Genomic DNA, 576,716 nt, shown 5'->3' with positions numbered 1-576,716 from the left:
GAGGAGTCAGCTCCCACAGTGGGGCCGATGTGGAAACAAATCTCCAGTGCACCGCAGAGTAGCTATGAAGTTACTGCAACGTCCTCAACCTTCCTGAGGCTTAATATCGTGTAGATTATTCTTCTCGGCTCCTTATTCTGTGAAAGTGGGGTTGATAATTCCCATCGCATGGGGGCATTTTAAGAGTTAAGTTAGCTGTTGAAGGAGAAATCACCTAGCACAGTGCCTGACATCAATCACTCCCAGCTCCCTTCCTGCCTCCTTCCATGCAGGGAAAGGTAAGACACCAGGGCCTTTGTCAGAACAGAGGTGCCACTACGAGTGAGGCTCCCTCTCCCCGACCCCACTGACTTCACCGAGCTCTCCGTTCAGGTAGAAGTCAGAGGGGCTGAACGCGAGGAGGGAGTGGGAGCAGACAAGGGAGCCATTACCCCCACATGACTGCCTACTAAGAATTCTGGCTAAAGAAAAGGCTTTTCTGCAGTTTGTTTTTGCAAATCCTGCTCCAATGAACCCAAGAGGTAAGGCTTTCGGTCAACAGGAGAGCCCTGATCTCATTGTCCCCAAATTCAATTTAGCTAACCTCTGGCGTTTTCTATGTTTTGTCTTTTCTCTCACGCATTTCCTTGATTCATCAGTATCTACTCTAGTTGGCACTGTTTCCACTGATCAACTCAACTAACCCTCCCTGTCTCTCTCTCTCTCTCCCTCTCTCTCTCATGTTATGCCTTAGTACATGTTGGAAGATGAAGATCACTGCCCCCAGGTCTCCTGAATTGAGCTTATGAGAACCAATTATAATCCTTAAATCTGCTCATTCTTATACAGGCTTATTTCTAACTTAGTTCTGGTATCCCACTTTGAGCCATTCAGAGCAAAAAACAAAACAAACAAGCAAACAAACAAAAACCCCTTTGCAGTGCAATACCACTGCACAACTGTGCCCCAACAAGGATGATATTCTGGGATAAATCGGCAAAAGCCTTGGTTGTTTCCGTAGTAATCCTAAAGCTCAACAGAAGAAATTTCTTGAAGTGGACGGATAAAATTCTTAGAATCATCCCGCCCAAGCCCTCTAGAATTCCTTTATGATGCGTTTATCTATTTCGGTCTTTCACATAGGAAGATTCCAGAGTATCGCCCCAATGAATGCGCAGTGCTGTCGGCAAGGAGCACGCCGCTGCAAAAGGGATTAGACTTGAAAACGCCTTCTGAAGGGGTTTGGGAGAGAAAGTCCCACTGATGCTACCTGAAGTTCGGGGGAAACGTCTTCAGCCAGTTTTCAGTGTGATGCAGATACGATAGCTTTTCTCCCTCTGTTGGAAAGGTCGGGGAAAGTGAAATGACCCAGCGGGCCAGGTCAGCATCGACCTAGCTAAAAACTTGGCCGGTGGACGTGAACTGAAGGGCCAGGAGGGCTTACGTGCAAGGTGTGGTCTGGCAGGCAGGGCTGAGGCTGGAGGCCAAAGTCCCCGGCGGTTGGTGCTGTGGATTGGTAGTGGGTGGGGATTTTAATGGGACGGTTCGGAATGGGGTGTGTCCGCTGTAAGGGATTGGGACCAGAGTTGGGAGCTTGGCTGGTGCTGGAGAAGCACGTGAGCCAGAAGCTGGGGCCACAGCTGCAGACGGTTCTCTTAAGCCTTACTTCTCAAGAGGAGTCTTCCTTTCATAGTCTCTCTTCCTCTCATCCAAATCTCCCAGAACTTAGTGTCAAAGTAACACAAAGAAACTGTATGTGGAGGAGACTTCTGACTGACCACCGCATTCCATTTTTATAACTATCCTTAAAAATAAAAGAATTGGGGCGCCTGGGTGGCTCAGTCGGTGAAGCGTCCGACTTCAGCTCAGGTCATGATCTCGCGGTCCGTGAGTTCGAGCCCCGCGTCGGGCTCTGTGCTGACGGCTCGGAGCCTGGAGCCTGCTTCGGATTCTGTGTCTCCCTCTTTCTCTGCCCCTCCCCCGTTCATGCTCTGTCTCTCTCTGTCTCAAAAATAAATACGCGTTAAAAAAATAAATAAATAAAAGGCATACACTTTTTAAATTGTGGGAGAACTGACATACAATAAGTTGCATATGTATGTGTATATTGCACGTACAATAAGTTGCATAAGCGTACAAGTTATTACTTTGGACATATCTCTCCCCCGTGAGAGCATCATCACAGTCAGGATACAGACACCAAAAAGTTTCTCTGTACCACTTTGTAATTTCCCCATCTCTGCCCCTTTCGCTTCCCCAGATGACCATTGATCTTCTTTTTATTACAATAAGTTAGTTTGCATTTTCTAGAATTTTATATACACGGAATCATGCAGCATGTATGCTGCTTTTTTTTTTTTTTTTGGTTTGCCTTTCTTCACTCAGTATAATTATTTTGAGACTCATCCATGCCACCTGTGTGTCTTTCAAGAGTCCATTCCTTTTTATTGCTGAGTTGTATTTCATCCGATGAATGTTATAAAATTTGTTTATCTGTCCAACTTTTGATGGGCATTTGGCGGTTCCCAGGTTTTGGATATTACAAATAAAGCTGCAATGAACATTTGTGTGTAAGTCTGAGTAGAGACATATGCTTTTGTTGTTGTTTGTTGTTATTATTATTAGGTACATACCTGGGGACAGAAAGACTGGGGCCCGAGGTAGGTATACATTTAATGTTGGAAGAACCTCACACACTGTACCATTTTGGATTCCTATGCTAGCAATGTATGAGGGTTCTAGTTTCTCTGTGTCTTCACCAGCAATTCATAAAGTCTATCTTTGTGACTTCAGCCCATCTAACAGATGTGCTGTATCCTGTATGTTCCTAATGACTCTTGATGTTCAACGTGTTTTTGTGGGCTCGTTTGCCATCTGTTTATATTATTTAGTGGCTGTTTAAGTCTTGCATTCATTGTTTTTGAGCTGTGAGTTTTCTAATTATTGAGTGTTGAGAGTTTATTTTTTATTATTTTTTTTAATGTTTATTTCTTTTTGAGAGAGAAAGAGACAGAGCATGAGCAGGGGAAGGGCAGAGAGAGAGGGAGACGCAGAATCTGAAACAGGCTCCAGACTCTCTGAGCTGTCAGCACGGAGCCCGATGCGGGGCTCGAACTCACGGACCGCGAGATCATGACCTGAGCCGAAGTCGGACGCTCAAGGGACTGAGCCACTCAGGCGCCCCTGAGAGTTCTTTACTTATTCTTATGCAAGACCTTTATCTGATATATTCTTTGAAAATATCATTGACTCATCTTTAATCCTCTTAACAATGAATGTGCAATCGTTCTATAGCCTCTCTTCTTGCTGGATACGGCCATGTGACTTGAGTTCTTGCTCATGGAACATGAGTAGAAGTGAAGCGTGCTACTTCTGCGTGTGCTTCTCCAGGCTGTCTTTTATGTTCTCAAGCCACTGATCCAGCTTTGATCATGCTGGTGAGGACAGTGCCCTGGGGATTTCAGAAAGACCTGTGCAGCAGGCTCACTCCCCTTTGAAGCGTTGCATGGTAGAGAAAGAAACTTCTCTCTACGTTTAAGTCATTGAATTTGGGGGTTTCTTTGTTACCCCTTAGCAGCTTAACCTTACCCTAACTAATATCCCAAGAAAGGTACACCTTCTCCCTTCCTTCCTATTTCGAGCACATTCCAACAGCAGTTCAGTTTGGCTGTCCGGAGGATGAATTCATTTTTCTAGACAAGAGAATAAAAATTCCTTGAGCAATAAGTAAGGCACCATGTGATGCATCTTGCCTAAAAAGAGGAATGAGATTCAAATCTTGCTCTTGAGAAACAGACGGCCCGATGAAAATCTTTTAGGTTCATGCCTACCCAGTCTGAAATTGTAGAGTTGGCTTTTCTGCAGTTTAGGGTCAGAATTTTGCTGAGCTTAGAAGAATCTACAGAAACGCAGAAATTTGGCTTCAACTTGGTGTTTTTCTACTGATACTCTGCAAAAAAATCACATTAAAATGAGACTTTGGCCCCTCTGCCTGCCAAATGAGAACAAGGTCTCCACGTCTAGGTGCCTGCTGCCCCATGTTCATTGTAAGTCTCCCTGGGTTCAGTGACATTGGACAATTACCATTTATTTGAATTTTTAAGGGACTCCTTCAAAAACATTTTTTTTTAATGTTTATTTATTTTTGAGAGAGAGAGTGAGCGAGAGAGCGCGTGAGTGAGCGAACAGGGGAGGGGACAGAGAGAGAAGGAGACAGAGGATCTGAAGCAGGCTCCTCCCTGAGAGTTGAGAGCCCGATGCAGGGCTTGAACTCACGAACCCTGAGATCACAACCTGAACCTGAGCCATAGTCAGATGCTCAACAGACTGAGCCACCCAGGTCCCCCGCCACTCCCCGCCCCCACTCTGCCATGGACTTTTGATGTAATTCAACTAACTTGCTTCTCTCAAGAATCTAACTGAAGTTTATAGACGAGGAAACAGATTCAGGAAGGAAAACTAACTTGTCTATGGCCCCAGAGCCAGTTAGGGATGGGAAGAAATTATGTAACTAGTCCTGCTACCGAATTCTTACGCCCTTTCCTGCAAAGCTCTGCTGCCTTCCCTGGGAGCGGCTTTGGACTTAGATTACTCAGATAGCTGCTGTGGGTTTTTTTCTTTTCGTGGAAGAAATAACCTCACAGACTCTGGTTCTGCTCCCACAGCCTCCTCAGCCCCAGGCTTGAGACCAGCCTCTATTACTCAGAAGAATTTGTGCAACTCCGTGCTTCTCTATCTTCAAGCATCAGCATGTTCGACTCTTGGTTTCAATCCAGAACCTGCCCTGTTTTTATAGAACAAAACTCCAGCTTCGTTCTGAAAATGAAATGACAGACGGTCCCTGGAAAACAACCCAGATCCCAGGTCCGCACTTCAGTACAGTCCAAAGGCAAAGTTTCTGGTGGGATACCTCCGTTACCAGCCTGTCACCTTGGTAAAGGCTTTCAGACACATCAAACCAAAGGAAAGAGGCTCTTTCTTTTTCTTGTTGTTCCAGATCAGATAACGTTGCCTGATTAGTTCCTCCACCATGAATTCATACCGCAGGTACCCACATGCCAGCCCTTTGCTGAAAGGCCATCAGCTATATTGCTTCCTGCATAATCATTCATATTTTGCCTCATGCTTTCCCTTCTCCACCTCTATTTCCGGCTCCTCCCCCTGAAATAGCAAAATGCTTGCAAAGAAAATGTGTCAACAGGTGAAATTTATAGGAGTTTCCTGGCCCACACAGAAACACGAACCACAGGCGTCCCCAAAGGGGAGATTTTCTTACCCAGACACTTACTCTCTTGAATATGCCCTGATTCATTCATATATGAGTTCTCTAGAGAAACCGGTTATCTTTTTTAGGGAATCACAGTATGGAGCTTCTGTTTGGAAAGAGTGGCTTTGATGAAGGCCAGTTGGGATTATTTAGTTGCAGTTACAGAAAAGCCCAACCCAAACTAGCTTAGAAAGGGAAATTAGTGATTCAGAAGCTGAAAGCGCTGACTTCAGGTTTAACTCTATTCGGGACTCAAGCAGATCGGTAGCACCTGCTTAGTTTTTTAATCTCCATTTCTTTGTTCTGGCTTCCTTTAGGTTGACTTCAGCTTTCAGTTTTATGGGTACCAGAAAGGTACCTACCTGCTAGCCTGATTCATTCTCCTATGTTTTAGGTCAGAGGTTATGAGTGAGAGTCTCTTTCCCAAAAGATTCAGGGAAAATGTCACTGCATCTCATTTGGCTCTGACTAGGTCACGCACGATCCATGAAAGTCAGTGGACAGGAAATGAGACATGCTGATGGTTTAGGCCTGGGTCACAAGCTCCGCGCCTGAGGCTGGGTGTGGAGTCAGCTTTAATGGGACCGCATAAGAATCAGGTAGGGACCTGGAGGTCTCTGGCAATGACCACTGCGGTCAGTTTTGCCTTCTAAGAAATGACGCCTACGAGTCACGTGATGTTTTGTTTCCACTGAACAAGCCAGCTGCCTACCTTGAAAATAGCCCGCATCTTCTCATGTAAAATAGGAATCCACCTCCAAAGCCAGGCTGACTTAGGGAAAAGGTTACTTTCTGATCTAACTTCCAGCAGTGAGGCTAGTTTGCCAAAGTTTTGGTGTAAGTGGGTTGGTATAGAAAACTTATTCAAAAGTATCTCAAAGTCTATAGCAGGAGCACTTAACATTCTTTTTTTTTTTTTTTTTAAGTTTATTTTAAGAGACAGAGCAGACGAGGGGCAGAGAGAGAGAGAGAGAAGGAGAGAGAGAATCCCAGGCAGGCTCTGTGCTGCCAACGTGGAGCCTGATGCGGTGCTGGAACTCACAAACCGTGAGATCGTGACCCGAGCCGAAACCAGGAGTCGGACCCTTAACCAACTGAGCCACCCAGACTCCCTGGACCACTTTACGTTCTTTAAAGCATGAAGATCCTCTACTGGTTTGAAGCCTATTACAATAAGCCTTTCTTACTGGTCTCCTTGGGTTTTTGTTTTTGTTGCCTAAGATGACTATGATATACTTAGACCTCTGTAGCCTGATCAGGCTGCCCCAGGAGGGAGCGGACGAGGTTATGCGCCTTTCCAAATAAATGTTTGGGATTAGGATTTTAATCATTCTTATCAACTTTTGACCTCAAATGTTCAACCTCTTAACCCCTGAACAACTGTCACTGCTTATTGTACTGCCTTTATTCAAACACTTCATTGTTGCTTGTGTGTCACACCGTCTCTGAGCCCTTCACACGCATTACTGCACATCTTCCTCGTAACCACTCTATGACATAGAGGCTATTATTATTCCCATTGTATGGAAGATGAAATTGACTTAGAAGAGATTAAATATCTTGCACAAGGTCACACAGTTCAAGCCGGAGATCTCAAAATCATGCTACCTAAATAAGCAAAGGTTTTTGCCCCTGTGCCCCATGGTGCAGCACAGGAAGACAGACCTATAAATAAACCACTGCATTAGATGTAATATTTGCCGTGATAATGATCTACACGGGGATAAGTGAGGATGTGAGAGAGAGAGAGAGAGAGAGAGAGCAGTCATTTCCCTATAGGGGTGGGGAGGGTTTGAAATGGGTATTGGGACAAGTTCTCTAGAGGAGGCTAAGCTCAGGTGCATGAGAAGGTGTTTTCTGGAAGGTTAGGGCTGAGAATAGCATCCCAGAGATTGGGAATGTGTGCAAGTAAAGTGCTGAGGCATCTGCTAGAAATGCATGATGGGAGAATCCATGACTAGAACATAAGGTTCCAGAAGAATGGACATAAGCGGAGCAGGACCCAGTCCATGAGCCTGATTTTAGTGAGAGGGATTTTTTTAAATATTAATTTTTTAATATTTATTTATTTTTATTTAATGTTTATTATTTTCAGAGAGAGAGAGAGAGAGAGAGAGAGACATAGCGTGAATGGGGGAGGGGCAGAGAGAGAGGGAGACACAGAATCTGAAACAGGCTCCAGGCTCTGAGCTGTCAGCACAGAGCCCGACGCGGGGCTCGAACTCACAGACCGCGAGATCATGACCTGAGCCGAAGTCAGATGCTCAACCGACTGAGCCACCCAGGTGCCCCATATAGTGAGAGGGATTTAGTCAGATCAAAATGAAGGGCTTTAAGAAAAAGGGGGCAATTATTCATAATCAGTATCTTTTTCTGTTTTTAAAATTTCCAAGCTTTAATTATTTTTGGATTTTTTAAATTATGTAAAATACACACAACATAAAATTTGCCACTTAAAAAATTTTAATTGGGTATTCAGTGGCAGCAGGTACGTTCACAAAGTTGTACAACCATCTCCACTATCCATTTCCAGAACCTTTCATTAGCCCAGACAGAAATTCTGTACCCATTAAACATTTATTCCCCAGTTCCCCTGTAACTTGTGTCAATCAAAGGAAGCTGCCTTGAAAAACAAGGAGAAACAAGTATACAGATCCTCAACGTACGTTAGTGCGAAGAACACTGTGATTTGTGCTCTTTTAAAAGGAAAAGTGTCAATGACACTACATTTTAGGGATGAGACAGTCCAGGCAGTGGCATGTGAGTGTAGTTGTTCCTGCCAAATCCTCAAGATAATGGGGATGTGCCATTTTTTTTAAATTTTTTTGGGGGATGTTCCATTATTACTACGATGTCCCTCTGTAGTTTTCCTGGAAAAGGAAGGCCACTCACATTGTTGATAAATATCCCATGGCAATCAGCCGGGTCACCAAACACACATTGATTGAGCGCTTGCTGTGTGCACGGTCATGTGTCAGGTGCTGTGAACAGAGAAGAGTAGGCAACCATCCACACGACCTTCAAAGGAATCATAATGTAGTTAGGGAGAAGAACATGGGCAAGCCAGTCTGCGACCTAAGGCAGGCTAGAGTCCGTTCTTCCTCAACCCCTGACCTGTGTCGATCCTACCTTCTCACTGCCCAGCGTGTGGCTCTTTACGGCGCTAATCACGTGACACTTTTACATCAGTTTGAACGTCTCCTTGTATTAACCATCAGACTGTTCACTCCATAAGGGCAGGTACCTTTTTTGGCTCATTACTGTCTCTCCAGCGTCTAGCATAGTTCTTGGCACATAGGACGTGTTCAGCAAGTACATATTGAACCAATGGTTTCTGTCATTATTTATGTGTGTATGTGTGTGTGTATTTCTAGCGACTATTCATTCTATGCATGTGTCCGTATGTATAGATGTACAAGTCCTATGTTTTGAAAACACAAACAAAAAATCCTCGGCTACAGAGTCCTAACCACTTTGGAATCCACAGCTTCTTCGAGGTCTTACTACTATTTCACTACGGCTAAGACTCCCGCGGTTGCACAGCTCTGTGAGTCAGGCCCGTCCCTCCCGGCTTTGTGGGACCTCACGCCTCCAGCAGTGGACACAGAGTGGGGGTGCCTGGCACCCAGCGAGTGGTTGCAGTCAGGCTTCTAAGGCGTCCGGACAGACTCACACGCTCACTCCTTAGCGCTAATCAGAAGACTATTTATAGACCTCAGCCCTCCTCTGAACACCCGAGTTTAACTCCTGCCCCCTCACTCTCAGCAGACAGCCTCACCCCATGACTCACCGAGAAGACTGAGGTCATCCCGGTGCTTTCTGTCGCTTCCTGCTTTCTACCTCCAATTTCCCTCTCCCCAGTGGAGCCTGGCCTCTCCCAGAGCCCGCATCCTCCGCCCCTGTGTGGTTTCCTCACCCCCCTGGATTACCTGCAACAGCCTTCCTAACCCGTCTCGCATTTCCATTTTTCCTCTTCCACACTGCAGGCAGAAGGATTCTTTTAAAACGAGGGTCACGGGCAATGCCCGCTGCAAGGGCTCCCACTTTTCACTATTCCCGGAAATCATCTCAGGATGTAGATAAGAGCGATAGTTAATCCTAAATTTTCCAACCCTTCCCTCCTGCCTCCCTCTGAAAGTAAGTCATTTGCAGACGTGCGTATTTATTAGTACTGACACATTTCTCGGGGTGCATCTTGTAACACGGGGCACATCCGGTGCGGGACATCTTGACGCGGTCCCGGGGAGTGGTCTTCCCTGTGCTCCTCACCACCTGGTCAGGGGCCTCCTTTCCTCTCTCCCGCCAGCTCCCTGGCTCTGCTCCCGGCACCCCTTGGAAATTAGGTTCTTGTCACTCCCTCGTGGCTACTGTCATTCGTTCCCCCCTCCTCGTCCTCTGCTTCTGACAGCGTCCGTCCTGCTTGCCTTGCCTCCAGACTTCTCACCACACCCTTCTTTTCCCTCCCGGCTTTCTCGGTGGTTCCTTTCTCCTCCTGGAGGGTCTTTTGTTCTGCCTGCCCTTGAACGCTGTGTCCTCTGGTTCCAGGCAGAGTGCCTGCTGCTTCCTCTCCCAGCTGTCTAAGCTTTCTGTGGGTGGTTTTATCCCCTCACGTGCTTTTCGTGCATTCTTCATACTGTGAGAGCATGGCACACACATCACATTGTGTACACACGACTCTTGTAATTTCCCTGTCATCCTCCAGGCCTTCTAGGGCTTTAGCAGGTCATTGTGGAGCCTTGCTTCCTGGGCTGGAGGCGTTGTTCCAGAAAGAATTATATCGTGAGTTGCCTAAAGTTCTTTTTGTTTTATGGTCAACACTATTCCTGGGGGCAAGAGGCACTTTGATGACATCTTAAGACGAAGCAGCACATTGTCCCAAGTCGTCAGCATTTCTGGTGCTTTCCCTACCTTCCACTGCATTATTGCTGACCTCAGCGTGTGCTCCGGACTTGGAGCCTGAAGGAACCCTTCTGAGCCCCAAAAAGTGGCCTGTTGCTGGGCCCCTTCTGCATTGATCTGTGCCTGGCAGCTTCCCCACCCCCTCTTTCCCACCCGGCTTCATCAGGTCTCCCTTACGCCTCCCTCTCCCCGTCCCACAGAACTGTGCTGCTGACCTGGGATGAGCTCTGTGCAGCGGAATAGGCAGGGAAAAGAGAAAGGTTTCCCCTCAAGGAACATCCATTACGGACGCTGCCAAGTTTGCCCGTTTTTGTTTTTTTTTCTCCTAGAGAAAAACGTGTGATAGCATGTTGTGCTACACGTGTGAATATTTTTCCAAAGAAGCGTCTGCATTAGTGTCCTGCTGCTGCTGTAACAAAGGGTCACAAACTTGGCGACTTAAAACCACACACATTTTTTATCTTCTTATGGGTATGGAAGCCAGAAGCCTGGAGACAGTTTTATTGGGCTGACATCAAGGTTAGCCAGTCCGCAGAGCTGGTTCCTTCTGGAGGCTCTAAGGGCGAATCTGCTTCCCTGACGTCTCCAGCATCTGGAGGCTGTCTGTATTCCTTGGCTTGTGGACTTTTCCTCTCCTCGCTCTCAGCCCTCCTGCTTCCATTGACACATCCCTTACTCCCTCCTCTCCTTCTTTACTCAAATCTTCCTCCCCGCTCTCATAACGGCCCTTGTGATCACATTTAAGGTCCACTAGATACTACAGGCTAATCTCTCTATTTCAAGATCCTTAATTTAATCACATCTACAGCATTCTTTTGCATATAAGGTAATATTCACAGATTTCAGGGATTAGAACATGGGTCCTCTGGGGGTGACAGTATTTAGCATACTATAATATTCACACTGAATTTCACCTGCCCTTGGACTACTCACGTATCTTTGTGTCACCTTCTTGTGTTTTATTTTGGCCAAAGAACGTTACTTAATAAGGCATTTCCACAGATATGTATATGTACGTGAATATATACGAAGTTATTTGTTATTTATATGTTTTACTAGGTATTTGATAACCTTTGAGGTATACTGACATATCTCAAAGAAAGAAAACCCATTTAGAGGGTATGATTTCTACGTTGTCAGTGTTTGTGTTTAACTTCACAGAAAAAACCATCATGCTGATATGATCTCCTCTTTCAGCCTGTTGAGAGAGAGCTCATAGGAACACAGGTAAATGGGTCATGGGAGATGTGTCATTTGTGGACAGCTATTGGGCTGGCTGGCTCAGATGCCACCTTCTCTCTAGTCTACTCAACTCCAGCACCCAGAGTGACTGGTGCTCCTCGCTGCTGGTTCCACTGACTGTACCACCCAATTCACCTCCAACTTCCCTGGCTTGTCCTTTGGTGTCCTCGGCTCTGCCCACTGCCTTCAACACCCAGCTGGAGAAGCTTCCATTGACGTTTGTCCACCTGCCTCCTTCATAACTTTCTTCTTCGGTTATCTTGTCTACTCCTGCAACTTCAATCCTCGTCCTTGGGGGTAAATTCCAGACCCATGTTTCTCATGTAAAATACTAAGAGTAGAGTAGTTTCTCAAGTACCTCTACTATCTTGGTTTAAGATGTCTTAAAGATACGTTTTCATTTGTAGAGGTTATGTATTTTAATGATCCACCTGGGTTGAATATTTGGTTTGGTAACACTCTTTTTATAAATATACGTAAAAAACAAACCTTACTTAATGTAATCAGGTTATCGAATTCACTTAAAAAAAAAAAAAAAAAAAAGATAGGCCCAGAAAGATGCATTCAAAGTTGTGACAAATTAAATTTGCAAAAACTTGATTCCGAGTATTGAAGTTTAGAATGGAGATTTAAATACATCTAATGGGCCCATTCATTGCTTACCATATATAGCACCAAGGGGTTTTAATTACGGTGCTCATGCAATAAATAGAATCACACTTCCCAGCTCACATTATAACGTAAAATAAAATGACACTAAGCACCATGAGTATAGATTTGCTAGTAAACAAACTCTCCTCTAAATAGAACTGCTTAGCTATTGTCTTTAAGTCAACTATCTCAAATTTCTAGGAAAGTCAAGCTCAGTGAGAAGGAATAATAAATAACAACTGAAACGATAAGGCTTTCCTTCATTGAAGTTTATACATTTTTGGGGAATTTGGCTATCATTTATTGATAATATTCATAAGGTAGAATTCCTTTCATCTGATTTTTACATTTATCCTATTTATGATAAAAAATATATCATTGGGCTTTATCTCTGAGGTAAAGGTTTCTGAATACAAGCCTTGTAAGTTTCAGTTCCTTTGTTAGTTACTGGGTTGCCAAGTTCGGGCAGAATGGGATATATGTCCTCTGCCTCAGGGAAAAAACATTTTACAGTCTCCTTGAATATTAGACAAAATGTCTAATACATGGCTGTTTTCTAATTGCTTGCACTTATCATAATTTCTGTGCTTGTGGAAATTACCATAGTGTGTGGTGTGTAGGTATATAAACCATAGGCTTTCAGATTTCCTTTCACTGGCTTTTTCTAATAGCTTCTAAAACCATGACAGTATTTTAAACACATTTATCATAAGCTATGTTTATGAAGAAACTAACAAACAGAAGCGGGTAATGATCCCTCGTGGAATATATTTATTCACTCATTCCTTCCCTAGTCGCAGATCTACTCATCACTCACTTACTGAGGGCTCGCAAGGTGCTTGCTGCACAGGGCTGTAGAGTGCCTTAAGAAGATAGGCATTACTTGGCACAGAGTTTCCTTTTCATGAGCCAATAGTCTAATGTGAGACTTGTCGTTAAAAAGCTGTAATTAGGGGCGTCTGGGTGGCTCAGTCGGGTAAGTGTCCGACTTCAGCTCAGGGCATGATCTCGCGGTCTGTGAGTTCGAGCCCTGCGCCAGGCTCTGTGCTGACAGCTCGGAGCCTGGAGCCTGCTTCGGATTCTGTGTCTCCCTCTCTCTCTGCCCCTCCTCCACTTGTGCTGTGTCTCTCAGAAATAAATCAATACGTAAAAAAAAAAAAAATTTAAATAGTGGTGTAGGGTAGGGATGGGCATAGATGGATAATAATGATCACCTTGCAGGGTTGTTTGTAAAAATAAACATGCGTGTAAAGTGCCTGATACTTAGTAAGCACTTAACAATTGTTAAATGAATAAATACTGTGGGAGTTCAGAGAAAGAAAAATTTACTCCCAGTTTGGCTGAACAGAGAAAGCTTCTAAAGGGCTATCTGATCTTACAGAATCTGGGGGATGGGCACTTAGGAAATAGAGATTGTTCTCTCCCTTTTAAAATGCTTTTCTACTTGTTTAAAAAAAATTTTAAGTTTATTTATGTATTTTGAGAGAGAGAGAGAGCTAGCAGGGGAGGGGCAGAGAGAGAGAGGGAGAGACAGAATCCTAAGCAAGCTCCATACAGTCAGCACAGAATCTGATGTAGGGCTCGAACTCACGAACTGTGAGATCACGACCTGAGCCGAAACCAAGACTTGGATGCTTGACCGACTGAGCCACACCAGCACGCGCTTTTCTATTTCTTTTTCCTTCCTTTTGTTCCACTGCGCACACATGGTTTCTATGATCATGCTGTAATCTTGACTTACACTTCTTCCAAAGGCAGCACATAATCAATGGCCGAACTTGTGGACAAGGACTCTTAAGCAGACTTAAGGAATGGGAGACACCCAGACTGCTCCAGGAGACTGGGATGGATTGATGGATTGGTGCCCGACAATGGCAGGTGGCTGTCTTTGTGTAGCAGTCAGTGGCAAATGAAAGACGTGTGTAAGGATCACTCTCCCCAGAGGCCATTCCTTTCTCTACATCTGAAAGGGCAATAAGTTGATCCTAAACAGGACCAAAAATTCAAAAGACTTCTGACAGATCAATCAAGCACCCTTAAGTTTATCTGGATAAAAATTCATAATCACCCTCCCATGTTGACAAAGCTGTGACACCTGCAGAGGTTTAAAGGGGAAGATCAGAGCTGAGCTGAAGGGGCGGTTATATCCCATAAATGCAAGAAAAAGATCTGAATTAAAATGCATTACGCTTTACATGGGTCACATCTTCCTAACTTTAACTTGGATGGGAACCAACTATGAGGCAGGCAAAGGTTATCTCCCAAGCAATACATACCTAATTTGTGATTGCCCATAAAAGATTGGTTGCATATTGGTTTCCCTCAAATAAGCTTGCACTGCTCTTCATATATCCCCCTTCTTAGAAAACACCCAGACTGTCTTGGGCCCACAGTGCCACCTGATTACCAGGGGGACATGGCAGACGTGTCTCCTGCCCCTCTCTCTTTTTACAGCTCAATCAATTCAAGCTCAGATAAATCTGTTCTCACATGTCCCATTTAACTTCCTTCCTTGTTCCCCTATGTCTTCCAATTCTTGCCCAGTTAGATCAGGAAAAAAAAAAAAGAAGAATTACTATCAGTATTTCTACTAAGAGTTTGATGCTATGGAATTAAACAAGGAATGCAGATTTTGGCACTTCCTGAGTTTAAATCTAAAGAAGAAAATCGTTTATCTCTATGTCTGTTTCTCTACATACTTAGTCATCACGAAATGAAATGAGGTGGGGGGGGATCCTGATCGGACTCAGAGAAAGTTATAAAGAAAAGCCATTTTTACAAATGTCTTTCTTTTTTCGTTCTCTTTCTCTCTCACCTCTCCACCCCCCCCCCTTTTGTCAACCATTTTTTATAGCATCTGGTCTGTTTATACGCTTTGGCCTTATTTACATGACTGTTCTACTTTTCAGTTATACACTAGTATGGAAAATGTGTGTGCATGCTGGGTGGGGACCCCTTTGTCTCTCATTTGCCTTTTCCTTTTCCCTGTGAAATCAGATATCCACAAGAAAGGGCTAAGATCACAGCACGTGGTAACAAATGCACAGAGCGGCCGGTAATCTCTCTTGCCTTCTGTGCTTCCTTTTCCTGACTATCGAACATATCAGCAAGTGTTTTTCTGCAATGCTGGCAGGATCAAAAGTCAGGCAAAGATGATTCAGGTTCCATTTCTATTATGAAATAATTGTCTTATCTGCATGAGAATACACACATATATTCCTGCTAAATTATCTACATCCTAAGCATCCATTCATGCCCCAGAGAAGATGATGAATGTACCAGATGCTTACATGTTGTGGTGAGATCAGAGATGGGTGGGGCAGGGCAGTCTGCCAACTGTCTGGGTGGCTATGTCAGGAGAATGAGTCATTCCAGCAGCTCCTGCTGTATCACCCCTGATATTGGTTTTAATATGTCCCACTGGAAGAAGGCCAGAGGCCTTATACCAAAGTTTGGGCCCATTTTTCATCTCTTGGCAGTGGTGTAGTTCTATATTACTCTTCCCCCACCCCCCACCCCTCAGAAAGCCTCAGCCAGGCCATTATGACCCCGTTGCGGACGGACTGCGTTTCCCCAAAGCATGGTATGATGCTTTGTTCTGAGGCTTCCATTCCTGGTTGATACTTTATAGTTGGTCCTTGAAATGCTTACCAAAACGCGTTATCAGGCCTGGGCCAGGTCTTAGCCTAGAAACCAGATAATCTGCTTCCCCCCCCCCCCCCCCCCCGGAATCAATAGCACTCCACCATTCCTGGGCCCCTTAGAGTCAACAAGGCTTCTAAAACTAAACACTCCAAAAGCTTCAGCCTGCAGACCCGGGCTGGACATTGGTCTCCAAGGGGAGGAGACGCTGTGCCCTGGGTGAGGCACGGTGCCTGTGCTCACCCTGCCCCAGCCGCCGGCGGGAGCACCCGGCTGGCCCGAGCGGGCCTGAGACCACGGAGGCCGCGCGGCTCAGGCGGTGGGCTCGTTGCGGCGCCGCCACGCAGTGGGCAGGAAGGGGGCGTGCGCGCCTTGGGTTAGCTTTTGTGCTCTTGAGCTAGACTGAGCTGCCTTGACTTGGGATCAGACCGCCCCTGCTGTCCTATTGTCTTAAGGAGTCGTGTTGGGGGCGGAGGAAGCTGAGGGGGGCGCTGATCTGAGGATTTCAATAGAACCCCTGTCTAGGCTTCCCCGAGATTGGATCCAAGACTGCATCCGTGGCCAGCCCGCTGGCGGATACGGCTGCCTGTGTGAGGGGCGCGGGGCGGCTGATGAAAGAGGCTGCGCGGTGCATGCTGTGGGAAGAAGAGAGGTTTATTTATTTTGCATTTGGCAACGTGATTATGTTAACTTGTCTGTGGGACCCAGACACACACAGCGGAATAGCCCGCTTGTGCGATGTGATGAGGCCCAAGTGATGGCTTTTGGTCGTTGCATTGGGCCCGATTTGGACGAAGACACCTGGCAGTTTAGAGTGTTTGTTTGCTTATCTGCCGATTTGAGCCATCAGGCCGGGGCGTGTGTGTGTGTGTGTGTGTGCGTGTGTGTGTGTGCGCGCGAGTGTGTGTGCGCGCGCGAGTGTGTGTGTGTGTGCATGTGTTGCGGAGGAGGCAGGGTAGGGAGATGTGCGCGTCTTGGTCAGGGAGTATGGAAATTTCTGGCTTCAGCTTGCATCTATTTTTATGGCCATTTTGATTTGTGTTACCTTTTGGTTTTCTATGCGCCTGGAAGGCACACTGACCGTAAGATTCAGAGCGAAACCTCAGAAGATTTAAGGTAATTCACTTTGAAACTGGTTGAATGTTTACTCTAACAGCAAGTCTAACAAGTTCAAGGAACACTTTCTGAATTCACGAATTTTCCTTCTGTCTTTTTTGGTGTTAGCCGACAAAATCCACCGTTACAGAGACCTCAGGCATTTTTATGTATGTTGGGCCACTCCTCCTCTCTCAATTTGCCAACAACCCTATTGGGCTAATGTTTCCCAAACGATTTTCCAAAGAATTGGGTATCATTGGGTCAAAGGGCTTACATAAATGCATTTTTTTCCTCATTAAATTCCAATTTTTCAAAACCACTACCCTGTTATATGATAAACGTTAAATGTTACAATGGATAGCTGTAATACCAAACTAGCCCAGTTAAGGGATATTTACCTTTAGAATTTTCTGAAAACAACATTTGTGAAGATTGAGAAAAACAAAATAGGTAGGAATATTTTACCTAAGATCAAAAACATGCCACGGACCAAAGCATTATTTCTCTCAAAGAAGCTATTTGGAAAAACTCAAAACATCTGGTTTCTATTATAAAATATAAGAGTAGAGAGAGTAGTGGTTTTTGAGGCATCAGCTTTTATACTTCTGGAATTTTATAATCGCTCTGTCCCTGTGTCTTTCAAAACAAAACAATACAATACTTCTGTTTTTTCTATTTCTGGTTTATTCAGTTGTCAGGGAGGGGCAGTAGGGGGAGTATGGGGGGACATGTCACAAATGATATTAAAGGAGGCCCGTGTGATTTTTTCTTTCTTTACTTTTCGTATCTCAATTCCCTGGCCATTCAGTTTAGTTCCTGAGGTGCTGACAGCTGGTAGTACGCTAGACTGCAATCCGCTTTTCAAAAGTTATTGATATTTCCTAACTGAGGTTTAATGGTGTGCTTGGCCTAGGTGAAAATGTGCCAAGGGCTTGGGTCTCCTGTGCCTTATCCGGGTTTGCTACAGTTCCAGGAGCACACTGCCAGGAGCAAGAAACCGCGTTGCCTGGCCCTCGCAAGGCAAATGAATCTTGAGTATGTATTTCTTTCAAAATGCTTCTACACAGACCGACAGAGGGACCAAACAGTGATTCTTTCTTTTGGACTGTTTATTTGTTCAGTTTATAAAAGCTGGCCAGTCTAAAAGATTTAAACTACCTAATTCTGCAAAATTAATATCTGCCTACATTATAGAAACTAGCCCTAATGTATTTTAGCAAAAAGCCATTAGGAAAAGAAAAAGAAAAAAGAAAAAGGTCAGTAGATCTGGAATGAGAGAGTGGTGATGATCGCACAACACGGTGAATGTACTAAATGTCCCTAGTGGTAAATTTATGTTGTGTGTATTCTACCACAATAATAATAATAGTAGTAAAAAGTCGGTAGAAAGAGTTTGTCTTATTCTAGTGGCTTAGAATGTTGATGTTGATGATCATTGCAGCTGTGTGGTTTCCAATGCGGCAGAGGGAGGCACGAGCAGAAACAGAGGAGTAATATTCCCAACCCAACGTTGTTTGTGCTGGAAACTAAATTATATTTATGGCAAGTGGCAGATAATTTGAATACGCTTCGCAGGATAGCAGCTTCATAACTATAAGGATTTAACAGTTGTGGTGGTCATTATTTGTAACAAGACCAAAGGAAACCAGCTAAAGGTCCATAATGGGGTAATTTGTCATTCGGGGGAGACAAAAACAAACAGGACACATTGCCACTCTAACTGGCTACCAATATCTCTCTGGGTTGTGTATTCCCAGCATTCATGAAGTTATCAAAAACTTTTTTTTGGGGGGGGGTGTAAAATGGTCATCAGGTAAGAGAAAAAGATAAATAAAGACAGAAAATATATTTAACATGTGGAGAGTTGGGTAAACACATAGCTATTGGCAGAAACATAATAAAGGATGAATTAAGGGCGCATAAGAACATTTTTGATTTCTAGTGTTTGCGATTCATCAAGGTCCCTAGTCTTTTTCTCCTTTGTGAGTTTCAAGGATATACTGTAATCTATTTTCTTCAGTACCTCAAAACTGTAATGAATGTGCTGAAAGCCATGGATTGCCATCTTGAAACAACATGATTCTAAATAAATGAAAGATATATTTGTTAAGCAACTACCCTTTGCAAAACATGTTGCTAGATGTTGCAAAAATGTGGAGGTTAGTATAGCACAGACTGCCCTCAAGACACTTGAGATATCATAGACAGAAAAGACAGGTGCCGAAAGGACAATAATACCTTATTAAGAATGCTGAAATTGGATATAGCCTGGAGGCTCACAAAAGAGAGAGAAAGAGAGTAAGCAAGAGTTAGTTTTTGGTTACGAGAATGAGGAAAGAATTTATAAAGGAGAAGTGTTTGAAGACTGGCTAAGAATTCGGCAACCTGAGAAAGCATTTTAGGTGGCACAACTGAAGTGAGAAGGCAAAGGCGCAGAATAGGAAATGCCCAGGTGTTGGGAAAATGTCTACAATTTTAGCTTGGCTAGGAGTCAGTTGCTTGCAGGAGATCAATGAGAATTGAGCTTAGAAATGCAGATTGGTCCTAAATGTCAGGATGAGGCAGGTTGTATTGAATCCAGAAAGCATTGGGAAGACACTGACAATTTCTGAGGAGGCAGCGGAACGATCCAAGTTGTGCTTCACTGTTAGCGAAAACTGAACTGGGAAGATTTGGGAAGAGACCTGCAGGGAAGAAGCTGGTAGAATGCCGGGTGAGGAAGAGAGAGCAGAAGGAATAGGAAATTGGGCCAGCAGGAAAAAAATAGAGAAAAGGCAGAATCTAAATTTGATTTGGCAGCTAACCGGGTGCAAGTGGATTAAGGAGAGCTCTGAGACGACAGCAACTTAAGTGTGCCCAGGCCTCTCCCAAATCCGTGCCCCCCTCTCAAAGCCGGCAGGATGCAGGACCAGAGGGTATGAAGACAGCAATACCTCTGGCTGATTTTGTTGGAGGAAGTTGATGCAGGACTTATTCTCTGTGTGCTTGACAAGAGTCTGGAGTTAGTGGAAAGAGCCTAAGTGAGGCAAATAAAACAAATTGCACCTTGGTCTGCAGAGAGGGGAGTTAGTGTAAGTAGAAGAAGAGAGGACTCCTGGTTTTCAGTCTGCCATGTAAAAAGCTTAGAAGTCATTACTACCATCCTCACAGTAAGAAAAAAGCTAAACAAATGAAAAATCAACAAGTCTTATTAGATCTGTCAGAGAATTGAGGTCAGAGGGCAAACCACTGCCTTCAGGTTGGAGGGACAGATAGGTAGATACAAAGAATCACAGTTTACTAGAGGAAAGTCCATAAGCAGTAACCTCCGTGAAAACCAGTGCTGGGTTTCTTTTCCTCAGGATATCATACTGAACTTTCAACAAAAAATTACAAGGCATACTAAAGGACAAAAAGCATAGTTTGAAAAGACAGAGCAAGCATCAGAACGGGATTCAGTCAGATATGGTAGATACGTTGGCATTATGAGACTGGGAATTTCAAACAACTATGATTAATGGGCCAAGGGCGCTAACTTAAAAAAGAGACAACAGGGGAGCCTGGGTAACTCAGTTGGTTAAGCACCCAACTTTTGATTTCAGCTCAGATCACGATCTCATGCTTCATGTGATCAAGCCCCACATCGGGCTGTACACTGACAGCATGGAGTCTACTTGGGATTGATTCTCTGTCTCCCTCTCTCTCTGCTCCTCCCCCACTCTTTCTTTCTCTCTCAAAATAAATAAATAAACTTAAAAGGAGGGGACAAAATGCAAGAACAAATGGAAAATATAATCAGAAAGATGGAGACTCTACGAACCTAAAGGAAGGCCAGCAACCAAAACAAAACAAAACAAAAAAAACACCCCAAAACCAAAAGACAAAACAAAAAACAAAACTATAACAGAAATGAAGAACACCTTTCATGGGCTCATTGATAGATTGGATGCAGCTGAACAAAGAATCAGTGTGCTTGAAGAAATGTCGATAGAAACTTCCAAAACAATGTAAAGACGAACGAGAATGAAAAAGTCAAAAGAGAATATGGAAGAACTATGGGACAATTACAAAACGTGTGATATATACATAATAGAACTGCCAGAAGGAGAAGAAAGAGGGAGGAGCAGAAAAAAAAATTGAAACGATAGTGACTGAAAATTTCCTAAAATTAATGATAGACACCAAACCACAGAGGCAGAAAGCTCAAAGAAGCCCAAGCAGGATCAATACCAAAACACAACACCTGGGCATATCACATTCAAACTGCAGAGAATCAAAGCCAAAGAGACGATCTTTAAAGGAGCTTGAGGTTGTGGGGCGCTATAAGTCTACCTTATTTATAGAGTAGCGAAGATGAGACTTATAGCAGACTCCTCTTCAGAAACCATGCAAGTGAGAGAGTGAAATATGTATAATGTTGAGAGAAAAAGCCTAGAATTGTGTATCCAATGAGATATCCTTCAAAAGTGATGGAGTAATAAAGACTTCCTCAGATAATCAAAAATTGAGAGAATTTGTCACCAGAAGCCCTGCCTTGTAAGAAATGCTCAAAGAAATTCTTCAGAAAGGAGGAAAATGACATAGGACAGAAACTCAAATCTACATTTAAAAAAAGGAGGAATGTTAGAGAAAGAATAAATGAAGGTAAAATAAATAGCAGAGAGGAAAGGGACACTGGATTGGATAATTATACGTGGCACATTCTCCGTACTGTCCAAGGTAAACTGGTCGTCTGTTGCAGGTGGGTTCCTTTTGCTACCTTTTTTTTTTTTTTTTTTGAGGATGGGTGAGTATGAGGAGGCCCGAGAGCAGGTAAATATCTTCTTGGTGTCTTGCCAGGGACCAAGTAACCACTGGACCACATGAAAAGGTTTGACAGCACTTTCCATCAGTCAAGGAGTCCCAACAGTTGAACTCAAGCCCCAGTGCACAAGAGAGGATACTAACACACTTGACAGGGTTCCGGGGCCAAAATGAGGGAGAACAAATAAATAGACCTGGCCCCTCATAAAACTGAACTGCTATGGAAGACAGACACCAACCTGAATGAAAGTAGGAGCCTAGAGGAGATTCAAGAACAGCACCAAGAAGATTTTTGAGATGAAAAACTCATGATGTTATAGAAAGCTAAGCCATTGGTAGATAACCCGAAGGAGAAAATGGTCATTGTTGAAAAGCAGAGTGGAAGAAATGTCTTAAGACACAGAAGAAAATTACTAAGAGATGGAAACAGTAGGGACAAGACAAAAGACCTGAAGTACACAGAGCTCTAAGACCTGACATGTGGGCTAAAGGAATTCCAGAAGATGAAAAAATTGAGATGGAGGGGTGACAATAATTGAATGCATGAAAGAAGGAACATACAAATCTGCAGTTTGAGAGAACTGAATAAATTTCTCGGAGGGGGAGAGCAGAATAAAAGTGTATATTTGGTATGTTCTGGTAAAATTTCAACCTCTATGGATAAAGAGAAAATCTCACAAATTTCCAGCTAGTAAGAACACTATGAGAGGAAATACAATCATTACTAGACTCAGACTTTTTGCCTGTCCCCCTTTGTGTTAGAAAATGAGGCAGTAATATGCTTAGGCTACTGAGAAGCTAGTACAAGATGGGGACTCCATACCTACATAAGATAACATTTATCTGACTAAATGAAGGGAAGATATTGGTGGACTAGCAAGGATTTAAGACCGTATCACCCAATAGGATAGCTAATTCATCCTGGTCTGTCCAGTACTTTGTCCATCTTAGCACTAAAGCTCTCTCTCTCCTGGGAAACTTCTCAGTCTTAGGCGAACTGGGACAACTGGTCACCTATAATATACTCCATACGAAGAAAACCAACCTCACGTGGGAAAAAAAAGAGACTTTGGGGTGGCATAGTGGTTCTCACCCAGGAACGTATTTGCCCCCTCCCCCCTCCCTGGAACTTGGCAATATCTGGAGATATTTTTGGTTGTCACACGGGAAGATCTCACAACCGAGTTCTGCGACTGGCATCCAGGGGCAGAGGCCAGAGATGTTGCCAAACATCCCACGGTGCCGAGGACAGATTCCCCTCCCTGCCAAACCAAAAATTGTCTTGCTCAAAGTGTCAGTGGTGCCAGGGTTGAGAAGCTAGATTTAGGGGAAGATAATGAAATACGGGGAGACTGGTGAGTTACAATATTAACGTATATAAATTTTAAATGCAGGTGGAGTCTCAAAGATTGTCTTGAAAGGTGTAATGTAAGAGCTAATGAAAGTTTCTTGAAATACAAGAGACGAGTTGCAAGGAAATCCTAATAATGCTCTAAAGGTACAAAACTGTCCCTACAAAAGCTCGCCGTTGGGGAAGAGACAGGCAGCTGGTGAAACAGGCAAGACATTGAAGTATTTAAAAAGGCTTCAATTTATTGGGACGGGAATGGAAACGGTATAGGATATCTTAAGGAAGAAAATCAGAAGGGTCTTATTTTCATGTAACAGTGAAAAAATAGGGATGTCCGTAAGTGCTGGGAAAGGGAGTGAATGGGGTGGAAAAGTGTGTCAGAACTCCCATATGAACCGAGGGTCAAAGGGATCAGGCAGCAACCTGATCAGATCTGCGAAAACAAGAGACAGGATGCACATGGTTTGGGGGAGAGCAATCGCTTGCTGCCATAGTTTTGCCAACTGTAATTCTAATGTCACTGTTTTATTCTCGTAAAATTAGAAAAATCCATAACCTTTAAATAAATATGTGTGGTTTAGATCAAGATGTGTAATGAAGTGGAACAAAAACAAGTATTGCTTCTCCTCTCTCAAAAATTGTGTAAGCCGGTCTATGGGGTTGTGCCTATTGGTTAATATTTGTCTCCTTCCTTAGACCTTAATCTTCATGAGGGTAGGAATGTGTCTGTTCTTGCTTATCATCATATCCCTAGTACTCTGTGAATATTTATTTTATTTTATTTTATTTTATTTTATTTTATTTTATTAAAATTTATTTATTTTGAAAGAGAGAGTGTGCATGTGTGAGTGGGAGTGGGAGGGACAGAGAGAGAGAGGGAGGGAGAGAATCCCAAGCAGGCTCCACACTGTCAGCACAGAGCCCAGTGCAGGGCTCTATCTCTTGAACCGCGAGATCATGACCTGAGCCGAAATCAATAATTGGGTTCTTAACCGACTGAGCCACCTACTAACCCCTCTATGAATATATATCAAGCAAACAAATAACACCCCCTCAGTCTGTATAACAGGACTGGGTATAAGGAGAAGAAAGCCTGTGGCAACATAGTATTTGTGAAAAGTCTAGGAGGTTGTATATTTTCCTAAGATTTATGAAAACGAAACAAAGCGGAACGTAAGAATAAAGCGTGTGACATTTCAATCTCGTGAAGGCTGACTTGAAAACTTGAAAAAGATTCAATTTGCATAACATAAAACTTGTGAAAGAAACTTCCTCCCTAGACCAGGGTTGCCAGATTTAACATATAAAAATACAGGACACCCAGTGAAATCTGAATTTCAGATAAACAATGAATAATTGCTTGCACAAGTATGTCTCAAATCTTGCAAGGGACATGCTTATACTAAAAGAATATTCATTGTTTATCTGAAATTCAGATTTCACTGGGTGTCCTGTGTCTTACCTGGTGACTTCTCCCTAGACCATAATCAAAAGCAATATTTCTTGACCAGCTAATGATTATTCAGAAAAAATGATTATTCAGAAAAACTTTTTCAAGTTAGCATTTAAAAAATACTATTCAAATACAACAACTATTAATTTTTTAGCATCAAACATCTGAAATTTTTTATTCCTGTGCCCTTTTAATTATATTTCATTCCTCCCCCACTGCCCAGTTCCATATTTTTTAAGGGACCTGGATCCTGCCTTCCAAAGTTTTTTTCTTGGAATATAACCTCCAAGGTTGTCAATCATAACAGTAAAAGCAGATTATATTTGTGTGGTGCTTTTACTTCTGTATCCATCTAACGCTCACCACAGTGAAGCAGGTAATATTACACCCATTTCATCAATGGGGCCAAAGCTATGGTGTGCTCATTGTAGTTGCTGTGCTAGTATTTCACTACTGAGGAAAAGCAGCACAAGGTAGCGGCTAACAAGGACCACTGGCTATGACCCCAAGGAAGCCAGGTCTGAGGGTGCAAAACAAATGAAGGTAGGTTTTATAATCTAATACAAGTCTGCTCTCTTCCACGCAAAAAGTGAAATACTTGATAATGCCTGTCAAAAGATGTTAAGTTAGAATATTTGCCTAGGACACTAATATATAAAGATACTAAATAACAAAGTGAATTGAGAAACAGACCCCCAAGATACAACTTTTGAAAGGGTGGGGACCTTCTATGTGTTTATTGTCTAACCTCTCCCTTTCAGCTCCAGAAATTGAGAGGGAAACAGAGCGGAGTCAAAGAAATGCTCTGGGGCAGCTCAAAGGGGGGTGGGGCTAACCTGAACTCGCTTTGTTGGAGTAAGGGGATATGAATATGTTTTGCATAAGAGATAGGTACTGCATCTCTGGTAGGAAAGCCAACCTAGAGCCATGTTGGGTGCTGGGGTAGCAAGGGCATGCCAGCAGAGAATCTGTGTGCAGTGAACCATCAGGAGACCAGGCGGAGAGTGGGGGCATTAGCCGGAAGAAGAAAGTGCATGGCCTACCACATGAGCGTCACAGTTGGGTTCTTGCAGGAATCCCCAAGAGGATACATCAAGGAGTCCATTCTCGAATTTGCCGTGTCCGAAAAGCTTGAAGCGAGTTTATGATCGTCCTGGTTAAGTTAGAACATTGTGCTTCTCTTTCCCCGACTCCCTCCTTATGCTCCAACTCAGAGGAGAATTTGGTAGGAACTCTGGGGGTGGCAGTGGAGGCGATCATACAGAGGAGAGGCTGACCTCGAGTAGAACGCTTATAATAATGCCCCACTGGAAGAAATGAGAGAAACAGATCTCAGCACTGTGTGAAGAATGAAGGCATTCTAATTTCTGATTTGAGTCACGCAAGGTGACTGTAAGAATTTCTACTACGTAAGAATGACAAGCAAAAGGGCAGTCATTCCCTGGGAATGGGCAGCCATTCCAACCAACTGGGTGGCTCAGTCGGTTAAGCATCCAACTCTTGATTTCCACTCAGGTCATGATCTCGCAGTTCGTGGGGTCAAGCCCCACATGGGCTCTGCACTGACAGCAGATTCTCCCTCTTTCCCTGTCCCTCACCCGCTTGTACTTTCTCATTTTGTCTCTCTCAAAGTAAATAAATAACAAAAAACTTAAAAAAAAAAAAGAAGAATGATAAGCAAAGTCATGGGGCCTATTGGAGTCTTTTTTCCAGTGGTGGAGGGCTCCCCCATAATTTTTAAAGGACAGTGGGAGAATTCTAAAATTATATCCTGGTTATACTTAAAAATTTGCAACATATAAAAATTACTCATCTTAACAAAATGAACTCAGCATTTGACTAAAGAAATATAGCCTGAAACCTTTGAAGTTCCCCGAGAAACCTCCCTCATCCCATTCTTTGCCTCCAGCTGATCAATATCTTGATACTTGGTTTGTTTTCATTATCTTCCTCTTCTTTGCAGAATTATTACATATGCTAGGGTTCTATAATGTGTTGCTTGATTTGAACTGTATTAAATGGTATCAGACCGGAGGTATACATTTTTCTATGACTTGCTTATTTCACTAGATATTAAGCTACTAAGATTCATCCATGTTGGGGTGCCTGGGTGGCTCAGTCGGTTGAGCCTCCGACTTTGGCTCAAGTCATGATCTCACGGTCCGTGAGTTCGAGCCCTGCATCGGGCTCTGTGCTGACAGCTCAGAGCCTGGAGCCTGCTTCGGATTCTGTGTCTCCCTCTCTCTCTGTCCCTACCCTGCTCGTGCTCTGTCTCTCTCTGTCTCAAACATAAATAAACATTAAAAAAATTTTAAAAAAAAGATTCATCCATGTTGAAGCATGTAACTATAATTTCCCTATGTTCACTGCTGTATAGTATTCCATTGTATGAGTATACAGCAACGTATTTATTGATTTTCCTGACAATAGATGGAATTATTGCCTTAAAAAAGGGCTTTTGTGCAAGGGTTGGTTAACTTAGTGTATCTACCTCAGAGTGGGATTGCTGGCATGTGCAGGATCACTTTTTAATTTTTACCAATTCTCCAAAGTAGTGGAATTAAATTATAATCTCCCCCTCTCTTCCACCTGAAACCCCTGTGCGAGCCACCCCGGCCCGTCCAGAATTCCCACTGCTTCTCATCCCAGGCCAAACTTGCTATGGTCAGCCTTTTAAATATTTGCCAATGTGGTGAGTTTCACATGATATCTCATTGTGGCTCCAACTTGCATTTTCATGATCACTAATGGGCCTATCTATCACTGTTAGAAATTCATCCAGTTCTGTAATGTAATTAAATTAGAATTGTGGAAATCAGATGGAAAGGCAGAATTAGATGGGTCACTCTATTTGTCTCTAATTTGTACTCCATCTAACAAATGGTTTACTGAAATGTATGATACAATCCTATGGAGAAAGTCCATCAGATTCTGAGGTTAGCCAAAAATGGCATGGGGGGGGGGGGTTCCAAGACATACGTGGATCACACACTGTGGCCGTCCTACCCTTAGTGCCAGATCATACCTGTGGGATGCTTTGCTGCCACACGTGTGCTTGAGTCTCTCGCTGGTTCCCTTTCTCCCTGTTGCTGGGTCAGTGGCTGGAAAATCAATGGATGGTTTGATCATCACCTTCTACAGCGTCCGTATTGCCAGCAATGGGGACTTGAGCTCAGGAAATAATGTCCTTGATGTCACTTCTTTTGGAAGCCGTTATTAAGAAGCTCCCAGCAAGTAGGTTCGTGGCTTCGTTTACCAGCCTGACACTAGTTTTTGGCTTCCTGCAAGCAAGTTCTCCCTAATACTTCCTGCTGCAATTTGAACACCCCACTCCTGTTTTGATTATTCTCTGTTAGTCATTAGCATATTCTGGGCAGCACGGTTTTATTTTTGAGCATGCATTCTGATTTTTTCTGCTAAGGAAGTATATCATAGTCGAAAGGTCTTTTAGATTATGTGTTCTAGTGTATAACTTGAGATCGAAGGATTGATTGATTTGAGAGAGAGAGAGAGAGAGCGCACGAGCTGGGGAGAGGAGCACAGGGAGAGAGAGAGACAGAATCTTTAAGTGGGCTCCATGCTCCCCATGGAGCCCGATGTGGGGCTCGACTCCATGATCCTAGGATTATGACCTGAGCAAAAATCAAGAGTCAGGCGCTCGGGGCACCTGGGTGACTCAGTCGGTTAAGCCACCGAGTCTGACTTTGGCTCGGGTCATGATCTCACAGTTCGTGAGTGCTGCGTCGGGCGCTGTGCTGACAGCTCAGAGCCTGGAGCCTGTTTCAGATTCTGTGTCTCCCCCCCCACTCTCTCTGCCCCTCTCCCACTCATACTCTGTCTCTCTCTCTCTCTCTCAGAAATAAACATTCAAAACAAAGAGACACCCAACTGACTGAGCCACACAGGTGCCCCTATGTCTTGAGATTTAAAGACCTGACATGCCTGAACCCCACACTGAAGAGCCTTGAATGGTTGTGTTCTGTGTACATTGTGCTTTACAACATCAATAGCCTACTCCAGCCTCTAGAAGTCATGCCTACTTCCCTTCGCTGGTTGCCCTGTCAATGCCGTCTGTGGCAGGCTGCATGATAGCTTGTAGGGTTTTGAGAATGGTATACGAGCAGAAACAGTGCCAGCTTGGACTGAAAGAGACACAGAGAGGCCGGGTGGAAGGAAGAAGGTGGGGGACTGCCCAGATTCCACAGGTAGGAGGCAGGCTGACAGAACTCTGCTGCGAACATGTGCTGTCCTCCAAGAAAAGGGATGATTTCAGGGGTGGAGCTGTGGACCAGGAACCACAGAGGATTGCTCCCACGTCCTCAAATGTAACGGGCTTTGCCTTGTTGCATTTGAACACTGGTGGGACCAAAGACTTCTTTTACCCTTTTGTTGTCATCGCTTTTAAAGGGCAATGTCTGTAACTGTTAGCCTAAGCACGGCTCGTCTTGGTTTGGGATGTATAACTTGCTTTCTAATTTCACAAGTCGACAGAAAGAGAGGAATTGTGCTGCTGGATGGGTTACATGCAGAGACTCACCTATACCTGATTTGGATGATTTAGATGAGATTCAGGGGTTGGAGCCAGTGAGACTTGGATGAGAGTTTGGACTTGAAATGCGTTAAGACCTCGGGGGACCTTGGGATGGTGGTGATGGCAGTTTGCATGTGGGATACGTGTGAATCTTTGAGGGCCAGAGGGTGGACTGTGGAAAGCTGAAAAATGACCCCCCAAACATGACCATATCTTAAACCCCAGCACCTGTGACTATTATCTTATACGGCAAAAGGGACTTTGCAAATGTGATTAAGTTAAGGATCTTGACATGGCAAATGGCCTGAAATTTCCAGGTGGGCTCAAGGCAATCACAAGGGACCTTAGAAGAGGGAAGTAGGAGGAATCAGAGGCAGAGGATGAGGCCCTGGGAAGCATACTGAAGTGATATGACCATGAACCAAAGGATATCAGCAGTGTCTAGAAGGTGAAATAGAGAAGGAACAGGTTCTTCCCTGGAGTCTCCAGAAATAACTAGTTCTGTTGGCTCCTTGACGTTAGCCCTAGAAGACTCATTTTGCTTTTCTCCAGAGCTGTAAGATAATAACTGTGTTGATTTAAGCCACTAAGCTTGTGGAATTTGTTACTGCAGTACCAGGGAATCAAGCCACCATCTGTTGGGCCAGGGTCCTGAAAGGCTCTTGTACGTTCGACAACAGAGCAGTTGTGTGAACAGGAATGAGGGAGGGGATTTCTCCCCCTTAGGTGGACTATTTCATTGTAATTGGGGATTTTTCTTTTTCTCAAACAAAATAATGTCCTTTAAATGAGCTACGAAGAAGAAACTGAGTTACAACACTTCAGCTTTTCCTGAATATCTAAACTAACTTCATTTAAAACACTCCCTCTCTAGAAGGCCTAGGTCCTCCTAGGAGAGGAATGCAATAATGCATAATATTGCATTTGCCAAAATGGCCGGAAGATTGCCTTATTAATATTCCTATGAAATCCGAATAGGGAAAAATGCCATGGTGAAAACTTGCGAGGTGAGTTTTTGATGGCATGGTTATTTAGAGCAGGTTTGGGCAGATCTGGCAAGACATTGAAGTAAAATGTGCAAGCTTTTGGTTTTAGGAAGAAAATCCTTCAGAGTGAGGTCTTTGTTGTTGTGGGTATGTTCTTTTGACTGAGTAGAGATGGCAAGCATACAATATTTAACTCAAGGGTGAAGAGTCTTCAACTGGAAAAAGCATTAGAAAATTATGTTTAGAAATTGCGGTATCTGTGTTGTAGAGGTAAGTAACTTACTGGCTAGCATTTTTGTCTCTTACCATTTTTTTTTAAATTAAATACCCGTTTGCATTTATGGTACACGTGTTGGTCACAGTCCAGTTGGGCAACTAGATACGTGGGTTATGCAGGGTGCCTGGGTGGCTCAGTCGGCTGAGCATCCAACTCAGGTCATGATCTCACAGTCCATGAGTCCGAGCCCCGCGTCGGGTTCTGTGCTGGCAGCTCGGAGCCTGGAGCCTGCTTCGGATTCTGGGTCTCCCTCTGCCTCTGTCCCTCCCCCTGCTCATGCTCTGTCTCTCTCTGTCTCAAAAATAAACAAAAACAATAAAAAAAAAAGATATGTGGGTTATGCATGTGACGAACGGTCTGAGAGTCAATCAAGGACGGTGGGCACACCTAGCAATCAGGTACAGCAAGATGTCGCTTCCTCCTCTAGTTCTAGAAGGTCAAGAGGAAGAGGTGGTGTATCCTTTCCCATCCCACAAATTTATTATCTTATAGGTCTGGAAGTCAGAGGTCCAAAATGGGTGTCCCCGGGCTGAAATCAAGGTGTTAGCAGGGCCGTGTTCCTTTCTGGAGACTCTAGGGGAGAATCTGTTTTCTTGCCTTGCCAGCTTTCAGAGGCCGCCCACATTCCTTGGCTACTGGCTCCTTTCCTCCATCTTCAAGGTCAGCAATGGCTGGTCGAGGTTTCTCATGTTACCTCGCTCTGACACTGACTGATGCTCCTGCCACCTCTCCCACATTGAAATACTTTTGTCCTTAATTCACGATAACCCAGGATAATCTCCCTATTCTGAGGTCAGCTGATGCACAACCTTCATTCCACCTACAACCTTAATTCCCCCTTGCCACGCATGAGAACATTCCCACCATTTTTGTGAATTGGGGCATGGACATCTTTCGGAGGCCATGAGTTTGCCTGCCCCAACAGTACTGCTGAGGCTTGTAGGCAGGGTGATTCAGTGGGAGCTGAGCCACGGCAGGAATTATGACCACAGAAGGAGAGGCACGAAGAAGACTCATCCCCCGCAGTATAAGATGGGGAGAAAGAAATGCCTTGGCTCTCCCTGCACAGTGGGAAGGCTTTACTAGGTACACTCCCAGTCCCAAACATTTGACTTCTCTCCTTGCTTTTCTTTTCTTCATGTGGAATCTCGAAAACCTTTTATCAGGTGCAGAGAACGGATTTTTCTTCTATTTATACCTCATTATATATATGGCAACCATAGACAACTTGATGAAGTGTGCTGATGTAATGGAAAAAAAGACTAACCCTGTTGGAATTGGCATATGGAGCCACATACAAATACTTTCCTTATATCAGGTGATGGTTTGAGTTGTTTGTGTGGGAAGAATCATGTGACTGGAGCCACTGTGCATTAGCGCTTTTCAAAAGAGGGGGTAGCGTGATGATTTGTGCTCCGGCCTCTGTAACTACAGCATTCTTCCAGAACCCAGGCCAAATGAGATGAGTTCGTGGGTTCAGCAACTGTGCCTTCTGCAAGTTGTTCCCAAATATTGGAAAAAGTAGCTCATTATAATGTGCTCAGGAAAAAAAAAGATCATTTTTATGTCACCCTGCAGAAATTTACAGCAAATGGGATTCAAAGGATTACTGCATGAAGGAAATGCCAACGTTAAATCTATAGACAGTCTCTTTAGCACCGCGTGTCATAAATTAACAACAAGCAGCAGTGAGAAGGTGTGGTGAAGGAGAAAATAGTGAGGCACTCAGCTGATCTTCTGGTACTTTCTCCCTGGAACACACATGCTCGTTGTTCTTTCGTGGGCCCCTTCCCCACCCGGCAAGAAATCACTGCATTTATCTACCTCGCTTGGCTTTTTTAGGCTACCTTGCAGTGCCGTTTGAAAAGCTCACTGCAATGCCACCATCAGGTGTCACATCTCCTGAGGTGGCTGGGTTAATGGCCCTGCTGTTTTCCCTGGAGAAACAGGGACAGACAGGCCAGGCTTTGTCTCTGCCAGGAGAGGTCTGAATGTAAAACTTGGTCCCAGACAAAGTGCCCGGGAGCAGTGGGGTTCTCGGTCGTCTGGCCATTGTTCTTCTCTGCTCGACCACCAGCTCTGGAGGGAGACAGCAGCCTCGGGCCCACTGTGTGAGGCCAGGCGCTTGTCTCGGGGAAGGAAAATGCATCTCTCTTTCCTCGCCTTCATCCTGAATTTGGTTTGGTTCTAGAAGTCAGACTTGTGAATGGCCTTTTGCCAGAATTGCTAGTGGCTCCAGCCAGCCTCTGCTCTGAGATATCTGGGTATCTGGAGTGGGAGGGTGTGGAATCATGTTTTCCCTCTTTTTCCCTTTGCCGGTCCCTCCCACCACTGAATTTCTGAGTCAGAGCTGCAGGGCATTTTCATGGATGCTGGGCGGGCACACGTCTATTGTCCTCTGTTTGTTACTTGGTTGATGATGATGGCAGAGACCACAGCTAATATTCCCTAAACTCTATACACTGCTAAGTGCTTTACAACATTGTATCGGTTTATCCTCAGGAAAACTCAGAGGATGTGACAATTACCTTCTCTTTTAAACATGAGTAAACTGAGGCTCAAAAGGTCGGGTAACTGTTGAGGGTGGTATTGTGCCCCTCACAGGTTGAAGTCCTAACCCTGGTCCCTCAGAATGTGACTGAATTTGGACATAGGGTCTTTAAAGAGATGATTACATTGAACTGAGGTCATTAGGGTGGACCCCAATCCCATATGACCGAAGTCTTCATAAGAAGAAGAAATGAGGACACAAACACACATAGGGAGGCCCAGGTGAAGACATGGGGACAATGTGGCCATCTGCATGGCAAGAAGGGAGCCCCAGGAGAAATCACCCCCGCTGACACCTTGACCTTGGACTTTTAGCCTCCAGAACTAGAAAACAGAAAGAAGAGTATCAGGTTCTGCTGTTAAAACCACACAGCCTGTGGCTAGGCAGCCCTTCAAAGTAATACAGTAACATTCCCAATGCTGCACACTGAGGAACCTGACTATAGAACCAATGTTTTCAGTGAAAACCTTACATTTTTCTATAATGTATCTCAAGTACTAGATAAGCATTAGTTAGTATTCTGAAAGGATGCGTTTTAAAATACTGGATGTCTTTATCTCCCTTCCTTTTTAAAACATTTATCAAATTTTGAAAGAAGTCACTCCTAAACCTGGCCTTATGCTACCCTGGTATCCAGTTATGTCTAGGTGAGCCGTGAAATTTTAAAAACAAAACTCAATTTTTCTTTAATTAAAGGGGGAAAAAAACCCAACTATGCAAAACAGCTTTTGGTTTTTAGGGGTGGTAGGCAGCTTTCAGGAAATCAAACAAACGATACGGTTTGGAAATTCCCCAAAGAGTGGGGCTTTCTGACCCCAGAGCAGGAGGAGCAAGAGCGACCTCTCCCAGATGTGGAACCTTTCTTATTTTCCCAAAGGATTGAGACTCTGGGCATGGGGGTGGGGGGAGGGGTGGTGGGGGGGGTAGGGTGCGGAGGGCTAGGGCTGGAAAGTCTGCTCAGGGCGGGCCTCTGGGATGTACCTCCGAGGTGTCCTTTTTTCCAACTGGGATCCTGAGGGCGAGGGGGTTGGGGCAGCCCTGATGTGGCCACCCTCACCAAGGGAGCTAGGAGATCTGCGCACTGATCCGGATCCACTGGTTGGAAATGTTGGCCCTAAAGGATCTTAGCACAACTGTGTATTTTCAGTTTTCCAAAAGGCTGAACGTTGTAGCAAGTGGAGCCTCCCTAGCCCTCTGTTCTTTGACCACTGTGGGCTTCCCGTGAATAAATTAACAGACACTCACAGCATGGGGAGCTGACCGTTTGGTGAGTTTCAAGGCACATCTGCTTTTTTTTTTAATACCTTTTTTTAATACGTTGCTGAATTTCCTGGTTTAAGCTGTAGACCCAGCCTTTCTGAATTCTCCCTGGATTAGCATTAGCTAACTTCTTCGTTGGTTTCTTTCTAAAAATCTACCCGAGAATGATGAAACAGCCGTAGACAACAGCCTGTGTTGCATTCATGTAGATTTCGACAAAAAATAGAGGGTTCAATAGGTGGTCAATGTAAAAAATGCGATGGTAAGTCTGAGCTATGACCTTGTACGTAATCAATAGGCCGTTCTTTGGTCGGGCAGAACCGACTTCTACGTTGTTGTTTTTTTGTTTGTTTTTGTTTTTTTCCCAGCAAAGTCAGTTACCTAATGATATTAAAATTTTAATCGATTATGCTGGATGTTCTGAAAATTGAAGCAGCTGAACTCAAACCCAATAGGGTTGCCCTCCGGCCGCCATTCAAAATGGATGCGACAGCCATAAACAAATGCTGCCACCTACAGGACGGAGTGGGGATGTGCGCGGCCAAAGGGCCCTTCGCGGCCTTTTGGAGTCTTTTCTGTTTCAAACTCACCGATTTCTACGACTTTTTCTTCTACCCACTTCCCCACAGGATTCAAAAGACCAGAATCTGTATTTATTTGAGTCTTGATTTTGTTTTAGAATACAAAGCGATTCCCCGTATTCTGTAGGAAATAATTCCTCATGATGAATCTTAAAATTCTCCAAGACTCATTTATATAATGAATAGGATATAAATATGGAAAAAGGAGAGAATTCTCTTGAGAGAATAATTTGCTAGACACAGGATCTGAACCTGTCCTGCAGACACTTGACACTTTTCTTTGCTCTTTTCCCTCGCTCTCAGACCAGCGTGTTTCTCACTGTGAAATGTCACTTAATAAGACTCAAATCACGGTCACTAGTCTCTGCTGGAGCTTAGGAGGTGGCCAGCGGCCTGCTAACTCCATCTTGGGTCAGTGCGATTAGAAAGTGTGTCCTTCAGGTGGATTAAAATGTGCTCACATGCTGGGTGTTGGGCCCGGCTCTGTGTTTTGGAATGACACAGAGAAAGCAAATTCCCTCTGTCATAGGACAGGGCTTCACAATTCCCAGGGAATTGTACGAAGAAGTCGTCACAATTCCCAGGGCTTTCCCCTTTAGCTGAAGCGCCTGTCTTCAGAGACTTGGTTCCTACGCCCCCAGCCACCCAGCCACCTGCTGCTCTGGGCCTGAGTGTTCATCCCCCGGCCTGTCCACCAGCACCGTATTGTTCTCAGTGTCGGTAGCAGACCTATGTGGGGGTGGTGGACAACATCACCTCCATTCTGCAGCCCTTGCTCTCTGTCCTCTGCAGCTCAACTCGATAAGCAAAGACAGCACTTTACACAGTTGAAGTGCTTCGAGGCCACTACTAAAAAGTTTATGCGGCCGTTTGGGAGAAGGGTGAGCGTGATTACGTTTGATGAGCTCTCGCGCGCGGTGCTGTGCCTTTTCACCCGGCAGACTAGCAGGGGCCTTGCAGGTGGCTAAGTCACTCCTGCCTGAGGGTTTCCAGAGCACATCGCTTGTGCGTCTCGATGGGGCAGGTGTGAGTGCAGGCCGTTCTGGGGAGGAAGGAGAGAGAGTTCTGTATTTCGCAGCTCATGCTCCGCAGGAGGTTGTGAAGGAGGCTACGGCGGCGGCGGTGCTTGGGACCTGACTCTGTCCTTTTGGCATCCAGACCCTCTTATTTGGGAAGACCTCATTTCCGCTGCTGAACTCAAGGTCATTCGTTCTCTTTTTCCCACGGAGACCTGCACTGAGTGGGAGGCGGAGTCTGCCATCATTTCTGTTGGGGTGGACTTAATTCGCAGGCCGGGTCCTCTGCTGTGCCATTCGGGGTGGCATGTGTGTTCGAACTCTCCCGTAAAATTTGGAAAGAGTTTTGTCTTCTGTTAAAGGAACTTCAAGAATCCATGGTCACGTGACAAAATGGTTAGGAGGCAATCGTTCTTCTTGATGTCCCTAAAATTTCTTCAGAAAAGGTCTAGCTTAAAAAAGCTCACAGCGTCGAATGAGAGAATCACAGCGTACATGGGCCCGGGTCAGGGCAATGACCACCACCTCAGGGCGATGATGGAACCATACATTTACCCGCCACGATTACGATGGCTCTGCTCATGAAACAAGTCAGTGTACTGTAATCATGAGATCAGATTAAAATGCCCTTTTAGGAAAAATGATGTGTAGTTGAATACTGGTTCTCTGCTATGTCTGGGTCTGCTTATTGTGGCATTGGGGGTTAACCCAGACCAATGTTTCTGCTAGAGCTTTTAATTATGCGTAATATCCATCACCCCTTTGTTCTTCTGTATCTTTCATCCAAAGCTCAAAGTGCTCTTCAAACATTATTAACTCATTAATCCTTGCAACACTCCTGGGAAGCAGAATGGAAGCAAGGCGATTAGCCCATTTTCCAGACAGGGACATAGAGGCACAGAGGATTTCAGCAGCAGAGGATTTCAGGTTTGCATGAGTCAGAGCTGGGTAGAGAAGAGAGCCCACTCATGTTCCACCCCCAGTCTGGCTCTCTGAACCCTCCCTCCTCCCAGGACTAAAAGCCAGTAACAGTTGGATCTTGGGAATTGTCTCTACCTGTTTTTGAACATCCGTGTGGAGCAAGGAACTGAACATCTTGCCAGAAACAAAGGGAAAAATGTCTTCTTTTTTTTTCTTGAATGGTGGAAGAGAAAGGAGATGTGTGTATTCATCACCAAAATAAAATTGGGCAATCACTTAAAGAGAATACTTAAGTCCTCAAAATCTAATATAGACCCTTACACTTTTCTTACACAGAATCAGGAAATTCCATTTAGCCAAGCAGAAATGAAACTTGAACTTCACAAGGGTTAGGATTCAGTTTGAAACCGAGAAGTACTAACATCTGTCTTTTAAGTTTGACAAACAACCTTTTCTCCTTGGTTTCACTTGAATGCAGGCTGGTTTCACATGGACTTCATTGTCATTTTAGTGGAGCTGGAGGAGGGGCCACCGTGTGATCTGGGTGGGTGTCAAAGGGGATAGTTAATGTCCACGGAGCCCCTGAGAGCCTGGGACCTGGGGTCAAAGGGCTCCAGAGACCGGCTTGAAAGGCAGAATAGCAAATTCAGTGGGAAGTCGTGAGCCTTCTTGGGCTTTTGTCTTTATTTATTATTCATTTATTTATTCAACAAACATTTATGGACTATCTATTACATGCCAGTCATTGACTGGGTGCAAGCAATTCTAAGATGAATAAGACATAACATCTTTCAGGAGTTTGCAATCAAGGAGCAAAGATAAACAAGCAAACAACTGATTATTATATAAAGCAATGAGTAATTGTAGAGGTATTTACAAAGTCTAATCAGGGCAAATTAGTTTGAATGGTTCGGAGAAATCTTCCAAGAGGCTCTTCTTGAAGACCACAGAGGATGGGTCTGAAGGATAAGAAGGAGTTTGCTGTTATCCATTTGCTGAAGTTTATTATCAGGACTGACAGCATCAGGGGCGGCTGGGTGGCTGGGTCAGTTAAAGCATCCCACTTCGGCTCAGATCATGATCCTGCAGTTCGTGGGTTCAAGCCCCGCGTCGGGCTCTGTGCTGAAAGCTCAGAGCCTGGAGCCTGCTTCAGATTCTGCGTGTCCCTCTCTCTCTCTGCCCCCCCCCCCCCACTCTGTCTCTTTCTCTCTCTCAAAAATTAAATAAACGTTAAAAAATTAAAAAAAAAAAACACAAGCATTTACAGCATCATTTACAGCAGCAGCAAGCGGATACTGAATTCTCAACAATAGCAAGCTGCTATTCTGGGCTACTGGGGTTGCAAAGATACCCTGGAAGTGATTTCTCAAACTGTTTGAGAAAACAGGATCTGCTTTAAAGGACAGAGAGCAATATAATGTGATGTCTAGTTAGCGCCACTTGAGAACTCAGTGAGCGGCACAGTAGAAATCCAGAGAAAGTTGTTAAAAAGCTAGAATTAGGGATACTTAGGGGGGAGATGGGTTGGGTCTAAAAGGAGAAACTGTGGTATTTAGGTGAGAGGTGCAAGAAACATTCTAGGCGGACGAAATAGGATGAAAAAGTCTGAGAGAGCGAGAGAGAGGGAGAGCAAGAGAGAACAAGAGAGAGAGAGTGATCAAGAAAGAGAGAGAGTGACAGAGCAATGGATGGGGTATATTGGGTGGACCAAACACAGGCCATCTGGCAAGGAGGCAGGGCTCACGTAGAAGAGAAACGTGATACAAACATGGAAAGGCAAGGCAACGCTGTCTGTGCTCAACAAATCCGATGCCTGCAGCGTTCCTTCCTCTCATGACGGCCACCATGCCCAAGTGTCACTTGACTCTTTTGCACCAAGCTGCACTCCAGGCTAGCAAGGTTGGGCTTGATTTTGGAGAACTTTGGAGACTTTGGAGTAGGGCAAGTCTAATGATTAGGATTTAGGATTGGTTGCCGGTGACTGAATATTTCAAACGGAAGTGGCTTAAAGTAGACCAAGTTTCTATGGAAGAGCCTGGAAGCAAATTGTCCAGGGGGAACCTAGGCTGCCGCTTTCTTGTCACTCTGCCTTGCAAAGCTCCCATTGTCAAGGCCATTTTGTGGTTGAAGTAGGTGCTGGAGGTGCAGCCTTTTGCCCACATCCCTGCATGTAGGGTAGAAAGAAAAGTACACCCTTTCCTTTCAAGGAGAGATTTTGGGAATTGTTGACACTACTCCTGCTTCTCTCCCATTTTCCAGAACTTAGTTACATGGCCACACCTAGCTACAGGGCAGGGTGGGAAGTGTACTTTTTATTAGCCACGTTCACAGCTTCCTAAGGAAGAAAACGAAAGGAGTATTAAGAGTGTCCAGAGGTCTCTTTCACCGTGAGTAAAAGGACATTTTTAAAGGGATGAGAAACATACTGATTTTTGCAAACACAATTATTTTGATGAATAATATCAATTACTCACAGGCCTCCAGTTTTGCTCAGAGCAGTGAGAAAGGTAACCAAGTACAGCCTAAAGCATGGGAGACCTCCTTTGCCACTTCCTTTTTCACTCTCCAAATGTGTTAATCCCATTGAATCCCGCCGTGTGCATGGATGAAGGATGAATCTATTTTATACTTGACCCAAGGGTCTTTTCTGAAATGTTTTAGGACAACTGAATTTACCAGGAAGGATAGACTTCTGAATATTCTCTTTAGGCAAGACAACTGGCTTTAGGACTATGACAATGGCTACCAATAGCAGTGATCATGACTCACATTGCGTTGTGAGGCTCTGACCCTTTGACCTATTAATCACTATTTATTCATCACCATTTTTATAGCATAGACAAAAATAATATAAATCAAGCATGTGACTGGTCTAAAGTAGTGAAGAAATTCCAGCAGTAAAAATTATACCAGAACTTCAAATAGTGCCCTAAAAAGTTCTGATACTCTGGAGAATTCGCTTTGTCTTCTCCACAAAAGCTTTAAAAAGGCACAACTTGCAAGTCACGACTTTTTTGTTTGTTTGTTTGTTTGTTTTTTACGTTTCTTTTTTTTCTTGTCAAGGACAGCTTGAGATATAATTCATATAAGGTACGATTCACCCACGTAAGTGTGCGATCAGTGATTTTTAGTGTATTCATAGTTGTGCATCTATTTCCACAATCTTTTTTTTTTTTATTTCCACAGTCTAATTTAGAACATTTTCACCACCTCGTAAGGAAATTTCATATTCCTTAACCGGTGTTCCTCACTCGCTCATTTGCTCCCCACCTTCTCCAGCCCTAGCGAAGCACTAATTTACTGTTTCTGTGGCTTTGTGTGCTGTAGACATTTAATATAGGCATATGGTTCTTTTGACTGGACTCTGGATTCTTTTCCTTAGCATAATGTTTTCAGGGATCATCCATGTTACAGCATGTATCTGTACCTCATTTCTTTTTATTGGGGAACATTATTTTATGATACGGATATGCCACACTTCATGGATTCATCAGTTGGTGGACATGTGAGTTGCTCCTATTTTTTGGCTGTTATGAATGATGCTTCCATGAACATTTGCATACAAATATTTGTGTGCACATATATTTTCTTTTCTCTTTGGTATATACCTAAGGAACGGCATTGCCGAGTCACACAGTAACATGACCATATGTTTAAAAACATTTGAAGAATGGCCAGATCGTTTTCTAAAGTGACTGCACCATTTTATAGTCCCACCAATAGAGCATGAGGGTTCCAATTCCTACCCATTCTCACCAACACTTATTGATCCTAGGCATGCTAATGCATGCCAAATGGCATTTCATTGTGGTTTCCATTTGCATCTCCTTGATGACTAATAACATTGATCGTCGTTTTATGTGCTTATTTGTATATTTTCTTTGGGAAAATGTCTTTTTGGATCCTTTGCTCCCTTTTAAAAATTGGGTTGCCTTTTTATTATTGAGTTGTAGTAACTCTTTATATATATTTTCAATACAAATCTCTCATCAGATATATTATTTGCAAAAATTGGATCCCATTCTGTGGGATCCAATTTTTTTTACCACATTCTTGTCGATTTCTCCAACGAAGTCAGCTGGGATTTTGACAGTTTTGACAGGGACTTGACAGTGTTGAATCTGTAGATGAATTTGGGGAGTATTGCCATCTTTTTAAAAATTAAAATACATTTTTTATTTTCTTTATTACAATTTTTAATTAAGTAATCTCTGTGCCCAATGTGGGGCTCAAACTCATGATCCCTAGATCAAGAGTCACCTGCTTCACTTACTGAGCCAGACAGGCATCCTGGGAATATTGCCATTTTAACAATATTCTTAAGCCTTCTAGTCCATGAACATGAGATGCCTTTCCGTGCATGTAGTTCTTCTTTAACTTTTGTCTACGATATTTTATAGTTTTCGGAGTACATGTTTTACACTTATGTGGTTAAATTTACTTCTAAGATTTTATTTTTGTCGATGCTAATATAAATGGACTTATTTTCTTAATTTCTTTTATATTTTTCTCATTTCCGATGCATCAAAATACGATGTATTTTTGTATCTTTTTCTTGTATCCTGCAACCTTGCTGAACTTGCTTATTAGTTCTACTAGTTTTTTAGTGGAGTCCTTAGGATTTTCTATATACCAGATCATGTCATCTGCAAATAGACTTCCTCCTTTCCAATCTGGATGCCTTCTATTTAGTTTTCTTGCCTAACTGAATTGGCTAGAAATTATAAATTCTTGAGAGAATATTATGGATCATCATGACAAGTTCCATGCCCTTCCCAAGCTCTTGATTTCTAAATGCCACCACTGGGCTGATCTGTCACCCAGGATTTACTGCCAGGTCCAAAGGGGAAAATATCTTAGGAACACAGAAAAAGGGGAAAGTGAAGGGGGGGGGGGAAGAGAAAGCAAGAAGCTGGAGAGAGAGAAGTGGGAGGTAGTTGGAGGCAGAGGAGGAGGAGAAAAACGACAGAAAAAACAGTTGTCTCTAGAGCTGGGAGTCACTTCTCCGAGCTCTGTGGAGGCAGACGTGACAGCAGTGAAGCTGTTGGTTTTTGTACACTGCCTGGCTGCCCATCACCAGGAAAGGCAGGCAATAATACTATAGGTAAGAGAAGGCTTTCATCTCTTTTATGTGAGATAGAAGAGCGTCAAATCCTTATGCAAGATGGGCAGCTTCGAGCAAATAGCATCAAGCAGACAAATGACATAATGATGTAGGTTTCCATGTAGGGAGCAGGGGTGATGTCTTTGTCAGTGACTTTGGGCCAAGACTGGAAGGTGAAGCATCGTTTGTGTTGTTGCTCTTCCTTGGCCACTGGCGACAATCCGGTTATAGGTGAAAGGTAGCAATGAAAAAGTAATCAAGGGGAGTACATTTCAATCCAAATGGCCCTACTCCAAACACTGCTTTTTGCAGAGGACCAAAGGTAGCCATGATGATTATTGATTTGCAATTAATCTCAGTCTCCGGGTGAGGGTGCTTGTTTTAAAGTGGATAATCCAAGCGGAGTGAGATCCAGAAAAAAGATTGGTATCTGAAAGAAGTACGACTTTTCAGAGGCTTTGGGGCTATCGGTAAATGTTTTGGGGTACGTGACTTTTTAAAGAGAATTAATCCGAAAATGCGCATGTTGGAATGCTGGCAGCACAAGGCTGTGAACTGTGTCACTTCTGGAATAACAAAAGGCAAACGGGACCCTTAAGGAAATGGGCTGGCTTAGAATTATGAATCACTGATCCCATTTCTTATAGTGATTAATGATGAATCACTGTTTTAACTTTGGATGAAATAATAGGCTGCATCCGAGGAGCTCCATTAATCATCATAAGAATTAGGCTTGTGCCAATTCATTACCGCAGGGTCGACATGTGCTGAACAGTTGAGTCGAATTTCAGGAAGGGGTGAACTTTAGGCAAGGGCTGGCTTAAAAGAATGCAAACATTAGGGGTCTATTCTCTCCTGGATGGGTGGGGATTTATGAGTGGAGAATAGATCCTATTATATCATCCTTCATGTGGACCCCCCCTTTAGAAGCTAAACAAAACACTAACTACAAAGTCTTTTTGGCTTTTTGGTATTCAAGGGCATGGTACAATAGTTAAGCAACATACATCATAAAATCTGAAACTTTTATCTGTTTCTCACTTTGCATGTTTCATGTATTCAGAAAGTGATTAATAATCTACTGGATGCTTGAATTTCAGCAGGCATGGCAGTAGGCAAATTTAGCCCACTGCTCTTTGAAGAGCAAACTGAGACTTGCAAAATTTCTGCTTTTCTAAAAACTCTTTTATTACAGAAAATGAACACTTGAGCTACAGGCAAGCATAGGGAAGAAACCTGGTCCATACAAACAAATCAGGCTGGATTCATCATTTGGCCAACTCAAAACTCTGGAAGCTGAAAGGGCAGTGAAATCCTTGTTTCAACAGTTTTAAGTTGTGGGGCTTCAAAGACGTATAGAAAGCATGTATGTCTCCTTTGTGGTGACCAGCAGTGATGGGAAATCCAAGAGAAGTTTCTGAAGTCCTTATTTCCAACAGATGTGATTTTGATAGAGTAAGAGAGCAACTCACCCAAATTACAAAAGAGATATATTGTTACATCTTAATGTTGTTAGCTGTAGTAATCTTTGAGAATCACGAAGCACGTTCAAATCACCATTTGGAAACTTGGCTTATTCTGTACAATACAAATATTTGTGCGTGTGTGTGTGTGAAATCAAAATCATATGTGGTTTTTCAAAATCAAAGATGAGATCAGAATTTTAAAATTTATTTTAAAAGAAGAATTATAATAAAGATATTTCAAAGTATAGATTTTCTTTTTAAATTTGTTTTAAAAACATTTGTTTAATTTTGAGAGAGAGAGAGAGAGAGAGACAAGAGCATGAGCAGGGGAGGGGCAGAAGGAGAGGAAGACACAGAATCTGAAGCAGGCTCCAGGCTCTGACCTATCAGCACTGAGCCTGATATGGGGCTCAAACTCACAAACTGCGAGAACGTGACCTGAGCTGAAGTTGGACACTTAACTGGCTGAACCACCTAGGTGCCCCTAAAATATAGATTTTCTTAAAGTAGCTTTTATCAATCTTTATAGGAAGGAAAAAATAAAAGGAGTCTGAAAAATAAACTTGAATCACTTGGATATCCATATAGAGCTATTGTCCATAGTTTACACACACACACACACACACACACACACACACACACACAATTTTGCATAAAGCTTCTATCATTGAAATTCAGTAGCTTCTCAACAGATTTCTCTGACCCCAGATTCTTCCTCATTCAATGTATTTTTCATACCTTCTAGATAGAACTCCTTACGACAGAGAACATAGCTGATGCCTACCTTATTTAAAACTCCAATGAGGGAGCTATGAATGATGCTCAGCTCCTGGGCACCTGAGAACATGGCCGAGGAGGATGAAGGAAGGTGGCGGTGCATGGCCGGGACCCTTGAAGCCCGTATGCACACCAAGAACCATCTATGTTCTGAATAAGGGCTCACAAATGCTTGGACAGATTGTAATTCACAAACAAATGCATAAATTTCAAATCATGTATTATTGTATCTTTTTATATGTATTTTCTTAATCATAAGATATTGAGAATACAACTGTTTTCACATAGGAGATGACTGATCATTTTTCTTTTTTAACTTTACAAAAAGAATTTCATTCTCCAAAAATGTAGCAATCAGCAGCTGTAGGATAAAGTTCAAACTCGTAGTCCTGGACCGCATGAGCCATCACAACCAACTTGACCCATAGGACCTCTTGAGCCCAATCCTTCTGGTTTTAGCTCTTTCTGCTTTCCACCCCCAGCTCTCTATTTGCTTCCATGGTTCTCCTTCTGGAAGCCTATTGGAATTTTCCCAGCAGAGTTGTTTTTTTGTTTTCGTTTTGTTTTGTTTTGTTTTTGTCTTTTCTCTACTGCTCTATCTTAGCACTTCCATATTCTCGCATACTAGAGTATTTTTTATATCACCCAACCCTTATTTGCCCGACTGTCTACCCCACTAGACTGAAGGAGGTATTCTGTGTTTTCCTCCTTGAATCCTCTTTACCAGCTCTCCAGGAGAGTGGGGATCCTTTGTAGGCTCTTGGTAAAGTTGGTTTAAATGAACTACACGTTAAATAGGAAGCCAGTACCCGAATTCAGAAGTAGTAGGGGAAGGTCATAAATGAAACTCTCCAAAAAACCAACACCCCCCCCCACAGCCCCCCACAAAACAGCACATAATCACACATCAACTATAGGTGGGTGGCTAGCTGTCAATCTTAAGAGCCAAATGAAAACTTCCCAATGGGTTGAAGAGACAGCACACAGGAGAGAAAGCTTGATAGACAAAGAACTTAGAGTCAAGGCTAAAGCAGGCTTGGAAGCCTAAACAGAAACACAGTCCTGGGAACAGACTTCAGACACAAGCTGGGCGTAGGAGAGGCAGACAATGGGGGTGGGAGGGTTAGAGATTAGGAAAATGAGTACTGAGTCCAGGCCTGCACCACGCACCGCAGAAGTTTCTGGCACCTCCAGGCAGGCTGTGTGCATGGTGTGGGGCGTCGGAGCCCTGGGCAAGTTGACAAGCAGCCCAGGTGCAGGCGGCCTGGACCGGCTGTGCAGAGGCACTTGGCCATGTGAAGATGCCTGGTTTTGTTCCCCGGCACACAGCAGAGACACAGCTATTGAAATTTTACTGGGTTAACTCCCAGGTGCTGTGCAGTTTATAGATAAGAATCAGCTTGACTAGGCTTTAAGGGGCTTACCATGACCTTGAGAAGAAAAGACTAGGTTTCTTACCTCTGGATGCCTAGAGGCAAGCGGAAGGCCTGGTACTCTGTGTTGGTTGGAATGAATGAATGAATGAATGGATGAATGAATGAGTGAATGAGGGAACAGTAATCATAACTACATGGTTCCATGCGATAGCATGCCTGCAGAAGGGCTTAGGTAACGACAGTCTGGAAATTTTGAGAAAGCCGACTCAGAAGTTATGTCAGGAAGCCAGCCAAATGCTACCCTCGCTCATTCCCCCATATGACTGTCCTAATGGAGTCTGGACGCTTTGATGAGTTACATCCCTGTTACCCCTGAGAAAGCAGAATGGATAAAAACCAGGAGGACAACTTGAAAGAAACCATAAAAGCGACAGAGTTAGAAATGATCTGAAGACCAGACAGAATTCAGGTGAGAACCTCTTCATGGCCCAACCTGATTTCACATCATCCATCAGGAGTAACCTGGGGCTGGTGGATGGCTCTCTGTGAAGAGACGCATGCTTGCTTCTTTATCTGGGCACACAGCACTGTCAAGCCCAGAAACATTGCTGAGTGGTCGCAAATGTCATTTGGGCAGCCTTGGAAACATCTCTCCCATTCTTTGCGGTTTTCAGAGTTCAAGTTATGGCCTTTTTGCTCTGGATTGGGTAAAATTCTGAATCAACCTGTCTGCGTGTCCTCTGGTTACCGTATGCTAAAATTTAACTCATTCAAAAACGTTAATTGAGTGCTCACAACACATCAGGCACTGCTCAGGCGCTGGGGGTTCATCAGGGAACAAGACAGCAGTTTCTTTCTTCTGATTTCATTGCTCCTTTCCAGTTACAGTCCTTTCGTTTGGGTATGTCCTTGTCTTCTGTTAGTACAAAGCTTACCCCTGAGTCTGGAGCTTTCCATTTAGGAAGTCTCTTTTCACTTTAGTGGGAAGTAGACGTGCTGAGTCAGGGGCCTCAGGGCATTGCTAGTCCAAGCCTAATATTTTAGTTTGCTCATCTCTCTTGGTTCTAAGCCATGTTACCTTCAGTAGGAAAAGAGCCCTTGCTGCAAGTGTAGAGAGAGCATTTTTCTCTGCAAGATGCGTGGTTGGAAGGAAAGGGGGAGCAGGGATTTTTCCTAGTTCTTTAAGGATTCACATAGGTAATTTCCTACTTGAGGTTTCTCCTCCTGGCTAAGCCCTGGTTGAGGACCCGGTGCGATGCAGGGAGTGACGTTAAGGGGTCCCATTCAGAGGGGTTGGTGAAGGCTGTGTATGCTCTGGCTCTGGGGTCACAATGAGCCCACATTCTGCTTCCTTCAGTTACTTCTGTGGGATCTTCCACTTTCCTCATTGGTGATATATGGAAGATAGTACTGTTACAGAGTTGTTTCAAAGTCTACACGAAGTAATTTCTGTGCAAGACTCTGGCACCCGTGAGCTATTAAAATGGATGGTTTTAGGGACCCATCTAGGGTTGCCAAATGAAGCAATGAAAAATGCGGGATGCCCAGTTAAGGCGGGATTTCAGATGAACAGCAAATACATTTAACAAGAAATCTGGGAATGCCTGGGTGGCTCAGTTGGTTAAGCATCTGACTTCAGCTCGGGTCATGATCTTGAATTCGAGGTTACCTCTTGAATTCGATTTGAATTTCAGATGAAAAAAGAACAATGTTTTAATATCAGTATGGCCCTTGTAATATTTACACTAAAATATTTGGGTTTATATTAATATATAATATGTTTATTTTATTTATACAGTTTAATACAGTTTGTTATATTTGTGTATTTTAACTAGCAACTCTAGCCTGACCTCATGTTTTCTCTGTGCCTGTGTAACCACTCTCAGCAGCCATGAGTGCCCCCAACTGCCCCTGCCTCTTGGGGCTTTGGTTGAAAAGCGTGTGTATGGGGGGACCCGGGAGGAGTGCATCTCACATGGGAAATTAAGGTTTCTTTCCTCCTCCCTCCAATGGCGGCAGCCTGTGACTCTGACTGACTGGCAGGAGGCACAAAAGATTGGCCCCCTTGTCTCAGGGAAGGACCCCTTCTGTGTGGGGGTTTGGCTGGAGAGCTGCCCTGAGGGGCCAGAAAGAGGCCAGGTTCCAGCCAGGACCATACCTCCCGCATCCTACACCTTTCTCTCCCTGTTTCTAAGACCGATTTTGCAATCGCTTCACAAGAATCCCTGCCTCAAGCCGTTTTAGGTTGGAAATCAATCTAAGACAACTATCAACGAATGTGGAGCTTTTCCCCTTCCTGTAATTAAAAAGTTGTGAAGATCCACAAAAACAGGTAGGATTTTTTTCTGGAAAAAAAAAACCGCAGTGATGCTTAAGAGAGGGTACTCGGATATTAATAAACAGCTTTTGCTGTGCAAAACCTAGAAAATTCACAAATATAAAATCATAAGAATATACTTACAGTAACGAGCACTGAATCATGTATAGAATTGTTGAATCATCATACTGTCTATCTGAAACTAATATAACACTGTATATTCTTTGTACTTCAATTAAAAAATATATATATATTGGGGTGCCTGGGTGGCTCAGTCGGTTAAGCGTCCGACTTCGGCTCAGGTCACGATCTCGCGGTCTGTGAGTTCGAGCCCCGCGTCGGGCTCTGGGCTGATGGCTCAGAGCCTGGAGCCTGTTTCGGATTCTGTGTTTCCCTCTCTCTCTGCCCCTCCTCCGTTCATGCTCTGTCTCTCTCTGTCCCAAAAATAAATAAACGTTAAAAAAAAATTAAAAAAATATATATATATTTAAAAAATCATGTTTTGTTAGATTACTAAAATCCCTGTATAATGACTGTTCACCACAAAAGTAAAATGCCCTTCTTGATCCAAAAGGCACTCATTTCCCCGAGAGAAGGGTGATGACTCAGTATTTTCTTTGTTATCTTTCCAGAATTTACTCTCGACGTAGACCGATCTGTTGGATGTCATATTATCCCCTGGGTTTGGTACAGAAAAAGTGAGAGCGGAAAAGAAATGGCAGACAGTGTCCATTTTGTGGTTTCATCTTTGGTATTTAATGCAACTGAAATTTATTTTAGTTAAGCGAGTTGTTCTATTTCTGCTGAGTTTCCACATTGATTTCAATGATACCGTCAATATCAGTTTATATGTGGGTCTGTACTGGTCTTCTGATCCGGGAGTCTTTCTACCTAGCTCTTTGCTAACAGCACACTGTTTTAATTATTGGGGCTTTAAAACATGTTTTAGTATATAGGTGAGCGAGTCTTCACCTTCCCCCCCCCCCCCCCACTATTTGTGGTGATACAGTCATTCTATCAAACGAATTTAGAAATCACTTTATAGGTTCCAAAATATTTCCCCGATACTCCTGAAATCGTTGCTGCACTATATGCTAACTAATTGGGATGTAAATTTTGAAAAACAAAAAATAAAATAAAAAAGATATGTCCTTGAAATTTCTACTGAAGTATTACATTTATAGATTGTAAATTTATAGATTGTAAGAGACTTGACACTTATTTTTTCTGTGTGATATTTTCAATTGGTGGAGTCCTCTTTCAGAGAACTTAGTGAAGTTTCTTCACATCAGTAGTGCAGATTTCTTGTTAAAAATTTTTTAATGTTTATTTATTTTTTAGAGAGAGAGAGAGAGAGAGACAGACAGACCTACAAAGTGTGAGCGGGAGAGAGGCAGAGAGAGAGGGACACACAGAATCCAAAGCAGGCTCCAGGCTCTGAGCTGTCAGCACAGAGCCCGACGCGGGGGCTCAAACTCACGAACCGCGTGAGATCATGACCTGAGCCAAGGTCGGATGCTTAACCGACTGAGCCACCCAGGTGCCCCTAAAACCTTCTTGATCATGGTGTATAATCTCATTAATATACACTTGATTAATGTTGCTAACAATGCAGAACTTCATGAGTTGCTTTTGTAAATGAGAATTGGTCTATCATTTTCTCTCTTTTTCAGTATTACCTTTGTAAGATTTTACATCACAGCTGTGCTACGTTGATCAAAATTGCAAAACTTCCCACATTTTTAAAAACTTTGGAAGAATTCAAGCAGGCAGTGAGATAACATTTCCTTGGAGATTTGAAGGAATTAGCCGATCAAAGCCTTACAAGAATTACATACGACATACGCATTTTTGTGAGAGATTAGAAATAAGATGCTGGCTGCCTTACTTTTTCAGAATATTTAGAATGGAGATAAGTAAGAGAGGGTCTAACAGGTTTGAAAGGTGGCAGAAAATTAGAACTTCACTGTACCCGGACTAGAAAGGCAATAGGACAGCAAAGCTTTGGAGTTTGACCTGCATCCGGGTCCTGGTGCCACCAGCGGGTGACATTGGGCTCACCTTTGTGAGTTTCCTTTTTTTTTTTCTTCATATTTAAAAATATTTGTTTTTGAGGAAGAGAGAGAGACAGAGTGTGAGCAGGGGAGGGGCAGAGAGAGAGGGAGACACGGAATCTGAAGCGGGCCCCAGGCTCCATGTTGTCAGCACAGAGCCTGACGTGGGGCTCGATCCCGTGAACTGGGAGATCATGACCTGAGCTGAAGTCGGACACTCAACCTACTGAGCCAGCCAGGTGCTCCTGGTAATTGCTTTTATAAGAGTTTACTTGTGGGCCTGGAACCATCACCATTCACAGGGGCAGCCCTGAGCTCCCTCACGTGAGAAACAGAGTGAGGCAGATGCTCCCGGACGACTGCGCTGACAGTCTGGTCCTTGAACACGTGGGAGCATCTCTGGGAACCCCAAAACGCATTACAGGTGGTTGTAGATAATGTGGGGAGAGGGGCAGAGGTCTTTGTGAGCAGGGACAAGAACAGGAAATTTGCGCCAATGTTGTAAAAGTGCCCTTGTTTATGTCCACTGGCTGCTGAGCCCTGGGGAACATCCAGATTAAAGAAACATCATTTTGTGTGGTGTAGACGAGTCGAACTACAGCAAGAGCAAAAGTGAGGAAGATAATTTGTGAGGTAGGTGGTGGTGGGCAAAGCCATGTGGCGGAAGCCTACCTCAGACTTGAACTTGCTAATTCAGTCTGCAGGAAGACCGCTCCTTGCTGCCTTCTCCGGGAGGTCACCCAGCCGCCCATACTTGACTCCATCTAGGCAGAAGAGGCCAAGAACTAAAAATCAAATTGGCTTTATAAAGGTTTTCAAGGAAACAAATTCTAGAATCAGCAACCACGCAGCACATTCTCACATGGAAGGGACGTCCTTTCGTGGGTAGGACAACTTCCTGGGTGACCCCAGCTGCACCCCTAACCACAGATCCCAGCGCACAGAATGACAACCCCCAGTCAATGAGGGAAGGCTGTGGTATGTCCAACGAATTTGGTTCCAGAAGACAAAAACTATATGGCAGATATATTTTTTTAACGTTTATTTATTTTTGAGACAGAGAGAGACAGAGCATGAACGGGGGAGGATCAGAGAGAGGGAGACACAGAATCTGAAACAGGCTCCAGGCTCTGAGGTGTCAGCACAGAGCCCGACGTGGGGCTCAACTCACGGACCACAAGATCATGACCTGAGCCGAAGTCGGACGCTTAACCGACTAAGCCACCCAGGCGCCCCATGGCATATTTTTGAGAATAGATGATTCCGAAGACCTTTTCTAATCTCAGAGTTTATTTATTCTGTAATTTGTATAACAGTTTAATGTACTAAAGCTTTTAACTCTTATCCATACAGAAAGCTAAGCCATTCCAAACCGCTCATTTCAAAAGCTGTCAACCAGAGCATTCAAAGCCTCTGGTGTCTAAAATAGCCATTCAACAACTGTATTTATTCTTTTCACCAGGGATCAGCCAATTTTTCCGGTAAAGGGCCAGGTAGTAAATACTTTAAGCTTTGTGAGCTGGTAGCAACTACTCAACCCTGTACTTTTGTTTTGAAAGTAGTCACAGACAATTTATAAATGAATGAGCATGGCTATGTTCCAGTAAACCTTCACTCATGGATATTGAAATTTGTATTTCATGTAATTTTCACATGTCACCAAATATTCTTCTTCTTTGTTTCTTTTCAATTATTTAAAAATGTAAAACCCTTCTCAGCTCGCGGGTCACAGAGCAATGACTGGCCAACCAGTTTGTCGATCCTTGCTTTGTCCACTCAAAGTCTCACTTGCTTTATGAGAGAGTTTATAGTGCTTCGGTAGGACCAATCTGACCCATAGAAATGCAACGAAATGGCAGAAATTTCCACGTGAATTCAGTAAAGCATCATTCCAGCAAGTTGCCCAACAAGCCCTCTGAATTTTGAATGGACAGAGCCTTTTATACAAATGCTCCGACATAGTGACTTTAACAGAAATGATGTAAAGAAATATCAGATTCCTAAGTAAAGCCACTCTTGCACATAATGCTCTGAAAGAAAAAAAATTCAACGATCAAGTAGTTTTTTTGTACTGCTAAACTTAATGTCATGGCCAAACCAATGTCTTCTCCTTTGAGGCCAAATGTCAAAATTATCACCAAATACACCATTCTGAGGTTAAAAAGAAATGGCTGAATACGAAACATGTATTTACCAAGAGTTCTAGAATGGCCAAAATAATTTTTGGTATATGAGATATCTACAAACATTAAAAGAAAGTAAATGAAATCTTCCCTAGCTCAGCCCTCTCACACCTCCGGATTCACCTTTTGTTTCTGTATGTTTGAAGTAACATTCTCTAGTCACTGAATACTACATGCAAACTCCATATTAAAAACCAACCTACAAAAATAAAAACAAAAAGCTTCCAGTGTTTTCATGTCCACGTGAGATGGTGCCGGAAGATTTGAAAAATCTCTTCATTGTCTTAAAACCACAGTGCAGCTTTCTGGATTGTCATTTTCAACCGTGCAAGGTGCGTGCATGCTGGGTGTGGTAAGTTACTAAAATGTACCGAGTTTTGCGGCAGACATATTTGGAAGCAGCCCTTTGTAGAGGAGCCATCAATGCCCAGTGTTTAAGGGCACAGGCTTTGGCAGGACAGAGCTCCGGGCTCAAAATGTAGTTCTGGTACTTACTTCTGTATGACTTTGGAAGAATTACTATAAAAACCATTAATAAAATGGGGTGGGTAATAGCTAATTTTCTTTCACCACTGTTGTGAATCTAAATGAGATACTGTGTGCAAAGCATTTAGTACAATGGCATTGAGTAAGGGTTAGAAAAATGGCAGCTTTTATCATTTCAACTATTAGATTTACTCTGTGTGTGTGTATGTGTGTGTGTGTGTTCCAGGAAGAATCACTAAAACATGTATGTCTTTTCACACTCCCAGATGAATATAGCCATGTTCCAGGAAATAAAACTATCATATAGACTTTGTAATTATGTCTCAGTTCATCAGGATTTTGTAGAAGAATCAACACTTGAGTGAACAGATACTGTGGCCTGTGAAATCAAAGAGAAATGCCGAACACTTCAAGAATGTTCTTTGCTGCCTGTCAAAGCAAATGTACACAGACACAGCAGGGCAGATCACGATGGAAATGTGCTTGCCTACACACAGACATATGCAGCTGTGTGTGCATTCTATGGCTCACGCTTGCTTAGGGTAGCACAAAACAGAAATTCTTGAAAGAGCCATGGACAAATAAAAAGATGCATAGTGCCAACTATTCATATTGGAAGTGTTGCCTGCCAGAAGAAAAGAATATCAGTCAAATTAAGATGCTAAAATACAATAGTAAGACTCAACATGGTGGAAAGTAAAGACTCGGAACTAATTGGGGCATTAAAATTCCCATAAGTAGGGATACCTGCGTGGTTCAGTCAGTTAGGTGTCCAACTCTTGACCCGCTCAGGTCATGCTCTCACAGTTTGTGAGATTGAGCCTTGCATCAGGCTCTGTGCTGATGGCTCAGAGCCTGCTTGGGATTCTCTCTCTCCCTCTCTCTCTCATTATCTTTGCCGCACCCCCCCCCCCCCCGCTTGCTCTCGCTCTCTGAAAAATAAACATTAAAACAAAAAAAATTTTTAATTTCCATAACAAAACAAAACAAAACAAAACAGTGAACTTGCTGAAAATGTCCTCAGATTTAACTATAAAACCCTCTGAAGGGTGTAAAGCCACTTTCTGCGGCAGTAAACTGGATCTGTTTCGGTCTATTGCTGGTCGATGTGACTTAGAAATTATGACCCAGGTAGAATGAGCTGATTTGGTTACTCTAACACTGCCTCGGTTTATAAGTCCAGAGCGAAGGAAGGGGAAAGACTATATAGTAAAGGTACTGGTAGGGTTTTGTCGAGAGCCCTTGTTACTGCAGACCTCTTGGATGACAGCACCACCACTGGCTGGAGTAGGGACTAAGTAAGCACCACACTCAGGAGCCTTGCAGTTGTGGCCAAATTCTGATTCTTCCCCCTTCAGGTAAGGGGCTTGCCTTTAGGCCAGGAAAAGGGCTTGCAAAGAATTATCTCAAGTAGGTTTTTTTTCTGGTAACCTAGTGGTAAGTCTTTGCGAATTCGGTGTTTGGCTATCTTTCTTACTGTATCCCACGTATCCATTTTCTACAACACGAGGCCATTGGCTTATATTAAGAAAAAAACAAAACCCAGCAAACCAAGTCATGAAAGACCACATGAAAGGGTGACAAGTTGGTCTTTTGAATTTTCAGAAGGTTTCGAAAGTGATGAAGCAAGCATTAGCCCCAGGGGACCCACAACATACTTCCTGAGAGGAGAGAGGCTTTGGACCAGCTTCAGCTGTTTCCCGGATGTCTGGCTCCTTTGCTGAAAAAGGATGCCTAACTCTGTGATTAAGCACAGAAAATATAATTTTCAGGGCACCCGGGTGGCTTGGTCAGTGGAGCCACTGACTATGGCTCAGGTCATGATCTCAGGATTTGTGAGTTTGAGGCCACATCTGGCTCACTGTTCTAGCACAGAACCCTCTTCAGATCTTCTGTCCCCCTCTCTTTCTGCTCCTCCCCTGCTCGCGCCCTTCAAAAATAAGCCAAAACACTTTATGGGGCGTCTGGGTGGCTCAGTCGGTGAGGCGCCCAACTTCGGCTCAGGTCGTGATCTGACAGTTTGTGAGTTCGAGCCCTGTGTCGGGCTCTGTGCTGACGGCTCAGAGCCTGGAGCCTGCTTCCGATTCTGTGTCTCCCTCTCTCTCTGCCCCTCCCCTGCTCGTGCTCTGTTTCTCTGTCTCTCAAAAATAAATAAACATTAAAAAAATTTTAAATAAATAAATACACTTTAAAAACAGTCTCTAAAGAAAAAGAAAATGTAACTTTCTATGTTCACTGTTAATGTTCATGGGTTCTTCAGTTTTTAAGTTTTGGCCTGCTTTTCATAAACTCATGAAAACAAAAAGAGAGATCTGGTGCTTTAAAAAGTTCCATAGTTTGGACCTTCTTTTCTAGAAAACATGAAAACATTTTAAAGTAAGTCCAATCAGTAACTTTATAACCACTGTCAAGTTGCCTTCTTCCCTGATTTAGAGTAAAAATCACTCTGACTTTTTACGACTGAAAAAGTTACAACAAAGGCATTTTTTACTCTGTTAAGCTAAAAAGCATATGCAGGAGTTTTCAAATTGTGCCCCAAATTTCCATTTTGTAGCTGAAGATGGTTTGCAGAAACATTTTAAAATCTTAAAATGTTTTTCCATGCTTTCAAGATAACAAAATATTTGTTCTTTTTTTCATTATTCTTGTAACAAGAAACTTTGCTCCAACAAATTGAGAAAGAGTATGGCATGCTGACTTGGGTCGTTCTTTCGTAGTTTAATAATTTCAGATCAATCCATGTTCGTGGGCTCAACCCCACGAAGAAATGGCCTCACGGGATGGCCGTAGCTCTCTGGGCAGGCCAGCCCTGGCCTCCACTTGGACTTCACATGGTGTGCTTACACTAGGGTTGTGCATTCGCTTTCGAGCAGCCTGATCATCAACCCCGACAAGAAGAGTTGGGGCAAGGGTAACAGGGGAAGAGGTGATCACTTCTCCTGTCCCTTAGCACCAAACACATAAAAAGAAAAAAAGTATCGATGCTTGCCTAAAAGATGGATTTAAAAATGTTTTGGTTTTGAACAGCAAAGGCAGAGAGACAAAAAGACTCTTACCCTCGAAACACAAACGTATCTACTTAAAAAAAGAGAGAGAGATGGACGAGACTAGATCTTAAAAAGTCACTGCAACTTCAGTAAAATATCCTTGTGTTTGGGAGTGACAGAGATCGCCGTCCTTTGTGGTTAGATTGCTTCAAACATTTCAAAAGAACAATACTCCAAAATTCAAAATCACTGAGTGAGTTTTAAAACAATGGTTTGAATTAAAGCAATGAATACATAACCAAACAACAGGATCAAGGAAGTCTTAAAAAACATGCAAAGAACTGAATATGAGATTCCACAATTAGCTGCTTATTGTTCCCTGGAATGAGATGAATCATTTCCAAAGTAATCACTTGTTTCACTGAGTGGGACTGCGTTTCTTTGTTTTAAAACTGGTGTGTGCGTGTCCAGACAAGGCCGTCATTTCTTATAAACAAGGCATGCTATTGTCACATGTTTGATCAAAATTCTTTCTTTTTTTTTTTTTAATTCTCCTTTATCTGGTTCCCTTTCTAGTCAAGCTTGTCTATTTCCCTCAAAACATTAAACTGTCACATATTAACTCTTGTCCCTCCAGACCCTTAAATGTAATCACTGGATTCTGGCACTCACCAGCTTGGGATCTTGCTGAAGCTGCTGAGGATGCTGAGCCTCAAATTCCTCATCTGTTAGAGGGCCAGGCATTCATTCATTCATTTCTTTAAAAATTACAGAATGTTGGGGCACCTGAATTGCTCAGTGGGTTGAGCGTCCAACTCTTGATTTTGGCTCGGGTCACAATCCCAGGGTTGTGGGGTCGAGCCCGTGTCGGGCCCCACGGTGAACGTGGAGCCTGCTTAAGATTCTCTCTCCATCGCTCTCTCTCTAAAAAAAAAAAGGCTTAAAAAATTAAAAAAAAAAAAAAAAACCCAAATTATAGAATGTCTACATTGGGCACACAAAGATAAATAAGGTATGTCTTATATTGTTCTTAACTTCTACTGCAGTGGAGAAAGGCACGTGTAAATGCGGCAAGTGCCTTAAAGTCTTGTAAGGACCTCGTACGTGGTTTTACATGGGGACGAGAGGAGCAGGGAACATCAGAGAATGTCGAGAAAGGACAGTGAATGATGTGTGTGAAAGTCCTTGGCTGATAATAATAGCAAACGATCACGTAGCTCTTACCATTGTTCGGCATTGGGCTGGGCACTTGAACATTTGATCTCATCTCAACCTATCTCTTTGGTCCTTACTACTATTATTCCTAAATTGTTGAGGAAATTGGGGCTGACAGAGACGAAGCAACTTGCCCAGGGTCACACACTCCAAATGACAACGTCAAGATTCTACCCCAGGCGACAGAACCCCAGAGCGCATTGTCGTCCCCTTTCTTTGCTTGGGTGTTGCAAAGGCTGGGTCCCTGTCTGCCTGCTGGTGGCAGCTGCACCCACAGTGGTGACAGGGTCTGGTGCTGGGGTGAGGGCTACTGGGGGGAGGGAGGGGGATGGGGAATGCAGTGAGTCTTCCAGACTGAGGAGTCAGGTTTGACCCATAAGGGGTTACTCAAAACTAAAACTAAAAACATTACGTAAATTCGGTTCCTCATTTTGGTTTGTCTCTTCCCGATGATATTTCTTTTCTTACTGGGTTCAAACTGACTGCAAAAGACATTGGTGATTTTCACCACCCTCCCCCCACCACCCTTTAAGACCCAAGATTAAAAGAACCGTGTGTCACATGATAGAGGCAGATGACTCTTATTCTTGGGAGAGTTGAAATCAACAGGCGACAAACTTTCAGCTTTTGTTTAAATTCAGTCCAAAGGGATTTTCTAATCTAAAGAACTCCCATTGTTTTATTTCAGGGTCAGAATAATTTCCTACTGAGCACACAGGGAGGTTTTCTGTGAGGGGAATTTAAGAAACAGATATGCAAATATGCTGGGGAGATTAATAGGAAGACACAGCTAGAAGACCCACAAAATGAAATACTATGACAGATAATATATTTTAGTTTGATTTTCAACAACATTATATAAATGCTCTTAATTAATATTAAAACAACAATTAATGAGAAATAGCCCCATTGGTTTGATAAATGGAGTAGTCTTTTTCAAGGACATTTTTTTTTTTTCTGATTCCAGATGTAATATAGTTTACTGTGGAAGATTTGGAGGTGAAAGATAAGCATACAAAGAAATGGAAATCACCTTGATATGGAAGCTCTAGAAGCTATCCTCAGGGGCCCGCTGTGAACTTTGTGGAGGTCTGTCCTGCCGGGCTTGCTGGCCCTATGGCGCGTTTGCCTTTTTCTGTCGTTTTGTGCACACGTGCATTACCTTGGACGTAATAGGTGGTCAATGTCTTTGCTATTTTTGCAACTTGAATTATTACTTACATTATTGTTTCACAAAGGCGGAGTCGTAAAATGCCTCAGTTTTGTATACGGTGGAACTGATGGTATTAAAGAAATGTTAAAATCATCTGGGGCACCTGGCTGGCTCAGTCGGTAGAGTATGCCACTCTTGATCTCAGGGTTGTGAGTTCAAGCCCCATGTTGGGTGTGGAACCTACTTTTAAAAAAAAAAAGAAATATTTAAATAATCCAATAAGTTGTATTAATCAGGGTTCTTTGTATTGCAAGAACCAGAAACTCCCACTCATTTAATTTGAAGTCTAGGGAAAGGCTTACTTATTTGCATGGCCAAATCCAGGGATCAAACAATATTGTCATCTTTTCTCTTTTCCTCTCATTTTTCAGCTCAGCCTTGTTTCTGTGTCTTTTCTTTGCATACTGGATTTATTCTCTTCCTCCTGCTTCGTACAGCCTTTCTTGAAATTGCTGAAAAGTCTTGGGTTGACATTCCCACCATTCATGATCCAAAGAGGAGAAAGGCTCTCTTTCCTTCTGAGTCCAACTAGTAGCATGAGAACTCTGACGGGACCCACTGGGGTCATCTGTGTATCCTGAACCAATCACTGGGTCCCTGGGTTTGGTTTGGTGGCTGGCCTGGGATCTCTTTCCCTCCTGTATGCTGCCAGTGGGGCTGTGGGTGGGCTTAAAATGAGCATGGCGTCCTCACCACTGTACAGAAGTGCAGGAATGGGGGAAGGAGCTTCTGAAAAGAGACAAACAAACAAAAAGAGGAAAGTTGCTAAATGCCCTGGGCAAACAAAACTTCAGCAACCAGTCACCTCTCTCCATTTAAAAAAAAAAATACTGTTTCAGGGGCACCTGGGCGGCTCAGTCGGTTGAGAGTCTGACTCTTGATTTCAGCTCGGGTCATGATCTCATGGTTTCATGAGACAGAGCCAGCTCTAAGCTGAGAGCACAGAGCCTTCTTGGGATTCTCTTTCTCCCTGTCGCTTTGCTCCTCCCCTGCTCTCTCTCTCTCTCAAAATAAATAGGTAAACATTAAAAAAAATAAAAAATAAAAATAATTACTGATTCAGCTTAGAATTAAGGGTCAGATGTACATGTATAAGACATCTGTAAAGTGGGGAAAATAAAGAAAATATATAAAAATGATTTTTACATTTTTAATTAATCATTAACTGGAATATGCCTGATTATCTTTGATGGAATATTGTACATATAGTTGATAGCACACTGGCTCTTTTAGCTGAATTGATTAATTCCTGATATATACTACCCTTGAGGATTGATATAGTTTTCTTTCATTGTACATTCCAACTGGAAAATCACTATCAAATAGCTCACGAAGTCCAAACGAGAATCCTCTCCTCTCATTCTTTCTTGATACATACTGTCTGTTCTATAACAACGTGAAATAAATACAGTTAGCATTTTTCATAACAAAAACCAACAATAACTATTAAAGGACCATTTCAATTAATAATATGGGAGATACTTGTACTTTAGGCTTCTGCCAACAGGACTTAAAACAATGTTTATTGGATGCACTTTATTTATTTATTTATTTATAATTTTATTTTTGAGAGAGAGAGAGAGAGAGTGAGGACAGGGGAGGGGCAGAGAGAGAGAGAGAGAGGGAGACAAGGGAATAGAAACAGGCTCTGTGCTGACAGCGGTGAGCCCGATTTGGGGCTGGAACTCATGAACCGCGAGACCATGACCTGAGCAGCAGTTGGACACTTAAGCGACTGAGCCACCCAGGTGCCCCGGCTTCATCACTATTTAAAAAAAAATTTTTTTTAATTGAAGTATAGTTGACACACAATGTTATATTAGTTTCAGGCATACAACATTAGAGATCACAACTTCCACACTATGCTCTACATCTGTCACCGTACAATGTTATTATAGTAGCACTGACTGTACTCCCCATGCCGTGTCCTCCATCCCATGACTTAATCATTCCATAACCAGAAGCTTCCCACACCCCTTCACCCATTTGGTCCTGTATGTATGGGTCTCTTTCTGTTCTTTGTTTGCTCTTTTTGTTTTGTTTCGTTCTGTATTCCGCATACGAGTGGAAATCGCATGGTGTCTTGTCTTTCCCTGACTTGTTTCACTTAGCATAATACCCTCTAGGTCTATCCATGTTGTTGCAAATGGCAAGATTTCATTCTCCTTTTTTATGGCTGAGTAATATTCCACTGCATATTCACACCACATCTTCTTATCCATCCATCATGGAAACTTAGGTAGCTCCGTATCTTGACTATTGTAAATAATGTCGCAATAAACACAGCGATGCATAGATCTGTTCAAATTAGGGTTGTCATTTCCTTTCAGTAAATAGTCAGTAGTGGAATTACTGGATCCTGTGGTATTTCTATTTTTAGTTTTTTGAAGAACTTCCATACCATACTGTTTTCTACAGTGGCTATACCAATTTACCTTTTGACCAACAGTGCACGAGGGCTTCCTTTTCTCCACATCCTCACCAATACTTGTTATTTCTCGTGGCCGGTCATTTTTTTTTTTTAAACAAGATTTTTAGTGTCAGCATAACCAAATATCTAATTTTGGGGGGTCTTACTGTATATGATCACCTAGATCTCAAACTACTTTCTGGTAGTAATACGAGATTTATGCACAGATACATCCAGGGAAAGAACTATGGTGATCTAATTTGTTCTAGGAAGTCATTTAAGCACTAAGGAGTGAGACCTAAATTCCTCTGTAGGCATATGAGTTAGTTTCTATTCTTTATCATCTTTCAGATGTTTTGAATAAATTACTTCATAATCTCTTATAGTCAGAACTGGCCAGAGTTGGGTCTTTTGCTTTATTTTTATCGTCTGTGTTTTTTCTGAAATCTTTTCATCCATACGTAGGGTCCTTTCCTCCATATTATTCTTTTTTTTCTAACAATGGTTCTATGTCCTTCATTGCTCCAGGGTCCTGCACTGAGAAGCCCTGATCTGACCAGTTATGATAGGAACTCTAGAATCCAGAGTGGAAAACGGCCCAGGATTTGTGCTGGAGTGGCCACCAAGCTGGGCTTCCATGTGCTCTTTTGTCTGTACTCTGGTCGCTCGAAAGCTGTGCCAGGGACTCTTTTCCAGCTTGACTTTCAATGGTTTCACTGCTAACGTGAATATGCTTTTGATTTTTGTGCAGTATTGTACCTTCCTTCTCCCTCTCCAGCCCAAACTCCTGAAACTAGGGGCTTCCTGAATGGACACCTCTCCTAACAAGCGACTCGGGTGGTCCATTTTCCTACCATCACAAGAGTGGACCTGGTCTCAGCATGTTGTAGGAATAGGTAATAAACTCATAGTCCCGTCGTTTCTTTCCTGTCTCTTTAGAGAGAGTAATTTCACTGCTCTCTCCATAGTTTTCCTATGTTGTTATTGGGATTCTCGATGTTTGAGTGAGTAACTTCCTTTTTTTTTTTTTTATGTTTATTTATTTTTGAGGGACGGAGCATGAGTGGGGGAGGGGTAGAGAGAGAGGGAGACACAGAATCCGAAGCAAGCTCCAGGCTCCGAGCTGTCAGCACAGAGCCCGACGCGGGGCTTGAACTCATGAGCCGTGAGCTCATGACCCCAGCCGAAGTCAGACACCCAACCAACTGAGCCCCCCAGATGCCCCAAGTAGTTTCCTTTTTATTTCATTAGATACTGCCCAGCCTTTTCCAGGATGATGTTCAGCAAGCCCTACTTCTTTATCAAGAAGATCCCGTTTCTCCGGCACATCAAGTTTCTGTTACAATGCCATCCTTCAGCTGATGCATTTGTTGCAAGGCAAGCCACAGAGAGACGGAGTAGTTCGTAGCTATATGGCACTGTATAGCTCGTAACCCTTGGCTGCTTTAGCCTATACAGTGTAACAGGGATTTACCATGTGATCTGTCTTGGAAAATAGGAAGCAGAATCGAAACTCTCCCTGTGGATGACTGAAGTTTGGCCATTTAAGTTGTGTGACAATTACAGAACGTGGATTTGGTCTCCTGCTCTACAGTTACTGAGTGGAGGGAAAAATGTTTTTGGTGTTCTTTGTCCTTCCCTTGCAGGGATCCTGACATTTACAAGTTGGTCAAAGCTGTGGTTACTGCTTCCCCCTTTAACTCTGTCTCTTCTTAACATGTAAGCAAGTTGGAGTCTCTATCAGTAAATGATCTTAGGTAGAAAGCATGGATAAAGATGTCCAATATTACTTAAGGGTACAAGAAACATTAACACTCAGAGAAATAGATGTTCAAATATAAGAAGAGAATGGGGTTTATTTTTGTTCCAACAGGTAGAAAATAGCTTTTTGGATCACTCCTGATGATAGCAGTGGGGATTCATATCAAAAATCTTCCCTTTCCTCCTGTATCAGTTATCTATAGCTGTGTAACAAACCATTCCCAAACTTGATGATGTCTAACAACTACAATCACGTTATAATCCATCACTAGTTCCAAAGGTTGGGAGTTCAGGAAGCCTCAGCTAGGCTGATTGTCTCTGGGCCTACCAAATGGTTGTCATCAGACCGTAGCTGATCCGGGACAGTGGAAGGCTGGAGAGTGGGGCCTGTACTGATATCCCTATCTCCCTACGTCCGGTCTCAGAGCCTCTGCTGTGGTCTCCAGGCTGGCTTGGCCTTCTTCACAGAATAGTGGTCTCTAGGTGGTAGAACTTGGTACACAGAGACTTTAGGTTTCAGTGTGCACACTGCAGAGAACCCAGGTAAAAACCTCTTGGCGCCCATGACACAGACTTAGAAGTCCTGTAGAGCCATTTCTGTCAAACTCTGTGGGTCAGCCATGCACTAAGGCTGGTCCAGGTTCAAGGAGAGTGGATACAGACTGACGCCTCTCGATGATAGGAATGTCAAACAACTTGCAGGCATATTTTTAAAGTATCACACTTCTCCAAGACAATGTTAATCTATCCTTTGGATTTGACTTTAAGTGCAGGCTTTTTTAAAAAATTGTCCTGATGGGCCATTGGCTTAAAGAATTAAAAGGGACATATATATTGTAAAGTTCCACAGTAGATCAGTATATTCTGTGACATAGCGTGAATAATATGGAGGCTTTGTGCATATCAGATCGGCCCAATTCATGCCAAGCATTCTACAGACAGTTAATAAAGAGTAACAGAATGAATGAATGAATATATAATGAATTAGTTCACATATCTGTCATCAATCAAAAGAGCTCTTAAGCCAAATAGATTTGAAGCCAACAGAATGAATTATAACTTGGCATCTTGAGTGAGGAAATATGTTTCTAAAATATAATTAGTTTAGCATTTGTTTTGCTTTGTTTCATTCTATTTGTACATACGATTTCGTTAAAAGGCAGTCACATATATTCAAATAACTGCCTGATTGGGTGACAGAAGGCAGAGGTAGAGAACATTTTCTGAAGAGTATTAGGAGGCTCCAGGTCAAGAGTCTGAAAATGTAGAGGCCACAGTGTCCCCAGTGCCCTTCAGCCGCTAAGGGAAGGAACATTGGAATTCTCTCCAAAGACTGGAAGGTAGTTTCTGTGGGGCTCCTCAGCGGTTCACGCAGGTCCTTCTCCTTTCTCTGGAAAATCAGTGCCAGGGAAGAAGCTTACGATGTTTCTAAAATTTCAGATACGGTACATCAAATCATAACAATTTCACTCCTCATACAGTTAGAAAGTCCCATTTTAGACCTGACTGTCCCGGGTCCTTTTCTACTTCCAGATTAGCTCTGGATGCGCCCACCTGCACACTCAGGATAGGTCTATATAAGGCTTGTGTGCCCAGAGCTTGGGCCAGAGCCCCCCCAATGGCTACTTAGCACCTTATGCCCCCTCTGATGGCCCCACGTTGTCCTCTGGCTTCGGTGGGGGGTGCTGTTCCCGTCCGTGGCCCAGGATTGGCTATCACCATCACAACAGCGTGTGTACAATTCGACAGCAGGGATCTGGGACCCGAGCGTGTTTGCCTTTTAGGAAGTTCGTTCTGGTAGCAGTCGGGGAGAGTGATTCAGGATGGGGAGGAGACGGCTGACAGCAGCAGCAGCCATGAGGCGGCTGCGACGGTCCAGGAGGTGGGTGACGCAGGCGTGGATTAAGGCAGCGGTTACACAGGTGAAAACTGGCGAACACCAAGAGAGGTTTGCAGAAGTGTGGGGTAAATGCATCCGCTGCTTGGGGTTGAGGGGCGGTATTGGCCCGGGAACACACTGTGGTTGAACCTGCCTGACAGGGTAGAGCACAGTGTGACTTTCACAAGGAATAGGAAGGAAGGAACTTTGGCTGGGAGGTGATGGGAATAAGGGGCTGAGGGAAAGGGGCACTTGGTTATGGCTTAGGGGAGTGTGAGCACCGAGCCTTTGTTACTGGGAAAGAGGAAATTTGGGTTAGCAAAGGGCATTTACTTGATGCGAGAACTTCCTTATCTCTGGGCCTGCACAGATTGTTTCTTAACCATCACTGTTCGCAGAACAAGACTTAAGCGAGTTTTACCTTTTAGAATCCACACACATTTTTTTTTCCTTTTTAAATAAAGATCCTCATCAAAGGAATGAATGGGTAAGAGAACAAGGAGAGAGCGCGGGTTCTGGGAACGGATTTCTGCTGGTGGACCACACTTATTCTCAGCCTGGAAAAATGTGAGTGAATATGGATGGCCTGGTGGTTTTGAAACCTGCATAAACGTCATTGGTAGGCAATTTCCTGAAGGTCTTGTCTCTTAACAAGGGGCTCTTCCCCCTAAAACTCCAGGGGGCATTTGAGCGTGAGAAGGGGTAATCTGATTGCGGCAGTGACTGGGTGGGGGTGCGTCTGGCACGTCTCCAGCCGAGGTCATGAGTGCTGAACGATCTGCTGTATCTTGACGCTCATGCAAAAAAGAATCGTACTGCCCGCAAAATAGCACCTGCACTGAGTGACAGGGAGGCTCGAGCTGTCAAAGTGCATTCATCTTTATGATGTTGTCATTCACTGACTTTCAGTTACACAGAGATTTATTTTGTTCTTTTTTTTTTGGGGGGGGGGGAAGTAAAACAAGATGTGAGGAAACGGCCCTAACCTCCCTCTGTCTTCTTGCCTGGGGTCCTTTGGAAAGAGACGTCTCTGGGAGGGGTTGCTGGTGGTGATGGAAAGTGACACTGGAGGTGGGAGTAGGGGGAGCCTGCAGCCCGAGACTCAGGACTGTTCTCCTCAGGCCAGGCCTGGAAAGGTGTGCTGGAAAGCTCCAGAAGTTGGAGAATCACAGTCCTGAAACAACTTGGGCCCAGGAGGGGTGCCGAGGCCGGCTACAGTGGGCGGGGTTTTTGGCTTTTGCAGACACCTGCCCCCAAGCAGCAGGTGCCCCAGTTTTCACAAAAAGGAAATGAGAACCCCTGTCTATGTCCTTCCTTCCATCAGAGACATCAGCGTCTTGTAGCACTTGTCCTTCTGTGTTGCAAAGCTCAGGCCTATTTGTCATTCTTTATCAGAGGAACAACTCATGCCCTGGGCTTACTTAGTAATGGGGCATCCGCGCCTGACTCGGGGCCGTCCTGGGACTAGAAGCTGCTCAGCCAGCCCGAAGCCTCGGATGCCCCGAGGACAGACTGTGTGGCTGGGTTAGCTGCCGAGTGACAGAGGGCTGCGGTGTCCCCTACTGGAACATGATGCCTGACTCCCACAAGTAAAATGATGTGGGAGCGGGTGGCTGAGAACGCACACACAGTGCCATCAGCGTGAGGTGACGCAGGCCATTTGGTTTCACCTAACAGGGTGATGTACCATCCTGCGGCTGTTGTTAGCCAGGCCTGAGATGAAGCTTTCGTGGGGAGGGCCTCATGTAGGACTGGCCTTCCTTCTTGCAAAGCCCCGAGTGACATCTGTCTTTCAATGAGAAGCATTAAGGAATTAGAGAACTGCCCAGGTCGGAGTCCAGCAAGAACTCGTGTACTTCTGTTGCACGGCGGGTGAGTTCCACTCGCCCAGAGGTTAGAGTGTTTATTAATGTCTGGAGCATGAGCCAAGGCCCAGATGCTGTGCTTGGTTCCGGGGACGCTGAGAGATATTGCTCTCAGGGAGCTCTCAGCCCATAGGGAAGGTAGACAAGAAAGCAAATAATTTCAGCGGAGTCAAATACATGGCCATTGTGAGACAGATGCCAAAAGATATGGAGGGGGCACAAAGGAAGGACTCATCAGCAGGTACAGGAGGGCACAGGAGCTAGGGCCAGGGAAGTCTCAGAAGACACGAGTGGCCGAGTTGGGGCTTGAAGAATGAGTATAAATCAGCCGAGTGGCCAGAAGGGCATAGACGTCCAGGCAGAAGGCAAGGCAAATACAAAGGCATGACCGTATAGAATAACGGAGGTTTCGTGAAGTTGCAAGTAGTTCTTTATGATTAGACATAGAAGGTAAGGTGGGAGCAGCAGGACCCAAGTAGTCAGGCAGGGGCCTGGTCATGGGGACCTTTCATGACACACAGGATGTCATCCTGTGAATGAAACAATACCCTCAAGGGCTTCAGGTGGAGGAGTAACGTAGTGATAGCTGTGTATCCGAAATATGTTGGGTGGATTGGGAAGGGGCAAGATGGGAATTTGTGAAGTCAGTTTTAAGACGCCATTGCAATGGGGAGTCTTAGCGATGATAGTTGGGATTAGGCACTGATCATGGGGATGGGTCAAGAGCGTGTCTAGAATACAAGAGGTGGACATAACAGGGTCTCGTGGTCAGCTGTGGAATGCTAGGGAGAGGAGAAAATGATGGCTCTAGAGTTCTAAACTGGGTGACCAGGTGCATCGTGGTGCTGTTTTGGTTGAGGTGGTTGGGTTTGGGGGGCTAGGAAGGAAAGAAAGAAAGGTAGAGATAATGAGTTCAGTTGACCATAGTGTTAGACATGGTGCATTTGAGGTGTTTATGAGATGTTTAGCTGGAGATGTTCAGGAGGTGGCTGGGTGCTGGGTGGAGTTACCTGTCGTTAGCATAGTGAATGATGCAAATCCAACTACACAGTCAGCAAATAGATGCATTGTCCATGTTCCTGTCCCCTTCCTCACCCCTGTGATTTGTCCTGGGATCAAGAGTGGAGCATGTTATTTAGGCCTAATGTGAATTGCGTTTTCCTGCCCATAAACTAGTAATTGGTTTGGGGTGAGCCCTTGATTCAATTTGTGTCAATGAGAAGCCATCGAAAACATCGAGATTTATGCTGGGAATCCTGGGAACGATTCTAATGGAAGAATTTGCCAGCGCTATAGCTTCGGTGGGCATCTTTAAACTCACACGAAGAGGATTTTTGATAAAGGGGAAAATGTGAAGGAGCAAGGGAGAGAGGAGAGACAGCGAGAGAAAGGAGAGATGTAGAAAGAAAATGTGGTTCGAGTCACATTATTTGAGCCCTGGTCAAGCCAGGTCTGGGCTTCTCACTCTTGGAACCAATACATTTCTTTTTATTTTTCTTTAGTCAATCAGAGCCAGGCTTTCTGTCACTTACACCAAGTGGGTCCTAACCCATCTAGAGGCCTCTGGAACGTTCTGCAAGTGTAGAATTGGTGAGCCGAAGCTAAAGGATGGTGTGCTAAAAATCCGTTCTGCAGAAGAAAACTCTAGTAGAGGTGGAGATGCTCAGGATACTCAGACAGAGGTCCAGAGCAGGCTCTTACTCCCCTGGGCTCTTTCAGCTGATGCTCTGGCACAGTGGTTCTCAAAGTATGAACCACTGACCAACAGCATCAGCGTTACTTGGCAATTGGTTGGAAATCAAAATTCTTGGATTCTTAGAAATTGAGGATCATGGAGCCCAAGAGTCTGCACCTTTTTTTTCTTAATGTTTATTTATTTTTGAAAGAGTGCAAGTGGAGGCAGAGGCTAAGTTGGGGGGGGGGTGACAGAGGATCCAAAGCAGGCTGTGAGCTGTCAGCACAGAGCCCCATGTGGGGCTCAAACTCAGGAACTGAGAGATGATGACCCAAGTGGAAGTCAGTGCTCAGTCGACTGAGCTACCCAGGTGTCCCCAGGAATCTGTATCTTACTAACCTTTCAAGGGACCCAGGCGTCCCCAGGAATCTGTATCTTACTAACCTTTCAAGGGACCAAAGCCTGAGGACCTCTGCTCCTAGACTATTTCTGAGTATTGCCAAGTACGGGATTGCCGGATGGTCATATAGGGTGCATGTGGAATTTGGAGGATGTTGGTGTCAAGGGAGACTTGAAACTTGACTTCCCTGCTGAAATGGCACACTCAAAATCTTAGGTCCAACCACTGGGCTCACGGGCTTGCTGCAACACCACGGTTTTGTGATATAAGTTGAGACACGGGGCTGGGTTTTTCTGGATCAAAGTGCAGTGATCTGTGAGTTCACATTTCTTTTCTAGAGATTGTAATAATCGATTAGATACCCTTGTTCACTGCTATTTGATCCTACTGATGCCTAATGAAGTGCAACACATTGGGGCAGAGTGTGATCAATGAGGCAGCATCGCACGTCTCCAAGTAAAATGGAGCGGGTGAAGGTGGATGTCTTCTACCTACGGTGGGAAATGAAACCCTTCAATGACTGATCCCCATTCTACTTAGGGCTTGTCCAGGTTGGGAGCTATGAAGGGATCTGAATGATAGGGGACCCTTAGTATTCCTTCGGGTACATTTGGGAGATGCAGAAATCCAGTACTTTCCATTAAGACAGAGAGGGGGATGATCTTCAAGAAGGGCTGGGTTGGTTTATTCGGAAGTGAGAAGTCTGTACCTCCCTGCTCTAGGTGCTTTTGTCTTTCTTTAAGAAACACAAACGTTAACATAATGGGAAAATACGGGCTTGGAAGTGATGTAGCCTGAGTTCGAATCTTAGGTCTATCACTTAGTTGCTATGTGACATCAGGTATGGAACCCAAACTGTCTAAGCCTCAATTCCTATTGAGAAAATGGAGATAGTAATCTTCCGTGGTTGTCATGAGGTGTAGCAGGAGTCTAAGAAGGACTTGGCATGTACAATGTACTCAGGCGATTTTCCCCTCCTCTGATGCCCTCTATTAAGCTCCCACAGTGTCATCTGTTCCCATAAACCCACTGTCTTAATATAGCTCTTCTGCATCTCAAGTCCCCTACTCCTGCCAGATCTGTCCCCTGCCAAATTCCCAAGTCTCCAGAATTACTCTCTCCTCTAAAAATAACGCCCCTTTTCAAAGGTAGGCAGGTTTGACTAGTCATCACCATATAAAGGGGGTGATGTTCCAGGTGAACTTGACTGACCAAAGCCCCCCCCCCGGCTGGTAATGAATGCCTTGTTTTTCCCAGGCTCCGCAGGAGCAGATTCAGTCCCAAGACTCTCCAGTTGGCGGGTACAAGGAGATGGTTAGGGCAGGCAGGTGCTTCTGGGACCCTCTCTTCCTTGTGCATTCTTTTCTGGCTCATTCATTCACTCATGCAATGAACATGCGGGGAGTCCCGGTCATGCTAACCAGGAACTGTGTGAACTCTAGGGGATAGAAAGGTGAATCAGACAGTCCCGGAATTCAAGAAGCTCAGATATGGAGAGCAGACACCCAAGCAGACAGTTGGCCTTCAGGAAGGCTTGAGCCTTAACAGATTGATAAACAGGTGAAGACGAGGCAGGAGAGGGTCTATTAGGTCAAGGGACTGGCATTAGCAATGCCAGAGATTAGTCACAGGGTAAGCATGGGAGAACCCCCGGAAGTTGCACTGCTGGCTGGTGAAAGTTGAGAAAATGTTTGAAAAGGAAGTTGAGAGTTAAGCAGAGGCCCACTAATTTTGTCCAAGGGATGGGGAGCCCCTTGGCATGTTCACTAAGTGCTCAGGGGGTGGCCGATCAGATTTAACTAGATTTCTAGCTAAAACTTCTCGAACGCTTACCCCGGTGCCAGGCACCTCGCGAGGCACCGTATGTTAGCAGAATTATTTGATATGGGTTTCTTTGGCTTTGAGTGGAGGATGGGCACAGGCAGGGTGGGGAGGTGACCAGGCAGAGGCAGTGGGCCGCTGTGTGGAGACGGCGGCATGAAGGCAGCCTGAGAAGGCAGGAGGGCCACAGGCTAGGAGGGAGGGCCCGAGTCTGGGCAGGGAGTGGTCCACGGGGGTCCCAACTGGGGGTCAAAGTGGAGTTTAACCCTGGACCCTGAATCTGAAGATCCATATGTATATGGCCCAAGGTTGACCTCTCTCCTACCGGGTGATGTCTCGCTTTTTCCGTGCAGGAAACCTCTCCCCGGTCACACACATCTCCATTCCATCCGCAAATCCCTTTCGGGGAGAAAAGCCCTTGGCGACAATGGCTTCTCTTCATTCCGGGCACCGACAGCCTGACAACCGGCAGAAGCGGCCGCGCCGCGGCACGAGCAGCTGAGCACCCATCCGGTGAGGTCCGGGCGCCCTTAAAGGCGGTGAATTTCGGTTGTGCGGCTTTTGCACAAAACCAAAAGCCCCAGAGCGGTCATCTCTCCCGCAGAGGTGCTGGCCGCGACAGACGAGCGCGGTGGAAGCGCGGGTCTCAGGTCGCGGGCGCTGCCGGGGCGCCGTGGTCCAGCAGGGGGCAGCATTGAGACATTAACGAGGGGAGCGACCGGCGCCGCGCAGCGCAGCCGCAGGGCCCACGCTCGTCCTGGGCGCTAACCTTTCAAGCAATTCCCGGGGGAGCCTTTCCTGCCCGGTGAAGGCTGCCCGAAAACGAGCAGGCGTTAAGAATGAAATATGAAGCAATTCCCTTCCGCAGAATGAAAATGAACTGTCATTTAGTAAATTATCAGTTGATGACACATTCTTCCAGCTTAAAGGTGGTTTTTGTTGAAGTGCAGGAGGCAGTTGAAGGCTTTTTGCCCCGGCGCCCACCCCAGAACACCAAGCACCGCGTGTGTGCGAGAAAGGTTGAAGGCTGGAAGCAGGGACTGGGCACCCGGGGCGCAGGAGAGAAGGGATGCGGTTGCGTTAAGGATGCTAAGGACGCAGGCACGTTTCCAGCCAGGCTGTGATCAGGTAGAAGGCGACATAGCCTCACAGCATGATGAAGGGAGCTGGGAAGGCAGAAGGTGACGGGAAGCAGGCAGGATGCTCTTCCCATCGGAGACCTGTGTCTCCTTCCGTATTGATTCTGCATCAGCGGAAAATGTTTAGCGTTTTCTTTGTCCTTCTTCACCTCCTTTGACCTGCCGTCCCTCTGCCTGCTTCCCAGCGGAGCTGAGGGAGAGACCTGGGCGTACCCTCAAGGTTGAACAAGGCCCCGAATGCCTTCCTATCTGGCCGGAAGGGTGGGACCGTTTCTTTCTCCCATTCTCTGTGTGTTCACACAGTGGATGCTGAGTCAGTGTTCCAGAATCTGAACTGACCGCCAGCAGAGTTCTTGCAGAAAGCATGTTGAGATTGTGTCCGCTAGGGTCCCCAAGCTGTCAATATTAAATCGGTTTAAAGGGGCATATTTATGGGATCCAAGAAGGGAAACAAGCCCAGTTGGGCAAACTGAGTAAAACCCTGTGAGGCCCTCTTCCCTTAGCCCAATGGAATACTAATGATATCCTTGGGCAACGGTTCCTTGCTGCTACAAAAAACTGGACTCTTCGCTGTTCCCGGTGTGCTTTATTTCTTTGCAGATAGTACTGATTATTTCTTCTGGATAATTACCCTCAAATCCCCAATTTTCCCCATACTCGTGGTCTTGTTATAAGTGAAAGCCCCCTTGTCTGATAATCATGAGGGCTATAAAGAGCCTACTGCGAAGTGATTTGGACTTGAAGCGAAGAATTTCCTCTGTCCTTTTAGAAGTGGTGAATTTGGCGGGTTGAATCAAATTCCTCCCTGATACAGGCAAAGGAGATGTTTGTAAGCAGCCTAAGAACCCAAAGCATATTTAGGAATATGCACCTTGATTTTTCTGTTTGAATTAAAATATTTTGAAAAGTATTCGTGTGGTGTCAGAATGTGAGTCATGAGAGTGCGGGGACATCCAGTGACTCAGGCACCTCAATCCTTGTCACCGAGGGAACTGGACTTTGTGATCAGAAGAAACTGGGTTTAAAAGTCAGCTCTGCCTTTACTTATTTCGTTCTTTTTTTTTTTAAGTGCATTTATTTATTTTGAGAGAGAGGAGGGGGGACAGACAGGCAGAGAGGGAGAGAGAGAACCCAAGCAGGCTCTGCGTGGTCACTGCAGAGCCCGATGCGGGGCTCGAACTCGTACTGTAAGATGGTGACCTGAGCCAGAATAGGACGCTTAACCTACTGAGCCACCCAGGTGCCCCTACTTATTTCATTCTTTCACCTATTTGAGTTCATCTCAGCTCCCCTTTTCTCAAAGGTAAAATGAGGTAATAATAACAGGTGTCTCATCATGTATACAAATGCATATAAAGTCCAATAATGTACGTGAAATACATGCAACATAGTGGGTCCTTCATATGATCAGCACCCTCTTTTCTTCTCCTTCTCCTTCTTTCCTTCAGTCAAATACCCTCATCAAAAGGAGCATAGGTCAACATAGAGACAAGGAGAGCCTTACCTTCTAACCTCAGTTGTATATAAATCACTTAAGTGAAATCACACATACACACATATATATATTTCTGTAACTATCTATATGTTGAATATTGGTCAACTAGCCAGTGTTTTTACACACACACACACACACACACACACACACATTTATCACACATAAACCTATAGGCCACCAACTCTCTCTCTCTCTCCTCTCTCTCTCAGATAATACAGTTGACCCTTGAGCAACATGGGGGTTAGGGGTGTTTCCCCCTGCTCTCCCCGCCCCCCAGCTCCCTGTAGAGTCAAAAATCTGCATATAACTTTCAACTCTCCAAAAACTGCTACTGACCAGAGCCTTACTCATAACATAAAATCAATTAACACATATTTTGTATGTGTATTATATGCCATATTCCTACAATAAACTAGAAGAAAAGAGCATTATTAAGAAAATACATAAAGAGGAGAAATACTAAGGAAGAAGTGTAGTTATTGAAAAAAATCTGCGTAGAAGTGGACCCACATAGTTCAAATCCATGTCCTTCAAGGGTCACCTGTATATAGAAATAGGTATTAGATGAAGAGAGCACTACCTACTCCCACAAAACTCTTTTGTGAACCCCAAGTTACAAAGAATACTTCCTTTGTTCGCTTATTTTAGTTAGTTACCTTTGTGCAGAATATCAGGAATGGATACACCCCAGTGGATAATTTTGGATACGTTTGATATGTTCGATGCTTGCTTCCCACCACAGGATGGGAGGTGTGGTTGTCTAGTCCTGCTGGGCCCGGAGAGAGCCCAGTCCTCCATGTGGTGGTTGTAGAAAGCCTGTCTCTGCTCACAGCCGAGCTTCTGAAAGACTCCTGATTGTAGGCGGCCATCTTCCCTTTACTCTCTCCTCAGAGTTGGGTCTGGCTGTTTTCCTCAAGACTCTCTCTTGTGGTGTGCTTTCTCAAGTGTCCAGTCTCACCTCTGGATCCTAACCCCTTGTGAAGTCCTCTTGGTAACTTGCATGACAGCTGGGACCCAGCCTGCCACAGGCAAGTGGCCCTCACTTGAGTCTCACTGGCTGATTGGGAATCATCACCAGGAAATCAGGGGACGGAACAGTCTTGCCTGTCTCTTACCATCTTAAAGTCTTTGGAGACAGGTATATGAAGCCATTCCTACTCAGAAGTATGTTTCCTTTCCTCTTTCTGGTCTGTCCTTTGTGTAGGGTCTGGCCTTCAGGGGAGCTGTTGAAGCAGAGGGAAGCAGGGCTCTCACACCTGACCTCTCAATTTTAACTTTTGAGAATAAAACCTCCATTAGCATTGGAAAGGGGGAAACTCATACCTTCTTTAATGCCCAGAGAGATTGTTCCTTTCTGCCCGATCTCATCTAGCAATACTTCCATAGAAGGGAGTCCACACTTTTCACAGACATTTTTGAATGGACATACTTTCATTAAAATGAGGACAATGGGATTGTCTCCCTGAGTAAATTAAGCTGGAGAGTTTACTGAAATAGTTTACCAAAGGGCCCAAATTAATAGCATTTTTTTGTTTGAATTACCTGAACTCGATGCATGAAATTTTTTTTCTCTTCAGCTATTCCAGTAACATCAATTCTCAGCTTCACTTTGTGTGTGGTCATGATCTTTAGATTTGAACTCGTTTGAAATCCTCAAACAGAAAGAAACGAGGGAAAAACCCATCACACTCACCAGGAAAGACCAGAAGCCATAATCTCAATTTTGAATAAGAGATATTAAAAAAAAAATCCATCCACTGATGTGAAAATGTTAGGGTTGGCATGCAGTTGGCTTTCTGAAATAGTGACTCTTGATATCTGGTAAACACAAAGATCTTCTGTATCATTTACATCCCCAAACTATGTTTACACCTGTAGTTTCGGGTGTGTTTGGACCAGATGAAGAGCAGCCCTCAGCTCACTGACTGGGGTCCTGGCCAGTCCTGAGTGAGCCAGGCTATGTTCCCTATTTTTCCACTCTCTTGACACTTCTGCTGTCTCCAGGCTTCTCAATCACTGACCTGTCCCTTCTGACAAGGCACCCGAGTGCCCACAGCTGGGAACAACTGTGGTCAGTGGATATGGGCAGGTGACGTTACCTTTTCCTTACGTGGCCCCCAATGTAGTTAGCTAGGATGCCTTTCCATAATAAATGTGCTAAGTAGGTGTTATAAATTCCTACTTACACATGGGGAAACCGAGGCACAGAAAGGTTCACTAACCAGCTTAAATTCCTGTCCTGGGTAGTGGAAGGGCTTCTGATTTAAGCGTGAGGTGCTTCTCCCTTGACAGTTTTCCCAGACCTATCGCTCATATTACACAATTCCAAAATGCTTGCTTCTTTTGCTTCTCGTGATGAGTTTCAGCAATATACTGCTTGGTTCTTTATGCGTGAAGGCCACCATCACCATCGACAGCTGTTCTCAAATCCTCGTTTTCTTGCAATATGCCGTTATATTGGAAAAAATATGCATGATACTTTAGGTTTCTATTAGCTAGATTTTGTTTGTGAAATTTATATATATATATTAAAGGGGGAATAGTAAGGGCGCCTGGGTGGCTCAGTCGGTTGAGCATCCAACTTTGGCTCTGGTTATGATCTCAAGGTTCATGAGTTCAAGCCCCGTGTCCAGCTCTGTGCTGACAGCTCAGAGCCTGGAGCCTGCCTCGGATTCTGTGTCTCCCTCTCTCTCTGCCCCTCCCCTGCACTCTCTCTCTCTCTCTCTCTCTCTCTCTCTGTCTCTCTCTCTCTCTGTGTGTGTCTCTCAAAAATAAATAAACATGAAAAAAAGAGGGATTAGTATCATTCTATGTATAGTAAGTAAAGAAGTAAATCTCCCTGTGGAAATCTATGAACCTGATATTCCAAAATTAACCCCTATTTAATGAGGATTAAATTCCATTCCAGCTGCTATAGAAGAGGGGGAAGGAGAACCCAATTAATGGTGGGAGGGAGGTAACAACCTTGGAGAAACAGCTCTGAAGAACGCAGGAGAATCTCCCTAGACATGCAAGATGTGTCTGAACTCTGTCCACCACACCATTGAAGGAATTCTGTGAACGCCCTCCTGTTAGAGAGGGAGCGCACTCCCAACAGTGTCTCTGATCTGTGAATGGCCGGAGGAAGTCACATGGCATGGTGGAGTAAGTCAGAAAGACTGTCCTCGAAAGATCACAACTCCAGCAGATAAAAGATCAACGCCGGTGCAGAATCGAAGAAGCAGGAAAGCAGCTTCTTTGAATCCCAGGTGCTCTCAGGACCGCTGCTGGCCACGCTTCACCCGCAATTTTGTGTAACTTTATTTCTGGTTTATGTCTGTCTGCATACATACACGTGTAAGTAAATGTTTGCATTGTGAATTGCACACTCTGTGTATTTCCTGGCGTGGTTTGGACTCAGTTCTTATCATCAGCATGATTGTGGAGACTTTATAAAGTCTTAAATTAAAAGCACCCTTCAAGTATTATTTTGGGGACATATCTAATTAGGTATAGCCTCAGCCTAATATTTGAGTTACTTTCCTGGTGACCAGATTGATCATCAGGACAGCAGAAACCCTTGAAAAAGGGTGACTGAAATAGGACCTCCTTCTTTTGAGAATGTCCCCTTTACAAGATGGGGAGTTCCCCGGTGAACATTGAAAGAAAGAAACAGAAGGGGTATTGTATGTCCGTTTTGGACCTTCCAGCCTGAGAGGGGAAGTGAATCATGTGTTCCCAAGGGAAACCTCTAAACTGGCTGAGGGGAAGACCTAATCATGAATGAGAATATCCAGAATCATCAATGAGAATATCTTGAAATATCCAGACCTCAGCCTGAAGCCTCGTTCAGGGAAAATAGAGCAGCCAACAGATTTCTTCATTTGTTTTGGTGTATTTCTAGGAAGTCAGAAGAAACAACAAAAGTATTGCTAATGTGGAAATAGTTCAGATCAACGAAGGCAATACTTAATAATTATAAAAACGTCGGGTGTAATAGAGAATGTCATCTGAGCATGAGAATGTCATGAACATTTCTGAGCATAGAAGTTAGATTAGGCACATATAAATTTAGAGATTCAATTTTCAAAATACCCTAGAGATCGGTGTAATATTTATTTCTTATATGGACTCCCCTTCTATCACTTTCTGCTTTAACGTCTGGACATTTCTCTATAATCTCAAGTAAAAATGAACAAAAAACCCATAACGCATGAAAAGCAAAAAATGGATAAGTGCTCAATTCCTGTTTTCTACCTAATTTTTTTTTCGGGGAAGAGAATATTATTGAAAATGGAAGCAGGGTGCCTGGGTGGCTCAATCAGTTAAGCGTCCGACTTCAGCTCAGGTCATAATCTCACAGTCCGTGAGTTCGAGCCTCGCGTCGGGCTCCGTGCTGACAGCTCAGAGCCTGGAGCTTGCTTTGGATTCTGTGTCTCCCTCTCTCTCTATGCGCCTCCCCTGCCCTCACTCTATCTCTCTCTCTCTGTCTCAAAAATAAAAGAAAAAAAAAAAGAAAGAAAATGGAAGGGACACAACATTAGATTAATGATTGTAAAAGTGAGCCTATTATTGTATATAAGTTCTTAGGTCTTTGACCCAAATGTTTTATATTCTAGGACAAACTTCATATAAAAACTTTATGTATATATACACATACATATTAAGCATATGTACATATTATACATGTGTATGTATGTGTGTGTATGTATACATATACATATATAATATATTCAATTGCAGTAGCCTGGTCAGAAACCATGGGGCCAAATAGTAAAGTTGAAATGTTAGAAAAAGAGAAATCAGAAGTGATCACCTAACCTGGTGAGCCTATATTAGGCAAGATTTAGATTTAGAACACATCTTTAGATCATAGTTTCAAAAAGGGAGTTTTTGAGTGCTCAAAGTCAGGAGCAGTGAATGACAGGATTCGACACTGATTTACTAAGAATATCCTGTTGGGGCGCCTGGGTGGCTCAGTCGGTTAAGCGGCTGACTTGGGCTCAGGTCATGATCTCGCGGTCCGTGAGTTCGAGCCCCGCGTTGGGCTCTGTGCTGACGGCTCAGAGCCTGGAGCCTGCTTTGGATTCTGTGTCTCCCTCTCTCTCTGACCCTCCCCCATTCATGCTCTGTCTTTCTCTGTCTCAAAAATAAATAAACATTAAAAAAAAAAAAGAATATCCTATCACACTAGCCTCCTTTCTTTGTGTGTTCATATGAATGAATGCATATGGTGGCTTTGGATTGCATCAGGTGTTTTGCATGTGTCTATTTTCTGCGGACCGACTCATAATGTTGTCAAAGGAATGATGACTTCTTGAAAGCTCATACCCCTTCCCTGTCCCAGCCTGGGAAATGCTTTAGCAAGACGTGGATCTGGGTGTCGGTGCCATGCTTCTCAAATCTGTGGGTGGTATGTGGAAGGACAGTTAAAATCTTAAATGACAATAGCTGTAGCACAACAGAGAAAAAAAGAAAATATTAAGCGGATGGCAAGATGGCTTCGATAGAAACAAGGCGAGACCCAGGTCCTTCTGTTGCCTACCCCTGCCCCACCCATAATTACAAAATTATAAGATACAAATGATGAAGTTTAGCAATAGCATGTGTGACAGACCTGCTATTTGTAGTTGGTTAAGAGTTTAAGAAAGGGAAAGCTAATGACATACAGACTTTTAAAAGCTATTGCAACTTTGGCCCCCACCGTTCAGAACCACATGCACCCCAGTGTTTATAGCAGCGCTATCAACAGTAGCCAAATTATGGAAAGAGCGCAAATGTCCATCAACTGATAAAAGGATAAAGAAGCTGTGGTGTATGTATATAACGGAATACTACTCCAGTAAGAATGAAATCCTGCCATTTGCAACCACGGGGGTAGAACTGGAGGGTATTATGCTAAGTGAAGTAAGTCAGTCAGAGAAAGATAGATACTATATGTTTTCACTCATATGTGGAATCTGAGAAACTTAACGGAAGACCATGGGGGAAGAGAAGGAAAAATAAGTTACAAACAGCGAGGTAGAGAGGCAAATCTAAGAGACTCTTGAATACAGAGAACAAACTGAGGGTTGAGAGTGGGGAGGGCAAGAGGGAAATGGGTGATGGGCATTGAGGAGGGCACTTGCTGGGACGGACACTGGGTGTTGTCTGTAATTGTATCTAAGTGATGACTCATGGGAATCTACTCCTGTATGATAGCTACCTTGATACCTTGACAATAAATTATTAACAAAAAAATAGAACCACAGGAGACCAGTTAATAGATCTGTGGTGTCCGGAACAAGGGAGCTAGCTCATGGACCCATCTTTTGGTCAGACCAAATCAAGAGTGCTTTACCCAGTTTTGAACACTATATTTTAAGAGAACACTGATAAATAGGTATGTATGTTTGAAATAACTGAAGAATATAGAGACACTTGTGTAAGTGTGCCTGCGCATACAAGTGTGTGTGTGTCACGATATCTGGTTTCAAGTAAGGGAAGAAGCTGTTGAAGGAGGCCTGGAGATCTGCCGTGGGATTCTAGGAACATTCAACTTGCTGCTCAAATGTCACCTTTTCAGATGCTCAGGGGAGCCTTTTACATCCCCTTAATGGAAAGCAGCCTGTCCTTGTTGGTACCCACTACCTCATTATCTTGTTTCATTTCTTCTATAACGCTTAATGTGAGTTGAATATTTGTTCATCTGTTTTCTCCTTTATTTTTCTGTCTTTATCCACTGAAATACAGCCTCCACGAGACAAGGGCCTTTCTTTCTTGTCCAATGCTGTATCGCAGGTGCTCAAGCCAATACATAGCGCAGAGTAGGTACTTGAATAACAGTGGGAAGGAGGGAAAAGAGGAAGTAATGCAGAAAGGAAGAAAACATGAATGAATTCCGAAGGGCAAAAGGAGTTGTAGTGAATAGCGTTACGAGGAAACGAGTTTTAATTTGATGGAAATTGGGATGTTCCAACAACTGTAGTTGTCTGGTGTTGGAAGCAGCTCTTTCTGGAGACGGGTCCTTGTGACGTGATATGTTCAAAGAGAATATTGTGGCCCAGGACTAGAATGGGGAGTGGAATCAATGACCTCTACAATTTAGTCCGACCTTGAGATGGAGTGAAAAATATATTTTATGTTTAAAATCTCTCCTCCTCTGTAGGAATTCAGCATTCTATGACACTGACTAAGCCTTATCAGCTTAAACCATGTGGATTTTGTCCTCTGGCTATTAAAGGAGCATCTTGACTGTGGGTGAGGGGAGGAGGTGAGAATGTGAGACTTTCAGAACCTGTGACTGTCATGCTGCTAAAAATTCCACTTCTGAGCAACCTTGGGAAAGTCACTTTTAACTTTTGTTTCCGTTTTCTCATTTAAAGAAGGCGAATAATAACACCTTTCTTACAGACATGTCGGGAGACCTTGAAAACCATTCCTAGGATCCCAGATAAAAGGCACCTAATGAAGACGAAGCAGCTGTCTGTCTTGTCCTCTTGTTCTGCCCAAAGTTGCTTCCTTGGTAAATGTCCCCACCACAGCACTGACCTTGTGAGACTCCTGTGAATGGATGAACTTCACATTCGGCAAGAATGGAAGGGGGCCATGGACGCCCTTGAAAAACCTGGCTCAGCTCCCTGTGTTTCAGCTTCACTCTTCCTGAAGCCCAAGGTGCTTCATTTCTGATCCAGCAAGAGGAAGCACTAAGCTTGCTGAAGGAAATTAGCACAAAGTGTCGTGGCACTTACTACTACATGTGGTTGACCAGGCGTTGCAGTGGCCGTTGGTGGCTTTGCTGTTCTTTCCCACATCTCTCTAAGCTTGGTCTCCTGAGGCCAGATGCTAGGGGAGACCTGCCTTTGTCCCATTTTATGCCCACAGTTTCTGTGCATATATGGAAAACGGTTTGATTTTGATTTCTTCCACTCCTGACCCAAACACACACACCTCTCATCCAGGGAGGGTGGGCACTGGGAGCCTGCTTCGTCTCCCGTCACGAACCTCTGGTTCAGCAGGACTTCCGCTAACACTTCAGTGTTGCTGTGACCCAAGGGTCCCTGGCTGGAGTGGGCATGTGCTGTGGTTGCCTAGGCGACCTCTGCTCTTTGAAATCTCCTAACCATCCTTTCTTCCCTTGTGGTTCAGCCAGAAGTTCCAACCACGGTGTTGTGCCTCTCTCCCTCACTCCTCAGAGCTACAAAGACATGACTCGGCTGGCCAGTTGGGGTTCGTCCCTGGAGTTGATATGGAGGCACTGAGCGTGATAGGTCCTCTTTTTATGGAGGCCAATACGCTGGGAGGAGGAGAATCTGCAGCCGCTGAAAGCCATCTTTCCTGGCCAAGCTTAAAAAGGCACCTGCAGCAGCAGAGAAGGCTGCTAACCCATAAGGGAAAGCAGCATTGAGAAAGGGAGCCGGTGATGAGACAGGAGCTCCAGATAAGCCAGAATGTAACTTCTTGGTTGTGGGAGCCTAGACGTTTCCAGACTATGAGCAAATCAGATTTCTGTCCCTTGCCATTCAAAAAAAAAAAATCCTCACCAACGGCTCCCTGCCAGCAAGTAGAGGAACACAAACTCTTGTGCATATGTGGAGCTAAGAGGAAGTCGACGCAGAGGTGAAGAGAAGAGCCGGCCTGAAGTATTACGTAGCAGCCCAGGGGAATTCGAAAGCTAGGTTCTAAGGGCAGGGGGCTGTTCAGGGGATATCGCAATAAGTCAGAAAATGGAAAGGGGCCAGAATGGTGAAACTAATATTTATTGAACATTTGCCGGTGCTGGACCTTGGGCTATATTCTTTACTACATTACCTTGTTGATCTTTACAACAATTCTATGAAGTGGACGTTTTCCCCATTTTGCTGATGAGAAAACTGAGGTGCAGTGGAGTCAAGAGACTCCCGATCCTGCAACTAGAAAGAGGCAGAGCTTTTACTGGAGTGGACTTCAGGCTTACTATGAAGTTGTTACTGTTGCTGGTACTCTGCAATCTTAGACAGATTGGGGCCTTTAAGAGGACTGTGCCTTCCTGTGAAAAGATGGCACATGGGGGAAAGTGGGAGCAGGGAGAGAGGGGGAGCCCCAGGGTGCTGGCGGGCCTTCCGTTTGAGCACAGGAAAGGCAGTTATGGTCCAGTGACAGGTACTGGAGCTGGACGTGCCCGTTGATGGCTCCCCACTGTGAGCTCAGGGACCACGTAAATGGTTTACAAATATTTCTTGAAAAGAGCAGCTTCCAAATCTTGGGTTTTTCCTGTCCGAAAGGTGATCCACCTGAATGCAAGGCCCTTTCTTTGCTGACTTTCAGAGCTGAGGTTTCTAGGGTCCTAGTTTATCACAGGTTGAAGGGCATGAGTTCAAGGGCCAGGGCCTTAAGAGGGGGGGGCAGCCATTTGAGAAGTCCTCCCCAAACTCTGCTGCTCCCTTCTGCCTGGTGGGTGGGCCAGGGAAGAAGGATATCCTGTTGAACCCTCCTCCACCCCCCATTCCCACTGGCTTCCCTTTTCTGTTTCTTCTTCTACTGACCGCATGGGGCTAAGATTATCTACAGATACCTGAAAACAGTGAGCATTAAAACTAAGAATAGTTAGGGGCGCCTGAGTGGCTCAGTTGATTGAACGTCTGACTCTTGATTTTCTGCTCAGGTCATGATCCCAGGGTCTGGGATAGAGAGCTCCCTGACCGGCTGGTGCTGAGCGTGGAGTCTGCTTAGGATTCTCTGTCTGGGGGCACCTGGGTGCCTCAGTCGCTTGAGCGTCTGACTTCTACTGAGGTCATGATCTTGCAGTCTGTGGGCTCGAGTCCCAGGTTGGGCTCTGTGCTGACAGCTCGGCGCCTCGAGCTTGCTTCGGATTTTGTGTGTCCCTCTCTCTGCCCCTCCCCTGCTTGCGCTCTGTCTCTCTCAAAAGTAAATTAAAAAAAAAAAAAGATTCTCTCTATCTCTCCCTCAGCCCCTACTCCCTGCTCGCTCACTCTCGTGCTCTCTCTCTTTACAAAACAAAACAAAACAAAACCCGGGCGCCTGGGTGGCTCACTTGGTTAAGCGTCTGACTTCCGCTCAGGTCATGATCTCGCTGTTTGTGAGTTCCAGGCCCGGGTCGGGCTCTGTGCTGACAGTTCAGAGCCTAAAAGCCTGCTTCAGATTCTATGTCTCTCCATCTCTCGGCCTCTCCCCTGCTCACGCTCTGTGTCTCTCTGTCTCTCAATAATGAATCAACGTTAAAAAAAAAATTAAAACAAAACAAAACAAGCCAAAAAGACCAAGAACAATTAGTACTCACCCCTACTTTTTCTACACACGGTCCAAGTGAATTTTCAAATAGGCAATAACAAATTCGGTAGTTGAACTTCCCCCAAAGAACACTTGAAGTGGACAGATTTGCATGTTAGAAATGTCATTTCAAATGCTCAAATATGGACTTCTGATGCCTAATCAAGAAGCTGCAATTAAAATTTGAAATCTCACTGGTTTCAGGAAAGAAGCACGAGGCTGTGCCAAGTGGCAGCCTTCCGAGGCCTTCTGAAAATGTTGACAAGTCGCATGAAAGAAATGGTCCTCCCGGTGGTGGCTGCAAAGCAGGGATTTCTCCAGGGTCAGAGGGCATGAGGAGAATCAGAAGTGCTGCTGTGGTTTGTTTCTGGCAGCTGGCAAGGTAGGCATGAAAATAAAATCCTCCAATAATAGTAAGACTAAAAGCAAAGGGAGAGCCTGTTTGAGCCACCGCGGGGGAACCTGGAGGTGGGACCAAGCTGCAGCCCTGCCCAGGGCTCAGGCCCCCGGGGCCGGCTTGGAAAAGGAGAGGGGGGCACCCATCGGACCCCTACCTTGCGTTTGCTGTGCATCTGTCCCTGCAGCACCACACTTGTCCTGGGTTTCAGTCATTTCAAGGATATCTCAGAAATTTCTGCCACCTGCAGGGTCCGGAAACCGGTGCCCTGGTGGCATCTGAATAAAAATCGTGGCGGTGCGGGGGCCCCTGGGTGGTTCAGTCGGTTACGCCTCCCACTTCGGCTCAGGTCATGATCTCGCGGTCCGTGAGTTCGAGCCCCGTGTGGGGCTCTGTGCTGCCAGCTCAGAGCCTGGAGCCTGTTTCGGATTCTGTGTCTCCCTCTCTCTCAGACCCTCCCCTGTTCATGCTCTGTCTCTCTCGGTCTCAAAAATAAATAAACGTTAAAAAAAAAATTAAAAAATAAATAAATAAAATAAAAATCGTGCCAGTGCGGATGTGGAAAAATAACTAGTGCTTTCTAGGTGCTATGGAAACCTTTTTTTTTTTTTTTTAACATTTACTTATTTTTTGAGAGACAGAGAGAGAGAGAGAGAGAGAGAGAGCGAGCGAGCATGAGTGGGGGAGGGGAAGAGAAAGCAAGGGAGACAGATACAGAAGCAGGCTCCAGGCTCCGGGCTCCGGGCTGTCAGCCCAGAGCCCGATGTGGGGCTCGAACTCACCAACCGTGAGATCGTGACCTGAGCCGAAGTCAGATGCTTAACTGATTGAGCCACCCAGGCACCCCATTTACAAGCTATTTTTAACTAGATCTCTAGGTTTTTAAGAGTGAATGTCCAGGGAGCTGGGAAAAAAAAATCTATAAATCAGATATGAATTTTTTTCTTCTTCTTCACAAAGGAAAGAAAGCCAAAAAGAAAGCCCAAAGCAGCAATTTACAAGAGGCTCAGCATTGGACCTGCTTTGTCGCTACTTTTCTATACTCTGGTCTTTCTTCCCCCTTCGGCATTCTCCACTATTCACTATATTAACGTGAAACCTGAGACTTTTTTTTTTCCTCCTGGTGGAGCATGTCATTTTATTTTTTGGGTAGGCAGAAATTGATTTTTGTCTGTTCCGAGTGAAGCTAAAATGAAAGTGGTTTCCATTCAATAGCACAATTCAGTGGAAGTAATGTCTTTTCTCTGTCAAACATTCCTGTTCGAAATCAGAAACAACCATGTCATTACTGTGGCCTTAAAAATTGTAGCTGTTTGTGAGGGCACTATATGCTTTTCTGGTAGGGGCTCATTTTGCTTTAACACAGGGGCACCTGGGTGGCTCAGTCAGTTGAGTGTCTGACTCTTGATTTTGGCTCGGGTCATGAGCCCAGGGATTCTCTCTCTCCCTCTCCCTATGCCCCTCCCCTGTGCTCTGTCTCTCTCTCTCTCTCTCTCAAAAAACAAAAACAAAACAAAAAACAAACAAAATATATGTACCATGTAGTTTGATCTGGCAACAAAACGAAACGAAGAAACCCAAAATGACGCAAAGGACATTTGCCATGGCATCCAGACGGCATCGTGGACAGGAACAGACACGGAAGCTTAACAGCCTCTTGTCCAGAATCAGGATTAATTAGCTCTGTGGTCATGAGCAAGTGACTGACCCCACCACTGAGCCTCTCTTTCTTTACCTAGAAGATAATAGTAATAAAACCTCTCTCATATGGTAGTTGTGATCATTCAAGGAGATACTGCCTGTAGAATTTGTAAATGTTTGTTTGTTTATTTATTTATTTTTGAGGGAGAGAGAGAGAGAACTAGCAGGGGTGGGGCAAAGAGAGAGGAAGAGAGGAATCGCAACACTGTCAGCATCAAGACCGATGTGGGGCTCGAACTCACGGACTGTGAGATCATGACCTGAGCAGAAACCAAGAGTCAGATGTTTAACTGACTGAGCCACCCAGGGGCCCCTACCTGTAGATTTCTTAGCACAGTGCGTGGCACAGAGTAAATGCTCGGCAAATTTTGGCTGTTGTCATTCATCGTGTCCTTGGAAGTTCAACTATGGAGGGAAGAAAAAGGACGGGAGAAACAGAGAAAGCGTGTGTGGTGCAGGTCTTCCGATGCTCCTCGTGCCACATCCATCCAAGTGCTCGGCAGGGCGATGGAGTTAAATGATATGCAAAGAGCTGCATGGGACACAGATGGTGTGCGCAGGGGCCTAGAAGGTCAAAGAGCGTCACCGGCCCCGGGAGCTGTAGGCTGAGCAGGATGACACAGGTGTTGTCAGAAACAGGAACCAACCTCACACGAAGTATGTGAGGGCTAACTGTCCACCGTGGGTTGTGTGTTGGGTGTTGTATGTTCAGAAAGGCCACCCGGGTCTCTCTCCTAGAGAACCCTCATAGAACCTCGACATAGAACCTCATAGAACCTCTTGGCCATTTACAAGTCTCTTTGAGGACTGTTTGTCCACTGCAAGATTTTCTGCACTGTTTGAACAAACAACAACAACAACAACACACACACACACACACGCACGCACACACCCCTACTTCCTCACAGAACCTTCCTCTTTACTGAGCCCACCGAAGAGGCAGCCACTACCACCTAGTACTACGATATCTCTTTAGAAAGATATTAAAATATTCATGACCCTTGTTCACCTGGCAAGGCAGGCTTTACTGGGGACTATAAAGTTTGGTAGTTTTAGGAGGTTTTGCAGCAGAGGAGAGAGATCAGTCTCAACTCTCTGCAAGGGAAAGTGGAATTTATAGCCAAGGAGTAGAGTGTGTATGGAGGGGGGGAGGCAGGGGGGTGTCGGGGGGTGGAAAGTTACCAATAGAAACATTGGAGGTAAGGGGGGGATTCTGGCTAAACTGACTTGCAGAATTCTTGCCGCAGGCAGGCTGGGGTGACCAGACATCACTTGGGCGGTCATGGGGTAGTGAGGAATTTAGTCAGATAAAACGGTGGTTTTATTGAAGCACGGGGATGGAACCAGTGAGAAGAAAGAGCTACACTGGGGTTGTGAGGAGTGACTGATTATATACTTTCAGGTTGGAAGGGGGTCTAGGGACCATGGAAGTCTCTAAGGAATTGTCATGGCGAAGTGAGGAATTTACTCAGATATCAAAGGGGGATCTGGCTAAACAGGCGTGTTGCCAAAGTTGAGCTTTTGAAGATATGCTCGAGGTCGGGACCTAGCTTAAAAAGAGCTTAGAGGAATCTGACCAGTTTGGTCAAGGAGAGAATCCTTGTGGAGGTTAACACGGGGAACCCATGCTTTCTCACTGAAATCCTCTCCTGCTTTGGCTTGAAGTTCTGACTGGCCAACCAATGGTGATTATTCAACTGCTCCATAGACCTTAATTTAATTCATGCCACTAGGAATATTCTATTTTCGAATAAGATTTTCAGCAAAGTTCTCAAAAGTCAGTACAATTTAAAGGGAATATCTGTCTGTTTTGTTTGTTTTTGAGGATTTTTTTTCCTAAACATTTCTAAGCATTCAGCGATGTGGAGAACAAAGGCAAAAAAAAAAAAAAAAAAAAAAAAATCCTTGCACCTTACAGCCCATTGACAAGTCCTTGAGACAGGCAGAGTGACCTTTCTCTAGGAATTCAGTTGCCTTCATGTTAAAACTTACTTTGCTAGAGGCAACAGGCAACCTTAGCTTGACATTAGCTGGACTTCCAGGATCCTGAAGCCTTCTTTAACCTATAAAAATCCCACTGGAAACTTCTTTATCTCTACACCCCCATGATAGATGTTAGCAATCATCCTCCAAGCATATGACCCACTGACATACATCTGAAGGGTCTCATGGCTAAGGTTTTACTAGACAATAGTAAATGACCCCTCAAGGTCCTGGAAACCTTACTTCCAAATTCCTTAGAGACTCACACCATCCTTAACCCCCCCCCGCCACAACCTGAAAGTATATAATCAGTCATTCCTCACGACCCCAGTGTAGCTCTTTCTGCCCATTAGTTCCATCCCCGAGTTTTAATAAAACCACTGTTTTTGCACTGAAGACATCTCAAAATTTTTTTCTTGACCAGTTGTTCCCAGACCCCAACATTTCGTATATTTGCAAGGCCTTTGACAATGATAATTGGAAGAAAGACTTTTTTTTAATGTTTATTTTTGAGAGAGACAGAGACAGAATGCGAGCGGGTTAGGGGCAGAGACAGAGGCAGAAGCAGGCTCCAGGCTCTGAGCTGCCAGCACAGAGCCCAACGCAGAGCTCGAACTCACGAGCCACGAGATCATGACCTGAGCCGAAGTCGGACTCTCAACCGACTGAGCCACCCAGGCACCCCAAAAGAGAGACTTTTTCATAAAACTTCAAAGAGACATATCTGCCATGGATTTTTAAAAAATACTATTCTTAAAATGTCAGCTTTCCTATGATGAAAATCACTTTAGGATTTATGAAGGGGAAATAGGAAAGTGAAAATTGGTCAGGCTACTTACTCCTTAATTCTAATTTAGGGCAACAATAAAACTCTAAGTCTATCTGCTCAGTGCCCTAGCACTGATGAGGTTTCCAAGCAATTTTCTAGAAATGAGAGTAAACGATTATGTTTTGGATCAAAAGGCCCCATGTGGCAGGGCTCCACGAGGCACCTTGGACAATTTTTTCAGTGGGGAAGGAAAACAATAAACTAGAACTCCATACACCTCAAATGCCAACAGCTCTTCTGACTTATTTTCTTTCAGATTTTCTCCTTGCATCATTAGAGCTGGAAAAACTAGTGTGAGAATGAGGCCTTAGGTAGAATGTTCTCTAGTTTGCATCCAATCACCTCCCCAGGTTGAACACTCCTCCCAACAACCCCCTCACCCCCCACTGGGGGGGGGGGGAGTGGTCTTTCCCTGCTGGTATCCTCTGCTTGAGGGCAGGGCAGCTCCTGCTACCAAAAAAGGCTTTGCGTAGGTGAGAGAATAGGTTTCTCTGTGTCCTTGGTTCCTTCATACTCCCCACCCTGACCTCGGTAGGGAGGAGCTCTTTTTTTGCAGAAACACATCTAAGTAATGCTAAATTCATACATATGCACTCAAATGATTTCTTAAAAGGGCACCAAAGCAATTTAAAGGGGAAGGGAAAGTCTATTCAATTAATTGTACGGGGACTACTGGATATCTGATATCCATATAGAAAAATGAAGAAGCTTGATGTATCTCACACCATCCACAAAAAAATCAACCAAAGATGGTCACAGACCTAACTGAAAAAGCTAAAATGATAAGCCTCCTTGAATAAAACATAGACATATCTGCACAACCTTGAGGTGGGTACATATTTCTTAGAGAAGACATAAAAACCACAAACCATAAAAGAATAAACATTATTAAATTAGGCTATCAAAATTAAAAACTCCAGTGCATTAAAAAGCACCATCAAGAAAATTGATAGGCAATTCACATACTGGGAAAAATAATTCACAACACATATATATGACAAATGACTTGAATCTAGTTATAAAGAACTCCTGCAACTCAATAATAAAAAAGACAGCCAAATAAAAAATGGACCAAAGACTTAAACACTTCACAAAAGATGATAATGAAATGGCAGTAAGTTCATGATGAAGCACACAATATCCTTCGGAAAATGCAAATTAAAAACACAATGAGATATGCTGCACACCCACTGGCATGGCTAACACGAGACATAACGTGGGGAAATTGGAACTCTCAGACCTTGCCAGTGGGAGCATAGAATGGTACGACCTGTTTGACAACGTCTTAAAAGTTAAACATACATCTACCCTATGCTCTAAGTATTCATCCAAGAGAAATGAAAACAATATGTGCCAGAATATTTATAGCAGGTACTTATATAATAGTCCCAAACTGCAAGCATCCTGCATGTCCATCAATGGAATGGGTTGGGAAACCGTGGCACATCTATACCGTGAAATGTGCCTCCGCAGTACAAAAGGAACTAACTTGATAGATGCAACAACGCAGATGCGTCTGGAAAACATTACGACGGGTGGAAGAGGTAGTCCTCTCGACCTCCCCAAACCTACATGTGCGATTCTAGTTATATAAAATTCTTAGCGAGGCAAACTATGCTGTGGTGAGGGAAATCAGATCGGTGGTTATATCTGGGGAGCGGGAGTTGAGTGAGGAGGGGCAGGGAGACTCTCTGGGCAACAGTAATGCTCTGCTTTGATGCACGTTTGTTAAGACTGAATGGACAGTATACTTAGGATCTGGACATTTCATTGTGTGTAAATTAAACCCCGTTTAAAAAAAGAAAGTTATTGGAGGAAGATAGTCAAAAGGTACAGACTTCCAGATACAAGATAAATAAGTACGAGGGATATAACGTACAACGTGATGACCATAGACATCCCTGAGACATACTCTAGAAGGTTCAGTTCTAGACTACTACATAGAGTAAATATGAAAATTAAGTGAGTCCAATGAATTTTTCGGTTTCCCAGTGCATACAAAAGTTATGTTTAAACCCAGAAGATTCAAACAAATTCCGTATCGTAAAAAATTATGCTATACTGCAGTCTATCACACATGCAATAGTATCGTGTCTAAAAAATGCGTATACCTTAATTTAAAAATATTTTGTTGCTAAATACTGCTAAGCACCATCTGAGTTTTCAGCCAATCATAATCTTGTTGCTGGTGGGGGGTCTTGCCTTGGTGCTCATCGCCACTGATGGATCAGGGTGGTAAAGGTGGAGTGGCTGTGGCAATTTCTTAAGATAACAATGAAGCTTGCCACACAGTTGAGTCTTCATAAAAGAACAATTTCTCTGTAGCAGTAATGCTGTTTGATAGCATTTTATGGAGAGTAGAACTTCTTTCAAAACTGGAGTCAATCCTCTCAAACCCAGCCACTGCTTTATCAACTAAGTTCATGTAATATTCTTTTTTTTGAATTTTTTAAATGTTTACTTATTTTTGAGAGAGACAGACCGAGCAGGAGTGGGGGAGGGACAGAGACAGAGGGAGACACAGAATCCGAAGCAGGCTCCAGGCTCCGAACTGTCAGCACAGAGCCCGACGCGGGGCTCGATCCCATGACCCTGGGATCATGACTTGAGCTGAAATCAAGAGTCGGATGCTCAACCAGCTGTGCAACCCAAGCGTCCTGAATTACGAATAATCTTTTTTTTTTAAATTTTTTTAACATTTACTTATTTTTGAGACAGAGAGAGACAGAGAGTGAAAGGGGAGGGTCAGAGAGAGAGGGAGACACAGAATCTGGAACAGGCTCCAGGCTCTGAGCTGTCGCACATAGCCCGACGCGGGGCTCGAACTCACGGACCGCGAGATCATGACCTGAGCCAAAGTCGGACGCCTAAATGACTGAGCCAACCAGGCGCCCCTGAATTACAAATATTCTCAATTGCATTTAGAAAAAGTCTGAAATATTATGAGAATTACGAAAATGTGATGCAGAGACACAAAGTGAGTAAATGTTGTTGAAAAAATGGTGGTGACAGCCCCCCCCCCCGCCCCCACTGCCTCGATGCAGCGTGGCCACAAACCTTTAATTTGTAAAGTGCAACAAAGTGCAGGTACAATAAAATGAGACGTGCCTATAGGAAAGCTGTTAAACAGTCCATCTTAAGAGTTCACGTCACAAGGGGAAAAAAAGTGTTTTCTTTCTTTCTCTCTCTCTCTTTCTTTTTTACTTTCTTTCTTTGCGTTTTCTTTTTATTGCATCTATATGAGATGCTGAATGCTAACTAATCATTGTGGTAATCATATCACAATATACGCAAGTCAAACCATTATCCTGTAGACCTTAAACTTAAACAGTTATGTATGTAATTATATTTCAATGGAATTGGTGGTGGGGGGAATGAAGTAAAAATAAAAGCCACAACCAGAATAATGCCACGTTGATCATTGGTAACAAAGAGAGTTCTGTTTGCCTTGCAAGTGTCCCCTGTAAGAGACAGAGCATAATGAGGGGCTAGATGGCCTGGGTGCTAGGACAGGGCACCTCCCACAGGCCTAATAAAGGGAAGCAGGAAAACGAGCCTGGGACAGAGGGTGGGTGAGGGTAGGAAAGAATGGGGATCAGGAGAAAGATCTTATTTGCCTTTCTGTAATGGATTCTGAAAGACTGAAAGATGATGGTGGGAATCATAAAGAAATACTTTTCAGTGGCTTCTGAACATGGTTGGCCTCTAGCAAAATGGCTTTCTTTGTGCCGTCAGGCTGTGCTTACGAGTGACATTGCTGGGGGCCGCCTGGGTGGCTCAGTTGGTTAAGTGTCTGACTCTTGATTTTGGCTCTGATCATGATCTCATGGTTCATGAGATTCAGCCCCAAGCTGGGATTCTCTCTCTCTCTCTCTCTCTCTCTCTCTGTGTGTCCTTCCCTCACTCATGCACACACACTCTCTTTCAAAATAAATAAATAAACTTAAATCAAAAAAATAGACAAGTGACATTGCTGGGCAGAGCCCCAGGCCTAGGAGATGATCAGTAAATACTTGGCTGAAGGCGTGTTCTTCTGGAGGTGGCTTCTTGGCTACCATAATCTACCTTACCTGCTTTAAACTCTCCTTCCTGCCTCGTCCTGGGACAGGTGAGAAAAAGGCCAGGTTGCAAAGGCATGCCTAAGGAGATCACACTGGAAAAGGATGTGAATGTAGGCTATGTCTGTCATGATCAGCTCAGGCTGCTATAACAAAATACCGTAGACTGAGTGGCTGAAACAACAGTTGCTTGTTTCTCACAGTTCTGGAAGCTAGAAGGCCATGACCCAGGTATAGGCTGATTTGGATCAGTGATTCTGGCTTGTTTATATCCACCTTCTTGCTGTGTCCTCACGTGGCCTTTTATTCTGTGGGCCTTTAGAGAGAGAGCGAGAAAGAGAGAGTGAGCTCGGTTGTCTCTTCCTCTTCTTCTTAGGACACTAATCCTTGGCTTATTAGCCAAGCCTTACCTTTGTGACCTCATTTAACTTTAATTTCTTTCAAAGGCTCTATTTCCAAATACAGTCGCACTGGGCTTAGGATTTCAAGATATGAATTTGGGGGGAGCACCAACATTAGTCTATACAATGCCAAAGGGATGATCTTTGCAAAGGCTACTGGGTATAGGGGAGATTCGCTCTTTTCCTGCTGGTAAATGGCTTTTAGACAATGGCCTCTTGTCTCCATTATCCAAACTGGATTTGAATCATAGAAGAGCCCATTTATTTCCTCAGCCTCCTGAACTCTCTAGTATTCTTACTGGGGTGGCCCCTTTCCAGGCACCCAAATCACTTCTCATGAATTAAATTAGCTTTCTGAGAAGGCAAAATGGTGTAAGTCAAGGCATGGATCTAAATCAATTGGAGGAAGTCAAGGGCTTCATGCTTTTAATTGATTGCCTGGAGGGGAGAGAATGACTGGTGTCACACCCCTCGAGGGATCTGTCACACGTGCAACAGAAGAAAAAGTGAGCTGTGTCCTGAACAGAGCCCAGAGGGGCAGGAGCAAGGAGACATCAAACCATTGTCTACACTGGGGAAAGGAATTCTGAGGCTTAGGATCAGCTTGATTTTTCTCAGCACTCTCCAACAATTTGTGGGAAGGCTTCAGAATTACTTACAGTCCTCTTCCACCTAGACTTAGGGTTCTTGCTGACACCATAAGTGACTGATATTTCCTGAGCTGGACTTTTTATCTCACTGCCCACTGCAAGTGGAACAGAGGCTGGCAGTTTTCCATTTCTTCCCTGGCCTGACCTGTTCTGTGGGAGGAGCTGAATGAAGGTCTCCTACAGAAGCAGAGCTCAGATGAGTCCATCAGGTGAGACTGGGAGGACCCTGTTGGAACTTTTAGAAGTCAACTGGATTTTAGCCTTGAATTCTTAAAAGTTGCATATTGATTGCAGGAGTTAATTGCAGTGTTTCTGAAATCAATGGCAATATTAAGTCAATGAGCCATTTTTAAAAATGACTAAAAGCGGTATCTGCTGACATTGTAAGGAATGTTTGTTTTTTTAGGCACTGTTCTGCCCATTACAGTTTCGTACTATGAAAAGGAATCTGCATTTAGTAAATAAAACAAACACTCCCCGTACACAAATAAAAATAATTCTATCAGACCCTTCCTGGTGCAGCCAACCCAGGCAGCCCAGGAGAGCCTACCCTCATGCTTCCAGAAGCAGAAGCAAAATGGAAAAGGGGAGGAAGATGTACTTACCTCTCTACCCTGATAGTTTCTGGCTGTCCCACCGACTCTTCCCCCAAAACTGTCCTTCTAAATTATCTCCTAAACCAACTTTCCTTTCTCTCAGATGAGTTCATAAGCAGTTGTAGATGGCAAAAATAAATAACCTTTTTATTGGCATTTGCTTTTCAGAAGGGTTTGTTGATCCCAAATGAATGCTCAAAGGATAAAATTCACAAGACGCTGTCCTCTCTGACCAAACTTCAGTCAAGCCCTCTGATCCCCTGGCCCAGTCCTTGCTGAGCTGGAATAGTCCAGTCTTGGCAAGAATCCTGCTAAGTCACTGTGGATAGAATCCCCCATCCTTGATAGCTGATATCCTTTGATATCTCATCAAGTTTCTCATCCACCACCCTGATCCCCCTGACCTGCCTTCAGCAAGAATTCTGTTAAATTGGCTTAACAAGGAAACTCCTATCCTTGATGTTTCCTCATATCCTGCCCTCTTCCATCCCCCTACCTTAGTTATAAATCCCTACTCGTCCTTGTATTCAGAGTTGAGTCTGATCTCTTTCCCCATTGTACTCGTCTTGACATCTTGTTGCAATAGTCTTGAATAAAGTCTTCCTTACTCTTGTTACAAGTGTCAGAATATTTTTTTCTGAGAGCTCCATGAGGGTAAGAACTTCTTCATTTTTTCTGCTTATGTATCCCTGGTATTGGAGGTGTCAGGGACCCAGACTTCTTCAGTGAAGATTTGTTGATGAACATGTGCTGACACAGATAATCCCATTTGCTCAGTTCTGGTCTCCCTTTTATAGAAGAAGAAAAGGAGACTTAACAGTTTTAGGAGATTTATTTCTTACCTACCAGCTGGTAAGAAACATTCTTTGGAGGGACTGTCCATCGCTCTGTCCTACATTACAGATATCTTGTAACATAAATGATTACAAAATTGCTCGATGGAGACAAACAATAGACGATAGAGGACAATCTGTTTATCGAGCTGCGTTTATTGAGGATTTGCTTATGCAGGCCTCTAAGTCTATGTTAGCCTTAATTCTCACTGCAACCCAGTGATGTAGAGCTATTGTTATTATCATTATTTTACCAGCTTTATTGAGGTGTCATTTAACATATGATAAACTGCACACACGTAAGTGTACGATCGTGAATTCTGACACGTGTGTGTGCCTGTGCAACTATCCTCACAACCACTATAACGAATGTGTCATCGGCACCTCAAAAGAGCTATCACTATTCATGCCGTCTTGCAGATGAGACAGTTGACTTCATTTGTGTGATGTTACACGGTGACCGTGTGGAGAGCCAGGACTGGAAGGCACGTCTGCAAGATTCTAGAACCATGTCTCTTCCCACGACTGCAGTGTGTCTCTTTCTTGTCCCCTCTCCTTAGCCCTCTCTGTCCCTCTTTCTGTCTCTGTCCCTGTCCCTGTCTCTGTCCCTGACCACCCACTATGTGTGTCAAAGGCTCCACATTGAGATGTTCGACACTGCCTTTCTAAAGCAATAGCAATCGTTAAGTGGCAACGACAATTACAACCAACACGTATGACAAATCACCTGAAGCTCTTTAAATATAGTGTCATGTTTAAAGCAACGTAGCCCTTGAGAGCTGGCTTTGCCATCCGGCTGATCCAGCTTTGAACGCTGCCCGCCACAGTTACGGAGCAACCCTGAAGATCTTAGCAAACCTGCTGACCCTTGTCATCCTCGTGGGCAAAAGGAGAGTAGTAACACCCATCCCAGAAGCGGTGTGAGAACCACAGGGTAGCAGTACCCAGCTCAATCCTGGATAACAGCAGGTACTCTGAAAGTAACTAGGATTGCTAAAAACATCGTAGAATTTGGTAAAATGGTGTGTGTCTCTCTCAAAATTTTAAGCAATAATTTTTCTCTATTAAGAGTACAGTTGTCTACACAGGTAAATGGGCACACATACAAGGGCACATCTCAATTTGCCGTTCCACAAACATTTTGCAGAACGCCTTTTCAACACCTTTGTTGTTCAACACCTTTGTTGAAAAGGGATAGAGAAAGTTGGAAATAGTCAACGCCTTGCTTAATTTCTCTCTTTATAAGTTTATTTTTAGTGAAATCCTCTTGAGCCAAAGATATAACTTTAGGTGTTAGTAGCTTAAAAAATAAAAAGGAGTCCCCATCTAACTGCCCAAGTGCCAGACAGATTTCACAGCTTCCCTGTAAACCCCCATTTCACTGGTTTTAAATGCCATGACTCTATTTCAGCACAATCATCATTGAGCAAATCAGCAAGAAGGTTGAAAAACATTTTCGAGGTCTCGTGGTCAATACAAAAATCAAGTTAATGAATTATTTTTGAAATAAATAGTGAATTTGAATGTTGAAGAGATCAGCAGGTCGAGACTGGAGAGAAATTAATCAGTATAAAAAGTGTGGTGGAGGAGGGCCAGCTTAAATGGATTTTTTCTATTAGCAAATGGGAAATAGTCACAACCAAGGTTACTCATCTCTTTTTTCCTGTAACCAAAATCTCATCTTGGAAATCTCGGTCTTCTAGGCATGCTCCAGGCAGTGGTCCGAATGTAAATAGCCTACTTTGGAAACCCGGTGGTTTGTCTTGTGTTCAAAAAAGAGGGGGGATGGCTTACAAAGCTGCTGTTTGTTCACCCCAGCCCCTCAAGTAGCTTTGCCGACCTGATACAGGGAACATAAGACTGAGATAAGTCAGAGGGATTTTGTCATTTTCTCCCACTTCTCTTCCTCCTCCTCCTCCTTTTATTTTATTTTATTTTATAAAAAAATTTTTTTTAACATTTATTTATTTTTGAGACACAGAGACAGAGCATGAACGGGGGAGGGTCAGAGAGAGGGAGACACAGAATCTGAAACAGGCTCCAGGCTCTGAGCCGTCAGCACAGAGCCCGACACGGGGCTCGAACCCACGGACTGCGAGATCATGACCTGAGCCGAAGTCGGCCACCCAACCGACTGAGCCACCCAGGCGCCCCTCCTCCTTTTAATTGAAGTATAAATGACATAGAATATCCTTTGTGTTTCAGGTGTCACAGTGATTCAATATTTTTACACATTGCAAAAGGATCTCCATGATCAGTCGAGTTACCATCTGTCATCACACAAAGTCATTATAATGTTCTTGACTATATTTCCTGGGATCTGCATTACACACCCACGACCTATTTATTCTATAACTCTTAATCCTCCTTGCCTATTTTGCTCCCCTCCCAATCGCTCCCTGCTCTGATAACCAATAGTTTGTTACATGTTTCTATCAATCTCTTTAGATGTTTTGTTTTGTTGCCTCTTTGTTTTGTGTTTTGGGTCCCACATATAAGTGAAATCCTACAATATTTCTTTCTCTGTGTGACCTATTTCACTTAGCATGATACCTTCTAAGTCCATCCATGTTTTCATGAATGGCAATATTTCATTCTTTTTATGGCTAGGTAATAGTCTGTTGTGTGTGTGTGTGTGTGTGTGTGTGTGTGTAATCTTTATCTATTTATCTATTGATCGACCCTTAGATTGCTTCCAAATCTTGATGACTGTAAATACTACTGCAATAATCATAGGGGTGTATATATCTCTTTGAATTTGTGTCTTTGTTTTCTTTGGATAAATACCCAGAAGTGGAATTATTAGATTGTATAGTAGTTTTGTTTTTAGCTTGTTGAGGAGACTCCACACTGTTTTTCGTAGTGGCTGCACCAATTTACATTCCCAGCAACAATGGATGCACAGGGGTTTCTTTTTCTCCACATCTTCGCCAACACTTTGCCAAGATAAGCGTTCTCAACTTTTTTGATAGTAACCCATCTGACAGGTGTGTGGCATTATCTCATTATGGTTTTGATTTGCATTTCCCTAATGATGAGTGGTGTTGGGTATCTTTTCATGTGCCAACTGGATGTCTACTTTGGAAAAATATCTGTTCAAGTCCTTTGTCCACTTTTTAGTTTTTTAGTTTTTGTTTTTCATTTTTTTTTTGACATTAAGTTATGTGAGTTCTTTATGTATTTTGGATATTAACCTCTTATCAGATGTATGATTTGCTAATATCTTCTCTCATTCAGTAGGATGCCTTTTCGTTTTGTTTATGGTTTCCTTCACTGTACAGAATTTTTTAGTTTGATGTAATCCCATTTATGTATTTTACCATTTGCTTTCCTTGTTTGAGGAGATTAGTCCAAAAATACATTGCAAAGACTGACATCAAAGAGGTTACTACTTACGTTTTCTTCTAGGAGTCATGGTTTCAGGTCTTACATTGAAGTCTTTAATATATTTTGAATTTATTTTTTTCTATATGGAGTAAAAGAGTGGGCCCAGTTTCATTCTTTTGCAGGTAGCAGCATAGCTTTCCCAACATCATTTATTGTAGAGACTGTCCTTTCCCCCATTGCATATTCTTGCTTATTTTGTCATAAATTAATTGACCATATGTATGTGGGTTTATTTCTGAGCTCTCTAGTCTATTGCATTGATCTATGTGTCTGTTTTTGTGCCAGTACCATACTGTTTTGATTACCATAGCTTTGTAGTATTTTTTGAAATCAGGGAGGATGACACCTCCACTGTGCCCTTCTTTCTTAGGTTGTTTTGGCTACTTGGAGTGTTTTTGTGATTCCATACCAATTTTAGGGTACTTAGTTCTGGTTCTGTGAAAAATGCCATTGGTATTTTGATGGAGATTACATTGAATCTGTAGATTGCTTTGGGTAGTACGGATATTTTAACAATATTAATTCTACCAATCCATGAGCATGGTTTATTTTCCTATTTATTTGTGTCACCTTCAATTTCTTTCATCAATGTTTTATAGTTTTCAGAGTATAAGTCTATCACCTCCTTGGTTACATTTATTCCTAGGTATTTATTCTGTGTGATGTAATTATAAATTAGATTGTTCTCTTAATTTCTCTTTTGATAGCTTATTATTAATGGATAGAAAAGCAACCAATTTCTGTATGTTAATTTTGTACTCTGTGACTATACTGAATTCATTTATTAGTTTTAATAGTTTTTGATTGAGTCCTTAGGGACTTAGGGTTTTCCATGTATAGTATCATGTCAACTGAAAATAGTGACAGTTTTACTTCTTCCTTTTCGGTTTGAATGCCATTTATTTCTTTTCCTGGCCTAATTGTTCTATCTAATTTCCAATTTGTGTTGGATAAATGTGGCAAGAGTGGGAATTCTTGTCTTGTTCTTCATCTCAGAGGAAAATTTTCAGCTTTTCACCATTGAGTATGATGCTAGTGGTGAGGTTTTTGTATACATGGGGTTTTCACTATGTTGAGTTACGTTCCTTCTATACCCACTTTGTTGAGAGTTTTTTTTTATTATTATAAGTGTTGTCCTTTTTAAAAAAACTAAATATGCCAGGTGAGCAGGCATTATGCAAGACTCTGAATTTACAAAGGAATAAAGCCACAAGAGCTGTAACTCTTACCCTTCAAGGAGTGTAACTTTAATTCTAGCGAGGACAGTTGAATGTATCCACCTTAAAGAAATAAATAATAGTGTATGGCTAAAAAATAAGGTACGGATACAACATACTTTTGTAAGGGAGAAATTACTTCAAACTAGACCCAGGTTGTTGTAGGGTAGAAGTCAAGCAAAGCTTTAGGTCAGAGGTAGATGTGGAGCTGGTCTTAGGGTTGGATTGTATTAGGAGGAATGTGGAGAATGGAAAAGACAATACTCTGAGCATAAGGTCAGCTTCACATTCAAAGTCTTCCTGGTCATGTTTCCTTTGCCCAGCCTACCTACACCAAAAATCCTACCAATCCACAGCTGTCTTGGAATAAAATTATTAGATTTCCTCCATCACTCTGACACATCAGTCTATTGTAAAATTTCATCAACCACTGGATCTTTTGTCTACCTTAGCTATATCTTGCAGGTTACAGAAAGGACGTACGATGAGGCAAGTGCCGAGAAGGACTCTGTGGTTTTTGGCTCATGCAGGGGAGGAAATGGTATTATTATTCAGGGAAGTAGGAAATGTTGGAAAGAGTCTTTATTTGGGGGAAAGATCCTGAGTTCGGTGTTGAATAAGTTGAGTTTATAGTGATTTTGAGACAATTGGTGGAATTAACTATCTTCGGGTGTTTTATTAGAGAAGACTGCTATTATCTTTTCCTCACTTTTCTCTATCTACAAAGAGCAGCAAATTTTGCATAATGTAGAAAAGTAGAAAAAGTCATAAAATAATAATAAAATATGAAAAATTAAAGAATGTTAAAAATTAACACTACCCATTGTGGGATTTTATTATATTTTGATCCAATTAGTTTATAAAAATGTAAACAGCAAAGCACACATCTTGAGACTTCATTACATAGGGTATCTCCAACTCCTGCAACAAAAGTCCGGAAAATGTATAATGGCTCAACAGCAACAAAAATTTATTCCTTGCTCATATAAAGCACAAAACACTGCTCTTAATTAGGGAGCAGCATCCTCCAAGGGAGATTCAGGGAACTGATGCCTGCCATCTTGCACGTCTGTTCATATTCTACCGCATAGAGCTCCCAGTGGAAGCTGGGAAATATATTCTAGCTGTGTGCCTAGTAAGGGAAAAAAGTTTTGTGATAAGCTGGGAAAATTCTGCCTCAGATTCCAAGGGTGTGCATTTTAGACGGGCATCTGATGGGCAGATTTTTGTTTGTTTGTTTGGTTTGTTCCTCAGTTATTATCTGGTAAACATTTCTGTTTATCTGTCTATCTATCTGTCTATCATCTATCTATCTAAGGAGATAAAGAAGATAGAGTACTGGAGGTATATCTGAGCATTCCTTTGGAATATCAATCTAGTAACTCTGTACTAAAGAAAATGAGGTTAGATCGAAATGATCGGTTCGAACCGAACCAATCACTTGTCAGTCTTTTTAGTGAATATTAGTAACTACATTAAAAATTATTTTAGAAATTTGTGGAGGTCACCGTGAAATTCTTCTTTGTCTTGCTTTTTAGAATCTATAATTTGAATGTCAGAACCATATTTATGATAATTTTTGAAACCTGTAATACACATTAAATTTTGCCCATACACAAAATAATGTGACTCATAGACACAGGTGCCACTGGTTTTCAAATGTTTGTAGATATTGTTAAGATAAATAAAATGCATATTTATTTAAAAGAAGTGCTGAGTTTATAGTAGCTTTTGGCACCGTGTTTTTTGTTAATAATTTGATACTAGAAGTATAGCTACTACTGAGTGAGGTTATAAAATTTCTAATTTTAAAAAGATACGATTTCCAGAAAATACAGAGTAACAGCATCTAGATTTACACTCCCACCAGCAGCAACCAGAAACCGAACAAAATGTATGAAATAATGGTTTGCAAGATACTGGCTGTTATGGCTACTGGTGTTCCCCCAGATTCATAAGTTGAAGCCCTAACCTCCAATGTGACCGTATTTGGAGATGGGCCTTTTAGGAGGTAGTTAAGATTAAATAAGGTCATGAGGGTAGAGTTATGCTCCAATAGGATTGATGGCCCTGGAGAGGTGGAGGAGAAAGAGAACTCTGTCTCCACATGCATGCACTAAGGAAAGCCACGTGAAAACGCAATGAGAAGGTGGCCATCTGCAAGCCGGGAAGAGAGCTCTCACTAGAATCCACCTATGCTGGCTCTCTGATCTCAGACTCTTAGCCTCCAGAAATTTGAGAAACTAATTTTCTGTTGTTTAAGCCACCCAGTCTATGGTATTTTGTCGTGGAAACCTGGGCAGACTCAGAGACCAGACATCAGACAACCAAAGGACGATAATCCCTGAGACACGGGAAACAAACAAGGTGAGCCTTCTAGCTGTCCCAGGTTGCCCCAGGTCATCCCAGGTTGCTACCCTGAGAGTTTCTAGGCAGGGTGGGGAGGCAAGCCCAGGCCCAGCCAAGGTGACAAAGGTGGTTCAAGTTTTCTGGTCAGAGGATTGAAGGAGAGACATTTGTATAGAGAGGGAACTTTAAATATGGACAGAAGTCCCCTCAAGCATTCAGCTTACCTGCTGATCAGCACAGGCATGCGAGGAAATCACTTGAGTTTGGGGAAGAACCGCCTGAAAAGATTAAAGATGGTAACATCTGACACTTATGTACCATCCCAAATAGTGCCTATTTCTGCCAGCCACACGGGAAAACCTCAAGATTCATGGGGCTCTGAATCGAGTACACAGCGAGTTCTTGCCTCTGTAGAGGGAACAATAAGCCTTGAGCCACTCCAGTCTTGTCTGACAAATATAAAAAACGAGACCTGGAATAATCGAATGGCTTTCAGGTAACTTAATTTCATTCCAGAAAAAAAGCTCAAGAGCATTCAGCAGAAAACAAAAATATCTGGCACTCAACCTGATCAAATTCATAATGTCTAGCATCCCATAAAAAATTCTCAGGCATAGACAAAAACAGGAAAGTATAACCTGTAATGCGGTTAAATAAACTGAAACTGATCCAAAATGATACAGATGTTAGAATTAGCATAAAAAGCCATTAAAAGCAGTTATAACTGTATTGTACACATTAAAAAAAATTAATCAGGCTCCGCTGGCACATTAAAAAAAATTAATCTAATTAAACTAGAAAAGACCTAAATTCAGCTTCTAAGGATAAAACTATAATGTATAAAATGAAAAACACATTGTGTGATCAGCTAGGTGAACTCTAGCTGAGTGATTTCTTGCATAAACTGGTCTTATTGGGATTCAAAACTTTTTCCTGACCATTGTAAATTACTGTGTAATTCATGGATTTTAGGGGTTGCTTGAGAATAGTTGAAACCCTGAATATTAATTCCCCAATGGTTAAGTGTCCATTTATATTTACAAATGCAAAATTGTGCCAGACCTCAAAACTTAAAAATTTAACTGGGAAGACCGAACACTCAAAAAGGTAGGAAAAGAATAATTGTAAGGAAAATGTAATGAGATGAACTCAAATTTCCATTCCCCAACCTCCCACAAATTTCCCCCACCATTTGCAGTCAAAAGATCTCCTCTTCCCTGTCTACAAGAGGTGTTTCTTCTTTTTTTTCTTCTTCTTCTTTTTTTAAAGTTTATTTATTTATTGAGCAGAAAGGGAGAGAGAGAGAGAAGCCCAAGAAGGCTCCGCATTATCAGCTCAGAGCCTGACGTGGGGCTCGAACTCATCAGATCACTACCTGAGCCGAAATCAAGAGTTGGACGCTCAACCATCTGAGCCACCCAGGTGCTCCCAAGAGGTGTTTCTTAACCCAAGGTTAGAGCAGTAGGAATCAGGGCATTTAGTTTTACATTTTTATTCCTGTGGAATTTTCTAAGTTACTACTGGCTTCCCTCTGACCAGTGATGGTTCTGCTTAGTAAACCGTATGTAGGTGTTGTGTGTTGAATTATGTCCCCCTAAGAAGATATGTTGGTTTTAACCCCGGGTACTTGTGAATGTGACCTTCTTTGGAAACAAGGCCTTTGCAGACATAATCAAGGTAAGATGGGGTTACCCTAGATTAGGATGGGCCTTAAGTCTAGTGACTGGTGTCTTTATAAGGAGAAAGGTATTTGAAGACACAGAGGAGAAATGGGAAAGCCGGCCGTGTGAGGATAGAGGCAGAGATTGGAATTACATTGCCGCAAGCCAAGGTACGCCACAGGTGGCTAGCATCCACCAGAAGCTGGAAGATGCAAAGAAAGATTCTTCCTTAGAGACTTCGGAGGGAGCGAGTCTCCGCTGGCACCTAGATTTCAGACTTGTTGCCTCTAGAACTGCAGGAGAGTACCTTTCTCTTGCTTAAGGCATCCAGTTTGTGGCACTTGGTTATAGCAGCCCTAGGACATTGACAGGGACACTGCAGGGAACTTTCAGCCCTGTGACTGCCTAATCAAGACCCACTCTCCAGCCAGAAGAGAGCAAGTAGTCATTACTCTCCCTTTCCAGAGTACTTCCTGACTTGCCAACTTTCTGCAGACCAAACACCCTCTAGAGACAAACGTAGTTCCTTCAACGAAGCTAAAGGTGTTTGCACTAAGAGCGCTAATTTTTAATTTTTTTTAAAGTTTGTTTATTTTAAGAGAGAGCAAGCATGAGCAGGGGAGGGGCAGAGAGACAGGGAGAGAGAGACAGAATCAGAAGTAGGCTCCACACTGTCAGCGTGGAGCCTGACGTAGGGCTCGATGTCACAAACCGTGAGATCGTGACCTGAGCTGAAATCAAGAGTCCACCGCTTAACTGACTGAGCCACTCAGGCGCCCAGAGCACTGATTTTTCATGTCTCCAGTATCCGTGCCCTTTGCAAACGCCCTTTCATACTGGGTTTAGACGGTGATTTTTTTTTTTTTTTTTTTTAATGGGAAAGTAGTAAGTGTGACACAAGCAGAGATTTGGGAAGTGCTTGAGTGTTTGAGTTCACCCTCTTACTGCTCTTGGACCTCCGTGCTGTGTGAATGCACCTGGGAGGGCTGCTGGTGAATGAAAGACCACAGGGAGAGGGCCCCCCACATCCAGTCCCCCCGGCTGTGGCCTGCACGACCCAGGCAGCTCTGGGGGGCCCACACGCTGACCCTGGCCTCATACACGAGCCCAGCCCAAATCAGGCAGACAAGAGGCTGCCCAGCTGAGGCCAGCCCACAGTTACCACTGTGAATTTTATTGATAAATAGATGTTGAAAGTACAGCTACTACCAAGAGAGATTGTGAAATTTTTGTTTCAAGAGAGGATGTTTATATTTAAAAAAAGATCATCTAACTATAAATCTATCCGTTGAATTCTTATCAGTGTCTCCTAATAACTGTCATATGACATGATTCACTTGTTCTGAGTTTCCTATCACATTTATTGTCGCAGCCAATTTTTTGTTTGTCAGAATTACATCCAGCGTAGTTAATTTTCGTTAGTGACTCTCCCACTTCCTACAAGATGAGCTAAATAAATGATTGTTGTTAAAAGTAGCTAAATCATAGGGTGGTTTGTTAGGTAACAAATGCTAACTGATGGAGAAGGGTTGGCAGATCTCACAAAGAAGCCACTGTTACAGCCCTAAGGGAAGAAGCCTGATGCAGAATTAGGCCGTCAGAAGGCGGGCGTTATGTGTCTGTTTCCCCCCTTCTGGCATTTATGTCTCCTATCTCCCATTCTATTAGGGGAGAGATTTGAATATCAGAGAGCATCTAATTAGATCTGATATCCCTTCCTACCCCTGACTACCATGGCGAAGCAGGAGTCATTTTCAGCTACAATGGTTCTTGTTATATAAATATAAATGCCATATATGTGTATATCTACAAGCACACACAGGCAGAGAGAGGGTTTCTCTCTGTATCTATCTATATCTATATCTATATCATCTATATCTATGTCTAATCTATATGCACCTCTATTAGATGACCTTTAGCACCCAAACACCAGGTATAATAAAAGACATGCTAATGGGAAAATGTGTTTTTCTCAGATGAGAATAATATGCGTTGTTTTAGAAAAAGTAAGGTTTGCTTTAGGGAGGTTTTCTAGCTTCAGAGGAATTGGCCACAGCTTCCACGTGGGGAGAGTTAACTGGCAGGAGAGCGCTGACTTCCTCCTCCCCCCAGTCAGACCAGTGCCCCTTTGGTCTCAGCAAGGGAAAACCTGTTCTAACTCCCAGCCTGAACTTGAGAAACTGGAGTTTGCAACACACAAAAAGGGTCTTGGGAAGGAGTGGCCCCTCTTACTGAAGAGGAGGGGGAGAGTCCGGGCACCTGGCAGGTGCTGGAGGGACCAGAGGGAGGGGGGACAGAGGGAGGAGGGTGGAGGTTGGGGAGAACATAGGAGGCTTCATGGGGACATCCTCTGTCCGATGGCTTCCTTCTGTGAGAGGACTCTCTTCCCTTATGGCGAGGCAGAGGCATGCCTGTGTGAGATAAAGACCCAGTCTCTGGGCCTCACACACCACATTACTCCTGGTCAGGCGTGGAAGGCCCAGCAGATCTTCTGAAAAAAAAAAAGGCATAGGCGCAGCCGTTCTGCAATGGCATGGGCTGCAGTAGGGTTGAGGGAAGCCTCTAGCAGAGAAGTGATCGTCCGAGCCTCAGCAGACCCTGTGGGGGTGCTGGGCAGTGTCTCCCCTGGGGCTCAGCTGCCCGGAGAGAAAACACGTACAACACTTTCTTCTTTTCTAGATGGGTATTTTCCAAATAAAATCAGAATCATACTCTGTAGAGGTTTCTAATCTGTTAATTTTTATTCAATGTTATATAACGATTATATTTAAATGCCAGTTGAGAGTATGAGCCTTAATGGAAAAATGGTATCACATCTTATGAACGTAGGCTAATATGTTTACATTCTCCCCTGTTTTATTTGATCAATTAATTAATTTATTTTGATGTTTATTTTTGAGCGAGAGACAGAGTGCAAGCGGGGGAGGGACAGAGAGAGAGGGAGACACAGAATCCGGAGCGGGCTCCAGGCTCCGAGCCGTCAGCACAGAGTCTGATGTAGGGCTGGAACTCACGAACTGTGAGATCATGACAGGAGCCGAAGTCAGACACTCAACCGACTGAGCCACCCCGGCACCCGTCCCTATTTTTTTTTTTAAGTTTATGTATTTTGAGAGAGAAAGAGAGAGAGCAGGGGAGGGGCAGAGAGGGGGAGAAAGAGAGAGTCGCAGGCAGCTCTGCACTTTCAGTGTGGAGCCCTATGCGGGGCTCGAACTCACGAACCATAAGATCGTGACCTGACCCAACACCGAGAGCCGGTTGCTTAAACGATTGAGCCACCCAGTACCCCCATTATCCTCTATTTTTAAACATTCGCTAATGGGCAATTTCATGACATTTTCACATTTACTGAAATTCCTATAAATAAATCTTTTGTATATTTCGGCTAATTTTCTTGTCATAAATTACGAGAAATTCTACACGTAGAATAAAGCGTATGCACGTGTTTTGGGCTCTCTGCACTTACTGTCCAGTTATTGTCCGTGTAGGTTGTATTGAAGGTAATTTTAGGCGAACACTATGAACGTGGGTTCTGGAGTCAGGAGTCTCGGATTTGTCTAACAGTCTCAGTTATTGCCTGGCAGAGTAATCTTAGATTATTTATAATAGCTTTCCAGGGCTCAATTTCTTTATTTGTAAAACGGGAAAAATAACACAAACGCCTAGTTCCTAGAATGACTGTGATGATTTAGCAAGCTAATAGGGAAGCTCTTTGCAAGGTTTAAAGGCCATCCAAATGTTAGTGGTTAGCATTACTGCCATGGTTCCAAATCTTGCTTCCTCCCTGGTTGCCACTTGAAATACGACTGCCATAACTTGGTCCTGTGAGCGGCCACTGAGATAAGGACAGTGTGAGTGAGGCTGCCCAGCAGGGCTAATGGGAGTGGGGGAGGAGGCTTCCTGCTAGAAATCTCTGTAGCAGGAATTTATGTCTCTCTGACAGCTCACACCAACACTTCATGGCCTGTGGGGAAAAGGGTCACAGAGAAGTGCACAGCCAGGCTAACTCATTACCATAAATGTGCTTGGAATTTGAGCGAAGAATCAAGGAAGGGCAGATGGGATAAAGGCTCTGTCTGCAGCTGGCATTTACCTTCTGTGAGATTAAAACGTTCAGCTGAAGGAATTGATGTCGCATCTCTGTAGGCCCGCACCGACACGTAATGAAATGAAAATGTAACGCAAATGCAGACTCCCCTCAAGAGAAGGTGCCATTTTTGTTCCTTCTCTGCATAGTTGCAGACTGTGAACATTGAGGAGGAAAGACAAGTGAGGGCAAGTGTCTGAAGATCAATTGGCGGGATGTGCAGAGTTGAAGAGATGAGAAAAGAAAGAAACTGGCAGACAAATTGCCTTCTTGGAATAGGGGTCTGTCGTGCTCGCTTTCTTCCCATGTAGCACCTTTGGGGTTTTGCTAGGTGGGAAGTACACCAGAGCGCTGGAGATTGGGAACTATAACTGGTTGAGGAAAGATCGAGAGAGAGGTGAGAAGAGGGAGGAAGGCAGGCAGGAAGGAAGGCAAGAAGGAGGGAGGGGAGGGAGGGAAGGAGGGAAGGAGGGAGGGAGGGAAGACGGTAATTGAAGGTAATTACAACAGATACCTTAAAAGAAGCTTGAGATTCTGACAACTGGACTTTTAAAAATGTACAACCCTAACCATGGTCCAACTAGCTCTGTCATTTCAGAAGGAATTTAACCGAGGTGTGAGGAAGGATTTGGGGGCGAAAAGGGCAGTGGAACTGAGAAAACTTGTACGGTCTTCTCTGAGATGTTTAAAGATAGAGTGCTCTAGAATGTTAAATGTGGATGTGTCTGAGGATGGGGAAAGGAAGTTCAAGGCCATTTGAGGTTTGTTCATTTCCTGCCATCCTGGGGTACACAGCTGGGCTTATTTTCATACATAACTGGCAACATGAAATAGAAGCCTGAAGTGTAACACTGAGAATAATTGTACAGTGAGGAGTGTTTCCAAACGTTTTCCAAAGCAGGAACACGTTTCCCATAGAAAACTGATCGACAAACAGTTTCATTCACTCATTCATTTCATAAGCATTTTGTCTCTGAGGTGACATTTGAACTGGGTCATAAAAAGTAGAAATTAACTCTACCGGCAGACAAAAGAGAGAAGAATGACTGTGTCCACGTGAACATGCCACATGACCCCATTTTCGCTCCAGCTCAGAGTAACAACAGATCTGTTCTCTGGAAACTCATTTCCTTATTGCTTTGTTTATCATGCCGTCCCCCACCTCCCGCCACCTTCCTTCCACCCACCATTTGATCTTACCCAACAAATGCTCCACTGCTCCCCTGAAAAGCCTTCAAACGGAATCATTTTGTATACTAATGAAAGGAGAAAGGCCACTCACTCCTCTGTGACAGGCATTGTGACCTATATGGCATCTGACTCTCCCCCTTCATTTCCCACAACAGAATTATCTAGCAACTAAAGCTCAGACTGGTTTGATCATTTTACTGCAGAGCCAGGATTTGGAGCCTGGCTGTCACTGCTTCCTTTACACTTTTCTGGATACATTCTGTTTCTAGTAATGGCAGGCTAGAGGGCTTGGACCAACCATTTGACTGAAAACAGTTAAAATGAGTGAACAGAATGTATTAAATATAATATTTCTTCATAAATTTATTGAAGAACTGAGAAAATTCTAGACCACCGCTGTAAGAGAACATCAACTCAAAGAGGCTATTACTTCAAAGAGGCTACACCTTAAATCACAAAGACTGCTGGATAATGAAAGAGTAATTCCTTTGTCACTAGATTCAAGCAGTATGAGTTCCCAAAAGTTAAGAAGACTTAGGGAAATAAGGGGCGCCTGGGTGCCTCAGTCGGTTAAGCCTCCGACTTCAGTTCAGGTCATGATCACACAGTGCGTGAGTTTGAGCCCCGCGTCGGGCCCTGTGCTGACAGCTCAGAGCCTGGAGCCTTACTTCGGATTCTGTGTCTCCCTCTCTCTCTACCCCTCCTCCCTCATGCTCTGTCTCTCTCACTCTCAAACATGAATAAATGTTAAAAAAAAATTAAAAAAAAAAGAATAAATGAACGTTGAAAAAAAATTTTAAAAAGAAAAAGAATTAGGGAAATAAGTTATTTAGTTCAAAGTGTATTGCTAGAACTGAATGCTACTTGAACTTTAAAAAGTGAACAACGAGTGAGCTCAGTGAATGTGACTCTAAGTCTGTGGCTGGGAAAAGTGTTAGGCAGAAATGATGCAGAGGTTGTGAGACTTGTAAACTTGAACGGCCACAGTAGTAAAGAGTGAAAGTACAACATCAATGATTTCCAGCCAATCACTTTGCTTACCACACGTATGTGATCAGGACTATTGTATCTAATCATTTCTACAGAGACCGTCTTAGAGGGTTGTTTGGTGACCTCAGAAAAATTACATAACATAACTGCTTTGGGTTTCAGTTTCTTTCTCCACTGGACGAGCGGACTGGAAAAGATCACTTCAAGTCTTCAAAATATGATTTTTAAACTTTTAGAAAGGAAACATTCCATAATAATTAAGAGCATAGACTTTAAAGTCATGAACTCATTCACTCATTCAGCAAATATTTGTTGAACAGCTGCTACATATCGGTATGTGTTGGACCCTAGGGATATGGACAAGGTCTCTGTCATCATAGAGTTTATTTTTTATTAAAGGGACGGGTACCCCACAGATACCAAATTGTTCAAAGAAACAGGGGTGCCTGGGTGGCTCCGTCCGTTAAGTATCCGACTTCGGCTCAGGTCATGGTCTCATGGTTCATGGGAGGGAGCCCCTCATCGGGCTCTGTGCTGACAGCTCAGAGCCTGGAGCCTGCTTCCGATTCTGTGTCTCCCTCTCTCTCACCCCTCCTCTGTTCGTGCTCTGTCTTTGTCTCTCAAAAGTAAACAAATGTTAAAAAAAAAAAAGGAAAAAAAAAAAGAAAAGAAACAAGGATTGTGATCCATGCTACGCAGGTAACAGGGTGTGATGATGTAGATTAAAAGAGATGCTTGAAAGCTTTTTAGTACTGTGACTAACGCAACTAAACTGCCAATAACGGCTGGTTAAAATTATTAATGATAAACAAAAAACACATCACAGTTTTATATAAGCCTATAGAGCTGTTGTTCTCTAGTCAGGACTCACTTTGTTGCAAAAGGTAGAAACTCACCTGAAATTGGCCTCAGCATGAAAAGGGATGTATTAGCTCATGCAGTTTAGAAGCCCAGAGGTGGCTTAGGCATGGGTGACTTGGGGGCTTGAAGGCTATCTTCAGGTTTACTTGTTTTTACCTGTTTTCCCGACTCCACCACTAGAGACAAGACCCGTAAGAGCAGGTGCTTTCTCCAGCTCAGACGTGTGTGTTGGAGGCCGTGCGGAGGGGAGTTGCGAACAAATTTGTTGACTGCTGTACTTAGCTCACTGCGCCTGAATCAGACACTGCTACTTGCTACTCACTATACCGTTTCCTCTCTGTCCTTTCAGTAATAACATCCACATTCATTTTAGCGGGACACACGGCCACCTAGTGAGAGAACGTGCTTCTCAGCCTCCCTTGAAACCAAGTGCGGCCAGTTCCTCAGCAAGGCCATGTGAGTGGAAGTAACACGGGAAACTTCTACGTCGCTTTTAACCGTTGCTTAGTGCTGCCTGCTCTGTCCCTTTCCCACCTGCTGAAATGCAGACACAGCGCTGGTGATGCCCACAGCATCCGTGCAGATGGTACCCTAGCAGCCTGTCTGACAAGGAGTTCCAGGAAGGAATTAAGCCCAGTGTTCTCAGTCATCCGTTGGGTATAATGCATTAAGGTCACCCCCCTACGAATCTAGAATGGTCCCAGTTGCACATCATGCTGGGGAGAATTGAGAAAGGTTGTGTGGGTAGAGCAAGATGGAAGAAACCTGGGCCCCCAGCTCGCCAGGTGGAGCAGGGAGCTTGTGTGGCTGGGATCTCCGGCCAGCCCTGGGCTTTGTCACCTAACGATGGCGTGCTTGGGCTTCACTGTTACGGGGGCTTAGCTGATAAACGTTCGACCCTGTAACTAGGGGCTGAGATGAACGCTTGATGAGCGGCGCTGGGCGGGGAAGGCTGGTGCTTACAGATAAAATTTGAGTGGTATGTCTGGCAAGCAAAGTGATACCTGCTGCAATTGCCCACCTAGCAGTAGAGCAGAAAAAGCTCACTGTGCCATTTCAAAGGTCTATCATTGGAGCAAAAGTCATCATTTTTTCTCCTTGATCGTTACTTTTCCAGGTCAGAAGTCATAAAGCACATTACACTCTTCTTTCATTCAATACGAGTTTTTCTTTAAATATAAACATTTCTTGCTGGTAGGAGAAGATGACAATGTGATTGTATACGTCCCAGATTATCTCACGCAAACATACTAACTCGCATTTATTTATTTCCTCTTAGGACGGCAGTGCATGTATAAACATGAAGTTATAGTTAGTAAATCATATTACCTAATATATTATGTTGTTTCAATTTCCTTTATCTATAGTTTGAGCTAAAGATACCAGTGTGGTTTTCCAGCATCGGATGGTTTCCTGTCCCTCGACCCCCATGTAAACTGTTGTCTTGAATAGCGTTTCTTACAGGGAGTAGGATGCTTGCCTCAGTCATCTGCTTGCTAGCTTCATTCACGTCATGCTGGCATTCGCTCTCCCCTGCAGACCCGGGCTGGTGGACCCTGGTGGTGCGGTGGGCAGCCTGAAACTCCAGCTAGCTCTTCTGCAAAACCAGCCTGCATAAAAATCACGGCCAAGACGCTACCAGAAATGGAGCTGCCTTTAATTTTTTTTTTCTGCATTTATTTATTTTTGAGAGAGCGTGAGCAGGAGAGGGGCAGAGAGAGAGGGAGGCACAGAATCCGAAGCAGGCTCCAGGCTCCGAGCTGTCAGCACAGACCCCATCACGGGGCTCGAACTCACAGTGAGATCATGACCTGAGCAGAAGTCGGAGGCTCAACCGACTGAGCCGCCCGGGAGCCCCAGGAGCTGCCTTTGGTTCCAAGTGCACGGTTGAGGGTGGCCACCTCACGCAAGTGGCCGTGGGGCCTCACACCCGGGAAGCAAACATGACGTGGGATGCACATGGCGAAGCAAGTCTTTTCTTTAAGTGGCTAATTTGAGGCGGAGACTGGAATATAATCCTGAACATAGTACAGTACCCAGCGTTGGTGCCCAAGCTTCTAGGTGGAATTATTTTTATTCTTGTCCTCCTTTTGGTTGCATAAATAATGGGCTCATTGTAGAAAAATAAGGAAATTCAGGGAAAGAAGACAATAACATGAAATAAATAATTGAAAATCCTGTACCCAAAGATGACCACTGTGTAAGATTTTGACTTTATGCCCTTTAAGAGCTCTGCTTGTGTACACATATGAATGTGTAAACATAGTGTTCTGTTTTGTAACCTGCTTTCTACACTCTCTTTCAAACAATGTGATACTAATACATTTTAATAAATCCAAGAGGTCCATATTTTCAGAGTTGTCTACAGACACGGAAGTCACGAACTCCTAGCACAGTTTCCATTCTGTCCTGTGTTTCTTGATGGGTATCAAGAGGAAACATAGTTATGCCCTCGAAAGCCCCTTTCGCTCTTATTTTATTTTGTTTCATTTGCACCCAGAGCTGCTGAAGACATTTCCTGTGTCAAACCCCCCACCCCCCATGTCTCCTTCATTCCCAGAACTACTTTGTCCAATTCCCTTTTCTATTATTTTTTTTTTTTTTTATGTCAAGCGATTTGTTTTCTCAAGTAAGTTCTCCCTCCATATTGTGCCTCTTTGGTCTGGTCCCCTGAGTAATTCACCATTAGTAATTCACCATTCTCCAGAGTCTGCATGAGCAAAGCTAAGGGCCCCTGCCGGCAGGGTCCAGAGTGTTCTGCTGAGATCTGGAGGAGGAAGCAACCAACTAGACAAGGATGGCCTTCTCCTTAGTAAGTGGGGATCGGTAAGAAAGGGGGAAAAAAGGTAAACATTCAGAAATTAATACAGTTATCACTGCCACACTAATTCACTGTAACAACTTTCCATGACAAAAAGTAACTTATGTTGTCACTTTTAATGACTACTGGCATCATACCATATATAAGTGTTATCTATCTGTCTCTATTTTCTATTTTTGAATGTTTAATTTGTTTAAAAATTTTTCATTATTGTAAAAACTCTGCAGTGAACATCCTTATACGTACCTCTTTGAGTGTTTTCCAAGTTATTTACTTAGAACAAGTTCAGTGAAATGAGATTGTGGAGTCCAAACGTATGCAATTAATGAAAATTTTGCCTCATTGCCTTTGGGGGGGTTTACTGATTTGTCTTTCATTAATGGTGTATCAGATATTAATGACCCCCACAATTATGCCAGCACAGTACTTACTGTCATTCTTTTTTAAGTTTGCAGATTCAATAGGTAAAAATAGTATCTTCTTTTTATTTCATTTATTTAAGCCCTAGTGAGTATGAATGTTTTTTTAATCATTACTGACCCCTCTATGTCTGAGTTTTGGAATTATATACTTATTTCCTGTTGGGACTACATTGTAATTTAACATTTGGTAACATAGAATAAGGCTTTGGAGCTGGGAAATGTTTTTGAGATATTATCGGCCATAACCAATCATAGTGAAATTTCCTAAATTGCAACTTTTTCTTTGACTTCGCTTTCAATTATCCATCTCTGGACCTCACAAAGGAAACAAAACGAGGGGCACCTGCGTGGCTCAGTTGGTGAAGCGTCTGACTCTTGGTTTCAGCTCAGGTTATGATCTCACAGTTCGTGAGTTCCGGCCCCACATCAGACTCTGTGCTGTCAGCACTCTGTGCTTGGGATTTACTCTCTCTCTCTCTCTCTCTCTGCCCCTCCCCTGTTCTCTCTCTCTCTCAAAATAAATACACCAAAAAAAATTTACAAAGGAAACAAAACAAAACAAAAACTACAGTTAGAATGAAATAAATCCACCCAACAATTTTGATAAACCAAACCCTCTCCATAGGCTTTGTAATGGGACCCTATTTCTCTGGTCATCTAAAGATCAAGGGCCTATTGTCATTGAGGAAAGAGGTCACTGTGGTGGGCTGGCTAACCTGAGAGGCGGGAAACTCAGGAGCTCCAGTCACATTAGTACAGCAGCCAGGTCCTATGCACTGGCAGGTAAGGAAAGCTGGTGTGAGGAAGGGTAAATGCATTTTCCAAACCCCCCGAGGAAGGGTGATATCAGCACTCAGGTTCAGACCTGACTACTAATCCAGTGTCCTCTTCGTAAAAAAAACAAACAAAGGAAAAGGAAATCTAAAGAGCAAAGACAGGGTGGCTATGGTTGATAGAAATGGCAGAACACATTCAAATATTTCTTCCTAGCGTGAATAAGAGGATGATTCCACGATACTGAGGAAAGTTATGCTTGTGGCCAATGCGGTGATAACCCAAAGAGATCACGTTTTTTAATATCCGGTGCTCTGGTTACTACATTGAGTGCCCTGCGTTCTTTTCCTTGGCAATCTAAACCCCAGACATCCTAGAGGGCTGGTGTCACCTCACCCCCCTCTTCTCCTGAGAAGACTTCCAGGCAGGCCAATCTCATGCGAGACAGCTTCAGCATGTAGAGCCTTCTATGCAACTTAGTGGTGGTGGTAAGTGATGGTAAGATAACCATCTTACATCTTCTCTTGCTTTCTTAACATCCTTATATACTACTATTCTCACTCATGTCTTGTGATTGATTGTTAACTCCCCTACATCAAAAGTTTTATCCCCAGCACAAAGCTAGGCACCCAGTAGAATTGATTGTAAGTGCAAATCCATTGTGCTAACGACTGCTTACCCCACCTCCAGAGAAAGATTCAACGAATATCGGCTGACCAACTGTAATGTGCTAGGTGCTCCCAAATAAGAGATCTTATTTAATTCCTAAAACCACGTTGTCCTATAGGAGATATTGGCCCAGTTTTCAAACAAGAAAAGTGAGGCGACAAAGAGTTAGGCAATTTTTGAAGATGTCACTGCTAGTGGGGCAGGGATTTGAATTCCGTTGCCCAGCTTCAGGGCCGGTGCTCTTTTCACAGTGTCACGCTCCTGGGTTTGCTCAACACAACCCAATCGTAAGTGGGAGAGCTTGGCGCAGAGAACTATCAACACCTACCAGCTTTTTGAGGGACACGGAGAAAAGATAATCCTGATTATTTTCACAGTTCTTGCTAACCAAGTGACATGGTGCCTATTTTCCTGGGCAAGGAATGATCCTGAAAAACAAATTAAACAAGTGTAGAGAGGCAGCCTTGCCACAGAAGCCAAAAGCGATGAGTTTTCTTTTTTTTTTTCCAACGTTTATTTATTTTTGGGACAGAGAGAGACAGAGCATGAACGGGGGAGGGGCAGAGAGAGAGGGAGACACAGAATCGGAAACAGGCTCCAGGCTCTGAGCCATCAGCCCAGAGCCTGACGCGGGGCTCGAACCCACGGACCGCAAGATCGTGACCTGGCTGAAGTCGGACGCTTAACCGACTCTGCCACCCAGGTGCCCCGAAAAGCGATGAGTTTTCAAGAAGAAACCTGCTGTACTTGTAGCTGTCTTCTGCTGGCAAAATATTCAAATAGTATTTTCAGGGGTTATAAATGCAAATTGTTTATGTCATAAAAAACGTAGTACTTAATGCATCAAGGGCTTTTTAGCATGTCTACAGAACTTGACTGTGTCTGTGGGAAAATGTTAAATGTGGGAAGAATATAATGAGGCTCTCTGAACATTCTGCAGGTGACGTTAAGTACATTATTGTTTCGTTAAAAAAGAAAAGAATCGATTGCATATAACAAAATAAATGGGAAGGGCCATATATTGCTTTGTACAGCTACTTTTCTATTAAAGCAACTTCCACTGGAGGTGGGATTCAGCTTCATTAAGCTTTCATAAGGTCAAGTTGTCCTCCTAATAGATCACTTATAGTACTTAGCGTATTTCTTTTGCTTTCTTTAAGAGCTCTCTGCCACGAAAAAAATCCCAAACCAAACCAGACAAAAGCAAAACTGGGAATAGTTTATGGATGTCCGATTTGTAAATTGTGATTTGAGAATGTATTTGTTTTAGAATCTGTTCTTTAAGTTCGAGGCAAGAGCTGAACTTTCCAGAAAGAATGCCTGCCGACAAAAAATTTTTGGAGGTAGATGGCATTGTTCAGTTGGCTGAAAGAACTGGAAAATTTGCCAAGTTTCATGAACTCAGACGTCACCAGGGAATTACGCCTAACGAGAAGAATGCTTTTTAAAAACTTTAACACTTTAAATTGTGGTGAAAACACATGTAAAATTTACCGTTTTAACTATTTTTCCATGTAAAGTTCTGTGGTATGAAGTGCATTCACATTCTTGTACATCCATCAGCAGCAACCAAATTCAGAACTTTTCAAATCATCTCCAACTGAAATTTCTCTTATGCATTTCACAATGATTTCCCATTCGCTCCTACCCGCTGCCCAGGGTAACCAGTAACCTCTATTCTACTTTCTGTCTCTATGAATTTGACTCCGTTAGGCACCTCATATAAATGGAATCGTGAAATATTTCAGTTTTTGCCACTGGCTTATTCCAGTCGGCAGGTCCAAGTTTCATCCATGTTGTATCAGAATTTCCTTCCCTATTGAGGCTGAATAATACTGCCCTGTATGTACGTGTCACATTTGTTCATCTATTCATTTATCAGTGGACATTTGGGTTGTTCCCACCCTTTGGGCATTGTTAATTGTGTTGCTATGAACACGGGCGTAGGAATATCTGTTCAAATTCCTGTTTTCAATTCTTTGGGATATACACCCTGAAGTAGGATTGCTGTGGTAATTCGATGTTTAATTTTTTGAAGGGCCATCATATGCTGGTTTTTACATTGAGATTAGCAGGGCACAGGGGTTTCAATGTCCCCATGTCCTCACCAACATTGGTTATTTTTGGGTTTTTGTTTGTTTTAATAATAGGCATCCAAAAAGAGTACGAGGGAAGAAATTTTTTTAATGTTTATTTACTTATGGGAGAGTGTAAGTGGGGAAGGGGCAGAGACCGGGGGTGGGGGGTGGGCAGAAGATCTGATGTGGGCTTGCACTGACAGCATAGAGCCTGATGCAGGGCTTGAACTCCCCAACTGAACCATATGACCTGAGCTGAAGTCGAACGCTCAACCAACTGAGCCACCCAGGTGCCCCGGGAAGAATCTTAATACTAAATGCCTCTTACTTTTTTTGTTTGCTAAAGTTCTTTAAACTCATCCGTCTCTACTTATTTGAGTTCTGCTTATTTCATCTGTCTGTAAGCTCAAAAACCTATCGACTATGTCTATGTGATTTTCAAGCACATGATAGGTACTCAATAAGATAAATATCTGTTGAGTGTGTAAATAGTTGAATTCAGTGATAAATTCCTGGCCCAGCATTATTTCTAATTTATTTCCGTTCAATTCAGCAAACTTCATCAAACCTCTACCATATAGCAGATCCTAGATTAGCAACAGTGTCTTTATTTGTTTTTAATTTTTAAGTTAATTTATTGTTTTTTTAGAAAGAGAGTGCAAGCAGGGGAGAGAGGCAGGTGGAGAGAGAAAGAATGTTAACCAGGCTCTACGCTTAGCAAGGAGCCCGATGCAGGGCTCCGTCCCATGCCCCTGAGATCATGACCTGAGCGAAAATCAAGACTCAGGTGCTCAACCGACTGAGCCACCCAGGTGCCCCAGATTAACAGTGTCCTGAGTGAGCATACTGTTAAATATCCTTCCTCACAGATTGTCATTCTTAGATTGGCTATCTTTGTTTAAGCACTAACCTGTACTATCAAAACTTAAGGCGCTTTGGAAGAGTATATTTCCCGAAAACCATTGACCCAGTGAATACCTATTGAGGATTGAATACATGCAAAGAAATTTGCAGGAGGTTTTGAGCAGGTTGTGGTGTGTATGGTAATGGACAGAATGGTTGAAGACACAGGACTGTCAGTTCTTTCTGCCCAGAGTGTTCAGAAACCTCGATTCTCTGCTAATGAATATTTTACTCAGCTCTCAGGGCTTAAGTAAATGTCACTTCCACGGAGAACCCTTCCCATTTCCCTAAACTAGATTAGGCTTTCTTGTTATATTCATTCTCGGGACCCTGAACGGCTTGATAGCACTTATCCTAATATTCATTAGTTATTGAATGATTTTCTTCCTGCTAGTTTCTCAGGTTGACGAGGGCAAGGCTATGTGTGCCTTATGCACCTGTTTCTGTAGTCCTCGTGCAACTCCTGGCCCCTGTCAGTCGGGAGGCATTTGATGGATGACAGAAAGAGTGCATGTGGCATCCTTGCCCTGAGTGAGCCTGTAGCCTAATAGGAGAGGTTACCAGATGACTTAGCATTGTCAATATCCGTATAAACAAATTGCCGTGGAAGCAAAGAGAAGGAAAAAGTAATTCTAACTGCAGAGGGAAGGAATTTGAAGACGTCATGGCAAAAGTTTCTCAGCTGCGCTGTGCATGAGTTACTGTGAGGGGCAGATATGTGCTGGGTGGGGAATGGGGAGATCTTGAAAGAATAGTGAGGCACCCCAGACTATGTTCAGGAAGTCTCAGGTAGACCAAGGTGGCCACAATACAGGCATGGGGATCTAGGGATTCAGAAGACACTGGCAGACATTCCTTCATGGGCATTTATTTATCAAGTGCTCGCCTTGTACCAAGAAACCTTTGGTGCCTGGGCTTCTGCCAATGTTCATGATATAATTTTAGGTTGGGGAAAAAAAAAATCAGGATTTTTTTCTGAAACCAACCGACCTTGACCTTGCGGAACTGTGACCTACAGGAGAGGAGCTGTAAGCTTGTAAGTGGCTTCGTCTCAGCCTAGCACCTGCCACAGACCCAGGCACCGAGAAAGGCTGCAAAGCAGTCAGTGAGCACAGGGATGGTTTCTAATCTAATTTTTTAAAATTAACTTTTACTGAAAGGAAATGAAAAAAAAATTTTTTTAAGTTTGTTTATTTATTTTGAGAGAGACAGAGACAGCGTGAGCAGGGGAGGGGCGGAGAGAGAAGGGGAGAGAGAATCCCGAAGAGGCCCTGCACGGCCAGCACAGAGCCTGATGCGGGGCTGGCACTCACAAAATCGCGAGATCATGACCTGAGCCTAAACCGACAGCCAGGCGCTTAACTGACAGGCGCCCCTAAAAGGAAATTTTTAAAAGACACACACACACACACACACGCACACACACATTTACCCGTGACTCATGCATCTTAATTCACGGACTCTTTCCATCTTGCTATGTCCTTCTTTGGTCTCTGCTGTGTACACACGCAGGTTTTACATTCTTGTGACCAGTGTAGGCACAGCTTCATAGTCTACAGATAGAGCTCAGCACGATCTCAATTTTATAGAAAAGGCTTACGGTTTCCTGTGCCTGAAAAATATTCCATCGAACCGAGGCGCCATAGTCCCCTTGGTCCAGTCTCACTGGACGCTTTTGTTAACAGCACGTCAGCTGGTGAAGGCACGCCCAGACTCTTCCCTTGGATGGCCGTGGGGGCCACAGCCTGAGAAAGGGGGGAGGCAGAGACCAAGGCTCCTGCATGTCAGGAGTTTGTTTGCTTGTCCATCCCTCATATCTTATTTGTTGAACAACCTCCAGGAGTTATAAGACCCTTTCTGTCTCCAGCTCCACCCTAAGAGCGGCTGACATCTCAGGTGGAGATGAGCTCTGCTTTCCTGAGAAATAGAGACATACGGAGCTGACATTCTCAAGCTGGACGCGCTTCACCCTCTCTAGGGAGAGATCACTACAGTGCAGATTCCAGAGCCCCATAGACTCTGGTACAGGGTCAGGTATCTTTTTTTTTAATGTTTTTTTTTTTTTATTTGGCGGGGAGAGGGACAGAGAGAGGGAGACACAGAATCTGAAGCAGCTTCAGGCTCTGAGCTGTCAGCACAGAGCCCATCATGGGGCTCGCACTCACGAACCACGCACGAGGTCATGGCCTGAGCCGAAACCTAGACTTGGACGCCGAGGCATCCGCCAGGCGCCCCCAGGTATCTATGTTTTTAAAAGCCCTTCAGTGATTCTTACACATACTCATGTCTGTAAGCCACTGACAAAGACAGAGACACTTGGGCTTCAACTCGGCTCGGTTATTGATCAAATGTGTGACCTCAGGAAATTGACCTATCAGCTCTAAGCCTCGGTTTCCCTTCTGCATATTGGGTTTTGGTGAGACGGAAGCGATTGTGATGTCCTTGGCTCATAACTTACCACTATTTTCAGCGGCACAGGACGTCTGAGGTAACAGATTTGTTATATGTTTCTCTGTCATGATTCTTAGCTCTCACTCTGTTCGCAGGGAGGGCAGATGGAGATTGGGAAAACACTCGGCCCCATGGCCTCCCAGGCAGCCTGTCAACCTGGTCTTGAAGTACCAGCTTTCCACCACTGGAGGTCCTTGGGAAGAGTTTTCGACAGATTGCTCAAGGAGACCAGCTGAGTGTGTGAGGGGACACGCTGTGGTTACTGCAGGTAAACGAAAGTGAGGGAGCCTGGTGGGCTCAGCCACCACAGCTTGTGGCGCTTCCGGAAACTCAGGCCCATCCTCATAACCTTTCACCTACTGGTCTTGGTCTTTCAACAGAACTAAAAATGAGAAGCCAGAAAAGAGAAATGCCTTCACATATTTTATTGCATACAGATAGATCAGGTAATTTTTCTCTGTGGTCCATCACCAGTATATTTGCGGAGGGGGAAGTATTTATTGGTTCCACAAAATGATAGATTTTTCCAGACACACACGCTGATTTAGTTCCAACTGTGTGGCAGAATTCCTTAAAGACCCTATCTTTCATATACTTTGGAGCAAGGTACGCAGCTCATTAATTCTGAAGAAAGTGTCCTGACAAAATATGAGATAAGTCAGAATAATATTACATTCTTACTCTTTCTTGGCAAGAGCTGCAAGAGTTTTAGAAATTAGCTTCAAGAACTTGCAAAGCTGAGGTGGATTTTGCATTTTAGCGACTAAGGTATTTGGTACTGCTTGCACATGAAAACCAACAAAATGTAAAAGTTATCAGAACATATCTGCCAGAGAGGAAAAATAATTTAGTGAATTGAGTGCACACCATTTTTCTAATAGGATTGGAGAAATTTCCTCATAAATCCTTAGATTTCTAAGAGATGCCTACGGGCAGGTGTGCGGTCCCATTAAAAATACGGTGGAAGATTATCTAGCTGGTAAGGCAGCACAAGAACTTATGTCAATCTTCCTACATTTGAGAATTATTTTATTTATTTATTTTTTTAACGTTTATTTATTTTTGAGACAGAGAGAGACAGAGCATGAACAGGGGAGGGGCAGAGAGAGGGAGACACAGAATCCGAAACAGGCTCCAGGCTCCGAGCGGTCAGCCCAGAGCCCGACGCGGGGCTCGCACTCACGGACCGTGAGATCATGACCTGAGCCGAAGTCGGACGCTTAACTGACCGAGCCACCCAGGCGCCCCTAGAGAATTATTTTAATAAGCTCCCTTACCAAAATAACAACACTCGTGCTGTGCAGGCACTGACCATATTTGTAACCTGGTGGCTCTACGGGGGATGCACAATGGGTAGAATGAATGACAGATGTGTAGGCCAGACTCTAAGGGCCAGTGAGTAGCCAAGGCTGGCCTTGGAGTCCAGCACTCAGGCTAAGCTGCTTTTCTTGGTTTGGAGGTTGCTATCTTGATTGCCCAAATTGGCCGCATCAAGTTTAGAACGTTTTGTCTCATCTTCATAGAAAATGCTCATTGTCACGTTTCTATGGCGCTTCAAAAGATGCAAAAGAAGAGAAACTTAACTATGCTAGGGCATTGAGTACGGTATGGATTTGGATGGGCAAGACCATAAGCTTGGGGACCTGCTTAAAGACCTAATAATGACTCCTGTAGTTGTCCAGGTAAAAGATTATTGCCTGATTAAGGCAGAGGCAGGAGGGATGGAAGAAGGGGATGAATTCAACTTCATGTTGTCTGAATGTGAGTTGTAGGAAGGAATCAGAAGTCAAAGTTGACCGCCATATTTTTTTGCATGAGTGATGTTAACTAAGCTTTGGAAAAGCAGAGGAAGGGCAAGTGTTGAGAGAAAGATTATTGATTTACTTTTGGACATAATTTGTTTATCAATACCTGTGATGTCTCAGATAGAAGGCATTTGGATAGATAAATATGAAAGTCAGTATGGTAGACAAAATTGTCAAAGGAAGGGCCTCATGACCCTTGTATAACCCTCTTCCTTTGAGTGTGTACATATGGGGTGACCTGTGACTTGCTTCTAACCAATAGAACTTGGCCAAAGTGATGGGATATCACTCCCATGACTAGGTGGTGAAGGGATTTTACAGATGTAATTAAAGTCTAATTAGTCGACTTTGAGTTCATCAAAAGGGAGATTATCCTTAAAAGGCCTGACCTAATCAGGTGAGTTCTTTAAAGAAGGTTCTTTTATGGAGCACCTGGGTTGTTCAGTCGGTTAAATATCCGACTTCAGCTCAGGTCATGATCTCACAGTTGGTGGATTTGAGCCCCTCGTTGGGCTCTGTGCTGACAGCTCAGAGCCTGGAGCCTGCTTCGCATTCTGTGTCTCCCTCTCTCTCTGCCCCTCCCCTGTTTGTGCTCTGTCTCTCTCTCTCTCTCTCTCAAAAATAAATAAACATTAAAAAAATTTTTTTAATGAAGGTCCTTTTCTGTTTCTTAATGTTTTTTATTTTTTAATTTATTTTTGAGAGAAAGAGAGATACAGAGCACGACCAGTGAGGGGCAGAGAGGGAGACACAGAATCTGAAGCAGACTCCAGGCTCGGAGCTGTCAGCACAGAGTCTGATGCGGGGCTTGAACCACAAACTGTGAGATCATGATCTGAGCTGAAGTCAGACGCTTAATGGACTGAGCCACCCAGGTGCCCCAGGAAAGTTCTGTTCTTTTCTGAAAGGAGAGACTCAAAGTGAGATATTTGCTTGCTGACACTGAAGAAGTGAGCTATTGTGTCCTGAGAGGGCCTGTGAAGGTGATATGGCTGAGAATTGTAAGGACTTCTAGGAGCTGAAAGTGACCTCTAACTGACAGCAAGAATCAGTGACCTCATGCCACAGTCACAAGGAACTAAATCCTAACAACAATGACGTGAAGCTTGGAAGGTGATGCTGAATTCCCAAAAGGAATGGAGTGGGGCCACATCTAGACTGTAGTTTTGTGAGACCCTGAACAAAGAAAGCTCAGCCCTGCCTGGACTGCAAAGCCATGGATGCTGTGAAATAACAAATGTTTGTTACTAAATTTTTCATAATCTTTTCACAGCAACAGAACACAACTGTAGTTAGCATTGGGACTGGATGTATAGACGAGGGAGTCCATGCCATAGGAAAATAGATGCCATGGGTCAGGGAAAGCCTGTAGTGTGAGAGAACCAGCGGGCCAAGGAGAGAGCCTGGTGGAACACCTCCATTTTAGGAAAGAGAAGAGGAATCTGGAAGATGCCATCTGAATAGAATGAGGAGGACAAGGGGGAGGTAAAGTCAGGAAAGTCTATGGGATAGAGGGCTTGGAGAAATGCCTGACAGTCAACCATGTTAACTGCAGCAGGGAGATCCAGGAGGGTGGAGACCAAAACATGGCCAGTGTGGAGATCATGGGGGACCTTCTGAGCTGCTTCAGTCAGGGACATTGGTGAAAATATGGAGGGACGTCAGACGTGGTGGGCTGAGGAAGGAAGGTGGGATGGTTTTTTCAAAAGATTCAGTGGAAAGGATAGGCAGCCTCTCAAAAGAATCAAATAAAAACTCACCTTTCTCTATTTCTTCCTCCTCTTCTGGGCCCAGTTGAATCACAGGGGTCCTTACAAGAGGGAATCAGGAGGGCGAGTGTCAGCGACAGACTTGAAGGTATAGTGCTGCTGGCTGGGAAGGAGGAAGGGCCACAAGCCAAGGAGAAGCGGGTGGCCTCTGGAAGCCTCTGGAAGCCTCTGGAGGGAGTATGGCCCTGCTGACACCTTGATTGGGGCCACGTCAAACCCTTTTCACACTTCTGACCCCCAGAACTGTAAGGTGATGCGTTTGTATTATTTTAAGGAACTAAACATGTGGTAATTTGATACAGCAGCGATAGGAACTGGGTACAGAAGCTAATGGTGGAGACAGCCTCACAGACCCACCCTTCACGACGCTTTCATTGGATGTGCACAGGGCCCTATGGGGAGCCCACCCACAGGCGCTGACCACAATCGGGGGCCAAGCTTGGCAAACTTCAGGAAGTGAAGGAGGCTGACTCTAGGGTACTCGGTGAGGCCTGGGGAGGGATGCGCCGAGGGCTGCGTAGGCACCCGCCATGCCTGCCAGGCTAACTTGTTTGGATTGTATCCTGATGACAAGGAGGAATCACGCAAGAGTCTTACTAGGGGAGTAAACCTGACCATATAGGTGTTTTAGAGAAATCTTAGCAGTGATGTGTGTGAACGAGTTGGAAGGCTGGAAGCAGGAAGTCGGTCACATGGGGGATCATAAGCACTTGAGGCACTGGTGGCTTAAACAGAGGGCAGGTCATGGAAATGTAGAAAGGACAGAGCTGAATATGATTCAGGTGGCAGACGAGCGTGCAAAATAGAGCAAGGTCCCGAGGAAGACTGAAGATGGAAAGCACGGTCGACAGGCAGCAGGAGAGAGTCTTCAGAGATGGGGCAACTTAGGGCAGGAGAGGAAGACTTACCCCCGGGGGCAGAGGGGTGCCGGGCTTGCACGTGACTGGCCGGTTTCTGGGTATCGTGGGCCATCCTCTGGCCGTGCAGGGGGGCAGGGTTGAGGGAGGTAAAGCTCTGAAACATTTGCTTGGAAAAATTACTAAGGACCTTCCCAAGCCCAAGAATTAGATTACCGGCTTCCTCCAGCTCATCCTAAGCCTACACTTTGGTCTCCCCACTCCCTCCTCCTTCCCAGGGGGGCATTAATATTTGGGAGCGGGCTGAACATTCCCCCATCTCAAGTGCCTTGGGACCAACGAAAGGAGGCTCTTCTCTTGCCACTGATTGCCCCGCTCTAGCTGCTTGGGTTGGTGGCGACAGCTGGGGGATAGTCAAGGCTCAGTTTTTGTTCCCTTCGCTCCGAAAGTTGTCGGCTTGCTTGGCTCTCCCCTGCCAGCTCTGCTATTGTTTTCTAAGCATTTCCTTGAGGGAGAATCTGATCTTTATTGCTGGTAATCCCTGAGAAAGATTGGTTTGCCTTTCGAGCACTCCCAGCAGCACACAGGGCTCTAAAACCCCCTGCACCTAGCTTTTTGTGTGTGGGAAGAAGAAAAGAGATGACAGTCACCAGGACCCTTCACACTAACAGCGTAAACTTCTATTAGAGTCTTTGCAGTCAGGAGCGGTTCTTTCTCCAGGATCACCTATCAGCACGCACACGGGGGTAGGGTGGGTGGGAATAATTACCCCTCCCAACAGGGTGGTAAAAGCCAATTTTAATGGTGTAAATAATTTGGATGTAGGTACTGCTCTTGGTGACAAAATTATTGGTGTACAAAATTATTTGTATTAGTCCATAACAAAGTACCACGGACTGGGTGGCACAAACAACAGAAATTTATTTTCTCAAAGTTCTGGAGAATGGAGGTCCAAGATCAAGGTCTCAGCAATTTTGGCTTTCTCTTCTTTTCTCTTAAAGTTCTTTTAACTTGAATTAAATTAGTTTAAATGAAATATTATTATTATTATTTAGTTTTGGTTTTTGGTTTTTGTTTTCTGGGGCATCTCTCCCTGCTTGTAGATGTCCATCCTCTCCTGGTGATCTTGCATAGCCTTCCCTCTCTGCATGTGCCTCCCTGGTATCTCTTTGTGCGTCTAGACTTCCTTTTCTCGTAAGGACACCGCTCAGCTTGGATTGGGGCCCATCCATACAACCTGATTGTACCTTAATTACTTTATTGGGGTCCTTAGGTCCAAATACACTCTCTCTCTGAAGCACTGGCGTTAAGGGCTTCGATGTGTGAATTTTCAAGGGACACAATTCAACCCGTAACACTTACCCTCCCCAAGTTCAGTTTCTTTCCTCATCTCTAAACTAGGGATTACAATTGCACTTTCCTCCCATGGTAGGCTTGCATAGTATGTGAAATGCTGCACGAAAACTGTTTAATACAGCACCTAACACTAGTGCTCAGCCAATGTCTGCTACGTGAGGCAGAGTCTGAAGACGGCAGCCCGCGTGGTGACATTTACAAAGAGGGTGAAAGTACGTTCTTTGACCTCAAAAAGGTGTTCAAGTTCTGTGCTCCTTTCAGTCCACTAGAATTCTTAGATATACATCTAGAACACTTAGGAAAGCAGTAATACTAGTTACCTCTAGAGTAAGGAGTATGTGCTTAATGTTTTAATGTTGTTGATACCATTTTTTGTTATAAAAAAGTTTTAAAAACTTCGATGTGGACATTTTGCGTCATGTACTGCCTTAATAGCTTTTATCTCTAGACTGGTATATTTAATTACATAAAAATTTCTTTAAAAACCTTCTTTACAACTATATGTATGTTTATATTTATGTTTACTTTTTTATTTTTATTTATTTTTATTTTTGAGAGGGAAAGCACAAGTCGGGGAGGGGCAAAGGGAAAGGGAGAGAGAGAGAATCTTAAACAGGCCTCTCACTCATGGGCTCGCTCTCATGAACCATGAGGTCATGACCTCAGCTGAAATCAAGAGTCTATGCGTAACCGACTGAGCCACCCAGGGACCCCTTATTTTTTACATTTAGATACTTAACTCGACATGCATACATTTTTGTACTTGGTTTTCAATAGGGATTTAACCTTTCTGTTTTGTCACCATATAGGAAGTCAGTGGTCTCAACAGTATTTATTGAAGAGTTCATCCTTTCCCTATTGATTTGTGATTTCTTTTCTATGGTGTATGAAAGTTTCATATGTATGTAGTTGGATCTGTTTGGGACTTCTTATGCTGTGCCATTAATCTATCTCTGTGCCCCTCTCATAGTTTTAATTATTATCTCGTTTTAAAGAAGTCTTATTATCTAGTAGGGCAGGTCTTTTTTTTTTTTTTATCTTTGCAGAATGAACTTATCTATATGAATTTTATTTTAAGTTTATTTATTTTTTGAGGGGAGGGAGGGGCAGAGAAGAGGGAGAGAGAGAATCCCAAGCAAACTTCAGATAGCACAGAGCCCGATGTGGGGCTCCAACTCACAAACTGTGAGATCATGACCTGAGCTGAAACCAAGAGTTGGATGCTTAACTGACTGAGCCACCCAGGAGGCCCTCTGTATGAATTTCAAAATCAGTTCCTGTAATTGGTGATTTTTAATTTCATTGTACTAGAGACAGAGAAAGTGTTCTAATGACCCCCTCATCCTCTTCCTCTTCCCGCACATTTAGGCTCATGTAGACCTGTGACCTCACCCCCAGAGGCTCTGATTTCATTGGTAAGGTGTGTTTCCTGAGACCTTTGAGAGTTAAGTCTGTTCAGGTAATTCCCATGTCCTGCAGTTGTTTCAAAGTGGATTTGTGGGTGGTAAACGCTCCTGTTTGACTATCTCACCCCACTTTTCCAGCATATCTGCCCCGATGAAATACCTACCATCATAAATGTTCCCTTTGCAGCAGTTTGATGTTTTTCTCTCTTGTGGCTTAAAAAAGCTTTACCTTTATTCTTGGATTCTACATGTGCATTTTTGTTTGTTTTTATTTATCCACTATGGCATGTGTCCCTCTGCCCTTTTTCAGTTGTGGACAGCTTTGAGCCATTACCCCTTTAATTTAGGTCTTCTGCCTCTGCATTTTCTTCTGAACAGAGCTCCTGTTAGATGCACGAGGAAATCTTTTGCTCTTTCCTCTATGTCTCTCAGATTCTCATTTATGCATTTTACGTCCGGGTCCCTCTGTACAGCATTACACATGAGTTACTGCATACCACATCCCTTCTTACTTTAACTTTGTCCTGTGCTGAGTTTATCCAGTTTGATAAATTCTAAAACGTTAATTTCCATGGCAATATATATTACTATTTCCGGGGGTAACTGGCTAGTCCACCCTATTTTACATCATACTTCTGTGGTTTGGTTAAATGAATGTTATTTGTTCTTTATCTCTCTGAGGCCCTTTGCCATTGCTCATGTTAAGATCACTTCAGATTGGTCTATTATTCCAGTTTGTTGGAAGGAGAGTTGCTTGCCAGACTTAGCAAAAACCAAAAGGAAATAAAAAGGACGACTAATTAAAATTAAATTTTATTATTTATTTATTTACTTATTTTCTTAAGTATTTAGAGAGAAAGAGAGAGCAGGGGAGGGGCAGAGGGGAGGGATAGAGAGAACCTTAAGCAGGATCCCTCATGTGGGGCTCTATCTCATGACTGTGAGATCCTGACCTGAGCCGAAATCAAGAGTCTGAGGCTTAATTGACTGAGCCACCCAGAGGTCCCTAAGATTGAATTTTAAATAAACAAGGAATAATGATTTTTAGTATAAGTGTTTCCCATGCAATATTCTAGACATACTTATGCTAAGAGATTTTCATTGTCTTCCATTGTATCTGGCAATTCTATGCCTGTTTCGGCACCTTTGGGGCAGTGATCTGTATTTTTTTTTTTAATTTTTTTTTAACGTTTTTTTATTTATTTTTGAGACAGAGAGAGACAGAGCATGAATGGGGGAGGGTCAGAGAGAGGGAGACACAGAATCTGAAACAGGCTCCAGGCTCTGAGCCGTCAGCCCAGAGCCCGACGTGGGGCTCGAACTCACGGACCGCGAGATCGTGACCTGAGCCGAAGTCGGACGCTTAACCGACTGAGTCACCCAGGCGCCCCCAGTGATCTGTATTTTTAACGCGATCCTCTCGTGACTGTGATGTGCATCAAACTTGGGAAGGACGGATCTACACCACACTACCTCCCTCGTTGCGGGGGAGAGTCATTCCTGATCGCGGTTTGTTGGCTATCTTTCTCAGTGTTAATTTTTTTCCCGTGATTTGAAATGATAGTTTGCTGTGGAGTCATAAGTAGTTTACCTTCAAATTTTTCCTTTTTTTTTTTTTTTTTTTCCTCCCTGTCTGGTGGCCCTACAAGTTGTCTCCATCTGGTTTCCTGGAAGCTCCTGTTCAGACGCAGCTCTCACACTGGTGGCGTGAGCCCCGTGGCGATGGTGCAGACATCGTGGAGCCAGTCGTCAAGCCAGTGGACGATCTGCCGCAGGCCCAATCTGCAGCTTTAGTTTCATTTACAGCTGTGCCCATTTCTGGTCGATAGATGGTTTCTTTTGTTTTTAACTGCGCACCAGCCAGTTCAAATGAAATGTGTGTGATCTCCAATGGACAAAACAAAGAGGGGAGGTTGTAGCGTTAACACCGTTTTTATCAGAAGTCTTTATGGTTACATTCTGATTCCTGTTTCTTTAGTCAATAATTTAGTGGCAACCAAAAAGTACAACGAAGAATTCTGAAATGCAGTTGCCATCTGGGAGTTAAATTGATGGAATCCGCCATGCAGATGCGTTTGGCCACTTATGGAAGGAAACGAGGGAGGGGGGAAGGAAATGTGTGACTCGAGGGTTAGGGAACAGCCCCAGTCCAAGTAAGATGCTGGTTAAGAGAGGCAGGACTGAAATGAAAGTGTAACTCAGGAAGCTTAGGTCTAGCCTCCTGAGAGAAAAGTGCAGCACTGCGGGGATTGGCACTACCGAACTCAGAATGGAGGTCCTATACGCGCAGATTGGTGTTTCCAGTCAGAGAGAGTCCCCTGAAGGGCCCGCACAGCAGCACATCTGCTCAGTGGGCTCACCTTGCAATGAGCACGAGTGCAATGAGCTACAAAGACATCGGCTAGCTCACCTTGAAGGTCATCCTTTGTTACGGGCTGAAGCGCATCCTTCCAGAATCCATAGGTTGAAACCCTAACACTAGACACCCCAGAATGTAACTACATTTGGAAATAGTCCTTAGAGGGGTAGTTAAGGTATAATGAGGTCATATGGATGGGCCTTAATCCAATGTGACTGGCGTCGTTAGAAGAAGAAGAGATGGGGTTTAGACCCAACATACACAGGGAGGACCACGCGAGGACACAGGGAGGAGGCGGCCATCTACAAGCCAAGGAGAGAGGCCTCAGAAGAAACCAACTCTGGGGACACCTTGATCTGGGACTTGCAGCCTCCTGAACTGTGAGAAATCAATTTCTGTTACTTCAGCCCCCTGTCTGTGGTACTTTCTTGTGGCAGTTTCAGAAAACTAATATATCCATCCAACTCTTTGCGCCCTGATTTCAGACCACTGGGGTAGCCTTCTGGTTATTATTTGACCTCCCGTGCAGCGACTGTTATGGGGAAAGAATGCATTCAGCAGACATCATGGCCCGCTTGTCAGCTCTATTCTCCACCGTAAGTTAGCTAACTGGCATTGCGGTTAATGTGTCCGTTTGAAGAGCATGTTTATAATGGCTCAGTCTTTCATCCCCCCATTACTTGGGAGCCCTGTAAAAGTGAGTTTCTGGGCCTGCAGAGGCATTTTCAGGCTGGAAATGTATTGAGCACATCTATTGTGTGACATCAAGTAACTATCCGGCTTTTACAAATGTTTTCTCTAAGCAGTGTGCACAGCGGACAGCCACATCCCACCTCAACCCCTCACCTCTGCAAGCTTTGAGGTCAAAGATGGGAGGGAGAAATGGAATACAGTTCTGGTACAGGAGGAGGATATCAGGTATTCAAAGGACTTAGTTTTGTTTTGTTTTTTTTTAAACCTTAATATTTAGAAATTTGTTTTTAGGCTGCATTAACTATCCTAGCAGTCACTTTAAATTGGCTGTATAAAAAGCATCCAAACTTCTGTTTTGGCAAGACTATGTGGCACACAGATCAGTGGGAACAGACATACAAACAGCTGAAGAGATGAGGAATTGTACCAAAGTCACACTGTGTACCTGAACTTGACAGCCTTTGAATTACAGATCCTATGACATCGGGCCAAACTCATGAGCTAGCTCGTTTGCCAATGATCGAAGGTAAGGTTTAGTCAATGTCTCTCTCTCTCTCTCTCTCTCTCTCTCTCTTTTTACTGTGCTAGGAAGAAAAATCAATAGTTTTCACTTGAATTTTCGTTATCTACAAACAGGTTTCTACTAGCTAGAAGAAGTTTTGAAACATCATATTTCCCACTTGTGTTCAACGGTGTAAAGTCATTATTATAGCACTGAAACTACAAGTGTGTGTCTGGTGTGCATGTGGTGTGCATGCAATGTGTGGGTGTCTGTGTATGGCATGTGTGTATGTGTGGTATGTGTGCATGTGTGGTGTGTGTGGGTGTGTGGGTCTGTCTCCGAGTGCCATCCTACTCATACACATCAAAGCTTCCCAGGCACTGCTAAAGCAGGTGCAACGTATCCCCTTGGCCTTTACTTTCTCTTCTCCAGGCCTGCCCTGGGGCTCAAAATCCCTTTCCTGTCATTCTGAATTTAGGGTCCTCTGGATGAAGAGTGTTTCTAACTGGATTGTATACCAGTTTCTCCTGCAGGTAATAGATTAAATGTTAGCACAGCCTTCTTGCTCTTTAAATCCATTAGGAACTCATTGTCACATAACAAAAACTGGGTACCAAGGGAATATGATCGAGACGCTAAAGTCCCTAAGAGGAGTGCGAAGGGTCCCCAAGGAGAACCTTTGCCCTGCTGGCCACAGACTTGCTCCGCTCTCTAAACAGATCTGTTTGGCCCCTCCCTGCCTAGTCTTTCCGGAGGGAAGAGTTTAGCAAACCTTGCTAGCATCCGTTCTATTGCTTCCGCACAAAGACTGCTGCTTTAGGAAGCTGGGGTCTGGATCACAAGCGCTCAAACATTAATGCACTTGGATTACATTACCTTCCGATCAGGATTGCAAGACGGTGCTTAGCAATACTCCTTGACCGAGGAAGATGGAGAAATGTTGAAAACATAATAAGGATTTGAACACATAGTTTTCTGCCTCCTCTGGGACCTGGCCTCTTGCTTCCTGCTTCAGCAGAGTCTAGCCTCTGGTCCTGAGACAGGCCTTCGTTTGGATCCTGGCAGTTGAGGGTGGACAGTTCCTGACTGATATGTGGGCAAGGTTCTCTTTGGCACTCTTCTATCATGGCAGCACGCAATCTTTAAAATCATGTGCATTCCACCTTCCTGGCTATTCTAAACACGCTTTCATTCAAAATAGCACCGATTTAAGCATTTTTAACCTTCCTAATTATCCAGAAGAGTGCTCATCACTTGTCTAGATCTAGATTATTCTACCTCCTCTTTTCTAAAATACCATCCTAACTAATCTGAATTTCTTGAAATGTCAGCCCCTCCAAAATTTTTCACTTAACTTTTCTGAGGCTTTTTCACTACTTTCTTGCCTTTTTCCAAGTACGGTGATAAGTAGCATCTCTAATCTAGGTGGATGTGATTTCGATTTACAGAAGACTTCTTAGATTTAGAGATTTAGAGAGTTGGGTTTCAGATATTTCTAGTTCGTTGAGATACGCATGTCCATGAGCCATAAGGAGGGCCTGGGAAGGGCCAGATGAAGGCGCTACAAATCTTCTTGTCTGACCAAAGGTATGTCTTAAGTCACCGTTTTGCTTCTCTTTTTGGTCATTAGTGAATATATGGTTCAGTTCAACACATTTGATTTTTTTTCTTTTTTCTTTTATTTATTTTTTAAATTTACATCCAAGTTAGTTAGCTTATAGTTCAACAATGGTTTCAGGAGTAGATTCCTTAAGCCCCTTACCCATTTAGCCCATCCCCCCTCCCACAACCCCTCCAGTAACCCTCTGTTTGTTCTCCATATTTAAGAGTCTCTTATGTTTTGTCTCACCCTCTGTTTTTATATTATTTTTGCTTTCCTTCCCTTATGTTCATCTGTTTTGTCTCTTAAAGTCCTCATATGAGTGAAGTCATATGGTATTTGTCTTTCTCTTAGACTAATTTCGCTTAGCATAATACCCTCTAGTCCCAGCCACACAGTTGCAAATGGCAAGATTTCATTTTTTTTTGATTGCCAAGTAATACTCCATTCAGTTCAACACATTTTAATTAAGCATCTGTTATACACCAGGCCATGGGCTCAGCACAGATGAGATAAACACAAACAAGAGACAGCAGCTGAGCTTATAGTCTTTGGGGTGGGAAAGATAAAAAAACAGAGTGCCTCACTAGAATGTAGTTGATGCTCAGTCAGAGGTATTTATAGGATTTCAGGGGTCACTGAGGGCAGGGGGCAAGGGGGGTGTCCTTAGCTTATGACCGTAGGGCATTATCTGTCATACCCTATGAATTCTCCTCTATGACTCCGCCAGAAATTGAAATACATGACATATTTGTGTTTTACCAAAGTAATCTTATAGTTTCAAAAACAGAAATTTTAAATCATGAACATAAAAATGTTTTATGCCTTGTGGTGATTAGCTATGCTCAACCACCGTTTATGCTTATCAAATTCTGGGAAATGGGTTTGTAAAAGATCATGCGTTGTTATTGTCAAGTGAAATCTTTCCCAGTCTTGTTTGAATGCTCTGGACTTGTTGGGATTTGAAAGTGAGATTTTCCCCTGGATGCTCAAATCCTGGTGAGGCAGTTTGAACTCTGAAGCGCTTTTTCTAAATTCCTATCCCAGTTCCTATTACTGGTTTTACAGGGAATGAACTACTAGCACGATACTTGAACCAGAAGCAACAAAAACAACAACGAAAATCCTTTTTGGTTTTGTTTTGCTTTCTTTTGCTATGCAGAATGCAGAATTCAAACAGCAGGGGAATGCATTCTGTAAGTCAGCGTGTGTATTTCAGGCTATTTGCACAAGCTACAATTGTCTGAGCCACCTAACTGGATAGCACATCCTAGGGCAAAATGATTAGTTGGAATTAATGACATTTTGGCATCGACTCCGTCCATTGTCAACCCCTGAGCTGTCCTTAATCTCCAGGATGCATTTGCCTCTCCTGGTAGTGCGTTCTCCTGGGTGGCAGTTGCTACGTGTAGTGCCCAGGAAAAAGTCATGTCCACTATTTCCAATCATACCTGAAAGATGATGTAACCACTGAATTTCTAATATTGTCTCTAAAATGTCCTCTTATTGCTGAAGACATTCCATGTAAGCTTTTTAAGAAAAAAAATAACTGAATTTCCAATGTGAGATACACGCGTGATAACAGGTAACTTTGACTACAGTGAACATAATCGCTAGGTTTGTTTTGGCTTTAGAAGGTTTGCAAATGGAGCGGAGATGCTTACTGAAGTAAAATTAATATGTTCCAGAAATGAAAAAGTAGAAGCTTGTCAGATAATTATCTTCTTAGACACCTGCTGGCTCTTTTTGAGAGAGCTAGCTCAATTAGCGAATAATAAATGTCACCTTTAAAAGGAGAACCAACCCACAATTTCTCGCTCAATGGTATTGTTAGAAGTTGTGGTTTTGAGGAGTGACTGCACTCTTGGCTTGGAACATGTTAGACCCTCAGAACGTTGCTTTGTTTTTAATCAAAACACAATTTGCAAACTTTTAAGACCCATGAAGTTTTCCAACTTGAGCCTTGGCCTTTCAAACCGAAGACATTGTTCACACACGGCTGACGCGGTTCTAACCCGATCAGAACGAGAGGGGGAGGAAATGTGAGACTCTCCACTTGTGCCTCCTGATGTCTTCCTGTAACAGACTTTGTGGTAGAGCTCACTGTGCCCTTAACATCAACGGCGTCGAAGGTGAGGGATACTCTTGGAGTCCTTTTCACGTTGACTTCTTAGATTGAAACCAGCTTCTCTTCACCGGCAATCCTGCAGGCCATCGTGTGGCATTAATCTCCCACCTCACACGGAAGCCGCTGAGGAAACAGAGTCACACTGGGGGTGGCGGACGTCAACAGAAAGATCGCTGGTTCCTATCTGTGATCACTGCCTTAGTGCCAGCAAATGATCATTCATGCCCACCCAGCAAGGACATAAGGAACCACCGAGTTCTAAAGATGCTGCAGCTGGGGGAGATGACGGTGTCCCTTTGGAATCTAATTAGAATGAACGAGAGTTCCTTTCGGACGATCTGTGTCTTTACAATTATACAAAGAACACCTGCCCTGTGGTGAAGACATATGTTATTCCTTGCTCAGCTTCAGTGTTAAATTTAGCTTTTCTTTTTTTTTTTTTAATGTTTATTTATTTTTGAGACAGAGAGAGACAGAGCATGAATGGGGGAGGGTCAGAGAGAGAGGGAGACACAGAATCTGAAACAGGCTCCAGGCTCTGAGCTGTCAGCACAGAGCCTGACGCGGGGCTCGAACTCACGGACCGTGAGATCATGACCTGAGCCGAAGTCGGACGCTTAACCGACTGAGCCACCCAGGCGCCCCTAAATTTAGCTTTTCAAAAGCAGTTCAATATCATATCCATGATCAATCCTAATAGATAAACTCTGATCACAGTGGAAAGGCACACGATATGGAAGATGTCATCAATGCGTCCATGATGTCTATGTGTGTCCTTAGCTGAATAGAAGTGTCCTAATAAATGAACGTGGAGGCAGATTGCCTTATAAAACAAGGTTCTATCATAGACAGCGGTGCTATATTGAGTGAATAATCATTAAGAATGAAGTCCACTTAGATGTGAGGAACTAGCCCTTCAAGGATTAGGTGAGAAATGTGAATCCTTTGTTACGTGAAAGATTCTACAATCTTTCTGATCAGGCGCACTGCTGTAAAATCTGATTCTGGGAAACTGTATAATCACATTTCCAGCAAACCTTTGATGTACCCTGAGCTGAAACTACACCATTACATTTTCATGAGAACTTGTTATTTGCCTCATTATAAACATTTTGTCACATTTCCTTCTGTTTAAATAGTCCAACTTAAAAAGAATTGTCTTGAAGAGACATGAGTCATTCTTTTTGTATTAATTCCTGTTTTGGGTTCTGCCAACAAAAATTGGTATTTGTTTTCCATAAATGTGACACATTCATTCTCGTGTTTACTTTTTTGCTGTTGTCATCACATCCAAAAGAAGACACCGGGAGGCAAGGCTTATTTTGTTCTATAGCAAAGGTCAGTCGCAAAGAAATGAGTCATTTTGAGACATTTTATATTGCAAAGACTGGAACCCACATGTTAAGGTTCGGGGGTTCAAAAATGTTTGGGTGCCAAGTGAGTTAAGGGCAGGGGTTTCCCAGGACACAGGACCTTCAGTGCTAACATTGTAAAATCCTGGACAAACCAAGACTATTGGTCAACCTATTGCTATGACAGTCAGTGGAACAGTGGAGCCGTAAGGACAAGACAGAGGGGCCTTCTGCTTTTCTGTGTTGGGTGAATAAGTTAGATATTCCAAATGTCAGGGCAGCATGTAGCACAGTGGTTGATCACACTGACTTCCAGGTCTAGATTCCAGCTCTCGAGTCCCTGGCTGTGTGACCTTGTGACTAACCTCTCTGAGCTTCAATAATCTCATCTATAAAAGGATCATGATAAAGATAGCATCTTACTTAGAGGTCATGAAAAGGAATCCATTAGGTAATAGATAAAATCACTAAAGATAGTCTCTGGCACACAGTAAGTATTGGCTAGAATTAGTCAAGTCCAAGGTGAATTGTAAGGCAAACATGATCCCTACTATTTAAATTCCCTTAATTGTGTACTTTATAATTTGCTGTTTTCTGTTTACTTCTCCTGTGCCTATCTTCTCAGGCTTCCTACTTGAATACAGTAGGTTAAGTTACTGGGCTTATTATGTAAAATTGAACAATGTTGTTTACTTGGAGATGCAGGGTGCAGAAAGCTACCTTCCCTGAAAGCTATTTGGATCTATAGGGCCAGCTGCGTCAGTCCCCATGAGAGATTTGCTTTCACTGAAAAGGACAAAAACTTCAGGTCAACTGCCACCTGCACTCAGTCTCCTCCCTCAGTGAATACATGTGTACACACAGAGAACCCCCAATGCCGGGAAACTTATTTTATAAAGCAGAGATTTTCATTGCTGGATGCACGCTAGAACCATTCAGGGAATTTTAAAAATACTTCTGCCCAGCAATTCTCAGCCTCCTAATTAGAGGCTAAGAATGGAAATTATTATAACAGGTTTTTCACATGACTTTGCACACTCAAGCTGGAGAACCAGAGGCTAAGAGCGGTGGGGACCCATGGCTAGAAATGAGGGCAGGATCACTTCATTCAAACCTTATAAGAGTTGCACAATGCAGGAATGGGTGTGCGCTGGGTAGATGTTGGGGAGGCAGTCGCAGTGTTGTCTATGCGTTGGATGCTTCCAGACCCTTGTGGCCAAGGGAGAAGCCAAAGAAGGAGCCCTGAAAAAAAGTTCTAGAATAATTTTAGAGTACAGTTTGCATGGGTGACCTCCAGTGGTCTGTTTGGAAGAGGTCTATTTATTTGGGTCAGTCAGATTTGGGACTTTTCTGGATATGGAAAGTCCATGGAACCTGTAGAATAAGAACCCAGGGTCCAAATGCAGTCTTATTTAAGTCCAGATTTTTCCAGACTAGTTTCCTTCATTTGAAAGATACATCACCATAGAAATTCTCCTAAATGGAAGCTGGTCAGATCTGCAAGTGGTTGGTTGGTTTCTGGAGGTCACCGTGATATAATCCATAGTCTTTTTAATGTGTGAATATTCATGAATCTGGGAGCTTTCTTAGTGAAAGCCTCCCCCTCACCGCAATATCAATCTTGGGATATCCTTCGCCCTGGACTTTTTGACCCAACATCAAAAACATAGCAGTTACCATGGCAACTATCTGGCAATGTCATCATATCTCCCTCTAGGATAAGTAAGGCCTCTTGAACAAAGGGTAACAGTGTTAATGATATTTTATATTTATACTTTGTGTTAAAATAAACCACTTTGATCATTTCTATAACTCCGCTTAATGCTTGAGATTTTCATCATTTTTTTTTTTTTTTTTAGTTTTGGTTTCCCAGAATCTTTGGAAAGTAAAACAATATCTAAACACTATGCAACCGTACAAAGATGTAGCAGAAGGTAAAATACTATGATTATTTTCGAGTATGTCTGAAGAACATAGAAATTGGTCTAATATCTTTCAAAAGATCATTACTTATTAGTCACAAGACAAACTCTTTAGGCATGTGAACATCTGAAGGTTTGGACTATTTTTTTTTGAATTAATTTATTTTGAGAGAGAGAGAGAGAGAGAGTATGAGCTGGGGAGGGGCAGAGAGTGAGGGAGAGAGAGAATCCCAAGCAGGCTCCGAGCTGTCAACGCAGAGCCCCACGCAGGGCCCGATCCCACCAACGGTGAGATCATCACCTGACCCAAAATCAAGAGTGGGACTCTCAACTGACGGAGCCACCCAGGTGCCCCAGAAGGCTTGAAGCTTTATAATGAAATCACTTATAAGGGAGTTGTGCACATTCTTCTCTATTAAGCCAAAAAAAATTAGGAAATAGGAGACATTCTCTGCTAGTGAAGTTAAGCAAGGGCTTATTTCATATTTCAACAGGTTCAATGGGATGTGCAGGGTATCTGCATATTCTGAATTCGCTTGCCTCGTGGGGTACTCAGCGTTGCTAGACGTTCATCACTGCTGTACTTCGTATTTGGTGGGGTACAAACGTGGAATGGACTTCTTTCTCCCTATCATTGCTGTCAGCCATTTTCCATCAACTCTACTCCCATTCTTTCATGAAGTCTCAGGAAGGACCCGTAGCTTTTTAAAACGTCCAGTTATTTAAAAATCCAGGCCAGTCTAGCCTCGTTTAAAACTTCAGACTCACTTCTGGCTTCACGCTTCTCTCTTTCCCCTCTCCCGGAAGCGGACCTCCGCCAGCCTGCCGGCTGCACTGCCTCTCCCAGCTGCGTACCCAGACCCTCTGTCGCCGAGGTCTGGTCTCCCGCCAGCCTGTCCTCTTGGCTGGGGAAATGGCCTGCTGCCCCCACAGCGCACATCCCCCGCAGAAACCTGCCCAGCCTCGCCACACTCAGGGGCTGCCCCCGCCCCCCCGCGCTCTGCCTGGCGGATGGGGCCAGACACGTGGCCACAGCCACCCACCCCCAGAGTGAGATGCCAGCCCCTTCTCCCTGCCCACCTCGTGTTCGGTTTGGTGTTCTCGGAGACTTTTTCCCCCTTTCTTCTTGAGTCAAGTCATCCCAAAGAAAGAGACTTGCTCTGGGGGTAAGTGATATGCTTTTCTGCTCTCTCTACCCTATTCAGGAGGAGGCGAGCAAGGAGCTGGGGTGGCAGACGGCAGCGGAGTTGGTGGGTTGTTTTTTAGTAAGTCGTGGAGGGAGGCTCCAGCCTCGGTTAGGTATAACTTCCTTGGGAATGGGGGCCAGATAACCCCGTTTGCTTGAGCTTTGTGTCCCAGGCACCCACCTGGGGTGACAAGGAAAGGCGCACTCGGCATCCTATCACTTGTACCAGTTCCCCCTGGAGGGACCTCCGTGTAGGACCTTCCTACAGACCCCCGGCGTCAGGGACTACCAGCCCCAGTGCAGGCGTCTCATCAGCCCAGGCAGTGGCGAATGAGGGCGGGCTGGATCCTGCCCTTGGGTTGGTGGACAGTGAGGGCGTCCTGGATGGAGGGACAGAACCTGGTTTGACCAGTGCTCATCATCCCTTTTCTGCTCTTTCTGTTGGAGTGTCAGCTTGGCAGAGGATGCCTGTGTCTGTGCATAAGTAACCGTGGATAATTACTCCAAAGGAAGAGCTGAATTATCCCTGCTGGGCCCATCTGTATCGATAGAGCTTGTACATGCCTTTTATCTGAGTCCAGACGGGCAAAGACCCAAAGCGCATTTGAGCTTTGCTCTCATTCAGCTGCTCGAGCAGGAGGGCGAGTGTGCTTCCCTAGTGGCCCCACACAGGACAGGAAGAGGGGGTCCTGGCATTTTCGGAAGAACACTTTAGCATCCATGACAAGTCCTGCTAACTGCCGACTGTCAGATGTCCCTGCTTCCACAGGGCAGAGAGCAGGCACTCACTCTTCCCTGGAATGATGTGTCAGTGTCTGAGATCCTGTGTCATAGACATGATCTTCACAAAGAGGAAGCAATAAAAATCAACCGGGAAACAGTATCAATACATTTCTTACGGATAATGATAGTTTGCATTTGCAGGTGCTTTTTTATATGCTAGGTTTTGTGCTAAAAGTTCGGAGCATGGAGACACATGTTCCTGTTCTCAAGTGGAGGACAGCTAGAAGCAGTCCCCAGAAGCCAGAGAAACCCGGTCAAGACTTTGTTACTTTATAGGCACCATCCCGTTTGATCCTTACAACCACCTTATGGGACTAGATATTTAATTATCCCCACCTTTTACTTTTTCAGATGAAAAAGATAAAGCTTAGGAGTATACATAACTTGCCCCAAATCGTACATGGCCGACATGTCACCAGCCTCAGTCTCTGGTCTCTGGCACTGAGGCTAACTGTTATCCCTCATGATATTGACCGAATCTTTACCAGCTTAGGGGATGTGGGTCTCAGCGGGTAAACAGAGGTGTTCAGAGCTCGCAGACTCTGGCATACCTAGTACAATCGGAGTAAACAGAATGCTGTGACTATCTTCCAGCTGGATCTCTAAGGAGCAGTCCGTCTTCTCTGCACAGGACATCCAATTCCAGGCCGCTCCAGAATGATCACTGTTACCCTAGACAGAGCAAGACGAGTGTCGCTTTTTAACATAACTGTGCTAATAGGTGAACCTGGCAGGCCACGTAAAGAGAAACAGGGAACAGGGTACAAGAAGGCACTAATAGCATTTGTGCAAAAAGCATCTCAATGACTCGGCTGTCCTACAAGCAATTACTGTTAGGGTTCTGGAGGAAATGTCTCGAAGGTCAAAATCCAAGCATGTGAGCAGAACACAAAGATATTCCCGTAACCTGAGGATCTGTGACTGCCCCAAAAGTGAACAGAGAAATTACCCATGGCCTGCAGACAGGGGATTCTAACAGAAGCCCATTTGAGCTACACTGAAATGCCTCCTCCCTCTCCCCCTCCCCCTTTTAATGGTTTCGGGAGGCAAAATTTCCAATCACAGATGCATTTACCTAGTTCTGTGCTCTTGTCAATAACCACAATTAAAGCTGAAGAAAATGGAACTCGAGTGGACACATGTTGCATTCTCTGTTTTGTTTTGTTCAAATTTAGCCCAAGTCACCACTTTATTTTCTTAAAGCTTCTGACCGTGTCTTTCAATTAAGAAAAGCGATTACAATCTTGAAGACAAGATCTTTCTATAAAGTAGAGGGTGGAGGGAGAAGTTTTCCGCAAGGTTCCTCTTCCCACGCTGATATTCGCCAGCAGTGTTAAGAAAGGGAGCCTTCATTTGTAAGCAAGCCAAACCCCACAAATATCAGAAGATTTGAACTGAAGATTAATAATATGAACACCTTGCTCCCTGGCACATCCTGTGTCCTGCCGTTAAAACAGAATGTTCGAGCCTCTTCTTGGTGCTCTGGATAGAGACCACTGGGGCCAAGATCTTTGGGGACTTTCCTTCTTTGTTAATCGTCCCCATCTCCAAGCCAGAAGGCCTGTAAACAAAAGCGATATGTCATCTAGCACATGGTCAGGTGTAGTCAGGTTTCCGAGCGATGAAATCAGAGGCTGCAGTCCCATCCGCTGAGACGTGCTATCGATGTCAGGATCCTTTGTGAGGCGTCTGGACCGCTTTCCATAGTTGGAGAGGGAAGCAAAACCTGTCGGTAATGAGTTGGCCTTGCCATAAATCCCCAGGCACCTGAGCCAAGCTTTCCTCCATTCATCTTGGCTGTGCTGATCTGATGTTGAAATCAGGCAATGTGTTGCCAAGGTCAAGGAAAGAGAGGGAACGGTAGTCTGGCCAAGGGCATGAGAGATAAGCAGGACACTTCTCAAGCCAAAGAAAGGGTGAATGAAATCCGTAAAGGCTATGTGACGAACGTTTACACGGTGGCTCAGAATGGCAATAGACGTGGTGACAGCAGGCAATTAGAGATGAATGTGTTCGGCTTGCTCACTGCAGGGTCCGGAGTGAGAGCAGGTAGGTTTGTTTCCGGTGGCAGCAGGCTCTAAGAAGGCCTCTTTCCAAGATGCAGCCTGCAGCCGGGCACGCTGACATCCCTCTACAGTCTGCCACTTGCCCAGGCCTCCCTCTGGGACCCAGAAATCCAGCCGAAACCGGAGCGATGGAGTTGAGAGTAACATTTTACAAATGTAGCAGTGGCTTGCTACTCGGTGGACAGCCTTTTCTTTTTGAGAAATCATCTCTCTCCCCCCAGCGCTCAACACCTGCTCTGTTCTTTAATAGCTCCCCAGGGCCTAGAACCAGCTGGGCTTCATTTACGAAAACAAGAAGGATTACAGGTTTTTAAATAGAAATGACTGTAGAGATCATCTAGTTCACTGACCTCATTTTACAAATGAGGAAATGGTGGCCAAGAGAGGCTAAGTTACTCCCCTAAGGTCACACAGCTAGTGCAGGGGGATTAGCTCAAATGGATGAGCCCTCACTCAGAATGGGAGAGGTCAATGGAGCCAACACCTGCAGCCTCAACGTCCTGTTCTCATCAATGCTGGTGGATGATGGGATGGAGGGCAATTAAGAAATAGAATGCAATTAATTAATGAACAAAGTATAAGTAAGTGTGACTATAATATCATGAGCAACTTGGCCAGAGGACCCAGAAACACTTCAATCCTGCCTTAAATTCATCAATTCTTCCTATGAAGTCCCTAAGGGAAATATATCCATGGAATGATGATCAGTAAAGCAAAATGGAATGTATATAATAGTAATAATAATAATAAAAATAAAGGAGAATATATTTTAATTAGCCCAGACTTTGCTCTCAAACCTAAGAGAATTCTCGTGAATTAAAGTCAAACTACAGGATGACGCCTATTTCTGGCGAAGCTGGCCTAAGCAGCAAGCCTCTGGCAAGAGTGACAAAGTCAATTTTAAGGAGGTGGCTGGAAATGCCAGCAAGGGAGGGAAGGGAAGAGAAAGGAGTTCCACGGAGAAAAGAAGTTCTCCTCTATTTTGAGAATCCTAAAGTCACCGAGCCGGACATAGAAACAGACTCAGGGGTCATTTTTCCAACTTCTTCACTTAATTTAAGAGCAAAGAGTATTGAGGTCTAGAGAGGTAAAGTGAATTTTCTCTCCAGCGTTAACAAAACTCGAGGATTTTCAGACAGACCACGATGAAGCAGCCACCCCAGTGGGCAGTAGATTGATAGGATCCTGTGGAAAGCAACAAGCTGTGGGAAGGGCCCACGGGGGAGCAAAGGCCCACCTAAGAAGCTGCAACATTCAGAGATTGTGAGACTTGAGACAAATGGCAGAACCACATTGTTTCCCCCTCGAAAGTCAAGGGATGGCCAGGAAGTGCGGCCATCGCATCGCATAAACCGTGATTCTCTTCCTATCCTGACGCCCCTGTGAAGAAGAGCCTGGGGGAGGTCAGAACTCTGAAATGCTGAGTGTGTACCTGAGTCATCCAAGCAGGGACCAAATTAGCTAAAGAGGCACTTTGATCGCTGCTTTGGCTTGAGAACCTAATTTGGTCTTAGAGTGGCTAACTCCTAGGGTTCCTCCTATCCCATCCCACATTACTTCCTGACGAAGCAGGGGGTCTCATAGAGAATCTGAACAGGAGTAAAGAAGTTACGAAATCATTTGAGACTGGGCCATGAACATTACATATATATATATATATATATATATATATATATATATACACACACACACACACACACACATATTACATCTATATATATATACATCTATACATATATATATATATATAAAATCACCTATAATTCTTACACTCAGAATGGACCTATAGCTAAAATTTTTGTCTCTCCTCTCTCTTTCCTTTCTTTTTTCTATTTTCTCCACTTTATTAGAAGACTACAGCTTTGTTTCTCCAACGAAAGTATTTCATTCAGTTCTCTGCATGAATGGGTTTTCTTTGCTTCTTTTTTTTTTTTTTTTTTTTCTGAGAGAGAGAGAGAGAGAGCAAGCAAGTGAGCAGGGGAGGGGCAGAAGGAGAGGGAGAGAGAGAATCTTAAGTGGGGTCCAAACCCAACGTGGAGCCCCATGCAGGGCTCGATCTCACACTCAATCTCACAACCGTGAGATCGTGACCTGAGCCGAAATCAAGAAGCGACTGAGCCACGCGGGCGCCCCTGGTTTTCTTTGCTTCTTTTCTTCATTATTATTTTTTTATTAATGTTTTATATTTCTTTTTGAGAGAGAGAGAGACAGAGATAGAGCATGAGTGGGGGAGGGGCAGAGAGTGAGGGAGAGACAGAATCCGAAGCAGGCTCCGGGCTCGGAGATGTCAACACAAAGCCCGATGTGGGGCCCGAACTCATGGACTGTGAGATCACGACCTGAGCCAAAGTCAGACACTTAACCAGCTGAGGCACCCAGGCACCCCATGAGCCACCCAGTCACCCTTCTTTGCTTCTTGACGCACCTGTGGCCCATACACACCCACAGCCTCCTGCATTGTACTTCGAGCCATTCAGTCTCTTAATTGTAATCTCCTTGCACCTAGTTGTTAAAAAACAAAACAAAACAAAACTTTGTTTTATTTCATTTTATATTGTGTGGAATTTTTCATGCTATTGGATATTTTCAAAGAATATTCTTCCAAAAGAAGACAACGATTGATCTAATCCATCTGCTATTGTGGCCATTCAGGTAGTTTTCTAATTTTTTACCCTAATGCATATCTTTGTACATGCATCCTGGTCCGTGACTATGATTCTTTCTATAAGGTAAACTCCTTATATTCTTAGAAGGAAAATTTTCATGTTCAAAGATGAACATATTTTAGTGGTCTTGATATACTCTGCCAAATTTCTTTCTGGAAGGAGCAAACCAATTCACACTCCCACACCGCCAGCAAAATATGTGTCACCATCTCAATGCAGCTTCTTCAGAATTCTACCTTTGCTATTTTGACAGTTGAAAAATGGCGTCCAACTTTTGTTTCAATTGATCCTTTTCATGTTAAGGACTCTTTAAATAGTGTGGTATTAATGGCTATATTTGTTTGATTTTTAAACCTGGTCTATCTAGTCTTTAACTTATTCGTGATTGTTTCATAAAAACATACAGTTACTTTCTATAAATCTTACACAACGGGACCTGTCAGCCCTACAGAAATATTTCTAAATTTTTTTAGAATCACTTGTGGAATTTGTGTCTATTTCTTTGGTGATTTCTTTGTTATTGTACTTAGAAAGCCATGCCTTAGCCAGAGATGAATTAAATTATAAACTACATATTTTTCAGCCTTTTAATATTGTTTTTGTGATTATGAAAGCTAATTTCGGAAAGTGCTTCCTGTGTGCCACTCCTTATGTTAAACTTTCATGTAAGATTTCATTTAATATTCAGATAAGGCTTGCAAAGTGGATACCCTTATTATTTCTTTGTTTAGAAACTAAAGGCACTGAGGCTTGTGGTTAGGTGACCTGACCTCAGGCCGCAGGCCGGAGACCCAGTTCATGCCTCTCTGACTAACACCAGGGCTTCCCCCTAGTAAGCCATGTGGTCTCAGTGTTTTTTTGTACACTGGGATTTATTTTTTCACATAGCCACGTCCCTTTACTATGGAGAGAAAACCTATTTTTAGCGGGAAGAAAACAGACCAACAAACAATGAAAAGCAGAGATGCGATAAAGGGGGAGAGGATCTAGCATGCTCTTCTCTGTTTCTTGGATGTTTCTGTTTCTTGGATGTTTCTCTGTTTCTGTTCCAAGGGTTTCTTGGATGACCTCACGCCACCATTGGAATGAAACCAGACTCTTTGATGGGCATCACCAGACCCCCGTTTTCCTCCTGTCCGACTCCACTCTCCCCTGTACTCACTGGGCTCAATTCGTATCAACCTTTTCCCTGTTTCTTTAATAGGCCAAGTTCATTGCTGGCTTACAGCCTTGGCATGGGCCATTGCCTCTGCCTAGACTGCCCTTTACCCAGAACTTCTCATGATGGCCTCCTGCCTGTTGTTCTAGAGCAGCTTCCTTCGCAGTAAGTCTCCCTCTATTGTATCACTCTGTGTAAGCTTCAGGGCACAATTTCTATTCAAAGCACTCTTACTTATTTCTAGACATATGTATTTGTCTCCCACACAAAAACGTATACTGCAAAGAAGACAGGTTTCTTGACTATTTTATTCACAACAGGGATTCTCAATGCCTAGCATTTACCTTGTGTTCAGCAACTTTGCTAAATTTACGTATTAGTTCTAATAGGTAACGCATATACTTCTTTTGGATTTTTTATGTACCCAAAGGTATCATGTTATCAGCAAATACTAATGATTTCATTTGTTTCTTTTCAACTGTATGGTTTCCCCTACCTCCTTGCACTGCTAAAATTCTACAGTGCAATGTTGAACAGAAGTAGTGAGAGTGGGCTCTCTTGCCTTGGTCCCGATCTCAGGGGTAAAACTCTTAGAATTTTAGGATTAACAATGACATTCATTTTAGCTATTTGGATATAACCGTTATCAGATTAAGGAAGTCCCCTTCTATTCATAGTTTATTATGAATTGTTATTGTAAATGAATTCGAATTACCACAAATGCTTTTTCTGTAGCCATTAAGATTATTATTTGGTATTTTTCTATTCATGAGGTGAATTACAGTAATGGATTTCAAATGTTAAACCACCACTGCATTTCTGAAATAAACTCAAGTTGGTCACAGTATATTATTTTGTTACATGCTTTTGAATTCAGTTTGCTTTTTTTTTTGTTTTTTAGTGGCTGCTATAGGAAAAATATTTATATTGCAGTATATATTTTTAACTTTTTGCCGTCAGCTTGGGGTTAATTAATACTGTACCACTTCATTTCAAAAATGTAAAAAAAAAAAAAACCCCAGAAAAGGTAAAAATCTCACAACCATAAAGGTCTATGTACTCTCTTCCCATGATTCTTTGTTACAATTTTCATACAAATTACACCTATATACATTATAAACTCTGTAAGACAATGTTATAATTTTTGCTTTAAATCGGCCTACATTTTAAATAATTAATAGGAAAAAGTAGTTTTTATAATTATGGAGAATTAATTACATTTACCATTTCTGACGCTCCTTCATTCCGGAGGATCTGATTTCCTCTGTAATCCTTTCTGTTCCCCCTGAAGGAATTTCTTTAACATGCCTTGCAGTGTAGACCTTCTGGTGATTATCTCTCTTAGCCTTTCTTTGTCTAAATATGGCTTTATTTTGTCTTCATTCTTGAAGAATCTTTTCACTAGGTAAAGATTTATGGTTTCACAGGGTTTTGTTTTTGTTTAACACTTTAAACATATTATTACATTCTATGGTCTCCATTTTTTTTTTTTTTCTAATGAGAAAACTGCAGTTAAGTTGAATCATTGTTTTTCTGTATGTAATGAACTGTTTTGTCCTGGCTTCTTTCAAATTATTCTCCTTATTTCAATTGTTAAGAGTGTAACCATGACGTGCCCAGGTATGTTTCTTTTACAAACATATTCTGTTTAGAGTCTGCTGAGCTTCTTGAATTCATAAATTTGTGTCTTTTACCAAATTTGGGACATTTGCAGTGCAGTCATTTCCTTCAAATATTTTTTCTTCCCCATTCTTTCTGTCTTCTCATTTTGAAACTTGGATTATTCATATGGTAGACTTTAAAAAATTACTCCATATATTCCTGACACTGCATTTTTTAAACCTTTGTTTTTCTTTTTCAGATCGGATGATTTCTAGTCACCAACCTTCACGTTTTCTGATTTCTTTCATTTCTCTTCTGCCATTCCAACTATCTTGTCAATTTTTGATTTCAGATATTCTATTTTCATTTCTAGAATGTCTGTTTTTTAAAAATCATATTTTCTCTTTCTCTGCTGACATTTCCTGCCTTTCAATGTCCACATATTATCCTTGACCTCATTGAGCACTGACGATGGCTGCTTAGACCGAGAATTCCAGAGTTGGCACCTGTTGTCTTTTCCCTTGACGGTAGGTTTAACATTCTGCCTGCTCCTTTCTTTTTTTAATCTTTTAAAAATGTTTATTTGTTTTTGAGAGAGAGAGAGACATGAGCAGGGGAGGGGCATAGAGAGAGGGAGACAGAATCTGAGCAGGCTCCAGAGCCTGATGGGGGGCTTGAATTCATGAACTGTGGATCATTGGTAATTGAGACCTAATTTCAGACTCCTTTCGAGCTGACTTGCACGTGCATGATTCAAGGGCCAGCAAGAGACTTGGACACAGTTAAAGAGACTGCTGTTCACTTCTCTAGATCTTTACAGGGTGTTTGGTGGTCCTGGTTGCCACGGGCTTCTTCAAATCTGGTTTCTCCAGCCCCCAAAATGCATATTTCCATCGAGGCTTTAGGTATTTGTCACTGCCACCGTATCTGTGGTGAAGCCAGAAAACACTCACCCCATGTTGATGGTTTCCTCCAAACTTCTGTTCGCCTCCAAAGTCTGCCAGTTTTTGCTTATTCTCCAGAGGATTTGATTAGTATATGATCCAGCATTCACAGTTGTTGTTTGCGAAAGGTATCAATTTGTGGGAGCTTACCTATTCATAACAGAAGAGGAAATCTTATAGGAAGGTTTTACTTTCATATTCAATTTCCTTAAATTGTGATACTCTTCTAATTTTTTGTTTCACCTGGTGTCAGTTTTGGACTAGGTTTTTTAAGATTTCTATACATCATCTCAGTTGATGAATTCGTTGGCAGAAAGTTGTTCATATTATATCACGATGATGTTTTTTTAATGTCTGTAGGCTTTGTAGTGAAACCCTCTTTTCCATTCCTGATATTATTCATTTATCTCTCCTTTAATCAGTCTCACTAGGGGGTTAGCAATCATTTTAGCCTTTCGAAGAATCAGTTATTGAATACTGATAATATATGGTTGTTATCTACTTCATTAATATCTGCTCTTTCATTGTACTTTTGGGTCTAATTTGCTGTCCTTTTTCCAACCTCTTAAAAAAATTCTTCTTAAGTTTGTTTATTTGAGAGAGATAGAGACAGCGTGAGTGGGGGAGGGACACAGAGAGAGGGAGAGAAAGAATCCCAAGTAGGCTCTGTGCTGGCAGTGTACAGCCCGATGGAGGGCTTGAACTCACAAAACCAGGAGATCATGACCTGAGCCCAAACCCATAGTTGGATACTTAACTGACTGAGCCTCCCAAATGCATCCTTTTTCCAGCCTCTTGAAGGGATACTTTACTCATTGATTTTAAGATCTTTTCTAGTACAGTTGGTCCTCATTATTCATGGATTGCATCCTTGCAAATTCACCTCAGATTTATTCGTAGCCTCAAAATCAACACACGTGGCACTTTTGTGGTCATCCGTGAATATGCACAGAGCCTTGAAAAATGGGAGTCCCCTCGTGTGCATGTGCTCGGCAGAGACTGAACGAACCCAACGTTGGCCTTCAGGTTTCAGATCTCTTACAGAGATGATGTGGGTGGAGATAGGAGAGGGGAGTGAAGTGCTGTGCACTATGTTTCTGTTTCACCTTTCAGCTCAAAATATTTTCTAATTTTCATTTTGATTTTTCCTTTGATCCGTGAGTTATTTATAAGCGTTTTTCTTAATTTCCAAGTATATGGGATTTTTATACATTTTTTATATTGATTTATTTCTTACTGCACTGTAGACAGAAAGCATATTCTATATGAGCAAAACATCCTTAGACAGTTGTTGGAAGTTGTTTTATGGCCTAATGTGTGATTAATTTTTGTAAATATTTCACGTACATCTAAAAATATGTTTCTGCAGTTGTCGGGTGTTGTGTTCTACATACAACAATGAAACCAAGTTTCTAATGTTGGCATTCCATTCTTCTATGTCCATACTAATACTTGCATGCTCGTTTTATTAGTTACTGAGAGAGCTTTATTAAAATGTCCCCTGTGAATATCCATAGGATGTACAACACAAAGAGTGGGCCCTAATGTAAAGTACAGACTTTAGTTAATAATAATGTATCATGCTGGCTTATCACATGGTTCACACAAACTCCAGATCTCAATAATAGGAACATTTTTCTGTAGGGGGTGGAGGTGAGGGGGATAAGGGCATTCTTTCAGGTGTTGATAAGTGTTCTCTATCTCCTTTATGGGCTTCTCCTTGTAATCATTTCCGTTCTGCAAATAAATCTCTACCTTCCTTCTCGTAGGCGTGGACAGCTCTGGTATTTGATTTCAAGGTGTATCTTTGCAAGTAAGACAACAGAACAGAAAGAGGGTCAAATAAACCTCTAAGGAAGTACATCTTGTACCATCTGTCAAAAATAACTAAAAGATTTGCCACTGAAGTGTTCATAATTCTGTTTAGAAACCCTGAAGGTTGACTCTACTAAAAAAAATACACCCTACTAAATAAACAAAGGGAAGGTGTATACTTTAAAAATCTAAGTACTACCTCTGACCTAAGGAATACACAACTCAACTTTCTTTCACATGAATTACTTATTACTGCTTTGGGAGGAAGGTAGCTAAAATATTAATGTTTTTAAATTTTATTTGTTGTAGTGGTAAAAAGACAGAACACCACATCTATCATTTTAACTGTTTTTTGAATGTACGGTTCTATGGTATTAAGCACATTCACATTATTGCACAGCCATCACCACCATCCATCTCCAGAACTTTCTATCTTCTCAAACTGAAATTCTGTCCCCATGAAACAACATCACCCCATGGACACCTGTCCCCCGGCCTCTGGTAGCTACCATTCTGTTTTCTGTCTTTATGAATTTGACCACTGTCAGAACCTCACGTACGTGGAATCATAAAATATTTTATTTATTTTTAATGTTTATTTGTTTTTGAGAGAGAGAGACAGACAGAATGTGAGCAGGGGAGGGGCAGAGAGAGAGAGACAGACACAGAATACAAAGCAGGCTCCAGGCTCTGAGCTGTCAGCACAGAGCCTCACAAAGGGCTCTCACGGACAGCGAGATCATGACCTAAGCCGAAGTCAGACGCTCAGCCGACTGAGCTGCTCAGGTGCTCCAAAATATTTTAAAATATTATTTTTTAAAAGCCAACCTACTCTATGTAGAAATCAAACAGTAAGTTACTAGCACAAGTAACTATTCTGAGCATTGTTGTTGAGTGCGGCTTTTATGCATTTTGTTTATTAAACCTACGAGGCGGTTTTAGCCAAGGAGGCAATGTCAGAACGTTTCAACAAACTAAATCACCAGAGCCTTCTCATACAGGGCTTCTAAGTGAATTAAAAAAAGGCACGTTTCAGAACCACGAGCTTCTCAACGACTTACATGTTTATTGTCATTAATTTCCTAGTCGGAAATACGTTATAAGAGCTGTTGGTCTTATACGGTATGCATTTGGAGTGGTGTTTCTGGTGCAAATGAAAACATGTCTCTGATGTTCACAATGATATCCTCCCGTGAAATAACACTAAAAAATGGTTTTGATTGCTCATAACACATGCATTTTAAAATGGGTGAAAATCGATCCCAACCACACCGTTTAGATTAAACAAAACCCGGATTGTGGGGATAACTCCAACAAACGCCATCAGCAACATCGCTTTCATTTTCTGACTCTGTGCTAATCAAGCAGACAGACTTTTCCTTTGCAGCAAACAGGTATTGATAAAACAGCCTTAGCTGTTCTGTCACCCATTAAATTGACGGTGGGCAGGCCTTCGATGCCTATAAATTTGATCTATTCAGCAAAGCCCCACATTTAAAACCTCGACTTTTAACATTTTAAAAGTCTGAAATATATTTTAATTCCAGACCGGAAACACTTAAATTATATATGACTCAGGCACACTTGAAGAGCCTGGGTAAATTGTTTCGGATGCTTTCAATTCCCTGTCCTCTAATTAAATTAACTTTGGACATGCTCCTGTCTGCTCACAAAGTTGAAGTGAGTGGCTTTTCTGTATGCACGAGTGCAGGCTACTGGCTGCAAAACCAGTAAGATTTGTACCCATGTTCCGAGGGTGTTACCGAGCATTTTTCAGCAAATTAAGGAGGTGAGGACTGGGAGCTTTAGAGAGAGGTGAGTAAGAGGAGGAGACTGGGAAAATAGGAAAGCAGATCCTGATGGAAAAAGTAGATAGGCTATTGTTATGCTTATGAATGCATATATTAACCCAGATCCAGAGTTTAGGAAATAAATATGCCCACGTGCCCCTCACTGTCTCTTGCAAACCCTGAAATACCATGTATGTAACTCATGTGCCCTGTTTCTCTAGCCGAGGAGGAGACTTGCTAGGCACTGATATTTTCTTAAATACGTATTTATAGTTGTTGATGATGATGGTGACGATGACGACTTTACTGAGAAGGCCAGGAACAGGAGAAAAAGCAGGGTGGGAAGAAACAAGGACATGGAGGAAAGCAAGGGGCAGAGTCTACTGAAGAGGGTAGAGCCAGCCCATCCTGCCAAGCTGCTTTGCTCCTGCCACTGGCCACACTGCAGTTTTGCAAGAACTTCCAGCCTTTATTGTTTAGCTGAGGATGAGTCTCATTTTCATTGCAAAAGCCTTCATTTGCAGTGAATTTAATAATGGACCAAAATTAAATTTGCTGGTAAGGCTGTGGAGAAAAAGGAACCCTTACGCACTGCTGGTGGGAATGCAAATTGGTGCAGCCGCTATGGAAAACAGTATGGAAGTTTCTCAAGAAGTTAAAAATAGAACTACCATATGATCTCACAATCCCCCTTCTGTATCGACATCTGCAGGAAGTGAAACCATTATCTCAAAGGGATGTCTGTGACCCCATGCTCACTGCAGCATTATTTACAATAGCCAAGGTATGGAAACAACCTAAGTGTCCGTCAACAAATGAATGGATCAAGAAAATGTGGGGTGTGTATATATTATATACAGTGGAATATTATTCAGCCTTAAAAAGGAAGGAAATCCTGTCATGTGCAACAACATGGATCAAACTGGAGAGCATTGTGCTAAGTGAAATAAGCTAGACCGAAAAAGACAACTGTGCCTGCTGTCATTTACTTACGGAATCTAAAAACTAAAAAACCGGGGCACCCGGGTGGCTCAGTCGGTTAAGTGCCTGACTTTTGATTTTGGCTCAGGTCATGATCTCGAGGTTCGTGGGTTCAAGCCCTGCATCAGGGTCCCTGCTTGGGATTCTTTCTCTCCCTCTCTCTCTGCCCCTTCCCCACTCTTGCTCTCTCTCAAAATAAATAAATAAACAAAAAAAAGTTTTTTAAAAATAAAAAACCGAACTTTTAGAAACAGAATAGAAAAGCAGTTGTGAGAGACTAGGGGGTAGGGGAAATAGGGTAAGCTTGGTAAAGGGTACAAACTTTTGGTTATAAGATACATAAAGTCTGAGGATCTAATGTACAACACGGTGACTGCTATTAATAACACTGTAATGTATAATTGAAATCTGCTCAGAGAGTAGTACTTAAGCGTTCTTCCCCAAAAGGGGGAGTAGTAAAGATGTGAGGTGATGGAAGTGTTCATTAACTTGCTGGGGGAATCTTTTCACAATGAATACATATAGCAAATCATCATACTGTACACTCTAAATATCTTACAGTTTTATTTGTCAAATGTACCTTACTAAAGCTGAAAAAAAGAAGTAGATTTACAGATTTTCAATGAACCGAATGAAAAAAAAATTCCTTGGTATTTTAGTGGCCAAGATAATAGCATTCCTCCAGAAATCAGCCCAAACTCAGTTTACCAAAGGGTTGACGATTTTAGATTTTAAAACATTACTTTTTCTCTGACATCTTAGAAGGTGCAAAGTGGTGCCATGCACACAGCAAGAGGAGGGCAGGGAAATGTTCTTTCATGTTACCGGGGGAATACCTATCAGGAGGAATTCTTTGGAGCAGGATTGAGCCAAATAATAAAGGCATCCCAGGGGAAGGGTGCAGACCAGGAGACAGAAGTGACCCACCACGCACGGGACCGGCACAATCAATTCTCACCCCGGTGACCCAGACAGAAAACCCCAACCCCAGCACAGACACAGCTGTTATTATTCTCCTTGCCCGGGGCCACTGAATGGCTTTCCCCTAAACCACACAGAACATCCTTGGTAAGTGAATTCACAACTGCCACTGAGTGAATGGCAGAAGAAAGAGGTGTAAGTGAATTCCAGTAGGGCTCAGATTAGAACTTCTATTTACATGTCTAGTGAAATTATGACAGAATTACCGTTCTTGTTCCCATAAGAGCTTATTCTGTACAACAGAATGTTTTGAGGCAAAGCAATGCCTCACTTTGGCTTCATTTTACATGTTCCAAAGGAACAGCGTGAAGGGATACCATGAACCCAGAGGAAGAAGATGAGGCATATTCCCCACTTCTGGGCCTAGCAGGCACAAAATATTTACAAAGTTCCAATATCTGAAAAGTTGCATAGGAAAGGTTCCTAAGCCAGGCTTGGGCAAGAACTGTATAGCCAAACTATTACGGTGTGCTAGCCAAAACATATGTTTAAAAAACACTTGGGGCACTTGGGTGGCTCAGTCAGTTCAGCGTCCAACTGTTGATTTCGTTCAGGTCATGATCCCAGGCTTCGTGAGTTCAAGCCCCGTGTTGGGCTCTGCACTGGCAGGGTGGATGCTGGTTGTGATCCTCTCTCTCTCCCTCTCTCTCTCTGCCCCTCCTGCATGCACTCTCTCTCAAAATAAATAAGTAAACTAAAAAAAAAAGAAAAGAAACACTCATGAAGTGCTTTTTTTTAAAAAAAAAATGTTAATGTTTATTTTTGACAGAGAGAGACAGAGTGAGAGCAGGGGAGGGGCAAACCAGAGGGAGACACAGAATCCAAAGCAGGCTCCAGGCTCTGAGCTGTCAGCACAGAGCCCGACGTGGGGCTCGAACTCATGAACAGTGAGATCATGACATGAGCAGAAGTCAGACACTTAACCGATTGAGCCACCCAGGGGCCCCATCTTGAAGTGTTTTAACATATCAAGTCTGTTTCAAAACTGCAGTATATATAATTAGCAACTAAACTTCAGAGTGCATTGAAAATGAAAGCTTTATTTTCAATCTTAGAAATGAAATCCTTATTTTCAATTTTTAAAATGAAATCCAGTAACTACTGCTTAGATAGCTGGCAAGTCAACCCTGGTTCCTAGGTAGACTTTCCATTGGGGCAAGGGCCAAAATGAGAGGTGGCCTCCTTAACAGAGAGACTATTTTATTGGCAGTAAAGGCACCAAAGTACACTCCATGGTATGTAAACGACAGCGTCAGAGGCGGTCCTCACCTTGGTATATCAGTGGAACTTCCCCAAACACAGCAGGTCAGGGAACCCTTAAATAGCAAGAAAATGCTCTATAAGTAAGAATCACTGTCATGGTATCTTCCTTGCTGGGAGAATTGTTGCAAAGCAGTCCTTGTATCATGGTGGATGTGGGGGTGCAGTCCTGGGTGGAGGTAGGTTAAACATGACAGTAACTGTAGCCGAGGTGTTTAGGCGAAACCAGAGATGTGGTAGCAGAAGAGTGAGACGACATGAGCAGCACGTTGCTCACATGCATGGCGAGGGGGAGGGACTTCAGCAGCACGGATCACGATGGAAACGTCCATGAATTCATAGTCACCTTGTAGCCTGGACTCGAGAACAGAGACCCACGGGCTCCCTGGGCACTCAGCACCATCCGCGCTCCATGGGTACTGACGGGGAACAGCAGATGGCAAGCAGGACGTTGCCCGGGTGGCAGGTGGTCCAACGCAGCTGTCCGCAGAGCGCCTCATGCGGGGGTGCTCCGGCCCCAGCTGTCCTCTCGAAGCACCATCTTGTATTTTCTCTTTCACCTGTGCCCCACCTGCTGCTGTAACTCCAGGGCCCACCTGAGCCCCCCTTCATGCAAATGTCACCTCTGCCAGGACGGCATGCACCACCCCCCCCCCCATTTCTGATTTCTCTTCCTCCTCTGCTCCCAATTTAAATCACCTTTGCTCTGCCCCAGTGCCCATCCAAAGTAGGGTGGTGTTACCTGTTTTTCTCATTCCCCATTCCAATCCCTTCTTGCTTCCCTTCCTAGCGTTTATGGGTTAGATTGCACTTATTTGGATACCATTCAGTCCAAGCCCTTCCTTTTATAAACAAGGATGCTAATGGCCAGAGCATTAGGGAAGTGCCTGTGGTCGCTCACTTAAATTAACAGAAGTACCACAGCTATGTCTATAACATCTGAAAGGGCAAGGGCATCTGAAAGTCCATTTGCCTCTAAACAAATCCAACTGTTCGGTGATAAAGCAAACACACAGCCCAGAGGAAGGAACAAAACCTTTTGTTTTGCTTTTTTCCTTTATATTGCCTGCAAACAATCTCCCTTTCTCTTCTTCCCACACACCAGGTAAACAGGAAGATGCACCCCCCCCTTCCCACACGAGGGTGTCATCAGTTCTTCCTCTAACCCTCTAGTGAAGTGGTTGGTTAATAGAAGGAGCTGGAACAAGACTGGGGAAGGGGCTTCAGAGGGGCAAGGTGCTCGGGTCTGGTGTATAAAAGGAGGAGATGAAGAATCATTCTTCCTGGTCCAGCTCAAACACAGACAGCCTCACGGCACCCAAGTTCTGCATTTTTATTATGCCGAGTCTTTTCTGTTTCCTCTGTCTTCCGTTATCCTGATTTCATAACTGCCAGCTCCCTAGAGGAAGCACCCGTCTCCAGCAGGCGGATAAAGGAGAGAGAAGATAATAATGCTGGGGGCTTGGGGAAATATGGTGACAAGGGAGGCCCCAAAACACAGCTTTGCAAGCTGAAGGTGCATGAGAACGGTACGAGCAGCTTGCTTACGTGCGAATTCCCGGGCTTCCCTCACCCTCAGAAAGTTGGAGTCAGTAGCTCTCGGGTGGAAATGTTAGATGCCAGAATCTACATGTAAAAGAGGCACCCTGGTAATACTGTAAAAAGCAAGTCTTATGTTTTTACCTGTCATAAAAGAATCAAGCACCGTGGCTTGAGCTCTCTGCTCTGACTCATACTTCCAAATGAGGCGTGCTCAGATACTGCTCCCCAGAAGTGGCTCCGGGACCCAGCCAGAGGGATGCCCTCGATCAGCCTCACCCATTTCCCCTGCTGGGCCTTATACAAATACTGTCGTCTCTTTTGAGTGGGCTGATGTGGAAGAGATTGTGAGGCATTTTGGCTCAGCAACCCCGTTTCAGAACCCCCACACAGGCTAACTGTCCCTTGAACAATAAAGTTAATTTCAGAACCAAAAGCAGACAGAAGAAAGGCGAGTCTCCCCACCACATCCTTGTCCTCTCTACACACAAATCGGGAGATACAGAAAGGCCTGGAGGGCATGAGGGCTCCACAGTCTACATTTTCAGTCAAGACATGCTGTCTTCTTGTGGGGGGATCACTGCTTCTTTGTTTTCTTCCACCTTTGGACAGCTCTTCTCGCTGCCTTGTGTTTTTTAAGCACGTTGTGGGATGCTGCTTGACTGCCCAGGTCAAGTGTACAGTTCCCTTGGCCTATCTGCTGAGATTCGGTGCCCTTTCTCTGCCCGCCAATGCCTGTCCCCTGTTAGGACAAGTTTTCCCTTGACACAGAGCTTCCCAGGCTGCAGGCAGTTTGGGCGACAGGGTGACAGCCGTTCGGGATGCTCTCATGCGTCCAGCTCCTTGCCATCGCCTGACTTGCGCTTCTGTCTTCCAGAAGGTTCCGAGCTACAGCAGCAAAGAGCACTTGTTGCTCTGGGAGTCTGTCACACGTGTGCTCTCGCTGAAGTTACTGGAACAGGCAGAGGGGGGTGGGGGGGGCAGTGCTGGTGATTTAAGACGGTCTTACTGGCAATTTCGTTAAACCTGCTGTGCAGCACTGTCTCGAGGCAGGAAGATGAATGCGCCTTTTAGTGATTGAATCAGCTGGCATTTGAAAGAGGAGGAGCAAGAGACAGACACCACCCTGGGAGGCTTGACAGCTGAAAAATGACCCAGAAAAGTCCACGGTTAAATAGAACAGCTGGCACAAGGTACTGGAAACCAAGTCATATTTGCCATAGTTTAAGATCTCCACTAAAGCCCTCTGTCCCTCTCACTAGCACACAAAAGATAGGGTTTGTGTTTTCCAAATTGCTATTTTTTATCTACTGCTTTTCTCTGAATATCAACCCTCTATTATTTGTAATCCTGCAAATATCCGATTGTGGGAAACAATCCATAGATTATTTTTAGTTGACTTTTAAGTGTCGTTTTGTAAATACGTATGCACATAGGTGTGTTTCATGCTTTGAGAATTCATGTTTAACAAACTAATGAAGTCCCATGGGGCAGATCTCCCTGTGCACGTGTTGGAATCCTGCCCAGTTCCTGGCCGGCTCCTTTTATGGGCTCTTATCTATAATCCGTGATGTCTTGGGATTCAACATTATCAATCCTGAGACATTTTGTCTAGTAGGAGAGATAAAGTTCAGTGTCTGCATTTCTCCCTTCTTCTTTTGACAAAATGAATACAGTTGCAAATGTTATCACGAAGTTCACTGGGTGTGCTGACCAGGCAGTTTTGCAGAAAGGGCACAGGATTGGGTAGTGCAAGATGTGAGTCTGAGTCCCAGCTGTGCTGCTTAAGCCGAGTAGCCTGAAGCAAGTTATCAAGTCCCTCTGAGCACTAGACCCTTATCTGTAAAGGTTTACTATCATCAGTACCCAGCTTACTTCCTGGGGTAGTTATGAAGGTCAAATGAGATGCAGATAAGAAAGCATTTAGTGAATTGCAACGTGGTCTTCTGGATGTCAAGTGGTCTAGGGCTCTAGGACCAGGTCAGCAGCCCGCATGGTAACAAAGCACTTTCTCGTGTTGAGAAAGCAGTCATTCTCGCAGTGATTTGAGTGTGAGATTTTATATATACAAAGAGAGAATCTGGCCCGAACAAATGCAAATTGACTTTTTAGCTTTTTAACTTTTCAGTTTCTTTTGAAGCTGCAACAGTGAAACGGAGGTATCAGAACAGACACCCGTGGTGAAAGCAAGCAAAGCGGCGAGAAAGGTTCTGGGCTAGGAGTGTCACGGCTAAGCGCCCGCCATGCCCAGGGTGCAGAGTTTGTCTTTTTCTTTTCTTTCTATCTCTGCAGGTGATCTAACCAGGAACGTGAAATGCCGTCTATATTGAAGATGCCGAAAGTTATGGCCTCAAATTGGAAATTCCCCTGAGCTCCCAACATATACCCAATTAAATTTCTAATGCCATCAGTTGGTTGTCTAATAAGCATTAAAAAATTAACATGGCCTATAACAAGCTACTAACCTCCCCTCAAATCCACTTCCCACCAAGCCTTATTTATCCCACGGCAGGACCCTTCACCCAGTGGCTCAGGTCAAAATCATAGGAACCATGCATATTAGACTCTGGACTGAAACGCACAGGGCCCAGGTCTGCAGCTTATTAGCTCTGTCTGTGACTTCAGATCAGTTACTTCATCTTTCTGTGCCTCGGTTTCCTTATCTCTAAAATGGAGACAATGTTGCACCTGAGTCTTCACATTTTGGGGGGAAGATTAAATGTGCCAGAACACGTAAAGCACTCAGAATAGTGCCTAGAACATTGTAGGTTCTAGGTGAGGGTTTGCTGTGGTTAATTTCTTTAGAAGACATTGTCCGTTCTGCTTCTAAAGCCTATCCTGAATTCCTCTGCACCATCCCACTACAAAAACCCCTGTCTGGACGGACCATCATTCTATATCTGTTGAATTCCCAGGCCCTTCTTAACTTGTCTACTTGTCTTTGCTTTGCCTCTGCTACTGTCCATCCTGGGCACAGCAGGTCCTACCTGCTCTGACTGCTTTCCCTTCCAATCAGTTGCTGCTCTCTCCTTGGGATGGTCTAGCTTGCTCTGACTGCTCTTTGGTATTATTCATTTCTCGACTCAAATGGCACTTCCTCCAAGACACTTTCCCTCATCTTTACGATCAGAGAAGCCTCCTCTTCCAGTCATTGCCCACCACCGTCCTATCCACCTCTTTTATTTGTAGGCTTAACAGAATCTGAAATGACTGTACAATGGACAGACCTAAGGTTTCCTGTTCATCTCTTCCCATGGACAAAGTCCTTGAGTGTGGAAACCCACTCTATTTGTTGCTATGTCCTGATAGTGTTGAACTTCATCTGATTCCTGTGATGCTAAGAAATCCGCTCACCCTTTGTGTTCTGAGAAATGGCTTACTTGCAAAGAACCATCCTTCCCCAAATGACTCAGATAAGACTTACGGATGCCCCCCTATTTCCTTATAACAAGGCCAGACATAGACCCTCTAAATTCCCATCCTTTTCTTCCCAAGTGATTAGCTGCACTGCTTATTCTCCAGTTGGAATAAAATGCTTGTTAACCAAAATTTGGTTAATATCCTCTCTATCCCACATGCCACTGAACTTTGACCTACTCTCAGCATGAGCCAGCAGATGCATAAGAAGAGGTTGGCCACAGGGTGAAACATTCTCTGATCTGCTCCCTGATCAGGCCACTGCCCAACACCTACTCCTGTGTAGTTTTTTGGCTTCTTTCTATAAAAGAAAAACTCTTTTTGCCTAACCCTTGGGGTGCTTACAGAGCTTATGGACATAGTATTCTTCTGGTAGCAACAATTCCTTTCCCCCTTTGCAATCATTCTTAAAGTCTCCCTGATAAATCTGATAAATCTCCCCCTGATAAATCTCCCTGATAAATCTCCCTGATAAATCTAGTGTCTAAAATGTGCCTGGCACGTGATGAGGATCTAACAGATATCCATTATGGATTTAAAACTGCATTGCTATTTGGGAGTCTAGTCAAAATATTGTAGCTTTAGTATGGGAACCCTATGCACAGTGAATCCCAATGCCCATTGCTGAAAATCCCCATGGCAGAGCCCACTTTGGGCTGATTTCTGGACACAGAGTTAGAAAGAATCTTAGGAGAGACTGAGCACTCAGGCCAGGAGTGAGTAGCCGATGGTAGGGACGGGATTGCCATTCACTCATCAACTCATCTCATTCTTTTTCACTTGCAGGAAAAAATTGCGTACTCTGGTCCTCTTGTGATTTTAGTTCCCTTGTTCCTCACCCAGTCGTTCACTGCATAGGACCTGGGTGGTACACTGAATAAAGACGAGAGTATTACGGTGTGTGTGTGTGTGTGTGTGTGTGTGTGTGTGTGTGTCTTGTTATCTGCAAGAGGCTAAATATCCATGTAATCAAGAGTATTATTAGAAATAAAATCTCCCATGTTTCAAGCAGACGCTTAGCAACTTATAAACCTTGTATCTAAACTTGTGCTGTATTCCTGGCTGTGTTTAAAAATTAAAACCAACAGAAACAGAGTAGAGTAAAATAAAATAAGCCGTAAATACTCTGCCCAAAGCAAACATACACATAACCTATTTTTAAGACATTTTCTTTGTTTTAGACCACCCCTGCCTAATGTCTCACCCTTTTGCCCAGAGTAGGTAGCTCACTATTATTATATAGAAAGAATTACCTTCAGCCTTGAAAGACAGACCAACTGCTACATTTTCCATATACTGCCTAAAGAGCTGTGATTAAAACAAACAACTTTCCATACCAGTTTAGTTTTTCCTTTTCTTCTGACTAATCTAAGCATCCATCTTAATTGCAAATATATTAAATGATAATCACGACTGAGGTACATAGCTAATTTGGGTTTATTGCCTTTTTATATGTATAACAAATATGAGCTTTCCAAGTTAGTATAATTATATTTCAAGACCCATAAAATATGCTTCATTTTATTGTAACTATATTGCCATTTTGAGTTAATTTATTTATGAAAATTCTGCTCACTGCTATTAAGAAATCTATTTCAGGGCTGGGCATGAAAAAGGCCATTAATTAACTCTTTATTGATGGATTGATCGGGAAAGGAGACTCCCATTCACGGATCCTGATGGTTACTCAGCACAATATAAGTCCTGATGCCAGCTGTTTGGTGATGGGAGAATAATTTTGAACTTGGAAGAATTAGAAATGGCTAATTATTCCAGATAAAAATTTATAAGCACAACATACAGTTTACTATAAATGTTTCACATGATATTAGCGAATTTACAGTAATTTGTGGGGTATTTTCCTTGTACCCAGGAATGTGCTAAGAGCCAATGGAAGATTAAAACGGTATAAGAGCTATTCTTTCAATGCTATTTTAGAGAATCTATTTTGCTGCCATTTGCTTAGGTCAGATTAAACATTCTTTGACTTTATTTTCCCTGCATGACTGCCAGATGTACTCACTTATTCCAGTTGAAATTAGCTCTATTTCCGAGTTTAAATCTTCTGGACAGTTATTGATAATGCCATTTCTCTAGCCCAATGAATCACTTAACCAAGAACATACTTAATTCCTTCAAATTTTTCTTTGTTGCTTTCTTCTCTTCCTTCATTTTAACCACATTCTGATTAGTGAACTCATTACTGTTTGTATTTGGGTGTCTTTTAACATGTGGCGAATTTGAGATGTTTTCATCGAAGCAGGGAAATTGCTACTTCCCTCTTTCATCATACTGCAATTGATTTTCAGGCCCCAAGAATTTATCTCCATTTTGAAGATACATTGTGGCAAAGGAGTACACAATCACTGGTTATTTTTAAGTTTGGGTGGCTTAAAATGGACTTAAAACACATCCTTTTTCTCCAGATGAAGTTGCTAAAAATTTGGTGCTACTTTCTTAAATTGATTAACACTTGTAGTCTCTGATGTCTTCATAATTCATATTAAAAGCTTTGTTCATTTCTCCAAGTACAAATAAGGTTGTCAGACAGCTTTAAAGGCTGCAATCATTGAGTAATACATAAAGAGTGCAACCAAATAAGTAATTTATGGAAGGGCTCTCTGGTGGTGGAAAGAATTAATGAAGTTTTCAAAGGTTCCCTATTTGCAGTCTGGGGATAGCTCAGATGCTGAGAGATTTTGACTTGAAGCCAAAGAAACAAAGACTACAGACTTAGGGGAGGGAGAGAAATATTGTCTAACCCAGAGATTGCAAACAGGGAACTGCAGGATCCTTCTGGCTTACAGATTGCTGTTATTTCTTCAACTTTGGTTTTGAATACCTTTAGGAGAGGGAAACTGATCTTCTCCCCACCATGTTGCCCATCATTATCACTGTCTGACCTGTGTGAGCCCAGTCACACACTTAACATTACCTGCCTGGCACCTAAATGCACTTCGATCTGTGACCCAGTCCTTACAGATGAGGAAACGAGAAAACTGCGAGCTGAGTGACATATTCCAGGTAACTGATGAGCAACAGGTCTCATGTGTGGATTACCTCACAAGTAAGTATCTGGAGTCCCATCCAGTGTTCTTTCTACTCCATGCATGGTCATACTTGTTTGAGAGATTAAAATCAGAACCAATGAAGAGTTGTGTTCATTAATATAACATTTCATACTTTTATGGAGTCACAAAAGTATTTTAGAAGAAAGAGTTATAAAAAGGACATTCAGGAAATTGAGTAATTTGGGGGCACCTGGGTGGCTCAATTGGTTGAGCGCCAGACTTTGGCTCAGGTCATGATCTCACGATTTGTGAGTTCGAGCCCTGCATCAGGCTCTGTGCTGACAAGTCAGAGCCTGGAGCCTGCTTCAGAATCTGTGTCTTCCTCTTTCTCCGCCCCTCCCCAACCACCTCTCAAAAATAAACATTAAAAAAAAAAAAAAAAAGAAGTTGAGTAATTTGGCCAAGTTGAGGGAGAAACCTGGGTTTGGAGTCTTGTATTCAAACCTCACCTCCCACACCCCGTAGGTGGGATTTATTGCTTATTTTGCACAATGAAGGAAGCAACCAGTAAAAGGTGATTGAATTATGGCATTTCTATCAGCTTTAAGTCACAATTTCCAAATAACCCTCTCATAGTCCTTGCCTTTAAAATGCCACTGACCCCTCAGAAGACCAAACCACTGGACTAAAAGAAATAAAGCAAAACCTATGGCATGTATGCTCAGAAATTATTTTCTCTTAACCATCATGTTACTCATGCAAGATTTCTGTAAGTCTGACTTCATTTCAAAAAGATCATTTGGGTTGCCATAAGAGGCCATAGTATTTCTTCATTTAAGGTGCCTTTAATGGGATAACCAACAATCACAACTGCATCATAGAAGCCTAAAAGGCAACAAAGAAAGGTTTAACTTGGAAATTCTGGATTCCTTGCACATTCTGACTCTGAACTAATCATTCACTAAAAGAACGATAATTCTTGCAGTGTTCTAAGATATTTGGAATAGGCCATTAACAATCATCAGGGAAGATGCCCACAGAACGAAGGACAAATTCCAGACTGGCAATTAGAAATATACTCTTCCATCATTCTTGGTCCAAATGGTGCCTTCAACATGCACCTACATTTGTTTACAATATTTTCCGTTTCTCCCATTCTTATTTCTTAATCATCATGGGTTTGGAATACCCTCTCTTTTCTTGGTTTACTCTTGTTTTTCTTTTACAGGCTGATCCCAGACAGTTCCCTGCAGGAGATCTACCTGAGTTAGGAAGATTGCTTGATAAGCCCTTGCATTTATGCATCTGAAAAGTTGTATTTTGGCTATTGCCAAAACAAAATTGTGTTTGTTTTTAGACCTTCATTTTGACCAGGCTCTTAGTTTTTTAACCTCCTCTGTGCTCCACAGCAGTTTTTCATATCTGTACCTAGCACTTATCAGATTGCACTACAATTATTTGCTCTCATATCCAGCAACCTTATTTAACACTGTGCAAGTCAAAGGCAAGGGAGTATATCTTAATCAGTTTTGTACTCCTGGCACCTAACATAGTACATGTGACATTATTCAAGGAGAAAAATGAATGAGTAAAACCACACAGATAATAGGTCGGCTGTGAAGGGTTCGGCTTTAAAAAAAAAAAAAAAATCCAGGTTTTATAGAGAACAGACAAGAGACAATGGTTGAATTGGAAAAATCAGGCAGGACAATTTATGTAGGGGATGGTGCCATCAAGTGAGGGGAAGCTGGCTTTAGTCCAATATCCCAAATGGATCCTAGGACTGGCTGAATGGCTACCATTGACCTCAGATGTTCTCCCTGTCCCATGTCAAGTTCTGTCCTTCCTTACCTCTGCCACCTCACTGATGCTTGGATGAGCTGTGCCAAACTTGTCTTTCAGATTCTGGTTTTTCTAAACCACCATCACATACTCAACTCCTCTTTATCCATATCTTTTGATTTCATGTCTTTCGATCTGTTCGGTCCGATTGGAGTCAGGTCTTGTTGGCTCAGAAGCCTCTCTCTGTCTCTTTTCCTCCCACCACTGATACAGCGCTTAGTAGGTACCAGGCGAATCTTAGGTACTAGCACTTCCTGTAGAGCTGGGTAACGGGAGCTTTTGTCCTGGCCATGTTCATATTGTCACCATGCAATGAGGGGCTCGTGGCACCCAGAAACATGTCCAGCCAGAGTCTGCACCACCCTCCCATATTCCAAGTACCCAGAACGCAAGAATAGCCTGTCCAAATGGCCCCCAAACCTGCATCCGGGCCTCGTGCAGACCTCTTCCAAAGGTTCTGCTTTCTGAGAGCACCTGTTGTCTTGTTTGGGAGCAAAGTTGGATGAGCTTTGCTGTGTGGAATGTCTGCACAAATATCCATGAGCCGCCCCCCCCCCCCTCCCTGCCATATGGTACAGGACAGAGACAAGTGTAATTGTAGGAGGGAGTGGTCTATGGGTTCTGGTGGGAAGGTGTCTCCTTTTTCTCGATTACTACTTTTAGCTCCCATAAATTTTAGAGCCTGCTAAACGCTTTACATTTTTCCCCTTATTTGTTCTTTATAGCAACTCCACTTAGGAGAAATCAAGGTCTTATGGGGAAAACAGAATTGAGGGAATTACTAACATCTCACGTAAACTCATCCTCTCAACGAGTATTTATCGATAGATACAGTGGTGAGCAAAAACAGATGGTCTCTTCCCTCATGAAACTTTTTACATCCACTAAACATAGCAATAAAGGCAGTGCAGTAAGCAGAGAAAACACTCTGTCATTGTACTGCTTGAAATAGCAATCACATGTACTGTAACACTAATTTCTGTTTACCAGTCTTGGATGACAAGGAAACATTTAGCTTCTACAGTTGCAAGAGGGTCCTTGTGAATGTTTCCTTTTTGTGAGCATTTTTTTCCTATGGCTTGTCTTCAAAGAAGATGTTAAAAATGTCTCTGATTTTATAACTTGGAGAGGTGGGACACAACCTCCCAAGTGTTCTGGCACTGCTAGTGACACAAACGAATTTGGTTATGTGTGTTGTTGGATGTCATCAGAGATTAAATTTATATATATATATAATATATAATGTATATAAATATTTATTATTTATAAATATATAAATATTTATTTATTCATAAATAATAAATAAATATAAAAACAATAAATATTATTTATATATAAATATATATTTTAATTATATTATATATTATTATATATTATTGATATATATTATTTATATATTATATAATCAAATATTATATAATATATAATAATAAATAAATATAAAAACCATAAATATATAATAATATATAAATATATATTTATAATGTATATAAATATTTATTATCTATAAATATATAAATATTTATTTATAAATAATAAATAAATATAAAACAATAAATATTATTTATATATAAATATATATTTATTTTATTTATATTTTATTATATATATATTTATTTATTATATTAATTATTTATTTATTATATATATTATATACTTATATATTATTTATATGTTATATAAATACAAATATTATATTTATATATAAACAATAAAATATAAACACAATAAATATATAATAATATATAAATATATATTTATAATGTATATAAATATTTATTATTTATAAATATATAAATATTTATTTATTCATAAAAAACAAATATAAAAACAATAAATATTATTTATATATAAATATATATTTTAATTATATTATATATTATTATATATTATTTATATATTATATATTATTTATATGTTATATAAATAATACAAATATTATATTCATATATAAATAATAAATAACTATAAACATAATATATAAATATATATTTATAATGTATATAAATATTATCGATAAATATATATTTATTTATAAATAATAAATAAATATAAAAACAATAAATATTATTTATATATAAATATATTTATTTTAATTATATTTTATTATATATTATTTTTTTATATATTATATATTTATATATTATTTATGTTATATAAATAATACAAATATTATATTTATATATAAATAAATATAAACATAATAAATATATAATAATATATAAAATATATATATATATATATATATATATATATATGTTTCCCCTTGTCTTCTTCAGTGAAATAGGAACCTTGATATCACTGAAGGCAACTTCTCTCCTCCAATAACCCCCTTCCTGCCAGTCTAGGACCAGAACCCTTGGAGTGACCAGGTGGGTCTCCTTCAAGAAAGGAAATCATCTTGGGATCACTAAGGGTGGCTTTTCCCTGCATCCCAAGGCTAGTTGTCATCTTCCTAATCCCATGCCCCTAGAGCCTCTGGGTCAGGCTTGAGAACCTTGACAGCTCGAGCTGGGGACAGAGGCTGCAGTAATGAGTCAGGTATCCCTGATGGGACCGGCGCCCCGTGTGTAGGAATAGGTTGCTGGCCCAAGTGACCAATCAAACTGTCCTCTCGGTCCCGTGGGGAGGTGGGCAGCGCTCCCCTTCAGACTGAGTTAGCTTCTGGGGCTCCTGGACAATGCAGGAGAGATGGAGACTTCCTGCTGACAAGGCTTGGGGAGAGGTATTTTAGGAACTGGTTTGCAACATAGGGGACTGGTGGTCCTGCTGCAGTGAGAATGTGCGATGCAAGTCATACAGGTTACACTTGGCATTGTAAACACTTGAGGCTTGAAAAACATAATGATTACCTCTGGCTCCTGCCTCCGAACGACCCCGCCCTGCCTGCGGTGTCTTCATGCCAAGGTGCTTGCTCCGAGCCAGCTCTTCTTTGTGTCCCAGCTCCTGCTCCCCATTGGGCAGGGGCAACCGTGCCCACACAGGCCCAAGTCTTCACGCAAAAATTCTGCTCCTTTCTACCTATTCCCAAGAAAGAATTCTTTTTTTTTCTTGTTATTCTAGAAGTTTCCCAGAGGGATGGCTTATGAGCTGCAAATTCAGCAACTGAACTCTTGTGGTTGCTGAGGAGATGTACAGAAATAATTCCACGTGTGTTCCACTTTTGCAGAAAGAAGAACTGACCGTGGCGGAAATCCATTTAGAGCCTACTTAGGGCACTGATTCTCCAAATCATGATTCTCCTCTGATCCCCTATTACAATACTCCCTGAACGTTTTAGGGAATTGGGAGGATACAAACTTTAACTGTACAACAAGAATATAAATTTGAATTATTAGTCCAATAAGATATACAAGTAAGGTGGAGGTTTGATTGATTATCTATTTATATTTGTGTATAACATATATGTCAAACATACCGAATATAAGACCTAGTAGATATTTCACTTAGTTTTTGGGGTCTCAATAACATTTTTGGTAAGATTGGTGTGAATTTTGAAAGTAATACTAATAACTTTGAAATTGATTAATTTCATTAGAAGACATGAGACTTCACAAAACTTGCCACCCATGAGAAACAGACCGACCTCAAACTCGGGCTCTTCTCCATTGAACTTTTGTTTAAAACTCCCTCCCAGGTTTCCTCCTAAAACTTAATATAAGCTGATATTTCCTTTGTGTCTCCAGACTTGCCTCTGGTTCACCATAGCTTGCATGGCCAGTACTGCGATTCCTCTGCTATTTCCCAAATAAATTCATTTTGCTGGAAAAAAAAGAAAGAAAGAAATGAGGCTTCATTTAACATGATAGGGTTTGTCGTAAAGGCATAGAACTATATGAATAGAAGACAAAAGTAACTTTTAAACATCTTATTTTAAATAAGATAAAAAACCCAGTGCACTTTAATATTTTCTGAACACACTATTAATCATATTATTCAAAGTATGGTACAAAAGGATTAATTTTTAAATTAAATGGATGTTTAAATATGTTAAATAAAGAACCTAATTAAATACACATTTGCTGAAGTATATCCCTTGTATTAGTCAGAATTTTTCCTTTGGAATTCAAAATGATGTCCAATTTCTAAGAAGTCCAATTCTTAAAATCATAGTGTTGACATTTGGTATTGAAGAGCTATTTTATCATGGCTTTTTAAAATAAAATATTGTTTTAAATTGCAATGGAAACGAAAAATAAATGAACATAGTAAGACTATTAAATATCTACACTAATAAATATCACATATTTTATTTTCTTTCCAGTTCTTTTTTTTTTACTTGTTTTATTTTTTATTTTTTTAACTTTACATCCAAATTAGTTAGCACATAGTGCAACAATGATTTCAGGAGTAGATTCCTTAGTGCCCCTTACCCATTTAGCCCATCCCCCCCTCCCACAACCCCTCCAGTAACCCTCAGTTTGTTCTCCATATTTATGAGTCTCTTCTGTTTTGTCCCCCTCCCTACTTTTATATTATTTTTATTTCCCTTCCTTTATGTTCATCTGTTTTGTCTCTTAAAGTCCTCATATGAGTGAAGTCATATGATTTTTGTCTTTCTCTTACTAATTTCACTTAGCATAATACCCTCCAGTTCCATCCATGTAGTTACAAATGGCAAGATTTCATTCTTTTCAATTGCCAAGTAATACTCCATTGCATATATATACCACATCTTCTTTATCCATTCATCCATTGATGGACATTCGGGCTCTTTCCATATTTTGGCTATTGTTGATAGTGCTGCTATAAACATGGGGGTGCATGTGTCCCTTCGAAACAGCACACCTGTATCCCTTGGATAAATGCCTAGTAGTGTAATTGCTAGGTCGTAGGGTAGTTCTATTTTTAGTTTTTTGAGGAACCTCCATACTTTTTTCCAGAGTGGCTGCACCAGCTTGCATTCCCACCAACAATGCAAAAGAGATCCTCTTTCTCCACATGCTCGCCAACATCTGTTGTGGCCTGAGTTGTTAATGTTAGCCATTCTGACAGGTGTAAGGTGGTATCTCACTGTGGTGAGATTTGTTTTGATTTGTATTTTCCTGATGCTGAGTGATATTGAGCATTTTTTTCATGTGTCGGTTGGCCATCTGGATGTCTTCTTTGGAGAAGTGTCTATTCATGTTTTTTGCCCATTTCTTCACTGGATTATTTGTTTTTTGGGTGTTGAGTTTGATAAGTTCTTTATAGATTTTGGATACTAACCCTTTATCTGATATGTCATTTGCAAATATCTTCTCCCATTCTGTTGTTTGCCTTTTAGTTTTGCTGATTGTTTTCTTTGCTGTGCAGAAGCTTTTTATTTTGATGAGGTCCCAGTAGTTCATTTTTGCTTTTGTTTCCCTTTGTGTTGTCGGATTGCAGAGGCTAAGACTTCCAATACTATGTTGAATAACAGTGGTGAGAGTGGACATCCCTGTCTTGTTCCTGACCTTAGGGGGAAAGCTCTCAGCTTTTACCCATTGAGGATGATATTAGCATTGGGTTGTTCGTATGTGGCTTTTATGATCCCGAGGTATTCTCCTTCTATCCCTACTTTCTTGAGGGTTTTTATCAAGAAATGATGCTGTATTTTGTCAAATGCTTTCCCTGAATCTATTGAGAGGATCATATGGTTCTTGTCCTTTCTTTTATTGATGTGATGAATCATGTTAATTGATTTCCGGATACTGAACCAGCCCTGCATCCCAGGTATAAATCCCACTAGGTCATGGTGAATAATTTTTTTAATGTATTGTTGGATCCGGTTGGCTAATATCTTGTTGAGGATTTTTGCATCCATGTTCATCAGGGAAATTGGTCTATAGTTTTCTTTTTTACTGGGGTCTCTGTCTGGTTTTGGAATCAAGGTAATGCTGGCTTCATAGAGTTTGGAAGTTTTCCTTCCATTTCTGTTTTTTGGAACACCTTCAAAAGAATAGGTGTTAAGTCTTCCTTAAATGTTTGGTAGAATTCCCCCGGAAAGCCATCTGGCCCTGGACTCTTGTTTTTTGGCAGATTTTTGATTACTAATTCGATTTCCTTACTGGTTATGGGTCTGTTCAAATTTTCTATTTCTTCCTGTTTCAGTTTTGGTAGTGTATATGTTACTAGGAATTTGTCCATTTCTTCCAGATTACCCATTTTATTGGCATATAATTGCTCATAATATTCTCTTATTATTGTTTTTATTTCTGCTGTGTTGGTTGTGATCTCTCCTCTTTCATTCTTGATTTTATTTATTTGGGTCGTTTCCTTTTTCTTTTTGATCAAACTGGCTAGTGGTTTATCAATTTTGTTAATTCTTGCAAAGAACCAGCTTCTGGTTTCATTGATCTATTCTACTAGTTTGTTTTTTTGGGTTTTTTTTTTGTTTGTTTGTTTCGATAGCAGTAATTTCTACTCTAATCTTTATTATTTCCTGTCTTCTGCTGGTTTTGGGTTTTATTTGTTGTTCTTTTCCCAGCTCCTTAAGGTGTAAGGTTAGGTTGTGTATCTGAGATCTTTCTTCCTTCTTTAGGAAGGCCTGGATTGCTATATACTTTCCTCTTATGACTGTGTTTGCTGTGGCCCAGAGGTTTGGGGTTGTGGTGTTATCATTTTCATTGACTTCCATATAGTTTTTAATTTCCTCTTTAACTGCTTGGTTAGCCCATTCATTCTTTAGTAGGATGTTCTTCAGTCTCCAAGTATTTGTTTTCTTTCCAAATTTTTTCTTGTGGTTGATTTCGAGTTTCATAGTGTTGTGGTCTGAAAATATGCACAGTATGATCTCGATCTTTTTGTACTTACTTAGGACTGATTTGTGTCCCAGTATATGGTCTATTCTGGAGAACGTTCCATGTGCACTGGAGAAGAATGTATGTCCTGCTGCTTTAGGATGAAATGTTCTGAATATGTCTGTTAAGTCCATCTGGTCCAGTATGTCATTCAAAGCCATTGTTTCCTTGCTGATTTTTTGATTAGATGATCTGTCCATTGCTGTGAGTGGGGAGTTGAAGTCTCCTACTATTATGGTATTACTGTCAATGAGTTTCTTTATGTTTGTGATTGATTTATATATTTGGGTTCTTCCACATTTGGCACATAAATGTTTACAATTGTTAGGTCTTCTTGGTGTATAGACCTCTTGATTATGATATAATGCCCTTCTGCATCTCTTGATACAGTCTTTATTTTAAAGTCTAGATTGTCTGATATAAGTATGGCTACTCTGGCTTTCTTTTGTTGACCATTAGCATGATAGATGGTTCTCTATCCCTTACTTTCAATCTGAAGGTGTCTTTAGGTCTAAAGTGGGTCTCTTGTAAACAGCATATAGATGGATCTTGTTTTCTTATCCATTCTGTTACCCTATGTCTTTTGATTGGAGCATTGAGTCCATTGACATTTAGAGTGAGTACTGAAAGATATGAATTTATCGCCATTATGATGCTTGTAGAGTTGGAGTTTCTGGTGGTGTTCTCTGGTCCTTTCTAATCTTTGTTGCTTTTGGTATTTATCTATATTTTTTCATCTTTTCTCCCCTCAGGGAGTCCCCCTTAAAATTTCTTGCAGGGCTGGTTTAGTGGTCACAAACTCCTTTAGTTTTGTTTGTCTGGGAAACTTTTTTATCTCTCCTTCTATTTTGAATGACAGACTTGCTGGATAAAGAATTCTTGGCTGCGTATTTTTCTGATTCAACACACTGAATATGTCCCTCCACTCCTTTCTGGCCTGCCAAGTTTCTGTGCATAGGTCTGCTGCAAACCTGATCTGTCTTCCCTTGTAGGTTAGGGATTTTTTTTCCCTTGCTGTTTTCATGATTCTCTCCTTGCCTGAATATTTTGTGAATTTGACTATGATATGCCTTGTTGATGGTCGGTTTTTGTTGAATCTAATGGGGGTCCTCTGTGCTTCCTAGATTTTGATGTCTGTGTCTTTTCCCAGGTTAGGAAAGTTTTCTGCTGTGATTTGCTCACATAACCCTTCTACCCTTATTTCTCTATCTTCCTCTTCTGGGACCCCTATGATTCTGATGTTGTTCCTTTTTAATGAGTCACTGATTTCTCTAATTCTTAAATCGTGCTCTTTTGCCTTAATCTCCCTCTTTTTTTCTGCTTCGTTATTCTCTGTAAGTTTGCCCTCTGTATTGCTGATTCTCTGTTCTGCCTCATCCATCCTTGCTGCCGCAGCATCCATCCATGATTCCAGGTCAGTTACAACATTTTCAATTTAATTCTGACTACTTTTTTACTTCTTTTATCTCTGCAGAAAGGGATTCTAATCTATTTCAACTCCAGCTAGTATTCTTATTATCGTGATTCTAAATTCTGGTTCAGACATCTTGCTTGTATCTGTGTTGGTTAAATCCCTGGCTGTCGTTTCTTCATGCTCCTTATTTTGAGGTGAATTCCTTCACTTCATCATTTTGAAGGGAGAAAAGGAATTAATGAGGCAGAAAAATTGAAATTAAAAAAATTAAAATAAAAAAATTAAACACACACACACAAAATCTAATAAAAGATGCTAGATCCCAGGTGTGTTTTGGTCTAGGTGTTGAAAATGGTGTGACAGATTAGAGAAAAAAGGGGGGGAAGGAAATCGTTTGAGAATTTGAAAAAAATGAATACACTGAGGTAGACTAAATGAGATGATGGGAGTAAAATACAATTTGAAAAAATTACACAAAAGTAAAAAATATAGTAGAAAAAAATAAAGAAAAATATTTGTAATAAAAGTTAAAAATAAAAATGAATTTTTCTCTTTCTGTATTCAAGAAAAAGAAATGAAAAAGAAAAAAGAGGACAGAAAAGAAATTGTTTGAAAATTTGAAAAAGTGAATACACTGTAGTAGACTAAAATAAAATGATGGAAGTAAAATAGAATTTGAAGAAATTTACATAAAAGGAAAAATTATAGTAAAAAAATAAAGAAAAAAATTTTTAATAGAGATTTAAAGTAAAAATGAAGGGTTTTTTTTCTGCATTCAAGAAAAAGGAAAGAAATGAAGAGAGAAAAGAAAGAGGAAAAAAGGAAATCATTTGAAAATTTGAAAAGGTGAATACACTGAAGTAGATTAAAATAAAATGATGGAAGTAAGATAGAATTTGAAAAAACTTACACAAACGTAAAAAAATAGTAAAAAAATTAAAGAAAAATAGTTTTAATAAAAATTAAAAATAAAAATGAATTTTTTCTCTTTCTGTATTCAAGAAAAAGTAGTATAAAAGAGAAAAAAGAAAGAAAGAAAATTAAACAGATGGACCTGCTAACAGATTGATATAGAACTGAAATTATTTCATTTTCCCCCAGAAGTCAGATCATGAAGCGCTTTATAGTCCATAAACTAAGCAGGCGGTGAGACTTGCGTTCTTGAAAAGCGAGGTGGGTCCAGTTGGGCGGGGCTCGGTGTAACGGCTCCGCTGTCCACTAGAAGGCGCTGCTAGCCTCCTGGGGTGGATGGTTGCAGCGCTGGTAAGTATGCGCGTGTGCAGGAGCGTGAAAATGGCGTCCTCCAGCCACCCTGTCTGTTCTCCCGGATCAGCAATCGCGCACCTGTCCTCTGTCCAGCTTCTGTCCATTCCCCGCTTCACTCTCCATGACCAGGCCCCAGGCAGTACCTCTTTCCCAAGTTTTGTCTCAGATGCGGCTGTTTTCCCCGCCCCTTACTTCTGACTGTGGCCTTGACCCGTTCGGCCCCTCTGCGGGAGGGTCTCACCGAGCAATGGCCGAATGAGCAACGGCCGAATGTCAGCTGAACCCAGGACCGCTTGTGGGACTCTGCTGCTTCCGGAGCCCCGAGACTGCGGCCAGGTGCCAGCCCGCCCCAGAAAAAGGTCGCGAGATGGTGTAGCAGCAGCGTTTCGGGGATTATGGAAAATCACAACACACGCCTGGCAGCGGGCTTCACCCTCGACGACCTTGTTCCAGCACCAGCGACTGTGGCCGTTTTCCGGGGTCTGCCGGGACCAGGTGGCTTGAGCCATCTCTACCAAATGTCCTTCCAGCAGTGGAGCCGCTTCTCCCCGTGTGGCCCGAGTGCCTCCTGGCCCCACTCTGCTCCTGGGGATTCGCCCTTCCCACCAGAGCACCGCCAGGTAGGGAGCTGCGGAGTTGCGGTCTCTGTGCCCCCCTTGTTTACAGTCTTAATGGCACTTAAACTCTCTCCTTTCTCCTTTCTCCCTTTTTAGTTCAGTCCCTGCGGCTGTTTCCACTTTTCCACTTTCTCTCCAGCTGCTTTTGGGGAGGCGTGCTTTTCCCGTATTCTCCGCCCCCCCCCCCCCCCCCCCAGGCTCTGTCCTCTCTCCCCCTGCAAAAGCGGCTCCCTGCCTGCCGCCGGCTTCTCTCTCCCCAAGTTCACCTCTCCGCGCCGCGTACCTGCTGAATTCTGTGGTTCAGGTTGTGCAGATTGTTGTGTTAATCCTCCAGTTTTCTAGGTGTGGAGGATGGTTTAGTGTTGGTCTGGCTGAATTTCATGGAGGCGAAACACACAAAAATCTTCCATGCTGTTCCGCCATCTTGGCTCCTCCCTAAATAGTACATATTTTAAAGTAAAATTATTTATTTATTTTTATTTTATTTTGGAGAGACAGCACACACGCATGAGCAGGAGTGAGGGACAGAGGGAGAGAATCCCATGACCCTGGGATCATGATCTGAGCTGAAATCAAGAGTTGGAAGCTCAATCAACTGAGCCACCCAGGCGCCTCAGTAACATTACTTTTTAAAAGAAACTAGATATGAATTTCCCTGGGACTTTGCTTAATTAGTTGTAATAAAAGCCCCATTTGTAAATAAAACAGCTCAAAAAATAAATGAAAGTTCTAGAGTATATTTTATCATATACTTTAAAATACATTAGCCCTTATAAGCAGTTATTTACTTATTAATATGCATATGCAGATTTTATAGTTTTCTCCTTTAAATGGCATTAACCCTCGCTTGAGAAATGCATGTGTTTTGCAGTCTCAGAGACAATGATAGAGACTCCCCAAAACTACCCAGAGACTTGTACTTGTGTATTGATTCTGCAGTTTCCTTCTCTTGAGCAGAATCAACAGCATCATTACAAAAATTTCCAGAAAGTACCAATGAAATGTGGATTTTCCTGTATGCTGAAAGTCAGCATTAATTTTTGAACTGTGTGACAATGAGAAGGATAATTACAGAGCTATTCGTGACCCAGAGGGCAAGAAAAGGAGTTTGGGGGTATTACAAACTGAATTGTGTCCCTGCCCCCAAATACATTTGTTGAAGCTCTGCTCCCCAGTGTGACTGTCTTTGAAGATATAACCCTAAAGGAGATAATTAAACCCAACTTAGATGGGTCCCTAATCCAATATGACTGGTGTCCTTATAAGAAGAGTCAAAGACACCAGGAGTGTGCAAGGACAAGAGAAAGCCATGTGAGTACTCAGTGATAAGGCACTGTCTGTGAGCTAAGGAGAAAGATCTCATGAGAAACCAACCCTGCCAGCATCTTAATCTTGGGCTTCTAGCCTTCAGAATTGTGGGAAAATAAATTTCTGTTGTTTAAGCCATCCATTCTGTGATACTGTGTTATCAGCCCTAGCAGGCTAATATGGAGAATGCCTTTCCACTCACCAGTCCATTCCTTTCCATGTTTCTGCCATACTTTCTTTGTTACGTTAAAATTATGTCATCCTATCATCAGCCCTGGACATAACCAGTTAGAACAGAGCTTGTCTTGAGCAAAAGGCAACTAGCAATGGGACAGCCATTTTACCTGAGAGGACACTCCTCACCTGATAATGACTAAGTGAGCCAATCATATTGTGGTCCTAAGACAGTTTGAATGCAATACTCAGAACCTCAGTAAGTCATGTGGGGTAAGACACAGAGAGAGGGGGTCGTAGACATAAGGCACAAGTAGCAGAAGTCATGAAGTAGAAAGAAGAAGAAAGAAGCATCTGTAGAAACAGCAGAAGTACAGGGAGAAATCAATAGAGACACTGATTATAGGAGCACAGGAGCAACACTGAAATATATCTTTTAGTTCCCCCAGAGGCCTGATCATCCAACTCTTTTGGGATTCGTACGGTACAGTAAAATGGTGGTTAAGAGCACTGACCTTGGGAACAGACATGGCTAATGCTCCCAGTCACCCAAATAATTCAGGCACTTAACCTCTTTATAATTCCATTTCCCTGGTAAAATGGGGGCAATAAATGTGCTTCCCTCATGGGATTGCTGTAAGGAGTCAATGACATATTGCTTGTAAAGTTCTTACTATATTGTGTACCTATACAAAAAGCTTTGTAAATTTTAGCTATTACTTTTATTACTGTTATTATAAACTGTGTATACTCAAGCTCCCATCTGATAAAGTAAATGACATGTAGATCTGTTCTTTGCAATCTGAAAGATGCTAGAATGGTTATTATGATGTAATGAATAACCATCCCCAAAATGTACTTACATCTTAGAGAGGTTTGTTGGGAATGAAAGTATTTGGTTTTTAGTACTTAACTGTCTCTTTTTGCCCTAACAAAGGGGGAGATTCCTATAGAAAAGATTAGGATTCTCCAAAGTCATCTGGCCACATGGTAAGAAGTCTCATAGGCAAATCCTACTATGGGTAATGCCAGTTATACTCACTACTTCTCATTTCCTTCCCCCAAGATTGGGTATTCACCAAGGGCTCCTATTTTCTGGTAGGTAGACTTTCCTCATGGGACTAGGTCTCATAGGGAAATTATGGTCTGACGAGTAAGATCTCCTCAAACGATTTTAGAGAAGTCAGTAGAATTAAATAGAATCATTTAATAGTAATGATGTAAACCTACTTCAAATGAACTTGATGGACTGGTTCTTGTGGCTCAGATGATTGAAGGAAGCCAAGACCCTGGGACAAGAAATGGGACCTGTAAGACTCAATCTCCATACGTGTCCAAACTCTCACTGGCTCCACCCCTTCCTCCTTTATCCACAGTGACGCTCTGCAGCAGTGATTGACCAGGGTCAAGTGCCTTCCCACGACCTGGTCTGGACAGAACTATTAGGTAACAGTAAAAGGAGCTCCTACAAAGGAGTATTGGCCAGTCAGAAAACACGTGTTTACTATAGTAATTCACCTGAGATCCCACAGCCAGTAAGAGGCAGAGACCGAAACCAAACTTCTATTTCCAGATCTCGTGCTCTTTCTTCAATCATGTGGATGTTGATTACTGAGCTCTTTTGTTTTCAAGTTATAGAAATAATAATCCTGGGGGCGCCTGGGTGGCGCAGTCGTTAAGCGTCCGACTTCAGCCAGGTCACGATCTCGCGGTCCGTGAGTTCGAGCCCCGCCTCAGGCTCTGGGCTGACGGCTCGGAGCCTGGAGCCTGTTTCCGATTCTGTGTCTCCCTCTCTCTCTGCCCCTCCCCCGTTCATGCTCTGTCTCTCTCTGTCCCAAAAATAAATAAACGTTGAAAAAAAAAATTTAAAAAAGAAATAATAATCCTGATAGCAGTGGCTCTGCTTCCTTTTTAAAACATAGTAGACATTCATTACAGGTTGAATTACTTTACTCTTCCTTTCTGTCAAGAGCTCCTAACCTTGTGCACTGCCTGCTGTTTGGTCCCACACAGTGATTCGCTGGGATGAGTATCAGTACATAATAATGCATCGTCAGTTCTTTGTGTTTAGTCTCTCAAGTATGGAAGTGAGATTGTTTGCATTTTCCTATTAAATTTTACTGCACATCAAATACTGCCCCTACTGTTCCCAGCTCTGTGCAGTCAATTAAGACCAAAGATGTATTCTGGTCAATGAGTTATGAGTAGAAATGATATATGTCACTTCCAGGTTCCAACAATAGGATTAAGTGTGAGTTCTCATGTATCTGTTCTCCCTATCGTGACAGATCTGCAAATGATGCATCTTTCCAAAGCCTAACTTTGTGTAGCAGAGCCCTTCTAGATCCCCTAAACCCTATCTCTCTGCCAACTAGCACTGAACCTCCAGTATGAGAAATCAAACTTTGTTGTATTAAACCTCTGAGATCTTTGGGTTTATTTATTATCACTATCACCTCCTGGAAGTGGGAGTTCTGTATTAAAGAATGAATTGTGTAGTGTTGACTTAAGAGTTGGCAACACATGATTAGGAGGCTGATATTGAAGGTAGGAAAGATAACAATCCATGTTACGCAGTGGTAAACCATTTGGTAAAACTGTCACCTGTAGTAACTTAGGGGTAAGACTGTATTCTTAACAAATTCCCATCCTAGGAGAAAGTGTGTGAAAAACTAAGTGTTAGTAATATGTCCTGGTTATTATTTGCTACACTTAGCAACATAGTAAAGTAAGAAGTGACTGATTTTATAAGTAGAAATTAAAAAAAAAAAAAAAAAAAGGAGTGATGCCCAGAAATCCAAGGACTTGCCATGCTGGAAAAGCCAATTAATTTTTGCTCCCCAAGAAAAAGATAAGATTAATAAAGCATTTGGGGAAAGTCAATGAAAACCAAATATTTTTAGCAAGAACCTGATTCAGGATGTCACCTTCATGCTTACTTAAAACCTCAATGGTTTAGGACTTCTCAAGGAAAAGATCAGATACAGGATTTGGCTTTATCACTTACTACTCCAAAAGGGCTCAAATACATTAAGAGAGGTTTGGAGCTGAAAAAGCAAATAAATATAGCAGATCTGCGATATATGTCTCCAAAGAACCATGATGTGTATACTGGAACATAGCACTGATGAAATCAGACAGGCAATATACCTCTAAAGTCTTCAGGGAATTATACTTCCATGGAAACTATGAACTTGCAGTGTGAGCCTTAGAGAATTGAAATAACCCTTTGGCCCCCAATCTCCAATGGGAAGGGAGTTGGTTGAAAAACTGTATCCTCTAAAGAAGTTGAGGTATGTATGTTTCAAAGCATGCCTCATCCCATTTGTAACCACCTTACACGTGAAATTGGCTAGATGTGAACTTAATTTGACCTTAAACTTTTTAAATGTCACCCCAAAGGAAACACTGCTTTGATAACCATATGGCCACAGTGCTCTGGATAGGTTAGAATATTGCAATATAGGAACATTCCAGTTTAATGATGTAACTCTGAATGTTGTCACTTTGGACCAGTTAGAATGTAAGCTCTATCAATGCCATACAGGTCCCGGCTGGAAGAAACCAGCCTGCTTGTTTTGGAGCAACCCATGATTCTGGCTTCTTGAATGGCTCCAAGAAATATTGAAATGTCCATGAGCAGAAAACATCTGATAGTGGTCAAGCCCAAGAAAGGCTGACCAATTCATAGATTTATCTTGTATATTGCTTTCCCACCTTTTAGAGCTTGCTTACCCATTTAGACTTGTAGGAAAGAAATACTGGAATTTATAAATGTTTCATTATGTGGTTGTGTGGGGTTCTTTTGAGTGCATATTACTACTCAAGGAACTTGGTGTGTGCTGTAACCCAAATAAAACAGAAATTGAACCTAAATTAGAAACTCAATTTCAACTGAGGGCATATTCTGTAATTCCTATTTTGGATGTGGCCAAGGAGTATAATGGAAAAACACACACACACTCAAAAGCCTCTTAAACTTTGATGCCAGAGGTCATGGAGAACAAAGGAGTAGGAAGCTTTTCCAGAGACCAGTGTAAGGCCTTAATCAAAAACCTTTTCACGCCTGCTTAGGAGGTCTTTGCCACGTGTCCAGTGTGATTTCAGAATTGCTGGGCTCGGTGACTGCCAGGTATCACCCTTGTCTTTCTGACTGGGAATGTTTTTTTGTGGTTATCCAGTCTCTCTTCTAACGTTTTCTGTTAGGGGTGTTGGGGGGAGGCACTGAAAACAGTTTACATTTTTATTTATACATCTCTAGAACAAGAGAAGCACGTCTGGATATGTAGTAGAGATAAAACAATGGCATAAAACTAAGAGGTCTGGAACTTGGAGCCAGATGAAGAGAGTAAAGGACTCTTTGTAGATGGGTAGAGTGTTAGGAAGGGAGCTAAGATGTTTTTAGTAACCACAGGGGTAGACTATTGGAGAAACATTGACATTCACCAAATAGTCCTGTGTTTGCCCACACTTCCCAGCTCCCTTGCCTTTCACAGAGCCCTGTGTCTTGTTCTGGCCAATGGGCTATGAGCAGAAAAGATGTGTGCTACTTCCAGCTGAAGCGTAAGAGCAGCCCCAAGTTCTCTGTGCATCCTACTTCCCTGCTGTGGCAATTCCTCACCTGGCCCCTGGGTAACTATTTCTGTAAGTGGTTATAGAAAGGAGAAAAGGAGGAAGAGGCACAGCACAATTAACATTAACATCTCAGGAGGAAAAAAGTTTACAAAGTTTTTAAAAGGATTGAGCTCAAGAAGAAAAGAAGAATATTAGAGTGGGAATGAGAGAAAACTTTCTTTAAAAAAAATTCACAGTTGATGCCACTTTGTAAGTCATGTCCATGATTAATATATATTAGCAGATGCACCTTTAATTGAGCTCATTTATCTGTAATCAAAACTCAGCAGCAACCTCAGATCATTTTGGGGTGGTATACCTTTTTGAATAACTTTCTATATGAAATTCATAACTTTATAAAATATTTAAAAGTACATCTATATGTGGGAGGGTTTATCATTCATTTATTCATTCATTCATCATTTATTCATCTATTCAACAAATCTGTATTGACTCCTTTGATGTTCCAGGCACACTTCTAGATGCTTGAGAAGCAGTAGTAGTAAACAAAACAAAAATTTCTAACACATGGTGTTAACATTCTATTGAAGAGAGATACAGTAAACAGATACATAAATAAATATATGATGCTACATCATAGTTGGAAGAATTCTGATAACTGCAAACCTTCCATGAGATATATAGTAAAAGATTGCTTTAGGATATTTCATAAGTTTTCTTCTTTTAGTAAATATAGAAACTTTAGATAACCACAAGGAAGAAAAGCAACTTGTCCAACTTGACAAAAAGCAAATTTACCTATAATCTCACTGTGCTATCCTATGAGCTCACCAACTTGATATTTGGGGCAGGAGGAGAGTACTGTATTTGGTATTTTGCTTTTCGTTACTATTTTCTGAGCATTTTTCTGTGTTGCTAATAGTTTTCAAAAATAAGTTTTTAGTAGCCATGAATATAACAGGCTATATACAAACAATGTTAATGTTTTTATTATTTTTGACAAACTTTATGATTATAAATTGAATTTATATACATAAATCTTTATGTAAATTTATGTACATAAATTTTTATCTGCATATCTGATTATATAATTAGGAGAAGGTACATAAAGTGGAATTACTTGGTGTATATGTGTGTATATTTTATGATACTGGATGTATGTTGCAAAATAGGCCTATACAAATGTTACATTTTCTTACTATTATTATAGTATTGTTACTGTTGTAACAGTATGGGACATTAAGTAGACTTACAACCTCAGCCCAAACTGCACCTTGGTGTTATTTTAAATTACATATCTGTATACTGGTAAGGTCGATGTTTTAAAATAGGTTTAGTATACACTTACCTTTCCTTAGTGAATTCCTTGTCATTTGCTCTTTCTCCTTGTTTCCTCTTAAGCCATAAGAATTTTTCTTTTGATATATGAGATATTTTCTGTATGAAACATATATCTGTTGCAGATTTTCCAAATGGTCATTTATACTTATGCTTTTATGATAATTTACATTTGAGAGTGTTCTTATGCATTCAATCTTATTGATATTTTGGGGGTGGTGATTGCTTCTATTCCTCTTATTCTTAAAAAAACTTCTTCATCAGTAAAATATTTCTTATATTCTTCTAGTTTATTTTTTTAAATAATTTTATTTTTTATTTAGTTCTTTAATCTTTGTGTAGCTAATTCTGGTGCGGTGAGGGTTAATTTGAGCCTTTTCCAAGTTGTTTATTTTCTCACTACCATTTGTTAATAAAATAATCTGTGCTTTTCCATGTAGGTTTGTGATACTTTTTCATTTGTTAAATTTACACACACACACACACACGGGTCCATTTCAGAGGTTGCATTAATCTGAAAAATTCTGTTTTTAAGATTGGTAGTAGTTGGGGTCGGGGGTGATGGTTCCTGTACTTTTTGTCCCAGGTGTTACAAAATTACAGTAATTCTTGGTATTGTCTTGATGGAACGGGGGAAAGCGGCGGTGCGGAGGCACTTAGGACCCAGGGGAAAGCCAGGCTTGGTATAGAAGGACAGAGTCTCCGGCGCACACGCCTCCTACCAAAATCACAGCCCCGTGGAGCCGGGGCTCTCATTCACAGCTTTCTAGAGAAATCTGAGCCCGAACCTGCCAGAATAGGGGATCTCACCCACTCAGCTCAGCAGCGAGGACACCTGCAGAAACACATTCCTAAAGCAAGGCTGAGCGGCTCTGTGAAGGTATTTGTTGCCTTTTTTCTCCCTTCTGTATTTGCAGCGCCTCCCCACCTTTCCCCCCAGCTCTTGCGATGCCATGGCTGCGGCGTTTCAGCACTTCGGTGCGTGGACAGCTCCCATCTGCAATCCCTCCGCACTCCATCCTTCCCGCACCCCACTTTCCACGCCTTCGCGGTCCATCCTCCTCCTCCCGGCGCCCGTTCAGCCTGCGCTCCCTTACACCATCAGCACCCCCATCTCTCCACCATCACCGTCATGATCTCCACCATCACCAGCGCCGTAACTACAGTCCACACAACTGTGTCTTGTCACTTAGACAAAGCCCGAGGTCCTCAGGGTAGAGCAAAAGAACCCAAGTTTTCAGGCGCAGGAAGGAAAGTTCAGGTGTACGACACCCTTGAAAACAAAGAGACGCCTGCTTGAGAGAAAGGGAAAGTGAAGCCAGGACAGAGAGAGACCCTGAACAGGGGGACAGATGGGGCACTTGCCAGACACCAGCAGTTAGCCAGCTGCCTTTCAGCAGATTAGGGGCTGTTTTAGTTAGTTCAGCAAATTAACATGGCCTGGGGTATAGTGTTATTCCAGCAAAACAGATATGTAAGCTCAATCTGTGTTTCTGGTTTTTCCAATGGAGAATCACCAGGAAGCAGGGTGGGGGTGACTGATGACTCATATTCACCCACACGCCAATTTGCCTTCCTAAGCGTTTATTACAGAAACTCTGGAATTAAGTTTTTTACTGAAATGTTTTGTAAAATGGAGACCCCCAAAGATGAACTCTGTGGCCAGAGTAAAAATTAAAATGTTGATGATGATAACCTAACAAATGTGGCTCTCATTGGAAAGTGCTATTTGTTCCAGGGTCTCTTCCTGTCTAGTTATTTCATTTCGGTTTTCCAACCTTAAACCTCTCTTTGAGGCAGAGAAGATAGATCCCTTGGCCAAAAGGCCAAAGTAGTAATGATATTCAGAGCAGATGGCCTGTCTTTGTTCATCACTAGTCAAGGACTGACTCGGATTTGGAAGGCGAGATTTTTGTGTGCTTTCTCAGTAATCAGGCGATAACACCATTTTCCCATAATAGTAAAGGGTAATAGAGTGCAAAAATTGAAAAGGCATTTTATGTAACTATGTTCTGCTGGGCTCTGCTTTTAGAGTGCTATCATTTTCTATCTCAGCTGAAGGGAAGTTGGAACATCTTTCAAATATCCGGAAGGTCCAAACCCAAGTGATAGCACCTCTTTAATTTATCCAGGATCATCTCTTTTATAAGAGTTAACAAACATCAGAAAATAAGAACTTGAGCCTGTCAGAAATGAAAATCTTTCAATGAATACCCATTTAATCAATTATTACTGAAGAGCAAAGTATTGGGTGGGTTTTTTTGTTTGCAAATTATTTTTCATAAAAATAACAAAATAACATCTTAATTAAAAATGAAATGGATCATGTTTTCATATGAAAATAATGTCTTAATTAAACAATTAAGTTTAAACCAGAGCACAGAGAAGGCTTATTTAAAAATCACTCTTGTACATTTATTCTGCTTTCCTTAAAAAAAAAAAAGAGTCAATGAAGCAAGTTTTGTCTAAACTGGCTTGCTCATTTTGTCAAAAATAAAGCTAGTCAAAAACAAGTATCTTCTGGAAGAAGTTTTGAGGAAAAATTCACACCAAATACTCTTCTGGAATGAAGAAGAGTAGATTTTGTCAAAAGGTACTTGCCGCTATTAATTACATAAATACTGGCATAATTCAATTTGCCTCTAAAATTCACTCACTTTTGAACTCAAACTAAAAAAACTCGTGAAAATATTTGGTGAAATATTTGCTCATTTATATACTGTCTTTAGATTGGTAATATCCACAGTAAAAAAAGACCCCTCACATCCCAAAGAAACAAGATTCTTAATATACCCTTATCTGTTTGCAAAGAATGGTTCATCCCAGATAATTTTTTAAAGTGTACATATTGCCTGTTCTAGCTGCTTCAAAACAGAAACTCAGGCCAGGAATCCAGTGCCTCTAATGCTGCTGCCTTCCTGTGCTTAATACAATTTCCTGAGGTTGGGGAAAATTCAAAACAATGCTGCTTCAGTGAGATTTACAGGCATCTGTCTCAGAAGTGATGCCTTTCTCTGATGAAATATTATGCTAGGCTTATTAATTTTTATAGAGTGCTCCTATCCTGGCTGCTTCTTTTATTCTTTCTTCTATTAAGGGCTATTTCACTTTTTTCATATTTTCAGTAACATAACATTCTCATTTTTATAATGGATTTAAAGGTGAACAGAAGACATATTTTCCATCACAGTGGCATCATACATTTTTGTAGACATGTTCACAAAGGGCACATCCTTTTGGAATCATGGAGTGCAAAGCTGGTAAATTTTTATTTCCCAAACGGGGGACTCAGGAACTCTTCAGAGCTAGTGGTGTCTTCTCACTTTTGCAAGCTTTACAAAAAGACACCTTATTAACCCTGAGAAGTCTATTCATGACTTTACACACACTTCCTCAAAGCAGAGTCATCCTTAGTAAATGGATTCAGACTTATTTGGATCTTCTCTCCTTTCCTGTTACATAGTTACTGAGATAGGAGGTAACATAGCAAAACAAATATAAAAACTACGAAGTTTGGTCCCATGTAGTCAGCCCAGAAATACCCCTCAACATTGCCAAGAGAGATCTTTTCCTACATTACACCCTTCTCCCAAATTTTGATAATTTTGATCGTTGTTCATTTTATCCAGATTTCAGTGCAATAAATTTGTTTCAGGAGAAGATCCACAATGTGAATTGCTGCAAGTCTGTAACCCCCTAACATCAATCCCAAGTGTTGTATCTCTCTAGATAGAACCATGCTTACCTTTCTAGCCAAGTTTGTCTTAGCTAAAGCGAAGTTTGTCTTTGGTTTGATTCTTCATGGATGTGGAAATCAACTGGACACTCACCTTCCCTCAAACACCTTTCATTTATTCAGTTAATAAGTTCATTATTGTTCACTACCTCTGCTCCCCTTCACAGCCCTTTATCATCTCTTCTCTGGCCAGGTGCTCTCCCTTTTCATGGACATGTTTCGGTATGAGAAAGTTTTCTGTGTAGGCAGCTAACTTTCTATGAGCCTTTCTTCTTCCTGATTTCTGAGCCAGCAGGAATTTTCCCCATATGTGTTTTAAGATGATTGCTCTTGTCTTCTGGACCCTTTTAACCACATCTCCAATTTATTGATATTATGTAAGCCAACTTTCTCCACCTCTTCTCCTTAAAATCACATCATGTCAATTCAGCTTCTGTTATTGGTCAAATGTCTTGCCTAAAGCTCCATACCTTTATATGTCTTAAGTTACATAGTGTATTCAGTGTTCATTATGTTGTAGTTTGGGAGGAAGGGAAGTCCTGGGCCTGGGAATGGCGGAAGGGCTCCCATCATAGGTTTTATGAGTAAGAGAACTCTAGTCTGATGTGTGATCAAAATAACACAAAATAAACAAAACATGAGATTCTCCTCTTTTTCTCTCTCTTCCTTCTTTTTCTCCCTTCCTTTCTCTTAGCATTTCTTGCTTACCCCACTCCTTTCTTTCTTCATTGTTTTCTGTTTACATATAGAGCACACAAGCACATGTACAATTAATGGAGTGAGCGATCTGACAAACTTTTATGAGCATTGGTATTCCAAAAGGAGTGAGACACTGGATGTGCTTTTAGTCTCCTGTTGGACACAGTAGCACTGTTTTTCACAGACAGGGTGAGCTTGACCTCACAGGTAATTAACCTACCTTCTCAATCCTTTTGATTCACTGCAAATCCTCTTGAGCAGTGCTTCCCAAACAAGGTACATACAAATTGCCTGGGAATTCTGGTACCCGTTCAGCAGGTCTAGGTGGGTACTGACATCCTGTATTCCCAATAAGCTCCTGGGTCCTGCTGATGCTGCTGATCCATGGACCACACTTTGAGAAGTAAAGACAACAAACAATTTCCTTCTTTTTAAACATTTCCACCTTAATATCTGATTAACAAATAATGGCACTCATACTAAAACAAAACAAGAACCATCCTGGGATCTAAGACAATAACAGCTTAGAAATTATAACTGTAGTTGAGGAGAAAGTTATACAAATAACCCCTTTCTTCCCACCTCACCCTTATGCACCTTGTTGTGTTCTATGTTGACCTCAAAGTTTCTTAACTTTAATTCCTGTGGCCAACATCATCTGCCTAATCACATCTAGAAGGGTCCCAGTCACATAGAATGCTGGGGAAAACAGAGAGGAAAAGAAAGCAAGTGGCTTTAGTGGCCATCTTTGGGTGAACCCTGCCTTTCTTACATTTTTCCAGATCCTCTTCCTCTAAAGAGTCTATTCTTAGAGAAATACCCTCTTCCCTTGATGAGAGAAAAGTCACATGTTTGTTTGTTTTTTCCTTTCCCTCCTGCTGATACTCCTAAGAAGCACAACTAAAATTAAATTTTAAATTGGGGCATTGACTGCCAGTGACTTCTTATGGGGATAGTTTAATAGCATAGAAAAAGTTCTAGTCTAATTTTCTACATCTTAATACATTTTTCCCTGTAGATTGTCTTTATTTAACATACAGTGAGGTATAAGGTAAACACTACTTCAACTAAATACCCTTCTACAGTGAAGAGGCAGAAAAACCCCATGCCTTCTTTACAAGTTGTCTTTTCCATCAACTCCTTGAATTATTTTTCCCAAAGCAAACTAAAAGAATAAAAGTCGTATAGCTTGTTCTAGAACAAAGGTCACAATCGTCTGTCAAAAGGTCCATCTTCAGCGTCCCAGACTACTCTAATTCTGACCTGGCATTTATTTTGGGTACAAGTTCCCAGTGTCTCTACTCTGATGGAACTCATTCCAATTTACTCTTAATCTTTCTTGTGGGCAAGAGCAAATGGGAGAAGATGACTGTGTGCTTAGTTGCTATTTTAAAGGGTGCCAATGGAGTCAACACAATGAATATTTATATGGCAAGGGTAAGCCCTGGGCTAAGATTGAGCTAAAGGTGATGGACATTTGACCGTGAGCCAGGGACTAAATTCTGGTCACACTGTACTTTCAGATGATTAAAGGTCTCCCTTTTATCCTTCTAGACTTCTCTCCCTGCCCCTGGTATAAGTAGTTCATAACTGCAAGTTGGGTAATGTTTGAGAGAACATTGATGGACTAGGAACCATTCTGTTACTCCCAGGATTTATGTTCTTTTGCCAGTACTTATGCAGAGAAGTCATACAAGCCCTAATGGTCAGTTTCAAATTCATCATTTGGAAAAAAGACTCTTTTCTATTTAGCACCAAAGAATATTATAATCAGCCAGCCTGTAAGATTAAATGTAGGTGCCACTGGCAGTAAGGGAGCTTATCATCGTTCGGAAAAGATTTCAAATACAGTTGTACTTAAAAAAAAAAGATTTTTGCTCACTGTGATTTTCAATTTTTGTCTAGATGTATCAGCAGCATCTATTTTTATTTCATTCAGTATAAAAATTCCTTTCAGCATTCCTAGGGGAAAAACATAGTTAAAAATTTTGAAGTGAGATTTTAGAAAGGTGAAGAGTCATTGGGGTTAACTTAATTCAATATTCATTTAAAATCTGGAAACATAATTTTCACACCTACTAATGAATGAGGTAGTTGATTAGACTTTCATGTGGAAAGTTTTATCTCTGAGATTCATTTTTCATTTTTTTCTCATAAAAACAAATGTGGGTATAGTTTCTCACTTATATTAATTTAAATTTATGTGTACATAGAAGGATTCTTTGTATTACCAAGAACATCCCAATGCAATAAATATTTGAAGTATTTTCATTATTTATTGATGTTCTTATATTTCCAACAGTATCTAGGCTTCATAGATTTTATCTTTCTGGTCGTGACAACAATATACTCTTTCCTCCCCAGATCTGGCCAACTTTACAACATCCTTTAAATGATCTTCCTTAGGACTGGTGGGGTGTGGGTGTGTGCCTGTTGTGTGAGTGAGTCATTGTGAGGGCACAAGTGGTGTAGAGAAATCACCTACACTGAGTGGCAGGGCAAGGTCATTGATAGAACATGGGCTTTATGTCAGGTGGACTGAGGTGTGAATCTTCATTCTTCTAGCTATAATTAACCTATCTGAACCTCAGATTTATCCTCTCATATAATAATTAACAACCCGGCTTTAAAGGTTGGTGTGGAGATGAGATCATAGAACATCAAAGCTGTAGGCACATAATAAGTACTCAACAAATATTTGTTTCCTCACGCCCCGAGTTTTTAACATTAGTTTATTATCTGACTTAAGACCAGTGCTTAGTTGTTCTAAGACTCAGTATCTTTTTATTTACCTGGAAAGAACAAAATTATGGTATCAACAAGATTACAGTAAGTGTAAAATGGAGCTTTTAATTTCCAAAGCACTTTTACCTACATCAGTTCACATGGTCCTCAGCATCTCCTAAAGAATTCTTTTTCTTCTACTTCTTGCAGTATCACTGTAACAATGAAGTAAGACAATCGGTGTAAAATGCTTTGAGATAATACATACACATGTACATAGTCTGTAGACAAGGTCTGGTTATTGGCTTATATTTAATGTGTGTTTCTGAAGATAATGAAATAAATGAAAGTAATAAATTATAAAATAACCAAAATCAATTTTATTTCAATTATTTTGCTTTCTGAAATGACTTTTCCACCTGGATTCTTTAGTTCATAAATACTAGGATATATGTTTATAGGCGTGTGTGTGTGTGTGTGTGTGTGCGCGCGCGCGCGCGTGCGCTGAATTTTGCATAAGGGAATACACAAATAGATCTTTTCTAATGGAAACTTGAGAGGAAGTGAGAATCTTAAATCTATGGATGCCATGATTTCAAATGTCATGATACAAAGATTCTTCTTTTCTCTCTCTCATACAAAATACTACTACTTAAATGTGTAGTTTATTAGAAAAAACATGCGTTAGAAGTGGAAGTTAGCTCCTATGTTGGGCTCCCTAGGGCACATGGTGAGTTACTCTCCATGTATCTGTAACAATGTCTAAAAAAAGAATCATTTGGGACCCAAACAGCAATGGGAAAGGTGGTTTCTGAGGCCGACATGCATCTATCTCAAGTACCCTTTTTGATTATCAAGCACATTTCAGTCCCCGGATCATGATTTGCACTCTGCTAGGCATGGCAAAATATCAATCCTTCAAATAGAATGGTAAGATCTTTGATCTGGCATTTTAGCCAAGGGAAAATACATAAAGGAAGAGCAAAAGTTTGCGACAGCTGGAAAAGGCATCGACAGCTAGATTTTTTAAACAGCTTTAGTCATCTTCTGGCGAAGAAACAAGGACAACACTAGACTTCTGTAAGGTATGGTATTAGGCTACCGAAGAATGTCTGTCAACTCCTTCAGCACATTTAGGCTTATAGAGTGGTAAATCTAGAAGGAATTTTAGTAAAGGACAGTAGGGTTCTGAGAGGGAAGGTGACTCACTGAAGGTCACACAGCTCTTAAGTAGTAAATATTAGAACCTCTTTGCTACACATAAGAGGCAGAACAGCGCAGTAGAAAAGAGCATGGGACTGGAGAAAGATTACTTGGTCTTGAACCCAATATCTGCCAGCTAGTAGCTGTGTAACCTTGGGAAACTCATTTTACCTCTCTATGCCTCAGTTCCCTCACCTGAAAAATGCAGACAATAATATACTCTTCTCATACAGTTCTAAAGATTAAAGAATGTAATATATAAATAGAGAGTATTAAGTGCCTGGGACATAATAACTACAGTTATAATAAATTGGAAATTAAAGCTCTTGTTAGTATTCATACCCCTAGGACAGAAGACGACTCCTACTTCATGTGATACCAAGTCCAATGTATCCCTTTATACTTGTTTGACAAATTTAGAAAAGTTGAATGAGAACCAAGTCCTTCACGTGAACAGAAGATGACAGTCAAGTGAAATGCTACGTCCTGGAGAACGTTCTTGAACGGCATAGCATCTTTAACCTTAAATATTATCAATTGAAGTTGTTCTTTAAGTAGCAGTTTATTCAGAGATCTGAAGTGAAGGATTTGCCTTTAATGGAAAATATCTGTTTCATCCTGAGTATGAAACCCAGCGACCCTAGCTTGGGTTCTCTCCCCAGAAGCTTCTACTGTATGCTGAGGACAGAATGAAGATGTAGATTGAAGCAAATTTATTTCAGTTATTATAGATTGGAGGCATAGCTATGTGTGGAAGCAGGCCATGAAGAATGCAACCTCCGCTCTCTCCTTGAACCCATAGTAATTTATTTCAGAAACATTGTAGAGTTCCCTGAACTATAAGGTGTTTAACTTGCTCCCAGACCCTTTAAGTCTTCTGAAGGGGACAAGCTATTGCTATGACTTGTCTAGACGTCCTGTGCCATGGCTTGGAACAGGGACCATCACCGAGAATGCTTCACCAGAGGCATCCAACAGAATGGGAAGCAACTCACTCATTGAAACAATGTTTTGACTACCTTCTTTATGCATTTACTCTCTATATTTTTCGGGCACCTATGCCCCAGTAGACACTGTGTTAGGTGCTGAGGATAGATGGTGAGCGTAACAAAGGTGCTCCGCCCATGGAGCTGACACTCTTTGTGCCAGGCCCTGTACTGGGGATACACAGATGAGCGGGATCCAGCTCTTCTCCACAAAGAGTTCCGAGGAAAAAGCGGGGGAAGAAAATGGCAGTGAAATGATGCGGTCAGGGCTGTGAGGCTACCAGTGACCTGTGAAGGTCAGGGGGGCTTCCTAGAGAAAGCGATGTCCAAGATGACTCCTGAAGGGCAAAGAGGAGTTCGTCAGTGGTTATTCTTTGCCAAGGTCCTGAGAAGTGAGGAGAAATGTCAAGTGACTCTGTGTGGCTACTTGGCCAGATGGTGAATCTGGAGAGAGATAGGCACCACACGGCGAAGGGTCTCAAAAACCTTATTACATAGTTTTATACTTTATCCTAGGACAATTGGACAATTCAAGGAATGACATGAGCAGATTTCAATTACAATACAGAGAATGGACGAGAGAAGGGCAAGTTTGGCAGCAAAGGTGCCATAGGGAGAATGTTGCAGGGCTAAATAGACAGTGTGAGATTGGATGGAAAAGATGGGCAGATTTAAGAAATATTATGGAAGTAATTGTCTGGAAGTGGGCAATAAGGGAGAGAGTGGAATAATAGTGGACTCCCAGGTTTTTAGAATGGAAGCTGCACAGAAGGTGACATTAGTCACTAAGGGATGGAGGTGGAAGGACAAATTCAAGATGAGGAATGATGGTTAGTTCAGGTTTAAGCATATGGAGTCTGTGGTGTGTAGAAGATGTGTCTGTGAGGTTGCTGAAAAGGCAGTTGGACATGTAGCCTGGAGACCGAGAAAGAGCTATAGACTGAAGTTATATTACATGTAGGCGGTCACATCTTGGGGCAAGGTCCTGGAAACGCCCAGTAAAGTGTTCACAGAAAGCGAAGAGGGAGCAGGGATCAACACGGCTAAAAGAAAAATCACGGTGTCTGGAGTTAGAGAAAGAGAGTGGGAGAATGGGGGGGAGAGAGTTTTAAGAAGGATGAAGTCAGCAATATAAAATATTGATAGGGGTCACCCATAAAGAGTACTGAAATTTGTCTATTGGATATAGGAACAAAAATATCATCACTAGTAGGGTGACCATCTTTCTGGGTTTGCTTAGAATTGTCCCAGTTTATAGCTATTGTGCTAGCATTATTATTATTATTAGCACCCCCTCATGTCTAAATTTGGATAATAAATTATATGATCTTCCTGGCCAGTTCGTTGGTGGGAATAGTAAGGACATATTGCTGTGAGTGTAGGGGTGAACTAGAAAAGGAGACATCAAACAAGGGAATTTTCTGAACGGCTTTTGTAAGGCTACTAGACAGGGAATTTTAACATCAGACGGGTGTTGAACGAGATGGGTTTGGCAGTTTCTTCCAATCCTGGGAATAGTTCGTAGCATAGTTTTCCATTTACAATCCTAAGTCCTTAAAATTAGTGAAGCTCAAGACTTTATTCTATTTCTTGTTTTTGCACATTGCAGAGCTAGATGCCGTTTTCTTACAAACTGTTTTACAAAGCCAACATTTTACACATCGAATTTCTATTACTCCCTCATCTTGACAATGAATACCAGTTACTTTAACTATTCTTCATCTCCCCTATACCACAATATAAAACAGAAATGTGTGAGTTGACTGTCTCCCTTAAGAACTAACTGGTCATTCTAAATTAAGCAGAAGAATAATTTTGTCTTTTACATTATTTTGTATGATAAAGCATTACCAATAATAACTAAGTTGGGAATAAATATTCTTCCTCTGATTGCAGATACTGTCGACCTAGGAAAGCTAGGAAAAAAATATGCCTTCAAGTTCATTTACACCTAGTATGTCTTCTGATTTTTAGAACTTCCAGATCATACCAAACAAATATCTGAAGGCATTAAAATATGAATTTATATTTAAAATGAGGAAGATGTAAATAATATAGATGTCCTTCTGTATACCGTTTAGGTGTAGACATCTTAAGAGCTACGTATGAGGAGATTAAAACAATCATCATAAGTAAAATAATATCTCCGAACAACAGGAAAGTTATGTAAATGGGAGGATTTTTAAGCCTGTGTGGATATTGGGTCAGCAGGAAAGCAATCAGGAGTTTCAAATCCCTTTGCCTTTCCTACAGAAGACTAACAAAGGCAAATAATAAAGCCGCTTGTAAGACACGTGAGCATCCTTTCTCATTGCTGTTGAATTTGATTATTGAAGGTCAGGCTTCCAGCCAGGAGGCTGCCCCCCTCCCCCTCCCCCCAGCTGTTGTCAGCTCAGTTTTGAGTAATTAGGTACCTGTGGGGTTAGGATAGAGTGACCTTTAACAGTCCCTTTTTATTGTTAAGATGCAAATAACTGCCTTTGAAAAAGGTGGGGGAGGGGGCATTTCTGTGAAAGGTACTTCTCTTTGAGAAAAGAGGCTAATGGGGAGGCTAATAAATTGTCCAGCAGCCCTAATTTCTCTGCCACATCTAGGCCTGTGAACAGCCCCATAAAGCATGCTGTAACAGAGAAGGATCTTTCTTCTTAGTGTTTCTTAAAGTACTTAATAAAAGAGCGATCTATTACTAATCGGACCATACACTATTATGGTAACTAGTCAGTGTGACTAGAAAGTTCCAAATATTTGCATATTATGCATTCAGGAGGTCAACAATAAAATTATCCCAATTACACCATTTTAACGATAATTTAGCCTTTATTCTTTGGATACCTAATCTAATCAAACCCACAGCACAATACCGCCTTTTTTTTTTTCTTAAATCTAAGTTCCAATTAATTTGCCCAGATTTTCTTTGTATCATCACTGTTTTGTCTCTCTTGTGTGCATTTGTTTTGCAGTAAGAAATGGTCTCGTTTTTGCCTCCTTTCTGGATGGCCACCACCGCATAGGACCTGAATGTCCTACTGCTTTCTAAGAACAGAAAGAAGGCCTTCGATTTGTCTGTTTCAGTGGCAGCTTGGTAGCAGAAAAACTGTTGAATGGGCCCCGATTTCAGCAGACCATCGGGTGAATGGGACCAGTCTCCCTTCTTCCAAAATATCAGCAATTAAGCACTTGGAAAGGAGATTTGGCCAAGATGACCCATTTACAGGCCGGACTCAGTCCAGAGACTATAGAGAAAGCTCGCCTGGAACTGAATGAAAACCCAGATGTTTTACATCAGGATATCCAGCAAGTCAGGGACATGATCATCACCAGGCCTGACATTGGATTTTTGCGCACAGATGATGCCTTCATCCTAAGATTTCTCCGAGCCAGGAAGTTTCACCAAGCAGATGCCTTTAGACTCCTGGCCCAGTACTTTCAGTACCGCCAGCTACACCTGGACATGTTCAAAAACTTCAAGGCTGATGATCCTGGCATTAAGAGGGCTCTCATCGATGGGTTCCCCGGAGTGCTGGAAAGCCGAGATCACTACGGCAGGAAGATTCTTCTGCTGTTTGCGGCCAATTGGGACCAGAGTAGGTAAATGTAGATAGTGTCTTTCCTTGGTTTTTCCTTTTTATAAGCATACGTACTGCATGTTTAGGGTCGTATGGCTTTCATTAAAAAAAAAAAATGTGTGACTAACGAGCTTTTCTTTAAAAAAAAATATGTATATATAGTTTCCCCTCTCCGACCCCAAAGGAAGTTTTAAGGCCACAGGATTACTGTCATCAAATGCAATTCCAGATTCACAGCAGTGTTTTGGAACAATAGAATCGTAGTGTTAGAATGGCAAGACGCCTTAGAAATCAGTATTATGTTCATCAGAGTGGGTCATTTATTTTAATAAAATTGAAAGCTGGTCTTCTAGAAGAACCATATATTCTGCCTTTAGTGTTCTCATCTTTAACAGCAAAAACAACAAAAATGGATTCAGTAGATGGCTTTAAATCAAGTGTTTTCATCACGTAAATAATTTCTTGGATCCTCTCCATGACTTTAATATCCTGTATTTCTTCGGAGTGCCAGACCTCTCTACCCAAGTGCATCTCTCCCTGAAAATCCTGTAAAGAGCCGCAAACTCAGCATGGCTCAAATCGAACGCACCATCTTTCCCACTAGACCTGCTTTTCCAGCCTTCCAGTCTCCCCACCCAGAAATCCGGGTGTCGTCCGTGACTGCTTCTTGCCTTTGCTCCTCACATCCGATTAATTGCCAAGGCCCACGCCTTTCTTCTGAAAAGTCTCAAATCTCGTCACTTCTCTTTGCTCCCCTTGTCACTGCCTTGGTTTAGGTTCTCTTCATTTGTCCCTTGAGTTTCTGCAACAGACTTGTCACGGGCACCCCTGCCTCAGATCTAATCTTTCTCGAGCCATTCTAGTCCATACTGTAGCTGGAGTGACCCTTCCAAAATTCTGTGATGTCGCTCTGCTGATGAAAATTCTTCCATGACCTGCGAAGCCTTCAAGGTAAAGTCAGGTCCTTTGCAATCCATCTTGTACATCTCCTGTCTCCTGCTGTACTTCATCCTCTGGCCTTTGCGGTCTCTGGTCCAGCTGGAAGGAAGTATAAGCCTTGCTTTGAATGGCTGAGGTTTTACCATGCCTCCAAGCCTTTGGACTTGCCTCCACAAGCACCTAAAGGAGAGAACCACCACTTCTTATCCCAGTTCCAACCACCCTGGACCCAATCTGCCCTACCATTTATACTCATCTTCCTGCTTCTTCACTCTATAGTCTTCATCTACTGCCAGCCCCAACCCTTTTTAGTTAAGTGCCCTTCTTTTGTTCATATTTCCATCAACCTATTTGCAAGAGGAGTGTAAGAACCACTGTTAGTACAGCTATTATTTTGGAATACTTACCTCATACGCTGTTAAGCATTTATGTATATTGTCTCATTTAACCCCATGAGAACTTTCCACAAAAGGTATTATTATTATCCCTAGTTCACATTTGGTGACACAAGACTTTGAGAAATTAAGTAGCTCGCTCAATGTCACAGAACCAGTGAAATGGGGAGTGGACCCCCCAGCAGTCTGACTGGAGAACGAGTTGTCTCAACCCGGTGTTACTACAATCGTGTGTTTACTTGTATACCCTTTCTTACCTCTCCACCCAAGCCTGCAAGTTCCACGAGGTCAGGAAACTGCCTGTTTCGTGTCTTTCATATCTTTTTGGCACAGGGCACACTATCCAACAAATGTTGAATGAGAAAGAATGCATGTATCACTCTCCAAAAATTCACCTGTGGCTTTAGTTTTCACAGAGGTATAATCGTTGAAATTTTTATGGTAGCTGGGGAGACGCAGGTTTGACTTTCAAAATAAACCAAATAATTCCTCCCCAGTATAATTAAAAGGAATTTGTAGGGTGGCCCTTTATTACTTCCTATCATTCCTCCTCCTCTTAAAAATGATAATATTGTAAACTAAGTAATCACTGGCTATTTTCTGGTTGATAAATTGTGATAGCACAACTTAATCCTGAAAAGGTATTTCAGTGTCTTAACTCTATGAGTCTAGAGTTTGGTCAGCTCTGCATCCAGGCGAGAATGCCTCTCTACGTTTCTGCTCTGTTAACACAAGGTCCCTGCCAGAAAAGAGTCCACTGTGCAATCCAATGTCCTTCAGTGTGCAAGCATACGAACAGCTAACTCCCATCTGCCATCAGAGAATTCCTTCTGAGACACACAAACCATCAACACAGGGCATCCGTCTTATACCAGAGAAAACAGCCATCCTTTTGAGAATGGCATGTTAACATGTTGAATTTTGGAACAGGACAATTTTGATGATTCTGGAGAATAATCGTGCTGACTTCGTTTGTTCTTAGTTGTTGTAAGTATTCTAGAACTTCCATCTGTTTAGATGCTAAGTAGTGATTTATCCATAAAAATACATCAGAGCAAAATATCTTATTTTGTATTAGCATTCAGCCCATGTATATCACAAAATGTGTTAAGAAATAATAACAAATAATAATAGTAAAAAGAAACGAGTCTCCAAGAGAATAATCCAAATGTTTATGACCACAATAACCTTGAACAAGTTACTTCACTTCTCTGTTCCTCAGTTTCCTCAAGTGTAAAATAAGAAGCTCAAGTTAGGTAATCCCTGAGACACCTTCAGCTCTAATGGCTCATGAACGTGGAGTTCATTCAGCCTGATCCTATGGATGGATGGATAGGGATTTTAAAATTCACTTTATAGCTTCCTAATTCACTAGGCTTTTTGAAGTAACCTCTCTCTCTTTTTTCCCTCCCACCCTCGCCCCTAGCCTACAAAGGCTGAGTCTACTTGAGACGATTTTTTTTTTCCAAACTCTACAATACCATTTGTTCCAAATATTTTGGTTTCAACAGGAAGGTAAATGATCAGGCTATCCCAGTGACAACCAAAGATCATTAGAAACAAACAAACCTCAGTTGGAACCCGGCAAGTGACATGTGCTTTATTGCTTATATGACCTCGGACAAACAACCTCTCTGAGACTGTTTTCTCATCTGTAAGGTGGGGACGTCTAGCTAATAATATAGTTGGGACGACCAAATGAAAGATGCACTTAAGGAACACAGCTCGTTGTTTGGCACATGGTAAGCACTCAACAAATATGAGCTTCTGGTATTATTGTTAATATTATCAAACATCCCACTACAAAAAGAACGGAGCACAGAGAGTAGATAAATACAGATAGAGACAGGAGTACAACACTCGAGAATGAAAGTGGGCCAGTGGGTGCGGTCTGCCTGTATGGCCATCCTAAGTACTTCTTTGTTTTCTCCCCGGACACATTCCCTGTCGCACAGACCCAGATTAAATGAGGCCCAAAAGGCCCGGAAGGGTTGGCACAGCTTTGCAAAATGATTACTTCACTCTCATTGGGTCCCTAAGATGACTGGGAAGTGATTTGAATATCTCCTGTGAAAGGTTTGCTGAGATTAAGATGGTTATTAATATTTATTAAAACCGTGTAAATCTCATTCATCTAAACCCAGATGCCACAAACAAAAGCGCAGAAAGGTGACCGGTAGGAAGCGCTGTCCTCCAGAGGCGGGGCTCCCTGGGCCTGGGTGAGGGTGTCAGCTGGAGTGCGGGGGCGCTGGGCTCCTGGAACACACACTGGCCTCCTCCAGAAATCAGGCCTCAGCAGAGAGCTTTGTGGTTTCTGTATTTTCTGAGGCTACCAGGCCGAAGTGAGATGAATTAGATGAAATCAGCACTCACATATTTATTCATAAAATGAAGCTGGCCCTTTCTGGGTCATCAGAGGTCACCTTTCAGCCCACCTGCTTGGTAAGTAATGGAGACCTGGGGGGGCACCACTGCTCAATGAGCCTTTTGATCTGTCTCACCTAGACTCTGTTTCCCCCTTAAGATCTGATAAAAAGGAAATCCATTTCTTGTTTCTTTCTGGGCTGCATACTCGTACCTGGTCATACAGCCTGATTTGCCCGTGAATGCCCTTCCTACAGAGGGAAATGTGATCATAAAGGAGCATGTCTGGTTTTCTTGGATTTTACTCAGCTACAAAGGAGTTAAGTTTGGTCAAGTTATTTTACTTTCTGGAGTCTCCATTCATCAAGTGGAAATGGGTATAATATCTGGCATGTGGAGCTGTTGCAAGGATTAACCCCAATTGCCCTGCTTGATGGTGTCCAAGATGTGGAATAGAACAGTGATTAAATGCACTCAGAAACTCCGAAGCCAGACAGCTGGCTTCATATCCCAACTGTCTCCTAATCAGCCATGTGATTCTGAGCAAGTTGCTTAAATTCTTATTACACTGTTTCTCACCTGTAAAGTGGGGCTGATGATGATCATAGATTAACATTAGTTGGTGTTCCACAAATGGCAGTTGTTTCTTAAGAAAAAAAGAAAAATTCCAGTCTAGCAAATATCTAGGCTACTGGGTCACAAGATGTACTTTCCAAATCCAAATAGCAGGATTTGAACCATTACTAACTTTCCTCCACCTGGAAAGGTATAAAGGATGCAGTTGAGTCCCCAAGCCACCATGCTCCAAAGTGCTTTAGGGAAGCTCAGTCATGACTGCGAGGCTCTGAGAAATGACCTGGTCTTAGTGCCCCTCTCTATTGTTGTTTATTACATTCTCAGGCTATGAGAAAGATATTTGGGAAGGAAGGTCCAGATAATAAAAGCCCCATGATAAACTACCATAATATCCATGTGTAAACCAGCTGGTCCCCAGGGAAAAGCAATTGGAAATGCAATGCCAATCATAATATATAAATGACACTTGACCTTCTTTTGTCAGTGTATTGTTTATTTCTCAAAATTAAGAACACTCAGAAATCCGCAAACAGGTTGAAAATTAGTTGGTCCTTTCAGGAAGCTGGGGCACCTGAAGGAAGAGCTAAGTTAGGGTAATTGAGTAGAGCAAAAAGGGGGCTAATGGACCATTTCATTACTACCTTCATGCTTATAGAGTTATTGTAAGAAGGCAATGAATCTTGTAGACTGTCTTTCCCCACCGTACATAACAAGGGCTGAAGGTTTGGATCAAAGCACAACCAACTGGATGGAAGATTAGGGAATCTGAGCTGAGACCTCAGACCCAGGGCCAGCATGAGGGTGAGGGATGGGGCCATTTGCCTGGGGTGTAACATTTAAGGGGGGCACTAAAGCACTCAGTGATCAAAATAAATAATTTTGTCATAAAATATTTTTATAGTTCTAATATTTATTTATGTATTTATTTATTTATTTATTTAGAGAAAAAGAGAGCATGAGCTGGGGAGGGGCAGAAGGAGAGGGAGAGAAAATGTTAAGCAGGCTCCATTCCAGCACGGAGCCCAACGCAGGGCTTGATCTCACTGCTGTGAGATCATGACCTGAGCAGAAATCAACAGTTGGACGCTTAACTGACTGAGCCACCCAGGTGCCCCTGTCAGAAAATATTTTAAAATCAAAATTAATGCCAAAAAATCCATGATGAACAAAATGTCAAAATTTAAAAGAAGGAAGGATGAGATCATTAATTTTTCCTTGTGCCTCAGGCTCCCAATATGTCTTGGCAAAGCACTGCTCAGGCCAATCAGATTTCACAAGAGAAAAGCCTTAAGTTGGCTCCTAGTCAATTGTATTACAGCACATAATACTGAATATCTGTATACTATACAGCTGCACAGAACCTTATGATTCCCAAGCGTTTCCGTGTATGTTTTCTGATTTAATGCTCATTAACCATTTGGGGAGTTTTAGTACCACTAAGGGACAGATGACAAGAGATCGGAGGAGGAGAAGATCCTTTCTAACCAAGGAACTGAATGATTCATCAATGGAAAAACTTAGACTCAAAGCTTGTAATTCCAAGCTCCAGAGACATCTGGAGCCAATTGTTCAGCCCCTGAGTGACTAGTTATTCCAAAACATGCACAGAGCTTCTGAAAGTCTGTAAGTGGATTTCCTGGAGGTGGGTACGTGTGTAGATGAGTGCAGTGAGTCACAGTGGACAGGATCAGCACGTTAGTGGCAGTGATTCTCAAAAGGAGCACAATGGCCATTCAGAGCTGCTCAGTTCTTAACGCATAGGGCTGTCGAGCATTGTGGAATGTTTTGTATCCCCTCTCCCAGGCACTGTGGCAACTGAAAAGGTTACCTTCATGTTTCTAAAGCCCTTAGGGGGGCTGGTGTCCACTTTGAGAACCCCTGATGGAGAGTGTCTAGAAATGTCCTAACACCAATGTCAATAACTACCATTTGTTAAGCACCTTTATGCCAAGTTATTATTTATACCAAGTTATACATTAAGTATATGTGTATATATATATATATATACATATATATGTATATATATGTATATATATATACTTATGTGTCTGTATATATATATATATAATATATATATATATATATATATATATACACACACATTTTTTTCCCTAATCCTTTCCACAGACCCACAAGGATCTATATGGTGTATAGATAATATATAACAGAGACAGAATTCTTCCCTGTTTTGTCTGAACATAAAGGCTGTGCTTTTCTGCTAAGCCTTAGCTGTGGCCTCATTTCTACTCTGACCTCAAAAGTTTCCAGAGCCTCTTACAATCAAAATCTGAATCACTCGTATGTTATTAAGTGTTACTCGTATGTTACTACAGTGTGGCTCCAGGGCCCAAATTCAAGGTGTTTCACAACTTCTCCTCAGTTCCCTCTTCTAGCCAAGAGACACTGGGAGGTTCAGGGTAAACAATAAAGCCATTCCTTGTGCATGCGTTCTAATGGGGCTCCAAAGGTGAGGAACGTGCTTTAGAGGCTGGGAGCACCAGAAGTTGAGATGATTCTGGAGGCTCAATGTCAAGGGCCTGCCTAGTCCCTAATATGAGGGAAAGGAAGTGGAGAAGGACTTACCACTTCAGATTGAGCAAATACAAAAGCAGTTGGGGTGCTGACCAATAGACAAGAGTTGTCGTTCTTCCATGGGATGAATCCAAGGCTCGTTCATTCCTTCATGTACTCGGTAAACATCCTGAACTACTGCAGTGGTCCAGCCCTGTGCGGGTTCCTGAGGGCCCACAGGAAGCACTCCTGTTCTGAGCTCCCGCTCCCAGAATGGCTCCTCACACCAGTTTCCCCTGAGTCCCTCTAAGCATTAAATGACAGGAAGATGAATGTTAGTAAGGTGCTTGACCTTCTCGCCTTCCCAAGTCTGAAAGCAAGGACGCTGTCATATTTACTTTATCATGTAGAAAACAACCTGGCATCTGTCTGTTCTTAGGGACAGGTGCTTTTCCACTCACTGTTTTGTTCTGGGAAGGTGTTCAGCCGCTCCTCGTCCCCTGATGCCAGGCAGTAATTTATTTGATGGATATGCTGGAGATAGAAGCTCCTTCAAACGTCACTGCTTATTGCTGACCTGTGGCAACCTCCAAAGGGCTGACGTGGCAAATGTCCTACAGCTCTGTGGTGTGATTTGGCAGTGGGAGATGAACAGTAAGTAGGTTCTTTCTTCTGATTAAAACCCTGAGGCAGTAGGAGGGATATAACTCTTCAAACTATAAATAAGCCAGTTGATTGAGGTTCACCTTTAGCTTTTGGAAGAGCATAAAAGAGCTTTTTATAAGTAGCAGGGGGTCTACGCCTCTTTCAGTTTGACTGTGCTCAGTATAAGAACTTGTGGCACAAAAGGGGACAAATTTCTAATGTATCCATGCCGAGTATTGGTGAGGTGAGAGGAGATGGGGCAGGCCAAGTGGGTTTTATGTTTCTCACCAGGGCCAGGAAGTCACCCTCCTCCCCAGATCCCAAAGCCTCTTGAGAGCAGCTCAAGAAAAATATTCACTGTCTGTTCTTCCTACAGATACGTTCCTGGAATTGCTCTGGTTGTGATCAGCTTTTCAATTGTTATGAGCTTGGAAATGAGCAAAAATGAACAGAGGGGAGTTATTACAGCCACAAAATCAAACTTGCTTACCAAGTGTTTACCATGTGGCAGACAGTCGTGCTGTTACATAGGCACTATTAATATCCATATTTCGCAGATGATGAAATTAAGGATCAGCGAGGTTAGGTAACCTATCCCAGGCCACACAGCTTAGGTGGTAAGTGGCGAAAACAAGCAGGATCTCAAACCTCATTCATTTGCCATACTTGGGGGCCACTAAGTCAGACATTCGGGGGGCGGTTCCCAGTGAGGTCTCAGTAAGCAAGCAAGCTAACACCAGTCACTTCAAGGTCTCAGACAACTTGAAAAGGATGGCATAGCTCAATAGGCAAATCCTGTTGCCACAGATTCCAATCTCACAAAATCTAGGCAAATTAAGTGTTGAAAATCTTATCCACTAATTATTTAGCCCTAATTATTTGACAATGGTAACAGTGATGACAACTTTGAGTATCTTTTTTTTTTTTTTTAATTCCAGCTCCCCAAAGGAATCTGGTTATTCCTTGGAATATGTTACCAAAAGGGGTGTCAATATGAGCCTGACTTAAGATAGTGATTGGAGGCCCTCCCCATACCTTGCATTAAAACAAGTATCCACACGGACTTTCAATTGGCTCACAGAACCCCAGCTCTGCAGCCTGCTAGTGACCCTGGTGCCATATGTAATTCTTCTAACGCGTAGTTTCCTCTTTGTCTGGTAATGATCACATGTACTTTGCAGGGCTCTGAGGATTAAGTAAGTTGCTAGATCAGTAAGGGGTCTGGCACATAGGGAGCCATTTATTTCCTTTCTTAACTGTAATCCAAGTGGTTTTTCCACTTTTATCTCTCTATCTAATCCAGAGTCTAAAATGCCCAAGATATGATTCCTTATTCTGTTAAAAGCTGTTATAAAATAGACTATATCTCTGTTATGTGCTCCTAAAAAGCTGGTGATTGATGAGAGGATGGAGTTGGGAGAGTTTATGTTGCTTCCTCGCCCTGCTGGACGAGTATATGGCTTGTCATGTGGGTCAGCCAAACGGTTCTTCAAATATTTCTTTTAAATCCCCTTCATCCTCCACAAAACTCCTTATCAGACATTCTCCAGCATTTCCATGACCATTCCACTTGGTCCAGGGCTCAGCTGCTTTCTGCCCGCAGTCTCCATCCCCTTTCGATTGCGTTCAGGCCCTTGGAAGCTTGCCTGTTAGAAGCCATCTCCCACAGGGCTTGAACAGGGTCTTTGTTCTGAGATAACGTAGCAGCGTATGCCCCTGCCTAACTGGGTGGCTGGCCCTCCGAGACATGGCAGATGTCTTATGGCTCCCGCAACATGTTACAAAAGCAGGGCAGCTTTGCAGTGAGAAGGGGCTACAGGGACCAGGAAAGCAAGCTTTTATTGACAGCATATCTTTCCAGGCCAGCCGTTCTTCCCAAACTCACACTTAAAAGCCCAGGAGTTTCAAAGACACGACCCTCATTACCTTGTAGATAAAAAACTGTCCTCCAATGGCTAGAAATCTAAGGGCCTAAGAATAACTTCCTGCTCCTCAGCGCATGGCCTGGATAAAGCAGCCAGCACCGTGAGCTTGCTCTCAATTACTTGACTTGAAATCATGCTGCTATGGGGGCATGCCCTGCGTCTGTTCTTGTAAAGGCCAGTGTCAGTAAAGGAGGGCACGGAGAAAGGGCAAGTTTTAAGCATGATGTTGCCTCTATGCTGTGTTCACTGTTGATTTTCTCATGAGCATAGCTGACTTCTTGAAAGAGTATATCGCAAGAGATGGGACCTTTTCCTGTACAACGCGAAGCTCTTCTGGGTGACTAACTGCTTTCCCCAGTTCTCAATAAACCAGGAAGCATCTTCTGATCCCTTTTACAAGGAGGATACTGTAGAAGGAAGCCCCTTGGCATCTGCCCAGACTTCAATCCCCCAATCCCTGAGCCCCGAAACTCAGCTCTTTAGGAAGCCACCAGCTCTCCTGCCCTTTAAATATGGTTCCTAGGTAATCGCTCCTGAGCGGTGATATACAGATCCTTAAGCAGCTGCTGGAATGATTAAATGCCTGCGCTTCCCTGAGGTTGTAAATCAGGCTCAGAAGCCATTTATTGTGAGTGTACTATAAAGCAGTAGAAGTTATTGCTACTATACTGCAAAATGTAACATTGGACAGGAAAATAAAGAGAGGGTAAATTTTGTGTGAAGGCTTTAAAGTGATGTGTTGTTTTTTCTTTGCACATTCTCTTTCTGTTCCTCGTCATTTTTCTCTTCTCCTTGCCTCTAATTCTTCCCTATCTCCAGTTGTCCCTGCTGGATTAATTTCAAATATGGCACTCCCACAGATAGCACCCAGTGCCTTTCTGGAATAGACAATGTTCATATTAGTAACGCTCCCAGGCTTCAAGCACCTCCTTATGCTGCACTATTAATTTAATCCTCACAACAATTTATGAAGGAGATATTATTATTCTTATTTTAAAAATATTTTTTATGTTTATTTATTTGTGTGTGCGTGCGTATGTGTGTGTGTGTGTGTGAGAGAGAGAGAGAGAGAGAGAATCTGAAGCCAGCTTCAGGCTCTGAGCTGTCAGCACAGAGCCGAACGCAGGGCTTGAACTCTCAAACCATGAGATCATGACCTGAGCTGAAGTCGGGCGCGTAACCGACGGAGCCACCCAGGCACCCCAATTATTCTTATTTTAAATAGAAGCTATTTAATCTGGACAAAATCACAAGGCTGGCTAATGGTTCGATCCCAAATATTTCTCTTTCCCTTTCTTCATGATGCCTCTTGGGTCTGCTCTTGGGGAATGTGTCACTGAATCTCTGCTCACAATTTGTTGTAAAATCCCTGCTTGGAGTCTTTAATGGCTCCTTAATAAAGTTGATTCAGTCCCTTCGCCACACATTGTGCCAAACAAAACCTTAAGAATTTGGCATCACTTTCCATATCCAAAGAATATCCTCTGCTTGAGTCAAACGGATCTCCCTCCCCTCCCCTCCTCCTCCCAGGTTCAGCCCAGCCCTTCCCAACCTTTGCTTATGTACTTCCTCCTACTCAGTCTCTATTCCTCTAATGAGGGGAGCATGGGCCCTCCAGGAGCACAGAGAAGAGGCATTGCAGAGGCATTATCTGAGTCGAAGGAGAAGTAAGATTAAACAGGTCGAAGGAAGGGAACTTGAGGGAGGCTGTTTGAGACAAAAAGAACACACTCTGCAGGGATCCAGGGTGAGAGAGTCTGCCCCGCTGGGAGAGCTTCAGATGGTTGCATTGAGCATAGAATGTAAGGGTTCACATGAGGAGAAATGAGGCTGAGGAGGTAGGCTGAGGCCAGGAATTATCCTTGCTTGCCGTAAGGAACTTGGGCTTTAAGTTTAAGAACAAACCAAGTCCTACTCATCTTTCAAAGCTCATATTCATGCTAAGAAGCTTTGTCCCTGGCTGGGGCAGCACTGATCTTTCCTTTGTTCTTCCCTGAATGCCTGTCACACTAATCTTTGCTGCACACTTTTTCATGCTTTGGGGAAGCTCCTGGAGGCACAATGCTGGTTTTTTGTTTTTTGGGTTTTTTGGTTTTTTTTTTTTTGGTTTTTTGGTTTTATTTTTTTCCTTTTTTGTAGCCATAGGTAGAGAGTAGGGCTCAATGGAGTCCCCTCAACTGACTTTTGGGGAGAAATTTGGAACAATGGAAAGCCCAGACACAGAGGCTCTTTCTAGACTCTTCCCAATGACAATAATCTTGTTGAGGGACTGGAGTTGGGTGCAGCTGAGCTTGAGAAGGAGGGAGGAAAAGACTCGGGTGCTCTGTCTACCCCTTGCCCAGGGATTCTCAGCATGACATAAGGGAGACTGAGTGTTTTAGAAGCATCAGGAGCAACCCAGGCCCAGAATCGGAGCCAATATTGTGGATTCCACAGTGGCTCCATCCACTGTGTGACTTGAGCTCAGGTACCAACTGTCTAATAATGACGTGGAGTACACGACGACCATCATTTTCTCTCATCTCTCAAATTCTATATTCTATCTGTGTCATCGTGCATAAGACAAAATTAAGAAAATACTTTACATATGGAAACCTTCACTGTCCAGGGCGCTACCTTCTGTATAGAGGTCAGGAAGCGGAACCTGATTCCCTGCCTCCTTCTCAGTGAACGACTCTTTATTTCTACTCAGGGTCTCCTCATGCTAACGGGTTTGTGTGGAGTTTGTTCATCACTCATTTTCTCCTGAGTTTCTGATGAGTTAATCCATCCTATAATTTTATAGCATGCATATTAATTAGTGAATTGCACCACCATGGGTGGAACATTTCAGTCTGCTATTACTCATCTCCCAGAATAATACTGCAATGCCTCATTTACCTTATATCTTTGCAAGGGAAGAGGGTATCCCAGTGACGTTAAGTCTTCAAATAGTTGAGGGCTGCTTTTTAAGGGCCAATTTTAAAGTTTTATTTTATTCAGTTCTGGCTAAAAAAACCAACCAACCAACCAACCTTAGAATGCATTGTATACTCCCTATCTTGTTAAATATAACTTAACACTTCATGACAAATGGTAACTACGAGGCATATGGATTATTGTACCCTGGGCTAGGAAATAGCTAGTAGAATGGGGATTCTGGATGCATACAGGCTTTGCCTTCCTGCTACATGGCCCATTGTGCCATGCTCTGTGTACTTCCTTTTTTTTTGTTTTTTTTTTTGGTACTTCTTTCTCCTCTTAGCTCTTTGCTGATTACTATTAGTAGGCTTACTCTCCTAAGTTTCTGTGGGCTTGGAAGCAAGAAAACTGAGCTTGTTGAATTATATGCTTTGGGTGAGGATCTTTGGGGAGTCCCAAGGAATCAGGCAAATGAGCTGTAGCAGGGCATGAATTTTATAACATCTCATTTGTGTGCTCAGAAATACAGTTCTGCCTAATGCACCAGCAGGCAGGGCATGAAGCATCTTCCATTGCAGCATCTCTCTGGAACTGTGCAAAATTGAAAACCTGAGCAATTTTTCTTCCAAGGTTTCTCTAACCTTGGATTCACATACAACATGCCTCCCTGACTTATGTATCCTTCTTCTCTATAATACTTCCCTCAGCCTAACAGGAAAGGACCTATATCTTCATTTATACTTGTACTAAGGCCCATTTTTACCAAAGTGGGCACTATCCTTTGTATTTGCTTTCTTCTTTAGCCTTTGTATTTTCATTTTTCGACTTTTCTCGCTATTAAATATGACTTTGTCTCTCATCAAGAAGATAGTGGGAAAAATAAAGTAGCTTATCTTTCTGCTTATATCTTGTTATATGCCTTGTCTTCTCTCCATACCTACTCTAAGCCGGTGGTGATCCACACAGCACTGTCATGGAGCCCATACCCTTCAGCCCCTCATCTGAACTACTATTCTCTTCTTATACGTCATAAGACCCTGGCCCCATCACCATGGCCATAATTTTTATATGGATATATTTGAATCTCTACTGTTTTTGTCCCCTAAGTACCCAGTCACCCAGGTGTAGGGACAGGGGTAGGGACATTGGCAATGATCATCAGGTCAAAAACACCTTAGTCAGGGATAGAAACGTGGGAGATGCTTTCTTTCTTGTTCTTTGCAGTGGGCTAGGTAGGGAAAGCTGCTGATAAGTGAAGCACCTTAACTCGGGTCACTCTTAAGAGGGCAGAGGCTTTGGGTCTACAATTGGCTACTGGGAATATGTGAATGGCCTGAAATTTTAGACACATGTATTTGGTGGAGAAGGGACCCAGCTTCCACCAGATTCTCAAGAGGTTCACAACCCAAGGAAGTTTAAGGACCACCACATTAAATTATCCTTCTACTAGTTTAGCTGTGAATACAATTCCATGATATACTGGGGAGGCAAACATCCTACTAGGATAGTATCATAGAATGGTTGTCAAATGGGTTGATGGCTCTATCTTTTACATGAAGGGTTGTGTGATTGTAAGAGTCAGCTTTCTTATTGAAGAAAACCATGAAAATGGAGGAAGTGTTGGGACATTAAAAATTATTCATAATCCCTCCACTTAGCTACTGCCATTTACATTGAAAATTGAGGTATATTTTGCATGCAGACACACACATGGTTGGGCTTATACTGTGCATAACTTTATATATCTACATGGGACAGCACAGTGGGAAAGAGCTCAAGCACTATGGCCAGATTATCTGGGTATGAGTCAGAGCTCTCCCACTTCCTACCTGCTTGAGCCTGGTCAAATTAAACACTCTGTGCCTCAGTTTCCTCACCTATTAAATGATGATAATAATAGTCTCAACCTCCAAGTGTAATAATGAGAATTAAAGGAGTTAATATAAGCAAAAACTCAGAAAAATGACTGACCCATACTTAGCACTCAGTAGATGTCAACTACTTTTTATTATTCTGCTTTTTTTTTTTTTCACTTAAGTTTATATCGTGGTTACTTTATTAGTTTACTAAATCTGCATTGGGCACAAAATAATGACTGAATAGTTTAACACTCAATGAATGACTCAATTAGTGCCATTTAGATCTTTCAATTTCAATTTTTGGCAAGTATAAATAACAGTATAATGAATATCTCTCTATATAAATATTTTTCCACATCTTTACTTTCTTTCCCTTAGGATAAATTCCAGGAAGTTGAATTAATAAACAATGAACACTTTTATGGCTCTTGGTACATACAGTTAAATTGCTTTCTAGAAACCATGTTCAAGTCTCCACCCATCAGCTGTCCATGAGAACCCCACATCCCCTTGCCTCACAGTGCAATGCCTTATTAGCCCACTATCGCTGAGCAATGCTTTATGTTGGATCTAATCAAGTTTTAGTGTTTCATGCTTTTCCTCATTTTTGCCCTTTGGGTTTGGAAGTTATCTGTTTCTATTATGTTACACATTATTTTCTAAATTTTACTATGGACGTTTTACTAGTAGATTTTGCTAAAAAGTCCAAAGTCAGTCAATCTCTCCGTTTCTCACTCAGAATAAGAGAAGAAAGAACAATGTCTTTCTGAACTTCTCCATTTTTAAAACCACTGCTGTTTATTGTTTCGGTCCTCCCATGTATTCAACCGCATTGTTATTGTCACTGTTATTACTTGTAATTAATACCTATTGAAATCTACCAAACGGTTTTAACAATTTCTTTATTCACTTTTGAATCTTACACCCTGTTTTTCTTTGTGAATTGTTTCCTTCTTGCTGAAGCGAGGGGACTGTGGCTAGTAAACTTTCTTAATAACCTTTGTATGTTTGAAATGTTATTTCTTCGTTATTCTCCAATAATAATTTAGCTGGGCATATAGCTCTAGATTAAAAGTTATTTTCCCTCAACACTTTGAAGGTATTAATTAATTGCATTCTGATTGTTTTAAAAAAAAGTGTGTTGTCAGTCTAATTGACATTCCTTCACAGGTAATCTGTTTTTCCTTTCTGATGGCTTTAACATCTCTCTTGGTCTATGATGTTCTATAGTTGTGTCTAGGTGTTTTTATCTGTATATTTTTTTAATGATTATTTATTTTTGAGAGAGAGAGAGAGAGAGAGATGCAGAGGGAGAGGGAGACAGAAATCCCGAGTGCGCTCTGCACTGATGGTGGGGCTTGAACCCACGAATGGTAAGACTATGACATGAGCCCAAACTGAGAGTCAGACATTTAATCGACTTAGCCACCCAGGCACCCCTTATCTGCATATTTTTAAATCCTGCTTGGGATTTGATATATATTTTTTTTATTTCACTCATTTTATTCATTCTTTCAATAAATCTTTGTGTTTTCTTTTAATTTTTTTTTAACGTTTATTTATTTTTGAGACAGAGAGAGACAGAGCATGAATGGGGGAGGGTCAGAGAGAGGGAGACACAGAATCTGAAACAGGCCCCAGGCTCTGAACTGTCAGCACAGAGCCCAACGCGGGGCTCGAACTCACGGACCGCGAGATGAAGACCTGAGGCGAAGTCGGACGCTTAACCGACTGAGCCACCCAGGCGCCCCCAATAAATCTTTGTTTTTGAGAGGGCTGATGTTTTCTAGATGCCAGGGACACAGAATTGAACAAAGTGCCTACTTTCAGGGAACTTACAGAGAAGCTTATAGTCTTACCTTCAGATTTTCAATCTTACAACTCATAAATTTATTTTTGTTTCTTTTTAAATTCTTTTTTTAATTTGCTTATGTATACATGGTGAAAAGATTCCCACAAGCGAGTTTATTAACACATCCGTCACCTCAAGTATTTTCCCTTGTTTTGGTGAGAACACTTAAGTTCTGCTCTCTTAGCAAATTTCAGTTATGCAGCACAGTGTTATTAGCTATAGTCACCATGTTATATATTAGATTCTTAGATCTTAGTCATCTTGTAACTGAAAGTTTACACTCTTTACCTACCTTTCCCTATTTGCCCTAACTCCCAGCTCCTGGCAACCACCATTCTACTGTCTGTTTCTATGAGTTTGATTTTGTTTTTGTTTTTGTTTTTGTTTTTCAGATTGCACATAGAAGTGATACCATGCAGTATTTGTCTTTCTCTGACTGGCTTATTTCATTTAGCATAAAGCCCTCCTGGTTCATTCATGTTGTCACAAATGCCAGAATTTCCTTTTTTTAAAAAGCTGAATAATATCTAAATCTACCTATCTATATTTATCTATCATCTATCTATCTATCTAATCTATATATCACATTATCTGTATCCATTCATCTGTTGATGGACACTTAGGTTGTTTCCAACCTTGGCTGTTGTGAATAATGATACAGTGAAATGGAAGCACAGATACCTCTTTAGGATAATGATTTCATTTCTTTTGGACATATACCCGGAAGTGGGCTGGAACATATGTTGGTCCTATTTTTAATCTGCTATGGAATCTCCATACTGTTTTCCATAGTGGCTGCACCCATTTACATTCCCAACAGTCCACAGGGTTCCCTTTTTTCCACGTTGTCAACAGCATTTGTTATATCGTTTCTTTTGATAATAGACATCTTAACAAGTCTGTTGAAATAGCTCATCATGATTTTTGTTTACATTTCCCTGCTGATTAGTGATATTGAGCATCTTTGTGTACCTGTTGGTTATTTGCATATCTTCCTTGGAAAAATATCTATTCAAGTTCTTTGCCCATTTTAATTGGATTATTTGTTTTTATTTTCTTCTATTGAATTGTATGAGTTCCTTGTATATTTTTGGATAACAGTCCCTTGTTGTGTATGTGGTTTGCAAATATTTTCTTTCATTTTGTAGGTTGCCTTTACATTTTGTTGGTGGTTTCCTTTGCTATGCAGAAGCCTTTTAGATTTATGTCATCCCCCTGTTATGTTTGCTTTTTTGCCCTGCTTTGGTGTCAGATCCCCCAAACATTGTTGAAACCATTGTCAAGAAGCTTACCTATCTTTTCTTCTAGAGTTTTACATCTTCAAGTCTTATGTTCAAGCTTTTAATCCATTTTGGGATGATTTTTGTCTGCAGCATAAGTAAGATAGGGGTCCATTTTCACCCTTTTGCATGTAGCTGTCCAATTTTCCCAGCACCATTTACTGAAAAGAAGTCCTTTCCCCATTGTAAATTTTTAGTACGTTGTCTAAGATTAATTTTTAGTAATATAAGCATGAGTGTGTTCCTGGGCTCTCTATTTTGCCCCACTGATGCAAGTATCTGTTTTTGATTGCCATACCTTTGTAATATAGTTTGAAATCAGGAATTATGATTCCTCCAGGTTTGTTCTTCTTTCTCAAGATCGCTTTGGCTATTCATAGTCTTTTGTAGTTTCATACAAATTTTAGGATTGTTTTCTCTATTTCTATAGAAAATGTCATTGGAATTTCATAGGGATTTCAATGAATCTGTATATTGCTTTGTGTAGTGTGGATGTTTTAACAATATTGATTACACTAATCCATGAATATAGACTATCTTTCCAATTATTCAAGTCTTCTTTAATTTTTTTCATCAGTGTTTCATAGTTTTCAGTTACAAATATTTTACCTCCATAGTTAAACTTATTCCTAAATATTTTATTCTTTTTGATACTATTGTAAATGGGATTGCTTTCTTAATTTCTCTTTCTGATAGTTTGTTGGCGTGTAGAAATGCAACTGGGTTTTGTATTCTGCAAATTTACTGAATTTATTTATTAGTTCTAACATTTTTTTGGTGGAGTTTTCAATATATATAATATCATATCATCTGAAAACAGAGACTGCCCTCCCCCTGCCCACCCCCCATGAACTGATAAAGTCCCATTCTCTGTTATACTCAAAGATAAGCAGGTAGAATTTCCTTTATTCCTGTTACAGTTGAGATTCTCCACTTCCCAGCTGTTTGTTTTATGCAGGGAGACAGTTCTAGTTTTAGTCTCAAGGCCTCATCATCATCATGGAAGCATTAAAACCCTAGCCCCTGAGAGGCAGATCTGGTTAGTTGCTTCGTAAGGCTTCAACCACTCATCCCTTTGATGATTCCTGATTCATTTGGGACCCTTGGAGATTTCCCTTTCTTACTTTTGATTTCAGCTATGAGTTAACATTTTAAAATTATACTTCTCCCACATTGCTGTCTGGTTAGGAGAGGTTTGCTGCTTTCTGGCAGCAATCTATTCTACCATGTTAAGCAGAATTTTTAATGTATAATAATAATAATAAATATAATAAACAACAATAATATATTTGTATATTTATCTAATATTTATTCACCTTACTTAAGTTTTGAATCTCTTGGGTCTCAAGCATATTCTAAAAGGATTGATAAATTTATTCTCTATTTTATCAACCACTTTCATATCTTTATTTTTACTTAGGTATTCTGTCATAAATTGATAGCAGTGGGTCAAATTCTTCCAATGTATTTTTTTTAATCAGTCTCTCTATAGATTTGCTTCCTATAAGTACTATGTTATTCACTGTATCTTCAGCATTGATTATAGCTTTTATCCATATAAAATAATGCTCTTTTTTAAAAAAAATTATTTTTACTTCTCAGATATTAAAATGCTTTTCTATAGCTCTTCCTTTGTGTGATCTGCTCTGCCTTTGGCTACCTCAGTTGTTTTTCTATGTTACTTTGTTTCAGCCATGGTTCTTTTTTTTTTTTAATGTTTATTTATTTTTGAGAGAGAGAGAGAGCATATCCGTGTGAGCCAGGGAGGGACAGAAAGATGGGGGGACAAAGGGCCTGAAGCTGACTCCATGCTGATAGCAGACAGCCCTATGCTGGCTCAAACCCATGATATGAGATGGTGACTTGAGCCAAAGTCAGTGCTTAGCCGACTGAGCCACCCAGGTGCTCCTCAGCTGTGTTTCTTATAAGTTATTATTGTGGTGTTGTTACTATTATGGTGTTGCTACTGTTTAATGCTTTTTATTTTTGCTGTTTATTTGTGTTTGTTTCTGGTTTGTTCATTTTTGCTGTATAAAATTTATTTTTATTTGCATTTTGGGGCAATAATTTAGAAGATAAGCATTGTGCTTTTGATTTTAATAACGGTTAACGTAGAGTTTTTCAAAGATAATGCTAGCCCTGTATTAAATTAACTCTTACAGTAAATAATGAATTTGTTATTTTAAAAAGTATCTGTTATGGAAGATAAGATACGGAATACTGTTTGCCTTTACTCTCCACCATTCTAATCCTAGTGTTTTTTTTCCCCATAACTCTGTAGTTATGGGTGCCATCATTTGGCTTCTATTATCTTACAAATAAAAGTGATCGTTTAATTCACTTAAAAGTAACTTTTAGTAATCAATTTTATAACCATTTAAAACACATTTAAAACGAACATTTAAATTCATCTCTGCATCTTATGCATTTTTCTGCTCAATGCCTGTCCCACCAAGATTGCTCTGTTATGGACTTGTTTTTATATTTGCTCCATTGTTCTGGCGTAGATTTTTCAATGGCTTATTCAACAAGACTGCCTTGGATAGTAGACTTCTGCGTGCTCAAGTAGCCAAGGACATGCTTTTGTTGTTTTCACATGTGAGGGACAGCCCGACTGGGTATAGGCTCAGAGGCCTCATTCTGTTAGCTTGCCTTCTAGCACTTTGACTTAGGTAGTCTGACAACCTAATTTTACTGTGGATTTTTTTTTTTTTTTTTGGCTGGGTGACTTGGTTTTTTTCTTTCAGATTTCTGGAAGAGTCTCTCCTATTCTCTCTTTTCCTCATTCTCCTTTCAGATACTGAAAAATTCCTCCATGTTATGCTTAGGAGCAGTTCTTATCATGACATTTTGTTTTCTTGGAACAGACCGTGTGCTATAAATTTTCTAACTAGCGTATTTCTTTGTCTTATGAAACATTCCCCATATCGCTACGGTTGCTTATCCTGCTGCTGTTTCTTATTAAGCAGTCGTGTTGTGTCCATGCAATTCCTTTTACCAAAGTGACCACTTTCATAGCAACTTCTTAAAGTTTCATAGGTACAGTATTCTCTGGGATTGTTTTTTAAGGGATAAATGAGAAATTTAAAAATATTTTCTCTTGTTTTAAAGAGGGAAATATTTCTGACAGTTTCTCTCCTTTCCTATTCTCAGCAAAGGCTATCCTGACCATCCAGTTCAGCATTGTTATCCCTCCCCAACCCTTGAGACCAGATTCCCCTGTTTCTGTTCAATTTTCCTTTGTCCGTACACTTATCACTTTCTATTTTCTAGTTTGTTTCATATATCTTTTAATTGTTGTCCTTCTTTCAATCCTCCTCCAGCTTCATTAGAATATAAACTCTTAGAGTGAGAATAGGATCTTTTTATATTTTGTTCTCTGGTGTATCCCAAGCACCTAAAACAGTCCCTGGCACACACTAGGTCTTATTAAATATGTATTTAATGAATGATCAAATTCTTCAGTGTACCTAAATATCTGGTGATTCTTTTTTTCTGCTTGCTCATATTTCTAGAAACAGTTATGTTCTTCTCTAATATTCATTTAAAGTCATGGCCAATTGAAATGCAGTAGATCCCTTTGGAGCCTCATGTGGATCCTTGAAAGATCTTTCAACAAAAACAAGAAATGCACATTTACTGTAAATTTGCATCCGCATTTCAAGGACCATCAGCCTGAAGTGGGGGGTGAGAGATGGAGTGATCAGTATCAGAGGGTCATATCTCTCTCCTGCAGAGCATCTCTGTGTGTCTGATGTCAGTGCCTAGGAGCAAGTTTGCTTAAGGAATACATTTTAGGGACTCCCAATGCCACTGGTGGTACCAAATTCTGCCAGCCTGCCCAAAGAGGAATTTACTCAACTTGTCTTATCAAATAGCAAACATAAAGTAAACTAGTTATTGACTGAAATACAAAGTAGAGTAGCTCTTATTTTCTCCTGGAAACAGAGGAAAGGGCTATTGAGAAGTCAGAATAATTGTCCCCATCTTCCCTGGCCCACTCCTGTTCCTTTGGGAAGCACTACTCTTCTCAGCTCAATAAATCAGCAAAGGAAATTAGGGAGCCTCTTTTCCAAGAAAACCTCTAAGATTTCTGTTTATGCTTCTCCTAAACTAAAATATTCTTCAAGATTCAGTTCAAAAATTATCTTTTCAATAGATACCCATCCTTCCAAACAAAATTGAGTCTCCCATACTTTGAACTCCCAAATTTTATTTTTTCAAGTTTTATTGGGTGCTTGGGGCACCTGGGTGGCTCAGTCAGTTGGGCGTCCGACTTTGGCTCAGGTCATGATCTCACGGTTTGTGGGTTCGAGCACCACATCAGGCTCTGTGCTGACATTTCAGAGCCTGGAGCCTGCTGCAGATTCTGTGTCTCCTCCTCTCTCTGCCCCTCCCATGCTCATGCCTTGTCTCTCTCTATCAAAAAATGAATAAACGTAAAAAAAAAAAATGAATCACCCTGTGCTCATCATGACACGTGCATTCCTTAATTTCCATCACCTATTTCACCATCCCCCTACCTACCTCCCCTCTGGTAACCATCAGTTTGTTCTCTATAGTTAAGAGTCTGTTTCTTCGTTTGTTTCTCTTTCTATTGTTCCCTTTGCTTGCTTGTTTTGTTTCTTTAAATTCCACATATGAGTGAAATCATACTTGTCTTTCTCTGACTGACTTACTCCACTTAGCATTATACTCTCTATCTCCATCCACGTCATTGCAAATGGCAAGATTCCATTCTTTTTTTATGGCTGAATCGTATTCCAAAGTATGTATATACCACATCTTCTTTATCCATTCATCAATTGATGGACATTCTGGCTGCTTCCGTAATTTGACCATGATAAATAATGCTGCTATAAACATAAGGGTGCGTATATCCCTTTGAATTAGTGTTTTTGTATTTTGGGGGTAAGTACCCAGGAGTGTGATTACTGGATCACAAGGTAGTTCTGTCTTTAACTTTTTAAGGAAACTCCATACTGTTTTCCAGAGTGGCTGTGCCAGTCTGCATTCCCACCAACAATGCACGAGGGTCCTTTTTCACCACATCCTTGCCAACACCTGTTTGAACATTCAGATTTTAGTATTGCATCTCTTATAATACCTAGCACAATCATTCTTACATGCATCCTTAATTAAGTGTGCACATCTCCTCTTTTCTAATATTTTATAAGCACTGAAAGAACAGGAATGAATGTTCAGCTCTCTTTTGCCACATAAAATTTAGTGGCTTAAGAGACAATTTATTATTTTTTACAGTTCTGTGCACCAAATGGGTGCTTATTCCTGGTTTTTTCTGCCCACTCATAAGGTAGCATTTAATGGAGGGAGGATGGTGTCATTGGGCACTGGGCTCAGCTGGAGTAGGTGGGATGGTTAGGCTTCTCTTTCGTCCTTGGTTTCTCCAAGACATGGTGTTCTCAGAGCAGCTCTTCCAGAGGGGAAGTGCAGAAGCTACAAAGTCCGTTGGAGCTGAGGCTTCCACAGTGTCACTTCCACCACATCCTACTGAAGTATCAAAGCAACTCACGGGCTAGTCCAAACCCAAGAGATGAGGAAGTTTCTTTTATTTTTTTGAAGTTTATTTATTTACCTTGAGAGAGAGAGTGAGGGAGGGCAGAGGAGGGGCAAAGAGGGAGGGAAAGAGAGAATCCCAAGCTGTCTCCATGCTTTCAGCCCGAGGCGGGGCCCCATCTCGGGAACTATGAGATCAAGACCTGAGCAGAAATCAAGAGTCAAACTGACTGAGCCACCCAGGGCCCCCCCCCTCCCCAACCAAGAGATGAGGAAGTTGAGTCCGCCTATTTATGGAAGGAAGGGTAAAGTGAGGTTGCACGGGGATATGCAGGCTGGAAGAAATTGTTGAGGCTTTGAATGTTTGCAAAGTTGTGTCATCTGGCCAAAATAATTTGCATCCCTTCCAAATGCAGATATACTCACACCCTCCCCTAAAAGTCCCACTTCAATTTTCAGCATCAAACTCTGAGGCCATGATCCCATGGTTTTCTTCAAATCCAGACATGAGACAAGGCTTCTCTGGTGCCGTGCCTTGGGAGGAGCAGCTCTTGATCTGGACATCTGTGAATTAAATGTCAAGTTATCTGCCCCAATACAACCCACATACCACGGCATGAATAACTGCAATACGCTCACCTATTCAAGAGCGGGAAGAACATGGGGAAGACAAGCACATAGCAGTCACTGGCACAGAGCAGTTTTGAAATCCGGCTGGGTCATCTTAACAGTTCCCTCTACTTCAGGGGTAGAGAATGTTCCTTAATTAGAGCTTGTTTCTGCTCCTTTGAAGTGTTTTCCTGGTTTATTATTCTCCTAGACTCTTAGCTGTGCCCTGTGGGCTGTTGGTTCTCGCCTCTGAAGCATCTTTCCTTTTCCTTAAGAAATGACCAATGTTTGCTGCTGAGTAGTTTTCTGAGCCTACTTCTTTTGGCTGAGCATTGGAGAGACCAAGAATAGGAAATAGTTATATTTTCCGTATGACACGTTCTGGGCCTTTTACCTCTCCCCTGAAGTTTTTGCTTGCTGAGTTGAGTTCATCTGTCCTTTGACATAATTTATCGTACATAGCCGAAGTGTGCCAATTGACACTCGGAACCTACTGCCCTAGCTACAAGTTCCTTAGGTATGTTTTCTGTGCTCTGCCTTACCTCAGAAAACGTCTTAGGAATGTTCCATCCCTCCATAACACGAATTGCCATCCCCCGGCCTTTAATAGCAATTCCTTTCTGCTCTCCGAGCCTTTACTAACAGCCTTTTCACTGCCTTTCAGTCTTCACCTGCAAACTAGGACTAAAACCAGTGCCACATTGTGATATTGCGATTTATAAGAAGGAATATATATTTGGTCTTTGTCCGCGTGTCTGGCACAGAGCTTTCAAAACCCTTGGAATTTCCTACATGATGAGCGCGGAAGGGAAGGGTGTCTTTGTTATGTTAATGAGGTGACTTTTGGACCGTGCCTAAAGGTGGGGGCTGGTTGCCAGGAGCACCATCCCTGGGAGTAGAATAGAAAGTTAGAGCTTCCAGTCCCCCCCTCCTGACCTCAGGGAAGAAGCGTTAGTTTGAAACTTGGAGGGCTTCCTGGGTGAAATCTGAAACCAGCAGGATATGCAGAGGGCCTAGAGAGACCACTACAGATTGGTAGGTGGCAAGTTTCAAAAACTAGGAAACTTACACAGGAGGCTTGTCCTGGGTGGCCACAGGATGAGTAGATCTCCGTACCTGCCTGCCACATCTTAAGAGTTTATAGAGAGGTTTTAACTCGATTTGATCATGTATACCATTTAGACGGTCTTAACACCACATCAATATCTCAAAGCTGTGTCCTTGGGGCAGCTTCTGGGAGCCAAGACGGCAAGCAAAATGTACATTCCAAGGATGGGGAGGGGGTGAGGAACCTCTGATCACATGGGTCCAGCTCAAGGGTCATCTGGCAGTCATGTCCTCTGGATGATCTTTCCGAAGAGGGAGAGGGACTGGAGGTCAAATCAATCACCAAAGGTCAGTGATTTAATCAACCGTGCCTATGTAATGGAAGCTTCCATAAAAATCCAAAAGGAAGGGGTTTGGAGAGCTTCCTGGTTGGTGAACATGTGGACATTTGGGGGGAGGGACATCCTCCAAGAGAGCATGGAAGCTCCATGCCTTGCCCCCATACCTCACCCGGGGCATTTCTTCCATGCGGCTGTGCCTCTGTTGTATCTTCCTATACTAAACCAGTTATCCAGTAACTAAAGTGTTTCTCTGCATTCTGCGAGCTGCTGTAGCAAATTAATCCATTCCAAGGAGAGAGTCACTGGAACCCCCAACCTATAAGCTGGTTACTCAAAAGCACAGATGCCAGCTGGGCTTGGGACTGGCATCTGAAGGGCAAGGGTGGGCCGTCCTGGGAAACTGAGCTCTTCCCCCATGGGATCTGCCACCAGCTCCAGGTAGACAGTGTTGAACTGAGTTGAATTCTAGGACACCGGGCTCGTGGTGGAGAATTGCTCATGGTGAGGACCTCTCCAGCCCTTGTGACACGAGCTGGAACAGGATGCAGAAGCTTACATGTTTCCAGTGTTTGTTACAGCAGAGCTCCGCTTCCAGGTATCGATTTGGGTCTGCCATCTATTATCTGGTGGGAAACTGTACCGAAATTTAGTTCCTTAAACCAATAGTGATTTATTATTTCTCATGATTCTTTGGCCTGAGTGGATGATTCTTTGCTGGTTTTGCCTGAGTTCACTCATGTGGTTGCATTTGGTTGTAGGGTCAGCTGTGACTTAGGCTCTGCTGGAACAGTTGGGGAGCTGGGCCCCTGTCTCCAAGTAGTTAGCCTTTAACCTTGGGCTTCCCTACAGTATGGTGGTCACAGGATCCCAAGGCACAAAGCGCCAAAGCTGTAAGGTGTCCTCATGGACACTGGAAGTCATGTTATTCATCAAAGTAAGTCACATGACCAGCCTGGTTTGAAGAGGGGCAAAAAGAAACTCCATCTCTGGATGAAGGGTCAGCATAGTCACGTTACAGAGAGAAACGTCTCCTAAAATGGGAGGAATTTGTGACCATTTAACAATGTACCACAGAAGCCAAGTCCTGTTAATTTTTATATTCCTTACAGCACCAAGCACATCATATAACATAAATAAATGCTATAATAGATATTTGTGGAAGTGAAGGAGGAAGAATTTAGGTCAGTAATTCCAAATCTGATGTTCTATTTAAAATAGACTTGGCATTCAGATACCTTCAAAGGCATTTTCTTCTGTTGATTTGGGAGGATTTCAGTCCACATAATAAATGGTGGCCAGGAAGATGCTGATTTTATCTTATAATCCTTGAAACCCTAAAAACATTGTTCAGTTAAAAGATTTTAGATTTGACAGCTCTCATGAATACAATATTCAGGTTATTGTTAAAAGTGAGCTGAAATAGATCTCCATATATTAAAGGCAAGAAAAACTCACACACATAAGTATATCTCACTGTATTTGGCTGTATAAATGAAACTGTTAAGAAATGTAGAGAACATGAGAGAATTCAGAATGAGCATTTTAAGGAGTATAGCCAATTTTTTCTCTTTAGTTAAAAAAAAAACAGGGGGTGGGGAAAGCTTTGTTTTTATAAGTTGCAGGAAATTTTTGTCTTGAAATAATCTAAGTAGCTTTAAATCCCAACAATTTGAAATATGGTCAGTATGAGTATAAACCTGTAGATATCAGTACAGTTAGCATTCTGGTTGTCCCAATAACATTCTATTATTTAAAATCCTGAAGTTCATTTTATATTTCTACTTATTAATGGATAGAACAGTGAACAGAGAATCACTAACCATTTTTAGCACTCTTATTTGTATGTAAATATTTTTTTTTCCTCCTAAATAAGCTCTTTATAGTCAAAGACCATATATTATTCACTTTCTCATGTCTGGCTCCAAGCGTTTCATTCAGTCTGCCTACAATATTTGCTGAATTAAATCAAATTGGACTTGTAGTTCCAATTCCAACAATGACGTAATTGTTTCAACTTTTCTGCATGATTTTATAGCTATATGCACATTGGAAGTAAATATTTTTCAGGTACTTTCAAAGGCATTTTTCGCTTTCTCATCATTTAAAGTGGTGTCACAACACACTGGGACCATTGACTCACACCTGAGGATCCTCGCTCCTGTGTCTGGATACGATTCAGGGGTCTCCCCCCAGCTATTAGCACTTAGAACCACGTTAATTAGTGGCATGGGATTCTCCATCTTTAAGCAACACGCTGTGCAGTAGCTAACCAGCCCTGTCTCGAGCCGTCTGCACGGATTCAGTCGTATCCACCATGTGCCTGGCACTATGATCCTGAGGAGGGAAAAGGACAAAGTCGCTGCGGTCGAGATATGCGTTGTTTAGCTGAGAAAATAATATTTATGTAAACAATGATAATCTTGGTAATAATAATAGCAGCTACCGTGTCTTGCACACCTACTCTTTGACAAGTACTTCACGTGCATTGTCTCTATTCTTCCAAGAACATTGCGAGTTGGACAATTATTATGCCCAATTTGTAGGGAAACAGGCTCAGGGAGTTTTGTAAACCTGCCCGATACCACAGCTGTGGTAAGTGGTAAAGCAGAAATTCCAACTCAAATTCAACTCAAATTCAACGCTCTTGTGTTGTCTTGTGGTCCAGGGAAGACTGGATCAAGACACATGCAGAACAACCTGTAAGTGCCCCAAATGAGGGTGTGGGACCCCAGCTAAGGGCGAAGAAGAGAGAGACATTACTGTTGTCTTTCCTAATAGGGCACGTTTTGTGGCTGAGGCAGAGGTGAAGCTTGAATTGGAAGGTGAGGGTTCTCTTAGACACCCAGGATGGGCGGGATTAGCAGGCTAGATCTGGTCAAGGTGGGCGGGGGGGCTCTATCTCTTCAGCATTACTTGTTTGCTATCCTGTTTGACTTTGTCCTGGCCAATCTTAACTCTTTTTATCACCTCCCTTATCTTCATCCAAGAACTGTCTGTTCTTTCTTCATTCAATGCATCACACAAATCTGTTACTTCCATAAAGCCTCCTTCCCCTTCCGACTGCAAATTCCCTGAAACCTCAGAAATTCTCCAGCATGTGTCATTTCTACTCTGCCCTGGATGGGATTTCTATGTGTTTCTCATTTGTGTATTCATGTTTTCCCACTTATGCTGGTTGTCTCTCAGCAGGAGGTAAATCTCCTGGAAACCAAGATTTATTTGTCTTTTGTTCTTAACTCCCTCCTTGACCTGCAGTCTGCTTATGCTGGACATTTGTAAATGTTACAGACTGAATAACTCAGAGGCACATTGTGAGGAATAAATTAAGGCAATAAAATTAATGAATGACAATCCACGAAGGTTCTGCAGAATGGTGCACTGGGTCTAAAATGAAATTTTTATTATTATGTCTGCAAGTTGGACCTATGCATTCTTCGCCTTTTTATTTGTCTTTATTTTTATCAAAACAATTTTTGTCCCTTCCTTTTGATGTTTCTATACTCACATTTATTTTTCCCCAGTATTTCCTTTTAAGGATCTCCTTTGTTTTAATTTAATTTTTTATCAGACAATGCAAATAGTTTCAAAAGTCAAATTATAGTAGCCTTTGGACAGTAGGTATCATCTTTCTACCTTTTTATCTCTCCCTCTAATTCCCACATGTAAATTTTAGTTTTGGCTACTATTTAGTAATTCTACTGTGGAACTTTAACCCCACCTCACACAGAAATTTCCCCTCTTCCAAACATCCCAAAATAGTTCAAACACAATTTGGGGCTAAATCAATATTTAATATCTATATTACTATATCTATATAAATATTATTCATAGCTGGACACATAAAAAGCTGATTAATATTTTAAATGCTTTTTTAGTAAAAATCTTTGATGACATTTCCTTCCTTATATAGCATTTCCTATCCCTTAGGTTAGTAATTGCTTTCAATCTTTTTTAACGTTTCTTTATTTTTGAGAGAAAGAGAGAGACAGACAGAGCACCAGTGGAGGAGGGGCAGAGAGAGAGACACACACAGAATCCAAAGCAGGCTTCAGGCTCCATGTTGTCAGCACAGAGCCCGACGTGGGGCTCGATCCCACGAACTGTGAGATCATGACCTGAGCTGAAGCTGGACACTCAACCTACCGAGCCAGCCAGGTGCTCCTAGTAATTGCTTTTATAAGAGTTTACTTGACATACTATGCATCTGGTACTACGCTTAGACCCAGGCCAAACGGCCCTTTGCCCTGGGCCATGACCTTTAGACTCTGGCCTTCCCCCATCCTCACCCTTCCGTGGCAAGGGATCCACGGAAGCTGAGGGAATGGGGACATGCCCACCTAGAGCCTGGGCCACTCTGTCCTCCTAGACTATGCTTCTGAGACTCAGACTCCAGGAGTTCCTGCCCAGATGGTCCCGGTGCCCTTTTCAGGTCCTTTTTGGTAAAGACAGGAGGTGCTGCTGTGTGCACACTCCAAGGCCAAGGACTGCTTCTAAGGGTCAGCTCTTATAAGCAATGTCCACAGGCTTGTGCAAAACCCCTCATGGTGGAGGAAGGAGCCAGGGCAGGAGGCAGCAGGTGGGCTGTGGGCGGAAGCCTGCAAATGTGAGGGGCCAGTGCATGTGCACCCGTCAGTAGCTCACCCCCAGCAGGTGATGGGACTAAATCTCTCGGTTCCTCCCAACACAACTGCTAACATCTCTGTTCTGTTTTGTTAGAGGAGTCCCTCCCTTCACAGTTGTCCAAGCCCACCGGCCTGCTGGGCTGCAGCTGCCCATCCCCTCCCTTCTCCATCCTTTCTAAAACCCTTTTGCTTCTCCTCTGTCATGTCTCTGCTGTTTTCTGGACCCCATGTCTTTTTCTCTCTTGGATTTATTTCAAAGCTTTTTGAGGATGCACGGAAGATACACTGTCGATCGAAAAATATTTTACTTCATCCTTATGCTAAGCTTGGTATCGAATTTGTAGGCTGGATATTGTTTTCCTTCAGAATTTGGAAGGTATTGCTTTATTGTCTTCAAGCTTCCGATATTGTTGTGAAATCCAATCATAATTAAATCCTGGGTCTTTCCATTGCTTGTCTCCTGGAGTCTATCTCAGGAAACTTGTCCTGGTGTTCCATGATTCTGTACTGATGCGTGTGGCCCGGTCTTTTTCATTTATGCAGCTGAATACTCTGTGAGCTCATTCAGTCTGAGAATTTGTGTGTTTCAATCCACGGAAAGTTTCTTACCCTATTATTGTTTTTTGTGGCTGAATCCCCTCCTTGATCTCCCCTGATTTTTATTTCTGTAATTCCTGTTCATTGAATATTTGCTTTGTAGGAGTTAACTTAGAATTTTTTTTTTTTTTACTCTTTTCTTCCACTTTTTGAGTTTGTCTTTTTGTTCAATTTTCATTTTTATTTTTCAGGTTCCCTTGTTGTGACCTTCTCTTCCTTTTCTGCATTTTCCATGCAGGGGTGTCATACTTTCCTACGAGTACTTGGTTGTTGTTGTTAATGGCATCTTATGCTTTTTCTCCCCCCAGAGATGTGGTGTTTTTATTATCTCTCTGAGGATGTTAATTATAATTCTCCTTTTTGCATTTTCTCATTTTCTTCAAGTTAATCATTTCTTCATTTATCCTTGATTCTTGGCCAAGTTATCCTTCTAAGTGGGAGCGCTAAGGACCCATTTGGAACTTCTGCACGCATGGGAGGGGCCTGCACCTTAGATGAGCTCCACGGTGGCAGGACAGAGTGGCAAGCTGTCTTTTTCTGTGGAGGACCCCCAAATGTCAGTGTCTGTAGGTCTTTCTTCCTTAGCAGATCTGTCCTTTCAGTCTCCTGCCCAAGGCTGAGGGGGGCTGCCCGCTCTCAGGAAGCTGAGAGGGGAAGGAGAGCTGGTGGTTTTGCAGCCTCAAAAATAGACTTTAGCTTCCCCTCCTATTTGGCCCTTGACCTAAGCCTCTCTCTGTTCCAACCCCATGACAGTAAACGGTCCCTCTTATGCTGAATGGGCATCTAGGTATCTAACTGTGCCTTTAAACGCATTCTGCAGACTCCCCTGGTTTTAGCCACCTGTCCCTGCCTTTAGAGACTATATCTCCTGAGCACTTCAGGAGTTTGTGGTGCATGTTGACTTGCTTCTTACTGGCTTCCTTTCTCTGGTCTATTAGGTCAATAGCTACTTGTCCATCTTCTTGCCGACTTCCAAAATTTGTTGACATTTCTCCATACGTTCTTTTTGTTCCCTAGGTTTATGCATTAAAAAAAATTCCTTTACTTTTATGTAAATGGAGTTTTAAATGGAGAAGAAATAAACTATGTCCAATCTGCCATGTTTAACCGGAAGCTCTACAACATGTTGGCTTTGTTCATTTTTTTTATGCTCTTCTGTGAATCTATTATGAATGATGTGAGTTAGCATGTAAAAGACCTATGAATTGTCTTTAATGTCATTAAAGTTTTTGAGTGCTTTCTTTTCTTTTCTTTCTTTCTTTCTTTTTAATATAATTTATTGCCATTGAGTGCTTTATTTTCATATGCATTTACTGATTATGGGGTTTTTTTTTTTTGTTACATTGCTTAGGAAGCAGGAAGAGTTTCAAAATACCCTTTAAATTAGGGCAAGAATAATGTATGGGAAAATTTGAAAGTTTAATAAAGAATCTACATATCCCATGATACATAGGTAAACATCAGAGTAAGAAGTAATTATAATCAGAAAATTTATTTAAAAATCTAAGCCCCATCATCTAATTGTGACACCTGACAGAATCCTATAAAGATCTCAAGGGGAAGAGAGGATACTGACTTAAGGGTTCATGACTAACTGAAGCCTGCCAGAAAAATAACATAGAAAGGAAACTTAGGGATTAATGATTAATTAGAAATGCTGAGTTTCAAAGCTGACAAAACCAACAACAGTTTAAAATTTTTCCAAGACCCACTGTGCAAGAGCATATTGTCAAATAAAAAACGAATCTGGACTTAAGAAGGAGTGACTTTATTCAAAAAGATCATTGCAAGGGGAGAAAAAAAATTTTTTTTTTTTTTACAATTCAAGATTTATATGAGTTTAAGCCACTTATCTGACATTGCCAAATGCTGAAGCCAGTCCAAAGGAATTCAAACACATGCCACTGCAAGGCGATTCAGTGAGTTGCTTTTTAAAAACAAATTTGTACAGCAAAAATAATCAATCACCCAATCAACTAATTAATTTTAAAATGCCAACTCACAATTTAGACCATACAATCACCCCGTCCAGTATGCAGGAAGCCACGGGCACTCTGGCAAGAGCTGGGATGGGTGGCTTTCCTCTGCAGGAGTACCCTTCCCTTACAGATGACATGGGGTGTGGAACAATCTTGAGTCTCCTGTTGCAGGAGGGGGAAAGGAACTAGCTCAATAAGAACACTCTGAACATAAATCTGCAAGCATCTCAAGGGTTAGGCAAAGAGGGGTTTTCTTTCATAAGGAAGAGCATGCAAGGCCAGGAAGAGCAAGGTGTGGGGAAGTAGGATTAAAGTCTGCCAGATCAATAATAGATCAGAGAAGGTTTACCCTGAGACCAGGTGAGGATGACCCAAAGTTCAAAGCCTAGGGAAGGAAGGAATCGTAACCAAATTAGGTTAGCAAGCATTTTGTTCCATTGATCATTGGGGACGAGTGGTTCAACTAATTTATGAGGCAAAGAATGGGAAGCTGGTGGGTCAGTGCCTGCCTTGTCACAGGTAAACAGGGGGTGAGCATCTGTGTGAATCCCACCTAAGTCTTAAGGGAAGGGTGGTTCTTTGCTGTCTGCCCGTGTTTCCTGGATCACAAAGGATGGGAAGATTCCATAACCTTTGCTGTTTGCCAGGATCACAGAAAGTGGGTAAATTTTAACGTCAACATGAATAAGCAAGATGGCTACCCCCGGAAAACGAAGTGGCTACTGAGAGCGATATCTGAGCAAAGTATTTCCACACACAATGTAGTAAGTGCTGTGATAAATAAATATGCAGGTTGCCATGGCAACACAGTGGCGCTGCACCTCACATCGGGGGAGGGGCAGGCGGTGAGAGCTACACAAGGTCTTAATGGATGGCCGGAATCTCTCCATGGGGACAGGTGAGCATCAGCGCTACACCAGGGCATATCGGCCAAGACCATGAAGGTGACTGTGCTTTGTAAACTCTGTGCAGCAGAGCCTGTGTTCAAGTGGACCAGCGGAAAAGAGTCTTTTTTGGCTGAGAGATTTTTCTACTCCTTAGGGCTGTTATACCAATTTTCTTCAGAGTAGGAGTCTATTTGTAAATGTGTAATAGAAAGCTAGGCAATACATGTGAATTTATCTAGAGTTTATTTTCTAACTTGAGGCTTTTGTTGTCTTTTGGCATCAAACATCACATTCTAAAAAGTGTCAAACTCCAACTTTACTCCTTTTGAGAAACAGACTGCAGCAAAACAGATTCCTTCTCTTGCACTCCAGACACAGAGCAGAGCCATTAGGGGGCAGGTAGCAAAGGGTCCAGGGACAGCACACCTCTCCCTTGACTTTGTATTTATGTCTGACTGACTCGCTGGAAGGAGATCCGTCTGGGTGTCAGAACTCAACCAGAAGGCACACCAAGTACGGAGGGTGAGGGACTCTTCTGGGGGGCTAAGGGGTGAAGGACCAGGGTCAGAGCACAGATGGACACTGTCTGAGAGGAGAGGCACGGTGTCCCTCAGCGGGGTTCAGTGAGCAGGATTCACTGAGGAAATCAAGAGGTGGGCTCAGGCTTGTATACACCCGCTGGACCCTCCTTCCCACAGTGAGCTGCCAGCCTGGGCTGGGGACTTGCAGCAGACCCAGAGCTGCCCCCAGCAGTTGTTATGACATCTGTCAAGCTTCCCTTCAGAGCATAAAGTCTCGCCATACATCCATCCTGGAGAATTTCCAGGATTTACCCCAATTTGAGACTCACATTTTCCTCTAGGAGTGATAAAGATCTGTTTTGTTATTTTTTGATCTCTGTAGCTCCTTCTGTAACTTCCAAAATGGTAGGGCATTTGTGACAAGAGGAAAACAAATAAGGTTTTACAAACACCAGGAGAGTCAAACACAACGTGTCCTAAATTTAGAGGCAGTGGCTAGGCATGAATGTTTCATTGGCTTCAGGTCTGGCATCATGACTTTCTGCAGGAGGGAGGGGTCCTCACCACTCTGGGTCAGGTGGCCTGGAAGTAACCACAACTCTCAGTGTCCTGGCACGTTGGTCTCCGTGGGAGGAAAGGTGTGTAGCAAAGGAGGGGGCGAACAAAACAGAAAAAGGAGATTTAGGGGAGTGAAAAGTTAATAATAATAGTGATAATCCTGATCCAATAGAATGAGAAAGGAGCTAAACACCTAAAAATCAATAACAGGGCCTAGAAAAAAATAAGGTGGGAAATAGGACGGCAGATCCATGAACCTGAAGTTCATAAAGACTGACAGAGGTAGGTAGTGCAACATGCAGGCATCTAAGGAAGGGTAAAAATGAATGTGATCTACTGGTAATGAATAAAAAAGGAAATGTAAACCAAAAATAAAATAAACTTCTCTAACCAAAAATACAGAAGGATGGATCAATCAGCAGGAAGAACGAACCGGGAAACACAAGGTGGATTCAGCATTGGGCTTAGTTGGTAATTAATTCAGTGTTCCAGGGTAAAGATCATGTGGCTTTCTTAGCTTCCATTTCTCGAACTGTGAACTCAGTTCGTAATTCAGATGTGGGTACCTGACTACAATAACTACCAAAGGTGATTATCTATATCACCCAGATGTCCATGTTGACTACAAGGAAACCAGGGGATCAGAACTAGTGGCTCTTAATCCTTGTCTACTCCCCAAACTGTTTCCAGCCCAAGGCAGTGAGTGCTTTTAAACAGCAGATTTGGCTTTACCTGTGTCCTAGGGCAATCCCAAGCAAGTCTGTGTATTTCAGGAATCTCATGCCACAAGTGGGTGAGTTATGGAATGTTTGCCCTTGTGATGGGACCCTTGCCCTACAACTAGTTATTTGCCCTACAACTGCCAGCTAGTCTTGGAGTCTGGGTCCTGATTGGGGCTCTCATGTTGCCGAGTCCTGGCCAGCCCCTCCTCCTCTGACTGGAGCGATTGCCGGATGGCCTGCTTCAAATGTGCTGCCCTCTTCACACTCCCTGCCGTTCCAGAAACACAACCAAGACACCTGCCATATTTTAGAGATTTCTGTCGCTGTGGCCTGCCTTGCAGATGGGCCCCCATCCGATGTGACCAGCTGTGATATTGTGATCTGTGGTGTGGGCTGCTACCTAAGTGTTTTTACCTACAGCCATTTAATCTGCAAAACAGATGCGTGAAGTGGGCTGCCGTAGATTTTATTTTCAAGATGAAGCAACTCAAGTCCAGAGTCGTTACATAACTTGCCCGAGTTCGTACAGCTAAGGACGGGGCAGGCTGGGATCTAGATCCTGGTCTGGGTGACATCGAGAGCTTGCATGTTCTTGTTTGTTTGTTTGTCTTTCAATGGTTATTTATTTATTTTTGAGACAGAGAGAGAGCGTGAGAGTGTGAGAGGCAGAGAGTGAGCGAGACAGAGAATCCCAAGCAGGCTCCACACTGTTAGCACCAAGCCTGATGCGGGGCTTGAACTAACCAGTTGTGAGATCATGACCTGAGCGGAAACCAAGAGTGGGACGCTTAACCAACTGAGCCCCCCAGGCACCCTAGAGCTCACTTGTTCTGTCACCTTATACAGATGACTAGAGAATATTTATCCTAACGGTCTCATTTTAAAAATGATGAGGAAAGCAAAGAACGTCAAAATTGATTTGCCTCGTGTTGCACAGTGGTTAATGGCAGAAGTGGCTTTAAAAAAAGTCTCCCTTGGGGCACCTGGGTGGCTCAGTCAGTTGAGCATCCAACTTTGGCTCAGCTCATGATCTCACGGCTCTTGGATTTGAGCCCCGTGTCGGGCTCTGTGCTCACAGCTGGGAGCCTGGAGCCTGCTTCAGATTCTGTGTCTCCCTCTCTCTCTGCCCCTCCCCTGCTCACACTCTGTTTCTCTCTCTCTCTCAAGAATAAATGAACATTGAAAAAATTTAAAAGAAACAAAATCTCCTCCCTCCCAGACAGGTAACCAACCTACAGCAAGAGACCTTGAGACGTGGCACTATAAAATGGGCAGTCTCCATGATTTTCAGTCTCTCTGTGTTTCTTCAGGAAAAAGTCCAGGCCACTAGTTAGCGTGAGCATGCAACTCACATTCTGTCACTTCACTTTGTGTCCCTGCAACGCCAGGCACAGAGCCTCCACTGTGCAAATATTTCAATTGAATTGATTTGTTAGGACCGTATACGTCTTCATTTCTGGACGGGGAAATGGAAATTAAGGTTATTATTTGCTAAGTATTTACCATTCCAGACACTGTAATAGGCACTTTAAAAATTTTTTTAAACGTTTATTTTTGTGAGAGACACAGAACGTGAGCAGGGGAGGGGCAGAGAGAGGGAGACACAGAATCCCAAGCAGGTTCCAGGCCCTGAGCTATCAGCACAGAGCCTGACAAGGGCCCTGAACCCACGACTGTGAGATCATGACCTGAGCCGAAGTTGGATGCTTAACCGACTGAGTCACCCAGGCGCCCTGTAATAGGCACTTCTAAATCGATCAGTGGTTCTCAAACTTGGGGGTACATCAGGATCACCCGGATGGCTTGCAAAAAACAAAGATTGCTGGTCCCCCCTCCCTTTCCCCCTTAGCGTTTCTGGCTCAGTAGACCTAGGGTCTGGTCTGAAATTTTGCATTTCTTTTTTTAAAGTTTATTTATTTATTTGAGAGAGAGAGAGAGAGAGAGAGAGAGAGAGAGAGAGAGAGAATGTAGGGGAGGGGCAGAGAGAGAGGGAGAGAGAGAGAATCCCAAGCAGGCTCCACACTGTCAGCAGACACTGTTGTGGGGCTCAATCCCACGAACCATGAGAAACTGAGCGGAAATCAAGAGTTGGACACTTAACTGACTGAGCCCCCAGGCACCTGAAAATTTGCACTTCTAATAAATTTCTAGATGGTGCTGATTCTGCTGGTCCAGGGACAACACTTTGAGGATCACTGGTATAGTGTTATATGTATCTCAGTCCTCTCAACTCACTAGGATGCTATTATCTTATTCCTTTTATAAAAGAGGAAAGTGTGGCTCAGAAATGTTAGGTAAATTCCTAAGATTACCCAGCTAAATAAGGGTGAAGCATCCTAGCACAGAACTTTCTGGTTCCCAAACTGGGTCTTTGTTCTTCCAAAAGTCATCTCCCTCCCTAACATGCAGCAGAATTTCCAAGAAGCATCTGAATTGATGCCTCTCCTTCCTGGTGTAGGAGCTGTGCACGAATCTCCTGAGCTGAGCCCCGGGTGTGGGGAACTCGCACAGGGACCTCTGCTCTGGTTTGATGCTCAGTGGCAAAGCACAGATCAGTCAGGTGTAGTGTAGAGCCAGCTCACCCTTCCTGGTTTCCCAGGTCAGCGGGCATGGTAATAAAGGGGGTATTTTGTTCATGTATGTGGATTTATTTTGAGGGCCTGAGGATGCTTTGAAGATGAGGGAAAAGAGAGGGATGGAGAGGCCCCCTCAGGCATGACCCTTAGAGGACCTCCTCTACTATCCCCTCGGGGCCATGGTGATGCAGGGAAAATGCGCACCAGAGTTCTCTCCCCGGTAGCAATCTGAGCAGTTTGCAGAGTGAACACAGCCGAATAGACAGAACAGAAAGGACCCTAAGGCATTAGGAATTTTGCTTAGGATGCAAGAGATCTTTATTTTCGAGCAGTTAAGCAACAGGAGAGCGCCTGACCACCTATGGGCATTTATGAGCCCTGAGTGAGATATTGAAGGGTCCCAGTCAGAGCCAGACCTGTGACCTTGTCCTGTGTCCCAGGAAGGTCACTGTGCCTGTGAGAACAGGGTTTCAACTAAGAGACCCAGAACCCCCAGATATATAAGAGGTATCACACCAAATTGAAATATTTGACTTGTATCTAATCAGCAAACAGGTATTCAGGGGAGTTATACCTCAGGCAAGCTGATGGACTATTTAAAAGGAAAAAAAAAAAGAAAGGGAAGGGGAGGGGGGGGCAGGAGAGGAGAGGAGAGGAGAATAGAGGAGAGGAGAGGAAGGGAAGGGAAGGGAAGGGAAGGGAAGGGAAGGGAAGGGAAGGGAAGGGAGGAAGGAAGGAAGGGAGGAAAGGAGGCAAGAAGGAAAAAAAGAGAAGGAAAGAAAGAACAAATGTCTTTTGCTGGGTACATTTCTAATTTGAATCGATTTCAATATCATATTGTTGAAAGAAGGCAGAAATCCTATTTATGAATCTCTTTTTAAAAAATGATTCAATAATTTTAAAATGCTGGGATAGAATTTCAGGTTGGAAGCTTGGAGAATGTGTATTTCCTGGTTTCCGCTTTGTTTTGTTTGGTAAACGAGGTGTCCACATGTCAACTCAGCTCAGGCAGGACATAGGCACTGATGATAACACTCCTCTCTTAAAAGTGTTGTTGATAAAAACATATACCTTTCAAATGCACTGAAAAGAATAAATTATGCCTAGTCGGTAAATAATAGAAAACATTTCCTTTTCAGCTTCTTGATGGTTTCAGTGTTTGTCGTTTCTACTCACCACAATGAATGAATTCTGTTCCACATGTTGATAAGTCCATCATTCTGTTTAGAGGGAATCGGGTCTGAAAATTGCACTGGGACTGAAATTGGATGGAAGCGCAAAGCTGTTAAAGATAATAGATCTGTGTTGAAACCCGAAAATGAAGGAGCAGTCCTCTGGCCCCGCACTCATTGTCCTCCGTGCGCCATTTTCCACACATACAATGTGTTCACAGCTGGCTCTCCATTTGGGGCATTCGTGAATATGCATGCCCCAAATCAGCGTCCTGGCTTCCAGGCTGGGAACTCACGTTCATGCCCATTTCCTCCGGCATCTATCTGGAGGACCCCTAGCCAATTGTGCGCCCACCATCTGGGGTGATTGTTGGGGCCCGGCTCTTCCAGGGACTGCACGCCGGCACCAATGGCAATCCAGGCTCATCTGGTTTGAGCGTCACTAAGAGCGACTCTTCCCCAGGGTTCAGAATTTTGTCCCAGGGGGAAGAAAATGTATCCACAGGAGACAGTCTGGCAGTATTTTCTACCTTTTAAGGCTGTAGTTGTGCTAGCACATTGGGATAGAGCTACCAGACTCTTACCCAGTGGCTTTGAAGGGGGTTTGCAGAAGCCTAGGGTGTGAACATCCCTGAGTGAAAACAGCTGCTGTCTCTTCTCTTTGAATGGATGCCGAACTCCCTGCCACTTCCTGGAGGGCTTTGAGGGCTTTTAGTGCTTGGTATCTTGAGTGGCAGAATCAAAAAGCCATGAGAAGCTGCTAGTTGGCTGTCCAATAGAAACCGGTAGAATTTCCAACCTTCAGTCTTGAGCACCCCACATTCCTGAGAGGTGTTTGCAAGGAACACGCCAGCTAGGGGTGGTTTGCCCCAAATCTCCAGTAGCCCCAAGTGTGGTGAACCGGCTTTGCTTCCTCTTCTCTCCGTGGAGCATTCAGCCTAGGGTCCCCTCTGCCCCTTGCCCAGGTCCCACCCTGCCTCCGTTCTGCCCCCTGCAGGAGGGAAAGAATTCTCTGCCCCAACCACAGGGGGCTTAGGGCCCTTCTGGTTGCATCACTGGCCTGGTGGAAGGCGAGAGAAAAGAGAGCTGAGCCCTGCTAAGAACAAAGGGGTGATGGGTGGGGAGATCTCCTACCCCATGGGGAGGTCTTAGTAGCTCGGTGGCTTTGCCAGTGAAGTCGGATGTGAGCATTTATTGCCTATATCCATTCTACATGTAACTCTCAGAGGAGAACTTCCTGGGCTGCCTTGTGGCCGCCCTGTTCGCTGGTGCATTGATCCCATGGGCTGGACTGCTGGGTTTTCTTCGCCGTCTCCCCCTGACGGGTAAGCTTGGGAACAGAAGCTGTGCTTCCTTTGCTTCTGTTTTGCCTGCATCTGGCGCAGCGCATGGCACAGAGCTCAGTTAACCCTTGCAGCAACGCCGAGTGATATTTATTACATCTTGTCAAAGTTCAATTATAACAAGTTGTATTTACGTGGTGGTTTAGGAAAGCAGCTCCGTGTGTCAAATGGAGCCAGTTAGGAAGGTACTCTGGTGTCCCAGAGCAGCAGATACTGACAAGGGACTTCCTGAGGCTTCCAGGAGATCAGTGTGTATACCGAGCAGATTTTTCAAACCACTACCCAATTGTAATATGTTATTATTAACCTTTGAAAAGATAAAACAAAGTCCAAAAAAAGCAATGTGTTGGGCACAGAAATGATCAAAGGAAATCATGGTTGGGAGAAGAATGAAAAGTAGCAGGAAAATGTACAGGCACAATATTTTTAAAATCCTGTTTTTTTAAATGTCCATCTGCTTTCAGGTATTAACACCTTAGGTTCTCTATACTAGAGCAAGACAGAGACCTCATTGTTCCACCCAATTTAATGAAACTAATTGAAAGTATCTTTGGTTATATTTTATTTAGCATTACCTGGTACAACGCAATTCCCTTAAAATACATAAAGTGCTTTCTTCAGATTTGCTGATGATCTTTGGATTTACAGCAAAGCTTGTTTTTCCCAAGAGATGAACATATATGGGGATGTTTTATTGGCTGCAGTTGCAACTAACTTTTAGAATGCAGATTTTACTGTAGCTCCTGGTGGCTAGTCTTAAGGTAGACCCATTTAAAAACCATTTTTTTTTCATTTATTTGTTTTTGAGAGACAGAGAGAAACAGAGCACAAGTGTGGGAGGGGCAGAGAGAGAGGGAGACACAGAATCGGAAGCAGGTTCCAGGCTCCAAGCTGTCAGCACAGAGCCCGACGCGGGGCTCAAACTCACAAACTGCGAGATCATGACCTGAGCCGAAGTCGGACGCTTAACCAACTGAGCCACCCAGGAGTCCCATGGTAGACCCATTTTTAGAATGAGTGTAAAATAGGGAGAGGAGATCATTGCACATTGACAGGACAGCTATTTAAGACCTGATAGAGACACTGCTCTGTGTGCTGATACTGCCCGACTCTTAGTGTGGTTGCCCAGCATTTTCAAAGCAGCGTTTCTATAATTGAAGACAACGCACCTGGAGTGCCTGGGTGGCTCAGTCACTTGAGCGTCCGATTCTTGGTTTTGGCTCAGGTCACGATCTCGAAGTTTGTGCGTTCGAGCCCCACGTTAAGCTCTGCACTGGTGGCATGGAACCTGCTTGGGATTCTCTTTCTCTTTGCTCCCCCGCTGCCTGTGCTCTCTCTCTGTCTCTCTCTCCATCTCTCAAAAAATAAACAAGTAAACATTTAAAGACAATGCACCTGGACTAAATACTTCAGATCAGTATCAAGTTTTCATTGTTTTTGTTTTAGTAAGTCTGAGTAATAATAAGTAGCATCCACAAATGAAGAGGAGGATTACAAACCTAAGACCCAGAAATGTGGACCTAAACAGTCTGAGCAAACTGTAAGCAAACTGGGGCAACACGGGGTCTCAGGGCCAGTTGCAAAATTTATGTCAAATAAAGAGTCTCTCAACTCCTTCTGAATTCAATTCCTCTGATTCTCCCAAGCGAAATCCTGGGGATATCTCTTACAGATACAATTTTTCAATTGGGTGATAGGTTTGAAAAATATGATATTGTCCTAGAAAGAAACTGCTGTATAAAATAAAATTAAGCTTTCTGTAATTATCAGCCTCAATTCACTTCAAACCTTAATGCTAGGAGCTAGGAAGTGTAAAGAAAGCTCAGACCCATTTCCTCTCTTGAGAGGGCTTATTGAACATGATATATACACACGCACACACATACATATTAATATAAATCAGAATAAAATAATATGACAAGGGATCAGTATGTGCATAGTAGTTGCCAATGTTCATTGTTCACTTACTTCTAAGCCCTGTTTTCAGTTCTTTTTTTTAAAAAAATTTTTTTAACGTGTATTTATTTTTGAGACAGAGAGAGACACAGCATGAACGGGGGAGGGATAGAGAGAGAGGGAGACACAGAGTCGGAAGCAAGCTCCAGGCTCTGAGCCATCAGCCCAGAGCCCGACGCGGGGCTCGAACTCGCAGACCATGAGATCGTGACCTGAGCCGAAGTCGGACGCTTAACTGACTGAGCCACCCAGGCGCCCCTCAGTTCTTTAAATGTATTAATTCTTTCATAAAAATCCTTTGGGTTTGGTACTATCATTTTGATTATACAGATGAGGGACTTTGATTGTACGGGGAAATTAAAAACAACAAGCTTGATCAAGTCAAAGTGATAGATTCAGATACAACATTCGACCTCGCTGTCTGGCTACAGCGTGTTCACCCTTAACCACTGTGCCACATGGCCCAAGGACTGTCAAGAGAGCAGCGCAAGGTTAATCTCTCCTTAATTCAGTAGGACGAGGCCAGGCTTGGTGCTCAGCACATTATTGTAGGGTTAGATATCCCCAGGAAATGGAGCGATCTAGTTGGGCTGGATAACCTCCACCTCCTCCATGACCCCACAGCAATCTGCTCACCTCTCGATTTTGGCATCTTGCAGCATAAACTGGAATTTGTGCAGCTGTCCTTCTATCTGAGCTGTTCCAGCATGGAGCATATGGCTGGTACATCACGAGCACTTCATAAATAAATGAATGAATGAATATCCAACTAGGATCTGATCTGAGATACTTTTTCCCTTGTTGAAGGAACCAGCTCTGGGTTGTTGTTGGTTTGTTTTTTGGTTTTTGGTTTTGTTTGTTTGTTTGTTTGTTTGTTTGTTTTTGTTCTTTCCCCATTGGTTCTAACACTTAACTTGACTTTTTAGCCATGAGATACGACTTTTGGTAAGCACTGGTTTTCCGCCCTTCTTAAATTGAGGTTTTGCAAAAGGTATACTATTTGGGGACTGAGCTACCCAGGAAAAAAAACACTATTTCAGAAAGAATAAAAAGTACCATATAGAACGGATGATATGAAAAATTGTATCCATGTGACCCACTGTGTTACCAAAAAGCAAAGGTATTTTGTTTGCTCAGATTGGCTTATCTGTTGTTTCTCCTCTCTCCTAGTGTCATTTTCGTGGTAGTTTTCTAAACCATCCTCATATGCAAAGTTTTTAATAAAAATAAATCCTTGTGTTAACCTATTAAAGAGTGCATGGCTACTCTTTAATAGCAATGGCACCTAACAACATATGTGTGAGAGCTGAGATAAAGCAAGGTCAACTTTCTTTCTCATGGCTATGTGCCCAAACACTTGCCAACCACATTTTCTTTATTATAATTCTTTTAATTATATTTTTCCATTATTGACCATAATCCTTATGACTATTAGTTACAAAATCACATTTTCATTTTAAAATTTTTTATTTTCAGAACATAGTAGGCTGGTGTTTGAAATATTCCTTCATGTGAGTGCATCACATGGCACATCACATTAGCTGGGGGCGGGGGACAGATGGTGGCAACAGGTGTCTGAGCAGGTGAGAAATTGGGCCTGGAGGTTGGCAGTGTCACTTTGAGGGGGCCAGGGAGCCCCCCACCCCCAGCTTGGGTTGTAGGGCAGGCATTTCAGGAAACTCAGTCAAAATCAGCTCAAATGACTCCACTACTCTGAGGCCATATCCATTCTCGGTTATTTTAGACAATGAAGAGAGAGTACATTTAACTCCATGGTGAAACATTTTTTAAGGAAGCGTGTTGCTTCAATGGCCTAAGGTAAGATTGTGTCCATCACATCCTAAAGAAAATTTATTAAAAAATGAAGGAACTTCTAATTTCCCTACAATAAGGCATTACACTGAAGAGGTATTCACGTCTGGAATGGGGTCTCATCATATTTCTTATCCCAGGTTGCCGGGACTTGCCCCAAAATGATTACATCAGAATCTCTGAGAGTGGGGCAAGGCTGTCAGTATTTTGGAAGAACTCTTCAGATGTGAAGCCAGAGCTAAAACCCTGCCCTAAGCAGCCTTCACATAGAAAAGTAGAGGTCATGGATGAGGAAAGTAAAGAAAAATTGAAGGATGGGAGTTTTTCAGAGACCCTTAGCCTTTGTATATGTTTGTGCTCACTAAAAAGAGAATAAGGACTCCTACCAAACACTAATGATAACTTCTTACGTGTCTCCAATGTAGTTAAAAGGCACCATGCAATTGATTTCCATTTGTCATCACTTTCTCACCAGCAGACCCTCAAGATTGTGCCCCCCTGAGGTTTCTTTGTGAACAGTTTCTGACTTCTTTTTCCCCCAGATAATTTATTCATCTGACAAAATCTTGAGCTCCTATAAGACACAGAGCCAGGAGCATGGCAGATGGCAGTCCCACACTCATGGGACTCATGCCTCTCTTCTAATGGCAGAGACAGTTGTAAAACAATTCACCGCACAAATAATGTCTCAGTTAATTTTTAAAGCACAAGTGTGATAGGAGTTCAGAGGAGAAGAACAGGATGGTCAGGAGTAGAAAGCAGGATCCCCGATCTTCTCTGGGGCAGATATCTAAGAGGAGACCTGAGAGAGCCAGAGTTAGCATCCCAGGCAATGGAACAGTCTGTGCAAATGTCCTCAGGGGGTAAAAGTATATTCAGGAAACTTAAGGAGGCTAATGAGACTGAAGAGTTAGAGTTTGAGTAATTAGAGTTTGGTGCCCCCCACTCTTGTTAAATGTACGCACAGTTGAGGCTGCTAAATAGCCAAGTCCAGGGCGGCATAGATCACAAGAGAGGGCTATGGCAGCACCAAGAATGCACACTGAGTTGCGTGAAAAGGCATTGAGAAGGAATGAGACAAAGCCATGCAGAGCCTGGTGGCCATCCGAAGAAAGGGCAGGAGGAGGCCATTGAAGGTTGTAAGGAAAGGAACAATAGAATCAGTTTTGTCTCTTGAAAACTTACCTCTGCCTGTTGGGCTGAGATGGATTAGGGGATTGTAAGAGTGCACACAGCAGAGACCAGTCCCAAGTCTACTTCCTACGGAGACGGAGAGGAAGGTGACAGTAGGAGCGAGGCAGTGGTGAGGTAACGTAACCTGGGCAGATGGAACAGCTCTCAGGAGATGAAACCAGCCGGGTTTGGTGGCTGACTGGATGCAGTCAGAGGAAGGGGATAGGGAATGAGGACGAGGATACCTTTCAGATTTCTGCAGGAGAACCCATGTTTGGGGGAGTGCCATCCCTTGAGATGGGGAGCCAGGGGAGGACCAGATTTGGGTTGTCAGATGGCTCAGCGTGCATAGCAAGTAGTTTTTTGTTTTTTTTCTTTTTCTTTTTGATCCCCCATCTGAATGCTCAGAACCTTCTTGATTTACCACCCGGAGTCAGTAGGAAACTATTTGAAATGATTTGCAATTCTAGTGTACTTGATTCCAAATTCCCAAACTCTCCAGGTTTAAAAATTCCAAAGAGAAAAAAATATAAATTCCAAAGAAGCCTACATAAATTAAAGTTTCATAAGGAAGGGGTCACCAATTGGTGAAGAACCACTCTAAGCAGTCACGTCAAGCACGTCTGGGCTCTCTAGCATTTTCCAAACATGACATAGGTGTGCACTATACTATGTGCATCTTTCAAGCCCTGTCTGAAAAATCTCAACTGCATCACCGAGGCACGTGCTCTCTTTGCCTTGTCATAATTTTTTTCAGAAAGCTTTAATTTTTTCTCCTGCATAGGCTAATAAGTCTGTGGGGGTATTATAGTAACTAAAACACATTGAACTGTGGCTCCTTTCTACTCAACCTCCTGCGGAGTGTTTTTGACCACTGAAGAAAATCCAGTGTCCCATATGGGTCGTTGTTTACTTCGCTTACCAGAGGTCTAGTTAGCATCTCTCACTCAATACATTTTCTTCACTTCTATTTCCCAAGTGAGCTATTTCTCTTGCAAGTCTGTGTATTTGGCATTATCTTATGTTGTATTGGAACGTACTTTTCTCTTTATCGTCAAGTGCGGTGATAATACGTTGCAAGAGGGAACCATTTCAATAAACCGCTAGAAGATTTTTGGTTCCTGAATGGTAGTTTTTATTACTCTGAAGATAAGCTAGTGGCATAATCTGCCATCTTGTTAACTGTACATACACATTTAAACAATTGTCAGACTCCAGGCGGCTTAGAAAATGCATGTTCTCTTTTACCCTTCTTATATCATTATGTTTTTGTTCATGTTCACTGAAATCAAAGGTAAAGCAAAAATGAGCAAGGCAATTACCATGTTGAGTAGAGGGAATGCAGCTGAATGGAAGCCTTTAGTTACCTGTGTGATTCCCAATCATCCATGTGGTGGTGATGGTAGCAGAGAGCTGCAGGGGTGTCTGGCCCATTTCTGTGAAGCCTTTCTCACCTCTCTCTTGCTGTAGAGTTGAGTGGAAATGGCATACTGCCTGCCTTGTGGGCATGGTGTGCTGATGGAAATTTCTAGAAAAGTTTAGGTTGCATGAGGGGGTTGGTGGGGAATGGAGGCATGGCTTCATCTGTTCTAGAAAGATGTGTTTGGCCCTATAGTTGGTCCTTGTAAGCTATTTTGTGCAGTACACCCTGCATCTGGTCCTTCCTCTCTACTTGCTCAGGTCTGGACTCCTCTGAGGAATCCCACGTTGTCAGGAGTACTCCAGGAATAGGGTCTTCTCCATGAGGCCTTCGCTCCATTTTGAGCAATCTCTCTTCCCCATGAGGGGTTATGGTGAACTATTCTAGGCTCATAAAGAAGTTCTGGGGCTATAGGGTGTGCTCAGGCTACTTTAGGTCTAGTCCAACTATTTTATTCACACAGATGTTTATTGAGTGGCTTCTCTATGCCACACACAGATGCTGCCCCTGTAGAACTTCTATTCAAGCAGCTACTAAGTTCAGGGTTCTAACAAATCCACAACCCCTGAGGCTGTGGTTTTCATGGGTGGGAAGGATCAAGAGAAGCCAGGAGCCCTGCTGAGCCTTTCTGAGTCTGGGCGTAGCTGGTGTGGCTGTGCAGCAGGCTGCAGAGATGAGGCCACTCTGAGAGCAGGGCTTGGCTCTTTTTATCACGGTCTCCTTTGATACACATATGAAAGCTCCAGGATACAGAGAAAAGCAAATGCACACAAAGGCACAAAATCCAACCTCAGATTATGAACCCCTGCTCTGGAAACAGAAAGCCTTAAAAAGCAGTCTCTTCTGACTTCCTCTCCAGACAAGACAACATAGATGGGCTTTTCTTTGCTCCTCCACACTAACCACCACTGTCATGTCTGGAAATAGCTCCAGAGACAACCAAAGGAGTACCCGGAAAAGTGACAAGAGGAAGGTAAACTGATTAAGACTCCAGGACCGGAAAATGGCACAGCGACAAAGCCTCTTATATCCTCACCCATGGGAGAAAGGGAAAGGGACCCAGGCCTGTTGTTTCCTGACACCTGCCCTGGCCACAGAAAAAAAATCCCAGGTGGGCTCATTCCTCTCCATGGGATCTGACAGTAATCTCCCCAGCAACATGAGGAGAGCCATGCACCATGAAAAAATAGAAAATCTCCACAAAGGAATAGAAGTTATAAAAAAGAACCAAGTGGAAATTATGGAAGTGAAAAAGAAAAGAAAAGAAAAACCTTGCTGGATAGTCTCAATAGTAGAATGAAGAAAAAAGATAGTAAACTTGAGGACAGAGCAATAGAATTTACCCAAACTCAATAAATAGAAAACAGACTGAAAAAAAAAAAAATTGAACAGGGACTCAGGGATCTGTGAGGCAATATTACAAGATTGTATATTCGGGAGCACCTGGGTGGCTCAGTCGGTTGAGGTCTGACTTCGGCTCAGGTCATGATCTCACGTCTCATGAATTTGAGCTCCACATCAGGCCCTGTGCTGACAACTCTGAGCCTGGAGCCTGCTTCAGATTCTGTCTCCCTCTCTCTCTTTCTGCCCCTCCCCCACTCATGCTCTGTCTCTCAAAGATAAACATGGAAAAAAATTTAAAAATAGAGTGTATATTCACATGATTGGATTTCCAGAGGGAGAGAAGAAAGCGTGCTGATAGAGTACCCGCACACCCCTGTTTTATTGCGTCTCACTTTATTGCACTTCACAGATCCTGCGTTTTTTACAAATTGAAGATCTAAGACTTCAGTGGAAGAAGTAACTGCAGATGTGGTGAAAATAGCAAGAGAACCAGAATTAGAAGTGGAGCCTGAAGACGTGACTGAATTGCTTCAGTCTCATGATGAAACTTTAACGGATGAGGAGTTACTTTTTATGGATGAGCAAACAAAGTGGTTTCTTGAGATGGAATCTATTCCTGGTGAAGATTGTTGAAATGACAACAAAGGATTTAGAATATCACATAAACTTAGTTGCAATACAGTGGTGAGGTTTGAAAAGATTGACTCCAATTTTGAAAGAAGTTCTACTGTGGGTAAAATGTTATGAGACAACATCTCCTAGAGAAATCGTGCAAGGAAGAGTCAATCGGTGCAGCAAGCTTCATTGTTGTCTGATTTTAAGAAATAGCCACAGCCATCCCATCCTTTAAGAACTACCCTCTCATTGGTCAGCAGCCAGCAACATGGAGGCAAGGCCCTCCACCAGCAAAAAGACTATGACCCACTGAAAACTCAGATGATGATTAGCATTTTTTGGCAAGAAAGCATCTTAAAATTAACATATGTATGTTGGGTTTTAGACGATGTCATTGAACACTTAATAGACTACAGTGTTGTGTAGTCATAACTTTTATATGCATTGGGAATTTTAAAAAATTATTTGACTCACTTAATTGCAATATTCGCTTTAACTGAACCCATAAGATCTCTGAGGCATGTTGGTATTTGAAGAAATGGTGCCTGAAAACTTCCCAAATTTGGTGAAAACCACAAATCTACAGATCTAACAAGCTGAATAAATTCTAAACAGGATAAAGCAAATTAAGACAACAAAATTAAACAAAATTAAGACAAAAATCTTGAAAGTAACCAGAAACATCAATTCAAATGATGGTGGGCTTTTTATCTGAAACCATGTAGGTTGGAGGAATAAACACATTTTTCCAGTGGCAAAAGAAAAGACTTGTTAACTGTGAATGTCACATCTAGTGAAACTACTCTTCAGTAATGAAGAAGAAATAAAAATATTCTCAAAGAAAAGCTAAAAGAGTTTGTCCCTAGGAGAGCTATCAGGAAAAACCAGCTATTGACATTTCTACAGACAGAAAGTCAAAGATAAAAGAATCTTGGAGCATCAGGAAGAAGGAACATGAAGAAGAGCAAAAACATCAGTACATGTAACAGACTATTCTTTTCCTCAGAAGTTTTAGAAATCATATGTGATAATTGAAGCATCAACTCCGACATCTGATACTGAAGGCAACGATATTTAAAAAGTGAAGTAAGTAAAGGGAGCTAAATAAACGAGAGGTTGTCATACTTTATTGGAAATAGTACAATGTTAATACCGTAATTGTTCGTTACATATGCACATTGTAATACCTACAGCAACTACTCTGAAAACTCTATAAAGAAATATACTAAAGACACTATGAATAAATTAAGATGGAATTACAAAAAATTATTAAAGCAACCCATAGGAAGATAAGAGAAACAGAAGAATGATAATCAGAGAAAAGAAAAAGAAAGCAATCAATAAATGGTAGACTTAAGCACTAACATTAATAATTATGTTCAATGTAAGTGGTGTACATACACCAATTAAAAGACAGGGATTGACACTAGATATTAAAAAACCAAAAAACAAAAAACAAAAACTCGGGGCACCCGGTGGCTCAGTCAATTAAACGTCCAACTTCGGCACTTGTCATGATCTCACAGTCCATGAGTTCGAGCCCCGCGTCCGGCTCTGTGCTGACCGCTCAGAGCCTGGAGCCTGCTTCGGATTCTGTGTCTCCCTCTCTCTATCTTCCCCTCCCCTACTTGTGCTGTGTCTGTCTCTCCAAAAACAAATAAATGTTTAAAAAAAACAAAAGCTCCAGCAATATTTTCTTTACAAGAAAATCACTTCAAATTCAGTAACATGGGTAGGTTGAAAGATATGTGTGTGTGTGTGTATATATATATATATATATATATATATATATATATATTATCACACATGTGCAAAGTTGAACATAGGAAATAGACATAGCAATACTAAGATAAGACAGACTTCAGGGGAAAGGATATTACTAAGATTATTATCATTATATAATGAAAAAAGGATCAACCCACCAGGAGACATAAAGATACTAAGTGCATGGAGTCTTAAAATACATGAAGAAAAGACCAAAAGAGCTGAAAGGAGAAATAGATAAATCTACAATTATCATTGGGGACTTCAATACTCCCTCTCACCAACTGATGGAACTCGTAGACAAAAAATCAGCAAGAACATAGAAAATCCGAACAAGACAATCAACCAACAGAATCTAACTAATATTTAGAGAACACTCTACACAACAACAGCAGAATACATATTTTTTGAAATACCCTTGGAACATCGATCAAGATAGATAGTAAAGTAAACCACAACAAATTAAAATGTAAAATAATATAGGGTGTTCTCTGACAATAATGGAATCAAACTAAAAATCAAAAACAGAAATGCAATAGGAACATCTTCAAAGATACAGAAATTAAACAACACACTTCTAAATCATCTATGGGTCAAAGAAGACTTTAAAACATTTTTTTTTTAATGTTTATTTATTTTTGAGACGATGCGAGAGACAGAGTGCAAGCAGCGGAGGGGCAGACAGAGGGAGACACAGAATCTGAAGCGGGCTTCAGGCTCTGAGATGTCAGCCCAGAGCCTGACGCGGGACTCAAACTCATGAACCGTGAGATCATGACCTGAGCTGAAGTCGGACGCTTGACCGACTGAGCCACTCAGGCGCCCCTCAAAGAGAAAGTTTTAAAGGAAATTTTTAAAATTACATGCAACCAGGGGCACCTGGTGGCTCAGTTGGTTAAGCAGCCGGCTTTTGGTTTCAGCTCAGGTCATTATTTCATGGTTCACGGTTTCAAGCCCCGCATTGGGCTCTGCGCTGACAGTGCGGACTCTACTTGGAATTCTCTCTCTCCCCTTCTCTTTCTGCCCCTCCTGCTCGCTCACTCTCTCTAAATAAATGATGTCATTTTCATTTAAAAATAATAAAAATTACATGCAACTAAATGAAAATATAAAGAAAAAACATCGATACATGTGGAATGTAGATAAAATAGTGCTGAGAAGTTTAACTTAGAGCATGGGAAGTTGCTATTAGAAATTATTGGGAAAGATCTCAAATCAAAAACCTAAACTCCAACCTCAACAAACAAGAAAAGAGAAAGTCAAAATAAACCCACAGCAACTAGAAGAAGGCAATAGTAAATAAAATAAATCAATGAAGTTGAAAGTAGGGAAACAAAGAAAATCAATGCGAAAAAAGCTGATGCTTCAAAAAAAAATCAAGAAGAATGATAAACCTGTAGCAAGACTGACAAAATAAGAAGAGAAGACACAAATCACCAATATCAGCAATGAAATGGTGGTATCACTACAGATTCTACAGCCATGAAAAAGAAAATGAAGGAATACTTCCATAATTTGACCCTTATAAATTCAACAACTTAGAAAAAAATGGAACAATTCCTCAAAACCCACAAAGTAACAAAACTCAGTCAATATGAGATAGATAATCTGAATAGCCCTATAACCGTTAAAGTAATTGAACTAGTAATTTAAAACCTCCTGAAAAAGAATCCCCTAGGTCCAGTTGGTTCCACTGGAGACTTTTACCAAACATTTAAAGAATTAACACCAAGTTTATATAATCACTTCCCAGAAAAAAGAAAAGAAGGGAACATTCCCCAATTAATTTTAGGAGGTCCATATTATCCTGAGGAAAAACCAGACAGTAGAGAAAAGAAAAACTACTCACAAATGCCTTTTATGAACTTAGACTAAAAAACCATCAAAGAGTATTAGCACATGGAAACCCATGAGTAAAGAAAGAATTATACATAATGACCAAATGGGATTTATTCTGAATATGCAAGGCTAGTTCAGCATTCAAAATTCAAGCAACATAATTCACCACATCAACAAGCTAAAGAAGAAAACTCATATGATTATATCAATTGACACAGAAAAAGCTATGACTAGATTCAATACTGTTTATGATTAGAAAACAAGAGGTCAGCAAGTTAAGAATAGAGGGGAATCACCTCAACTTGGTAAAGGGAATCTACAGAAAACCTAAGCTAATTATACTTAAGGGTAAAAGACTGAATGTTTTCTCCCTAAGATTGGAAATAAGGCAATACTGTTCATTCTCACTCTTTTTATTTAACATAGTACTGGAAGTTCTAGCCACTACAGTAAGTCAAGAAAAAGAAATAAAAGGAATACAAATTGGAAAGGAAGAAATAAAACTGCCTCTATTTGTAGATTACATGTTGTTTCAGGTTGAAAATTTCAAAGAACTTACAAATACTCTTATAATTAATAAGTGAGTTCAGCAACCTTATAGGATAGAAGATCAACACATAAAATTGAATTGTATATGACCAATGAGTTCTCGGAAACCAAAATTAAAAGTACAGTATCATTTTACAATAGCTCCAAAGAAAATATGATATGTAGGTATATATTTTACAAAACATGTACAGGATCTGAATCCTGAAAACTGCAAAATGTTGATGTAATAAACCGAAGAAATCCAAAACAAATGGAGAAGTATTCCACATTTTTGGATTAGGAATATTCAACCTGGTAAAGTTCTCAACTTAACATACACACCTCATGTACTACCTATCAAAATTTCAGTAAGTTTTTCTGTAGACATATACAAGCTTACTCTAAAATTTACATAGAAAGGCACAAAATCTAGAATAGTTAAGACAATTTTGACAAACAGGAATAAAGTGAGGAATCAGTCAGCACCCAATATGAAGTATTACTATATAGCTACAGTGTGGCATTGATGGAGGGACAGACACGTAAATCAATGGAACACAAAAGAGAACTCAGAAATAGACCCATACAAATATGCCAAAAGATTTTTGGCAAAGGTGCAAAAGCAATTCAGTGGAAGAAGGACAGCCTTTTTAACAAATAATGCAGATATAACTGGACATAGATTTTTTAAAAAAGTCAATTTAAACCTCACATCTTGCATAAAAGTTAATGCAAAATAGATCATAATTTCAAATGTAAAACAAAAACCTATAAAATTCTTTGAGAAGAAAATAGGAGAAAATCTCTAGGATAGGCAAAGTGTTCTCAGAGTTGCATCAAAGTCACGAACCATAAAAGGGACAGCAATGGTATACAGGGCATCTTCAAGATTAAAAACTTTTTTTCTGCAAAAGCCTAGGTGAAAGGGCTGAGAATACAAGATACAGACTGGGAGAAAACATTCATAAACCAATTTAAGAAGAACAAATTAAATGGCATAAAAAGAAAACAAAAGTGTAGAACATTCTACAGGATGGTAACATGTAAATCATAAAAAAATTATATGAAAATTTTAATTTTGCAGGACATCTTTTTTTTTAATTTTTTTAAATGTTTATTTATTTTTGAGAGAGAGAGAGAGAGACAGAGCGTGAGTGTGGGAGGAGCAGAGAAAAGGGGAGACACAGAATCTGAAGCAGGCTCCAGGCTCTGAGCTGTCAGCACAGAGCCCGACGCAGGGCTTGAAATCACAGACCGTGAGATCATGACCTGAGCTGAAGCTGGACGCCTACCTGACTAAGCCACCCAGGCACCCTGTGCCAGGACATTTTCTTAACGAAAAGTTGGTGGAAAACAAATCCTGCTGGCTGTCTAGGGATTGGATGATCTTTAGGTCCCTTCCCTCTGTGATATTCAGACACTGAAGTTCAAATGTTGGCTCCGATATTTATTAACTGTATCCTGCAGGCCTCATTTCTTCCTCATGTATAAAGATGAAGGCTTTGGAACAGATCTAAAATTCTATAATGTCTTAAGGTCACTAGAAATTGATTGTAAATCTCTCAGTAATCTGTTCACATCGTGAGCAATCGTCACTGCCAGCACATTTTTCTTCCAACCTGAATCTTCCAAACAGTAATCTAAGAACTTTCTTTCTTTTTCTAGATGCAATAAATAGAGAAGGAAGAAGAGAAAGTCATCTCCAAACATTTGAAAAATGTTCTTTGCCCCTTATTTATGTCCTTTCCTAACCAGCCATTTCCAGCAAGTCAAATCAATATATAATTATATTGTATACTGTGTGCAGGCCTCTTTCGCCTTTCCAGTATCAATATTTAGTCATTTTTTACTTTCTTTTATACCTTTCTCAAGGCCTGTCAGTCCAAAGTCTAACTAATTTGCTCAGATCACTCCGAACTGCCTGACCAGTATGTCTGATCCAAGGATAGGTTCCAAATTTGGTCAGAATTCCGGACATGGCACCATCGTTCCTCTTCTAAGGTATAAAGCTGGACGTGATTGCAAAGATTTATGTCAACAGTGTGTTTCCTGTTAATGCAAAGCCCAGCTTTGGGAGCAGAGAACTGAAAACCTATCTCCACCATTAAGGTCTGAGTATCCTCAGGACAGAGGCTGCCCAAGTAGATTACTGGAGTAAGAACAGGGTAGAAGTGATCACAAATCTATGAAGCTGGGGTACATCAGACACATTGAGGATTTTAAGTTTTTCATCATAACAAGTAGAAGACCTTATGAGGCCTTTCTCTTTTGTGGTTGTGCTCAATAAAATATACATTTTAATTTTTTAAACATTTTTTTTTTACAGTAGTGTTAGGTTCACAGCAAAGTCGAGAGGAAGGTACAGAGATTTTCCCATATACTCCCTGCCCCCTCACATGAATAGTCTCCCCACTTGTCACATCCCCCATGAGAGAGGTACACTTGTAATAACTGATGAACCTTCACTGACACACCGTAATCACTCAAAGTCCACAGTTTACATTACAGTTCACTCTTGTACATTCTGTGGGTTTGGAAAAATGCATTATGGCCAGTATCTGTCATGATTGTATCGTAGAATATTTTCACTGCCCTAAAATTCCTCTGTATTCCACCTACTCCTCCCTCTCCCAATGACCACCACTAGCAGCCATCACTCTTTTTACTGTTTCCATTGTTTTTCTTTTTTTCAGAATGTCTTATAGTTGGAATCATACAATATGTAGCCTTTTCAGATTGGCTTCTTTCACTCAGCAATAAGCGAACACATAAAAATAAGTGAAACATTCTGCTGTCTTGAAGTTCAACAGTTTAGCCATTCACCTACTGAGGGGCATCTTGGCTGATTGCATGTTTTGGCAATTATAAATGAAGCTGCTTTCAATATCCGTCTGTAGATTTTTGGGTAGGCATCCATTTTCAACTCCTTTGGGCCAACACCAAGAACGATTGCTGGATCATACGAGAGTATGTTTAGTTTTGTACGCGACCACCAAACTGTCTTCCAAAGTAGCTGCACCACTTTGCATTCCCACCAACAATGAATGCAAGTTCCTTCTGTTCCACATCCTCACCAGCATTTGGAGGTACCAGTATTTCAGATTTTGGCCATTGTAATGCATATGCTTTTTATTTTATTATTATTATTATTATTATTATTATTATTATTATTTTAGTTATGTGTATGTTATCTAAGTATTTCCTCAAGCAATCTTGAATATTTATAGTATTATTATTTAAAAGTTTACAGGGCACCTGGGTGGGTGGCTCAGTTGGTTGAGCATCCAACTTTGGCTCAGGTTCATGGGTTTGAGGCCTGAGTCAGGCTCTGTGCTGACAGCTCAGAGCCTGGAGTCTGCTTCAGATTCTGTCTCCCTCTCTCTCTGCTCCTCCCCCATTCATGCTCTGTTTCTCTCTGTCTCTCAAAAATAAATAAAAGTTAAAAAAATTTTTTTAAGTTGTTATTTATATTCTTTACTATAGACATATTTTCAACAGTTTTCTTTTTGCCCCAAGTTGTCTTGTTGATATAAAGGAAATGGCTCTTAAGCTTTGGTTTAAGAAACATTTTCAGTTGCTTATAATGGTTTATGATGACTGTTATTCCAAAATCAAGTCCTCGTCATTTAAAGGACTAAATTACCAACCACTGTACCACAGAGAGAATATTAGGTTCTTGTAAGTTTATTATGTCTGTAGCATATGACCAAGTTTATAGACCCTGTAAAGTTGGTATGTGTTAAAAAATTGAAGAGGGAGAGATTGCTTATTTCTATGATATAAATATAAAGGTGTATCTCTGTTTAATGATGCTAAAAAAGACTGCTAGAATCAATTTAGATGTAAGAACTCTGGATCCACTGTGCAAGGCACTTCATTTTACTAGTGGTCAACTTGAACCTTGAAGAAATAACGTAATTTATTTCAGTATATATACTTAGCCAATGGCAACACCTGGTTTCCTTATTTCCAACTCAGTGTTTGGAAAACACAGGCACAGCCTAGACCAGTGGTAACAAACTGGTGGTCAACAAGCATTTGCATGGCCCACTCAATGTTTTTCAAATTTTTGAGTAAGCTGGCCATGGTACTGTCCTTAGAACTTGGCAGCAATGGGCTCCTGGATCTCACATTTTAGGGGAACTTCCTCTGTTCCTAAAGTTGTGCTCCTTTTCAAGAAGGTTAGAAGCTTGTAGGACCAGGAGAAGTGCCCAACTGGAGTCCATACCCTCTCCTTCTAGACTGTGCTCTGGAATCTACAAGCCCAGAGTTCTCTGCCCAAATGATCCCAAACCCACTTCCAAGGTCTGTGTGGATCTCTTCTCCAGATGTGACTTCCCCCAGAGTGTGCAAATGTGCATCTCCAGGCTTGAGACATAACCAAAGAATACTGACTGTAGAAAATATGTCTGGAGCTTAGATACATGAACTGGGCTGTCGATCTCCCTGCATGCGAGGCCCAGCCTACATCAGATGGAGCCAGGGGTGAAAAGAGCAGTGAGTAGGTGCACTCAGGCACTGGGGCTGGCTTTCTCAGTAGTACTACAGTTGGGCATGGAATTCAAAAGATCCCCCAAATTCTAAATTAGAACCTGGCCTTCCGGGTCATCATGCAGGTATATCTGTTAGAGGAGGGGTTAGCACATATTTTATTTAACAATCTGTTGACTTAGTTTCTAATCTTGAAATATTTAGACAGATGGTATATGGACCCCCATTTGTACTCTTTTCCCAGGCTTCCCAAATGGTAGAAGCAGACCTGTTGGTCAATGAGATTCACATTAGAAATCTCAATTTCTAACTGCTCTTGGTGCCGACTGGTGGCTTCCCCATGGTCACATCCTGCCGGTGGGGCTGCATCCCCCAACCTGCTTCCTTCATTCACAAGTCCTGCCTGGCCATCACAGGCATCTGGGCTGTGGGCTGCTGTACCCTATCTCTAGAGCTGAATTTGAATCTCCCTTATTCTTCTAGCTTACATGGTACTAGTTATGAGCACCGTCCTGTACTGAACCCTGAAGATGATACACATCTCAGCCCCCAAAACCACTTGCAATTTTGGAAAGCCATTCTAGGCAGGCTGGATGGGAGTTCGGGAAGGAGTAGATTTGTGCAGAGATGGACAGGGATCTGTGTGTTGAGATCTGGGGGGAAAGTCTGGGAAGGGACCACTTAATCATGGTTTTTAGCCAGAAGGAGTAGCTTTCTTGTTGCTTTAATAGGCCTTCCTAGTTTCTGCGTAGGAATGGAGAGAAGATGTTTTTTAATTACCTTTAAAAAAAACTTAAATAGAGTTTTATTTGGGGTGTAGGTGATTCTGGAACCCTTCTTTCTCCATTCCTACCCTGAAAATTCTTTAACTGTAGGAAGCATCCCACAGTCAGAGACACAAATCTTTAAAAAACCTGGCTGAACAAGCATTTTGCGTGTGTGCTTTTAAAGCAGAATTACCAGTCAGTCAATCACAGAACGTAACCAACTCTCAATCCTATGCAGTCTGCATTGCAGCGGAGGAAGGACAGGACAGAGGATTTGAACTCAACTCCAAATACAACAGGGGCAAGTGGGAACCTGGAGAATTGGGAGGTTTGGGAGCCACGGGGATGCCAAAAGTATGGCCTGGGTGGATGTTGTTCACTCCCAGACATTTGGGGCTAAGGGAAGCTTCTAGAACAGGCATTTCTCCAGGCAGCTGCAAACAGGTTTTTCTCTTTACCTTATTTATGAAGATATTTTGAGCGTCAAGACCTATTTTTGAAGGGAATGTTTGGGTCAGATCCACATACCTTGCTCATGGTTCCTTGAGAACAAGCTGTGGACCATGCCATTGGACACCTGGGTTCTAATCTCTGCTCATCATTTTGCTGTGTGGCTATCGGTGACCTCAGCAAGGCACAGTGTCTGCACTTGTGTGCACTAATGCCCACTTCATAGGATTGTTGTGAGGGTACTGAGCTTGTGTATGTGGAATTGTGGCACATGACACGTGGCACTTGGTACTTGTTGGTGACCCTTAAATGTCAGCTCCACTCCTTTCTTCTGAGATTAGCCAAAATGAAAATCAGCCAGACCAAAACTGTGTCTTTGGCTTACTGAATCTCACAGTAAGCGCTATGCCCCTCTGAGATGACTCTGTCCAAATTACCAGAGTCAGATAAATGGAGAAGTTACTCTTTATGAAGTTTCAAGATTAGTATGGAGGGGGAAAAAAAAAGGTAAACCTTGTTTTCCTTGACAACTTCACATTAGGCTAATTAAAGAATATGTGAGTTGTCATTGCACAGTATCTGGGGCGGAATAACAAACAGATGCTCTCCTACGGATTCTTGAGGAATTTGTGTCTTCTTGCTTAAATAATAAGTAACAAATACCAGAGTGGACTTTTCTAATGGATTTCTTCAGTCTCTCAACAATGACAAATGTGTCCATGAAGAATGCATGAATCAGTAAAAAGAATGTGTCCATTCAGTATGGAATAATAACCAGAAAGGTCTGTTCTACTTGAGAGTATCCTAGCCCTTCATTTTGTCCATGTAACCCCCCAGGTACCAGATTGTCTCTTTTGCAAATTGAATACCCCCAAGGATATTCTCCAAGCCTCAAAGTGTTCTACCTTTTCCTGGCCCATGGATTAGCACAACGGGCTGCCTTGGCTGCAGAGAAGGCTCATTCGCACAAATGGACCGAATGGTTGTCCCAGCACCTGTCCCTGGGAGCACAGGAGAGCTCTTCAGGGTCAGATTCTTCATTGCAGTCATTCTGGGTTCCTTTAGCTCATCCACCAGGCTTTTTTCCCCATGTGGGGATATCTATCTAGATAGCTTCTATCAGGAATTCATCCATTTGGCATGTATGTATTGACACTATAAGAGAAAGATTATTCACTGGAACTTGTTAATAATAACAAATAATATTTTTTTCAAGACTATTAAAACAGGGGTCAAGACTATTGTAATAGGAAAGAGAGTTTGAACTCAACTCGGAAAACAACAGGGGCAAGTGGGGATTTACAGCCAACAGGCAGGGCAAGGTAGTGGATGGAACATTACCAAGAGAAACTTGGTTACATGTCAGGGATGGGTGGTACAGAGAGGAGTTTGACTAGATCTCAAGGCTGGAGAGATTCTCAGTTAACTGGCTTAGCAGGGTTATTTACTGTAACTGGGTTCTGTAGGCTGAGGATGTGGACCAAGCATGAGGCCCAGGTAAAAAGGGCTGAGAGGAGCCTGACTAAAGTTTGGTCAAGGTGGGACCTTGACAATTCTTGGCAATCCTTGTCAATACTTTGCTACTTCCTGTGGTAGGAAAGTCACTCGGAGAAAGTAGTATTTGACTTACGGCTTAAAGAATGAGAAAGAGTTGGCCTGGTGAAGGGAAGGGAAAGAACAGTCGAGGCACAGAGGAAGAAAGTGCAATAGAGAAACAGCAGGAGATATTCTTGGTTCCATACACTGCCCAGCTTCCCATTCGAGTTAGTATTTCTTCCTTTGAATGTTCTGTGAGTCTCAGGGATATAGCAGGCACACTGGACCCAAGAGTCAGGAACCTAGTTATTGCTGTGCAACTAACTGCTGATGTAGTTTCTCTGATCTTCTCTGGCTCTGAACCTCATTATTTAAGATAAAAAAAAATGCAGGCATTTGGGATGGGCTCTAATTCTGGGGCTTGTACTGCACGTTGCAGGATATTTAGCACCATTGGCCTTGGCCCAATAAATGCTGGTAGCAGTATCCAAATAATGTGGAAATCAGCAATTCCTCCCCCCCACACATTACCAGACATCCCCCAAGTGGGAGGAAGTGATCTTACCTTTAAATGAGGATCACCACGTAATCACAAAGATTGCTACTCACGGCCAGTTGCCTTATTTGAAGTGTAAATCCATTCTGGAAGAACCAGTCTCCATCTTAATCCACTCTCCTTCCAAGCTTTCCCAGTACTCTGGCCTGCTGTGGTCAGCAATTACTTGTACATAGCAAGTACATGTAAGCAGTGCTGACGTGTTGCTTCAGGATCTAGAGAATTATGTAGGTGCGTAAGTACCATCACCAATTCCTGAATGTGGGTCAAGCAGACAGGAAGTTTCAGTTCCTTCTGGGAACGTTATGAACCAGAATGAGGAAAACCCTCCTTGTGCCTTGTTTAATAAATAGAATAGGGATGGATAATAGCCCATCAGTTTATAGCAGGCAAGGATTAAAGCCAGAGAATAAACTTGAGATAGAACCTTCCAGAGCCTGAGCATTTGAATTTTTTCCTCTTTTCCTCTTTGGAAATTAAACTGCTAATCTTTCCAAGTAGTCCCTTACAGTCTCTGAGATTTTGTTAGAATAAATATAGGCACTGAAATCCTCCTACAATAAAGAGGAACAAAATCCCAAGTCCCAAAATGTTGTATTTTCTCTTTGTGTGAATATTTAAATATATAAGTTATGTGTCTGTATACATATGTAACACATTTTCCAAATTCTGTTCTGCTATTCAGAGTAGGATATTTTGGACCTATGTTGAAGAGAAATGTATGTTGATGTTTTACAGTATCCCCTGCAGTGTAGCTCCTAAGTGGCAGCAATAAATAATAACTGCTGGCTCTAATTGCTTAGAGAATTGCCAAGTGATAATCTGTGATGTAATTAAGTAAAAGAAACTAATGTTGTCTTTAACCAGCTCCATAAAATAATTCCCCAGAGTTTCCCTGTGTCAAGTCACCTTGTGGGGCAAAATCCTCTCCAAGCACACTCTACCTCAGGTAGGAAAAGTCAGCCAATTCTTTGGGGGGTTTTTGTTTTGTTTTATTTTATTTTGTATTGTATTTTTTTAATGTTTATTTATTTTTGAGAGAGAGAATGAGCAGGGGAGGGGCAGAGAGAGAGGGAGACACAGAATCCAAAGGAGGCTTCAGGCTCTGAGCCGTCAGCACAGAGCCCGACACGGGGCTCAAACTCATGGCCTGTGAGATCATGACCTGAGCCGAAGTCAGATGCTTAACCAACTGAGCCACCCAGGCGCCCTGTACTTTGTATTGTATTATTACATCAGCTATGATGAGCCTATGTTTATTCTTTTATAAACATATTACATGTTACCTTTGTTTCACTTCCGATTCCTAGAATTAAGCAGAGTGGAAATAAGGAGTTCTGGCTGGGGCTCCGTAAGTGCGTCCATCAGAGCTCCCAACTCACTGGTTTACAGAGTCCAGGGAGAAGGATTATCACCCTTCAGTGTCCATTACGTGCCTGATTCGGGCTGGGTGGAGTGTGTGTGTGGGCGCATGTGGATCTTTCTCAAGGAGAATTCTAGAAACTCCCGTATCTCTATTCTGACACGTCTTGTCTTGCCAATTCTCTATTATAAAGTCACAGGACTCTAGGCTCCAGCTGTCATCTGAAACGTCCAAAAGGTTGTTTTTTGTTTTTCTGCTGAAGTTAACCACATGTCCGGTTGCAGAAGCAGTATAGGGGGTATTTGCAAAAACCTTTTTCTCTCCAGGCCATGGGAATATATTTATCCTGGTTTCAGAAGCATGTTTAATCCTCTTATCATTATTATGATTTGTGAACCATCACTAAGCATTTTAGGAGTTGATCAAGACCCAAATTCTCCTCATGAGGCTTGCCGTACTGGTGTTCAAACTCAGAAACAGTATAGATGGTGTTAAGGGTCTCTCTGAACCTGATAGCTTTGAAGGCACAGCCACCTTCTATCCTTCTCTCTCCAAGAATCCAATAACCTTAAAGTGTCTTAAGAAAGATAAAATAGTTGAAGGCTGATAGCCAGGTAGAAGAATGTGTACCCAAAAATGAGCCAACAAGTTACATTTCTGTCAGGGTAGATAATAAATATATAAAAATACACCATCTCCGAAAATAAGATTTTTCTTTCTATTACATAATGATTTCCTGTGGCTCTTTCCTTTTCATCTTTCATGAATTTGATTGCTTGCTGCTGTTTCAGTAGCTTATGATTAAGAGGGCTAGAATTTTTAAAAGGGGAAAGGATAAACCAACTTTGAAAACTTCAATCAGACTGCAGACTCTCCAAATCCAGTGTCTATTAAATATTCTGATGTGAATTATCCATATTTTTCAGGGTTGAGACTCCTACTTCCAGACAACTAATTTTAGAGCCTTGGGACTTCTTGGTTTTAAGATATTGTTAACCTCTTTATTAAGCACAGAGATTTGGAATTTTCATCGGAGTAGGCAATTTTCTGAATTAATTAAAATTATAAGATGTTGTGTACTTCCAACTCAAGTCACAGGTGTGCTTTCCATGAAATGCAACATCTATAGGGTTGTTTTGCTAATGTACTATTTAATTCAAGTTGTCTTGCGCACTATATTATCTTGCGCACTATTGTAATTTGGGAAAGGATACTCTTGATTGCAAGAGTGACAGCAGCATACGAAAGGGAAGATGCTCAGGAGGCAAAATCATTCAAAGCAATGCACTGTTATGGGATGGTTGTTTTTCTAAAATACCTTCTCACCTTACTGTCCAGTGTATTATCCTGAAAGCAATTTTGTTGAAATAAGAGCCAGACAGACTCATAGGAAAGAATATTCTAGTTCACGTGGTGACTAGTCCATAACCATGAACCCTGTGCAAAATCTATAAATGTCACTTGAACTCCGTTGGAAGTAAGAGTAATGTGACCATCCACCTTAACTCCCTCACATCAAGGGGGATCTTGCTCTTTGTGACCTCAGTTAGGCTGATATGATCCTAACTCTGTGCATAGTATTAAATACGCGGTACTAATTATTTGCAATCTTGAGACTCTTCCTAGTTTTTACTCTTCTGCAGCTTCTCAGCCAGGGGAGTTAGCAGAAGAGAGAAGCATGAAATTAATTTTTCATAGTCATTTAGTAATGGATGGAATGCTCATAATTCATTTCCATTATAGGGTGGTTTTTTAATTCTTCTTCTGTGGCTCCCTATAGACTTTGGATCAATCCCTATCTGGAGAGCTGGATGAAATAAACCTTTTCCTCACTTGCATGTCAGGCTGTCTTTAAGTGGTATTTGGGGATGAGTTTTTTCCCAGTGGGCTAAGAATCTTATGGTATACCAGACTTCCTATCTAGAAACATCCCCATCTAGCATTTATTATTAACTCTTCTAGACTGTCATTTTCTTGGTCTTAATTAATGCCATTACTAACCTTATGTGAAAGCATGCATGGTCTTTTCCTAAGCCAAAATCTAATCATAAAGCCTAGTTTCCTTTCCCCCTCTTGGATACATGGTGCTTAGTAGCACATTGTTCTATAAATGCGAGCCATAATGGCGAAAGTGCTTAAGGACACGCATCTGACACCACTACCTCTAGCAATGAGCATAAGAGACATTGACACAGAGGAAAATTTACCCACTGGTGTTCTCAAAGTGGCTTTTGTGTATTTTCACTGTTTCGAAGCATCTAACAGGTTGGTTTAGCCTACCTGCCTTTCTTCCTTCACCGAGCACCATTTGTTCAGTATCCACTATGTGTAGGTACTGGTGATTGCCAGGGATTCAAAGACAAATAATACACTCTCAGCTCTGGTGAGCTCATAGTCTAGTCTATAGAGGCAAGTGGTCTTTTATAAATAGAACAGGAAATATTCTTGTCTGCAGACATGGCATCTATTTAAAGTGGTATTTCATCACCTGTGTGGCAGGAATTCAGACTCCAAACAACCATGTACTTCCAGGCACCCTCTTGACAGCTTTGGTGTCAAATCATATTAATATGAATATCAACACTGTATGCTGTCCTGGGTGCTGATTATTGCTATGTCAGAACCTCTGTAAGATACAACTGCAGCGCCTGTGACTCACTTCTTACCTGACATTTGTCCTATTAAGTAGCCCTGTCTTTCCTCTCTTCACACCTACATCTAATCTGTAACTAAGTCCTAAGTACTGTCTTTCCCAGTTCTTCTCACATCTCTACAATTTCCATTCAGTTCTCACCTAATGTATTGCTGTCACCTCCTCCTAATTGGGCTGTGTGACTCCAGTCTCCTGACTCCAATTTACAGTCCCTGTTGCCAGTCCAAATCTTCCTAAAACATGACTACCGTTGCTTCCCCCTACTGCATAAACACTCAGTAGTTCTCCCATTGAGCGGAATGAAGAAGGCACAACCCCATTTCTGACCATATTTCTACATTCTGTTCTCTTTGTTCCATGGCATAGGCAAGCATGCCCTGGCTCCCAATACTTGGTCTCTGTGCTCTCAACTCTTACTGGTGTTTGTATGGCTCCTTCTTCCTTTCCCTTCTCTGTCCAGTGTCCAAACCTTCCAATTCTTCACAGCCCAGCTGAAGATGTCCCAAGTCCCCCAGCCATAAGTGATCTTTTCTCAGTACTGTGGGCGAGTTGCTATGATCCTTCTTCTGCAGATGAGAAAACGAAACCACAGAGAGATAAATAGCTTACGAAGCTCACATGGCCAGGAATGGCCAGGATTTGAATCAGAGTCTGCCCAACTCCAAATCTCATTGCTTTTAATGATTCTGCTTCATTTGCCTCCCATATACATATTTTTTAATGTCTCTTACCAGTTCCCATGTACTTGCAGAAAAGGAAAAAAAAATCCTCTTATCTTATGTGTTTTCCATAAAGTTGAACTTTTGTTAAATCTTTGAATGAATGCCTCCTGACTCCTTATCCAGTTCCAGGTACTTCAGAAATTTAAAAGAAGACATTAATTCATGAGAATTTATATTATCTGTTTAAGTGAGCAGATAGATACACTTGGTGTTAATTTAATTATTTTTAATTTGGGGGAGACTTTAGAAGCATTTGGATCAAATGTGATGAAAACATAGGTTTTATTTATTCAAACTATTTCTTGATTTAAACAAAAACATAACTGAACGGGATGGAAGACAAGTTCTAGGAGAATTAACTCTAAACGGTGAGTTATTATAGGTGCACACGCACACGATTTGTACCCTTATTTGCCACAGAAACACAAAAAAGGAAGGACGCTGGCCGACTGGAATTGTGAGCTTTAGTTCCAGTACCATTTTGAATATTGAGTATGAATACTTGACATTCTTGTGTCTGTATCTCGAGATGTAGGCCTGTCGGGATTGGTCTACAGAAACACGGCCTCTTATCTTCAAGCTTTACGTGAGTGACAAAACACTGTTTTCACCATTTTTATCTCTGTTTTCTCTACATGAGTTCTAAGTGAGGGTCCCGTTCTTAGACAAGATTATTACCCTTTTGTGCTCTGTCCTCTGTAAGCAAATTGTTGGGGAAGAGGTGAGCTTGGACCAGAGATGACAGCCCCATCCTCTTTCCATGGATTGTTGCCATACTTGGTAGAACTAGACAAACATCTGAAAGGGTTGTACTTGTTTGTATAAACTACACTCCATTTAGCTTGAGAATCTGTCACCCGGACTGCACTAAAAATTCCGAAAGCAGATGATATGCTATAGCTCGCCCCCTTATCTAAAACTCCACACACAGGAAGGGCCGCATATGTTATGTTTGAATGGTATCGAATACATTATTCCTTTTATCTGATGCAGAGGCTTTGAGAACCAGATATTCCCATACTGCAACTAATCACAAATCAATAGGCAACTCATTATTCTGGTGTTACAAGGAATCGTATTCTTATGTTAACATAAGTCCTATTCACTGACCAGAATAGGATGAAATTAATAGATGATAAGTTAATTGCAAGATGTTCCCTCTTCCTTTTTTTCACTCATTCTTTCTCTTTTCTTCCCTCATCTCTTTTTCCCTTTCTCCCTTTCTCTCTCCTCTTGAGAGCATGAGCCTCATCAAATCATGTGAGGCAGAATTAAATCCAGGCTTCTGTTCCCTCAGTGATCATCCCTGCTGAGAAAAGTAATTGTCTAATTTACTTTCCAGCTAACATTTAGGAAAATAAATTGAATAGTAAGCACCTGCAAATATTAAGTCTATTACAGCAAAGCTAAACGTTTTTGTTAGTATCTTCCTTGCACCTAATGTTTTCAAAACACATTTTTTTTCACTTTTCCTTGATTTCCTCATTGAGAAATATGGGTTCATTTTCCTCAATGCACAATGACACACACACACTGTTCAGCTAAGCCTTGATTCATGTAGGAATTATTAGAAGTCATTTAGGAAAATATATCACCAGAATTCCCATCTCAGACCATGTTTTGAAAACCCTCAGTTTTAGAAGAGGAGAAAATAGGTTCCTCTGGATAGAACACGATTCAATTTGTACATTTCTTATTGTCCTGTTATCATCACCTCCATGAAATCAGTGGGACCAAAAAGGTTATCCCTGTAATTCACGCAAGTACCAATACTGCCTCCTATTGGGATGTGCTTCACAAAGCTTCTTCACACATCATTTTGCATAATTCTTGCAACAACCCTCTCATGGAGGAGCAGGAAATTACCCCTTACTGAACTCCAGACTCCTATGAGTGTGGTCACATATTTGGTGTGTGGCACAGCCGGGATGTCAAGCCTTGAAGTACAAGTCCTTTGGTCCCTTTACTAAAATAGAGTTCTTCCCTTGTCCAGAGACGAAAATGCATCAGAGGAGCAATGGATGGAGCACGTGTTCCTCTCCACCTCGGCCAGGGCATCCTTACCAGATAAGGGGCAAAGTGTAGTTAGTAACTGTGAAAGCCATGCCATGGTTATTTTGATAATTAACATTGAAAGAAGCTTCAAAGGGGTGAAGACATAAAGAAGCCTGCTCAGCTACACCGTTTCTGCATCTGTGAATAGAACATAGATATTTGGTAGCCATTTGCTTAGCTACCATTAGCCATTAGCCATTTGCAAAAGCATTTTGTGGTTTAAGGAGGACTTTAAAAACTTCCCAAGAAAAAAACCAAACACTTGATGACATTGAGTGTGAAGTTAAGAGATTTTGAGATAGAACTGGCCAAAAAGCTTTAACTACAAATATTAAGAGACTTCTTGCTGCAGTAGGAAAGTTAGAATAGGAATATACACTGTGACTTCAGAATGATTAAGAGGCTTCTCACTGCTCTTCCTAAGAACTGGTGTCACTGGCAACCCTATCATATCTTACCCTATCATGCTACATGGTTATTTGATCACATGTAGCAGGGTTTTTTTTCCTTATGGGAGTCTAGGATCTAGGTTCTAAGTTCTAGAATCTCCACTGAAATTTCAAAGCACAAAAGAATCACTTCTTGAGGCTTAAGTGTCTTCTCATTGATAAAAGGCTTACGATCTCCACTATTTTGCGTCCCATTTGTAGTATGCTCTTGCTAAATTGTAAAGCCTCGGGTAACAATACTGGGTGCTCAGCTCATAAAAACAATAGGACCTAAAAATGAGTCACTACTTGTAATCTCTAAGTGCTCACAGTATAATAATAAAAACTCTTAGATAAACCATGACTATGTCCTAATCAATATAGATATTAATGTAAATATATTATCCTTTTTGGGGGGAGGTTTCTATTGGTTAGTAATATAGTTCTTTACATTCCATTGGCAATTTGTAGTTCATATAGTGCTTTCACATATATTATCACACTTGTGCTTTTAATTGTCAATTGAAAACTGATACAATCCACAACTGACTTCTGTTCTCATTTCTACAATTTACTTAAAGTAGCTGAATTGTTCATGACCATTTTGGTTTGCTTAGAAACCTTGTTAGAAGATTCATGGAAACTTACCACAACAGATTATAAACTCTAATAAAAACTTTAAAAAAAAATAAACTTCTTGTTTAGAGCAATTTTAGATTTACACAATTTTTATGAAGAGAGCACAGTTTCCCCTGTGCCCTGCCTTCAGTTACCCCTATTATTAACATCTTACATTAGTATAGTGTAGTTATTATGTCTAATAAACTGATATGACACATTTTTATTTACTAAGTCCATAATTTATTCAGATTTCCTTAGTTTCTACCTGGTATCTTTTTTTCTGTCGCAGGATCCCATCCAAGATACCACATTACATTCAGTCTTCATGTCTTCTTAGGCTCCTCTTGGTTGTGATGGTTTCTCAGACTTTCCTTGCCTTTTAATGAACTTGACAATTTTGAGGCATGCTGGTCAAGCATTTTGTAGAATGTCCCTCAATTGGAATTTGTCTAATGTTTTCCTCTTGATTTACTTGGAATTATGGCTTTTTTGGAAGAAGATCACAGGGGTAAAGTACCTTTTTCATCACCATATCAAAGGATAATACTATCAACATGAGTTGTCTCTGTGCCACAAATGTGAGCAATAATAAATGATTACGTTCTTCAGCCACTGAGTTTGGGGACCCTAGTCACCTGGCCAAGGTAGGGCTTGGAGGTTTCTCCAGCTTATACTTACTCTTGTTTCCCTTTCCGTACTGTACTCTTTGGAAGGAAGTCACCACACTCAGCCCACACACTTGGGGATTTATGCCTCACCTCCTTGAGGGCAGAGTATCTGCATAAAGTATTTGGTCTGAGAGGTATTTTTAAATTATAAAAACCTGGGAGGATTTCACAAGTCAACAGTGTTGTAAGGAGGAATGAGGAAAAAGATGAGGAACTCCATAGGAGGAAGGCAAGAAGTAAGGAATTCAAGATAATCATCACAACTAAGGCATGAGGTGAGGTTGTATGCCTCACCGGGGGTTAAACGTTATGACCTGAAACATAATCCATTCAACTTTTTCCTGCTCATCCAGTTCCTCTGTTAAAGTGAAGCATTTGAACATTGGGGAACTATAATGAAGTCCAGAATCCCTTCACTTTTCTCCTGAGATCATCCCATGGATACAATACTTCATGCATTGACAATGCCTATCCTTCAGTAAGGTTCTGGTGTTGAAAATGCATGAAATGGTTTCCCCATTTCCAGAGTTCGATACCTTTTCTTGAGAGTGGATTCAAGTGGATACGTGATGAGAAGAGGTGTTATCTCTCAAATTATACCGTTGCATTTGACTTAGTTAACTACTGATATTGGACAGCGGTTGCTGTATAACAAACCATCCCCAAACTCAGTGGCTGAAGAAAGTAATCATTTATTATTGCTCACATTTGTAGGACAGCTAGAGTTTATCTAGCCTCGGTTCAGCTAGGTAGTTCTGGTTCTCATGAAGATCTGTTAGTTGGCTGGGGAGTCACTGATCTGTGTTCCTCACCCTTTTCTTCAATTCAGCATGCTAGCTGTAGCATGTTTTAATCATAGCAACGTCAAAAGGCAAAGGAAGAAGTAGAAATATTTGCAATCTATCATACCCTTATTTCTCGAAACACTCTTTTTTTTTTCTTGTAACTCAGGACTATCTCCATCCTCTTATCTTTTATTTCCTTAATTCTTCTTCCTTCAACTCAGTACTGTAAATAGGCTCTACCTAAGGTTTTGCCTTTTAGTCCTAACCTTCTCCATGTGTGTGCTCTTCTTAAGAAGGCTTATCCTGGGTCAGATTTTCTAATTCCCTAGTGGTAGTTTCCAGTTTACTATTAGGCACTTCCATATTTTCATAATCTTTAGTCCCATGCTCCCCTTAAAGCAATGTTTCTCCTGAATACAAAGCTGTATGTTTTTTTAAAGATTTTATTTTTAACTACTCTCTACACCCAACATGGGGCTCAAACTCACGACCCCAAGATCAAGAGGCACGTGCTCTACTGACTGAACCAACCACATGTCCCTAAAGCTGTATGTCTGCAAAGGACTTTGGTCTTCATTTAATGTTTGATGTGGATGCAAAAACAAAAAGTCCTGATGAAAACCTATCCTACATTAATAGGAATCTGACAGCTCTTAACGTTAAAAGAGAACACATCTGAAAGAAAACAATAATGATGAGGGGAGTATTAAACACCATTTCCTATGAGAAACGGTTAAAGTTACTAATATTTTTTTTAATCTAGAGATTACATGGGGCATCATGATCATCATGTTTGCAGAGTTGAAGGTATGCAATATGGAAGACCTGAGCTGTTTTCTTTTGTAGCAGAACTACACCCAATAGGTAGATTTGGGGAAGAAAAATTTTAGCTTGATGTAAGAAAGAAATTTTTAGTAAAAGAACTGTATGGAAACAGAATGGGCTATATGTATATCTTCATTTTTCAATTATTGTCACCCATCTTTCCTGAAATGTCTCGCTTCCCTTTCTCTCTATCATCATCAAAATCCTATCCATCCTTTAAGATTAATCCCAAGCCTTCATCTCTCCACGAACTCTTCCCTGACGACTCAAATTTTATTGATCCTTTTAACTCATGTCCATAATTTCCTAGCCCACCCCAGCTAAATTAAGTGCTCTTTGAAAATAGAAATACAACATATAACTTTATAATCTTAAGTATGAAACACAATGTTGAGCTTCTAATAGACATTCAGTAAATTCTCACTGATTTACTGTTAGAAATCTTCCTGATTTCTCATCCGGAATCATTAGGCTTGGTTAGAATTTGAACCAGGTTGAAATGCCCAAGAGTCTGATCATTTCATACTTCTTTCACAAAAGGAGATGCCTTCTGATTTTAATAGTAGCCTGAAGGAAATACGGAATTTTGCCATCACTTGCCATCCAAGCTTACATTTTCCTACTTAACAAAAAAGGCACTGAATTCACAGGTTCTCTAAGATTTTTGATTTATAGCTCAGATAATTTGTTGGAAGAATTAGCAGAAGGAAATTGCCATCAACTTCCTCATGTCTGCAAATCATCTCACACAAAAATCATCTGGTGAATGGGAATATATGGCGTGGAGGAACACATACAACACTGGAGAAACGTCGCTCTCGTTGGCATTCCGGTCTGCCTGTTGTCATAGTTACCGATGTACTCCGAGCGGTTTCCCTCCTGAATCATACTCTGCAAACCCTCAATGAAAATAAGCTATGCTTCCTGCTTTATTTTTCTCTAACCAAGAACCGAAGCTAGAAAATAGCCTCAATTGCATGGGTATTTTTATACTTAAAGCAAGATTTTAAGCATACAAAAACAATGAGGAATTTAATCAAAATAAGTGCCTCTGATTGCAGTTTTTACTTTATTTGTTCAGCGATGATTCACTGAGGAGCTAGGTGTCGAGGACACAACTAAGATTATGGCCCAGTCCTCGCCCTAGAAGCTGACAGAGCTCTGCGAGGGAGAGAGACGGGTAAGGGATGCATTTCGGGGAAATGCAATCAGTTTTGTGCCGGAAACAGAGTATGGAAACCAATGGAAACGCTAAAGAGAAATAACTTTAAAGTTCGGGGTGCTGATGCAGTTGTATCAGAGGGAGGCTCCCGTCCTGTGACTCTTGCCGCGTTGTTCCTGTGAAGTTTAGCAAACGTATTTTTGGTCACTTTGGATACAGGACACCTGCATCCCCCTGCAGGTTGGGCTTATGGAGCAGCGGCATGAGGCGACCAGCCCTCTACTCACAACATGCTATCGCCTGCTGATACTCACACACAGTCTCCCCTTTGTGCTTTGGCTCCAGGAACTCCTTCACAGACATCCTCCGTGCCATCCTGCTGTCCCTGGAAGTCCTTATCGAAGATCCAGAGCTGCAGATAAATGGCTTCATTTTAATCATAGACTGGAGTAATTTTTCCTTCAAACAAGCCTCCAAACTGACACCTTCAATCCTCAAACTGGCTATCGAAGGGCTGCAGGTATGTTCACCCAACGTACAGTACGGGACCGTGTGACAGTGTACTTTTTTCTTATTCCAACCCAAGTAATATTTGTCCTTTGGAATAGGAAAGGAAAACTTAGATGCAGTTCACCTGTGACTCCTCCATATTTTCACTCCAGCCTGAGTTAGACTTTTTTTTAAAGTCAGTCTTCGTTTTCATTAACAACTCTAAAGTACTGTTACCACAGGCATAAATGACCTACTGTAGCAATTATGAATAAAGCTCAGAGATGTTTAGCCTCATCCATCTGAGAGTTCACAAAAATTAAAACTAGAAAACATCTGCTCTATGAGCATGCCCTATGTAGAGGTGGCATGGGGGCCTTCCACTCTTTCTAGAAACAGTGTTGCACTGTGGAAACGCACCCCGTGGACCCTCATTTCCCAGAATGCACTGTGCTTGAGTGCCTGTACTAAAGTAAACCACGTCAGCGCAGGCAAAGGAAGCAGACAAAACTCTACTTACTGTTTGACCAGTTGTCAGGACTTTGGGGAAGGGGGTTTTGTGCTGCACGGAAGTCGGGATAGTCAGTCTTGGGGTTCCTTCTACCTTTAAAAGCCAGTGATTCTGTGAAAAGTAACAAACTCAAAGGGCATTGCTGGGTAGCTTTCTGGTGACAACACTATTACAGTACAAAGTAAAGGCACAGTTCGGGAAGGTTCAGAATCAGCACAGATAAAACCCATGTCCCTTCTTAATTTTGAAGGAAGAATGACTCAGTGTGGTGACCCTCCCCAAAGATGGCAGTGACATGAAGCTATGTGGAAAAATAAATATTTGCTAATTCTCAGATCAGCAGCCATTACCCTTGCTCTTCAAAGTGCAAAAGTAGGAGACCCATTTCCTCCACTCATCATCATCTCGTGTGATGGGTGGTTGATGGGTCTGTTTCTTGAACTGTGGCTTATTCGTATCGGGCCTCCTACAGATCTCTAGCACCTCGTAGGCCTCTGATAAACAGGTTTGTTGAATGGATCTTATTTTATTGAAATGGTTTCCTATTTCAAGGGTAGGAGAAATAGAACGGGCATTTCAGAAGAGGAGGAGCAAATACACCCTCTTCCACTAATGCCACGTTATCCTGGGGGGCTGTATCATGCAGTGTACTGGGGACACGTTTTGGAAGTTGCTTTCGCATTTCTAGACTACAGGCAGTGTCCTGCCTTACCTTAACCAACCCGATCACGGACTGGTCTGCCCTATACTATCGATCCCTTTCCCTCAGCTTTAACTCCTTTTCTCCAGACTCCTCTTATCCAAATCACTGAACCTCTGATCTCTCTCTCCTTACAGCTTTTATCAAAAAGAGTTTGAAAGGAAGCTGCAAAGTTTATTTCATGCTCTATAATTATGCTGACCATATTTCCAGGGTTTTCTGTGGTAGTACAAGCTTCATTTAATTTTATCCATTTTAAAAAAGATAATCCAATACATGTGTAAGTAGCTGTGATTCTAGCTCTATGTATTTATAAGATTTTTTTTTCATAAATCAGGAAAGAAATGTCCTTTATCCAACCTTGTATTCCAGTTTTTCTTTCTTAAAACGTGTGAACTATATAATATGTCCCTTGCCAACTCCACTGGGCTGATGTGGGTCTTACTGAATTAATGCACGTGATGTGTTTTAAAAGGTAAGGCTACACATAAGCTTGTAAGATGTTTTTGTGAGAAATAGTAGGTGAACTTTTGTGGGCAAGGTGAGTCCCATCTGGGCCTTTACTTGTACCAGGGCCTGGGATGAATTTCACAACATCCTTCTTACAGCTCTGGTTAAGGAGTAACTTCTACTGAGAGAAGGGAGATGCATGAGGTCAAGGTCAGAGTGGAGTAAAAGTACTTCCTCCCATCATCTCACAGAACAATGACCTGAATCCCTTTACTCCTCTCCCTTTATGTAAAGCAAGGTAAACTCCTTTGAGGGTGGGTAAGTATCAGGCCAGTCTGGAGTCAGGCAATCTGGATTGGAATGCAGATTTTTCTGGGAATTCTGCCTGCCCAGGCCCTGAATCCCTGGGAACCCTTAGGAAGGTGCAGTCTCTCCTGCTAGGAGAAGGAAGCCAATGGTCCCAGGGGAAGCTAAGCATGGGTATAGCTCCTCCATTTTGGATACAGGCTCCCTGGACCATCTAGCTGTTGTCTGGGCCACTGTGAAAACTCCCTCAGGGCCACTGCAGATAGGTGCTGCTTTTGTTCCACAGAGGGCAGTCAGATATGGCCATTCACTGGCAACTTCTCACTCCAGGCGATTATCTCTGAGGCTCATTCCAGGCTTTTCTCTGAGGGGACATTCAGACACCATGGTCACCCCTCTACTGGCTCTCTCAGTGATCTTTCTTCATTGCAGGGATTGTTTTTATCCACAATGTAGGCATTAGCTCCTTTGACATTTCAAAAAAGTCAGAACTTGTACTGAGGAGAATTCATGCCTTTGGTATTATGCTAAGTGAAATAAGTCAGTCAGAGAAAGACAGATATCATATGATTTCACTCGTGTGTGGAATTTGAGGAACTTAACAGAAGACCATGGGGGAAGGGAAAGAAAAGTAAGATGCAAACAGAGAGGGATGCAAACCATAAGAGACTCACAAATACAAAGAACAAACTGAGGGATAATGGGATGGGGAAAATGGGTGATGGGCACTGACAAGGGCACTTGTTGGGATGAGCACTGGGTGTTGTATGTAAGTGAGGAATCATGGGAATCTGTTCCTGAAGCCAAGACTACACTGTATGTTAGCTAACTTGACCAAAAACGAAGAAAAGCATTCATACCCGTGTGGTCACACTTGTTGTAAAAGGAGGATCTCATACAGGTCTCCATTCACCAGCCACGAAGATTCGAGATTAATTCTACAATACTGCTGACATGGGCAAAGACATAGACTGTTGTGGAGAAAGGGAACTCGAGGTAAGGCCAGTCAGCAAAAGAAGAGAAGCCCCTGTTCTTCTTCCTGTGCACCCTCTGAGAGGTCTGAAGAGGTTAGAGTATCTGCTAGACATGCGGGAAATTGCAGGGGACGGAGATCCTGTGTTCCAGTGAGGAGACCTTGCTCTCTCTGCTGTTCTGCCTTTGTAGGGTAGATGTGAGACAGCAGCCTTGTCAGAAGGAATCATCAGACCACTTTCGTGCTAGGCCATCTGGTTTAGGGTTTTAGCTATTTATAGGAACTGTCTCAGATTACCTGCTGCTCAAACCCTAGATAATTTGGGGCCCTGGGGCATTACCACCCATAGGTAATACAACACCTACCGCAGGGAGGAGGGGGTGGGGGCTCACTGCTCAGGCAGTGAGAATTTAGAATCGTTTTTGGTCATCCCACACCTTGCGTAACACACTAGTCCCCAAACCCTGAGTTTTAGCCCTATTACCTCCATTCTTAGTTCTCTGTAAAGACAGTTGTTCAGCGCAACCTTCCGTTACTAATTGTTGTGCATTGAGTTCCTTGAGGAGCAGACTCTGCCAGAGATTAGCATGAGGTTCATCAGGGAGTGCTCTTGGGATCAACTCCTGTAGAAGGGAAGCTATGGAAGAATGTTTGCCAGCAGAAGTCAAGCTAGGATTCTGGCATTTCCCGTGAAAGCCTCGGGTGTTGCTACTGAGATGACCCTTCAGATTTCTCCCTGACTGGGGCCAAGGGGTTGGACTTTGATATTCCCACACTGTTCAGTCATTGGGTACAGGCTGCTCTGGGAAATGGTTGTGAGTTTGGGCGAAGTGACTCTCTTCAGCCGAAGCCCCAGAGAGCACTGTTATCTGCCAGCTTTCTGCTAGCAACATCCCCGAACAACTGGGGAATAACTCCGCAGTCCTGAATGAGGCCTGGCAGTATATCAGAATTTCTACCATAATACGAAGCAAAAGATATTTGGAATATTCTGTAATGGAATGTCAAGGAGCTTCCTTTATTTTGAATCTAGGTGTTGAACCGCTTTTTTTTTCTTGGTTACATAAAGTCCTCAATTCTACCCAAAGTGGAAGAAATACCCAGTAATACTGAGGTGATGGGCACTGGGCAGGGAAATCAGTGGCCTACCAGTTGTATTTCTGTGCCTCAAAAGGCAATTATATATATTCAACTGATCCTTGATAAAGGAGAAAAGGCAGCACAATGGAACTGAGATAGTCTTTTCAACAAATTGTGCTAGAACGGGACATGTCATGTGCAAAAAACTGAATCTAGATAGAGACGTTACACTCTTCACAAAAACTAACTCAGAATGGATCACAGACCTAAGTGTAAAATTGAAAGCTATATAAATCTAATAAGATAACAAGGAGAAAACCTTTGTGACCTTGGTTATGGCAATGACTTATTAGATAAACCACCAAAGGCACAATCCATGAAAGAAATAATTGATAAGCTGGACTTCATTAAAATTAAAGACTTCTGCTCTGCAAAAGACCGTGTCAAGAGGATAAGAAGAAAAGTCAGACTGGGAGAAAATATTTGCAAAGATACACGTGATAAAGAACTGTTATCCAAAATATACAAAGAACACTTCAAACTCAACGATAAGAAAGTGAACAATCCAATTAAAAAATTGGCCAGAGACCTGAATAAACACGCCACCAAAGAAAACATATAGATGGCAAATAAAATAAAAAAGAATGCTCCACATCACATTCATCAGAGAAATGCACATTAAAACAGCAATGAGATACCACTGTCCACCTAAGTAGAAAGGCTAATATCTGGAACACCAATAACACTAAAGCCTTTCAAGGATGTGGAGCCACAGAAACTCTCATTCAATCCTGGTAGGAGCACAAAATGGTGCAGCCACTTTGGAAGACAGTTTGGTCGCTTCTTACAAAATTAGACGTATTCTTACCATACGATTCAGTAATCAAGCTCCTTGGTATTTACCAAAGGAATCAAAAACTTATATGTACACAGATGTTTTCAGCAATTTTATTCGTAATTGCCCAAATTTGGAAGCCACCAAGATAGTCAGTAGGATATGGATAAATAAACTGTGATACAAAACAATGAAATATTATTTAGTGCTAAAAAGAATTGAGCTGTCAAACCATGAAAAGACATGGAGGAAACTTAAATGCATATTATGAGGTGGAAGAAGTCAATCTGAAAAGGCTACGTACTGCATGATTCCAACTATACGACATTCTGGAAAAGGCAAAGCTATAGAGACAGTAAAAAGATCAGTTGTACCCAGGAGTTGTGGGTGGGAGTGGGGGGTGGGGCCGGATGAACAGGCTGGGCACAAAGGCTGTGTGATGCTATAATGATAGATACTTGTCATACATCTGTCCAAATTCATAGAACAGGCAATACCAAGGGTGAACTGTAATGTAAACTATGGACTTTGGATTATAATGATACGTCACTGTAGGTTCATCAATTGTAATAAATGCACCACTCTGGGGGGGCGGGTGCTGATAATGGGGGAAGCTACATATGTGTGTGAGCAGGGGATATATGGGATTTCCCATATCTGTGCCTTTCCTTCAATTTTGCTATGAACTTAAAACTGCTCTACAAAGTAAAACCTTAATGAAAAAAAAGGTAATTATATTGCCTCTAACAACAATTATCCAAAGAATTGTCTGTGCATAGAACTTTGGTTATGTGCTTCATAGGCTGAATTAGTGAGTTATAATAATAATTCTATAGAAGACTGCTCTTTAAGGGATCATCAGATTTCTAGATCAAAAGTTACTCTGTATCAGCCAGTCATGAAATTCTAATAGTGTATGTATTATACATTCCTCCTTTCACAGCAATGCTTTGAGGAAATGTCATTGTTTAGAATGTTAAGTTGTCCCAGTTACATAAATATTCTATGAATATTAGTTCAAAGAACTTCAGTTAAAATACTAATTTTGAGAATGCCTGGAAGTCATTTTCTCTCACTCAGTTGTTTGATCTCTTAAATGCGGTCAATAATGTCTAAAAGAGCCATGTATCTGTTCATTACAACTTGTTTAAATTTTAATCAAACTTAAAGTAATATTTATGCCACCATTTTAATACAGCTCAGTGTTACTCTCAATTCTGCTGGGAAATTCTGGCAGAATGAGCAACATGCTGAAATCCTGTTCTTGAGTTTTGTGATGTCTCCAAAATCAATTTTTGGAATTATTTCTTGTAAATCATTGTGGCCCAGCCATTACAATCAACACACGGCATTTATCAATGTTCAGCCAACCCAGATACTTATAAAGAGCTTACTGGGCTGAAGTGTTTTACTTGGGAAGAGCTGTAGCCTTGTGTCCCGCAGGCTATTTACAAAATGTTTGATTCCCTTAAAGACCCAGGCATTTGTTAAGGGTTTAAAGAAGCTTACTTTTCATTCACTGGAGGAGAGCCAGGCATCATTCATTCTTTCTTCTCTTTTCCCCTCATTTCTGGGCTTAGGTCGTTTTCCTCTGGCCAATCAGACACTTTTTCTATTCATTCACTCTTCATTCAAGGCTTACTGTGTGACTGTTTTGTTGTGGTTAAGGATGGTATTGTAATATTTACATGGTAAATACTATAAATATTTGACTTATACTGTTATAAATATTTGATTTACACTGACTTTGCCCCAGGCACTTTTCACATACCATTTAATTTCTACCGTAAACCTATGAGGTAATACTGTTATGACACCACATTTTACAGGGGACAAAACTAAAATCTAGAGAGATCAATGGCTTGCCTGAGGTCTTTAAATGGCAGAACCAGGATCCAAGCCTGAATAGTTGGACTCTGCTCTCACCTACATCAAAGCGTGGTTGTACCGCAGCAGCTGCAACACCTGGGAACATTTTTGAACGTTCAGAATGTTCAAATGTTTTCTATAGAGTTATCTCCCTTCCTCCACCTCCCTCCTCAAACTCCCAAAGCTTTGAGCCAGTGTACTGCAAAAGGAGGTCCGCTGCTTTTCAAACTCTTAGCCCAAAAGTGAGAATGGATTTGGAGCAATGCTCAGAGGCTCGGCCAGCTGCAAATCATCTCTCTCCTGGGTGTCCCTTTTTGTTACACTGCTTCCCACCTTTGTCCAGTCTCTCTACCCGCTTCCCACATCCTACTTTTTCACACCTTTTCTAAAACATATGACACGCTCACTTGCCTTTAGAGTATCCCAAGTGCCCTATTCGCCTAAAAGACTAGAACAGTAAAAAGTCTGTCCAGTCAATGGGCAACCTGAAAGTTCTCTGGGGCAAATGAATGGATAGTGTGGTTAGAAATTTGGAAAGGCAGGTTGGGCAAGTGCACTTCAAGTTAGCAGTAGATTCGCACCGTATCAAGCATCAATGACGCAGACATGCAGATACAGTGACTCCCGGTGTATTCATTCCACATAGAATGTGGGTCAGGTACTCTCTAACTAAACAGGATTTACAGCAGAGAACTGAGCTGGCCAGGCTTACTGAAGCTTACTTGCTAGGGCTTTATTATGCAAAGTGTAGTCCACAAGTCGGCAATATCAGCATCACCAGGAGCTGGTTAAAAATGCAGAAACTCAGGCCACTGAATCAGGATCTGCATTTCAAGTTCTTTAATGTGTAAGTGGTCTGCATGCACATTAAAGTTGGAGAAACACTACTGTAACAGATGGCATTACAGTATAATAGGATCTCTGCGTCAAGTGCGTCAGACTTCCCTGGGGGGCTCGGTACAAACCCCACCGACTGTATCTCATCCCCAGTGTTTCTGAGTCCATAGATCTGGAGCAGAGTTCACGAATTGACCTTTCAAAAACATTCCCAGGGAAGCTGTTGCTGGTACAATCACACTTTGATGTAGTTGGGCATCGACTCTAACTATTTGGGCTTCAGTCCTGGTTCTGCCACCTAAAGACCTCAGGCATGTCATTGATCATTCTAGATTTTAATTTCATCATCTGCAAAATGTGGTGTCATAACAGTACTACCTCAAAGGGTTATGGTAAAAAGTGGATTGTACGTGAAAGTTGCCTGGGACTAAGCGTCACAGACAGTGCTCGCCGAATGATAGAGTGTTATGGAAAGAACGAAGAGACCAGCCCTTATCCATGGGCTCCTGTGCCTCTAACGTATGGATTTAAATGAGTATGCTCTCCATTGTCCCAGGTCTGCCAGTGTGGATCCCGGAAAATGCGATCTCATCAACCTATTCCCTGGCCCTGAACAGGGAGCTCCCTCTCCTCGCTCGCCTTAGTTAATGACTTAGGTCCAGATTGTTGTCACCTGTCCAGGCTGTGGTACTTGAGATGCTGTATCTTTCTATTCATGTGGTGTGATCCTTTTCATTATCACCAAACGGTCAACTGTGCACGCTTTTGCAGTTGGGTGATTAATGGGGTCAAAATCACCTCTTTCATCTGGCAGGACTCTTTAGCGATAGCATTTATGGTGTCTTTTATTGATCCTTGCAGTTGTCATGTATTAAAGAATATTAGATAGAAACAGATTGAAGGAAAAGGATATTTCTACTTTGCCAAGAGGTTTCTTAATTTATGTTTCCTGAACACTCCTGGTATATTTGAAGAACACTTTCCCTCCAAACTATTTTTTACCTTCTCAGCCACAAAGCTGTAATTCTGAATTTGCAATGGTGCAATATGTTACTATGGAAATATTAGAAGAATAAGATATCTCCTTTAATGCACTACCTTGTTAAGTATCAATTAAACTCGGGAAGATAATTAGAGCTAATGAGACTCTGGTGATCCTGATGGCAAACAGCATGGCCTATTTAAAACAGTTCCAATTAAATAGGTGTATCTCTAGCATATTTTTGATAAATAGTTTTTCTGGACTTTCATGCATTGTAGATCTAGCCAACGCTCTGATTCACCCGTTTAAGAAACAGGTACTAAGTCTTTACTTTGTGCCAGTCACAAAAGTAAACAGATGCAGTCCCTGCTCTCAAGGTGTCATGGGTCAAAGCAGAGGCAGACCCATGAACAAATGATGAAACAATGAGCACGCGCAGAAAGGGGATATGCACCAGGTTCATAAAATCCCACCGCACGCCAGAGGTGTTAGAAATGGCATCCTGGGAGGGGCACACATCAGCTGATTCTTAGCAGCTGAGTGCAGAATAGCCAAGAGAAGGCAGGGTGGGAGAATTTCAGGCGTGGGGGATAATACAGGCAAAGACATACAGGCAAATATACTCAATAGGAGAGGGAAATGGAATTAATTTTGTATTCCTGGAGTGCACCAAGGACCAGGCAAGGAGCTTGTGTGCCCTGCAGACATTGAGGGCCACTGAATATATTGAAGCAGAATGGCCACACAAACTTATATTCACGTGGGATCAATTTGGTGGGTATGAGCAGGGAAGATTCAAAGGCAGGAGAATAATTAAAAGACAAGTGCAGTAATTCAAATAAGAAATAATAAGACTAAGTAGGGGTGGTGGAAGGGATTTGATAACTACACAGGAAGTAAACTAAGGCAGCGTTTGGTGGTTAGATGCTTGAGAATGGGACGTGGTGGAGGAGTCAAGGCAAAAGCTGAGGTGTGCAGCCAGGGTGAAGGATGGCCTGTGGTGCCAACCAATGAGATCATGCAGACAGGAATGGCAGGTGTGGGGAGATAATGAGCATTATTGGAATGTTGGACATGGTGAGTTTAGGATCCCAGGAAATATTTGAAAGGTTTATATGAAGTCTGAGCTGAGGGGAAAGGTCTAGAGTGGATCTATAGAGTTGGTGGTGTCTGAAATCATGGGAAAGGAAAAGATCATTCAGAGAAAAACTAGAGTGATGAACAATGACCGAGAAAAGAACCCAAGTGATGAGCAATGTAAATGAACAAGTTGGACGAAGAGGAGTCCTCCAAAGAGAAAGGGGAGGTAGAGATGGGGAGACGTGAGAAGAATCCTGAGCTCATCTCCCCACAGGAACTAAGGGACTGGGGCTTCAAGGAGGGAAACCATTTGAGGGTAATGGTGGGAGGAGCATCTAGAGAGCCCTGGTTTGAGGGCGAGGACGGTGGAAAAATATCTATCAAGAAACTCTATCAAGAAATACGTCCCGGAGACCACAGCAGGTGGTGGAGAGAGGAAACTGGAGGAGAGGGAGCAAGAAGACGGTAGTGGAAGAGGTTTTGCATCTCACTCTTCCATTGGACAGGACTTTCAGCAGCAGAATATATTAAGGGCCTTCACACAGCCGTGTCACACACACAATCAGTCTTGACAAAAGATTGGCCCTTGTGAATTATTTAGGTCCAGGTTAATATTTCTCAATGCACCAATGTAGAGATCTCTGCCTTCATTATTATGAAACGAGTAGTGACATGGCTATCCAGGGACTCTGCTGAATATATTATATATTTGCAAAAATATGGGCTACCTCTGAGTTTCTAGTCCTGTCAGTGTCCTAGGGGACATAGTGGCACAGAGTTAATCAGTATTCAGCTGTCTTGAAGTTCAGCTGTTGAAAGAACCTGTGTGGAAAACCTTGCCCTGGCATCCACATTCTCTGGTGATTAAACTGTAGGCATTAAAATAATACTACATTTCCAAAAAAAAATCAATCAGAGCCCCTTTGTTTCCTGAAATGAAACAGCAACTCAAATCTGGCTCAAACAAAAGAAAAATGCAGGCGTGGGACACGTACAGAACAGGCAAGTTCCTGGCTACTCTATCTTCCATATTTGGCTAGTCCTGGAGGCAAAGTTGCAACAATACTCTAAGAGCTCAGCCTTTCCTTCTCTGACTGTCTCTTAGTTACACTTTTCTCTGTAGTGTGCTTATTCGCAGACAGGCTTTCTCCTGAGAGTGACAAGGAAGTCTTCAACAGTTCCAGATACAGGTGACCTCTTGTGTCTGCACTCTTGGCAGGAGTGAGGGGGTTGGCCAGACCGGTTTATGAGCCCTCTCAGGATGCTACACATGAACTGCATAGACTCAGAATGTTGGAGGAGTGGCACCCAAAAGATGCTGAGAAATGACAAAAGTTTTGCTTAGAAATTTAAGGTCGAAGATTAGAAGTTTTATTCAAATTCTTTACTTGCTATACAACATAGCTACTAGGAGTTTGTTTCTGTTTGGCAACTAATTCCATGGATAACCTTGGGAAAATGGTTTAACATCTGTACACCTAAGGTTCTTTATCAGCAAAAAAACAATAGGATTGGACTAGAGTAGTGGTTCTTACACTTTATCACCCACAAAAATCACCGGAGGGCTTATTAAGGCTCTGATTACAGAGTCTTGACCTTGGAATGTCTGATTCAGTAGGTTGGCGGGAGTGGGTGAGTGAGAAAGCATTTCCAACAAGTTCTCAGGTCATCTTGATTTGCTAGTCCAGGAATTACACTTGACAACACTAGACTAGATAATTCCTTACAACCCTTTTTATCACCTAATGCTACAAACCTGTAATTTTACCTCCATGGAATAGCTTTAAAGCTGACGTTAGGGAAGAGAAATAGGCTTTCCCCACATAACAAATCTAAATACAGTTGACCCTTGAACAACACAAGTTTTGAACTGTGTGGGTCCACTTACACGTGGATTTTTTTTTCCAATAAATACACTGCATACTATAAATGTATTTTCTCTCCCTTATGAGCTTCTTTTTTTTAAAAGTTTATTTAATTATTTTGAGAGAGAGAGAGGACAGAGTGGATGAGTGGGGGAGGGGCAGAGAAAAATGGGAGAGAATTCCAAGCAGGCTCCTTGTGGGCAGTGCAGAGGCTGATGCAGGGCACAACGCCGTGAATCCTGAGATCATGACCTGAGCAGAAACCAAGCACCAGACACTTAGACTGAGCCACCCAGGCGCCCCCTTATGAGCTTCTAGATAACATTTTCTTCTCTCCAGCTTACTTTATTGTAAGAATACGGTGCATAATCCATATAACACACAAAATATGTATTTATCAACTCCACGTTATCAGCAAGGCTTCCGGTCAACAGTAGGCTATTAGTAGTTACATTTGGGGGAAGCTGAAAGTTATATGCAGATTTTCACCTGTGCCCCTAACCCCCGTGTTGTTCAAGGGTCAAGTGTAATTAGGTTGCAGTGCAAAGAAGAATTTTGAGGCAAGCTCCATGAATGCTAGCATTTATTTGAGACGTCTGCCTTCATTAGAGATAATAAAGGGGCAAGCCTGCCATATACACTGACTCAAATATTCTCACTAACCTGTTCAGGGGACAGTTCAGTGTTCATGGTACAAGAAATAAGGAGCATAACCATAGGGGGAGACAAACATCTCAAGAAGCTCATATTTTCTAGTCTAGGTTGGAAATAAGCACACTTGATGCTGATGGAGATAATAGTGATGGTGGTGGTGATGGTACCCATTCTTCGTCTGGCGCTTAATGTACTTTCACCCCGGGGCGCCTGGGTGGCTCAGTCGGTTAAGTGTCCAACCTGATTTCAGCTCAGGTCATGATCTCACAGTTCATGAGTTCAAGCCCCACATCAGGCTCTGTGCTGACAGCGTGGAGCCTGCTTGGGATTCTTTCTCTCCCTTTCTCTTTGCCCTCCACTGCTTGCTCTCTCTCTCTCTCTCTCTCTCTCTCTCAAAATAAATACATTAAAAAAAAACAATAAAAATAAAGTACTTTCACACAATGTCTTATTTGATTTTCCCAACAGTCCTGTGTAATTAGCAGTGCAAGAGAATAACAAATCATCACTTCAAAATAAAAACATGAAAAAGACTGATTGGAACAATCAGTGAGATATCAATTCTGCATAAGGTCATAGTTGCCTTGGAGGCCAACTAAAGACCCCAGACATTGTGTCGTGTCCCACCATGAGAGAAGCTGGACTTTGTGAGGATAAATAGGTGATAACTTTCACCAAAGGAAAGCATTTGTTGCTAAGAAACCATTAAGGATTTTTAACCCCTTTTAGCCCAAAGACAAAATTTCGAAGTGCAGTTTCTTATTGTTATATTTAGAAGGACCTAATTTTTGTGTAATAGAATATTGGTGTGCAGTACACAGAGAACTACTGAAATTGTAAGTGAATGCTGAGAAATGACAAAAAATTTTGCTTAGAAATTTTAGACGGAGCGCCTGGGTGGTGCAGTCGGTTAAGCGTCTGCCTCTTGATCTCAGCTGGGGTCATGATCTCACGGTTTGTGAGTTCTAGCCCCACATCAGGCTCTGTGCTGATGGCGTGGAGGCTGCTTGGGATTCTGTCTCTCCCTCTCTCTGCCCCTCCCCCACTTGTGCCCCCCCCCCAAAATAAATAAATAAACTTAAAAAAAAAAGAAATTTAAGGTAGAAAGTGAATTTTTCAGAAAATGAAAGCATTTAAATGACTCAACACAGATCAGGAAAAAGACCACTAACACTTACCCTGAGGTCCCTCTTTTCTCCTCCCAGTAACAGACTCCCAAAGGTAGCTACTTCCTGACAGTCGACATTGTAGTTTTACCAGAGTAGAGTCTGATTTCCAGAAAGAAATGACACCTCCTGTGTCCAGGTGTTCCTGAGATCAATCATTCTTTTGTGTTACAACCATCATTGTGTACTACCTGTTTGTACTTTTTTCGTCAAAGATCTCAAACTATAGACGGAATTTAAAAATAAAATTATTCTTGAAAAATATTAAGGCTTAAGAAATGCAGTAGCACATTTTCTTTGTGGAATTTACTCAGACAGCAACCACATCTCATAGAATATAGAATATGCAGCAACAAATAAATGTCACAAGAAATGGCTGTATTTAATGCATACACTTCATTTTTAAGAGATTCTCTCAAACTTTCCCCCTCGAGCCTATTTATTCTCATTTTACACGTGATTCTCGTTGATTTGGTTGTGTTGTTTCCAACCTCACCGTGTGTTAAAGCCTCTAATAAGAATTTGGTTGAGGGGGTTAATCCACATTAGCATATAGACTATATCAGGAAACAGCAGCTGTCAGCCGGGGAAGAAACACAAATAACATAAAATTTTACTAATGAAACTAGAAACACCACGACTGAGGCCATTTAGCATAGAAGTTCATGCACCCTGGAGGGCATCAGCATACCAGAGAGACGTATATGATGTACACATCCGTGATCCTGAGCTGTCTGGAATAGTCTCACTCGCATTCAGTAAGCTTTACGGAAGACACTGAAGATGTGTAAAATTGTAGAGAGATTTCATCCAAGATATTTATGTGATATAGAAAATGTTATAGCATAAGAGACAGATTCTTAGCCACTTATATAACTATACAGTCACTTACAGTGACTAGTGTATGTCACTTAGTCACTTATATAACTTAGGAATCCCAGAAATTATTCATTTTTCTAGAGTTCTAGAAAAGTTTCATTATATAGTGAAAACAGTTGCCTCGTTGCCAAGACGCATCCCTTTGAAGGTGTGTCTTTTAAATTCCCCGAAACGGAAGAACAGTGCTATTAGCTGTTGAAATCTGCAACATTCTCTAAGCTAAACTTCCACTCCCCAAACTCCCAAACCCCACTCTTGTGGGTTCATTATACATGGTCAGATACAGAATTTTTTTAATACTGGCAATATTGGTCAATAAAAATAAGAAAATGCAAATTGCACACAACTTTACTCATCTTAAACCCAGGCATAGTATACAGTGAACAGTATTCTAGTTCTTTAAATATTGTACCTCAACATCATTTATAATGATGACATAGTATTTTATTATTTAATTATACGATAATGTATTAACCAATTCCCAGCTTTTGAATGTCTAGATTGTTCTCATTTTTTTCAGCAGTATGTTACAATGCTGACATGAATGTCTCTTTAGCTAAATTTTTGACCACATAAATTACTTCCTTAGAATTAATGTCTAGAGGTAAAATGTATCTTGAAGATGCTCTAGAGAAGGGTTTTGTAGTATTCACCAGTAACGTATGAGAAGGTCTGCTTCTGAACCCAAACCCTCGTTGTTAAAAATAAATCTCGGTGTATTTGTAACCTTCCCATGATGGCTGCACCATAAGGCCCCTTTTTGTTTTAATTTGCTTTGATTACTTTGATTACTTGTGAGACAGAACATTTCTCTGTATGTTTATTAGACATTATAGTCTCTTTTCTGTGTACTGCCTGTTAATGTATTTCATCCATTTTTCAGTTGATGTTTTTAAATCTTGTTTTACTGCCAAATTGTAAGAGATTTTTATTACTTAAGGAAATATGCCTTTTATCATACTGAACATTTTTTTCACAATTTTCATCTAGAATGAATACTATTTATTTTTGCTATTCTTATCTAAAGCAGTTTAAAAAGTTTATATGATCACGTCTGTTAAGGTGCCTTTCATAGGACTCAGAAGGTCTCTTTTTTCCCCCCAAAATTGTAGCAAAGTCACTAGTGTTTCCTTCTAGACTTAGATATTTTAATTTAGCTTTTTTTATCTATCAGAATTTGCATTTGAAAGATGTGAGGAAGAGATCTACCTTCATTTTTTTCTCCATGTATTGTGCTTAGTCCTAATACTAGTTATTGGACAATGCATCCTGAAATGCATTTTAGAAGGTGGATAAATCAATGCTTAGGGAATATTGACAAGGAGAGGAATGAGAGAGGTGGTTATTCATTGCATGCTCTCTGTAAGAAATTTGAGGCAATTTTTCATAAGTATGAGTAATGTGAATTGACAAAGAATGGAGAGATGAGACTCACTTCACTTTAGCAACTATTTACTCAACTTACTATGCCAGAATTCCAAGCAGGCATAGATGGAGGGACCAGCTGGTCATGCCCCCAGGACGGAGCAAAGATTAGCTTGGTGTTTCTCTGGAGCCATATGGGAGAAAAGGAAAAGCGAGATGGCTTAGCCAGGTAGAGGGCAGTCATTGTTGGGCCCAAAAGCTGGAGAACTTGGAAAATATCTTTCACTGCTAAGGAATAAATACGCATAATGAAGATCTCTCCTGTTTCAGTAGTATCAGAGTGGAGTTTAGTAAGTTAAAGATGTTTAATGGAGAGTATTAACACTGTGAAAAATCTTAAAAGATTAAGCTAATGCCAGCTCAATTGGAATGTCATTAATTGAGAGGAGTAATCCCTAATGCCTTAATCTGTAGACTCATTAAGGATTTGAAAGAAATTATGAATAACTTGTTCCATTAACTGAATGAAGTTTTAATTAAGATATTCTTGGAAAAATAAGAGTACAGGGCAACACTAAAGAGGATTTTATGACTTTGGAAGGGGAGGTCTAGAGATCTAGGTCTCCATCTCTCCCTCCGTCCCTCCCCTGCTTGTGCTCTCTCTCTGTCTTTCTCAAAATAAATAAATAAACTTAAAAATTAACTGAGAAAGATTGCTGAACTCATCCTCAGCGTTTTTGATTTCCATAGGCCTAAGCGACCCAAGAGACCATCTACATCACTCAGAATAGCTCACAAGGGTTGTTCCCCAAAGGCTAAGTGGTTGGTAGAAAACTCCAGAGAATATTTGGTTGGCCCTAACATATGAAGAATACCCAGCACCATGTCTAGAACATGTCTAGACATGCAATAGATATTTATCCCTCGTTCTAAAACCTGACTTATTATCTGTAATTTCACCTCATTAATAAAGGACATATGTTTGAGAAGGAAATGCATTTTCTAACAAAAGATTTAAGTCTCATTAAAAAGCACAGATATTATTTGTAGTCTTAAATATAACTAATTATGTCTGTAGGATGATTAATATTAATATTGTAAATGTAGCCTTATGCTTAGGACTGACTAAACCAACACATCAGTAAACTCTAGTTGTTTGCGCAACTTAAAAATCTATTTTTATAGTATTTGAAACTGGAATAAAGTACTTAAAGAAATACTGCATTGCTCATGACAAAGAATTTTGTGCAATTTATTTTAAAATCAGTTATGAGAGGAAAAATTGATTCAGTTTAATATGAGTACCATTGATTCTCAAGAAAGAAATTATATGTATAACAGATAGGTCTGATAGTCAAATAGCCTTTTAAATTAAATAAATCTTTTAATGCATATTAGGCCTTTCCTAACAAATACTAAAATTATAAAAGAAAGTTGGGGTTTTTTATTCAAAATTTCAGAAATCTCAGTAATTATTTTAAGTAGTTATTTTAAGTATGATAAGAGAGTGATCACTGAATAAGTGTCAAGCCAGAGTCTTTTCTTTGCCAGACTGAGTGTTGTAAAAGGCAATGTCCATGTCTAATGGACAGTTTGCTTGAATTTATTCATTCACTGAATGAGTTTTGTTAAATGTTTTTCATATGCTAGGTTTTGTGTACCCGATCAGACATGGACCTTAATTCCCATTTATTCATACAACAGATATTTTTTGAGGTCTTCTAATGGGCCAGACACCGATCTAGGCACCGAGAATACATCGGAGGGTAAGACAGACCAGGTCCCTGCTCTTCTGTAGTCTGTAATCTATTGGGTGGTAGAGAGAAGAGGGATAATAAATGATAAATAAGTAAAATACGCCAACTAGCAAGTTCGTACATGCATCATTTTTGTACAATTGTACAATTATAACTTCAAGATATATTCCCAGAAGTAGGATTTTCTAAAATTAGAAATTATCCATTTGTAATTTGGGTAAATATTCAGAAATAGCTCTCCACGCACTACTACAATATCCACCATCAGTAATATATGAGAACACATATTGTTCAAGGCCTTGCTCAAACTTTTAGATTTTGACAGCCTGATAGAATGAAAAATGTTGTGTCTGTGAATTTTTAATTTGCATTTCCCTAATTATAATTGAGGTGGAGCATCTTTTCCTATGTTTACGTGGAATTTGTATCTCCCTTTTTTTTTAATTTCCTGTTCTCATGTTTCCCCCATCTTCTTTATTGCATTATTGGTCTTATCAATTCATGGTAAGAAAATTAGCTTTTTGATATGAATTGCAAATATTTCTCATAGTTTTCTTTTTATTTTCCTTACAGGATTTTTTTTGGGGGGGGGGGCTCTGTTTTGTTTTTGCTAGCTAAGAGGATTTTTTAATATAGTGTTTGCCAATTTTGTATGGCTTCTGGAATGTCTTCTAAAGTTTTATGGTTTCTTTTTATTTTATGTTTAAGTTTTTCATCTGTTTGTAGTTTATGCTAGTGTACAGTGTGACGGTTTTGGCTTTTGTGTTTCCTAGAAGGCTGCCTGGTTGCTCCAACACAATTTATGGAAACTTTTATTTCCCCGCTTCTGACTATACTTGCTATCTTTATCACGTGCCATAGATACTTGGGTCTCTTTATGCAAAGATACCCATACTGTTCTAACTATTGAGGCTGAAAAAGAAGTTTTAATATCCAGTGAATCCTCCTTTGAATAATTCTACGCAATAGAAATTCATTGGCTGTGAAAATAAACAGAATAATAGAATAATGTATGACAGTAATAAAATAAAATAAAAAATGAGAGGCAAAGAAAATAAATAAATCTGGGTTCCTGCCCCAAAGTGGTTCACACTTTGTGAAAGTGGCAGACATATAAACTACAGGTCGCAGAGAAAAGGGAGAAGTATGAAAACAAATGCGTGCCCAAGATGCTATGAGGTTCTGAGAAAGAAATGCATCACACTGGGAGTTCTGCCATCAGCCCCGTGGCTGAGATCAGATCTGCAGGGAACTTTGAACAATTCATCGGTTATAAAAGTCTCAGAGGAAAGACAGGGCATTCAAGCCTCATTTGGAATTTACCAGAAACTCCCCCCCTCCTCCCACATATTTTCCATTCTTGTTTTCTCTCTACTAGCAGTGGGGCTGGGATAGTTTTATGACACAACCTGGGGACAGAATGAGGTGTCTTTAATGGAAACATGACCTTGACTTGCCAGGTCTCACACTTGTTTTCCCAGAGACAGAAAAATGGCCTCGTCCTTAGCTGGAACTGCGGGTGGGGTCTGAGGCTTCCGGACTGGTACAAGGAGCCTGCTCTGACCTTCTTCACTATTTCCAGCATGTAATACACTGAGGGAAGCTGTGGGGGAAAGAGAAATCTACAGAGAAAGAGAAACACCTCCGCGGGCCTGAGAGATATCATGACTAAAACAAACCCTCTATGTGAGGAAAACTCTGGCTGACCCTGTCAGGCAGGCCACTTCCCCCCAGGCCAGTCAGATGAGGTGTCAAATACAGCTTGTCCTCGCAGCACCTGCCTCTGCTTTAGGTCTCCAGCTGGGAAAACCCACCTGCTTATCAAGCAATTTATTAACATATGTTATAGATTCACAAGGCTTCACTTACTCTCTGCACCCCCTTGTCAGCCACAGAGGGAGGCAGCGATCAGGCGCCATCTGGGGATTGGTAAATGAAAAGAGTCAACCAAAGTTCCCCACTCCAATCAAACAGGAGATGGGAGTGAGTGCTTCCCTGGGTGAGGGCCCAAGGCTTCGGCCTTAATTATCCTCCCTGGCTCCTGCCTCATCTGCATTCAAGGCCTTTCCCCCCACAACCACTTCTCTGCACTTCTCTGTTCTCATAGGCTTTGTCACTTTACATCAGGCCAATTTTTTACATGATTCAGTTTGGCCTGTTAACACTGTCCTGGGGGTGGGAACAAAAGAAGTGGCCTCCCAAGTGGAGGTGCACACCGGAAACCAGGACACCTGGCCCTGGACGCTCATTGTTAGGGCTGCACTGCCATCAGCCTCCTGATCTCTATTTCACAGTCCTAAACTAGGGCTAGAACATTTTCTAGTTAAAAAAAAAAAAAAAAAGGTAAAATCTATAATAAGAAAAAAATGGTCTCTAGGAGGTTCTTAATCGTCTTTCAAATGGTGATGGCTAAGGTCAGCTCAAGATATAGAACTTTACTCAAAACATCAAAATAATCAGCAGTCCAATAGATTCCCCCCACCCCCGCCCCGTTCATCCAAAATACCTGGGCAACAATTAATAGGAGGGCTGCAGAGCTTCTGGAATGGCAGCGGAACTGTGGGAATCAAGGGACTTTAAAGGAACACTGGCTCTCACAGTAGCTTTCAAGAGGGTCAACGCATGCTCCCCGCTGTTTGTCCAGACGTGTAAAGAATTCCCGATGAGTGGCCACCTCCTCTTTCCTTGAGGAGATGAATCCCACATGTTGTAATTAAGTACGTGATGGACTAGTGGTCCCCAGACGGTACACAAGATGATCTATAGGAAGAAAATTTTCTGTTTTCTATTTTCATTGATTTTATCCATGCATTCAATTTATACATAACTATACACTATTGAAAAGTTTGGAAACCCCTGAGCTTGACCCTGACCAGCAGGAAACAAAGCCTGGTGAATTACTTGCACCATGTGGATTCAGTGGATGTTCTTAGACAACACTTGCACGAGAGCTAAGCGGAACCCTGCAATTCTGAAGATATGGAGATGTGCCCTTGGATAACAAGGTTATGGAAATCATGACGAGAGAAAATAAGAAATAACAATCTTCTAATTTTGCGTAATTTCTGGGATTAACAATTATTATTCTGGAGCTACCTTCAGATATGGAATTTGAGAATTCTACATTTATTTAAAATGGTGACACAAATCAAAACCACAATGAGATACCACCTCACACCTGTCAGAATGGCTGACATTAACAACTCAGGCAACAACAGATGTTGGCAAGGATGCGGAGAAAGAGGATCCCTTTTGCATTGTTGGTGGGAATGCAAGCTGGTGCAGCCACTCTGGAAAACAGTGTGGAGGTTCCTCAAAAAATTAAAAATAGAACTATCCTATGACCCAGCAATTGCACTACTAGGTATTTATCCAAGGGATACAGGTGTGCTGTTTCAAAGGGACACATGCACCCCAATGTTTATAGCAGCACTGTTGACAATAGTCAAAGTATGGAAAGAGCCCAAATGTCCATCGATGGATGAATGGATAATGAAGATGTGATATGTGTTGTGTATACACACACACACACACACACACACACACACACACACGATGGAGTATTATTCGGCAATCAAAAGGAATGAGATCTTACCATCTGCAGCTATGTGGATGGAACTAGAAGGTATTATACTAAGTGAAATTAGTCAGAGAAAGACAAATACTTCACTCATATGAGGACTTCAAGACACAAAACAGATGAACATAAGGGAAGGGAAGCAAAAATAATATAAAAACAGGGAGGGGGACAAAACATAAGAGACTCTTAAACATGGAGAACAAACAGAGGGTTACTGGAGGGGTTGAGGGAGGGGGGATGGGCTACATGGGTAAGGGGCACTAAGGAATCTACTCCTGAAATCATTGTTGCACTGTATGCTAACTACCTTGGATGTAAATTAAAAAATAAACTATTAAAAAAAAAATAAAATGGGGATACTGTCATTTTTCTCTTCTGAATTTCATCCCTGGTTTCCTAAAAAGATCTACTTGAGCAAGATATAGACAGATGATGACCATGATCATGACCAAGATGAAGATAGATAGTGGGGCACCCGGGTGGCTCAGTTAGTTGAACATCTGACCCTTGATTTTGGCTCAGTTCATGATCTCATGATTCGTGAAATCAAGCCCTGTGTGGGGCTTTCCACTGACAATGCTGAGCCTGCTTAAGATTCTCTCTGTCCCTCTTTCTCTGCCCCTTCCACACTCATGTTTCTCTCTCTCTCTCTCAAAATAAATACATAAACTTAAAAAAAAAGATGAAAGTAGATACATACATAAAATGCAGCATGTAGAATAAATATTAGAAACAATAGGTGGAAAAATACTGAATTTCGCATTGGTTCATCCCAAGATAATCTGTCACTTGTGTTAAAGGTCTTGATTCCTACTTTTGCTATTTCACAAAATATGAAATATTGATGTGAAATACACTATGCTGAGCCCTCATCTCTGCATCTACCTCCTTCAAAAGAGTGGACCACAAACAGGAAACCAACGGATAGAGCTTCCATCTAAGAACGCAAGAATGGAAAAGCAGCAACTCAGTCATGGGAACCTTCCTTGATGCAGACGCCATTTTTTTTTCAATTATTTGCCATGATCTACTAGATTATCATTCCATACATTGGGGGGTAAGGTGAAATTCAGTCTTATGGGGCGGAATGTTCTATCAGCCAGAATTCTGAGGAGTTTGGGATGGGCGGATGGAGAATCCGAAGAGCAGGATGGGGTTGATTGGTAACAGAATAGCAGCTAAAGTGGTTGCTCTTCCCCCACTGTGTGGCAGGAAAAGCTATTTGTCAGGAGGCAAGGGAAAGGGGAAATAATCCAGAGGCACGCCTGGTCGAAGGAGATCGGGAATGGGGAGAGAGACTGAAAAGCCAGCACAAGGAGTGAGATGAAGAGTAAGAGTGAAGTCTAAACACAAAACAAAGAAGTGTAATGCTTGTCAGTAAAGTAGCCCCCACTCTGTCTGCCACCCCCCCCGCCCCGCCCCTGTCTTTATGCCTGTGCATGGATGTTGTAACACTCTCTATATCTGAATTCTTTAGGCCTTGTTTTTCCACCAGACTTTTGTTTCTTTAAATGTGGTGCTAAGCAGAAACTGGACCATACAAAGTCCTTGGTTTTAAGTTTGGCTTTACGTGTTCAACCTTACGGTTTTCTGGCAGCCTGCATCAAAGGCCAGAATTCTGCTGGTTGCTCACTTGCTCATTTCCAGGTGCTCTTAATTTTTTCATCACTACGGGTTATCACCACTATAATATCTCTCCTCTTTTTCAAGACTCTTCCATGGGAGAGGTGAGGGCCTTCTAGTATGTAAATTAATTTTCACCAGCATCAGATGTTAAAAACTATACTCAAAACAGAGAAGCAGGTAGAAAAACATCCTAAGCATTTCCCAATTGAGTACTCACAGCCCACACAATTGTGCATACCTACGAATTACAGTCAACCTTAACCACTTCCTTAAGAGTGGTTTGTTGATATCTGGAGGCTATAAGAGGGTCTCTGGACTTGGGAGAAGAAGTTATGAAGAACTTGGTGTAGTCAATCCGGTGTCTGACATCACACCCAGAGCCAACTGGTCTACTATTGATCCCTTTAGTCAAACTGTCTCATCCCCTCATACCAGAGACTTTTCTTTTGCTTTTGTACAATGCCCCAAATCCCCAAATCCTAACAAGTGGTGATGTGTTTGTTCTGTGGAAAAGAAACAGCTGCTGTGGGTAGAAATCCCACTGTCCTCTCAAGCAGAAGGTTTGGAATAAAGCCTGGCTCTGTTTATTTCTGGCCCTATCATCTGAGGAAGACCTTGCTTTCCCTCACATCCAACTTCTTCACTCATAAAAAATGAAGAATTGCTAATCTCAACCTCATAGTATCATTTATTTTTCTGTTTGTTTCTTAAGTGTAAAAATTGTTGATACTTTTCAAACTACAAAACTGATGCATGCTTATTTTACTTGATGAAACAGGTACTAACAAAACAAAACTGTATAAAAGCAGGATGATTTCTCCTTGTATCCCTTCCCTCCCACCCTCCTGATATTGGCAATGCACATGGCCCAATGTGTATCCTTCCATTGCCTTCTCCTGGTTCATACAAACACATATAAATAATGAGGAATTTTGTTTGTACCTAAATTTATATGTAATATTATATTCTGCAACTAGAGTTTCCCCCATTCAATATATTGTTGTTTTGAGAAGCAAATGAAATGAGATTCATGACAGAGCTTGGTAAACTATAGTCACCACTCAGCCTCCTGCTTTCTTACGTAAGTGACTGAGTGAAGGCAGAGGTGACTTTATTGAACAGAAATGAAGTCAGTAACTTTGCTGCATAGAATGCAGAGTTGTCTTAGAATGCAGACTTGCCAGGCCTAGATAGAGTGGGGGCGATTTAAGGGCCCAGTGGCTGAGCAGGAGGAACACCAGGGCCACCAACTCCACGTTTGTCCCCCAAGACCAAGCCTAGTACAGAGTAGCTGACCAGTAAATAAGGGAGGAGATGGGAAAGATAATCAGAAGTATTAATGAACAGACCGATGAATTTAAGAAGGAGCTGCAAATGAGGACCATTTGTTTAAGAAGTGTTGCAGTAAAAATAAAGAAGAAAATAATGAGGGGAAATAGGGAATTTTCTCTAAGAGATTTAGGGATTGTATTTGAATGAGCAACGAAAAAAAAATTGCTGACACGCTGAAGGCTGATGGCAAGGGACCTGTAATTGTTTCACCAGCCAAGGGAACTCCAAAGCTGAACTGGAGATCAGGCTTCTCTTTTACCCTCTTAAATTAATACAGTTTAACATAATTCTTTGGAACTTCCTCGGGGAATACTGCCTCTGGAAGCAGCTGACTCACAGAACTGGATGCCTTAGTTATACACTTTATCTTTCTTAATGTCTCCATAGGCTCTCAGGCTTTGGGGGCATAATTTCCTGATTCTAGAAGCTTCTAGACTTTGCATGAACTTAACTGCTTAGTGCAAACCACTAGTTAAAGATGTAATGTCCAAAGGGGCTTCTAGAGTTTCTAAGAATAATTGCCTAACCTCTTGATACTTGCTACTTCCCCATTAGTCATGCTAAATAAGTTTGCTAAGGCTGCTGGCTCAGTAAGGTAACAGGCGAGTAACCTAACCATTATTTACTCAGGTCTGGAACCTTCGAATCTGGTTATTTCTAATATAACTAATATATTTATTTTTTAATGTTTATTTTGAGAGAGAGAGAGAGAGAGAGAGAGAGAGAGAGAGAATGCAAACAGGGGAGGGGCAAAGAGAGAGGGAGAGAGAAAATCCCAAGCAGGCTCCGTGCTGTCAGCACAGAGCCCAACACGGAGCTTGATCCTACAAAACGTGAGATCATGAGCTGAACCAAAATCAAGAGTCAGATGCTTAACCATTTGAGCCATCCAGGTACCCCTAATCTATTTCTAATACATATCTAATATATTTCAATAACTTTCCTCCCTTTTATTTCATGGAATTCATATTCAGTATAAGAACTCTGTAGTCAAATTGCCTGGATTCAGATTCTGAATCCAGCGTGTATTAGTGGTAGGTCATGGGGTAAGTTAGTTAACGTCTCTGGACTTTGACTTTCTCATCCCTAAAACGGAACCAATAATATTGTCTTTTATAAGATTATTATGAGATTTAACCGATAAGCTTGCAAAAAGCATGCAGCAGGGAAACTGGTACATGGTAAAAACCCAATAAAGGTCTGGGGAAAAAACTTTTAAAAATCACTGTTATTAGTGTAGGAATTAGGTGTATCAATCATTTATTTGTCTCGAAGACGAATCCTAAATATCATCTGCAACAGAGTATACAAGCTAAGAAAAAGAGAAGTCAAAACTAGCATCAAATATAGGGTTGGTTTTGCTTTTTTGTTTGAGGTCGTTGGCATTTTGGTTGGGATGCAAATCCCATTCTGAGGCAGACTCTTTGAAATATGAGAAACGGCTGGCAGGACCTCTAAAACCCACCCCCTCAAGAGAGCCAATGGGACGGCCCTGCTCGGTTGTAGCCAAGAACATGAGTGTGGCTGTGCCACTGAGAACATCGCTCTCTGTTTAACATCCAGGAAATGGCAGTTTCGGCAAGGTAGGCGTGGGGAGGGCTGGTAGAAAGCGACACTCCATATAACAAAGCCCATCCTATGCCAGAGCTGAGAGTCTGCTTTAGGTTTTCTCAGAGTTAGCAGGAGGTTTTTGGGGTGGTTCTCCCAGGGACAGAGCCATCCTCCAACCCCCAGGAGAGCCCATAGCTGGCTGATTCTGATGACAGCAATTCTAACTCTGCCGAGTTGAAGTGGGGGTGGCTCTGGGTTGAGCTAATTCTAACACCCTTGGACTATCAAAAGGCCTAAGGTTTCTCAACCTCCGATTACCAAGCTGTGACCGCTCCCAGGCGCTCAGCAGGTAAGCCCAGCGCTGGTTGGTGGAGCATCCAGTAGAACAAGCTGCCAAGTGTTCCCACCCATTACAGGACCAGTTCCGCAGCTCTCAGACAGTTTCTGTTTCTTTCTCTGGAAACAAAACAGCGGGAGATGTTATTGCTGGCTCTTCGTGGCAAAAGGACATGTTTGCAGTTAAATGGGAAGAAGACAACCAAATGTTATTTTATTCCTCTGTGGTCACGCTAGGATGCCTTTGTTCTGGAATGAGATGGAAGCGTGCAGCTAAGGTAGACTCCATCATGGGGCGAGGATCTCACAGTGATGCCTCCTGCTGTGAACACACAGATTGAAACACCAGACCCATGAATAAAAATGTTGTGCCTTAGTCAAGAAGCGGGGTTCGAATAATGAAAGAGGATTTTCTTGCTTGGGAAATAGTGTGAACTGGATGATTCTACTCCAGTGCTCAGTGTGTGATTCACTTTCATCAGCTTAATTTTTTTTTTCTTCTGAAGAGAATTTCCAGGTAGCCATAGACATAGTGTAGATTATGTTCAAATTTCTGATTTGAAGTAAGGAATAAAAGGCCTCAAGGATTTTTAATCACCTAAGTAAAGTCAATGGAAATACACAGATATATAGAAACTGAAGATTACATATCTGCTACCATACCATCAATTCATTCACTCAGTAGCTACTTACCAAGCCCCTTTCACACGCCAGACGCTGAGTATTGGGTGCTGGCTTTGCAGTGTGCAGAGCAAATGTGGTCACCGAGTCACAGGGACTGAGGCCCTGAGGAGAAGAAAACATAGGACAAATAAGTATGTAACTAAAGATGACATTCAGTGCTATGAAGAAGAGAAAAACACATAAATGTGATTTGTGTGGTAAAAAAAAAAATTCTCCTCAGCTAAGCTTTCTTGCTATTTGTCTTAGTGGTTTTGCTAATTGCTTCAACTTTTTCGTGTTTAAAACAAAATATATATCCAGTACCTACTTTTCAAATTGCTGAAGTTCCAATTAGGAACTGTCTTTAACTTGAAGTGGGGGTACCTAGAAGATAGAGGAAAATGAGGGATAGGGTAAAAATAAAACAACAATCATGGTGAATCTTCATAAAGGAAAAGCATCTTTAAAACCCATCATCAGCTATGTGTGCTCTGGAAGACTAAAAGAATAAAAGCTACGGAAATGTGCTTATCAACAGTACTTCTTAGTCTGCTCATGAGTTAGTTGAAACAACAGGAGGAATTTAAAGAACGAAAAGAGGCTTATTTACAGAGGGCAGAGGTCAAAGAAGACAGAGGTAGAGTAGCTGCAACCACCCCTCACCCTGTCCTTCAGACCTGTCCCAGGTGGGCCGTCCCCCAGCTGGCAATGGATGCGTGATCAAGAGTGAGCCTTCTTGGATGATGAACTAGCCCCCAGTATTCATTGATTGGTTTTAAGTTTATTTATTTTGAGAGAGACAGAGAGAGTGAGAGCGGGGGAGGGGCAGAGAAAGAGGGAGAATCTCAAGCAGGCTCCGCGCTGCCAGTCTGTCAGTCATGTGGGGCTTGAACTCATGAAACCATGAGACTGTGACCTGAGCCGAAGTCAGGAGTCGGGCGCTTAACCGACTGAGCCACCTAGATGCCCCTCCATTGATTTGTTCTTAATGGAAACTAGGTGGGTCAAAGTGAATCTTAAAGGTTTACCAGAGTAAGCAACGTGTGCCCTGCACGGCGGATTTTCCTCCTTCTCTGGCTCTGCCCTGCAGATGAGGCCACCTGCCCTGGTCTGCTCCCCTTCGTCCCCCTCTCCCAGGCGGTGGCATCAGAACCAGGCACTTATTTCTTCATTAGCTCATGTAATCCTAAAACTCATGTGAGTAAATGTGTAACTGTTTAACTTTAGCAGAATTTAGTAATACTAAAAATGAAAATACTCTCGAAGCGAGGCCATATAGAAAACGATCGAATTCACAGAACATGTTAAACTAATGATGCTCATTAGCTTTACTCAAAACAAATGCGTTATGACTTTTACATCGTTTCTAGGGCAGGACAAGCACAGGAAATATACTGTAGGGATTTCTCCCTCCAAGGGGCACCTGTTCTCCTTTCTCACCTAATTATAAATATCCTCCAAAATGTAATCTGTGTGGTGTTATAGAATTGAAGCCTAAAAACGTTTTTCAATAAGAGAATGACTGGTAGTGAGGAATGTGTCCTAAATCTGACCAAAGATAAGTATACAATTTGTAAACCTGTATAGGAAAAGTTGACAACATATCTATGCTCCCAGTTCTACAGAAGGAGCATATATGTGCTGCCCACAGAGATTTCATACGGGTTCTTAGTGTTCTGTAAAGTCTATTTATTGGCCACTAAAATGCATACACACAAGCAAAACCTCGTATCTAATAATCCAATGGGTAACAGCCAGTTTCCTTGCCTAATTGAATTTAATGGAATTTCCTTTTTGCTGTCCCTTTCTTTTTTCTTTTAAGAATGATTTGTCTTTTCTGGGTTCCCTTAAAATGCTCTTCAGGGAGGTTTCAACTAGCATGCCCTCTCTTACTCTTGCTTCTTACCAGCAGCTGGTAGAGGGATTCCAAATAATTGTACACAGCTGCGTCTTCCAAAAATGACCAGAATATTCCCTTCCTACTGTTTAATCGTAAACCACGTTTGACCAAAGTGTCTCTCAAGTAAGAGTGGACTGAACCGAGATGGAAATGTTACTGGAGCAACATCAAAAGATTAGAATGGTTAATTTACAAATATGAGAACACTGATTTTTCCTATGTAGCAAAGGTGTCTAATTTACAAATTGAGAATAATCTTCAGAGACTTGGAAACATTTATCAGTGATTTATAAGATTATTTTGTGACACTACAGAATGCAGACCAACACCATCCGTGCTCATCTCTCCTCCTGTGTGTGTGTGTGTGTGTGTGTGTGCGCACGCGCGTGTGGACACACACACACACACACACATACACACACTATAAAGCCTGCACTATACACAAATACTCTATATCACAGCTATATCACAGAGAACTAATTAGCAAATTCATTAATTAGTTCATGTTTTTCCCCTAAGTTGTCAGCTATAATAACTCATTTGTTTTCCCAAATTGTCTGCCATTATTATCATCATTAGTGCCTCTTAGTGAAAACTTGAACCTCACAAAAGTTTTAGTCTTCCTGCAGAGCAAAGCCTCTAGTACACCAAGAGTTGTGGGCAAAGCATACAATGTCCTGAACAAATGGCTGCTTTTTGGCGTAGGGAACTAAAACAAAAGACTCATTCCTAGTTTGTTTGTTCTAAGTCACCAGCAGCAAAGAACCACAGACACAAACGTACACCAAAGTAGTATGGACTATAACTTCCATAGCCAAGATAATTAATTAGCAGATCATTCATTTATTGTTGCATAGCAGTAGAAGCTTTGTTAACCAAGTAGTAGTCTATGTAGACTTGTCTTTAATTATTTACAAAAGTGTCCATGTTTTCCTGCATCTACTAGTAACCAGATATCACAATTATATCTACCATTGCTTGAGTTATTTGTTTCCTTGTGTCTTTCCCCTCCCAAACTGTGTCTCTCTCTCGGAAGGCTACCCAGTCATTTCATCTTTTTATCTCTAATACCTCCACCCTGACACAGTGGATCTCATTACAGAATTGGTGGCTAAGAGCTTGAAGTACATATGAGTTACTCTGCAAAATTTGGGTTCTTCCACTGGGACTGTTCACGTAAAGGAAATGCACATAGAACGTGTCCTGAAGAATATACCCCTACATTTTATGCAGTTCAACTGTATTTATTTCTTTCTCCTTGCTGTGAGCTCTTTATCTAGATGGACATTAAAAATATAGTTTGCAAATGACTACTTATATCTGGGTAAAGGGCTCCAGCCATGTTGATCCTCTCTCTGCATCCAATTCAACTCTCCAAACATCCAATATGCTGGTACGTAACACAGCAGTCAACATTAGCTTCTACGTACCGTCTAGCTCTTGATGCCCAGCTACACAAGCTGCTTATCATCAGCTGGGATTCCCCTTCCCTCCCTTATCATCAGCTGGGATTCCCCTTCCCTCCCTTCAGGAGGGAAGTCTTGGTTACAAAATGGCATTAATATTTCAGAACGGTTGAAGGGTTGAACCACCTTTTGGAGTAAGCCAATTCTCCTAATTTCTTCCCCAATTATGACAGCAGTTACAAAAAGTTAGTAAGCAGAACTTGCCAGGCCTCTCTTTGCCCCTTTTGATGACATTCTTTGTCACCTTCGCAAGGCTGCGCTCTCTTTAACTGAGTCCCTTGGTTGTTCATCCTCAGGGGAGGAATAGCTATGTGATATATTTTATTTCACCCAATGTTTCCAAAACAGTGTCATTTCAACATGTAACATAGATTTTAAAATATTTTTAAAAAAGTAGATTTTAGATTCTTTACATTTGGTGGGTACTTTATGGTGACAGCACATCCCAATTTGGACAAAATACATTTCAAATGTTAATAACCTTGTATGTCTAGGGGTGCCTATACCTGACAGCTCAGGGCTTTGAGAATTGATAACTACAGTCTGTTGAAGCTTACTGTGGATTCCAGACGGAGAACCAATGATAGTTCTGGGCCATAAGTGCTAGAAAAAAGTCCCTATATCTAGGAAAGGATTTCCATTTTTGTGTTTATGAGAGCATCAGGACTTGTGGTCAAGATGGACCCAATTCTGTTTGAGCTCTGTCCCAGTTTTCATCTGAGAGAGCCGGGATCTGTACAGCCCAGGATATAGTATAGTCAGGTGGTCTTAGAGAATTTCAAACCTTTCTAGTGTTCAATGATTCAGCCCAGTGATGAGACAGCTCTTGAGGACCTTAGAAAAATATTGCTACTCAGATTTCTTAATAAATGTGTGTTGGATGGAATGGCCAGATGAATCAACAGGCAAGCTACCAATTCTCTGATACACAAGCAAAATATTTGGGGCTCCAGGTTAATGCTGGTCTTCTATTTAAAGTGGTTTCATATTTCAAATGAATAATTTTTTCTCTATTGTAAGGTCATAATTTCCACTGGGTTATAATGTAAATTTCCTCATTTTCAAGAATAAGACTAATTTATTACACCATGCACAATGAGCTGTATTTGGATTCTAGAATTATAAAGTATCTCATTAAGACTGAATCTCAGCTGTGTTTTTAAAAAATCATTTATTGAAATATAATGCACATACCACAAAATTCACCCTTTTAAAACGCATAATTCAGTGAGTTGTATTCAGAGAGTTGTGCAACCATCACCACTATTTAATTTCAGAACATTTTCATCATCCCAAATAGAAACTTAATACCCATTAGCAGTCACTCCCCAGTCCTCCTGCCTGCGGAGCCCATGTAGCTCCATTTCAATGGGGAAAAATCACCTTAAAGACTGCGTGTAAAGTTTTCATAATCAGAATAGGTAGTGGACTTTTTTGGTGTGGTAGTTTATGCACCCCTGCCATTCTCTTATTCATTTGGTCTACACATATTTACTGAATAGTGGCTAGGGTATAACGATGGAAGAGAGTAAATAGGTCAGCCTATTAGAAGTGGTTCTTTTTGAGAGAAGCCCAGAGTGCACAGACTGGATCTCGTTTCTGTGCTTGATTGCTGTAGGGTCAGATACAACGTTATTTTATATGAAGTGAGAATTTTAAGTTGCTGGAATGCCATCATTTGGTGTCTCTGGCTCTGCAGGGCTGTGAATACATTTTTACAAGTTCGTTTAGAGTTAGCCCGTGGCTCTGATCCAGAGACCACGTGGCGTGTAAGTGACGAAGTCTGGCTTGCTTCCATCACACACTCTGCTTCTATCCCCTTCTTTCAGGGGAAACCCAGTGAGGGTTAGTCCATAAACTCCAATCTGTCGTTCCTACACATGTGTCATTCTCACACTCGCCTCTTCTACCGGGGGGTCTATGGTGTCACCTTAGTGTACTCAAAACAGTCTCATGGGCATTTACTTCTGTGGCATGGATTCGTTGAAGTAGGAGAAGCTTACCTGACAGACAATTCCCACAATACACAATCACGTCTAGCTCATGATCTTATGCTTCATTGTATATGGACATATTATTTGTTATTTGTATTCTGTATTTGTCTTATCTTCACAAATGGAATAAGGTTGCCTTGAGAATAGAGAGCAGGGTGTCCCTGTCCGACCCTAGCCCTGTGACAGGGTAGTATGTCCTCATGCCATTAATACATGACAATTGATGGAATTGGCTTAGCTATTACGTGGAAAGCCATAGATTGAACCACCTTTTCTCCTGGCTCCTATTTTGTAATAGAGAGTCGGACCCCTGCTAACCGGTGTTGCTGGGTCCCCGCATTTGGTTTGCAGACCCGGCAAATTCCATTACTGGGTTTACCTCATATTTGAACACCTGCTATGTGCCTCGCTCTGTGCTAGGTGTTTGAAAGCAACACCCCTCCTCTCTGCTCACCTTGTATCCTCACTCTTATCCTGACGTTTGTTCTGCAGTGTAATGGCTGTATTGTTTGCTGCCTCTCTCCCTAAACTGTGAGCTCATCAGGGATGGAATGGAGTTTTACACAGAGGCTGGTACACCGCAGGCTCTCACTCGATGTTTTTCATGTGAATACATAAATAAAAAGGCAATTGTCAGTAGCATTCTGCCTGTCTGAAAGACAACACACAGACATGGGAAATGATGGGAGAAAAAGGTAGTATCATTTAAGGTGCTAATTATCCACAGCAGACAACACGTAAACCAAACAAACTTCAGCTACCCATGCAGTGTGGAATAAGTAAAACATTCTTTTAAGTACAACCCCTTAACTTCTTTTCTAGAAGTGGGTGGAGATGAGGGGGCCGGCAAAGAGGATTTATATGGATGAAGACTAGGAATACTCCAACAGTAATTTTTGTCCTTGTCATGAGTGCAATAAGATTATGAAATGGAGAGAAACTGCCAGTGTTGCCAAAGAATCTTCCTGTCCATTTGGGGGCATGCCACTAGATGTTGTGATGCAAACAGCAGCAAGCACACAGAAGTTGTTTGTGACCACTTAACCTGGACTCGATGGGATATCTCATGCCCTCGCCTAACACAGAATAGTAATCGCATATCTTAAGAAAAGCGTCCTGTGCTCTCCTCCTTGCTGGGATACGGCATTCCTGGTCACCAAGTTTCTTACTGGTCCTTCCTTCAGAACTTTTGGCTCCCCATTTCAATTCAATCTGTGGCCAAGGTTAACAGGGGTCCTACTGTGTCTTCTGTGCCTATGTGTACAGCTATATTCACCAGTCTCCTTAAGTCAACTTGGCCCTGTGATGGTCCAAATCCTTTTACCTGATGAATCTGAGGACCCACTGCTTTGAAACTCTGTAGTGTGTTTCCAGCTCAGAGGATAAAATTTTAGTAATGTCGATAACACAGCATCTGTGGACCAGTCAGGGTCCAACCAGGAAGAGAAACCACCATAAGTAGTTAAAACAAGGGTAACTTAATTTAACATAAGGAATTGGCTACCCCATGCAGGAGATGGAAAATCTGAGAAGCCAGAGATGATGAAGCAAGCTAGAGATTAGCAGGAATAGGGAGCAGAGACTTATCTGAGGCTGAGAGTGAAAGGGTTAGCAGAAAGGGACCCTGACTTGAGGGAGCAGGAGCCCTGGGATGGGTCGGTGGGGGGCACCCAAGGTAGAACAACCTGATAGAAATGTCCCGGTTTCTCTCCTTGCTTCACCCACCTCAGAGTTTCTACCAATAGTTCCTATTGACTGAAAAGGAACATGGAACATGAGGCCAGGAGCAGGGTCAGAAGCCTGTATTATAGCCCAGATCAGAGGAGGCATAGTGATGGAGGCACCTTGGGGTAAATCAACCCAGGATGTGCACAATCATGAAAAACATGACTGAAAAACCTGGAAAATAGAAGGATATGAATGAAAGACAGATATGGTGGCACAGAAATGGCCTGGCCATGTGGGCATGCCCAAAAGCACTATCACCGAGAGTGGGAACAGTGGGTAAAGGCTCAAAAGAGGGCCATGCAGGGAACATTCCAGTTGCCAGATGCTGTGGATTACATACACTGATCCACTGAAGCCTCACAATTGCTTGCAGAATTTTGCCAGAAGCAGACTGAGCCCAGAGAGATTAAGTAACTTGCCTAAAGGCACACTATAGGTGGCTTTGGAACCTCAAATCACTGACCGCCAAGTTTCCACTGACTGCCAAGTTTCCATTGACCGCATTGCACCTGAAATACAGCACTGCATTCCCAAAGGTGTGCATTCATATGTCCCTTTGGTAAGACCATTAGAGAGACAGAGTTAGTACCGGTGCAGGGACACTTTGCAGTCCATGTTTTTCTATCTTTCATGCCAGGCTCCCTCCTCAGCCCTACAAATATCCTCTTGCCACCAACACTCACATTCCTCCCCCACGACCAGCACAAAATTTGTGCCAATAACTGCTCCGAATCCGCTCCCAGGAAATAATGAGAGAAAAATAACTGAGGTGTTACCCCCACAGTGATGCCTTTAATCGACCAGGAGATTCAGCTGTGGGGCAAAGGGATGATTCTTTCATGATGGATCTGTCAGTTCTAGAAGGGGTGCTGGTTTGTTCCAGCCCTTCAGTGAGCACCCCATAAGTCACAGCTGGCTCACCTGCTGAGAAATCCAACTTTTGAGTCATTTTTATTTGTAAATTTGAAGGCGTTGAACCCTAAATTTAAGAGGCCTTGCCAATGAGAAAAGAAGGGGGAAAAAAAACCAAAATAGGTATATATCAACTGTGTGCTGGGGTGTGTGGCACATGATGTGTGCGTGTGTGTTGTGAGTGTGTGTGTAAGAGGGGGAGAAAGGAAAGAATAAAATAAAAACTTTTATCCTGAGTGAATGTAGGTAAGGCATAATATGGTAACATAAAATTAAGTAAGAAGGAGGGTAACATTATAATATCCTGAATAAAATCCCTGGAAATCTTAGATACCCTTCGAGAGTCTTTTCCCTCAAGTAGTGGATTTCTCATTGCTTAAGTAAGAACTCCGCGTAAGACATGTAGCCAGGACAGCAGATCTGAACTGAGCTTATGTAAAAAGACATTCTTCCCCTTGGAGCCGATTGAGATACTCCCTGATCATTACGAATCCCTGATCCTGATCCCTGGTGATGTTACCCTGTGTGTGTGTGTGTGTGTGTGTGTGTGTGTGTGTGTGTGTGTCATATCATTATATCTAAAAGCATTTTCTTGATGATATAAGCTAATTCTGGAAGGTTTTAATCTGAAATCTTTCAATAAGAATAGTGTTTCTTGGTAGTATAAAATAAAATACTTATAAGAATTTGCGTTAGTAATAAAAAGCAGAAAAATCATTTTTCCCAAGGTATATTATAATGGTGGTGGTACATTTTGTCTAATAGGAAATATCTGATTTTATTAGTAATAATATTCTTTTACTTGGCTGTTATAGTCTCAGAGTTTCTCACGGCTGAGTTAAAAGCACCAACAGTAGAATTTAAAACTTAACAGGTCTTACTGGTAAGCTGTTATTTTTTTGGGGATCATTTCTATCATTTATTAAAACTATCAGTGTAAGTGTCTGTCCATGAAAAAATTACTCAAATATTTATAATGGTCAATATTTATTAAGGAGCCTATTGTGGTTTGTAAGTTGTGCCCTTAAAATAGCACTTATTATTAGACCAATGCAATATATAAATAAGTGTATAAAGAGTGTTGTAAAGTCTGCACATTTGTCAAAACTCTTTTGCAGATGCCGTTATGAATCATAAGTATATTAATGCATCAGATCTCTAGAGGTGCTTACATCAAACATTAAATTTCACGAAACGATTTGGATCGTTGCGGTGCGATTTAGTGAGAATCTTATTTGAATTGTGGAATTAAGTGGTTACAAGTCAATAGAAGCCCCATTCAGCATATGAGACAGATAATCAAAAAGAAGAGGTATATGAGATAGTTTTTCAATGCAAGAAAAATAAAATTTCCCCTCAAGGTCACTTTCTTGCCCTCTCAGTTTAAATCATGTTTTTATTTTTTAGTTTTGCACTCAGCAAAGCAGCAAACTCATATTTCAGCGTGAGAGGCAATATTTCCTACATGTGCAAAATGGGTCTTGGACCCAATAGGAGGCTCTGTTCAGGCCCAGCCTGGGTCTTCTCCAGGCTCCCAGGTCACAGTGACCTGCCAGTCCTCTCTATGGCTCTGTGTCCTCAAGGTGACACCAAATCTGTGCTCAATATGTTCCCATTTGAAGGAAAGATTACACTCTATCAGACAGGCTCGATGCCATTTAAACTCTAATGGAGAGTGCAGCTTTTTCCTAAGGCCGGAGATCACAGAATTGGAGTGAAACAAATAGCTTCCTCAGGAGAAGATCCCGTTCCCTGGTCTTACTTGGTTAGAGCCAGAAATCAGCGGGTCTCTCTTTCTAAAGGCCGGCCACAAGCTGGGTGAAATGGGAATAACACAGAATTCAAATGACTAAAACACATTTCTAACTTTAAAAAGAGACAAAATACCTTCTTAAAATCACCTACTTGTTCCCTGTAACTATATGACTTTCATAATAGATTTGTTTAAAATAGTATCTGACAATATTTAAACTGTCACACTGCTGACCCAAACCTGACAGATGTGATACCCCAAGTACACGGTTTTCTAACTTACCGAGAGGTTAAGTCCAGAATTTCCCTTGCACATTTTCCAGAATATTAGTTTGGTTAATAAACTCCCCCAAAAAGGTCCTGTGGCTCAAATCCCATGGGAAACAATGAATCAAGGAGAGTTCAGTTGGTTTCTTTGTTACCAGACTTTTTTTAAAGGCTTTAATTAAATAGACAAATGTGTCCTTTAACTTCCAAAGGGAAGGCTGAGTGTGCAGTGTTTAATTTGGAATCCTCTTTTGTACGGAGAGACCCTTCGGGATTAATATTCTGCAGTGCTTTCTTTGGGAAATGCTGGTTTAGTTGATTCCTTTCTTTAGACGTGGTGGAAATGCTCCCACCTCTGGATTTTTACACCGCTTCCCTTTGCCGAAATACCAGCCCTAGGCAACCACACAGCCAGCTTACTCAAAGCAAGGGTTGGTTTCTCAGTAGGCTTTTTCTGACCAGCTATTTATTTATTTATTTATTTATAAATATGAAATTTATTGTCAAATTGGTTTCCATACAACATCCAGTACTCATTCCAACAGGTGCCCTCTTTAATACCCATCACCCACCCTCCCCTCCCTCCCACACCCCATCAACCCTCAGTTTGTCCTCAGTTTTTAAGAGTCTCATGTTTTGGCTCCCTCCCTCTCTAACCTTTTTTTTTTTTTCCTTCCTCTCCCCCATGGTCTTCTCGGGTCTCTCAAGTTTCTCAGGATCCACCTAAGAGTGAAAATATATGGTATCTTGTCTTTCTCTGTATGGCTTATTTCACTTAGCATCACACTCTCCAGTTCCATCCATGTTGCTACAAAGGGCCATATTTCATTCTTTCTCATTGCCACGTAGTACTCCATTGTGTATATAAACCACAATTTCTTTATCCATTCATCAGTTGATGGACATTTAGGCTCTTTCCATAATTTGGCTATTGTTGAGAGTGCTGCTATAAACATTGGGGTGCAAGTGCCCCTATGCATCAGCACTCCTGTATCCCTTGGGTAAATTTCTAGCAGTGCTACTGCTGGGTCATAGGGTAGGTCTATTTTTAATTTTGTGAGGAACCTCCCACTGTTGTCCAGAGTGGCTGCACCAATTTGCATTCCCACCAACAGTGCAAGAGGGTTCCCGTTTCTCCACATCCTTGCCAGCATCTATAGTCTCCTGATTTGTTCATTTTGGCCACTCTGACTGGCGTGAGGTGATATCTGAGTGTGGTTTTGATTTGTATTTCCCTGATGAGGAGCAACGTAGAGCATCTTTTCATGTGCCTGTTCGCCATCTGGATGTCTTCTTTACAGAAGTGTCTCTTCATGTTTTCTGCCCATTTTTTCACTGGATTATTTGTTTTTCGGGTGTGGAGTTTGGTGAGCTCTTTATAGATTTTGGATACTAGCCCTTTGTCTGATATGTCATTTGCAAATATCTCTTCCCATTCCGTTGGTTGCCTTTTAGCTTTGTTGGTTGTTTCCTTTGCTGTGCAGAAGCTTTTTATCTTCATGAGGTCCCAATAGTTCATTTTTGCTTTTAATTCCCTTGCCTTTGGGGATGTGTCAAGTAAGAAATTGCTGCAGCTGAAGTCAGAGAGTTTTTTTCCTGCTTTCTCCTCTAGGGTTTTGATGGTTTCCTGTCTCACATTCAGGTCCTTTATCCATTTTGAGTTTATTTTTGTGAATGGTGTGAGAAAGTGGTCTAGTTTCAACCTTCTGCATGTTGCTGTCCAGTTCTCCCAGCACCATTTGTTAAAGAGACTGTCTTTTTTCCATTGGGTATTCTTTCCTGCTTTGTCAAAGATTAGTTGGCCATACTTTTGTGGGTCTAATTCTGGGGTTTCTATTCTATTCCATTGGTCTATGTGTCTATTTTGTGCCAATACCATGCTGTCTTGATGATGACAGCTTTGTAGTAGAGGCTAAAGTCTGGGATTGTGATGCCTCCCACTTTGGTCTTCTTCTTCAAAATTACTTTGGCTATTCGGGGTCTTTTGTGGTTCCATACAAATTTTAGGATTGCTTGTTCTAGCTTCAAGAAGAATGCTGGTGGAATTTTGATTGGGACTGCATTGAATGTGTAGATAGCTTTGGGTAGTATTGACATTTTAACAATATTTTTTCTTCCAATCCATGAGCATGGAATGTTTTTCCATTTCTTTATATCTTCTTCAATTACCTTCATAAGCTTTCTATAGTTTTTAGCATACAGACTTTACATCTTTGGTTAGGTTTATTCCTAGGTATTTTATGCTTCTTGGTGCAGTGTGCTTTTTAAAATTCAGGTACTTTCCTCAACATTCTGCAGCTTTCTCCCCTGTTTACTTTCCAGTGTAGCACCTTCTAGCTTTTATTGTTGTTGTTTATTATCTCTCTTTCCCTCCCAGCTGGAAGAGAAGCCCTTCAAAGGCGGGGACCTTCACCTGGCTACATTCGAGGGCCATTTCTCAGCTTTCATATTTTGTCAGCCTCAGAAGAATTTGACCCCTCTGAATGCTCTCTCGATTGGGAAAATACTGAGATAGTCTGAAAATGCTCCTTGGCCTCCAGGACATGGCCCTCTTTCCTGCCTGACGGGCCACCTTCCGACAACCATCCTAGATTCTTCTCCTGTTTCTGCCTTTCAAACTTAGCGATGCTGAGGACTCAGTCTCTACTCTGGCTTCATTCACTTCCTGGGTCACCGCACAAAACTCACGGTTTGAAGTATCATCTGCAAGATGGTAACCCCCACGTCGTGTCCATAGCCCAGATGCCCCCTACCATTCACTGTTAATGTCTGCGCGCATCAGGACAGGATAAGTTATGCTGTGTTTGACTTTTCTCGCTCCCACAAATCCTCTCCTGCTGTTCCTGGCGAGGCAGTTCTATGGTCTCCAACAAGTGGCTCATAGTGGCTCCATAGTGGCTCCCTGCATTCTGGGCCTCCCCTATCTTCTAAGGCCTCCGAGTTGTTCACTTCCAGCCACATGGAGAAGAAAGAGAGAGCATAGAAGAGTCATATCTATTTGACGTTTGGGTCTGGATGTGGTGATCTTACTTCTAACCACATTTCATTCTCCAGAACATAGTCCCATGTGTCACTTTGTAACGGGGACAGGGAAATGTAGTTTAGCCATGCTCCCAGGAAGATGAGGCCAAGGTTTTAATGAGTTCTACCAACTCCATTACAAGGAGGAAGAAGCAGTACTGCTAATACATTTTGTAAATTGTCTAAGCCTGTCCTGACAGAACCCTCCCTACTATTTGTTTGGGGGATATTTTATTGATAGTTTTTTTTTTAATTTAGTTTCATTTTACTTTTAATTCCAGTACAGTTAACATACAGTGTTATATTAGTTTCAGGTGTACAATATAGTGATTCGACACTTCCATATGACACCCAGTGCTCATCATGACAAGTGCCCTCCTTAAGCCCCATCACCTATTTCTCCCATCCCCCCACCCACCTCCTCTCTGGTAACTATCAGTTTGTTCTCTATAGTTAAGAGCCTGTTTCTTGGCTTGCCTCTTTATGTCTCTCTCTGTCTCTCTTTTTCCCTTTGCTTGTTTGTTTTGTTTCTTAAATTCCACATATGAGTGAAATCGTATGGTACTTATCTTTTTCTGACTGACTTATTTCACTTAGCCATATATTCTGTAGCTCCATCCATATCATTGTAAATGGCAAGATTTCATTCTTTTATATGGCTGAATAATATTCCATTATATATATATATATATATATATATATATATATATATATATATACACACATATATATATATATATTTTTTTTTACATCTTTTTTATCCATTCATCTATTGATGGATACTTGGGCTGCTTCCATAATTTGACTATCATAAATAATGCTGCTATAAACATAAGGGTGAATATGAATCCTTTTGAAATAGAGCTTTTGTATTTTTTGGTAAATAGCCAACAGTGTGATTACTGGATCATAGGGTAGTTCTCTTTTTAACTTTTTGAGGAGCCTCCATACTAGTTTCTACAGTTTGTATTCCCATCAGTAGTGCAAGAGGGTTCCTTTTCTCCACATCTTCACCAACACTTGTTGTTTCTTGTGTGGGTTTTTTTTTTTTTAATGTTTATTTATTACTTTTAAGAGACAGAAAGAGACAGAGCGAGAGCAGGGGAGGGGCAGAGAGAGAGGGAGACAAAATTGGAAGCAGGTTCCAGGCTCTGAGCTGTCAGCACAGAGCCCAACGTGGGGCTCGAACCCACGAACCATGCGACTATGGCCTGAGCTAAAGTTGGACACTTAACCGACTGAGGCACTCAGGCGCCCCATCTTGTGTTTTCAATTTTCGCTATTCTGACAGGTGTTATTGGTAGTTTTTCACATGGAGAAATGATGTGTATTTAGAGATTAGAAAATGAAATGTGCTTCAATACAAGAAAATTTTTGGCTGACTTAGATCTCCTGCAAAATAAGGCCATGTTAAAATAAATATATCTATGCTATAAAAAGTACAATGTTCCCCAATAAGGCACGACCAATATGTGGATATTCAGGTTCACCTTTAAAACTTCTGTAGTCTGTATTAAGAATAGTTGTCCATTCTATTCTAATAATAACAGAATTAATCTTACTGATCTGATTAATCTTACCTGAGTTAGTAAGTTTATGCATCCTTAAAACCCACATGAAGATAGTCAACAGTCAAAATTTTGCTGATATAAAGAGCTTAAATAAGAGGAGTAAAAGCTTCAACTATAAGAACAGACAGATCTGTATTAAAATTCATTCGATCTCTTCTTGATGTGTAAATTTGGACAAGTATTTAACTACCCTAAGTAAGACTAGGCTTCCTCACTTGTTAAACTGGTATACTTTAATAGGTAATACACTACATATATAATATCTATGTAATATTGTCATGAGTGTTATATGGATTAACACATATAAAAGCTCCTGCTAGATACTGAATGCCCAATTCTTAGCTATTGAGTTACCTTTATTGATTTTAATATTTTTTCTTAAATTGTATTTATTAAGACTTTACCATTTTAGTATCCTTGCTTGTTACAGCCTTAGCTACAAACCAAAGACATTTGGGTGGTTAAAGGCTTACCATTGGCTGAAAACTTTGCTTTGAGTGATTTCTGTGTCTTTTCCACCATGCTTCTTTCTCTCAGAGACACCATGATTCTGTGAGTTTAAGCACTAAATTGCAGGTTGAATTATATGAATGATACTGCATCTTCTGGCATTGATTTCCTGTGCAAATCAATGATTCAAGCAACCTGGGTTTCTCCATGAATTGGCTTTTAAATAATGAACAACAATCATCTGTTTACTAGTTAGGGACCCCGAGGGAAACCTGAAAATGAAATATTATGTCCTTACCATAATGTATTTGCTATTTAATAGTCAGATATGAGGTCACCGTGGTTAGAGAAGCTGGAAGTGATTTTTATGGCAAATTAAGTTTCCATTGCTTGAGCTCACCTCTGCAGACTCAGAGTGATCATGCTGGATGGGCTTGTATTTTGTTCCTTCTCTCCTGGTAGCAGTCATGGTCACCTTTTTGCTCATCCCACTTGAGCAGCAGTGAGATTGCCAGAGTCAAGGAAGGATGCAATTCTCCTATATGGAGCTCTATTAAGTAGGAAGTTAAAAGGACCATTGGGGTTGTCTCGGTTTTCTTGTCACTAAAGCCTTTCCTACCAGACACGAGGTGATACCAGTGTGATCAACATATTCTTTTTTTTTTAAGTTTTATTTATTTATTTTTGAGAGAGAGAGAGAGAGAGAGAGAGAGAGAACAAGTGGGGGTGGGGCAGAGGATCCCAAGCAGGCTCCAAGGTGTAAGTGCAGAACCCAAGGTGGGACTCAAATCCAGGAACCATGAAATCATGTCCTGAGCTGAAGTCGGACGTTTAACTGACTGAGCCACCCACGCGCCCCAAGATATTCTTTAAATTTATAGTCATATTTTCCATTATCTTGGCAAAAATTTGATGTGTATGCACCACAAGATGATTTTTGAGCTATTTCCCTTCCTTCCTTCCTTCCTTCCTTCCTTCCTTCCTTCCTTCCTTCCTTCTCTTATGTTTTTATGTTTTAAAATAGAGATCATTTGAAACTTATTCTTATAAAATAGTGGTGCTAAGTACTAAACTCTTGAAGCAAAGAGGTGCTAAGCAAATGAACTCTTGAAGACTCTCAAACACAGTCACATACATTTTCTGTTAGCTCTTCATATAAGGCATTTTTATTTGGCCCTGCAGGACATCCAACCTTCCCTTGATCTTCACCTCTGGCTATCTGAGCTGTTTATTGGCTCTGCTTTAAGGAACTACCATAAAACACAGAACCTAAACTCTGAATTCAGTGTCTTCCCCTCAAAGCATCGTCATTTCCCTATCTCTCCCACTGGACAATGAACTGGTTGAAGCCAGAGAGTATGTTTCGTAGGTCCGTGCACCCCTGCATTTTCCTCATAACAGGGGCCTGATACCTGCTTGCTGAACTGGTGAACAGAAATGGACACGAAAGAGATGGTCAAGGAATGTCGTTTAGGAATGTTGAAACCGGGGAGGGTTCTGAACTTAATCTGCTGGTCAGGTCAGTTTGACAGAAGGCAAGCTTTGCTTACTATGGTTAGGAGCACGGCCAATCTGTTCCAGGATCTGCAGATAAAACTTTTACCCCCTAGCCTGTCCTGATCTAAAACTTGCACTAAAAAAAGAAAACCCAGCCCTTCCTAACCTCAAGAGAACACCAGGTCAATACAGCTTCTTAGAAGTCAACAATGACTTCTAGGAGCAGGTACTGGAAGAAAATCCATAGCCTGTAATCAGTGGAAGCCATTGACCAGCTGCCTTGCTAATCAGCATGTTCTCTCCTCTTTCATGCTTGCTACTGATATATATATATATATATATATATATATATATATATATATATATATATATATCGCATTTGGTGTGCAACTGCTATGGCATGAGCTCTCCATTTCCTTGCAAATAGGTGGATATGTGACTTTCACGCTAATGACTACCACGTGGTATAATAAAAACCCATCAGCATGAAATACAGCATTTTTAGAAGGCTCTCTTGCATCAGTGAAGCCCATTTATGCTGCCGAAAATGTTTTTATCTGTCCGCTCTGATGTGGGAAATGGGTGTCATTAGTAGGACACGCATAAACTGAATAGATAAAGCTGGACTCCATGCATGTGTCTTTATGCTGCCTGCAGACCTCCATACGTGCTGTTATGTGAATGAATGGATGCCATCTGCCAAGGCCCTGAAGAAAACTCAGAGCTGCTAAAGGGAAGGAGGCAGCAAGTCTGAGAGACAGCTCTTGTGCTCATCCGTTCCTTTTTCTTCTTTGCATTTGGTTTTCGGAGGAATCTTAATAGGTGGGGTGGGGGGAGGGAGTTCATATATTTGGGGATTTGCCTGGTCCTGTTCTACTTTTCAAATAAGGGCAGTGGAAGAGGTGGGAAAGGCTGGGAGTTGGAGAAGGCAGTTGTGAGCAAAGTTCCCCAGGCTTCACAGGGCAATGTGATTTTGAGGTCAGACGTGTTTTGAGCCCCATTGTGAAATATAATTCGCCTGCAGGCATTACAAATCTTAGCAAATGGCGCTAGTAAGAGCTTCATTAGCCAGCAGGAAACCCAACCAACTGCCACCAGTAACATCTGTATCTGATTGTCAAAGAAAGAGAGAGGAAATAGTTTTGCCTCTGTCACGTTGCTCCTAAATCCCAATCAAACACAAGGAAAAGCAGCCAAGTGATGCTTGAATAGAGCCAGTGTGAAAATGAAGTGCAGACGAAGTGCCTAGTAAAAAATAAAGTACATTTCCAATGGATTGCTGGAATCACTGAACACTGGCCAAAACTCCCAAAGAAAATGCAGAAGAGCAGCTTAGAATGCCCTGCGATGTATCTTGTGCCTTATGATTTACTTCGGCATTTTTTGTCGAACATTCCATGTAAGACAGAAAAGATCATCTGTAGAAATGCTTCCGTTATACTGTAGAGATGGCTGCTTCCACTTTGGAGACTTTTGGAATATTCACAATAGTCATATCCTTTCATTTTTATTTTGAGATAATGTAGATTCGCATGCAGTTGTAAGGGATAATGCAGAGACATCCCGTATAGCCTTTATTTCGTTTGCCCCACTGGAAACGTCTTGCAAAACTATAAGCAATATCACAACCAGGATACTGACATTGATACAGTCAAGATACAGAACATTTTCATCACCACAAGGATTGCTCCTGTACCCGTTTAAAGCCACACCCACTTCCCTCCACCTTCACCCACTCTTTAACCCCTGGTAACCACTAAGCTGTTGTTTCTATAATTTCGTCATTTCAAGAATGTCATATGAATGGAATCATACAGTATGTAACTTTTGGGGATGGGGTTTTTTGACTTAGCACAATTCTCTCTCCAGAGATTTTTCTGGATTGTTGTGTATATCAGTAATTGTTCCTTTTAATTGTTCCTTTTAGTGTTGCACGGTGTGAATGTACCAATATGCTTAACCATTCACTCACTGAAGGACATCTAGGCTATTTCCAGTTTGGGACTATTACAAATAAATCTGCTATAAACACCCTAGCACCAGATTTTGTGTCGACATAAGTTATTGTTTTTCTGGATGAATGCTCTGGAGTGTAACTCTTAGGTCATATGGTAGTTGGATATTTAGTGTTTCAGAAAACTGCCAAAATGTTTTCCAGAGTGACTGTACTATTTTACGTTCCCACCAGCAATGTAGGAATGATCTAGTTTCTCCATATCTTCACCAGAATTTGGTGTTTTCATTTTTTTAAGACATTCTAATAGGTTTATAGTATAATATCTCATCGAGTTTAATTTGCGTTTCAGTAATGGTTAATGATATGGAACATCTTTTCATGTGCTTATTTGACATCTGTATACTTCCTTGGGTAAAATGTCTCTTCATGTCTCTTGTCCATGTTCTAACTGGACTGCTTGCCTTTTTGCTGTTGAGATTGAAGTGTATTATGTATCCTACATATTACTCCTTTGTGAGATAAGCGGTTTGCAAATATTTTATCCCACCCTGTATCTTCTTAATGTTGCCAATATCCAATTTATTATTCTTTTCATTTTATGGATCATGCTTTTGGAGTCAAGTCTAAAAACTGTCTACTCCGAGATCCTAGAGATCGTCTCCAACACTTTTTCTAAGTCTGTATAGTTTTACATTTAAGTCCATGATCCATTTTGAGTCAATTTTTGTATGAGGTGTGTAGTTGAAGACAGGTTTACATTTATTTATGTATATATTTATTTATGCTTATGGAAGTCCAGCTGCTCCAGTACTATGTGTTGAAAAGCTTTCTTCCTTCAATGAAATGTTTTTGTACTTTAGTAAAAAATCAGTTGAACATATTTGTGTGGATCTATTTCTGAGTTCTCTCTTCTGCTTCATTGACCCACGGATTTCCCCCTCCCCTAATACCACACAGTCTTGATTATTGCAGCTATAATAAGCTTTGGTTTTGGTAAAATAATTTCTTCCACTTTATTCTTTTCAAAATTGTTTTCACTATTCTAGGGTCTATGCCTTTCCATATAAATTTTAGAATATCCCTATTGATGTCTACAGAAAAAATCTCACTTGGCTTTTGATAGGTTTGTCTATCAGTTTGAGAGGAATTGACATATTTAGTATGTTCTCTTTTGATTCACAACATAATATGTCTCTTCATTTATTTAAACCTTCTTTGATTTCTTTCCTCAGCATTGTGTAGTTTTCAGCATACAAATGCTGGATATGTTTTGTTATGCATTTTTAAATTTTGATGGCTTTGTGTTGATTCTTTGTATGTTTATTTTCCATTCTGCAATGTTAATGAACTCAGTTATAGAAAGCTTGTTTTTTTCTTTTTTGGTGTCTGGTTTTTTTTTTTAATAGATTCCTTGGGATTTTCTATATAGATAATCATGTTATTCCCAAATAGAGTCCCATTTTTCCGAAAGTTTTTTTTTTTTTTAATCACAAATGGGTGTTGAATTTTGTTAAATTCTTTTTCTACATCACTTGATATGATCGAGTAATTTTTTCCTCTTTGGCCTGTTCAAACAATGGATTACTATTGTAAAGGCACCTGGGTTTTGTTTTAATCAGGTATGGTGAGACACACAGACATGGAAATGACTGTCATGAAGGAAGAAATTTGTTCTTTTTCCAGATCCCTAGAAACTGGGTCAAGGCACGCCATGATGGGAGGGGCACAAGAAGAAGCCCTGCAGTTTGTCAGGAGGCAGAGAGAGTGAGGAGAAAACTTGGGCAAGAGTCTTCATTGTGATTTAATGGGAAGAAATGAACAAGGCAGGGGAAAGAGGCTAAGCAGGATTAGGATTTAGGCTAGTTGGAATAATTTCAGTGGGCTCCTGGGTATAGGAGCTGCCCCTGGTTCCAGGGGTGATTGGGGCAGAGGAATAGTGGCCCAGAGTGTAAGAGTCCAATAAAGGAAGCAGTTGGGGTATGGGTGCTGGATTGGTTAATCTGCATATAAAAGGAGTTCTCTCTTGCTCTCTCTAAGAATCAGCTAAGGGACAGTTCCTTCCTCATCAACAAGTCCTCAGATGGCAAGGCATCAAATATAGAAACTAGAAAATATGGTTAATCATTCAGTTAATTGATTTTTAAATATTGAGCCAGCCCTGCATCCCTGGATAAACCCCACTTGAACATAGTGTATAATTCTTTTTGTATATTGCTGAATTCTGCTTGCTAATATTTTAAGGATTTTTACAACCATATTAATGAAGGATATTGATCTGTAATTTTATTTTGTGGTACTGTTTTTGTTTCACTTTGGTATTTGGGAGATACTAGCTTCATAAATGAATCAGAAAGTGTTTCCTTCTCTTCCACTTTCTGGAAGAAATTATGTAGAATAGATGCTAACTCTTCTTTGAAAGTTCAGTAGAATCTTCCAGTGAAACTGAGCCCAGCTTGGTTAACTTTTAAAATTACAAATGTAATAATGTTCTTAATAGTTAAGGGCTATTTTAAGTACCTATTTCATACTGGGTGAGTAGTGGTACCTTCTTTCTGAGGAATTAGTCCATTTCTTCTCAGCTGTCACATATATGTGTGTATAATTGCTTATAGTATTCCTTGATTATCCTTTGGGTGTCTGCAACGTCTGTAGCAATATCTGCACGTTCGTTCCTGATTTTGGTAATTTGTGACATCTCCCTTTGTTTCTTTGTCAACCTTGCTAAATGTTTATTTTATTGACCTTTTCAAAGAATCAACTCTTAGTTTTATTGAATTTCTTTATTGTTTTTTCTATTTTCAATGTCATTATTTCTGCTCTTTATTATTTTCTCTTTTTTTAACGTTTATTTATTTTGAGAGAGAGAGCATGCGTACAAGTGGGAGAGGGGCAGAGAGAGATGGAAAGAGAGAGAATTCCAAGCAGGCTCCACACTGTCAGTTGCAGAGCCAGATAGGGGCTCGAACCCACAGACCATGAGATCATGACCTGTGAGGAAGTCGGACACTTAACCAACTGAACCACCCAGGCAACTCTCCCGCTACATTCTTAAAGTGGGGACTTTAATTATTGATTCAAGACCTTTCCTCTTTTTGCATATATGTATTTAGTGCTATAAATTTCCCTGTCAGCGCTGCTTTAGCTATGTTTCACAAACTTTGATACATTGTATTTTCATTTCCCTTCAGTTCCGTGTATTTGTTTCCCTTGAGACTTCTTTGACGTATCCATGAATTATTTAAACATATGTTCTTTAGTTTCAAAGTGCTTGGAAATTTTCCTGTTACCTTTCTGTTAAATTTCCGGTTTGATTCCATCATGGACAGAGAATATACTCTGTATGATTTCACTTCTTTTAAGATTGTTGAGGGTTTTTTTATGTCCCAGATATGGTTGGTCTGTCTTGATATATGTTCTCTGGGCACTTAATTTTTTTTTAATGTTTATTTATTTTTGAGACAGAGAAAGACACAGCGCTAGCAGGGGAGGGAGAGAGAGAGGGAGACACAGAATCTGAAGCAGGCTCCAGGCTCTGAGCTGTCAGAACTGAGCCCGAGGGAAGGCTCAAACCTAAAAACCACAAGATCGTGACCTGAGCTGATGTACGACACTTAACTGACTGAACCGCCCAGGCACCCTGTGGGCACCTAAAAAGAGAATGTATTCTGCTGCTTTGCATGGAATATTTTACACATATCAAAAGGATACTTGTTTAAAATATGAAACATGAAATAAGAAAGTGAAATATTGTCTTTTTGGGGGTGCCTAGGTGACTCAGTGTTAATGTCCAGCTTCAGTTCAAGTCATGATCTCAAGGTTCATGGGTTCGAGACCTGTGTCGGGCTCTGTGCTGACAGCTCAGAACATGGAGCCTGTTTCAGATTCTGTGTCCTCCTCTCTGTCTCTCTCTCTCCCCCTCTGCTGCTTGTGCTCTCTCTCTCTCTCTCTCTCAAACATAAATAAATGAACATTAAAAAAATAAAATAAAATGAAAATTATTTTTCCTGTTTGTTCAGACCTATTCCTTACTATCCCATCAGTTTATTGGTCACTGGCTTCTCCTCCATTTATCTTAAGTCAGTGTTATTCTACTTTTCACACTCTGATATCAGATCCTTATCTTAATAACATTGAGATACTTTAATAGTTATGCCATATGGGAAACCATAGCACATAGATGAGAACAGCCTTATTCTGCATATTCAGAGAGCAAAGGGGGCATCCTGGACATGAGTGATTGGAGCTTAGATCTGTAGGTCAGTTGTTGAGCCAGTATTCCAGGTAGTAGAGATTTAAAGGTAGCACTCTTTGAATGTGGAGTTAGAATGCTTTGAGGACTAGTTTGGAGGATGTGTTTGCCCTCATAAATATGTGCTGAACTGAAGAGGTGCAAGGTATGCACTGATGTTTTAGTGAAGAATTAAAGATGCTAAACAAATCATTACTTGATTGCCATTGTCTGTGTCCCCACTACCCCGTGAATGCTATATTTGTATTATTCAGTACTGTATCACCAACATCAAGCAGGCCATCAATGAATAGTTATTAAGTCCAATTTCAAAAACATAATCCCACTAGGAAAGGAGAGAAGGAAGAAAAGAAGGAATTGAAGGGAAGGGAAAGGAAGGGAAGAAGGAAGCAGAGCTTGGGTAACCTTTGTGCTCTCTACCTGCAATTTTAGTCTTTCCCTTCCTAGGCACATGGTTGCATCCCACTTCCTGACCCCTTGGAAGTCGGGAGCGTGTTTGGCTTCTAACGTATGACAGATGAAGCATGTCACTTTCTGGTGGCCAAACCTAAGATCTAAGGTGTGATTCTTTCGGCTCTGGCAAGCAGCACTATTCCAGATGGGGAAGGCAGCATCCGTGGCTGAGAGCAAATCAAGCATGGCTCCCTGCCAGCCCAGCAAGGACATTCTATTCTGCGTGAGCAAAAAATAAATCTTTATAGTTTTAAATGATAAAAAGCAGGGGCTGTGTGTTATTATAATACAACAGAGCCTTTCCTAAATGATAGAAAACAGCAAGAGTATGTCTTCAGCAGTGAGAATATACATGAATTTTCTTTTCTTCTTTCTTGTCTTTCTCTGTTTTCTAGTTTTTCAAAAAATTTTTAAATCTATTTTTGACATTTCTAGAATGGGTATTATTTTTGTCTTAAGGAAATAAATTCATTTAAAATAAACTGAGGGACAAAATTTATGATTTGTATATGCTTATAATTTGAGATGATGTTATATTTTTACTGAGAGATGCATGAAATGTAGAGAAATTGACACCATTTTCTTGAACCTAGGGTATGTTTTAGCACATATTCACTCTGACAACGTGTTACACTGTCATTGAATCCTGGCCTGTCATCTTGAGACAGATCTGTTCCAGACCCTAAGAAATGCAACTCAGTATGGATAGTGGACTACTGAGGTCTTTGGAGACATTTTCCCTTTATCTGTGGTTTGCTTCCCTCTATCTGTGGTTTGCTAATGAGACCAGGAAACACCACCAACAAGATAGTCATTGCTTCTAAGAGGGTTGTGTTGGCTAGCTTTTCCTTCCCTCATCTTTCCCTGGCACAACACACACACACACACACACACACACACACACACACACACTTCATTATTAATAACGTGGTCAGGCTCATTTGAGAATACCAGAACATTTGCACATTGTCTTTATTAGGTAAGAGGCAGTTTCATTTGAATCTTTTAGAGAGACCTGAAGTGAAGTGATCCTGTTTCCACTTTGCCCCAAACCTAAGACCTCTGAGGCATAGGATTTTTACGTGCATGTATCTGCACATAGTTGCTGGCTGACCTGGATAAGATCGATAAAATTCCATGCCTTCAAGCTGGCAGACTTGAAGCCAGGGCCAACCTAGAGAGAACTGACTGGGTCTCAGCCCTGTGGTTTTTTTTTTTTTTTTTCAACCTTCTCTGACACAAACCGAAGAGAGTTTTGATGTCTTTGATGATTGAGTTTCCATGGACTAAAACTAAGAGTCTCTAGATATTTTAAAAAAGTCTAATGTTTTCTTTAAGATTTTGCCCACTGCCTCTAGAGTATTATTTACAGAGTTTTCTTCCACTTTACTAACGTAAAAATGTGTAACACAATAGATTCTCAATAGAAATAAAAGCCCTGTTGTTGGTCCTCTTAGAAAAAGATGGTAAAGCCCTGGTTTTATAGATAAACCCTTTGTAGTACTCTCCTCATCTTCTATAGTCCTTCAGAACCCATGCTCCGTATGGGATAATGAGTTTTATTTCTGAATAACAAGTTCAAAAGGACCAAAAAGAGTAAGGTTAGTATTTAGCACTTTTTGTTAAGGGAAAACTCTGGGAAATAATCTTTTTTGAAGGCACCAAAGAACTTTTAGATCCCAAACTACCCTAACAGAGAAAAGACAGCCTTATTAAAATCTTTTACATATCTAAAATTAGATTTGGAATAATGAGAGATTATGACACATGTACAAATTAATAAAAAAAAAAACAGCCTCGCCACCCTTACTTGGTGGTTTCATTAAGTTTTTAAAAATAAAATAAATTAAAAAATATATACCGTCCCACACAAAGACTTTTAATCAAATTGTCTGGTTTATCTTCAAAATATGCAATTCCTTTGTACTCTGTAAAACATCTAGATAGAGGCAAAAATTATTTTTAAGTTTTTAAAATGTCAACCCTTACGTACAGTTCGTGTACTTACATTGGGAACTAGGTCTCGGTGTGGAAGATTCCCAGCGATCTTGCAGACTCACAGGGCTCTGAAGAAAAGTTAATAACCCTCTTGCCTTGTTACTAAAAAAGACTCAGGCAAGGCATTTCATACACCCTCAGGGATCAACTTGCTGCCTGAACTGTTAGCTCAGGCGGCCAGGCTCCTTCCGCTTTCCTCTCTTCTTGCTTACATTTTACAAAGATGCTTGTTGCGATGAAATTGATTGGCAGCACACTTAGCAATTCAAATTGCTTCAGGTGTTCCTTCTTTTTTTTTATTCCATTAACCAAGATGAATGCAGTGTAATCTGTGGAAGCTCTGCATCGGGAACTCGGGTCCTGGTACCGTGGGACTAGCTCAGACTTCATGGTCAAGGCCCCTTATTTTGTGGGTCTAATTAGGATGGAGAATAGCTTCTCGGTTTTTCTAAAAGATGAGGCTGTGCCCTGAGCTGTAATCTAACATTAGAAGCATTTAAAAGATGTTCTCATTTCCTAATGTATACAAAGTATATTGATGTGCAGAAGCGGAGGCCCATATTTCCTCAGTTAGGGGAATCAACTAGTCCATCAGTCCACAAGTGTCTTCTCCCTGGGCGCTCCCATGTGGGTCCTGGGATGAAAGAAGGAACTAGCTCTGGAATCTGTGGAATAGTTGCCAGCAAATGCTGTCATACATTGGTGTGACATTTCTGGAGCATTCCAGAAAGCTCCTTCTCTTCAGCTCCTTTGAAATCCTTTTCCAATCCCTTCCTACTCCCAGGGAGTTCACCTGCTGTCATGATAATGCCACTGGAAACGGGGGGGGGGGGCACGAGAATGAGGGTAGAGGAGTGAGTATATACTCAGAGCTTGTCTGACATGTGGAAGAATCCCAACTCCCTCACTACCTGGTTCACACATGCTCCTGTGCCACGTCAGAGGTCCTATCACTGCGACTTGGGGAAGACAGGGCTGTCACGGAGGCACAATTTTTAAGTTTTGGAGTCAGAGGGGAGGAAGGAGGCAAGGGGAATAGAGGAGATGTTACCAGCTAGGAAGTGTGTGTGCTTTCTTTCTTTACTACCACTAGCTGGTGCTTCAGTCAGAGAGAAGTAGGTTACTCCCCGGGCTGTGGTCCTGCGGGCCCAATCCAATCTGGAATGTGTGCTAACTGGTGTGCATTTCTCTCTTTCCGCCCCAGGACAGCTTTCCTGCCCGCTTCGGAGGAGTCCATTTCGTCAACCAGCCCTGGTACATTCATGCCCTGTACACGCTCATCAAGCCATTCCTTAAAGACAAGACCAGGAAGCGGGTAATGCAAACAAACACCCAATGGGGGGTGCAGAGGGACAGTGACCGGACCCTCCTTTCGATCTCTCTGCTTCCCTTCTCTCTTTCTCTCTCTGTCTCTCCTAAGTTTTCACTGTGGGTCTTCTGCTTTTCTGCACTCCCTGAGCCTTCGAGCCTCAGCTGGAGTTTGCAAATGGCCTGGATTTAATCAATAATTTAGTAGAACTGGGTTATTTTCAGAGTCCCAGCGACCAACCAAAGGAAACTTTGAAGGCATGCAAATACCAGATGCCCATTTTACTGTAAGTGCTCGAGGGAGATAACGGGGTCAAGCAGCTTCCCGTTCATGGAATATTTTAATAGCTAGCGTTTTGTCCTGCAAATGTATTATCCTGATGAAGAATGTTTACCATTTGTTTTTCTCCCCCATGGCTCTTGGGTTATAGCTGCCAGCTCCGTCACCTTTGAGGCTGGGAAAGCATTCTTCACGAGAAATAATAATGCTCTGAGGAGGAAGGCTTTTAAAGTCTTAATTGCATCGGCTGATGACATTTGGGAGGCCAGCACCTTCGATCAGGGCTGCGGCTTTTCATGGCATTCTGATTAGCTGAGAGACTGAACATTGTTTCTGCACTCCCTCTGAATCTCAGTTTCCTCATTTATAAGACAGAGAAACAAACACCCATATCACAGAGCTATTGGGTAGTTGGGTAATTCAATGAAGCAGCATATGAAAGCAGGTAGCATAAGGCCACCGATGTGGTAGAGACTCAGTGACTTTCATTCTCTTCATCATTTAGCTCCCGTTCTTTTAAACTTTTTGATTTCAGCTACCTCCTGGGTCACCACCTCTCAAGGGAATCTGGCCAGGGTCAGTCTTATGGCACCTTACGTATGCCCCTATACCCAGGGGAACCCGTTCTGGGGAAGAGCCTGAGTATTCAGGGGGAACGATCATGTGAGGAACCCTCCTACATACACACCCACATACACACTCTGTGTTATCCCCAACTCCTAGACCTCAGCTGCTTCCAGATCCTTAGGAAATAGTACAGCAGGGAGGGGTAATTCTCCTGTCCCCAAATAAGCGTGGAACTAAGAACTAGAACTCACCAGCCTAAGGAGACATGGACGTTTGGAAGCTTTTTGCTAACTAGGGCTCAGGGCATAGAAGGGAGTTTCTGGAACTCTGGGCACAGAACAGAATCTGACAGGTGAAGAATCCAGCCTCCTATCTGCTGAGTTCTTCCATCCCATAGCACTGCAGGAGAGACGGCCAGTTTCCACAGCACTCATTTGTCCTTTCAGAACTAGAGGTGTTGGCTATCGGTGGGAAAGCAAACTGGTGTGGCCACTCTGGGAAACAGTATGGAGGTTCCTCAAAAAGTTAAGAAGAGAACTACGATATAGCAATTGCACTGCTAGGTATTTACCCAAAGGATACAAAAATACCGATTCGAAGGGACTCGTGCACCCTGATGTTTATAGCAGCAGTATCAACAATAGCCAAATTATGGGAAGAGCCCAAATGTCCATCGATTAATGAATGGATACAGGAGTTGTGGTATATATATACAATAGAATATTTCTCAGCCGTAAAAAGAATGGAATCTTGCCATTTGCAATGATGTGAATGCAGCTAGAGTGTATAACGCTACGCTAAATAAGTCAGTCAGGAGAAGGACAAATACCATACGATTTCACTTGGATGTGGAATTTAAGAAATAAAACAGATGAGGATGGGGGAAAGGAGTGAGAGGAAAACTATAAAACAGACTCCTTTTTTAAATGTTTGTTTATTTATTTTGAGAGATAGAGTGCACGCGTACACAGGGGAGGGGCAGAGACAGAGGGACAGAGGATCCCAGGCAGGCTTTGCTCTGTCAACACAGAGCCCGACTCAGGGCTCCGTCTCATGAACTGTGAGATCATGACCTGAGCCCAAATCAAGAGTCGGACGCTTAACCAACTGAGCCACCCAGGCACCCCAACAGACTTTTAACTGTAGAGAACAAACGCTAGGGTTACTGGAGGGGAGGTGGGTGAGGGAGGGGCTAAATGGGTGTGGGTATTAAGGAGGGCACTTGTGATAAGCTCTGAGGGTTGAATGTAAGTGATGAGTCGCTAAATTCTACTCCTGAAACTAATACTACACTATATGATAACTAACTGGAATTTAATTTTAAAAACTTGAAACAAACAAATGAATATCACAAATAAAATTGAAAGTATAAAGAATTCAAAAACAAACAAACAAAAGAACTGGAGGTGTTAGGTGGGTGGGTACAAATATTTGCTCTAAAAACTGGAGCTAATATTTAGCTCTGCTTTTCCATGCTTCAGATACTTTAGCTCCTCCTGAAAAGTGTTTTGCAAAAGCCAGAACATGGGAATTTCTTCAAAAAACCATCATTCTTATTAAAATTGAAATCCACTGTCCGAAAATATATATTGTTTTCTGAAGTGCTACCATATTCTTCTGAAGAATCTTAGCACTTAGCTTCTTGTCCCTTTCCTTTCTAAATGATGCCATTATATCATAAATTGAAGTCAATGTAACAGAGCAAGGTAGTAAGTGTATGTGTCCGTTACGTGGTATATTTTAATATAGTATATGGCATAATTGATAATACTTTTATGGTATATTATGCTATATTTAAATATTTAAAAAAAATTTTTTTAACGTTTATTTATTTTTGAGACAGAGAGAAACAGAGCATGAATGGGGGAGGGTCAGAGAGAGGGAGACACAGAATCTGAAACAGGCTCCAGGCTCTGAGCCATCAGCACAGAGCCTGACGCAGGGCTTGAACTCACGAACCGCGACATCATGACCTGAGCCGAAGTCGGCCGCTTAACCCACTGAGCCACCCAGGCGCCCCTATATTTAAATATTTTAAAAGTCACCTTTATATTACAGAAAGGCTAACTGGTATGCATGCGTACACCTATGTGAATATAATCAGTGGTCCTACACTTGCCTAACTCAGGTGCATTGAGTTTGCAACACGAAGTGTGGGAACCGAGATCACTCCACAGGTGCGCTTTGAGTAGACTTTCGGGAGTCAATTCCTAAATTGTAGGAAATGGTAATTATCAACTAGTGGCTTATCCACTTTGTGGATTTGTCTGAAAATAATTGTGATCTGGGGATGTTTTCTCCCCTGCTCCGCCAGTTTCCATCACCATCCACTATATGTTCAGAAGATGCAAATTTATGTGCGTGTCAGCCCTCAATCCACACACAAATGGAAGATGGCTGCAAAAATACCCATAAGTTCTCAGGCCACAGTTTTCAGTTCCACTGCCTAAGAATTGATAAGGCTTTTACCTCGTGTCCACACCACCCCGGGAGCTAGGAACGTATTAATAGAGTAAGAAAACATCACCCCTTTTCCCGAGGATTCTTCTCTTCCTGTGGGGAAGCAAGACATAAATGAACAGATCAGAGAAAATAGGAGTCAGCAGATACTAGTTAATTGGGGGAAGCGAGGAGGAGAACCAGAGTGTGCGGGTGCCTCTGGGACAGAATGAAGAAGAGGCTGCCACTTGGTGAAGGTTTGGGAAGGATGGTGAGATGGGGGCGGGGTACAGAGGGCAGAAAGCACTGTGGGGGGGGGAGTGGAAGGAAGAGAACAATGTGGGGATGCATGTGAAGCATGATTGGGGGTTTGCGTGGTCTACATCATAGCCTTTGTATCAGCAGGGATAATTAGGAGATTACTGTATGTGTAAATTTGGGCCATGGCCAAATAAGACCCAATTTGTTCATAAACTTCATTTTTTAAGGACTATTAATTCAGCCCCTTTTCTGAGCAATAAATTAACATTTTACGAAGATTAAGCTGCAGACACAAAATGGAATGCCTCTTTAAACACCATGATCACCAGCAGCGCATCCAATTTGTCATCGCTAAATTGTGTTTTAGGCTAAATAGTGGCTCGTAGGTTTGGGGTTTTTTTTGTTGATACTTGTTTTTTCCTTTGCAGATTTTCCTGCATGGAAATAATTTAAACAGCCTTCACCAGCTAATCCACCCTGAATTTTTGCCCTCTGAATTTGGAGGAACCCTTCCTCCTTATGACATGGGAACGTGGGCCCGGACGTTACTTGGTCCAGACTACAGTGATGAAAATGACTATACTCACACTTCCTACAATGCAATGCATGTGAAACACACATCCTCCAATCTGGAGAGAGAATGTTCGCCCAAGCCGATGAAGAGGTAAGACCTGCATTATCAGAGCCTCCAAGTCAGAGGTCAATAAGCATTTTTGATTTGGCCCTATTGTGGGTTAAGTAATTGCAGACCTTTATGGGCACAGAGCTTGAATAAAATAAATTGCAATACATTCTCAGCTGATTTCACTAGAATTGAAAGCAAATGGGGCTTGGCTGGCGCAGAAATCTAGTTATCCCTGTTGTATTAAAGAAACAGTTAAAGGCTGGACCTCGCTCATGTCATGTTTGCAGTGTTAGTCTCTAGAGAGTCTGTTAACACACACAGAATGAAATGCTGTGCCTTTGGGATACCCTGGATTGAAAAAACAACCTGCCAGAAAACATTCCTATCATCTGTGAATTTAGAACCATTTATTGAGCATTTGCCTATAAGCACTGATAGGTGCTGCGAACACACGAATAAGAACAGAGAAGTATAGCTCTGGAAAATCTGATGAGTAAGCCTTTTGTTGACATATTTATAAAGTGGGTGACATTGGAGCTAGGTTCTGAAGGGTGAAAATAAGCCACCCAGGCTTAAAAAGGTAGAGAAGGCATTCTAGGCAGATGGGATAGAAAGAGGCACAGAGGCTTCAGAGGGATGGGATAGTCTGGTGTGGCAAACAGGTGTGCGAGGGGTGGGGGATGGGAGTGGGCATGGAAGGAAATTCTAAAGACTGTTGCATCTAGGGTGTGAAATATATTGCATACTGTATTTAATGGAGTGCCGTGAAAGAGGGTTTTTTTTAACTGATGTACAAATAATATATGAGTGCTTTCTCATTGTAAAAATTAAAACCTTATTTTTAAGGCTACAATCTTTTTAACCACTACTCCCAATCTCAATCCCAACTTTTCCCAAAGGTAACCATTGTTATCAGAGTAGGGTGGACCCTTTTCCATTCTATTTTCTAGATATTACCCATATCTATCCATACCCATAGAAAATATCTAATATTATGTATTAGTTTGCTAATCCAACTCCTGCAACAACAAACCACAAACTGGGTGGCTTAAGCAATAGAAATGTGTTTTCTCATAATTCTGGAAGCTAGAAATCCAGAATCAAGGTATTGGCAGGGTTGGTGTCTTATGAGACCTCTCTCCTTGTCTTGTAGATGCCTGCATTCTCCCTGTTATCTTCACATGGACTTCCCTTTGTGTGTCTGTGTCTTAATCTCTTTTTACAAGATACCAGTCATATTGGATTAGGACTTACCCTAAAGACCTTGTTTTACCTTAATTACATCTTTTAAAGGCCCCATCTCCAAATACAGTCTCATTCTGAGGTGCTAGCAGTTGGATCTTCAACAGTCCAATTTGGGGGGCAGGGCATGGTTTATCCCATAACATACTGTAACATCTTTCTATACCAGTAAATCTAGAGACATCTCATGTTTTTCATGCTGCATAGTATTCCAGTACATAGTATTCCAGTATTCCAGAATATGTCACAGTTTAGCCATTTCCCTATTGATGAACATTTAGCTCCTCTGAGTTTTTTCTCTATTCCAAAGGACGAGACTCAAGAAAGTCCTTGATATGCCTCCTCCATTCTCACAGGAAGTCCCTCAGGTAAACTTGGAGCCTTGTAGTTGCTGGGTCAGAGAGTATGTGTATTTTCAATAGCCCACACTGCCCAGTGGCCTTCCTAAATGACGGTACTAATGGATAGTCCCAGCAGCATGTGTGAAAATGTCCTTTCCCCAGACTCTACCTTTTGTACTTGATATTATCAGAATTCAATTCTAATCATTATCCTGATGGCAGGTCAATTCTATGCCGTTTTTGTTTTCATCTGTATCTCCTCACCGGACACAGTTGAGCAGAGAAATGACACAATGACAAAGTAAGTCTGGGTTTTATGAGGATCGTGGAATTCGCAGGGAAATATGGACTAAATGCCATCAGAAGGCTGATGCAGGGACTCAGGTCCAGGGATGAGGGCCATAACTAACACCGAACCAATGAAGACTGGCTGTAGTCTTGAGGTGTTTGGGGACGGAGGGATGTCACTGTGAGAGTCTTCTTTGGATAACTAGGCTTACACTGAGGCAAGAGAGAATGTCCAGGAGGAGGACCTCCACATTTTCTGCTCCATTGGGAATATTACATGCAAGTGTCTGGTGAAGCCTTTCTGCCGAGACTGGAAGGATCTGGAAATTCATTTACTCCCCGGGTTAACAGCTGACATTCTCTGGGAAGTGTTGGTCATGGGAGCTGAGAACCTGGCTTTGTGTCTCCACAGTGAAGAGGCTGACCTAACTGGTAGAGGTGAGATTGTCCCGCCCAGATTCTGAGCTGCTCTCAGGCCAGGCTACAGCACAGTCATCATAATAATGTAACAACTCACACTATTGACACCATTCTGAATGCTTTACCTGCATTAACTCTCTAAATCCTCACCATAACTGTATGAGAAAGGTATTATCACTATTCCTATTTCACAAGTGAGGAAACAGACACAGAAAGGTTAAGCAACTGTCCAAGGTCACACAGCTAGTAAACGGCCAAGCTGGGATTCCGAGCTGGGCAGCTTGGCTCCACACTCTGTGTTTGTGTCCTCTGTAAGATAAAAGCACACTGTCTGCTTTTCCTCATACTTTCTACCCACACCTCTAGTGCCAGCCTTCTCTCTCCAATCCCTCCATGGGCTGGGACAATGACACTTCCTGTGGTTTGTCCTTACCTTATTTCTATAGACTTAGATAAAGTCAGCATACCCTCAGACTTGTTGGAATGTCCGAAGTCAAGTGGAATAAAATAGCAATTTGCCACTCTTTCTCCAGGTGATCAGTTATAGAGTTACATCTCTTTCGGGTGACCAGCCATGTCCTGATTCCAAGTTCTGCTTCTGAGTTGATGTTGAGGATCAGAGAAGGTGACGGCCTCCATTATTAGATGGTGGGTTCTAGAGGGTAAAGTCTTTGTATAACATTTGTTCACCTTATGCCCTCCTCAAGAATCCAAGTCAATGTCCAACACACAATCGACACACATCAGACACCCTGTACATGCCTGCTGCTTATGAATGAATTGGCGTTGAATGAAAGCTGCTACTTTCAAAACCCATCCTTGGGGCAGTTGTCCAATTGCTTCAGCCAAACTGTCAGCTCCTATGGAGAGAGAACTAATTTCTTCTGGATTTCGTGGATCCTGGTTATAGGGCCTTACGGCCTAGTAGGGGAGATAAGATCTGCCCACAAATAACTATAATATAATGCAGAGTGGAAGAGGTACTAGACAAGAGATGTAAGAACCTGCTGAAATGTTCTTTCAACCAGGAAGACTCTTAGAGAAGTCTTCATGGACAAAGGCATAGCTGACCCAGGTTTTGGAGAAGGGAAGATATCAGAGTCAAGCTCCAAGACTATGCCAGAGGAGCTAGTAATTGTGTACACATTTCATCACCCCACCATGGCCATCAAGGTGTCCTGCCCACTCCTGCTCTCACAAGTGGTGACATCTTTGATCCTTTGCTTGGGGATTTTAGACAGCAGCAGGATGGGCAGTGAGGAGACTGGTACCAGCAGTGACGCAGCGAGGAGGGACCACCTGTGGAACCGTGCCTGGTGTCAGGTGCTTCACTGATGGAGGTCTGTGCTGACTGAGAAAATTATAGGGACAGAACAGCCACCACTCATAACCTCTCTGAGTCCTCAGAGCTCAAAAGGACATGGGGAAATTGAAAACAGAATTGGAGATCTTAAAGGTCCAGCTTCCCACCTGATATGGTATCTGTTCTCCAGCCCAGGCTGTCAGCCAGCCTCAGTTTGCATTGCCCAGAGATGGGCAGGCAGCTAACGGGGCAGCATACTCCCAGTAGCATAGTTTTAAGAAGTACTTCCTTGGTCCGAGCCAGATGACCTGGGTCTGTTCTGCGGGATAACGTTTCACCTTCTAATGGGTAGACGCTGTGTCCCAATCCCTGCCACCACAGTTCCCATTTGGGGTCAAATGGGCTTCTGTGAACTTTCATTGGAACCTAGTCACTATTTATAATGTGGCCTCTGAGTTCCTAGTGGCTCAGAACAATGCTTTCTGGCATATGTAGGGTAAAATCTAAAATGTGTAAAATTCTCAGTGAATTAGTGGTTCTAACTAGCTCTTTTCTTTTTCCAGATAAGTTTGATTCAACCCTTAAGCAGAAAAACTTAAAAAGAATTGTTGGTTTAGATGGAAAATTTTCCAAGCAGATTCTTTCAATATTGATCTTTTAAGAAAATGATGCTTTTATAGGCTTTTGAGTGTGTGGCATTCTCTGCTCTGACACACTTTTGCATTTTTAACTTCTGTTTCTGCTCTTCATTTTACAATTTAGTCTATTTCCTTGCTTCCAGGCCATCAGCTGTCACTTTCTGTTTTTGGAACCACGTATATAAGAAGCACTCTGTTTCCTCCTATCTAATTTACTACTGGAATACGTTTTAGGTTTGGAAGTAGGGAGCCCAGCTTAATAAAACTGTCCAGCACATAACAGTAAATCGGCGTTGTCATACTTATGATTATTTTGGCTGCAAATAAGATACAACTCTGGTTGGACTGCTTTAAAGGGTATGGAAAATTTATTATTTCATATAATGAGAAGTTGCAAAGTGAGGTGACCATAGATCTGTGTGTTCCAGAACCTCGGCGGTGGTACCTATGACCCAGGCTCCTGCCCCTGTGTCCCACGTGATGAAGACTTCCCAGGCGGGAGTGCTCCCTGATTCATGCAGGAGGATAGGTCCCAGCCAGAGGGGCTTTTTTCCCCTTTAGGAAGGAGGAGGGATGGCTTGTGGTGGGGACCCGGCAGCCTTGCTTCAGGTTCGGGATTGCAGGCCTGACGTTTCTGCTTCAGGAAGCAAGTGCGTGGTCTTTTCATCAGTGCGTCGATTTTGTGGTATCTCTTTCACTTATTAGGCATTGCTTATTAATTGCTTTCTGGTTGTAGCCTTTATCTCCGATAAAGTAATTAAAATGGTTATAGATATTATTTAAAAGGCACACACACACACACACACACACACACACACACACACACAGAAATGCACTGTCTTGAGCTACTGGTGGATGATTAGTCATTTTTGGAGAAGTTATACTTAAAAATATATATATGTATGTATTATATATGTGTACATATGCTCGGACATACATATACTATATGTTGTGTATGTATGGACATATAAACCTGTATGCACATGTATGTATTGAAATATATACAGGTATGTTTTGTTTTTTAACGATTCCTGGTAATAAACCTTATGTAAAGTTTATCCTAAGACCTGGATTCTGAGTAGGGAACTGGGGCCTTTCCCCGGAGCCAGAGCCTACAGCTAGGGTGGTTCAGAAGAGGGCTGCTCAGACCCAGCGCTCAGAAGGCCCCCGTAGGACCCACCTCCTGAGCCCACTAGGTGTCACAAGTGGCCCAGGATGCCTTGCCTCATTCCTCTGCTGGCTGGTCTCTCCTAAGGCCCTGAGAGCCACTGTGGACAATGGAGCTGCTGATCTCAAAGAAATACAAGGCAGTTTCCTGGCATTTCTGGGCAAAAGTAAAAGCAAGCGCTCTGGAAAGCCAGGTTCTGTGCCTTCTGAAGCCACCACCACGGCCAGCAAAGGAAGCATCTGGTTTTCCAGGCCTGGGGTGTGTGCTTTCGCTCTGGTGGAGGGGCTGGGTGCTATTCTGGACCAAACAGGACTGGCACAGAAAGGAGAAAGGAAACAGACCAGATCAGAACTGCTGTGTCCCTGCCAGAGCCGGAAAGCAGGTGGCCTCTTCCGGGGCAGGCAGGGAGAGAAAGCTTATATTTTACACCATCCTCTCGTTGCTTTTGAGGAGGCTCCTCTGGGCTGTACCAGTGCAGGCAGCTTCTGTCTGCAGGACAAACAGCCTCCACAAAAATTGTATATAAAATATTACAGTTATATATAAACATACATTCTATTATTCCCCTTATTATCAGGACTTGGGAAATTTTAGAACCAGGGAGATCCTTAGAAGTCACCTAGGGGTCAACAGCCTTTCTGCTACCAAGGACCTCTTCTTTTGCCCCCCGCCCTCCACATGGTATGTATATAGGTTCTTGAGAGAATATCGCATTTATTAGGAAATTACAAGCTCATTTTGCCATAATGTAATTCGTGTTATTTCACAGAATTATCCTAAGATCTTTAATTTTAATAAAAGCAAAGCTACTTACGATTTAATTTAAATTTTAGTCTCATAGATGGTAAGATCTCTTAAGTTTTGTGGCTTCTAAACAATGATGTAAAAACATCTGCCTATCCCCGTGCCCATTCCTGCTTAGGTGACGTAGCAAGCTTCAATAGAGCTCAAGCCTCCAGACTTAGGGGATTAGTCTGGGGATTTTCTGGACAGCCATGTAGCCAGCTTCTTCTGAAAGCAAGATGTCTTGCACAGGGTAGGTACTCCATACGTATTTGATATTTTGTCACTTGAAAAGTAGAAGTAAATGGTATACATATGTACCCTTGTTTTCCATTGGTGCTTGGATTTAAAAAATATTTTCCTTCTTCTAATTATTATAGTCAAGGTCCTGAGAAGCCTCACAGGGTAACAGACTGTGTCACCAAAGCTATTTTATCGTAGGAATCTTTCTGGTCCCTTGTCTCCTGGAGACTAGGGTAGGTAAACACTGTGCCAGAGTTTGAAATGGAAAATCAGGAAACTGATTTAAGTTCATGGAGACCCAACTGGTCTGAACCATGGCTGACAATTTTCATCCTCATTGTTTTCTGGAGGGCCCCTCACATGTGCTCAGATGTACCAATCTGCATTTTGATCTGGGCTCAATCTGCCATTCAAGGAAAAGGAATATTGTCATTTTTAAGGTCTTAGATTGAAGTCTCCTTAAATTTTTTTCAGTTTATTTATTTTGAGAGAGAGAGAGAGAGAGCGTGCACAGGGGAAGGGCAGAGAGAGAGAGGGAGAGAGAGAATCCCAAGCAGGATCCACACTGTCAGCCCGGACCCCGACACAAGGCTCGAACTCATGAACCGTGAGATCATGCCCTGAGCCGAAATCAAGAGTCGGACACTTAACCGACTAAGCCACCCAGGTGCCCCTTGTATTGCAGTCTCCTTGGCTCATTAATTTCCCAAAAGATATTCATGTCTCAGGACTGAAAGAGAAACTCCAAGCCCAATGGTAGTGGAACAATGGCTCCTTCTCAGAAGCTCAGAAGCTGCCATGAGCAGAAAAGCACATTGTATTTCCCTTGTGTAGCAGGTACACTGCATGGAGTTATCTCTACAGTCAGCCACCTGGAGCAACACAGTCAATGTGAGGAAAAGCAGAGCCAGAGTGGCCTTGAAGATACACAGACACGGGTTCTAACCTGCAGAGTCCAGGGCAGGCAGCAATGGCCACGCCTACCCTGGCCATGTCTATCCAGCAGGTACTTACTGAGTGCCTCCTCTGTGCTGACCACAGGCTTTAATGGAATCCAAAGACCAGGGTCAGCATAGCACCCCAGTGCAAAAAGTAGCAACACTGCAGCATTCATGCACATGAGCACAATCATAACATTTTGGTTATTAATTCTGTACCAGCGTGCTAAAGTTGGCCTGACATAGCAAAGATTCAGATGCCTTCACTATGTATTTACATTTAAAGATGTTTGTCTCTAGGTTTTTGTTTCAAATATTTATGTATTTATTTTGAGGGGGGGTGCAGAAAGAGAGACAGAAAATCCCAATCAGGTTTCACCCTCCCAGGGCAGAGCCTGATGTGGGGCCGATCCCACAACAGTGAGATCCTGACCCCAGCCAAAATCAAGCGTCAGGTGATCAACAGACTAAGCCACCCAGGGCCCCTCCAGGTTTTTGGTTTTTGTTTTTTAGCTATGTGGTAACAGCATTCATAGAGTCAAAACAGTCAATTCTTGAAATATCCAGGAATGCCTGAGTTCGTATTTGGTACAGCCTGATCATAAACAAGGCTTGGCTGAGTATATGCAATAACTCCCACTTTGTTTATTTATTAAAACCTCAGCACTTCTCGGGGATGCAGACAAGTATTTATAGAGGAAGAAATCTAGACAACCCAAGCCGCATCTCCACTCATACCAGTGAAGAATGACCCCAACCTTCAGAGAAATGATCCACTCTAGTCTACACTGTATGCTACACAACTGGAGGGGCCAATGCTTTGGGGTCTTGGCCAGCTGTACCGTATGGTAGACTTATTTCTGATCCTTTTGACCAAATGCCTCCATCTTTGTTTCCTAAACACCCTTCCCTCCTAGAGGAAGTGAGGAAGATGTGAGCCACCTGATTTGGGAGAAAGGGAGAATCTGGGAGAATGCCTGGGTCTAGTTCAGATTTCTGAGCCAGAGGGAAATTTTGTCTTCTGCCTGGGTGGTATAAGTCAGTTTAACTGTTTTCAGCTGTCCGTAGAATTGGCCATGACCTTGGCGATCTTCCAGCATGAGGTCTTCTTTTTATAGGGTGAAGGTATGCATTGGCTGGATAACTACTCACTTCCGGCAGAGTAATACATCATCAAGAAATACAACCCATAGGAAAAGAATGAGGGGTGGCAGTATGGAACAGGAGGACCCTTGTCTTCCAAGCAGTCAGGGCAAAAAGGGTGCATTTTACTGTGTGGCCCGGGAACAGATGTTCCATCTGGATGCCACGTTCAATAAAGTCACAGAATGCATCATTTCTTAATGAATGACCCACATTCGCTACTGCCCTCTAAGTTGTCTTGTGACTAGTTTCCAATCCAAAAAAATTGAACGTCTTAGTTTCAGGCTGTCACTCACTCCTACTCAGGCAGCTAATGTCTGAGATGTCACCACTTCTAGAAGCAAAGACCTCGCGGGCAAGCCATGAATGCCCAGCATTTTATGTTGGTTTTCGGATACTGCTGTGTTTCATGGTTACCAACAAGAATTCGTTAACATTTCTTAAGGAACATAGAAGAATGGCTGCAGAGCCTCATCACTATTGTGTGTCTGGCTGAGATGGATTTCCCGCTTTTCTAGGGCTTTCTTTCTGTGGCAGAACTGAAGGGGGGGCGTCTCCTTGCCAGCACATCCTATATAGCCATGTAACATCAGAGAGAAAGAAAATCTATGCAATGGATTTGGTCAACAAGAGAATGAATGGGGCTGGATAAAATGTTGTATTCAGGGGCATGTTTTCTCTTCTTTTTTTAAAGAATGACATGAAAAATTAGGAGATAAAGAGTTCGAAGCTCCTGGCAAAGCAATGAAGTAGGGTTGATTTCGAGAGAAACCAACACATGCGGCTGAACTGGCCGCGTAGTCTCAAATACAAACTGTTTGATTGCTCTCGAAGTGTGTTCTTGAAACGATTCTTATTTACTGAAGCGCCACGGTCAGATGCAACTAGTTGGAAAGGGAGATGTAGTCTGGGCAAGAAAAACAAAGAACACTTCTTTCTTGTGAACATATTGCTATTGGTAAACCAACATTTTGCCTGATTTCATTAAGCCAATGCTGTTTGGGCCCAACAGCTAGCCCACGATTTGTCTGGCTTATAAGCTTTAATGATCATATGGATGAAAACAAATATTTGACATAAGATGTCATCAAAATCTCTTTGCAGTGTCGTTCTTAAAAATGATGTGCTGCTTGCATACAGAATTACGGTGCCTGTTTAGGAACCTAAGGGGAACTTTGTTGTACATATCATTTGGGCTTCAGGTGTGCAAACTGTAGCACTGGAGGTTTTATGTTGAGGCCGCAGAGGAGCGTTTTTGAGCTTCCAGTATCTCGTTGGAAACTTTGTCAAGGCCCCACTTCAGATGGGTTCCTGTTGGTATGGGTGATCAGCCCCAGGGAGCCCGCTTCAGGCTTGCTTAACGTTGTTCTGCTACTCTCGAGATGGGCCTCAGGGTGCTATGTACGGCATCCTGAGTGGGGCCTCCTTGCTTCAGCTTTGTAACTTTGTGACTTTTGTGGGTTTGCATTTCTTTGTCTATTTGTCTTTTCTTCTCAATCTTACCTTATCAGAGTAGACACGGGTTCCGATCACATTCTTCCTCTGATTTTTTTCTGGTTGTATGACCTTGAGTAATTCATTTAACCTCACTCAGTCTTGGCTTCCTCAAGTATAAAGTGGCTGTAACGTCAGGGGATCATTGTCAGGGTCAAAAGGCAGCAGGATGAGAAGTCTGCAGAGCACTAAAGGAAAGCAGCACAGTAAATAAGCACTTTCCTTTCGCCCCCAGCCTGTTCATAAGGATTTCCAGGGGCGCCTGGGTGGCTCAGTCGGTTAAGCGTCTGACTTCGGCTTAGGTCATGATCTCCGGTCTGTGGGTTTGAGCCCCTCATCGGGCTCTGTGCTGACAGCTCAGAGCCTGGAGTCTGCTTTGCATTCTGTGTCTCCCTCTCTCTCTGCCCCTCCTCGGCTTGCTCTCTCTCTCTCAAAAACAAATAAACATTAAAAAAATAAAAAATAAAAATTCATAAGGATTTCCATGTTGTTAGAGTTTGGATTTATTTTCCAATGGAAGTTTCTCACTAACAATGAAAATTCCCAACCCCCTAATAGGCAAGCAGCAGTTAGTTGTATGGGCTAATGGAGGGGGGAGACCTTGATTGAAAGTCGGACTGACATTGGTTGTTTCCTTCCTCTTTGCCTTAATTTATGCATGAGGCCAGTATTGGGCCCTTCTGTACCCTTGGAGCCCTGCACCCAGAAGATGCCCAGGCCCAGTGAGTGCAGGGCACAGAAGGCAAAACCAAGGAGAGGGGGGAATTAGCAATACAGACACCCCTGCCTCTTCCTCCCTGTCTGCCAAGAGGACCTCACCTTCGTACAGCCCTGATTTCCCACTCTCCACCCCAGGCAATCTCTCTGCCTGCCCTCTCTGTCTTTGTACACCTTTATTGGTCTTTGCTAACATTCCCCTCCTCTCCGTCCCTCTAATCTTAATTGTTATCCATCCAGTATTGAGTGTAATCTTTAAAAATGGTAATGATGCCACTCTTTTGCCCAAGAGCCTCCCAACACCTCCCCTTGGTCTTCTGCATGTCATAAAGGCTGTCCTCGCTTGTCACAGGCCTGGCCACCCTGACTTCTGTCACCCACTCAGTGTGCCAGGCTGTGTCCTGCTCCTGGGCCTCCCCTGCCCTGGGATACTCTTCCACTCACTTGTGGCTAACTCCTCATTCATCAGGTCTGACTTCTCCAATTACTCCTCTGAAGGGAGTTCTTCACCCTTCCCATCCTGCTATTCTCTATCACCCTGTGGTCTTAACAGGGATCACAATTCCATAATCACATATTTGCTGGTTTTACTTATGTATGAAATCTCCCTTCTGTACATTGTTTACTCTCTGAGTGCAGGGATGGTGCTGTTCCATTCACAATATGTATCCTGTGTGCCACATATCCCCTAGGATGTAATAGACGCTCAGTGAATATTTTGTGAGGAAGCAAGGAAGGGGAAAGAGAGAGAGGAAGAAAGAAAATCGAAGAAGGAAAATAGGAAAGAAGGAGGGTAAAAAACACAGGAAGGAAGGCAGGGAGGGAAGGAGGAAGGAAGAAAGGAAGGGATTCCATGACAGTAAGTGCTGTTAAGAATAGGGTACTTTGTAGAGTGGCGAGGAAATTGTTGCCAACCATCCGGATAGAATAAGACGATGCCATGGACTTTGCGATCAATGTTTGATTAGAATTTGAAATGGTTTCTGAGTTTATCAATAACTGCCTCCTTAGTCTTATTATTTCTCCTAATTTCTAGATTTCCATTAATAATTAATACTTACAATACTTCTTGTCTTTTTGAAGACTTTTTTATTCATTCAACAAATATTTACCGAGTACCTACTAGGCATCAAGATATAGTATAGGATAAAAGTGGTTAAAAGACCAGAACCTGAAATCAGATTCTAGGAGTTCAAATTAGTAGTCGTGTGGCCTGAGGAGTATCTCTCTATGGCCTTGTTTTCCTGTCTCTAAGAGGGCTAGTAATAGAAGTGCCTTATTATTGTGCTGTGACGATTACATGAAGCAAGGATAAATGTTAGCTGCTGACGATAGCATGGTTATCTCCTGGTCTGAGTCCATAATCCGTAAGGGGGGGACAGACTTTAAACACATTACTATACAAAAGGCTGTTTCATTAACACCATGACAAGTGTTTTGAAAAACTAGAGTGTAGCATGAGGGTGCATAACGGGGTCCCAACCTGTAGTGGGACCATAGTGGGCGTCAGAAAGGGCTTCCCTGAGGAGGTAACACATAAGCTGAGAGTTGAAGGATGAGAGAAAGAGTTTCCTGGCAAAAGAAAGACTGATGTGGTAGCAAAAACCCCCCCTGTTTAGGAGGGGCAGGGCCAGTTGCAGGAACGACTGTTTTTTAACAATTGTAAATAAGATTCTTTTTTTTTTAACATTAAAAATTCCCATCGGTACCTGGGTAGCTCAGTTGGTTATGCATCTGACTCTTGATATCGGCTCAGGTCACGATCTCACAGTTGTGAGATTGAGCCCCGCATTGGGCTCTGCGCTGACAGTGTGGAGCCTGCTTGGGATTCTCTCTCCCTCTCTCTCTCTCTGCCCCTCCCTTTTCTGCCTCTCTGTCTCTTTGTCTCTCTCTCCAAATAAATAAATAAGCTTTTTTTTAAATTCTAGAAATCAAGACATGTTCTATTAATGACCTCTCAGACTCAATGAAATACAGAATTTAAAAAATAAACCAAAACATCATGGTTGGACAGCAGAAAGTAAGAAGAAGGATGGCCGGGGACATGTGCAAGGCCTGCTGTGTAGGGCCGCATAGGTCTTAAAAAGGATATTGGACTTATGAGCAGTGGAGAGGTATAGAAAGATTTTAAGCAGAGAAGAGATATGAATATGTCGAGCTTATTAAAAATCTCACTCTGTTGTGAGAAGATTGAACTGAAGTGGGAGAAAGTAAGAGTGAGAAGACCATCTGGGGCTCCTGAGACAGCGTAGGTAAGAGATAATGGACACTTGGACTACAGTGGTGGGACAGGGACAGAGGGAAGAAGACAGACTCAAAAACATTTGGAGGGTAGAATAAGACCTGACAATCAAGTGCTTATGGGAAATAAATAAAAGAGTTTTCAGGAATGACTGGAGGTCCCTGGCACGTGAACCTCGATGGAGAGCAATTCCATCTGCCAAGATGGGCAACTCTGGAGGAGGGGCTGGGGAGAGCACCTCCCTTCTCTGGGGGAGAAGGTTATGAGTTCAGGTTTTGGTATGGTTGGTGTGAAGAGTTATGTGACACCCGGTTGCAGTGGGTCACGTAGGCAGTTGCGCATATGGTTCTAAAGCTCAGAAAAGGATTCTGGAATGAACATAAATTAGGGACTCAAAGGCATAAAGAAAGGAATGCATGCCAGGGGAATGGAGAACTCCGGAGTGAGCATCCAAAGTGGTAGGAGGTAAACCAGATGCATGGCGTCCCTGAAGCCAAGGGGACAGAGTGAAGTCTCAAGGACTGTGGAGGGTCAGCTCAATTGACTGCTGCCAGTGACCAAGCAAGATGAGGACTGAGAGGTGTCTGCTGGGCCTCATGACTTGAAGGCCATTGGTAGCCTTAGCAAGCGTGAAGGTGACACTGCAGCGGGCTCAGATGCAGATGGGAGGTGAGGCTCAGAGACTGAGAATAGAAACAATTAGCATGGAGGGTTTGTCTGTGAAGGTGGAGGAGATCTTTGTATCTGGAGCCGTATGTGTTTTTACTGTAGCTTTTGTTTTATTTTGCTTTTCTTCATCGTTGTCTTCCTCTGCTCTTTATCCTTTTCTTCATCGTCTTCCTCTTTTATTGGAAAATGAGGAAAGGGGGATCTTTCAAGACTAATAGCACAGATCCAGTAAAGAGGGCGAATTTGAAGACATAGAAATGGGAATAAATAGTAACCTAATTAGTAACCTAACCAAGCAGGTGCGATGGGTTAGGACCCAGCACCGGAGTGGAGGAGGTTTCTGACTTGCTGAGGAAGCTCCCTCAGCAGTAACCAGACAACTGAATGCGGTTGTGGTGGCCTGGAGCTAGGGGGGCTCGGCTCACATGGGTCTGTTGGCTACCATTTTCCCCAGGAAGTAGGCAAGTCCTACCAGTGAGATCAAAGTGGTGTTCAGCGGGTGGTTTGGATAAGGTGACATGGAGGTGTGTGGATTAAAATTTGTGGAAAGTTGGGGAGGGTTTGAAATTGCTTTGGGGGGAACCATAGGTGTGAGACAGTATTGAGAGGAGAGGCAGGAGAGGGGCTAAGGTGCTAAGGAGTATACAGTGACCTCCATGCTACCGGGTAGCGTGAGCTGCATTTCTCATTGGCTACCAGGCTGACCCGGACGAGCCATATTGTTGGGCCCAACTAAGGCTGGGATTTGTTGGATTTTATTAGGTAGTTCAGCGTATGGCCAAGAGAAAGATTAAGGGCTTAGCCATGTAATCTCAGTCTGCAGGGAGGGAAATGGAGCTGAGAGGGGCCTCGTGCACAAGGAGGTATGGGTGTTGGCCAGAGACGGCTGTAAGGAGACAAAGACATCCAGTCACTGACCAAAATGCTCAGGAGTCATCGCCCTGCGTCCTTGCCCTGTCACTGGACATAGAAGAAAGAGGATGAGTGGTGGCACAACACCTCGGAGAATGCCAGAAGGGACAGGAACGAGACTGCAGGTGGCGGTGTAGCTTTGCAAACGGGTACTCAGTGGGGCAGGTAGCATGCTTGCGGTTTACATTCTCAGGGCCTCGCTCAGAGGCAGGCCAAAGATAAATGTCCAGCGCGCACTCCCTGAATGAAGAATGAATGAAAGAACAGGGCTCAAAATTAATGGAAATATTTTCGTAAGAATGCACCTACCTCAGGCGGTTATTCTTCTGGTGAGGCTTTGATGTTTGACTAAAATCATAGTTCCGCCTCTGGATGCGTTATTGTAAAGTCTGACTTTTGTGTTATTTTGAAAGTCAGTCAGGGGCCTTTCATTTGAACCAAAGTAAAGCAATAATCCAAGTGAAAGCCCAGTAACCCTTTATGTGGCTTGAACTATAGACAGACATAAAGCATCATCCAAGTTGAAAAGTGAATTGAGGGGCACCTGGGTGTCTCAGTTGGTTAAGCGTCCGACTTCGGCTCAGGTCATGATCTCACACTCTGTGAGTTTGAGCCCCGCATCGGGCTCTGTGCTGACAGCTCAGAGCCTGGAGCCTGCTTCGGATTCCGTGTCTGCCCCTCCCCTGCTCATGCTCTGTCTCGAAAATAAATAAAAACATCAAAACAAAATTAAAAAAAAAAACAAGAAAAATGAATTGAATGAATTGCAGTGTTGCAAATGGAGGAACGGGGAAGGTGTCTGTGGGTTGGTTCTAGGAAGGGAACACTGCTTTCTTGCAGGTATACTTTAGGATACCTGCTGTGTATTCTACCCTTGTGGAGGGTAGAATGAGGCGGGATAGCTGGTTCCCACCAGAGATGCACAAAGTTGCTGGAGGAGCATTCTTACTAAGCAGCATATCTCCTTTCCCCGGGGCTTCTTCGTCACCTGCTTCCCAGCACTTCTCAACTTCCAGAGTTTCCCATTTGCTTCTGTTGCGTTGTCTGTGTCAGCCCCCACCACCTCTGCAATCAAGGATCCTCTGACTGGGTCAGTCCTGTGGCCCAACACCTAGACTGATCCCCAGCTTCGAGAAGGCATAATTCTAATTTGACTACTGAGCCTTGGCATCCCCTCTCCAATGTATGAACAGCTCCAGAGGTGACAGACAGAGGTCGTGATAGTAACTTCCTTCTCTTTCATGTAAGTGCCTTGAAGCCAGAGATTTTTTTCTTTCTCAGCATACAGCGTGCGCTCGAACCTTGTGACAGAACGTATCGTATGACATAGACGCTGAAAAATGTGAAGTGGAAAAGCAGGATGGCCTCAGTTCCCCAACTTGGAATTTCTGAAATGTTTTCCTGTCCCCCCCCCGCCCCGATCATTTTTCAGGGACGAAGACAGATATTCCTAAACTGAAAGCTATTCTCTATTAAGCACTATTATTCTCTCATACGTAAGACACTTCATGAACTCTTTTAAACCTTTAAGATATTGAGTGAACTAGGGAACAGAATCAGGAATGTGGTTGGAAATGAGCCGCACCTGAAAAATGCTTACAGCTCGTCTTGACGTAGACAGAAGCAGGTTTCCGCAGTGTTGGGTTTGGAGCAATGCTTTCTTTCTTAAAAAATAAAATTAATGTTTATTTATTTTTGAGAGAGAGAGAGACAGAGACAGAGCTTGAGTGGGGAGGGGCAGAGAGAGAGGGAGATACAGAATCCAAAGCAGGCTCTAGGCTCTGAGCTGTCAGCACAGAGCCCGATGCGGGTCTTGAACCCACGGACCTCGAGATCGTGACCTGAACCTCCAGATGCCCCTGGAGCAATGCTTTCAAATTTTAACTTGTGCACAAAGCAGCAGGATCTTGTTAAAATGCAGCTTCTGATTCCATAGGTCTGGGGTGAGCCTGAGACTCTGCATTTCTAACCAGCTCTCAGGTGGTGTCCATAGGGCTGGTCTGACGACCACGCTTTAAATGGCAAGGCCCTGCACTGTAGGATTTTTCCCACAAGCCAGAGCGGATACGGATGTTTTTGGATTTGTCCCGAGCCTTCTTGAAAAACGAACCTTTCAGGTGTTTGGGATTTAAAAAATATATAGATTTTTAAAAATAGATGCCTTTTAAAAATAGATTTAAAAATAGATCAGAATAGATTATTCTGCCCACGTTATAAATAAAGTGACTCAAGTATGCAGAGATTAAATGACTTAGGCCAGATTACAGAGCTAGTAGGTGGAAAAGTGTTTTAATTCTTTCCAAGTTAAATGCTCTGTCTCCTTGATCACGACTGTTCTCATGTTACTTGTGTGTTCATTCCTTCATTCATTCCACAAAGGTTATCAAGCACCTTTTGGGGGGCGGGATTTGCCTTTGCTCGAGCTGCTGCAGCTGTCGTGGATATCTGTCCCCATTTCTGCCAGCCCCGATTTCTACCCTGTCTTTAAGATACAGTGGAAAAGCAACTTACTCCCTCCCGCTTGCCATGCACTGTGCTGTCCCCAAACCCCACTGTGAGTGGGGAAGATACAGACGTTCGGGAATTCAGGCTCATACAGTAATATCAAAGGAGATCCATGAATATACTGTCATTTAGATCCGTGAACATGCTGTCATTTGACTCAAAAAATAGACTTTTATGAAGAGGTAGTTTTCTATCGAGAACGCTAGCCATCCTTTTCAAACTCAGCGCGAATGAGTCATCCTCATTGTCTTAGTTCTTGACAGCTTTTGGCATTTCTCTACCCGCTTCAGGACATTATATCCTAGTTCTACCAAAGCAGCTCCTCTGAGGGTGGGCACCACCAATTTCAGAGGGAGGAGAATAATTAGGAACAAGTAGGAATGCTTTGACACTGGCAGCTCTTTGTGCCGGTCTAATTCTAACGAAAGGTGACTCCATCCAAAGCAGGTGATGCACGCACCTGCAGCCATTTGCAGCGATGCTGTTTTAAGTTATGATTGGGAGCAGAAGAAAACCTCTCCAGAAATATCTGCATGTGAAGAACATATTCTTTTAATGCTCCCGTGACCATCTCAGAACCCCTGAATCATGCCACTCCTCAAAATTTGGTAAACCGACACACACAGAATCTGGAACGACTGTAAGAACAGCTGACTGGTTCGGGTATAGATTGGGTCCTAAGACATCTCTAGACCTCACTCTGACGCTTGGGGTTCCTATGCAGGACTTGGGCCCAACAACACTACTTATGACCTTGTAGGTGCCCCAGGGTGGCTCTGCTTATAGGAATTCTTTAGTAAATTGCTCGGTAAAGTTAAAATTCTTTTTTCACGTCGACCGTCTGCTCCGTATCTATTTTCTAAATTTGCAGTCTTTGGCTTCCTTCAAAGCCCACTCGGGCTCTCTCTGTCATCAGACAAGTCAGAAGATCATACTCAGGGAAGTGTCAGTGAAACGATAAACCCTTCCAATTTACATCGTCTCTCCTTGAAAGAGCTCTGAGCACTTTATTATATCTCTTATCTCTCATAGCGCTGTGCAGAAAACGGTAATACGATCTCATTTTACAGCTGAGAAACTTGGAGTTACTCTAACAGGAACGCATAGCTTCCTAAAGAGCGATAAGCCCCTTTGTAAATAAACTAAGCGGATGTCCATTCGCAGCCGCCAGTTTCCAGCGCGGGGTTCCTTGGCTCCCTTCTGTCCCTTCCTCCCCACACCCCTTCCTTGGCTCGTCTTTTGGTGGCTGAGCTGTGTTCTCAGCGAAATCTAATCGGCTCCCTTGCTTCACCCTACTGGACTTGCCCTATCGACCAACTGCGCGTCTGTATAGGCGTTCCCAGCTATTTGCACAAATGCTGTGCATTTAGAAAAATTATGAAGTATGATTAAATATGCCACTGGTCATTATCGATGAAGATATAACCACATAACCTATAATTCTTAGAACGCTTTCTTTCCTGAATGAAGTTCTATTTTCTTTTCTGATTTCATTCGCTTGCCTAAAAATCACTTTTTTAAAAAATAAATAATGATTGGTGATATTTGGGTTCAGATTCTAGTTGCACAACGAACTAGGAAAATCTTGAGCAAATTAATCAACTTCTCCGAGGCCCAGTTTCTTGATCTGCAAGATGGGATTCATAATACCCACCTCGGAAGGTTATTGTAAGGATTAAACAGAGATAATGCAGGCTGAATACTACTCAGTGCCAAACCTGGCCTGCACGAAGCGTTCGGTCAGTGGTTGCGGTGGCGGCCAATGACGGTGACTGTGGTGACAATAATTATAACCAGCTGTGGAGATGGGAGACTCTCCTGTAGGTGATGATTCTAAAAATATCCAAATAAAGCGTGTGTTGAAAACTTCTTCAAAACCTCCTCAGACAGATTTCAGATGTGGCCAACAAGGTTTACTGAACGCCGAGTGGGATTTTTGTGCAAACTAGAACAGCCTTGGTGGCTACAGACTGGGCAGTAGCATCCTCTGCAGCGTGAAACTACTCTCTGAGCACAGATCATGTGCAGCGATAAGACATTTTAAATAAACTAAAACAGCCAACAATGACACAGGAAAATAGTTATTATGTAGCACCTGGCAGATCTGAATGCACCATTTGGAAACTTGCAGAAGTACAGGGGCTCCCGAGTGGCTCAGTGGGTTGAGCATCTGACTTCGGCTCAGGTCATGAACTCATGGATCCTGAGTTCGAGTCCCACGTCAGGCTCTGTGCTGACAGGTCAGAGCCTGGAACCTGCTTTGGATCCTGTGTTTCCTTCTCTCTCTGCACCTCCCCCGCTTGCTTGCTTGCTCTCTCTCTCTCTCTCTCTCTCTCAAAAATAAAGATGAAAAATTTTTTAAAAAGAAGAAACTTACAGAAGTATAAAATATTTTCAAAAGATAACTCTTTTTGACTCTCAAGATCTAAAGGTGTTGGTCACATACTAACTTCAGGAAAGGCATTCCATACCTGGCCAGCTGTTGTCATTTGTAGTATTTTTATGCTTTTCTAGAAGGAGGTAAAAACCAATGATGAGGCAGAGAGGGACTTAGACTATGTGAGTCAATTTAGCTTTACATCTGAATTGCAGAACTGTGAAAAGTGCTTTTCAAGATTTAATGGTTTTTCAGAACAAATGGTGATTGTAACTCAGTCTGGTGGAGTTCATGGAATCTTGGGGCTGAATATATCACCCCATCCACAGTGATTATTTTACAGGTGAATAATGTGAGGCCAGAGAAGCTGAGTGAGGTACTCCATAGCGGCCACCACGAGTCGGTGAGGCAGTGATGAGAAGAAGGACTTAATCCGTAGCCTAGCCTTCTTCTTCCAGCTTACTTCTCCCAGGCCCCTTACAAGGAACGGCAAAAACCATCTGTAGTCATAACGTCAGTATTAACCAAGTTAGTAGTAATTTTGCTCTATGTGCTGAAAGAACTTATTTCTTTTTCATCAGGTAGTTACAATTTCTAAAGTTTTTAAAATATCATTTATTCATTTAGGGACAAAGTAAAGGTATATGTTAACCTTCCTCTAAATGATAGCAAATTAATGGAGTCTAAACTAATGAAGTTTCTTTCTAGTTAGGATTCAAGCAACAACAGTGGTACTCAGTAAACAGCTCTCAGGTCACATGGGACCTTGTGTGTGTCAAAGGGAAGATTAAATCAATCAACGCGTGGAATGAGCTTAGAACAATGAATATTGGCAATGGCAGACAGTAATGTTGCTGAAGTCCTTTGAGATGGCTATAAATTTCTTTTTCTTTCTTCCTTTTTTTTTCTTTTTACGGTTCATTTATTTATTTTGAGAGAGAGAGAGAACATGAGTCGGGGAGAGGCAGAGAGAGAGAGAGGGAGAGAGAGAATCCCAAGCAGGCTCCGTGCTGTCAGCATGGGGCTCAATCCCACAAACCATGAGATCATGACCTGAGCTAAAACCAAGAGTTGGACGCTTAACAATCTGAGCCACCCAGGCACCCCTAAGATGGCTGTGATTTTTCAACGAGGATTAGAGTATTATTCTAGACTCAGCCATAGGCATGATGGAGTATATGAAGCGCTAGACCAATGTTGCCCAACAGAAATACAATGGGAGCCACATACGTTAAACTGTTTGAGTTGTCTTGTAGCCACATTCCAAAAATAAATAAGTGTAATTAATTTTAGTGATGTTTTTATCTAACCCAATATATACAAAAATTATGATTCCAATATGTAATTTTGAAAAGTATTGAGATACTTTATTCTTTTTCTAATACTGTCTTCAAAATCCAGCCGATCTCAATTCAGACTGGCCCAATCTCAGGTCCTCAAGAGTCACGTGCGGTTAGGGCTCTGTATTGGACAGTGTTGCTCTACTCCTATTGTGAGGCTAATTTCACAAAAGCAACGGCCTCCAGCCTTTCTGAAGGTGTGTGTAGTTTTTCTTGGCTCTTTCTTCCTTGTTATAAGATCAGTAGTCAGTGCCCAAGCCCATCACAGCAAAATAGAAATACATTATACATTTAAATTGAGTTATAGTACATAAAAGGCAAAAACTAAGCTGAATGTTTAGCTCACTCTAAAAATAGTTCACTTCAAAAGTAATAGAATATTTTTCTTGGATCAGTTTCTTTCTATTTCCAGTTCAGTAAATTGTGGCAAATTGTATTGCCAGAGTAGAGGGAGGTTTATTTGTTATTTCTTCACTTTGATGGGGAAAAGGTTTGCTGCTTTATGCGAGAAATTCTTAGGCTTATCTTTTAAAAAATGATTTATTGATTTATCCTTCGTGATTTGTTTGGTTCAGTAAACAGTAATTGTTCCCAGTGAAAACAACTATAAATATGTTGCGCTGAAAGCTACAGAAATGATTGCTAATCAGATGGAAATTTGTGTTACTTCTAAAAATACAAGGTAAGGCAGTAAGGTTAGCATTCGTGAGCAATAATCTATTTTGAATTTTTTAAATGTTAGTCTTTCTCAATTTTGAAATGTTGGTTCTTCACAATGCATGAGTATACACAATTCTCTCTGGTAAACTTTACAATGAAGCAATTGGAACTTTGAGTTGCATCCATGCTTTGTGGCTACATTTCTGAAAGAATTCAGTGTTCCCAGACCTTGATTTTCTTATCTGCAAAAGGGGTAGAATAAGAAGAGCTAAAAACGAATGGGCATGTTTAGCTGAACACGTTATATGTCTCGTTCATCGAATCCTCTTTATTCCCACCTCGCATGGTATCATTTTACATACGAAGAGGTGGAATTTGCCCAAGATCAGAAAGCCAGTGGTGAAGCCATTATTCAGGCCCGGGCTGGAGCTCCCTGGCAAAATGTCCTTGATACTTGAAACTACAGGGAGAAAAGGAGGCTTCATGAAATTACTTAGAAGAATTCTTTAATGATACATTTAAAAAAAATATTCTTCCTGTTTAGAAGTCCTTACATAGGCTCATTAGAATATGAGGCAGTTCCATGCTATTCCACAAAACCAAGCCCATCCTTGACTTTAAGAAGTAAAACCAGGTAATGGAATACTTCCTGATGGAACGATGAGGTTGGTCCCTGGAAAACAGATGGTTAGGACCTGGGTTAAATGAGGGTTTGACTTAATTGCCTCTGAGCCTCCTTCTATCTCTGGCCTCCCGTGATGCCTGGTGAATGCCTACGGTTGAAGGGCAGAGTTCCGGTGTCCTCCTCACTTGGGGTCTGCATAGTCAAAGCCAGGCAATGGCAGTTCATTAGTAAGAACGCTATGTAGTGATGGCTTTTGAGATAAAGTAGCTAAACAAAGTTTTGGAAATAAACTTCTGAGAGCAGAAGTCTCAGTCCGATTATTGGTCAATGCAAAATGGACTGGCTCATGGTGAACATTTCCCACCTTTATCTTGTTCTTTCTGGAATTCAATTGCTTTCGTAATCAGTAAAATTCAACCATGGCTAAAGATCTTTGGTGGTACGGAGTGGGGAAAGCTCCAAGCGCTAGAGAAGTGAAAGGGAAGGTAGTGGGTAAAAAGAGAGAGGGAAGGGGAGGGAGAGAGGGAGAGAGTGAATATAATGGCGGGAAAACAGAATGTTGCTATCAAGGCTGGAATGAAGGCTTTGTTAGGGTAGTTGGCTACACCACTGAGATAACCATGGCGGGAATAGCTCAAATCCGTCCCCTGTCTGCCCTTGGGGTCAAGCTGGCTTCCGTGTCAGAAAGCGGACCCCAGAGAAAAGCCTGAAATGTTTATTTCTGTGAAAGTGTCAAGCTTCTTGTGAGGAGGCAAAGCCACTGAATGGAGAGATTACCACCGAGAATGATCTGGACAAGGAAGTCGCAAGGCGAGAGGCTCCTTAGTGGTTAATGCGCTAAATACACAATTTCTGAGCACTCTGTTTACCCGTGGTGGAGACACTTTTATCAGTGAGCACTTGATCTGTCTTCTTAGAGAGTACTTTGACTCTGCTGAGTGTCCAGAGGGAAACATTTAAGGGGGGTGTTTCTCTTGGGTTCTTTATTTATACCAGGTTTGTAAAAAAAAAGCAATGTTTGCTTTCTGTTTCCCCAGTGAATTTCAACTACTTCACAATGCAGCGTGTTCCTTATATTGAATGTCCATTGTGCGACCAGGCACATGGGATGATGTCATGCTGAGAGTAAAAAGGCTATGGTCATTGTCTCAATCAGGGGAAAGGCAGATAAAAAAGAAAACATTAAGTTCCGTTCCTCATGCTTGGCTCCTCCAAATTGATCAATTTTACCAAGACACACGGTGTATTGACTGAGGTAAAAAAGCCTGCATTGTGTCCCTGCTGTCAGTACAGGTATTGAAAGAAATCACACTGATCTAAATTTGACCCCAAGTGGAAGGAGGAAGAGTCACCCGAATGAGCACTGTGAATGATGTCATTGTGTGAACAATAGCCTTTTCCTTCCTTCTTGTCCTTCTAGAGCTAATGCCTCACCTCCTCCGAACACCCTGTCTTCTGGGTGCCTATCACAGTAATCTCATATCTGTGTGTGAGTCTAGCTTGGGGTAACTGAAGCAATATTTCCACAAGAAAACTAAGGTTCCTGAACATTTGCTCAGGAGACATCCTCAAACATTTCTCACTACGAGTGTAAATAAGTGATTTTTGTTTGAAAATTCAGTATTTGACATGTTGTGGATCTGTTCTTTTCTTTTTTTTAAGTTTACTTATTTATTTTGAGAGAGAGAGAGCACAAGCAAGGGAGGGGCAGAAAGAGGTGTACAGAGGATCCGAAGCAGGCTTCTCCCGGACAGCAGAGAGCCTGATGCAGGACTCGAACCCACGAACGGATAGATCATGACCTGAGCTGAAGTCAGACGCTTAACTGACTGAGCCACCCAGGCGCCCTGAATTTTTTTCCACAGTGGCCCCCAAAATAGGGAGGGGAAGTTTGGAAACTAATCTAATTCTCTTTAAAATCACAGACAATAATTTGGATGGATAACAAATTTCGAGATCCAAAAAGACAGAGATAGAGATATGAGCCAAATTTCAGAAGAAGAAATTGGATACTGAACCATGCACCTTCAAGATGGAAGAGGAATGGTTTACCAGCAGCCTATGCAAATATAGCTAAATTTTCCCTCAGCTGTGTTGAGTGAGTGCCAGAAAGGCTAATACAATTTTAGGTGCATTGTCTATGCTTCAACAGAAGCATAGAAAAAGAAAAAAAAAAAACCGAGAAGCAATAATTTCACTCTATTTTGGGGTGACACCCTGTGGGCAACCAGTTGATGAAGAGATTCAGGAGAACGTCCCAGCAGTAATTTTAGAAACCTTGGCACGAGAGGAATCTGGTTAGCCTTGGTGGTGGCAGGAAGAGAGGGCTGAAGGTGTAACCTGACCAACGGGAGGTAGCTCCTTGGTGAGTCACAGAGAGAAACTACACCAGGTGAACCATCACACAAAAGAAATTCTATTTGCGACAAATAAGGAGATCACAGGGAATAACTTCCAAAGTCATGACTTCCCGAGCAAGGGTGGTTAGGTTCCTTTGATTTGGGGTGAGGATAAATATTTAAAAAGAGGCTCCTTGTCACCATATGTGCAGGTGGGCGTAGGGTTGCACACGTGCCTATACATATTTTGTGTGTTATGTAAATGAGGCTTGTGTTCCCCCTGGGGCAGAGATTTTAGTGTTATAATGGGGTGAAGGTAATCGTTGGTAGTTCCAGAGGCCACTCCATGGTCCCGTGTAGGCGCAAGTCTCAAGCTGGTCTGGATGGCCTTGTCCGGCACTCGCTATCACCTGAGGGCCGGGGTCGGGTCTCATTTGCCAACCAGGTAAGCTGGAAAGGAGAGCTTAAGGAAAGATGGGGGAAAAGTGAGTGCAAGCAGGTGAGCACTGATGGTGAGATCTTGGGTTCTAGCTGGCGACAAGGGCACTAGATAAACACTTAGAGGGTGGTCATGTGAGGGCGTCCGGGTGGCTCAGTTGGTTGAGCCTCTGACTCGTGGTGTCAGCTCAGGTCACCATCTCATGGTTTGTGCATTTGAGCCCCACCTGGAGCTCCGCACTGGAGGTGCGGAGCCTGCTTGGGATTCTCTCTCTGCCTCTCTGCTCCTCTGCTGCTTGAGCCCATGTGCTCTCGCTCTCTCTCTCTCTCTCGCTCAAAATAAATAAATGAGCTTAAAAAAGGGGGGTGGTGGGGCGCCTGGGTGGCGCAGTCGGTTAAGCGTCCGACTTCAGCCAGGTCACCATCTCGCGGTCCGTGAGTTCGAGCCCCGCGTCAGGCTCTGGGCTGATGGCTCAGAGCCTGGAGCCTGTTTCCGATTCTGTCTCCCTCTCTCTCTGCCCCTCCCCCGTTCATGCTCTGTCTCTCTCTGTCCCAAAAATAAATAAACGTTAAAAAAAAAAAGGGGGGGGGGTGGTTATGTGGACCAGGCGGATTACATGTACACGGGTGGCTCTAGCAGACAGAACAAGAAACGGTATCTAGAAGTTGCAAAGACAGGTTTGAGTTCAATGTAAAGAAGTTTCTGGGAGAGTTGCCCCTCTAGAGCGGCATGGAGGACTGGGGTTCTCAATTTGGATTGATTCAAGAAGAGGCTGCACGGCCCCTTACTGAATACTCCCTGTTGGGTTCATCTCGAGGGGTCACTGCGGTGCCTTGTTACTCTGTGGTTGGGACCTCCCTTGCCACGTTGTAAACGAGAAGCAACCAGCTCGAAAGTAGGGAAGCGCAGTGCAAGGCTCCCGAAGTGGGCCAGCCAGCAGGATCTTCCGCACTCACCAGGGCCTGAGGACAAGGCAGTTAGGCAGCTGCCTGAGGGGCCACACTTCAGGAGGTGTTTTCTTCCTGCTTATGGCAATGCTTCGGCTCTCAGCTTTGCTATAAACCTATAAATCTATTGCCCCCCCCCCCCCCCCCATACACACACCGGACCCTTCATGAAAGCAGAGGGAAATGCATAGCAAATGTGTCAAACAGCTGAGCCACACTGCAAGCGGGGGCTTCCTCCGTCCTGTCCCGGGACCACATGAAGCCATCTCACTTTCAAAGCTTAGGCTTGGCACCCAAAGTGGGACTGTGCCTGGAGTCACAGTAGAGTTAGAGTAAAAATCTATTGTTTTGAGACAGTTGTACTAATTTGCTTCTTGATTTCTTTAAACTTTCTACAGTACGTGCATATCCTGAATGGACATAAGAATCTGGGGCCGGGCGGGGGGGGGGGGGGAGTTATTTTTACAGTGAGGTAAAACTAAGGAACACTAAATAGTTCAGATAAACAGCTCTGCAGCCCTAGGTATGCCCGGAACTGGCATGATGGTGACAACCCTGTCCTCTATTTGTGTTGCCTTTTCTATGTTACTTGTCCATCCCCCAGTTCCACCCCTCCCCCTCCCCCATCTATAAAATGGAGATAATAGCATCACTCCTCAGGGGTGTGAAAATGAAGTAAGCTAATACATCTAAAGAACTTACAACAATACCAGGTGCACACAAAACAAGTTGTTAGTGTAATTATATATTGTTCTGGGGGTCATTTCGACCACCCCCGGGTTTAATACGTTTCCAGGACACACAGGTCCCAGAAAAGCTGTTATACTCAGTTGTGGTTTGTTACAGCAAAAGAATACAGATTAAAATCAGCAAGGGAGAAAGGTGCATTGGGTGAGGTCCAGGTGCACAGGACCAGTCGCTGGCTTCCGGTTGTCCTGACAGAGTTTCATTCTCCCAGCAACATGTGACAACATGCACCAAGTGTGACCAATCAGGGAAACTCACCCACACCGTGGTGTCCAGGATTTCTACTGGCTGACAGGGGTCAGTCACACAGACCTGCAGTCTTCAATTCCTCCTTCCCTACCTGCCCCCACAAGAGGTCACACTGATACAGGGTGACTCCAAACCCAGACATACAGAAAAGGCATTCACAAGAAGTCACATTTTTAGCATCAACTATATGGCATGGCGCACAGTCTCAAGCATGCAGAGACATTTTATCAGGCAGGATACCCCAAGGGTTCAGAAGAGCCAGTCCAGGGATAGTCCTGAAGGTTTGGGCAACTCAGGCCTTCTGAGTTCACATTTTATTGCGTGTCGTATGTAAATTTTGCTTGTCTGGACAATCAAGTTCAACCATTTTAATGTTTTAAATATTTTTGTAATGTTTTTCTTTATTTTTGAGAGAGAGAGGGAGAGAGAGAGAGAGAGAGAGAGAGTGAGGGAATGGCAGAGAGAGAGGGAGACACAGAATCTGAGGTAGGCTCCAGGCTCTGAGCTGTCAGCACACAGCCCGACACGGGGCTCGAACTTGTGAACTGTGAGATCGTGACCTGAACCAAAGTCAGACACTTAGCTGACTGAGCCACCCAGGCACCCCTTAATTTTTTTTTTTTTTTTTAGCATGTGAACATTTATTGAATGTATATTGCACACCTATCTCTTATAACCTCTCTATATACTGGAAAATAACTTCAGTTCACATTGTAAACCCAAAATAGAAACTGTTATCATCTGATATGAGGGGGCTTATCAGAAACTACGGATTGCTATTACTGCACTATGGTGACAGAATGCTCTGAAAATTTTGATTGAAATTACACATCAAATGCTTTACAAATATGATTAGCTTTAGTCCTTATCAATAGCAGTGGGAAGTAGGTAATAGTTCTGTGTTACAGGTGACAGAATAAAGGTCCAGAGAGTTTTAAGAACCCCTCCAAGGCTCCTCAGGCAGTAAAGGGCAGAGTCTACATTTACCAATCCGATTCCAAACGTTGTGGTCTTAACATCATGCATGATAGTTTCCTATGATCTTGAGAAACATGGGCATTTATTAGTATGACCAGTTGGTGCTCAATGTCAAATAAAAAATATTTTAGTTGATAATGGGCAGAAAAAATATGATTTTATGTTTTAAGTATTTGGGAGAATTAACTAAAAAATTCAAAGAAAGGAGGTGATTCAACTAGCCGTAATCACCCTCCATGGATGTTATTACTAATCGTAACCATTTATTACATCTCTTTCTCAATGAATCTAGTGTTGTAATTTTTCTTTTCTACTGGTAGAGGAGAATAAGAGAAGTAATTTTTGTATTCCAGCCTTGAGTACTAAATACTAAAAAGTATTTGGGAACATTAAAAAAATCCGGTATTCATTCGACTTGATGCATCTCAAGATCCGTAGAATGTTTAGACACTGGGGCAGCCTTGTGGTAGAACACACATGTTGCTTTGACCACCAGAAAAGATCTTGGCAAAACACCATAAATATGTGGTGTAGAATGCAAAAAAGCCAGCATGAGAGAGATAGAAAAAAAGAGGGGGATTATATTGTTATTCTGAGTGTTTGGATTCATAAGGGGAACTTAAAATCTGAATGCCTTCCAAGGTTCCAAAATTGTTGCCTCCATGAATGGTCTGTAATTGCTTCTTTCTCCTTCCCCTATTATTAGATCTCAGTCTGTGGTAGAAGCTGGGACCCTGAAACATGAAGAGAAGGGAGAGAACGAGAACACTCAGCCACTCCTGGCTCTGGACTGAACCCCGGCTCACCCCACGCTCCCGCAGATCGCCAGCCCTCAGTGGTATCAGCCACCCGGGAAGCACAGGCGCAACTGACCCACACAGACACGTGCGTTCGCTTGACATGAGGCCCTCCACTCTGCCACCTAGTAATGACTGTCACCAGCCATCGGTCTGAGCAGCCAAAGTGAACAGACTTGAGAGATGGTTTTTTGTTGTTTTTTTTCAGTGAGGGGATTGGAGGTGAAGCAAGGCGGTATTCCCCTTTATTTACGGTATTCCCCTTCCCCTTTATTTACGGTATTCAACGAATTGAAAAAGGAAAAACTAAATTGATGCACACACTCCGTTAGGACAAGGATTTTTCTGAGGCACCGCAGATACCCTTTCCAGTTTTTGTGATTTAAGATTAAGCGCACTTCCAAGTAGATACACCAGAATTAAGCTGTGCAGACACAGTTGTCAAGCTCAATGTAAGTGCAAAGCCCCAAGACAGTAATCTCTCCAGTGATTTCCATTCTTATGGAATTATTTTCTTTGACCTCATCACCAGCATCGAATTGTTCAGCCTAAGGGCATGTTCTTGTAGGTCCGGCTATTTGCCGAGTTTGCTTATTTGGATATCCTGCAAGAATGATTTCGACGTCACACCTTTCTTTCAGGCCACCAGCTGATTACCACGATCTGACTTTAAAGGAAGACGCACACAACTTGAAATATGATTGTTTCATCTTAATAATGTGACTCGTCACAGGCAACATGTATCTGCGGGGGAGGGGGTGGGGTCTCATTGAAAACACATGTCAGTGATGAATGAATCCATTCAAATTGCCTCACTCGGGTCACTACAGCAAAGAAAAGTGCTACTGAAGCATTTAGCGCCCCCCATCCTCCTGCAACCAGTTCAAGGTGTGGAGAAGGGACCTGGCTGTTGCTGAGAGGGTACATATCAATCATGGAGGAAGACCCTTAAAGATGGCTAAATATGCAAATACTGAAAATAGATTAGGATTGCGGGATAAAATGCCAAAGATCATTTTATTTCTTTGTCTGTTCTCCTTAGAAATGGAGTCCCCAACTATCCAGTCAAAGGAAATGAAATAAAAGTGAATAGGATACGATATCCTTACTTGGGCCATGTTTCCCCAGATGAGTTGTATGTTTTTACATATATTTTATGCTCCCAGCCATCTGCATGACATGGGCATTTATTAGTATGACCAGTTGGTGCTCAATGTCAAATAAAAAATATTTGAGTTGATAATGGGCAGAAAAATATGATTTTATGTTTTAAGTGTTTGGGAGAATTAACTAAAAAATTCAAAGACAGGAGGTGATTCACCTGGCCATAATCACCCTCCATGGATGTTATTACTAATCGTAACCATTTATTACATCTCTTTCTCAATGAATCTAGTATTTTAGGTTTTTTTTCTACTGGTAGAGGGGAATAAGAAGTAATTTTTGTATTCCACCCTTGAAATAAAATTTAAATAGAATTAAAAATATTTCTCAACCAACTGTATCACAGTACAAGTAAAACCAATTCATTTTATGTAGACATTTCAAATAACAAAATAGTAACACTGAAAATCATTCTACCAATGCAGTGACCAAAATGCTTTCCTTATATTCCATGACAGAGGGAAGAAAGATAAAGAATTAAAGTGAATTAGAAAATCCATTTTATTACTTGTGTTTATAAAATAGTTGAGGGATCCAAGTGTTTAAAACGGTATCGGAGTCGATTATTGCCAACACTTTACAACAGTAAGGATAACTCTGGCTTTTCAATTGGCAACATTTAGAACCTACTGTAGTGACCTGATTTGAAATACCATATTATAATTATTAAGTCAAGAGCTAGTTTTTACTCTAGTCCGTGATTTCATTAAATGAACATAAGATGATGGTTTAACACTGACAACTCATACTTTAAATTTCTTTATGTGTATGCGGTATACATGTAAGAACCAAATTCAGTAAGTGACATGAATATTCTTACAGGAGCATTGGATTGTGTTGTCCTTTGTCAGTCATTTCTTCCGTTCAATAAATACTGAAGGACACAACACCTTTTTATTTTCAAGAGTTTGCTTTTTCTTCTGGACTTTGGTAATTTCGATACTTTCCTCATGTGCTTCTTCATCTATTTTAGTGGGATTGTTTTGGCAAAACAGACGGGAACAAAATATCTTGCAAACCCTTGCAAACACTGGAAGCTCACGTCAAGCCAAAAGGGTCCATTTCAACGTTAAAGAACTCTTTTTAAAAGACCTAAAGCATCCCTCTTTGTCCTTAAATGGAAAGGACGCACAAGTGTTTTTTTCTACCCGTGAATGAGATTTGGTAACTGCTGTGTCATTTCTTCAGCGTTTTTGTTCGTATTGGCTTAAAATTCAGGTACATGAATATCATTACATTCACATAGCTATCATTTCTAGTTTGGACTGGAAACATGCAATATTTAATGCATTAATACTCTTCTAAGTTTGATCATCTTTGGAATAAGGAGGGAGGCAAAACCATTTTTCAACTGTTATTTCTACGCCGTGCGTAACATTAAAGCTAAACTATGGACGATTGCTACTTCAAAGCTATATTTAAATGGCAGAAGTTTCTCAAGCCAGGGAAACACAAGAGTCTTCCAAACTCTGTCAAAGAGGAAGGCGATCTGGACATCCTAAACGCAGGACTAAGATCCTGGCATTCTTGAGGTCTTTCACTCTGCCATCCTTCATATTTTTACAAAATTGTGGTGGGGACCCACCTAAGGACCTCCTCACTCACGTGGATCTACAACAGGCAAGGAGACTCTGGGTTCCAGCCCTTTCTCAGACGGCAAAGAGGCCAAGGAGCCCGATGTCCTAGCAGCCCCCTCGCTATTTGATCCTGAGAGAACGTTTTTACTCCGAGAAATGTTACTTTTTCAAGTCCTAATTCTTGGCATTAAAAAAATTTTCATGTGGCACTTTCATACCTCGATATAAAATAATTCCATGTCTTCTTTCAGTGTGAAAAGTTCCTCTCAGAAAGACAGAGTCTCTACCATTTGCATGGTGAGGAGAGAAATTAAGACACCGTCTTTGAATGACGATTTGAAATAGCAAATGGACTCAGGTGGTAGGAAGCAGTACAGTCCGCAGACAGCACAATTACATCTTTCTCCTTTGTAGTAGGAAAATATAATTGCTTCTTTTATGAGTGTCTTTCACTAAAAATAATTAAAAGAGGGAAGTATGGGTTCACGGGGAAAGTTACCATTGAACAGCATTTACACAGCTCGTTATCAAAATCAACAAAAAAGTAGTGGTACGTGATGACAAAATTGCCTAGCTACCCTAGAAAAATATAATTGCATAGAAAGATTACAAGCTAAAGCGATCCATTCACAGTTTCTACATATCGTCTCATTGTACGCTGATTTCGGCCTCTTCTAAGTGGAGAAAGCATCTTTGGCTGACAAGGTAGAAGCTATCCCGTATTCACCTGAAAATGTGGCATCAGATGGGTGCCGTCATGGGAGGAAGTACAGCAGAGTACTTTCTACATGAACTGCAGCAAGGCAAATATTCCTTTTAGTGTCTTCTAATCCTAGGAGGAGCCTCAGAATTTTTCGGGCTGCAAGTCAAAGGAATCAAGGGCCTCAGACTTGGAACCTGTGTCCCTACACCCAAGGAGATGGAAGCGGAAAGGCAGCCTCTCTCCAGTGTGTCCCAAGCCTGTACAACATACTAAATCGCAGGAAGGCTCTGTCTCTGCTGGGGGGTCAGCTCTGGGTGCCACACGTCCACGATGAATATCAGCCGGAAAGACGCAGCGTCCTGCCATACCTCGTGCTCAAAAGAGTCATCAAAGATGAGCACCTTGCCTTCTTCCCACGTCCTGGAACAGAAAAACATGGGTTCAGATGTCTGAGAATCAACCCATGGCTATGTGCAGATGGGCACTTTCATGATAACCTTTGGGAGATGACCAGATAACTGGAACGCGAAGCCAGCATTTATTCTCTCCTTGGTGATTAAGAAAGAATTTAAGGATTCTTACCATGAATACAATTTTCGATGCTGAGCCCTGAACGTGAACACAGGGCAGGGGACTGGTGATAAGAGCATACGGACCTCACCACAGGCTTTGCAATTATTCTTGGAACAAGCCTAGGTGTGGCTTGTAGAGTCAGGCAAGCAGTGAAAGGCGTGCCCCGGTGGCTCAAGCCCACATGACTTCCTGGTCAATGACTGCATGCTGTCCTCCCTTGGCCTTTCAGAGACTGGTCTAGACCTATGGGCAGCACCTGGGTATCTTCATGCCCCGTAGGATACCTGGAAGGGCGCCAGTGCATCTCCAAATGATTTTCTCAACGCTTTCCGTTGGTTAAAGCTCCATTTCGTGGAAGAAGTCCCATTTTATGGAAAGGCAGATTGGGAATGGATTTTGTTTATATTTTTAATGTCATTTGCAATGCAAGTGGGCTATCCATGGAGTATTTTAAATCAATGCTGCAAAACATTCTTCAGGGCCTCCAACATTACTTCATAAAATATGTGTATAGAAGCTAAGACCTAAACATAGTACTAGTCTAAATAAAGCAATCAAGACAGAAATATGCAGGGGCAATTACACAATGCCTTTCAAATCCAAAGAAAGTTTATTAGTCATGCTAATGTTCTTCTTTTTTTAAAATAGGTATTTACTGCCAATTTATTACATGCTAAGTTACATTTTTAAAATGAAATTATTACTAGGAAATTTTCTTTAGTATTAAAGTTCCATGCAAGCATTTGATATTCTATATTGTGGATTAGCAAAAAATTAAAATCACAGGATAGAAAATGCTAGCTTGATTTCAAGATTTCAGATAACTTGGGGGCTGTCCTGTGCTCTGCATATGTTTGACAGCCTCTCTGGCCTCTACCCACTAGATGCCGGTAGCACTCTCCCACCAGTCATGAGATCCAAAAGTATCCCCAGTCATTGCCAAATGTCCCTGTGGAGTGGTGGTCGGGGTGGGGGGGTGGGTGGTGAGAGGCACATTCATCCCAGACACATTGTATTAATCAGACAATAACATTTCTACGTTAAAGTAAATGATAAACAAATGAATATTTGCCAGTTGAAAGTTCCTTGAAGTTGAGAATCGACCCCTACTTTCCCACTCATCCCCACCTTCCTACCCCATGTCACACGCTGTCTCACACACCTAGCCTAATTGCTTGCATTCAATAAACATGGGCTGCTTGACTCTTCACTATGATTCCTCTTATGGTTCAGAGTTCTACTGGAGTTCCATCCAAGTGAAACCAACAACAGAAATATACAGACACCAGAGCACAAGACAGAGTATATATTATTAAATATTATTAGACACATATTAAAACCAAACTTGAAAAGAAAGGCAAAGTTAAGAAAAGGACAAGAAAAAGGAAGTGGCATGGCCCATAGCTTATACAGTTTGGTGGTGATGTTCTAGGCCTTAGTGTTACTGGTGGGGCTATGCAATGTGTATGGGGGATCGCTGACAAGCCTAAATATAGGCAGCAGATAAGGGGGGCAGTGCACTGACGGGGGAGCGGCAGTACGCCCGTGTGCACAGCAGCATCGCCCATAGCAGCCAAAAGGCGGAAGCAACACAAGTGTCCACGGACCAATGAATGGGTACACAAAATGTGGAACATGCGTACAATGGAGTATCATTCAGCCTTCAATGGGAAGGAAATCCGGACCATGCTACAACATGCACATTATGCTCCGTGAAATAAAGCACTCACACAAGAACAAATATGGTGTGAGTCCACTTACAGGCGGTACCTAGAGCAAATTCACAAAGATGGTAAGAATGATGGGGGCGGGGGTTGTTCAGTGTGTTCAGTTTCACAAGATGAGGAGTCCTGTGGATGGACGGACGTTGGCGATGGCAGCACAGTAGGAACGTACACAGCGCCACTGAACTGTGTGGATATTTAGAAACGGGATGGTAAATTTTATGTTATGTGTTTCACCACTGTTAGAAAAGGAAAAAAAAAGGTGGGGGGAAGGGAAAGGGGAGCATGTGGTGGAAGAGAAAGAGGGAGAGAAACGGCACAGCACAATGGGCAGGTTACAGCCCTGAATGGAAGCAGATTTAAAACCAACTGGCCATTTACTACTGTGTGACCTGGGGGGGTCACTCAGCATACAGGAGCCTTTGTGTCTTTATCCGATGAAGGGTAGAGAATATAAAAGAGGAGGAAGGAAAATACAGAAAAAAAAATAGGGAAAAGAAAGATAGAGATGATAACATATGTAAGTGGTATAATGTTACCAAAAATAACCTTGGCTTCACGCCCTATGAATTGGCCCTCATTGAGAAGACAAAAATCTTCCAAGGGGGTGAGATACCAAAAATTTCAGAGACCTGCGAAATACACTTTGTGCTATCATGGCAAGGGTTCTCAAAGTTTTTTTTGAGTGGCAGAGGATCTGGAATCTACTTAAAATACTGGAAGTAATTCAAAGAATGGAACACAAAATTCTAGGTTGCACAATATGATATTTTTCACTCGATTCTGACGGGTGTAAGAAAGTCAAAGACTTAGGGATGCTTTACGGGAGAAAATTATTGAACATCTCATTCATTAACTTACATTCCCCATGAATTGGGAAAAGCTTTTAGTGTTGAAACACACTGGTTTATTCCAGGAACACCAGTGTCTTTAAGGGTGGAATTTGAGTGACCACTGTCTGTGGCTTTTCAGAAATCTTAAGTCAAGTATGGACCAGTGTAAACCATTGATGAAATTTTTTTTTTTTTTTTAACAAAAATCTGGGAGGTATTCTAAAGAGTTGGATTCCTTTAGGGCCCTAAAACTCACGGGGAAGTGTGTCCCATTATCTTCTCTTTGCCCTTCCATTTTCTTTTTTTTTTTTTTTAATTTTTTTTAACGTTTATTCATTTTTGGGACAGAGAGAGACAGAGCATGAATGGGGGAGGGGCAGAGAGAGGGAGACACAGAATCTGAAGCAGGCTCCAGGCTCTGAGCTGTCAGCACAGAGCCCGACGCGGGGCTTGAACTCACGGACCGCGAGATTGTGACCTGAGCTGAAGTCGGACGCTTAACCGACTGAGCCACCCAGGCACCCCAGCCCTTCCATTTTCTTTCAGACAGTTTTCCAGAAAAGCTGCCAAGATACCCAATTATTTAATGTAGATTCCTTGTGAATACTTCAAAACTGGCATGTTTCAATCCCTCATGAGAGCTAAAATGACAAAAAGTGTAGCCCTCATTAACCTGAAAGGGAAGAACAAAAAAATCCCATCCAAGCCACGTGCAGGCTGAGGGACTGAGGTTAACTTGAGATAAATGCCTTGCTTGGGAAAGGATGAGGTTTTCCAGAAAAAGCGACAGCTCTAAATCGGTCAAAGGTCTTCAGATCTCTTCTGAATAACAAAGACTCTCACTGCAAGGTGAAGAAAACAGTTTTCAGGCCGCTTGCTTTGTGAGCAAAGCTTCACCAAATATGATTAAGTTATACTCCAAGTATGACCTGAAAGGTGCCCTCTGGAGAAAAGATTTTCAGGGTTGCCCTTGAGTTTCCTGAGGGCGCACCCTGCCTTTCTCTCAGGGCTCAGGAGAGCAGGACCAGAGTGGGGGGCTGCACCCTCTCCCCAGATGGCTACCTCATCTGGCTTTGAGAATGCCTTAGCATCGAGAGAAGCACGCCTCTCCCTGGTTTGCAAAAGATACAAGAATACCTGGTCAAAGACAAAGTCATGTCACATAATTCTTCAGTGTCTCAAATTACTGTAATTATAATTAACGATACTGGTATAATGGTGGCAGTACTGTACCCAACAACCACACTGTGTCACAGAATTATCGTCAACACTAATCATGCTAAACAATGATACTAGGTGCTTATAGAGTCTGCCACCTAAACACTTTATTGATCACATCTCAGTGATCCTTGCTAAAATGTTGAGGTAGGCAAGAGACAGGGTTCTAATTTTCCAGCAGAGGAATCCTATGGAAGCAAGTTCAGATGTCTGCAGTGATACTGCGCGTCTGTGGAAAAAGCTTCATTAGAGCCCAGACCTTCAGCTAGAGATCACGGTACTACTAGGGGACATGCTTAGCGCCTGCGCTGCTGTGGGAGGTGGCCTGGAAGCCATTTAACAGGCTGAGTGGAATACAGAAAAAGGGTCAAAGAGCTCAGCAATAAGGCTACATAACACAGTACTTATTAATCCTGACCTACTGAAGTCCCTCAATTCTGACTGCATTAGAAATCCTGGCACATACTAGAATCGTAACGTAAAACTCTTTTCTCTCTCTCTACCTAATACACGAAGACAGAAATACACACGTGCACAAATGCACATTTTTTTCTATGTATATATGTATGTAGTATCTATCTATCTGTCTATCTATCTATCTATCTATCTATCGGGACAAAGCATTTTTCTGGAGGCTAGGACACCTGTGTTCTCGTTCTGACTGCCGCTAACTAGCCATGTGATAAAGCACTTCACCAAGGGGCCTCCATTTCCCCCTCGGTACAACGACAGAGATAGAAAGATGGCCTCTAAGGCTCCTTTCCACAGGAAAATTCCCTTAATTCTCTGAGCCGAGTTGCTGGTTAGGACTTCGGTCTTCACACTACATTTCACAGGGCACGCTTAAGCTTCCATCTGAGAAATGGAGAAATAGTATTTGCTGCTTTGTTTCAGGTCAACATATCAATTCCAATGAAAGACGGCTGACTTCACAAGGAAGCTCTCTTCCCGACAGATCGTGTGCATATGCACCCCTAGCACATCTCCCAGCCCCTCACAGAAGAGCCCGGCCCGGCTGCCACAGGGCCGCCCTCCCCTCCACACAGGCCCGGGGACTTCCCCTGTCTCTGTGCAAGCTCTGGACCTCCTCCTCTTGGCCCTGGGTCAACCAGCAGCCGAGAAAGCCAAAAGGGGGCCAAGGAAGAGAAAAGGCAGAGGAAGGCAGACTCATAAGACCCCAGATGGGATGCCGCTGCCCTGTCCCCACAGACCTCCAGTTCCAGGGTGGGGGCTCGGGGAGGAAAAGGGGAAATGTGGGAGCGGGGTGTGGAGCTCTCAGCTGGGCTCCTGCTGGTCCTCCTTTCTCCGGGATCGCTCCTGGCCCCACGCCTATCAGATCACAGTCCCCATCTGTATCTGTTCCATCCCTCCACACCCTTGGCCTCCTATCGTGCTCCCCTTTCCTAACTCCTTAAAGCCCCGCCTCCTCCAGGTCACAAGAACCATCTCCAGTGGTAGAGGGGTGCTTGGTCTCACTCCCTAGAAGGTAAGAGACAAAGGTCCCCATTTCTACCGCGATCCCACAAGAGGACAGTAAAAGATCAAACACACGGAGTGCTTTTACCACACAGCACTCTGTAAATACCGTCCGGACTGCATCTAGGTGGACTGCTTTCACACTCAAAACCACAGAAAGATACACTTTTGTTCTTCTCCCATCTCACAGGTGAGGAAATCGAGGCTTTGAGAGATTATGCAAGTTGTCTAAAGCTGGAGTGAAAAGCCTTGGAGGACTGGCCCAGGAACCTCCACATCATTTAATATTGCCATAGCAAAATGGATCCCAACTTTCCCATTTCTCGACCATCACTTCAACAAACGAAATGTTTGCGCACGAGTCGTACTGCATGTGGGAATCGCCATTCCCCGTGCAGGGATCGCTGCGTATCTGCGTGTACGAATGCTAACCAGAACAGCGGTTAAGAGACTTCACTGGACGTCTTTAATTCACCAAGTTGCTCAAGGAAAGGAAGAAAGGGGACAAAATGTTACTATTTAGTAACAAATACTCAGGGAACACATCCAGGTAAAATGCCATGTTCGACCTGCAATCCCAGGTGCGCAGGCTCGGATGGTGACTTATGGACGGGTAAGGTCACGTTACAGTTGGGCTGGAAGACGGTTACATTCTGTCAAAGAGAAGAGCTATGATATCCAAAGGAAAATTCTCAGACTTTAGCTTCCTGGACACTTTGTGAAAAAAGAAATGCTGTCTATGAACAATGCATGGTGACTTTAAAAAATTAAGTCTTTCTCTCACTGTTAACATGTTAGCAGGCTTTCCACATAATCTACCTAATTAAAAACTTGAGAGATTAATGGAAAGAGTATGCTACAAAAACACTGGAGGTATGCTGTGGTAGAGGGCCATTATTTCCACAGCAGCAGGAAGAGGCATCACAGGACGTCTTGCCAACTCATGTCTTCAGTGTGCTGCTGACGTGACACCCATGCACATTTTCCTGACGATCTGGTGGTCCTGTCCAATATTTTTGGCTGGTAAGTTGCAGGCAACAAGCCTGAGTCTCCAGGAGAGCCACACAGTCACTCTTCTTTCCTGCAGCCTGGTTCCAGCACGTCCTGAAGACTCAGTGGAAAGAATTCCCGTGTGCGATCGTCCGGAGCTCAAACAACTTGGCCGCTCCATGAGAGTAACGATGAGTTCTGCTTGCCAGTGGCACATTCATCCGCCGACTCAAGTTCATTCAGCTTTGGGTGGCGATCCTAAACGAGCTCACTTGACAGACCACAAAGCAGGGCTTGTCAGGGATGACACAAATGGCCCGGAAATGGAGATTCTCCAGCTCGCTGCTTGGCCGTGAAGACCAGCATTCACACTGATTGCCTTTCAAGTCCAAGATGATCTTAATTTTGTAGCCACCACCAACAAAACCCCAAAAGCCCAGAAATGTGTAGTTAGATGCCGTGGGGTTGAGGCGACACAGACTTTCAAACCAGACTGCTTGAGACCAAACCTTCGTTCTGATATTGTAGCGGGTTGAATGGTGGCCTCCCCAAAAAAGTATGTCCACCTGGAACCTGTGAATGTAAGCTTATTTGGAAAAAGAGTCTTTATGGTTGTAATGAAGTGGAAGATCTTGAGATAAGACCCTCCTGGATTAGGCTGGGCCCTAAATCCAATAGTAAGTGTGTTTATAAAGAGAAGGGGAGAAGATATAGGGGGAAGGTGGTGTTGTGTTGGCAGAGGGAGAGATTGGAGCCATGTGTCTACAAGCCGAGAGATACCAAGGAATGCCAGCAGCTACCACAAGCCAGGAGAAAGGCAGGGCACGGACTCTCCCTCAGGGCCTTTAGAAGAAGCCAACCCTCCTGACACCTGACTTTGGACTTCTGGACTCCAGAGCTACGGGACAATGAATTTTCTGTTGTTGAAAGTCATCCGGTTTGTGGTAATTTGTCATGGCAGCCTCAGGAAGCTGACACAAACATCAGTGTTTACTGAGCTGAGTGACCTTGTGGAAGTTACTTGGCATCTTTACACCTCAGTCTCCCCAGTTACAAAAGAGATTTCAATAATCCCTTAGGATTGTTGTGAGGATTAGTTAATAATATAGCGCCTGTGGCATGCTAAGAACTACTTCGTACAGCAAGCACGCTCTCGATCATTACTGTGTTCCTCCTCCTCCTCCTCATGGACACACACATGCGGTATGGAGAAGCATCTGGACAGTATCTTTGGGTATCAAGATCAAACATAATATTGACTTTTTTCTATTGTGCTTCTCTCTGTTTTACAAATTACGTACAAGGAATGTGCATCACATATCAGTTTTACAGTCAGAGGGCACTTATTAATGTTAAGTGATCATTTTTATTTGTAACAATAAAAGGCCATGTAGCTGCGAGCTCATCGTCAGATAAAAAGAGCGCGGCTGTTCGTCTGCAGTGACGGAATATTTAAACAAGACGCGTGCTAGCAGGACTCACACGGCGCTGGAGGCACAGCAGTGTGATTATTCATACCTGAGAACTACGATGCACGAATTGCTACGAGTAACCTCCTCTTTTGGGAGTCGAGAGGCTCTGAAAATTGCTTCCTGTTGCCTAGCGCAAAGGAGCCTGATTTCTTGGTCTATGTGTTTCTCTTTCCACACTAATAGTATTTCTACACTAATAGCATGACACTTCCAGGTTTCATATTTCAGTATTTCTGTCTTCAGAGTCTAGAAACTGCCTGTCTCCCATCCAGATACCCAGCTGTTTTCCCTATAGGCATCACACAGTACTTAAATGGCACCATTTCCCTTATGAAAAACATGAGTTTTGTAACGAGGTACTTGGCCTGACCCAACCGCTCTTGAGTGAAGGCTTACTGAGGATGAGAATGTAACACAACATAAAACTGAAGACAAGGGGCGCAGACAAGGCTGTTGACCAGCCATCATGAGGAGGTGGAAAGGCATCAATGCTGTAGGCTCTTCAGGGAGGAGAGAACAGGAAGCACTTCATCCTCTGCAAAATCGCCTCCCTGACCCAACAACAGGTAGGTGGGTGGGGAGCACTCTTAAATTTTTTTTTTTAAGTTTATTTATTATTTTGAGAGCGAGAGAGCGAGAGAGCGAGATTCCCAAGCAGGTTCCATGCTGACAGCACAGATCCCGATGTGCAGCTTGAAGTCACAAACCGTGAGATCATGACCTGAGCTGAAATCAAGAGTCGGACGCGAAACTGACTGAACCACCCAGGCGCCCCAAGGAAAGCACTTTTTACTAATCACTGCAAAATACACCATCTGCAAATTACTGTTTTCAACAGGTACTTACAGTCCGTGGAAATTGAGGGGCGGCCAAGTTAACGTTCTTACTCAAGCTTACCGAGGCTGGTGCAGGAGGGACACTACTTCCTGTAGGTGAAGACCATTAACCTAATCATGCTTTCAGCTTGAGGGGAGGGCCTGGCAGTCCCTTTCTTTGTCAAGCATGGTCATCAGGCGTTTGCTGGGAGCCTGGCGTGGGGAATGCACTGTGGTTGTGCCGCTGGGGCGGCTCTCCCAGTGCTGCTGCTGCAGTTTGAGCCCTGCTGGGCTTCTTGTTCAAGCTTCCGGCACTCTCTACCTGCTCCCCTTCCTCACTGCCTCACTCTTTCCAGCTGGGCTTCTTGCTGCCTCAGGCCTCGGATGACAAGGATCAGTTCATACGTGTCTTTCTCCCTACTGGTTCATAAGTGGACTTTTGTTTAGTGATTTTTCCCCCAGAGTATCTATAAGCAGGACAGACAAGAAAATTTAAAAAATAAACGGAAGGCAGGATGGAGGGAGGGAAGTAGATCCAGAGACAGGAATAACAAATGACAAACTTCTAACCACAGGCAGTACTCAGGAAACAGGCCTGGTGCTCTTCCCCGTCTTCACTGCCCACGGTTATTTGGTCTCTCGTTCCCCGGCATTCTCTCCATTTCCCTGGGTCCCCCATCACGTCCTCACCTTGTTTCCCTTTGGTGGAGAGCTTGCTTGTGTACACAGAGTCCCCAAAGGCTTGACAAGGTCCATTTCATCTTGGGAGAAACTTCTTCCTGTCCAGCTGTCTCTGATTCTCGTCCTGGTTCTTCCCACCTCTGCCCTTGGCCGCCCCACCTCCCTGGTGGTTCTCTTTCCTCCTTCGGTCTTCTAAATGTGGATGGGTTCATGGAGTCTCAAGTTTCCTCCAGAACCTGCTAAGTCTGCCTCTCCAACCTTTATGGCCAGACATGGCTTCTCTCCCAAGCTCCAGGCATCTCTATCCAGCTGACTCCTGGATGTTTCCATTACTGTCTTCCAGTAGCAACTTAAGTAAAATATATATAAACACTGAACTCATTACCCATTTCCCTGAACTTGCCTCACACCTCCCAAGTTCTCAGTATTCGCTAAAGCATCAACAGTCTCCTACTGACCCAAATGGACACAGGCCGAGGCATCTTGGACTCTCCCTCCCTTACACCACACGCTTGAGTCAACGCGCATAAGGTCTCCTGTACCTGCCCATTACTCTCCCTTTGCTTCCAGCATCCCGAGTCCAGCTCTTCTTGGGTGGGCCACCATGACAGGGTGCTAACTGTTCTTCCTGCCTTCCCGCATCCTCCCCGCCATGGCTTCCAGAGTAACTTCCTGACAAGAGTCTGATCCCACTATCAAATACTGATCAAAGCCTTCTATAATTGGGCTTCTATTCTGCTTTCATTTTCCAACCGTATTCTATATGCGCTGTTAAAATTTTTAGCCAAGAAGGCCGTTAGACGAGGGTGGCTTCCATGCCTTGGCAGCCTACAGCCTACGTAAGCAAACTGAAGTCTAAGCCAGAGTCAATGCACCTGAATCTGAGAAAGTGAAGCAGAAGAGCAACTGATCACAAACAGCCAACCGGGTTTTCCGAAGCAGGGCCAACTGCTTACGCGGTATCTAGTCAAATACTTCCTTTGCTTGGCTTCAGCATCTTCTCTCTGGAAACCCTGCCCTCCAGCTCCTGCCCTGGGGCACTCCTACCCACCTTTGCTTTGACACTACGCAGTGTGAATCGATGTATGCCCAAATGAACTCTCGAAAATTTTAATGTGCATCAGTTTACCTATACTGTTGTATACACTCGTGGTTGCTGACATCACTCCATATTCTCCCTATGTGCCCTCTCTCATTTTTGGCTTCTGTGCCTTCGCAGATCCTATTCTTTCAGCCTGAAATGCCTTCCCCCTCCCCCAGCTTTCAATGTCCAAACCCTTTCTGTCTTTAAGAGTCACCACTGTCAAGATTCTCAAAACCCCAGCAGCAAATGAGCTAGCTGCCCATTGTCCCATCTGTAGCATTTTTATCTGTACTGCTCTTATGACTCTGACATTTGAGCCTGTGGTATGTCCCTGATGAAGCACGTCTGGCAGAGGAAAGCCCTATCTGAACCTCCCACAGCACTCTGTGTCGCTATGCCACGTGCAGGACAGGCAGGTCTCTGCCAACAACCAAACGAACAACTCAAACTACCTCCCGAATAGGAGGTACCTCCCCGCCCCATTGGACCTCTACTGAGGACCCTGAGAAATGACTAAGAAGATAGCAACCTGGTTTCTGCCCTCCAGGAGCTTCTAGCTCACAGAGATTAGGCTAACATACGCCAACTGATAAAAAGCAATGGGAGATACAGAACAGGATTACTGAGAATCCATACTATACACACACTCAGAAGTCAGAAGAGAGGCTCCTTTGTATGAAACGACATTGGATCTTAGCAATAGGCTTATTTTGGATGAGTGTAAAAAAGGGCATTCTCGGTGGCCGGAGCAATAGGATTAGGACAGCAAAAGCCACGGGCAGAAGGGCCTAACATTCACCACATCCCACTCATGTTAGGACGTGGGCTCAGTGCCTTGTATGTGTTATTTCATTTGATCCTACAATAATCCTGCAGAGCAGACAGCATCATTGCCAATTTCGTAAGTGAGGAGGCTGAGGTTCGAAGGGATTAAGGAATGGGCCCGGGTTACACAGGATTAGGTGGCAGAGCTGGGGTTTGAAAAAGGCAGCCTGGGATTTGAAACACACAGCCTGTTTCTGTTGCCCCATGCTGCTTCCCCTAGAGCAACACACGTAAGTATCACTGGGCATTTTCTTCAGGAAGGGGGACCCTCTGCATCGATGAATAATTCAAGTTGTAGAGCAATAAACACAATGTGTAATCTGTATAGGGCTCAGCACAAGATGGTTGGTCCTGAGTGCAAGTCTGTCCATCTAGAAAGAGAAGCGAGAAGGCTCTTCACTGAGATGACAATGGTGTGGGGAGAAATGATTAGGGAGGGCGGCCCTAGACCCGAGGAGTCTCTCCAGACTCACGGAAAGCACAAGGAAGGGACACAGACTAGAGTGTGGATTAGTATCACCCACTCCAGCCTACTTCAGTTACAAAGGAAGAGAAATAACCCTACTGAACACAGACTGGTTGTAAGGAACACCCCTCTTCAGAGGTGATACGAGAGGAAACGATGGCAGGAAACATACTTGCTCTCGTTGGCACATCGGATCTTGCAGCCTTCCTTGGGAATCACCAAGCCCAGGTGCATCCGGAGCCGGCAGTTGGTGGGGCCCGTGTGCGGCCACACGTGGGTTCCCGGGTGCATGACGGAATACTTGATCTGCGCAGAAAAAGTAACACACCGGTCATCCATGCATCGAGGGGTGGAGGAAATGCTACATTAAAGTGACCGCAGAAAATCACTTGGGAAAGTAATTACTTCTTCCAAGAAGGAATTACTTGGGAAGACTGAGAATGTATATTCTCGTCTAGTTTCTTTGTGAAGGAACTGAAGATAAGGACTCTCATTTTCCACGAAGCGATAAACACTGAACATCTTCCACCCTCAGCTCTGCCATCGACCACACGGAATGGCGTTTTGTTAAAGAGAGAAGGAAAAAAGAGGCCTCTGTTTGGCCCAAAGCAATAACTGTCGCTTTATAAACATTAGCATTCCTTTATTCCTAATAACTGTGTTCTTCGGGTCACCAAAGACACGCTAGGTACTACCTGTCCTCTTCGGCATCCTGTTGTCTCGGGGAATTTATCGAGTAGAGAACAGGTTTTAGGAGCTCCTTTACAGGCATTTTCATTTTTTCTTCCTAGAAGAAGAAATGGTACAACCATCGTTAGAAACAAATCACAGTAAAATTTTAGCTCATCCTGTTTTGCCCATGGGCAATCTGTATCGTCACCCTCACTGGGAATGAGGAGGCTGAGCAAACACAAGAAGACAAAGCATAAAGTGTCTTCCACCAGCAGACGAGCAGGGCAATGACCAGAAATCTCCACTCAGCGTTGGACGACTTGACTAAGGATGCCTAATGGACAAGGTGAGTGCCAAATCCTATTTTTCTCCTGGTGACAGGCAGAATAATGCCCCTCTCCCAAGGGTGTCCATGTTGCAAGCAGGAACCTATGAATATGTTATGTTACATGGCAAGGGGAATAAAAGTTGCAGAAGACATTGAGATTTCTAATCAGCCGACCTGAAAATAAAGAGATTGTCCTGGATAAAGTGGATGGGTGTCATGTCATCAAAGAGTCCTTCAATGTGGAAGAGGGAGGCAGAATAGTGTCTCAGTGATACAGAAGGAGAAACACTTGACCGGCCACTGCTGGCTTTGAGGATGGACAGCAACCTCAAGTCAAGGAATGTGGGTAGACTCCAGGAGCTGGAGCCTCCAGAGGGAACATGGCCTTGAGGACACTCTGATTTTAGCCCAGGGAGACCACTGTAGACCTCCAGACCTGTGAAGATAATACATTTGTGTCATTTGAAAGCCACTAAATTTGTGGTAATTTGTTACAGCAGTCACAGGAGACTCCCTAAGGAAAAAACCAGCTTATGTTTCTAACCTAAAAATGCATTCCTAGGACTATAGCAAAGAGTTACCTGAACACTTTTCATGGGAATTCAATGTCATTTTCATTGTACAGATCATTCTTCATACGTTGATAAAGAAGAGGATGTAAATGAAGAGGGGAAGGCGTCTCTGAGAGATGATGTTTTTCTCTAAGTGACAGTGTCAGGAGCACAGATTTTGGGACATAGTCTTAAGCATCCTGAACTATATAAATTTCTTCACCATTGACAAAATAACTGTGTTTTAGAAAAGACGTGCTCAGAAATGTACACGGCATTATTTGCTCTCATGGAGAAAAATGATGGATTTTTTTTTTTTTTTACAGATAGAAAAACTGTAATTCCCTATTCAAGAGTCCTACAAGGGACTGCTACATCTAACTTTATTTAAAGTTTAACTTTATTTAATTTTTAGTTGTGTCCCAGGATAATCATATACCAAGAATAAAATGGGTTACAAGGAATGCAACTTAAAGGTATTCTCCTTGGGGTGCCTGGGTGGCTCAGTTGGTTAAACATCTGACTCTTGATTTTTGCTCAGGTCATGATCTTACAGTTCTGTGAGTTCGAGCCCCACATTGGGCTCTGTGCTGACAGTGTGGAGCCTGACTGGGATTCTATCTCCCTCTCTCTGCCCCACCCCTGCTCTCTCTCTCTCAAAAATAAATAAACTTAAGAAAAAAGTGTTTTCTTCAAATGGACCCCAATGTTCTAGAAAACAATTTCTATATGTACAGTAGCTTTTCCTAAGTAATCTTTTTGCCCCTTGAGTAAAGTATTATTTGTTATTTTTAGTGATTAATGGAGTTGAATGATAAATGGCAGTTTGACCAAACAGATTCCTGTATCATGTCATCATAAAGCATTTTTAAGCCTAGCTTCCCATGACTTCCCATATGCAGGATCTGGGGATGGCCTGGTAGAAAGCCCCGATTCTGGGTTCTGTGCTGTGCAGGCAGCAGTTAAGTGAAGTCTGGAGGCTTCAGGAACAGTCAGAAGTGGCTGGACTTTCCATGGGCGCGGTAGTGAGGACTGAGCAGGTGCCCCTTAGAGAACAGGTGTGTTGGACCTTAATGAAGGGTAACCTAATGGATTGGGTTTCACTAGGACTGCCACTTGGTCAGGGCTAAATATGAACATCTTTAGCCTTTGAAGACACATAAATCTTTTCTACTCTGTAAACACATATTCTCCATGTAGTAGATGCTTGGCATTCGTGGATTTCCATCGGCAGCTTTAAGTATTCGCACGTGATGGTGAGGATTTAGGAATGCAACCACAGTTCCATGGTGCTCACGGTGGGCCAGGAACCACCTGACATACTTAAAAGGACTCATCTGATGCCTACAACTCCTGGCGAGGGAGGTGCCGTCAGACCTGTGTTTTAGAGAAGAGGAACTGAGGCACAGAGAGGTGACCCAGCAGGAATTCAGCCAAACTGGACCCAGAGTCCATGTTCTTAACCATGACCCAAGTAATCATGACCTAAGACCGCCCCTCCCTTACTGTTATTATTATGTAACATACGGTTATTAGGTAATAAAAAGTAGTGCCACTCTCACTTAGTAGATAATTGTGTACCAGATCTTTCGAGAGCACTCACTGATTCTAGTAACAACCCCATACTTGAGGCACGGTTCTCATTGTCCTTTTTCGGATGAGGATCTGAGGCTCAGAGATTCAGGAACATGTCTGCATCGCACAACTAACGAATGGTGCAGCCAGGCCTCCAGTTTGGGGTTGCTGGTCTCCAAAACCTCTGCTTTCAGCATAATTTACAACTTGGTCACATCATGGGTTAGAAAGCAGCTGTGAAAAGCAGCTCCCTCCGCTGAGGAGAAGACTGTCCAGTGCCGGGATTCAGTGTGGCCTTACTGCTGTCTGATTATTTCTCACCGAGTTTAAACTAACTCTGAAGAAGCGATGGACTTGGGAGAAGATGGCCCTAGAAGGAGTTTTATCAATGCAGATTTGGAAGAATCAGTTGCATATTTCATTTACATGTGAAAATACTTTATAAGAAATATTCACGGAGGTGGGATGTTTAAAGGTCTTGGGTTTTGTCTTTCTTAAGTTTCAAGGCTCTGCTGGGATAACAACAGGTTCGTCTTGCACGACGAATCTGACCAACTGTCAGCGGCTCCCTAGAACACCGTGTTGAGAAGGACTTCAGCTTGAGCTTATCCAGAAAGGCTACTGAGACTGGTTAGCACTGTCTCCTATGGGCTCGGGAAGAAAAAGTGCACACATACGGTGTATTTGCCAACCACATATTTTACTGTTCACTGCTGGTGATAATTGATAAGTACGAGCAAAAGAAACATTCCATGACATTCACTTAGCAATTTGAAAACACATTTTTAGGGGAAAAAAGAACCATTATTTACATTTGTTGATTCTTTTCCTCCAAGTCCAAACAGTTGTCCCTTTAAATTTTTTTTTTAATGTTTATTATATTTGAGAGAGAGAGACAGAGCAAGCAAGGGAGGCGCAGAGAGAGAGGGAGACACAGAATCCGAAGCAGGCTCCAGGTTCCGAACTGTCAGCACAGAGCCCAATGCGGGGCTTGAACCCACAGACCGCGAGATCATGACCTGAGCCAAAGTCGGTCGTTCAACCGACTGAGCCGCCCAGGCGCCCCAACAGTTGTCTCTTTAAAAAGGAATAAATAGGGGCGCCTGGGTGGCGCAGTCGGTTGAGTGTCCGACTTCAACCAGGTCACGATCTCGCGGTCCGTGAGTTTGAGCCCCGCGTCGGGCTCTGGGCTGATGGCTCAGAGCCTGGAGCCTGTTTCCGATTCTGTGTCTCCCTCTCTCTCTGCCCCTCCCCCGTTCATGCTCTGTCTGTCTCTGTCCCAAAAATAAATAAACGTTGAAAAAAAAAATTTAAAAAAAAGGAATAAATATTCTTCAGCCTTGATGATGTTACCTGGAGACCCAGCACAAGACCCAGTACCATTTGGAGAAAAATGGAATTTCCAGCCATAGCTTTATGGCCTTCAACCATCTAGCAGCATCCTCTCCTGACTAGACTAGATGACCACTACGTCAACTAATTCAGATACTCAGCAGCCTCTTTGTGTGGACCTGAGCTCTCAGTGTGGCTGAGACTGCCCTGCTGCCTCTCTTCCTCATAGCTCCCTCCACCGCCCCCCCCCCCCCCCCCCCCACAGGATTCTCTCTCCAGTTTCTGCGCCACAGGGCCTGAGAGGGCACCTGGCTTCGAGGATTCCACCCTGCGTCTGTGCAAGCTATGGTACTGGTTGTCTTCGAAATTCTTTAAACTGTGAATGTGTTCGCAGAAACTGGCTCCTGGATTCCTCCCAGAATCCTGGAACCACAAACGAAAGGCCACAAAAAACCTTAACAAAACTTCCTAAAAGAGGAACCACGTGACTTCTATTCTCTTAGGACGCACACCCACAAAAATACAATTAGAAATTAATTTCTGTGTAATTAACTGCAACTAATTGGAAAACACATACTTATGATATCCACCACCCCGCCCCCCGCCCCCCCCCCCCTCCAATACACACACGGGTCAACTATTTTGAGTCAAAATGGAAATCAAGCTAGAAATGCAGTCACTCTCTGGAAATAATACAAGTGAAAAATATCATATATTACAGCTTAAGGAATACATTTTGTCACAATTCAATTTTTTTTAAATGCGGAAATTTGAGTCAAAATATTGCCTTCAACCAAATCTTGTCACCATTATTTTTTTCTTGCTTGCCTAAAAACATTTATTTATCTATCTATCTATCTATCTATCTATTTATTTATTATTTTTTAAGTAGGCTCCACACCCAACGTGGGGCTTGAACTCACAATCCTGAGACCAAGAGTTGCATGCTCCAGTGACTGAACGAGCCTGGCACCCCGCTTGATAACTTCTATCTGCCTATAATGCCCTGTCGATTTCAACTTTATCAAAGCACCTGTTTATAGCAGAGACTGTGGGTCTGGAAATTACTGCCAGGAGGCCTGCTGTACTGAAGCACTGTTCTAGGAGGGCATAAGGACGCTGGTGCAGAAGCGTATTAATGCCACCGAGGCATCAGATGCACTGGTGAATGCTTAAGGCCAACACAATTCATGCATTCTAGTGAGTTGCCAGCAGACGGATTTAGCATGTTGCTCACATAGTGACCCTGTCACTCCCTTAACAAAAAACCTTGTTGGCAAGAAAGCTGACAGTCTCTAACAATCATGTGATCTCTCTTCTGAGAGACTGTCTTTGAAAATGTTACTGAAGTAGCTCTTCTCTTCTGTGCAAACCATTCCGAGAGCACAAGGGAGGAAAATGTGCTTACTTGTCCTTCGATGGAAGCCCCACTGCCTGTCCTCTCGATGTATTTGGTGCAGCGGACTCTTCACCACGAATCTGTTTCTGGATGGCTGTTAACCCAGGTTGACTTGATTTCTCAAGAAGAGAATTGGAAAGAGCCTTACACATAAAATCCAATGCTCCTCATTTACAGGACAGATTGATATATTCACTCATTGAACACACACATATTGGAGTTCCGTGTATGTGCCTGAGCCCGGGTTCAGCCCAAGGAATGTTCGGTGGAATGTGACCCACTTCCTATTCTTGAGGAGCACAGACACTAGTCATTATCTCCTGTCACTCTGTCACACCTGTCACTCTGGACTGTTATCATCTCCGACCCATGGTGACTCCATCTTGGCACACGACATCATCTCTGTGCTACAGAGCAAATGAGGCTCAGGGTAGGTCCTTTCTAAGATAGTAATTAGCGCATGGTAGACTTTCAGTTAAGCCTACACAACAGGGCTAGTCTTTGTAACATATCATTTTTTAAAAATGTTTATTGATGTTAGAGAGAGAGAGAGAGAGATAGTGAGCAGCAGAGGGGCAGAGAGAGAAGGTCTGGGACAGGGGATCTGAAGCAGCCTCTGTGCTGACAGCAGAGAGCCTGATGTGGGGGCTCGAACTCATGAACCATGAGATCATGAGCTGAACCGAAGTCAGAGGCTTAACATACGAAACCACCCAGGTGCCCCTGTAACATGTCATTTAATGGGAAAGACCAGATGAATCAAAATACTATTTATATATTTATCCAAATACACATGTGAACACACGCACACACACACACACACACACACACACACACACACACACACCAGTAAATGTTCACATGTAGTTTAAAGAAACAATGATGGGTTTAGCTAACGTATTTTTTCATCTAGAAGTCAGGAGCTCACCTTGCTGCCATAGCGTAAACTGACTCCAGTCGCCTTTCTCCCTCAGGTTTTCATCCTCAGGCAGGAAGAGGCCTTTGGCTTTGTCCATCACTGCAAGGCCTTCATCGCGGATTAACTTCCAGTTTCTTTCTAAGGACTAGAAGGAAGATTGTGGTGTTACTGGACCGAAAACATCCCTGGGAGTCATTATAATGACTCTCAGCTTTTTGTTTGTTTATCTGATTCATACAGTAACGAAATTTGTGCTCTCAACTACTTGCTTATTTCAATTTCCTCTGGGACTTCCTGTCAAGGGCTTAAAAGAAGCCCTATCATTTTTGAGAACTGAATGCCTTTGCAGCATAAAAATTTCAATAACCCCTCAGACAACAGTCCCCTCCAAAACGTAAGTGTCTTGTTTTTTTAAGATCAGAAGCGAACAAGACCATTGCTCTTGCCGATCCTGGCACATGTGACCCTGCATGTCACACCCCGACGTCCAAAGTGGGTTGCAAATCACAGAGTTCATCTTCCAACAGAGGTCCTCGGGAAGATGCCATTCAACACCGTGAACGTTAATCACATTTTAAAGACATTGGAAACGTGTCCACTGGGACTTTTGATGAATTACAGAGTGAACAGCAAAACAAAGCAAATAAATGCCCTCGTGTTTAGAATTCAGCCAAACAAAACTATTTCTTTGACTTCTTATTTATAAGGGTGGTTAGCCCTGGTCAGAAAGTGGGCTTAGGACCAGCACAGCCTTGAGTGGCCAGGCAGATGCTGGCAGACCGGCGGAAGGAGCATTCTGGAGCTCTCGCCTCCTGGTAATCCTCACTACCACGCTGCGATGTTGACGAGGGCAGGACAGAGGGCAAAGTAGGCCGGAGTGAGCAGGTGGAGTGGCAAATGAGAACTACCCTCAGAAGAAAGAACAAAACCTGCTTTCCTACTGTACAATGAGACTAATCATACAGCTAAACCAGCATTTTGAAATGTTAACAATGCCCAACATTTCTAGGTTAAAAGGGAGGTGGATGGAATAGTTGAATATATGGGGACATGGATAGAGAGGAACACAGTACCTGATTTCAACAAGGATCAGGGCTCAAGAGCATGGAACCAGAACTAGTAAGTTACAAACAAAGAGAAAAATTTTGGCACACAAAAAATGCAAACAACAATTAGCGCTCCCCGAAAAGGGATTAAGGTACCTTGTAAAACATGGTTCTCTATCTTTTGAATCAATCAAGCGAAACTGGTTGACCGATTATTGGACAGAGCAAGGCATGAGATAATGTGTGAAGTGTTTTTACCAACCCGTGCTTTATGAATTCATGATTCAATGTAGGAAGAAAGATAAGGAGTCAGGAAGGCTGCATAGGCAGAGGGCCCTGAGAGACGGGTGCCCTCAGAGATTTGTATGAAAACATGGCGTGAACTTCGGCCAAACACTTGTTATATCATGTGACATTAAGATATTCTAGGGCAAGACCCAGATTTTAAGATTACTGATTTTCTACTTTTTTCCCCCCTCCATTTCTTTGAGTCTACTGGCTTATTTCTTTTTTAAATGTCAGCTTTGTTGAGGTATGACTGACACATAAAATTGTAGGATACTTAAAAGCGTACATTGTGGTGATCTGATGTAAAAATACATTGTGAAAGGATTTCTTCCACCTGGTTAATCAACACATTCATCACCTCACAAATTTATCTTTTATTTTTTAACTTTTAAATGTTTTGCTGAGAACATTTAAGTTCTCAGACCTTTCATCTTATGGATGAAAGTTGATACCCTTTACCAACCTCTCCCTATTTCCTTCACGCCCCCCCACCCCCCGCCCCACGCCACCCTAGCCCCTGGCAACCACTTTTCTACTCTCCTTGTCTAGGAGTTTGACTTCTTCTTTTTTAAAATTTAGGTCCCACATGTAAGTGATACCCTACATTATTTGTCTTTCTCTGTCTGGCTTATCTCACTTAGCATAATGCCCTCAAGGTCCATCCATGTTGTTGCAAATGGCAGGATTTCCTTCCTTCTTATGCTGAATAATATTCCAGTGTGTGTGTGTACATGTGTGTTTATGTGTACATATATCACATCTTCTTTATCCATCCGTTGATGGATACTGTGGTTGTTTCTCTGTTTTGGTTATTGTGGATAATGGTGCAACGAACGTGAGAATGCAAAAATCTCTTCAATATCTCACTTTGGATATATACCCAGAAGTAGGATTGCCAGATCATATGGTGGTTCTATTTTTAATTTTTTGAGGAACCTCCATATTGCTTTCCACGGTGGCTACACCAATTTACCCATTTTACGCTGCTATTTCTGTGAGACCCACCTATTGATTTGTGTCAAAATCCAAAGCTGTAGCTACCATCACACTGATTCACGCTGGTGCTGTTCATCAGTAATTCCAACGCTACTTCATCCCAAGTAGGTGATTCATAAATAGCAAGTCAAAGACAGAACTCCAATAAAAAGATACTCAAAAGCCCTCACTTTGGCATGATGGTCGTTTTCAAGAATCCCAAGATTATGGAAAAGAAAAAAAAATGCTCCCCATATATTCACATCTTCTTAAATGGACCAATCGCCAACACTCCTTGTGGCTATTGGAATTTGTTCAAGTTGATGGATAATTCGGTTAGACGCGTGTTAAACTAGCACGCATATGAGGGGAGAATGACCTTTCTAACACATGAAGTTACTTTTCAGATGAGGTTACGGGAGCCTTACACAGCAGGCTCTTCCCTTTTTCCCTCCTGGTATTTTAGAAGTTTCCTTCATTTCTTCTGAAAGCTGATGTTAGGGAAATCTTTGCAAACAGCTGATCTTTAGTTACTAAAACAGGGCCCTGAAGCCCTAAGGAGAATGTTAAAGGGAAAGCATCACTACACACAACTATCTTTTATTTATTTTTTACATTTGTACTAAATAAAATTTTTAAAATTTTACTTACAATCAGGCTGCCTTTTACCAAAGTAATGAGTGTACTTGTTTTTTTGTTTTTTTCAACTTTGGAAAGATATGGCACGGTCTCTTTTATCGGTGTCAGGGAGAAATTAGGGATGGGACGTGGGAATTTTATTTTTAGGCATAAATTGAGGAACCACATTGTATAAAATTCACATGATTACAGGGGACTAAACACCAAACCTAATTACGCAGTGTGTGTGTGTGTGTGTGTGTGTGTGTGTGTGTGTGTGTGTGCGTGTGTATGACAAAGAGAGAGAGAGAAAGGATATGAATTTCTCTATAGCAATACCACTCAGATGTCCAACAGGAACTTGAAGGCTCACACAGACCAGGCCATGCCTACCTTTTTAAAGGACTCATCTAAAATATTACTTCTTTGACCCTAAATACACCCATTTCATAAAACCGAGAAAAGACACTGACAGGGTTGATACTTGCGTTGGTTGCCGAGAAGATAACAGCTTGTAGTTCACGTTCCTTCTTGTGGCAACAGAGACTAGACAGCACAGAGATCGGACTGTTGTTACAACGCTACATGGCTTCATAAACCCATCACGGGCATGTGACTTTTGCTAAACCTCGCTTACGTTTGGCAGTCAAGTCATCTCGATGGGGCGTCCCCAGCTTTGAGCCTCACTGATCCCACGACATACTAAGGTTCTCCTGTTTCTCCTGAATCCAAACACCACCCCCAAGCAGTTCAGGGCATGGTCCTCACGTCCCAGATGTTCTGCTCATTCACCTGGATGGTATGCTTTTCTCTTCAACATCAAATTAGGTTAGGTCCATTTTTATTTTTAATTATTTTTAAAATTTTATGAAAACATTTTGCTTTAATGTTTATTTATTTTTGAGAGAGAGATAGAGCATGAGCAGGGGAGAGGCAGGGGGAGGGAGACACAATCCACAGCAGGCTCCAGGCTCTGAGCTGTCAGCACAGACCGAGAGATCATAAACTGAGCTGAGGTTGGATGCTTAACCGACTGAGCCACCCAGGTGCCTCAGATGAAGTCCATCTTTAAAGTCTTCTCCCAAGAAACGGGAACCCTCTTGCACTGTTGGTGGGAATGCAAATTGGGGCAGCTGCTCTGGAAAGCAGTGTGGAGGTTCCTCAGAAAATTAAAAATAGACCTACCCTATGACCCAGCAATAGCACTGCTAGGAATTTACCCAAGGGATACAGGAGTAGTGATGCATAGGGGGCACTTGTACCCCAATGTTTATAGCAGCACTCTCAACAATAGCCAAATTGTGGAAAGAGCCTAAATGTCCATCAACTGATGAATGGATAAAGAAATTGTGGTTTATATACACAATGGAATACTACATGGCAATGAGAAAGAATGAAATATGGCCCTTTGTAGCAACGTGGATGGAACTGGAGAGTGTGATGCTAAGTGAAATAAGCCATACAGAGAAAGACATACCGTACGTTCTCACTCATACGTGGATCCTGAGAAACTTAACAGAAACCCATGGGGGAGGGGAAGGAAAAAAAAAAAAAAGAGGTTAGAGTGGGAGAGAGCCAAAGCATAAGAGACTGTTAAAAACTGAGAACAAACGGAGGGTTGATGGGGGGTGGGAGGGAGGGTAGGGTGGGGGATGGGTATTGAGGAGGGCACCTTTTGGGATGAGCACTGGGTGTTGTATGGAAACCAATTTGACAATAAATTTCATATATTGAAAAAAAATAAAAAATAAATAAAATAAATAAAATAAAAAAATAAAGTCTTCTCCCAAAACAGATTTCTTGTACAACGTCTTTAAAGAAGCAAACTAAAGCCAAACTGATTCTTCTAGTTAAATAGTTAAATTTCTCTCCATATTTTTATTCTTAAAAACACACATCTGCGGGGCACCTGGGTGGCTCAGTCAGTTAAATGTCTGAGTTTGGCTCAGGTCATGATCTCATGGTTCGTGGGTTCGAGTTCCACGTGGGGCTCTTTGTTGTCAGCATAGAGTCTGCTTCAGATCCTCTGTCCCCCCTCTCTCTCTGCTCTTCCCCTACTTGCACTCTCTGTCTCTTAAAAATAAATAAACATTAAAAAAAATTAAAAGAATAGAATTAAACATTTTTAAAAGTCAAATAGCACTACGGGTCTTACAATAAAAGCAACAGTCTCTCACTCAATTCTTCCCCCATCCTGAGTCCAACCCCAGTTAATTCCTTTGAACGCTTCTACGAGTCTTTCGTACATCTGCGTAAATTCACCTTAAGGTTTTATACTGTTATCACAATGAGGGATCATTCACCCCTGAGTAGCACTGTAGTGACTACACTTCATTCCACATTTTTCCCCTTTTCCTTTGGCTTCATTCTGTAATGCGCTTAGAGAATTCTATAGCACTAAAAGGGTGATAGAAAATCTCTTGATACCATTCTACCCTTTACCAAACACATCATATAAGCCACTCCTTTCTTCCTCTCTTTTTCTGAGGATAACGGTGCAGTAGCCATCGGCCTTGCTTTGATCTGGACTGGCTGTTGTCTGGGCCTGCAGGGCAAGCATCAGCAGGGAACTTCGTCTGGCTCCTGCCAGGTACTGGCCTTCCTAATTATTGCATTCTAGCTGTTCCCAAGAACGTAGGGTACGGCGCAGGTAAAACTAAACTTCTGAAAATATCTGAAGCTATATTTACATCTGATTGAAGGCGGGGCGATGTACCGAATTCTAGGCAGTAAATACTTTCTCCTGAGAATTCTGAAAGCAATGCTACATTATATTATAATTTAGTGTTGCTGTTGGGAAATCTGAACTTTTAGGTGCCTTTTTTTGGGTCCCTTTTTTTGGGGGGGGTCCCTCAGAAAACTTTAAAGGAAGTCAGTACAGAATAGTAGGTATGGAGCTAGACTGCCTGCTTTGGAAATCTGACTCTCCCACTTACCAGCCATGTGATATTGAGCAATTTACTTGTCCACCGTGCCTTGAGAGTGAAATATTCCTACTTCCCTCAACAGTCTCTAAATTAAATGTGCTGAAAGTATCATTGCCTAAGTACAGCAATGATAATGAGGATCTTAAAATCTTCTCTTTGTTTCCAGCTTCTGGAAATTTCCTGGAACTATGCCTTAGTGTAAGTGCTGGTCATTTACCTGTCCCTTCAATATGGAAACTCACATTTTTCTGTTGTATTTCTTTAATAATTTCTTCTCCATTCCTTCCCTATTCTTTCTGGAACTTCTTTGGTTTGTTAAATTGAGCTTCTAGTTTTCCTAACTTCCCTGTTTGTTTATTTTTGAGACAGAGAGACAGAGCACCAGCCGGGGAGGGGCAGGGAGAGAGGGAGAATCTGAAGCAGGCTCCAGGCTCTGAGCTGTCAGCACAGAGCGCGACGTGGGGCTTGAACTCACATGCCGAGATCATAACCTGAGCTGAAGTTGGACGCTTAACTGACTGGGCCACGCAGCCGCCCCTAACTTCCCTCTTTTCAATCTGTTTTTTGTTTTCCCTGCTGGGAGATTTTCTTGACTTAGCTTCCAGTACTGTTATGAAATTCCTACTTTTGCAAATCATATTCCGTACATTTCTGAGACAGCACTATTTGGGTCTTGTTTCCTTTCCACAGTATCCTACCTATTCTTTTTTCCAGTCCCTCACAGCTCTGAGGCTCTTACAGATATTATTTGTGTTGGCATCTGCTTCCCGCGTTTTTATCCCCTGAGCTACAGCACTCCTTCTGTTTTGTTCTTTATCTTCTTTCACACTAGGTGTCCTGCAGGAACTGAGACAATGATCGGGAGGTGTGAAAGGGGAGGGTCTAGGGTTGGCAGGCCTCAGGCTGGGTGGGTGGTTGGGGGCACCATCAAGCCAGTTTTTTTCACTGAGCATCTGAAACGAAGGCAGAGAGAGGCCTGTTCTTGGAGGCCATGCAATTGCTGTAGTAGCAGCTACCTTCGATTCCTTCTCTTTGGAAGCCCCTCTGCCATCACTTGGGTTTGAGCTTTCTTGGGCTCGCCAAGTCAGATACTTCTCTCTTACATTTTCAGAAGACAAACAAAAAAACATGCTGACACTGTTCATCTGTTATTGTCTCTCTCCTGCTTTTTTTTTTAAAGTCATTTTTAAAAAATTATTTTATTATCATTTGAGAGATTTCATGTGGGAAGTATTAAATGTATCGCTCAGTTCTGCGTAATCTTTCTTCACTCATATATTCTACAGATCTCTAAATGTGGATTGTTATTTATTTACCTTCTTTTCTCATAGGCTAGAAGGGACTTGTGATACATAATCTGACCTTCCAGTAAAACTCAGAAACAAAATCTTATTAGCCTGCGAAACCCTTTATTAGTCCCCGGAATGCCTCTTCAAAACCTCACCAAACTCAAAGTGATGACGTTTCACAGGACAGAGACAGGCAGTAGAGAGAAGAAAAAGAAATTCTTGACATCATATTTCACATTTTAAATCCAACTCTGCTACTCCACATATTGATTGTCACCCTAATTTCTTTTCACCTCTTGGGTGGTGAATGCCCAATTCCACGATGTGGTCAGATGATGACAGAATCGATTATGATGCTTGAAGTCTGACATAAGATCACTTTAATTTCGTCTTAATCAAGCAGCATTCACCTAACTGAGCTTTAAATATTTTTTTCTATGTAGGAAAATAGAACTGCTCAGAGAAATGTTTTTGCTAAGGCAGTAAGTAAACACTGCAGATTGCTAAGTAAGGAGACTTTCTTCACTAATGGTATTAGCTTGCGTAGGCTGCCATAGCATATCAATACCGCAGACCGGTGAGTTAAACAATAGAAAGCTATTGTGTCACAGCTCTGGAGGCTGGAAGTCCAGGGTCAAGGTGTCACAGGGTTGGTTTCTTTTGCACTCTCTCTCCCTGGCTTGTAGAAGGTCATCTTCTAGCTGTGTCCTTACCTGGTTTTTCATCTATGGGTGCCCACATCCCTCTACACGTCCAAATTTCCCATTCTCGTAAGGACGCTAAGCATACTGGATTACAGCCCACCCCAATGGCTTCATTTTAACTTAACTACCTCTTTAATGACCTGTCTCTAAATACAGTCCCATTCTGAGATACTGGGGATCAGGGCTTGAATTTGGGGGAACACCGTCAACACAGAACGCAAATGTACATCCAAGTTAGAACTAGTTCCAACTAAGAGAGCAAATAACAGATGGAAGGGGATGAGGAATAAACTCACATCAACATGGAAAACTACATTTATAGGAACGAAATAAAACATAGTCATGAAAAAGGCAGGAAAAGCCACGCTTTCAACATGTGGACAAAACTTGACACGAGAACTCTTAGAGCTCAGAGTAACATAAAAAAGATTAGGTAGGTAACTGTATGATTAGCTGTTAGGAAAAAGGGAAGTGGCAAACGCAGAGAGAGGCAACTGAGAAGTCCCAGAGATATGTACGTACCTTGTAAGGTTCTGACTCTAAATTCAGAGATGGCATGTGCCCAATGACTGTGCTAGGCAGAGTTTGTGCATTGTTAACAACAGGACCTTAGAACAATATGTACCAAATGTTATCTAATTGGCTATGAACATGTTATAGTTAATCATTTGGGGAATTGCATATCTAATTTTTGGGGAGATAAAATTCAGCTTGAGTCTTAGCCCAAACATGTCTATACGTTACACCATGATCATGAAACAACGGGTAGCATATCCTAGGTAAGACATGAGTAGTGGACTTTGCCTTAGAGAGAACAGCCCAGGGTGGAGGGCATCTCTCTGAGCACTGAGCTGAAGTTACGCAATCGCAGAAAATGGCACAGTGAGTATAATGTTCTCACAGCAAACTGCCTTTACGAGAATTTTAATAAAATCTCTGGGGAAATTGGTAGCGTTTAAAAAAGCAATCTCTTGCTGGAACGAATGCATTTTAATGATTTCCTATTTTTCAAGTTTGAACAGAAAGGTAACAGGAAGTATCTGACATTTCTTATTGTGGCAATAAATGAGGACCAACTGAATGAGAAAAGCAAAGGCTATTTATTCACAGCATGCCATAGCAAGGGAGTCGGCCACCATCACTTGTTGTGGAAGAGAAGCAGGAAAGCTTAAAGGTAAAAAAAAAAAAAAAAAAAAAAGGAAAGGTTCCGGGGTACCCTGAGTGTAGGCTGCTGGAAGGTAACTAGAAGTGGGCATCCGATGTGATTGGTTAGGAGGGCATTTCTGGTTTTCTTGGGTTGGTTCTAAGTTGGAGGCAGGGATAAACATTAAGGCGGCTGTCAGTTATTAATCAAGTCCTGGCCACTTGGGGCCAATTGTTACAGAAGTTATTCTTTAGATTCCTGGATTGTCACTAGAGATTGTTATCTGGCCACTCTGGCTTCCTGCAAGTCTGATTTACAGCAGGCTGGCTTCCTGGGTTATTTATTACAGAAAAGGGAGTGGTTTCCTAGGCAGTTTGCTGCAGGTTGTGGGTCAAGGTTCTAGTTTTACGTGTGGTCTGGATGCTGTCTGTACATTCAGTCGCTCATTATCCTTACTGAAGAAAATCGGCAAGATGAGGCACCCAGCACGGGGCAAGAGAAGAGTCTTGGAGAATGGGATTTGGCTCTTTCTAGAAAGTGGCTGAGAAAGGGTGTCCACTACTGGGATAAAGGAGAAAAGACAGTCCAGGTTACCAGGGGAAACATTCAGCGTGAGGGCTTCAGGGAGCAAATGAGATGCATATTCCTCATATCATAGGCCAGACTGGCAGGCACTGGGCCAACATTTTTAGAGGAAATTAAAAGGGGACACAGGGACCGTCTCCCTTTCCTGTTCCGTCTACAGGGAACAGTGCACTGAGCTATGTCCTAGACAAGCAAAACCCCCCAAGTCCCTAATATCAAGAGACTAAGAGTGTGACAGGAAAATATCGAGGGGCTAGGATTCTGATGGGGAGTCTTTCTGTGCATATATACAATAAATCACTTACCTAACAGATAAACAGATATCTATAATATGTATGTACATACGTATATGTAAGACATTGACCTGTGTGGATGCGTACTAAGACACAGATCATGACCAACAGGATTCAAAATTTTGGCACAGCAAATAGAGTGCCATCCTACAGATACAGTTCACAATTTTTCTGAAATATTAAACACTGCACTGTGAGTTCCCAAAGAGAGTCACAGATAAAGACCATTTTCAGACATTTTTTTTCACTGACAAATACTGAAAACATGCTGATTCCACCTGGAGAAGGAAAACAACCTTTCGGTTTGAAATAATTGAGAGAATGTAAAATATTTTATCCTTTCGCTGTGTTGCCAAAATCGTCATCATACGCCAGTCTAGAAGCTCAGCAGAGTGCTGACTCTTGTTAAGGGCTCCTGTGCAAACACACACAGGCACACCCAGCATGGAGGGTTTTCACTGGACTGTGTTTTGTTTTGTTTCATTTTTTTTTTAACGTTTATTTATTATTGAGAGACAGAGAGAGACAGAGCGTGAGCAGGGGAGAGGGAGACACAGAATCCGAAGCAGGCTCCAGGCTCTGAGCTGTCAGCACAGAGCCCGACGTGGGGCCCGAACTCATGGACCGCGAGATCATGACCCGAGCCAAAGTTGGACACTTAACCGACGGAGCCACCCAGGCACCCCATGTTTTCATTTTTGAGCCTCATTAAAACCTTGCAGAAGAGAAACTGATGTAATTATTTTGAATTTAGAGATTAAGAAACCGAGGCTCAGAGAGTGAAATGACCCTCCCGAGGGGTCAGAGCTGAGAAGAAAACTAACGTTTTCAACTGCGGAGCCCCCTTTAGAAGGTTCCCTTTGAGTCATACCCCCTTCTAACTCTCCAAGTTCTCTGGACCCTACTGACCTTGGGTTGTCATTTTTCTGTGTGTGTGAAACCATCACCGGAATCCCCAAAGTTTAAAGTTTGATTTAGAAAAATAGGATTAAACTATTATGTTAATCTTAAGGAACTGCTTTGAGCACTTCTTTATAGGACGATACCTACTTTCATAGAAAATTGCTTATCTTCTTAATTTACAGCTTAATGCCACTGTAAATCTGACACTCTTTCTTCTCTCTTAATCCATTTCATTTCAAAAGCAGTTCAGTGGAAACATTCAGATATTTAATTGCACAGACAGAAATGTTGAATAGACAGAAATGCTGAACCACTAACATATTACTGTCTAAGTCTTATTTTTGTCAGGTTGACGTGATTCTTACACAATGGGTTTCTTAATTAAAAGCCACAGTCTGAAGGAAAACGACACGGAGAGTAGCGTTGTAATCAATCATTCTTATGCACTGTGTCATGCCATCAGAAAAATATCACTGGGCACTCCTCCAACTAATATAACTACAATATGAGGAAGGGGAAACTTGTCTGTGATGCTATTTGCTTCAGAGCAGGTGCTCTGAATAACTCAGAAAAAGGATGCAAAACTTTTCCTTTGGCCCGTGATGAATGCAAAGAGGTGTCAGGAAACACAAATACAAAAGGTGTATTTTAAACTGTAGTTTTCAGTTGCTGTTCGCTGCTGTTGAGTTTTCAATGTTAGGACAGTGATTTCTATATTAGGAATGGAGTAATGCACATCAAAAAGCTAATCTCAAAAGGGAAGAGGAAAACTCTGACGGTATGGTGGCTTTTCTCTGGCCAGAAGAGATATTTTTTTCTATTTATAACCTAGCAAAGACTTTAATCCATTTGTTTCAATTGCTATGTGAAATACCCCTAAAGCATTTATAGCTTTGATATTTGCGATATGAGCAGCAACCTACATGCTTTTAATGAAAATACACCTAAAAGAGAAAACTCCATTGGGATATTTTTTCTCTAATTTTTTTTTTCAATCCGTTGCCATAGCCTCTTACCACCCCCAGTGCACCGAGTTGCCAAATTGCAAACTACAGAAGGAGGGGAAACAATGAACATTCAACAAAAGGAAAAAACACAGATAATGCATTGTCCCATGCCTTCAAGAAAACTGTAGAGTGAGAATAATTTAAATGGAAATATGCTATCCATGATAGTTAATTGTCATATAAGGGCCAAAAGGATCCTAAAAAGATTTTGGCCAAAAATGGGGTGTGTGAGTGGCTCAGTCGGTTAATTAAGCCTCTGCCTTCGGCTCAGGTCATGATCTCAGTTTGTGAGTTCGAGCCCCGCGTCGGGCACTGTGCTGACAGCCCAAAGCCTGGAGCCTGCTTCAGATCCTGTCTCCATCTCTCTCTCCCCCTCCCCTGCCCACGCTCTGTCTCTCTCTCTCTCTGAAAAATAAACGTTAAAAAAACACTTTTTTTTAATGTCAGCTACCTGATCTAGAAAGTTTCCACTTTAAGATGTTAATACCCAATCATGGATTGGGCATCTTTGCATGTTATGTAATTTGTACGTTATGAAACTAGACATTTTAGATAATGTGGCAACTCTAGAAATCCAAAATATATATAACTTGAAAGTGGAAGGAATATTGATGTGCAAGTGTTTGTCAACTAAATGGTCACTCGCCTGGATTTCCTTACACAGCAGGCTCTCTCTTGTCACAGTCATTATTGGCAGATGGTCACCTTGAAATTACTTTCTTATTTGAAAGTCATAACCAGACACAATATTAACATTTTTACAAGGAAAGACAGTTAGCAAGTAATGCACTGAGTTTCAAACACAAGATGTCACACACTCTAAGATTCTGTGCTGCTGGGGACCCTGCGATCGATGCACAGGTCCTGCTTTTCTTCTTAAATAAAGAAGAACTTAAAGCAGGCAGGGCTGAAATCAAGAAGTCTAGGTAAACTGGATTTTGAAATACAGGATTGACAAAAAGGAGGACTTGAAACTAAGAGCAGACGCCAGTAACTCTGAGGGCAGAGTGGGCTACAGCGAAGGTATGGACTTTGGGGACAAAGATTTTCCTTCAAATCCCAGCCCTGCCAGCATTAAATATGAAACCATGGACAAACCTCATTTCTCTACTCCCTCCTTTACTCATACATAAGTGGGCACAGACACACCTATCTTGGAGAGTTCTGTAAAGATTAGAAGTACTATATACAAAAGCGCTCAGTGCATTGACTGCAAACACATACACTACAGCTGTTACATTATTATTTTGATAATACGCAATATTACAAAATTGCCTTTCCAAGCATTTTGGAAACTAAGAAGTATTTTCTATGAAAACAAGGTAACTAATTAAAATCACAAGTAATAACTAATACTTACTGAGCACTTCCTAGTGACTTGTTAAATCTGAGCAGTCAGGGAACAAATCCCATTTCCACAGACACTGCGGATAATGAAATCAAAAGACACAGAGTGTTGCGCCATGTTACACAGCTAGCAAGGACTGGACCAAAATACCAGAAATAGGCAATGTGGCCACGGAGTCCTATGCTCTAAACTGCTTCACTCTGTGGTCTCACTGATGATTGTTAAGGTAGGTGTTTTTCATCAACCCCCCAGAAACCGATTTTTATTAAAAAAAAAAATTTTTTTTTTACTTTTTTTTTTTTTAACGTTTTATTTATTTTTGAGAGAGGGAGAGACAGAGCATGAACAGGGGAGGGTCAGAGAGAGGGAGACACAGAATCTGAAACAGGCTCTAGGCTCCGAGCTGTCAGCACAGAGCCCGATGCGGGGCTCGAACTCACGGACCGCGAGATCATGACCTGAGCCGAAGTCGGCCGCTTAACCGACTGAGCCACCCAGGCGCCCCTTAAAAAATTTTTTTTAATGTTTATTTATTTTTGACAGAGAGAGAGAGAGACAGAGCATGAGTGGGGGAGGGGCAGAGAGAGAGGGAGACACAGAATCCGAAGAAGGCTCCAGGCTCTGAGCTGTCAGCACAGAGCCCGACGCGGGGCACAAACTCACAAACCGTGAGATCATGACCTGAGCCCAAGTCAGACCCTTAACTGACTGAAACCCCCAGGCGCCCCAGAAACCTATTTATTTTTAACATACTTGAACTACAATATAATATCACGGTTTCCTTTGTTAAAAAACAGATTTATTGAGCTATAACTCACATACCAAAATTCATTTGACTTTTATAATACAGTGGTTTTTAATATATTCACAGAGTTGTGCAACCATCCACTTTATTTTAGAACCTTTTCATCATGCCAAAAGTAAGTGCTTACCCATTAGCTGTCACTCCCTCATCCCATCTCCTCAGTCCCTAGCAATCACCAATCTACTTTCTGTCTCCATGCATTTGCCTAATCTGGACAGTTCACATAAATAGAATCACGCAAAATAAGTGGTCTTTTGTGCCTGTTTTCTTCCACTCGGCGTAGTTTTTCAGGGTTCATCCATGTTGTATCACGCATCAATACGTCATTTTTTTTACTGCCATTGTGTAGTTATAACACATTTTGTTTCCTCATTCAATCACCATTTAGATTGCTTCTACTTTTTTGCTGTTATGAATAATGCTATTGCGAACATTCATGCACAGATTTTTGGACAAACGTCCAAAAATACCTAGGAGTGGAAGTGCTGGGCCATTATTACCCTGTTTAGCTTTTTTGAGGAACCGCCGTACTGTTTTCCGAAGTGGCTGCATTACTTGACATTCCCAGCAGCCTTGTTTGAGGGCTCCAATTTTTCCTTGTACTTGCTAACACTTGTTAATGTTCACCTTTTTTGTTACAGCCATCCTAGTGGGTGCTAAGAGGTGTCCTGTGGTTTTGATTTGCATTTCCCTAATGATGAATAACATTCAGCATCTTTTTTTGTGCTGCTTGGCCATTCATAGATCCTCTTTGAAGAAATGTCTATTCCAATCTTTTCCCATTTTAAAACCGAGTTGTCTCTATATTTTAGAGTTGAGAGAGTTCTTAATATATTCTAGATACAAGTCCTTGGCCAGATAATGACTTGCAAATATCACCTCTCATTCTGTGGATTTTATTTTCACTTTATTGCCTGTGTTCTTTGAAACACAAAAGTGTAGGTTTTAATGAAATCTGATTTCTCTATTTTGACTTCTGTCATTGTGCTTTTGGTGTCATATCTAAAAAAAAAAAAACAACACTGCCTAACTCAATGTTATGAAATTAATTTCTATGTTTTCTTCTGCAAGTTTTATAGTTTTCCTTCTTACATTTAGGTCTATTTCCATTTTTGGTGCAGAGTATGAGGTAGCTTCATTTTTTTGCAGATTGATATTCAGTTGTCCAACCTGTCCTTTTGTGAAAAGACAATTCTTTCCCTGTTGCACTGTCTTGGCACCCTTATCAAAAAAGCAACTGGTCACAAACGTAAGACTCTCAGTTCTATTTTATTGATCTATGTGTGCACCCTATGGCAGTTTTAAAAATCAGATGTAAGAAGAGTGACAAGGGAAAAAAATGTACTCTTTTATGTTTACCCATGGGGTTATCTTTTGGAATGCTCTTTTTTCTTCATGTGGATTTAAGTCATCATCTAGTGTTTTCATTTCAACTTGAACATTTGCCTTTTGTTGGGGAGCTGGTCCACCAGCACGAAACTCTCCCAGTTTTTATTTCTCTAGGAATGTCTTCATTTCTCCTTTATGTTTGAGATTATTTTGCTAGCTATGGAATTCTTTTTATTTTTCTTTCTGCATTTAAATGTCACCCCACTGCCTTCTGGACTCCGTGGTATCTAATGACCACTTAGCTAGTAATCATATTGAGGATCCCTTTTCCACAAGGAGTTCTCTTTCCCTCTGCACTTTCGAGAGACTCGCTGTGTTTTGGCTTCTGACAGCCCGAGAAGCGTCTAAGCATATTTTTTGAGTTTATCGTACCTGAAGCTCACTGAGCTTCTTGGATGTGTCACGTAAGCTCTTTCATCTAACTTGCTAGGCTTTTGGCCACTATTTCTTCCAATAATCTTTCTACCACCTCTCTTTCTTCTCTCTTTCTGAGGACCCCATTACACATACATCGTTACACTTGACGGTGCACAAGAGACTGTGTTCTTCATTCTCTTTTCTTTCTGTTCCTTAGTATGAATAATCTTAATCAACCCAACTTCAAGGTTGATGATTATTTCTCCTATTAGCTCAAATCTGCTGCTAAGCCTCTCTGGTCATTTTACACTCAAGGTGTTAGTACTCTAACGCTCCAGATTTCCCATTTGGTTCCTTTCTATATTTCTATGTCTTTATTAATATCCTTTATTAAATGAACTATCACTGTCATAATTTCCTTTAATTCTTTAGATATGGTTTCTTTCAGTTATTTGGGCACATTTATAACATTGATTTAAAGTCTTTGTCTAGTTAAGTTCAGCATCTAGGCCCCTCACGAACGGTTTCTATGGACTGTATTTTCCTGTAACATATATACTCTTCTGTTTCTTTGTGTGTTACGTAACTTTTGTTGAAACTAGACATTTTAGATAATGTGGCAACTCTAGAAATCAGATCTGCCCTCCTCCAACATTTGTTGTTGCTGATTTCCGTTGCTGTTGCTACTTGTTTGTTCGGTGGCTTTCTCGGATTAATTCTGTTAAGTCTGTCACTCTATTGTCATGCATGACCACTAAAGCCTCTTCTGGGTTAGTTTGATGGTCAGCAAATGCATGGCCACAGATTTCACTGATTGAATTGAACTAGTAACTCTCCCCTCTTTGTGGTGAGAGGCTCTGTGTGCGTTCTGGAGCATGCCTGCAATACCCAGGCAGTTTACAACTCTGCTTTATTCTTCACTTCTTGCCTCCGCGGAGCCTCAGTCAGCCAAAGGCAAAGGACTGTGATCCCCTTGATATTTCCCGGGCATGTACCCTAGAGTGTACACACACTGGAATATACATCCCCGGCAATACGTCAGAGCTTTTCAAAGCCCCTCATGGGCATCTTGTTCATCAGATTTTCCTTGTGAAGCATTTTTCTTTGCCTCAGTTGGTACAACTGCTTTGGGCAGCTGTGGTATTTAAAAAATGGCCACTGATTGTTTTGACTAACATCCTGGGACAAAGCTGTACTTAAGAGCGAGATCAAATAATAACACTGTCCTGAGCAGCACAAGATACGTCAAATAATGGTAGTGCTCTGGATACGAAACTTTGCAAAATGCCCCAAACCTCATCTGGTGACGGTAATGCCCACAAGGCTGTGGTCTTCACAGCTAGAGTTGTAAGACTGCCAGTTTTCAAGGCTATCTGGAGGTGGGGAGGAATGGATGAGAATAAGTCAAGTTACTATCCCACAAATCCTTCTGTTCTTACTGAGGTTGAGCAGATTTTCTTGAATAAATGTTCCTCAAATGGCTGCAACTCTTTGGTTAATGTACAGAGCTCTGCAGAAGTTGATTTCGATGTTTTTTCTCAGCGCTTTCATCACAGAGTTACAAAGATATTCCCTCGGTCATTCCAAAATCCTGTCCCATCCCCCAACAGTTTATACGAGTAATTAAATACTTGAAATTTCAACAGGAACTCTGAACACTCTAAATATCCTTACCTATCATACAGTGAAAGTTTCTAGAAAAGAATACCCTTGTCCCTTGTCCCTGAAATAGGGAGAGAAGATCTTTATCTTCTCCAGGCAGCCCTCTGAGTGCAGTGGCAGTATGAGACAATTTCCCCTACATTCAGGAAAGGCCAAAAAGGATGCTGTGCCAATTGCTCATACGTACGAAATAGAAGTGGTAGGATTTTTGTACCCCTGGGACTTCCGACACAACTATGAAACAACTTGAGAAAAGAAACTTTATTATAGAAACTTATACAACAAATCCCATTTGTGAGTACCTACCCTGTATCAGATACTGTGCTAACCACGCATGAATATGACGGACACAGACCTGCCATCTTAGGGCATATAGATCTCAGGGGGCTACAGGGAATTAAAGAGGCTGTTAGAATCCTGCATCAGTACTTAAAAAGGAGGTATAAGGTGCTTTTGGACACATGCAAGGAAGGACCTCTAACTTATCCTCCTAAAAGAAATGACCACTTCTCTAACATCTGAAGGATAAACAAAAATTGGCTGTAAAGGGGATAGAAAAGAAGGAGAAAACGAAGGGAGATAGGGGCGAGAGACTATCACATGGGATGGTCTGGGGGGAGGAGGAATTTTGGCTGAATTGAAAATAGTAAAGGGCAGTACTAAGAAATATGGACAGAGCAGTAAACCTGGGATTTTGGGAAAAGCTGAGTCCCTGACCAAAACCATATAGTTGGAAAGGAGTATTAACCATGGGATTACATGGTGAATTAACTTTCACATTGAATGTTAATGTCTCTAGGCAGCTGGAGATAGAATAAAATGAGTGAAAAACTCATTTGGGGAGCGCAGCTTTGGTTGTAACAAGAAACTTTCACGGCAGTTGAACCAAAGCGAGGAAGGTTTTTTTTAAGAAAATGAATGACAAGAAAGAGGAGAAAGCACAGAATAGTGTTTGAACCTGAGTGCATGTCCACAGTCAGCAAGGGCACTGAACACTGGAGGTCACTGGTCCAAACATCTGATGTGTCTCCTCCTCCTTCCTGACAGAACCCTGATTTAGTTCAGATGAGGGAAACAAAGGCAGAAGGAAATGGTAGGTAAAATTAAATTTCTTTATAACCTGAAGCCCATTGACAAATATTTGAGGTAAATACAGAGTGAAACATTCCTCCAGGGACTCCCTACTCTCTTAAGGTTAATGCTTCCCTAGAGGGAGAAAGGACTTCAGCTCAGCAATAGCAAGGCCCCCAGTATCTTGTGAGTCCGCTTTAGCATATGAAAGTCCTTTTGGAAACCTTCCTTTTTCCTTACCCTCTCCCAGCTCCCAGGTATATAATCAGTCACTCCTCACACCCCTGGCGCAGCTCTTCCTACCCACAACTCCTATCGCCCTGCTTTAATAAAACCACCTTTTTGAGTCAAAGGTGACTCGAATTCATTCTTGGCCATCAGCTCCGGACCTCCACCACCACTCCAAAATCATTTGGGTGTTCACTTCCTCTCAGATAATCCATTCAACGTAAGAGAAATCTGACCTCTCCCTGGCTTCAGGAGTTGATCTATTGGTTTAAAGATAATCTCACAGCCCCTTGCCAGTAATTCATCCAGAATGGAAATGTGACTTAACTAGCTCAATCAGACTGAAGGAAAATATTTTTGTTCCCTGGTTGATGGAGAGGTACACTCTTTCTCCAGCTGGAAGCTTGCTGTCCCAGCCTGCTGCCAGCTTCCTGGTCCCTCAGACTCCTTTGTAACTGTGAATGCCCATGTGACATGGTTATGACCACCAGGACAAGGTCTGCTAGGAGGTTTCTAGAATGCCATTTGGTGGCGTGGTGGTTCAACAACATTATGCAGCTCTCAAACACTTTCTAACCTTTTGTTTCAGGTGCTGCTGGCAGCCATCTTGACATAAGCCAGTACAAGGACGAAGCTAGCTGGGGAGGAAGCGAAGACGCAAGAAAACCTTCTGCCTGGGTGCACAACCTCTAAAGTCTGCCCTACTGCTAGGCTTCCTTCACCGGAGTCCATCAAATTCCTTGTTACATAAGCCAGGTTCCAGTTGCGTTTCTGTTACTTGAACTTGAAAGCATCCACAAAGCTATAGTTGGGAAATAAACTCACAACGAGACCAGGAGATGAAAGGTTAGATGGTAGAAAGAGAATCCGAAGAGCTCAGTGTGATACAATCTGCGACAGGATGAACTTTTACAATGGAAGGAACCGCTGACAGTGGTAAATGTGGTGGATTTATCCAGGAAGATGTTTGTCCTTTCCTATTTCTGCTTTGGATACAGAACCTCTTTATTTTTTTTATTTTTATTTTTTTTTTTACATTTATTTATCTCTGAGACAGAGAGAGACAGAGCAAGAACAGGGGAGGGGCAGAGAGAGAGGGAGACAAAGAATCGGAAGCAGGCTCCAGGCTCGGAGCCATCAGCCCAGAGCCCGACGCGGGGCTCGAACTCACGGACCGCGAGATCATGACCTGAGCTGAAGTCGGACGTTTAACCGACTGCGCCACCCAGGCGCCCCTATAGAACTTCTTTAAATCCAACTGTACTCACTGTCACCATACCACGGTTTTCTGGCTTATTAAATATTTAAAATCTAACTGATGGTGGCCTCTTTACAATTGGATTATGATGATTATAGTGTGCTTTTACAAAGAAATTCAGAATAAATATAGTCGAGTAATGCTTATTTAATGTAAGTAAACTGAAACCACCCTGAGCCTTTTTCTCCCCAAGTAGAAAAAAATTCATCAGTGAAGACTTAGAAATCTTGCCTATCTTGTTCAAGATGTTCTTTAACAAACAACAACAACAGCAACATGGAAAAATGTAAAACCTAAAAGTAGGGAGAACGGTATAAATTTCCATATATCTATGACTCAGAGTCCAAAGTGATCAATATTTTGTTATTCTTGCTTTTCCTCTCACCTCTCCCGGGAGTAGCTACACTGGCTGGTGGTCAGAACAGCCCTCTAGTTCTCACCTACTTGCTTTCCCCCATCTGCATGGGAGGGGCAGCTGTCTGTCAGACTAGCATCACTGCCTGCAGTCTAGGCCAGCACAATGGTCCAACTTAATGTGCTTTCCAAAAGTGGACATATTCTGAGTATAAATGAAGAGAAGGAGGAAAAGTAGCTGGGGGTAAGGGAAGGAACACATAGGTTCTGGAATGGAGGGAATGGAGGGAAAGCCAATATTGTATTAACGCCTCAAAAGAGGCTCAGGGCAAGAGATGATATTGTCTCTTAGCTCAATTATACCAGATGCCTGAAAAGGTGAAGCCATATATTTCTAGGGCCACTCATACTTTTGGAACCTGATGAGATCTAATGGAGGCCTGCCAACTTGAGCGGCCTTGCCCTGGGAGATATTTTCAAATGATATGATGATGAACTAGACTAATTATTAGTGACTGAATGGAACTCTAGTAATGTGCCAGTGTCTATTAACTGTTATGATCCTTTGTTATACAGGATGCATAAAAACAAAACAAAACAAAACAAAACAAAACAAAACAAAACAGGGGGTGACCTGTGGTATAATAGGATATATATTTGATCTTTGTCTCAGATTCCTGGCACTGAGCTCCTTAAAACCCTTAGGATTTCCTGAATTACAGGAGTGTCTTGTCATTTAAAGGAAGCCTTTTTGAGCAAAACTGAGTTTATGTTAATGAGGTGACTTAGAATGGGGCCCCTTGATAACCTCAGGATGGTCACCAAAAAGACCAAATGATTGAAGGGTTAGAACTTGTAGCCTCACCCACCAGCCCCCAGGACAGGGTAACAGGTATTGTCAATTAAGCTCTATAAAAACTTGAACAAGATTTGCTGAGCTTCTGTGTTGATGAAAGTGTCCACACACCAAGAGGCAGCAACATCCCAGTTCCATGGGGACACAAGTTCCTGCACTCAGAACCTTCTGGACCTCATCCTAGGTACCTCTTTATCTGGCTGTTCATCTGTATCCTTTATAACATCCCCTTCACAATAAATGGATAAACCCAAGCAACCATTTCTGAGTTCTGTGAGCCACTCTGGCAAAGCAATCCAACCCAAGGAGGGAGTCGTAGGAAACTCCAATTCATGGCCAATCAAAGCACAGGTGGCAGCCTGAACTTGCAGCTGGTGTCTGAATTGGGGGCAGTCTTGTGAGACTGAGCCCTTAACCTGTGGAACTTGATGCTCTCTCCAGGCAGACAGTGTCAGAACTGAGTTACATTTGTAGGACACTCAGTCAGTGTCCCCTGAGAACTGGAGAATTTCTTGACGGTGTTGGAAAACACGTATCGGAGATGTACAATCAGCTGACTGAGCAGCAGAATGTTATGTCTGAACGACGTCTATATGGCAGTTAGATTCTCAAGCTGGATGGAAGCCCATCTAACCTATAAGGTAGATGACATCTTCTACATTTGGAGTAGAAAACAACATTATTAAAACTATGAATTAATTTACCTCCCACTTTATTAATACAGGTAAGAAGAAGAAAGAGCTTACCAAAGCAACAGTAAACTTCTGACCAGCCTCTGCCAAAATCACAGACATTCTTACCGTTTGGATTTAATCTACCAAAACAAAAGCTTCCAATTTCTTTCTCTTTCTCTCTCTCTCTCTCTCTCTCCCTTCCTCCCTCTCTCTCTCTCTCTCTCTCTCTCTCTCTCTTTTGGCATTAAATTGTTAGAATCACTTAGTGATTCTCTATCCTACAAATCTGCCACAACATTTTCTAAAAATATTGCCTTTTTTTTTTAATAGACTCAGAAGTAGTTGTTCTCCAAATACAGCCCAGGGATGCCTAGGGTATTCCTTCCCCTAAAGGGGGTCTGTAAGATCAAAACCATTTCCTTAACAATACAAGGATGTTATTTGCCCTTTTCATACCCAAATCTTTCACAGTGTACAATGGAATTTTCCAGATGCTACCTGACATATGATAATAATACCACTCTAAATGACATATATGTGACGTAGATGTGAGAATCCTGTTTTGTATTAAGCCAGACATCAGAGATGTATACAAATATAAAACAATTCCACTCTTCGTACTGCATATTTTTGTTTAGAAGACAAAGTTACTTTTTAAGTTATTTATATTAGCATGTAATGAAATGTTTTATTATCTTTAAAGAATTCATAAATAGTACATTTCTTTTTAGTGTTAATCTTGAATAGTTAGACTGACAGACACAACCCCCCATATACAGGCTCCTTGGGGTGCTCCGTAAGTTTTAAGAGTGTCAAGGGTTCCTAAAGTCAAAATGTTTGAGAACTGTTCTTCTAGAAAAATTCCTTTCTTTCCCGTCTAAACTGACCCTTTTTGGGTAACAGGAGAAAAGATTCTTTTCCAATCTTTTTTTTTCTTTCAAGTTTATTTTTATTTATTTTGAGACAGTGAGATAGAGAGAGAGCAGAGGAGGGGCAGAGAGAGAGGGAGACAGAATCCCAAGCAGGCTCCATACGGTCAGCATACAGCCTGATGAGGGCCTCGAACCTACAAACTGTGAGATCATGACCTGAGCCGAGAGCACGAGTCAGACGCTTAACCACCTGAGCCACCCAGGCGCCCGTCTTTCACCAGTCTTTTTGCAAATGTCACTGGATATAAAATCAATCTCCTCTCTGACATTCCTCTACATGGTAGGCATTCTCTGATTCTGAGTAGGAAACAGACAACGATTCGTGGGCACTCACGTCAAGCACTCACCTTCACCAATTCTGTGTAGCCCGTTTCTTTTGGGGTCCACCATGGCTGGGCTTTCAGTCCATGTACGTTGTAGAGGGAGCGCTGCCACACAGATGCAAAATGTCCCCTCTTGTGCCCAAGCTCGTACCACTTATAGGCCTGAAAGGACAAAGAGACTGAACTACAAATGAAGCATTTTTATTAATTTAAAACTACAGTGTCATTTAAAAAAATTTTTTTTTATCGTTTTTTATTTATTTTTGAGACAGAGAGAGACAGAGCATGAACAGGGGAGGGTCAGAGAGAGGGAGACACAGAATCCGAAACAGGCTCCAGGCTCTGAGCTGTCAGCACACAGCCTGACGTGGGGCTCGAACTCACAGACCGCGAGATCGAGACCTGAGCTGAAGTCGGACGCTTAACCGACTGAGCCACCCAGGCGCCCCTGAAGTGTCATTTTTGTAACATGTAAATAAACAGCTGCTAGTCAGGGCCCAAATCTGTTAACACTGGCGAGAATACGATCATTTGAGTGGGTTTCTGCTCATGACCCATGACAAATGCATGTATGCATTTTAGTTTCACTCTGAGGCTGTATGCTCTTGCAACGCAGGGTTCATGCTGCGATAACTGTGGTCTTCCTTGGAGTGTCCAGCACAGAGTCTAGGACATATTTGTCAAGCAGATAAATAACATAAGAAACCACAGCAGATTGTATCTTTTGGCTTTCATTTCTCAAGTTCTAAGTTTCCCTTAAAAGGAAAGGGCTAGGGCTAGGATTTTAATAATTTCTTCAAAGACGTTTGCATTTACTGAATCGGATTGCTAAAAAGAAATGTTACGTCTTTTCCCATGCACTTTCTTTCCAAGTCCCCATTCCAGAAGCTGGCCCCGAGGTGGCGGAGCACAAACCCTCCATGAAATTAAGCAGACAGAAAGGAAGTATCATTCTCAGCTGGCCATAAATATGGAGGTAGCCCACAGTGGACTTTTTTAAGGGGGAAGTTTTGTTCCTTTTTTGGGTTTTCTGCCGCCATGAGGAATAACATTTGTGGCTTTCATCTAGTTGTAACATGAGGCAACTTGCCTCCAAGAAGACTAGCCTTTTCAGGGACAGCTGGCTGCAGGGTATGCTGCTCCATATGTCTCCTTTGAGTGACACCCTCACCATATGCTCCCCAGGGGCCCTCCCCATGGGACTGTTGCACCGCGCAGTCTCCACTGTCTTCGGGGTGGAAGGCCCCCCAAGGGCTGTACTTACTAGTACTGCCTTCATGACTGCAAGTCTGCACTAACGGTTGCTTTGGAAGAGGGCATTCGAATACAAATTCTGATCACTTAAACAGAGGCATTTAATGTCAGGTGGATGAAGAAGCTATGCAAAGAGAGTATCTTCATAAAACTCCAGATAGACTTAATTAAAAAAATATTTTTAAGCTTTATTGTTTTTAATTCATTTTGGAGAGCAAGAGAGAGAGAGAGAGTGCATGGGAGGGGTAGAGAAAGGGGGAGAGAGTCCCAAGCAGGCTCCACGCTGTCAGTGTGGAGCCCAACGTGGGGCTTGAACTGAGATCATGACCTAAGACGAGATCAAGAGTCGGACGCTCAACCGACTGAGCCATCCAGGCGCTCCAACTCCAGATATACTTTAATGTAAAGACTAGTACCTTTTAAAGGTCTTAAAATCCTTAGGTCAAAATTTCCTTCACTAGAAAAATCAACTGTGATAACAGTACCACGTCATATGTTCAGTAACACTTTTCAGGTTATTGCTCACTTTTACATGTGTAATTGCATCTGATCTCTTTAATAATCTCAAATATCTCCATTTTACAAATGTTGAAGCTAGTATTGAAAAAGGCTAAATATGTTGGGGCACCCGGGTGGCTCAGGTGGTGATCCCAGGGTTGTGGGACTGAGCCCTGTATCGGGCTCTGCACTGAGGGGGAGCCTGCTTAAGACTGTCTCTGTCTCTGTCTCTCTCTCTCTGCCCATCCCTCACTTGCACGCATGCTCTCTCTCTCTAAAATACAAAAAGGAATTAAAAGAAATTTTTAAGAAATCAGTAAGTATTTTGAACTATAAACCCAAGGCTCTAGCAACTTCATCCATCCATTCTCCTTCTATCTTCCTATCATTAAAAAAGAAAAAAAAAACCTATCAGAAGTGATATTCTTATTTATCTTTCTCCATAATGCCTCAAGTTAAGAATATATATACTCATCATTCTTATATGTCTTCCTTGAAATACATGTTAAGTTGTAGCCATAAAGTAGTTTTTTAAAAGCCCGAAACTTAAAGTGGCTAGTCATTGCGTGAATTTTGTTTTTGAATTTTGAATGGAATTTTGAATTTTGCGTTTTACTTTTGAAATCAATTTGACTATTTTAGTTATTTCTGTCCAATTTAAATTTAGGATCTCATTTCCTACACCGTTCAGTGTTAAAGTGAACAACAATATGAATTACCACAGTTGATTTTTTTTTTGAAATGCTTATTTTTGAATCAGGCAGTAATTCATTTTATGGGCCAGGCACAATGTCAGAAGGGAGAAAAAAAAAATCTTCTAGAGAAACCAAACCAGCAAAGCTCATAGCTCTAGTTCAGGAGTTAAAAGTCACAACGTAGTCCCAGACCTAACATTCACCCTGCCGGATGCCTGGGCAAGTCGCTTCACCCACAGTGTCAGGTTACCGCTATCGCCAAGGTCTCTTCTCACACTCAAAGCCAGTCCTACTGGACCCTTTTTGTGTACCCCTCTGCTACTTAACTTTTCAAGAAACAAAACTGTGACAGTGATGCGTCAGGAATTTTAAAAAATCATCTTCAATGAAGGTAAAATAATCTTCAATTATGTAGAGGGCCCAATGAATTCAGTCAGGCTGCTTTCTTACAATACAAATTGCTAGAAAATCAATGATCAAGTTAGAATCCTCTGAAAATTCTCTCTTTACTCTTTCCCTTTTATACCTCTAATCGAGGATATGAAAATAAACAGATCACCTGTGGATACCTTCTTACATGTGTTTTATATTAATGTCTCCTATACTTCAAATTCTTGCCAGGTATGGTTTACACACACACACACACACACACACACACACACACACACACACAACACCAAAACAGTATATCAAAAGATCCCCACTCTGAAAAGCCCAGGCCCTGTCTGGGGCACAGGCCTGTCAGGTGTGACCCCAGCTGGAGCCTGTGCCCCTGGAGCTCTGTGCACAGTGGGGCACATGAGCCACACTTGTGGTGAGGACGGCTGGCTGCGGCTGGACCGTGAAGGACTATCAATGCCATCACTTGGACATATGACTTTATTTATAATTTTACACCGTACGGTTTTTGAGCACACGATGTCCTGGAAGAAAGTAAGACAAAAGCAATAAACAACAGCCAGGCTTGTCCAGCCCTCTCCGAGGCTGACAACACTGACCGAGCAAGCGGGAAGGTGAGATGGGTGCCAGAGGCTGGGGAAGTGAACTTCCCCAAACGTGGCCCCGACTGCACAGGAGAGAAGTTGGCAGTATCATCAAATGAGAGATGGAGCCCAGGAAGAAAAACGGTTTAGAAGAAGACACATGAGCCGTCTCTGTGACCTTGCATGGTGACACCACACAGGCAGCAGACACAGGAATCCTGACTTTGAGTAGGAGACCAGCTACAATGTGGATTTGTGCAGTAATGGAAATACTGAGAACAGCTGCAGGTGAGCTGCTCTAAGACGATCATGGTTTAGGGGCGCCTGGGTGGCTCAGCTGGTTAAGTGTCCGACCCCTGATTTTGGCTCAGGTCATGATCTCATAGTTTGTGAGTTAGAAACAACCCTGTTAGAAAAACCTTCTTCAAAAACAATTTTATTGTCAGCCTCTGCAGCACAGAAGCTGTGAGTTTGCTCCTCTTTTGGTGCCTGAGCAGAGCCCCATGCATCGGAACATGAAGAATGGTTGCTTCCCCATCTGTAAACTCAGGGCATGACAGTCAATTCACAATACCTGATATCGAGAATATACTAATGCGGGTTTCCTATAGGCTTATTTTTGTTCTCCTGTAAGGATGAATCCCAGTGAATTTTTTAAATTCAAGAACTGTGGTGTTCTTTGCATCTTGATGGTAATTAAGCTGATAGAACAGTCCCATAGGTTCAAATCCCAAGCCCTTGACAAATGTTTAGTAGTGAATTCTTTGCCCTTGAAGTAAGGGCTGTTTTCATCTAAGATGAGAGAAAAAAAATCACAGACTTCTCTTATCTGTCTTTGCCCTGGACCCTAAGAAGTTCAAAGATAAATTAATTAGTGACAATTACATTTATAGCAATCAGACGTGAACATTTATCCAGTGTTAGATATTATAGCAAAATCTTTTTTATCCTTCTCATTCAAAAGAGGTACCAGGGATTTATATCTAAAACAAGGAACACAAAAACGAGAACTGATCAGCGAGTTATTTTCCTTTCTTCACGTCTAATGTCTCATTTTATTCCAGTTGACTGACTGGTAGGTTAGAGGAGAAAGGGACAGATGCATAGAAATGTATAAAGCAAACTGACAATCATCCAAATCTCTCTTACCGCAAATCAGTTCATGTCTCTAGCTGGCAATTACCCCATCACAAAACCCCCTGCTCTTATGAACCCTCAAGTGTCAAGATGCTTCCACGTTCTTATTAATTTTAGAAACCTGAAGCTCTGTTATCTTTTATTTTTATCCTTTAAGCCGACTGCATTTTACTACGTATATGGAATGCACTGGTTACAACGATTCAGTGTCTCGCTTCGCCCTTTTGCCCCTGACTGTAAGGAGAGCCCACTCTAGAGCCTTGTGATGATGTAAGATGGAAAAGGTAGGCTTCACTCTCCACCAACAGCCTGTAAATCATGGTGATTGTTGACAATTTGGTAACTTCAGTATATGATGTCATGATTAATAATCTAAAGTTATGTTTAAAGAAGCTGACACGGTACTCAGAAAAAAGCAGTAATCACAAAGAAAACACGTAATTTGGTTTAGCTACTACATTTTGTGTATCAGTACCTGTCATTACTCTAGCTATAGGTATTCATCTCAAACTTGGCATTAAATACCAGAAGGTAATTTACATAATTAACCACTGAGTTCAGTTGCTTAGGGATCAGTTGAATAAAGACTTCATTCTAAAAATAACTACTTTTTAAATACCCCAAATAAAATAAAAACAAATCTAGACATATTGTTAAAAGATATTTAAGCAATTTCAGATATCTCTTCGTTTCATAATTTTAAAAAATATTTTTTCAGGACAATGCTTATGCTTTATCCACACAGACACACACATGTGCACACACACACACACACACACACACATATACACGTACTAAATGAGAGGCTGGTCTCATGATTACTCAGCTAGTTTCTTAAAAGAGACTATAAGAGTCAAAAATCCCCAAAATTCTTTCTAGGCTTGCAGGAGTTGTTGGGTTGCTTTTTAAGAAAAGTTTAAATAGCTAAATAGTTTTGGCGTGCCTGGGTGGCTCAGTCAGTTAAGCATCCGACTCTTGACTTTGGCTCAGGTCACGATCTTGCAGTTTGTGAGTTCAAGCCCTGAGGCGAGCTCTGCACTGACAGTGTGGAGCCTGCTTTAGGTTCTGTCTCCTCTCTCCCTGCCCCGCCCACACTCATGCTCAGGCGCGCACGCGCGCGCTCTCTTTCTCTCTCTCTGTCTCTCTCTCTCAAAGATAAATAAACTTAAAAAAATAGCTAAATTGTTTCAATCACCACCTTCAAAAGTCGCTCTAAATATGTTTTCAGTTGTTAATTTCTCCTAGAATTACCCTCCCCGCCCCACCTAGTCTACCCTCTGTTAAGAGAACAAAAACTTCACAAACTCATTACCTCTTTGTCCCCAACCCTCTGCATGGCATCCCCCAGGTGGAAGTAAAACCTGCCATCGTCAGTGCCGGGGTCCCCAGATTCTATTCCTTCCTATAAAAAGGACAGTGTTAGCATTTAATGAAAAAATTAAATACCAGCTTTTAGTTCATTGATTTACTTAATCTTTATATACCATATAAAAACCTAAGGAGCAGAAAAATTCATCTCAATATTAAAGTTTGGCAATTAGGTTACTGGTCAACATTTACAGTGCAAACCCAAAAAGAGGTCATAAAGCTTAATTTAACAATACATTTGCCATAAATTAACAATCTCCTAGCCCATAAAATTAATATATGAATCATCTCTGTGGAAACTATCATATTTCAATATCCCAAAGAATTTCTTGACTGGGTATCTATCCCATTTATTTTGCTCTCCAAATCTGACCATATGTCATCTGGAGGCTTCTTATTCCTAAACCAAAATGTTTAGTTGCTCATAAAATGTTTGAAGTGATAGAGACCTAAATGCAAATAGTGTTTCATTCTACTCAAAACAAATGCGTCCTCACCTTTTAATGAAATCTTTTACAAAACTTACAGTTAGGATTAAAGCCAGCTAGAATCTTCGAAAATGTAGCTGTTATTAAACAAATCCTGTGCTAAAACATTTAGCTGATTTCTGCCCTGTCTCCCGCATAAGGACTGAATTGAGATGTGTATACACAACAATAACAATAACAAAAAAAAGAGAGTGAGAGAAAAAACATTAAAATAGAGTAAATTTAGAAAAGCAAAAGAAGGACAGAAGTAAAAAAATATTTAAATATCAAGAAATTTTTTCTAAAAATCTGCATTTTCAGGTCTCTTCATGAGAAACCCATTATCTTCACTAGGAAGAAATTTTACTTGCATAATGTTGGAAGGTAGCAGCGAGGAACAGAAGAATCACTCAGGAGAGGAGGAGAGCTGTGATCGGGGCTCTTGACTGGCAGGTTAACTAACAGACCCCACGCTCTGTTTCCCCATCTCTGAAGCAAGGAGGGTACTAATAGCCCCTTATTATGTCAAAGGAAATGTAAGGGGAACACTTTCAATCAGAGAAACCCACATGCCCAGAGGGTCCTGGCAGAGAATGTAAAGGTTTGCAGAGGCCTGGTGACGGCCAAGGGAGACTGGGGGGTGGCGGGCCACCTCAAGGGGACAACATTGCTCTTCTCCAATGCTGGGATGTGGGCCAGATGTGATCTTTCAAGAGAAATCAGAAATGTGCATGATTATATAAAACGCTCAGATTCTTAACTAAAGCAAGCAATTTAAAATTGTTTTTAATAGAACTGTGCTGGCCAAATAAAATATGCAAGTTATTTGCAATCAGTGGATTGCTATTTGAGAGCTCTGATTTAAGTCATGTGAAAAAGAGAGATCATGGAAGTGTGATACATACTGCTACTTAAAAAAAAAAAGTTCATAGGTATTCCACCAGCTACCTGTCTAATATGGTAGCTGCTAGCTACATGTTACTATTTAAATTAAAATGAAAGTTAAAAATTCAGTTCCTCAGTCACATCAGCCACATTTCAGTTGCCCAATAGCCACATGCGGCTAATGGCTATCATACCGGAACATACAAACAAAGAACATTCCCACTGTGACAGAAAGTCCTACTGAATAGCCCTTAGCTAGACCAAATGTGATTCTGCTGCATCTGCAAGGATTCAATTAGATATACAAGGGAAAAAAATGACAGCATATTTTAATCTGAGTATTAAACCTGAGCTCAGGTATTAAACCTGAGCTATCAGGGTTTTTAGGGTTTGACCTATTCAGGTGCCATTTGTTACCATACTTTATGTAGGTTGCCATGAGCCCTTGTTCAGCCTAGACTGAATGTATAATTGAATTGTAAAAGGAACATTTAATGCATTGCCCATATTCCAAAGTATTACATTAGTAATTTTGATCTACCTTTCCCATTTAAATAAAAACTAGTAACTACAGTTTTAGGAATTTCTTCATAACGTCTTTTCCAAATAATCTCTGCTCGTATGGTTGGCATTTCTACATCCAACACTCTCAATCACTGCCCATGAATGTCATGGTCAGAGGGTGTACATTCTGAAGATGAAAGTACTCCGCGGTGCAGGCCAATTAGTCGACAATGCATAATCAAGGGAATCCAAATGACTCAAAGGAATCAGAAGATGAAAAAAAGAGGAAAGGCAGGCATAGTTACCTTTAAGTAGGGAATGCTCTCAGCAATTTTGTTCTGCGCCTTCAGGATAAAGCCATAATGCACTTTAGCAAAGCCATCATTAGGCGTCACATTCAGAACCTAAACTCAAAGAAAATGGAAAGCTATTGTGACTGATACACATTCTACAAATGACTGTCAAAAGAAATTTTAATTAGCTTTGCTGTGCTTGGGTCCACATTATGATGTTACAGCCTAAAACGCTACAGTGTTTTGTCTCATTGCGATATTCGGCTTCAATACCCCCATTTCTTGTCAACTCAAAAAGTCTGTACATCTATCCACCAATTCTTAATGAATGAAGAAATCTGGGCGCCTGGGTGGCTCAGTTGATTTAAAGTCCAACTTTGGTTCAGGTCATGATGTCACAGTTCATGGGTTTGAGCCCCGCATCAGGCTCTGTGCTGACAGTTCTGTGTGCTTCAGATTCTGTGTCTCCCTCTCTCTCTCTCTGCCCCCCTCCCTCTCGCACTCTGTCTCTCTCTCAAAAATAAACATTAAAAAATTTTTTTTAAAGGAATGAAGACTACAATGAAAAGGCAATGACCATTAAAGCATCAATTGAACAATGCAAATCAGCAAAGTCTGTGTCAACTGATATGACCTGAATATTTTTTTTAGGGATCAGGGAAAAACTGCTTTAAATTTGCTGTATTTAAAGTCAACTCTGAGTGGTTATTATACCTTTCTTTATGTACGTGCTTTACACATTGCCTTAAATAAGAGACAATTTAGATTTTTACAATCTAAATTTCACAATCCATTTATTTAACACAAATTTCTTGAATGCCCAGACCGTTTTAAGGACTGAGGACAGGGGCGCCTGGATGGCTCAGTCGGTTGGGCGGCCGACGTCGGCTCAGGTCATGATCTCGCGGTCCGTGAGTTCGAGCCCCGTGTCGGGCACTGTGCTGACGGCTCAGAGCCTGGAGCCTGTTTTGGATTCTGTGTCTCCCTCTCTCTCTGACCTTCCCCCGTTCATGCTCTGTCTCTCTCTGTCTCAAAAATAAATAAACATTAAAAAAAAAATTAAAAAAAAAAAAGGACTGAGGACAAAGTGACAAGCAAATCCAATATTCTGTGATAAAACCCAAGTAAATATTTAATATACATAGAATCCCTATGATCATATGCATTTATTATGATTAAAGATAAATTATGCAGCATGCCTCCAAGTTAAATATTAGCAGGGAGAAAGCAAGACAACATCATTCCCCTTTGAGGCTGCCCAGACAAACTAATTCATGGAACAAAAGCGAAAGCCGACGGTTTGAGTGGAGTGCGCGTAAGACGAATGTCCTGAATATCCCGTAGCTTCTCTTCATCCTTCAGCCTGAGTGGGGAAAGGGAGTAGCAGCCAGCCTGGGCTCTGTACCCAGGACCAAGTGAGTAAGGGAGAGGGGACGCCCTGCCCTTCAAGAGTCCACAGTGCATACTGCTGATACTTTATAAATTTTCGGGTCCTGTCTGGTCCTGCACCTCCTCCACGCACAAATCCAGTCAGCACCACCTTCCCCATATGTTCAGAATCATGCCTCTGCCACTTCCTTCACCACTGCCACCCTGCTCTACGCCTTGTCACCTCTCCCTGTGTTCTCACACAAGACTCCTAACTGCTGACCTTCTGCACCACCAGCCTGCTCTCCTATAGCCCGTTCTCCACAGGGGCCCTGAAGGAGCTCACTGAATCCTATGTCAGACCTCATTCTTTTTCTGTTCAGAACCCAGATGGGTTCCATGCCACTCAGAGTAAAAGACTAAGTTCTAGGGAATGGTCTCCTGGGCCTCCCTTGAGCTGGGCCTCTCTACCTCTCTGCTTCCTCTCCTAAGCCCCTCCCACCAGCCAACCTAAGGCGCCTTGGACTCCTTGCTGCTGCACAGCAAGCCAAAGGCACCCCTGCCTCAGGACCTTTGCATGTGCAGCACTTCTTTGCCTCAAAAAGTCTTCTCCCAAACATGGAAATGGCTCACTCTTCACCTTGATGAAATCTGTGCTCAGAGGTCACCATCTTGGTGAAGCCAACCCCCAACCACCCCATATAAAACAGAACCAACCTCCCATTTACTAGTCACTCTCTTGACTTTTATTTCGCTGATTCTTTTCTTTACAGTGCTCGTCACCATTTGACTTATTATTCTTTTATTTTTCCCGCTAAGGCCTCAGCTGTACAGGGATTTTGTCTGCTGCACTCACTGCTGATCCCCGGGGCTTACAACGGTGCCCGGCAAATGGCAGGTCATCAAGAAAGCTGTGCTAACTGAATGGATGAGTGAGTGCCAGGCTTTCCTCCTAACCAGATTTCTGAAAGCACAGACTCTGTTTCTTCTTCACCTTCCAAGCACCTGTTACCGAGCAAAAGTGCAATAAATGTTGCTGGAACTTAACTGAGTTGAGGCCACTCACGTTTCTGCCAGCATAAGGGGACTGTTATATGAGGGGACTATTGTAACGATTGCAACCACACAGATGACATTTCTATCTATTCAGACCCACAGTCATCCTCTCAGGTAATTAACAAATGTATTCATTTGCCAGATATTTTAGAATATACAGAGTTCTTCTGGGCTCTGGACACATAAGCATAAATGAGATACACTCTTTTCTCAAGGGAAGTCTCAGTCAAGGGAGGAAGACAGATTCACAAGCAGACAGTGATAATCGACATGGTGATAGACACGAGGCATGCAGGGGGGTAAAGAGGAGGAGTACCTTGCTCGCTCTAGGATTGGTGTGGCAAAGGCAAGGTCTGAAAGGTGCTCAGGAGTTCACCAGGTGAAGGGAAGATGGCGGATGGCGGGGGAGGAGGCACTCAAGGCATAGGAGAAAGTGAGTGGAAAAGAATAATGGACCAGGAACGGCAAAAGGGAATGAGACTGGAAAAAAGGGGGCAGAAGGCAAATCACAAAAGGTCCTGTCCCTATTGTAGTTTACAAGTAGATGGAGAATGAACGTGTGGCTTATATTATCTAATGGCAATCAACAAAGCCTCATGATATGACAAGTGGCTTTATAAAGTTTCTGAGAAAATAAAATTGAGATTAATATTAATAATACTATATAGATTCTGTCTCTTTTTCTTTATACACACACACAACAGAGACAGTGACAAAAAACAAGTATAGTTGATATTTCTGCTTCCAGTATAAACTCTGCATGGCACAGTGCCAAGAAAAAAAAAAAAACCAAATCCTATAATTACAAACAGTATTGCATATACATATCATTAAAATATCAATTTGTTCTTTAGCACACAATCCAGTGATTTCACTACTGGGTACTACTGGGTATTTAACCCAAAGAAAACAAAAACACTAATTCAAAAAGATATAGGCACTCCTATGTTGATTGCAGCATTATTTACAATAGTCAAACTATGAAAGCAGCCCAGGTATCCATCGATAGAAGAATGGATAAAGAAGATGTGGTATATATACACAATGGAACGTTACTCAGCCATAAAAAAGAATGAGAAAGAATGAGATCTTGTCATTTGTAACAACACGGTTGGACCTAGAGGGCATAAGGCTGAGTGAAATTAGTCAGATAAAAGACAAATACCGTATGATTTCACTTCTCTGTTGAGTCTGAAAAACAAAACAAACAAAAAAAGCAGAGACGCACCTGGGTGGCTCAGTTGCTTAAGTGACCAACTTCTGCTCAGGTCATGATCTCGCGGTTTGTGAGTTTGAGCCCCGCGTCAGGCTCTGCGCTGATGGTGCGGAGCCTACTTGGGATTCTATCTCTCTGCCCTCCCCAACTCTCTTTCTCTCTCAAAAATAAATAAATAAAATTCAAAAAAAGAAAGCAGAAACCGACCCATAAATACAGAGAACAAAGTGTTGGTGGCTAGAGGGGACGGGGCTGTGGGGATGGGCAAAATGGGTGAAGGGGAGCGGGAGGTACGGCTTCTAGTTATAGAATAAATCACGAGGATGAAAGGGCAGCACAGGGAATAGAGTCAATGGTACTGTAATAGTGTTGTGTGGTGACAGATGGCAGTTACACTTGTGATGAGCTTAGCATAACGTATGAAGATGTTGAATCACTATGTTGTACATCTGAAACTAATGTAACATTGTGTGTCAACTATACTCCAATAAAAAAATACATAAAGATATATGTACCAATATGTTCACTGCAGCATTGTTTACTACAACAAAATAATTATAAATAACTTATCCAGGTTAAGAAACAATCTGTCAATCAGTTAAGCATCTGACTTCAGCTCAGAGCATGATCTCATGGTTCGTGGGTTTAAGCCCCGCGTCAGGCTCTATGCTGACAGTTCAGAGCCTGGAGCCTGCTTCAGATTCTTTGTCTCTCTCTCTCTCTGCCCTTCACCCATTCAGGCTCTGTCTCTGTCTCTCAAAAATGAAAAGATGTTAAAAAAAAATTAGAAATAACCTATCCAGCCAAGGCAGTTTAGTTAATGATGATATATCCCTAAGAAGGAACACTTGGTAGCTACTAAAAATGAGGTTCTAGAAGAATATTTATTCACTTATAAAAATTCCGGTGATAGTATGGTTAATACAAACCAATTTAATTAAAAAAGACAAGTGTATGTTCTGTGTATGGAAAAGAGACTAGAAGGACACATACCACACGTTTTCATGGTGGTCTGCATGTGACAATGAGGCTGCAAATGATTTCTGCCTTTTGTGCTTATCTGTTTCCCTTGTTGGTTGCATTAGGCTTCTCTTAAATTTTATCATTAGAAAAGAGAATAAAAAAAGTTTAAATAAAATAGAAAATTTTCAGTGACTAGATTTTTTTTTTTTTTGCAATTTAATGAAATTTAAGAGTATTTAGAAGACTTCGTCTCATCTTAAAACTTATTTGGGGGCATGCACCTTTCATGATGTACATTACTACCTAACATGTATCTTGTATGATTAAATAAACACCATACATAAATACTTAAGCATACAAATCGCACGTTTTTGCTTGAGCCTGCTTCACTGGAAGGCTATGCAACCAGGCATGTGGGAAGACCACTGCTGGGGGCAGTGCGAACCAATGAGGAGTTTGAAGCCAAGGGTGGGATGGTCTGATTTGTGTTTTGTGTTGATGAAGGCTGGAGGACGGCAAGCCTGGACAGGATAAATGTGCCTTAGTTTAGGCAAGAGGGGATGAGACCTTGGGTTAAAAAGAGAGTGGATTTGAAAGATATTCAGAGGGTAAATTAACGGAAGCTTAGGATTTGACATCAGGTTGAAAGTCCATGAACTCACACCATATGTTTGTTTCCTTAACTACCATTTCCCAAGCTGGCGTGTGTGAGTTTCAATCAACACGTGTGGGCTAAGTGAATGGAGGGAAAAATCGGGAAAATGCTAGACTCTAGAACACGGGTGGCTTGATTAACTGTTAATGCCAAGGTGAATGACGGTCATCTCTAAACTACAGCTGTCAGCAATCTACATCAAACCATTGTAAAGCAAAGCCTTGTTGAAACTGAAAAGCAACAAAGAAAAGAAAAAGAAAAGAAAAAGAAAATCCCAGAAAGGAAACCAACAATGACTTGATTTTTATAAATTTACTTAAAGACAAAAATCAACATGAAGAAAAGTAGAAAATTTCTTCTGAAAATGACCTTTGAGACACAGACATATCAGGATCAACTTTGGGTAGGGAAAGAGCATGCCTTAGACGTAGCTTATTAACTCAGAAGTGAGGGGCGGGAAGAAAAGGCAAACCTCACATATATTTTCAGTCTATTAATGCTTCTTTAAGAAGAAACCCACTCAATTGTGTAATATGGCCCTGTTTTAGACTTCCTGCATCTTGTTATGATTACTCAGATGAGATTATGATTTCAAACATACAAATGACAATAGAAAAACATTATTTTTCAAGATGCATTAAAATGTTTCACATATCTGGCATCTACTAACAGGTAAAAACAATGAATATATTCAAGGAAGGTTCTGAAAAGAAATCCATAGTGAGTGGGAGAATCTAGGATGCTTTCAGATCCTGCCCTAACCTCAAATCTGCTTGGCATGCAGTCAATATTTGCTCATGATTTTTGAAAGGAAGGAAGGAAGGAAAGGAGGAGAGAAAGAAGGAAATCTACAATTCCATCTCTAAGGCTTCTAGGATAGGCAGGATAATGGGTATATCTAGGTATTCTGATATAGGTGGAAACTTCTTATATTCATAAGGTCCTGAATTGTGAAATACATGATATGTCTCTTAAACAAAACTAACCATTAGGTTTTGGTCACTAGCAACTACAAACCCACATGGACTTCTTGTAGGACCTGGACCAGGTATTTTAGCGAATGGCACATATTTTCAATGCTGTAGGATCAATCTACTTTATGCAGATATTACACATGTTATAAAATGTGTAATATTATATTACAAATTCAAATATTACATATTAAAAATTCAGCAGCCTTCAGAAAATATAAAAATTATCAGAAGGAAGAAGAGAAAATTGTTCTGAAATTCAATGATTTTCAATTAAGCCTCAACCCCAATAAAAGGGAGAAAGCATCCCTTTGTGAATAGATCTAGTCCCTAGCCTGAGTATGAAATCACCATATTTTGACAGCATTTTTACAACAGAAGGAATTGGGGTGCCTGGGTGGCTCAGTTGGTTGAGCAGCCAACTCTTGATTTTGGCTCAGGTTGATCTCACAGTTCGTGAGTTCGAGCCCTGAGTCTGTCTCCATGTGGGCAGCATGGAGCCTGCTTGGGATTTTCTCCTTCCCTCTCTCTGCTCTCCCCCTCTTGCTCATGCATGTGCTCTCTCTTTTTTGTCTCTCTCTCTCTCTCAAAATAAATAAACTTAAAAAAAAAAACAATCAGGAGGAATCATATTGGATCACTGAGTAGTAGCACTTTGATGTAAAGCACACGAGCTTAAAACCCATGGACCAAAACACCTAAATTAAAGAATAACAGGTAAATGTGTTCCTTTTCTTTTATAGATGCATTAACTTTCTCCAGTGTCAAAGTTCATTTGGTATCCTATTTATACCAAATGAATTCCTTATTGCTTGAAGGAGTCACAGCTTCCTAGATTTATAGTTACTTGTGACTTGGAGGTTATCTATTAAAATAACCACTATAAGGTAAAAATCCCTTCAAAGGCGTCCCTGCTGGAGGATCAAAGAGTCACTGCCCTCCAAGAGGTGAGTAATTTACTCCACATGCCTGAAAGGCTCCTGGTCTGTAGTCTCTCTGTAGATCGGACTTTTTGTGAAAAAAGGAAAAGGCTATGTATTTTAACGTTCATGGAAAAATGGAGTTTCACTTCCTGTCACGAAGCACACTGTCAGAAAGGATGTCTGTGGACTGATAAATACAGTTTTAAAATGATCACAATTATAAGTTGAAGGTTTTGCTGTACCAAGTATGAATTAAAATTTACATTTTTCTGATTAAGGGAAAAAAGGGATGAAAACAAAGTTTCGAATATGTCAACATAATAATGCTTACATTCCACTTAACCTAATTTAAAACAAAGAAAACAGGAGATTGGGTGCAATAAATGCGATTTACAATAATATTAAAACTTCTTGCTCAAAACAATCTGATGTAGTTAACAGGAGACTGCTGTTTGCTTACCTCTTCATAAACCTTCTTGGCATTGTTATTATCTCCTATCAAGAGGTACCCCACTCCAAGGTCATTCTTTAAAGAAGTATCATCAGGAAATAGTTGAACTAACTTCTGTAGGGTAATCAGGGAACCCCTCATATGACCTGATTTGGTAGGAAGAAACAAACAAACCAACCAACATCAATAATATATCTTTGTATTGAGAGTGTGAATCACAAGAGACTACTCAATAGAGCCCCGAGACCAGCTTAAATCTGACCATACAGTTTTAATGATGGCCTCTTCAGCTTTCATCATGCAATTGCGATGATTATCAACAACTTCTATAAGTAGATAGTAAATGTAATACTGATTATACACATTTTAAAGACATTCTCATTTTCTAAATCCATCAACATTTTTCTTACGTCGAATTCCCTCTTTGAAAAGTTTTATCAATTCCTTGTAAAAAAATGTCTGACCGGTGTATCTTTGGTTTATCATGATTAACTTCAAGATTATGAATAGAGAACGAATAAAAAGTCTAACAGATTTCGAGTCTAGCACCTTGTATGGAACTTGAAAAGGCACTGAGGTACACCTCTGTAGCTGTTTCCAAATAAGACTGTCCTCATCTCTAGGTAACGAATAACCTAGTCATGGAGCGAAGGAGACATCATCTGGTATTATGGGACCCTCTGGTGGACGATAGGATACTATGCGCAACAGGCATCATGAAAACCCTAGTTCTGGTCGATTTTTAAGGCTATCGGATGGAAATTTAAAATTTCTGGGGCCAACTGTCACTACTTCTCCACACAGAAATAAACTGAATATGGGAAAATGTGCAAAAGACGGCTAGTATACATGACAAAATTAATTCCCTAAAGGGCTCAGTTGCCCACAAACGAAGTATTTATTAGCCAAGAGTATGATGGGATATCAGGCTAATGCAGTTGTACGTCCTGCTAACAGTTAACCTGTTCAGCCTAAAACATCACCAGTTTATCCCATGGCCTTGCCCCTCTACTGGCCAATCTTGAATGGATTTGCTGAGCTATTCATTCCCTCACTAACAAATCTGACTCCACTCTTCCCTTCCTCCCTACCTGCCCAATTTAGATTCGTATGTTTCTTCTGTTCCTACAGTTCCCCTGTTAACCGCTGCAAAGGCCCAGATGGAAAATCCCTTTGGCTACTATCTCTGTTCCTTCCACGCTGCATCACCCAACTGTGTTCTACTGTGAGTAAACTTCACCACCTTGTCACCTTCAACAACATCTTCTCCCTATAATCCTCTCCTCACAGAGCCTCCTCTCATGAACTTGCCTTATTCTCATTTGGGGAAAAAGACTATATTCAAGTATTGAAGGATGGCTGCAGAAGGGGGTTAGATTTATTTATAGTCAGTCTTTTTCCACTGGGGCCAGAAACAAGGTGAGGCAAGTGAGATACTCAAAGCAAAGTTGAAGAGGCTGCCAAAAATTCAGTAAACAAGATGAGCGATACTTTTATGCATTCTTTCTAAAAAAATCCACAATGAAAGAAATATCAACATTTTAAGGGCAGACTAAGTGAATAGTGCCTAACAAAGCCATATTGGAGACTGAGGCAAGAAAAACACTCAGTAATACTGATTTTATGCCTAAGGCAAGTGCCTCCAATGAGTGGCACCCTTGCCTTTTCCATCCTGTGTGGGTGCCATATGCTTATCTTCTTCTGGACTGGCTCTTCTGAATAGAAGTCTAATGGGCCTTCTAGTTTCTAATCATAACTTGGGTTCTGTTCCTATCTGATAACAGGGTCAGCTGGCTTCCAATATTACTTATAGGAGCCTCTCCTAGTGACATCAATAATTATTCATGTAACTTACCCAGCCACTAGCACCCACCTGAGCAGTTACACTTGGCCTAGATTCTTCCATCTGGTTTACTGATGACAAGTTAGGTGGGAGAGAATTACAAGCCAGATAATAACGAAGTTAGGTTAGAGCTAGTCTTATCTGCCTTTGGCATGGGAACCTGGGTCAGAGAGGATGCTTTATGCTGCTCTTTTCAAAGCATTTGCAAATTTACCTAGTGGTTTTAAGAAGTTGTTTTTTTTTTTTTTCTTCCTATCATTTTCCTTGGTATGGAGTCAAACTTTGCAGGCAAAATTTTTAGTGCCTGGAACTCCTAATATTCCCTCTATAAAAACTGTTGCACTTATAACTTCAACCTCCAGGAATCAATTTGTTATGGTTAAGAGAGAAGAGTCTGGCACCGCAGGAAGAGTTTTTGATTCCAGACCTATTAGTTTATTAGCTATGATTCTTTAGGCAAATTATCCAACCTCCGAGCATCCCATCTGCCTAGCTTTAAAATGGGGTGGGGGGGGTGGGTGGGGAAAAGGTGGTAAAATACCATCTGTATCTTTCTAAGTATTAAGGTTAGGACTGCCATTTCCGTCTGGGACACTTTCAGGTAAATTACGCGAAATCAGTTATGAAAGTCAGGTTCCCTTCCAGGTAACTACACTCTTCTAAGAATATACAGCATGGCATTTGCTGTTGAATTAACTCTTACTCCATCTTACCCAGAAATTGCTGTCGGTCTGAGCGCCGCTTCAAGGTCAGCTTCAGCAAGTCTGTGGGGACATCGGGCAGACTGGCCACCTCCTGGTAGGTTTCGATGGCCCCACGAAGCACCTCATTGCTCCTTCTTTTCTCGGCCAGATCGTCTTCACACTAGAGGAAGTCCCCACACTGGATAAATGTCCCATGACAAGATATATTTGTAATCACCCAAAATATGCATGCAAACTTAATTTCTGGACATGCATCAAAAGCAATCTGAGACACATTAAAATTTTCTCCTTTTCAAGCGATTCAAAAGCAAACCAAAAAAAGCAAGACAACATGCTATCTAAGTAACACGAAGACCGGTTAGCTCTCAAGCTGCAGAGGAGGAAAAATGCCATAAAAGCAAGAGGAATTAATATATGCTGGGCTGATGGAGATCTGTATCATGTTATATATTAACATTACACAGACAGAGCTCCAGTCCGTACTTCCTATTCTCTCAGTAGTTTGTGTGTTCACTCATTCATTCAACAGCTATTACCCGAGAGCCACTTGGCAGGCAAAATAAACAACACAAAGCCCTTTTCTCATTCTGCTTCATTATGAAGAAAAAGACAACATACAAATGAAAGTACCATGTGCCTGGCAGCCATAAATGCTGTGGGTCAAAAATGCAGCCGGCTCAGGAGTGCTGGCCCCGGTGTGGTTGGGAAAAGTTAGTTTAGGCAGGATGAGCAGGGATGGCCTGACAGAAGTGAGGGAGTGAGGCATGAGGATATCCGGAGGAAGAACATTCCAAGGCGGAGAAAACAGCAAAAGCAAGGCCCCGAGGGAGAAGTGACGGGTGGAGGAAAGGCGGGTGCAGGCGCGGGGCAAGGAGGAGACTAGTAGAAGGGTGATGGTCAGGCAGCGAAGAACCTGGCAAGCTATTGCCAATTCCACTACAGTACCTCCATGTGAGATGGAAAGGCACCAGGGTTTTGTTTTTTTTTTTTAATGTTTATTTATTTTAAGAGAGAGAGCGCGCACACATGAACAGGGGGAGAGGCAGAAAGAGAGAGAGAGAGAGAGGGAGAGAGAATCAATCTCAAGCCAGGCTCCACCCTGTCAGCACAGCCCAATGCAGGACTTGATCTCATGAACTGTGAGATCATGACCTGAGCCGCAATCAAGAGTTGGACGCTTAACCAACTGGGCCACCTAGGCGCCCCCACAACAGGGGTTTTTGACATGATCGAAAGGACCACACTGGCAGTGGTATGGAGAACAGACCGAAAGAGTGGCAGAGAAGCACAGAGGCCAGTGAGGATGCTCCAGTAGGAACCCAGACAAGGAGTGATGAAGACGGTTTGGATGAAGGTAGTAGGAGATAGCTGGATTACAGATACATTTTGAAGGTCAGAGCCAAAAGATGTGCAGATGGTCCGAATGTGGCAGAAAGGGAGGGAGAGAAGTCAAGGATGAACTCCAGGGTGTTGGCTGGAGCAAGTACCAGACAGAACTGCAGTCCTCTGAAAAAGGGAGGAGAGGGCAGGAACAGGTTGGTAGGCATTTGGAATCAGGAGTTCTGTTTTGGACCTATGGAACTCAACACTGATTAGACACCCAAGTGGAGATACTGGATAGAAAGGTACATATAGGAGTCTGGGATTCAGGAGAGAGGTTGGAAAGACAGGGAGGACCAGCAAAAAGCACAGAGAAAGAAAGGTAAGGAGAAAATAACAACAAAGAAGTGACAAAGTGATACAAGGTAACAAGAGGGAGCGATCAATCATGTTCGAAGTGGCCATCAGCTTGGGCATCTTGGTCATGATGCTGGATTGGGCACTGTGGCACTTCTGATGAGCCTGGTAAAAGCATTTTTTATGGGACAACTGGGGACCCGTAACAGAATGGAGCAGGATCAGAGGAAACCAGGAGGGAAGGAGGTGCACACAACCCTTACAGGGAAGCAGAGAAATGGGCCAGTAAGTGGAGAGGAAGGAATGTGGAGACCAGGGAGAGATTTTTTTTTTTTTAATAATGGCAAATATTACAGCATGTTTCTAAGCTGATGCAAAGGAGTTGGTAGAGAGGGAAAGTGTGATGATACAGGAAATGCAAAAATCAGAATGATGTCCTTCAGCAGGTGCAGAGGGTGGGAAAGGGGACCAGAACAATTCATCCATGCGAACAGGAGAGAAGGCGGAGCATATGGCAGGAGGGGAAGGGAGGCTGTTAGTGCTGTAGTGGGATCATGCAGAAGTTCTCTTTGGATACTTCCATTTTCTTAGTGAAATAAGCAAGAGTCTTCGCTGGAGATTGAGAGTGGGGAATGAAATATGAGAGGGATAAAGAGGAGAATGTGTAAAATGGTAGTTAAAATCCCATCAGATTTAGTACACTATAATTCAAAGATTACCATTTGAGGAAAAATGATACCAGTTAGAGGCTAAAAGTGGCGTATAAAGGGTTTTCTCAGAATATCCTATTTAACATGTTTACCTTTTCTAAATAAAGTGTGGGCTGCAGTCAATATATAGTTGCCTGAAGAACCAAAATGAAGCACAACTCCATAATTTGAAGGCGTGGTAAGAAAACGATCCACCCTCCCCTGTTCCAAATCAGAACTAGTAAGAATCGGCACAAATTGATAAAATATCTGTGGAGAACTTTTCAGAAAATATCACATCAAAGAATAACTTGTTCTGCGTACTGATTAGGTCAGTGTCCCAAGATGATGAGGACTAGAACTGAAGCAGTAGAGAGAGAGAGAGAACTGGACAGATTTATGATTTTTCTAGATGAAAATTTCCTGATGAAAAAGGGGCAGTTCATCCTAAGTTGATAGAAAGAGCTTCAGAATATACTACTATCCACCTGTTCATATCTGTAAGTGGTCTGTCTCCATTATAGACTTATCTACCAGGTGAGCAAGTCCAATGTCAATGACCCACACTGGTCATCCTGCCCCTATGGCCTTCGGTATATTCACATACTGGCTTTTCTGTTTAGGCATCAGTTTCCTCTGAGTTTGGCTATGGTGAGTTAACTCCCCAAAACATGATTATTCATAGATAACTTCCAGAATGACAGAGTCCTGGAGCTGAGAGAGCTCTTTTGAGACCATGCAGCCCAGTCTCTTCAAGCTACCAAACAGATCCTGGATCCGGAGGGTCTCTTCGAGGTTGGCGGAAGGAGAAATGTCTACCAAGATAATCCTTCTTTAGAGAAATTGAAATAAATATCTAACTAAAACTCAATCTGAAAAGACAGAAAGATGATAAAGTTTATATACCTTGTTCCCTCTCCTCCACCTATCCCAAGTTCCTTCATTTTAATGAGGTAAAAACTTCTTACAACTTCCAGAACTGGGAAAATATCAGTATTAAAATGGCGTATACTTCTTAAAATCTCTTGAATGAAACTAATAGACTGCTTTGAAAATCAAAATTGTACAGATTTATTGCTATCAGCTTAGCATCTGTACGTAAAATGGTTTGGGCAGGTACAGAACATTTGTTCTAGGATGTTAACATCACAAAGCCTTTTGTTGACTTGAAATAATTCAACCATCCAAACTTCCTAGGAAACGTGTCATTTTCTGCCTCAGAGGCATTAATGGTTTGTGTAAGATAATAAAGTGAACTGAATTTATAATTTAACATTTTGTATTGATGTTCAGGGAACTTGGTCAAAATTGATTTTCATGGTGATCCAAAGAATAACATAGTATCAGTGCTGCTTCAGAAATGATGGATATTATAGTTTCTACTTAACTTAACGTTGCTGAATTAAAAAAAAATTGTTGGGATATTCCCACAAAATTGTTTAATTTGCTAACAAAGAATGAAAAATTCATCATTTATTCCTCCCTATGGAATCCATCTTCTTTCAAATTCTTATTTTTAAAACTCCTAGACATTTAAAATTTCTTTTAAATTACTCTATTAAAATTTAATTTACCATGCCTAAGTTTTGCTTAATACCATATTAACATTAGTATCAATAACACCTTGTAGCAGAATAGTTTAGGGACAAAAAAATATCGCCTGAGGCCAAAATCTCAAATTCCTACTGTTAAATAAAGATACGAATCCAACAATCACATGTGCGAAAGTACTGAGTTTATTTAGACTCTGGCACCCACAATCGCCATCACGTAAAAAGAAAAATTCTAAACACAAAGAATTTTTGCCACAATTAAATTACCATGTGTATCCATCATTATTCCCTCTAGTTAATATGCTTTCTTAATCAAATGACTGTCAATACTGGTAACAAAGCCCATCACTTATTTGAACAGGCATCATCTTTTGGTAATGAACACATTCTGTCTTGCTTAACACCAATGAATTTAGCAATTTTGGAGGATGACTGACCAAATTAATTTACAAAAATGATATAATTGCTGTCTACTACCCCTGGTCTGTACCATGGACAGGGGGAACTTCTTTGCATTAATTTTTCACAAACTTAATTTATTAAAATTTAATGAGTGTTTAATAGAAAGATAAGAATTTGAGCAACTGGGTCTCAAATGGTGGCCGCCTTTAGTTCAAAGCAAAACCTGTTTGTTTTATCCACAGATGTGTCAGTTTCCATGTCAGTGCCATATACAAGTCACGGCACTGACTCCCTCCAAAGGGGTGATGTCAGGTTCTCCTTGGTCTGGAAAGTTTTGGTATTGTGTCCCAGTAGGGCTGAGAATCTCATCCCACCAGGCGGGACTGTGGGAGTTTTGCTGCTTGACACATTGTGTATCAGCCCTGGCTTTTATCCTGAACTCCAGACATCATAAATTCAATGTCTCCTTGCCATGTCCAGTTGAATGTCCGACAGGCATCACAAAGATTACAGGATGAAAAGTGAATTCTTGACTTCATTCCTACCTCCCCAATCTGTTCCTCTCCCAGCTTTCCCTGTGAGTAACCAGCACTCTCTTTCCTCACCTGGCTGAACCAAAAATCCAGGACTCAAGTCCTGTCTCCCTCTGACCTGTACACCTAAGCCAACATTAAGCCCTCCCCAGCCATTTCCCTGTCTCCACGCCACTGTCCCTTGAGTATACCTGGAATACTGTCCCATGCTTCTTTGCTCCTACTTTTGTTCCCTTAATCTATTCCCCAACTGGGAACCAAAACAATCTTTACGAAAAAACAAGATGCCCAAGTCCATGCATAAAGCTGGGGCACGGAAAATACCATCCGTGAGGCCCCGGCCTCACCTGTGCCGCCTCACCGTCTCTCAGCTTGCCCTTCTTGCCGTTCTGGAGCTTGTTCTGCCAACATCGCTTCCCTGTATCACAGCCTTTGGCCTAGCTGTTCCCTCGGCCCGCACAGCTCCCTCAGTAACCTTGTCACATTTCAGCCACTTGCCACCTTGCTAGAGTGGCCTTTTCTGATCAACTTATCTAAAGTGCTATCTGCCCTGTCGTCCTCAAATCACATCACCTGCAGCCAAGAAATCTTAATAGGTATGCTTTTCTTTTCTTTATGATATGTATTATATAAGATGATCTAATATAGTTATGCTTAATGCCTTATAATATGCTTAAATATATGTTTATTTATATAGTTACTCATGGCCTTGCTCAACTGTCACCTCCCGGGTAGACTTTTCCCTGACACCCTATCCAACATATCAACTCCCTCCCACATCGTATGCTGTGCGGTTTTTGGGGGTTTTTGTTGTTGTTGTTGTTGTTTAGGTTTTCCTTAGCCCTTACCACTAACAAGCATTATATCTTATCTTGTCCTAGGCTTCGCCATCACAATGACAAAACTCTGTATGTTTTGCCGAGGGGTTCATCTGCAGGGCCCAGAACAGGGCCTGGCACAGAGTGGGCTTTCTCTAAGTAATTTTTGACTAGGTAGCCTTCAAAATACCTTCCACGGGAATACAAGATCCACAAGGACAGAGACCTCTAGAATCCCAGGGTCTAAAAAGAGCATGTGGCATCTGGTGGGTGTATGCAATTACAGATGAATGTGGACACGCTTCACAAAACAAAGAGCTGGAAGATGTCAGAGAAGAGTCAGAGAAGAAAGGAGACGAGGGAATGGAGGTAGGTAGGGAAAAGGGAGCTGGTGAGAAAGGAGTCAGCGGAAAGAAACCACAGCGAAAACAAAGTACATTCCACTTTATATTTTCACGTCTTTCCTAAGCACACTTGCAGCCTCCAGTTACAAAACAGGTTCTTAAAGCTCCGAGGAGCCTTCAGTGAGCACTCTGAGGAATGGGGCACGACAGTGACGGGACATTGAGGACAATAGCATTCTTCTTGATCTTCTTTTGAAAACCAGAGAGAAGTCCGATGGAGGGAGGACAGGAAAATGTTGAATTCACCAGGCCACAATAGCAAGTTAATTGTCTCCTTTACAACAGTATTTTTTGCTTGACTTTACACATATGCATGAGAAATGGATTCTATACATAAGTTACAAGAGAAAAGACAAGTGCAAAATAGTGGGCAGTGAAAGAATGACACAGAATACAAACACCAAAAACATTTTCTACAGAGGACGGTTTTCGAATACCTGTGCCTTTCCGTATCTCGCCCGTGGACTCTCAGGGTATTTGCGAACCAGTTCTTGGAATGCACTCAATGCTTCCTCAATTTTTCCCTGTTAGGAAGAGGCAGTTACATAAAGACAGCAAGTTCAGATGCATAATGTTATTCAGTATGTGTGTGTGTGTGTGTGTGTGTGTGTGTGTGTTTTAAGAAGGCTCCACGCGCAGTGTGGGGCTTGAACTCACGACCCCAAACTCAAGGGTCAGATGCTCTACCGACTGAGTCACCCAATATGTTTTTTTTTAATATTCACCAGCTAATGTTGTCAAAACTGCCTGGACTCCATTTTGAGTCTAAAGACAGTTTTACCAAAGATTTTTAAAACATTAACAAGTATGGCAACCGTACAAGTAAAAATGAACATAAATGCACTTTATTTCTTTTAAAAACAGAAACCTGGCAAATGATGTACTATAAGTCTTTGTTTAAAAAGTTGCACCTTCCCTCTAGATGCACAGTTCCTGTGGGCATTAGTTCTTCATTTTCTTTTCAACAGAAGCATAGTTGACACCCAGTCTGCCATTGGCTTCAGATGTACAACACAGTGATTCAACAACTCTACGTTACGCTACGCTCAGCACAACTGTAGCTACCATCTGTCACCAAACACTACAAAATCCCTGACTATGCTCTTGAAGACAATATTTAGGTTTTAAGTTGGGGGAAGAATACTGCTGGCAGCTGGAATGTCCTGGGGTCTGCAAGGAGAAGTCTGAAGCACCTGTTGGGGTGGGGGTGAGGCCTGCAGGTTGAGAAGGCCACCTGGCATGGTACCTGTCACCCACTGGACATCAGGATTGATTTGGCTCCTCTCCAATCAATTTTGAGGGTTTTGACTGGGAAAACTCACCGACTCTGGGTCATGTGACCCCTCCCCGGAGCGCATGTGGGCCCTTAAGAAGATGGCCCAAGCACCTGTGATAAGTCTCTGACCACCACCACAGGAAAAGGAACAGAGGGTGAGGAACCCTCCCCCCACCACACTCCATCCACGGCCATTCCAGGGGGTAACACACGTCTCCTGGTTTCCAATGGACGGATGCAGGTCGAGGATGTTGGGAGCCATGGGATAGAGACAGATTTTTTGAGATGAACTTTGGGAGGCACTTCAGCTCCCTATACACTGGTAAACCCACTCATTCCTCATCTAAACGGAAGCGTGCTGTGGTTTGTATGTTTTGACGTTCACCGAGTGAGTTTTCACACAACAAAGTGTACCTCTCCAACGTGGCTGTGCACAGCAAACGGCACCTCCTACCCCGCTGTTGTTTACTCCCACTTCGGACAGACTTGACTAGAGGAAGGTCGGGCAGTGTTCATATTAAAGGTATGTAAGATCAGTTCTCTAGGCAGACGTTCTCGAAGAAAGAGGTTTTCACTTCCTCTCACGTGCCCGTAAGTGGTGCTGAGGGGCTGGTGGGAAATACATGCACAGTGGAGCGGCTACGAGGGCCGGTTCCGGAGCCAGACCGACTGATGTGAGTCTGCTCTCCACCACTTGGAAGGCGCATGACGCATGGCAAGTTACTTACGACTCTGCCTCAGGTGCCTGGCCTGTAAAACGGAGATGAGGGTACTCGACTCGGCTGTGGGGGTGCTGTTTCGGTTAAGTCTCCTAACAGTGACGAAGCTCTGGCAGACACTGCACGGAGCATGTGCTGTGTGGGGGATGTGCGTGCAGCACAAGATACTGGGGCCCAGCCCAGGGAGGCCTCGGACCCGAGAGGCAGGTTCATGCTGACAACGGGGACTTGGCTGTAGAGATCAATCGGGCCGGGAACACAGACTCCACATCACATTTAGTGTCAGAAAAGTCTGTATAGCTTTTTAAAATATGCTGCCCTCTCACGGTATTAATTTCTTTAAAGATTTTATTTCTTAAGAGCAGTTTTAGACTCATGGCACAATTGAGAGAAAGTATAGGTTTCTCATATATCTGCTACCTCCCCCATGATTAACATCCTGCACCACAGTGGTACATGTGTTACAACTGATGAACCTGCCATATCAAAATTGCCCAAAGTCTGTAGTTTACCTTAGGGTTCATATTGTATATTCTGTTGTATATTCTGTGCGTTTGGACAAATGTATACGGACTGTATCCACCATTATAGTATCAAACAGACGAGTTTCACCACCCTAAAAATCCTCATCCCTCCCCCCACCCACTTTTAAGGGATGAAGGGTTCATGTTAAATATCTTTTTCTGTGTGACTTTCTTGTAACTGCCCTGTATTATTATTAGAGGAAGAAGAAGAAGAAGAAGAAGAAGAAGAAGAAGAAGAAGAAGAAGAAGAAATAAAAGAAAGGAAGGAAGGAAAGAAGGAAGGAAGGAAGGGAGGGAGGGAGGAAGGAAGGGAGGGAGGGAGGAAGGAAGGAAGGAAGGAAGGAAGGAAGGAAGGAAGGAAGGAAGGAAGGAAAGGGAAGGAGGGAGGGATGGGGGAAGGAAGGAGGAAGGAAGGGAAGAAGGAAAGAAGGAAAGGAGGGAGGGAGGGAGAGAAGGAAGGAAGGAGGGAAGGAAGGAAAGGAGGAAGGCAGGAAGGCAGGAAGGAAGGAAAGGAAAGGGAGAGGGGGGAAAGGAAGGAAGGGGGGAAGGAAGGAAGGAGGGAAGGAAGGAAAGAATGGAGGGGGGAGGAAGGAAGGAAGGAAGGAAGGAAGGAGGAAGGAAGGAAGGAGGAAGAAAGGGAGGGAGGAAGGAAGGATGGAAGGGAGGAAGGAGGAGGGATGGGGAAGGAAGGAGGAAGGAAGGAAGAAGGAAAGAAGGAAAGGAGGGAGGGAGGAGAGAAGGAAGGAGGGAAGAAGGAAAGGGGAGGCAGGAAGGCAGGAAGGAAGGAAAGGAAGGGAGAGAGGGGAAGGAGGAGGAGGAAGGAAGGAAAGAATGGAGGGGGGAGGAAGGAGGAAGGAGGAAAGAAGGAAGGAAGGAAGGAAGGAAGGAAGAAGGAGGAAGGAGGAGGAGAAGGGAGGAGGAAGGAAGGAAGGAAGGGAGGGAGGGAAGGAGGAGGGATGGGGAAGGAAGGAGAAGGAAGGAGAAGGAAGAAGGAAGGAGGAGGGAGGAGAGAAGGAAGGAGGAGGGAAGGAGGAAGGAGGAAGGCAGGAAGCAGGAAGGAAGGAAGGAAGGAAGGAGGAAGGAAGGAAAGGAGGGAGGAGAGAGGGAGAGGGGGAAGGAAGGAAGGGGGAAGGAAGGAAGGAGGAAGGAAGGAAAGAATGGAGGGGGGGAAGGAAGGAAGGAGGAAGAAGGAAGGAAGGAAGGAAGGAAGGAAGGAAGGAAGGAAGGAAGGGAGGAATAGGAGGTGGAAGATAGAAGAAGAGAGGAAAGGAATCACTGATTCCAAGTAGCTTCAAAATGCAGGCAGGTAAATTCTTAGGTCTGAAGGTTTGGAGCTTGAGGCCCTGCCTTCTGAGTCCTTGGCTCTGGCTTCAGAGCCCTTGTCTCTGGCCTCTGGGTCCAAGACTCTGCCCTTGGAGTTATCTTTCCTTTCTATCAAAAGGGTGGTTAGTGTTATCAGCCTGGATCTTGCCTGTAGAATTTCAGGACTCTGCAGCCTTCTTTCAGTTTATCCTCTGTCCCTTTCAGGTCGAGGTGGTCCTCCTGGTATAAGATTCTCAAAAACCTTGTGGATCTTTTGTGTATGTCACAGGGATTCACACCATTAGACAAGAGTCACGGCCACAGACCTCTCCAGGATAATCCCATCTCTATTCCTGGCTTCTGCTGGATGGCTGAGTAGATCGAAGAGCCACACATCCACTCTCTTCAGGAAAAGGAGCCCTCGGCCTTCTCTCCAGACTACCCTTTCTTAACAATGAACTTCCTACTTGTAGCATCTTCTGCAATCTGGATAGACTAAGAAATCTCCCCGAACTGTCATGTCCTGGCTCTTTTTTCTCTAATGGTTTCTTCCTTAATTATCACTTTCCTCTCTTATTTTACGAGAAGCAGCAAAAAAAGAAATCAAGCCACATCCTCAACACTTGGCTTGGAAATCTCCTCAGCTAAATATCCAAGGTCATCGCTTACAAGTTTTGCTTTGCCCAGGCCAGTAAGATGTAATTCAGTTAAGCTTCCTGCTACTCTCTAGCAAGGACTGCCTTTCCTCCAGTTTCAGGGACCTGTTCCTCATTTCCTTCTGGGCTCTGGCCAGAAGTGCCTTTAACATCTCTGTCAACATGCTGTTTGCAACGATAATGTGCATTCTCGAAGATTATCAATAAACCTTTCTCTTCGGTGCTCCTCACTTCCTCTGAGAGCCCTCCCCAGAAGCAGCTTTCACATGCATATTTCTACCAACAGTCTGCTTCAGGCAATCCAGGCTTTTGCTCTCATACCTCTCAAAATTCTTTCAGCCTCTACTCCTAACCCAATTCTCCAAAGCCACTTTCACATGTTTAAGTATTTGTGACAGGAGCAACCCGCTGTCCAGCACCAAAATCTGGATTAGTTCTCTATAGCTGCTGTAACAAATTACCAGAAACTTGATGACTGAAACAACAGAAATTTATTCCTCAGTGCTGTGGGGAACCGAAGTCCAAAATTAGTTTCACTGGGCTGAAACTGAGATGTTGTTAGAGCCACGTTTCCTCCGGAGGCTCTGGGGGAGAATCTGTCCCTTGCCTCCCGACAGCCTTTCTTGACTGTGGATGCATTACTCCAGTCTTTACTTCGGTTTTCACACTGCCTTCTCCTTTCTGTCTCCTATGTCGTCTGTATTCAATTTCCCTCTGCCTCTCTCTTATAAAGACACATGTGGTTGCATTTGGGGCCCAACTGGATAACCCAGAATAATCTCCCCGGTTCAAGATCCTTAACTTACTCGTATCTGCAAAGACCCTTTCTGTAAATACAAGATCCAGGGATTAGGACGTGGGTATCTTTTGGGGGGACTATTTTTAGCTTTACCACATGCATTATGTAACTCAAATTGCAAATGTTGAGGCTATTTTTGTGAAAATCATGCTAAATGCACCATTACGCTTTAAAACAGAAATAACAATGGAAATAACAATCTTCGTAACAAATTTGCTAAAGTATTTTGTTCCTTCTAGACACTCCCTTAGTTGGTCATCAGGCTTGACCTAGGCATCCTTGCGATCCCCTTAAGACAGAGACCGTGTTGCTTTGCTAAGGGCTGACAAAGTAATTGTGTTTGCTTTTGGTCTGAAAGAATTTCCCTTCCCCAGAATCTCCTAACGCTATTATGCATTTCTTATTTAAAAACTCAAAAGCAAGATACAATGCTTGTGAAGAACTGCCTAAAAATCATCTCTTTCAACATAGCTTACATTTTCTCCCAGGACCAAAGCCAGTTCATTGGAGAGACACGTACTTGGGCCCCGCTGTGCTGGCATGAGGCCAATGGGCCATGCTGAAGGACATTAAGACCCCCCCCCCCCCCACAGATGTGTTGTAGAATCCGCTGGTGTGATGTTAGGGGGGAAGCTGTGCCATCCATCAGTGCACCCTTTATGAAGATCCACAGCAGAACGTTTCTCTCCGGACTTGGTAGAGGACAGCTACTCTGATGAACACCATTAATCTTACAGGACGATGCTATTCCCCGTGTCTTCTGCCTACACTGTACTTCACTCATCCCAAGCACCATTTAGAGCCTGGGATGTAAGCTTTCATGTGCTGGCCTTACTTACTCCGGCCTTATTACGTTTTCCATTTTCCCTCTCTTTTTTCACTTAAAATACAGTAACAGTAAGTGACTCCAGCAAATAAAAGAATCTTTCAGTATAGCACTTCAAATTCTTTTTTTCTAGGGATAAGGAAGAGTTTCAAGCAATACATACTTCTGAAAAATAGAGGTATTTTAAGCAATACTTTTGAAAAATAGATGATTGAAATATGATCTGATCTATGCACTTTGGATGGAAAAATAAAGTGACCTCATACTTTCATGTAGCACAGTACTCAAAGCTAGACTGGACCTCCTCCGTCTGGGACATACCTCAGCATGGGCTACTCCAGCACGTCCAGTCGCATCATTTGAAATATCAGCCATAAAAATAACCTTAAAAAATTACGCTGATAATGCAGCCAATAATATGGATCCCTGCTACTTCAGAAGCAAGAACTGTAGCTATTTCTTCCTCCTTTATTTAGTCTGTTAGAAATTCAGGGTGCTTCTGGAGGAATGAATGATAATTTCTCCAAATAAGCAAGAACCAGAGAATACCCCATGGACTGTTCCAGCACTTTTATGTCCCATTGATGTATCTGCCCCTTGGTAACTCTTTACCATTCATTAGAATTACATAAAAACCCTTCTCTAAAGTTGTTCTTTTGTCCTTTATCCCAAAAGTCACCTGTGAAATAGACACCCCACATTTTCACACCTGGCATTTAGCAAAGAGCAAGTGGAGGATGCCAAAGAAAGTGACAGAAAAAGAAGATTCCCACTTCATTTCTATTAAGAAATGCAAATTTCCTACAAATAGTAGAGGGCTTCCTCTTATAAAAGCCACACAAGACAGACTCAGAAATCATTCCAGCGGTTAAACTTAAGGGCAGTGAACAACAACCTGGCCGCGATATTCTTTGACGTGACTACATGTTTATCAGCTGCTAAGGAGGGTAAGCCCTCCTTGGCTTGGGAACCTTGTCTAATACTAGTTACAGAAGTCTCCGTGCTTACTGGTATGGTTCCGATAAACATGTGGGAAGCACATTCTTGTCCCACTTCAGTTCCTAACTTGGGTGCTTTTGTCGTTGCTTATTTACTTACAATCCCCCTGTCCTATCTTTGCCGCCAATGTCTACTTGATAAAAAAAAGCATTTACAGGAAAACTAATGATCATTACGCAAAGTCTAATTCATGTACAGAGTAGAGAAAGAGCAATTTCCACGGCAAACAAGTAGATGATTAAGTGAAGGTGTTATTAAATGCATTATTATAAGTGTTTGACATGATAATTAGATGAAGAATATGACTAAGAGAACAAGTAACTTCAATCTAGTGTCAACTTCTTTTTTTAACTGCAATATCCAGAAACAAATGCAAGTAGTATTTCAAATTAACGGGTAACAACACAAACCACATAACAGTCTCCCTGAAAACTGCAGGTGCATGGGATTAACCCCAAGGGAGAAGAATGTTAAACCCAGTGTCATTTCACTTAACAGTAACTACCCTGAGAGTACTGGACTAACTTACTTTCTTTTTGCATTGAGATGCTACCCAATCAAAAACTTTAGAAAGAGTACTTACTATTCTCATTTTTTTAAATAAGGAAACTGAGGCTCAGAATGGCCAAGTGTTCTGTCCAAAGCCACACAACTAGCAAGTGGTGGAGGGAGGCTGACCTCAGGTTAGCCGACCTCAATGTTAGTTCTACTTCTGTTTGGTCATCCAGCCATGATTCTTCCTTCTACTTGACTCATTTCACATGGAATGCTGATGTTCTTGGGGAAAAATCCACTCTATTCAAGGGCTGTTTCTATTGTTGTTGTTGTTGTTATTATTATTATTATTATTATTATTATTATTTTAACAATGCAAGAGTAATGCCTGAATTTATCTTCATTGCACATTTCTCCACCAGACAAAAACATCAACATACCCTTTTACGAAGTTTTTCTGCAGCGTCAAGTTCAGCTTTAATAGTCTTATCAAATTTATTTAATAGTTTAGGCTTCTTTTTCTTAACTGAAAGAAAAAAGAGGTTTTATTTTGTATTTTTTTTTTTTTTGGCTAGAAATAATTATTAAGAATAGTGATTTACAAGCAATGAGAAACCTATAGCTGCAGGAGCAAACCCACTCCCGGCTCACCTCTTCCCACCCCCATCCCTAGCACGACACAGTCAGTAGCTGCCAAGGGAGGTACCGCCGCCCTTACTTCGATGGTCACAGGTGTTCCTGGGAGACTGGGTGGGTACTGGCATCCTGAAACTCACGAGGGATACTGGCCTAGTTTCCAGAATAAAAATGGGAGGTGTGAGTTATGAACTCTTATTGTCAACTTCTGGGCTAAGTGCAAAAGACTGCTTAAAATAGCTTTTGAATATTTCTGCAATGTTTCTGATCAGATAAAGATAAAAATGGGAAAGTCAGCGGGAAATCTCAAGGGAGCCACCGCTAACAGAATTTCATAATCTAGTGCTCAAGGTTCTTTCATTGCATCACGGATACCATTCCAGCCATATTCCATACTTCAGCCAAACAGGACCACCCTGTGTTCCCCAAATAAGCTCTGTGCCATTTCGGATACTACTTTCTCTAAGTAAAATGGCCCATTTTTTACTTTGTCAGTTGAAAATACGCTCATCCTGCAACAATTAGCTCTAAACTACACTCTTCATAAGGCTTCTCCAGGTGTCACTCACATAAGTGCTCAGTTCTGCCTCCCTCATGTCATTTCCCCTCTGGCTTAGAGTCCACAGCACCCTGCATTTCTGTCTTTCATGGCCCTTCTCCTATATGACTTGTACTATGTTAAGATTTTTTTTAAATTTTGTGCCCAGCGTGGAGCCCAATGCAGGCTTGAACTCACAACCCTGAGATCAAGACAAGGCACCATGTCTTAGATGCAGACTAAATTGATTCATGCTCACTTAGCATAAAGTCACATCCAGCAGGAGGGGGACGAGTCCTGCTGGTGCACACCTGGCAGTGCCTGTGGGGTGGATGGAGGCCGCATGGTCCCTGGAAGCCTACGGCAGACCCTCCTGTGGGCTCAGGAGAGTGACGAGGGCGGGACCTTGAAGGGTAAATGGGATGTTCCAGATAGAGAAGGGGGTTGGTGGTGGGATAGGGGGAGGAGACAGAATGAGGAAATGAGGACAGAAGAGAACTTCTCTACTGTTCTGACACTGAACCTACACATCCAATTGCTTCTCTCCTGTCACAGAGGAGGAGGGGCTCTCCTTTTTAAGATCCCGCCCCTCCGCGCACACACACCTGTCCTCGGCCTTCTGCACCTTCTAGTTGTCTCCTCACTCACTGGCTCTATTCCAAGCATCTCTTGTCACTTAATAATGCTGAAGTCTTCATCGTCTTAAAGCAAACCAACACCAGCCAGGACAAACGTCGGGCTACCCTCGTCTACTTGCCATCCTTTCTTCCTCACCCCTCACTCATGGCCCCTCAACTCACAGTGCTCTGGTTTCCTCACCCAACACAGGGCAAAAGCAAGTCTTCTGGAAGGAAGGGGAGCTCAGCGGTTAAGAGCCAGAAGGCAGGGGGTCTGAGTCCCAACTCTGTGATTTCCGTGCTCTGTGACCTAAGCCAAGCTGGTAGCAAAACTTTTCTGGCTCTTACTTCCCTAATCTGTAAAATGGGGATATTGTTTTTGAGAATTAAGTCAAAATTGCACATGAACATACAGCACAGTGCCTGGCATACATTAAGGTGCTCCATATCTGACAGCCAGTAATGCCTACGGCCTTCTCTGCCAATCCTTTTGTTCCTTTTTCTCCTGACTTCTTTCAGCACCTGGCATGTCTGACTCTTCCCTCCTTCCTGAAACGATCCCTCTCTTTGACTTTGTTCTGTGTTGTCCGCCTTCCTAGTTTTCCTCGTGCTTCTCTGGACTCTGCATTCCCCTCCCCGTCCCCCCCCCCCCCCCCAGCTCCTCTCCGGCTCCTGCCCCCTGCTGGTCCCTGGGATGCTGTCTTCAGGGTCAGTCTTCAGCCTTGTACTGGGCTTTCTTTAACAGTTTAATTTCCAAATGGAACTACAAATTAACTAGTTAAGTTTCTTTTTTCTTTAATTTTTTCATGTTTAGTTATTTATGTTGAGAGAGAGAGCATGAGCAGGGGAAGGGCAGAGAGAGAGAGGGAGAGAGAGAACCCCAAGCAAGCTCCGCACCGTCAGCACAGAGCCTGACCTGGGGCTCGATCTCATGAACTGAGAGATCACGACCTGAGCTGAAATCAAGAGCCAGACGCTCAGCTGCCTAAGCCACGCAGGCGCCCCTCTTTGGCAGTACAAAAATCACAAATCCACGTGCCTGTGATTTGTGACACTGATGTCTCAAGCTCAGCACATAAGAAATCGAAGGCACTGTTGCTCACTAATCTGTTCTTGTCATGTCTGCTCTCTTTCAGAGGATAGCGCCGTATCCATCTGGTTGTCCAAACCGCAAAACCGGCTAGACATGGCAAATAAAACGGCAAAGGAGGAGCGTGTGGATTTGTCCAAAGAAAGACTGAATGAAATCGCTACTATTTTATTTTTAGCATTCACTCTGGGCTGGCCTCCACACTGGGTGCTTTACGTATATCTCCTTTTATCCTCTTGACCTCCCACCCATAGGGAATTTAACTTCACAGGCATGTCACTGAGGTCCCAAAAGGGTTAGTCCCTTGATGCCTCCCCTCGCTCATCCACATGGGAAGGATGGTTTCCACTCAAATGGTTTCCAAAGGGAAGGACACTTCCTAAAGCCTCTTAGCCTCTTGCCTCTCCCCACAGGGGAGATGGTGTGACTTATCTGCTCACTGGGTTGGGGGATATGACAAACTCGGGTGACTCAGTCCCATCCCTTCTCTTCCTCCCAAGGGCACATCTGAGGCGACCACGTGGGGGAACCAGGCCTGTTCCCTGCTGCCGGAAGTGGGCAGTCATGTCTAATTCTGGGGTGTATTACTAATAAATGCTTTGTTACTGCTCATCCTGTCCAGCCTTCAATTCAGGCTTCATCAGCAAAAAAGCTGACACTCTGATCATCTTTCCTTTATTTCATTCCTTATGCGTTAAAAAAAAAATGTTATGCTGTTTTATTTGTTTATTCCATCTTTCTCTTCCCCCTCCCTGGACCCTCAGGACCCCTATTGGTTTTTTTTAATAATTTTTTTAAACATTTATTTTATTTTTGAGAGAGAGAAAGAGAGAGTGTGAGTGGGAGAGGGACAGAGAGAGATAGAGAGGGAGACACAGAATCTGAATCAGGCTCCAGGCTCCGAGCTGTCAGCACAGAGCCCGATGCGGGGCTTGAACTCACAAATGGTGAGATCATGACCTGAGCCGAATTCGGACGCTTCACCGACTGAGCCACGCAGGCTCCCTGTCAGGACCCCTAGTGTTAAAAAATATAAGCGGCTAAAGCAGAGACGGACAAAATAGGGAATAAAGGGCATTTCCAGCTGTGTGTCACTATACGTTAGCATGTGCGCTAAGGATATGGAAAATAAACTGACGTGTGACCGAGATGAGAATTCACGGTGGTGAGTTACTATCTTGTCGTCTCAGCACTGACTCACGTCTCTCAATTGTTCATTTTGGTTTTGCAGAAGTGTCTGTTGGCAGAATGCCAGTGGGACCAAGAAAGCCCAGGGTGTACCCGACTAGAGTATATTACTGCTGGCGTCACTGGTTTTCCCACCTCTGTCTCCCGTTTTATAAAGTTAACACGAGACTTATCTAGAAGAAGAAAAATAAACTGCCAGCTCAGGACATCCAACATAATATGCGTGTTAAACAGCTAAGCTGTAAGTATCTCAATGTCAAAATATTTCAATATTATCACAAAAAAATAGACACAATATTAAAAACCTTAACATATTTCTTTTCATGTATCTTCAAATGTAATAGTTCCTATTTCGCCTCTCTTTGAAATTCAAGTCTCATCCCATCATGGCTATTTTTATTTTTAAATGTATGAGAAGCCTAAGGCAATTTTCCCGACTCTCAAAAACACAGACAGATCTCAGCCTTCTTGTGATGGGGAGGCACAGAGCCAAGCCACAGAAACGACAAGGAGCACTCATGGTCAGTGATGGAACCAGGCTGTCAGGTGCTTTTGGCCTCAATGTTCTCTCATCTACCAATGAGTCACTTGGGCTGGTTGTGCTCAGGTCTCTTTGAACTTGGAAATCCTGTGCTTTAAAAAAAATTTTTTTTAATGTTTATTTATTTTTGAGACAGAGAGAGAGCATGAATGGGGGAGGGGCAGAGAGAGAGGGAGACACAGAATCCGAAGCAGGCTCCAGGCTCCGAGCTATCAGCACAGAGCCCGACGCGGGGCTCGAACTCACAGACCATGAGATCATGACCTGAGCTGAAGTCGGACGCTTAATGAACTGAACCACCCAGATGCCCCGGAAATCCCGTGCTTTTAATTTCCAGTTGATTGAAATCAAGTTAATCTTTCAGAGTAGACCTAGAAGGTACTGGAATGAATTTTGTTGGACACAGATTTAAAAACAAATGGTTTGGAAGGAAGCTATTTATGCTATATTAAACTTTGTGTAAAAATAATCACTGCCATTGCAAGAATTTTATCTTTTTCCAAAACCACTAAGAAGGAAAAAAGTGCATTTCAGTTGCATTTCAAATTCTTAGTTCCCCTGCCATGCCATGGCTGAAATGTTAAGAAAAAAGAAGAAAAAAAGAAGAAAAATAAAAGAATAATAAAGAGTATGAAAAAAGCCCTCAGATTACATAAAAATTACTGTTGATTCCCTTTTCATTTCTACTTGGTCCACAAATGAAGATGTTTTTATATTATGGTGCCTGGGTAGAATTTGACCACCAAGAAAAACAGACACAGAACCTTTGTATTAGATTTGTGTTCTAAAACTACTCCATTAAAACAGAGTGATGGAAATGGCAATGTCTCCACACGGTAGACAGAAAAGCAACAATTTCCTAGCCAGTCTCCCTGTTTCCAGTCTGTCTCCATGCTCTACACTGTCCCAAGGATATTTCTGTCCATGTCTTCCACTGTTTAAATACACCCATGGATCCCTGAACACACAAAATAAAAAATGAAGTTCCTGAGAATGTCATGTTAGCACTCCTGATCCTGGTTACCTAGCCAAGAGAAATGCAAACATATGTCCACACAAAGCCTTGTATGTGTATGTTCACTGCACCATTGCTCAAAACAGCCGAAGAGTACGGAAAACCAAATGTCCGTCCACCTGGGAGTGGACCATCTGTGGCATAGTGATACAACAGACTACTGCTCCATACTAAGCCATAATATGCATAATGCACCTCAAATGTATCATGTTAAGTAAAAGAGGCCAAATTCAAATGGCTACTGGCTGGATGATTCCCTTTATACAGCATTTTAGAAAAGGGAAAACTGTGAGGAAAGAAAACAGGTCAGTGATTCCAGAGGCTGGGAATGGGTAAACGGGTTGACTGCAAAGGGTACAAGAGAATTTGGGGGTTACAGCATTGTGTATCCTAACTGTGGTGGATGGACTGTATCTAGACGTCTATACGTATGTCAAAACTCATCCCTGCACACTTGGATATATATGGTTTGGACCTAACCACGTGTAAATTATGTCTCAACATGGCCTTCATGAAAACGTTACAAGGAAGAGACAATCTAAGTGATTCTCAGTAAGGATTCTTACTTTATGTACAACAGTATGAAAAGTATTTGGGCATGGAAATATAATACTTGTAAAAGTAAAAATAAAATTGAATCTGATTTTGAGCCCCCTCCTTGCCATGAATCTATTGGGAGGTAATGAAAACTCAACCATAATTCAGAGGCTTCTCCTTGTAAAAAAAAAAAAAAAAGAAAGAAAGAAAAAGAAAAGGAAAAGGAGAAGGAAAAAATGCTCCTCCAGACCTAATGAGGCCTTTGGTGACATCTATATATTCTTCCTGTTTAATACCCAGCTACTTTTTTTAATCCTGATTGCTCACCCCTTTCTTAGTGTTCATTCCACCCTCAAAGCATTCCACTCTTTAAAAACAAACAAAACAACATCAAGGAATTTTTGACTACTCTTGAACTACATCAAAATGTAGTTCTTCAGCGTTTGAACACAATGGACAGAGCCCGAGGTCTCTGGATGGAGACCAACTTTCTTCACTGACTGGTTCATTCTTCCAACTATTTGCTAAAATCCCACTGTGTTCCAAGGACTGTTGCTAGGTGCTGGGAATTCAACAGCAATCTTCTCAAGGAGGCCACTGTCGTATTGAGAAGAAGGATGTAAATGGACAATTAACCTTCAGAGGAATGTGTTTAAGGATGGATCGGGAGTGGTGCTAATCTATTTGGGAGGCAAAAGAGAAAGTTTCCTGGGGAAACTTAGAATTCAAGTATACCCAGGTAGTGGCAGCATTATTCTGGGCAGAGGAAAGAGGATCTGTTTTGTAATTCATTTACAACTGGGGACTTGGACCTTCATCATGAGTTATTTTTCTTGGAAGCGAAAGGCCAAGCATCTCCTTCTGTTTGGATGGTAGCGTTTGGTACCATCTATGTGAATGCTCTTATTATGGGAAGCTGAAGGCAGAGATATTGTTCAGGAACTCTGGGCACTGACTTGCTCTCTCCCCATGTTTGAGGATCTGGCCTTAGTGATGCTAAGCCTGCTTTAAGAACCAGAAGAGGCCCAAAGTGCATGTTTAGGGAGTGTAAGTTTTGTTGAGAGAGGATGTACACCCCAACTGTAAAATGGCAGTGGGGGGCGCCTGGGTGGCTCAGTCGGTTAAGCGTCCGACTTCAGCTCAGGTCATGATCTCACGGTCCGTGAGTTTGAGCCCTGCGTCGGGCTCTGTGCTGACAGCTCGGAGCCTGGAGCCTGCTTTGGATTCTGTCTCTATTTCTCTGCCCCTCCGCAGCTCGTGCTCTGTCTATGTCTCAAAAATAAAATAAAAACATTAAAAAAATTTTAAAAAAATGGCACTGGCACAGCAAGAATTGGGCTTTTGAAAATATGCAAGACACAAAGTATACAACCGTAACTCCCTACCCCGACCTGGACAAGGGATTCCAGATGCCATGTGTCTTACTTGCACTGAAGGCCATGGTATCTGCTCCTGCCCTGGGCTTTCATTTTGCTTTTGATACAATTTTGTATGCTAATTAAGGACCTTCAATTAACTGAACTCTGAGACACAGGGAGAAAAAAAACGAGAATTTCTCCCGCTAAGTCAAAACCCCCCAAATGCTTCATTTGTTCAAGGGATATAATGTCCATCTTGAGCTATTTCACAGTTGTGTTTCCTTGAACCAAGTTTACTGCCTTTTGCAAACTGTCCCCTGGTTTCTGTTTTCCTCTCCTGTTCTGTACCATAAAGCGTTTTAGGTTTCCTTTATATAGCCTCGCAAATATGGCATGAACTTCGACACCTTTGTGACTCTTCTCACGGTGTTTTCTTTGTCTGGAAAACACTTCCCTCTATTTCTACCAAGGAATACTCTGCACTTCAACCTTTAAGACCTAGTTGAAATGCCATTCCTCTATTTAGTCATCTAAGACTTCATCATGCAAAAAAAAAAAAAAAAAATTCTCTTCTGTGCTCTTATAGCATTTTGTTTCTAGAAATAGTAAACTTTTCAGGCTGTGGTTAGTTGGCTGTATATTTAGCTTGTGCACGCTCACCCCCTCTCTCTTCCTACCAAGACTCCCCAACCCTTGCTGGATTGTTAATTCGTGTGAGAAAAGAACTTACTCGCAACTTATTTCCAGCATTTAGCCCATGGCTGGTCCTACAGAGAAAGTCCTTGACAAATGTTTCCAGACATATGTAAGCACGAATGAATCAAGACATTCTGGAAGGGGGTAGGACAATGTCAGTCTTTAACTTAGGCATATCAACTATTAAAAAAAAAAATCAGGGGCGCCTGGGTGGCTTAGTCGGTTAAGCGTCCAACTTCAGCTCAGGTCATGATCTCACAGTCCGTGAGTTCGAGCCCCATGTCGAGCTCTGTGCTGACAGCTCAGAGCCTGGAACCTGTTTCGGATTCTGTGTCTCCCTCTCTCTCTGATCCTCCCCCATTCATGCTCTCTCTGTCTCAAAAATAAATAAACGTTAAAAAAAATTAAAAAAAAAATCAGCAAACCATAAGCAACCAAGAAGAGAATGAACTGAGAGTAGCTTGCTTTAAAAAAGAAGGTCTAATCCAAAAAGCATCAATGGACAATAGTGGAGGGGACAGAGGAAAAAGATAAGACAAAGAAAAAGGTATATACGCAAGCCAATCCTCCCTGAAAAAGTATAGAGAACACTGATACTTAATTCTCATGTCTCATTCCATCCTTATTTTTCAGTATATTCAGCAATTTAGAACACAAATGGCAGAATACTAGCACAACTGCAGGGGCCAAGGGCAGGCTGCCCCAAGATGGGCCACTTTGGCATGAAGACTTTGTCAAATAAAAAGCCATCAAGCCCAGAAGATTCAGGAAAAGCTCTGTACCTCCCTGACAGCTGCTGTAAAGAATTTGGTTAGAGGACCTGCTCCAGGAAGAGAGCTACCCCCATAGATAACTAACTACGTTATGATATGAAGTAGGCAAGTAGACAGGGAGGAACCTAGCAAGGCCTGTTTGATCCAAGTTCTGTATGTCCCATTGTTTCAAATGGCAAACATTTGTTTACCAAACATTTACTTTTTTTCATCTTCTCCTGAATTGCATTCCTTCCCTTGGAATTCCCAGATCCCTACCCGCTTCTCCTTAGTTCAAAATGACCTACTGACTGTCCACAATTTCCATGTCTGTATGGATTCCCCATTGGTACAAAATTAAATTTGATTTTCTCCTGTTAATTTGCCTCATGCCAGATTTGATTCTTATTCTGGCTAGAAGGATCTTGAAGGACAGAGAAAATTCTTCCAAACCCAACTAATCAGTAAGTTCTTAGACTGCAAAATTCAGCTAATTTTAGTAGAATATAAGTTCACAAGGCATCTTGTTTTTATGTTCTGAGTCATTGCGTAATGCCTTATAAAATTGTTTGCTGATAATAGTTGACATTTACTGAGCACTTACTCTGCTTGACATATGTGACTCACCCAGGCTGTGCAAACTGTAAACAGCAGAAGCCAAGGTTGGATCTTGGGGTTATCTCGGCTGCGATGTCTATGCTTTTGACCATTTTGCTGTATCTGTAGCATCTGGCCCAAAAGTTAAAAAACTAGGGTGTTTCTAAGGGTTTTGAGAGTGATGACAGAGTAGAATTAAATATTAGTGTAAGTATCATGTTGTTGTCAGACAGGAAGAATTCCTGTTCCTTTCAAGGTCCTTCTAGTTGGATGAAGAATCAAATGGCATGAAACAGATTAACAGGAGAAAATCAAATTTAATTTCACACGTACAAGGCATCTACACAGATACGGAAATTCCAAAGACAGTGAGGCAAAATGAGATATATATGTCATCCTGAACTAAGAAGAAGTGGGTAGAAGTCTGAGACTTCACAGGATGGAATGCAGTTCACAAGGCAATCATGAGAAGAGCAAATATTTGGTCATTCGATGTTTGACCTGCCATACGGATGGGTCACTCAGATCAAGTTTACCTCTGGTAATAACTCTTATTCTGAGAAAGACCCCCAATTTAGATTCTTCTATGTAGTTAAAAGCAGAAGTATGTCTTGAGTTCATAAGATCTAAACTGTCTTCGGTGCAAAATAATCTTCATGCAAAAGTGGCCCACTTTGGGGCAGCTTGCTCTTGGCCCCTACATTGTATAAAGGAATAAGCTGACCTTTGTACTACCTGTCTTGAAGGATAAAGGTAAATAACCACAGTAATTTTCCTTTTGTGTCTCGAAGATCCAGGGTTTGTACATTATGCACAGACACCATGGCTTGGTAGGGTAATCACAGTGTATAGAGTCTGGGGGCCAGAGTTTGAGCCTCAATTTTGCCTTTCTTCAGTGACTTGCTTAATTTTGCTTCCATGAAATTGGGATAATATCTAACCCTCATCTACCAACCATAAAGGAGCATAAAACATCAATATCAATGTTACTCATGACTCCCATCTATAATAATACCTTATTTTCATGTATCTTAAAATTCTGTTCTTTAATTATATGGGATATGTGTATGAATATATCTTTGTAGGGGCCAAGGGAAGGCCACTCCAAGAGGGGCCACTTTGGCAAGAAGATTATTTTGAGTTAAAAGGAATCAAAACCCAGCAGATTCAGGAAAAGGACTTTACCCCTCCCTCAACTGCCCAAATTTACATTGAAAAGGAAAGCCTGATTCAGCAAGAGGGCTATTAAGAGATTCCTTTTAACCTAAGAAAGCTATTTGCATAATAGGGCAGCCTTTGCTTCTCAAACATCTCCTCTTACCTTCTGACAAACGGCCTTCCTCCTCATTGTATCCCCAGACCTCTACCTTGGGGGGGGTTATTAGCTCCTTAGCTCCGAATGTCATGTAAGCCTCATGTTGCCAGACTGTCCTTGGGAGTTTTATGTCTGTGTATGCCCTGCATGTGCAACACTAAATGATATTTTCCCCTGTTAATCTTGTCTCACATCAATTTAATTCTTAGTCTAACTGGAAGAACTTTGGAGAGAGGAAAATTTGCTCATCCCCAACACCTTATTAGAAAATGGTTTTAGGAATTATTTTTATTCATTTATTTGTTTTTAAGATACCAGATTTGCTCTAGAGTCTGAAAGGGCGGGCCTACGCCGGCCGACTCCATCTTGTTCTGTGTCCTTCACCTTGACCACCACACCTCCTCCCCTTGAGTAACCTCCCGCTCACCTGCCTAACAGGACTCCGACCCTTCCCCAGCCAATAGGCTGAGGCCACAGCCATTACCTCACCAACTGCCCCTAGGCCCCAATAAAACCTTTGTTCTTTTGAAACTCGCTCTCTCTCCGGTATCTCACCGCTGCTGCGTCAGTGCTGGTAGGGGATTGAGCTGAGCTAGCTTGAATAAAGGCTCTTTTGCTTTTACATCGGACTCGGCCCCCTGGCGGTATTCAGGGATCACAAATTCTGGGCATAACAGAGTCAACCATTTCCCTGACAGATTTTGGGCAACTAATAACTTTGCCACACTATATCTGTATTCAGTTTGCATTTTCTGAGTCAACAAAGGACTGAGGACCTATGGGGACACACTATACTTCCCTTGTTCCCTGGACCCTGCCATGCGTCTCCAAGCAGAATCACACAAAATATGAAAAGACTGCTTTTTGTAATAGGTATCCAAAGGTGGAATATGATGAGAAATAATCTAAAAAGCAAAAATATTTTAAGGGATGGAAGAGTAAGACTAAAATAAGACATTGAAGGAAAACATGCTCTCTCTCTGAAAAGCAGCCTGAAGCTAAAATAATCATGTAATACACTATTGCAATATTATTCATGTTAATTAACAGTTAACCTAAGACATATTTTAATCTTCCTGTATTAGAATTGGAAGTTAATTTTTCTTTTCTTTTTTTTTTTAAGCTTATTTATTTTAAGAGAGAGACAGTGGGGAAGGGGCAGAGATAGAGGGAAAGAGAGAATCCCAAGCAGGTACTGTGCTCACAAAATGGAGCTTGACACGGGGTTCGATCCCACAAACCATGGGACCATGATCTGGGCCAAAATCAAGAGTCAGATGCTTAACCGACTGAGCCACCCAAGTGCCCCAGTTTGCTTTTCTTTTTAAAATCAATGCTAGATTTCAATGTAAGAAAAAAAGTCTCTAAATTTGTCTGACATTATGGCAAATCTATAGATTAAGGCAAATGATGAAAAAGAAGGAAACAATAGAGCAAAATATTCAAGACTTGGAAGAATCCAGTACTAAGATTTTTGATGGGATTCCTTCTGCTGGGTATAGGGAAAGCAAGCCTGCATTTGCTCATGTACCAGTGTTCCTCCAAGGCTCAGGCAGGGGAGGACGACAGGGGCACACAGTTCTTTCTCTTTCTTTTAGAAGTGTGAATTGAGCAAGATATTTTAGGGGAGGAAATTTTGCCACCCCTCCACCCCCTGATATGCCTCTTTGGCATGTTGTTTATTTTAAGCTGGTTATTTTTAAGAAAGCGTAGACACAAGAGAAGCTCCGAGAATTGAGTAGAAGTTACCCTTTTGTAAGAGACATTCACATTTTAAGGGAGATAGCCATTTTGAAGGGTGTCTCCCTCTCTGTCTTTAAGGGTATCCTTCCCTACCAGGAAGGAGGGATGACTCAATGTACAGAAACTCTTACCAACGGAGAAAGCCCAAAACTTAAGTCTGCATAACAACCTGATACTCGTTTATCGGGGTTTCCTGCTAAGCTCCCATGACTGACTCCCCAGACCCACCACCTTTCACCTTTAGCTGCAGATGGTATTTAAAGTGATGGCTTCAGTCCTTTTGGAGAGTTATTCAGTTTTCCAGGGTCTAACCCATGGATACAGAAAGTACACGCTACTAAACTTTTTTTCTGTTAGTCTCTCCTATGCACATTTAATTATTAGACCACACAAAGAACCTAAAAGGGAAGAAGGGAAAACTTTTCCACCCCTACAGTATTCTATTGCTTTGCTTCATGAACAGTGGGGTCTGAAATAAACCTGCTTTCATATCAAGAGAGAGTCATGTTATTTGCTGTTGAGAAGCCCAATCAGCAGACAGCCATGGAAGTGCTTCTGGCAGGAATCCTTGTATTATCACTGTGAGAGAGGAACATTAATGTGTTTGATCCAGAAAGGAACCCCTTCTGAGCCTGCTTCCTCTAATACTGTCTACCTGGTAGGTCTATGGTCCTGAGAGAAGAGGCCAATCTGGGCAACAACTCTTACCTGCCGGCCTCCACTGCAGATTGGAGGGAAGAAGAATGGTCCACCCTTCTTTTGCCTCCTACAGCTAAGGAATAACGGACCCCTGTTCTCCTCAGAAGTAAATATCAACTATGTAGCCGCAGGAGTTCAATAGTCAGAGCTTAAACCTAACAGTTAACATAAATATTTTTCAGCTGAGAGACGCTAAGTAATACAACACAGTAAACATTATATAAAGGCCGATTGTTTTCGTCTGCCCCCTCTATTGGAATGATGTGGGATTCCACTGGGAGCATTCAATGGAGCCAGCAAGTATTCCAGTTTATTAAATGTAGTCTGCTATCTCCCCATAGAGTTATTTTAATAAATTATACATCACTCCCTTTCTAGACTAATAATCCTTTAACAGATGTGACCCCATATGTTAGATTAGAAATTTCAGAAACGCTAAGTGATGTGTTTTCTATACATAAAAGAAACCCCTTCGGTGCCAAGGCAGTGCACAGGCTTACCAACAGCTGCTTCAGACATTATGAATTTATCTCCATGTGCACTGTTCCATGAGACGTCAGCCACCTTCCCCAAATCTTATTTTAGATACAATTCTAGCAATCCTGCTCTTCTGGGTAAGCCCTTAACTCGCTTTTAAGTAATACATTAGAAAGAGTGTTTGAATCAGACACACCAGCAGCAGCAAAAAGTAAAAGCTGACAGACTGAAGCAAGAAACAAAAACCAACAGAAATTAGCCCATTTCAACATGGGCCAAACTGTGTAGGGGTAAACAAGTGCCAAAAGGCATCACTTCACAGCAAGTGATGTTTATTAAAATGGGCATCATAGTCTCCAATCACCAAAGAAAGTTAAATTAAGTGCAGCACACAATTAAAAAAATTTTTTTTAACATTTATTCATTTTTTGATAGACAGAGCATGAGTGGGAGGACAGAGAGAGAGGGAGACATAGAATCCGAAGCAGGCTCCAGGCTCTGAACTGACAGCACAGAGCCTGATGTGGGGCTTGAACTCACGGACTGTGAGATCATGACCTGAGCTGAAGTTGGACGTTTAACTGACTGAGCCACCCAGGCGCCCTGCAGCACACAATTTTAGAAGGTAGAGATGCATAAAAAGTATTTTAGAAAGGTATCTACCAAATTTTTAAATTTTTGTTTAATGGTTCTTAAAGGTAATTTAAGCCATTTAATAATGTTTCTATGAAATACTGATTTCCCAGTAATGTTAAATAAAGCAATAATTTCCAAGCCTGGCTGTACATCAGTATCACCAAGGGAACTTGAAACAAAATAGGCATTCCCAAGTACCATCAAGTAAGAATCTTGGGAAAGTGGGTATTGCAAAGGTGAGGAGATAAGGATCTATACAATCAATCAATCAATCAATCAATAGTTATACGTAATTCTATTCTGTAACATCACAGATATAGCTAAATATTAGTACATATATATGAATGAATAATTTAGGATATTTGGAAGCTAAGTTTCTAATGCTACCTTATTTTTTTGATTATCAGATGTCAACGTATGTTTGCTTGGTGTCTGTCAGCATTAATATTGGCTGGCTATGATTATTATACCTTTTAAGACACTAGTTACACCTGATTCATATTTTTTGACAGTAGGTGAAATGTCACCAAACCCAAGTGGAAATCTTTAAATATCATTTGATCATTGTAACAAAAGAAATCCCAAGAGTGCTTTGAGAATTCCTCCCTATGTGAAGAAAATGAAAACCTGATATTAGAGAATTTATTAATCTTGGTTTGTAGGAGTGGGGATAAACATAAGACAGCCACAAACTTTCAATAAGCAATCCAACTGTAAAGATCTGGGTCTCCAGGGAATGAGAAATAGTTGAGCTTATTGGGGAATAGCAGAAAAGTAGGGTGACAGATTTATAATTTAAAATTACAAAATTTTTAAAATATTTAATTTTTAATATATTTAAATATTTAAAATTTAAAAATATTTCTAATATTTTAACAGAAAATACATGTTTAACTGATAGACTTTTCATTACAGACAAACATGAATATGGATCAGTAACAGAATCATAAACCTATAATTCAATATATTGAAAAATAAAGCCATTGCCTTTCTGAAACAGATGTAGTGGAAATAGCAATAAAGAAGAAGGGGATATTATCTCCAAACTTCAATGCATACATCTCTAACTTCAAATGCATATATTAAAACAAAATCAGGGGCGCCTGGGTGGCTCAGTCGGTTCAGCGGCCGACTTCAGCTCAGGTCGTGATCTCGCGGTCAGTGAGTTCGAGCCCCGCGTCGGGCTCTGTGCTGACAGCTCAGAGCCTAGAGCCTGTTTCAGATTCTGTGTCTCCCTCTCTCTAACCCTCCCCCGTTCATGCTCTGTCTCTCCCTGTCTCAAAAATAAATAAAAAAAAAAAGTTAAAAAAAATTAAAAAAAAAATAAAACAAAATCAAGTTCTTAAAAATGTCCTTATCATACATGAAACAAAGGTTTGCAATTACTTTATACTGGACAATGAAGGGTAGTAATTCCTGAGAGAGAGGAATCAAATTTCTCAAAACCAGTGATAAAAAGAAAACCTTTTAGGTAGACAGGGGAGGACAGACATGCTACATATAAGGAACAAAAAAATAAGGATGATAGCAAACTTCTTATTAGAAAAAATGGAAGGGAAAAGAGAATTGTACTTTTTAAAGTACAGTTGACCCTTTAACAACATGGGTTTGAATTGTGTGGGTCCACTTATACTTGTTTTTTTTTAGAATATAGTGCTGTAAATGTATTTTATCTTCCTTATGATTTTCTTTCTTTTTTTTTTAACATTTTTTAATGTTTTTGTTTTTGAGAGACAGAGAGAGACAGAGATTGAGCAGGGGAGTGGCAGAGAGAGAGGGAGACACAGAATCCAAAGCAGGCTTCAGGCTCTGAGCTGTTGGCAGAGTGGCAGAGCTTGGTGGAGGGCTCAAACCCAGGGACGTGAGATGGTGACCTGAGCTGAAGCTGGATGCTCAGTTGACTGAGACACCCAGGGTCTCCCTTACGATTTTCTTAATAAAATTTTCTTTTCTTTAGCTTATTTTACTGTAAGAATACCGTATGTAATATATATAACATACAAAAGATGTGCTAATCAACTGCTTGCTACCAGCAAGGCTCTGACTAGGCTATTAATAATGCAGTTTTCGAGGAGTCAAAAGTTATAGTGCATTTTGACTGTGCAGGGGGCTCAGTGCCCCTAACCCCTGCACTGTTCGAGGGTCAACTGTACTAACAGAAAAAAAAGCCAACTGAGAATTCTATACCCAGCAAAAATATCCCTCAAAACAAGGGTGAAATAAAGGCTTTTCAGACTTACAAAAACTGAAAGAATTCATTACCAACTGGCCTATACTACAACATATGTTAAACGACATCCTTCAAACAGAGGGCAAATGGTAACAGATAGGAATGTAGATGTACACACAAAAAGAAAGGACTGAAATGGTAACTGCATGGCTTACACTATGTTTTCTTTCTTGTTACTTAAATCTCTTTAAAAGATAATTGTTTTAAATAAAATAATTGGTTAAGCTAAAACAGTAATAATGTAGGGTAGGTTTTAAAATAAAGGTGAAATGTATGACAACAATAGCACAAATTTAGAAGGGAGAAGTGGAACCATATATTGTAAAGTTTCTTATAGTATATGTGAAGTAGTATAATATTACTTAAAGGCAGACTGACAAGTTAAGGATGTATGCTATGGACCCTAAAACAAAGACTAAAGAAATAGTTATAGCTAATAACCCAACAAAACAGATAAAATGGAATCATAAAAATTATTCATTTGCTCCAAAAGAAGGTAGAGAAAGAGAAAAATGGCACAAATAGATGTGACAGATAGAAAACATACAGTGAGAAATAGATTTAACCTAATCAAACCAATACATTAAATTTAAATTAAATTAAATATAAATATCCCAGTTAAAAGCCAAAGAAGTCCAGCTTGAATGAAAAAGTACAACCCAACTATGTGCTGACTATAAAAAATGCACTTCCAATACAAAAACACAAACAAGTTAAAAGCCAATGGAAGTAAAATGGCACGCCCTTTTAATAATACCAAAGAAAAAAGCTGGAGTGCCTGTATTAAATCCCACTAGATTTGAGCTCAAAGAATATTATGACTGACAAATAAGGTTATTCCATAATGATAAAGGAGTCAATTCATTAGAAGAATATAATAATCTTCAAAATCCATGACCCCAAAACAGAACTCTGAAAAGAGTAGAAAAATCTGTTAGTCCATCAGAGATTTTCATAGTGCTCATCCAAAAACTAACAGAACAAGTAGAGAAAATGTCAGCAAGGACATAGATTTCAATAAGAGTATGAAACAACCTGACTTAACTGATATTTCTAGAACACTCCCCTCCAACAACAGGGAATACACATTTTTGCAAGTGCACATAGAGCATTTTCCAAGCTTCCACCTTAAAGAAACTAGAAAAAGGAGAGCAAATTAAACCTGAAGTATAGAACAAAGGAAACAGTAAAGCTCAGAGCAGATATCAATAGCTTACAAAGCAGAAATATAAGAAAGTCAATAAAATTAAAGCTGATTTTGAGAAAAGATAAACTGATTAAACCACAGCCAGACTGATTAAAAAAGACAGCAAAAACCCCATAAATAACCAATGAGGAATTGAGGAAATGAGTATCAGGAATGAGTCAGGTGGATCACTACAGATTCTACAATTATTAAAAGATAATAAGAGAATATTATGAACAATGTTTTGCCAATTAATTCAACATTTTAGATGAAATACACACAATTCCTGAAAGACACAAACTACTAAAGGTTACTCAAAGAGAAATAAATAACTTGAATATCCTGTATCATTCAAAGAAATTGAATTTGTAATTAAAAATTTTCCCACAGAGAAAACTCGAGGCCCAGTCATTTTCACTGGTAAATTCCACCAAACATTTAAGGAAGAAATAATATATATTACATAATTTCTTGAAAAGGAGGAATTGCTACCCAACTCATTCTATTGAGGTCAGCATTATTACGAAACCCAAATCAGGCAAAGACATTACATGAAAACAAACAAACAAACAAACAAACAAACTACTGATTTTCCTCATGAGCACGGATGTAAAAGCTTCTAAACAAAATTTCACAAATTAAACCCAAAAACATATTTAAAGGATAATGCATCATGAAATTTATCTCAGGAATATACATATTTGGTTTAATATATGAAAATCAATCAATGCATCCTCTATTGTAACAAACAAATAAAACAAAAACAAAAAACCATATGATCATTTCATTAGACACAGAATATGTCTGAATCCAAAACTCATGCCTGATAAAAACTCTTAACAATGTAGAAATAGATGGAAACTTTCTCAATCTGATAAACAGCCACTATGAAAAATCTACAGCTGACATCTACTTATTGATAAAAGACTAATTTTTTTTTCCTCCTAAGATCAGGAACAAGATAAAGATATCTACTAACATAACTGTGCAACATTGTACTGGAGATTCTAGCCACCGAATGAAGCAAGAAAAAGCACCCTGTTTGGAAACAAAGCAATAAAATAGTCTTAAATAAAGAAATGACATAAATATCTTTGTAGAAAATCTGATAGAAACTACAAGAAAGCCACTGGAACATCTCAGTCAGTTCAGCCAGACTCCAGGATACAAGATCAATATAGAAAAATCATTTTTCCCCATAGACTAGTAACACGACAGAAAATTGAAGTTATAAAGTAATACCACTTGTAATCACATCCAAAAATATGATATACTTAAGGATAAATCTGACAAAAGTAGATCTGTACGTGAAAACTGTAAAACAATGCAGAAGGAAATTTTATAAGACTTTAAATGGAGAGACATACCATGTTAACAGATTAGCAAAACTCTACATAGCATAGACATCAATTTCCCCCAAATAAATATATAGATTCTATGTGAGAGCAAAATCTCAATAGCCTTCTTCATTTGGTAGAAGATGACAAACTAATTCTAAAATTCACATGGAAATACAAAGGACCTCCACCATAACCAAAACACAACTGAGAAAAAGAACAAAGTTTGAAGACTTTATTCCTCCAGTATTTTTTTTGACAAATCCTGTGATTTCAAGGCTTATACAGCTAAAGTAATCAAGGCAGTGTGGCATTCCTGTAGAGAGAAACAGATCCATGGGACTGAACAGAGTCCAGAAAGAGACCCATACATACATGGACTTTTCAACAAAACCATAAAGAAAATGGAGAGGAAATAAATAGTATTTCTGGCGAATTCTGCCAACATAATTAACCATATTTTGAAAATGAACTGGCATTTATGCCTTTACCATAAACAAAAGTTAATTCAATGGAACACAAGCCTAAATATAAAACCTAAAACCATAATACTTCTAGGAAAAATGATATGAGAAAATCCTGGTGATCTTGGATTAGGCAAAGATCTCTTAGGCATGACTCCAAGAGCACCATCCAGAAAAGGACAAATTCATGAATTGGACTTCGTAAAAACTTTAGCGACTATTAAGAAAATGAAAAGACAACCCAGAGGTTGGAAGAAAACACCTGCAAGTCATAAATGAGATAAAACTGCTATAAAAATAGTATATAAATAACTCTCAACAGTCAAGCCAGGACAAAACAGACAACACAATACAAAGTTGGGGGTGGGCAAAAGGTTGGAGCAAACATTTCACCAAAGAGATAAGAATGAGAACTGAGTTCGTGAAAAGATGCTCCACACCATTTGTTTGTCACTAGGGAAATACACATTGACACTCAACTGAGATACCGCTGCACGCCTATTAGAATGGTTAAAATTGAAAAGACTGACCATACCTAGTGTTGGCCGGTGGTAGGAGAAATGGAATTCTTGCAAGTTGCCGGTGAGAATATAAAATCAACCGTGCATCCACTTGGAAACCAGTTCGAGAACTTCTTAGAAAGGTAAACATACAGTTACCAAACCATCCCACAACTCCACTTGTGACCCAAGGGAAACGAAAGCATGTGTCCACAAAATGACTTGTACGTGAATGTTCACAGCAAATTTATTTGTAATAAACAGCCCCAAACTGGAAACAAGCCAAAGGTCCATCAACAGTGAACAGGTAAGAAAATTATTACATCAATAAAATGGATACTGTTACTACACACTATACCATGGATGAATGTCACAGTAATTGTTGAATGAAAGAAGCCAGACACAGAAAAAGGGCACATACTGTATGATTCCATTTATATAAACTTCTAGGAAATGTAAACGGCACGGAGATGAAGGGACCTTAGCGGATGGGGAGGGAAGGGGAATAAGGCGAGCATACAGGAGGGATCACAGAAGGGCAAGAGGAAACTTCGGGTACCATTGGATGTGATCTTGAGGGTTTCATGGCTGCATATACGTCGAGACTTATCAAACTGTAGGCTTTAGGTGAATTTTATCTATGGGACCTAAATCACAAGAAAGCTATTGTAATAAACATACTCAAACACAACCACAATAGTATAATCATATCCAAAAAGAAATTAACAATAATTCCTGAATATAATTTCATGGGAGAGTCAGTATTTATATTTTGCTATCTTATGAACTCATATTATTAGAAGTTATTATTCTGAAAGGGGATCCAAACAAGACCCAAAGACTGTAATTGGTTTTATCTCAAACAAATGAGTCAAAACTTCCCATGAGATCTTACGAGATATTAATGGTCCAATAAGAAACACTGAACAAAAGAGTGCCAAGAATGTTTCTGGACATTCGTAACTATTGTCCAATAGCTCCATAGGATAAAAATCCAATCTAGCATCTGACAATCTATTCTGATCTGTTCATCTAAATTTCTCTACTGCATGAATTTGGTTATTCTGGATTGTCTAGAGGAATGTGTACATCAGTTTTCAAATCATTTTGAAATCATTTTGAAAAACATTTATGGAGTACCTGACAAAATATTATGCTGGTCAGCATAGGGGACACAAAGATGAACAGAACACAGTACTGCTACAGATTAAATATTTTTTCCCTTCAAATTTGTAGGTTGAAACCCTAACCCCCAAGGTGATGGTATTAAGAGGTGTGGCCTTTGGGAGGTGACTAGTTCATGAGGGCAGAGTTCATGAAGGGGATTAGTGCTTTATAAAAGAGACCCCACAGAGCTCCCTACTCCTTTCCACCATGTGAGGACTCAGTGAGAAGACACCGTCCATGAACCAGATACCAAATCTGCCAACGCTTTGATCTTAAACACCCCCACCTCTAGAACTGTGAAAAATAAATTTCTGCTAAGCCACCCAGATTGTGGCATTTTTATTACAGCAGCTCGAAGGGACTAAGACAAATCTCTAGCCTCAAATAATTTAGATCTTAGAAGGGGTGGGGGAAGGAGGAGTCAATTAATGACTAGAATAGAAGGTTGAAAATTATCAGGCAGGGGCACCTGGGTGGCTCAGTCGGTTAAGCGTCCCACTTCGGCTCAGGTCATGACCTCACAGTTTGTGAGTTCGAGCCCCGCGTCGGGCTGTGGGCTGACAGCTCGGAGCCTGGAGCCTGCTTCGGATTCTGTGTCTCCCTCTCTCTATCTCCCCCTCCCCAGCTTGAGCTGTGTCTGTCTCTCTCAAAAATAAATAAATGTAAAAAAAAAAAAAAGAAAATTATCAGGCAAAATGAGAATCATAAACTACTCTGGAAACATAAAAAAGCAAGACATTACTTCTAACTGGAACAATACGGTAAGAATTACCTGGGGTCTGAGCTGAGTTTTAAAGCACAGATCTAATTTGGGATGAGGTAGAGGCAGGCAAAAACCTTCCGAAGAAAGAGAAAACTGTAAAGATGGGAATGTGGAAGAGGCAAGCTCAGGACTGAAAATTCAGGCAGAATTGCACCGGGTCGTGGATTAGGAATAGTTTAGATGAAGACTGCGTAAGGAGCTGGGCACCAGACTATGCAATTTCTTGCACGACATTCTGAGGGATTTAGACTTTGTTCCACAGGCAATGTGGCATTACTGATGGTTTTAAGGAGTGACAGCAAATAACCTGTGTTTTAGGAAGTTCCTCTCGTCAGGAGTATGGGTAAGTAGAAAGGCAAAGAGCAGAAACGGGAATGATTTCAGGAGGAGGAGAAGATTTCACAGAGCTGAGGGGTTGCCAATGCAGGGAGAGAGTTAAGTTCCCGACTAAATTAAATGGTTAAATTTTAAGTTAGAAAAAAAAAAAAAGACTTGAACATACAATTCTGAGAAAGAATTGCATTTGAAGCGATCAAAGAAAAAAATTACCATGTCTTATCAATAAAACTCACATTCAGATAAATCCACTTTCATGAATAATAATATACGTTACATGTTAATTTTTGATAGCTTTTCATTTTCTTTTTAACCCAACGCACTACCAATCACACTGTCACTTACAGAGAAGGTGGGGAACATTCTAAAATGGCACAGATTACTGTCAGTCCAAATGATATGTGTTGTGTTGTGATTCTTTTTATGAATAATGTGCACTTTATTTTTATGCCACAGCACACCACATGTTTTGGTTTTTAACAGATGGCAAACTCTTTTTATCAGGGTTTTAAACTTGCACACTGGGAACAAAAACTATTTATACGGTAAACACTTTAGCTGATCCTATCTTTGGACAAGTTTAATTAAAGAATGAGATACCAACAGCACAATCAAGCAGACTCACGGGAGGAAGCAAGAAGTTGCTTCCTTGCTGAATACATTATTTTACCCCTGCAATTTAAAGCATCCATGGAAATAAATGGCACTATGGAGTTTTATAATAAACCCCATAAGCATTTAGCTTTTTTTGTTGTTGCTGCTAGCTGTTTTCAAACCTGGTGTTAATAAAGCTTTCACACCCAAGGAGAAGGAAAGCATAACTTACTCTTTAATGAGCTGCCCGGACTCGACTGCTCACATAGCCCTCCAGTAGCCTCACACCTTATACAGCGTGTAGATGCTGGTTTTCTACATACAAACACTTTCTAAAACATCCCTGGAGAATCAGTATTCTCTTGTCCCAAAGACACTGAATATGTTGGGATATTGGGAGGATCAAGCTTCAAATTCATCAAGAGCCTCTTAGAAACGGAACATAGGCACATAAACAGTATGAAACAGACTCTGCATTTGGGGATCACTTATATTTTTTATGAAATAATAAAAGGAGGGAAAGTAACAATAACAGTTGCTCATAACCATAGAGCAGGACGCCTCCAGCAAAGCGCAATGGTCATCCAAGGACAGGAGGATCCTGCAAAAACTGCCGGAGGCCAGGCAGAATCAGCTCCGTATCTTGCACGTGGAAGGCTTATTCAAGACCAAAGAGCAAATCGGAATTGGTAGGGCTGAGGGTACGTCTCCTGGGAAGGGACTCTTTCATCATACTCCAGTAATTTTCTTTTTTCTTTTTTTTTAATACACTTTTTTTTAATGTTTATTTATTTTTGAGAGAGAGTGTGTGAGCAGGGGAGGGGCAGAGAGAGAGAGGGAGACAGAGGATCCTAAGCTGGCTCTGTGCCGTCAGCAGGGAGCCCAACGCGGGGCTCAAACTCATTAACGGTGAGAGTGAGATCAGGACCCGGGCTGAAGTCAGACGCTCAAGCGAATGAGCCACCCAGGCACCCCAAGAATTCTCTAGTTTTGATCCAGTGACTTTAACCAGTAAGAGGAATTTCGGTGCCTATGAAGAAAATGTTCGTGGAAAGAAAGGAAGTACCGATGACTACTTTAAAGGCTGACGCAGGCTGAACAACACTCATGTTCCCACATTTCCTCTCATGTTATTATGGGCCTCAGTCTCCCAACACCACATTCAGCCCCATGCTTTAAAAAGAAAACAGATCGAGGGGCGCCTGGGTGGCTCAGTCGGTTCAGCGGCCGACTTCAGCTCAGGTCACGATCTCACCGACTGTGAGTTCAAGCCCCGCGTCAGGCTCTGGGCTGATGGCTCAGAGCCTGGAGCCTGCTTCCGGTTCTGTGTCTCCCTCTCTCTCTCTCCCTCCCCCGTTCATGCTCTGTCTCTCTCTGTCTCAAAAATAAATAAACGTTAAAAAAAAACACAAAAAAACAGATCGAACCAAAAGTTCAGTCTACGATGACCGACCAAGAGGGTGGGGGAGAAACCGTGTATTTCCATTACTTCAGTGCCTGTGTACTAAGTATGTCTGACCCTGTTAACCTAAGAGCCAATTTAAAACATTCCTCATTTTTAATTTCTTACTAACGAGTCTCTTCACTCATGTTTTATAATCACAGGGAAATACTCCAGGAAGTGCATGGCTGAGCTATTATCATACTTCTCAGGGGGTAAAAGCCGGTCTGCCTCTGGCCTCCTTCCTCACCCCACACAGAGGTGTGCGGTTAATGGCACAACAACAAATGCCCTGCTGGGTCCTATACCGCTCTGCCTGAGGCTGTCTTCAAGTGCCATGGAAAAATAGACTGCAGAGAAATGCACACGGGGTTCATGGCAGCAGTTATAAAGCAAGATGCGGTATGAATCAAAGTGACGAGGCACAGGAATAAAAAGCTCACCCAAGTTCATTGGTTTTATGTTGAAGCTATAATTTGGAATCAATGCTACTTCCACCCCACGACTAGCTGAATGACATTACTAATGACATCGCTAATATGGTGGTATAAATGCACAAAGGAGTCAGTGATCCTTGGGGAAGAGGAGCCAAATTTCAGTGATGCATAAAAATCAAGGTCATTACCTGAAACACACCTTTATCAAACCTTGCCTTTTGTGTAAAGCATATCAATTAAAGGCATCTTGCTGTATAGATTTCATCCACGGTTATTTCAAGTTTAGAGTGTTTCATACAACCTGAAGAGAGTTGGTATTACAATCATGGTAGCTAACCAGCCTTGAAGGCTTCAGATGAGTATATACACACACATACATACATATATACACATTCCTAGAAGTAGGTCCTAATACATCTTCACATGGACCAGGAAAGGAATAGGAGAAGGTAGCATTAATGGTATTGACAAATTAAAGGAGAGAAAGTGTAAAAACCAATGGATATTAGAAAAAACAAATCATGACAATTTTCCTAAAAGTGATAGTGTCAAAGGTTTCCAGAAAAGACTCTAACAAATTTAAACTGTTTTACAGACAGCACTACCATGATACCCTAGCAGAACTGCTCCTGGGGAAAGATGAGTGAACTGTGCACAGAAACACCTAGGAGCTGTTTTCCACATCAACACCTCAGGTCTTTCATTCAAAAATAATTAAGTATCTGAATTCACAGGTCTACACAAAGAGAATCCTATGGATATAAGCCTGATTTGCTACTTGAGGACCCGCTCACACATCTTCCCCCCCAGGAAGACTTCAGCTCCCTGCCCACCCCCGCCCCCCTCCTCCCGCCCCCTGGCTGTGAGTTATTCTGTTCTCCGGGCTCCCTCAGCATTTTGCCCGTAACCTCTACCTCCTTCTATTCTAGTGGTTTATTTGCTCTGTTTTCAGGGCATTCCACAGAACATGGCAAACAAAGGAAGTGGAAATATTTGTTAAATTAATAAGGCATCCTCTTAGCTAGAAGTTGTTGTCCCTCTACTCAGTTCCCATGTACATTCTTGAAGCAGAGTCAATGCTCAGGGGGACCCGGCACAAATGAACCTCCTGTACAAGAAAAGGGTAGAAATACATACAACTCCTCCTCTCTCTACCCACACATGCGGGCTTCTTAAAAATTAGCACAAAGGCAAAAATCACTGTGTTTTCTGATTCTACCATAGCCAAGTGAACAAATGTACTTGAAATGGGTTTAGAATTTGCAACACAAGTTGCTGCATATTTGCCTTAAGTGATTATTAACCACATCAGTGGTATTTTCGTATCACTTTAATGATAAGAGTTTTTAAAAAGTTCACTCTGGCAACCCAAGAATGAACAGGTACACAATGATCCATTAAATGCTGAGCACCTTTTGTGTGCAAGGTGCTTATTGGGAGACGGCACAGAGGGAACCAATCTAGTCAAATGCACTTGCTTTCTAGTTTTAGGCTCCTATTTTTCTCAAAGCATCTTCGTCCCAGTTAGGAATTTATCTTCAGTGCGTGATTTGTCCTAGGTTCCCAGCTACTTTCTAACCCATACATGATGAGGGTTAAATTAATTGGCTCTAACAGTTAAGCAGCAAAAAGGCCAAAGAGAACAGTTTCTGTCCCTGGCTTCTGTAGATGGGTGCAGATAGACAACAGGAGAGACAGGATCATTGATAACAACCATGTTCTTCGATAGGTGAAGTTTGAGCATGTGCAGACGGCAGGTAAGAATTCATTAACATTATTCTCTTGCAATACTGGCTCAAGTGTGTGAGGTTTAGCAAAGGAATGGACTTGTGCGAGATGAGAGGAGGGTGCAGATGAGACAGACCAGGGCCCCAAAGGGCCCACGACCAGATTCAGAAGCCTCCCCAGCCCAGCTCAGTATCCTACCAACACCACGATAAGGAAGTGGTCCGTTTTTCTCAGATTCACACACAGTTAGGTTTGCTCGCCATTTGTGACTCATATACTTATTGTTAAGACAGCCGTTTAATAAACTTACAATGGCCCTTTCCCTAGTACAGGTTCAGCTCACGGTCCAGTGTTGCTGACATCCCTGCACTGGTCCGACGCCCTGTAGCTGTCATCTGGACCAGCACCTTAGCTGGGCAGGGCTAGCGATGGGGCCCTGGGCTGCGTGCCAGTGCCTCTGGAGGAATCCATTGCTTCCCCTCTACGTGGAAATCCTTCTGTCAGCAAACGTGTTCCTGCTCCCGGGACTTGTTGCCTGTTCCTGATGCCCTGTGATAAGGGCTTCGACCTGTTTCTGAGATATATCTGCCTGCTGCCTGGCCTCCCGGACACCACCTGCTGCTTGCACCTAATTTTCTGTCCCACCCTTGAGTGCCTGTCTGACCTCAGGCTCCAGCCACTCTCCACCCGGCTCTAAGCCACCTGCTGATCACACTCAGCAATAGCAAAGGACCTTAGGAGCTAAGTAGACGACGAGTGGGAAGAAGTAGCATTCTGGCACAGGAAAAAAACACGACTGCCGGGCTGAGGTGTTAGGAATAAGTAAGGAGTCTGGCTTCCTGGGCAGAATGTAATAAAATCGCCTGAACTGAAACAGAGAGGATCTGATTTATTTTCACTATTATTAATACTTTCTACTGTCAACACATATTTGATTTTGAAATGAAAAACATATAAACATACGGCAAGAATTACTGCTGTAAATGCCGGTACCATCAACCATTACATCAGAAGAATAAAAAAATGCTGTGGAGAAGAGCTCTGTAATCAGACTGAGGTAATTTTCCGTAATGCATTTTCCAAACTAATGCGCTCTCCAATTTGAAGCCTTGTTTAAGTAAATGAATGTATCTGACTACTGACAGCACTTTTTATGACAGCACTGTCTTTTTATGACAGTTCTTGAAAGCTTAATTTTAAGCTAGCCTGAGCATATGTGGCTAATATGTTCATCTTTAATTTGCTTCGGCGTACAAATAGACCATGTGTTAATACACAATAAAGTGGATCACTCTGATTTGAAGACAGGGTCATACTTCCCATCAGTCAAAAGAAAATTTAGACCCAGATGATAATTTTCAAACGCACTAATATCCGGGTTTTTTCCTTGATAAACCTATTGTGCTCCCCTGCTCATGTTGTCACAACCGCGGCAGAAATCAGCTTTGTAAGCTGGTGAGTGGTCAACGGAAAGCATGAGAATGGGATTTTACAGATAACCAAGAATTTGCTATTATTGTCCTGCGGTGCATCTGACTGAAGATTCATTCCGGTGCAAACAGGTGCCCTGAATTATCCCTGGTACCACAGTTTGGCTGAAATCATGAAATGAAAAATAAAAACAAAGCAAATGTGTATTTCAACACAGCTAAAATCTCTACTGCACTTGCTGAGACTGGTAATATATGCTGAGCTCAGTTAAATCACCAAAATTGCTGTAATTAAACTTCTCTCTAAATCAGACTTGTAGAAGAGTCAGAAATCTCCTATAATTAACTTATCTGTGGAAGTAATCAGACAATAACTGCTGGTGTATTTTAGGGACCACTTAAAACTACAGTAGCTGTTGACTGTCATGATTATAATAAATCTTTAACAGCAGGTTCCCTCACAACCCCTTCTCACAGCTGCAAGGGTGGGAGGGAGACTTTTCCCCGAGCATTTCCTGGAGTTGGTTTAAGTGTGCTATTGCTACACGGCTCTTCGATGATACGGGAAGATTGCTAAGGCGTCATGGTACGGCCTGAATGGAACCACCAGTCGGCGCTACCCCTAGGTGGCCTGTTGGTACTAACAATAAGAACAGATAGCGTGTTAGGTTCTGCTAAAGACAATGAACCAAAGCACCTCCAAAAAGCAGCTGAAAGACAGAAGACCTAGGGTACCTGGGTGGCTCAGCCAGTTAAGCGTCCAACTCTCGATCTCGGCTCAGGTCATGATCTCATGGTTCGTGAGTTTAAGCCCCACATGGGGCTCTGCCCTGCCAGCACGAAGCCTGCTTGGGATTCTCTGCCCCTTCTCTCTCTCTGCCCCTCTCCCACTCGCACTCTTTCTCTCCCTCTCAAAATAAATAAATGAACTTAAAAGACAGAAGACCTACCTGTAGAAATCACGCAATAATTAAGTTCAAGGTAGTGATGACTTGGTCAAGCCCATGTGAAGGGCTCTCAGAGACCAAAGCCACTGAAGCTTGATGACAGCTGTCTTCCCAGACAGGTACTACCATTCGTATCCGAAGAAGACAAAAGAATGAATTATTTGAGGGAAGAACAATGCTCCCAAGCCAAAGCCATCTGAATCAAGGCTGTCCAATGTTTTGGTACATATTTTATTACAACAGAAAAGTATATGAAAGCAAGGAGATACTGCTGGAACAAAGTACTACACAGGTGAGAGAACAACATTCTCATGCATCCATTCACACACTAACTTATTTCAATGATTATGTATCTGTAAAGCACTGTACACGAAACTGATAAAGCACCAACTGGGAAAGTATTTTTGCAATACAAAAACCAACAAGGGTTTAGTATCAATATTAATGAAATCCTAAAAACCAACGAGAAAAAAAATACGTGAATAGGCAGTTCGCAGAATGGACACATTTAAGATGTTCAGCTTCTCTAGCATTCAAAGAATGTTAATATTCATATTTCATTATATCAATGAGTTACCATGGATTTAAATAAATTAAATCAATGAAATGTCACTGAAACATTAAAGCAGCTATTGGAAGGCACTGGAAAATGACCAAAGATAGGTAGAAACTTATAAACAAAAGAATTTATTCTTGACAGTTTCTACATTGGATAAGAATGGTAAATTGGTGATCTTTTCAGGTGTGGGGGTACTTGGCTCCCCAACCACCCCAAGTCAGGCAGTGGAACTGTGTCCTTCCCCGCTGAAGGGGGCAGGTGACAGCATGCAGAGAGCAGAGCTGATAAAAATTTTAAAGAGAAATTTTAGATGCAAGAGAACCACAGAAGGGCTGAGATCCAAAGTTTGAGAATACACTCTGCACAGATCCTGGCTGACTGATAACTTTCCATCTTCATGGACAGCCCCTGGGAGGCTGGTGAAAAATCAGGCAGAATCTCAATGAGGATGGACTGCATCCTTCCCGTATCATCAAAGAGCATATGTAGCTGCAAAAACAATTACCCCCAAACCTAGCAGCTTACAGCAACCATAAACATTTCGTTTCTTCCACAAGAAGAAGACCTATTTTGCTATCTAGACCTATTCAAAGTGCTGCTTATGTATTCTCATGGCAAGGCAGCCAGCTTCCTCTAGAGCAAGCAAGTGATCCAAAGGAGAGCGAGGTAGAGTATACACTGACCTAGACTTGGGATTCACCCTCGGTCAATTCTGCATTGCCCTATTAGTCACATAGGTCAGCCCTATTCAATGGAAAGAGGATCCCACAGAAGCACAAATACCAGGAGGCAAGAATCACTGGGCGCCCTCCTGGATGTTAACTACTACAGAAATCTACCTCTGAAAGACAAAACTACTCTAGTGACATGTGCACGTGTGTTGTGTTTTGCCCGAGTACATTTCTCAATACACACTCAGTTGGGGTAGCAGAAATTAGAAGCCCTAACGGCTTGAGGTATAAGATAGCAGAACCTCAGGCCGGCAAAGCAACTGGAAATTAAGAGGGCGAATATCAGAAAGAAGCCCCCAAATCTGAGTATGAATTCTGCCCACATCTAAACTACACAGGCCCAGAGTACCTCCATTTCTACTCTCCAGAGAGCTGAACTTAAAAAATAGCAGCTGGGAGCCAAACAACGACGACGACGACGACGATGACGACGACAACAAATTGAACAGGGAAAGCAGTCACTTTCTGCAGGGGAGATGGATTTTTCAGTTTGAGTCCAGGCAAGCTAACTGTCTACTAGGTAGCAACAATCATTGTGGGGGGGGGGGGGGGAGAAAAGTTCCAGAGTTGCTGTAACAGATTATATACACAGTCCAGCTTTTGCCCACAATTTACTAGACATGCAAAGAAACAGGACTCTCCTGATCCACACTTAGGGGGAAAAAGTAGTCCGTAGCAACTATCTCCAAGTGTGCCCAGATACTGGGTTTAGTGGAAAAACATTTCAGATTGCTGATTATTAATAAGTATAAACACTTAAAGAAAAGCATGGTATTAATGAATGAACAGATATGGAATCTCAATAGTGAAATGGAAACTATAAAAAAGCAGCAATCAGAGATCTAGAGTTGAAAAGAAAAGTAGCTAGAATGAAAATTTTACTACATGGGCTGAAGAGCAGATTTGAAATAGAAGAAGAAAGACTCACTGACCTTAAAGACAGAACAACAGAAATTTATGCAATGCAAGAGGGGAAAATGATAACAAAAACAAAAGTTTCAGAAACCTGGATATTATCACGCAGTCCGACAAGTAACTGGAATACTACATGTAGTGGAGAGGAAAAGAAAAAATAAATAAATAAATATGGCTGAATATGGCTGAAAAACACTTAACTCATAATAAGAAATTTTGATAAGAATTAAATGAGAACCTATGTGAAAACAACATGAAATACAGTACATTATAGACAGCTAAGGTTAATTCATATATTGATACTTCTGTTTATAAACTCTTCTTGCCCATCACTTGGGCCATTTGCATCTCATAATATCACCATCAGATGAAAAGCTAAATTAAAGGGAAAGGGATTAAGCCACACTTTTCATACCATAACTATTTATTCAACTCCTATGATATTATGGTTCAGGGCTATTAGAGGGACGTGATGGTTTAATTTTATGTGTCAACTTGACTAAGCCATGGCACCCATATATTTGGTCAAACGTGTCTGCATATTGCTGTGAAGATATTTTTTAGAGGACATTAACATTTAAATCAGTCAGCTGGGAGTAAAGTGGATTATCTGCCATAATGTAAGTGGGACTCATCCAATCAGTTGAAGGCCTAAAGAAAAAGACTGACACTGACTCCCCCAACCCCCCACCAAGGAGGAGGAAACTCTGCCTTCAGACTGCCTTTGGCCTCAAGCTATAATATCAACTCTCCCTTGGGTTTCCAGTTTGCCTACTTACACTGCAGATTTTGGACTGGCTAGTCTCTACAATCATGCGAGTCCATTCCTTAAATCTCTGTGTCTCTGTCTCTATCTCTCTCTAAACATACACACATACATACGCGCGCGCGCGCACACACACACACACACACACCCCTATTGTATTAGTTCTGTTTCTCTAGAGAACCTTGACTAATACAAGGTGGGGGAGGGTGTCACGGTTCCTACCTTTAAGATGCCTTCTGTCTATACTCAACACGTCTCCAGAGACAAGGGGAAACAAAAGCAAAAATGAACTATTGGGACCTTACCAAAATAAAAAGCTTCTGCACAGCAAAGGAAACAATTAGCAAAACTAAAAGGCAACAGACAGAATGGGAGAAGATATTTGCAAATGACATATCAGATACAGGGTTAGTATCCAAAATCTATAAAGAATTTATCAAACTCAACATCGAAAAAACATATAATCCAGTGAAGAAATGGGCAAAGGATATGAGGAGACACTTCTCCAAAGAAGGCATACAGATGGCCAACTGACACATGAAAAAATGCTCAACATCACTCATCATCAGGGAAATACAAATCAAAACCCACAATGAGATACCACCTCACACCCGTCAGAAGGGCTAACATTAACAACTCAGGCCACAACAGATGTTGGCGAGCATGCGGAGAAAGAGGATCTCTTTTGCATTGTTGGTGGGAATGCCAGCTGGTGCAGCCACTCTGGAAAACAGTATGGAGGTTCCTCAAAAAACTAAAAATAGAACTACCCTATGACCCAGCAATTGCACTACTAGGCATTTATCCATGGGATTCAGGTGTGCTGTTTCAAAGGGACACAGGCACCCCCATGTTTATAGCAGCACTATCAACAATAGCCAAAGTATTGAAAGAGCCCAAATGTCCATCGATAGATAAATGGATAAAGAAAATGTGGTATATATACACAATGGAGTATTACTCGGCAATCGAAAAGAATGAAATCTTGCTATTTGCAAGTATGTGGATGGAACTAGAGGGTATTATGCTAAGTGAAATTAGGGAAAGACAAATATCATATGACTTCACTCGTATGAAGACTTTAGGATACAAAACAGATGAACATAAGGGAAAGGAAGCAAAAATAATGTAAAAACAGGGAGGGGGACAAAACACAAGAGACTCTTAAATATGGAGAACAAACAGAAGGTTACTGGAGGGGTTGTGGGATGGGGGATGGGCTAAATGGGTAAGGGGCTTAAGGAATCTACTCCTGAAATCTTTGTTGCACTATATGCTAACTAACTTGGATGTAAATTAAAAAAATAAATTAAATTTTAAAAAGATGCCTTCTGTCTAAAAATTAAGGGAAAAACTCACAACACATGCTAAAAATCTACAAGCACAGGGTGTCTTGGGAGTAGAAAGGAAAAGCACATCTTCTGGTCTGGAGTGAGAGACAGGGGTGCACTTGGGGGAGGATTCCTAGCAGAGGGAACCTTTAAGCTCATAGAATAAGGAGCAGGAGCTTGTCAGGTGAATGTGAAGAGGAGAGGCAGGAAAGAACATTTTGAACAGGGGAAAGCCATAAACAGAAGCCAGATCCCGAGAAGCTTAGGTGCTATACCAGTAAGTTTAGTTTTCATCCTCAAGACGATGATGAACGACTTTGATCAGATATGTTACATTCAGTTCTAAGAGTCCCAGGAAAAACTTCACTGACAGATGTATTTTTTAATAATGAGAAAACTTCCTAATGAGCCTTGACCATTTGCTCACGTTGGTTCCGTGTTCTCCTTACGATCACAGAAAACCCAGAAGTATTTATACAAGGCACTGGTTGCAGCAAGCTGATTTACTGGCTATATCATAACCTTCTCAGCCTTTTAAGCTGCAAAATGTGATTTCTGTTAGTGTAAATGTGACTTGTTTTCTAGTGCCATCTGGTGTTTTATTAGGGCACAGATTACTACTTTTCAAAAGAATGCAAACAGCAAGCAAGACACCGTTAAATGCCTAAAAGACAGTCACAGAATCTACTGTTTAAGCATATCCTTAATTGTAATGAATGATAAAATGAGATATTAAATATTAGTCTAAATCAAAGAAAAATTTCAGGAAAAGTCCTCGATTCAAATGCAATTTTAACACACACACACACACACACACACACACACACAGAAAAAAACACATTTCCTTTTTGCAGGCATGGGTATTTTGTTAGTTTTTTTCAAATTCCTTTAAAAGACTCACAAATCCTCAATTAAAAACTAACACTTGATAGATGTTAAATCAGCCACCTGTTGCATACTTTTCTGTTCAATGAACTGTTAAGGCCCACATTTTTTCAGGAGCTTCAAGTCATTTTTGGCTCCTGTCTTTCTTTCATACTTCATATCCTATCCATTAGCAAATTTTAGTGACTTTATCTTCAAATACATGGAGAACCCAAATGCCACTCACCTCCACTACCCCACATCCTAATCCCGACCATTACTACCTCTAGGAGTCGCCTAAGTGGTCTCCCTGCTTCCAATCTTGTATCCCCAGAGCTAGAATGAGCCTTTTGTAACGTGCCAACCTTCTGTTCAAAATCTCCCAGTGGCTTCCCACCTCGCTCGAGATAATACACAAAATCCTTCTGGCTGGTGGCCTTCATAGCCCTGTGTGATTTGGACCCTGCGAGCCCTCGGAGCTCACCCACTCCTTCCCCTCCCCCTCCCACATTCCCCAGCCACCACACTGGCCTCCTCTCTGATCCTCATGCTAAGCACCCTCCCACGGGGGCTATGGATATGCCCTTCCATCCCTGGACTTCCTTCTCCCAGATGCTTCCACAGCTTATTCCCTTGCATCTTCAAATGTCACTGTCCCAGAGGACTCTCTACGGAGCAATACTCCTGCCCGCTGTCAGGCTCTGTAGTTTTTTTCCTATTTTATATTCCTTTTCATACTTATCACTATTATATTCTGATTTTTAAAAATTACATATCTAACCTTCCCCCTCCACACACATACACATTATAAGTACCATGAGAACTGGGACTTTGTTTTTACGGTGTCAGCCCCAGTGCCTAAAATAGGGCCTGGCACATAGTAGGTACACAACCATGTATTGAATAAATGGATGAATAAAAGTTAGTGTTTGAATGGGACATCTAGTAAGCCATTTTAGCACTGCATTATTTTGTAGTTCGTGCATTTTGCGGTTGTGGAATACAGAATAAGTGGGAAAAGATGACATCCAGTGGGGAGAAACTGATACAGCAACTTTATCTAAAATGGACAGAAGTAATCTGATTCAGTTTAAGAATCTGGCACCTCCAAATAGGGCTTATTTTGGAATAAGCCTTATTTCAAACCCATGACTCCATCAAAATAAACTTAATATGACTCTCTAAAAGGAAGGGGACATAGAATTATTAATTCTTTTTTTTTTTGTAAGTTTTATTTTTACTTATTTTGAGAGAGAGAGAGAGAGAGAGAGCGAGCACGAGTTGGGGAAGGGCAGAGAGAGGGGGCGGGGAGAGAAAATCCCAAGCAGAGTCTACAAAGTCCGTGCAGAGCCCGAGGTGGGGCTCAAACACTCGAACCACAAGATCGTGACCTGGGCTGAAGTCAGATGTTCAACTGACTGAGCCACCCAGGCGCCTCTAGAATTATTAATTCGAAGTAAAAGCAAAATCTTCCACTCTTATCAGCAGTCCCTCAATACACTTGAGGAGCAATAACATAAGTAGAAAATCAGGCAACCTAATAATTCATCTTGAGATAAATTCATAATAGCCATAAAAAGGAAACAAAACTCCAGTTCTATTATTCTGAAACTAAGGTCTATTAAAACACTTTCCAATTTTCAATTGTTCCACAGGTGGATTCTTTCTTTCCCCTTCTCCCGTCCCTACAGTTAACAGCACCATATGAATCTGAGTTAAAAAAAAAAAAAAAAAAAAGGATAGAATCCCAAAGTGGACAATGAATTCCAATGGATTTTCCATGAATCCAGGGTAATACCGATCACCCTATTTTTAAACTCTAAGACTATTCCAGCATTTCATACTCAGTAAAATACCGTTCGCTACAAACATCTTTCGGTTGGAACGGATAGTAACTGCCAGTTTTACACAACGGAAGGCGATGAATCAGCCAAGTGAAGCTGTTCCGTGGCTTCTCTCCAGGGATTCCCTGAAGAAACAGCCAAGAGAGGCCAGCACCCACCACACTGGGAAAGTCCCCTTGGCATCAGAAGCAGCCTGGAGGGCAAGGCTGTACAGAGCATGGCGGGCAGTGCAGAGGGAGGCAAGGCCCCCTGAGGAAGAAACGGAGCCTCTGCAGACAGAGCAGCAACACGTCTTCCAGTCATGCTGTGAGCAGGAGAAACAACACCCACGACCTACCCTCTCCGTCTCTACCTTTGTCAGAAGCACCGGGGCAGACCTCCCAAAAACACACAAGTCAACGTGTGAATGGCAAAGGCTCTGATTTGCAGACACGCACAGGGCCTGGGTAGGCCATCCTAGTACCTGAAGGAACATGTCAGCCCCCCTGCCATGGCGTCGCCTCTGATTTTCTGACCGCATGGCATATACTCTCAGCTTGGTCAGGGTGCTCTAGCTTCACAGGCATGGCTTTCCCGCCACAGGACCTTTGCACAGACTCTTCCTCTGTTCAGTGTGCTCCTGGCTCAGCATTCGCACAGCTGCCTTGATTACATGGCTAACCCCCTCAGAGACCTTCTCCCCTTCCCATTTCCCTCCAGCACACTCTCCTGTTTGGTTTCCTTTAGAGCACCATCTCTATTTTAGTTTGTGTATGTGTTGCTGGACTCCTTACTGGGATGTAGGCTCTATGAAAGCAGGGATTTTGTCTTATTCTCACCTGCACCCACTTCCCTACAACAGTATCTGGCACGCGGTAGGCATGCAAATATTTAAGTGGATAAATAAACCAGCGTAGGTTTTCGTGAATGATGAGAAATTGATGGTTTTTTTAATACTCCGGTGACTTAATGACTTTTTAGCACAAAGCAGTAGCCATTTCCATAAAATCTGGTGGCAGGGCATACTTCGGTGACAAGACAGTAAAATGCCGCATGCCCAAGACTGCCAGTTGCCACGTGCTCTCAATATTCGACGTTCCTTTCTTCTGTAGAGCTAGAGCCCTGAATTTTAGCTGCACCAACATGCTATCAGTTAAAGACAGCTCCCCCAAGAACTACCCTCCTACTCTCCCCACTTCCTTCCTGTTACCTCGATGTGGTGATAAGGGCTTGGGCTTGAATGGCCCTTTTGGAACGTAAGGTTATGGACTAAAGACGGCAGAATGGCGAGAGAGGAGCTAGGTCCCTAAGGAGCCACTAAACAGGCCCTAGTTTATTTATGTGGATAAGAAATAAACTCTTACCTTGTTTAAGCCACGGCAACTTGAGGTTTGTAAAAACTAGACGTAACTGTATTTAATTGTAATGGGAATGTGGCGATCTGTAGGGAAGGTCTGAATCTAACTCAAATGCTGAAGACACAGGAGGAGGGTAAAAACGGGGGGCTGTTAAAAAAAACCAGGGTTTTCCTTAAAATTGTTTCTTTCCCTAATCAACATAGGGCAGGAAAACAAGAAGAAAGTCCAAAGAGGATCTGTTTTATATCCCTTCTCTGTTATACTTGGGGCTGGTATCTGGGATCACAGAGCGAGACGCTGGCTAACCTGGTCCCAAAGAACAGCCTTGGTGCAGAGGCAGGACAGGAAGTGTTCATTGGTCCAAGGCCAACTGAATGATGTGGATCATTCTGTGAGTTTTTTGTACAGCTAAATTTATTCAATCAAAAAAACCAAAAAACAAAAACCACCCTTTATTCTTTCACTATATGTGTCTTACTTTGGGAGCTAAAAGTACTTTTGCTTTCGTAGCTGATTAGGACAGTACATATGGATCTTTGAAAAGCACTGCTTGAACAAAATTTAAAAACTGGCTGACCCACATCAACGAACTGAACCGCTAATCAAAAGCAATCCGAAGTCCAGATATTTGGATGGCAGCAGTGTAGCAGACTGCATTTATCATTTACAAATTCTAGTTTCATTTTAACTTCCTGTTTTGAAGTAGGGCCTGTGAGGCATGAGAAACACTATGCTTATTTCTGGATGAAGAAACTGTAAGTGTATGTAACACTTTAACGCCAGTCAGTTCTGCGCTCCAAACAGCAGGGGTACGAGGACACATCCACTGAGCTCAGACGTACGAGGTCATGGAGGAGATCACACAGTCGTCCCAGCATCTTGAGGGATGACAACAGCAGTCTCCTTACCCCAGTGTCGCTGATTCAGGTCTGGGTTCCCCATAGATCTCCATCCTAGGAGTTCTAGCGGGGTGTGCTTCTTACTCCAGAGCTTGGGTTTTAAAGAGCCTATCATGTCTGTTCATATTAATCTTTAGGAATTAAAACATAATAGAAATTCATTCAAATACTGACTGAACGCCTACTATGTGCCAGGCACAAGAAATGCAGCGGTGAGCAAAACAGACAAAAATGCGTCTCCATGAAAATTTAATTCCAGGGGGAGGTTTGAACAAACACGAAAGAATGAGACAAACTATCAAATATAATCACGTGGTAGTAAGCGGTATGGAGAAACCAAAGCAAGGAAACAGGGTAGGGAAAGTAAGGGGGGTTGGGAGAGCGTGCAGAGAGAGCAGTGCTCTGAGGACCCAGTCCCGGGCGCTGGGGTGCCGGAGGGTCAGGGAGACGAGCGGCCATCTGAAGAGGCTGAGAACAAGCAAACAGCAGACAGTCGGAGAAAAACCAAGAGGATGTGGCATCAGCAAACCAAGTGAGAGCAGGGTTCTGGAATCGAGGATCTACCCAAAACCCGGTGACATCCTCCTCCTTGCTTTCTTTTTTTCTCCGCAGTACAGTCACCCCCCCTTGTCTGTGGGGGATCCATTCCAAGATTCCTAGCGGATGCCGGAAACCACAGACAGTACTGAACCCTATACAGACCAAGTTTTTTCTGATGCACATACACCCATGATAAAGTTTAGTTTACAGATCAGGCACTGTAGGAGATCAACAACAATACTAGTAATAAAATAGGACAAATACAGCAATATACTGTAAGCAATGTCATATGAATGTGGTCTCTCTCTCTCTGTCTCCCTCTGAAAATACCGTACAGTCCTGGACTCATCCTTCTTATGATAACGCCTACATGATGAGATGAAGTGAGGTGAAGGATGTGGGCATTTCTGACAACACGTCAGAAAGAGGGTTCTGCTTCCTGACCACATCTGACCACGGGTAACTGAAATCGCAGAAAACAAAAGCGAGGATAAGAGAGCTCCTTACTTACGATCGGAGTATGTCACAGCATCCTGGAAGATTAGGAAGGCAGCGTGGAGAACCTGTGCCATGACTGAGCTAAATCCCAGTCACCTACGTATAAAAACCAACCGACAGTTTCTGATACTGACGAGAAACGTGCAGAATTAGCAAGTTATTTAGAAATGCGCAGGTAAGTACCAGAAGAAACGGCTAAAAGAAAGTCAGCAATGGGACTCACGGACAGGGAGCAGTAGGGGAGAAGACTGCTGTTTTCATGAAAAGTCATATGTTAAAAACTACCCGTATTAATTTGATAAAAAAATTAAATACAACTAGTCTGGAAAAAAAAATACGTGACTAAATGCCTAGTTCCCAGCCTAAGGGCTACCGAATTACAGCCAGCGGCTAGCAATTTCACGTGGTCATCAAGTTTTATTTGTACACTAAGACTGCGTACCTTATGTGTATTATAACATGTTATGTGTAAATATAATATATCTACTCTAACATCTACTCAAATGTAGACACCGCTTTCATCACTAAAAATTAAAGGCATTTATGAAATTCTAATGCTTAATCATTAAAGATTTTATCATTCAAATGATACTAAAAGCAAACAGAACTACCCTATGATCCAATAATTGCACTACTGACGATTTACCCCCCAAAAACAAAGAAAAAATAACTAATTCAAAGGGATACATGCACCCCTGTGTTTATCGCAGCATTATTTACAATAGCCAAACTATGGAAGCAGCCCAAGTGTCCACCGACTGGTGAATGGATAAAGAGGATAGGTAGGGTATACACATCTTCAATGCAACGGAATATCATTCAACCATAAAAAAGAATGAAATCTTGTCTTTTGCAACAACAGGGATGGGGCAAGAGAGTATAATGCCAAGTGAAACAAGTCAGCCAGAGAAAGACAAATACCGTAAATTTCACTCATATGTGGAACTCAAGAAACAAAACAAATGAGCGGGGGGGGGGGCGGGGGGGGGAAGAGAGAGAAGAACCAAGAAAGAGACTCTTCACTATAAGAACAAAATGAAGGTTACCAGAGGGGATGGGGGTAATTAAACAGCGCACGTATCATGATGCAAATAAACAAATAATTAATTAAATAAATAAAATTACTGAAAAGATTTACGAGAGCTAAAATTTGCAGCCTTATTTACTATTTAGAGATTCTTATTGACCGGGCTTGAATTAAATACTTGAAAATAAAAATGTCAAGGACTGGAAAGAATAAAGACAAGTGGAATATGAAAAATAAAGCATAAGCACCATTCTTTTAAAAGGACCACTTTTTAACTTAGTTCTTCACTCTAATAAGAGCTGACTTAAAATTCTACTGGATTCTTAAACTTATTGGAATCCCACTGTAATCAACTCTGGGAAGGCAGACATGATTCATTCTATGTGGATGTAATCTTGTTTGCGTGTCTTTCCAACAATTCAGAGTTCCTTGAATAAAGAGAACATGTTCTAGTAATCTCTGGATCTCTATTCCTGGCACAGATGCTAACATAAACAATCATATTTGACGTTTCCTAAGTGCTTTCCCTGTGCTGCACACTTCCTTAAGCACTTTGCACATATTTTCACCCAATTACTATTGTAGAAACAGGAGTCATCTGCTTCCTGAACTTGGTACTGTTTTATTCCCATATCACAGAAGAGGAAACTGAGGCACACCAGGCAAGGGATTCTCAGACACACATAGAGTGAATGGCAAAACGAGGATTAAAAGCCAGGCAATCTCTCTTTAGAGCCTTGGCTCTTAATGTTTATGTAAATATTACTAAATGTTTGATAAAATCATTGGAATAATAAACCCAGAGATAACTTCTTTTAACTGGTAATAAAAAAAGAAAATCATCATGCTATTCGTGAATGCTATGCTGATTTTTTTCCTATGCATATTTGAAGGGTTGTTTGTCTGATAATCTCACCTTTTTCTTTTTGTTCTGGATCATCTGTTTTTCTATTTGTTTCTGAAAAGTAAAGACAAAACAAAATGAATATTGTGAATGTCACCATTCAATATCTCAAAATATAGGACCATATTTAAATGAATTCAAACAAATAAAATTTAAGAAAAATATTTCTGGGCATAGAGTTTAATTTTCCAAAACCTTAAATTCTTTCCCACATGAAATTGGTTACAAAAACATTAAGATTAGACTCATTTGAATTACTTAGAAAAGCCACCAGGCAGTGGGGCGCCTCGCGTCTCAGTCGGTTAAGGTTCCAACTTTGGCTCAGAGCATGAGTCTCATAGCTCACAAGTTCGAGCCCTGGTTCGAGCCCTGTGTCGGGCTGCGCTGACAGTGTGAAGCCTGCTTCGGATCCTCTGTCTCCCTCTCTCTGCCCCTCCCCCACTCATTTTCTCTCTCTTAAAAAAAAGTCACTGAGCAGTAACCAGGACTGAGGCATCTGGCTAAGTGTTCCACATCTACAGGACACTGGCCGTGGGTCATCCCCACCAATTCTTTTTTTTTTTTTTTAATTTTTTTTTAATGTTTATTTTTGAGACAGAGAGAGACACAGCGTGAGCAGGGGAGGGGCAGAGAGAGAGGGAAACATAGAATCTGAAGCAGGCTCCAGGCTCCAAGCTGTCAGCACAGAGCCCGATGTGGGGCTTGAACCCACAAACGGTGAGATCATGAGCTGAGCTGAAGTCGGACGTTTAACTGACTGAGCTACCCTGGCGCCCCAATCCCCGCCAATTCTAAGTGCCTCTGTGGGGACAAAGGCAAACTGAAGTGGAGAGAAGCCCTCATCAAAGCTCGTTCAATATCTGCATTGTCTCCTAAAACCCTAAGAGTACTTTATAACAGCAATTGTGTGCTTTAAAGGAATACAGTGTGTCCCCGTCACTGGGGTGACACCAGTCTCCCTTCCCTAAGGACTTCACATATACACAGGTGGCCTGCTGAGGGTGCTTGCACTGAGCCCAGGTGCTGAGGAGCCCACGGCTTACCTGTGTCAGCCTCTCACTAAGTGAGTCAGAGTCATAGGGTCTGTCCTACAAACGGGGCTGAGTGCAAACCCACCCAGAACCTGGGCCAGTCAAACAACATCCCCCCTACATGGAAAACTATGGTACCTGATCTGACCATGCACTTATAACCTCATTTCTGCATTATCTCATATCTGGCTTACTGTTTAATATAGGTTGGGGTCTAGTAGACCAGTTGATTATAGTTCCAGCAGGTACTTATCTAGCTTTGGGTATTTCTCAGCACACACGTTTCAGCATGGATGTTGGAGTCGGGATGGGGTAGCATTTGGGAGGCTGATATAAAATCTGACTCAGTTCTTCCCCCATCGTAGCCTGCACTCTGGGGTGAGATCAGGGATACAACCACAGAACACTAGACTTTCTGCTCCCCAGTTTCCTCCATACGTTCAAGATCACACTTATCATTTTTTAGAAGTGAAAAGTCAATCTGAGGCAGGCTCCCAAAGAAGGAATTTTCATAGGTCAAGTGTTTTTGAGACGCTAGTGGAGAGGAAGGGAGCAGCCTTTCAAAGCTGCAGTGTGCCAGCCTCGGTCTAAGCCCATGGCATCTGTCTCCTGTCTCCTCACACCCGGGAGGGAGGGAGGTCTCATCTCCCTCTGTGCAAGGGAGGAAGCTGAGGCTTAGAAAGTAGAGTGTCTGACGTTATCAAGGTCAGTTTACATCCCTCCAGAGCATATAATCTTCTACAGTGCCCTTCTCTGCAAGAGAAATAAAGGGTAGTGACGTGTAGGTCTTGCCTTCCGCAAAGAGTGGGTTTTATAAAGTTGACTGCCACACACTTCCTGCCACTGAGGCAGGACAGACACAGGGCATTTAAAAACAAAAACGAAAGCACGTTCTAGATCTCCAGTGAATGTTCTAGAATTTCTGATCTCATTAAAGTTAGGCAGTGTATCATTTAACAGGCAGACGTCAGGGATACAGGATTGAGGGAAATCGTCAACAATTTCAGTCCTCGAGAAGTCCTTCCGGTGGTATCATCAGTGTCTGCAGGAAGGTTGTGACCCTCCACGTCCTCAGTAATCTGTCACCTGGCACACGGCTAGTGTAATTTGAAAAGTCGAGCACAAAATGCAAGTTCCTAACCTGACTAGAGAAAACAGGCGGGTACTGGTCATGAAGAAGAGTTTAGGGTTCTCCACACATCTTCTGCCCCAAGGGAGTTAATAAGGAAGGAGGAGTGGTTTGATCACATTTTAAATAGGTGTGAGAGGGCCCTGGCCAGGCGTCCCAGGAACAAGGGACACCACCTTTCTTGCTCTTCCAACGGAGTATCTATGATGAGGCAATGAGCTTGACCTAAGAAGGCCCAGCCCAAACTCGCCCAGCTCTGGGCAAAAGCTCTCGCTCGTGTCCCCTTCTGTCCCTCACATCACATCAACATGCTAACATCTGTGACTCATATTTGGATATGGGGAAATGCACAGAGAGCAGGTAGGTTAGCCTCTCTGATTGGCAGTGCTGAAATGTAGCTTAGATAAACGGGTTTTCTAAGAGTTCCAGCTTACTCACTGCTACCCTGCACAGCTAATAGTAAAGTGTTACTCTGCTTTACTTTATTCTCTGCACATACGCGTGTCTGAGACACTTTATGTGGACCTTGCTGTGCCACAGAGGAAAACCGACTTGTTGGATGCTTATTGTGTGCCCGGCATTGTTCTAAGCACAAAATGCAGATGATCCCATCAATTCCATCGACCCAGTCCAATTCCGAAAGTTATCAAAGTACAGTTCACTTGTATCTCATACTTAGTGTTTAAGCACTCATACTGAAGAAGAAAGACATTATGCAATCTCTAACCGTACTTAACTCTTTTATCCCCTTTCAGAATAAGAAAACTCTTACTAAAATGAATGGGATCTTAAGTGTCCAAAAATTATCATGAACCATTAAAGAAAATCACTTTCATGAATTGAAAAATCCTCAACTCTATGATGTTCCAGATACTGTGCTGATCTGCTTTCTGGCCAGCTCTTCTTGGACCCCAGGCACATCTCAAAGCTAATTTCCATCCGGGTCTAGTTGTCCTCCCAAGCTCATCACAATGGCGTCTGTGACTCCCTAGGACCCAGACCTAGGGCTCTGCTTCCCCTCTGACAGCCCACCCAGCCCAGCCTTCCAGTACAGCTTCCTGTCTTCTTCTGTCTCCCTGCCAGTACTGAGTCAGGTCCTACCACATCACCCGGACTATTCCTGGTTAGTCTCCAACCTGCCTGCCCTCCAGCTGTTTCCACCTTCCCCCTGTTGCCCGTTGCTCACTTCAGAATACCATGAATGACCATGGCTGGCAGGTGTTCCCCTCTCTGACCTTCAGTATTCTTGTCCACAAGCAGGGATAACCCCTCTCTGCTGGGGAACCTCAACTCCCTAACACACACGAAGCACATAGCAGAGTAAATGAGGTCAAGAAAAGTGGGTCCGCTTAGCCCGTGTTCAAAGTCTTTATTTTATTGTTTCCTCTGGGCATGCTGGGGGAGAAAACAACACTTTCTGGAATTTTCTAGTTCTCCTTTTCTGCCCAGAGAATGAAGATCAAAAGAGAACTTCCTGTACCCTTTTCTGCTCTACCACCTGCTCAGACTCTCTTCTTCTCAACTAGGATGAAGTTCATTCATGTCCTCACAGAACAATGATCATGGTGGCGGCGGGGGGGGGGGGGGCGGTCAGAAGGGTACAAGGGAGTGGGGCTTGTCAAAACTTCTAGGTGCTGAACAAAAACCCTACAACAGATGGAGGTACGGGCTATTTCATTTTCATCTTGCCCCCGGATGAGTATGCTACTCTTATGTAGCATAAGAGTAAATGGTAAATAAAATAAACGTTACCTATTAGAGAAATACGTTAAGAAAGAGTTGAAAGTACACTTTCAAGATTTCAGTCATCAAAGATACTGTAACATTCTAGAATACTAGTAAGCATAAAATGAACGGATTTCGTTATATAACAAAATAATAACAATAAATAATGACAATATAGAGAAGAATTCTGCATTTTATTGCACTCAAATAACATTAAACAGAAGACATTTACATTATTTTTAGAAAATCCATTGATGTTGCCCATCCTTGGCATCTGTTTGTAAAGGCAAGGCTCATTAAGTCAGATATTTGGAATTAAAAAGTATTTGAAGTTGACTACAGCATAATTAATCCTCAATTTCCAGAGTTGTAGAGATGATTATATACAAAACTCCAGCAAAATTTTACTCATTTATCAGTTCTATGTCACTCCTAAGTTTCCCTAAAAAAATATGGCTTTATAAAAAGTAGTGTTCTATAATTCACAATATGAATTAAGAGCTTTATTAGAATTTGAGTAGCAACTCTGTATTACCCATATCACAGCTTCGGAAAATTATTGCTTTTCTTAGTAATTTAATCTTCCGGATTTCGCTACACACTGGGTCAGCATGCATAACTCACTACATTGTAACTATGATCTATAATGATATAAATATAAAATCTCTTTGATTGTAGCCCTAAAAGCAGGAAAAAAAAAGTCACCTTATCTTAAGACAATGTTAACATAATCAAGCTTTCCCTGACATGGAAATGAAATGACTTCTTATGGCTTTTTTTTTTTTTTTTTAACAGCTCATGGTCCTTTTAAATGATGTCACTGACTTCTAACAAATGAGTATTTTCATCACAGCAACTATTTCTGAGCCAAAATAAAGCACATCAAAAATAGAAGAAACTCTTCAGGATAGAAGAGAAAAAAGGCTCATACATTGCAAACAGCAGCAGGCATGTGGCTCTGTGAGTGTTTTTCACACATCCTAAATCAACCCATGTAGGGGCGTTATTCTTTAGCAAGATCACCGTGTGGTCTTCAGTGTTGTGAGGGCATTACTTAATTAGCCAAAGGCAAAGCAACCTTTAAGACGTGCACCAGTAACTGATACAGATTTTCTAATATTTAAACCAATACTGACTGGACTACAGCTATCATATGATGGACCCGAGGTGCCAAACAGCATTTTTTGCATTATATACCAGGCCGTTCCTTTTGCCTACGTCCCAGCAAGGAATTTTAGATGTCCCCCCTCTATCTGAAAAATAAATTAATCATGATAATTTAAGACTTTCACTGAAATATTAAACTTTGCTAATCCATGAGCTAACAGCTATAGGAATCTCAAACTTTGAGTTTTACCCTGAATACTCAAAGCTAATGGTAGAAAAGTCCTACGAGGAGATCAGTGCAGAGATACACAACCCAAATCTTTACAGCGAATGGTGACCTCTAGTAGTGTTTCTCAGAGCACGGGGCACTCTTCATGGCTTGGAAATCACGTGTATGCAGTTACACAGGTCAGCCCAACAGTTAGTGGTAATTACTACTTATATATATATATATATATATATATATATATATATATATATATGCATATGTGTGTGTATATATATATATATACATATATATACACGCACACATATATATATATTAAAACTGTGCCAAGGCAATTGCTGCTACATCATCAGTACAATTAACTGCGGTCTGAAAAACACACATAAATGTAGGTAAGACTAAAAGCTTTGTCATGAAAAGAAAAGGGAAAGAAATCCAAAGGATCCACTAATGCTATCAAAAATGGACATGCAGGAATGTAACATCACATGTAATTTGTTTCTAAAAAAAAGAATACACTAAAATGCCAGCGGACTATGATCGACTGAAAACATCTTTAGTGTTCATTCATTCCCAAAGATCTTGGTCTGCTCAGTAATTACGTCACAAGATCTATCACAGCCATCTTTTGGAGCGTATGGTTAGGCTGGTCCTCCTGTGGGTAGTGGGGGCAGTCTTTCTGAAGCTTTAAGTATCTGTAAAAATAAGGGGAAATCTAAATTAAAGGACCAACTAGACACAGACTGTGAAACTGCTTCATTTCATTCCACTTAAAAAAAAAACACAAAAAAAAACCCCACCGACAGAAGTAAATGCCTTTTTGCATGTTGTTGTTTTTAAGGGCAACTTGTTAAACAGAGTGATTAACTACCCAGAGAAGTCCCTGGGAATTACTTGCAAAGCTGCTGCTGCAAATTTAAGCTTCTTAGAGCCATCTGAGAATTACAACTGAATTTAAGAATTTCAATCTTTTGAGAAACACAAGCATTAAATCTCTTTCTCCCGCCAGTGTTTTCACTGTATTAAAAAGAAATGTTATAGAGGAAAAAAAAATCTAGCATATGGTATTTGAAAAACGAATATAGGAGAGATTTTCAAGGAGCAACTGGATATTGTAAGTTGCAGTTAAAATACATTTCTTTAATCATTTCATGTCAGCTTTTAATGTTACAAACAATATGAATGATGAATTTTTAAAAAGTATGCAGTATTTTAAAAAAAGTAAAAGTCATTCTTGTCCAATTTTTTACAAATATTTTCTCATTCCACACTTTAGCATCTGGTTGACTTTACTATCACAGTTTTAGATCTGTTATAATTTGAGTAGAAAAGAAGACGCTGTATATACAGGCCCAGCCAAATTGTGACAGAATTTCTAAATCTGGGTTATGATCCTTCCTTCCTCCCTTCCTATCTACCTACCTACATAGGTGTGTTTACACACGTGCGCACGTGTGTGTGTGTGTGTGTGTGTGTATCCAGAAATTTCTACATAAGCAGAATTGTTTGGTGTTAATGTGAAGTAACTAGAAATTATATGTATACGTTCATATATCCAACAGAAATGAGTGTTTATATACAAAACACAAGTACAAGATTATTCATAGAAGCTTTCTTCGTGACAGCCAGAAACTGGAAACATTCACAACAGCCATCAATGTAGAATGAATTTTTTTTTTAATGTAGTGTATTTACAGTAGGTAGTGATGGATAAAACCAAATTATTATACATTACAAAGTGGAAGAAACTCATACACGATGCTGAGCCACAGAACAAAGTCCCCAAAAAAGTATATACGTATTTGTTTGTGTTTACTAATGTTCTTTCTTTAATTAAATTCGAGAGCAAGCAAACCAGTCAATGGTGATACAGATCAGAATAGTTACTGCTGGTGGGGATGTTACTGGGAGGGGGTAGGGAGAGATTTCTGGGGGGCCAGAGTGTTCAGAGTAGTGGGTACAGGAGGGTATCCCATGTACAAGTGCATCAAACTGTATGCTCAACGAGGGAGCATGTCTCTGTGTGTTAATTATACCTCAGCAGAAAATGTTTCTAAAAAGGAGTTTGACTTTAGGGTGTCTCAGAATTTATCAACTAGCTTGATTGTAAGAGGAATAAGCATTTCTGTAGCCTGTGCAATCAAAAAACCTGGCACCCACGGCCTTTGATCTCGGGGTAGTGAGTTCAAGCCCCACGTTGGGTGTAGAGATTACTTAAACAAATAAAAAAAATTTTTTTAAGGCCGGAATGCCCTAATTGTATGCTCCTAAATATTTACAGACAACTCTGCTCAGAAGTGGTTCACTGAGCTGCACACCCAGTATGTCCACACCAGACCAGTCACCTCCTCTTTCTCTCCGTTTCTCCTTCTCCTATAGGTTCATGAAAGGCTGATCATTCCTTCGCTCAGGTCAGGAACACGGGAATCATCCTCGACCCTTCCCCTCAATCAGCCCTCTTCCCTGCAGATTATTTCCAATTCCAATCTTCAGGGGTCGATCCTGCCTCTCCAGCCCTTCTATGATAGGAAAAGACAGGCAAAGTAGGTGGAGAGAGAAAGCATAGGACCTGAGGTCCCAGGGTGGGGGAAAACACGTATTCTGAAACAATGATGGGAGTTTCTGACTGTAGCAAACCTCCTCAAGCGTAAGGTTCCTCTAAGACTGTAACAGACCCCACCTACTCCCCCTCAGGTTCCCTCAGGAATTGGACAAAAGACCTGACTAAAGATAAGTAGGAGACCATAGAATGCATGACCCACAAGGAATAACGATATGGCCGTAGACCCCTCATACAATGGAAACGAGCCAATCAGGAATGGACAACCCAGCACCCTGAGCTATCAAAAAGTGTAGAAACTGAGAAGGAACAAGGAGGGGAGGAAGAGAGGGCTGGCCAGAACCTTATAAAACAAGGACACTTGCCTATAGCTGCCCGGCATTCACTTTCAAATCCTGCCTCTCTGTAAAGAGAGCTTTTTCATACTATTCTTCCTTTCTGATCTCATACTCTAATAAACTTTTGCCTGCTGTTCATTCTGTGTCCACCTCTTCATTCTTCGAAGCAGTGAGACAACGAATACCAGGCATTGCGGAAAATCCCGCAACACTTCCACGGTAGCTGAAGCTTCCGGCCTCCAGCCGGTCGGTACACCTGTCCCCTGCCTAGTCTCCCATCTCCTCACTGGACTGCTTTTTTCAAATCTGGATTTGACCATGTGACTCTTCTGCTTAGAATTTTTCAGCGGCCTCCTGCCACTGTTAGGCCCAGATTCTAATTTTTAAACATCATGTATGGGGACACTCCAGGAGGTGACGCCTGCCCATTTTCCCACTTGTCTTATGACACCTATATATTATGGCGCACTGTCTTCGGGGCAGGCACTGTATTGTTCGAGTACCTTCTTCACCCAGGGCAGAACCTGTACCTTTGTAATTGCTCAATACGCATTTCTTGCATAAATGGTGAAATCTGTAACAGTAACATTTATATTAGGTACTTATTTTTAAAGAAATTCTTTAGTGTTTATTTTTGAGAGAGAGAGTGTAAGTGGAGGAGGGACAGAGGATCTGAAACAGGCTCTGTGGTGACAGCAGACAGACCGATGTGGGGCTCGAACTCACAAACTGAAATCATGACCTGAGCCAAGGTCGGACACTTAACAGACTGAGCCGCCCAGGCGCTCCTCATGTTAGGCATTTATGAACATAAGCTAAGACCTCTAGTGCTGCCACACTAAAGCTGGTTATGTGTCTCACTGATCACGTTAGAAAATGCTGGGTGACCAGAGGAGGCAAGAGTGAAAGTCGGTACAGATGCAGTGGAGTGAAACCATCCCCCCTGCTAGGCCAGTCCACACTGGGATGAGTTACAAGTGTTAGCTCCATTTTTGGAGACACAGGAGCAGAAGAAACACCGATGCTCACTCATCTCCATTTTGAATAACATGACTATCATCATAAAACATAATATTAACTTTTTTTTTTCTTGGCATGGTAGGACAGAAAAAAATTGTTAATGGAACCAGTTAGTGAAACGGCCTTCAAGTACTGTGGGGCAGGAAATTGTACTCTGATGAATTTTATAAGCGATTCCTTCATAAATGCATCAAATTGTGCTATGCATATTTATTCTGTCATATTGCTAGAATCACATGCTACATGATTTCAAGTACAAATCTGAGTTTGAAGAGAAAGGTGAAACTTACTGAAGGAGTAACAGTTACAAAAACAATGTTTTAAAAACATCTGGTATTCAAAATGATGGGCTTCTAGAATCAGAATGATCGATCCTTAGGACTTTTTACATCCTTGTTGATAGCAAAGCACTTATAAACTTACAAATACAAACAAAAAGTGCCAAAATTCAAACTACTGGACAACTGGCTTTTTGACAACAAATCCTAATCTTCAATACTCCCAGGTCCTAACTGAAGTACTAGTATATATGAGGAGAAGGATGCTGAAGAATACAGTATATCTTTAGTTCTACCACATCACAACAGCTCTCAGAACTCATCAGCTCTCAGGCCTTCCCTTATGTAAAACCCTCTAGGGCACAGCGGCCGAGAGTGTGAACTTGGGAGCCGGCACGCAAGGAGCAGCCTCAGCTCTACAGGTACCACCTGTCAGCTCTCGGATCTCAACCTGCCTTGCTGTGTCTCAGTTTTCTCATCTGTAAAATGGAAATAATAGCATGTCTATATTTAGGCTACGGAAGGTATTAAATGAGTTAATTAATGTAATTGGATCATCCAACTTCGGCTTAGGTCATGATCTCACAGTTCGTGGGTTCAAGCCCCGCGTCGGGCTCTGTGCTGACAGCTCAGAGCCTGGAGCCTGCTTTGGATTCTGCGTCTCCCTCTCTCTCTGCCCCTCCCCTGCTTGTGCCCTGTCTCTCTCTGTTTCTTGAAAATAAATAAATAAATGTTAAAAAAATTTTAAATAAATAAATACGTGATTGTGAATTTTTAACAAGCAATATTAAGACAGTAGAACTTAGTCTTAGAATTATCAGGGAAGGCAAAGGAATCATCAGCCTGAGTCTAAGGGCCAGGAAAAAGTGAACAAATCGCCAGCATGTTGCAGAGGGTCCTGAATTAAAGTTTCCACCGAATAACAGATTTTAAAGACTAGAAGGTAAGGAGAATTGAAAAGTGAGACAGGCCCTATGATCAGTGTTCCTGCAGTTTCTGTAATCACACAGATAATTAAACCCTTACAAAAGCAGTCAGCTTATGCTATAAAAAGATCATGAATATAGAGTTTTAACTATTATTTCTTTTGTAAGATTGAATAAAAGAAGTTATAATATAAAATAAGGCTATGAAAATAATGGGAAACAGGCAAACCAAGTGCAATCATTAAAAATCACTATTGTTAACTCTTGGCCTCACAGTCTCTTTTGGCAAGGTCAAACTATAACTGGGCAGTGGGTCAATCAAATTTTTATGACACCAAATTACAGGTTACAACCTCTTGACTGGGTCTTTCCAGACTTTACTTCTCTTGATCCACCTCGAAGATCAGGCTAATTAATTACTAAACAAAAATAGCCAAGGTCACCATTTATTGGGAGCTTACTGTAGGTCAGAAAGTGTGCATATTAATCAAATATTCATTTTTATGTGCTTCCGTTGTTAAATGTTAAATATCTCCGTTGTTAAATGTTAACTATCTCATCTAAAAAAGCACCTGATTCCTGCACCCCAGCCATGTGGATTTTATATGTATTTTCCAAGGAAATTCTTGGGCTTAGCTTATAAAACATGGAAATAAAAGCACAGACATTTCTGGCCCTAAAATGGTATTACCTTATATATCTTTGCTAAAGGCAGGTCAATATTAAAAAAATATGAAGTGTAACTAGGAAAAAAGCCAATGTTGTAAAAACTCACTATTTTTAAAAATACTTACAAAACAATTTTCTTTCAAGGCATGGACAGTAATCATAATGCTAATTCGGTAACCCTGCTCTGCCGCATCAAGACAGAAACAAGGCACTCCGTGAGGCATCACTCAACAATAAGGAGGAAATCACAAAAGTGGATAGAAACATCAACTCTCCCTGCTCTGTGCACGTTTCCTAAACACAAAATACGCACACCTGCCCAGTAGTCATCACGTAAAAGGCCGACTTCTCTGTGAATTTCTATTCTCATTCACATTATAATACCAACAACTCAATTCCCTTCAGCATTTGCAAATATTATTATAAATACACGTGGTATGACAATTGTCCAAACCCAAAACATCCCAGTCGTTAAATAAGCAAAGATGAGCTGGGGTATTAACTAAATATATTCTTTGATTAGAAAAGTTCTTTTTTTTTTCCTTGAAATTTACAATTCCATAGATTCTGGCAGTTATAATTACTTCTACCAAAATCAATAATGGTAACACACACCATTGCTATAAAATTCACATTAAGCCTAATGTAAAAAATAGGAGCAAAAATTCAACCAATAAATGACACAAAAAGAAAGAAAATGGAAATAAAACACAGAAACAAGAAGACAGACCCTTGGGAAAGAGGTCCTGGAAATTCCCTCTCTTAACCAAACATGTTTTTCCCACTCTGAGAGCAGGAGGCTTGTACGTTAATTTCTGATTGCAGGTAGAGTTAATGTCATCTCTAACATGCATTTGAAAGCACAGGCCTTGGTTGAAATGCTGTTCCCATTCTCTAAATTCACTGCTGACGAGAGGGGCATGTGGCAGAAGGGAGGGAAGACTACAGAAATGGGTTAACGCGGTTGGCTGTAAAAGAGGACTTTGGGAACTGACACGGCTTGGGCAGCCGGGTTTGCCCCGGGGACACCGAGATGCTCTCAAGGAAATGGGGAAACAAGAGGAAAGTCACAAGGTTATGCGCTATTAAACTTTCATCTTAAAGGCAATTCTGATTCCATATCCTCCATCAATTAGCCTGTCAATGAAAAAAACAACAACAACAACAACTCCACCCACCTATTACTATGACTACTACCGACTACAATGGCAGATTATTAATACTCCTCATATCCCAGCTCAAGAAACATGAACTAGACTGAATCTAACATGTATTTCCCTTACTTTGGCTCAACTGATCAAAACACAGACAATTTTAAATTTGGGATAATGAAACCTTCTTTCAGGAGTTTTACTCTTCACACAGACTGGTTTCATGCAGCTACTGTGAATATCAACAGTCCATTTTAAATTAAACAGAAAAGGAAAAGGCAACACATCTAACAAAATGTCCTACCTGGTGGTACTTCCTGTTGTTCTTCTGCAGGGGGCACATGTGCTTCTACAATAAATAATGAGATCACAATCCATTACATATTGCTGACCAGTGTTAAGTTACAGTGATTATTTTTACAGACATTTTTGTGATTCGATTGCAATTATCACAAAAAACATCAGGTTTTCAGGCTGTTACAACAAAGAAGCATTAGCTATAACTTTGTAAAACGTCGTATACTCTGCCAGTGTTCTGCAAGGCAGGCTCTACATTATCTGCCCAACTGTCGAACCTCAAAACTCACTGCCCGGGCAAAGGAGATATGAACTCAAACCTAGGTTTTGTCACAATTTTGCATCAGACTTGAAAAGAAAGCTGAGGAAAGATGTTCAGAGCCTCTTGTTAAAAAGTTTTTAATACATAACCCTAATTGTAATGTGAATGAAACAACATGAAGGAGTTGAAACAGAAACCTAAAAGTCAATCACTAGCTTTAATAAAGGTTTTGAAAAAGAATATTCAAGTTAACATATTCTAAGACTAGCCAAAAATGTGGATATGACTTTTTTTTAACATCTTGCCTTTCCTGGCTGCTTCAACCCACTTGCAACTAAAGAGACTGTAGACCTTATCATCTAATGGTACAATCATACATTGATCTGCTTCATTCTATAAAATTACATCATGTACTAAGATCTTCATATCTAACAACTCACTGATCATTACCTTAATCTAGAGATAAGATTATATCAGCTTTCCTTTTGCTGCTGAAGACTTTTAACAGACTTGGGTCAAAAGGAAGAATTTTTAATAGCTTTTTCTAAAACTCATGTATTTATGCATCTATTTTAATCATTTTTCTTCTTATATTATTTATCTTCTAATTTTAAGAAGAATGCATGACCAAATGGCAGATTTGGAAATACTTTACATAAAAGGAAAAAAGGGAAAAAAAATTTCACCTATTCCCCCTAATCACTGTTAATATTCTGGCATATTTCTTTGTTTCAGTGGCAGTACTAGCTTTCCATGTCGTGACTAGCTTGTTAAGGTTTGCAGCACTTTATCAATTGTTAATATTCTTTCTCTCTCTGAATTTCTTTTACTTGTCATTTTAGGTTTAAAAAAATTGTAAGTATTAAGAGCTTCCACTGTTATTTCCATCACTGATGTTATACTATGAAAGCCTTATTACTGCAAGATAAATTAAATTTTCAACCAATTTTATTCTGAAAAAAATGTACATTTAACAAATGTACAAATTACAAACAAATGACCTGAAATCTATTTGGGTAATGATGTAAAGAGAGGATTTTGAAAAAGGAAATACCTAACTAATTACACCAGCATAACCTGATTTTCTTTCTTTATTCCAGGACTTTTTAAACCCACTCCAGTATGGCTTTCAACTCCCATCCATTTACTCAAACAGCTTTATCTATAATCACCAATAATCTCTATATTCCCAAATGCAATTGATACTTGTCAGTCCCCAAATTCCAATGGCAATAGCATGAAACATATTCCCTTTCTTTCTGCTCTTTAACATTCTTTTCTAATGATTTTCCTCATGTCTCGCTGGTTGTTCATGCTCCATCAAACCTCAAAATGTTGGGATTCCCTGGAACTCAGTCCTGGGATTGCTTGTCTACTCTCTCTATACTCACAAAATTTTATCAGTTTTCATGGAGTTAGTAACATCTTCATGATGATGGCTCCCAAACACCTATATCATCAGTCTCACGTCTCGCCCGTCCAGTTCAGATTGGCATATCCAACCCCCTCCTTGATATCTCCATCTGGGAATCTTACATCATTCCTCAACTTAAAATGTCCACTATGAAGCCTTGATGTCCTCCCCTACACCAATTTCTTCTATATCCTAGTTTTCTTCTCAGTAGATGGCCCCATCATCCAACAGTTTTTCAAACCAAACCAAAGGCTCCCTTTATTCCTCTTTCCTTCACAATCATCAGAAAGTTCCATCAGTTGTGATTCAAAAACACGTCTCAAATTCTCCACTTTCCCTTCCATTTCCACTGCTGGGACATTACTCCAGGCCACCATGATCACCTCCCAGATTGGTACCCAATCATTGCCTAACACAGTGGTTCCTGCTCTGGTGCTTGTTCCATCCATTCAATTAACTAGGAGTGGAAGTAATTCTTGAAAACATAAGTCACATTATGTCATACCTCATTTAAGTATTTCCCCAGATTCCTACTGTACTTGGAATATAATCCAAATTCCTCACTACGTTCTCCAAGTTCACAACAGACCTGTCACCTGTCTCTTTAATGCTTAAGCCAATTCAAGTTTAGTTTTCTGTTACCTGTAACAGGAAGTACCCTTAATGACACAGATAGGGAAGAAAAGAGGGTTTAGGCACAGGATTGATACAGCCAAACCTGTACTTTTGAGTAGATCACCCTAATGGCATCATGACAGAGAGATCTGAAGGGGACAAATGTGGAAGTGAGAAGATGGGCTAGAAGGGCTACCACTTATTGTCCAGGAAGGTGATGAGGGCTCAACTACATCACTAAAGCCACAGAGAAAAGAATGGATTCGAGAAGCCCATTCAACAGGACTTGGGATTAGCTACAGAAATGGAGGGAGTGTCAATGATGACACTCACATTTCTGGTTTGGGAATGCAAGTATATATTGAAGCATTCAGCCGAGTCAGGGAAGAGGAGTAAAGAGAAGGTTGGTGGGTGTGTGAAGATGATGAGTTCATTCTTCTTTTTTTTTAATGTTTATTTACTCTTGAGACAGAGACAGAGCATGAGCAGGAGAGGGACAGAGAGAGAGGGAGAAACAGAATCCGAAGCAGGCTCCAGGCTGTGAGCTGTCAGCACAGAGCCCACCCAGCACAGGACTTGAACCCATAAACTGTGAGATCATGACCTGGGCCGAAGTCAGACGCTTAACTGACTGAGCCACCCAGGAGTTCCAAGATGATGGGTTCATTCTCTGTCCATTCAGGTTCCACAGGAGCACAGAAACTACAGGCTGGGGTAAAGGTGCACAGTCCAGAGCCCCACTACCCCCAGAAGGAACTCGCTGAGCAGTCCCTGCCATGTCCTCTCCTGGTTTATCAAAATGCCTGAAACGTCTCTGGAAAGACTGTACTTCTGATACAGGAACGGCAGGGCCAAGATGCATATTGTGATGTTTTGTCTCCTATGTAAAACAATATATGTGGGGTGGGATGGATAAAGTTCTTCCTAGGGATGTGGGGTTTCCATTTGCTGATTCTAACTGAATAAAAACCAGACTCGGCTATGTCCTTCAGAGAGAACAGAGTAATCGGAGGGAGGAGCAAATCTGAAGGCAACCCAGCCTGCCACGTGGAGATGAATTTGCGTGTACGCAGTGCCTCCACAGCAGGTGGGTGAACAACGAGGGCAATCCTCGTATCTCCACGTTGCCTCCACCCCTCCCTATCTTCTCCCATTTCAGTCAACTGTACTATTAGAGATGCTGCCTAACCAAGCTCAAGTGCCGTAACATTTCATCTGAAAACTGACAATCAGTGGCTCACGAATGAATTCTAAGAGTAACTTGTAAAAATTCCCCGTTACATGTTCCCGGTGGCAACTTCCTGCCGTTCAAGCCCATGGACTCCAGAGTCTACTACAGGCCCCACCCCTAGGTCAAATATCAGCTTAGCGACTTCCAGCCTGACGTGGAGCCAGCCACTGACCTCCCTCCCATGTCAGCCCTTCACTTATTAAAAAAGCACAAAGATATTTATCCCACCTCCTCCTCAGCGTCCACTGTAAGGAACTGCAATAACATACATGAAAGAACTTTGCGAACTGTTGGAATCTCTGTAACTCTAGCTGGTGTCAAGCACCACCGTGTAATATATGCATCAATTCTACTTTTTCAGAAACAATCCCTTCACTTTCAAAAAGAGTCTGTCCAGCTGTACAGCAACATAAAGGACCCAACTTTCAACCCATCCCTGCCCAAGGCTAACCCCTTCCGAACAAATCACCTCCCCTATTTAGACTAACCCTCCTCATTTTCTGTTGTTGCACTTTTCATAACCTTTGCCTACTTTATCACGTTTGACCACCAGAATGCCAACCCCAGAAAATAGAAATTCTGTCCATTTTCAGGCTGGTCCTCCTAGCCCCGAGCACCATATATAGACAGCCAAGTGTTCAAGGCACACTTGTTGAATACATGAACGTAATTTTAATACAAAAAGTAAAGCGATCTCTGTAAAACTTACCTTCTAAAATTACGTTTGAATCTTCCACAGGTTTATCTTAAAAAAAAACACAAACACACATTTTACATTAACTCACACTACATCCCTAAATTAGCTTATCTCTACTCAGATACCTAAATTTGGCTAATTTTAGAATGGGGCTTCTTATATAGAGACTCACAAGTATTTATATTAGCATATCAACTTTAATCCCTAAATTACATTAGAAGAATATACCAAATAGGCTAATATCATTCCTGATGACATAAAACTTGCCATAAATAGGAAACAAATACATTGGCAATATCCAATTACTCCCTTGGAGACTTGAAAATATATTTCTTTTTTAAAATTTTTAAAGATTTATTTATTTTTGAGAGAGAGACAGACAGACAGACAGAGCATGAGCGGGGGAGGGGCAGAGAAAGAGGGAGACACAGAATCCGAAGCAGCCTCCAGGGTCTGAGCTGTCAGCCTAGAGCCTGACACAGGGCTCAAACCCATGAGCTGTGAGATCATGACCTGAGCTGAAGTCGGACGCTTAACCGACTGAGCCACCCAGGCGCCCCAAAAATGTATTTCTTACTACATCTGTCTTTGTTCTACAAGTTATCTGAGATTTGATAAATGTAAGGGGGGGTGGGGCTGACTTGTAGGAAACACCTGTTTAGAGAAAAAGCTTACCTGAACTTTCTACCCCTTCATTTTCTGACGGCTCGTATACTAGAAAATACACAGAAAAAATAATCCTTTAGGACTACATAACTCTCACTATAAGGCAACAGTCATTGTATGGTACCGAGAGCAGAGACAATGTCTAACTCATCCTTGAGCCCCTAGGGCTTAGTCACTGGGAAGCGGCAGGCTGCAGAGGAGGGTGGGGAAGGGTCTGTAGCCAGAGGAGATGGGCAATTACATAAGCTTTCTTCACATAAAATGGGGACATTAAGGTTCTTCCCAATCACGGGTGGTATCACCAAGATCCAAAAGTCGTTTACTTCCTGACGGCACTCTCTTCTCCATTTTTTTCATGTCTTTTCCCTTTGTTTGGGGAACAACTCTCAGACCTTCCATGGGGGCGGAGGGCAAACACTCCCGGTGCCAGCCCCTCCGAGCGAGGGTTCAGCTGGCAGGCCCTGAACTCACTGCCTCCCTCCTCCTCCTGTTCACCTGCGTGGGGCTCAGTGGCTCTCAGCTCTGCTGCAAAGGAGGCTCGGCCTCTTCTCTCGGGCTCAGCTGGGTCACAGCCTTTTCAGTCAAGCTTTTTCCAGCTTTTTCCTTTCTCCAAAATGCCTCAAATTTTCTGGTTCACTGAGAATGAGCTTCCTTATTTTCTACCATTTTCTACTATTTTCTTTATTCCTTTTGACCATCTACTATAGAAAAATTTCTGAGTACCTACTATCTTTCAGATAGTACTCTCAGTGCTGGGGTAGAGTAAGGGATGCCAATTTTTAATACATCACCTCCTGTCCTCCTGGTGGTATTTGTAGGGCAAAGGAGCCGTGAACGTTCACTTGCTTTGTCACTTTGAACTGTGTTGATATTTAACCATGCTCCAGTCTCTACCAACTTAGAAAAAAGGCGCTTACTTGAGCCCCTTCCCCTCCGTTCCCTCTCTTCCCTCCATTTCACCATCTCATTTCTTCAAAGAATCATTTACATTTGCTGTCTCATCCCTCACTTCCTTCCTCAACCAGGTCTTGGGCCCTGACTCACCCCTGAAAGGCTCTTCCAAGACCACCAGTGAGCACCTCATTCCATCTAATGGACACCTTCTACCCTCTCCAGGTTAGAACTCTCAGCAGCTCCTTCCTTCTCAAACATTACTGCCCTTGGACTTCAGTGTGACCATGTTCTCCTTTTATTCTTTCCTTTCTCCTTCTCAATCTTCTTCATCAATTATCCTTGTCCTACTCGGCATTCAGTGCTGGCTTTCATCAAAGGTCACCCACAGAACCTCCCATCTCCCCACACCGTCCTCCCTCCATAAGTGACCTCAGCCTTCGGCTTTGATGACCTTTTATAGACTCATGATTCCCAAACTCACTACTACAAATTAGAGGTCTCTGCTGAGATCAAAGCACCATCGATAGGCTTATTAGATATTCCCCCAGATACCTTGACATATACTATCAACACATACAGACTGGACTCGTGGCCTCTTGGTCCGTTCCTATTTTCCAGTCTCACCTGTCTTAGGAATACAGCACCGCCATCCATCAAGGGCACAAGCCAGAATGGTGGATGGGGCTCCTGACACCTTGCTCTCTTCCCCCAGCTATACCCACACAACATTCCTTGTCAATTTTATCTCCTTACATGTCTCAGCTTGTCCACTTCCCTTCACTGCCATCACCCTGGTTAAAAAACTTCACTGCCATCACCCTGGTTTCTGTCTGTCCATGTTCACCTGTGTCCATGGAAAATGGCTCCTGCCGAGGTCACTGGGAGGCTGCTGCAGTACTAGTTCCGATGCATGTTTTCTCAGTGCTCACCTCGTGTGGGTCTCCAGCAGCACGAGATGCTGCTGACCATCCCTTCCCTATAACTCATCTCTTCTGACTCCTCTTTTGGCAGAGATGTGACTCAGGGCAAGATCAGATTGGGATAATTGCACACTAAACTAACCGGTCCCCCCATATCCACTCTTGTCTCTCTCCAGTCTATTTGCTGCATGTCAGACTGATCAATCTTTACAAAATGCGTATCCGATTCTATAGTGCCTTGAACAATGCCCTACGGGAAGGTGACCATCCCTGATTACTGATAGGCACTCTCTGCAGCCGGGACATATTGCAATCTCAGCCTGTGTCCCTTACTGCCAGCACTCCAGACACCTCGGATGCTTCCTATGGCACTCTAGTTACCTGCCCCTTGCCTTGTCAAAGGCTCTAATCTTCACCTCAAACTTCAAGGAAGCCTTCCCTGGCCCGCTAACGAGGTAGGTCTCTTCACTATATGCTCTTGTTACACACCATACTTGTTCTTAGCAGCACTTAGCACAATTGCAACAAAACACTAAATTGAAGTTATTTGTTTAATTTCTACTCCCCGCTAAAATATAGGGTCCATGGTTATATGGAGCATGGGTGTGTTCTTCACCAGAACTGCTCCAGTGTCCTATGTTTTAGACATAAGGCAGTTAATACATAGGCAGGATATGAATCAATCAATCAGATGGTAAGATGTCATTTCTTAGGTACATCTGATATAGGCTTGATGCTTTCTAAATGTTTTTATGTGGACAGCTGGGTCCCTCCCCAGCTTTCATAAGCCACAGGGTCTAGATGTGGGGAGTTTAATACACAATATATTCTGGGTTCCCAATGAAAAATGATTTTGTTTTCACCCTACTTACAGCTTCGGTTACACATGTTTATTTGGTTTCCCTAGTCTGGTTCCTGAATTTGACAAAGGTATCTTTCTAGGACAGCGAATAATCTTCTATTCTATTAAATCCATTGTTTGAAAAGTTTACGTTCTATAGCCAGGTAATCCAAAGTATCTCACCAAATCTTGATGACCTCTTAGGTCATACTTATTCCTTTTTCTTACCATTTTAAATTATACTCATTCTGATATTCTGCCTAAGAAAATACATGTATTGTTATAGCATTCTCATCAGCATGATATATAATTTTACACTTCTTTCAAGTTTGATTTTAAGGGTCTCTGGATCTAGTCTGCAAAATGCCTTCCAAACATGTTCCTTCTACCATACTTAGAAAAACACTATAATGAGTGGCAGAAATTAGAAAAGTATCTCAAGTCACATCTCTACATGTAACTTTTAATTTCCAAATTCCTATTTTCTCCTTCAAATTCAAAACTGAAAAGAAAATATAAATGCAATCATAGCAGCCAAGTTATTTAATTTCTTATAAAAATATTAGTTCTTAAAGACAGAACCCAGCATTCTTCCAGTGGCATCATCCATATCCCATTAGAAATAGCCACTGTGAATGGTCATCTTAGTAGGACCTCAAACCTTTAACACATATGCTTAATAAATTAGCCTACCAGGTTTATACACAGCTGTTCCTAGTTTTCTTCAACTGAGAATCACCAGTTATCATGAGACCACAAATTTCTTGAGAGTAGGGACTCTCTGTTGATCATATTTAAATGTTAAGCCCCCAAACTGTCCAGCACATGGAGAGTCCTCCATGTTTTGAGCACTGTACATTTCTTTATCGTCTTGGTTATACTCAACTGACTTCTTTCCTTTGATAGAGCCGTCCTTGAAGGTGGTGGAATAAAAATCGTCCGCCCCTGGTTTTATCATTTCTTATTCACCATGAACTTAGGCAAATCATTTACATTCTCTGACCCTTATTTCTTTCATCTGGGAAGTAGCAAAAATAGAGTCTACTTCATGGAGTTTAATGAAACAGCATGGGAAGTGTGGGGGCAACAAAAGCAGCTACAACGGCCTAAATCTGACTCTAGTGCTACTCGCACCACAAACGTGCCCAGACCCTTCTCTTCATACCACTGCTAAGCCTGCAATGAAATTTTTTTGTACCTTTCTCATGCTAGTAGATCCGTCACTCTAAGAATGGGGTCACTTGGTAGAGGCAGCTAGAGGAGTTAAACTCTGACTAGTTTTCCATGCACAAGACATATTTTAGTCAAAAGACAGCTATGACCATAAAGTGATATAATATAAAGTAATGAGGTAAGTTTTCATGCATAATTTTTAACTGCTTCCTAGGGCGACTTTGCAAAGGGTTTAAGAAATTATTTAGTCAATGGCAGAATTACTGGAGGGGGTAAATGGTCTCCCCAAGTAAATTCTTTGAAAACTACCATTCATTTGGGTATTTTAAGTTGTGGTATTTGCAGCTTAAAACATTATTTTCCACACTCTACAGTCAAGCTTGGAGTATATTTTAAAACGAGAAGATGGCTTAAGGTTAAGAAGTGTTTTCACGAATCTGAGGAGAAAGAATGAAGTATGGCCCTTTGTAGCAACGTGGATGGAACTGGAGAGTGTTATGCTAAGTGAAATAAGTCATACAGAGAAAGACAGATACCATATGTTTTCACTCTTACGCGGATCCTGAGAAACTTGACAGAAGACCACGGCAGTGGGGGGCGGGGAGGGGAAAAAAAAAAGTTAGAGAGGGAAGGAAGCAAACCATAAGAGACTCTTAAAGACTGAGAATAAACTGACGGTTGATGGGGGGGTGGGAGGGAGGGGAAAGCAGGCGATGGGCATCTAGGAGGTCACCTGTTGGGATGAGCACTGGGTGTTGTATGGAAACCAACTTGACAATAAATTTCATATTAAAAAAAATAAAATAAACACTCAGCCAGAGGAAAAAAAAATTAAAAAAAAAGAAGTGTTTTCAAACCTGGTTCATCATAGTCTTGGTATGTAATGTCATCTGCAAAAAAAGAGAATAAAATCAAAGTAAGTATTAAATGAGTCATTCAGTGTCATTGCTTAGCTAAAAAACACAACTTAATCTCAAACACAGAATTCTATTCCTTGCAATATTAATGTCTGCAGTCAGTGATCAGTGCCTCTGCCCAAAAACGAGACAAAATGACAAGTACATTATTTTCATAAAAATCCGTCAAACCGACAGAAAGCACAATACGCAAAAAGGAGCATTAATGATTAACATCCTATTTTGCGGTGCCAGTGTGGGTGAGGCAAAATATGAAAGCCTGATATATTTTTAATCATCTAATCTCATTACAAAGCAAAAAGACTTGTATCAGGTGTGAAAATTACTCCTCTGACACCTTTGAAAGAAAAATCACCATGTTACCACAGCACTGCAACTGTAAAGCCTGAAGAGATGTTTACCATTAATGAAAATATTCATCTGATACCTGCATCATGGTATGTTCTCTCCTCGCCGCCTGCTACTGGTTCCATGGGATCTAAAAGGAAAAAACACACACCTCTGCCAAACATGAAAAAACCAAACACATTATCAGACACCATTCTAAGGTATTTACAGATTAATTCTCATCTTCACAACTGTGTAAGATAGGTATTCTCATTATCATTCAACAAAGTTCAAGCCAAATAAAGTTCCATAATTTGCCTCATCACAAATGGGAAGGAGCAGAACCAGTCCGGCTCTACCACACCACACTGCCTCGTTAACGTCCCAGTATCCTTTCCAGCGTCCTGTCTACAAAGAGCAGAATCCCAACGATGGTTTGAAACACACATCTCCTTGTTTCCTCATTCGTGCAGGTAATATTAAACTATGTTCAGAAATTTCCATAAATGTCTGGGCAATCAAGAATGGTTATGAATATTATAAAGAGCACTCGGAGTTGAATCAGAGTGAATCATTAAGCCTGGGGGAAAATGGCCTTGGCCAGTGCTTCACACAGAAACACATATCACAAACCTGGATTGTCCTGTTCGTACATCATCTCCTCCATATCCTGGTTATAGACCTGTGAAGCTATAAATTAAGAAATGATGAGGAAACTTCAAATGTGTCTAAAGAAGGATTATCCTTGATATTCAAAATAGGAAAAGCACAATATCTAGTAATGACAGAAGTATAAAATCACCTTATAACGATGCTCCCATTTATATTCACTCATGGAACACCCAGGTACTACCTTTGGTAGATGCCTAATAGAAAGCTGAATAAGACAGGACCCATCATCAATGGGTTTCTAATCGAACCAAAATGGTGAAGCTAATATTCTCACTTAAATTATGCATATCAACTGTATTCAGCAAAAGACTAATGAGGCAGAGACAGACAGACAGACAGAGACCACAGACCTAGCAGTACAGGTGAGCCTTCCTCCCATGCACTCAGCAAGCACCTGCCGCAGAGTGTGCCTGAATAGGGATACAAACATTTCCTAGCCCCTTACACTTGAACTTAAGACCTGAGTACTCCCAGACTGCAATATAATTCTAGTATTTACAGATTTATATTGTTGAGCAATATAGGTCCTAAGTGACAGCCAACAATATGACGTGGTCCTCAAGCACAGAAATAGGGATCTACTTCAACACTGGAAGAAAAACTGGCCAACACAGGCTTACCAAAAGATGCCCATCTCCAATACGGCCATATCTTCTGGGCACGTGTGACCAGTGACATTACACAATTCTGACCTTTCATGGACTTTGTAACTTAAAATTACAAAACATGTACTTCTATTGTATCTTCTGACCTAGTAATCCCACTACTGGGAATTTATCCTCAGGAAACAGACTTCAAGAGCACAAAAACTAGATTCACAAAGAAACATATATATGAAATTATGATACAATACATATATGCTATATATAACAATTAGCTGTATATATATTGCACATATTTTATGATATATTACAAAATACAATAATAAATAATTATAGATAATACATTCTCTCTCTCATGATGTTCTTTTACAGGAAAAGACTCATTCTAATAATAAAAAAAAAAGAATAGTATTAAGTTTAAATCTCACCTGTTTCTTCTACATGGTAGCTATCTTCAATTTCTGGAAAGAAGAACATCAAATCAATAGTGCTACTTTCATAAAACTGTACGTATATATTCCGCAGATGTATATTCTGAATCTATGCTTATCATTGATTTTATTTTGAAAGTAAATATTAAAATAGAACACGAAAATACCTATTAACTGTCTGCTAAACACTTTATCTTTCACAAGAACTACACTTAGAAACGCCTACATTTTCTCTTCAATCCACTCAATACCACCATAACCTGGACTAATGAGGAGACAGAAAAACACAGGGACAAGGATGGACCCAGGAAAGGGGCGAATTCCTAGTCTACTTCACATTCCACTGTGGTGTCCTATTTTCTAGAGCAAAAGCACACTGTCTACAGATGGGAACATAAGGAAGAACGGAGGAGACTTTCTAAGACGGGGAGCTGAAGGGCAACTGTGTTCCTAACTGAACCCGCACACCCCCAATAGCAAAGTGCTACCAACACAGGGTCCTCACTACTCCTGTGACCCTTGTTAATGCGACAACTACACAAGGTATAAATATTTTTATTTTCGGAAGACTTTTAATAAACAACTTTTAAGTTCACACTGAATCTATGTTCCAAATTAAGATAAAGTCAGAAAGTAAGGTTTTCTCAATTTATAAACTTTTTAGAAGTATTTCTTTCTACCCCCAATCTATAACTCCTAACCTCAAAAATCTCAAGTTCCTTATGTTTCAGATTATTTGAGTGTCTTAACTGAAATCTGTTATATAAGCAGCATCTAAGACAAGGACAAATTCTGAGGACCTGTTAATCTTCCTGAGTCATCTTGGCCAAAGACAGGAGGGAGCAACAGATACCAGGGAAATGTGGAAATCATTTTATCAGCATCCCTACTCAGCAGTTAGAAACACTGTTTGTTCCCAGAGAAATTTTAACAGACGTGACAACTAAAGGTCCAAAGTTCTAAAGCTGGTCTATAAATGCCTATTCTTGATGCACAGTGCGGCTGAATTCAAATACAAGCTCAAAAGCATTTTGAGTGTACATTTTTCACAGAAAATTATGTGATATATACAATTTTGCAGGTTGGTATGGAAACCAAACCATCACTGGTAACATTACTTCTACGGAAAAGTGTATTTCCAACCTTGACAACAGGCACGAATGTTAAGTTTCTGGAAATACATTCATTCATAAATCAAGAACTTCTTGCTTCTAAAGTAGTTTCCCAATACATTGAATGTTGTGAAAAGTAGATATACTTTACTTTTATGCTTTAAAAAAGTCCTAGGAACCATTTACCAATTGTATTGTGACCAGGCTACCCCTCCACTCAATTTTCAGCCTGGACAAGGGCTATGGCCCCACCTGGTTCCCACTGGCTATGAGCACAGGTGTGCAAGGCTGAGCTTGTTCACACCCAGCAGAACAGGATGTGAAAAAATAAACAGCCTGGCCACACTTTCACTTGCTCCCGGCTGTACTTTGATATGATCTGGCGACCTTTTACAATTATCCATTTTTGGGGCCCCATACCCCAAACATTTCAATTCACTTTGTGTAGAGTGCGTCACAAGTATTCTTTTTAAAAGCTCTCTAGGTGATCTGAATTGCATCTAAGATTGAACACCATGGGTAGGCATATCAGTCAACCTTATGTGGAGCATATTCGCATTCTCTCTTTGAATCCACGGTTCTATGGCTATGGTTCTAGACCTTCCTACCTTGATTGCTGCTATGGATTTCATTTATTACTTGTTTCTCACAGTCTGCCTACCTGTTAAGACTCGATTTAGGCTTGGCTAATCCCTGAACTCTGCCAGACACCTCTGATCCAGATCCTCTGTGGCTTGTGGTCGTGTGTTGTTGCCTAGGTCCTAAAGCAACTCAACCACGGACTCTGATGGTTATTATATGGCGGGACATGATGCGCTATATGGTTGACTGGGGCGGGTGCTGTCGCCCTTTTTCTTCAGTTTGACTCTTCAGAAATGAAACATGCATCTTAAACGATGTTTCAGGGGATTCCTTTTAAGTATAAAATTATATACATGCCATTATATCATTTGTATGTTCACATATACTAAGTAAAACAACATCAATCAATCAGAGTACAACACTTATGGATTAAAATCTTTCAGGGCACTGGCTGGCTCAGTTGGTAGAGCATGTGACTCTTCATCTCAGGGTCATGAGTTCAAGCCCCACATTGGGCATAGAGCTTAGTTAAAAAAAAAAAAAAGGTAAAAATGTTAAAAAAAATCTTTCATGAACTCATTAAAGTCTTAAAGGGTTACTTTAAGAAAAAAGAACAGAAAATAGATACCGTGAGAACAAAACATGTGTACTTGTTTAACAAGGCTTCAAATAATTGCAGTAGGGTCACATTAAGGCATAACAGAGCACAAAATCTGTGAAGAAACGTTTTCACCATCACAGAAATGATTTCTCTCTATAGGGCAACAGTGAATGGCGACGGTCTAATTTGCCTTCTGCAAATGATCCAAGGTGAACTACACAACTGGCATTTAGCCAGCATTTAACTTAAGATACTGATACAGGACAGATGTCACCAAATCACGGTCTGTAGCTCAGAGCAAGCCTGACTCCTGACTTTGCAAATAACGTTTTGCTGGAACACAGCCATACTTACCCATTTAGATACTGTTCAGGGCTACGTTGCACTATGACTGCAGGGCTGAATAGTTGCAATAAAGCCTACATGGTCTGCAAAGGCTAAAGTATTGATCCTCTAGCTGTTTACAAAGAAAGGTTGTCAATGCCTGGTTTAGAGGCTAAGAACCGTGTTCTATAAACTGTGATTATGGAGTTTATGTTAGAATAAGAGCCTGTGACAGACAGCCAAGTAAAATATTTCATCAATTTTCTGAATTTCTTCTAATACACGACACTCCAGGAAGAAGTATACAGCAAAAGTAACATGCTAAAGTATTTCACTTACTTTCTATAAAGAATTCGTATATCCTGGCAGTTTCCTTAAAAGTGCTTTGACTCAAAGTTGGGATATATATTTATTTTAGAGGAAAAATTAGTTGTTTGTTTTGGGGGGGGAGGATTAGTTTTCGTTGAACTTTTCAGCTTCAACTTAAAAATAAACCATATAGGGGCGCCTGGGTGGCCCCGTCGGTGAAGCGTCCGACTTTGGCTCAGGTCATATCTCACGGTTCATGAGTCTGAGCCCTGCGTCGGGCTCTGTGCTGACAGCTCGGAGCCTGGACCCTGCTTCAGATTCTTCCTCTCTTTCTCTCTCTCTGCTCCCCCCCACCCCGCTCTCAAAAATAACGTTAAAATATATATGTGCTTGTATGTATATGTATATGTGTATGTGTATGTGTATGTGTATGTGTATGTATATGTATATGTATGTGTATGTATACAAACCAGATCAAAATTAAGTATTTGTTTTAAAGATATTCATGAAGGGGTGCCTGGGTGGCTCAGTCGGTTGAGTGTCCGACCCTAGCTCAGGTCATGATCTCTCAGTCTGTGGTTTGAGACCCACATCAGGCTCTGTGCTGACAGCTCAGAGCCCAGAGCCTGCGTCGGATTCTGTGTCTCCCTCTCTCTCTGCCCCTCCCCGACTCATGCTCTGTCTCTGTCTCTCAATAATAAATAAATGTTAAAAAAAATCATAATAAAAAACTAAAGATACTCATGAAAACTTCAATAATCATAATGAAAATTGCCTATCGTGTTTTGCTCTGAAACCAAAGACATGTGTTCTACCTTCATGAAATGCTCCAGCGTCCAGAGGCTCAAATCTATCATCTGCGTCACTTCCTGTAAGGAAATCATCATCTTCCAGCGGTGGTTTTCTGGCTGGTCCCTCCTCTTCTTGCTGCACATCGTCTCCTTGAACAATGATAATGAACAAAGTGTCACGGGTCCGCCACGAGGGTCCACAGGCAGCAGCTGACACAGACACATGCCCCCTCCTGCTGCCGGGCATTCCCTAGCCCCCGTCTGGTCCACGGCACATGCCGTTGCCCACTCTGAAGCTCTGTCCTCACTCCGGTCAAGTGCTCGTCCACCTGAGTGGGGGACAGACCTTGCTCTCACTGGAACATGAGCTCACCAAGCACAGAGACCTCCTCTATTTTATTTACTATGTATGCCCAGCATCCAGGGCCTATGCCTAGCCATGGGAAATGCTCAGTAAATATTTAATGACTGAATAAATGAATTCACAATTATTAATATATCTGCCTCTTCCTTTATCACTAGGTTAGAGAAAAGGTCACCCTGTGACCTCTCTCATTGAGAAATGGCATAAAACTCCATGTAACTAACTACATACAAATATTCTATTGCAAAGAACAGCTAGACACCTCTCTAAACCGTATGCCAGGTCATCCGTGTTAGGTCACCTGTATTATACTTTGCATCTAAAGATTACTATGTTTAGCCTGTAAGTTATGCAGAAATGCCCATTTTTCTCTTCTGAGACTTTGATGACACACTGAACTGTTCTGCTTCTTTTGTGTAGATATTGGATATGCTACATTATCCTGCTGCAATGTGGTTTAGCTTGTCAGTATGGTATAAGAAATTCCCCCAACGGTAACTTGACAGGGCTTCAAGCACAGAACGTCCTGTACATAACGCTCTAAGCAAACAACTCAAGCGACTTAGCTGGGCAGGGCAGTACAGTGGTTAGGAGTGTGAGGTCCGGAATATATGAGTCCAGATTTAGTTTTGCCACACCAGCTGTGCGACCCTGGAGAAGTTCCTTACCTACTCTGTGCCTCAGGGTTTGTATCTATGAAAAGGAAATAATAATATCTACATATAACACCGTCATGAGAACTCAAGCACTTAGAAAACTGCCCAGCCCATAATAAGCATTTAGGTGTTATTGTTCTTGTTGCGTCATTATTTTTATCATCATCATTGTAATAATATTACTATTTCTGCTGCCACTGAGGTCTCCTCAAACACTGCAGGAAGGAGGGCTTCCTTCCTTCACTTTCAGTATGACCCGGCGATGCTCTCAAGCGTCACTGAACTACGTGGGCCCATGTATGTCCACACTACGTGTTTTCTGTATTTCCATCCCAGCCTGCTACATTGTCCTCCTCATTTCAATTTTCTGCCGCACACCAATCACCCATTCCAATTCCTGTCACTGACTTTACCATATTCCTTTTTCCGTATTCTGTCTGAGCACACTGTTTTTTCCTCACTCTTATGTCGCCCAGTGCAACTGCATGGTTTTTACGTGAGCAGGATTTAGCTCTCTCAGTCACCGCTGCTTAATGGAAAGTCCCCATTTCCAGTAGGGAAACCCAGTAAACAGCACACAGTGACAGCCTGGTATGAGGAAAACAGTTCCCTGAAGGCTGGCTACAGTTGAGGCACTGCCCTCTGCAGCCTTTAGGTACTAATATCCCACTTTGAAGGACGAGAAACTTGGCTACAGCCACACAGCTAGTAAATGGCAGCTGCAGGATCTGAAACACAACAATGAAATACAGAATATTGTGGACAGAGAGTCCACTGCAAAGAAGGTGGTCAGGGAGGCCACGTTTGGTCGGACACGATGTGAAGACTGGAACACACACGCGCCAGTAAAAGATGTAAGTACCAAGGCTCCGAAGCAGGGACAGACTTGGGGATGCCAAGGAAAGGAGGGAAGGTCGTCTGGGCTCAAGAAAAGCAACTGAGGGGAGAAAAAGACCAGGCCACACAAGGCACATCACACACACACCAAACACAGCCCCAACTGGATGCTACCGCAGCAGTCACGCAGGAGGGGACGGTGACGCTGACACACTGCAGTCCAGATACGTGCTGGAGGCAAAGCCTGCAGGACCTGCCCGGGGCTTACACAGGAGGCGAGAAGAGGAGACAGAAAACAAGGAAACACCCCGGTTTTTAGCTGAAGCTACTAAGAGGAGGGGAGACCATTACCTAAAATACAAAAGAGTGGAAGAAAAGCGAAATCTGGGGGGCAGTGAGGGGAGAACTATGAAATGTAAAGGAACCAAGAATTCTGTCTTAGGTACGTTTTGAGTCTGAGACACCCATAAAACATGCAAATGGATATGATAAACCGGGAGCTCAGAGGAGAGACAGGGCTGTACACAAAGGCTCAGAAACAACACAAAAAACATGTACGGCCACGGCCTCTGTGAATTCCTAAATAAAGAAGAGAATAAGTCCAAGAGGAAGGCTTGGGGCCAGAAACCCGGGCACGGGAGACTTGACTGCTCCCCTTCTGTCTGGCTTCCTACACCCACCTGCCTAAATGTCTACTGTGTCTGCCCACACTTCTCTCTCCCCAGCTGTGGCTAAATTTGGTTTGAGTGACCATCTTGAGCCCCTTGGATCCCCAGTGCAGCCTGCCATCTCATCACCCCCCACCCCCGGCACGCTCCCTCCACGTGTGCTCACGCTGCAGACAGAAGCATGACACCCTCCAATGTTCAATTACTCTCCGAATCAAGTGCAAACACCCTTTCTCAGTCGCTCTCCACCTATGTAACTCCGTGTGCCAGCCACCCTGAACTACTCTGGGGTCCTCTTTTCCTCTAGACTTTCATACATGCCACGCCCATCGCTTAGCCCCACACACCCGCCTGGCGAAGCCCTACGCTCTCCATCCTCCAGCTACTAAGTCAGAATGTCACTTCTTCTAAGAAGCCTTTGCTAACCCCAAAGTCTAGGCAAGGTGCACAGAGCCACTTACATTTCACCATTACAGCACTTACCTCATCAGACGGAAGTCACTTATTTATTTAGACTGCATCATCCTTAGGTTAGGTTAAAATTAAAAAAAAAAAAAAAAGACACAGGAAGGGAAAGCTTGTGTGTGCTGATAGAGGCAGGTGTGTGCTCGGGTAAAGCAACCGTCTGAGCCGAGGAGAACCTCCTAATGAAAGGACACAGGCTCCTAGACCTCGAACAGCCAAGGGGCAAAAACCTACACAACTGAGCCAAAGCTGGTCTCCCCAGCAGAGCACAGACGGAACCGGATGGGCTGCTTTACGTGGAACCCCAAACACCTAAGACTGACTAAGACAGTTTAGCAGAGCTGCTAAAGCAGAGTTTCAATGATAGAGGACCCCATTTGTTTTCAAGAAACATAGTTTTTTCCTTCAGGACTCTCTTCAGCTCACACCAAACCATTAGCCGTATCGGGATACCATGTGTTCTGTCTTCTTGGAAACCCCTTCGTGAGTTACATCTTGGGGTTATCCTTTCTGCTTTTATCAAGGGATGTTTCAAGAAACGGTCTCATAGAATCTTAAAACATGGGTTTCGAGAGTATCATTTAGTATTCTCTGTACAGGACTGCACCTAAGAAATGTCTGAGATGTCAGAGCTAGGATACCGCTTGGTATCCTCTAAGTAGATGGCGTGTTTGTTTCCTCTCTGGAAATATGACGCATATAATTAAAAAGTTTCTCCTTTTGCTTTGGCGACCACCCAAGCGTGCAGCAGAGTTAGGCTGACGACAGCACCCAGATAGCCCATTACCGCCTGCGTGGTTCTGTTCCACTTTCCTCCTCCCCGTTCCTGCCATCTGTTCTTGATGTCTCACTGGTCTGGACTTGTTTAGTCTCATTTATCCCTACCATTTCCTTACTAAAATTTATGCAGTACGTTTCTTAACAGGCGAGGTAAAATAAAATGAGTCTAGTGCTCTTTCAGAAATACCTGCCCTTGGGGCGGGTGGGTGGCTCAGTCAGTTAAGCATCCGACTTCTGCTCAGGTCGTGATCTCAGGGTTCACGAGTTCGAGCCCCACACTGGGCTCTGTGGTAACAACCCAGAGCTGGAGCCTGCTTCGGATTCTATGTCCCCCTTGCTCTCTGCCCCTCCCCACTCACAGTGTCCCTCTCTCTCTCAAAAATAAATAAAACATTTAAAAACAACTTGCCCTCTAATAATTAAAAAAAAACACTCACTTATTCACATTTAAAAATAAAGTCCAAGTCACCTATGGAATTAACCATTATGTCAGCAAGCAATTCATGAGAAAACAGATTTTAATTCATACCATGTTCTGTATACACTGCCTCATGGTGAAGGGACTGAATTTGTTCTTGTACTTCATTGTCAATATTCTGAGGTCCTGAAATGATTACAAAACATAACTCAGGAGAAAAACTCTAGACATGAATGAAGAACGTGAAACATGACATCCTTGTAGACACATGCAGTTGAAGATATTTGGTTAATCAACTATGCTATCTTTTTGTATCAGTTTACCACTTTTTTCTCCATGTTGGCAAACGTGGTAAATATGTAAGATTGGTTTCATTTTGGCAGCAGATATAAATGTTAAACAAAAACCTCCCCACGCAGAATTCCTTCAGTTTCTAACTAACAAAATTCACAGTAATGATAAAATGAAGAAAATGGGATGGGCAAAGCTTTTAGAAAGGGTGGGGGGGAAGTTCTGGGAAATAAAGATGCAAATGTGGAAGACGAGGTCACCAAGCATTGAAGTACATGGTCGGCCACCGTCTGCCCTGACAAGTGAGGCCCCAGGCTGGTATGAGGGCGGAGAGGGGCAGGGTTGGCTGACCACTCCCCAAAGCTGAAGGAAGACCCAACGTTGTAACTGATAATCCTTGCAGCTCTGGAGAAGCCCATCTGACAGTCAGATCCACAGATGCAAACAGACAGAAATTACAAAAATGAACAATATCAGTAACGACGTTCTGACAACACCATGGCACGTACTGGATTATTAGGTTTATTACAACATCACACACAAGAAGCCATAACGACACTGACACTATTATAAATTTTCTGTGTAACAAACATCCATGTTCAGAAAACTGAAGTTGGCGAGACGTGGCATCACAAACTCTGTCACGTGAAATAATGCCAACCACAGCGGTTATACTGACAAGTTAATCCTCAATGACAAAAACAGAGTAAGCTCATTTGAACGTCAGGTAGGAAAAAAGTTTAACAACCTACTATGCTAATCACACTGGTTTTGTAAACCATTCCTGAAGCACAAGAAGTACCTCCTACTTTTATAGACGTTTGTAGGTCACAAAGCATTTGTGTACACATTTGCATAGAATTACAGAAGGGCCTGCCAATCTCTATTTTTCCCCCCTCACCTCTCACAGTACCCATGACAGCTTCCTAACCAATTCCCGGTTTTATAACTGCTGACAGCAGCATCCACATAGAATATAATATTAGTAACAGAAGTGGACTATAGTGCCCTGTTCCTTCGCTTAACCCTTTAGTGGCTTCCTCTGCCCAAACAGATGAAAATCTAACTCCTTGGAACAGAATACAAGATCTCCGCAATTCAGCTCTCACATGCCTCCCCAGAATCACCAGCTACCAGCACTGGCTTTGAACTCGGTGAGTGCACCAGGCTGTTTCATCTTTCCATGATTCCGTGAGGCTCCTGCTTTCCTCTGGGAGGATTAGTAGAGGCAGAAGCTAGATTACAGTGAACTAAAAACTGAGTGGAAAGTAAGGCAAAGAAAGCAACTGTAGATTCTTTTTCCAAAAATCTGGCTAGTACGGCAAGAACACGGACCGGAGGCCAGATAGAAAGTACTGTAGAGATCGAGAGGGGGTTTATTTTATTGTGTTTTAATGAGAAGCATGTACTTATATCTGTAGAATAGGTAGACATAGAAGAGAAAGAAGCCAAAAACCTAGATAAGAGAAAGGTTGAGAAGGCAACATTTAAACTAAACCAAACACTGCCAAGAAGTTGAAAAGGATTATGAGCTGAAAACTGATGGATTTAGGACAAGTGGTCAGATAATATATATTTATACATGCGTGTACACACACACACACAGTCTCTCTCTCTCTCCACATAGAGTAACGTTAACAAAAATTTTAAAAGGAGGGGCATCTGGGCGGCTCAGTTGGTTAAGTGTCTGACTCTTGGTTTCGGCTCAGGTCATGATCTCCCAGGTCGTGAGTTCCAGCCCCACATCGGGCTCTGTGCTGACAGTGCAGAGCCTGCTTGGGATTTTCTCCCCCTCTCTCTCTATGCCCCTTCCCCACTCACGTTCCCTTTCCCAATAAATAAATAAACTTTAAAGGAAAGGAGAAAGCAGAAAGAAATAGCACAACATTTCAGAGTAGGTATTACCTTTAAGAAGCATGATTTTTAAAGTATAACTTTATTGAGTACAAAGTAATGTTTGAGATGCTAAACCCAAAGACATTTAAATTAGCACTTTTGCTCCAGAGCTAGGGTAGGATTGCCGTACTTCTAAAGAAATGGGAGAGAGGCAGTAAATTCTCCTGGAATTATGATTTGAACAAATAAAAAAAAAATCAGAGAAGCATACTGATCTTAAAAGGGAGAAGAGAAAATCACACGTTACTCATCCGCGGTGATAAAATCAGCCACAGCACTTCAGTTGCCAGTAAACATGGAGTGTCATACCGAACACTTCCAGTAGGTGGCGAAATGAAACCAAATTTTGGAGAATTATTAGGTAAACAGAAAATGCGCAAATTAAATAGTACTTTGTAATCAATATCACAGCATAAACAGGAAATGCTAGTAATGGATTCAAATTTCATTTGCCAATTGATTCACAGATATTAGGGGTTTTCATTCTGTGGGTCATAGGTGCTTGGGTGACTTAAGAAGGTATTTAAATTAATCTGTGAGTTCATGTGGATGTAAAACAGGCCTCACACACCATCGTATGGAGGTCTGGGAAGTCTCTGATGTAGAAAGGAGACTCCTGTCTTACAAAGAATGGAGCCCATAGGCCTCTTCTACTAGACCATGTGACAAACAACAAAACTCGTGTAACACTACACATCTAATGGTACTTTCATTGTAAGAAGTTCTGGAACTGGAATCAAGAAACCTAGCATTTAGTTCAGGATGTTCTGAACTGTGCCATCTCAGGCAAAAAGCACCCATCTGGGCCTTGGATTCTTGATCTCAAAAATTAAAATTGTCCTGAGTATTTTAGTAGAAAACATTAAGTTTACTGCAAAATCTCAGAAGAGAAGAAGAAAAAGTACTTCATTATTCCATAAACACTGTGACACAAATTATGGGTAAAACGATTCTGGAAACTGCACGCTGGACACCTGGCAGGCCGAGGCCCATCGGGTCAGATGTAGAGGTGAGCTTACCTGAACCCTCGGAAACCTGCTCCCCCAGCCAAGGGTATGGCTCAGCTTCTTCCGGTGGGACTGTTGGCTTTGAAGCAGATCTTTCTTTAAGGCCTGCATTTTTAGTCACAAAGTTAACTTAAGTTTTTTTTTTTTTTTTCGTTTGACATATTAAACCAGGAAAAACAATATTCTCAAACACTTCATCCATAGTACAAATAACTCAGTTTCCAAGACTTTACATACTACTTGAAAATGTAGAAATGCTTAAAAACTCAAGTAGGAAAACAGTGTGCTCTTTAACTTCGCATGGGCCTTCAACATCTCTTTACCTAAGTTAACCTTTCATTTAAAAATAACAAAACAAAAAATCATTGCTTCAATGTTCACGAATCTCTTAAACAGTCACGTCTGAACTTGCCCAAAGAAGTTCAATAGTTCAAGCTCCTTGTGCTCAGAAGTGATTAATGAATTGCTGCTTGAGCTCTGAATCCAGCGGTTAAGACAACTAAGCTACACTTGAACTTTGTTATTGGTTTGTATGCCATATTTTGATTTATGTATAATTTCTTGAAACCTATAGTTGAAAATGAGAACAAATCAGACATAACTGTTTACAACCTTCTAAAGGTACCATTTACAATCATACTATGCTATAAGGAGCTAAAAGGTATGAAAACAAAGTTTTTTAATATCTTAAGGAAAATAAAACATCAGGGTAAATTAACATGAGAGCTGATTTCAAAGTCAACACCAGTCTAAAAATCTACCAGACCAAATTAATTCTTTGACATTTTATATGTGGAACATTAAAATAAGTCCTCAACCGAATAGAACTCTTTAGAAAGCTAAACAGGGTTCAAGAGTCTGTCGATTCCACTTCCCAAATCCTGGCTCTTCACGACCCCCAGTGAGACTCTTGTACCAACAACTGTTACTGGAGGAAGTGTGTTGTGAGTCTAGAGTGAAAAGGTCAGTACAGAATCGAGAGGCACTTTGCCAACGTTGAGCACTTCATACCACGTCTAACATAGACCCGCTACTGTAGTCTGCTAAATTCTCAGTGTCTTTCACTTGCTTTTTGATTACACTTTTCCTTACTGTTCCCTTTTTATGTCTTTATTTTTCTCTCATGGACAAAAACACGATTCCCACCTTCTTCTCCCCAATCGTAAAGAGAATAAGACAGAGATACACAGGACTCTCCCTCACCATTTATATTTGTTTTAGGTACTTATTTCCCACACTATTTACACAAAAAGCCTAAGGCTATTGCAACAAACACCAACGGACACAGTTGTGTTCTACTTCTAACTATATAGTGACTTCTAACAAAGGGATAATACACAAGTAACCACGGATCCTAAACGTTCCACTTCGGGACGTGGCGGGTAGAGACGAAGGCCTTGTTAGTAAAACACATCACGTTTCCAATTCCAAGTTCAGGACTGAAAACTCCCGTGCTCTTTCGCCTTTAAATAATCCATTCTTGCATCTCCCAACAGTAAATGGAACAGGTATGGAACTATTACTCGTTGCTAAGTCCTGCTGAATGAACAGGGTAAACCTTCAGAATCCCGTAACTTACCTTGGAACCCTGAGCACCTCAGAACATACCTGGCACGTAACAGGTGCCTGGTAAACAGCTCAGGGGCTGAACACACCCCACAGTGGGGCTGCTCTGCCGGTACCGATGACTGCAGACAGCCTCTGTGGGACCAGGGCTCCTCAGCTACACTAGACAAGCGAAAGGTGGGAAAGGGGATCCGAAACAATTTCCTACTACTACCAGCAAGGAGATTCCTATCTGGGCTCTAGAACCCACTGCTGCAGAACCAGGGGCCTAATTTGCCCGGGACAGTCCCAGGTTACTCTGTTGTGCTAGTGTAAGTATCTCGCCCTCAAGAGCATCTCACTTTGGATGGGAAATCACGGGTCATTCTTCGCTGATCCTCTAGGTAGCAGGGTTTCAAATCGTGCTCCATGGGTTCGATAAGCAGGGAAATATTTCCCCACCAAACCACAGAGACTTAAATTGCCTGAAAACCCCATTCTTACTGGATTTTGAGAAGTTTCATGTGAAAACAACTTATGATGTGAGAAGTGTTTGAAAACTACTAGCATTGCCAGTATTTAGCCATGAGGTTCTCCTCATTGTCAGCTTTCTCCACATCAACTGGAGTTATTTGTCTCTAAAATTGAAATGGTAAAACCACAGGAGAAAGCAAAAGCACATGACAAGAGAAAATATTGTGCAGTTTCCTTTTCTGCCCCAAGCAGCAGTTGAGTTCTAAATTTACCCACACCTGGGCACAGCTATTTTTCCAGAGGTGAAAGCACTGCAAAAATAAGCAATATTGTAAACTTCAAAAAAGCTGAGGATCAAATTAACACATACCCTTCCCCAGACCCCTAAAAAACTTTCTAAAAACAACACCACCACCACCCATTCTAGACTAATTATTACTTTGATAACTCCTATGGAAGAATCAGCCATACAAGCTTTCATTTTGGTGTTTCCAGAAATTATACTGCCACCCAAATCCATTTTAGTCCACGAATGAGTGGCAGATACAGGTCTCATATAAGATTTCAGGTCTCATATAAGATTTTAAGGCAGAAAGTAAACAAAATATTAAACAAGAAAAAAATACACATACGGTCAATTCAGAATCAAAGGAAAGGTATTCAAAATGGATTTATTGTGAGGTACAAATGGCAAGGAGATCGCACCGAAATAAGTACTCAAAGTTACATTACGAAATGACTGTCATCAGTGTTGACGCTCCTGGGGCTGCAGACAACAAAACACGACTCACACTGGCTCGGAGGAGGAGGAGATTCACTATGTACTCTCAGGAGGAGCGCGGGGGTGAGCGGGCTTGCTCTGGGCGCTGGCTGGCTTCACCCTCCCACCGCCAGTCGGGGCTTCCCCCACGGCAAGCTTCTCTCTCGGACCCCAGGGTGTCCAGAAGCAGAGACCCACCTCTTGCTCTGCCTCTCTGGGGCTTGAGGAAATCTTTCCCAGAAGCTGAAGCTTCCAGCAGTCTTCTCCTTCCACTTAACAGTCAAACCAGAACCCACGTCCATTCCCACGCTGGCAAGAGTGACAGGAAGGCCGTGGCACCCGCGAGTAACTATCTAGTTGCAAGTAACCACACCAGCCCCTGCGCAATTTGAAAAAGCAACTGTTTCCCTTAAAAGACACCTCGTTTTCAGTTCTTCGGGCACATCAGGAAAATTAGGAAATAAAAAAGCGCCTGCATTTAATAAACATAAAATTTTCCTACATTCCTGTCATTCAAAATGGAAGCTATAAAAGGTGAGGTGAGCGCTTGAAATCAAGCATTCATAGCAAATTTGATTATGTGACACAGTTACCTTAGCCCAACATTCGCTTACTTCATTCCCTGCTAACCCCAGTACACCTGACAGCAATGGGAAATAAGTGTATTTTCTTCCCATAAATATGCTAACAGTTTAAAACTTACTAAGTTGCACATGGCATTCGTTCATTCATTCAACAATTATTTGGCACCTACTGATGCAAGGCACTGTTCTACAGAAAATGAGAACTGAAAAGCCCTACCTCTTACAGGGAGGGAACGATTTAAAAAATAAGAAACATGAAATATTTAGAACATATTAGATGGGGGAAGGCAGGGGGCAGGGAGTGCCAGGCCATCAGGGAGAGGAGGAAGGCTATCTCCAGCGAACTGATGAGGAAAGGACTCGATAAAATGTGAACAGATTCCTGAAGGCAGCCAGGGATGTGGGCCTGTGACTCACACTGGGGGAGAGTACTCCAGATGAGGATCCGGACCAGCGAGTACAAATTCCTCGGCTGGGGGTGAGGGGTGTATGCTGGCAGTGGGGAAGAGCCACGGGGCCCATGCAGCTAGAGAGGAGTGAGGGTGTGCGAATCCGAAAGGCCCTGGGGCCACCGGATCATGGAGCTATTCACACTGACTGAAAACGAAGGATTCGTTTTTTGTGAAGAATTCTACACAAACCACTTCCTCGGCAAAATGTGGGAAAGAAAGAACCACAAATAGTGCTGTACTTCACAGGACTTCAGGCACTTAGCCCATAAAAGCTAAGAGATTTAAAAAAACTGGTTTATCGGGGTGCCTGGGTGGCTTAGTTGGTTGAGCGTCGGACTTCGGCTGAGGTCATGATCTCGCAGTTTGTGAGTTCGAGCCCCGTGTCGGGCTCTGTGCTGACAGCTCAGAGCCTGGAGCCTGCTTCTGATTCTGTGTCTCCCTCTCTCTCTGCCTCTCCCCTGCTCATGCTCTGTCTCTCTCTGTCTCAAAAATAAAGATAAACATTAAAAAAAATTTTTTTTAAATAAATAAAAAAAATAAAAAACTGGTTTATCAATCTCTGGCGTATGATTCGGTAGTGCACAGCCTGAAGGAAATTTTGGTCTCACCGACCCAGGTTACACCAGCTGCCGTTATTCCAGGGGAAGAGCTCAGAACTGCTGCTTCTTTAAACACGAGTAGTCTAATAGTATAAATCAATATATCCCAGGAATAATCCTAACAGGTACAGGAACGTGAGAAATACTCCGGAAAATCAACAAGCCAGAAAGATGCACATACTGATTGACCATGCTAATTGTCGCTATTGCTCCTGGCTTCTGTAATCAGCAAACACGGATCTTAGCAGGCATCCCAACCTCAGCCCCATCAAAATTCTGACACTGCCAGAAACCAGAAGAGCTGCCCCACCATATACAGTAAGAGCCATTCCAGATTCAACGCATCTTCACACGACTCAAGATAGAGACAAGATTGCAGGGAGAGGATGACCTACACCTCGAAAGAATAAAACTGCCGAAGGGTTGCTAAGAGCTTGGGTTTCAGGGCCACCGAAGGGTCTCCACAAAGGCTGGAATGGGGTGGACTCAACGTTAACACCTGCCACACGAGATGGCCCCAGGAGCTAGGGTTTGTGCATCAAGAGGGCTGTCGCTTGTTTCCACTGGAATCCCATCCTGGGCACATTCCCACCGACAGGACTGGGTTTCCACAAGTGTGTAAAGGGAACACAACTACCTCCTTAGAAGGGTTTTAAGAATTAAAGGAGATGATTTAAAACCAGCAAATATACATTTATTTTCCACAAATTAATTTCTCCCTTCATTTCTTCTAAAAAAGTAAATTTACCGGGGTATCTGGGGGGCTCAGCCGGATAAGCATCTGACTTTCGATTCCGGCTTAGGTCTATGATCCCACGGTTTGTGGGTCAAGCTGCGCATCAGGTTCTGTGCTATCAGCAGAGAGCCTGCTTGGGAGTTCCCCCCACCGCCCCTCCTTTACACTCTCTCAAAAAATAAATAAACCAAAAAAAAAAAAAAAAGAAAGCATATTTACCATCTTCCCGGCACACAACATGAACACAGCTACCAGCAATTTCCAAGGTGGTTAAAGCATACTGCAATTACTGCAGAAATGCCTAAGTTTTTCCTTAAAAAAAATTTTTTTAATATTAGTCAACAGTATATACAGATCTGAAATATTTTTAAATGATCTGTGTTTTAGATGTTCATCATCCAATAAACACCACATCGAATGCCTTTTATTCTCAGCCACCACTATGCTAGGTACTGGGCATAAATCAGGCTGGTAGAAAGCAAAATCCAGGAATGAAGTGAAGTAAGGAGCATGGCAAAGGGAAGACACACAGTCCCACCGCCTGGGAGGATCACAGAAGGAGTCAGTGTAGACGTAATGACTCAGCTGGATCCTGCAGCAGAGCTGGAAGGTGGCCCGCCACCGGAGCGGGAACACATTCTAGGCGAGGCGAAGAGCGGGGTGGTGGCGACAGCTGGCTCTGGCTGCACTATTTTCTTTCTCAGCCCCTTGTTTATTTCACCACGTTTCACCGCAGGGATGGCAGTCCCCTCGTCACCTGTATCCCTGGTGCCCAGCACGGCCTGCTATGCTGCAGGCACTCAGATTATTTGTTGAACGAATCGATAAATGCAAAAGAGAGATGACAGAGCACATGGCTATTTATACCATTGCCACAAGGGACGCAAAAGCGTTATATGTCTTCCTCTAACCTCTTGGGAAACAAGAGAAGTAATGCTTGAGGCCAAGGAAGAAGTAAATGACAGAACTCTTTGAGGTACGGATGCTAACACAAGAGTGATAAATACTCACAAAGTGAAATCAAATGAGGTATGAAATGAGAACAAACAAAAGGAAAGTAGGTAACTTCATGCTGTGCAGGGCTTACAAGATTGAAGCTTTGGTGACAACTGGTTTCTCTATGTAAAAATGATGTCCAAACCGGTAATAAACATCTAGGTCACGTGGTTTTATCTTCAGGCAAACAGAGGCGGGAGGACAAGAGGCTGGAGGCTGTCACTGGGTATTTTTTCAGATTACCCCAAACAAGATTTCCATGAGCAAAACGCTTACAGATCTGCTACACAACACCCCTCCCTTCAGTTTCCTAAGAACAAAAACTTTCTCTTCAGCTACAACCTGGGGGGAATGAAATGCACAACGAGCCAGCTCTTTATGCACATGCAATACCAGCTAGTTCTCACAGCCACCTGAAGGAAAGGTTTTATCTTCAGTTCACAAGTGACGAAACCCAGCATTTCCAAGGTGCATTTCATGGTGAAAACAATCCAAGTTATCGATTTGGAGAATTGTCACCAATGGAGAATTATTCCAGGAGAGGGGAATAGTGGAGGACAGAGGAGAAAGGAACCAAAGCCAGGAGATGTAGTCCAAGCCATCAGACCCATTTCACAGAAAATGACTCTACAGTTAAAACAGTTAAAATTGAAAATCATACTTGTGTATGACCTCTACCTGTTCTTTTAGTGGAAGTGCATATAGGGAGTCCTTATTATTCACATGATCACTACGAGACCCTGAAGGGACGGAGTTGTATGACTAAGGAGGTCATAACACTGGAAAATATTTTCTACGAATCAGTTACTTACTGACTGAATGAATTCAATCATTCATGCTCACACCAATTTCTTTATCAATCTCCCCCTGACTGTGCAATGTTGAGGAAGACAGTACATACACAATGCAAATCACCCACAAAGTAAAGCTGAAAATCTTGTAAAAAAAAAAACTAGTCAGATTTCAAAAAGTTGGTTACAAATGATGTTAGCAAAAATGAAAATTCGCACACAAAGTCCTTAACAAATGAGGCAGACATTATTGTGATGTCACAATACATGAAGAAAAAAAAATCAACGATGATAAAGTGTTTCAAAAAAAGGAATCTGAGTATTAAAGACTAAAAAAGATCCTTGGAATACTGATAGGCTCTCAAATATTCCTGTAAAACTGGCCATCTTTACCTTTACAGCGATTGTGACACTCACACGTGAAATACTATCATAAGACATTTGGAAAAACGTGCCAGTAATGTCATTTTTTGAAATTTGAAGTATCATCTCATAGTGTAATTTAAACAGAAATTTTGTTTGTGATATGACAAAATAAACTTACTTTCTTAGTATCTCATTTGCACTCTTCAGGGGTTCTTCCGGCTCCCAGGTACTTTGCATTAGGAAATGTTTGTCTCTATGTTTAGGCGGCTTTTTAAAAAGGACAACCTTTCTAGCTTTAATTACCCTTAGATAATATGAAGCAGCAGAAAATAGAAATAACTACACACCAAATTTTAAGATGAATGAAACTGAGAGTGTAAGCACTGTTTTAAGCCCATTAAAAGCTTCTCCCACATGAAAGTTTCAGGTGAATGGTGAGGGCCAATGCAGCTGGGTGAAGTGTGACCTCAGCTTCAGAAAATTCAGTTGCAGCCTTTATTTGCTGAAGAAAAGGGAAGGAAAGAAAAAAGGAGTAAAGAAAATAAATCCATCCCCAGCTCACAAAAGCTCTCGAAATATACTGAAATGCGTTCAGTAGAGACATTTCCATTTAATTCTTGAGCTGATATGCAAAGGAAAGCTATGGCAGAAGCAAGGTATTTTTTTATTAAAAAAATGTTTTTAAGTTTATTTATTTTTGACAGAGACAGGGTGCGAGCATGAGCTGGGGAGGGGCAGAGAGAGAGAGGGAGGCACAAAATCCGAAGCAGGCTCCAGGCTCCGAGCTGTCAGCACAGAGCCTGCCGCAAAGGCTCGAACTCATGAACCGTGAGATCATGACCTGGGCCAAAGTCAGACGCTTAACCGACTGAGCCACCCAGGTGCCCCAGACGCAAAGTATTTCTAAGCGCTTTACTGAAGAGCAACAGGTAACGTGAACACACTCATGTTGATTAGGTTATTCTAAGACTTTTTTCCCCACTCACTTTCTTAGACTTCGGCATTTATATACTTTATCCTGTATCACTTTTGTCCTTCCAAACCCAAGGTAGAAATTATTAGAATGCTCTCAGTAAATACAAATGTAATGACCAGCCCTTCTCCAAGGAAGGGGGAAAAAAAAACAAAACACCAATCTGTAGAAAAATTAACACTTAAAATTTGGGACATAAATTTAAAAAATCAATCCATTTATCTTAGCAGCATGATCTAACATCAAGATATGTTTTTAAGATGGTGTAACCTTTATGTGTGTGATGAGTATCTGTTTTGCTTCTTGTTCTGCTCAGTGCGCAGTTGGAGTGTCCCTCTTCTCCTCCCAGACACCCTCTATCCTGGGGGAAACATTTCATAGGGTTTCAGCAGAACCCAACCCAACCCCCAGCCACAGCTTTGTGCACAGGAGCCAGCCTGGGAGGACTAATCCCTGACTACAGGAATGGTCACAAACAGTCACCAGGTCTAACCAGGCCCGGCTGCATTTCTTCTGGACTTTCCTCCCAAGCCATTTCAGAAAACTTGCTCTCTGCACTAGGACTGCGCAACTAGAAAGATGCGTCTGGAGCTTTCTGAGGGCTGTCTTCTTCATCAAATTGTAGCTACTCTATATAGAGTAAAGTCCAGGCGGGCGCCTGTATGGTTCAGTCGGTTAAGCGTCCGACTTCAGCTCAGGTCATGATCTCTCAGTTTGTGAGTCTGAACCCCGCGTCGGGCTCTGTGCTAACAGCTCAGAGCCTAGAGCCTGGTTCTGACTCTGTGTCTCCCTCTCTCTCTGCCCCTCCACCTCTCTCTCTCTATCTCTCTCAAAAATAAATCAACATTAAAAAAAAATTAGAATAAAGTCCAGGAAAAGCATCAGCAGAGCTAAGACTCGAGACAAAAGCTAGGAAGCAACGGGTCTGATGATAGGTCCGTATTTGGGATCTATTCACCTGAAGCCAGCCCCTGTATCCACCAACCAGATGAGTCATAAAATGCCCCGTGTGGCTTACAACGTTCCGGGAATCTATAAAAACAACGAAATCCTCACTACAATTTCTTTGGGCCGTAGTCCTTGAACAAGAAAATAATAGGACTGGATTAGCTAGAGCAGGTATTCTCTAGGATTTCCCCCTCGCTGTGTAATTCTGTCAGTGGGAATGTCTGTCCACTAAATGTCCAAGTGCTTGATTTTAAGCAGGAAAGGTGCAAGTATACAAGAAAAAGGTGCACAGTATTTTTGGAAACACCTACACTAATGCTTATTCATTTTTTATTTGAAATGTCTTCCATTAAGTCAAATTCTCTGGTTTTCAGCTCTTCATAGACAAAGTTGAAGAATTATTTAAAAAAAAAAAATAAAACCTTTGTGGCAGCACTTTTGATTCTGTTACAACAAATCAGGTTGCTCTTCTCTAATTCATAACTGAATCTCACCAGTGGTTACAATTAAAGATTTAAGACTTCACGCACAGGACACCACAAACCATTTGTAGAAATGTACTCTTACTGAAATTTCATTTTATTAAATATTCTCTGATTAACAAAGTTCTGACCTCTAGTTAGATCTCAACTTTGCAGCGCCTTACAAACGGTAAACAATGATACAATCAAACATGGAAAATGTATGTCGTGTTCCACCAAAATACCTATAAAACCGTGTGATATAAAATGAAAGTATATCCTAATTTGAAACACGTAGTCTTTTCATAACTCTTCTGGGTCTGTAAAGATACCATAAATAAAAGCGCTCTAAAATTGGTCTTCTAAATCAAGTTCTTTCTTTTATTCACAAGTGTATCCAGAGTTCTTAGAGCAGTGTATGGGGCGCACCGGAAGCACCGAGTATTGAGTGGGTGACAAAAGAAGGCGGGCGGGACTGGAAGGAAGAGAAGAGGTTGAGGAGCGAGGAGGCACGAGGGATGAGGGAGGCAGGAAAAGAGCCAAAAAAGACTGAGGAGGAGAGACCCGAAAGGAGGGAAAGGGGAGGCGAAGGGAAAGGAGAATCCAGGGAAGAGCCTGAGGAGGGGGCAGCCCCCCCAAAAACAGGGGGTGGGTGGGTGGGTGGGGGTGGGCGCCTGGGAAGAGGACTCCGGGGGTTGCCACAGGAGCCTGAGGGGAGGGGTGGAGAGGCCGGGAAGGAGAAAGGAAGTGGGGAAGGAGAAGGGCAGGTGAAGAAGAAAGGAAAGCAGGGAAGCCAGAAGGGAAACGAGGAAAGAAGACAAAGAAGGACGGGAGAAAAGAAGCTCCTACCTGAGCATCTGTCATAACTGAAGGCCACTTGGCACGTATGTACTCTGCAAAATCTTAACGTTCTTACTCAACTCCCATGAAAGTATTCGGTCGATTAATACATTCACTACAATTCATATCATATACATTTATCTGGATACATGATCAATAAATTAATAAAAACAGAAGCTATTACATCACATTTTTATTACACGGTGTTTACAAGCTTCATCTTTTCAATTGAGAAGCATGAGACAGTGTCTCTAAATTTCAAACAACTTCCTTACTGAGCACCAACAAACAAACTCGACGGCGATGGGACACATCTTCCCCAACCGGTGCAATACTAAATTTTCCAGGCCCTTTAGCAGCAAGTGACGATGAGATTACCATTTCCTGGGATGATGACATTACAGCTCTTAGTTCTTCCTTTTCTGGTTATTTCCCTTTGCCAAGTGTGCGTGTTTGCTAGAACTCCTACCTTCCTTCACGTCATCTTTGTCTCTGGATGCCATTTTACTAGAAGTATCCTTTATATTTGTTGATTTTTTCCTACTTTCCTTGGCTTTAGCACTTTTGTCTAGGCCCACATTCTCCTTCTCTCTGGGCTTTTTACCCTTAGGAGACTCTTTCCTGGATATATCTGCATCGGTAATTTTCTTAGCCTTCCGGTCATCCTCCTTTTCTTTCTTCCCCTTTTTTCTCTCTTCGCTCTTACTCTCCTTCCTTGACTCGGGTTTCTCTTTTTCCTTCTTGGGCTCTTCCTTAGTGAGTTCTTTAACTTTCAGGTTTTCCAATCAAAGGAAAGAAAGTTTATTGAACGCATCTCTTAATTCACAAAACAGTAACTTAGTGCAAACGTATGCTCTTTATCTCTCCACACACATGAAATGTTCATTCAGAAAGTGCTTTAATCCTCTAGTTTTCAATCGGCTAAAAACAGATGCAAACCTCTACAAGGTTTCCACTATCAAAAAAATGCCAGAAACTTGCCATCCTATTTTTCCAGTGGGAAGTTATGACTTAAGACTAACATGCAAGATTATTAAAATTGAGGCCATCCATAAAGGCAGTACTTTGCACAAAGGGTTAGCAACTCCCATTTCACAACTGTAATGACATAATTAAAGGAACACGGCAGCATTACAAAAAAAATGTCCGTAACGTGCAAGTATTCGTACGAAGAGAATTTTAAAACTTTTAGTTCTAACAAAAAGTGATGCCCTTAACATATTTGTGCTTACGAGCCTTGAAAATATAATGCACAAACGGAAAAAGTAAATGCCATTTAATTTTCTTAGCTAAGAAAAAAAAACCCATATTCATGAGTATGAAATTTTAAGTTCATCACTTACAGTGCTTAAAATGACGAGTAGAATTTTTCGCCTGCTTATATTCAACATTATGAGATCGGTATTCCTTTAAATATGTTTTCTTGTTAATCTATGTAAAGCTGCTCAAGCCAACATGTTGTCCATCCATGCTCATAGGCGAGAGAGCAAATAAATGGAACATACAGGGAATTCCAAATTTCATCTAAAACCAACCCGCTTTCACCCTGTTTTACACGAAGTGTAATAGAACTGCTAGCAAAAGCTTTGAATTTTAGCTTCTCACTCTCTCATTAGGAAATCTTAAGAGAAGCAAGGTGCTTACTGAATTACACAGCATTTAAACAGAAACAAAGAAAATGAAAGATTTCCTTTAATAAGATGTGGAGATGTTTTTGCCCATCAAAATTCGCATAGCACAAAATGCTACTCAATTCTTCCTGAAAATCTTGTTAAAACCTTCTAAAAATACAGAATAACATTCATAAAGAATCAACTGTCCAAATCCTCACCTACTTCAATGCTGTTTGTAGGGTAACAGACATAATGTCACTGCACGAACACACGTGCACTGCTCTCAGATCTGGTTCTGCAGTTTTTACAGCATTAAATCCTTACTGCTGGATTTGCCTCTTCAGTTTGAGAAGTACAAACTATACTTTATTGGGTGCTTATTTCCTAATTACTGACATAAGAATAAAATGGTAATAATTTTTCTCTTCCTGGGAATTATTCAGGTGGAATACGAAGTGAAAAACGTTTCAAATTCCCTAATCTTAAAATTAAAATACAAACCGCAAAACCCTGCAAGTCACATAGTCAAAGTCTCACCTGTTAATGTTTTACCAAAAAACAAAAAAACTAAAAACACTAGAGGCCAAGCACTTGAACATGAAAGAATATTGCAAGTTTGTAAAGGAAACCATGCACTGCTCCCATGCCCCTGTCCTTAAAGGACATATATATCCTATATTTATATTTTCTTTTATGTTTATATTTATATTTACATTTATTATTTATATTCATATATATTTATATGTGAACAAGAGAAACCACAGGGATATAAATAAAATCAGGCTGTAATAATAAGCTGTTAGCCTACATATAATGGTTGGCAAGTCTAGTAATTTTTAAAGAATTAAAATATGAAAAGACAACAAATTCCATAGCAATGAAATACAGACCTTCAGATTATAAATCAATGTTTTCATTTCATTGAAAACTAGAAGTTTGCTCACTCTCTCTGATTATGCTCTAAGACACAACATCATCAGAGCTTTTGAAGAAGTGAAATCCATCAGTGGAGAATTCACCTTTTTTCCCAAAAGTCATTAAAAAATTCAAACTAACAAAGGTTTTAGATTACATGATAGCAAGTACAGAAGTAAGTTTATATGTAAGAGAACAATATGATATCGTCATGTTTTTAATATCAAGTCTGTCACAAAAGTCTTGATAAAGTAATGAAGGAAATTACTTAAAATTATAGGCTTGAGGCAAAAAACTTCTTTAATGATGCCTTAATAAAACTACTTATGACCAAAGGTGCAATGCAAACCAAAAAGCATTAGTAGCCGCAGTAACATATCTAGAAAATGTCATGCATCTTCAAGCATTAAACTTGATTCACTCAAGGCTAATTTGAAAAACAGAAAATACCTTTAGCCTTAGTTTTTCTCTTGGCTACCCCACCAGGTCCTTCTGTCGGTATTTACAAGATGAAAATAGGTTATAAACAGAAAATATTAAGGGAATTAAAAATTAAGTATCTTTAAAAACTAAGCAAATAAATATAGTCAAAATCAATGCCTCTATTAAACAAATTAAGTTAAACTTACCATTCAAAAAACATACTCCTTCAACATATATATGTGAGTGTGTGTGTGTGTGTGTGTGTGTGTGTGTGTATATATATATACATACATTTCATACATAAAACCTTACTTTCACTATAGCAAAAATGCATTATAATCAGCCTGTAATTCAGTCAACTTCGTGACTTATCTTGGACATGAAAGGATTTGGGGCTTCAGAAATACTTAATTTCCTCTGGAAATGGCATTTCCCTCTCTGGTGTGGCTGCACAGCCAGGGCCTTGTGCTTAGCATGACACACGAACAGACCAGGGAACTTTACTCTCCTACTCAATCATCACTGCCATCCAAAAAAAGGACAGCATATTTTGACAGGACTCTAATCATTGCTTTTTTTCCTCCAAAGTTTCAAACTTCCTTTATAAGAAATTACACAAGCAAGAATTACACTGTCATACGGTGTATCCTTCTACTCTTCATTTTAAAATTTGCGATGCCTTTCTCTTTCTTATCTTGGCAAATAAAAGCTGTGATAATAGGTTTACCCTCTAACAAACATCAATACTACATACCTCTCAGTACACTGTCATTCTAACCAGCCTGTATTCGGCATCCTGGGCAACTGATGTTCTCAGTTCTATCCCCCCATCACATAAATGCTATTTTATACTCATGTATCAGCAAACTTTCCAAGGTGGCATCAAGTTGCCAACACACTTCCAGGCTTAGAGTGGGAGGTGTGGTGATTACCGGTAACCGCCGGTGGGGGCGGCACCATGCAGGAACCGTCACTCAGCAGTGAAGGGCTACGGTTGTATGAGAAAAGCCCCCAAGCAGAACCTACTCTCTGTTTCTCAAAACCCTAATCACACTCCCATTTTCAGTATGAGATGTTTTCACTCCTATTCTGTTACACTGTTCAAATCACCCTCCATGCCTAAATTCCTTTCCTCTTTCTCTACCCATCATCATTTGCTTCCATCAAATGAAATAGTCCATTTGAGAATGGCAATTTATTTTGGTTGAAATATTATTATCAACAGATGATAGCTATACTTGTGGTGAGCACAGCATAACATGCAGACTTGTCAAAACACTATGTTGCACATGTGATATCAATGTAATATGTTGCACATGTGATAGCAATGTAATATGCTTCAGTTAAAATAAAAAAAATATCATCATCATTATTCTGGGGGGAAAGTATTAGTGTATGCCTTACTATTGACTACACATAAAAAAGAAATGTAAATTAACTGTTCCATATGGCTATCTATATCTGTCCAATTACTTATACACATACAGAACCATAACTAATGTGTGTGTGTGTGTGTGTGTGTATGTGAGAGAGGGAGAGGGAGAGGGGGAGGGAGGGAGGAGGCGGGGAGGCAATCGTTTTTCACAGATAAAAGTTGACTCTTTCCTAAACTCTATTAAAAACAGCACACGACCCTGTAATACTGAATGCCATCTTGGACCACTCCCCACTAAAGTTTATTTCAGAATGAAATAACAAACTTATACTTGTAATACCAACTTTTAAATGAGCATCATCCAATGTGCAAAAGAAATGAACATAAAACATCAAAATGCATGTTTAATGCTGTTCATGTCCCTCTCCTGACTCCTGCATGTTCTCTCAATGCATGCCCAGATTTTCCTGGTAAAAAGCTGAGAGGGTTAAGAAGCAGACTCCCCAACTGCCCAACCCCGCTGTTAATGATACAGTCAAAAGAGCTATATGGATAAAAAAGCTAGAGTTAATGTCTGACATTAATAAAATATTAGATTAGCATTAGATTAGTGAAACAGGAAAAAGTAATGGGTGATTTATTTAAAACTTTTCCAGTTTGGGCACAAATCCTTAAAGTGATATATACAATGTGCAATGCACTATACAAAATGCCAAAGCATCAACTCTAGCTACCTTCTCTGAACTTAAAGTATAGTCAATAATTTTTCAATTATTTTTGACATGATAACGACTGAGCTAAGAATTTAAACCACAATTATCATATTCAGTCTCAGAAAGCAAGGGTTTAGGCATGAGAGAAAGCACAGCACCAAGAAAATATGATGCTAACAGAGGAGCCCTTACGAAAAGAAGAAATGAGAGGAGTCAAGAAAATGCAGGGTGCTTCAAGTCGAATGTGCAGTTTTAGGAAGGAAGGTATAAACAAAGGTTTAGGATGAGGACATAACTTAATTATATTAGTTATTAAATGTTCCATAAGGTTCTTCAGATTACAGTTTTACAAGCAGAAGAGGTGATCACATTATAATGAGAAAACGTAGGTGGAAAAAAGGTGACCAAAAACCCAAGGTGCTTATCCCCCCCACTCCCCCACCCTCCTGCCGACCACCTTCTTCTCAGAAGAAAAATGATCATATGTGGACTTTCCCAAGGTTCCTAGGGAGGAGAAAGGATCAAGTATTTGTAAGATTTCAGTGTGTTTGAATGTTTGATGGCTAGTCCTCTAGTGTAAAGGAAAGGCATGCCTATAGGAAAGAGAAACGGACCTAGCAAGAGGGGAGAAATTATAATGAGGCCAGAAGACGCAGGGGTTGCTACAGGGAAAGAGTCAACTCTGGGAACCAGAAGACGCAACACCTGCAAAAATGACCAACGAGAAGAAACGATGAAGAAAATTGTGAGAATAAAGAAATGCTGTAACATGTAGCGACATGAAGACAATAGAAGGCAAGACAAAGATGACCGTCTTGGTAAAGGGAAAGCAAATTCATCTTTACGGAAGAAAAACAGTGACTCCAGAAGATGGAAGAGCATGTGGAAGGTTCTGGATACCTACTAAAAGAGGAACTGTTAATGACAGTGAGCACCTCACATAGGCTCAGTTCAGGGAAATTTAGATAGACCTTTTTTTCATAAATGACACGAAGCTCAGTGGTGAAGGGGTTAGTGGTGATCCAGGACGAGCATATAGAGTGGGGAAAAAGAAACAAAACACCTTTGGAAACATTACAGAAGTGGCTCCAGAGAAAACCACAGGCAAGTACATAAGACTTTGTTTTTAAATAATTCCTAAGTATAGACAGAATTACATTCTTATTTGTAACTGTGGTTGATGTGGACTCCCTTTAGCATCAAAAAATCAACAAGCATGCCCTATTTTTCTCCTTTTCTCTCCTTACTACCATAGCCAACAACCAATGACAAAAAAAAGGAACAATTTTATCAATCAATCAAATTCATGACAATATAACTTCTTTAAAAAAGTTTCCAAGTAGTATAAAGAAAATTCTATCAATTGGAGCCTGAAAAGGAAGCATTCTGGTATTCTGTAACTCATTTGGATGAAAATTGGTTTTGTTGATAGAATACATTCCAAATGAAAGCAGTCATCAAAAAAGCATCAGGATGTGGTTGTAGTCAAAGAAAATGGCAAAGAATAAATAATCACCATGTTCTTTACTTCCTTTTGCGTTTATGGTTACTGTGATGTTTTCTTTTTAATCTTTTTTAACGTTTATTTATTTTTGAGAGAGAGAGAGACAGAGCACAAGCGGGGGAGGGGCAGAGAGAGAAGGAGACACAGAATCTGAAGTAGGCTCCAGGCTCTGAGCTGTCAGCACAGAACCTGATGCAGGGCTCGAACTCAGAGACCGCGAGATCATGCCCTGAGCTGAAGTCAGACACTTAACCGACTGAGCTACCCAGGCGCCCCTAAAAGTCTGACGGTTTTCAAGGTAATTACTGTAAATAGCTCTGTTAACTATTTGAGAATTTTTGAACAGCAAGTTTTAAAAAGCAGGTCTTATGTTCTTTCCTTAGAACATGAGTTGCCTAAAAGTAATTAATGTCATTTTGGCAACTGCCTCAGAGCCACTATCCCACACACATTTTCAAGATGAAATGTTCTGTATCAAATTAACATGCTGAATCATGAAGCCAATGGTTGGTTCCACCACATGCAACAGACATAATTTTAGAAGACTGGCTCCATTACAGAAACCCAAGTAGCTACTACAGGTTTTCGGAGACACGGCCATACACTTGGTAGGCTGGGAATCGCTTTGTACTTGGGTCTCTTCAGCCACTCCCACGGCCCCTGGTGAGACCTGTGAGTCACCCTGAGCTTGAGTTGTTCACCTTCCTCCTCCCCATACCAAAACATCACAATTTATTTCAACGCTGACCACAGAGAGAGAGAAAAAAAAAGGCCCAAATGCCTAAGTTCTCTGAGCTATGCAGACTGTTGCTCTAGAATGGATGCCTACCTAGTTCAGCTAATGCCAGGACACTACACCAATTTCTTTTCTATTTTCAAATAGATGTCATAACAGTATTATCAGAGGCATTTTTGAAAAAAGCAAGCTACAAACCTTCCAATGCTCTGTGGTAAGCGGGGAAGGGAAGATCAGAACAGAAGAGAACGGAATGACTAAAAGTTTAGGAAGGGATTATATCCAGAGACGGAAAGTCTGAATGAAGATGCAAACTCAAAACCAAACCTAGGAGACATGGGAAAGCTCACCTTAGACCTCAGTTAGCACAGGTTTACTGTATGGAATTCAAAATGGCACTTCTCTTGGGGAAAAAAAAGAGTCCAATAATCTTTTCACTTATTTAAGCTGGTTTCAGAAAAAGAAAAAAACACACCTCAGTATTTCATTATGCAATGAGTAACTCTTGAGGTTATCACTCATCAAGACTAATAACCCCAGTAAATATTTAATAAATGTCATACGTTGGCTTCAGCTTTGAAGAGGGATTCAAATGAAGCCTACGACCTGGTTCCTAACTTTAAGGAGCTCACAATCTAGTTAATATCTATTCCTATGTATTACTTGGTTATGCAACTAACAACAAGTATCAGAGGCACAGAATTTGGCATACAATTCTATCAGTCGACTTGTATAATAAAGTCTGAGTCAGTGAATTTCATGAAAATGCTCCAAATATGCGTTGTAATCAAAGAAAATTCCACAGCCCAAATCACAGAGAACTATTTATTTCACAGACCAGGATCTCATTTAGAAAGGATCATGAATATCAATCACCAAAAGGTGCAACTACCAAGTGATCACTGAAATTAAGAATAACTGCCAATGCCTTTAGCTGCTTTTGAGAATTCTCCAAAGCTTTAGCAGGGTAGAAAGGAAACATTGTATTCAAACTGTAAGTAAGTACGTACACACCAGAATTCAAGCAGAGAAGTTTTGCTTACATGTCTGGATACAGCTCTATGAGGCAGGTGGGTAATTCCTAGAATAAAGAATCGAGTACAAGATGAAAAAGCACCATCACCCAGCATTCCATTATGTCTGGGGCATCTACCTGATTCTCCCAGGCAGGCAGCTGGCAGCTAGGCTTTAGGGATTTAACAAGACCAGCACCCACAAGATAGTTCTCCAACTGCCTTACGCCCCACCACTCATGTCCCAGAGAAAACTGGGACTGAAAGAAGCTACAATGCAGAAAAGAAACCCCCAGAGTGCCACTGCTTGGTTTTTAAGCCAAACACCGGAGAACCCGACTCTGCAGTTCTAAGGACACAAGGCTACATCTGAACACAGAGCACATTCCGCGACGTTCCTATGGTTGTTCGAACTGAGAAAAGCAGAGTAAATACGATACAACTTAAAATTGCATGACTACAAATAAAGACTCCGATGTACAGAATACAATTTTGCCTTTTTAAGTAAGTTCCTAAGCTTAAAACACATAAAGCTAGGAAAATATTTATACTATGAATTAAAAAATTATACAATAAATCCTTAGAAAAATTAAAATTTATAATACAATACAAAAAATTTAAGTGAAGTAATTTTGATCAGCTTCAAAATACGCTACACTTGTTTTGCAAACAACTTTATTTTTTTCTCACCAAAACAAGCCTTAGCCACAAGTTGAAGGAAGTCACAGAAGTCAGGGGTTCACCAGCTCCCTGTTTTACCTTGATCAGAGACTTTTCAAAAGGGGTGACTAGAGAGGGTACTGAAAAAATAGAAAATTATTACCTCACTTATTTTTCACTTACAAAAATAAAGCATAATTAATTTCTGTACATAAAACGTTCATTAGTATAATTACCACGGCACACACACACAAAAAAAGAGCCTGATGAGAAATTAATGATTCCAAACATTTTTAACACACAAATTTAATTAATTTACTTCTCAAACTAATCACACATCTTCTAGAGTTAGTAGTAATGAACACTGAAACATGACTGCTTTAAAGCATGACTGCTTTAAAAAATACATCTTAGATGTCTGGCTACATGAATTTCATTGAGCATGAGGCATAAGATTATTTCGAATTTAAACCTAATGAACTTTGACATTTCATAGTATTCAAATCCAAAGTGGAAGACACAATCAAAATGGACGAAGACTGCCTAAACTTTCAAAAAGAACATTATTAAAATCACACTCGTGTGTTCCAGGATATTAACATTTCAAAATCAGAAAATTTCCACTGTCAGAACCATTAACAAAATCATATTCCCTGAATAATTAGGGAAGGACAGACTAGAGTTTTAATAGCCACGTAAGCTTCAGGAGATCACTGTCCCATGTACAACATGCGCATCCACATGCAAAAGTAGCTTTAAAATAATGCTTTTTAAGATTAGCAAGTTGCAGTCTTTTTCTGACACATGTGAGTGGTGGGTAAAGGGGAAGCTGATGTGCTTCCTGTGTTCTGATTTCATACTTTTACGTTCCGGCTATTGCTGCGCTGAGCTGCATACTTATAAATACCTAAATAGCCTCCAACTGTGATTTCCAGCTGAGAAACCAAATTTGTCAAGTTCCCCTCTGGAAAAAAAATGGGTGACTTATCTACCTTACCGAAAGCAATTTGGTTAAATACAAAAAAAAAAAAAAAAAAAAAAAAAAAAAAAGGAATGAATATTTGAAAAGGAGAAATTACTATAGCTACATAAATGTTCAAAAATAGTAACCTATTCAAATTTTAAGCTCAATGAGTAATCAAAGCTAAATTTCACAGAGAGCTAAGCTAAGCTCAAAGAGATTTAAACACATGAAACACCACTCCCTAAAAGGTAACAGAAACCAGAGGTCCTAATCGCTTTCAAGCAGTAAGGATACACATAAAGTCTCATTTTATGAAATGCATGTCATATACAGTTAATACAATTGCTTTTACTATTACTGAAGCAAATTCATTTTAAATAAACTGATTCAAAAATGTTTTCAAGGTTTTCTAATGGCAAAAAAAATCATTCTCCTGAAAAGAATCACCACTTTAGTAAATTTAATTTATAAATCTAAAAACCATATTTTACCTAAGCCGAAGTTGATAGTCACTTAATAAGGAAATACAGGGGAAAAAATGGAAAAAGACTTATTTAGGATGAATAGTTTTAATATGTACAACATTATTTGAGATACATATTCACATTTTCCCTCTTGTGTAGTAATATGCCTACTTAAAAAAAATACAAATTTCTTTCTCTGGATGTAATTTGGAAATAAAATTAAAAATAAATTTTGCTTTTGTACAGAAATATTCAGACATACTGCTATCTGAATACAGTAATTTCACTACTCTAAGGCAAAAACATGGGCTTATTTTCAAATTATTTTAAAAGCACCGTTAATACAGAATTTTACACTGAAATTTGTATTATCCTATCTGACAAATCAGTTAACCTAAACAAATTACAATAAAGAAAATCAGCTTTTTCAAGAACCATCACTTTACACACCAGTCATATTAAAGAACAGAGAAGCATTTAATGTATGAATCATGCCAGAAACATTTTTATAATCAAGTGAATTATAACCATCTCCATTAATAGTGTGTTAGAAAGACAAGCATCAAGGGTTAATCACAAAACAATTTGCCATTAAGCCTTCTCAATTTAGTTCAGTGAATACATAAGTTGCAACAAAACGATACAGAAACCAATTATACCACCAAGAACAACATCGTCAATGCACTTTGTAGACTACTACAAGAATGAGGGGTGCCACTTTCTTCTCTAGAGGTGGGGGAGCTGAGCAAGGGACTAGCTAGGAGCTGTACTGGGGAGAGAGATCACGTGGTTGCCTTTTACTGTTTGATCACAGCTGCCCCACTGCGCGTTAAGCCCTGGGTGAGCAAAGGAAAGAAAGAAACAGGAGACTGCTTCGGGTTTTCATAAGCCAATGACTTCAGTCCCTGAATCAAAGTTACTGGTTATGTAAATCCAAAATGACACAAGTCTTGCCCTGAACCCCTTCGTTCTGTGACGTACCATCAACACCATCTGCGGTTTCGCTTTCTTCTTCTTCTTCTTCTAGCATTTCAAAAGGAGTCATTATATCATAGAGAAATGAGAGGAAACCATAAAACCAATCTGAACTCTCCTCTGCTAAAATATTAAGGACTTCCTCAAGAGAATCAATATTTTCATTACTGCCATCTTTGGTCAGGCCTACATAAGAATAAAGGAAGAGAGAAAGAGAAAATAAGGAGAGCAGTTAGGTGGAAAAAAGAAGTTGAGGAAGAGTGATCTCAAAAAGGATGTGCATCATGGTCACAGAAGTTTATGGAAAAGGTATTTTGGAAAATAAAGAGGCTGATTAAGATGCACACCTTACAATCAACTCTCAATCATAGGTACCACAGGAAAGGTCCAATTCGACCAATCCTCGCCATTCCTACCAGCCCCTAACCAGGTTTGCCTTTCTCTCAGTAGAGAATCTAGAGCCCCCAAACACAAAATTGCCTCAGCCAAAATCAATTGATTAATGTCAGTGGAAGAACGAATGAAAGTACTATGAGGGTAAAAAGATAGATACTTCTGACCAACCTCCACATTTGCTGAGTTACCAACCAGATATTATCGAGAGTTGATTATACAAGCATTTACATATATCAGTACATATTCATTGGAAGAAAATAAAAAGGTTCATTTCCTCACACTTTGCCCCTTGGACCCAGAGTTAACTTTAGAAACTCTGGAATTACATGACTCCCAAGACTACTGTCGATAGCATCCACGGATAGACATGTACATGTATTCAAATTATATCAGATAATCAACTTGAAGTTTAACACAGTAAGATGTTAGCTGTAATTTACAGTGTTCCGGCTACTGACTCATGGTCCTGTAATTCTGACCAAGGGTAAGAGTCAGTTATTAATCATAATTCACTCTGCTTACCAATATTAAATTTGATCCAGGTCCCAGTCAGTCATTTGCTAAGAGGAATATTCCAAGGTTCTCTTTCCATACGCCTAAGAAATAAGCTTCTACTGCAAAGGCCCTGGCTCCTGTTTTTGTTGTTGTTGTTTTGTTTCATTTAAGTATTAGTCCCAAAACAGGCCATCGAAATGGAAAGAAAGCAAAGTATATATTTATATCATAGGTTTTTCCTGTGAAGAACTGGCTTTGGGTAAGAAACATCTCTGGACCCAGTAAACATAAAAATCCACCAATACTGCCAAGCCATATATAACAAAACCCATAATTGTGAAGAAGAAAAAAAAAAACCCACAGGGTAAAGGGCTTTGGCTGTAAAAAATGTGAACATCCATGACTTTAGAGCTTTTCAGATTATAGCCACCTCATTGAGTAGGTCAGGCTTGGACAACTCAAACTTTCTCCATGTGGCATAACCGCCAGCAATCAATATTGGCAGCTAAGCCACAACAATAAGACACCTAGTATAAATATTAAAGTATACAGTGTATTTCCCCCACTCTGGTCCACAGAAAAGCTACATCATATCATTCTTTGTGTATGGGGGGTAGGAGAAAACAAATTGCAGTATTCTGGTATGTAAACTACTTGTTGGTACAACTAGAATGTTTTCCGCTGAACTTAACAGTTGACAAGGGCTATGAACCGAGGAGGTCTGTATTTCCCATTCAAATCTCTGTGGGAGTAACACTGTTTCTTCTTCCTGCCTTAAAATACTATAGCTGTATATTCACAACAATCATGTTTCTTTTTCTCCATTTTCAAGTACTAGTACTTCCAAGTATCAAATATAAATTATAAAACTTTACTACCCTTCAGTATGACAGGCTGAAGTGTTCAACAAATAGGCAGAAGTATCTGGACAAAACTATGACTCAAGTATGCAAGCTTCCTGTGGTTCTTAAGACAAAAATACTACTTCAAGGAGAAAAAGGGAAATATTCTGGGGATATAATTCCTCAGCCTCTGAGAGCAGGCCTGAACCCAAGGGCGGAGGCGAATGCCTTTGAGTGGACAAGATCCAGTTCACTCATGGATGCATCCGGTCTACAAAAGCTTATCAAGGCTCTAGGAATTGTGGACGGTGTTCCTTTTTGTTCTCTAGCCACGCCTGATGTGGTGCCAGCTAGGTGCTAGTCACGGACAAAAGGACAATCGCGTAATCCTCAGATAGTGCTACTCTACGATGATGCTACTCTAGGCATTTAGTCCTTGGATCATTTTCCTGTTAATTTTATTCAGGAAACAAGTTTTCAAAGAATATAATGTCCAACAATGTAGTTTTCAATAATCCAAACCATTATCAAAGATACGTTATTTTAAGTAATTTGGCCACAGAAGTAGGAAGTATGTAAACAGGCTGAATATTTTCCAAGTATATCATAAGGGCCATGGCCAGAAACAATGAAGTGAGATTAATGATGGCTGTTCAGAATATCTTGATTTACCCACACATATTTCATTCTCTCTTTATATTCCACAAGAAAAACCAAATCTTAAAATGTGAAATGTAAATATGAATGGGTACATTTCCTCAAATTGATAACATTTAGATACACGCAGATTTAAGAGTGCAGAAAGAAATACTTATGAAAGAAAGGCCAACCCTACGAAAGTTCAGCATATCTCAACTGTTACTATATCTACAAGCCAAGCTCTCCCTTATCTCCAGCTTCCTAACTACGTCTGTCCCTCTGGTTTCCCTGTGCCTTAATCCAAAGCCATACCTTGAGCAGTCTCTCCAGTGAGAATGTACCCAACAAGTCTGGTTTATTTTGGGATATACACTCACTGAATTTGTTCCCCCCACCCCAATACCTTTCCCTGAACATACAGAGCCCATTAATGACTCTGTAACCAAAGAATTCACCAGGCTCTCGTTTTCAAACGACCTGCCAGTAACAGAGGTACAACTAAGCTACGATAACCTCACCAACTAAAAAAGAACTTTAGTTATAAAATTCAATTCCAGTCAAGCTCGTATTTCATGCAGAGAATTCAATCACTACAGAAATAGGGTCCGAGGACATAAGTGAGCCAGACTGCTCACTTCTGGTTTGTTTCAGCTAACTGTGAAGCCACAGGCTGTGAATTAGGACATTTATATGGTAAGATAGTTTATCTTAGCCTTTGTGCATTTAATAGTCAAATGATCAAAACGAACGCTGAGATTCACCAAATTTGGTTCTACCTCCAAATATACAATTTTTATAAAAGGAACAAGTTATAATTTGCCCATACCACATATATGTCTATTGTAAATGGCAATGTTCTAAGTTACAATGAATTAACCTCTTAATGGTTGCTTAAAACATTACAGGAAATAAACTCTTGCAAACTAAAACACTAAAAATCAAGTTATTAATGTATTTGCTATAGGAATCAGCGTGCTCTATAGGCGAAATAATATATTTTAATATTTAATAGTTGATATTCCCTGACAAACCACATAGCTGATTTCCAGCCCTCCCCCCAAAAAACCCAACAAAATGTAGCAGATGGAAGTAATATTATCTCTAAAAATGAGGAAACATGGCCCACATGAAGTTATCTTTAAAATGAAAAAGCTTCACTACTCAGAACCCATCGTTTAAAGTAATATAATGGAATAATAAACCATTTATAGGCAAGCAAATTAGCATCATTCCAATATGTTAAATTCTATATATTTTACTTCCTTTACATGTCCTGGATTATAGTCTTCTGAGGATTTACCATATTCATAGAAAAATTTAGATATGTAATAACAAAATAATAGAAAATTCCATTAAGGTTAAGACAGAGAAAAAACTTCATGGATAGTAAGCTTCCACTGGCAAGCAGCAAACCTAATTCTCACTGAGCAGTAATAAGCAAACATAAACTAAGGTCAAAATTAGGAAGCTAAATTACACTTAGTCACAACTATACCTTTTTTTTTCATATTTAGAAGTTACTGTTTTATAAGGCCGTTAAGATTGACCATTGGTTATAAATGTGATATCCTCTCATTTTTTTTCATATCCACAAAATAGACACAAAACTGTGTGTCTAAGATGAATTTCTTTGCACTAATACTCTGGCAAACATAGTGTACAATACCATGTCTTATTTGAAATTTTTCTAAATAATTTAGTATATAAAATTTTAATACATGTAACACTACATAGTAAAGCAAAGGAGGCAATGCTGTTTCACAAGCAGAAACACACATCTCACCAGGCCAGATTATATAAAATATTAAAATCAGTACCATCCTTTCTAGGAAGGCAGCATTTTAAAACAAATGAGGGGGTGCGCCTGGGTGGCTCAGTCAGTTAAGCATCCGACTTCAGCTCAGGTCACGATCTTGCGGTCCGTGAGTTCGAGCCCCCCGTCGGGCTCTGGGCTGATGGCCCAGAGCCTGGAGCCTGCTTCTGATTCTGTGTCTCCCTCTCTCTCTGCCCCTCCCCCGTTCATGCTCTGTCTCTCTCTGTCTCAAAAATAAATAAACATTAAAAAAAATTAAAAAAAAAATAAAACAAATGAGGGAATATCACATATTTATATATTACAAGAAATATCTCAATGATAAAAGACAGGTAATTCTAGAGATAGAAAGAGAAAGTTTCAAGATTTCTAAAATAAAGAAACCCAGCCAAAAACTACTGGTTCATATTTTAATGTTACCTTTAAAATATGCATAGGGCACTTTAAAATGTTTAGTACCACTATTTTATTTCAAAATGAATTTATGTAAGCCTTTAGAAACTTACATTTTCAAATGGAAGTGAATTACGTCAACTGATGATAATGAATGGCTATAATTACCATATCTGAAAACAGGCTAGGACGTTATCTATATGCTCAAATGTTAAGTTCAGAATATGAAGTGCTTTAAATCTGAAAACAGATATGAAATTATTATGCTTATAAAAATATTACGTGCAAGAGCTATACACTTATCCACTTATAAAAGTAAATTGAAACGTAAGTCCATGGAAAAACAATTAAGCCTCAACACATCAGTAAAAATGAAATATACAATTAAATTGGGAAAATATCTTCCATAAAATGTGTACGACTGACATAGATATTATTAAGGCAAACATATTGTTTTGTTTCCAGCAAAAAGTAAAGAATCTACTTGCCTAATAAAACTTTGGCATCATCCACATCAAAATCTCCATCACCATCAGCATCATAGACTCCCAGTTTTCCTGCAAAGGGGAGGAAAAGATGGATGGGAAGAAAGGAGAAAAGTTTGATAAGGTATTACCACTTACTGCAGGCCTGAACATTAGCCATAAATGTTACCGATCAATGCAATTCTTTGCTCTCTGAATCCTGAAAATCCTGAAGATCCTAACTGAATACCTTACCTACAAGTAAGTGACAGGCAATTCTCTTACAGATTCAGGAACTGTCTGGCTAACAATCTAAGAAGTATAACTGAGCTAAAATATTTTCTTTAAAGTTTTAATAGTGTCTGATTTACTCCTTTCAGAAGAATTTTATTACGCTACTAAAAAAGATTTTAGGTAAAATTTTCAACATATATAAGAAACATTCTTGAGGTGTTTCTAACATGAAATTTAATGCATCTAAAGTAGGAAAGTTCCTACCACCATCAATATTCAAAACAAAAGGAACACCCACCAAACGTCAAATAAAGACTAAATATAATTAATATTTATTAATATCAAGTATAAATACTGAAAATAAGAGGGCAATTAATTTTATATTTTATAAAATAATGATTTACAACAGAAATATCATGACTCAACCTTAAAGACTTCTGGAAATAAAGTATGTAAAACTGGCTTTCTGAAATTCAAAGGAAAACTTAATTATCTCACCTAAAACTTAACTAGCACTAGCTATCTATTAAAGAAAAAAAAAAAAGGATTAAACCACAACTTGAGAAGACAACAGAACCAGAGCCTTTCCTCTTCAAGCAGAATAAATATGTATCTTAAGGCTTTATTATCTAGGAGCACTGTTATGCTTAGCACTTCAAATATGAGTCGGATACATTCAACCCTAAAAAACGTCCTAAAATCAACATGATTTATAACTCATTATAGGATAATGGCTGTGAAGAGACATAACGTACGGAAGTATTTTAAACAACAACCACAAATCCAGCATTAGTACTAAAACATCAGTTTGTAGTACTGTTATCTCTTTAATAAAAAGTAAATTAAAACATTGCCTAAGAGCAGGCAGAACTTTTGGAGAAAAGTGGCTGTGATCAATCTTTACCCTCCCAGAGCCTTCGTTCTACTTAGGGAACTAGTTAACTTGCCATGTAGAAGTCTGGTTTAGAAAACACATTAGAAATGATGGTGATAATAATAATAATAGTAATAATAGTGATGGACAGATAAGGCAGTATCAGTATCGTTTCCATTACTAAGAAAATAGAAAGCACTGGTCTGCACGTTGAGGCAATCTATAGCACAGAGCTCAAGTAACATTAAAAAGACAAAATATCAGGGCGCCTGGGTGGCTCAGTCAGTTGGGCGTCTGACTTCAGCTCGGGTCATGATCTCATGGTCTGTGGGTTCGAGCGATCTGTGCTGACAGCTCAGAGACTGGAGCCTGCTTCGGATTCTGTGTTTCCCTCTCTCTCTTCTCCTCCCCCCTTGTGTTCTATCAAAAATAAATAAACATTAAAAAAAAAAAGATAGAAAATACCATACTTTCTGACAAACTTCAAGGGGGAAATTGGTCCTACCACTTATATTCTCTGATGCATGTGACAACTAAGTTAATAAAATAAGGATGACGTTTTAGAGATATCACAAGTAGACTTAAAATGCATCTCCAAAGGCCTACCTTGAAGTACCTCTGATAAGTTATAACGGAAGTCCTTTGCTTTGGCTGCATGCATGTAAAAACATGAAAATTGTTACTTGCTCTTAAATGTATAATAATTTTAAATCTCTTCGCTTGTTTAATAGATGTTCCCTAGCAATATACCATAGTACGTCAACAAAAGCACAGATGTACTCAGCAGTTTGTCTCCAAACTAAAATTCTTCCTCTATTACTCTCACAGTCTATCCAGAGACACTCTGCTTTAATCACAATGAAAAGCTTCAACCAAAGGGAGATTACACATAAGCATGTTTTGCCTTTTCTCCCCCAGAAAGATGACTATAATCTCACATCTAAAGCAGAAGGCTTTATGGAAGAGAGGGGATTTTCTATGCAACCTGCTACATATAGAACAGCACGGGATTTGTTTTCAGTGACAGGGTCCACATTTTTCACTGGATTATTAAAGAGGAAGACCACTTACAATAACCAAAAGTGGAAACAACCCAAAGGTCCATCACTGATGACTGGATAAGCAAAATGTGGTGTGTTTCCATACAATGGAATATTATTCAGCCATAAAATGGAGTAAGTAGTGAACCTTGAAAACAGTATGCTGAATGCAAAATGTAGGATTGTATACGAAATATCAAGAATAAGCAAATCACAGATGCAGAAAGTATACTAGTAACCTGTACATTGCCAGTAAACTGTACATTTTCACATATCAACAATATTGAATTTTATGTTATGTAAATTTTATCTCAATTTAAAAAAAGACTTCATGAGGCAGAAAAAAAAACAAGGAATATGACTCTACAAATGGTAATGAATCATTAATGTAAAAAGTCATGAACAACTGCAGTGATTATTGGGAGAGAAAAGGAAAAATCAGGAGAAAGGAAGACAACTATCTGAAATAACATGACAACTGCAACAGCAGACAGACAGTACCTAACACATGCACACCTACACACACATGCACACCCCTATCCCAACACCTACACGCACATGCACACACACCAATCTCAGCACCTACACACACATGCATCCCTATCCTGGCACCTATACAGCACAGACACACCTTTATGGCAACACCTACACATACAGACACACCCCACCTCACCACCTACACACACACACGCACCCTTATCCCAACACTTACACAGACACACCCCCATCCCAACACCTACACACATACCTCTATCCCCTATCCCAATACCTACACATACATACCTTTATCCCAATACCTACATACATATACACACTCCTATCCCAACACCTACACACACATACAACCCATCCCAGCACCAATACATACACACGCGCGCACGCGCGCGCGCGCGCACACACACACACACACACACATTCATTCCAAAAAGAAGAAGGGGTATGCTTCAAAATGCTTTCTAAGGAAGGGTCTTGCAAATTGGGTCCTGAAATAAATTCAGTGGCTCATGAATACTTAAAACTCCTAACACGATAAATAAAAATGAGAATACTCCATTTCCTAAGAGTTAAGTGCTATTTGATAAAACTTTTCTGTGGGATATACATACAGTATAAAGCCTTTTTTTTTTTTTAACTGCAGCTCATGTTCAAAGAAGCTGAAAAGTCATTACTCCCAGGTAACCCTGCTAACATCCCCTTGTATTCCCACCCTGTTGAGAACAAGTGAAAGCCTACAGAAATTAAGAGTATGCCCTCAAGTAATGACAAATCTTTAAGATTACTAAAGAATGTCTTTTATGCTTTTACAAATTCACAAAAGAAATGATACCAAAATTCTTACCTAAAACTTCCTCATAATCAACAAGATCAAACCAGACGACAGCTACTGATGTCCAGACTCCCAGCAATGCAATGACCATAAACCATGTGAAAAATGAACTTCCAGAAAGTCCTCCTTTCTTCCCATTTTTATGTCCTCCATGCTTTGTATCTGTTTAAAAATAAAGCAGATGAACAATGTCATTATACAAGATGACACTTTATTAAACACCTCTTTTTCCTGAATTATTTCTCCAGTAATTTGAAAGTGTTTACATTGGTAAATCATTTCAAAAACAGTTTTCACTCAAATTCTCAGAACATGTTATGTAAAATGAAGATTTTGAAACAGAAAAGATTCTGTTTAGACCCAACACCACATATGTAAAACTCTGACTTAGAAGTAATGAAAGAAATAAACAACTCGTTGGCTAACAATTTTTTAAAAATAAAATTTGATATAACATGTGTATTATATTATGTGCAATACATATAATATGTATACCTTCCTTCTAAGTTCTTTACCCAAACCACCTAAATATAACCTCCCCCCAGGGCGCCTGGGTGGCGCAGTCGGTTAAGCGTCCGACTTCAGCCAGGTCACGATCTCACAGTCCGTGAGTTCGAGCCCCGCGTCAGGTTCTGGGCTGATGGCTCAGAGCCTGGAGCCTGTTTCCGATTCTGTGTCTCCCTCTCTCTCTGCCCCTCCCCTGTTCATGCTCTGCCTCTCTCTGTCCCAAAAATAAATAAACGTTGAAAAAAAAAAAATTTGATATAACATGTATATTATATTATGTGCAATACATATAATATGTATACCTTCCTTCTAAGTTCTTTACCCAAACCACCTAAATATAACCTCCCCTAAAGTTCAGTGCCTATCAACGATTTCATGAAATCCTATAGAAATATGGCCAAATCCTTTTCTCTGACCCACTTAGTGTCTGTAGAATCTTAAAACGCCTCTTAATGGTCACAGAAAATATCTCCCCCCACAATGGCTCCATATTCTTATCCAGAGAAGGACAGAAGAAGGAACAAGACTATTTAGAGCAAAGAGAGGTCAAGGAAGAAGGGAAGCAAAATAGTACAATTAGTCCCCCTCTGTGACAAGATCCACTGGGGTCTAAGGAAGCAGGAAAAGGCTCATCATGCACAATCCAATCGGTCTCAATGCAGGAAACAGCTTTGTCAACTCTGTCCGCTGAGTGTCATGTATCACATCTCGTGTGTTAAATACACCTTCTCTTTTGGAAATATTCTTACAGCCCAAAGTAAACAAACAAACAAAACATGATAGTCAAGTGACACGGAGAGAAAATGGACAACACTGTCCTTGAAAGAAAGGACCACGGTATTCAAATTTCTCTTACAAAGGAACATAGTAAATACTATTAAAAGGATAGGTCGTATTCCCATATGCCCTTGAGAAAAGGAAAAGTCCAACCAGGGAGTAGAGCAGGACACTGTCTTCTCTTTGTGGCACGCGGGTCATGCATTTTAAAGGGCTTCCACGCGCACAACTGCATGTGACTCTCACAGAGGTCTTGTCAGTGTATCTCGAGAGGGCATTTCTGGATGTCTGTAAAGAACAATTCTTTATCCTGTGCAATTGTGCCTCACACTGCTGGGCAGCTGGCATCCCTGGTTTCCTTGGGTCCCAAAGGTAAGGAGCTCCCAGTGATTATGACAAACAAAAGCACCGCCAATGACCCTACAAGGGTGATGCCTGGTTCAGAACCACGGGGGGTAAGGACAGGAATAATCAACGCTGTTTTATAGAAAAAAGTTCAAATGATTCACCAGGACAAGTTGGGTAGAGCTAGGAATTAAATCTGACTTCCACGGTCCTGAGTTCCTTGATCCATACGGTTGAACCAAATTACAGGATTTCAAAAAAAACAAAACAAAAAACAAAAAAACAAAAAAAAACCGCACTAGCTCTAATCTAGAACCTGCTTTCTGATTCCTAAATCCAACTCTCATTAAAGAATGCTGGTAGTAGTTTTCCAATGGCTCAAATCAAGAATATACTGCCAAATCTTCTAGAAGAAAAAAAATGAAATGAAAATCTTATTAAAAGGATAATTTTTTTTAAATAAACCACTAGATCAACTTTTCAAAAGGGGCCACAAAAACTAAATCAGTCTGAGAAAGTGAGAGTGTATGTGTGTATACACACTCAAATACATATATTTTTTCTAGATATCCATATTTAATTATGTAAAATTATGACTAAATAAGACAAATGTCATTCTTAAAAAAAAGTCAATTTTCTTTTCTTATGTTCTTTAACATTAGGACCAGATTTATAATCATATGGTGAATTCACAAAAGAATACTTACCAAATAACATATGACCATCTACTATTTCTTATACGATTATTAGAAGTCTCCTAAAAGCTGGCTATCTAAAAACATAATGTATACTTTTTCAAATTCTCTCCGGCATAGATTATAATGCTACATATTAAATGCACTTAAAACAGGCTTTCCTGTTTCATTACCTGAACACAGCCATGGGAGGGGGAGACTGGGTGAAAACTTCAGAAATGTTGGTGGGTGAAAATGATGATTTCTGATATTACTGAACAATATAGAGCATCACTAAAATTTTAAAAAAATAAGAGAAAAAAGTGAGGACAGAGGAGTACCATAGATACACCAGCAGTGTTGTGTGTTTATTAAACTTCTATACATATGAAGACTTTTCAAAAAAAAAATAATGTTTATTTTTGAGAAAGAAAGAGAGAGAGAGAGAGACAGACAGACAGACAGACCATGAACGGGGAAGGGGCAAAGAGAGGGAGACACAGAATCCGAAGCAGGTTCCAGGCTCTAAGCTGTCATCAGCACAGAGCCCAACGTGGGGTTTGAACTCACAAACCATGAGATCATGACCTGAGCAGAAGTCAGACGCTTAACCAACTGAGCCACCCAAGAGCCCCATGAAGACATTTTTAATGCTGTATAGGGGTACCTGGATGGCTCAGTTGGTTGGGCGTCCAGCTTTGGCTCAAGTCATGATTTCATGGTTCATGGGTTGGAGCCCCATGTCGGGCTCTGTGCTGGCGGCTCAGAACCTGGAACCTGCTTCAGATTCTGTGTCTCCCTTTCTCTGCCCTATACCCACTCATACTCTGTCTCTCTCTCTCTCTTCCTCTCTCTCTCAAAAGTAAATAAACATTAAAAAAAATTTTTTTAATGCTGTATAAAAAAACTTTTATTTCTATATTCATACAAATATATGCACGTATACTCTCATTTATATAGAATACTAATTATAATAAGAAAAATGCCTTCTGAAATACGCATTTACTGCCAAATACGGATTTATAATTTAAAATGAGTTTGTAATGAAATTGTTAATGAAACAAAATAATTACTTGGATTCAAAGATCAATTCTATGTCCATTTCTCTTTCTTAAAGCAGAAATGAAGGAAAATTTCTAAGATTCTCAAAACTAAAGTATCACTTAACCAAGTTAATTCAGTAAATACTCATCTAAGTTACTGACCTGCAACACTAAATATAAGTAAAAGCGCAAAAAGTGTTTTTAAAAAAATCATATAAATGCGTGCACCACAGCAGAGCTAAGGGATGGGGGGGAGGGAGAGCCAAACACAGTAAAGAACATACTTTATCTACAGACCGTTTACATTTGTTTTAAAAATGAGGCTAACAACTTTGATCACGTGTCCTAACTTACTGCAAAAAACTAACGAATATACTTTACAGACAACCTCACCTGAGTCAAAGCAACAAAGTGCTCAAAGAAATTAGAAACCAACAGTGCTGATGGAAGGCAGGCCTGTAGGAGGTATGAAAACCAGCAGCAAGATAAAGAATTTGAAAAGAATACATGGCAGGGGGCTATTCCCCTTGAACTGTCCTTAAAACAATCTTACGAACAAGGGAATAATGACCATCAAATTGAGTCTGTCATTAAAATAATATTTTGAACTGTTTAAGAATGCAAAAAATGGGGGTGCCTAGGCGGCTCAGTCAGTTAAGCGTCCAACTTTGGCTCAGGTCATGATCTCACAGTTTGTGGGTTGGAGCCCCGTGTCGGGCTCCATGCTGACAGCTCAGAGCCTGAAGCCTGCTTCTCTCTCTCTGCCCCTCTGCTCACACTCTGTCTCTCTCTCTCTCAAAAATAAATAAATGTTGGGAAAAAAAAGCATGCAAAAAATGTACAATAAATCTTAGATTTTTCATTTAAGATACTGTTTATCAAACAGATTAATCACTTTAAAAGAGATAAACGTCAAAAAAAGGGTAAATGTTACTTAGCTAGAATATGAAATTATTAGCAATATTTTATCCATCCTTCATAATGTCAAAAAATTGTTGCTCTAGTATTATTAGTCTTATTGCGGTTAATATTTACTAATTCCATAAAGGAACAAACAGCAAATTATAAAAAGGAGTCTTTCCCAGGACACCTTCGTTAGGAGAATGTTTTAACTGACACCAAATAATACTCCCTTGATATGTCACTTTGAAAATATGGCGTACCTAGTCCCAAAGGGCAGATTAGTTTCTGTCCAATGAACTGAAATAAACACAGTAAGATAAACACTTCAAGAGAAACACCTTAAAGAGACCTGAAATCAGCACTTTGTCCCAAAGCTATTTCTAGTAGTCAACCCTATTTTCTAAGATCAGAATAAATCTGAGAGTGTTCATTTCATTTTCTGACTCATGATTCCACCTGTAGTCCCTGTAGTCCCAGGGATTTTGTTAATGGAGGTTAAGAATATGGCAAGAACTGTGGGATTCATTTTCTTCCACACTGACCCACCAAAAGTAATGACCTCCAAATCAGAACACTGTTCTTACTACCAAACACAGAAAATTACCACAGCGAGCAATGAAATGTGTGTCTACAAAACGTGGGCTAGGGACCATAGGTAAATTTTATTGTTCATTTGAGGAAAAAGAAAATAAGACATGCCCAGCACCTGAACAGGGGTCAGTCAGTCACGTAACTGGATTACAACAAACTGGATTACAAATCAACCATGTCCAAGTTTTGCTTTGCATTATGCTGATGATTTCATAAATTTATACATAAGTCCCACACATTTAAAGTTTAAAGAAAAAACATAAAAGCTGTCAAGCAACTCATCAAACTGATTATTTTTTTTATGTTACAAAGCATCATCTTTTGGAAGCCAAGAACTGGTAAATGTGGGTCAGAAGTACCAGCTGATTTTACCTAACTATGCAGATTATGTAATCACCACAGAAACAGGGAGAAATGTCTTCTAAAAGAACTAAAGATACATATTTCATATTCTTCTTCATGGCTGGATGAGGTACTTCATCAGAATAGTCAGGTGACCCATTCTAACCATTTATTTAAAACAGTGGTCAAAGTAAAGATATTCATATTCTCCATACTAATAATAGACTCCTTCCAGTGGCCACTTAGGCAGCTGAGAGTTGGGAGCTGTCTTGGTGTCTTAATATGTCTTTTTTTTTTTCCATAAATAAATTTTTGACATGATGAACTGGGACGGGAAGGTTACAGAAATCTGGGGTCTTAAGATGGGGTTCTGTTTGTGAATGTATGTGCCACAGCAGGACTGCGGTGGCTCTTACCACTCTGCTAGGGTTACCTAATGTAACAAATGAACATATATAAATAAAAAGTCCAAATCAATGTGAAAAACAAAAACATAACGAGCTAATGTAGCTTGCTTTCAACTAAATGGAAAGACATTCTTAACTCACAAACTAAAGCAAAAACAAATATACAAAAATGTAAATTCAACACATTATTTAAGAACCCTTGAAGTTAATGATTCAGTTTAAATACAAAATAAAACACTAGCATCTTTACTTTGCATTTATCACCCGCTTCACAAAAATTAGGTCAGTTTCCACACATGGTAAAGCCTGAGTCAAGCTCTGCCTGCACCAACTAAGTGTGCTCACTAATACAAGACTTACACATGCCTTAGATTTCCTATAATGTCATATGAGATCTAAATCTAACTACACACAATTCTTTGAATTTACTGTAATTATAAGACCAAAGAAGACTGCTTGTACATTTTTCTGAAGTTTTAAAAATGTGGTTTCTGCTTTTACAAATATATAATCTAATATACTAAAAGGTATTCTAAGACACCAAAACATATTCAGATCAAGGACAGATTACTCCAGGAAAAATTAAACTACCATGAAAAGGTGATGTCTCCAGGAGTTCTAAATAGAAAAGATGTAGAAAACGCAGTCGAACAGTCAAAACTATTTTAAAGGTGCACAACTGAAAATAAAGCTAAAAGCTGTCAGCTAGATCCCAAACCACTTTTAACCCAAACAATAAAAATGTACCTTTACCTTCAGCCATTTTGGTTTCTTCAATCCATGAAGAGTATATATGGAAGACAAAAATCGGAGCTATCAGCAGGTATCACGCACGCCAAGTGCCCTTCCCTATACAGCTTCAGACTGGCCGACTGTTCCACGGGCAAGGCCTCTAGAACTGAAATTGGACCTGACTGCAAACTCTGCTCAGCAGTTATTTTTAGAGGCCCCTTCCTCATGGCCAAATACCGCTAATCACTCAGGCTGAAATGCTCTCCTAACAATGCGACAGCCTTTCTCCCACTTACGGGATTCCTTTCTCGGTTGGTGCTGTCTCCCAACTCCAAACCTTAAAAAAATTATGCATGCTGGACAAAATGAAATGGAACAGAGTGTGTTGCCAGTTCTGTTTCTGTTTTCTTGGAGTCAGTCTCGAATGGTTTTAGCCTAAGGACCGAATCATTCAAAACTGAAACAGGCCTTGCTGGAACATGTGGCCCCATGCTGAAACCAGCTTGATTTGGCCCTTCAGGGTCTAATCAAATGCCTACATGGAAAGACCATTACTTAGTTTGTTTGAATGAAACAGAAAACTAAATGGTAAGAAATTAATTAATGCTCTAGAATTCTGATTCACAGGTATGATCATTCTAAGTCTAATTCCTAATGCAGCAAAAGTAAAAAAAAAACAAAAACCAAAAAAAAAAAAACAAAAACGTATTTCCCCAGAGAAGAAGGGAGAAGGAGCTGGAAATGAAAGCATGGAGGGAAGATAGGCAGGGGAGGAATGGGGGAGAGGGAGGGCCAATAGGCTGGAAGGGAGCAGGCAGGGAAAGAAGGAACTCTGAAGCGTGGCAACAGTGATCCAGGAAACAGGACCTCAGAGAAAATACTGGAAAGAGAGTGTGCAACTGTCTTCTGATTTTTTCCACTTCCTTCCAATCCCAACTCCACATAGTCCCTTCTGGGAAGTAAAACCAGCCCAAAGGTGCTACCATTTATTCACTGATTTAAAATTAGCGGTTCACAGAATTCATCAGAACTCTGATTAGTACATTAAATTAATTTAGCACAAATAGCATCGAGAGCAAGGCGGCAACCTTTATTTATGAGGGTTTAATTTTTTTTTCCTTCACAATTTTTGCTTCACAAGCAAATTAAACATTTAAATGTTCTAAAGAGGAGTCAGTCGCCTATGGTCCCAATATTTGATGGCCAAGAGCTGAAAAGAGTGAACAAGGCGTCAGGGCAACTGAACAAAACTGCTGAGCGTCCCAGGTGTCCTCTGACCAAGAGCCATTTCCTCAAAGATCCGTCCTGCTAAAGTGAGTGAGTGCTAAAATGTTACATGACAGTGAATCAGTTGTTGACAGGGAATTAAGAAGACCCGCCACCATACAAATTTATTTGACAAATATTTCGGAGGTTTTCTTTTGTTTTCAGAGAGAGGAAGAGTGACAAGAGACCCATCCTGGGGCCACAGGAAACCAAGCCACTATACTCACATGGTAGGTAGCCCATTTCAGACTTAAGAAACCCGGATTCGATTCCTGGCTTCCTCACTGACTTTGATTTGGGGAAAACATCAAACTTGGGGGCCTCAATTTCCTTGCCTTTAGAATGCGTCTTGGCATTAAACCAGGCGTGCAAGTGTTTGTTGAATTCATCCACGTGACATGTTTCCAATGAATCAGTTGGGACACATGCACAAGCCCCCACCCCTCCAATCCCAATTCTGTTTCATGACACCAGCCTGCCACCACTGCTGCCCAAGCTGCCGGAGTTCCCTCTCTCCCTTTATGGGCCTGCACCAAGGCAGCCGCATTCTGAATTACAGGTCTGTGGCCAACGCCGAATTGAGATGAGAATCACGCCTACTAAATTCGGGGGTACCTCACCCCTGAGGCTTCTCCAACACAGCTCCAATCATCCCCCTCGACAAATGTTCATCACACACATTGACACAATCTTCTCCTTCACCTTTTACAAGTTTTACAGGTTTTTAAGAAAAGGTCTTCCCTCCCTAGTGGCACAATAATGGCACACCTGCTATTTGAGATAGGGTGGACAGGCTAAGTCTGTGAAGTAACATGTAACCTGTCTTCTTCCTTAAGGAAAAAGAAATTCTGAATTCCAAGTTACTCTCACTTATAATAAACACAACTTATTTTTATGACAGGAAATATTTACGAAAAGTTTAAAAATAAATTCATGTGCATATAGAAAATCACAGTTTTAAAACCCTGGCAATGACAACTAAAGTCAAACTAAAGTCATAAATTATTCCTCATAATCAATCGCTGCTGGGGCTAATAGCAAATTCCTACATCCAGACAAAGATCAAACTCCTAACGTGCTCTGAGACTATTATTATCAGCCTGATGCCACTGGAGACCACAAAAGCCCAGTCTCGTGTCCACGGATGCCAGGCTCTGCCTGCTTCCAAAACATGCCAGGGGAAATCCATGAGACTGTTCACGGGTCCCAAGGACTACTTCCCTCCCCTCACCCAATCAGCTTTCATTCGCAGCAGTGGCTCTCGGGAGCACATCACAGTCACCTGGAGGGCTTGTCAAAACACAGACTGCTGGGCCCACTCCCAGAGTTTCTGAGCCTCTGGGGTCCGAGAACGTGCATTTCTAATAGGTTCCCACCCGGGTGATTGGAGGCAGCTGGTGCCGGGACCACACATGAAGAGAACCATTGCCCGGCTTCCCGTGCTAGCCAGCTCTGATTCTCAGGCTCTGGAGGAGGAGGAAAGCAGGGCTTGCTTTGACCAGTTTGCAGAGCGTCATTTCCTCACCCCCTAAAAAAGAAACAGCAACAAAACCCTCTTCCTCTGAGGCCCATGCTGTCCAGTTATACTGCCCTCCAACCTGCCTCCTCACTGCCATCGACCACCTGCGGTGCTCTCTCCCCTCAGTGACGTACTCACCTGGAAACCAGCCAGTACCGTGTGATGTCAATGTCCACCTGTGTGGCAAATGTGACCAGTTCTCTTTCCTTCATTTCTTCACCCCCAGTGACCTTGCTCCCCTCCATCCTATAGCCAACATTCATTCATTCATTCATTCATTCATTCATTCATTCATTTAAGGCGGAGAAGGGGCAGAGAGAAAGGGAGAGAGAGAATCCCAAGGAGGCTCCACACTGTCAGTGCAGAGCTCCATTCACGGCTCAAACTCACCCACTGTGAGATCAGGACCTGATCCGAAACCAAGAGTCGGATGCTTAACCAACTGAACTACGCCCCCCCAACATTTATTATTATATCCCTACCAGGGCTCTTGTGATAAACCCACCCTAATTCACCTGTCTAATGGCATCTTCATCCTTGTTGAGGTATCTCTGTAGCTTCCCTGGCACAACCATCTTGACAGATTCTGTAACCTTGCTAAGAAAGCTCTGTTGGCTTGAGTCTATCATGAGAACTGCAGGATAGCCAAAGATACCAAAAATCTGTTTCTTCAAACACACACACACACACACACACACCCCTCATCTACATATAGTCTCCACAGCAAACATGAGCAACTTTTTTGAAATCTAATTATTAAATAGCCAGTATTACAGACAGAACTCCTCAGACATTGAGTGAAATCTACTTGCACACACCCTCCTGAGCTAGGGAGCACCACCTCTAAATGCGAAGGTTTAGGCTGTCCCCAGTATGTGACGCACAGAATAAAAACATCCACTCGGATCACACACCCTCCTATTTTTCCAGCTCGTTTACTCAACAACTTCTTCTTGGATCCCATAGTTCTCTTGCTTCTACTTTCTTCTGAACTCCTCCTCGCCTGCTGCCTTCACATCTTTCCATGTTGAGAGTCCACAGTTCATCAGTTAAGTCACTCCCTGACTCACTAAAGCCTTTGCTCCTCAATCCATTCGTTGCCATCAATCCACCATAACGGTCTCCCTGGATGAACACAATCACTCACCCTTATCCACGACTGTTAAGGGCAGCAAGGGACACCAAAAGAAATCACGCACAGGACACAGTGGAGCGAATCCCAACGGGCCCTCAGGGCTGCCTGTCAGTCCTGCACACATCTCTGAAACACTCCCTTTCCTGTTCTCCAGAAGGACTATTTCAAATATCTCTGCCCCTCAAGAATCCTATTTTCTCATACTCAGAAAACGCCATAGCCTCTTATAGCACAGAAGACAGAAGCATCAGCAGGAAACCGTCAGGACTGCACTGCCACCCATCACAAACCTACATTCACCAGCATCCACTCTGTTTTCCTCCCAATTCCTCAGCTACCTCACCCTCCTTATCCTTTCACTCTCTGGTACTGTCAGCCTTTCTGCCTTTACTACATCTTCCCTCAAGCCCAGAGTGAGCCCCTGCTTTCTCCTTCCCATCATAGATGAAATTCTCAACAGAGCTATGATTTCACTGCTTTCATTTTGTGATGGCCCACTCACTCCTTACACCCTGTACGTAGGCTGCGATGTAGCTTCTGCACAGGGCAGTCACTCTAATGTGACGCCAATGACTTCCATGTTGCTGAATCCAATGGAGTATTTTCAGTCCTCATCTAACTTGCCCTCTCAAAGGAATTCTTCCTCCTAAAACATTCTCTTTCCTTGCTTGACTTTTTCTGATTCTTCATCTCGTATTTCTTCTACCTTTCTGAACTTTCTACTTCTCAATCTCCTTTGCTACTTCATTCTCCTCTAGTTGACTTTCAAATGTGGAAATTCCATATGCCTTGCTCCTATGCCATCTGCCTAGTTGACTAATGCATCCATAGGCTTAAACTTTCCTCTCCTTTTAGGTTCAAATGTATCTGTCTACTCAATATCCATTTGAATCCGTATGGAAAACCCAAACTCTGCATACACACAACTGAACCCATGATCTTTCTCCTCTCCTCTCTGTCCAAATCTCAGGAACACTTCCATCAAAAGCCAGCTGCTTAAACCAAAAACTTGGCATTCATCCTTGACTTCATCCTCTTCCTTTTCCCAAATACCCATCTCTCAAGTCAGAGTCTCCCTAGCAGACTGTTGCAAATGGCTTACACCTATGCCAAGACGTGAATTCCCCTCAGCCCCTAGGTCATCCTTGCCTATTTACCCTGGCATGATATTTTAAAAAACCATTTATATGTGCCATGACATAAAAGAAGTGGAAAATTGTGTCTCAAACCACCCATAGTTCTGCCCCTCTACTGAGACCACCCAAATCCATGTTACCATCATCTCATAGGCTACTACAATACTTTAACATACTTTCCCTGCTCTATACAGCAGGCACAATAATTTTTTCAACCCGATTATATCATTACCCTTTTTTAAAAAAAAACCTATTTTTCTTAGGGGTTCACACTGTTCTTAAGATAAAATAAAAATCTTTGATGTGGCCTATAAGACTCTATGTGACATGGCCCCAGCCAACCACTCTGGCTTTCATTTTGTGTCACTTCCTATGGCTGTGTATGTTCCAGATACAAAACACTCACCCTGCTCTGGTCCTGCATAGGCCATGCCCTCTTCCTGAATGAATGTCAACACTGGGTTACCACCACATAGTTGCCCCCAGCCCAGCTATCTACTGCTTTTTCTTCTTAAATCCCACCTCTTCAAGGAGGCTTTCCCATAACACTGTGATGGCATTTTCTTTTTCTTTCTGTTTCTCTTTGTTATTATGATTATTATTTTCTCTTTCCTCATGAGAAGTGTACTCTTTAATCTCCATCCCCTATTTCACTCACTGCCCCACCTACCTCCCCTCTGGTAACCATCAGTTTGTTCTCTATAGTTAAAAGTCTGTTTCTTGGGGGTGGCTAGGTGGCTGAGTCGGTTAAGTGTCCAACTCTTGATTTCAGCTCAGATCATGATCTCACAGTTCATGATTATCGAGCTCCACTTTGGGCTCTGTGCTGATAGCCCGGAGCCTGCCTGGGATTCTCTCTCTGCGCCCCTCCCCACCCCGTGCACGCAAGTTCTCTCTCTCTGTCTCACAATAAATGAATATACATTTTTTAAACGAAGACTTTTTCTTGGTTTTTCTTTTTCCCTTTGCTCATTTGTTCTGTTTCTTAAATTCCACACGAGTGAAATGTTTATCTTTCTCTGACTTATTTTGCTTAGCATTATACTCTCTAGCTTCATCCATATTGTTGCAAATGGCAAGATCTAATGCTTTGTTATGGAGGAAGAATATTCCACTATATACACATACCACTTCTTTATCCATTCACCTATCAATGGACAGTTGAGCTGCATCCATAGTTAGGCTGTTGTAAATAATGGTGCAATAGACACAGGGGTGCACGTATCCCTTTGAATTTGTGTTTTTGCATTTTTGGGGTAAATACAATTACTGGATCATAGAGTAGTTCTATTATTAATTTTCTGAGGAACCTCCATACTGTTTTCAGAGTGGCTGCACCAGTTTGCCTTCCCACCAACAGAACAAGAGGGCTCCTTTTTCTCTACATCCTCCCCAACATTTGTTATTTCTTGTGTTTTTATTTTAGCCATTCTGACAGGTATATTTGACAGATGTATCTGACAGGTGTCTCTTTCATTGAAGTTTTGATTTACATTTCCATGATGAGTGATGTTGAGCACCTTTTCATGTGTCTGTTGACCATCTGTCTGTCTTCTTTGGAGAAATGCCTGTTCATCTCTTCTGCCCATTTTTAACTGGAGTATTTGTTTTTTGGGTGTTGAGTGGTATCAGTTCTTTATATATTTTAGGTACTAACCCTTTATCAGCTTTGTCATTTGCAGATATCTTCTCCCATTCAGTAGGTTGCCTTTTAGTTTTGTTGATTGTTTCCTTCACTGGGCAGAAATTTTTTATTTTGATGTAGTCCCAACAGTATATTTTTACTTTCATTTCCCTTTCCTCGGGAGACATAGCTAGGAAAACACTGCTATGGTGGCCAATGTCAGACAAATTATTGACTATTCTCTCTTTGAGGATTTTTATGGTTTCAGGTCTCACATTTTGAATTTATTTTTATGTAAGGTGAAAGAAAGTGGTTGAGTTTCATTCTTTTGCATGTACCTATCCAGTTTTGCCAAAACCATTTGTTCAAGAGACTGCCTTTCTCCCACTGTATATTTATTCCTGTGAGAGCATTTTCTAATACACTCACACAGTAGTATGTACTTCTTCACAGCATTATTTCATTGGTAATTTAATTCTTAACTTCCTTCTTCCTTCAGAATGCATGTTTCATCTGCCTTGTTCATTCCTCTACATTTGCCTTGCACCTAGTAGGAACTCAACAAACATTTGTTAAATGCATGAACTTGTTCTCAAATTCTTGATATGATATGAGTAATCACACTTCTTCCTGCTCATACTTGACAAAAAAGGGCACAAAATCTAGTCCAACAAATGTCACACCACTTCAAGTTTCTTCCATTTTCACAAGTTATCCTAAAATTAATTCACACTAGGAAAAGACCTCTAAATAGTTAAGGGAAATATTAAGAAAGAAGCCCAGTGTTTCCCAAACACTGGTTATGAAGCCAAGCTAGTCTACGAGCAAGTTTTCACTGCTTCTGTGTCAGAAAATTTCCTCACTGATCCATCTTTGGTGACTGCCACCTATATTGAACATAAGTAGGCCCACGTTGGAAGGATGCTGCAGCCCCCGTGCACCTGGCCCCACAGTCAGATGCCTGACACTGCTCTCCTGACCAACCCTGTATAGAAAAGGCACAGGGGGCTGAAGGAGTGACAAGGGGTACTAGAATTTAGTGAGACAAAACTGAGAACTCGTCTCCATTTTCATCAGTGTAAATAGTAAAGGAAAGTGAAATATTAGCCGTGACTATCTATATCAGCCTCCCTTTATTTTTAGGAACCTTCACTGCTCTTTGGAACCCCAGGTTGAGGAACCACTGTCCCAACGTCCCCCTGTTTGTGTCCTGGATTCAGCTGTTCTCTTCTGCAGTGATGAACACAGGTCCATCAACCTCCACCTATGAATCTGCAAGGGACTGAAGTGCCATTGTTAAGATGCTAAAACCATACTATGAATGGTAGTTAACTCCAAAAATGCATTTCCTCACGTCAGGCCTAACAAGTTAGTGTTTGAGGCTTAATTAGTTCTCCCTACAGAGCACTCAGTAAAGAGAAAACAGTCTCAGAGGAAAAAGCACTCCCTGGCAAATCAATCATCAATGTTGGTAACAGTTATTAGTGGTATTTAGTGATTATGGAGTTCAAAATCAGTCTCCTGCTGAACTGGGAATGGCGGAGCATCTAAAGAAAACTGAGTTGTGGTGTCCATTCAGAAACTCTGAGGTGGTAAAAAGTTGTTAGAAGAAATATGAAACAAACAATAAGTTTCTTTTTTCAAAACTAAAAACAGTAACAATAAAAAAAATTGTAAAAAAAAAACAACCAAAAAACAAAAAAACAGTAAAATAAAAGCCTAGCCCCACTCATCTAACTCTAAGGCAACGAGACTAGGTCATAAAACCAACAGGTACGACCACAGTTGATTTGCAGCTGTGCTCCCAAATGCCTTACCTTAACCTCTTTAGACAGCAGAAGATCCATAGCTATCCTTCCTCACCAGTTCCCACTTTCTAGGACAATTGAATTCATCATTTACAAAAAGTGTCCTCAGGGGCAAATGGGGAGAGATGGGAGGGGGACAGAAAAGCACTAGCACAAAGTGTGCAGCGGATTCACGTGTAAATGGCAAAGCATATGGGTCTCAGAGTTAACTTACTAGAAAATCATAGGCCAAAAGCATAGTTGATGCAATTATGCATCACAATGTATTTTGAGGACAGCCTACAAGAGGCAAGGAAGGCACTGCCCCAAAGAGGGCCACGTAGAGCCCTTCCCCTCCTTGTGCCCTCCAGTCTTGCTGCTAATAGGAGATAAAAAAAAATTCTACACTGAAGAGGAGACCTGATTTAAAGCAAACAGACCAGAAATGGAGAGTGACTGGTACGTTAGGGAATCTGTCCCAAAGACGGTCAAGAGCCTTGCCAACCACACATTAATCCACTCCAGCTAAGCACAATGACTAGAAGAAAATGAGGCTTTGTATCAATGCCTTGTCAGACAAAGACTGCTAAATAAAACAGCTACAAAATGTGGCCACATGTATTAGAACAGCCCATGAAAAACTGCCAGTATTTAACCATTTTTCATATGACCGAAAAAACAATATGAGTATTTTCCCAAGGTTTTATTATGAAACTTTTCAAACACACAACAAAGCTGAACAAATTTCACAAAGAATACCCATGTGCTATCACTTAGATTCTACTATGAACACTTTATTATAATGTTTCTGGCATGTCAATTCATCCCTCTATATCCATCTACTAACCTATTTTATATGGAATACATTTCAAGATAACTTGTAGACACTGGTTCACCTCCTCTAAGTACTTCAGCTTCTATTATAACCTACAGTTTTATATTTCTTTACCATTTTTTAAAATTTTTTAAGCTTTATTTATTTTTGAGAGAGAGAGAGAGAGAGAGAGAGAGAGAGTGAGTGCGATGAGCATGAGTGAGGGAGGAGCGGAGAGAGGGAGACACAGAATCCCAAGCAGGCTCCAGGCTCCGAGCCGTCAGCACAGAGCCCGACGGGAGCTCAAACTCACAAACCATGAGATTGTGACCTGAGCCGAAGTCAGACGCTTAACCGAATGAGCCACCCAGGCGCCCCATTCTTTACCATTTTTTATGTAAAATTTACATGAAATGAAACGCTCTCATTTTAAGTGTACACTCTGAGTTTTCACAAAAATACACACTGTGTAACCCAAAGCCCTGTCAAGACACTGAAGATTAACACCACCCATAAGTTCTCTCGTGGCACTTTCCAATCACCTTCCACCCCAACCCCAACCCCAACCCCAGAGGCAGACCCTTTGTTCTTCCTTCTTTGTCCCCCTGGTTTTGCCTATGTGTGCACACAATATGTGCTTGTTTGTGTAAGGCTTCCCTCCCTTGGCGTGACGTTCCAGAGAGCCAAGCACGTTCTGTGTAGAAGCAGTTCATTCTTTTCTGTTGCTCAGTAGTACTCCACTATATAAACATACCAGAGTATATTAGAATGTAGCCACTCTACTATTGGTAGAAACCTGTTCCCCATTTGGACTATTACAAGCAAAGTTATTAGGAATACTCTTGTACAAGACTATTGCTCGCATATAGGAAATAACATGCTTGCATTTCTCTTGCGCTAAATCACTTGGAATTACTGGATCAGGGGCCACATGTATATTCAGAATTATAAGCAACTGCCAGACCTTTCACCAAAGTGGTTCTACCATTTTATAAACCTACTAAGAATGTATGAGGGGTCTTTTCTAGGATCTTGCCAACATTTGGTATTGTCAGTCTTTTCAACGCTGGCCATTCTGACTACTATCAGTTGTGTCTCACTGTGGTTTAATCTGCATTCTCCTGAGACCAATGTTTGAGCACATTCTTCATGTGCTTACTGACCATTTATCATCTTTTGTGAACTGTCTGTTCAAGTCTTTTGCACACTTGTCTATTTTTTCTAACACTCTTAATCTGAATTGCAAGAGTTCCTTATATTTCCTAAACACCTGTCCTTTAATAGATCTATGTGTTACAAAATTTTCTGCCAGATTACAACTTTCCTATTCATTTTCTTAAAGCATCTTTTGATGGGTAAAAGCTTTTAATTTTGATGCTGTCTCATGTATTATTTACTCATTCTTTATATATCACCGAATTGGAAAATGTTATTTAAACTTTAACAGGGTTCCATGCTTCACATTCTGAAATGTGACATCCATTCCAGTGCTCACACTTAATTACTGGATCTGTGACATACTGTCCCTGACAGAAGCTCTGTCACTGGCTCAAACACTGTGCCCAGGAAAGAAAGGTCCGAAAGTCAAAGGCCAGGTCAGAGATACGTTGACTAAATGTCGTTTAGTGGCAGGTATCACAGAGAGTAAAAGCAAGAGAAATTTTGAGAGTTTTAAGGAATATTTTGTTAGATATGATGAGTCACAAAAATGTTTCTAAGCCAGTTATTTTCCCCTCAAATTCATGGGGATGGAATAAACCTAATTCCTCTGCCACCCAACAGCCCCACCAACACTTGAACCCTTAGCTTTTTTTCAAAAACAAGTTTACCTGTGCAATTATTTGTGTTTCCTCCCAACTTTTCATGACTCACAAATTTAAATTACCAGAATACTGAGGAAACCAGAAGGTTTCTTTACTGTAATCTTCACCTTGTACACCCAGTAAAATCTTTAGAAAATCACAAAAACAACACGTTTTAGCGAGAAGGCATATAATTTACCTGTGAGACTTTGGGGGGGGGAACATAATTTTAAAAATCTTTATGTAAAATAGACATCAAGAATTGAAAGGTGGGCTGGAGGGTCAGCTTAAAGGATATTATTGGAATAAATTAGGAAAACTTGAGTATGGACTTTATATTAGGTAACAATACTACAGCAGTGTTAAATTTCCTAAGCATTATAATTACATGGTGGTTATGCCGGAGCATATCCTTGTTCTTAGGAAGAACACACTGAAGAATGTTATTATGACTTAAAGTATTACGAGGTGAAGCATTATGATTTAACTTTCAAATGGTTCAGCAGCAAAATGCATAAATACATAAAACAGTATCTTTGTGTGTGTCTAGAGAAACAGAGAATGCAAACACATCAAAATACTAACAATTCACTAGTAGTGAATCTAAATGAACTTTTCTTGTAACAGTCTTAAAGGAGTGAATGTTTTCATATTAAAAAGTTGGGAAAATATAGATTTCCAGGCCCATTCTAGTCCTAAAGAATCCAGTGCTCCAGATGCTTAAGGCTAGGAGCCTGAAATGTTAAAAGCTAGCTCCCAAGTTAATTCCTGATTGGATTCTGGATAAGTAACCAATTAAAAAAAAAAAAAAAAAGCTTCAAGTTTTAAAGATGCTTCCAGAAACAACTAAAAAAAATCTGAAGACGGAGTGCATTTAGATAATTTCTTGAGTTGGAGAATTCTACAGTGGTTATGTATGAGAATGTCCTTGTCCTTAGGAGAAACATGGGGAATTAGTTAAGTGAGTTAAATTGTTATGATGACTACAGCTTACTCTCAAAGAGTTTCAAAGAACGAGAGAGAGGAAAAGGAAGACAGATAAACACACACCCGGAGCAAATGTGGCAAAGAGCTAACGGTTGGTAAATCCAAGCAAACAGTATGCAAGTCTTTCAACGTACAAAATCTTTTTGTTGTTGTATAGGTTTAAAGTTTCAAAACAAAGTTGGAAAAATATAAAAATAAAAACAAAATTAGACTGGTTTTAGAAAAGAAGATCAAAGAAGTTCAGGATCAAGTCCTCAACAAAGTAGTAATGCAAAGGATCCCAATTCAGCCACTGATCTCAAAGTAAGAAGCGGGGAAGCTGTCTCCACCTGGACGTCTCCTACAGGCAAGTTCTACGCACAAGCCTCCATCTGCTTGCTGGACATCTTCCACCAGATGCCCCACCTGGGCCTCAAATTCACCTGGGACAGTAAGCCTACCTCCTCTGCCCCCCAGGGGCTGCTCAAACCCTTGGAAATGGTGATGTCCCCCAGGAGGACTCTGTAGTCCAGACCAGCCATCCCCCACGTTTTCACCCATTCCTCACATTAGTGTCAACACGCCCTCAGCCAAGGACCTCACCAAAAGCTCCTCCTCCTCCAAGAAGTCCTCCATCACTGTCTCCTTAACAGCAGCCCCCTCATCTGAAGCCACAATTCCAGAGGCAGCCCACCCAACACAATGGGCTTTTCACCTCCCTCACTCTGGTCACCAAGAACGCAAATACTGAAGGGGACTCTTCCTCAGTCACATGATGCAGGCAACTCCCTCTGAGACTAAAAGCAATTAAAACAACCACACCCAAACAAAATACTAGACCTTAAAAAAAAATACTTCCTACTTCAAGCTTCTCCCAGCTTGTCCTCAACGGTGAGTTTATTTTGCAAATACCATGCTAACCCTGGTAAAGTCCACCTTCCCAGCCAGGCTGTTCTTTTGCAGTATGTTCTTCCCTACTGGCATTAGGTTTCCCTCAGTACTTAGTGTCACCCACAAATTAACAAGCATTACGTGGGTGGGGCTCCCTTGAAGTTGACATGTGCTCATTACATCAGTGCTCCGTGGGTACAGTCCCCCAATGTTTTGCCATCTTTGGCACAGGTGGATTTTCAGAGATAGTGTTAAATACCTTGGTGAAGTCAGGAAAAGTATCAAAATTGTGTCCTGACCACTTATTTGGAAAGCTTATCAAAATGCACAAGCAGTTCTGGTTTTCTTAGTAACTTGTGGTTACTTGGTAACTTAGTAACCTTGATAAACCTGTAGTGTCTCCCAGTCTTCAAGGCTTTCTTTTCTGGGTGCTTAAAAATCATTTTTAATCCCAGAATTTGCCTACGGGTGCCGTGAGACTTCAGTTTAGTTACCCTGAACCCGGCTTCCTTTAATAAGAACGGGCCGTCTGTCCTCTGGGGGTCTTTGCCACGTCTTCTACTTGTCCTGATTCCCCAAAAGTTAACTACCCAGAAAACATTAGTTGGAGTCTGGGGTCTGGGGTCTTCAAAAGCCTCAGATCATTCTCAGTTTAGTCTTCCTTTCCCTACTCCTTGCTCAGGCACAGCTCATTGATTCAACCAGTATTTATAGCTCGGCCGCCCACAGGTCAGCAACATCCCCAGAGGCGTGGTGCTAGACTGGCCTGCTGTGTTCTCTCCCCACCGAGCAAGGGGCCTGGAGCACAGCAAGCCCTCGGTGACTTCACTGGACAAGTTCCACGGGATTCCCACAAGAATCTAAAAATAGGAATAGGAATTACTTTCATCCCATCTACACGTACAGCAAATGTAACATACACGAGTACTTTAAAAACCAAACCAGACCAGACAGCGGTGCTGGGGGGGTAGGGACAGAAATGGCTGGGGCAGCTCCAGCCAGAACCCCGTCAGCTTCATCAGCTTCATCAACAGCCCGCACCCTGCTGCACACTCCAAGTCTGCCCCTCTCCTCCTGATCCCGCCCCAGTTCGAAACCGAAGCAACGGTCAATGGCATCCTCCGTTGGCAGATGTCACGTAAGTCTCCTCTGGCTGACCCATTTTGCTCTAAACTCCCTCCACAAACACTTCCTCAGCTCCAGCTTTGCCAGATGCGCCCCCCCCTTCCCCTGCCTGAATAAAAGTCACCAAGCGCCCCACTGTCCTGAGCTCAGGTGGCACTGCAGAGGACACTGTTCCAATGCTGGTCTCTCGGCGACACTCCAGAGAAACCGGTCTGCCGCTGAAGGTCCACGGGAGTACGACCCCAGTAAGATCTGACTCGCTAAAAAGGCTGAAGCCCCAAAGCCCACGCAAGTTACAGAGAAGCTAATGTTCAGGCAGAAGGCACAGGTATGCTATACAGGTGCTGTCCTTCTGAACGGGTGAGGCCTCTCCTGTGGCAGTGGGCAAGTAGTTTTGACATCGTCCTGGATAAAAATACTGCCCTCAATGCAACATCTCCAGTCAACGTCATACAGATCAGCAAAACAAAGACATTTCAGCTCTATAAACTAATACGGATTTTAAGACACAAAGCAATAAAAATCACAGGATGGTATATTTCAAAAAGGTTTTCTCCATACATCTGAATATTCATTCATTCAACAAATACTCTTGAAAACCCTACCCTATGCTACAGCAATGAACAAGAGAGGCCACTTAGCCTAAAACCCCAGTGAAGGAGAAAATCAAATAAAAATAAACTAAAAATTGATTTTGCTGAGTACTATGTTAGGGTATATATCCCATATGGATAAAAATAATCATTTGGGAAGAATCATAGTCTTGAATTTTAAAGATACAGCATTCTAAGGTACAATCTGTTCCAAATTCTTCTATTTTATTTTATTAATTTATTTCACTTTATTTGAGAGAGCGCATGCAAGTCGGGGAGAGGGGCAGAGGGAGAGGGCGAGAAAGAGAGAGAAAGAGAGAGAGAGAGAGAGAGAGAGAGAGAAAGAGAGAGAGAGATTCCCAAGCAGGCTCCAAGCTCCATGTGAAGCCCCACATGGGGCTTAATCCCACAACCCTGGGATCATGACCTGAGCGGAAATCAAGAGTCAGATGCTCAATGAACTGAGCCACCCAGGCGCCCCCCACCCCCGCCCCAAAGTTTTCTTTATAAATGTTAGCTCTGTTCACTTCATGGTTTTTTTAAGTTTTAATCAAAACTGACAAAACATTATCTTGAGTCAAAGAGGAAATGTTCATAATTCTTCTAAAGGAATTTTAAAAGCCAAAACCAAAAAAAAAAAAAAAAAGATCAGAATTTCATTATTCAGTAAATAATTCTGGCCTGTCTTTGAGTCACATCTAAAAGTAAAGTGATGGGAAAATCAGCATCTTCCAAAGTAAGCGAGCTTTTCTAATTTCACAAAATGCAGAACAAACAAAATAGCTGTGGAACCTTCTTCCCCATCAGAATGCAAACTGCCAATGAGAATACGAGGGATGGGGATGGCTTCCGTGGGTGTAGCTACTACCTTGGGGGAACTATTAGTGTGGTGCCGGTGCCTAAACAGAACCTATTAAAAGACCTGACTTATTTAAACAATCCTCCACATCAGCGAAGAACGCACACCCCTAATAATTCTGTTCTTTTTCTTCAGCTCCAACACTTACAACTTCACTAGGAATTTTTTTATCTGCTCTCTTGCCCATAACATCAACCTGGAAAAAAAAATCCATCCATGCAATGCATGATATGTGCACACTTATTACATTCACGGCAATGTAGAATACACAAAAACACAGCCCCTGTCCTCAATGTCCTTTTGGTCCACTGGAAGGAAGGCTTTTAGCTGTATTTGTTCATTCCAATATTAATTACCTACTACATACAGGCAATCATTTAAGCACTAGAGTTAAAAAGAAAACAAAACATGCTGTTTACCTACATAAACATTAAGAGTAGCTCTCTCAACCCTCCCGATTACTCTAGACCAGGATGAGCAAATGACAGCCGACCTCCCTCTTTGGTATGAACCATGAGCTTATGAATGATTTTCACTTTCTAGACCAAGTGAAAAGAAATCAAAGACAAAAACTTACTAACATGAGAAAATGGTACACAATTCAAATGTCCACGCCCATAAACAAAATTTTGCTGGAACCCAGCTGTTATTTGTCTGCTTACATTGTTGTCTGTGGCGGTTTTGTGCTCCAATAGCAGAGCTGAGAAGCTGCAAGGGCGACTGAATATGTATGATGGGCACTGCTGACCCTGATCTAAACAATCCTGGTAATCACTCCACAGCCAGTGACTTAGGCAGGCCTAAGCCAGTATAAAGCAGTGCGCGGCAAGGACTCTCAGTCTAAGCAAAAGAGAAAAAGAAGCTTCTTTCCTTCCACCGAACAGAAACAAGGAAGCATGCAACCTCAACTGCCGCCAGCTACCTTCCTACCTCCAGGAGAGGGGCCAGCCTCAAGACGAAAGTAGGCTGAGAATCAGAATGCAGAAGCAGAAGGAATGCGAGTCCCTGAAGACATTTCAAGCCACTGATCGTACCACATCTGGTGTGATCATATCACATCTTTTGAAATGAAATAAATTCCTACTCGTTTATGGAAGTTTCAGTCTGGTATCTGTTCCTAACACAGATGTTGCCCTTACAATCAAGCCAAGAATAGAAGGCCACAGATCATTACAAATATTGAAACAAAATATCTGTTTTGTTCACGGGGAATATCACTATCACCATATTTAACAACCATATCAATGAAGCACTTACTACGTGACACTTTGTCATCAATCCTTTTAACTATGATGCAAGTACTGTTATCTTTATTTTAAAATGGGAGAGAGAGTTAAAGATACTAAAAGAGGTCTGAAGACCTACTAAAAGTCAACCATGAGTGGCAGAGCCGGTGCTTGGGTCCAGTCCAGTCTGATGCCTGATTGGGTCACACTTTCCTTTGCTGAAGGAACCGATAAGTGAACGAAGATGCTAAAATAGTGATACACAGGGTGCTACAGAACCTTGTGCTTGGGGGTGTGGGGTCAACAAAGCCCAGGTTACGGGAAGACAATGGACTGGAAGGACTATGAAGGAGCTAAATTGTGAAGAATATTCAGGAGTCGCGCAGGGAGAGGCAAAGTGAGGAGCTATCCCAGAAGAAACAGTACGTGTAGATACAGAGACTACAGAAAGTGACTGAATATGGCTTAATTAGTGTAAACACAGACAGTGAGGCTAAGAATGGCTACAGAGGGTAAGAGGGGCAAAAGAGGGGCAAGATCATGAAGTGCTCCCTAGATCAAGCTAAGGAATTTAAGCTGCATCTTGACTACTTGGGGAAGTACTCAAGGCTTTCAAATAAGGAAGGGGTATGACCTAGCTTCCACTTTACAAAGTGGGTATGCCAGGGATGAGATAGGGCCAGTTATAAGTAATCTGAGCCACCACTAAAGGATCTAAAATGTTCAACGAAAGAAGCTTTAGACTCGGAATTGGGATCGCTACTCCAGTTCCAAGTGTTACTAGCTCCATGATATTTGACAAATTAATCTAAGCTTCCATTTCTTTACCTACAAAAAGAAGAGTCAGAGAACTACTATGAGGATTAAATGCCAAGTTACAGAAGCACACAATGTCTGACATATAGTGAGCACTCAGGAAGGGGCAGTTAGGTTCTTCATCTGTCGTTATTGTTAGTACTTAAGTCGATAGCTCAGAAGCAGCAAGCGTTGGAAAGCATCAATAGACAGTAGTTAAGCTACAGACTGTGTGCAGCATAGGATTAGAACACACATTAGTGCACACAGGATTAGAACAAGGCCAAGCAAAGAATCCTGGGAAGACACCCTTCAGCGAGCAGCTACAGAAAAGGAACAAGATCTTGCCCAGGGGATCTGGGGTTAATGGAGCCTCTGTTGACCCCGGCAAGACCTGAAGGAAAGGAGAAGAAAAGGAACCCAGGTTACTGTTTGTGATATCTGGCTGGGTATGGGAGGCAGACCAGAAGGAGGCTTTTGTGTTTTGTTTTGGTTTTCATTAAATGAGAGAAACTAAAGAAAGGGGGAAAAGCTGCGAGAAGGTGCAGAAAAGGAGAGCTCTCAGGGGGAGATAAGTGATGGCTCAGTGGTGTGGACACACCTTTATAATGAAGTGAAGGTTCCCTCAGTGGGGCCCAGGGCTCCTGCCCCAGTCTTTGCTCTTCTCTTAAACAGGTGGGAACCCAGAGGTCTATAAAGGTTGCGACTACCAAGATTTTAAATTCTATCTGTGGTACTGCTCATCTCCCCTCACCCTCCACCCTACTGGGCCTCCTCCTAAGTCTAAAGAAAGAACAGGGACTATACTAAACTACACATTAAAGATATACCTCATGAGCTTAGTCTTTGCATACTCTCACGTGCAAAATTAAAGCAATATCTTGCCAAGAGCCTCAACTGAACTGGCTTTTGCAGCCGTCTTAGATGAGGTCCCAGACTCCTGTCTCCTCACTCGGGAGGTAGAGGGAGGGATATAAATCAGCCTCGTGTTCAGTCTGCTCCCCAAGTCTAGCACCTCAGAGGCCAAGCCCCACCCATCATGCCAGAGATAAGAGACTCTTGAGGATGTCCCTGATTTCTCTACACAATGGGAGGAAGTCATCTGTCAAAATGCAGTGGGAAGTAGTAAGGTATGAAGCTCAAGTTGTTGAAGATTTAAATAGCTATTACTGAAAACATGGGTAAATGTCAACTACGAACACACAGAGGACTGACTGCAAGACATTGTCGAGGGGCCAGCTGAGGAGGAAGGTCTCAAATGCACGTCATTTATTCCAAATCAGTACTTATCTGAGCTACTGAACAGTTCTTTACCTTACTCAGTCTTACTCAACCTTACTCTGTCCTAGTTCAGTCATCTTAAATGCCCCATTGATCACAACAGAATTCTGAAAAAGTAGCCTAATGCAAATTTGCAGTACTGATACAAATACTGTACTACCTCTAGAAGAAAAAAAAAATCCAAGTTGTTTTATGAGCTTTGTACCTTCACATACATTAATTTCACCTTAAAAACATCCTACCTTTATAATCTCACAGAATAAAAGGGAAATGGAAACACAGGGCACATAAATCTACTGGTACCTTCATATGAGATACAGAGCCCATCAATAACTGTATCTCAGATCTGCATCAGGTACCCTAGACCTCCGGGTGTATGGACTGTTTACGACTAAATAGACTGAGTAGTTAAAACCCATAAAATAATCAAGTTAAGCTGAACGTTCCCCAAATAAGCATTATGTTCTACTCACAAAGAAATTTCAGTTCTGAACAAAGTAACGTATCCAGTGCTAGTCTTGAATTACCATTTAAGCAGGAAAATGGGCACCAGAGCAAGTCAATCCAACCAAATTACCAGTATCAAATGGTTTACCTTCTCACAGGTATTAGAGTATCCCGTTTATTTTATAAAGACTTTTCACTTTAATAAGCTCAGAAAAAATTCTGTCTAAAAAGTAACTCGAATTTACAGACAGTTAATATTTAGTGACCTTTCTAAATAACTTTATTTCATTGCAAAGTAATAGCAGGCACGCAATAGCGGTATTCTGTTTACAAGGTAAAGCTAAAACCATAAACAATTTGATGCCCTAAGTTTGAAAACTCAGACAGAAAACTTTTTAATAAAGGTAATATGTCTAAGAAGAAACAAAATGTACCCTAGCCAACCTGACTCAAGAAACAGAAACTAAAATGGTCATTCAAACATTTAAAAAGTGAAACCTACCCCATACCGTCTCTAATTGTGGGTAAATGACAAAAAACTTCAAATGAGCTCTACTAATCCCCTAAGACTATTCCAAAGAATAGAAGAAATTCCAAAGAAATTCCAAAGAATATTCCAAAGAACAGAAGAAGAGGAAATACTCCTAAATTCATTTATGTGGTAGAATAACCCGGACAACATCACCAACAAAGGAAATTACAGGTCAATTTTATTTACAGATAAACCTATATATAGATATATAGATATAGACATAGATATCTATATATCTATATATCTATATAGATATAAATATAGATATAGATATAGATATATAGATACACAGATACAGATTTTTTTTTTAAGTAGGCTTCAAGCCCAGCATGGAGGCCAATGTGGGGCTTGAACTCATGACTCTGAAATCAAGACCTGAGCTGAGATCAAGAGTCAGATGCTTAACCAACTGAGCCACCCAGGCACCCCTATTTATGGAGATAGTAACAAAACTAATCCAATAATATGAAAAATATGTATTATTACAAGGCTGAATTTTTCACTGAAATGTAAGACTGGTTTTAAATTAGAATGTCTATTGCTATAATTTACCAGTTAAAATATGGAAGAACAATTATATAAATTTCATAAATTAAATATTAAGCCACTGATGCAGAGAAAATTTAGTACTAATCATAATTCCTAGTAAGGGGAAGAGGGCAAGCCAGGGAAGGCAGGGAGAAAGGGGAAAGGAGGAGAAGGAGAGAAGAGAAGGCAGGAGGAAACTATAAACCCATATGCCTCATGAATGCGGAGGCTACTTTTAGGCAACAGGCTTGAACAATGGAATGTGGAAAGGATCCGCAGCGACCACTGAGCAGAATACCAGACAGGCCCACTAGGTGACCCACCTCAAAATATCCACAGGCCCGGACTGACCAATGGACTACTTACAACCAGGCATGGTTACCAAAAAAGGGAAAATTCCATACATCCCTATAACTCCTCACCTCCCCCCTTTAAATACAGCTCCCACCCAGGGTGCCTGGGTGGCCCAGTCAGCTAAGCATCAGATTCTCGATCTCGGCTCAGGTCATGATCTCATGGTTTGTGGGTTCAAGCCCCAAGTCTGGCTCTGCGCAGACAGCACGGAGCCTGCTTGGAATTCTCTCTCCTTCTGTCTCTGCTCTTAACCCCCCCCCCCCCAAAATAAATAAATAAACTTAAAAAATAAAATGAAATAAATACAGCCCCTACCCACTGCTATGTTGCAGTCTCTCCTTTGCTGGCCTGCTTGCTGCTTCCTTGTTCTGCCTCGGGTGAATCATTTCACCACCCGTGCCATAAGCTTCCAGCCTGTAGGGTGACCCAATATTTGGGGAGTCCCATCCAATTGGGAGAGACACCACAATGAACACAGATACAAGACTGTTAACAAAAGATTAGCAAAGAAAGCACAATATACACAAGATATCACATCCAAGTGAGGCCTATTCCAGGAATGCAAGGGTGATTTCTCATTCAAAACATCAATAAAGGGGCGCCTGGGTGACTCAGTTGGTTGAGCATCACACTCTTGATTTGATTTTGGCTCAGGTCACGATCCCAGGGTCATGAGATAAAGCTGTGCATCAGGCTCTGCACTGAGCATGGAGATTCTCTCTCTCTCTCTCTCTCCCTCTGCCCCTGTCTCCTGCTTGCATTCTCTCTCACTAAATTAAATAAATAAATACACCAATAAATATAATTTACCACATTAAAAATAAGGGAAAAAAAAAACCATAGGATCATTTCGATTAGAGAAAAATTATTTGACAAAATTCTCAGCCTAGAAATACAAAGGAATACCCCAACCCAATACAAAGCATCTATAAAACACCTAGAAATAATATTATATTACTTAATGGTGAAAAGCCAAACACTTTTGCCACTAAAATCGTAATAAACAAAGGCAGAATGTCTACATCATTTCTATTCAACATTGTATTGTAGGTCCTAGACAGCATAGTCAGTCAAGAAAATAAATAAAAGATTCACAGATTAGAAAAAAATATATAAAACTCTTTATTCGTACACGACGTGGTACTTACAGAGAAAAATCCTAAGGAATCACTTTTTTGATAAACTAAATGAATTTTTGCAAGGTCACATGGGTACAAATATAAGTTCTATGTCTATATGCTAGGAAGAAATAACAGGAAAATAAAAAAATTTAAATACAATATAAAAGCATCAAAAGCATAAAATATTTAGAAAAATATTTAACAAAAAATGTGTAAGATCTTAACACCAAAAGCTACAAAACAAAGCAGAAATAAATTACAGGCCTCAATAAAGGAATCTATTCCACTGCCAGGGATTAGAAAACTCAATATCACTAAGATGTCATTTCAACTGAACTGGGTCTATACTTTCAATGAATTTTTTTTTTTTTTTTTTTTTTAGTTTTTTAAATTTATTTTTGAGAAACAGAGAGAGAAAGAGAGAGAGAGAGACAGAGCATGAGCAGGGGAGGGGCAGAGAGAGAGGGAGACACAGAATCCAAAGCAGGCTCCAGGCTCTGAGCTGTCAGCACAGACCCAACGCCAGGCTCGAACCCACAAGCCATGAGATCATGACCTGAGCTGAAGTCGGACGCTTAACCGACTGAGCCACCCGGGCGCCCCCCATGAATTCTAATTACAAACCGTAGCATGCTTTAGTCTGTAGAAACTGATCAGTTGATTCTAAAATATACATGGGTATACAAAGGACCTAGAATATCCAGAGCCAGCTCATAAAGAACAACAAAGTTGGAAGATCTACACTACCTGATTTTAAGACTTACAATATAGCTAGACTAATCAAGAGTGTGTGATAAAGGCATTGTACAGACAGAAAACAAAAAGACAGAATAGAGTGCCCAGAGACAGACCTACAATTATGTTGTCATTTGCTTTCTGACCAAGGCACCAAAAGCGATCTAATGATGAAAGAAAGTCTTTTCAACAAATGATGCCAGAACAACCAAATATCCAAATGGAAACACATACACTCATCCAAAATTTATCTGAAATGGATCACAAACCTGAACTTGAAACTAAAACTATGAAACTTCTAAAAGAAAATATAACAGGATAGCTTTGTAACTTGAAAATAGGGAGAAAAGGCAAAAAGAGGAAAAAGAAAATAAGAAAAGTTTCTTAGGTAAGATACAGAAAGCAAAACCCATTAAGAACTAAACATCAATATAAAAATAGTTGCTTTTCAAAATATGCTAGTAAGGAAAAGGTAAGCTACAGCCTGGGAGAAATGACTTGTAATACATATAACTGAAAAGAACTTCTATCCAGAATATGTAAAAATTACGACTCAATAACAAAATTTTTTTTAAAAAAAGCAATAATAGGCAAAAGAAAAAAAACAGGCAAAAGAGGTAAACAGAAACTTTGCAAAAGAAGATAATGTAGATGACCAATGAGCACAAGGGAAAGTACATGATGTCACCAGTCCTCAGGGAAATCGGCAAAAAGCAATTTTAAACGACAACGAGAAGCCACTGACACCCACCAGAATGGCTAAAATTAAGAAGACTGACAACACCAAATGCTGGTGCAGATGTAGAACAAGCAGAAATCCCACACACTGTTGGTGGGAGTGTAAGATATATTGTACAACCACTCTGGAAAATAATCTGGCAGTTTTTTTATAAAACTAAACAAACACCTACCTTATAATCCCAGTAATTCCTCTCCTAGGTATTTACTCTGAGAAATGAAGACATACTAAAAAACAAAAAACAAAACCAAAAACCCTCCAATATTGTAATATTCACAGAATGCTCTTCCTAATAGTCCAAACTAGGAATAACCCACGTGTCCACCAGTGAAAGAAAAGGTCAGCATGCTGTGCTATGGTCACACAATGGACTAGTTGGCAATAAACACAACGAGATACTCATACATGCAACATGGGTAAACCTCAAAACTGTGCCGACTCAAAGAACACTTAAAAAATACTTTCAAAATAAAGTTCTAGAACAGAGAACACCCGCCTGTGGTGAAAAAATACAGTGTGATGATTGCCTCTGAAGGCAGAGGTGGTGGCTAGCAAGGGACTTGAGAGAATCTTCTGGGGTGACAGACATATTCTGTCTTAACAGGTTGGGTCATGCAGAGGCAAACATTTATAAAGACTATTTGAGGATACTACACTAAGATTTGTGTGATTCCCTATAGGCAAACATTCCCTCAGGGGGTGAAAAAAACCCATAAACAAATGTTGAGCCCCAGTTAATGTCAGACACGTGTAAACGTTTAGGAGTGAGGTGTACTGGTGACTAGCACTTACTCTGAAAAGCATAAAAAGACAGATAAATTGATCAGTACAATCTAAAGCAGATATATTAAACGCTAAGCACTGTAAAATCTAGGTGGTAGAGTCATTGTACAATTCTTGTAACTTGGGTGCACAGTCTAAAGGTTTGATGATAAAATATTGGTTTAAAAAATAAAAATATATGAAGTACCCAGGCTAAATGTAAAGATGTATATAAGTTTTGGATAAGATTATAAAAATGAATTATAAGGCTTAAATAAATAGGAAATTATACCATGTTCATGCAGAGAAAGACCTGGTATTCTAAATGTATATTTGCCTCAAATTGTTTTTTTTCAATTTTTTTAAATGTTTATTTATTTTTGAGAGAAACAGAGAGAGAGAGAGATAGACAGAGCATGAGCAGGGGAGGGGCAGAGAAAGAGGGAGACAGAATCTGAAGCAGGTTCCAGGCTCTGAGCTGTCAGCACAGAGCCCGATGCAGGGCTCGAACCCAGGAAACACGAGATCATTATCTGAGCCGCAGTCAGACGCTTAACTGACTGAGTTACCTAGGCGCCCTGCCTCAAATTGTGCTATAAATTCAATACAATTCCAGCCAAAATCCTGAAGCATTTCTCATGAAACTTACTTAATAAGCCGATGCTAAAAGGTATTGTCATGGTCACGGAAAGGTCCCAATAAAAAGCAAGGACAATGGTATAAAGACGAGGGAGAGCACGTGCCTGATCAGATACACTAGAGAGTGACTCAGTGACGTACTGCTCCTACACACTGGGAATAAAACGGTGCCACACAGATATATACACAAAACGGGATACTGCGGATTAGCGTAGATGACACTTCAATTGATGGCGCAGAAAATTTTCATCATCCATTTTTTAAAAATATTGAATCAGATCTCTACCTCACAATATACACAATAAATCTACACTTGGTAGTTTAGAGATCTAAATGTGAAAAGACAAAACTTAAGACATTTTAGAATAAGAGAATGTTTTATGATCCCTGTGTTACAAAGGATGTCTTAAAGCACAAAGGTACAAACCATAAAGTAAAAATTATATTCTTAATACATTAAAGTCTTAAAATTCTGTTTGACAAAATATACTATAGAAAATGACAAGACAAATAATCAGATTGGGAGAAGTAATCAAAAGGTTCGGGATACAGAAAAGAAATTCTACAAATCAAAATAAAAAATACAAAACAAAACAAACAAAAACAACACCAACAAAACACCAGAAAAATAGACAAACTATATGAACAGGAATTCACAGAAAAGGAAACACAAATCGCCGTTCTCTGGAGCAATCTCACTGCGGATCAAGTAAATGCACAAAATAACTGCACTAAGTAAATGCACAAAGTAAAACTGCAAAATAACTACTTCGTACCCACTAAACGTACAAATATTAAACCTCACCAAGTGTTGGTAACGTGGTTGCAGCAAAAAGGAACTGTATCCTCGGCGAGTGGGAGTGTGAACAGACACTACCACTGAGATGGCAGGAGCTAGTTGAGTTTAATATACTCATTTTTATGACCAAAAATCCCAATCTAGAAAAACACTCAGACATATACACATATACACAAGGGGATGGGTAACTACAAGAATGTTCAGAGCAGTAGTGTTTGAAAAAAGAAAACTATAGAAAAGAAGGAAAGTGGTCTTTGACAGCAGGATGGCTGAATAAAAACCAGCACATTCATACAGGGAGGAGCTATATACACGAAACAAAGGGCCAGATTTGGTAGAATTCCAAACAAATGGTGCCAATCTAGTGTGCCAAGTAGGGGCCTATTCACAAAACTTTTCACATGTGCTAAACAAATTTACATTTGTACACGCTATATATGTGTGTGTATATATACACATATATATATATACTTCTTAAGCAGTTTTTATGTACGGCTTTTAACGATAGGTATATCTACACAAATGGATGCATAGTATACAATGTCCAACATGACCTTATATTACACATTTATCTGCATGCCTATATATTATACATTATAAAGAAATACAGGAAAATAATTATCACAAAATGTGTAAGAGTGGCTGGGAAGGGATAACACAGGAGAGGAGAAACCGAGAACCTGGTAACATTTTATTTCTTCACCTGGATAGTGGATATATCCCACTGCATTACTCTTTATACCTATTTATAGGTCTTAAAACATGCAATATTTCAGAGAGAGAGTTTTAAAGAACAGTACATAGAAATATGTGAATTCTAGAAGTTAGCGAGATGGCTCACTGACAAAAAGGATGAATTAATTTATAAAACTCAGTAAATGACGATCATTCGAAGCAACTTGATTCAAAGAATGGAAAAGTGAAGTTACATGCTAGATACACTTTCAACAAATATTTACAACACAGATTTTTATTAACTGCTCCTAGATAAAATTTACATGTGAACCTAAGGCCAAAGGGCTTTCCGGTATAAGTTTTCAGGAAAAGTGAAATATAAGACAGCGTGAAAAATGAGGAGGAGGAGGGGAGGGAATTATGTATATCAGTGACATGATAAACGAGAAACAGAAGTTAGGGGCACCTCGGTGGCTCAGTCAAGCGTCTGACTCTTGATCGCAGCTCAGGTCATGGTCTCATGGTTTGTGAGTTCGAGCCTTATGTTGGGCTCTGCACTGACAGTGTGGAACCTGCTTGGGATTCTCTCTCTCCCTTCTCCCTCTGCCCCTCCCTCCCTCACACTCTCTCCTTCTCTCTCTCAAAATAAACAAATAAATTCATTTTTTTCCCTTAAGAAACAAGTGAGAAAGCATAACATCAAAACAACACCGAGTTTACACCATACTGGTTATTTATCAAACAATATTCTCTCCCTTTAAAATGAAGGCTGGCTTCCATACAGAATGAGTCACTGGGTTAAATGTGCAGGCACATTTGTGGGAGAGAAGTGCTGGCATTTCTCCAAGTACTGCAATAGTGCTTTCCACTCTGCTTTAACTGGACACCCTCCTCCACCACCCTAGCCCCACTTGACTCACCACCCCTATCTGCTTTAGAGCACAGAGAGCATCTATGGCAGATGATGACAGTTCTACTACAGCCAGAATGACGAGGCAAAGCCACCTGGATCTCACAGGGAGCCAAAGACCAGCCCAAATCCTTCAAAAGTTCTGATACACTATTTTTTTAAAAGATTTATTCACCAAGTAAATTCAAAACTTCCTGAGTCTAACAGCTTAAGTGTAGCAAATGTGTCCTCAAGTGTCATCAATCTGATGAGAACTAAACTGCATTCAGTGATTTCCCAGTAAAAGATAACATCAGCCAAAGGTAACCAAGACACATCCCTGAAAAACAAATACAAAATGCAGACCAAATGCCTGAAGCTCCCTCACTGCAGGAGAATCAAATTTAAGAAAAATAAATAAGTAATGAATGAATGACAAGAAAATACCATCTTGGCTCCCAGCACTACTAGAAGAACGAGAAAGGTTAAAGCACAGGACTCCAGAATATACGCCTACAGTTGACAGACAGAGAACAAAGAAATGAACATCGAGTCTTGTAGCAGACATGGCCAGAACTGTAGGACCAGGGCCGAACCAGACACGAATCCACCCAGACAGACTCACACTCCTGCGGGACAGCTGAGCAGATACTGGGGCAGCAGATACTGAAACATGACAGTGAACCCAAGCACCCCCATATCTCCCGACAGGTGACTGATGCTTTTCCCCCAGAGACTGGAGTAAATTGTAGAGGGGCTCTAAATACATTCCAGTTTTATTAAAGGGAAGTTAACTAAAAACTTTTTTTTCTGTATCTTAGTACAAAAGATACTTAGTACAAGATACAAGATCTTAGTACTAAGATACTTAGTACAAAATGAAATCAAACTACTTAGGAGATGCAGAAGTCTCTAAGACACAAAGTTGCATATTTTCATATTAAAAACAGTGTGCTGGAGTAGTGTCAAAAGACTAAAATGTATCCGAGCTCCAGTATAATAAAAGAATGTAACACATCTCCACGGGATTGGAGAGTAAATCAGCAAGTGGAAGGTTGCTGTGCAAAGAGCATACTTTCACCCTCAGAGATAGAAAACAATGTGTCAGGTGATACTCCAAGCCACAGCATAAACACTATTGCTAGGACAGCAATCCTACTTAAATGTGCTAACAGAACATATTAGAAAATGATTTCTTTTTCAATCATAAAAAAATGCAAGCATGCAATGACCTGCTTAGCTCTGCAGCCTTATATTGACCACCCTTACCACTAGAGACACTTTAATGAATGTATCTGAGAAACACAAAGGCACAGAAGATCGGTTTGAGGGCTTTTACAACTATGAAATGAAAGGAGAGAAGAATTCTTCCCATCTGGAGAGACTGAGATAAGAGATTCTGAGAGAGACTAGCTATACAGGTCTTAAATGGACATAACTCCAGGTTAATTGACTCCCAACGTACATTCCTTTCTAGAGAAAAAAGAAAAAAAAAGTTAGTTATTCTACTGGGACCAGTGAGCTCAGGGGTTAAACTTCTGTACTAACTAAAAATAAGATAGACAAACCACTTGAGCCTTTTTCCAAGTTACTTTGTTGCTAATTAGCAGAAAATGAAAACTTCTCCTTTTCTAGTAATCTCTCTGCCACAAGGGATTTTAAAGAAGACTAAAATAGACATCTCTCCTTTTACTTCCTACAGGTTAATATGTTTGTTCTTTTAAAAATGTGTTCAAGAATTCCCTCAGAACATCTTTTAGTCCTTGGTTTCATATGATCTGACCAGGCTGAACAGAATGCCGTGCAACTGGACACAAACTAGCACCCAGTTCTTGCAGTAGAAGAGTTACGGCCTTGCTATCTTTTCATCCCAGAATGACTAAGGGAGGGTTAAGCAACTGGCCCTAACTGATAACATTTGGATAAAGAAAGGGAATTTCATGAAGGCCTCTGAATTCAAGGGAGCCAGAATGCAATCAGCAATGTGTCTATGTTAACTGAGTAGTCCAAGAGATACAGAAAGAACGAAAGAAAGAATGAAAGAAAAACGAAGGAAAGAAAGAGCAAATTTCTAAATGATTAGTATCCATCAAATGAATCTGTGAAAGCATACATTTTACAGATAATACATGAATGCACTTAATTCTAAGATAAGCTAAACACTGCTACTAGAAGCCAACTCTACTGAATTTCAAAATCTGTTAGAGACCTTGAGTTCAATGGCTACTAGTCTTTAAGTTGCTGCCCATCAATACTTCTGAATATGTACAGAACTGACTAAATGAAAAACTAAGCGGTGTTATATAATCTGAAACTTCAAACTGAAAGAGCAAAACATATTCTACAGTGACATCTACCGGTAAAGGGTAATGTACTAGCCTGACACGACTAGACAAACAGATGTTTACATCCCTCTAGCATGTTACAAGAAGCTACAGGGAAAGACTTAATGATCCTCAAAAAGGAAAAGCTAACCAAACAAAAACACTACACATACCAGTGTCTGTAAGCTACAAACTAAGCCCAAAAGGCCATCGTGATCCTTCCTAACCAAAAATGTTCCAATCAGTAAATCTGAAATAGGTTTCCCCTGGCCCCAACTGGCAAGTTAAACTTTAAATGCTAGTTAAAGGCAGTATGTCCACTTTGCTCATGTTTATTTTATATTTTATTTTATTTTTTTAATTTTTTTTTCAACGTTTATTTATTTTTTTGGGACAGAGAGAGACAGAGCATGAACAGGGGAGGGGCAGAGAGAGAGGGAGACACAGAATCGGAAACAGGCTCCAGGCTCTGAGCCATCAGCCCAGAGCCTGACGCGGGGCTCGAACTCACGGACCGCGAGATGGTGACCTGGCTGAAGTGGGACGCTTAACCGACTGCGCCACCCAGGCGCCCCTATTTTATATTTTAAAGAGTAAAACTGAAAAGGTAAAATTGAGCTCTGTATGAAACTAGACATTTTATTAGTTTTCAATTTAAGTCGAAAATGTAAATGAAAAGCAGACAGTTGCTTTAAAAACTCTGCTCTATAAACCCCTACGTCCTAAACATTGCTTGTCAATAAAATCTGCTCTATAAACCCCCTACGTCCTAAACGTCACTCGTCAATAAAAAATCTGCTCTGTAAACCCCTACGTCCTAAACATCACTTGTCAACAAAATGATCACAAAGAAAGAGAGAAGGCCAGAGAATCACTTTTTCCCTCAAGTGCATGTTTCAAAGTCCTCCCCCCATACTTTTACACAAAAATTGAAGAAACAATGTTTAATGTGACCAATGTCATCAACTTGAGACTGTCAATGCAAAACATCTCAAAAAACTTACTATTTGAGCCCATGTACTCCTCAAATTAAGATTTTAAATGAACTATTTCAAATACAATTTTAGTCAAATTCAATTGTTGATGTGAAAAAAAAAAAGCATTTATTAGATAAACTATTGTAGTATGCCACAGACACAGCCAGAAAGGAAGAGATGATCTGCAGAAGGAAATGGATGGTCTATTTCAACTCTAAAATTCCCATAAAATCTCCCAAATTAGAGGACCCACAATTCGAGTACCATGGTCCTAGTGAACGAATGACAGAAAACTTGAGTTCTAGCCTTGGATCTTCCATTAACTAGCTGGGTTTCCAAGACCCATGCAAATTATACAACTTTTATGGAAATTAATTTCCTCATCTATAAAGTTAGAGAAGGGAACTGAATGGGCCTTACGGTAATGCCACTGCTAAAGTTTCTTCAGCTTCTATGATTTCCCCAGCAGATGAGAACAGTTTGAGAATCCACGTCTATACCTCAGTGACTCAATAAACAACAAAAAGGAAGTGGGCTTAATGTTTCAGGTATAACCTGCTGTAAGCAAACAATATAAACAGGATCACACTTTCACACTGTAGTGTAACTGCCTAAGGCTGAAAGAATCCTTGTTTCCATGTCCAGTGGTTCTACCTGGCCCACAGTCAGAAGTCTGTATTTACTACAAAATATGGTTACAGAAAAAGAATACTCCTCACGTAACATGCAAGACCCCCAATATCAACTTTTTAAATGTTTTGTGTTTTGTTTCTGTAATATAGTTACTTTTCTCTTTTACATATTCTTTTTTACATACCAGGTCTTTCCATGACAATTATGAAATCAGTGTGAACAATGCTTAAAAGGCTACATATCCTCAAATATGGACAGGGCTAGCTCTTAAATATTTGAATGTGAAAGTCAGAATATATTAACTTAGGTCATAACATTTCCTAAACTTATTATCTGCCTGTTAAAACTCACTCAGTGGGGTGCCTGGGTGGCTCAGTCGGTTAAGCGCCTTGGTTTCAGCTCAGGTCAGGATCTCGGGGTTCGTGAGTTCGAGCCCCACGTCAGGCTCTGTGCCGACAGTGCAGAGCCTCCTTGGGATTCTCTCTCTCCCTCTCCCTCTCTCTCTCTCTCTAAATAAATAAATTAAAAAAAATAAAACTGGTTCAGTTATTGAACCAGTAGAGGTGGAAACACAATATACATTCCCCAGTACTAATTCTAACCCAGTAATAGTCTATCTACAGTCACTTCCTCAGATGCAATCAGCCCTCTCTACCCATGAGTCTGAAGGGCAAAATGGAACAAAGATGTGCTTCGCTTGTAAACAGCTACAGAAAACTTCTGACAACAGTTAACATTAACAATTAACAACTAACAGTCTTGTTCATCAGTGCTACTGCTTGGTGTTTAGGCTCTTCTCATTTGGAAATTTTTTCATGGGTAGCCAAAGCCACCCGGGACCGTTCATCTACTCTTCTGCCCATCTAAGCACTGGCCGGCATTTAAGGACAAGTGACAATGGAACACAAACTTATGTCAAAAGTGAATTAATATGCTTTCTTTTTAATTTTTTTTATTTTAGAGAGAGAGAGAGCACACACAGGAGCAGGGGACAGGCAGAGGGAGACAGGCAGAGAGAGAGAGAGAGGAGAGAGCTTGAGAGAGGGAGAGGGAGACAATCTTAAATAGTTTCTACAACCCTGGGATCATGACCTGAGCTAAAATCAAGAGTCTGACTCAACCAATGGAGCCACCCAGGTCCCCCTAATATGCTTTCTTTGAACTTCAAATTGTGTGTATCTTTTTCCATTTACAATACAAGCATTAGCTTTTAGAGTCTAAGTTTGTGCAATGACTTTAACTGCATTACGTTCACCATTTAAATGTATTCATTCACTCATTAATTAAATATTTATTGAGCATCTATTACCGTCCGGGACTATTCTAGGAGTTGGGAATAGGAATCAACCAGAGGAGGCGGTAAGACAGGAAGACAGTACACAGGAAAATAAGATACTTTCACAAAGTGGTAAGTGCTATTTAAAAAATAATTCTTTGAAGCATGACTATAGTCATCTGATTTATTTTCTTTACGTATGAAACGATTATGTGTAGACCTCAGAAACAAAAAGTCTAAATCATTTCAAAACGGTCATCTGCTCGCAGTCGTACACATGTGTATTGCAGTTTCAATATCCTAAGTGAGCCAAGGAAGTATAAAAGAAACTGAGAACCACTGAAATATGAGATGAAACAGATTTAAAACATCTGCACTGTTCTCTTTGCTGGGTAAGCACATGGAGGAAAAAAGGTGAATACCCAACATATTTTTTTTAAAAAAAGAGAAGACAAAGTGAAAAAATAGCAAAGTTCACCCGGTATTCTACGATACGTTAAAGGCAACTACAACGCATGTTAAGAAAGCTACATAAAGGCAAAAATATTGAAAATAATTTGCAAGTACATTCAAATCACTCCCTCCCCCCCACCCCCCGCCTACACACACACACACACACACACACACACGAGTATTATTCTTTGAGCTGCTCTTAAAAGCTGCTGGTTTGGCAGGAACTTATTTTCTCCGACTTTGGCTCGTGTCCAAACTCTCCAAAATGTGCAAGGCAAAAAAGGTAGACTGGCTCCCTCACTCCCATCTTTCATTCCACGCAAAGCCAAGCAAGAGCAGATCAATCACCTCCCTCCCGGCGGCGCCCTGCAGGTGAGGGGTCAGCCCGGAAGGGGCTCCCCGGCGCGACCAACCCAAGGCCGCGGACCCAGCTCCGCCCGGCCCCTCGGGTCCGCCCGCCTGCCCACGGAGCGCGGCCTCCGCCCCGCGCCAAAAGGAGGAGCGACGCGGAGGATGGAGGAGATGCACGGCGGGATCCGGGGAACTGGAACCGCAGCTCCCGCCGCCCGGGCCCCTCCTCCCAGGGGGCCCCACTCGCCCTCCCCGGCACGCCTCCTCTGACCTCTCCGGGCCCCCGGGCTGCTACTGCTGCCGCCGCTGGTGCCTGCGCCCGGGCTGCCGCTGCCGGAGCCACTGCTGCTGCTGCTGCTGCTGCTGCCGCTGCTGCTGTTGCCGCCGCCGCCCTTGGCATTCTTGCGCGGGGCCATTGCGCGCACTACTGAAACGGGTGAGGGGTGGGGGGCTCCCTCAGTGGGCCGGGACACCAGAGGCGCGGGGGCCGCTGACGGCGGCCGGCGCTGCAGCGGGTGCGGGCCGCCGCTCCTGCAGCTGCGCCTGGGTCTCGGCACCGCCCGCCGCGCCTCCGAGGACTTTCGCCCGCGTGCCGGCTGCGCGCGCCCAGCACTCGCGTGCGCCGAACCTGTGACTCCTTCCCCAGGCGAGAGCGCGCGGCTCACAGGCCTCGGTCACGCCCCTTCCCGCCCGAGCCCCGCCTCGGGGAGGCTGAGTGACGGGGGTGACAGCCAATCACAACGGCTCCTGCGAAAGGGTGGGACCCTGCCGTGCTTCCCCGCCCCCTGCAGACTTGGGGCTGTTCTGGAGCGTCGCAGCCGCCTGTGAGCGCGAGCCGCCTTCGACTTTCCAGGCTGTCTGGGTCCTTTGGAACGTGGCAAACGTGGAAGCCAAGAGGGCTCTCGCGAGCGTTGGCGGACCCTGTAAGATCGGGATGGATGGGGCGGGGCGAGGAGGCGGGGACGGCGGACACGTGTGCTGCGTTCACACCCGGCGC

At 41.8% G+C, this 576,716-nt stretch overlaps 2 protein-coding genes across 12 annotated transcripts; one reads left to right on the top strand and one right to left on the bottom strand.

Annotated features, from left to right (window-relative positions):
* The first annotated feature begins 182,581 nt into the window (after positions 1 to 182,581).
* CLVS1 (clavesin 1) lies at positions 182,582 to 353,988 on the top strand. The gene is made up of 6 exons (XM_015070921.3): positions 182,582 to 182,769; positions 194,198 to 194,825; positions 266,420 to 266,594; positions 319,380 to 319,490; positions 323,459 to 323,694; positions 352,109 to 353,988. The coding sequence occupies exons 2-6, from the start codon at positions 194,371 to 194,373 to the stop codon at positions 352,194 to 352,196; spliced, it is 1,065 nt and encodes a 354-aa protein (XP_014926407.1). The 5' UTR covers positions 182,582 to 182,769; positions 194,198 to 194,370; the 3' UTR covers positions 352,197 to 353,988.
* On the bottom strand, positions 353,847 to 576,392 carry ASPH (aspartate beta-hydroxylase). Of its 11 annotated transcripts, none has more exons than XM_053208017.1 (26): positions 575,991 to 576,383; positions 536,358 to 536,507; positions 534,585 to 534,629; positions 532,895 to 532,963; positions 505,961 to 506,053; positions 502,866 to 502,940; positions 498,591 to 498,716; positions 494,845 to 494,877; positions 493,776 to 493,832; positions 493,243 to 493,293; positions 492,756 to 492,788; positions 488,080 to 488,118; positions 487,417 to 487,452; positions 483,193 to 483,237; positions 470,741 to 470,782; positions 429,959 to 430,044; positions 422,360 to 422,446; positions 415,856 to 416,006; positions 413,309 to 413,445; positions 405,709 to 405,807; positions 403,492 to 403,581; positions 397,637 to 397,774; positions 374,586 to 374,721; positions 368,496 to 368,587; positions 367,973 to 368,106; positions 353,847 to 356,063 (listed from the first exon to the last, which is right to left on the bottom strand). In XM_053208017.1, the coding sequence occupies exons 1-26, from the start codon at positions 576,133 to 576,135 to the stop codon at positions 355,913 to 355,915; spliced, it is 2,340 nt and encodes a 779-aa protein (XP_053063992.1). In that variant the 5' UTR covers positions 576,136 to 576,383; the 3' UTR covers positions 353,847 to 355,912. The 11 variants fall into 11 exon arrangements, with proteins under 11 accessions (XP_053063992.1, XP_053063988.1, XP_053063987.1 ...); XM_053208013.1 differs by lacking the exon at positions 575,991 to 576,383 and adding an exon at positions 542,688 to 542,965; XM_053208012.1 differs by lacking the exon at positions 488,080 to 488,118 and having other exon boundaries at positions 575,991 to 576,377.
* Between the last annotated feature and the right edge of the window lie 324 nt (positions 576,393 to 576,716).

The sequence above is a fragment of the Acinonyx jubatus genome, chromosome F2 (assembly GCF_027475565.1).
Source record: "Acinonyx jubatus isolate Ajub_Pintada_27869175 chromosome F2, VMU_Ajub_asm_v1.0, whole genome shotgun sequence".
In the NCBI taxonomy this organism is placed as follows: domain Eukaryota; kingdom Metazoa; phylum Chordata; class Mammalia; order Carnivora; family Felidae; genus Acinonyx; species Acinonyx jubatus.
Note: the sequence above shows the minus strand (reverse complement) of the source record. Positions and strands in the feature narration are given on the sequence as shown.

Coding starts and splice junctions, on each gene's coding strand:
- CLVS1 (XM_015070921.3), top strand. CDS start 194,371: ATGGGACCAGTCTCCCTTCTTCCAAAATATCAGCAATTAAGCACTTGG. Junction 319,491..323,458: donor AAGACAAGACCAGGAAGCGG/GTAATGCAAACA, acceptor TTTCCTTTGCAG/ATTTTCCTGCATGGAAATAA. Junction 323,695..352,108: donor TCGCCCAAGCCGATGAAGAG/GTAAGACCTGCA, acceptor CCCTATTATTAG/ATCTCAGTCTGTGGTAGAAG.
- ASPH (XM_053208017.1), bottom strand. CDS start 576,135: ATGGCCCCGCGCAAGAATGCCAAGGGCGGCGGCGGCAACAGCAGCAGC. Junction 488,119..492,755: donor CCAAGACTATGATGAACCAG/GTTTGAAAACAC, acceptor TGTATTTTCTAG/TATACGAGCCGTCAGAAAAT. Junction 483,238..487,416: donor TTCAAACGTAATTTTAGAAG/GTAAGTTTTACA, acceptor TATTTATTGTAG/AAGCACATGTGCCCCCTGCA.